This window comes from Gopherus evgoodei, chromosome 3 (assembly GCF_007399415.2).
Source record: "Gopherus evgoodei ecotype Sinaloan lineage chromosome 3, rGopEvg1_v1.p, whole genome shotgun sequence".
Classification (NCBI taxonomy): domain Eukaryota; kingdom Metazoa; phylum Chordata; order Testudines; family Testudinidae; genus Gopherus; species Gopherus evgoodei.
Window position 1 is genome coordinate 11,400,407 of NC_044324.1, and position 576,716 is coordinate 11,977,122.

The 576,716-nt window shown below is 47.7% G+C and overlaps 6 protein-coding genes and 1 long non-coding RNA gene across 19 annotated transcripts in view; 3 read left to right on the plus strand and 4 right to left on the minus strand.

The window, feature by feature from the left end:
• Positions 1-624: 624 nt before the first annotated feature.
• LOC115648008 lies at positions 625-5,026 on the minus strand. Its single transcript, XR_003999429.1, has 2 exons — positions 3,203-5,026; positions 625-3,025 (listed from the first exon to the last, which is right to left on the minus strand). It is a non-coding gene; the product is annotated as an uncharacterized LOC115648008 (long non-coding RNA).
• A 3,233-nt stretch (positions 5,027-8,259) lies between these two features.
• ASXL2 (ASXL transcriptional regulator 2) lies at positions 8,260-246,096 on the minus strand. Of its 9 annotated transcripts, none has more exons than XM_030555056.1 (14): positions 245,839-246,096; positions 241,431-241,549; positions 187,157-187,239; positions 152,609-152,717; positions 133,241-133,400; positions 132,337-132,432; positions 55,498-55,613; positions 40,735-40,855; positions 35,867-36,007; positions 33,356-33,519; positions 20,451-20,547; positions 16,906-17,011; positions 13,661-14,390; positions 8,260-12,281 (listed from the first exon to the last, which is right to left on the minus strand). In XM_030555056.1, exons 3-14 carry the CDS (start codon positions 187,210-187,212, stop codon positions 9,813-9,815), a joined length of 4,365 nt encoding a protein of 1,454 aa, XP_030410916.1. In that variant the 5' UTR covers positions 187,213-187,239; positions 241,431-241,549; positions 245,839-246,096; the 3' UTR covers positions 8,260-9,812. The 9 variants fall into 9 exon arrangements, with proteins under 9 accessions (XP_030410916.1, XP_030410917.1, XP_030410914.1 ...); XM_030555057.1 differs by having other exon boundaries at positions 241,431-241,546; positions 245,839-245,908; XM_030555054.1 differs by lacking the exon at positions 241,431-241,549.
• A 30,055-nt stretch (positions 246,097-276,151) lies between these two features.
• Positions 276,152-337,513, minus strand: KIF3C (kinesin family member 3C). 2 transcript variants are annotated; one of them, XM_030555076.1, is made up of 8 exons: positions 335,900-337,513; positions 293,590-293,691; positions 292,321-292,443; positions 290,258-290,376; positions 286,165-286,281; positions 283,281-283,386; positions 280,960-281,115; positions 276,152-279,552 (listed from the first exon to the last, which is right to left on the minus strand). In XM_030555076.1, exons 1-8 carry the CDS (start codon positions 337,307-337,309, stop codon positions 279,463-279,465), a joined length of 2,223 nt encoding a protein of 740 aa, XP_030410936.1. In that variant the 5' UTR covers positions 337,310-337,513; the 3' UTR covers positions 276,152-279,462. The 2 variants fall into 2 exon arrangements, with proteins under 2 accessions (XP_030410936.1, XP_030410935.1); XM_030555075.1 differs by having other exon boundaries at positions 280,940-281,115.
• Positions 337,514-395,531: 58,018 nt separating this feature from the next.
• On the plus strand, positions 395,532-453,881 carry RAB10 (RAB10, member RAS oncogene family). 2 transcript variants are annotated; one of them, XM_030555077.1, is made up of 7 exons: positions 395,532-395,765; positions 409,396-409,467; positions 430,093-430,153; positions 441,144-441,282; positions 449,255-449,344; positions 450,077-450,178; positions 451,535-453,881. In XM_030555077.1, exons 1-7 carry the CDS (start codon positions 395,639-395,641, stop codon positions 451,616-451,618), a joined length of 675 nt encoding a protein of 224 aa, XP_030410937.1. In that variant the 5' UTR covers positions 395,532-395,638; the 3' UTR covers positions 451,619-453,881. The 2 variants fall into 2 exon arrangements, with proteins under 2 accessions (XP_030410937.1, XP_030410938.1); XM_030555078.1 differs by lacking the exon at positions 409,396-409,467 and having other exon boundaries at positions 395,555-395,765.
• A 16,616-nt stretch (positions 453,882-470,497) lies between these two features.
• Positions 470,498-512,831, plus strand: GAREM2 (GRB2 associated regulator of MAPK1 subtype 2). Its single transcript, XM_030555079.1, has 6 exons — positions 470,498-470,631; positions 486,216-486,356; positions 504,422-504,552; positions 505,903-507,042; positions 509,294-509,457; positions 510,757-512,831. Exons 1-6 carry the CDS (start codon positions 470,520-470,522, stop codon positions 511,697-511,699), a joined length of 2,631 nt encoding a protein of 876 aa, XP_030410939.1. The 5' UTR covers positions 470,498-470,519; the 3' UTR covers positions 511,700-512,831.
• Positions 512,832-516,336: 3,505 nt separating this feature from the next.
• HADHA (hydroxyacyl-CoA dehydrogenase trifunctional multienzyme complex subunit alpha) lies at positions 516,337-561,786 on the minus strand. 2 transcript variants are annotated; one of them, XM_030555081.1, is made up of 21 exons: positions 561,671-561,758; positions 559,276-559,360; positions 555,387-555,428; positions 555,221-555,291; positions 553,566-553,699; positions 551,520-551,658; positions 550,257-550,376; positions 550,073-550,175; positions 544,569-544,691; positions 543,652-543,770; positions 542,596-542,652; positions 538,908-539,017; positions 530,495-530,629; positions 529,274-529,445; positions 528,361-528,447; positions 524,144-524,284; positions 522,640-522,708; positions 520,621-520,816; positions 519,057-519,171; positions 518,339-518,484; positions 516,337-516,856 (listed from the first exon to the last, which is right to left on the minus strand). In XM_030555081.1, exons 2-21 carry the CDS (start codon positions 559,328-559,330, stop codon positions 516,711-516,713), a joined length of 2,280 nt encoding a protein of 759 aa, XP_030410941.1. In that variant the 5' UTR covers positions 559,331-559,360; positions 561,671-561,758; the 3' UTR covers positions 516,337-516,710. The 2 variants fall into 2 exon arrangements, with proteins under 2 accessions (XP_030410941.1, XP_030410940.1); XM_030555080.1 differs by lacking the exon at positions 559,276-559,360 and having other exon boundaries at positions 561,671-561,786.
• Positions 561,787-562,063: 277 nt separating this feature from the next.
• The window catches only part of HADHB (hydroxyacyl-CoA dehydrogenase trifunctional multienzyme complex subunit beta), a 22,014-nt gene continuing 7,361 nt past the window's right edge, over positions 562,064-576,716 (plus strand). The window contains exons 1-10 of one of the 2 annotated variants that reach the window (XM_030555082.1): positions 562,064-562,149; positions 563,564-563,638; positions 563,997-564,038; positions 566,310-566,406; positions 567,834-567,878; positions 569,337-569,436; positions 571,753-571,840; positions 572,884-573,071; positions 575,453-575,633; positions 576,323-576,444. In XM_030555082.1, coding sequence (XP_030410942.1) covers positions 563,572-563,638; positions 563,997-564,038; positions 566,310-566,406; positions 567,834-567,878; positions 569,337-569,436; positions 571,753-571,840; positions 572,884-573,071; positions 575,453-575,633; positions 576,323-576,444 — 930 coding nt within the window. In that variant the 5' untranslated portion in view covers positions 562,064-562,149; positions 563,564-563,571. Of the gene's footprint in view, positions 562,150-563,115; positions 563,253-563,563; positions 563,639-563,996; positions 564,039-566,309; positions 566,407-567,833; positions 567,879-569,336; positions 569,437-571,752; positions 571,841-572,883; positions 573,072-575,452; positions 575,634-576,322; positions 576,445-576,716 lie in introns of those variants that run through there. The other variant, XM_030555083.1, reaches the window with a different exon arrangement.

Here is a 576,716-nt window from a genome sequence, read left to right on the forward strand (position 1 = left end):
ATTGTTGACAGACCAGGGCTGCTGCCAGCTTGAAATCGCTGGATGACTCCATAACTCTACACCCTGCTATTATGCCAACAAAACTGTGCACACTTTTGCTTCAGCTGGAAAAATCATACTTGTCAATGGGGATGCACTTTAACAGATTGGATTGCAGGAGAAGGCGGGAGAAAGCTGATGATTCTGTAAAGGAGAGAACACACTCTGCCAGGTTTGACATTTGTATTGTGGTTAGAGCACAAGACAGAGACAGAACACCTGAATTCTATTCCTGACTGTTGACTCAATAAGTGATCTTGGGAAAGCCAATGTGTCCATGCCTCAGTTTCCTCATATGCGAATGAGGATAATATTTACTCATACCTTACAGTGCACTAATATAATTCTAAAGCAATTTGAGATCCTGAGATGAAACACGAGAGAAACGCAAAATGAACAACAACAACTTGGTGTTCACAAGAAATCTTTCCCCATGAAATGTAGGGAGATGGTTTAGAAAAAAAACATACTTGGCATTCCTGCAGTGCCGGACCTGAAATTAAGTCATTCAGTGTTGTGTAGCTTGCTACTTCATGTTCTTGAAAGAGAAGAGAGCAGCATTTAAAAAGATATTAACAGCAATGGTGACCATAAAATCATATGCTTTTATTTAACATAAAATGAAACATTAAGATAAAATACACATTTATCCATGTGCTGAAGAACTATTGTATTTTACATTCATTTATGAAGCAGGTAGTTTTACATAACAAAAATAAGGAGTGAGGGGAAGAGGAACTTAATCTTCAGTAAGACATAAGCCACAAGGCAGGCTTTCGCTTTTCAAAGTGCTACCTCCTATGCACACACACATCTCAAAGTGACAAGATACAAATATACTGTTTTTAGCACTCCTCAGATCCTTCTTAATGCTGGTGAGAAGCTAAGGTGGAATGTTATACAGCAGACCCCGAAGCAGACTTTTAAAATTATTTTTATTTTTCATTTGGGGAGAGAATCAGTTTACTAGAAGGACCTCTGCCAATCTACAAAGCTGCAATATTATGGGCCACATATCTCTCTGCTGTGATTGCTGGTTCGATGGAACTGACCCATTAAGTTTCTTTAAATGCCTGGAAATTGGGTCATTTCCTTATTAAGGAGGAGAGTGAATTACAATAATCTTATTGTTCAGTACAAACTTATCACTGGATAACAACAGAAAATGACCATTTCTTATTTAAGTTAGATTGCTTGCCTCTGCTAGTTTGCAAAGGGACTGTTTTAGAATCCAATTGCCAGTTGGATGCACCAACTATCAGGTCACTTTCCCCAGTGTTGGGACTGGGGTTCAGCTGTGACATCTTATTATAAAAGACCAAATCCAGGAATATGTAACTCTTGGCACAGCTCTTTGAATAGAAACACGATTCAGCCTCTGAGAAGTGCAACTGAAAGAAAACTCACAGGGGAAAAGCTGGCTTCTAAGTTTTAAATGGAGCAGGAAGGGATGGGAGCTGCAGCAGTACCAGCAGGACTAGGAATGTTTAGACAAAAAGTGCAGCAGATCAAAACAACATATACTTTATATTTTTTTCTAACCCATATATTTTAAATATTAAAACAAATATAAAAGCTGTAATTCTACATCAGGCTTGTGGTAACTCAAACTTTGTTCTCAAAATTAATGTCACCAGAATCCTGAGATGGACTTACAGCCTTTTTAGGTACATTTATGTAAAATATAGTTGTATATATACACACACATATACACTCTAGTTATATATACATATACACACCCAAACAGTGTAACCTTCTGATAGTGCAACTGTTCAGAGTGAAAACCCCTTTGAATGTGCAGATTGCAATTCAGGGAAAGAAAGATAAAATGCCTTTACTAAAAAACTATCTCACTTCGTGTATGTAAATAGAGGCCTGGCATATTTTGGGGTGTTTGGAAAATAATCATAACAACAACAAAACTGTCCGAGTTTTCTTTAAAGTCAATTTCCCTTCCCACGAACCCCGATCAGAGAGTTATTGTAAACACAGTTCTTGTTTATCTGAGAGATTCCAGCAGTTTTTGCAGGGAGGTTTGGGCTATGGGAAACACAGTGGCTCCAATTTGGGGATACACCTGAGCTGAGCGCAGCACCATGCAAAAGGTAAATGGGCAAATGTGTCTGTGTTTCACCTTTATGCATCAGATTCTTGAGCCTTCTGTCAGCCCAGAATAGCCAGAGTGAAGTAAGTTCTAGCCATGCCTCCTCCTTTACTCAGTGTTACCCCACACCAGGGACTGACAGAGAGTCAGCTCTGTCTCTCTCGTGCCACCAAGGGAGATTTGCTAGTTTACAGCCCCTGTACATGTGTAGTTGGTGTCCGGGGGACAGAGGAAGGCCCAGAATTGGAGCCACTGATCAAAAGGGCTGCAACTTAAATGTATTGTGTTCCTGAATGATTGGGCTAATATAATCCTGAACATTGCCATAAGAGCGTTACTGTAACAAACCAGACAGATCTGTGATGGTAATTACTGGGGGTGGGGGAATGGACGTGGTATTATAGTACAAATCAGCTGTGACACATGCACTATGGACTTTAGCCTAATCCTGTAAGGTGCATTGCAACCTCAGCTGCTACTAATTTCAATGGTAATTGAAGGTGCTGAAGACTTCACAGGTTTGGGTCCTTTATTATGTAAACTGCACTGGATGTGCTGTATATAATGCACATGAATCACAGCTGATTGTTATCGTAGTCTGCAGCCACCTATCACTTCCCTTCTAACTAGAATTTTGTCTTTTTTATATTCATATAATTTGTGATCTTGTACCTCTGGGAATCCTGATCTCCAAGTTACAGCATTGTGTAACCAGAATTCGTATGAGGAATGTTGCCAGCAGTCTCAGCAGATTTACTAGTGCTTCCCCTTAGGGAGTTTTCATGGGGTCCTGCCCAAGTATAGTAGAAGAGAACCCATTCCATCTTTCAGTAGTGACTGAGGGCACACATCACCCTCTACAGTGATACTGGACCCAAGAGCCTACAAAAGAAAACTTATTAGCATGTGTTGCCTTGAAATCCCAAATATACTGAGGCTTTGGCATGTTGTATTCATTCCCCATCTGTACTATCAGAGGATCACACAAGAATTAAACTATTAGCTAAATTTATTAAAATTCCAATGGTTGCTTTTGATTTTAGTTGAGTAGCTTTGTACCTGTATGTCTCTTTGGCAGTGCTTGTATAAAGCTCCACCTCAACTCCTTGTCTTCTCACCATTGATTGTTCTGTGTGTTTATGAGGCAAAATAGAATAGAGCATGAAACGACACACAAACAGGACATAGGACTGAAAAAAATGTCTGTACTGTATTTCTAAAACCGCTAAACTATTCCAATTCATTCTTTGCTGAGCTTCAAGCTTGTTTGCTACCCTACAATCTGCTGCAGCAGCAACTGCTGCAATGGTAAGAGGCAGTGCTCATCTCTCTCTTTTTACATTAATACATAGGTAGGAACTCCAACCAGCTCGAATATTTTTAATACAATTAAACATAAAATAAAAGAATATATGAAGTAGATACAGTATATTTATATACATTTTTTTTCAAATACTTAAATTCTTATGTAAAATATGATTCTTCTATATTATTTGTGAAAAAATACAACTTTTAAAATGGTGTCACCTTGATTTTTCTATACATACCTTCTATTCCAATTTAAGTCCCTTTTAAAAAGGCAAAAGAGAGACGAAAGTTTATCATCTTCTAAATCATGTTTACAAGCCTTGTGGTCAAACAAAATGAAAGAGCATCTGGTAAACACTACTGGATTTTTGTTTTAAGAATCCCCACTTTTATTGCATTAATGGAAAACCCAAGTGCTTTCAGTTCCCCTGCCAGGGAAATCATCTCGGCCCTGCTGAGAAACTGCACACACACAATACCCTGTATATCTAGTTCACAAATCTTCCTTTGTCATTTTTTACACAAATATTAAAATATATATTACTTAAAATATATTACTGTAAGCTCTTAAAATTGATCTTCTTTCGTATCAAATGTATAGCATTAAAAAAAAGTAACAAAGAAAACTCATGGTCATCCTAGCAAGAGTTTGAGCCATTCTCCCCTTGGTGGCAACAGGACTTGAAGTTTCTAAGAGACTCACTCTCACTCATGCTGGTTTCATGCACTCTGGATTAACTGAGGATAGTTTCCAGAGCTGTGAGATACCATAGGCAGTAACTTCCTAACAACAGGCTCCTCCCCTCCTGTGATAAAGCCATACTAGCTGCAGCAGTTAGCAACACCCAAATGGGAGGATGCCACCCCTTGTCCTCCCCCCTTCACTGTAACAGTCACATTTTCAGAAGTGATCTTCAGTTCTGAGTGCTCCACCTAACACCCTTAGTCCTGATTTTCAGAGGTACTGAAAGCTGGAATTGTGGATACTCAGCAGAATCCAGTCCCCAGGATTGAGGCATCCTAAAACTGGTGGCTACTTTTGAAAAATTACTCTAAATGAAAATTACTCGGAATGAAATGCAGAAAGCCTTCCTCATTGGACTAAAGCAGACACAGCCCAGTTCCCATTAGTGTGTCCAGCACTGCAGCCTTTACTCACATGTATATTCTTGTATTCTACAGGACCACTCATGTGACTGAGAAAGAATTGGGCCCATAACCATCTTAACAGCCTCTAGAACAATTTAAATTGACAGAATTTAAGCAGTAATGACCAGCTGTGAGGACATCTGGAAGTAACTTCCAGGAAATGGCTTCTTAACATTTTTACTCTTGGAAACCTAAGTACAAGTCTGCTGATAGGGTCCATCGTTTTCCTCACATTTAAAGAGACATTGTCAGCCTAAAAACAAGTTTCCTTCCCTGTTACTAATGCTATCTCAGAAACTTGAAAATCATTTCTAAAATTCCATTTACTTCTCCATTCATGGAATGTGTATATAAAAATAGTATCAGAGGGGTAGCCGTGTTAGTCTGGATCTGTAAAAGCAACAAAGAATCCTGTGGCACTTTATAGACTAACAGATGTTTTGGAGCATGAGCTTTCATGGGTGAATATCCACTTGCATCTGATGAAGTGGGTATTCACCCATGAAAGCTCATGCTCCAAAACATCTGTTAGTCTATAAGGTGCCACAGGATTCTTGGCTGCTTATATAAAAATATTTATTCTTTGCACTCAACTGTGAAACTAGACTGATCAGTTCCACTTTCTGGTTTTCATGCTGTAGGGTCTGGATTGCAATCCAATCGGGAACATTTAAATCTAAATAACCTTTTCTTGTTATGATGTTTTATGTCACAAACATTGCTTTGACATTAGGTATTTTGAGTATTCTATTTTTACATTGGCATTTATTATAAAGTGCTATCACTGTAATATCTGGATGCTAAAGCCAAAAATGTTATGTCTAAACTACTCCGCAATGTCCCTTGACTAACAGTAGCCAATAGGAAAGGTTTATTATTTTGCTGAAGAAACATTTTGGGACAGACAATTAGAAAGAACTGGGGCTGACGGGAAAAGTGTCAGTACTAAGACTGCTGACTAACAAGTGGAATACTCCTACTCTGGCTTCACGTTTTCCTATCTGAAACAACTGTTATGCAATACCCAGCATTGTGAAATGTGCAAAGCTTTCATGGTTTTGGGCAGACCTATTCATTCAGTAATCCAAACCCCATCCTCTCTAATGGTTACCTAGCCACATAACGCCCACTGGTGAACCTAGGGATACTGTTCTATCAAGTTCCAGATAAAAAGCTTGTTTAATTGTGGTAAGATCAAAACCTTCCAGCCAAGAGGATTCATCGTATTGGGAAGGGGTAGCAACCGTAAAACTACTGACCCAACCAAATATAGCTAAGGCACTAAACTGAGCTGTAAGCCTCTAGATCACCACCTAATAAGGTTATAGTGACCACTAAAAAAGACTGTGGAGTCCTTCTGACATCTTAGTGGTCATTACAAATCCCTAGATCTAGTTCCCTTCTTGCTGGGATATTGACTCTGTACAGTAATTCAGTTCCTCCAGTAGTATTTCATGCAACAGCAGCTACTTATGACTCACAAGCAGCATCACACAGAGAAATAGGTGTACAGAACATGGGAAGCCAGACATGCAAATGCCAACTGAAGTGACACCACAAATGTTAAGGGACTTGAGGATTAGAATCAAAATTAGGGGCTCTACTTCTATTTTAAAATATACTGCTGAAAATAAAACTTCAGATCTTTTAAAGTGAAAGTTGCAACAGGCATAAAATCCCAACAATACTAACTGGCCCATAGGCTACTTTGTGCTGTTCCATCGATGTCTTCTACTCCCTTCTCAGGGCCGGCTCCAGGGGTTTTGCCGCCCCAAGCAGCCAAAAAAAAAAAAAAAAAGCCGCGATCACGATCTGCAGCAATTCAGTGGGAGGTCCTTTGCTCCGAGCAGGAGTGAGGGACCCTCCGCTGAATAGCTGGACATGCCGCCCTCTCTGGAGTGGCTGCCCCAAGCATCTGCTTGCTAAGCTGGTGCCTGGAGCCGGCCCTGTCCCTTCTTAAGAGGCTTGTCAACGTAGGAAAATTACACCTGTATAAACTAAGGTGTGGATTTAAAAACTGATATTATACCAATGTAACTTCCCCTGGACATCACTATTATTCTGGTGTAAGGGCTTGTCTACATGACCCCCTGTTTGGAATGCATAGACCATATGGGTGAGAACCAAAAGATACCTAGTTTGTGTTTTAAACAGGGCTAAGTCAACAAAAACTAGGTACTAAAGCTTTAGTTCATGCCTGCAGCATCCACACAGGGGAGTTACAGCATGTCATGCTAATGTGCACTGCAATTCAAGCCCCATAGTCGAAACTGTGAGACTGTATACACCCAGCAAAGGAGTGCCTGTTTTGGTTTAGTTTATGTCAGTTGGGAAGGAGGAGTTATACCAGTATATATCCACACACACACACATATAACATTATACCTATGACCAATGGGGAGACCAAAAACTCGGTACACAGACTGGATATCAACTGATCTTAGACCAATTGGCAGGACAGCCAGGCATACAATCATGAGTTTTGGAAGAAGGCTATAAAAGCTGCTGACCCTGATTAGGGAAGTGGCAAGAAAGAAGATAAATCATTATACTGGTATAACTGGTAAAACTTTCCTGTGTAGACAAGCCCTGAGATAGCAAGGAAACAGAAATGGATACGTCTCTCTCAGTGCTTCAGAGAACAGGAGTCTTGTTCATTTTAGTTGCCAGTTAACTCTGTGCATGATACCATAATGTCCATCTGACACTGTATCCCATAATTCAAAGGATGCTGCAGAACTGCTTTTTGCACTGGGGAAGAGGAAAACTGGAAGTATTGCGTTACTATGCTAATGGGCACTTGCTCTAGAATGCACTAGGCCCGTAAAACAGAAGTACACCGCTATGACAGAATAAGTATTTTTGCACAGCAGAAGCCAAAATGGTTCTTTTGCTTGGTTTGCTTTTTGCATGCACACCAGCATCACTAGCTATAACATCTCGTATGTGCCAAATCTGAGGATATTTGCTTACTGCTGAAATGCTGATGACAGTGCATATTTGGCATGTCATAAAAAACAAGGTGCTATTTTTGTTGGTGTTAATTTTTCTGCCATGGAGCGATGGATTTAAAAATATTTACCTACGTACAATATGGGGACATACCCCCCCCCCAAATTTAGGTTGAGCAAGACTGAAGATGGGAATATCACACAGTTTATGATATTTCACTGCTGATAATCTCAGTTTGGAAGGTGGCACCCAGAGACAGGCAGGGAGGGAGATATTTTCAGTATCGAGGAGTTAGGCACTCGACTTTCTTATCAACAAATAAATTGCCAAATAAAATGCATTATGTACAGTCATCTACATTGCTTATATTTAACAACAGCACCCCAGATACTCTTTTCATGTGAGGGGAAGGAGGAATAGTACATTCAAACTGGAAAAAAAGCCCAAAGCTCTGAGAGGACTAGCTAATGGGGTATCTACTGATAACTTATTACACCTACTTTTTTAATATTGCTTCATTTTAAAAACGACTTTGGATTAAAAGTGATTTCTATGCCCTTTCATCAAAAAGATGCATGAATTTCTATCTAATCAACTTATTTGTTTCTTAAACAGAGACAACATGGAACTGGATGTGATTCTTGAGCCTGATGTTCTTTGCTGGGAAGAGGACTTTACCTATAGATAACCTAGTGCTTTGATACTGTGAAATGTGAGTTGGAGTTTGCTTAACTCACACTGTAGGAAGGGATGGGCATTTAAGTACTTTACTGGTCAGCCTGTTATACATTCTTGTTTCTGAGATGATGGTGCTGTAATACCTGTTCAATTCTGATTGATTAATTTGGGCGACACTGTGAATATTAATGTTTTTGAGAGTGAAGGATTGATATCACTAGCTGCAACCTGGCATTAGATAGGCCAGCACTGGGTAATCTCCTCAAACACAGCTTTGCCAGTAATCTCATTCATGACAGTAGCCCCCACTATGCCAGTCCTATGATCCCCCATACTTCTGCCAGTGCTCCTCATTCTTGACTATTGACTTCTATTGCTAGAATCCTGGGTGTCTGAGTAAAAACTGGAGATCAGGCCAAAGGATTTGATGTTTTGAAACTTGAAGAAATGTCCTCAGGGGACACTGATGCAGCCAACCCAACCCTTGTGTCCTATGCCTTACAGTTAGCTAGATATATGATCTTCTACATAAATTAGCTTATTGTGCAGGTCCTCATTAGCCATGGCCAGCTTCCTGGCAAACAACATGTCAGCAGGTGTCATTTAGTGCATTTAACTTGTATAATGTATTGTCATGTTTGATGGTTGGAAATTGTGGGGGGACACCTCAATACTAAGACTGTAATGCCTAATAAAGCAAGTTTGTGACATGTAGTTCAATTCATATTAGAGATCTCTGCTTTAAATGGTCTCTTAGAGTTGCTAATAGTCACTAGTTGCTTTTTATTACTTGAGTTCTTGAAGATTATGACTACTATAGTTGCCTTTCCAATCTTCCAGAAGTAGTTGAGAACCAAGGTGTTGCCTTCCCATGGACAATGTTATTGTAACTGATGAGTTGGAAAGGGAATGGTATACAACAAAAAACCCCAGCCACTATTGCACAACCCACTTTGGCTTCCAGAAACCTAGAGTCGGGGGGAAACTGATAGGCAACCATTTGAAAGGCTGTTATAACACTAACGCCGCCCACTTCCCAAACATCTGAATTAACAAAAGACTGAGCCAACCCTGAACTGAGGCTCCAAATGTCAAAGTTCTGTGCCAGATAGTATAAAGGCTTCAATCTTCTCAATCTCCCAGTTCTTTTAATTTTTCCTATTCTTCTCTTTTGCCATGGAAAGACCAAGGGGCTAAAGTTTGGCTGGAAGTTCTCTCATCAATATAGAGCAGAGCTTAGGCTAACCTGGGATAGAGACTGATAGGAGGTGTGGTTAATGAATCTGCAGGACAAGTCAAACATTGTCTCCTAAAAGATTGAAAAAATAATTTTTAAACAAAATGTGACATTTACATGATTCCTTAAGTGCAAACTCTTGTCACAATTCACACAGCTGAGCTCACTTAGACTCACTATACAACAAGGTGCTCTTTCTTCAATGAAAGAAGAACGCTACTCTGTATTCCTGATTCAGTAATGTGTCTCTTGTGCAAGGCAGTAGAACTCCTCTTTCTTCCTGCAAAGAATTTCAAAAGGAGGCACAAAACCAAGCCAACCTTCTCCTCATCCCATATGTCTCAATTACTGTACTACAAGGCAGGAGACACAGAGCTTAGAGGGACCGATGCAGTCATCATGGCAGAAGGCACCACAACCCTTGCACATGATCATGGCTTTCAACCTGCAGTAGCATTTAGAAGGCGAATCCTCCATATTGTTGTCATCACCAAAGGCTTGAACTGGGATGGTCTGATTGTGGTTGCCAGGGTTCACAGCCTGGCTGGCGGGAATGGTGGTTACAGTTACAGAGAAAGACATGACGTTCCCCATGCTACTGGCCAACTGATTGCACTTGGATAGCCCGGTCATGAGAGACCCTTGATTCACGTCTGGAGAGGTGGAGACATTTATAGTGCCACTGTAACTAGGACCAATGAGCTGTGCTGCAGTGTTTCCATATAGCTTTGGAGGATGCGAATGGGAAAGCAGTGGAGGCTGCTGCAACACAGAGTCTGAAGATGGTGCAGAAGCACTGTAAGCTTCAGGATTGCTGTGCATCATTTTTCCCCTCATAGCATGTGCCATTTGCTCCTGGGCTGCCTGAATTAAATCTCTTGCTAATGCAGTTCCATCAAACACCTGGCCTCCTGGGAACTGGTGAACACTCTCCTGGCTGTCTGCTGCTTGCTGAGATAAGACGGCCTCCTTCTTTACATTCTGTCTAACAGGCACATTGCAGTCTGAAGAAGCGTTTACACTGTGTGATACCTGTTCTCTTTCATGCTGGCCAGAAACTTGGGAAACCAGGGATTCCTCTTTTACAATGATATGTTCATGTTCATCACCAGTACTCTCATCATCTGCATCTCCTTCATCACTGCTGCTACCATTGCCAGCTATTTCTTCACATTCCCCAAATTCTATTTTTGGATCATCAGAAGGATCATTCCGACACAAGTGGGTCTCAGGATTCATGGACAGACCTCTCCTGAAACTCTCCGACCCACGACCATAGGTGGAAATATTCAGCAGGTAATGGCCAGACATGGCAGGCTTGGATGTCCTCCTACCCATGAAACCCAGCATGAATCTCTGACTGGTGGAGCTGTTGTCTAACTGGAAACCTGAGTGAACGAGGCTGAGCTGTGAAGGCTGCAGGACTGAGAACAGATTCTGCCTCTGAACCCGTTTGATGAGAGTCTGAAGGATCTGCTCTTGAGTGGCTTTGTCGAGTGCCTCTTGGCACTGGTATTGGTCAATACTAGTGCCCCTCAGGTCCTTTCCGGAAAAGAGGGGAAAGATCCTTGGAACATGGGGCAACTGCCTGCTTGGGAAAAATATCTTTCCAAGTTGCTGCATTGCTACATTTGATTGTCTCTCACTACTTTCCCCTCCAGAGCCATTCCCAGCTGTGCTTGTGGCACTGGAAAATGCCGACCCTTTTGATTCATTTGGAGCTAATGGGACAGTTTTCATTTCTACTTTGGTGAGAGGCTTAGGCATGATTAGTTCCATTGGGACATCTTTACCTTGGAGCAGCTGGGTGACCAAGGGATTGTTAGCAGGAATATTGGAGCTTGTCTTCAGAAGGGGCCCACTTGTGCTCAAGGGAGCTATATGTACTTTAAGGCTAGGGGCTACCGACAAAGTGCTATAGGATGGACTAGAGATAGTAGATGCTACCGTAACACCAGCCTGATTTTCTGAGGTTACCACTGCCAGCGAAGACATGAGAGGGGAAAGAGGTTTGCTCTTATGAATACTTAAGCTGGTCTCTTCTGTGGCAGTAAGTGCTGACTTAGTCACATTTTTGTCAGCACCTGCTCTGGATACATTGACATAGACTGCTTCATCCCTGACAGGTGGCGCCCCTGAGATCTGGCTTAGACCTGCTGGAGCTGAAGGTGCTTTCTCTTGTCTGTCATTACTGAGAGTATATATGTGGCTTGAGACCACGGATGGTCTGGAAACCTGACTTACAGTCACATTTGGAGCGCTCACTTTTATTCTGTTCATTTTCTCTAATGCTGGTGGAGCTGGTGATGATGAATCTTTTCCTTTGTTGCTGGTTGCAGTTCTGGATTGTATTGTGGGCGTTTGCTGTAGTTGTGCTCTAGAGACACTGAGAGGTGCTGTCCACTTTGTGGCCTGGGTCTCCGCTTGGGAATGGGTCCCTGGACAATGGGGAAAAGGCCTTCTCGTACTTCCCCCGCTTCCAGTTCCTGCCAGTTCCAGTGCACTGCCCTTAATTCCAGTTTCATTGGTTCCATTTGTTGCTGTACTACTCTTCTCCTCTCTTCCTCCCCCTCCTGGGCCACCACCACCTCCTGGACCAGGCCCTGGGATGGCTCCTCCATTGGAGGCGGCAGCGGCAGCGGCTGCTGCTGCAGCAGCTGCCCTCTGGGCCTTGGCCAGCTGGGCTTTTGCTTTGATGTCTGCCAAAGTCCTGGCCCCTGTTCTTCCAGGACTGGTGACAGAGGTTGGAAAGAAAGCCCTGGGAGAGACCTGGCTAGCAAGAAATGGCATTGGGGAGATTCTGGAGACAGGAATCTGGAAAAAAAGTAGAAAAGAGACACCATTGAGCAGAAGGGAATTTTCTACTCACAAATTTTAAATCTGTAGCATTCAGAAATTTATACATTAAGACGAATCCTTAGTAGTCTTCAGTTAAATTAAACAGGAAAAACGGCTGGTAAAGATTTTTTTAATAACAAACTATCTAATTTAATCCTGTGAAGGCAGTTGAGAAATCCAGGGTACAACAGGCATGAGAGAGAATTCAATGCCCATGTAGCTTCGTCTTGGAAGGGGCAAAATTATGGGAATAAGTAATTCTGGATACACGTTTCTGATCACCATTTAGGTCAGAGACATGAATTATTGACTGTGTCTACAAATCAGGCAGTGAGACAATAAAGAGCATAAACTGTGGGTGCAAGTAATTGTGGGAACAATTTTACATCAGCAATTATTTGTATCCATGCTTCTGCATCCATAAAAATGGAGGCTGTTTTTGAAACTACTACCATATGATGTAGACATTGAAGTTCTCTCACTGTGTATAACACACTGCCAGTGAAGAAGCTGCAGCTATCTGTATACACACAGCCCTGTTGGCAGAGACAGTGTCACATGACCTAAAAAAGTATGTCCATTATTTGCCAAATGGTCAGTAGTAGTAAAGGTATTTGATAAATGGAACCTTCCCTTCACAGCCTCTCTTTTATTGTTCCCTTACACCAGTGGCTGATCTACATCTAGATTGCAGCAGGAATCTAAGCTCTTGCTAAGCCTCAGCAGGTGGTTGGCTCTTAGAGCTGAGAGGCAGCCGAAAAAGTCTTTCCCATTTTCTGCTCGGATTGAGAGAGAGACAGCAGATTGCATCCCGTCAGTCACACCAAGCCCCAAAGGAGTGATACGTAGTCTTGAGGTCCTGGTGCTCTGTTTGGGGAGCTGGTTTTTGTTTGACATAATGTGGGAAGCTGCCAATATCCCTCAATCCTCATCCACTATTCAAGTCTTGGGGATGTTCACACATCTACAGTGCACTGCACACTCCTCCCTGCTATTTGTCTTGGGGACTCCTCGACAGCTTTCCCAGTGCTGCTCCATATTGATCTATAGTGTCTCCTATTATTCCAGTCCTGGGCTTTTACAACTGTGCCACTGTACTGACCTGAAATACCCTTTGACAAGTGTGCATGTGTCAGAGAGCCTTATTTAACCCAGTCAGCAGGCCAGCAGACTCCCGTGGCCAAATAGCAGGGCTTTGGGATTCCTGTATCGAATACTTTCATTACTATAACATGCATGAAGCAGGATTTACATGGACAGTCGAAATCAAAACAGAGGCAAAACATTTTTGTAAGAGTTACCAGTGGAAGTGGCCTGTATAACCCCATGATAGACTTGTCTCCAGTTTCCTTTACCTTGAGTGGGGGAACCTTTCGCCCCTGTGCCCCCTCCCCAGCTGCAGGAAAGGACTGCGGTTGGGTCCGAAATGACTGCTGGTACTGGCAGTTGTCCATGACTCGTGGCTTTTTTTCAGGACTGATTGGTGCTTCCTCCTGACTCTCTGACTTCCTCTTGAGGCCCTCAGCATTGACATCCATTTGTTCAGTTGCAGGGGGTTCCTTTTTAGATGTCTCCTGTGGAGTCACTTGACTTGCCATGCTTGCCACTGCTTCGCCTGCTTTGGGGCTCTTTGGTTTGTTTGGGGCCAAGGCTGAGGTGCTTGTGTTCTCCTTTACTGACAGATCCTTGGATGGAACATGCTGTCTTTCTTCGTCTGCCTTCTGACCAGAGGCAGCTTGTGGCTTCTCTTGCATGGATTCCTTAGTACCCTTCAGAGGCCTAGAGAGAGTTTGGTCATTAAGTTTCAGAGCATTGTTATCTGAGGAATTTACTGATGCTGCAGGTTTGCCTGATTGGGGATGCACATCTTCTCTTCTTTCCTCTCCTCCTTTTTTCCCTGCTGGTGGTGGCACCTGCACTGCTTGTGCTTTAGACTCTGACAGAGGAGTTCTCTCTTCTTTACTGGGTGGTGCCTTGGAGACTAGCATGCATTTCATCTGTTCAGCTGGTGGATTCCTGGCCTGTGTGTCACGAGTGCTGGTGTATGTTGTCAGTCTCTTGGATTCTTCAGGACTCATTCCAGAACTAACAAGAAAAAAGAAAAATTATGTATTATAAAATGTAAGTCTGAAAAAACCATTATTTTGCCATGAAAATGTGGGCAGAGGATTCTGTATCCATATTAGAATCTAAAGAAACACTTCACACATACCATTTCCCCTGATTTTAAGCCCACCATTTTTGATGCTCTTCATTGTAGCTACCACTCTTCCAACCCACACAGGTCCTGCAGCAGCGCTCTTTAAAAACCAACCAGAAGGGAGGGGCCCTATTACATGGCACAGGGCTTTCCTTCTACACAGATGCTAATTATCCCAGGTCACAAACTGAAAAGGATTGACCAATGGCGAAACTGTTCAACATTCAAGCAGTTACTATGGCTGGCTATAAAAGTTCCCTTTAAGCAGCCATCCCTGGATATAGCAGTAGGAGACTCCAATAAACCCAGAGGGCTTCCATCTGGCTCCCCTAAACCTTAATCTCACAACCTGGAGTTTACAAAGGGGATCTAGAAATGGATACAACCCCCAAAGAGAGTGAACCATTTTTTTCAGCATTTTGTGTAGTACTGAAGCACCCTCAGTCTAAAAAAGTTAAGGAATAAACATCCTCCAGGAGAGCATTTCTGTTTGCAGATGAATAAAGGTCTCCACATCTAATATTTTTCTCAACCCTGCACCCTCAGGAAGCTGGGAGCCTCTCACTAGAGTGCCCCTAATACCCCACCAGCCTGGGTAACAAATGAACAAGCTGGAAATCTGAACCTGAATTCCCAGAAAAGCAGCTGATGCAGCATTCACCCCCAGCACACTATCTTGTAATAGCTACTGATACAAACGTGGTCTGTGGCATGAATAAAAAGCCAGATGTCTACTGAAGCCAGAGAGCACCATGGGATTGATTCCAACCAGCCCAATGATAACGAACGTGATTTTAAACACTCTCTCATGTTAGTTTCATAACCATTGTCTTTTTCAAGAAGAAACTCTTGGCAGACAGAGATGTCACGTGGTACAACAGTATCCATTTCTGAGAAGTGCAGAAACCAGATCTGCAGCTCCCTCCAATCCTGCCCTTGTACAAGGAATCTCCATTAGTGTGTTGTCCCTAGTGCAGGGGCATCATTTACTACAGGCCAAGAGGGGCAGTTGCCCTCCCTAGACCTTGGTCTGCTCCCCTCCCCCTGACTTTTCATAGGTCTATATTCTCCATGATGTCTTCCACTTTTGGTTCACCTCATTCTTTTCAGGATATACTATAATCACACATAATGTTCTTTATGCTGACAACTTCCCCTCCCACCCCCAACTCTTCAACACACAAGAATTTTTCTGAAATAATGCCCCTCTGCAAGAACCTGGAGACATTGCAGGAAAGGACACTTGACTTTTTAGTGAAGTCTACTGTTGTCAAGTGTATTTTAAACAAGGGCTTAACCTTTGGGGCAGTTTAACAAACTAAGACCTCATCTCTATTGGCCAGTGCCTGCTGCTCCACATTCGTCTGTGTCACTAACCCACCAGAGCTTGGATACTCATGATCATGAGAATAAGGTTTGGAGCAGCCCAAGCTCTCTGAGGGTTAAAGCAGCACAGATGAATGGGCAGAAGGCGAGGTGATATCCCAGAGCTGAGCACAGCTCCTCATCATTGAAGTTCTGTAGAGAGACGAACACTTCATTAATTATTTTAACAATATCAATCCTACCTCTGTTCTTTTCGCTTTCTTATAGCATACAAGCAGCAAAGAATCCTGTGGCACCTTATAGACTAATATAAGGTTGCATCTAGGATGCATCTGAGGAAGTGGGTATTCACCCACGAAAGCTCATGCTCCAAAACGTCTGTTAGTCTATAAGGTGCCACAGGATTCTTTGCTGCTTTTACAGATCCAGACTAACACGGCTACCCCTCTGATACCTTATAGCATACAGCTACTGATCGAGGAACCTGAAATGTCCTGCAAACCCTCATCCCACAGTGGGGAGGCAGGGCTGCTTGTAGCTAGGAATAAGGCAGACAGAACAATCTGTGAAATCCACACCATACTTATTCTGAGAGTTCAGCTCAACAGTGTGTGAATCAAGACATAAAGGGAATTCACACAGTTCTGCACAGCTGCGGAACATGTGAAGGTCAAAAATCACAATCAAGGACAAAGTAAATGTGAATAATTTAGTTGGCTGGAATATGCCAAGAGAACCTTAAGAGATGGACCTTCCAAAACTGTGAGAATAGGGGTGGGGAAGAGAGGTGTGAAGCCTAGACTACATCCACCACTGCAACAGGCAAGGAACACTAAAGCTAGACTGGATAAAGAACTGGAAACATGTTTTAGGGAATAATCCAGCACAGACCAGGAATTAATTGGATGACCTAATAGGTCTTTTCTGTGATTCCATTACAGCCAGGGGAGTTAATCCTCAATCAATTTAGAAGTCCAGTGAAAAAGAGGGTCCCATGAAAGAAAATGAGCTCCGAATTCTGGGAACTGGTGCCTCAGGACATGCCATGAAAGGAAAGACAATCCAGTTTCTTACCTTTGACCATAGTAACTCTCAAAGAATCGTTCCTTCCATAGCTCCACTTTCTTCTCCTTTTCAATCTCCTGCCGTATTCTCAGTTGCATTTCTGGGGTGAACTCACCTGCAATATACAGAGGGATATCAGCAAGAAGGTCAATCAACAAGAAGAATTAGGCCAACTGCAATCATGGAGAGACAGCCAGACTTCAAGATCCCTGTCATTTTTTAGATAAACCAGTGCATTGGGAACTACTACAGCAAGGTTTCTTTTATAGACTATGTATTATTACGGATGTAACACAATGGCCTTGACTTGCAACTATTAGTTTATTCGTACTGTCTTTCAAGAGGGGATGTAAAACCAAGGTCTTGTGGTCATTTAAGAATCCTATGGCAGTATTTGCAGTTAATAAGCCTCAATGTCCTAACAAATTCCAGCTTGAGTACTTGCATTCTGCCTCTTTAAATTCCCCTTTCAATTGCAACTTAGAATAAGAAATAAAGAATAATCTTATTCATCACTATTGGGTAGCGTTGCTGGATGCCATTAAACCACTTTTGTAGTCCAGAGGTGGCTGCAATTCATGCCTAGTGAAATGGTCAATAATGTTATTTAATTTTCCAACTGTGCCTGTCATAAAAGTTAAAAACAAGCTATCAAAACATGTCAACTAAACCTAAAAACCTTCCCACACCAGTATATACCCCTTTCTATTATTCCCCCTCTGCCAATCAAATCTTCCTCCCTGCCCCCAAGAAAGGCTGGGAAAACGGCTGAGATTTGCAGTGTTGTATGAAGCCAGCTCTGGCAGCTCATGGGAAGGGAAGGAAGTTTCTAAGCCAAGAACTCCTAGATGCCAGACCACTTCCTTTTAAGCCACCAAGCTGTTACTAAGGATCCACAGAGGACCCCACCTGCCATACTATCATAGTATGAGAGCCACAGTTCTCTCCAATAGCCAAGACCCAATTCATTTAAGACTGTATAAATCAAACCCAGTACTTTAACCTTCTTCTAGCAATCAACTGGCAGCCAGTGCAGATCACAGAGTAATGGTGTAATGTGCTCTCTGTATGGAAAATAAAGGGTTGGTTGTCCTCCAGTAACTGTGGTTCTTTGATACGCTGTAGTCTGTGTGGATCTCACTGTAGGTGCACATATGCCTCATGTGTGAGACAGGAAACTTTTCAAAGCCGCGTGCGCACCCTGTGCCTCCTCATGCTCCTGTACAAGAGCATTAAAGGCAGAGCAACTGCAAGCCTTCCTCAGGCCCCATGCAACTAAAGCCTGGGATTTCTGAGTACTCCAAAAAGCAGGGAAGAAGGGGCATCATGGGATCCACCCTGACTACAGCATCTCCAAGTATCACAGTTACTGTAGAGCAGCGGTTCTCAGACTGTGGGTCAGGACTCCAAGTTGGTGGCTTAAGCTTGCTGAAGCCCGGGGCCTGAGCCCCACTTCCGGAGACTGAAGCTGAAGCTCGAGCCCCACCGCCTGGGGCCAAAGCCAAAGCCTGAGGGCTTCAGCCCTAGGCAGCAAGGCTCAGGTTACAGGCCCCCTGCCTGGGGCTGAAGCCCTTGGGCTTTGTGGTTGGCCTCCTCGCCCAGGGCACTGGGGCTCAGGCTTCAGCCCCTCTCACCTGGCATGGTGGGGCTTGGGAAGGCTCAGGCTTTGGTCCCCCTTCCTGGGGTCATGTAGTATTTTTTGTTGTCAGAAGGGAGTTGCGGTGCAATGAAGTTTGAGAGCCTCTGCTGTAGAGTGAGTAAGGGTTCTTTTTTCTTCAAGTGTGTGTCAGCATGGATCCCACTGTAGTGACTGGCAAGCAGTATTCTCTCGGGATGGTGGGAATGAGAACTATCAGTTGCATCAGTCAAACAGACTGGAATATTTTTCTGCCAAACTTGGCATCTGACCTACCAGCTAAATCCTCAGATTAGCTGTTCTCTAAACCAATCAGATGAAGCTATATGATGGTGGTACACAAAGCATGTTTCTGCCACACTGGCATCCAGACAATGATGAATTGACATTCATAATTTTAGTACATCTTTGAAATAAAGCAGTTGAGATAGAAAGGTGCCTCACTTGCTTTGCTAAACAACATCTCTGTATGCACTTAGAAGCAGTGGTCAGCATGCAGTCCAGGGGACAAATGAAGCTCACATGGTTCTGCAACGTGGCACATGGCTGCCCTTTTCTTCTGTATAAAAGTGTGGCTCACAGAAACTGCCAGTTCCAACTACAGTGTGGCTTGGATGAAGATGGAATGTTTCACTCTGCTTACCTATAGCCTCTGCAGGTTTGCACCTGGGTATACATGAAATGTATATGCAGGTTCCATAAGTGAGCCATGTTTGCTCACCCCAGTTTAGTCCCTCTTTTCTAATGAGAACAGTGCATCTCCACTACCATCCCAGCACATTACTTTTCAAGTATCTCTGCCTCATCTCACTCATTATGTGCTGCAAGTCACATTTTTTCAAAGGACAAGTCTCCAATCAAACCTCCTCTCTGCTCTTCAGTCTGGATAACCACTAGCTGGCACTTTGTCCTCACTGACCATTTTGAGTGCAGCTGTTTTCACCTGTTAAATTACTATAGGACTGGAATTTCTCCATTATGCATTCACTAAACACCTTTTATTTAACATTTATAGAGAGTCTTTGATGATATTAATTAAAGAAACAGAAGAAAATATTAAGATGACTGGAAAATGGGTGAATAACATTCACTATGTAGATGACAAAGTGCTGTTGGCTGATTCAGAAGAATGTCTGATCAAGTTGGTGGAGATTATGTATGAATATGGCAGAGTATGGTCTAGAACTGAATGTGGATAAGACATGGTGATATGCAAGAATCCTCGGAAAACATGCAAGATTCCAATGAATGACACAACTGTACAGCAAGTGAGATTATTGCTTTAGTATGCATCATTATAGAAGATGGAAGATCAGAAACTGAAGTCAGCACAAAACAGCAAGGATGAGAGACATTCTGGAAGAATAAACATCTGATGAGAAGAGACATAAATCTGAAGATTAAAGTCCAGCTCCTAAAAACTTACATTTGGCCTGTGTTAAATCACTGCTGTGAAACACGGACATGCAAACAATTGATAATAAAGAAATTACAGTTCTTTGAATTATGGTGCTATAGAAGAATTCTACAAATATAATGGGTAAGCTATGTAACCAACAAAAAAGATATTGGAGATGATAGGAACTCAGCAAACACTAGTCAGAGATCTTATGAAAAGAAAGATTTGATTTGCAGAACACATTTTAAGGGGTTCAGCAGGCACTTCATGTTTATGGGCACTGGAAAGGAAAGTTGATGGCAGAAGAACACAAGGCTGAAAAGGAAGACCTTAGGGGCAGACCATGTGGTATCCTGGGGGGATCAAGAGGGTTATTTTCCCACAAAAAGATTAGAAGAGGATCATAACAAACGGACTATCATGACTGCAAACCTCCAGTAATGGAGATGCCACATAAGAAGAAACTCCTCAGAAGTCCACAGTTTATAGCTCCTTGCTTCCCAGTGGCAAGAGACTCACCTTCTGACAACCTCTCTTTCCAGCCTTGGGCAGCTGAAGTGAAGAACTCATTGTTGAGTGCTGAGCCACTCATCTTCATCAAACCGTCTGCCCCAACCTGAGAGAAACAAAGCAAGCAAATGTTAACTCATTGAATACAGACTTAAGTGCCATGTACTGCCACCCGGGGATCAGAGGAGCAGATTTCGGTCTTAAGATCACTGCTTCGACTGATAATGCCTCATGGCACTCCAAAGCTGCTCTTCTGATTGATCCAGGAGTAAAATTATTGGCCTCGGAAGGTCCTTCTTCACCTAAGTCTAGGTACCATAGAATCATGCTGGATTTCTCTTGCCCTTCCACCTTCGCCCCGATCCTCTACCCTCCCACTGCCACGCACACATACACAATAAAAACCCTGGACAAATGAGAATCACAGGACCCTACAGGAGACAGGGAGAAGCACAAGCTGATGCTTTACAAGTTGCACTACTCATAACATAAAAGAAGCATTACAACTACCTCTCAAAAGGCTTCTGCAGGTACACGCTGCCCTCCCTTCTAAATGATCACAGAGTAAACTCTGAGCTGCTGTCAAAAACAGCAATGCTGGCAATTTCCAGGGGAAAACAAAAAGGCACACAAAGAGGAAGTCAGGGACATCAAAAGAAACATTTTAAAAGTCAGTCACATTGTTTAATTGTACTTTCCCATCTGTCAGTCTCCATATATTGCTTCTCGAGCTCCTTGCAGCAAGGACCATCTTTATGTTCTGTGTTTCTAAAGTGCCTACCACAATGGGGGCCTGGCCCACTAGGGCTCCCAGGTGCTATGAAAATACGTATAATAAATAATAATAATAGTGTCAAATGCGCAGAATCACAGCCATGGATATTTCAGACAGACCTGTGCCCAATAGGGGCCTATGAAATAATCAACCAAGTAGAAAGCTATGCTTCAGTGCGGTGTGCAAACAGAGAAAGTGTGTACTCTTGGCCAGGAGCTGTACACTTGCCACTTTGAGGAATGATAACAGGGGTAACAGGAGAAGATCTGGGTTTCTTTCTGCTCAATGTATCATAGAATTACGAGTCTCATATATTAGAAACAAGCAAAAACCACACAGTTCCATAAATCAGAGCAGCTCACCAGGGGTCAATGGATGGTGGCTTCTGTTCTTATACAAGATATAAACCTTGCTGTTAGGTTCCTGGCACTCTAAATCTGCCAAGGCTCAAACAAAAGAGAGATTTAGGGCAAAGGGAAGAAGAATTATGCAGCAAGCTTTCAACAATGCAAGATTTGTTTCTTTAAGAAAAGCATTGTTTTCACTTAATGTCAGCATTTGTGGTATAGATCATTTAGTTTAAAACAATGGCAGTGACTAACAGTGGGTTTGCGTGGGACAGACTTACACTGAGTTCTACAATGAGGGGTAGCTGAGCAGCTGTGTTGTAACGATTTGGGAAAGCAGAAATCTTTCTCCTGCTCGACTGCATGGAGCAGTATCCCTCACCTTGGCCATGGCTTAGTATATGTGCAGTGTATCAGAGGGGTAGCCGTGTTAGTCTGGATCTGTAAAAGCAGCAAAGAATCCTGTGGCACCTTATAGACTAACAGACGTTTTGGAGCATAAGCTTTCGTGGGTGAATACCCACTTCGTCGGATGCATACATGTGCAGAGTTGGTGTGGCTGGGTGTGAAGACATGCTTCTGTCAGCATCAGGTACTGGCAATTGCTGGAGGCCAGTTGGAGGGCTGGGTGGACCCTGGGTCATGTCTGATAAAGCACACTTTTGGTATGTGCCTTTCTGCTCTCTACAAGCCCGTTAGATAGTATTTTGATTTTCTGCACCAACACCCACACCATCCACTGGATCTCAGCCAAACACTTGGAAGACAAGTGTGTGACCACGCAGATTTGGCACATCTATGGCTTTACCTCTTCCCTTCTCCAATTTTCTAGTTTAAACAACTTTCCTTCTCCAGTTTACAGAGCCTGCAAATTCTCTGAGGAGCAAAATAGCACTGAGAGTGCTGAGCAGTTCTAAGAAAATTATCACAGTATTAGCTGAAATCTAAAATCCATCATCGGGGTCAGACAACATTTATTCAACTAGTCAGAACTCTTTCCCAATCAAATTCTGATTCAGCACAGTGACTTGGCATGTAGAGTGAACTAGATTGCACAAGCTAGAACCTTGGTAAAACAAGATCACATTGCAGGAAGAAAAGGAATGCAGGGGGGGAGGAATCTGTGACTTTCTAGTGGGGTTGCCAACAGGAAAATGTGCATTGTTTGCTAGGGCAAAAATTCTAAAGAGCCTAAGTGAGCCCAGATTTTTAATCTACAAAAAATCATCCCAGCAGCCCTAATATTCTTTCCACACTGAACACTTCAAAGGTAGAATTTTGAGGTTAGTCTGCAGTTTACAGTGCAGGGCCCCTATGGCTTTCTACACAAAGAGGTCTAAAGGGTATTCCCCAATGTAGTCCCAGGGGTGTTGTGCTTTTGGAGCTGGAGAAAGAGGAAGAAAAGACCTGCTAATATGTTACTCTAGAAGTCAGAGGGATATTGATTGTAAGTACTGCTGGAGGAAGTTACAAAATAGCATTTTAGCAGAGGCGCTTTCTGAGGTTATAGTGAAACTAGACAATCTTTCCAAGCTGTAACCAAAAGGGCTCACAGTTCCCATCTGAAGGAAGATAAAGTTTACTAACAAAGTTGGAGCACTGTACGTTGGGCATTTTATCATACTAAACTAGTAGTCAAAAGAGTCTTGATTGGAGTCTCGTGAGTTTTGGGATAGAACGTGGGAAGATGGATTGATTGATTCATATGAAAGGGTGAAGTTACTTTCAACAGAAATTTTGGATGCGGACATAGTGTGACCTTGTTTTTGGAGAATATTTTGTAGGGAGGATCAGCCATGAGACCCCCATCTCACTTGTCTGACAGAAATAATAGTGACTAGAAAGGCCACTTTCATAGATGAATGTAGGAGGGAACAGGTGGCTAGGGGTTCAAATGGTGATCTGGCAAGGCATTTCAATAGCAGATTGAGGTCCTAGGCCGCAGTAGGTTGGCAAACCTCTGGGTAAATGTTGTGGAGACCTACCAGGAAGCGTTTACTAATGCAGCACATGAAGATCGAGGTCCTGTCAATCTCATGATGGAATGCTGTGATGGCTGCGAGATGGACTTTGATCAAGGTCTTTGCTAAACCCGAGCATTTAAGTTCCAGTGGGTATTCCAACACTAATGGTATCAGTGTTGTAGAGGCCGTCAATTTTTTTTCTTGACACCAGGAGGAAATCTCTTCCATTCTGGAAGGCAAGTATTACGTGTGGTCACTTTCCTGCTGTTTAGTAATACATGTTGAACTTTTTCTGAGCAGGCTAGTTCTCCATGATGGAATCATGCAGGAGCCACGCTTGAAGGTGGGGTTTCTCCAGATTTGGATGAAGAGTGTGACAAATTTGGATGGTGACAGAGATCAGGTAAGGGCACCATGCTTGCCTGGGCCACGTCATGAGGATGACTTTCGCCTTGTCTAGTCGTATCTTGTGCATCACGTGTGATATCAGGGGAATTGGTGGGAACGCATACATGAGTTGTGCATCCCGTGTGATGAGGAAGGCGTTCCCCAGTGATCCGGGTCCCATTTGTGCTCTCGAGCAGAACATTGTGCATTTATGGTTCATTGGGGGAAACGAACAAGCCAATGAGGGGAGTGCCCCACTGGAAGAATATGGATAGCAGGACTCCTTCATTCATTTCCCACTCGTGGTCTCGAGAGAAGTATCTGTTTAGCGTGTCTGCTGTTGCATTCTGACAGCCAGGAAAATACAAAGCTGAAATGGTTATGTTGTGGTGTATGCACCAGTTCCACAGTTTCATGGCTTTAGTGCAGACAACCTGCCAACCTTAAGCATATTCTCACCAGCAACCACACTCCGCACCATAGCAACTCTAACTCAGGAGCCAATCCATGCAACAAACCTTGATGCCAACTCTGTCCATATATCTACACCAGCAACACCATCACTGGACCTAACCAGATCAGCCACACCATCACCGGTTCATTCACCTGCACGTCCACCAATGTTATATACGCCATCGTGTGCCAGCAATGCCCTTCTGCTATGTACATCGGCCAAACTGGACAGTCCCTATGTAAAAGGATAAATGGACACAAGTCAGATATTAGGAATGGCAATATAAAAAAACCTGTAGGAGAACACTTCAACCTTCCTGGCCACACAACAGCAGATTTTAAAGCAGCCATCCTACAGCAAAAAAAACTTCAAGACCAGACTTCAAAGAGAAACGGCTGAGCTTCAGTTCATCTGAAAATTTGACACCATCAGCTCAGGATTAAACAAAGACTGTGACTGGCTAGCCAACTACAAAAGCAGTTTCTCCTCCCTTGGTGTTCACACCTCAACTGCTAGAAGAGGACCTCATCCTCCCTGATTGAACTAACCTTTTTCCTCCTCTATCTTGGTGGGCCCTGTGCTTATTGGCAGATTTGCTTGCCTCACAGATTCACTCTGTGGGTCAGGAAACAGCCCAGAGACCTTCCCCTCTGGTAGAAGCCACAGTCCAGGTCAATTCCTCCTGTGTTTGATCAGGAGTTGGGAGGTTAGGGGAGAACCCGGGCCCGCCCTCTACTCCGGGTTCCAGCCCAGGGCCCTGTGGACTGCAGCTGTCTAGAGTGCCTCCTGGTACAGTTGCGCGACAGCTAAAATTCCCTGGGCTACTTCCCCATGGCCTCCTCCCAACACCTTCTTTGTCCTCACCACCGGACCGTCTTCCTGTTTTCTGATAACGCTTGTACTTCTCAGTCCTCCAGCAGTATGCCTACTCGCTCTCAGCTTTTTGCATGCCTCTTGCTCCTGGTCCCTCATACGCACTTCCTCTCCTCTGGCTCCCTGGCTTCCTTTGGCCTGACTGGAGTGAGCCCTTTTATAGCATCAGAGGGGCCTTAATTAGAGTCAGGTGCTTATAACTTGCCCAATTACAAGAGTTGATCCAGGATGAGATTCTCTGGGCTGAAAACAATAGGTCTTTCATCTCTTCCGCTATTGCCACAAAGAGTTGCCTGGATCTGTGGAATGGTTTAGTCCTCTTGATGTAGAAGGCGAAGGAACACCGAACATCCAATGAAGTGAAGTGAAGATGCCGCTCTTCTGAATTCTTGTGAGGCTTTGGGAAGAAGACTTACATGAAAATGGTGTGGTTGCTATCGAACTGCAAAACCACCTTTGGCAGGAAGGCCAGATGGGGATGCAGTTGGACCTTGTCCTTAAAGAACACCATGTATGGGGGTTCTGACATAAGGGCCCCGATTTCAGAGACACCATTCTGGCTGAAGTAATAGCTACCACAAAGGTGATCTTCCAGGAGAGAAACAGCAAAAGGCAAGATGCTAGTGGCTCAAAGGTAAGGCCTGAGTTTCGATAGGACCAGGTTTAAGTCCTATTGGGGAACTGAATCGTGAACTTGAGGGTAAAGTGTCTCCAATCCCTTAACAAAGCAAAGTGTCATCTCGTAAGAGAAAACTGATCTACTGCCCACTGGCAGGTGGAAGGCAGAAACTGCTACTAGATGCACCTTGATAGATGCGAGGGCCAGACCTTGTTCTTTCAGATGGAGTAAATAGTCCAGAATAGACTGAATGGAAGATCGAGTCAGAGAAAACCCTGGTTAGGATGACCATATTGAGAAACACTTCCACTTAGCAAGATAGGTAGCCCTAGTGGACACTTTCCTACTACCCAGCAAGACCTGTCCAACTTCTGCTGAACAGGCTTGCACCTCTGGGTTCAGCCATGTAACTTCCATGCAGTCAGGTGAAGGGACCCAAGCTTTGGATGGAGTAAATGGCCATGGTCTTGCAAAATCAGGTCTGGGCAGAGTGGGAGTGTTAGCGATAGTGGTACCAGAGTGCTACTGATAAGTCTAGCAGCGTGCCGATCCAGTGTTGGCATGGCCACACTGGGGCTATATGAATAACTCTCACCTTGTCCCACTTGATTTTCAGAAGAACCTTGTGAACCAGAGGAACTGGATGAAATGTATAGAATAGGAGCTCTATCCATGGAAGCAGGAAGGTGTCAGAAAGGGAGCCAGGACTGTGCCCACACAGTGAGCAAAATGGAAGGCATTTCCTGTTCTGGCTGGTCATAAACAGTCTACATGGGGAGATTCCCTTCTTTAGAAGATGAACCTGGTGACCTCAGGGTAAAGGTACCACTCGTGGCGAGAGGAGAAAGGTCTGCTGAGGTGATCTGCCAGAGTGTTCCGGGCTCCGGGAAGATGTGAGCCGAGGAGGTGGACAAAGTACTTCACGCAGAAGTCCCATAGACAGATGGCCTCCTGACACAGGGCAGAGGAGTGCGCTCCTCTCTGCTTGTTGATGTAGAATGTGGCTGTGGTGTTGTCAGTCAGCAATTGTATTACCTTGCCTGTGATCTGGGGAAGGAACAGTTGGCAACCCAAGTGGACCATTCTGAGCTCCTTCACGTTTATGTGCAGGGAGTGCTCTTTCAGGGATCACAAGGCCTGAATCCTAAGGCGACTGAAGTGGGTTCTCCAACCTAGGTCTGAAGTGTCTGACACTAGTGACACTGATGGCTTGGGGATGACAAAGGGAATGCCTACCGTTACCAACTGGGGGGGTGGGGAGGGGTCCTTCCACCAGTCAAGGGAGGCAAGGACTGGAGCCAGAACTTTAAGCACCAATTCCAAGTGGTGTCTGTTCGGAAAGTACACTGAAGCTAACTATGTCTGCAGGGGCCTGAGGTGCTGCCTTGTGCGCTGGACCACGTAAGTGCATGCAGCCATGTGTCCCAGTAATTTGAGGCAAACATAGGCTGCTGTGATTGGGTAAACCATGACCTTGGCTATGAAGTCCAGCATAGCCTGGAATAACGCCTCTGGAAGGAAGGCTCTGGCCTGGGTTGAGTCAAGTACTGTCCTGATAAACTCTATTCTCTGAACTGGAATGAGAGTCGACTTTTGTTCATTTACCAACTGGCCCAGTGCTCGGAAGGTGACTTGGACCAGCTGATGCTGTTCTTTACTTGAGCCTCGGAATGACTCTTGATCAGCTAGTTATTGAGGTACAGGTAGACTTGAACGCCTTACCTTCTGAGGAAGGCGGCTACCACTGGCATGCATTTTGTAAAAAGCTATGGGGCTGCACACAGGCCAAAAGGGAGATCCATGAATGGATAATGAATCTGGCTTACAATAAACCTGAGAAATCTTCAGTGGCAGCAGGTTTAAAAACAAACAAAAGGAAGTATTTCTTCACACAATGCACACTCAACCTGTGGAACTCTTTGCCACAGGATGTTGTGAAGGCCAAGACTATAACAGGGTTCAAAAAAGAACTAAGTAGGTTCATGGAGGATAGGTCCATCAATGACTGTTAGCCAGGATGGGCAGGGATGGTGTCCCTAGCCTTTGTTTGCCAGAAGCTGGGAATGGGTGACAGAGGATGGATCACTTGATGATTCCCTGTTCTGTTCATTCCCTCTGGGGCACCTGGCATTGGCCACTGTCGGAAAACAGGATACTGGGCTGGATGGACCTTTGGTCTGACCCACTATGGCTGTTCTTATGTTCTTAAGACAGAAATGTGAAAGTAAGTGCCCTTCAAGTCGACACCAGCATATCAGTCCCCTGGATCCCAGGAAATGATGGAGACCATGCAGAACTTCAGTTTCTTGAGATAACTGTCAAGCCAATGCAGGTCCAGGATGGGGCAGGATCCCTTGGCTTTTGGGATTAGGAAATATCAGAAGTAAAAAAAATCCTTCCCTGTCAAACTTTGAGGTACCTGTTCCACAGCCTCCATTTGAAGGAGGGTATGCACTTTAGTGAGATGAGGCCCTGAAACAAACTCTTGTATCAAAGGCCCAGTCTGAAGGCTGAACCAAAGTACTTCCAGGCATTGCTAAGCAAAAGCTGGGCTGTGAGCTAGAGGCAGGTCCCACTCATAGAAGTTGGCAAGAAGAGGGCTGCTAGAAGCAGGTGCATCCACATATAAATGCTAATAAGAGGAACTTGTGCCAAGATGGCACCTGGACATCCCGATACGAGGACACTCCACAGAGATAACAAGGAACAGGCAGGTGCATCTTAAAAACAGGATCAAAAGGACAGTATGATGGATAGATCTGTTTGTTTGAAACAACATGATCAAAGGGGGAGACAACACCCTAATGAGTCAAGGGGCTGTACCTCAATACGTCAGTAGAGATGAGTAATCTGTCCTGTAACTGTATAAAAATAGGTCCTGGAGTGCACATCTTTGTCTGACCTAGGGGGCAGTGGAAAGTCCCACCACTGACTGAGCTGGTCCATTGCCGGGGGCACATATTCGTAGTATGTCTTGTCGAGTCTATGGGAAACTATTACTGTGCTTCGTTTGACAATAAACTTGGCTCGGGTTCCTTCATACCTTACTAGAGTCTGTGGTCTTTGGGGGTTCTCTCGGGGTTTGCTGTGTCAGCTCTCTGCGCAGAGCCGGGGCAGCACACGGAGGGAACACGCATGCACCGACTGTTATCATCGAACAAGAGCAGAGCACCACACCGGTAGCTACTGACAACATGCACCTCCTGGGCTAGCAGTTGCTCATGAGAAGGGTCCCTGAAGAAGGACAGAGATGGGGAGTGGGAGGGAGGGAGGGTAACTGAAGGGTAAAACTGTCCACCACTATATTTAGCACCCATCAATCCAATGTGATATAGGACCATGCTGAGTTGAAGTGGGAAAGTCAGTCCAAAAATAAAGGAGATGCAGAATCCGAAATGGGAACCGCTACAGTGCACTCAGGCGCCCCTTCAAAACACCTGCAGGGGCCATTGGAGTACCGATGTAAACCCGGCAGCAAAGTTGAACTGGATGAGAGCAGTTGATGATGCTTGTAACCTCTGCCCTTTCTCTTAAACAGATCCCTGTGTTGGTGGTGGAGCTGAGAAGCAGGCCAGCCGTTGAGGCCTGAAGTGCTTCCTTGAAGTGGACGGTGCACAGAGGCCCAGGAACCTGAGGGTAGCTCTTATATCCTTCAGACTGTGAAGTTTTGTGTCCACTTGCTCCAAAAACAATGAGGAGACTTTGAAAGGGAGGTCCTGGATTGACCTGGAGGACTGTAGCCAAGAGCATCGCCTCATGGACACTGCTGAGGCCATTGTCCTGGCCACTGCATCAGCTGCGTCCAGTGCTGCCTGGAGAGAGGCTCTGGCAACATATTTTCCACTCCTTTAAGAAGGCAGAGAATTCCTGCCGTGAGTCCTGAGGCATTCAGTCTTTAAATTTGGACAAGGAGTCCCACAAGTTGTAATCGTATCTCCCCAGCAAGGCTTGTTAGTTTGAGATATGTAGCTGAAGACCAGTTGTTGAATTAACTTTCCTCCCAGATTACCTTTTTTTGCATCTTTCTGTGCGGGGATAGCACATCTTTGGCCTTGTCTATCCCTCTCATCGGCTGCTGATACAACTAGGGACCCAGGAGGGAGGTCAGAGTATAGGTACCCTGTTGGCTGGCACATAATATTTCTTCTCTGCCCTCTTCAAAGTGGGGAGCAGAGAAGATGGGGTCTGCCAGAGGGCTCTGACTGGACTCATTACCGCTTTGTTAATAGGTAGGACCACCTTAGATGGTGCTGTTGCAGCCAGAATATCAATGAGGCTGTGGGACAATTTACTGAGCTCCTCAATCTCTAGCCCCAGGTTAGCTGCTATCCACTTCAGATGCTCCTGATGGGCTCTAAAATCATCTTGCAGCAGTGAGTGGCTCGTTTCCAAGACAGTCTCATCTGGGGAAAAGGAAGAAAAGGCCTGCACTGGAGGGAGACCTTTTTCCTCTTCTTCACCCTCTATTACCTCCATGGGACCCACATCCTGTGTATCAGTATTGAGTTTGGTATCGGAGTCGGGGTCTGGTGCCCAGCAAAGCAGAGCCCTTTTCTCAGAAGCAACAGAGTATGACTGGTGAGAAGATGGACCCGGTTCCAGAATGGCCAATGCATAGGCCACTGCCCACCTGGCCACGCACTGGCAGAGACACCCAAACTGAGGTCTGGCAGCATGTAGGATGGGTACCCAGTGGTGGCTCTTGAGCTGGGTGTGACTCAGATGATGAGTCCTCCCGAGGTGACCACAGGACAGTGGCACCCCTCACTTCTGCTGTTGGTGCTGAAGGTTCAGGGACTAGTGGTGAACTGGGGATGACCACATAAAGGAAAGCAGGGTTGGCTTGCCCTAGAAGGTATTGAAAGTCCCGGTGCTGGGAAGGAGCTCAGAGCACCATGCTCTCTCCTGCTCATGCTCGTTGGAGCCGGTGGTTGTTACATTGGAGTTGGCGGTACCGGGAGCGATAACAAGTACGTGGCCATTGCAAAGGCCTCCAGGCTTGAAGGCACAGCAATCCCACTGGCACAGCGATGACTTCCCAGCTTTGCTGTGGGAATGCCACACCAGACTCAACGTTCTGGGTGGAGTCAACGGTGCCACCACGGGACAGGAGATGAATAGTGGTCCAACATGCATTGTGCTCCACTTCCTTCACCTTGCTTGCCTTTCTTTGGCACCGATGAGCACCCTCTATTGGTGCGCTGCTTTTTATGCTACCTTGGTACTGGCAATGGAGAACAGTGTCAGGATGCATGCAGTGCCAGAGGAGCGCTTCGCACCAGGGCCATAGTACTTGGTGCCGAATCCGAACAGCTTCTATTAGGATAGCCTTCAGTCTGATCTCTGTCCTTCTTTGTACGAGGCTTACACTCCTGACAAATTTGACAGAGCTCTTTCATGTGACTTCCTTCCAGACACTTCAGTACTGGAGTGTGGGTCGCCCATGGGCATAGGCTTGCCAGAAGAGGCACAAGGTTTGAAGCCCGGGGACCGGAGCATGCATGGCCCCAGTGGCGAAGGGAGCCCCTCAACAATAAGGGAAGGGGTTCTAACCATCTACAGTAGTGCTATTTACAACATTTACACTATAGCTATAATAAGACTAATCAATTAAGATACAGAGAAGAAAACCACTGAAAACACCTTGCCGAAGTAAGAGGAATTGTTCCAGCAATCATCACGGGCAATCAGAAGGAACTGAGAGGGTGCAGGGTCAGCAGTGCCTCTTATACTGATGCATAAGTGAACAGCACCTAAGGTGCTAGAACTGACCTGACGGATACCATTGAAGGAAAACTCTCCAGCAACCGTGCACATGGCACGTGCACACCTAACGTGAAATGGATGTGAGCAAGCACTCAACCCTCCCCTGAACAATTTAATGAAACAAACAAATTTGTGAAGGGTCGTGGTGAAGTCTCCATCACTTACAATTTTTAAATCACAATTTGATGTTTTTAAAAAAAGATCTGCTCTAGGAATTACCTGCTCTGTGCTATGCAGGAGTTAGACTAGATGATCACAATGGTCCTTTCTGGCCTTGGAATCTATGAAACGTTTCAGTGTCACATCATCTGTAATTTTCACTGAAAAAAGTGTTGGCTGAAAAATTTCACTGAGTTCTAGCTGTAACCATATCATGGGTTCTCTCAATCTAGGGCTGTCAGGGTATTGAAACCACACTGCCCTTCTCATATGGCTAGATAGAAGGAAGGATCCTGGAATGGGAATGGGGGCCTCAGTATGAAAAATGTTGAGAACTCATGCTCTACAGCTCTGAAATTCCTTCTTTCCTCTCCATTCTGCCACAAAACCTTTATCCATTCCTGGGTCAAAGCTCAGCTTACTTATTCCAACTTCTTCCTCTGTGGACTCTTCATCTTATCTGCGTCCCCTTCAATCTTTACAGAACGCTGCTGCTAATGATCATGTGTTTGCTTCTCAGACAATGTCACTCCACTGTGCATCAGTTCAAGCTTTTTGTTATTTGTTTATAACATACCTAGCAAGATGGGGTTCAGGCCTCTACATGCTGCCACCATAAAAAATATTAAATAATAGTATTCATCTTCACCATCAAGGTTCTGTGGAACTTTGCCCATGTTTATATCGCTGCCTTCATTTCCACCTACTCCTCCAACTGCCTATGGACCTGCTAAACCACCTTCCTTTATGCCTTCTTTGTATCCTTCTCCCACTAATCTTTATAATTTCTTAACCTGCTACTCCATATATATGGGCCTATCTCTCTCTTCTTATGCATTGAATTATCCTCTTCACTTTTTCAGATCCTTTCTTAAAACACAGAATTCTTTCATTGGCAATCCACAAAATGTATGAAATCTGCACCGCTCTAAATTGTGTGTTCTAATTCAGAACAAAGACTGTGTAATAGGGACCGCATCTTCCTCTGTGTTGACAAATAATTCATTAACACTTTCTCCCTTCTACATAAAGCATTGTGCATCTATGCACGGTTAGAGCCCTATCCAGCCTCATGTGTCATTTCACCAAACCCAGCATATAACAGTGCTAACATGACAGCTATTGAGACATCCAGAAACCACAAGGGGACTGGGCTAAACTGCTCTAGTAAGGCACCTCTGCTAAAAGGCTATGGGGATAAGACCGCATTGTAAAAAAGGTGGCATTCAACACTCCCTGCCCCTAGCATGTCCACTCCACTACTGCAGAATCAACTGATCTCACTACTGTTAGGAATGTAGGATTCACTATACTGGATAAAACTATACGCCCATCACCTCTGATATCCATCATTACCCAATGCTTCCTTGAAAGCAACACTCCATGTATTTTTCCAAATAGTGTTGTATGCGGATGAAAAAATGCCATCCTAGTTTCCAGCAAGCATCATGTTCTGAAACTTGAGTTTTGATTGCCCTTATCTCAGTGAATTGGCAACTGCTGTGTATGAAGCCAACAATCCCTGGTTTCTGTATGTTGTTACCTGGAACATACAGAATATGTGGCGTACCTGCCTGTCCACCTCGGGGAGCAGCAGCAGCAGCCGTTGCTGATAGTCTGTAGGTAAGACAGAGAACGTGTGCTTGTTGATCAGCGCCCGCAGATTTGTGTTCACTAAGATGGAGTCAGGTGTTTCCACATCAATTTCAGCACATTTCGTCCTCTTCAGCTGCCCTGTAAAGAACCACAGAGGTCTGTGTAACACATCACCTGAGGCAAGAATAAGGGCTCCCCTACCTCTGAGCTGCTCTTCACGTAGCTCATGGTTACATGAAGATATTAATAATGCTGTTTTGATGGCTCATTTTCAAACCCTGGAAGCTCCCTGGCTAAGTCAGGAGCAGAGCTGATAACATCCACCCTTCTGCCATAAGGATTAGCATTACATGGAATCATGGGCGTTAGAGTGTGATGAGATGATTAAAAACAGAATGTGGGGATTCTTGGGGCTATGAAGGTCTCTCATCTCCCAAGAAAAATATTAACTCCTAATATTCTGCTTTGTCTGGGTTTGCCTAACTTTGCAAGGTTCCAGGCTGCCCATGGTAAGGAGATAGCAGAACCTCCCCTGTGCTGGGGTAGGAGTCTCTCTCAGGAGGATTATTTTTAGCAAGTGTACTTTAATCTTCTATTTTAATCCTGTGGCCAGGGGCAGCTTCTTCCCTTGGATTTCTTGCTGGTTTGTTTGTATTTTGTACTCAGCAAAAGCAGAAGTGATTTAGAAAAAAAACCAGTCTCACGTACACAGTTTTCAGCAGCCAGCTCTTTTTGTGTTGAGACCACAATGCTAAACAAAGCAGTAAGAACGAAAAAATATTTTCTCTTCTTCCCTCTTCCCACATGGTAAAGGTCCTAACGGCTAGTCCTGCAGTTCTAGCACCAATCCCCATGCTACAGAAAGTCTCACATGAGCATTGTAATTTCAGAAACAGCCTGACCGGAGAGAGCATCTGTACAGTGTGTGCTCTTTCCCTTGGACTTGTCTGTTACACAGTGTTGGCAACATGCCATTAAGTTCTGTGAACTTCAATTAAAAATGTAACATTAATAAGAAGTCTAATGAAGACAGTCATACCATGTTCTGCCAGAGCGTGGGGATGATGATTTTAAGGTAATTGCTCCCCACAGCACAACTCCCATGGAAGCTTGTTTCATTTGGGAAAGGTGAGACACACACTCAGAGGCCATTTAGAAAACTCCAGTGTAGACTGTGCAATCTGTTTGGTTTGCGCTATTTTCCTGACCTGCAGATGGAGTTGGGTCTGGAATCCAAAGCAGCTCTCTCCAGCTAGCTGTGCTACACACCTCTCACTGGCAAAGTGCAGGCAAGGAGCGTGGCCACAAACAATAAATGAACACGGCTCTGCCTTATTCTTTTTGCCTCAGATTTTAAATTAAGTGAATTAGTGCTGGGATGGTGCAGTAGCTCTGTGTATGCTGGGTACTTATGCCCAGAACAGGTACAGAAACAGCAGTCTTCCCTCACATGGGCCCACCAACATATCTCAGCCCTGACCTGGAGTGCTTCAGTCTCCATGGCATGTATGTCCGTCGTGGGCATCCATGCTGAGGCAAAGAAAGGGGTCAAATAGGGCCAACTGTGATGGTGATTTGCGTGATTGCACACCTGTGCACTGGGAGCAGGGCTGCACCCTCCTGTGTGTGGGGGGGTAATGTTCGAGTGACTGACAAAGCAGCACTGATGGGTGGAGCCCTGGCGAATACAAAATTTGTATCCACATATATGGTCTGTGGATATAAAGCAGATATCTACAGATTTGCAGGGCTCTACTGATGGGCTCTTGACATTACAAACAAAGCGTGGGTCGCCACAATGCAAGATCTAAAGGGAACATGGAGAAATCACAGAGGACCCCGAATGGGATATGGATGGAACCTTTCACCTCAAGGCCACTAATTCAGATCAAATCCAACAAAACCTGTTACCAGTGAATGGACTTTTTGGCCCATGTAAAGAGAGAGGTGATGGGGCTCAGCACATGGTTTCCCCCTACTCCCCTGGCCTACAGAGACAATAGTGAGATTTCATTTAAACTCCAAGCATCTGTAAAACAAACCACAAGCAATAAAGGGGAATTGAGAAATACAGAACTTAAAAAACCTGGCAGGAAACCAAGTATGATTCTGGGGCTTGAAGGATGGGGTTTATTTTTGTTTCTTTTTTAAGGTAACGGAAACACCTTAAGTGCTAGAAGGAAAAGGCTGCAAAATTCAAGTCCTTTTCTGCCTCTGTTGCACAGAGGATTGTGAACACAAGAGCCAGCAAAACTTCCCGATGAGAAGAGCTGGGCATGGATGTTTGTGTGTATAGAGTTTCTGAGTTGGGTGGTGGTTTTATTTTCCCTAATTCATGCTGAAGAGCAGGAGTGGCTTCCAGGACTAACTAGAAACTGCTCCAACCCTGGAACTAGCTGCAACTTTTACTTAATTTTATGCTCTGCTTTTTATTCTGCCATCAGAGCAACAAAACCCACTTTGTGCAGAAAAATAAATATCTTACTTGCATGGAGTCTGTCAGATCTCTGGAATGGTTTCTTCCCCAAACCTGGCAGGGAGTTATCACCCTTAACAGAGGGAGAGGAGCTGGAGGTGGAGTTCTGAGGGCTGCTTGATTGTCCATCTGACTGCCTTCCTTCCCAAGCTGTACAGGAAACAAACATTTTAACATTGGGGATCTACAGACAACGAAGTGTTACACAAAACATCTGTTTGCATGGATTTAATATGGGTACCCTAATTCACAGCAGTGCCAGGAGAAGTTCTACAGGATGGACACTGAGCCCTGGTCTACACTACACATTTAAGTCGGTATAACTATGTCACTCAGGGATGTGGAAAATCCACACCCCTGAGCAACATAAATATACCAACCTAAGTCCTGGTGTAGACAGTGCTATGTCGACGGGACAGATACCTACGCTGATGGGAGAAGCTCTGCCATCTGCACAGGTAGCGTCTTCACTAAGCACTACAGTTGCACTGCTGCAGTGCTGTGTAAGAATAGAGAAGCCCTTACATTCTTCTCCTCTTCTTGCACTGATTTTCCAGCCTTCTATAAGCAGCATAGCCTTCTTATCTTATCAGGAGCTATCAAATCATCACAGAAGATAGAGATGGAAAACAGTCTCCCAGATCATCTACATCTATCCCCCATCAATGCAGACAGTTTATTCTTCATGCATTTTCCAGTCCAGTGATGGGACTATGAGAACTTCCTTTCCGAGGCCGCTCTGCTATCTGATGGAGCTCACTGCTAGGCATCTTTTCACGATACTCAGCCTATATTTTCCCTTTCTTCCTTTCAACCCATTACTCCCCATGGTGCTCCCTTAGGCCACCTCCAATCATTCTTTTCCCTCCTTAGTGGTTACACCCTTCATGTACTTCAGATTATCATCATGTCCTTCCCCTTAAAGTCATACCTTAGCCAAGTTAGTCAGATTTCACTCTTTTAAAATATCATAAATCAATCCTTCCCACTCCCCGATCATTTGTGCTGCTCTCCATTTTTCAACATTCCTCTTTCTACAGCAGTAACATTTCTTTCTGGTCACAGAAAAAGATTCCCGCTCCCGAAGTGCATTTTCTTTTCCCCTTCTCTTCCTCAATAAGCTGAATTAAGAACACTAGCAGGTGTTTTCCCACTGCCTTAGATGAATATGCAGTAACAGGCTTGCACTCCTGTCATAGATAGTTAAGGGTTAATGTCTCTTTTACCTGTAAAGGGTTAAGAAGCTCAGTAAACCTGGCTGACGCCTGACCAGAGGACCAATAGGGGGACAAGATACTTTCAAATCTTGGTGCAGGGAAGTCTTTGTTTGTGCTTTTTGTTTTGTTGTTGTTCGCTCTCAGGACTGAGAGGGACGGGACATCAATCCAAGCCCTCCAAATCTTTCTGAATCAGTCTCTCATGTTTCAAACTTTAAGTAATTAGCCAGGCAAGGCGTGTTAGTCTTATGTTTGTTTTCTCAACTTGTAAACATTTCTTTTTGCTGGAAGGATTTTACCTCTGTTTGCTGTAACTTTGAACCTAAGGCTGGGCAGGGGGTCCCTCTGGTCTATAGGAATCTGATTACCCTGTAAAGCATTTTCCATCCTGATTTTACAGAGATAATTTTTACCTTTTCTTTCTTTAATTAAAAACTTTCTTTTTAAGAACCTGATTGATTTTTCCTTGTTTTAAGATCCAAGGGGTTTGGATCTGTGTTCACCAGGGAATTGGTGAAGTCCCTCAAGGCAACCCAGGGGGAAACAGAGTGCCCCTTTCCATGCAGGTCCCCTACATCTGTACCCTAAAGTTCAGAGTAGGGAAAGAAACCATGACAACTCCACATAGCCAAAGATGTTCCCGTCCCTCGGCAATAGAAGAGGAACTCAGGAGTACACACAGTTAAGTCACAAAGTGACTGAACATTGTTATTAATCACTTATGTCACAGTAACACCCAAATGCTCTCACCAGGATCATACCCCATTGTACTGGAGGTTTTATAAAACATCCAAGGCTCTGACCCAGAAATACTGAGAGTCTAGTAAGACCAAAGGGAGAGGGAGAGAGCTACTTCTAGGTCTCAAGTGAATTAGTTTGATGGCCTCAGTCACAACTTTACTGGATGTTTTTTGCCTCTTTTTCTCACTCACACCCTGCACAGGGCTGGTGAGTCAGAGGTCAGAAGCTGGATTCAGGGGACCTCCCGATCATAATGCAGCAGCCAAAATGAAGGGAATTCAGAGAAAAATAACAAAAATGATAAAGGGAAATGGCTCAGTATATCTGATTGGCTAAGAAATGACCAAAGGGGACATGGTAATTGTCTGCAGTTATGAGGAGGGTGTAAACCGAAAGCACGGAGTGGAATTCTGCAGGCTATGCAACGCTTTGAAGATTGAAAGTGTTATGTAATAAGGGTGTGGACCACTTCGCATATCAGACCAAAATTATGCTACAACACCACAGAATTATGTGGCAAGGCCAGGCCCTCCCATCTCCCAACCTGCTGCCAGAAGCTGTTGTAAGATGCACTCCATCCCTGAGGACATGAAAAGGGCCAGGGTGGGGCCTTAAGACCAGGGTAGAGGGGAGCTCTGAGAAGAAAGCTGAAGCCGAAGAGCCAGAGAGCCATTCAGATTTAAACTGGTTGGCAAGGAAAACTTTGTGAAAAGTTTGAAATGGTACTGGGTTCCCACCAGCTTGTGTAGAAGGTTTTATGCACCCACCACACTCTTTCCTACACTTAAACACAAAATACACAAGATTTTCCATGCAAACTAGTTGTAGCTCCCTTCTCAGGCCTTCCCTCATCTATCTAGGAGTGGCCAGAGGCACCCCCTTCCCCTGGCATTTCCTCCTGCAAGCCTCCCCTCTAGCTCCCGTGTATGCATGGAGCAGTACATGCAAGAAGTGCTTCAGAAGCAACAAAGCAGTGGTTGACTTCCCTTCCCTTATTCCTCTGAACAGGGTCTTAACGTCAAAGCTGGCTTGGGACCCCTTGAATGCCAAGCTTGTCAATAACTTCATTATTAAACAGCACATAAAGTACATCGGCAGATATGCTTGTTCCTTGCAGCTGGATATATGCAGCCTAGCCTCAACCTTGCATTAATCTGAACAGATGTTACACAGGACATTCCAGCAGCAATTAAACAGCTAGCCAAGACAGCCTCAGCTGGTTTTGGGTTTGATTCTCTTGGGGTCAATTGAAAAGAGGGAACAAATAAACATGCACAGTTAAGCAGAAACATGTCAAAAAGAGCCAAACATCAAAATTCTCCTTAATTCTACATGGCCAAGCCAAACTCCAATGTTCAGCATGGAACTCCCATGGAGTCAGATCACAGGCAGATCTGAGAACAGAAAGCTAGAGTCCATAAGTGCCCAGTCTGATCTTCCTTCTGTAGTTAATGGTTCACCCTATTACACTGGCTAGCAGGACTGGTGAGATCTATGCCAACAGGTGCACTCTCTGTCGGCTTCGTTACATTTATACCAAGGTTTCTTCCGGCATAGCTATGTTGGCTCGGGGGTGTGATTTGCTCACACTTGCAGCTGACATAGCTATGCCACAAAAACTTTGTCATTTAGCTCAGGGAAACTAAAGTGAGATCGAAGGGACAGTAACAGCCCTATTCCTGGAGGAGGGGGGGTAATAATTGCAGGCACTATGTTACACTTGCAAACATTACCTGCAGTGATTGTATGTCTTTTCCCAGATAATTGCTAAAGATATCACACAGCTTTGGGCTATGAACAGATCTCCATGGATCTGTTCCCCCACTAGAAATATGTTTGAATTAGCATGATGTTAAGCACAAGTTTGTCTTTCTCTGCACTAAGGGCACAATCCATGTCAGGAATATCTTGGGGGCGGGGGTGGTGCATTTTGGAACCAAAATGGTTTTTTTAAATAAAACAGGTAGGAGGGGTGGAGACAGCATCTCAGAACAAAATATACAGGCCTTAGTTACAGGATGGAAAGCCAATACACTGGAAAGCAGTGACTCTGAAAGGACTTAGTGGTCACCGTGGATAACCAAATGCACATGAACTCCCAGCGTGACGCTGTGGCTAAGACAGCTAATGTGATTCTTGTTGCATAAGCGGAGATATTGAGAAGCATTAAGGATGTGGTATTACCTTCTTATTAGTGAGATATCATTGAATACTGTGTCCAGTTCTAGTGTCCACACTTCAGAAAGTGTAGTGAAATTGTGAAGGGTTCAGCAAACAGCTAAATGATTGATTCAAGTTCTGGAAAACATGCTTTATAGTGAAAGACTTAAGAAGCTACATCTGTTTAGCAGATCTACCAGAAGATTACAAGGTGACTTGATCATAGTCTATACATGCCTACATGGGGAGAAGTTTTCTAATAGCAGAGGGCTCTTTCATCTACAAGACAACAGCATAGTAAGAGTCAATGGGTGAAAGCTGAATCTAGACAAATTCAATTTACAAATAAGGTGCACATTTTTAATAGTGAGGGTGATTAACCATTGGAACATTTTACCAAGGGTTGTAGTATATTGTTCATTACTTGAAGTCTTTAAAGCAAAACTGGACTGTTTTCTACTTTAGCTCAACCAGAATGTATGGGCCTGATACAGGAATTATTAGGTGATGGCTGTACTGTGCAAGGCATCAGACAAATGATCATAATGGTTCCTTCTGGCCTTAAAATCTAGTATTTTTTCCCAACACAATGCATTTTCCTAGTATAGACAAAGTCAAGAGGACAGAAGCTGGAACAGTTTAGAAATACAAAGAATGCCCTGGAAAACAGGGGCTTCTTCTCCCTCCCTCTTCCCTAAGAAAGGCAAGTTAGGGAGACATGATAGTAAAAGAGAGCCTGGGAATCTCGCTGCCTCGTACCAGGTTTAGCAGGCGTGGAGTCACTGGCTGCCTTCACAGTCTTCAGTAGAAGATGCTGGTTAGAAGATACAGGCATGCCTGCTCTGCATTGCTGCTGCTTCTGTTGCTGCTGCTTCAGGGCCTAGTGAGAGCGGGGAGAAGGACATGACTGATAAAAAATTCAAACCAAGCTTGTAAAAACCACCCTACAGAACAGTTTCCTTTCCAAGAAGTCGTACTTAGGCCCTGATAGCACTTTTCAGCCAAGAATTTTAAAGAGCTTCAGAAATACATCCCCTGCTTCCAGTGCACTGTCCATTTTAAGGAGACACATTTTCTACCCTTCATCTGCATATAAACTGTTCAAATAACGCAATAGGAAAAGATTTAAGTGGAACAGTTTCTCAGGATCTTAAATGACCATTTCTTGGAACAGCGAGTTCTAGAGAACATGAGAAATAATGGTAACAATAATTATATAGAACTATAACAAAGTCACTGAATAATAGTGATTACCAGGGCTTGAATTCTCCGCGAGTATTTCCCGGGGCTCAGGGCTCCAGCCCTGTGAGGAATGCTGGGGCTCCTGCAGGTTTCAAAATATTTACTACAGCTCCTCTCCGGTCAGCTCTCACTGAATTTAAGCTCTAGTGACTACAGTACAATTAATCTCCGCTTCCTCGGGAAGAATCTTACAAAAAACTTGTACAGTGGAATTTTTTAAAATGAGGAAGGTAGTCAAAGATTCTAAAATCGAAAGTGAAGCAAATTAAAATCCTTTGCGTCAGCGTGGAGGCTATTAAACCAACTATAACCAAGTCCTAGAAGACATGCATACCCTAACCAGACGAGGAAGCAGGAGGGCAAGACATGAAAGTTGGGTTAAATGCCAAAGTTCACAAAGTCATTCAAGCCAAAAAGCTAGCCTAAAAAATGGAAATATAGCCCTAATGAAGCCAACCGAGAGTAGCATGAACTATAGCAGGTACAATATAGGATGGAAATTAGGCATGGGATAGAAAGTATGTCTGTCTCAAAAAGCATATATCAGATATAAAAGGGGTTCAGAGACAGACAACAAAAAAATCAGAGGCCTGGAGAGACTTCTGTATGAGGAACAATTGAAAAGATTGGGAATGTTTAGTTCAGAGGAGACACAAATAAGTGGGGATATGACAGAGGTATACAAAATAATGACTAGATTAGAGGAGGAGATTGGGACTGTTTTGTTCAGGAAACAGCAATGCAACAAATTTAAAACTAGTAAATAAAGTATTTTCTACTATGCATAAATAATCTGTGGAATTCACTGCCACAATATATAATTGAGGCCAAAAATGAATGAGATTTTTTTTAAAAAAAAAAGACATTTATATTGATAATGCAGACATCCATTGTTACATTGGACAGACTATAAACCTTCCTACTTCAGGGCACAAGCAAACTCCTGATTGATGGGGGTCTGTAAGAAACTTTCTCTGTGAGCAAATTATACCATAATTGTCAACAGCAGGTTTTTCTGCATCTTCTACTGAAGATCTGGTACCAGCTACTGTCAACAAGATCCTGGACTCGAGGGAGCACCAGTTTGTTCTTGTACATAGCTGGCGTGTATGTATCCAATGGTCCTATGTTATTCATAGATTGTTACAAATGAAAGGGTTCTAAAAAATCCAGTTCACTTCTTGGCTTGATGCCATTTATTTGGTGCATTTTTCTCAGCCAGGACAACGTAACCAGCGAACTCAATTTTGGTTTTGTTCTCGGTGCTGAAACGTTTGAGCTGCAAACACGTGCTGATGGGAAGGCTGCAGGGAAAGGAGGAATGTTTGTTTATTCACTTAAAAAGAGGTTTTTAAAATTCCATGTCAACACTGAGACTGGTGTTTGCTCTTGTAAAAGCCTGTTTTTTCCACCATCTACATGTTGGGCCCAGTCAGAATTGACAGTGTCCCTTTAAAGCTACTTTCAAAAACTATACCACTCCGTTTAAAAAACAACTACCACCGGAGTGAAAATGAGTTTTCCCCTCATACTGCTGCTGATCCAGGCAGCAGCAAACAGCTATTTCAGTGCAACAGTGGAAACACTGTAAATACCTCTAAAAATATCCAGGTGCATTTCCTCAAGGAATTTAAAAAACAGCCCCATGGAGCTGACTGGGGCGTCTGGCATGCTGACTGTATTCCAAACAGTGCGTGGAAAACAGCTTGCCCCAGTTTTAAACTGTTTCCTGGAAGGATTATTTTCTTTTTATTTCCGTTTGTTTTGCCCTCCCTCTCTCTTCTCTCTCCTGGCTAGTGCACTTATCCCTGTTGCCTTAAGTTCCTGTCTCTTGTCACTTGTGTTCTTAAATGCCAGCAGTCTGGATGCCTGGCAGCATGCGCCCCAGAGAGCAGGTCTGAGAACACTGCTGCATACTATCACTTTCCTTTAGGGGGTGCGGAAGTGCTGTTGGGCTTCTCCCTCCAACTCCCCACATTTAATATCTCATCTTCTCAAAGTTGCTCTCCAGGGCCCCAGAGGGAGAGAGTCCCATATTCCTAGCACATAGCCAGCATGTGAGTGCATGTGGTTTTTGTTTATTATCTAAAACATTTTATTGTTCTATTTATACAGTTAAAAACAGACAATACGAGATAAGATTGTGCAAAGAAAAAGGCACATCAAGCAGTAGTTAGCACAGAGTGTGAATACTGATGTCAGCATCAGGGCTTGTGTAAGTTGCAACTGAGGATAATGGCCCCAGAGGCTAGTCTGGCAGACTGGCATCAGCTAGGAATTGCACCTTCCTCACCATACCCACCCTTCGCTGGCTACACCACCCATCTGAAGGAGGAGTGGGAGAAGGTGGTGATATTCATTACACTGGCCTTTCACCACCTGAGGATTCCATGTCAGTGTAATCCTTAGGTAGCCAGTTAACCTGCCTTTATGGTGAACTGGTGGAAAGTGGCTGCATCAGGGCCAAGATCTAGCCCAAAGTGTCCTTGCTTTTCCTTTTGGGACCTGAGGGCAGTCTCTGGGACCAGCGATCATGGGGTGCTGGGGACACGCCCTAAGACATACATTTGCACTTGTATAGCTCCATTCTTCAAACAGGGAGACCCAGGAGGGCAGCATTAAGTGATTATACATCTGATTTGGGTTCTTGTGTGGTATAGCACAGCAATCCATTCTCGCACCTCTCTTGTTCAGTGTATACAGAGTGAGAGGTTCAAACTGAAGGGCCAACAATACACAATTAGTGTTCTGCTTTTATCAGACCTGCATGGTACAATTTCTGAGCCTTCCAAGAGTCATGCTGAGATCTGGACTACGATAAGAGTAGGGTAGCACCTGGTCTCTTCGTTCCTTCCAAATCTCCACATAGCCACTCTAGTCAAAAGGACTTGATTTTCCCCATCTATGTTTGAAAGGAAGTTGTGATTTTTCCAGTAAGGTGCAGAACCTCATCCTGGTTAATCATGCCTGGATATTGGATCGCTGTAATTCTCTACCTGGGCCTATACCTGAAGGTCAATTGGAAACTTCAGGTGGTGCAACATGCAGTCATCTGCTTATGTAGCAGTACCATGTGTTGGTAGCATATTACACTGGTATTCCAGAAACTGCAGGATGCCAGTTTATTTGAGCATGTAAGTCACAGAGTTAGCTTTGACCTTTATTGGTCTTTATGGCTTTGGTTCTGCACATCTCAAATCAACTCTTTCTGTTTCATGCGGCATCCCAACACTCGCAGTCAGCTGAGACTCTCAAGCTTACAGTTTCTGGAATTATATATCAATAGGCTGGGGCAGAGTGTCCTCAACTCTTGAATTTGCTTTTCCTCTCCTCCAGTACAGCGTCCTAATTTGTTCAGCACCATGTTGAAGAGTGGTGTCCACTCAGTTATATGCAATACATTTTCCAGACCATGCTAGGAGAACCGAAATCAAGTCACAATATTGCTTTACAAATAAGGAAGGGCCACTAATGACACTAAGCCAAGAAGTGAAGTGATGGCTGTGTTTTCTTGCATCATTGCACTCATAGCACTGGTCATATCTTTCCAAGCAGGAGCTAGGTGTGAAAACCCGAGCCCTTTGCTCCCCTAGTACTTCTGGACTATGCCTTTGGCCAACCTGCCAACTTGTTCTTGATTTAGTCCTAAGTGGAGCCCAGGATCTGGTCCTACAGGTGAATATAGCTGAATCACTGGGTAAAAGCGACCATAATATAATTCAATTTAACAGCCTTGTGGGAGGAAAAACAACAAAGACCACTACATAGCATTTAACTTCAAAAATGAGGAAGTTAGTTAAACAGAAATTAAAGAGGTAAATCACAAAAGTGAAATGATTGCAAGCTGCATGGATAAAGACACAATATCAATGGCCCAAATTAAATGTGTGCCCCACATTAAAAAACAGAGGAAGACTACCAAAAAAGCTCCACCATGACTAAACAACAAAGTAAAAGAAGTGGGTAGTTGTCCAATAGCTATTTAACTTTTTGGTGAAAACTGAAACAAAAAAGTTGTTTAGTATTTCTGCCATTGCCACATTTCTGTTATTGTTTCCCCCCTGCCTCCCTCATTGAGGCCTAGCCAGTCCTTGGTCTTCCTCTTGCTTCTAATGTATTTGTACAATGTTTTCTTGGTGCTTTTTATGTCTCTAGCTAGTTTACACTCATTGTGTGCCCTGGACTTTCTAATTTTATTCCTACATACTTGTGCTGTTTGTTTATATTCATCCTTTGTAATTTGACTCAGTTCCCACTTTTTGTGGGACTCTTTTTTGAGTTTCAGATAATTGAAGATCTCCTGATTACATCTGGGTGGGTCTCTTGCCACACTTGCCATCTTTCTTACACAATTGGATAGTTTGCTCTTGTGCCCTTAATAACATCTGGAATGGGTTCCCTAGGGAGGTGGTGGAATCTCCATCCTTAGAGGTTTTTAAGGCCCGGCTTGACAAAGCCCTGCCTGGGATGATTTAGTTGGTGTTGGTCCTGCTTTGCGCAGGGGGTTGGACTAGATACCTCCTGAGGTCCCTTCCACCCCTGAGATTCTATGATTCTATGATCTTGTCGAAAAACTGTCAACTCTCTTGAACTGTTTTTCCCCTTAGACTTGCTTCCTATGGGATCTTATCTACCAACGCACGGAGTTTGCTAAAGTTTGCCTTCTTGAAAGCCATTATCTTTACTGGGCTGGTTTCCCTCCTCCTACTTCTTAAAATCATGAACTCCACCATTTCATGATCTATTTCACCTCAAGCTGCCTTCTGCTTTCAAATTCTCAACCAGTTCCTCCCTATTTGTCAAAATCAAATCTAGAACAGCCTCTTCCCTAGTAGCTTTCTCCACCTTCTGAAATAAAAAATTGTCTCCAATATATTTCAAGAACTTATTGGATAATCTGTGCCCTGCTGTGTTATTTTCCCAACAGATGTCTGGGTAGCTGAAGTCCCCCATTACCACCATGTCCTGTGCTTTGGATGACTTTGTTAGTTGATTAAAAAATGCCTAATCCACCACTTCTTCCTGGTTAGGTGGTGAGTATAGAGCCCTACCATGACATCACCCTTGGGTTTTTTGTTTTTTTTTACCCCTTTAAGCCTTACCCTGAGACTTTCAACAAGTCTGTCTCCTATGTCCATCTCAACCTCAGTTCAACTGTATATATCTTTGGCATATAAGGCAACATCTCCTCCCATTTTTCCCCTGCCGGTCCTTCCTGAGCAGGCGGCACCTTTCTTTATCAATATTCCAGTCATGTGTATTATCCCACCAAGTCTCTGTGATGCCAACTATGTCATTTCTGCTCAGCAGTCTTTCTTCCCAGAACTCCATCCCATGGTCAAGGAAGCTGAAGCTCTCGTGGCGACACCATCCTCGCAGCCAGGCATTCACCTCCAGGATGCGTCTGTCTCTGCCTGGGCCCCTAGCCTTGATTGGAAGGATTGAAGAGAACACCACCTGCGCTCCCAACTCCTTCCTCCCAGAGCCCTGTAGTCATGTCTGATCTGCTCAGGGTCAGACCTCGCAGTATCATTAGTGCCCACATGGATGAGCAGCATGGGGTAGTAGCCAGAGGGCCGGATGATCCTCAACAATCCCTCTAACGTCTTGGATATCATAGAATCATAGAATACCAGGGTTGGAAGGGACTTCAGGAGGTCATCTAGTCCAACCCCCTGCTCACAGCAGGACCAACCCCCACACAGTTTTTTGCCCCAGATCCCTAAATGTCCCCCTCAAGGATTGAACTCACAACCCTGGGTTTAGTAGGCTAATGCTCAGACCACTGAGCCTCCCCCACATATGGGCTCCTGGCAGGCAGCACACCCCCTGGGATGCCATGTCAGGCTGGCAGATGGTTGCTTCCGTTCCTCCTTAGAAGGGAATCACCAACCACCACTACCCTACGTTTCCTCCTAGGAGTGGTGGCTGCAGCCCAGCCAGGGTAAAAGCTGTGCAGGCAGCTGTGGGGAGCTGCATGGAACCTGCCTCTGCCTTGGGCGCGAAGTCTGGTGGGCAGGGACACGGGCCAGGGGCTGCTTGGGCCACCCCGCACCGCAGGGAGGTGGAGGTTCTGCGTGGATCCCCACAGCTCTTACCAGGGCCAGGCTGCAGTTCCAAGACCCCGTCTCATGGCCAGAGCCAGCTCGGGGTAAGAGCTGTGTGGAGTCAGCACAGATCCTCCACCTCCCTCTGCCCTGGGTGAAGAGCCCAAGAGGTGGGGATGTCTGGGGGAAGAGGGCCAGGTCTGCCATGGTGAAAAGTGTACAAGTTGAAGGGAAAGCAGGTACCTATGGGGAGGGAGCGTGGAGGGAGAGACTGGGGTGGGGGTGAGGAAGCAGAGACCTGGACAGTGGGGGAAGCAGCAAGGAGCCAAAAGGACAGGGCAGTTGTGGTGGGAAATTGGTGGTAGACAAATTCAGACTAGAAATAAGGCATAGATATTTAACAGTGAAAGTAATTAACCATTAGAACAATTTACCAAAGTCGTGGTGGATTCTCCAGCCCTGGACTTATTGTGGGGCAGCTCTATGACCTGTGCTATACAGGAGGTCAGACTAGATGCTCACAATGGTCTCTTCTGGCCTGGAAATCTATCATTTGGGGGGTACTAGGGAGGCAGGGATTGCTTATAACGAAGCCTGGGTTTATCAACTCATCTTCAGCAGATATTGACTCTGGCAGGAAGGAAGGAAGGAGAGAGCATGTGTGTGTGTAAAAAAGTAGCTCTGAGTGCAGGGAAAGGGGGGTGTCTGTCACCCCCATCATCCTGATCTCTGGACTCCCATACTTCTCCCCACTCTCTACACATTCCCCCTCCCCACCACCCTGATGCAGACAGAAAAATCGCTCTGGCACCCGCTGCTGCCGCTTACACATATCACAGGCAGCATCTTAACACAGCTCTCTCTCATGGGATGTACAGCTGGGCCAAGTGCACAACATGTATTCCACTTAGAGGGGCAATGATCGTAGCCCCTCCCCAGCGACCTTGACCCTCCCTCAGTTCCTTTGTACCAAAAGCCCAGAAATGAGACTCTTATGCAGGCGGGATGGAGGGTGGGTCATGGAGTAGACGTCAGCATCACATCTCGAAGAACCACAGTTCCAGTAAGTAACTGTTGAGTAAATGCAGATGTATATTCCACTTAGGTGATTCACAAGCAGTACTCTCCCCAAGAGGTGGGGCTTGAACTCTACCTAAACAAGGACTGCAGAACCACTCTACCAAAGCCAGCATCCGCTCTGGAATATGTGGTTATGGCATAATGGTTTGTGAACACATGTATCAACGGCCACATAGTACCTTTGCAAATGCCCACTATGGAAATGTCATTGAGGAACGCTATGGACATTTCTTGTGCCCTCATAGAATAAGCTTGTACCCATGGAAGGTGTGTAGCCAAAGCTATTTCATATGTACTTTAGATGCAAGATGATATCCATTTGGATACTGTCTATGAAGAGACTGCTTAAACCTTCATGCAACCTGCATATGACAAATAAGGCAAAGCTCAAAATGGTTTAGTCCTGTCCAGATAAGATGCTAGACATCACTTGACATCTAAGGTATGGAGACACTGCTCCCCTGGAGAGGAATGTGACTTAAGAAAGAATACTGACAACCCACTTTAGACAAAAATTTTGGATGAGGTCATAAGGTCACTTTGTCTTTGGAGAATTGTGTATAAGGAGGCTCTGCCGTAAGAGCCTGCAACTCACACACTCTCCCTGTGGATGTTATCGCTACCAGGAATGCAGTTTTCTGACACAAAAGCGGAAAGGGATAAGATGCAAGGGGCTCAACTGTAGGTCCCATTAAGGCTGCTAGGACTGAGTTAAGGTCCCACAGAGGAACTGACCAGAGGATGTAGATTTGAATCTTGCTACTATGATACTGGAGAAGATTGATTTTCCCTGAATGAGGGAGGGAGGAGGTTAAATGCTGATATCACAGCCAGATTCAGTTTCAGTGAACTAAATGCAAGCCCCGATGACTGAAGGTGCAGCAGTTAGTCCAAAATGTCCTGGATAGAGGCCAACATTGACTGGATTCCACAGCTAATGATCACACCAAAAATGGCTTCCATTTCACTCAACAGGCCATCCTGGTGGAGGGCTTTCTACTGTTAAGGAGGACTTATTGGACAAACACTGCTCTTCCTCATTCAGCCATGCAGCAGCCACTACGTGAGATGCTGGGAGCTGAGTGCAGGACACGAGATGAGGCCTTGGTTCTGATGGAGTTGGGATGGGGAGGAAGCAGTATGGGAGGTTGAACAGACAGTACAAGAAGGTCGGAGAACCAGCACTGTCTTGGCCAGGGCAAAGAGAATGAAACTCACCTGATTCGCCCTGAGCCTGAGGATAACCTGAAGAATGACTGGGATCAGTGGAAAGACACAGAGGAGAGCTGACTGCCATCTGAGGTGGAAAGCTCTGGACAGGGAGCCTGGACTGATGCCACCTTGAGAGCCAGACAGACAAAATTTTCTGTTGTCCCTTGAAGAAAACAGGTTCATCACTGGGATGCCCCAAACTATGAAGATGACCTGGGGGATGCTTGACTTTAGAGACCACTTGCAACTCAGGAAAATACCGGCTGAGATGGTCTGCAAGATGATTCTGAACCCTGAGTAAACAAATGGCTTTTGGAGTAATGTTTTCCTTGATGCAGAACTGCCACAGCTTGATCGCCTCTAGGCAGAGCAACCTGGAGCGTGTTCCCCCTTGTTTGTACACATACTACATCATGGTGATACTGTCAGTAGGTACGTGAACTACTGACACTCTAATATTGTCCCAAAAAGCGTGACGTGCATTAGAAATGGCCTGAAGTTCCAGCACGTTTATATGGAGTGAGGCCTCCTGCTCTGATCAGTGTGCCCTCTAACTTATCAAGGAGGCGTTAGTACAATCAACTTGGGTGGTGAGGTCTAGACAAAGGGAACGCCTTTGGACACATCCACTACAGCCAGGAGTCCAGGACCAGTGGAGGAAAATTAACACGTCTGTCTAGAGAGTGAAGAGTAGGATGGTAAACCATCCTGAGCCACATTTGAAGGGAGTAAGGCACAATGTTGCAAACTGGACCACCTATATGCAAGCAGACATGTGGCTGAAGAGCCTCAGATATGTCCAAACTGTCATGGAAGGCTGACCCAGTAGATAAAGGCAAAGGTGGAGAACTGTCTGGAAATGGTTGGTCACCAGAAATCCTTTGGACATCATGGAATCTAATATGGCCCCAATGAACTTGATTTTTTGAGCAAGAGCCAAGGTTGATTTCTTGGTGTTTAGAATGAGACCCAGACAGTTGAGCAAGCACACTGTGGTGCCAATGTGAGCAAGAACTTCCTCTCTCGATCTGCCTTTCAGTAACCAGTCATCCAGATATGGGAAAATTTGAATTCCCTTATTTGTGAGATATGCCATAACAATGATCACACATTTGTTAAAAACTTGCGGGGGGGGGGGAGGAAACGAGGGCAGAAAAGTGGCCGAATGGAAGCACTGTGCACTGCAAGTGGCATTCCGCCATGATGGATTGAAGGAACTTTCTGTGGCTTGGCAGAATCACATATGAAAGTAGGCGTTCTGAAGGTCCAGTGCAGCAAACCAGTCATTCTGAGACAACGCAGGGAGAATAGCTGACAGTCACCATTTGGAACTTCATATATGTGATATATTTGTTGAGGCCAAGAAGGTCGAGGATGGGTTGGATGCCTTCCTTGGATTTGGGTACCAGAAAGTATCAGGAATAGAAGCTGAGATCCTGCTGTTCCAGCAGAAACTCCTCCACCCCTCCCAAAGCCAGCGGAGAGCAGACCTGCTCAAGGAGCAGTATCTCATGAGAGGGGTTCCTGAAGAGGGATGGTGAGGGAGGATGGGAAGGAGGAGTGGAGAGGAATTGGATGGCATAATCCAATCTGCCGATGTTTAGGACCCAGCTGTTGGTAGTGATCGATCTCCAAGCCTGTGAAAGCAGGCCAGCCTGTCCCAGAAGGGGGAGATGAGGACAGAGGAGCAACAGCTGGAACAGTGCTCTGGACCAAGTGAAAATGGTTGCTTGGAGGACTCTGGGGGAGGGTGGCTGGAGTGGCTGACCCCCAAGCCCTTGTGAGGGCTATCCCCTTTTCTAGGGTAGTCCTGTTGCCTCAGAGGAGAGAAAGGCAGGCCAAACATGCACTGCGGATGACACTGCTGCAGCTGAAGACTGCAGAGGTGCACACTCCCAAGGACTGTAGGGTAGCACTGGAGGAATCAGGTTTGTTTGCTCCTCTACAGAGCCAAAATGCACAACTTATCACTTTAACTGGAGTGAACAATCACTTTGATTCAAAAATAGCACAGTTTGGTTTAGATTAAAAGTAAAACAGGTTTATTAACAAAAGGAGATAGGATTGTAATAAACAAGTAGGAATAAAGTTATAAAGGATTACAAACAAACAAGTAAAAATATGTTTTCTAGTGACTAAGACTGAACAAAACTACAGTCTTGGTTCAAAGTAAGATTCTTACCACTTTCTTCCAGCAAGATGGCTAACCACCCCTTAGTCATGATCACCCACACAGTCCAAAGTACTTGGTTCCTTTGTTTTTGTAGGTGAAAGATAACTTGGGGTTCCTTGTTCTGTCTTTTATAGTCCAGTGAATTTTTGAAATGGATTCTTCTGAAGGTTATCCCTTGACGGGCTCCACTCACCACATGAGTGCCTCCTCCTGGCCAGTTGTTGCATAGCAGCTTCCTTCCCATATGGCGTACCCTGCCAATGATCACTCCGTCGCTACAGTGCTCTCTCTTTGCAACTCACTCCTCCAGTTCATTATATAGTCCCTCCCTTCCGGGGTATCAAAGTCTTGTTGGACCACCTCTCCGGACAGCGCCTCCAACAGTCCTTTGCTATTTGCCAGTGCTGGTATGGGAATCCAGGCCCTTTCTTTACACAGGGTTCCAACCCAGGGATCTGTAACCAGCCACCAAGGTGTACTTGTTGCTGTTTTCCTGGGATTCTTCCTATCCTGCCTTCCCAGGGTTTCTTTCTCCAGAACTCCTTTGGGATTGACAATTCTTCCACGGCAAGGACCCCAAAGCTCATTCTCCTCCAAAGTTTTCCCCTTCCCACTTCTGTGCCAAAAGAGTGGCTGTAGACTCTCTCTCTGTAGCCCTCTGCTATTATAAAGGTCTTCTCTTTATATTCCTTAGCCTAGCTGGGCTTCATCTGCAACCAGGGCGTATAAATCCCTTGGCCTCCTTTCAGATGCAACTATAAAGGTTAAGTATCAGAGGGGTAGCCATGTAGGTCTGGATCTGTGAAAGCAGCAAAGAATCCTGTGGCACATTATAGACTAACAGCCGTTTTGGAGCATGAGCTTTCGTGGGTGAATACCCACTTCATCGGATGCATGGGACGAAGTGGGTATTCACTCACGAAAGCTCATGCTCCAAAATGTCTGTTCGTCTATAAGGTGCCACAGGATTCTTTGCTGCTTATAAAGGTTAATTGGCCCCTTCAGGGCTTGTGTGGGATGAACACACCTCCCAAAGTAAAGTTCATTCAAGCTGTGAGGAAGAAGACATGGAGTCTGGTGGTGAAATTAAGTTCCATGCTGGTTGCTTCCCTGCTGGTGTTTGCTAGAATGCAAATTTAACTGTTCCTGCACCCTCCAATACAAATTAATGGATATGTGACATATGACTGGCAATCAACTCTGATGACACCTGGCTGGAGGCATTGTCCTTTGTCTGGAAGAAACCTGCAACACCTTACGGGGCACAAGTGATAGACACTCTACATCAGCAATACTCAAACTTCATTGCACCACAACCCCCTTCTGAAAACAAAAATTATGACATGATCCCAGGACGGGGAACCGAAGCCTGAGCTCACCCAAGCCCCACTGTCCCAGGTGGGGGTCCAAAGACAAAGCCCAAGCCCTGCCAAACCAGGCAGGAGGGGGCCAAAGCCCAAGCCCCAGGGCTTGGGTTTTGGTCCCCGGAAGTGAAGCTCGGGCTTCGGCCCTGGGTGGTGGGACTCGGGCTTCGGCCCTGGGTGGTGGGGCTCTGATTTCGGCCCTGGGCCCCTGCAAGTCTAAAGTGAGCCCTGGAAACCCCATTAAAACGGGGTATTCACCCACACTTTAGGAACCGCTGCTCTACACGCACGACAAAGTCATTCCCAAGTAGTGGAAGTAACCTGAACTCTCACACATAATGCCATAGCCAGGGTCGGCCTTAGGGAAGATGGTGCCCAGGTGAACTTTCTTTGGCACCCTTTAAGTACTGCTCCCCAAGTAGCTGCACAGCAAGCAGACTGGTAGCTGGTGGAGTGGCGGTGGTGCTGCAGGTATCGCTGTCGGCAGGAGGGCAGAGAGGGAATGCATGTGAGCAGCTAGCTCCCGCCCTACAACCCCCTTTATTGCTTCCTCGGTGGGCACAGTCCTTCTGCAGCCTATTGACCACGATGCCCTGGACAGTCGCCTATGTTGCCCACCCATAAGGTCAGCCCTGGCCACAGCAGGAGCCCAATACCAACATTGTGTCTCACCCTTATACAAACTCAGAGGAACTATAACATAAGAATGGTCCTACCGGGTCAGACCAAAGGTCCATCTAGCCCAGTATCCTGTCTTCCAACAGTGGCCAATGCCACGTGCCCCAGAGGGAATGAACAGAACAGGTAATGATAAAGTGATCCATCCCATCACTCATTCCCAGCTTCTGGCAAACAGAGGCTAGGGACACCATTCCTGCCCACCCTGGCTAATAGCTATGGATGGGCCTATCCTCCATGAATTCATCTAGTTCTTTTTTGAACCCTTTTATGGTCTTGGCCTTTACAACGTCCTATGGCAAAGGATTCCACAGGTTGACTGTGCATTATGTGAAGAAATACTTCCTTTTGCTTGTTTTAAACCTGCTGACTATTAATTTCATTTGGTGACTCCTAGTTCTTGTGTTATTAGTAGTAGTAAACAACACTTCCTTATATACTTCCTCCACACTAGTCATGATTTTATAGACCTCGATCATACCTCCCCTTAGCCATTTCTTTTCCAAGCTGAGAAGTCCCAGTCTTATTAATCTCTCCTCATATGGCAGCCGTTCAATACCCCTAATCATTTTTGTTGCCATTTCTCACCCTTTTCCAATTCCAATATATCTTTTTTGAGATGGGGCGACCACATCTGCACACAGTATTCAAGATGTGGGAGTACCGTGGATTTATATAGAGGCAACATGATATTTTCTGTTTTATTATTATCTATCCTTTTCTTAATTATTCCCAGCATTCTGTTTGTTTTTTTGACTGTCGCTGCACATCGAGTGGATGTTTTCAGAGAACTACCCACAATGACTCCAAGATCTCTTTCTTGAGTGGTAACAGCTAAGTTAGACCTCACCATTTTATATGTATAGTTGGGATTATGCTTTCCAATGTGCATTACTTTTCATTTATCAACATTAAATTTCATCTGCTATTTTGTTGCCCAGTCACCCAGTTTTGAGAGATCCTTTTGTAGCTCTTCGCAGTCTGCCTATGGAACTATGGAATTTCTTGTAGGTGAAAATATGCACAGAATAAGCGGGGGAATTTGTGCATGCAACACAATTAGGATGTGAAGAATAACAAAATGCAACAAACCCCCAGAGTCGCCACTGATACAGAGCTTCTCTAAAAGGCCTGTGGAGCAGACTGTGGAAAGCTGAGGGCAATCATGAAAACAGATTAAGTGTAAAGTAAATATGTCTCCGCCTCCCACAAATTAAAAATAATTTCAACCAGCTATTTTGTAGTATAATAAAGACTGACAAAGGCACAGGATTTTGAAGAACCTCCAGCAGGAGCCACTCCCGTTGAAACTGCTTACTGTGAAATAGAAGGAAAGGTCCTGAATTGTGCCCTTGCAGACTGGAGTTCCCCTTCGAAAGTTAGTAAAGTGACTTCACTGTTAGACTCTGAAGCCTGGTCTACATTGGAGGGGGCTGGGGTCAACTTCAGCTACGAGAATAGTGTAGATGAAGTCGGCATATCTTAGATGGACTTAGAATCACTTACTTTGCGTCCTTGTGGCGTGGGATCGACAGCCGCTGCTCCCCCATCAACTTTGCTTCCGCCTCTTGCCGAGCTGGAGTTCAGCAGTCAATGGGAGAGCGATCAGGGATCAATTTATCTACACACGATAAATCAATCCCCGATAGATCGATCGCTACTCACCGATCCAGCGGGTAGTGTAGACGTACCCTCAGAACTCGATCACACAGACTATCCCACTTACCTGTTTGAGTGCCTTCTTGCTGTGCTTCTGGGATGGTGAGATGACTTTACCCGCTGGGATGGAAGGAGACGGGCAGCCTGATGGCGGGGAGCATGTCTGTGACAGTCTAGATGGCACTAGGGAAATAAAAAGAGAAAAACAATTCAGAAATAATTATACAGCCTGTGGGGAAAACAATCCACCCTTTACATGCCCCAAGAGCAGCAGTCACTCTTTCCCATGCTCAGAGACCAACCCCAGCATCGCCCCCCACTGGATCTGTGAATGCTGCACAGCCAGGAGATGTTACTGTTTATCTGGGGGATTGTTTTCCATTTATTTCTCCAGGAAAGCACAGGGCAACAATTGTTGAACTGGCAGCTGATTATCACCAAAGAGGTTTCTGCGTTTTTACTCCATCTCCCCAACCGGGGTAGCAAAGGCACCTGGAGGGTGAGTGACTAGGTAGCCTACCAAGTCAGTGTTTGGCCGCAGCCTACCTTCCTCCTAGCGTCTTAGCTCTGAACACTGGACTACACAGCCTCAGTTAATTGCCTCTTCTCACTGTTTGACACTGTGGTTCCCACACTAGTGCTACACGTATCAGTCCTCACCCCTCAGGGTTTTGTGACTTCCCCTCACTACCTGCTGGCCCGGTTCTTCTCTCAGTTAAGGCAATGGAGGGGTGGCAACTGACTTCAATGGGAGCAGGACCAAGCCCTTTCTGATGGGCCCCCATGCTGGGCCCTAGAGTACCTCTGCTGCCCACCTCTTATTCGGTTATTTGTGCTCTAAGCCCACAGAACCTGGGCTGCTCTCAAGACCACAAGATGGCAGTTTGGCGTAGCTCAAACACTGTGCTGGGTTAGCTGATTCACAACTGAAAGGAAAGTGGCGGGTACTGACCAGTATAATTGATGTCTTAGTCTGGTCAAACTGGTACAGTAGCCCACAAATGACTAGGAACCACTGTCTTATAATGATGTTGTATGACAGCATATCTTATGATCATATAAACTCTGCACCACCATTGAGTTAAGAGGGGGAGCACTGATGACTAAATGGAGATTAAAGGAAGAACATGATTCTAACCTCACTCCTGCACCCTAAGAAGATACACAGCCCTGGAGAGAAAAAAAGAAGCCTTTATTGTAACCCTTTCAGGCCACCTCTACACTATGGGCCCTCTAGTGGTACAGGTACAGTGCCGCAGCTATGCCACAGTAGTACTGAAGTGGCAATGCCTTCTACAGGAACGGAAGAGGGTTTTCCATAATTGTAGGAATTCCACCTCCCCACATGAAACGAGGCCTCAATCTACAGGTCATTTTGACTTTGCAAGGAGTCTTACTGCAACAAACAAACCAGGATGGGGACAATTTCCAGAGACCTAAATCACTGCAGATCATGTGATTTGTGCACGCCTGCTTGGGCCAAGATACTCAAAGCAAACACCATGCGAGCACAGTCAAAGCCATTTACTGGGCAGACAGCCACCCGTATTGCCTACCATGCTGCTCTGTGCTCACTTTCATTCATTCCTGCTCAGAGTTTTGCCTCTGAGCAGGAATGAATATTGGTGCCCGTCACTGGAATGACGTGAGAAAGCCATCAGGAGTTAAGGAGCACTTCAGTGATACAGATACATCTGTTCAGGACATGGGTAATACAATGATAAATGAATCCAGTAAAGGGTGGGGTGCAAAATACAACAGGTGCAGAACAAGGACAAGAAAAGACCACAGAAAACTTCTGTGAAATCAGCAGGGTGTCAGATTAAAGAGTTAAATAAAACAGCCAACTGGTCAAAAATAAAAACTATAAATGTCTACGTGAAAATATGAGACTCAAAGCAAAAATACAAGAACTAGAATGCCTTTCAATGAACAAGGATTTTGATATAATAGGCATTACAGAAACATGGTAGAATGACCAAAAGAAAAAAATATCAATACAATACTGTAATACCTAACTAAGAATTACACAGGAAAAACAAGAAGTAGGGCGGTAGTGCTTTAGCTAAAGGATCCCACAGATTCAAGCCTCCAGATTAAGAAAAAGAAATGGACAGTGCTGAGATCAAAAGAGGCAACAAAATCTAACAAAATGATAATAATGGAGGACTTCAACTATTCACCTATACACTGATCAATTGACACAATGGGACAAAGTTTAGAGAAACAATATGATTGCTTCTTGGGTGCTGTCTGTAAGCAAGGACTGGCCTGTCTCCCCAACCAGAAGCAAATACTCACCAGCAACCACACACCAAAAACACTAACCCAGGAACTATCCTTGCAACAAAGCCCGTTGCCAACTCTGCCCACATATCTATTCAAGGGACACCATCATAGGACCTAATCACATCAGCCACACCATCAGGGGCTTGTTCACTGCACATCTACCAATGTGATATATGCCATCATGTGCCAGCAATGCCCCTCTGCCATGTACATTGGCCAAACTGGACAGTCTCTGTGCAAAAGAATAAATGGACACAAATCAGATGTCAAGAATTATAACATTGAAAAATCAGTCTGAGAACACTTCAACCTCAATTACAGCCCTAAAAGTCACAATTCTTCAATGAAAAAACTTAAAAAACAGAATCCAACGAGAAACTGCAGAACTGGAATTAATTTGCAAACGGGACACCATTAAATTAGGCTTGAATAAAGACTGGGAGTTGATGGGTCATTATACAAACTGAAAACTGTTTCCCCATGCTAATTTCCCCCTACTGTTACTTGCACTTCTTGTCAACTGGTTGAAATGGGCCATCCTGATTATCACTAAAGTTTTTTTTTTCTCCTGCTAATAATAGCCCACCTTAATTGATTAGTCTTGTTAGAGTGGGTATGGCAACATCCATCTTTTCAAGTTCTGTGTGTGTGTGTGTGTGTGCGCGTATATCTACCTTCTTACTGTATTTTCCATTCCATGCATCTGATGAAGTGGATTTTAGCCCACGAAAGCTTATGCCCAAATAAATTTGTTCGTTTCTAAGGTGCCACTAGTACTCCTCGTTCTTTTTGCGGATACACACTAACATGGCTACCACTAAAGAAACTAAGTAGTCATGGATGAGAGGCAAAGTATTGTCATGGATCAAAAACTGGCTAGGAGACAGAAAGCAACAAGTAGGATGAAATGGTCAATTTTCATGATGGCAAAAGATTACAGTGGGGATTCCTCAAGGTTCTATACTGGGTCTAGTGTTGTTACTATATTTATTAATGATTTGGAAGGGAGGTGAGTAATGAGGTAGCAAAAGCTGTAGATGACACAAAGTTAGTCAGGACTAGAGAAGACTGAGGAACTTCAGACAGACCTAGCCAAGACAGATGAATTGGCAACATGATGGCAAATGAAATTAAATCTTGTTAAATGCACAGCTATGCACTTGGCGGGGGGGATGCCGACATGGAGTTTATGGAAGCTATACCTCCATCTTGATATGAAAAGCCTAGTCACATTGGATGAGGGACCCAAAGTGTTCACAGACTTCATCTCTTATTAAAGATGAGGACAGCTGTAAATTTGGTACATTCTTCAGTCTGCTAGAGAGTTGAAAGAATAGCCCTTGGTTAGGTAACCTCTGGGCCCCAGCCCTAGTATAAAAGACTGAATTCTTGCATACAACTCTTGTACATAAACACAGGTTCACACATAGACTCAGAAACAGAGTTGGCCGCTATTCGCTTTGAGACATTTGAATAGCAGGAACATAAACCACATCCTCTCGGAAACCAATCAAGTCAGAAACTACTAGTTTTGTGTGCAGCAGAATAGCTAAAACCACTAGAGGCAACTGCTTTGCCTCACTTTAATTTCTCACAGTTGTATGAAGCACAGTCTGAATTACAAACTACATGTCAAACTCTCTGCTCCTTTAAACCAGCAAACGTCATATATGCTGGGAAGTGGATTCTCATCTCGGAGAGTTGACTGACTACCTTTTGCATTGTTTTAATGCTGACACTCTCTGTGCAATGGAGACTGCTGTGCCTGTACTAACAGCTGTAACCACAATGAATTCTGCAGAGTAAACAGAAGAGTTAAAAAAAAGTTGGCAAGGTCACAGTTGTTTAATTTAGCTCCTGGCTCCCCAAGTGATGGGTATCAAATTGTGAGGATAAATGGCTCTCTGAACACACAATACAGACATGCATGGGTATAAGTCTTTAAACCACGATTTGAGGACTTCAATAACTCAGACATAGATTAGGGCTTTGTTACAGGAGTGGGTGAGTGAGATTCTGTGGCCTGCGTTGTGCAGGAGGTCGGACTAGACAATCATAATGGTCCCTTCTGACCTTGAAGTCTATGATTCTGTGATTCTATAATAAAAAGATACACGCACACATACAGAAGCTTAAACCGACAAATGAGTTTAACGGGCATGCATCTGCTGTGGGAGTTCTCATTCCTGTAAGTACAAAGTTTTAGAAGCTGAGCTTGTTTCCTTTAGATTTCCGTAGCTCAGCTAAAACTTGAGTGTATCTAAAGAGAATATAAACGCGGTGTAGTTTGTCTTCTTAAAAATGCTCTACTTTCACTGTGTAACTTGCAAGAGTTAGTTAGCATTAGTGTTACATTTTATACATTTTAAACATGATCCTATGTGGAGCAGGGAAATTGTGCTTCATGATGCTACTAGATTCCTGGAGCACTTGGAGTTAGTGTTACAAAAACAATCAAAAGCTCTGGAATTATATTATAAAAGTGATGGATGTAACTGGAAAGTCCTCAGGTGGAATTGCCATCTGATTTTAAAAGGTTAATGACTTGGTTTGCACTACAGTAAAACCTCAGAGTTATGAACACCCAAGTTCTTCTTCGAGTGATTGCTCATCTGCATTTCAATAGGTGTGCGCGTGCCGTGTTGGGTCGGCTGTGGAGACCCCTGGAGTGGTGCCTTCATGCTGGTGTATATAGGTCCCTGCCGACCCCGCTCCTGCTCAGTTCCTTCTTACCGCCAGTGACGGTCATTGGAGCAGCTCAGTCTCTTGCATTCACAAATGCCTACCTAGTGGTTCCCTTTTCTTAGTTGTAAATAGTTATTAGCTTGTTATATTGTATTTTGTAGTTAGTTGGGCTTACTTTGGGGGGCTTTCCTCCCGCCCTAGTTTCCCCAGGCACCGGGGCATACCTCGGTCACAGGGGTTCAAGACGTGCGAGAGGTGTGCGAAACCTTTGCTCACAGGTGATCCGCATGCTGCTCATGGCAAGTGCTTAGGAGAAGGCCATCCGACAGACAAGTGCCCAATTTGCAGGAGCTTTAGACCCAGAACTAAGAGAGAGCGGGACTCCACCTGATGGAGTCGGCCCTCCACCCCCAGGCAACACCAGAGATGGCACCAGCATCATCGGCGTGCAGCGTCCCAGCACTGAAAAAGGACTCCTCAAAGGAGCACCGGTGCCGCTCCCCGGCTCATAAGGCTAGTGTTACCAGGTCGCACCACTCACAGTCCCTAGTTCCACATAAGAAGTCACGGGATGCTAAGAAGCTGGACCTTTTTGGCTGAAAGGTCTACTCAACCGGCAGGCTCCAGTTTCAAGTGCCAACCAGTCAGCGGTACTCAGCTGCTATGCTTTCAATTCTTGGAGCTCATTGGCAAAATTCCATGAGTTGCTCCCGGCTGACTTGTGCAGGGAGTTTAGTGCACTCCTTGAGGAGGGCAGGGTGGTCTCAAGAACTTCTCTCCAGGCTGCGTTAGACACGGCAGACTCGGACCACGGCCACTGCTATTACAATGAGGTGCAGTGCATGGCTGCAGGTGTTGGGGATACTCCCCTTTGACTGTGCAGACCTGTTTGCCCAAAATATAGACTCTTGCCTGCACAGCCTTAAGGACTCACAGGCAACTTTGAAGTCCTTGGGGATCCACACCCCTGCACGCCAAAGAAAGCCTTTTAAGCCTCAGCTCCATCCCGTTTCTACTCTGGGCCTCCCAGGTGAGACTTGTCCAGGAGACAGGGCAGAAATAATAAGAGGCACAAGCCACAGTCCTCCTCAGGCCAAGGCCAGGGTTTGGCCAAAGAGCCCGCAGGCCTGAAGCCAAACTTTTGAAGATGTGCCCGAGGACAGAGCATCAGTATTGAACTTGGATCCTTACCCCCGCTTTGGGAATCAACTGTCCTGCTTCTACCATGCTTGGTCCCAGATCACATCAGATTGTTGGGTTGTGAGCATGGTAGAGGTGGGATATCCTATCCAATTCTGTTCCCTACTGCCCTCCCACACCCTTTCCCCCTTCAGGGACCCTTCTCACGAACAACTCCTTTTGCAGGAGGTGATATATTTGATATATGGAGATATAACTATCTCTCAGAACTGAAAAGTCATTGAGTCCTGCCCCCTGCATTCACTAGCAGGACCAAGTACTGATTTTTGCCCCAGATCCATAAGTGGCCCCCTCAAGGATTAAACTCACAGCCCTGGGTTTAGCAGGTCAGTGCTCAAACCACTGAGCTATCCCTCCCCCCAATCGCTCCTCGTTCTAGGGGCAATAGAGGATGTTCCTCAGAGTTCAGGGGCAAAGGGGTTCTACTCCCGCTATTTCCTCATCCCCATAAGAAGATAAGAATGGCCATACTGGGTCAGACCAAAGGTCCATTCAGCCCAGTATCCTGTCTACTGACAGTGGCCAATGCCAGGTGCCCCAGAGGGAGTGAACCTAACAGGTAATGATCAAGTGATCTCTCTCCTGCCAACCATCTCCACCCTCTGACAGACAGAGGCTAGGGACACCATTTCAACAGAGGCTAGGGACACCATTCCAAGGGTGAGCTCCGGCCTATCCTGGATCTGCAAGACTTCACCACATTCAAAAGGAAAGTAAAGTTTCGCATAATCTCTCTGGCCTTCATCATTCCTCCCCCGGATCTGGGGGCCTGGTACACTGCCCTCGACTTGAAAGACACTTACTTCCATATATCCATTATCCCGGCCCACAGACGTTTTCTTCGCTTTGTGGTCAGCAGTCAGCACTATCAGTTCTGGGTGCTCCCGTTTGGCCCCTTGGCGGCCCCATGGGTATTCACTAAGTGTATAGTGGTCGTGGCAGCCTTCCTCCGCAAATGTCAGGTGCAAGCGTTTCCGCACCTGGACGACTGGCTCATCAAGAAGCTTGCGACCATGGGCTGCTAACAGGGAGTTCTCCAGGTGAAGGAGGAGCAAATACAGCGTCTGCAGTGTGTGTGTGTTTGAGTTTGGGGGTTACCTGCTGTGTGCTGAGCTTGTGTTTGTCAGTCTGGTTGGTTGGTTGTCTGAAGGACCATGTGCTGTGGCTGGCACTTGGAGGCCGTGAGCTTCAAAGGAAGATTTGAAAGATCAAAGCCTCTGGTAATTGGCTGAGCCTTAATCAGTGGGCGGGGCATTAACTCAGGCCAGGGCTTTATAAAGCCGCGCACAAACGACCAGGGAGCTTGTGAACAGGGGCTGCTAACAGGGAGTTTTTCAAGGGAGTTTGGAAGGGGAGTGGGAAGGGAAAGGGGGTCCCTTGTCGGTCCTACCTGTTCCCCTGTAGTCCCCTTAAAACCTATAATCCAAACCATATTCCAAAATCCCTTTCTTTAAACCACCCTTTCATTAACTAGGAGACAATGCAGGCAGAAGCCCAGCAGCAGAGTGGGGACTATCCAGTTTATTGCGCTGAGTGTACCATGTATGATTACCTGCCTTGTTGGAGGGTGGCGTATGTGTGCAGTCGGTGTAAGGAGCTGCTGGCCCTCAGAGACCACGTATGGACTTCGGAGCCAGGGTGGTGGAACTGGAGGAGCTAAGGGAGGCAGAGAGGTATGTTGATGAGGCTTTCCGGGACACTGTAGAATTGTCCCACCTTCGCTCAGACACCCTCTGTGCTGTTGAGGAGGAAGAAAGGCCCAGGGAAGCAGAGCAGTCAACGGGAGCAGAGGGAAACCTTCCCATAGTTGGGACCCTCCTTCCAAATGGTGCTGGGGTTGCCTCTCGCACTGAGGTTACCTCTCCGGGGGAGGGAACTCCAGTTGCTAGGAAAAGGCAGGTGTTAGTAATGGGAGATTCGATCATTAGAAACGTAGATAGCTGGGTTTATGATGACCGGGAGAACCGTATGGTGACTTGCCTGCCTGATGCAAAGGTTGCGGATCTCTCGAGGCATCTAGACAGACTTACGTGTAGTGCTGGGGAGGAGCCGGTGGTCGTGGTACATGTAGGTACCAATGACATAGGGAAGGGTAGGAGAGATGTCCTGGAAGCCAAATTTAGGCTGCTAGGGAAGAGACTGAAATCCAGGACCTCTAGGGTGGCATTCTCAGAAATGCTCCCAGTTCCATGCGCAGGGCCAGGTAGGCAGGCAGAACTTCAGAGTCTCAATGCGTGGATGAGACAATGGTGTAGAGAGGAGGGGTTTACGTTCATTAGGAACTGGGGAAACTTTTGGGATCGGGGGAGCCTATACAGGAGAGATGGGCTCCACCTAAACCAAGTGGAACCAGACTGCTGGCACTAAACATTAAAAAGGTTGTAGAGCAGTTTTTAAACTAGGAGATAGGGGAAAGCCGACTGCTGTAGAGGAGCATGTGGATCGGACACAGACTTCTCTTAGGGGAGAGTCTGATGATAGGGAATCTCCAGGTTATAGTCATGAACAGAGGATGGAAAAGGATAATGTAAGGGATGGATCAGATGATAAACAGTCACATAAAGAATCTGGCACATCAGATAAGGGCAGACAAATAAACAGGGACAAGTTTTTAAAGTGCTTGTACACAAATGCTAGAAGTCTAAATAATAAGATGGATGAACTAGAGTGCCTTGTGATAAAGGAGGATATTGATATAATAGGCATCACAGAAACCTGGTGGACTGAGAGCAATCAATGGGACAAAATCATTCCGGGGTACAAAATATATCGGAAGGACAGAACAGGTCGTGCAGGGCTAGGAGTGGCACTACATGTGAAAGAAAATGCAGATTCAAATGAAGTAAAAATCTTAAGCAAATCGACATGTTCCATAGAATCGCTATGGATAGAAATTTCATGCTCTAATAAAAATATAACATTAGGGATCTATTATTGACCACCTGACCAGGACAGTGATAGTGATGATGAAATGCTAAGGGAAATTAGAGAGGCTATCAAAATTAAGAACCCAATAATAGTGGGGGATTTCAATTGTCCCCATATTGACTGGGAACATTTCACTTCAGGACGAAATGCAGAGATACAATTTCTTGATACTTTAAATGATTGCTTCATGGAGCAGCTGGTACGGGAACCCACAAGGAAAGAGGCAACTCGAGATTTAATCCTGAGAGGAGCGCAGGAGCTGGTCCAACAGGTAACTATAGCAGGACCGCTTGGAAATAGTGACCATAATACAATAGCATTCAACATCCCTGTGGGGGGAAGAACATCTCAACAGCCCAACACTGAGGCATTTAATTTCAAAAGATGAAACTATACAAAAATGAGGGGGTTAGTTAAACAAAAGTTAAAAGTACAGTGACTAAACTGAAATCCTTGCAAGTTGCATGGGCCCTTTTTAAAGACACCATAATAGAGGCCCAACTTCAATGTATACCGCAAATTAAGAAACACAGTAAAAGGACTAAAAAAGAGCCACCATGGCTTAACAACCATGTAAAAGAAGCAGTGAGAGATAAAAAGACTTCCTTTAAAAAGTGGAAGTCAGATCCTAGTGAGGCAAATAGAAAGGAGCACAAACACTGCTAGCTTAAGTGCAAGAGTGTAATAAGAAAAGCCAAAGAGGAGTTTGAAGAAAGGCTAGCCACAAACTCCAAAGGTAATAACAAAATGTTTTTTAAGTACATCAGAAGCAGGAAGCCTGCTAAACAACCAGTGGGCCCCTTGAAGATCGAGATACAAAAGTAGCGCTTAAAGACAATAAAGTCATTGAGGAGAAACTAAATGGATTCTTTGCATCAGTCTTCACAGCTGAGGATGTTAGGGAGATTCCCAAACCTGAGCCATCCTTTGTACGTGACAAATCTGAGGAACTGTCACAGATTGAAGTGTCACTAGAGGAGGTTTTGGAATTAATTGATAAACTCAACATTAACAAGTCACTGGGACCCGATGGCATTCACCCAAGAGTTCTGAAAGAACTCAAATGTGAAGTTGCAGAACTATTAACTAAGGTTTGTAACCTGTCCTTTAAATCGGCTTCGGTACCCAATGACTGGAAATTAGATAATTTAACGCCAATATTTTAAAAGGGCTCTAGAGGTGATCCCGGCAATTACAGACTGGTAAGTCTAACGTCGGTACTGGGAAAATTAGTCGAAACAATAGTTAAGAATAAAATTGTCAGACACATAGAAAAACAAACTGTTTAGGAATAGACAACATGGTTTCTGTAAAGGGAAATTGTGTCTTACTAATCTATTAGAGTTCTTTGAAGGGGTCAACAAACGTGGACAAGGGGGATCCAGTGGACATAGTGTACTTAGATTTCCAGAAAGCCTTTGACAAGGTCCCTCACCAAAGGTTCTTACGTAAATTAAGCTGTCATGGGATAAAAGGGAAGGTCCTTTCATGGACTGAGAACTGGTTAGAAGACAGGGAACAAAGGGTAGGAATTAATGGTAAATTCTCAGAATGGAGAGGGCTAACTAGTGGTGTTCCCCAAGGGTCAGTCCTACGACCAATCCTATTCAATTTATTCATAAATGATCTGGAGAAAGGGGTAAAGAGTGAGGTGGCAAAGTTTGCAGATGATACTAAACTACTCAAGATAGTTAAGACCAAAGCAGATTGTGAAGAACTTTAAAAAGATCCCACAAAACTAAGTGATTGGGCAACAAAATGGCAAATGAAATTTAATGTGGATAAATGTAAAGTAATGCACATTGGAAAAAATAACCCCAACTATACATACAATACGATGGGGGCTAATTTAGCTACAACGAGTCAGGAAAAAGATCTTGGAGTCATCGTGGATAGTTCTCTGAAGATGTCCACGCAGTGCGCAGAGGCAGTCAAAAAAGCAAACAGGATGTTAGGAATCATTAAAAAGGGGATAGAGAATAAGACAGAGAATATCTTATTGCCCTTATATAAATCCATGGTACGCCCATTTCTCGAATACTAGTATCAGAGGGGTAGCTGTGTTAGTCTGGATCTGTAAAAGCAGCAAAGAATCCTGTGGCACCTTATAGACTAACAGACGTTTTGGAGCATGAGTTTTTGTGGGTGAATACCCACTTCGTCAGACGCATGTAGTGGAAATTTCTAGGGGCAGCTATATATATGCAGGCAAGCTAGAGATAATGAGGTAGTTCAATCAGGGAGGATGAGGCCCTGTTCTAGCAGTTGAGGTGTGAAAACCAAGGGAGGAGAAACTGGTTTTGTAGTTGGCAAGCCATTCACAGTCTTTGTTTAACCCTGAGCTGATGGTGTCAAATTTGCAGATGAACTGAAGCTCAGCAGTTTCTCTTTGAAGTCTGGTCCTGACATTGTTTTGCTGCAGGATGGCCACCTTAAGGTCTGCTATAGTGTGGCCAGGGAGGTTGAAGTGTTCTCCCACAGGTTTTTGTATATTGCCATTCATAATATCTGATTTGTGTCCGTTTATCCTTTTCCGTAGTGACTGTCCAGTTTGGCCGATGTACATAGCAGAGGGGCATTGCTGGCATATGATGGCATATATTACATTGGTGGACGTGCAGGTGAATGAACCGGTGATGGTATAGCTGATCTGGTTAGGTCCTGTGATGGTGTCGATGGTGTAGATATGTGGGCAGAGTTGGCATCGAGGTTTGTTGCATGGATTGGTTCTCGAATACTGTGTACAGATATGGTCTCCTCACCTCAAAAAAGATATTCTATCACTAGAAAAGGTTCAGAAAAGGGCAACTAAAATGATTAGGGGTTTGGAGAGGGTCCCATAAGAGGAAAGATTAAAGAGGCTAGGATTCTTCAGCTTGGAAAAGAGGAGACTAAGGGAGGGATATGATAGAGGTATATAAAATCATGAGTGATGTGGAGAAAGTGGATAAGGAAAAGTTATTTACTTATTCCCATAATACAAGAACTAGGGGCCACCAAATGAAATTAATAGGTAGCAGGTTTAAAACAAATAAAAGGAAGTTCTTCTTCACACAGCGCACAGTCAACTTGTGGAACTCCTTACCTGAGGAGGTTGTGAAGGCTGGGACTATAACAACGTTTAAAAGGGAACTGGATAAATTCATGGTGGCTAAGTCCATAAATGGCTATTAGCCAGGAAGGGTAAAGAATGGTGTCCCTAGCCTCTGTTCATCAGAGGATGGAGATGGATGGCAGGAGAGAGATCACTTGATCATTGTCTGTTAGGTTCACTCCCTCTGGGGCACCTGGCATTGGCCACTATCAATAGACAGATACTGGACTAGATGGACCCTTAGTCTGACCCAGTACGGCCGTTCTTATGTAAGGCTGAGTCGCAAGCACGGGCTGCAGAGCATGTGTCACTGGCCTGGGCCACACTCCGCAGGCTGGGCCTCATATTGAATGTGCCCAAATCCACACTGACCCCTACACAGAGAACAGACTTCATAGGAGCTCTCTTGGACTCCACACAGGCCAGGGCATTCCTGCTGGAGCTGTGCTTCCAAGCACTCAGGGACATTCTTGAAAACCTTCGCTGATTCCCCACAACCACGGCCAGAAATTGCATGAAACTGTTGGGGCATATGGCAGCCTGCACATACATGGTCCAGCATGCCAAGTTACGCCTTCGGCCCCTCCAAGGGTGTACTTGGTGTGAGTGCACAGGCCGGGCAGGGACCCACTGGACACGATAGTGGTCTGTGCGGGAGTACCCTTTGCCAAACCCCAACCTACAGTATCCCTAGTCATGGACACCTTGGCGCTCGGTTGGGGAGTGCACCTGGGCAATATCAGAAGCTAAGTCCTATGGTCCCACGCAGAACTATCGCTGCACATCAATGTAGGGGAGCTGAGGACGGTTCATCTAGCATGCCAAGCGGTCCAGGCCCGCCTTCAGGGCACATGTGTGTTGGTGCTGATGGACAACACTGCAGCGATGTTCTACATAAACAAACAGGGTGGTGCTCGCTCCTCTCTCATGTGCGAGGAAGCCCTCAAGCTGCGGGACTTTTGCATCGCCCACTCGATACACCTAGAGGCGTTGCACCTTCCGCGAATGCAAAACCAACTAGCCGACCGCCTCGACTCAATTTTCCAGAGGTGGGCCTCTCCCCACATAGAGCTGTTCACGACATGGAGCAACAGAAAGTGCGAGCAGTTCTGCTCTTTCCTGAACCACAGCCCAGGCTCCATTGCCGACGCCTTTCACCTTTCATGGACGAGTCACCTGCTTTACGCGTTCTTGCCCTTCCCTCTTACACACAGAGTCCTCCTCAAGGTTCACTGGGACGGGGCTTCCTTGAGCCTCATAGCGCCAGCGTGGCCTTGCCAGCACTGGTTCACCACGCTGTTGAACCTCTCAGTAGACAGACCAGTAGCCCTTCCTGTGTGCCTGACCCTCATCACAAAGGACCACGGCCGTCTACAACACCCCATCCTGGAGACCCTCCACCTCAGGGCGTGGAAACTCCATGGCTGAACCTTCTTGAGCTTCAGTGTTCGGACCCAGTGAGGGAGGTCCTGCTGGGAAGCAGGAAACCTTCCACTCATGCCACATACCTGGCAAAGTGGAAGTACTTTTCCATTTGGTATCTGCAGTGGGGCACCAAACTGCAGATAGCGCCAATGCCCCTTGTTTTGGACTACCTGTTATACCTCCAGCAGCAGGGTTGGCAATCTCATCTCTCAGGGTACACCTGGCTGCCATTTCGGCCTTCCACCCGGGGGCAGCGGGTAGGTGAGTCTTCGGCAATCCCTTGATGGGACAGTTTCTCAAGGGCTTGGATAGACTTTATCCCCAGATACGACAGCCCATTCCCCAGTGGGACCTCAACCTGGTCCTGCCCACTCTCATAGTGATCTGCCCTCTGTCCTACCTTTCTCCTGGAAGGTGACCATAATCTCAGCCAGAAGAGTATCTGTGCTCAGAGCGATGACGTCAGAGCCCCTCTATATGGTCTTTTATAAAGACAAGGTGCAGCTATGCCCTCACCCCACAGTGCTACCAAAGGTAGTCTCACGGTTTCACGTGAACCAGGACATATTTTTACCTGTGTTCTTCCCTAAGCCACATGCCTGTTAAAGAGAGTGGATGTTCCATTCCCTGGATGTCAAGTGTGCCCTAGCATTCTACACTGAGCGCACAAAGCCATTTTGTAAGTCACCACAGCTCTTTACTGCAATCGCAGAAAGGATGAAGGGGCTTCTGATCTCGTCCCAGTGCATGTCATCATGGATCACGTCCCATATCAGGACGTGCTTCGACCTGACTAAAATTCCAGCCCCTCTGCTTACAGTACACTCCACAAGAGTGCAGACATCATCTGCAGCATTCCTGGCGTAGGTCCCTATTCAGGATATATGCAAGGCAGCAACATGGTTCTCTATCCGCACCTTCATGTCACACTACGCCATTACCCAGTAGGCGAGGGACGATGCAGCCTTTGGCAGGGCAGTCCTGCACTTAGCAACCAGGTGAACTCTGACCCCTCCCCCAAGGAAACTGCTTGGAAGTCACCTATTGGAATGCACATGAGCAATCATTCGAAAAAGAAAAAAAAAGGTTACCTACCTCTCGTAACTGTTGTTCTTCAAGATGTGTTGCTCATATCCATTCCAACTCCCGTCTGCCTCCCCTCTGCTGGAGTATTCTGGCAAGAAGGAACTGAGCTAGCAGCTGGTTGGCAGGGTACTATATACACCGCTATGAAGGCGCCACTCCAGGGGTCTTCACAGCTGACCCAACTAGGGGGAAAACCCGCTAGGGGAAAAACCTTCCAACAATCATGCACGCGGTGCGTGCACACCTATTGGAAAGGACATGAGCAATACATCTCAAAGAACAACAGTTACAAGAGGTAGGAAACTATTTTTTATGAAATGACCAGTCAAGCACACACCTCATTTGGAACTGGAAGTATACAATCAAGCAGCAGCAGAGGTGAGGAAGCAAATATGGCACAGTATTGTTTTAAATACAAACTACTAAAAAAAGGGAAAGTTTAAAACAAAAGATTCGACATGGTAACTGTTTCTGTGCTTGTTTCATTTAAATTAAGATGGTTAAAAGCAGCATTTTTCTTCTGCACATTAAAGTTTTCCCTGACCTCCTCCTGTTCAGTGTCTGGGGCCTCTGTGGGGACCATAGCCAAGGCGACAGTAGCCTGGCCATGCAATGAGTCGTGCCTCGGCGGTGACCTGGGCCAGCTGTGAGGCTTGCACCAAGGTCACCTCGGAACCACAGGGCGTAGGCCGATCCTTGGCTGTCTGGGGTGGTTGGTGCTCCGAGCCCACCAAACAGGAGCCCTCTGTCGCTTGTCAAATATATGCCTGCTGCGACGGGAATAGTACGAGTCACCATCCGAGTCTGAAGACATGGATCTCAATGAGATGACCAAGGCGGTGCCATGTGGTATTGCGCTGGGCACTTTTGCTGAGCTGATGATGCAGGTGACAAGCGTTATATCTCTGGTGGCTTCAAAAGTGTCTGGGGTGGAGGGTAACTCCAACTCCTCCACCTGGCACTGCCCATCCCGGGAGTTGCTGTGCACCAGACTTGATGGTACCCCCTAGGGAACCAAAGTCGATGGCGCTGATTCTTGCTGCCTGGATGCTGACGGTTCCTCCATGGGATGCCTCGGTACCGCGCCTGCAAGTCCTGCTGTTTTCTGCACCAGGGAGTGCCCCGTTGGCTTTTCTATGCTGCTTGTACAGCACCGGTGAATGTGAGCGGTGCTGGGTTGTCTGTGCATCCTGCGGTGCCGGAGAGCACCGTTGCCAAGGGTGTCTTAGACTAGAGTCCTTCCTTGGCACCATGTTACGTACCAATGTCAGGGCACTCCGTACTGACGCACTCGGTGTGGGGTCCTGGCAGGCCGCAGCAGACTGGGGACGAAGGGCGGATTCCATGAGCAACTGCTTCAGTTGGACATCTCACTCCTTTTTAGTTCGGGGGCGGAAAGCCCGGCAGATCTTGCACCTTTCTGTCTGGTGCGCCTGTGTCACGGAGTCCCTGGGTGATGCTCTGGAACTGATCCCTACGAAGCCAGTCAGGACTCTGGTGAAGTCTCCTCTCTGTGAGCAGACTGGCTCCAGGGCCAGAAGCTCACATGGCTTCCACCTTCCTGGGTCTGACCTTTGGAGCATTCAGCATCCTCTGCCCCTCCGTGCGCTTCCCACAGCGAGTCCACTCAGGCGGGGTCCTGGGGAAGCCAAAGGGTCCTGCATGCACCCCAACTTTGCAGTCAGATCTGACTCTTAGCCAGCCAGTAAAACAGAGGTTTATTAGATGACAGGAACAGGGTCTAACACAGAGCTTGTAGGTACTGAGAACAGGACCCCTCAGCCAGGTCAATTTTGGAGGGCAGTGAGCCAGACACCCACGTCTGCACTCACTCCTCGTCCTCAGCCAGCACCAAATTGAAACTCTTCACCCCTCCTCTCTGGTCTTTGTCTCTTTCCCGGGCCAGGAGGTCACCTGATCTCTTTGTTCTCAACACCTTCAGTTGGCATCTTTGCAGAGGAGGGGCCCCGGCCATTAGTTGCCAGGAGACAGAGTGCCGGCCATTCTCTGTGCAGACAGTATCACAGGGGCCTTCTTGGGCTCTGCAACAAATACACCCTGATCTCGCCACCTAGATACCTAAGAAATGCAAAGGGGAAACTGAGGCACTCACACACTATTCAGAGAAAACATTAAGAACATTCCCACTTCGCCACAGCCTCCCCCAGACATGAGTTGTGGAGGTTGCTTGTTAGCATAGGCTTGCTGCAGGTTCCACAGGCTTTAAAGCCTTGGGCTCGCTGCATGCCCCAGAGCCCAAGGGGGCGAGGGGGTTGTGACTGGGGAAACCCCGCTCCCAAACCTCACTATATACAATATATACACTAACAACTAAGACAAACTACAACTATATGAAAGAACGCTGAGGTAAGCACTTGCTAAGCAAATGACCACAGTTCCAACAACCGTCTCTGGCGGTAGGAAGGAGCTGAGCTGGGGCTGGGTCAGCAGGGTCATATAAGGAGCACTGTGAAGGTGCTACACCAAGGGGCTCCACCGCTAACCCGACAGGAGCTGCTAAGAGAAATCTTTCCAATGACTCTGCACGCGGTGTGCACACACCTGATTCGAACTGACACGAACAAGCACTCGAAGAATTATTCTTTTATTACAGTTTTTCAGCTAGTGCTGCACCCACCTTGTAGTAACTTCACCTAGACCCACATTACACTAGTTTGCCTAGGAGAATGTCACGTGGGACTATGTCAAAAACCTTATTAAAATTGAGATATATCATGTCTACAATTTCCCCCCATCCGTTAGACCAGAGGTAGGCAACCTATGGCACGGGTGCTGAAGTCGGCACACAAGCTGATTTTCAGTGGCACTCACACTGCCCAGGTCCTGGCCACCGGTCCAGGGGGCTCTGCATTTTAATTTAATTTTAAAGGAAGCTTCTTAAACATTTTAAAAGCCTTATTTACTTTACATACAACAATAGTTTAGTTACATATTATAGACTTATAGAAAGAGACCTTCTAAAAACATTAAAATGTATGACTGGCACACGAAACCTTAAATTAGAGTGAATAAGTGAAGACTCGGCACACCACTTCTGAAAGGTTGCCGACCCCTGGGTTAGACAAATAACCTTGTCAAAGAGCGAAATTAGGTCAGTTTGGCATCATTTGTTGTTGACAAATCCATGTTGGCTGTTACTTATTACCCTGGTATCCTCTGGGTGCTTACAAACGGATTGTTTAATAATTTAAGTATCTTTCCAGATATTAAAGTCAGGTTGACTGGCTATAATTCCATGAGTCCTCTTTGTTCACCCTTTTAAAAATAGGTACTATATTTGCCCTTCTCCAGTCATCTGCGACCTCACCCATCCTCCATGAGTTTTCAAAGATATTTGCTAACGTTTCAGCGATTTCTTCATCTAGTTCCTTAAGTACCCGAAGGTTAATTTCACCAGCTCCTGCTGACTTGAATATATCTAATTTACCTAAATATTCTTTAACCTGTTCTTAACTTATTTCAGCTTGTGTTCTTCCTTTCCCCTTGTTGTTAATATTAATCGTCTTAAGCATCTGGCCACCATTATCCTTTTTTAGTGAATACTGAAGCAAAACAGGCATTTAACCTCTCGGCCTTCTTGGTGGTGTGCATTATTAGCTCTCCTTCACTACTAAGTAGAGGACCTACACTTTCCTGTGCCATTATCTTGCTCCTAATCTATTTATGAACCTCTTCTTATGCCTTTTATATCCCTGTCTAGGTGTAACTCATTTAGTGCCATAGCCTTTCTGATTTTGTCCCTACATGCTTGTGCTATGCTTTGGTATTCATCCTTAGCAATTTGTCCACATTTCCACTTTTTATAGGATTCCTTCTTGATTTTCAAGTCATTAAAGAGTTCCTGATGGAGCCATATCAGCCTCTTATGATTCTCTTTCCTTCATATAAACATAGTTAGAACATAAGAACGGCCATACTGGGTCAGACCAAAGGTCCATCAAGCCCAGTATTCTGTCTTCTGACAGTGGCCAATTGCAGGTGCCCCAAAGGGAATAAACAGACATGTTATCATCAACTTCATGCCCTGTCAACCCTTCCCAGCTTCTGGCAAAGGGAGGCTAGGGACACCATTCCTGCCCATCCTGGCTAATGGCCATGGATGGACCTATCTTCCATGAATCTATCTAACTCCCTTTTGAACCCCGTTATAATATTGGCCTTCACCACGCCTTCTGGCAAGCCGTTCCAGAGGTTGACAGTATGTAAATCATTTGCTGCTGATAGTTTGCTGTTGTGCTTTTAATACTGTCTCTGAGAAAATGCCAGCTCTCCGGAACTCCGTTTTCTCTTTTGCTTTTCTTCTCAGGGGATCTTTCCTACCAGATTTCTGAGTTGTTAAAGTCTGGGTTTTTTCGAAATCTACTTGTCCTTTTTCTGCTGGTCTCACTCCTTTCTTTCCTTAGAATCATGAAATCTCTCATTTCGTGACCACTTTCACCCAAATTGCCTTCAACCTCCAGACTTGCAACCAATTCTTCCACGTTGGTCGGAATCAAGTCTAAAATAGCTGTCCCCCTGGTTACTCCCTCTACTTTCTGAAACAAAAAGCTGTCCCCAACACATTCCAAGAGTTTACTGGAAATTTTCAGTTTTGCTGTATTACTTTCTCAACGCATGTCTGAGTAGCTATAGTCCCACATTACCACCAGGTCTTGTTTTGGATATTTCTGTTATTTGTTCTAGAAATGCCTAATCTACCTCCACCTCCTGATTTGCTGGCCTACAGTAGACCCACACCATGTCGTCATCCCTATTGTTTTCCCCTTTTATCTTTATCTGAAAAATGTCTGATCGGCTTCTCACATCCTCCTGGACCTCAGGACAAGTGTATATATTCTTAATGTATAATATCAGAGGGGTAGCCATGTTAGTCTGGATCTGTAAAAGCAGCAAAGAATCCCGTGGCACCTTATAGACTAACAGACATTTTGGAGCATGAGCTTTCGTGGGTGAATACTCACTTCGCCGTTGCATCCGACGAAGTGGGTATTCGCCCACGAAAGCTCATGCTCCAAAACGTCTGTTAGTCTACAAGGTGTCACAGGATTCTTTGCTGCTTAATGTATAATGCAACACCTCTTCCCCCTTTTCCCTGCCTGTCCTTCCTGAACAAGCTATAACCCTCTACACCAATATGTAAGTCCTGAGATTCATTCCATCAAGTCTCAGTGATGCAAGTTAAATCATAATTTAGCTTATATACTAATACTTCCAGCTCTTCCCGTTACTCCTTGCAGAAGTTGTTGTATTATGATAGCATCTAGGAGCCCTAGTCATGGACCAGAATACTACTGTGCCAGGCGCTGCACACAGAACAAAAAGAAAGCCCACAGAGCTGACATCTCAGTACAAGACAAGAGACAATGGAAGGACAACAGAATTCGGGAGTGAATGGGATAACAAACATTTTTCCAAGTAAGCAGAAAAGATTCCAGTTTTGGGATGGACTGTTTATAAACAAGAATGGCCTCACTAGGGCAGGGGGTCAGTCCATTAGCCTTTCATCTTTGAAAACCAGGCTCTACTCTCAGCCTCATTACAGGGAACATGACCATGGTGAACTTCTCATCCTGCTCAATGGAGATCTGTTTATAGCAGAAAGCTACCACGCAATTTGACACAACTGACAGACTGCTCAAGAGAGGCTCAGGACTGACTAGCAAGTGGTGTAGTGGGTCAGGAAGGAGGGACTTGGGCAGGGAAATGGGCTGGGAGTGAAATCCTGAACTGGAACAGTAAGGTGCTGTTGCCAAGCAAACATGAAGTTTGTTGGTACAGCAAGAAAAGAGGGTCCAGGCCTGGGAAGCAAGTGGTGCTACAGGTGAGGGCTGACAATTATTGACAGAGCTAGAAAGGTGGGCAAGAGGGAGAGAGAAGGGAAAAGCTTTGAGCCATGAAGAACGTAAGGATTCCAGCCAGCCCAGGAAAGGACCTGGAGGAGAACTCTCCCAGTACAGCCAGGAGCAATCCAGCGGGCAGGTGCAGAGGAGCCAAGGGAGAGCCCACAGTAAATCAGGGGGACAGATACAGGAGCTAATATTTTGGCATCATGAATAGGTATTTTTTGGACTATGAGCAGAGCTTTGGAAAAACACCATTTTTCCTCCCCAAACCTGAGCCATGGCATGGTCAGGCTCCTGCTTGTACAATACCTGGCTCCTGTCAGCAGGAACAGCCCTAGCCATTTTGCTGGCCAAGGCTGACAACATCTGCCAGAATGACTGAGCAACGAAAAGGCCGAACCAGCCTTAACTAATAAGGCCATTACTCTGGCTGTAAGAGAGGCACTGCACATTCTTGAAGAAGGAGGCACAAAAATGCTCTTGCATTTGTACAGCAGCTTTATCTAAATGGATCCTAATGGGCTTTAGAAACATGTTGATCACATTGTATATACCACACACGTAGGAATCACTTTGCCAACCACTGAAGTGAAGCCATTTCTAGGGAAGACCATAGCAACTGTTCAATAGTGCACAGCAAAACTACACAACCATCTGGGTCAGGAAGCAAAGTATCATCCCTAACTGCAGAGGGTAGGGAGGAAGAATATTCACAAACTGGAATAGGAAGAGGATACAATGGTTCAGTACCACTAAATCCTTGTGAAATAAAATTTATCTGGGGTTGTCCATGACACTAGGGGAGGGGGGTGACAGGGATGACAACACATCTAGCAACACAGTGTCTCCCAGCTTGATGATCCAGTGAATACAGCGCACAGAGGGAAGCATGAATTTCCGACACAACTTCATAGAGCACCCTGGGTTTTTCTTGGAGAACTCTGACCCAAGTACTGTTTCAGCTCAACTCCCACATCCTTTTTACAAGATCAGACAGGATCACAGTTCAAAGTGTTAGAGGTAACAGGAGAAATAGTAACCTTAACCAGAAAGCAACTAGAAACACAATACTTTGAGCAATTAAAGTATGTTTCTGATCAATTTAAAATATTACATTTTTATAATGCCACGGGGAATTACAAAGATTGTCTTTAGCTGGATAACTGCTTCAGTGAGCTCCAAAGACAGTTGAAAAATTAATTTGGTTAGTGGTGCCCCACGTGCCCGGACATTATTGCCACCGAGGCATTGGGTAATACAGCACAGACAGTTCATTCTGTCCTCAGGAGAGCTCAAATAACCTCTGCTCCAGCTGCCATGGTAAATCCGATTTATTCTCTTCTTTGGTATGAAATTAATATTCGTTTTCACAATCTTCAGACATGATTGCACACGTTCTTTTGTTTTTTTAAATGTAACAGTACCCAAATGCAGCACAATCTAAATATAGTACAACGTGCCCCAGAAACTGCTTATGAAACCAGCCCTTCACCTATGCAGTCATCCCTGCAATAGAAGCCAACATAAGCCATGTGGCCACACGGATCAGGGACTTACCTCTTCTTGTTGGAGCTCAGGAGTAGGAACTCTACTGGGATAATGTCTCTGACTTTACTTTGTTTTGGGGTATACGCAATACAAAAACAAATTAAACTAAGATCCAGAGTTCCTGTTCAAGGAGTTGCACGGATTGCCATGAGGTTCTCTGCCTTGAAAAGTACACATTCAGAAAGCAAAGGCTGCACTTTACTCATCTGGAAAGAAAGTACAGTCAAGCTGAACTAAAAATACAATACCTCCCCTTCAAGTATGTACAGTCATAAGCTTAAAATAACTCAATTTTAACCAGCTAATGGGATCCAGATGTATGACAAAAAAACTACATTAAAGTCATCACAATATATTTTGAGAAGCACATAAATGTGTGTCTCAGTAACCCCAGTGCTTAGCTTATTTTACAGGTATATGATTTACCATAACTAGAACTCCACAGTGAATTTATATTAAAACAAGATGAAGCTTATAATTGCCATCCACCATTTTAAAAAAGATTTCTTCCACACAACTGCTCTTCACTGAAATGAAGGAAGAACTAATGCCTCAAAATACTGTCCCAATTACAGCTTTCCAGAACTCTCATTCCTGCACTTTGCCTTGGGTGAAGTTGCAACTTTCACTGCTGTACCTAAGATTATACACTCCTAGTATCAGATTAGGTTTTTATGATAGAGAAAGGGGCCTGTTCACTGCACGCGCACACACAGAAACTCAAATATATTTGGCACTGGCAGCTCTGAGGAAATCAACTCTAGCACTAAACAAGTCCAAGGCAGGTCTGCACACATTTCATGCGTCTCCACACTCCAGTAATCTCATTTCAAGGCTCTACACTCTTTCTTCTCTCCATCTGGAATCACCCTGAAAATCCCTGTGGTCACACTCTCTTGCTCATAATGGATGGCTCTTCTCCCCTCCAGTCAAGGGTAGAGAAACTTACCACTGATAGGCACCATGGAAAAAGGAGGAGCACAGAGAAGTGGGGGAAGTGTGTTTAAACTGATCTTTGTCCTGGGTGAAGAAATACAGAATAAAGGCAGCTCCTAATGGGCCTCACTAGAGAGCTGGGAGCTAAGGAGAGGTATAGTGTAGGAACACTTTCAGAGAAATCAGGCTGCTCAAGTTATGTGTGCATCCTACTCCACATGTAGGAGTGCCTCCATCCCAAAAACATACCCCTTCAAATGTGTTCACCTAGTCTCCTGATTAGCAGACAAGGCCAATGTGGAAATCTTCAGGTTAACAAACAAACCACAGGCCTGCAGACTGACAGCTCTATTCTCAAACCGATACCATAGCCCCCAAAATCCAACATCACGACAAATGCTGATACCAGGTAAACAATTCCTCTGACTATGGGAATCTCCAAGATGGCGCCACGCCAGGGCTCATCCAAAATTGGCATACAATAGTTGTCATTTCAGCCTAAGTGTAGACACGGGGAGGGGTTGTGGGGGCAGTGATGACACTTGTATCCTGATCAAACTGTCAACTATTCCAGGCTGAGAGCAGTACCTGAGCACACATTGAAGAGTAAGGCCAATCATGTCAATCCATCCCTGTGGGCTCATAGAGCCAGTAGTCTTTGAATATGCTAACAGAGAATGCCATCGTACCACGGGATCAGACAACCTGTTCCCTCCAGTCATATACCACAGCCACGAGAGAGGACAGGAGATTTTGCCCCTGCAGAAGCGGAGGAGAATCATGATCACCAGAACTGTTCTTGACAGTAAGCCAATTTCTCAATCCAGACAGCATTTTGAGTCACTATACAGGCTGAGGAGAGAGAAACAATCAGAGATAAACAGATATACATACACACACACCCCCTTCCTTTGGAAGTTTTAAAATTTTAGCTAAAAGTACTAATTATTCCCAGATGTACCTCAAACTAGCCAGCATTAATTAGGTGATTTCATACAGGTGTCACTGCAAAGGTGGGTCTCAGGGAGAAAGTTAAAGGATAGGTAGTGGCCTGGCGGGAGAGCATTCTATGCAGCAGGAGTAGCACAGGTCGTTGGTAGAAGCACCTAGGCTTTCTGCTGACAAGTAATCATTACAGCCTTAGGCTAGCTGGTCTGGAAGACACTTGACACAAACAACCTTGCCAGCTAATGTTCTCTTATGAGGCAAGGTAACTAAGAAGCAGGCAAAAAGCAATCTCCAGCAACATATGATCTTGGCCAGTATCTTAGCATACGTCTAAACTGCAATGAGACACTCGTGGCTGGCCCATGCCAGCTGACTCGGGGTAAGGAGCTGTTTAATCACACTGTAGATGTTCAGGCTCTGACTGGAGCCCTGGCTGTAGGACCTCGCATGGTGGGAGGATGCACCCTGATCAAAATGTCTACACTTCAGTTAAACAGACTCTTAGCCTGAGCCCCGCAAACCCAATTCAGCTGGCCCTGGCCAGCCACAGGTTTTTAATTACAGTGTAGACAATACCCTTCAACCCCACTTGGACAGACTTCAAACCAGATTATGGCACAGTGACTGCAATGGTCGCAAAAGTGGTCCTTTGCCTCTTAGCCAGGACAAAAGACAAGCTTCCATGCCAATGCCATTAATACACTGCTCTTCTATAACACCTTTCATCCAAGGATCTCAAAGCACTTCTGGGAACATCAGTTACGGTAGCCTGTAGCCTAATCATCCTTCCTCTTCCCTGGGCAATAAGGCAGGCACTGTGATAGTTTGAAATCCTGGGGAGTGTTGACCAGTGGTCAGACCCTTTAAACTGCAGGGAGAGGGGGTTGGTAGGTGAACCCAGCCCCTCCCACTTCACTGGGATCTGGCCCAGGACCCTGTGAGGGCTACCAAAGGTCTGACACCCAGAAGCGCCTTAAGGCTGCCCTCCCTGGGCCACTTCCTACCATCCCAATGTTGCCCAAAGTTCACAGTCGATAGCAAGAAGGTGAAAAGGGAGTCAAGCTATAGTGTGCACAGTTTCTATTCTCCCAGTGCCAAATGTGGTTTTGGGAAGAAGGCAGGGAGATTGATTGGTTCAGATGAAATTCTGAGACCAATTTGGGGGTGAATTCTGCATGAAGTCTTAGTACCCCCTTGTCCCAATGGAATGTTGCACAGGGAAGCTCAGCCGTAAGTGTCTGAACCTTACTCATTCTTCTGGTCAAAGTGATAGTGACTAGAAAGATCTTTTTCTGAGTGAGTTCATGTGATGAATATTCTGTGAGAGCCTCAAATGGAGGCTCTGAGAGTCTCAAGAGGACTATACTGAGGACCCAGGCAGGGGTGCACTCTCTGACTGGTGGGTAAATACGTAGTAGCCCTTTGATACAGTGGGGTGAAGGAAAACTGAGCACAACTTCACAGTTGAGTGATAAGCTGAAATCACCACAATGTGGACTTAAATAAAGCCGAGTGAAAGACATATCTGACTGAGATTCATAAAATAGTCAAACGTTTTTGGTATTGAGGCTTGGACCCAATCCTGACCTTTTTGGACATATAGAGAAATCACTTCTAATTGGAAGAATATGTTCGTCTCGTACAGGTTTGCTTTATATCAGGATTTGCTGGACCTGTGAGGAGCAGTCTCTGTCCGTGGTGCTCAGCAACCCAACAGCCACACTGTCAGCTGCTGCAATGGAGTATTTAGTCATCTGTTGTGAGATTAGATCCAGGCAGTCTGGGAGCTGGACCAGAGGCTGAAAGCACATCTGTCATCAGAACTGCCTTGGCTAGTATGGAGTCATCAGAATGATCATGGATTTACGTATTTTGATCTTGGAAATCACCCTGTGAATCAGGGGAACTGGTGGAAAGGCGTACAGCAAGCCTTTGTCCCACTGTAGAAGGAAGACATCTGCTAACAGCCCCTGGACTCAACCGTCCTCTGGATTGAAAGTTGACATTTTGCACTATCCCTAGTGGCAAATAAGTCAGTCATCTCTTCTGATGGAGTATCCTCTTCCATGATAGATACGTGTAAGGACCACTCTTAGCTCATCACTGATTGCCTGCTCAGGAACTCTGCTAAATTGTTGCAGAGATTTGGACTTATCCTGCATGGCTGCAACTACTAAAGAGCCCAGGTTTGGGTGGGAATAAAAGTGGTTGAAATTTTTCAGGGCACTTGGTAGCACATATCCACTCCTTTGGATGTAGGCTCAACGATTTCTACATGCAGAGTCTCTGTGGGCTTGCGCTCTGAGATTGGTGCTGGGTGTCGGCCCCATGTCAAAGATGTTCTCGGAGGGGATCTAGGGCCCATAATTGGTGGGACGGTCAATGCCAGAATCTTTGCTGGTGGTGGTATCAGCGCTGGTTTTCTGAGCGTTGCTCTCACCTTGGTAGTGGGCTTAGATTCTCTGTCTCTGGAGGAACGTTGTCTCTTCTGCTCCTTCTGGGACATCTGACGAAGTGGGTATTCACCCATAAAAGCTCATGCTCCAAAACGTCTGTCTATAAGGTACCACAGGACTCTTTGCTGCTCTTACAGATCCAGACTAACATGGCTACCCCTCTGATACTTGTCTCCCAATGTTTACAGTTGTGTCTGGACCCTGCTTGGCTCCTTTCGGTCTTTCCCTTGGATTGAGGCACTAGTGTCAGTTCCAACAATAATAGCCTGTGTCAATGGCTCTGTGCCAAGATAGTCGGTGCCAATTTTGACAACATTTTCTATCCTGCTCTTCTGTCACTGCTTGACCCTGGGGTGTGACGTCTGCTGGAGGAAGCATTCACTGAAGATGACTCTCTTCATTCTTCGGAGGTGTTAATCTCTTCTGGGACCAAGGTGCTGCGCATCAAATGTTTGAGCAGGAATGATATCAGCTGCACGTTCCTCGACATACGCATACCCAAGAAGAAAGGTCCACACACTGCATACTTACCAGATATATGATTTCCCCTCAGAACAGAACAGGCATTGGCTATGCCTCTCCATGAGAGGGATAAGTCCATCGCCAGTCAGGTGGGTTTAAACCCGGATTGATAATGATAGGCACAAGGAAACTAGTCTCTCTGTAAAGAGGGGTATACTGAGGGAAGCTTTTTTCCTCTCGTTTGTTTTTTGAAACAGACAATTAAAAAAAAAACACCTAAGAATGAAGAGGCTGATGGAGGTTTCTTCACCAAAATGCTAGGGAAAAAAATGAGTTTGAAGCTAAGTAAGAGCAGGTTGGACACTTGCTGCGTTCCATCTTGCTGCTATGGGCAGTAAGAGGGAACCTCAGCAGGGTTCTAGCTGCTCGGCCCTTTACGCTGTCACATGGAAGCACAAGGGGGTACAGGGTGCATGTCTGGTCTCGACAGAAATGGCTATCCAAAATAATCCAACCTCGCATGCATGAGGCACATGAACAGTCACAGTGGGATCCACGCTGACACATACTCCAAGAACATATAGATATATTAGCAGAACATCAGGCCTGAGTTGGCAGCAGAGCCCTGGGAAATCAACAGCTAGAAGGAGGGGGATGTTGAGCAAAGCTGGCAGCATTAACTCAGCACCTTCCCTCTCTCACAATCCCTTCCCTGAGGACTGAGCAACTGGGGAAACCTTCAACCACAAGTTCACTGTGGGGACATACTGGAATATTAATAATTTTTCTAGCTGTAAAGTATTTGAGAAACAGAGTCTCACTCTGCTGTTTCATGTTATGAACTAAACAATAACGACAAACCTAACCTCATGAGACTAGGGTCAAACCTTTATACCCCTTTCGTTCTAATCCAACCTACAGCTCGGCACTTACACCTAATAAACTTGACACAGGATTCCTAGGCTTTGGGCATATATGATAGAAAACATTAGCAGCGGAGAGAGGTGCCAAGTACATTGTCAACTAGTACTGTCTCCCCAAAGAGCCTGCTAGAATCCAAAGTTGTCTAGTTTCACAAGATAGCTATAGGAGAGAACAATTTCAAAGTACTGGGAAAATTCAAATGGCTGGTGCCAATGGTCTTCTTCTGAAAAAGAATATTAAATTAGAAAAATATAACAATAAATGATCCCTTAGTATTATACAGGGACTACCATCCCCAACAATCCTGAACGAACACACACACACACACTCTCTCACTCCCCGTTGTATCCACCAATGAAATTGCAGCCACTTGCCTCTGGGGTGAAATCCAGCAGCTTCTAACTGCATTCAAGAACATACAGAACAGTTTAGCACAGGCAGTAAAGCATCCTGCAGCATCATGTTTCTTTCCCTTGGAGGTCTCCTATCCAAGTACTAACCAGGCTCAACCCTTTGTGAGATGACAAAATCATAGACAGATGACATAAGGCTAATAGCATATGGCCTTTTCCTTTAAAAATAATGCAGAGAATCCCAATCCCAAATGTAATTACAAACCAAACCCAAATGAATGAGCTAACGAATGAGTGCATGGTGTCAGGAGCACCCTTACGGTGCAGAACTGTTCTCTCATTCTCAGTATTGGTGCCAGAACTAGTAAACCCAAAATCACTCTCAGGATGAATCATTCCCATCACAAGAACGATTCTCAGTCTGTAGTTTTTAGCCTCCCTTCAATTCCCTATTGCAAATGCAATGTTTTATAAAATGCACACATTTTTGAAGGAGAACACTGTGCATAGCTAAGTGATTCTCTGTTCCCTAGTAGGAATGGGCAACGTTTTCCAGACATCGGCCCACCCCACAGCATGAAACAATCCTAATCTTTTAGTTTGCAGTTATTTGCTACATTCTTATATATTGGGGAAGTGAGGTGGAAAATGAATACTCCTCCTCTGCTATGCTGGAATAGTCCACCAAGAGAAATGAAGTTCACTAGACAATTATTCTGTGACCAGAATGATTTTTCTTTTTAAAATTGGAGTTACTGGGCCAAATTCTATGACCTGCTAAGGCAGCAGAGAGTGGTCATAAGCAGCAGGAGGTGGTTAGTGAAGAATTTCTCCTGTGTCTCTTTGCCAGCAGACAAACCTCCTGTGATAGCTCTCCTGCTGCCGCTAGAAAGGTGCGGGGGAGTGATAGAGCAATTATCCGCAGGGACCACAGTTCAGTGGTATAAGTTACAGCTGCCTCCTGCAGCTTTAGTTTATACCAAGGCTAGTGGCAGAGGATCAGAGAGCTGCAACTGGCTCCCTGCAGCCTCCCACCACCACATTCCAGCTCTGCTAGGGCAGCATAGAGACTCTTCCCTGCTGTACTTGACACGGCCATTCCATAAGGGTTCTGCAGGAAAGGAAGAGTGCTCTGGCATGTCAGAGAATTCGGAGTGAAGGGTGGCTTGCGGGAACTCAAGGAAAAACAAAGGGGCAAATTCAGCTTCAATACATCTTCAATACAGCAGCTATTTGTGTTGCTTTGTTTAGAGATGTGGATGCTGCTTTACAGGCAAATACAAAGGTGAAGTCCCTACCCCAAGATCCTCACACTTACAAATTCAACCAAGGGCTACAGACATGGTGAATGCGAGGAGCATAAAAATAAAACAAAAGGAGAAAATACAATCTGGGAGGTGGCGGTGGAATACAAGGGAGCAACATGTAAAAGCTGGTGGGCATTGTAGACTTCTTGTCACTGTATTTTCCTTTTCCTTTTCTGTTGTGCTATTTATACAGTGTTTGTTGTGAGTAAAGTAAATTAGAAAAGTACAGTGTAACATCTTACTTTAGAAAGGGAGAGCAAGCCAAAGGACTAACCACAAGTCTGGCCTCAGGGTATGCCTAGGTTGCAATCATTGCTCAAACAGACATACTTGAGTTAGCTCAGTTCCCTGAATAGTTCTGCCCTGGAAGCAGGTGTTCCAGAGTGGACTTTTCAAGACCACCTAGAACCCTGGGTAATTACTGGTGGCGCTAGCCTGCACCACTGCAGCTTCGCTACTTGACACTCGCGCTAGCTAGATTAAACACCAGTGACCGCAGTCTAGACATACCCTCAGAGATCAAGTGCTCCTCTTCTGTCTTCCCTGTTTTAGGATACAACAGTCCTCTGAACAGCTCTGTCCATTCAAGTCAATTTCTGACCCCAACAAAGTTGCGACAATGCATCTTCATTCTTGTTTTAAGAATGAGTCCAATCATATCGTATAGTTGTAGATCTATAACATAGATTATCTCCAAAGGGGGGGGCACTAATAGTCCCAAAAGACCATTACTCTTCACACTGCAGTCTCTGCGTATATAAATTCAGGACCTAAAGCTGTCTCTTGACTTGAACCTCTTGAAAGATTTAAACCAAATGAATGTGGTAATCAAGGATAGATCCACTTTGTGTGGCAAGAACCACCTTTTAGACTAAGAGTCCAAAATTATCTGAGAAGGATTTGTTATAAGTGAGTGAAATAAATTTGAAAAGAAGAGCCAGTTTAGCCCCTTTTCTCGTTATCAGATCTGTAAGGTGCTGCTAGACAGAGAACACCACAGAGCCTTTCACAGAGGAACCACTCTTTCAAAAATATCAGGAAGACCTGAACACTGAACTAACACTAACTGTGGTAAAATAATCTCATGCCCTGTAACCACATCACTCCTCACAATGCTTTTTATTTTCCTCTCAATAGTGAAAATCTACTATTAAAGCAAGGCCTCAGCTCGTAGATTCTTGCCTGCATGACCTGCTGCACTGGAACAAGAACCAGAGCACAAACTCCAGGTGGCACCAGCCTGAATGGATCTCACAGCTACAAGGAACCTTGACAGTATGACAACGAAGAGCAGAAGAATTAATAGGTATAGAAAATAAATGGTACAGTGTTTGCTTCTGGTAAAGAGATCCATGCAGGGACTGTGTGGGTAGGAAGCTACTGCCCTCAACATCATGGAGAAAATTTCTCTTAAGATACTATTTTTACAGCTTCAATTGATTTATATTGCCCAGGATGAGTGTCTCATTTGAAGAGTCTAATCCTGACACTCCTGCCGTCGGCAGGAGATGAGCTACAGTGCCTGTGGTTTGTTACAGTTAAAACATCTTTAAACTCTGGAAAACAACAATGGGTGCAACTAAAAAGCAACAAACACTAAGGCAAAGGAAATCAGCAGGGCTCAGCACCTAGGAAACTTTCTGCTCCTCAGTTCATGTGTCTTAGTTTTTCAGTCCAAACTATGCAGTTCCTATATCAAATCTACTCTTGCTATTTCTAATTAGCTTACTAGGGTGGTATCTAGGTGCAACCTAGTTTAGGTGAAATCCTGCCCCACTGAAGTCAATGGCAAACGTTTTTTTACATCAATGATTTCACCCTCTAGCTTTGTGCCAGGTATTTATATCGCTCTTCACCCTAATGTTTAAATGCTGACTAATGCCATGTCAGATTGAAAAGAAACAGGTTCCTGTCCAAGGACAGCTAGCTGAGCTCAAGGATAACTATCTGCTCTGCCTTTGCTGAACTGGAACCAGGTGTGTAGAGTCCAGCAGATTTACTGTCTGTCATCATTATGCCTCCCAAGCAGCAAGAATGTCAGGAAAGGCAAACAGAAACCCTGTTTTCCTATTTAGGACGTGTTTCATAGACACTGCGTACCAAATGCTTCACAATATTAAATAACGACAGAGGAAGAGACAAAATAAGAGGCAAATGTAAGGGGAATTGGATGGCTGAAGTGCATTGCAGTTGGACACTGACTTATCTCAAGACTGCTGGTTCAAACTCGAGCAGATCAGTAGAGACTACTCCTGAAATGAATAAGAAGCCACTGTAGGTGTTTGAGGAGGGAATGATTGCATTTCTTTGAACTCCTGTACCACACACATCACCATGGTCTGAGTGCATGAGAAAGGTGTGAAGTAGCATTCTGGAGCTCTTTATTATACCCAAAAGAGAGTAAATTTGTAAAGCTTTCTGTCCCTTCTGTCATTTTTACTCCCTCTATTTCTTCCAGGATTTTTTTTAAATAAAGAAAATTTAAAAGAAATAAGAGCACATGGACTCGGGAGCCCCTGTATTTCACTGAGGATAGTCCTAGTCCTAGCAGTAAATTTTCCTAGCGGGGGTAGGCTGGATTGCTGTCATCTATAGCAGTTTGCTACTCAAGTACTCCAACCACCACTTTGTTCCTGGAACATGTATTGCTCACTAATCCACTTTACAGCAAGAGAGATCAGTTTGTTGCCATGATACGCACACCTCAAAACAAGTCAACAAGGACAATCCAGGTGCCTGGGAGAGGATTATTTGATTATCTAGCTTTTCATGTGCACAGAAAAATGATTAGCACTTCTGACTGTATTATTGTGGTAGTGACACTAATGTTGTTATGGTTGACGAGGCAGATGAATAACTTCCTAGAAAAGAGTGAATGTTTCTAGAGAAGCAGGGTGAGAAGCAGCTATACCTAACAAACATACTCTAAACTTAGGCCAATAACTCCACCCAAAAAAACAAAAAAAATTTTTTTTAACTCTGCAAAAATAAAAGGAATGCAGGCAGAAGTCCAGCAGCAGAGTGGGGATTATCCAGTTTATTGCACTGAAAGTAGCACGTGCGATTATCTGATTGTGAGCAGCTAGCATTTGTGTGCATTCAGTGCAAGCAACTCATGACCTTCAGAAACCAAACATGGGGTCTTCAGACCACAGTGGCTGAACTGGAGGAGCTACGGCAGACAGAGAGAACATAGATGAGAATTTCATGGACACAGAGCGCTCCAACCCCCCGTCTGACAGCCTCTGTGCTGTTGACGAGGTTGAAAATCTCAGGAAAGAAGAACATCAAGCTGGAGTGGAGGGAAAGATCCCAGAGATAGGACCCTTCTTCCAGACGATGTTTCATTGAGAGTACTCCTCCAAAGGAGGGAACCCCAGTTACTAGGAAGAGACCGGTAATAGTAAATGAGGGGATTCAATTGTTCGAAATATATATTGCTGGGTTTGTGATGACTGGAATATTGCATGCTGAATTGCTTGCTCTGTGTGACAGTGGTGCAACTTTCAAGACATCCAGATAGAAACTTATGTGCAGTGCTGGGGTGGAGCCAGAGTAGTGGTACTTGTAGTTACTCTTGACATAGGGAAAGGCAGGACAGAGATCCAGGAGGCTAAATTTAGGCTGCTAGGTAAGAGATTCAAGTCCAGGGCCTCCCTGGTAGCAATCTCTGAAATGCTTCCAATTCCACATGCTGGGCCATCACAGTACATTTAACTTCAAAAAGGGGAACTACACAAAAATGGAAATTAAAAAAAGCAGTCATCAGAGAGAAATGCCTGTAAGCTGCATGGAACTTAAAGACACCACAGTAGAGGCTCAAACTAAATGTATATAGCACATAAAAAACAAACAGGGCCAAATAAATGCCACCATGGCTAAACAGAGTAAAAGAGGCAGTTAGAGGCAAAAGAACATCCTTAAATTGGACGTCAAATTCTGCTGCGGAAAACAAAGGAACATAAACTCTGGCAAGTCAAGTGTAAAAATATATTTAGGCAAGTCAAAAGAAGAATTTGAAGAGAAACTAGCAAAAGGTACAAAAACTAACATCAAAATATTCTGAAGTACATCAGAAGCAAGAAGCCTCCAAACACTTAGTGGGACCACTCAATGATCCAGGTGCTAAAAGAACACTCAAGGAAGGCCAGGCCATTGCAAAGATGCTAAATTAATCCGTTGCATCGGCCTTCACTGCAGAGGATGTGAGGGAGAGTCCCATGCTGCAGTCATTCTTTTGGGGAAACAAATTTGAAAAACCATCCCAGATTGAGCTGTTAACAGAGGCGGTTTTGGAACAAAATGACAGATTACAGAGTAATAAGTCACAAGGCTGGATGGTATTCACGGAAGAGTTTGGAAAGAATTTGTGGTGGGGTGTTAAAGAGGGGTTAAAGCAGCCCCGGGGAGGCTGTGCAGGAGACAGCCAATTAGGAAAGGGCTTGTAGAGACAGCCAATTGGGAGAAGGTTTAGAGAGACAGCCAATCAGGGCCAGGCTAGGCCATATAAGAAGGGCTGCTGAACAGAGCAGCTTCAGTCACCCCCTGGAGTTTGAGGAGGGAGGACTGGCTGCCATGAAGGAGGAAGAAGAGACAGCACCACAGTCAGAGCAGTGCTGGAAAGGTCAGAGGAGCATGAGTGAGCTCCCAGCTGACTGCTGCTAGACTGAGGTTCTGATACAAGAGTAGAGAAGGTGCTAAAGAGGTTCTTATACTGCACTCAAACATAAAATCTGAGCATCTTCAAACAGTGCATTGAGCAATGTGACTACACACAGGTCATGTGTTGTTTCTTCTATCACCCTCTGCCCGGAGGGAGAAGCATGTGCAACGGAGTGTCTTGTTTTGGTAGAGGGTGCGTGTGGGGGGTGTTAAATCAACATACCTGCCGCTACGTGTTTATGAAGAAGTCAAGGTCAAAGAAAACTGCCTTGCACTTGGAGTGGAAAGCGGCGAGATCTGTGATGGTCCTCTGAGTTCTTGGGCAAGTTCATTTCAGAGTCTTTGACTGGCCCGAGAGAAATGTCTGTGTCCCATACAGATGAGCTTTATTGTTACTGTTGAGAGTTCCATTGTACCTGAGCAGTGTAATTGTTGAATATGGTCTTCATCCTGGAGCTTTAGACAGTGTTTTTGGATACCCTGGGTCCACAGCATGCAGCACTTTGATGATACAGACTGAGAACTTGATTCAAAATTCTGTGGGAAGCCAGTGCAGTGACTGAAGGACAGGTGTGATGTGCTTATAGTAACCTGTGTTGATGAGGAGAAGCACTGCATCGCAGTGTACTACCTGGAGTTTTTTAAAGTGCTGAAGGCTTCATGCCCAGGTATATGGAATTGGCGTTGTCCAACCAAGAGATAACAATGACATGAATAACTGAAAAGGCAGCAAAGAATCCTGTGGCACCTTATAGACTAACAGACGTTTTAGAGCATGAGCTTTCGTGGGTGAATACCCACTTCCTCAGATTCCAGACTAACACGGCTACCCTCTGATACTTGACACCATGCAAGGCACTGCATTTAGCCGTATGGAATGGAAATCCATCAACCGGCATCTGAGGAAGTGGGTATTCACCCACGAAAGCTCATGCTCCAAAACGTCTGTTAGTCTATAAGGTGCCACAGGATTCTTTGCTGCTTTTACAGATCCAGACTAACACGGCTACCCTCTGATACATGAATAACTGAGTGCAGGTCTTTGTCCACTAGAATGAAACAAAGTCTCAGACTGGAGATGGTAGAAAGTGTTAGTCTTGAATCTCACTGTGTGAAAGCTCAGCACCAATAAGGAATGCAAGAGAACTCCTAAACTATGAACTGAATTGACCAAGTGTGGATATGTACCTTCGACTAAAGAAGACTGCACCCTGGCTTCAAACTCTTCAAAATACTTTCCTCTGATCACAAGCATCACCCTCTATCTTGCTCAAGTTTAGCTTAAGCCAGCTGTTCTTCATCCCTGAGCTGATCTCATCTAAGCTCTGGGTCATCTTGGTGGTAGTGGTGTGGTTGTATGTGGTGAAGGATAGTTAGAGCTGTGTATCACCTGCACATTGCCAGAACTTGAGTTCCTGTCATCTGACCAGTTCACCTTGGGGCTGCATGTAGATGTTGAAAAAAAACTGGAGAGATAATTGATTTTTGTGTAACTTGACAAGTCAGGCGCTAATGGTGGAGGTGCTCCAGGCTGATCCAGCCGATACCTGTCCTGGTCTCCCTGTGGCCTCCCTCAGTTCCACACCCCAGTCCAAGTTCCATCTCCAGCCCATCACCCCTTAGCTTCATGTCTCAGTCCCAGTCTTGCCAGTTTTGTCCCTGTCTTGGAACATGCCTAATACAGATAAAATATCTTCATAATTGTCAAACTCTAACATTTGTCTACTGAGCATGTGCAAACTGAAGTTTTCACAGGCTCACAGCTTAGCCAAATTTGGGCAGTTTCTCGTGGGAACAGCAGAATGTACATCCCTGATACCAGGACTATCCCCTTCCTATATAGCAAGTCCTTGGTCAAAGTATGAAGGTGCAAGAGCTTCCAAATAAAGCAGTTGTAAGAATTTTTCTACCTGGACAAAATATATTTTTTCCCAACCTCAGTCTGAGAAGTGGCTGAAAAGTTTTTCCAAAAAATTCAGCTGGAGACAGACACTCACCATAGAAAATTTGAGCCCAAATGGTTAAAGTTTGACAAAGTTAAAAGCAACTGGAACCAGGGTTTTATAAGAGAAAATGTTGAGCAACTTTAACTATTGGCATTGCGACCTTTGCCACCTATAATAAAATGGTGCGTTTTGCAGCTGCCCTCACCTACCACTAAGTACTACAATCTGCTTGAGCCAAACAATTAGGCAAAATTATATATTGGGATCTGAAGTCTGCAGGTTGCATCTACATAGGGAGAGCAGACACATACTGAAATTAAAAACTCTGAAGATTTTGGATGGCCTTGATTTAATTACATAGATTGAACAGGATTACGTTAGAGTAAGAATGGTCCAGTGACTAAGGAGAGACAGGTTCAAAGTCTGCTCTATTACAGTGAGCTTGGGCAAGTGATCTAAGCGACTTTGGGCAAACCATGGCAGCAAGTCTCAGAGCCCAAGTCAACTGTCTCGGGCTTGCTCTAGGGGCTAAAACTAGTAGTGTGAAGATGTTCCTGCTGGAGTTTGAGCTCTGAGACTCTCCCCCCTCATTGGATTTCAGAGTCCGAGGAGGATCACCTGCACTGCTAGTTTTAGCCCTGTAGTGCAAGCCTGAGTCAGCTGACCTGGGCTCTGAGATTCGCTGCTGCTGTTTTATTTATTTATTTTGGAGTTGGGTTGGGTTGGGTTGGGTCCCCCATGCAGACATACCCTCTGTGACTCAGTTTTCCATCTGTATAAGGGGATATTAGCACTTCCCTACCTTGCAGGGGTGTAGTAAGGCTAAATACACTAAATATCATGAGATACTCAGATTTAAAAAATTTATTAAAGCTAATGTTAAAATTATATAATATACAGGTTAAGGAAAGTGTGTCTGTACATCTTGGGTATAGTGCTTAGATTATCCACAAATACAATACTTGGTTTAAAAGTAATAAAATATATACAGTACATAATATGCAATAACCCAACTTTAGGTGAATAAATTGAACAATACAGTTTAGATATTACCATCCAAGTATTCGGGTACATCACTCATGAAAAGTTAAACAAATTTATATCAATACAGAGAAATATATCAATAAGTGAAAATTATCTCTCAGTAACTGAGATTTTAGGATAGGTTACCCATTAGAAAATACAATCCATCAGGGAAGTATTAATGCGAAGGACATAAGTACCTAAGATAGATAGAATCCATGCCTCCTACTTGTGTCAACTGGCCACCTTAAAGCTAGCTAACAGCTTGATGTCTTTACATGATTAGCACAGATATAATGTTAGAAAAGAACAAAATCCTGATCTCCCACAGCTAATAACTGAAACAAGAGCCATGTTTCAAGCATTTGGCTGAACAACTTCTGGTTCCAGGGGCAATTTTCTAGGCTTCCATCAACACTGCTCAGTGGAGAGGTCGAAGAGACCTGAGCAGGTCTGGCAGGAGTCAAAATGAGATGGAAAAAGCACACAACTTTCTGCTCCATGAACTAACCATTGAAGCTGTTTACTTTTATTTAGTAAAATACTAAAATTCAATGAGGATTCCAGGTTTTAGGTGAAATTGCTTGAGTTCCCACTGTCCCAAGTGCCTTTCAGGTGGCTAGGTTTGCAACAATTGTTTAACTGCTCACACAGCTGATATCTGCACCCAGTACTTCTATCATGCTTGAGTGATTCTTTCAACATTGAACAAAACAAGCAACAGTTGAGAACATGTGTGGTGGTTAAAAGCAACAAGCTTTAGGCTGCACTTTTAAAAATTCTCCTTCATGCAAGTTATTAGACCAGTAGTGTGCAACATTGCCAGCATGACAGGTAGATATTGCATAATCACAACACAATAGTCTCATGACATGATGTCATGATAATGTCTTGGTTTCAAAAATATTTTGAGACGCTTTGAATGTCCTGCAAACTGTGGGACAGCCTCATCAAAACTAGAACTGTACCAAGACAAATAGAAACAGTGTCATCAAGCATATATATCTTATTAATAATAATTTGGCACTCAGTTATAGGCCCATTTGAGAGTGCTAAATGTGCTTTAAAACAACGAGGCCAACTCAGAACATTCCTGTGAGAAGTGCTTGTCTGTAAATTAATCCAATTTTAAGATGAATAAACTGAGGCATTACAAAACTAAAGCTAAAGTTTTCTAAAACTAATCACTGATTTTTGGTCCACCATCTGAGACACATTTGGGGTGGTCTTCAGAAAAGCTGAAAACCCTCAGCTCCATTGACTTCAAATGGAATTGTGTGAGCTCAGCACCTCTTCACATCATCCCCAAAAAGGTGAGACACCCAAACTCTGCAAACAAATGTGAAAATTTGGGCTTACGAGACTTACTCAAGGTGACAGTGCAAGTCAGTAGCAGAACCAAGGCTAGAACGCAAGAGCATCTGAGTTCTAGTCCCCTGTTCCAACTACTAATGCAATGCTACCCTACTGATTTCACAGAATGGATTGTAAACATCTAAAGAATGGGCCCATATGTAGCCCTAGGACAGCGGTGACACAAGTTATCTTCAGCCACCCAATGGGGAAATGCTGCATCATATCTTGGGACCTGGGAAGATTACTCGTGTCCTTATGTCTTAGCAGCTAATTGACACAGTGCCTGAAATGTGGACTCAAACTCATTGAGCGGGCTGACTTTGCAGCTGCCCTCTATAAATAGTTGCCAAAACAGTGATTTAATCTAAATTCAGTGTAAAGTCAACATGTACATGTCATAACATGGTAATGACCCATCAGACATGTTGTTCTTATGTTCTAAGGACATCACATACCATTTGTGTGGAGATATCAGTGCTACTAAAGCATAATAAAATAGTGTCAGTTTGCTTTCCACTTAAGATAAACATAGTGTAACCAAATAAACAAATGCACCTGATTGTCCAAGACACGGGAGGTCTACACCATAATCAGAAATCTCTCCAGCTTGCACTGGGAAGGTTGGTAAGTATGTGTGTCTCAGAGCTAAACAGATGCTAACCCTAAAAACACAGGTTCTAAGCTTCCTATCCATTAGAGCTTTTTCTCTGACTTTCACACAAACAAGTTCTATTGCATGAGAGCAGAACAGCGCTGTGAAAGTGTGAACTGAATAGAATACTACCTCATCCCATTCCCCTGCCCACAAACGTGGGTTAGTCTACTTGGTCTCCAGCCTCACCGACTAATATGGCCCCCACATCTCCATAATGTATTTTGTGTGGAATCATTTATCTTTTTAATTGAGCACATGGTCATTGCCTTTCTGTGCTGGTGACTGAAGGAAGCAGTCTGATAAGTCAAGGTCAGTTTGAGTTCACTGGTGAGATGCCATCAATGGCTTGTTACTGCATGCCCCGACCTCTTCTCAAATGGAATGCTGCTCAGAGTCAGCTATTGAGCATGTACAATTCACATTTATCTGGTGGCAAAGAGGATCCCATGGTGGGATTCAAGTTTTGCAAGTACTACATGATATTGGGGCAATAAGGGGTCCTTTTATCCCACCTGCCCTGAACACCACACACACTTTTCTTCGAGCCCAGTGCAGCTGACAACATCCTTCCAAATGAGACCTGGATGGGATACCCTTCAAAATCCATCAATATTCATCTTGTATCAGCTGGAGAGGTGATTTCTGAGAGACAAAGATAAACCCCTTCCCCCACATCTCTTTGCTCAAACAGCAGTGCAGCACATGACAACCAGGCTGGGCAGGAAAATAATTTTGTATTACGAGAGATGGAATTGGAGTGTATTAGTGAAAAAGAACAACATACAAGCAACTGATCAGTCCTTCTGGTAAGATAATGCACATGCAATGGGCATGCTTTAAGTCTGCAGTGCCAAGGAACCCTGCAAAATCAGCGGCAAGAAGTTAGAATAAACAGGGGTCACCCAATGAAATTAATAGGCAGCAGGTTTAAAAAAAAAAAGAAATACTTCTTCACAAAACGTATAGTGGAATTCATTGATAGGGCCAAAAGCACAACTGGACATGTTATTAGATATGTTCATGGAGGGTAGATCCATCAATGGCTATTAGCCAAGATATTCAGGGACGCAAAACCCCATGCTCCAGTTGTCCCTATGCCTCTGACTGCCAGAAGCTGGGACTGGACGACAGGATATGGATCACTCAATAACTGCCCTGTCCCTCAAAAACATCTGCCATTGGCCACTGTCAGAAGACAGGATACTGGGCCAGATGGACTGTTGGTCTGACCCAGTATGGCCGTTCTTACGAGAATGATACTATAGAAAGGGTGATACAAAGCTATTCTTGCTGCTCCTCAGATTAGCCTAAACAGCTGCAATCACACACTAGAGGTTTCAATTCCTCTTTGGTTTAAAATGTCAGCTCTTTGGCTTGAGTTTCCTCAGTTTATCATGTCAGCAGTGCAGGTGGATATTCCAGAACAGGAAGGCACAGGGCACAAAGCAGCAAACAGTTTCTCTAAGTACTAAGTGCTGCTTCTAGCCAGCTGCATGCAATTAGCAGAATCCTCTGGGGAGCCTGGGTAGGTAGCCACATCACAACCTCGCTTTTGGTATCTTCTGAAATGATGGTTTCTTTAGGTACATTACCAACAGTGTCTTCCTGGAGATTTAATGGGGTCTGGGGAAAAGATTCTTTTTGAAAAATGTTCACTATGCTGGAGTTTGACAACTCTGAGATCCCTTATGCTGATTCCTGTCAGTTGGTTTAGGGGCATATCCCTTATGGTCTCCTTCCATTTGGAGGAGATGTTTATGAGAGGATGACAAATTGCCTTGGAATCCCTTGCTGACAAAGTTTTAGGGTCACCTAAGATAGCACTTTCAACCAGTAGGACACAGACACATCAGGAGGGATGCTTCAGGTTTTTGTTACTGATACTCTAGAATTCCCCACCATCCTCAGTATTTGGCCTGTACTTGCCTCCCATGCAAATGTGTGAGATATAAGCAGTCATAGATCTTGGCTGCCTGTAAGGAGAGAAAAATGGGGTTTTGAGGTGTCCCAAATACCATGCTTTTTGATATATAAGGGTTTTGATATAGAGCAGTTTTTATTTACTTGTCTTTGTATGCATGGCATTTGAAATTACCAGAATGTCAAAGTTTGCTAGTTCCAGATACTTTAAAGAAAAATACAAAAGAGAGAGAAAAGAAACCAGGTACATCAATATTTGCAAATCACACTTCCCAGAAATGACCTTTTAATCAGCTACTCAGGGATCTGTAACAGATTAATGTGACATTAAACAGACCCCACAGGTGGTTTAAATCATCCTGTCAATATTATGCATATCCAGAAATCCTTTAGCTGCTACACAGCCAGTTAGGTCTCCTGAGCATATTTGACAAAAACTCTTTATGCACTTCCCTGCTGTCCCCGTTGAGTTTTTCCAGTCCAATGGCCACAAGTTCCTTTAAAAACAAAACACCTTCCTAAACAGGGCCAGCTGGCCACACAGTCCTGCGATAGATTCATAGATTCCAAGGCCAGAAGGGAACACTGTGAGAATCTAATCGGACTGCCTATATAACACAGGTCACAAAGCTTTCCCAAAATAATTCCTTTTGAACTACAGCACCTCTTTAATTTTTTTTTTTAAGTATCCAATCTTGATTTAAAAATTGCCAGTGATGGAGAATCCACCACAACCCTTGGTAAATCGTTCCAATGGTTAATTATCCACTGTTCAAAATCTGTGCCTTATTTCTAGTCTGAATTTATCTACTTCCAGACACTGGATCTTGTTACCTTTCTCTGCTAGACTGAAGAGCCCATTATCAAACATTTGTTCCTTACGTAGGTACTTATAAAGTACTCAAGTTACCCCTCAACCATCTCTCTGTTAAACTAAATAGATAGAGCTCCTTGAGTCTCTCATTATAAAACATGTTTTCTAATCCTTTAATAATTCTGACGGCTCTTCTTTGAACTCTGTCCAATTTATCAACATCTTTCTTGAATTGTGCTCACCAGAACTGGAGACAGGATTCCAGCAGCAGTCACATCAGTGCCAAACTGGTCCTGCTTTGAGCAGGGGGTTGGACTAGATACCTCCTGAGGGCCCTTCCAATCCTGATATTCTATGATTCTATGAAATACTGCATCCCAGGATCACATTAGCCCTTTTGGTCTCAGTGGCACACTAGGAGTTCATGTTCAGTTGATAATCCATTACGATCCCCAAATCTTTTTCAGCCACTGCCTCCCAGGATAGAGTCCCCATCTTGTGAGCATAGCCTTTATGTTTTATCCCTAGATGAATAAGTTTACATCTGGCTATATTAAAATGCACATTGTTCTTGCGCCCAGTTAATCAAGCGATCCAAATCACTCTGTATCAGTGACCTGTCCTCTCCATTATTTCCCACTCCTCCAACTTTTGTGTTGTCTGCAGACTTTATCAGTGATGATTTTATGTTTTCTTCCAGGTCACTCGTAACAATTTTCAATAGCACAGGGCCAAGAATAAATCTCTGCGGAATCACACCAGAAACACCACCTCCGATTACACTGACATTTTGAGACTTATCCAGTCTGCCTGTTTGTAATCCATTTCGTGTGTGACATTTTAACAAATACTGCCTGTGGACAGGAAGCCAAGTGGACAGATGATGGCTGTCATGACCCAGGGGCGTTGAACCGAGATCCACAGGGTTTACAGGAGCAGCCACATTTCAACCCTCCACTTCACAGCCTACTGACAGCCACTGACTCAAGACCCAGTTTGAGCCTCCGCCCCAACATCCCACTGGCAGAGTCCCAGAGCAGCCGATTGGCCTGCTGGCCCTACTTAAGCAAGCAACAGGAACAGGAAGCTGTCTGAACAACTGGGATTCACCCTTCCCTAGACTTTGCTGCTGCGACTACTCTCTCCCCCCACCCCTGCTTGACTTATAGGGGTTCTGACCTGACTTGGCTCCCAACCTCTGACTTTTGATCACCAGCTTGTCTTCTGCTTCTGACCTTCTGGTATCCAGACCCAGCCGACTCTTGACTCCTGACTGTGGATTCTGGTTCTGACAACTAGATCTGCCTGCCTATGACCTGGCCTTGACAGCTTGTCTGGACCACAATAACTCTACAGGACTGAGCCCGATGTGAGAAGGATGGACCTGGCTGCACTGCCACCTCCACCGAAAGCACTTGACTTGCCCAACTGGGCCCTCCACCTCTAGGTGGATAATTAAGCCCTGCAGGCCCAAGTTGCGCAGCTGACTGGGGAAAACCAGCAGCTACAAGAGCAAGTGAGGCAGCTGAGTGCCAACACCACGCTACAAGCACCGCCTTCTGCAATAACCGTGAGGTTTGATGGGAACTACCGGTGGTTCCAGGGCTTTGTGAACCAATGCTGGCTTCTGTTCCTGATGTGCCCCAGAATCTATGCCTCTGACCAGTCCAAGGCAGCCTTGTTAATCAGCCTGCATACAGCAGGTGGGTTAGACTGGACTTCCCCCTCCTGGAAGGTCACAGTCCAGTGCTGTCGAGCTGGGATGCCTTTCTCCAGTCTATATCAGCCATCTTCAGTGTCTCTCACTGAGCTTGAAAAGGCGAGATTGCCCTGAGGAGAATCTGACAGGGGCCAGGCACAGATGCCTCATATGCGGCATGCTTCCGGTACCTCACAGCAGATACTGAGTGGAATGAAGCAGTGCAACTGTACCAGTTCTGGGTGGGGCTTGCAGGAAGAGGTCAAAGATGGAGTTGCCCACCCAGAGATGCTAATGGGCCTAACTACGCTTGTGGACCTTGTCATCTGCATAGATCATCAGCTCCAAGAGCGAAGAGAGGAGAAAAGAGGTCCCCTGCATTCCCTCTACCCACGCAGTGTGACCTCACCTTCTGTATTACCTACCAAACCCACCCAAACCAATCTGACTCATCAGCGGCACATCCCTGAAGAAGAAGAACCTGTGTTTCTACTCCAGTAAACCTGTGCCATCTTGACCGGTCCAGTACGAACACTGAGGAGCATGGGGAAACAAGCCAGTTCAAACATGATGGCGGGAACTGGCCTAGTTCTTGAGAGTCCCTGTACCCTAGTCCTCACTGAGACGCAGCTTGAGCCCCATCCAGGGGCTTCCCATTTGCAGGTGTCTATCCAGCTATGCATCCAGGAGATACCTCTCTAACATGCCCTCCATCGATTTGGAAGCAGCGGATTTTATGGATACAGATACAACTCAGGCCCTACAGACTTTCCTGTGACACAAGGCCAAGTCAGACGTGACTGAAACTATTGATGGCTTCCCACTGTCTTCAAGTCTGGTTGTGGAGGAGACTGTCTCCCTGGAGATTGTTATTCAGGGACACAGTGAGAATTCCATTTTGTGTGATCCATCCCCCACATTCCCCTGATCCTTGGCATCTCCTAGCTAATTTTTTAATACCCCCTCATTCAGTGGTGAGAATGGAAAGTCACTTTCCTGTCACAAATCTGTTGACAGCATGGCCAGAAACCAGTGAGTTTTGGACCCACGCCCTAAAAGATCCAAGTAGGTTTAGTCGCCTGCATCGAAACCCCCACCGAGGGAACTATCAAACTCTCCCCCCACCTAAGTACTGCGATTTAAAAAAGAAGAATGCAGAAAGCCTCCTTCTCCCCCTCTTCAGGACTATGACTGCTCCATAGAACTCCAGCCAGGGGTGAAGATACATTTTGGGTGGATCTACACAATGTCAGAGCCTGAACTGGCAGCATTGTGAGAACACTTCCAAGAGAACTTGTTCATCCACAGGTCAACCTCACCATATGGTGCCCCAGTCCTTTTTGTAAAAAAGAAAGATGGCAGCCTCTGTCTCTGCATCGATTACCAAGCCCTAAACCAGGTAACAACCCACTACCCACTACCCCAGTGCCTGAGCTGCGGGGGCTGTCTGCATATTCACAAAACTGGAAGTCCGCGAAGTTTACAATCTCGTCCATATCCAAGAGAGGGATGAGTGGAAGACTGCCTTTCAAACCCACTATGACCACTCTGAATATTTTGTCATACCATTTGGATTCACTAATGCCTCAGGAACATTCCAGCATTTCATTAACGATGTGCTACAAGACCTACTGGACCAGTTTCTACAGATATACTTAAATGATATACTGATCTTCTCAGACAATCTGGACCAACACACCACTCATGTCTTCACAGTTCTGGAGAGACTACAGCAACACTGTCTCTATGCTAAATTCAAAAGCTGTGCTTTCAATCAGACCTCGACTGAGTTCCTGGGTTTCATCCTGTCCCTGGAAGGAATCAATATGGACCTATGCAAGGTCTAGCTTGTCCGTGACTGGGCAGCCTCCCACAAAGTGCACAACCGCCAACATTTTCTAGGCTTTGCAAATTTTTCTCGAAGGTTCATCTCAAATTCTTCAAAACAAACTGAGTCCTCCACTTGCCTGTGTTGGATTCGGCAACAAATCAAACCAGTCACCTTTGAGTTCCAGCTCTCTCAATCCCTTAGAGTCTACCCTATATTCTATGTCTCACTCCTAAAACCCTACACTGAGAATACATATCCCCACAGAGCCCAATCACTGCCCCCACTAGTGCAAGTACAAGGTGAAGAGGAATACATCATCCTCAAAGTCCTCGATTCCAAGATCAAGCAAGGTAAACTGTGGTACCTGATTGACTGGGAAGACTGTGGGCCAGAGGAATGCACTTGGAAGCTAGTGGAGAATGTTCACGCCCCCATGTTGGTTCAGACTTTCCATAGGAGCTGTCCCGAAAAACCTGGAACCATGTAACCCAAAGGGTGCCGTAGGGGCAAGGGTGATGTCATGACCCACACACCTCAAACCTGGTTCCACAGGAGCTGCAATGCTTCAACCCTCCACTCGGCAGCCAAATGGCCCCCTGGTCCTCCTTCTCCCAGCAATAGGAACAGGAAGCTGTCCAAACAACTGGGATCCACCCTCCTCTGTGTATCTTGTTTCTCTGCCTCCTGGTCCCCTGGCTTGACTCCCTGGCATCCTGACCTGGCTTGGCTCCTGACCTTTGACACGTGGTTCTGATCTCTGGTTTGTCTCCTGCCTCTGACGCTCTGGTACCCTGATCCAGCTGACTCTCGACTCCTGACTGTGGACACTGGTTCTGACCACAATCCAGCCTTGACAGTGGCAGCCCTTCTTCCTTGAGGGAAGGGAATCACCCTTTGTTGGGCCTCTTTTACATGGAGACACAATAGTGGGAAGTGGCTCCCATTGTTCTTCTGAGAACAAATTACATTTTGCTGCAAGTGCAACAACACAATTATATGCAGAGATTCAAGGGCCATTGGACAAGGAATTTGGGGCCCATAATTTACAAGTCTTAGATCTGAATTTCCCCTTGTTTTATACAGATAAGAGTATATGCCCTGTTCTTTTTATATTATGGACCTATATTAAAAGCAGTGTTTAACTGCACAGAACTGAGGAAATCTGTTTTAAAACTATGACACACTGATGTCATCAGGAGGAAAACTTACGGACTCACTCTTGACCTAATTTTTAATTATTTTTTTAAACACTAATCCAAATCTTGCCCAGTGTAATGCCCCATTGGTATCTTGACAGACTCAGAGGATTGCACTTAATTTGCAAGCAACAGACTTCTGTGCCACAATTTTTTTAAAAGTGAGGCTCCTAAACCTTTATTTAGCCACCTAAGTATCAAGCTGAATTTTCAAAAGTAAAAATCTTGGCCTAGCAATCTTTCATCTTTAATACAAAGGTGTGGTCCATAGAAATGACAGGCCCCAGTATGCAATGCTTCATACTGATCTAAATAGCATGCTGGGACATGTAGCCTTTACGGGCTGCGGAGGGGAGGGGAGGATTTGAAACCCCTGCTTTAAATTGTTACAGATGTGGGAAAATACAGTCAGTGTCCTATACAAGAAGAATTCACACATTGCCACATAACTCAGAGGGAGAGAAACATAAAGGCCATGTGTAACAGGGTGCTGGCCAGGAGGTCCTGAGCCAGGCCTGTTAGCCCAGCTCCAATTAAGAAGTATTAATTGGGGCTGGCTGGGTTTGCCACGCCTGATTGGTGGAACAGAAGCACCCACGGGCTTTATTAGCCAGGGGGCTATATAAAGCTGGCAGGAAAGAAGTGGGCGGGGAAGCAAGGAAAGGGTGGAGCCACAGGCTGTGCATCCCTGCTGGCTGGAGAAGCCAGCTGACCCCAGGTTGCTGGTTTACAACAGTCTGTAAATAGAAGGTGGTGGGAGCTGACAGAGTTAATAAAAACACACTAGTGATTGCAGTTAAAGGAGGTCTCTGGCTGATCGGTGCACAGGCGAATGAAGGGCCTTGTTACACCATGGCAGCATGATAAGCTGCTATGAACTGTGAAGTTTTAGCCACAGCTATTTTCCCCCCAGCTAGCTACCAAGAGCTGCCGAAGAGATAGAGAATCCATCCTTTTCCTTAGTAGTTTTTTCCAATAGTTAAATCAACCTTCATTGTTAAAAATTTGTGGCTTATTTCTAATCTGAATGTGTCTGGTTTTAACTTCCAGCCACTGGTTCTTCTTATGCCTTTCTCCATTAGATTAAAAAGCTCTAGTGTCAGTTATTTTCTCCCTGTGAAGGTACCATAATGAAATCTCCTCTTGATGTTCTTCTTGATACACTAAACAAATTGAGCAACTTAAGTCTTTCACTGTAAGGCACTTTTTCCAGCCGTCAAATTATTTTTGTGGTTCTTTTCTGCATCTTCTCCAATTTTTCAACATCCTCTTTCAAATGTGGACACCAGAAACTGTTGTATTATTTCAGTCCTGGTCTCACCAGTGCTGTATACAGAAGTAAAACCTCTCACTCCTACCCACTACTTCCTTACTCATCCACGGATTGCATTAGCCCTTTTTGCCACAGCATCACCTTGGCAACTCATGCTCAGCTGCTTGTCTACTGTGACCCCTAAATCCTTTTCAGAATCACTGCTTTTCAGGATAAAGTCCCCCATTCTGTGCGCATTACCTGCATGCTTCGTTCCTACGTGCACAACTTTGAATTTGGCTGTATTTAAGGGCATTTTGTTTGAATGGGCCCAGCTTACCAGGTGATCCAGACCACTCTGTATGACTGCCCTGTCCTGTTACTACTCCACAACTTTCTGTAATCTGCAAATTTTATTAACCATGATTTTATATTTATCCCAAATCATTAATAAAAATACTGAATAGCACTGGATCCCGTACTGATCCCTACAGAAAACCACTAGAAATAGAAAGTCAGATGCCTTACAAAAATCTAAGTATATTATATCTGCAGTTATCTCTATCAACTAAATTTATAATCTCATCAAAGTATGAAATCAGGCTTCCTACGCAGGACCTACTTTCCATAAACCCATGTTGACTGACATTAATTATATTCCTCATCCTTCTTTTTTTTTTTATTGATTGAATCCCATATCAGTTTTTCTATTAATTTGCATGGGATTGATGTCAGGTTAACCATTCTATAATTACATGGGTCACCCCGTTTGCGAATACTGGCACAACACTCTTACTCTTCCAGTCTCCTGGAATCTTCCCAGGATTCAATATTTATTAAAAATTAACATCAGTGAGGCAGAGATCTCCTCAACCACCAGTTTTTGAATCCTGGGTGCAAGTTATCTGGGCTTATCCCTAGTAGTGCTGACATTCTTCTGAGCTGTAAGTGGACTGAGAAGCATTTCATCATCCTCATGTGACAGGAATATCATATCCTGTGTCTTTCAAATACAGAACAGAAATATTTACTGAACATCTCAATCTGCCTTTTCTACATGAACAATTTTACCATCCCCATCTACTAACGGGCCTATACCAATTAGACTTTTGTTCTTAACATACATGAAAAACTCCTACTTGTTCTCCTTGAACTCTTTTTAAACATTCAGTTACTGTTTATATTTTTCCTCCTCATCAATTTCAATCATAATTTCCCTCAGCTTTGGGAAATATGCCAATATATTACTGGTTGTGATTCTCCTCTGTCCCTATGTAACCACCTATTCATCTTTATCTAGCATGGAATATTTTTTGTGTTAGAAAAATATACTTTTTTAGACAAGCCAGTGATGTTTTACCGGTGGCTGTATGTGACCTCCAGTATACATCTCCCAGAGTATGCAATTCTTCTTGCCACACAATATGTGCTTAAAGAATGTAATTTCCCCTCCTTCTTTCTGGCCCCAAGTTCTTTACCAAAATTCAATCAGCTGAACTTACTCTTCAGTTTGCTACAGAAAGCTAGAAGACCATCTGATCGATACAAGGAAATTCTTAAAGAAGTGCCAGCTTAGACAAAATGATAAGGACTCTCCCTGTCTGCACACTGCTGATTAGGCAGGGTCAGCTAAGGACACCAGAAATCTCAGACAAACTACAAAATAAAACCACCTCCCATTGCATCAGCTGTTAAGAGACATTGTGAAATTTGGGTAGTCTCATACTGGAGTCAATTATCCTTTATTTCCTTAACTCAGTTTGCAAAAGTAATTTTTTTAAATACTTTATGGGCTTGACTCTGATCCTATTAACTGAAGTTTTGCTACTGACCTATATGGAAACAGAACTTGGTTCTGTGGGGTTTTTTTTCAGGCAAGTTCAATGCAGCCTGTTTAAAAAAAAAAAAAATTAAGTAAACAAGCCTATGCCAGTAATCCAGTGCTCACAATTGACCCTGGAATGACAAACCAGGATGCGCACACAGCCTAGTAATACTGAGCAATCATACACACTGTTCACAAGTAACCCTACAACAACGAAGACGTATGTGAAATGGTGGATAAGGCATTTGGCACTGAAACATTTCAATTTCAAGCTTCCAGGCTAACGTGAAATAATATGTATAATCCGAAGTGACTTGGCAACAACCTTTTACAAACACTGAGTTGTGTCCAGAAAAGCTGTATTCTTATTGTTAAAACAAAAAAGGAAAAAGTTTTGCAGCTGTTCCATTTCATAGCCAAAGAGAAAGGCATCGAGCTGGTCTTACCTCTTACTACAATAGCAGAAACTACAAGCAAGCCCTCCAAAAACCAACCACCTAGCTCCTTACAAAGGACAGTTTGTTAGCAGCTGCCTAATCAAGTAACTTCATCTTACCTTGGAGAGGAATTTCGTAAGGCTGCTCTCTCAACATTGTTTCTCGTTGTGAAGATTTGCAATCAATGTTCCAGGCTTCCGCTCACCCTCAGCTAAAATGCATGGATTCTAATTGCAATGTACAAGGTTTGTTTTTAAATTTTTTCCCCTATGCTCCTGATTGGCTCAGGGTAATGCCCATGTGGGTCTACAAATGCTGGGTTTCTATCCATTTTAAAATCAAAGTGTCAGTTTTGCTGCTGTCAGAGCGCTTTATTTTTGTACATATAAGGAAGTGGCTGTTGATGTTATCTGAATGTGTTTCCTGTTTTATATGTATATGAGCAAAAATGATGTCACATTAAACTATACTGCAAAGTTCCACAGAGCTCAGCTCAAAGCCTCTAAGCAAGAGGAGGGGGAGAGAACACAGCTCATCTGTTCACCCTCTAACCCAGTCTGCCGTCACTTCACCGAGCCCTGTTAGAGCTCTGTGTTCTCCCCTTGCAGCTCCGTTTTTGCATGCTGCACTAACATTGCTTGCTATTGCAATTCACAGCCTCGTTCAAATTACACAGGACTCAGTTTATAGACTATAAACCTCAAAGGTCTCTTAAATGATAGACAGATGTAAAAATGATCAGTGGTTACCTGGATATTTTACAACTGTAGGTCCCTTCTCAGCTGCAGGCCGCATTTTGACTACATCTGAATTACAACAATTGGAATTTTAAGAGGGACAGTGGACAAGTTACAGGCTCGATGCAGGAAGTCAGACTGTGATCATAATGGTCCATTTTGGCCTTGTAATCTATAGCAGCATGTGAGACTTAATTCATTTGTTTTTAAAGCACCGAGAGACCCTTAGAGAAAAGGTACTTAACGGACCAAATATGAATATTATCTTGTGAGAGAAAAACAACCCATTCTCTCTCTGAAATCTAAAAGGAAAACAGTGCCATACTGTCTTGCTCACACGTAGCCATGTGGCTTCTGGGGTGGCCTACAGATCTGACCATAGACAGATTTTTTCCCTCTTCACTGCAGCCTGAAGCTATATAAAACTCAGGTCCCCCCGATCTCCTCTTGTTTTTTCGATGCCTATCTTTGCACTGAACACCAATACACAAATTTTAACTTTGCTTGAAAATTAGCTAAAGGGGCCAAATTTCAAGCAAGACATACAGCAATTCGCAAACTCTCAGTGAAATAAGATTGTGCTTGTGCTGAAATGCAAAAATGCTTACATGGACGTAAGTGAAAAAGGGCCTTTTGCAAACCCTCTGCACAGGGTTGAATTCAGACTAAATAAATGTGCCCTTCATTGAGATTATTTCTCACATTGCTGTTTCAGTGATAAGCTGTAGGAAGTCAACCACCACACCAGGGGTTTTCCCTATCTAGTTTTCGCTTTGCTAGTGATTTCTTTAGTTTTTGGTTTATAGTCTAAAGAGCACATTTCCTCCCTTTATTGCTTCTCACATTGTTACCATCCACCCCTTATGGTGGCAACAATAAAAGCAGCACCATGTGGATGGAAAGAATAAAAGAATCATCACTGAACTTGGCTTGTCACTCTTGGCCAGAAATGTGTCCCTAGCTATACCAGCTCATTGGGGAATCTCCAGACACTGAAGGGGTCACTCACATATAGATGTCACCTTTAGTTAAAAAAACAAAACAGCCCTGAAAGATTCCCTGCAATACTTCTCACCCTAGAATGCATTCTTTGGAATACAGTCAAATAAGAGCTGTCTTCAGTGTGGGTGCCTGTTCAGATGGGTTACTCTTAAGCATGTCTGCTTACAGTTGCTTACATGTTTTCAGTAGCGGAGGTGCTCCAGGATGCACCTGCAGTCTCTGAGAGGAGAGAACAGTCACCTCTTTTTGTTACACTGACTTTGCATAGAAATCTAAAATCAAAGAGCTAAAGCTATTGTGATCTTGTGAAATAACTGAGCATATTCAGAGTATTTGATCAGATAAACGATGTCAATCTGCTGAGGTTCATGCTGAATAGACAGTGTCATAGCAACTGGGATTTTGTGTTATAAGATTTCACAACAATTCTATGGCTATTCATTACGTCTGATGGGTGCTTTTAGAAATTCATGAGGAAGTTCATGCATGTAAGTTACTGCTGGGCAAGGAAATTATATATAGAAAAGGAAAAGATGTACTGGGCTCACCTTCCACAAAAGACAAGTTTTGGTGGTATTTCCCAAGCTAGAGACAGGATAAGACTAAGGAACTAGTACTAGGGAACGGAGGTATGCCATTCTGTCTCGTGTTGCTAGCAAGGGTAAATAGTCCAGGTTAGTGTGCACTGATGCAGAAGAACAGTTTAGTATCTCCTAAGGTTGCCACAGAAAACTAAGGAATTCAAAGTATGGTGGTTAAAGGTGTCATTTTTAAACAGTCGCCTAGCTGTTTTCCTCCTCAAGGAATGTGTTTGATATTTGATGGAGCTATGAGCTATCCAGTGAACACAACAGAGGTTTAAGAGCCAGGACACCTGGCTTCTCTCCCCAGCATGGTCTCTGGGTTGCTGAGAGACACTGGGTATGTCATTTAAATTTTTCTGCAGTGCCTTATTTTCATTCCTGGCAAAATTAAGATACTTTCCTCATTGAGCATTTGGGAGGCTAAATTAACATTATTAAAGGGCTCAAAAATCTTTGGATGAAAAGTCTCCAATTCCTAGTGTAAGCAGGGTCTGAATGAGCTCTCCCCTGACATCTAGTGACGAGCTGGGGAAGAGGACTTCAGGAGCCAACCTTGTCTGCATACACACACCCACTCTACCTAGGTGCAGAGCATGATGGGGCTGCTTTGCCCAAATGATCACTTTTGGTGGGTGTTGGATTACAAGTCACTTTGTTATTGAGTGCAGGGATAATAAAGGGTTGTTATCCCTGTTGTGTGAATCAGGGCAGCAGAACTGCTCTTGCTAAGCAGGGGGTAGGGGTGCCAAAGCCTAGTCAAGATAAGAGAGGGTGGGGACAGATGCTTATACCTGGTCATGTGGACTCTCCATAAGGATCCTAGACAGCATTTGACCTTTCCCTCTCTACTGTGTAATAACAGAGCTGATGAAGTTTCAACTGAGACTCTTTTGTTGCAGACCAATAGAGCTGAAATCACCAATAACCAGGTCTAAGCATTAGAGCGGCTTTGGGACAATGTCTCCGATGAAAGAAACTGTCCAGCCTGCACTAGCCGTGAGGCTCCCCAACTAACAGCTGAAATCACTGAGAGCCGTGTTAAGTGGTGGGGCCTCAAGACATCTCAGAGGGTGCGGAGCGCTGAGCGGTTGGCAGAGCAGCTGATGCCGGAGTGAGTGCCTGGACAGCGGAGTGAGCAAGGTGCTTTCCTCTTACCGTAGGCTGGGAGGTGAACTTGCACATGAACTCTAGGTCTGCAACTGTGAGTAGGGTGCACTGGAGGAAGAAGGGAGAGGCATATTAAAGGAACTGTTGGGTGTTAGATTTAAGAGCCTGAGGCAAAAGACACTGCCCAACGCACTCTGGGATGGGTGTTTTACTCATGGTTTGATGTTTATGAATCCTGCTTGTGAAGTTTTCCGAAGTTAATGCCAAGATACGTTCCTCCTTTTTATTAAAAGTTTCTTTTCTACACTTAGACTCTGTCCTTGCAAGAGGGGATGTATTGCCTCTTAGAGGCACCCAGAAGCTGGTGTGTAATTTTCCCAGGTTACTGGGTAATGACTCAAACTGGTTCTGTGTTGTATTTTTGAGAAAACCCCTACATATTAAAGCCAGCCCTTGTCGTGGATGACTCCACCTGGCAGAGGGACTACACTAGTATTTGGGAGTGATCACCTTCTCTAGTCTATCCTCCTTTTTATCAGAGAAGCATCAATTTATTTAGTTTGAAACCATTCTTGTCTCATTTGTTAAACACGGGCAATGTGCTCTGCACAGTGTAGACAGATGCTGTCCCAAAGAGTTTGCAATCTAAGAAAGCCCACAGGGAGAAGGTTTTTCTGTCATTTTAATAGTTAGCTCACTTCTTGCCTGCATCCTTAAGGACAGACAAGGGGGCAGAGAGCGGCAGCACTGGAAACTGGGATGACAAAGAGCATTTCATATGCAACTGGAGCTGGGGGTAAAGGAACAGAGGTGGGAATGGAAAAACGAGACAAATGTGGTCTTGAAATTGGTATCATTGGCAGAACTACATAACAAAAAGACAAGAGTGGAGATGCAGACCAAGTTCAAGTTGTGCAAAGCCTTGAAAGCAAGGGCAAAGTTTAAAACCAAGTGCAATAAAAAACAGGGACCCATGTGATCACATCAATGGCCAAGCTGATATGAGTGTCAAGTTTAGCCTTGAAGCAAAACTTCCCTTGTTCTATCTTATCTTTCCTATTGCACTCTCCATTGGTCTCATGCCACTAACAGATGAAAATAAAAAGGACATTTAATATCCAGGAAACTGGTGTGAAAAATATAATCCAGGCTGAAAGTGCAAGCAGCATTTTTTCCCCTGATCAGACAGACCTTACTTCCTATTGAGTACTGTAATGTCAGCAGTCTGAAACTGGGAGCGCTGAAGTGAATGAATCTATCACCCGCAATACCTCTTGCCAATAGAATTATGGCATCTTTAAATCAGAAAATGTGGCAATCACAGTGCCAATGCCCTGTAGAGGTGGCATGAGAGAAACTCACTACATATTACTACAGCAACATAGAAAAGCACATTTTACTTTTAGCTTTATGTTTGTTTGCTCTGCTTAAAAATAACTAGAAAGACATTAAACTCTAATAAATTTCTTCAGTGTTTTAGCTACAGATTAGCTCTGGAATTAACGACTCCTATACGCTCTGGCTTACATACTCTACTATTTAGTACAAAATTGTAAGTTGAAATAGAGCAGATCTTTAGGAAGAAACATCCAATTTTGATCAGTGCTCAAGATGGTCAAACGAGGTTTCCAGATTTCAGAGTTTTGATACAGCATTCCAGCTCTGCCTGGTAACTATGTGAGGCACACTGGCAGGAGTCCTCTAGATTGAGGTGGCCAAAGTGTACGGATCACAGAGCACTACCATGTAGATTATAGGCCCCTTCATCTTTCCAAATGAGTTAGTCTACAGTGATGAAAGGTCTCAGCATACAGGTCTGTCGCATCTTACGTGCATTTAACATGCACTATTTCAGCTTTACATGGTCGGCAAAAACAAAACAAGAGAAAAATAATGTTAACACTGTACCTGTAGTGCAGGCGATTCCACTTGCCATTACACTCAATGTAATTTTGACTAGATGCGATTTTCGCTTTACATGCTGACTGCGGAACGTAACCCCAGCATAAGATGCGACAGACCTGTACATTATTCCAGCTTAGTCTGAACAACTACCTTTAGGTACAGCTCTGTATTTATAGACTCCAAGGCCAGAAGGGAGCATTGTGATCATCTAGTCTGATGTCCTGTATAACAAGGCCAGAGAATTTACCCCAAATAATTTTTAGAGCAGATCTTTTAGAAAAGCATCCAATCTTGATTTAGAAATGGTCAGTGATGAGGAATCCACCACAATCTTTGGTAAATTGTTCCAATGGTTAATCACCCTTACTGTCAAAAATTCAACTTCCAGCCATTGGCTAGTGTTAGACCTTCCTCTGCTAGACTGAAGAGCCAATCATCAAATATTTGTTCCCCATGCACATACTTTTTAATTGTGATCAAGTCACCCCTTTACTATCTCTTTGATAATGTAAACAAACAGAGTGCCTTGAGATTTTCTAAATCTTTAATCAGGCTCACAGGTCTTCTCTGACCCCTCTCTAATTTATCAACATCCTTCTGGAATTGCGGCCACCAGAACTGGACACAGTATTCCAGCAGCAGTCACACCAGTACTAAATATAGAGGTGAAATAATCTATTTACTCCTACTCAGGATTCCCGTTTATGCATCCCAGGATCACATTAGCTTTTTTGGCCACAGAGCCGACGCAGTGGGTATTCACCCACGAAAGCTCATGCTCCAATACGTCTGTTAGTCTATAGGTGCCACAGGACTTCTGTGCTGCTTTTATGATGGATAGAGTTGTTTGGTTTGAACCAACAACCATGATTTGAGGACTTCAATGGCTCAGATACAGGTTTGATACAGGAGTGAGTGGGTGAGATTCTGTGGCCTGCATTGTGCAAGAGGTCAGACTAGATGATCATAATGGTCCCTTCTGACCTTAAAGTCTATGAGTCTACGTACAAGGAGAGAGGCGACACCTTGCTACATAGAGGGGTTGCACTTCAATATGTTAGGAGTGATGTGTAACTTGTTTGTACCTGTGTATAAGAATACACCCCAAGGCGGTGTCTTTGTCTGGCCTAGGAAGCAGTGGAGAGTCCCACCACTGACTGTGCCGGTCCATTGACAGGGGGCACATATTTGTAGTATATCATGTAGAGTCTGCTGGAAACTATTACTGTGTTTCATTTGACAATAAACCCGGCTGGGTGCCTTCGTACCTTATTGGAGTCTGTGGTCATTGGGGGCTCGCTCAAGATCTGCTATGTCAGCGATCTGCAGAGCCAGGGCATCACACAGAGGGAACACACGTACACAGCTGACGGTTATCAACTGAACAGAGCAGAGCACCATACTGGTGGCATCTGACAACAATGACAGTTCTCAGTTTACAATTCATTTTGAGACCTAGCCAGTTTTTAATCCATTTAATGTGTGCTCCGCTAATTTTCATAAATTCTAGTTTTTAATCTAAATGTTGTGTGGTAATAAGTCAAACCAACATACTTCCAGAAATCAAACCAATATTCTTTCAGAAGTCTAAGTATATTATGTTAATGCTATTACCTTTATCAACCAAACTCATCATCTTATCAAAAAACAATATCAAATTAATCTGGCATGATCTATTTTCCATAAACCCATGTCGATTTGCATTAATTATATTACTCTTCTTTAAGGCCTTGACAAGTTGTCAATTTAACCGTCAATTGAGCAACTCCCAATTTCTGGTGCATCTAACAGTCACCAACTTAATCTGATTAATCTGGTAACAGCCAGTGCAGATCAGCTGGAATCATCAGCCTTGCTGCTCCTGCCAAGCATAGAGACATTCAAACTGAAGACCTAAGAAACATCAAGCTGTTGGTCCTGTAGTGGATGCTTGGTTTGGTTTGACTCCTCTATGCCCACACACCCACACCCTAAAGCCAAACCAACACTGATATCAACTAAGCTCCTCAAGGCCATCATTTTAGCTACAGTACCACAATGGGAGTGAAATCTGATTGCTTGTTTTGGGTCACATTTCCACCCTTGACTAATTTGCTATTTTGGTTTGACCTATAGTAACTTGTTATTTACTGAGCTACTTAAATTGCACTCAGGTTCATTACTTGTGCATACGTTTTAGGGTTAGTTAACATAAGAACGGGCATACTGGGTCAGACCAAAGGTCCATTTAGTCCAGTATCTCATCTTCCGATAGTGGCCAATGCCAGGTGCTCCAGAGAGAATGAATATACAGGCAAACAGAGGCTGAGGCACCATCCTTGTCCATCCTGGCTAACAGCCATTGATGGACCTGTCCTTCAGGAACTTATCTAGTTCTTTTTTGAAACCTGTTATAGTCTTGGCCTTCACAACATCCAATAGCAAGGAGTTCTACAGCCTGACTGTGCATTGTGTGAAAAAATACTTCGTTGGTTTTAAACCTGCTACCTATTAATTTCATTGGGTGACCCCTAGTTCTTGTGTTATGAGAAGGAGTAAATAACACTTCCTTAGTTACTTTCTCCACATCAGTCATGATTTTATAGACCTCTATCATATCCCCCCTTAGTCGTCTCTTCCTAGCTGAAAAGTCCCAGATTTATTAATCTCTCCTCGTATGACAGCCATTCTAGACTCCTAATCATTTTTGTTGCCCTTTTCTGAACCTTTTCCAATTCCAATAGATCTTTTTCAAGATGGGGCAACTACATCTGCACACAGTATTCAAGATGTGGGCATACCATGGATTTACATAGAGGCAATATATGATGATATTTTCTGTCTTAGTTGCTGGGTATAATTCCTTTGTACTTAATGGAAATTACATCTAGGCAAGAAATAATGCATTCAGTATTAGGAAACTACATTTATTAAAAAGCAGAACTTCTATTAAAGGTGAATGCCAGTAATTTTATTAAGATAACAGAAATTATGGACAGAACAATCTTTTGGAATTAAAGGACAAATATCAGTCAATCATTACAATAATAAGCTCTTTTTTGTTCAAAGAGCTTTATGAGCCAGGGCAAATTTGCACCCTCAGTTATGTCTGTGCAACTCTTCTGCCCCTACTGGGGCTGAATGAATTTACCAACCAGAGTTTGACACATTATTTCATTAATATTCACACCTACCACCCAGGACTGTTTGTTATTCTATTCACTTCAAATACAAGAATCTGAGATAGAGAGAGTGATGCCAAAATTTACAAAAATATCCATACTTACAGGTAACCAACTTTTACACATTAGGGCTCGAATTTTAATGGTGTCAAGCATGCATGACTGCAGCTGGCTTCAAAGGAAGCTGCAGGTGCTCAGCTCCTCTGAAAGCCAGGCCCTATGTGTGTCTCTAGATAAGTGGTCCCCAATCTTTTTCATCTGGCGGGCGCCAGACAACGAGCCACTGAGGACCATGGCTGGCAGATGAGCATCTGCCGAAAAACCGCAGAAAATCAGTGGGATTTCGGCGACGATGCCTCTGGATGACGCTACTTCTCGGCAGCATTTCAGCAGATGCTCATCTGCCCACCAGTATGCAGGCACACATAGATGCCCTGACGGGTGCCACGGCACCCGCGGGCACCACGCTGGGGACCACTGCTCTAGTTGGTCACTCAAACTGATGTACACAAAAGTAGTGGTCACTTGAAACTTTCAGCCCAAGTGGCTTATTACCCAAGCGCACACACTGCAAGTCAGTACCAGAGTCTGGGTTAGAACTCTGGAATTCTGATTCCCTAGGCTGTGCTCAGACCACACAGCTAGCTGTAGTCTCCTGTAATTAGAGCAGGCAACTGCCAGGCAGAACTCCCACTTTCCAATCCTACCTTTGACAACAAATGGATCTTGGCAAGTCCCTTTGTCTGAGCTTGCAGAGAGCTGTACAATGGGAATCATTAAACTAACCCATCTCTGAGGGTGAATGTGAGCATTAATGTAAAATAGTAGGTATTATATAATACGCTGCACGAGTCCTGAGGAGTCCAAGATCCAAGGGTCAAATCCTGACCCAAAGTCATTGGAAAAATTCTCTTTGACTTCAGTGGCGCCAGGATTTGATGCCAAGTATCTGGAAATCTCACCTGTTATCCTATGCCCTACCAGCCCTCTTATGGTAAGTTGAGAAACATCTGCTGCTGGAAATTAACTGGAAACACCATAGGCCCAGTTGCAGTTCTTTGCTCAAAGAGGCACTTTCTTTCTCTTTTGCTTCTTTCAGGCGCCAGACACTGCCTGAATCTAGCCACCTTAAGGGTAAGAAGCAAGTCCTATTTATTTTGTTTAGCCTCGGTCTGCTGTTTTTGCAAAAAGCACATCCAATCAATGTTTAAATCTGTGAAACTGAAGGGCAGGAATGCCACAGCATGAGGCATCTGAGAGAGCAAACATAGAAGTAATGTAGGATTTGGGATTTTTTTTTAAACGTCTGAAAATCACTTCCTCCGTTACATACCTGGCAAGCCCAGGATTCCATGTTTCCTCTGCCTCAGCTGATGACATCAAATACCTAAAACAGAGAAGAGAGCAGTTTCCTCTAATGCTCCAGGCATTTGTGATCCTGTCAACTCTTGCATGGAAGACACTGAATCCTGGACTTGGGACTTGGCAGATAAATAAAGGAAGAAGTGATTTTCAAACCTTTTGCTATAAAATGTAGCTATGTTTATCATATTTACGTGTATAAATATGCAGTGCTAATAATTTGGGATCCTAAAACTTTCTTCAAAAGCTATGAAGTTGACTCAAGTAGTTTTGCAGACTGCTACCGGATAGAGGCTACGAACAGGGCATAGAGGTCAGTCACGCTGTTGGACTGTTGCTGCTCTTTATACAGGATACACCTCTATTCCCAGTTATTTTGATCTGCAGCTGTGTCTCTGTTATGAAGAAATAAACTGAGCAATTGTGCTTTTAATAGTCAGCTCATGCCTTTTTCCTTCAGCGCCAGCTGTAATCCAAGGAAAAATACTTTTCTTTTAGAAAGCAATTTTAGAGACGAGTGATAGTAATTGCAATTGGGGGTACTTATTGTTGAGGAAAGAGTAAACTAATTAAATATATATAGCTTGGCCCAATGTCCAAGAGGGGTATGACAACTGTTTACAAGCATTTGCAGGGGTATAAATAACAGCGAAGGAGAGGAATTATGTGGAGTGATACACAGGAATCGAAGAAGGACTCCCGGGAAGAAATCGAAGGAAACTATAGGTTGCATATTAGGAAAAATTTCCCAACCGTGAAATCTTTTAGCCTGTGGAATCCTCTCTCCAGGGAGCAGATGGAGGCCCTATCATTGGGGTCATTTAAGACATGACTGGAGAAAGCCCTGGAGAGGACATTGTAGGGAACAATCTTGTGGATGAATTCCATGACCTTGTAAGTCTTTTCCCTAATTTCTAAGAGCTGAAGTTCCCTTTTTAAAGTGCACATAATGACTTTAGCATATTTAAAAGAAACATTTAACAATCAAACTCACCGATAGCTACAAATATTCCTTGTGTCTTTTTATAGTGCGTAAACATTTATAAGCAAGAGACATTGTAAGAACGTGTTGGAACTTGTCACGGGACATGGCCTCCAGTGTGTCAGCTAGGGATGAGGTAGGAGATCACATACATTGCACCTTTCCCCAAAGGCTTCTAGCCCTTGAACCTAGGGCTGTGACTGCACTGGCAACTGTCTTAAAATCATTCCTTGCTGCACTACCACCACATTGCTCCATCGATGCCATCAGTATCGGTAGTGCTTGCACAGAGAGGACAAAGCCAGTTGCTGACATTTTTACCAGAGCCATATAGCACTGCTCAGAGCTGGTCTAGAAGATACAGTGGTATAAAATGCTTGCAGCTTCTCTACATTACCACCAGTTGAGCTCCAAGGTTAAAAGCTTAGGGCCTCATCCTAAGAAGTTGAGGCCCACAATTCCATTGATATAGTGGTAAATTTGTGCTAAGGACACTGTTCTTTTTACAGCACTGTTAAAAATATCCTTCCCTCGGCATGGGCATACCAACAGTCACATCACACTCAACCTTCAGGAGGGAGAGAAAATAAAGAGCAGCTATGCTTCTGAATGATAAGAAGTTTAATCCCAGAAGTCACTGCCCTTGATTTTAAGTGACTCTCTCTCTCTTTGGACATCTAAATCCTCTCAACTTTTTGCTTAACAACTTTCTCTTTTCACATGCTTATTGCTGACTGGCCAAATAAGATTACTGCTGAACTACCTCCTGCAAGAATGCAAACATCTCCCAGAGGTGTTGGGATGATTACGATAATGTTTGCACAGCACTTTCATGTAAAAAAGATGAGATGAAAGGTGTTTATTATTAGACATCACCTCACAATCAGTACTTCTAGGGTGACCGTAAAGTCATCTGATTATACAGTCATTTGGAAAACATGACACATGTGCCACTTTTTCAGACTGGACTTTAAAACCTTCTCTTACATAGGCTATGTCTGCACTAGCACCTTTGTCAGTATAACTTGTGTTGCTCAGAGGTGTGAAAGAAACACCCCCGAGTGATATACGTTACACCGTCAGAAGCACTGATGTGGACAGTACTGCGTCAGCATGAGACGCTCTCCCACTGACATCACCACCTCTGCTCGTTGAGGGTGGTTTAATTATGTTGACGGGAGAGCTCTCTCGCATTGGCATAGAGTGGCTAACATGGGTAATTTCTCCAGCATAGACATGGCCTTATAAACAAGTAGTCGAACAAATTCTACAAAGCAATTCTTGCAAAGGGCACTAAATGTAAAATGAACAATAAATACTTAGTATTTCTATAATGCATTTCATCTTCAAAGTGCTTTGCAAATATTAACTCCCATCCAGTCCTGGTAGATCGGTAAATGTTACCCCCGTTTTACACAAAGAGAAACCAGGATACAGAGAGATGAAGTTGCTCAACAACATTCCTGGTGTTAAATTTCTAGCCCTCTGCCACATCATATGACAGGTTCCCAGTCCAAGATCTCGAGGTCAGACCTCTTGCAACAATTGTCCAGCAGTAAGTTAAACAGGGACGGCTGTCTGCAATCTCCTCCCTCAGACCAAGATCATTTGGGGCACTCAGAGTTGCTGCAACATCTTTGCATTGTGTCCTGAAGGCAGACAGAAGTAGGAGAGACTGCAGTGTTAGTTATCATGAGTCACACACAGGATAGGAGGCAGGGCCTTTTCCACTGTGGGTACATGAGGCTGAAATTCTCTGTCCTGTGACATTAAACACCAGCAGCAGTCTTGTGGACTCTTTGTGCAATACCAAACAAGGGGTATTCCCCATTCTCATTTATCAGATTTTCTGGGTGCCTACCCTAACCATTAATTTTGCAGTTTCATTTAGGTTTATTATTCACAGAGGCCTCTGGGCATGGAGCACCAAACAGTTAGTTGTCAGTATTTTCACTGACCTTAAAATATTTATTACTATGTGTATGTTCACTGATCTAGGCGCCTATGCCCACCAGACAGTGAGCACCTCAAAAAAAAACACCTGGGAACTGGGAGTGGATGACGGGATGCATCACTTGATGATTCCTTCTTCTGTTCATTCCCCCTGGGCACCTGGCACTGGCCACTATCAGAAGACAGGATACTGGGCTAGATGCACCTTTGGGGCTGGTCAACGCTACGTCGTTAGATCAACATTTCCCACATTAAGTCGAATTTATAATGTGCTTGTCTACCCTACAGAGCCCTTCCCGCCAACCTAAAGGGCTTTTCAAATCAATGCCTGTACTCCAGCTCAACGAGAGGAGTAGTGCTAGATTTGACCTTCCCAGGTCGAATTAGGGGTCGTGTAGACACAGCACAGTGTAGTTTGACTTGTTTGGCCTCCAGGTGGTGTCCCAAAGTGCTCCAATGTGTCCGCTCTGGCCAGCACTTTCAACTCCAATGCACTTCAGCCAGGTACATAGGAAAAGCCCTGGGAACTTTTGAATTTCATTTTCTGTTTGATCAGCATGGAGAGCTCACCAGCACGGCTGACCATGGCTGCCCAGCGCCGCAAACGTGCGCCAGCGTGGAGCGAATGGGAGACACTGGCTCTGATTGCTGTGTGGCGAAAAGAGTCTGCGGGCAGAGCTCTGAACCAGCAGAAGAAATGATGACATCTATGCCAAAATGGCACAGGGCATGGGGGGAAAAGGCTATAGCAGGGACACCCAGCGGTGCCGTATGAAAATAAAGGAGCTCAGGCAAGCGTACCAGAAGACAAGGGAGGTGACTAGTCTCTCTGGTGCTGAGCCACAGACATGCCATTTCTATGAGCAGCTGCATGCGATTCTAGGCGGGGACTGTCATAAACAGATAGCTAAGGGTTAATGTCTCTTTAACCTGTAAAGGGTTAACAGTGACCTGCAACATCTGACCAGAGGACCAATCAGGAGACAAGATACTTTCAAACCTCGGAGAAGGGAAACCTTTGTTTCTGTTTTTGGGTTTGGTTTTGTTCTCTCTGAGTCCTGGAAGGCACTAGACATGCAACCAGGTTTCTTGCCAATCTCCCTGCTACAGTCTCTTATATATGCAGAATAGTAAGTATTTAGTAAGGAAGGCGGTTATAGTCTTTTAATTGTTTTTTTCCTTTATTTGCAAATGTGTATCTGGCTGGTAGAGTTCTAATGTGTATTTGGCTGAAAGTATTTTAAATTGTATTTCTGTTGGAGGAGGCTTTTTCTCCAGTTTCTATAAGCTGAAAGACCCTGTAATATTCCATCTTGAATTTACAGTGATTTTCTTTATTATCTTTTCTTTTTATTAAAAAGTTTTGTTTTTTAGATCTGTATGATTTTTTTTCCCCTTGTTGAGGCTCAAGGGAATTGAGTCTGTACTTAATAGGGAAGAAAGAGAAAGGAGGGGAGAGGGGTGCAATCCCTTTGTTTTAGGTTCATGGAGCTTGAATCTGTATTGCCTCTGGGTGAGGGAGAAGGGGAGGGGGGAAGGAACATCCCTCCCTGTTTTCAGATTCAAGGCATTTGAATCGCAGTAATCTTCCAGGGTAACCCAGGGAGGGAAGCCTAGGAAAGGCACTGGTGAAGGAAAGAGTTTACTTTCCTTGTGTTAAGATCCAGGGGGTCTGGGTCTTGGGGGTCCCCAGGGAAGGTTTTGCGGGGACCAGAGTGTACCAGGCACTGGAATTCCTGATTGGTGGCAGCGCTGCAGGTTCTAAGCTGGTAATTGAGCTTAGAGGAATTCACGCTGGTACCCCAATTTTTGGACTCTTAAGGTTCAAATTGGGGAAAGATACCATCACAGGGACCCCACCAGTACCTCAACACTCTCCGTAGCTACCTCCCAAGGGATTCAGGCAGCCACAGGCAACAACAAGGAGGACATTGTTGATGAGGACGGAGGAGGAGAATGCGCAGCAGGCAAGTGGAGGATCCATTCTCCCCAACAGCCAGGACCTTTTCCTAACTCTGGAGCCAATCCCCACCCAAGACTCACTGGTACGGGACTGTGATGGCAGGGAAGGCACCTCTGGTGAGTGCACACTTGTAACAACACTACAGGGGTTAAATGCAATTGTGGTTAATGTTTAATTTGAGGTAAACAATAGGGACACAGGGGCACCCAGTGCAGCCACGCAAAGAGTATTCCCCAGAAAAGCCTATTTATGTACCAAGAGTTTCCACACTAAAAAGTGTCCCCTGGAGTGCCCTCACACCGTCTATCCTTTTGTGTGCACTTGCCATGCCTGCCTGCAAACTGAAATCTGCTGTCCAGCACTCTGCCATGTGTTGTACCTTGTTGGCTGGCTGAGTACCTCAGGGAATGTATTTACTGCTGTGAATTCTTTCATTCATTGCAACAGTTAACCTTTTGTTTTCAACAATGTATGTTTTCCTTGCACCAGCAACATTTTCTCTGGGTGCCTCCTCCACTCCAGCACAAAGGCTGTCCCAGATTAGAAGGTGAAAAAAGTGGACAAGGGAAGACATGTTCTGTGATTTGATGCATTCCTCTGAGGCTGACAGGGCCCAGCTGCATGGATGGAGGCTCACACTCTCAGAGAGCATGTGCATCAACGGAGAGGGCAGGGAAGAAGAGCGTAACACACAAGAGGAGATATTGCAGCTTATTGGGGAGCAAACAGGTTGAGGTGCAGGAAAGGCAGCTAGACCTTAGAGTCCCAGTGCACCCAATGATGAACCAGCTTCCTTCCTCACCAAGTTCTATATCCTCCTCTCCCAGATGTCCTAGAATGCAAGGAGGGGTGGGAGGAGAAGAGACAAGAGCTCCGTTAGCCCTTGAACTCAACTCCAGGGGATGGTTCATGAAGCAGAAAGCTCTCGTTCCCACAGCTTTGATTGCTAGACAGTGCAATTGTAATAAGCTGTGTCCTTGCCCCTCCCTCCCTGTGTTATCAGGCCCTTATCTGGTTATCATTGCTATTCATTGCGTCTCTGTTCAGTGTTTGTTAGCATAATAAAAATGCATGAAATGAGAACAAGAGGCTCTTTATTCACTGTGCACACAGTGGTTGGTGGGGGGTTAGTTTACAGGGCAGTACATGCGAAGAAGGGGGCAAGCTGGTAAGGAACAACACACAGAACTATCACATCAGTGTTGGATCATTAAGGAAACTGGTTTTCAAAGCCTCTCGGAGATGCAGTGCACCTTGATGTGCTTGTCTTATTGCCCTGGTGTCTGGCTGCTCATCATTGTCAGCCAGGTGATCAGCCTCAACTTCCTCCCCTGACTTTCACAGATATTATGTAGAACACAGCAAGCAGCAACAACAATAGGAATATTGCTTTCGCTGAGGTCTAACCTAGTGAGTAAGCTGTGCCAGCGCCCCTTTAATGTCCAAAAGGGGCATACCACTACCATTCTGCACCTGCTCAGCCTGTGGTTGAACTGCTCCTTGCTGCCGTCCAGGCTGCCTGTGTATACCTTCATGAGCCACAGGAACAAGGAGTAGGCTGGGTCTCCAAGAATAACTATTGGCATTTCAACATCACCAATGGTAATTTTCTGGTCGGGAAGAAAGTTCTTTCTTGCAGCTTTCTGAAGAGTCCAGAGTTCCTAAAGATGTGCGCGTCATGTACCTTTCCTGACCATCCCACGCTGATGTCGGTGAAATGATGCCTGTGATCCACTAGCGCTTGCAACACCATTGAGAAGTAGCCCCTGCGGTTTACGTACTCTTTGGCAAGGTGGTCCAGTGCCAAGATAGGAATGTGCCTTCCACCTATCGCCCCACCGTTAGGGAATCCCATCATGGCAAAGCCATCCACTATGTCCTGCACGTCTCCCAGAGTCACTACCCTTCTTGGCAGAAGTGAATGGATTGCCCTGGCTACTTGGATCACAGCAGCCCCCCACAGTAGATTTACTGATTCCAAACTGATTCCCAACTGACCGGTAGCAATCTGGCGTTGCGAGCTATCGTCACGCTCTTCTCAGCTGGTAGAGTAGGTCTTATTTTGGTATTTCTGTGCATCAGGGCTGAGGAAAGCAATTTGCAAAGTTCCATGAAATGGTCTTATGCATTCGAAAGTTATGCAGCCACTGGGACTCATCCCATACCTACATCATGATGCAGTCCCACCAGTCTGTGCTTGTTTACCTGGCCAAGAAGCGGCACTCCACTGTGTCAACAAGCCCGGCTGCCAGTAGGTGCGAATTGCTCCATTCCACGGCTTCCAGCACTGCTATTTGCGCGGCATCACATTCTTTCTGCATGGCTGCTCCTGGCTGGGCTCTGCAAATACCGGAGGGCAATGCGCGAGGTGTTTGTGACGCTCACATCAACGGAGTACAGCTGAGCGGGATCCAGTGCTTACTGTGCTATGGTGTCCAAACGAGTAACCCAGGCTTAGGAGTGAAAATGATTGTTTGCCATTGCTTTCAGGGAGGGAGGAAGGGAGGAGCCAAGTGCATCATGGGAGGCTGATGATATGTACCCAAAACACCTCATGGAAATGTTTTTGTCCCATCAGGCATTGGGAGCCTAACCCAGAATTCCAATCGGCTGCAGGAACTGTGGGATAGCTGCCCACAGTGCATCACTCTGTGAGCTGATGCTACCCACGGCAGTGGGGATGCGCTCCACCGATGGAATGTGCATAGTGGGGAGACACACCATCGATTTGTAAAATCGGAGGCTACTGGTCGACTAATAAATTCGACCTAATTTCGTAGTGTAGACAAGCCCCTGGTCCTACCCAGCATGGCCATTCTTATGTTTACTTTATACATTTCCACCACTTTAGTCTGCAGATGCTGGACTCTTTTGGAAGGGGAAGGGGAAAGGGAAGGGAGCATCACAGTAGCAGAACGGGGCTTGCAGTTTGGTGAAGATGCTGCAGTATGTCATCATCCAATTTCTTTTTGTTAAGTCTTCTTACCCTGAACTAACTCCAAGCTGCATTGCTGTCATTGTATACATTCACGGAGAAGAAAATCTCTACGGGAGGGCACACAAACTACGAAGGGAACTAGGCTAGACGCTGGTGTCCAGGCCCCCGTACGTCCACTTCTGGGCTGCAGAAAGATAGGTGGGGGGGCGGTGCAGAGAAATGTTAATAAGACTCTCTGGGATCAGGATCACTGTCTGACTTTCTCATAACACCTCAGCTCATCCCCCATCCCACCCCAGACAGGACTGAGCGTATCCTGGCTAAGCAAAGGAGGAGGGAGAGCCCCCAAAAGACAAGGCCCCAAACATTTCCACCACAGGGAACTGTTGTCCAACGCAGCCCCCTTACACACCCAAGGACCTACCCTGGGGACAGAGAGAGAGAGAGAGAGAGTCTCCAGGGCCTTTAGCCAACACCCTACCTTGCCACCCCACATGGCCCACTTGCCTGGCTGAACTTAACCACCTCCATATTCACCCAATGGCCCTCCTCCCTGTCTAACAGTGTGCCCAGCCAACACCCCCAGGTATCACCGTATCCAGCCACATCCCCTAGGGCCTGTTCCCCTGGCTGACACCACACCCAGTGACCCCACACACCCCCAGGGTCCCTTCCCTTGGCTGACACCATACCCAGCTATCCCCACACCACTCCAGGGTCCGTTCCCATGGCTGACACCATACCCAGCTACCCCACACCACCCCAGGGTCTCTTCCTCTGGCTGACACCATACGCCGCAACCCCACACCACCCCCAGGTCTGTTCCCACATCCAGCTATCCCCACACCACCCCAGGGTCCAGTCCCACAGCTGACACCATACCCAGTCACCCCCCTGGGGCCCACTCTGCTGATACCATAGCCAGCCCCACACACCCACAGGATTCACTTCCCTGGCTGACACCAAACCCTGTCACGCCCACCAGGGCCTAATCCTCTGGCTGATATCATTCCAAGCCCCTTGCCCGCGCGGACAGGACTTGCTCTTCTGCTGACACTGCACCCTGCCCCCCTGCCCACGGGGCAGCCCATTCCCCCAGCTGGCACTGGCCAGAACACAAGAGCAGCCCCAGCAGAATAAGGAAGATCCAGTCCTCACCCAGCTTAGAAATAAGGAGCTCTTGGCATCACACACTGCAGACAAATCATGGAAGCCTGAGTGCCAGTGGGGAACACAGCAGGGAGGGAAGAGCCTGTTGGAGCAGGGATGGGCCAGACCAAAGGAACAAGAGGCACCCTGGAGGCAGGATCAACGCCACCACTTGGCAGGTCTCCCATACCTGTGCCAAGACAACATGGGGGTAGGCACAGGTCAGACAGAATCAGGCTTGGTTCTAGCTGCCTCAGTACAGAGCAACAGGGTTTCCATTCTTCCTGGAGTCTCTTTGCAGAGATCAAAGCACTTCTGTGAGGGGCCATGGGAGGCAGTCGGGAAGCGGCACAGTTTGTGACGTGTGGTATATAAAAGACTGCTGCACGGCCACATGCCTGCACAGTTTATAGGGAACGCGGCTTGTCCCTTTTTTTGCTTCTTTATACATATTAACTCTGAGAGGTTTCCTGCCTACACACTGCCAAAAATAAAGTGGGCTGTAGTGTAACGTACTTTAACATCATAGGGTTAGGAGGAGCTACAAGGGTCAATTAGACTAAACCCCTGCCAAGATAGAGGATTTGTTGTGTCTAAACCATCCAAGACAGATGGCTCCAGCCTCTTTTTTTGAAAACCTCCAAAGAAGGAGATTCCACAACTTCTGTAAGTAGTTTATTCCATTGTCCTACTGTTCTTACAGTTAGGACTTTTTCCTGAGATTTAATCTAAATCTGCTATCTTGTAGTTGGAACCCATTGCCTCTTATTCTGCCCTATGTGGCAAAAGAGAACAACTTTTCTCCATCTTTTTATGTCCACCACATTCCCTGTGTACCAAACCAGTGACGTTGTCAGAGAAGGAAATCCAGCTGGTTTGGTGTCACTTGTTCTTGGTGAAGCCATGCTGGCTACTAGTGATCACCCCTCCATCCTCCCGGTATTTGCAGATGGAATGTTTTATACATGGCTCTACCAGCTTCCCAGGTATAGACCAGTCAGCCTGGCTTCGATAGCTTCCCAGCTCCTCCTTTCCCCTCTTGTTAAAGATGGGCTCTACGTCAGCCCTTCTTCAGTCTTCCAGGACCTCACCTGTCATCCAGGAGTTTGCAAATAATATTGCTGGTAGTGCTGAGATTTCTTCAGCAAATTCCTTCAGCACCCTGTGCTACCTAGCATCAGGCCCTGCTGACTTGAATTCATTCAAATAAGCAGACGATCTGACATGTTCTTTACTTAACCCAAATTGCATTTCTTTCCCTTTGTTGTCTATAGTAACTTCACTAGTTGTCTGGTCACTTTATTTTGTGTGTGAAGATTGAAGCAAAGGAAGCACTGAGCATTTCTGCCTTCTTATCTCCCATTACCAGCTCACCTTCTCCATTGAGCAGCAGGCCCACGCTATCCCTGATCTTTCCTTTTTGTCTGACGTATTTGGAGAACTCTTTGTTGCCTCTAACACTTCTTGCCAGTTGTATTTCATTTCTTGCCTTAGCTTTCCTGGCTTGGTCCCAACATGTTCATGCATTTCCCATGTATAAATCCTTCGTGACGTGCTCCTCCTTCCATTTCCTCTATGTATCCCTTTGGGGTTTTAGATAGCTAAAAAGCTCCTTGTGCAGCCATATTGGCCTCCTGTGCTTATCATCTTTCCTCCACATCAGAATAACTTGATGTTGAGCCTCTAATATTAGATCTTCTTGACCCCTTCGACTCCTTTTCTTCCTAATTGGTCTTTCCATGGGATCTTGCCTACTATTTCTCCTTTCCATAGGATCTTGAATTCTATCAGATCACGATCACTTCCTCCCAAGTTCCCAGAATAAGTGATCAAGATCTGATAGAATCCTGGAAAACTAACGAAATAGGAACACCACAAGAGAGTGAAAGTTAAGCAGTTGAGCAGCCCTTACCTCTTGTGCCTTAATTGAAGGGGTAACTATCAACAGCCTGCACGACAGGCCTTCCAGAAACACCAGGAAAGACCACAGTTGACCTTGCTGATGTCTCTAGAGGCATGTTCTCAGTCTGAGAGCTTTGACCACTCTGTCCTTTCCATATCGCTAAATAGCAGGCGAGACCCACAGCGGTCTGGCCATGTTAAAGGCTATAATGGGATGTAAAAGATTGAGAACCTTGCTCTAGGGGTTGACAACAAGCAGGAAAGTTTTAAAGGAAACCCCAATCATACTTTTAGTCTTTCTTTATCAATCAGAAAGAAGCAAGAGGGGGCACAAACCCAACTGAAGAAAAAAGATACTTAGCCGGTCACCTTTTACATTACCAACCTGTCAATGAGTCAGACGTCTGAAGATTGATGGAGGTTGATAAAGTAAATTAACATACGGAAAGGTCAGATATGTAGTATAACAAAACCTATGCAGAAAAGAGTTTGCAATATAATCTCTCAAGAGTCAGTTTTACACCATGCCTTTCAGTGGGGAATGAGACACCCTTAAGAATCCTAGCGTGAAGTCCTGGTCACCTCTTTACTTAGCCTTTCCTTTCTGTTTATTCAGCACTTACCCCAACTAGCTGATTATCATTTCCACATTTTATCTTCTAGCCAGGGTATGGTTAACACAGGACTTCATGGATGACACCAAGGCTACCTTGATTTATCAGGAAAAGGGCGATGAAAACTGCAGCTTCTTCTAACCCCATCTGTGTACACATATAGTAGGGGGACAGTCTAGATTGCCACATGTCTGGCCACCCTTGGTCTATGCAACTGAATCCTGAAGTTGTTCCTGAATTGCCATTCTGGCAGGATGAAGAAATACAACTGTACATCAGAAGCAAGCCCACATCTCCAACACAGTTACTTTGATAATGGAGCTAGCTTGACACCTCTTGGCACAGATTTAGTCAACTCTCTGTTAGGAGGTACCATGCTTTACAAAAGGAGGGCAAGCTTTTACCAATTGCTGGCTTGCTTTGCTACTCTATCATGATTCCCATTCCTCTTTTTTCAAAAAAGAACACACAGAAAACAAACCAACCAACCTAACAATCCTTCAAACACAGATACTCAGAACAATTTACATGCGAATTGGGTCAGAAAAGAATGCTATGGGTAAAGAGGAAAGACAGATACCCCTTACACATACACACTCTCCATAGCCCTTTTTGGCTGTGATCTGGAGTTGAACTATCAATGGGGGCGAGGAGAAGAAAAGGAAGGAAGGAAAATAAAATGGACCCTTGATTCCTTCAAAAAAAGCCCACTGTCCCTCAGACCCCAGAAATTCACCAAAATGCAATGCCTGACAGTCACACTCTGCCTCCATCTGGAGGCCGCAGACCTCAGCTTTTCTTTGGATGCTAGTCTCCTTTGCTTTGTTCACACTAGTGGTAGCAATGGTAGGAACCCACCTGTAAACAGGTCTCCAGGAAGCTATTTAACCATTGCATAGTATAGAGTCACTCTGGAGAATGTTCATTTACACGGTGCCTAAAATACCAGCATCTGCCTGGAGCCGTGTTTAGACTTGAGCTCCTATCACAATGCTGCACTTGCTGGAGCTAAACTCATGGTAGCAATTTATTGAAATTTTAGGAAAAGTTTCTTATGGTAGACACGGCACCTCTAGCTGGTAACTTAGTCTTCTGGAGTGATAGAACTGCAACATTATTGGAGAGATGTAAGAATAGATTCAATGAGCTGTTAGTGGGAATGAAGAAATAAGCAGGTCCGTGAAACACCAGAGTTGAAAATGCATGACAAACTGGTCTTTTCTGACCCAGTTATGGACCAGGAACCCATTGTGCAAGGAGCTCTATAAACATAGAACAAAAAGATGGTCCCTGCCTCAGAGTGCTAAGTAAGGGACAAGAAGCAACGGATGGACACAAAGACAAGGGAGTACAGATGACAGACAGCATCGGTCAATATGATGGGAAGTGGTCTCAGCACAGCAGCAGCCTAGCCATTGTCACTTTTTTTTAACCTGCATCACACCAAAGGAGAGTTTTGAGGAAAGATCTGAAAGTGGATAAAGAGGTAACTTTGTGGATGTGTAAGGTGAGCATCTCCCCAGGCATGGTGGGGCAGCATGGGAGAAAGCATGAAGATGCTTGTTTGTAAAATTAACATATGGGCAATGGAGACTTGCATCATAAACTGATTTGAAGTGAGCCCACTGACAGCTCGATAGCAAACAAGAGATGACAGGTAGGCTGGGGATTGACGGTGAAGGTCCTTGAAAGTGAATACAAGCAGCTTTTGTTTGATGCAATAGAGAAGGGGAAGTCAGTGGAGAGATTCAAAGAGAGGGGTGACATGGTCAAAGCAACATATTTATACAGTATAGGAACTAGCTCACTGATCTGACTCCTCTCCGCCCCTCACCCCCCACATATAGAGTGCTACTTGGGCCCAATCTACAAGGAGTACCTAACATATGCAGTATACAAGCTATGCACGGATGAAGATGAAGTTTTTGGGTAGCATTATTTCAAACAAAATGCTGTAGGAGCTGCTATGTTTAAATGTGGAGATTTACCAAGAGTTACATGAAGTTCAGACAGCTCTGGAACAAGAGGATTCAGAACAAAGTTGTTAAAATACATGAATAAAATTATATAAAAAAATATTCTTTCAACATACTCATGAGTTTGGCTGTTAAAACCACAGCATAGCTAAAATGGGAGACTTTTGTAGCAGACACTACGTTTCTACAGAACAGAGTAAACCATGTCATAACATTCTAGTTCTGCAAATTATATCAGGGACGGGGGAAATATGAAGCTGCTTCATACTAAAACTGTAGAGATCACATTTCTGTTTTATTATGAGTGTAAAATACCCATTGCCTTAGATACTCTGCATCTTCTTGATTGCTTTCTAGCCACATCCAGTGCCTAGAAGCATTTCAAAGTACAGCTATGATTTTGCAGTCATAGGCTGCAGTATAAATTATTCTTCATAGCTTGCTTCTGCTCATGGTACTTTCCTTCAGTTTAGATTTTGGGTTACAGAAGAAAGTCCTAGTGCAACCAGATCAAAAAGTTTAATTTGTGCTAACTGGAGTCTGGCTGCTGTTACCTTTCCTAAGACCATAACAGGCCAGATCCAGATAAAAGCTAGGAAGACTAATAGTTACCACAGAGCTGGTGGTAACATAAAGAGGACCTAAAGATAACTCTAATTTGCACTTGGAAGATGCGGGACAGCATAAGATGTAGTCTTATGTGTACCACTAGGAACTAGTTCTATTTGTCCTGGTCATCTAAGGAATCCTCTCAAGATGGGCCTTGATGACTGGTGTTATGGGGTAAAGGAAAAATGAGCATAGAAATTATCTTAGTCAAGGAAAGATGAGAAGTCACTTGTGTGTGTTTCGATGCCCTTGGGTCAATGAAAGTTGATGGTGGCCTTAGCCTCTCAGTGAAAGCACAGTCTCTTTCTAGACTGGAAGTTGAGGATCTGATTTTCAGAAGTGATGGGAAAAGGTATCACCTCAGTCCCATTCACACTAGGAGCCAAATAAATCCTATATTATCTACCTGTCAATAGATTTAGCTGGGTTCCTCTGAGGGACATGAAGTAGCAGAAATGATGAGTGCCCTGTTCTGGGTAAATTCTGAGGGAACAAGTCACTAGCTACTTCATCCTGGGTGTTTCAAACAGTCCAGTAGGAGGTGCACTAACTAGAGCAGGCAGCAGGCAGCTCAGGAACAGCCACACTGGATCAAACCAGCCAGTGGTCCAGTCAGTCTGATATCCTGTCTATGACAGTGGCAACACCCAGATGCCTCAGGGGAAGGTGCAAAATCCCTGTGTTGTACAACTATGGAAAAGTTTAATTTCCACTAGGAAAGTTTCTTGTGAAGCCCAAGCAATTAAATTTTACGCTTCACAAGAAACTTTCCTAGTGGAAATTAAACTTTTCCATAGTTGTGGGTGGGAACTAAGTGTTGTCTTTTATCACTGGCCTCAGTGTCACAGTATGCCTAGGCTGGAGAAACATTACATTAGGTGGCAAAATTGCTCCTCCCTTGAAACAAGGATTAGATATCTTAAAATAGAGGTTTTCTTTGAGTCTTGGTAACCTTATTCTGGGCACTAAACTTAGCTTCCTTGTTTAAGATTTGTGTATTTTTAAGGGCAGTAGAGACCATTCAATTATCTAGTCTGACCTCCTCTAGAACACAGACATTAAATTCCATCCAGTTATCCCTGTATTAAGCCCAATAACTGGCGTCCCACTTCATCCCAGGTGGTGTCTGGGATTCAAATGGAGCCAGTAGAGATGGCAATGTTATCTAGATCCCTCTCTCCGGCCCGGTCTGGTCAGGACATCCCTCAGCATTAGGATGAAGAAAATCTGGGGTCGCAGGAAATGGTGGGTGTGGCAACCGGGATGGTGAAGCTCGCTCCATTAGCCTCCGTCTATTCTTCTATATCTGCCGCCCACTGCCCTGAAACGTCTTTCTTTTAAGACCCAAAAAGGGAGTGATGGATGGAATAGCCCATGCTTGCATTATATTTTGTCCACCTATTAGGCCTAATATCCAACACATCAATTCTGGTTCATTAATTTCTGGTTCCACAGTTTTTGTTTTTAACAAACATGACTGCAACATCGTCCTTGAGGTATATTAACATGGCCTTTTTTGCTTCTCTGTCTGGTTTTCTTTCATCTGTTTATAACATTTATTACTGAAAACTTTTCCCATCAACATTTGTTATAGGTTACTGTAATATTTTATGAACTTTTATATACTTTTTACAATTGAGCGCACAATTAGGGTAAATCTGTAGGCCCAGTTATCACAACACACACACTCCTTAGTATAGCTATGTTGAAATGAAGCTATGCCCTCTGTACCTCATTAAAACCACTGGCCACAGAACTGTATTTTCTGGAATGAACTGAGTCCCATGGCCTTTAATATAACAAAACTGATATACACATAACCCCTTTGCTGAAGATCCAGACTATACCTCTCAAAATGATTCAACAGCAGATAAAAAATAGCTGGCAAAAAAAATCAGCCATTGCATTTACACTGAAACTAGTTACTATAGTTCTTCTACAAACTGGTCACTTTTGCTGACCCATTTCTTTCTAAGAATATGTAAGGCACATGTTTCAGCACATCAGCGCTTGAGAAAACACTGTACATGAAACAACAAGTCTGGGACTAAGGCTGAAGAACTTTTATGAAAGGAACAGAATCCAGATATGGCACAGTGCATTCAGTGTCTAGAATGCAATCACATATGGTAGAATGAGAAAAGAATATTGTAAAATACGGGTGCATAACATGGGAGTGAAGAAAGAAAAGGAAGGAGGGGAAAATGATGTGTTGCATATGAACAGCAAATGGAACCAAAAACTTTATTTAAAAAGAGACAGATGAAAAGCTGTCTTTCAAAAATAACCCTTACCTCTGTTACTAACACCTTCTTTCTTATTTAAAATTACATTTTTTTTTTTAAATCTCATTGGTTATTTTTGTGCATTTCACTTAGCTTGGACAAAGAAAACTGAGAGGCAGCATTATTTGGGGAAATAGCACAGACTCAAGAGTAACACATGGTCCACACGATTAAGTAGGACCAGCTTGCCTGAACAGATTAGGCAGGTGGAGAGCTGTGATCAGAATGCTGATTGCCTGAGAACTGCACACAAAGTTCTTCTGAGCTAAAAAATTCTATTTTTTTCTTAGCCCGTCCTACCCTTCCATCCTCCCACCTCCCATTTTTAGATGCAGACTCGTTGGGGCATACAGTATCATTTACCAAATGCTTGTACTGGAGCCTCAGCCTGGATGAGAGCTCTAGACACTACCACAATATCCAGTCTCTGCTGCTTATGATTCCATGACATGGCATATTTCAGTACACTCTAGGAGCTGCAATGGCTCCATGATGTGGAGAAAATATCAGGTTTAGGAGAAAACAGATGGTGAAACATGATATTTCCTCCACTTACCTTCATTGAACCATTGTAGCTGCCCTTGACAGTGGAAACAGGAATTGCTCGTGATATCACCAGCAGCACTGGACTCCAATGATTTCTCAGACTTTGCTGGGAGAGAAAGTGACAATCAAGGGACAATTAAGTTTTCTTTAATTTGTGTGTAATTACTGACGAGGTACATAAATCAATATTCAACAAAACATTGCACACATCATAAATTAGGCAATGTCCAAGGTTTAAATAGGGTCCAGAATCATGGGACTTGGAAAGACAGAAAAACACTGCACATAGGTGCTGGAACGAGGTGTGCGGGGGGTGCTGCTGCACCCCCGGCTTGAAGAGGATTCCACCATAATACAGGGTTTATAGTTTAGTTCAATGGCTTTCAGCACCCCTAACACTGCAGCAGGACCAGTCCAAATGCTTTTTGGACTGGTAAGCAGGACAATTTTCAGCCCCAGATTTTCAGCACCACCACTACTCACCAGCATTACCACCGCTCACCAGCAGCTGGAATTCCCCAGTCTCAACCAGTGAGGCCAGAATTTAAAGGCATTGTCTTCCAGCATGCACAGGTTGGGGAGAAAGGTTGGTTTCTGCTTGCACTGGGGAGAATGTGTATCTGCTATGGTCTGGGCTTGTAACAGAACATACTAGCCTGTGACTCACACGGAGTTCCCAAACACAAACTGCTATGTGCAGATGCCTTTCCAGGAAAGGCTATCTGAGCATGGTGCAACATGAAGGAAACATTCCTTCAGCTGGTGAGCTCAGACATGAACAAGAAAGGGGAAAGCATGCTTTTCGTGTACTTTTTCCTTAGCAAGCAACGGGTGATCTGTAACAGTCTCAGTGCTTTTTACAGATACTTTTAGGCCTAGCACATGGCAAAGTCACTTCTGAAGGGGCAAGTTACCTTTCCTTTTCCATCTGCTTTTCTTCCTTTCTTTGTTACTGCCACCATCACTGCTACTGCTGCTGCTGCTGCTGTTCTGTGAGCTTTGAGAGTCTGACTGTGCATCACTGCTCTCTTCTGAGCCATCAGACAGCTCTTTTAATCCGTCTGGAACATCCTTCTGCAAATGAAAGAACAGGCGGAGTCAATGTGACCTGCGCCAATTCCATATACAATTCATGGGAAACCAAAAGAACCTCAAAGGAAAAGAGTTTCAGTATTATTTATTAAGCACTGACAATGGTATCTTCTATGCAGCAGAGTGACGTCAGAGACCATTCTCTTCTCTGGCTTCTCGCACACCACATTGCCCTATAACAGCTCAAACAAAATGCTGCCACTAAACTCATCTTGCCTGTCATTTTCATCATGTCATCCCTCACATACATGTCATCCTGTACAACTCTGTTCTTCCTCTCACACTGCCCTTCCTGAGCTCATGTGCACAGCACCTCCCTTCTCCAGATGTAAGCCCCTCTTGAACAAGTTCTTTGTGTGTTGTACTCCTGCTCCCTGACCACTATGTCTGGCCTTAGATTGTGAACTTCCCCGGGAAAGGCACCACTCCTTGTCTGTTTGAAAGCACCTAGCGAAGGTTAATAAATCTTCCTCCACTATCCAAGCACAACAGACTGAAACCACATAATCTCATCATTTTGTTATTATTTATATATCAAAAGCGTGCAAAGCGCTTTACAAACAACTAGGAAGATGACATGATCCCTTCCCAATGAGCTTAGCATCCAAAGAGATTACTTATAAGAGGAAGATAGTGGATGAGACATAAAAAGTAATTGATTAAGATGGGGGATTTAGCACAATTCTTTCACTTTTTCAGTGGGCGAGGGGATCATGTTGCATGGAACTATTTTTTAAAATCCCTATTCCCACCTATCCAGATGTCAACTCCCACCTCCAATCAAACACTGATGCCAGCCTTCATTGCCCACTTTGATTTTTAAACAACCCCACCTTTCATATAGTCTCCCAGGCTGCCTCTTACACTTGGCAGAAGCGCCTCAAATATCCACAAAGCCACCTCATTGTCGTCCTCTAAATCTCTCCTCCACACTCTCTTTTGCAGTGATGCCTGTTAAAAAACAACTTTACAATGGTTTGGGCAGCTGGTGTGCTAAGAACACTGCTTAGCAGACTGCCCACTATTGGCTCCTTGTTTCCATCGGTCTGTATCTATTTGTTGTCTCTTGCCTGATACTTAGATTGAAAGTTCTTAGGAGCCAGGACTGACTGACTGACTGTTCTGTGTTTGGTTCAGCACCTAGCGCAATGCAGTCCTGGTCCATGATTGGAGTTCCAAGGGGCTAATGAAATACAGATACAAATAAAATGACAACAGCAACAACAACGTTAATTGTGTGAAGGCCAAACCAGGGTTTCGAAGCTTCAAGGCAGGAGTGTGTTTTAAGTTGAAAGCCAAGTGCCTGGGTAAGGGAGAAAATTCCTTTATTGAAGAGGACATAGGGCCTGATCCAAAGCCCACTGAAGTCAATGGAAAGTGTCCAACTGACTTCAGTGGGATTTGGATCAAGTCCATAATGACCAGTAATATATTGACATAGTCTGACGCTGAAGTGGAACTGGCAGCTCTCTAAGTCCCTTGTAAAAACAAATGCCAAATTCACTGACTATCACAGTGTGTGCGTGGTGTGGGCACATCTGTGTTTTCGTGCTGAAAGCTACCAGAATGACAGGCTTGCAGACTAAAGTCCTGCCTACCCACACAACTGTTACGGCACAGGCTGTAAAAGTTCCTCCCCATCACCCTCTAGTGATGACCTTTTTTTTTTTTTTTTTTTTGGATTACACAAGAACACTAGTTGGTTCCAACAGGTTTCGTAATTCTTCTGGTGTGAATTTTTATTATTATTGTTAACATCTTTTTGCAACATTTTTCCTGTAATTGTCAAATGATGAAAATTGCGTCAGTAGTGCTTCCCTGAGCATGAAAGCCTCACGGTGACTGACAGATTGCTGATGACTCGGGTCAGGAGTCAGTTCAGGAGGATCCATGCAAGAATCTTGCCAGCCATGGAGAGCAAAGAGATATCATGGTAATTACCACAGTCACTCTTTGAGCCTTTATGCTTATAGCTAGTGACTATGTTGGAATCTTTCAGATGTTGTGATATGATTTCTTGAAGACAGACATGAAAGAAAAATTCAGAAAGAGTATCAATGAAGATTTCTTTTATGTTTGAAAACTGAAAAGGCATCGGGACCTGGAGTTCTGGTACTTTCATTATTTGAACAGCCTTTAACACCTCAGCTCATGTGCGTGGATCGGCAAATGCAACAGATGTGGACAATATCTAGCAACTCATCAGAAACAGTAAAACTGTTCCGTAGTTTTGTAAAACGTTCACGCCACCACGGGTGGACAGCAGTGCAATAGGTGATTAGCGACTCACCATCAGCACTCATTAGTGCTGTCAAGGCAGATATACGCAGCTTTGACTACATGACAGGAACTTTTGGGGCCATGTTTATCAGCAAGGACCTGCAGTTCATCTGCTTTATGGTCAAGCCACGTATTTTGCATTTTGCAGAGTTTGCACTGGAATATGCTGCAAGCTGCCCTATATCTGGCCTTTTTCAACTCAGAGCGGGTTAGCACTTGTCACCTGACACCAAGGTGATTCACTATTTCAGAACCATTATCAAATCATTCTGCATAATATTTCACATACCCAGTACAATCCACAATGGTGTCATAAATTGTGTCACGCACGGATACTTATTTGGCAGACGTCATCACAGACTGTTACCAGAAGTTAGCTGTGTTGAAAATTATTCTGAGATTGACAGATCTTTCAGCTGGGCAATATTTACCTGTTTAAGTGACTATTTTTTTTTTACATTTGCAGCTGAAGAGAGAGTAGGCTTTGACTGAACAATACAGTGATCAGTCCAACAACCAGCTCTACATAATACTTAAGTTATGTACACATCTCAGATCTCACTGTCGGACCAACACAGATGCCAATGATATGAGCGAGGGCGCACCCAGGTTGTTTTGCATTTGTTGAGGAGTTGGAAGACAGTGTTTGACCCTTGTGGTCCCTTCTAACCCTATGATTCTATAAGATGGTGCTCGACCTATGTCATCAGCAGAAGTAGGCCACTGCTGTTTATGTTGCTAATGCCATGTTTTCCAAGCACACCACGCCATGCAGAATCATCGGAGCCAACACAAGCGTTGAAGTCACCTAAAGTAATGAGGTAGTCTTCATAGAGAGTCAACTGTATCAGATCATTTTGTTCAGAATAAAATTGCTCTGTACCCTCAGAGTTAGTTATTGTCAGTGCATGCGTCCACCTCTCGGGGCAGTTGGAGTTTCACCCATCTGTTGTTTACACTGATAGACAGAATCGCCAAACAAGAGATACAAAATTCTTTCTGATTGCAAAGCTGACTCCTGTGCCATGCGGCTGCTTTGGTGGGCATCCCTTTCAGCAGAGAACATGTACCCAGCACTCTCCTCAGTCAGTTGACCCTCTTCAGCAAGTTGCATCTCACTCAGTACCAAAATGCTGGTACAATATCTTTCAAGCTCTTCAGCAACAGTCTGCCAGGCAGGATGATCAAGGCATATACTTGCAAATCACAGAACCAGTTTCTCCTCTCTTGGTTTTCACACCTCAACTGCTAGAACAGGGCCTCATCCTCCCTGATTGAACTGACCTCGTTATCTCTAGCTTGCTTGCTAGCACACATATATATACCTGCCCCTGGATATTTCCATTACATGCATCTGAGGAAGTGGGTATTCACCCACAAAAGCTCATGCTCCAAAACGTCTGTTAGTCTATAAGGTGCCACAGGATTCTTTGCTGCTTTTACAGATCCAGACTAACACGGCTACCCTCTGATACAAGGCATATACAAATATTCCATGTCGCAACACTAAGTCAAAAAAGGAAACAGAGGCTTGTTTCAATTCCAACCACCTAATAAAACAATCTCCAGCCGCAGCACGCTAGTCAGGTCTGTTTGGGGTGAGCAATTTTTAGAGCACCTTTTCTAGCTCTCTCCTTGCATTGTGGTCAGCTGTGTTGTCCCTGAATAGAGCAGCCAAGTCGATCAAGATGCTGTCAGACTACAGTGTCCCTCCATTTAAGCTTCATTATATCAGTACGGTTAGGATAGATAATTTACAGTCACGCAAGACAAGCCAAACTATTACAAATTACCTATTTTCAAAATCTCTCTTTTTAAGTCTTCTGTTCTGGGAAAATGAAACATTTGTGCATGGGGCACAAAATGACAATCACACAATAATCTAGAACATGCTATACAACTGGTGCAAAATCTGGATATTCTTTGCTTCTTAAGACAGCAGTCCCCATGAGGCAGATGTGGGCCCATCTTACTCTAGAAACTCCTATGCACCAAGTCAGTTTATAATTTCCTGTAATATACACACAGTGAGACTCTTTCAGCCATCTATTATATTTTCCTTCTCCAAAGTGCTCTATTCAGGGCAGGCATGCACTCCGAACTACAGAACAACCTTCTTTTCCATATCACTTCAGTCCCCCATCACCATCACTTCAGTCCCTAGCAAAATCATGGAGCAGGTCCTCAAGGAATCCATTCTGAAGCACTTAGAGGAGAGGAAGGTGATCAGGAAGAGTCAACATGGATTCACCCAGGGCAAGTCATGTCTGATTAACCTGATTGCCTTCTATGAGGAGATTACTGGCTCTGTGGATATGGGGAAAACGGTGGATGTGATATAGCTTGACTTTAACAAGGGGGGTTCTAAAGAGGATGGAGCTCGGCTGTTCTCAGTGGTGGCAGATGACAGAACAAGAAGCAGTGGTCTCAAGTTGCAGTGAGGGAGGTCTAGGTAGGATATTAGGTAACACTATTTCACTAGGAGGGTGGTTAAGCACTGGAATGGGTTACCTAGGGAGGGGGTGGAATCTCCATCCTTAGGGGGTTTTAAGGCCTGGCGTGACAAAGCCCTGGCTGGGATGATTTAGTTGGGGTTGGCCCTGCTTTGCACAATGACCTCCTGAGGTCTCTTCCAACCCTAATATTCTATGATCACACACTTTTCTTCCTCATAACCAACTGAGCAAATAACGTGTTATCTACCATAAAAAGTAATTAAAAATAGCATCCCATACTTATTTTGTATCCGTGACTCCACATGACATGCACTTAATTTACAAGAAAAAGCTGGTTTGATAGCTACCAGTCCTGAAAACTGAGGCTGGGATCTCAAAGTTTGAGCATTATTTTGCACATTTTGCAGTGACTAGACAATGAAATCAGACAGATGTCTCAGAATAAATAGGTCAACAAAGAAACATTTGTTTAGATAACTGTTTGTAATACGGGCTATGAAGTGATAATAACGGATGTCAACTGTCTAAATACTGACTGGGAAAACTAAAGATGGATGCCTAAATGAAGGACTGCATCATGATTAGTCAGTAAGTCTGGACACTATTTTGAATCGAATCAGAGGCAATGAACTCTGGATAAATAAAAGTGGAGATGGAGACCACCTACAGATCTAGAGATCTTTTAAAATCCTGTTGAAGGTCTATATAAAGAGCAGACACAAAAATATTGACCTTCCGAATACTCAATTCTGCAGGAACATAAGTGTGGTAGGTAATAGTATTAGCACTTTGTATACTGCAATGATACAGAAAAACCTAAGAGATGGGTATTAAATACATAGGAACCAAATCTCTAATAGGGAAGAGGGGCAGGTATGAGTTGCATCTCTTGTGCCACACATCCAGGCTATGTACAGATCTTGATGCTTCTACCTCCGTAACATTTCTAAGATGGAGAGCTTACGCACCTTGTGCAGGAACTGGAGTTGTTCGAGAAGTGTCCCTCTATGGGTGCTCCACTTCAGGTGTGCTTAAGCCTTATGCATCTTTGATCAGAGATTTTTGGCAGTTAGTACCCATTTGGCCCATGCATTCACCAGCACTGCCCTCAGATCCCTCTTCACTGCCAAGTCCCACAGAAAAAATTCCAAAGCAGAGGGGAAGGACGGTGGATAGTGGAGCAACCATACAGACACACATCTCAAAGAACTCCAGTTACCGTGCAAGATGAGTTAACTCTTCGTCTTTGAGTAGTGTCCAAGGGGAGCTGTAGTGAGTCTGCAATACATTTCAATGAGTCCTGAAATTGTCTGAAATCAGCCACAGAAGGTGAAAGAAGCATAACTGCCTGAACTGGAGAACAGTATGAAATATTCATTTGTGGAGTAGCCTCCTTATCTGCTCTGGCGTCCTGCTCTCTATCTACACAGGCTGTGTACCAGAGCATTTTCTATACCCGGGAGATGAATCACCATGAGAAATACCTGGTGACGGTTGAACAAGTTCACAGTTTAACTGCTTCCTGACATAACAGGGATTTGTAAATTTCATGGACCAGAAGGGACCACTGTAATCAGTTAGTCCAGGGGTGGGCAAAATACGGCCCACAGGCTGGATCCAGTCCGTCTAACATTTCTGTCCAGCCCACCAGGCTCTTTGGCTGCCCCCCTCACAATCTCTGGGCTGCTAAAAGTCCCGCAGCACAGCAAGGCGCTCAGGCAGGCTGCCTGCCTGCCATGGCCCCACACCGCTTCCAGAAGCAGCTGGCTGCTGCTGGCATGTCTCTGTGCACCCCTGGCATGTGGGGAGGGGGAGAAGGGCTCAGTGTGCTTCCCTCAGCATCATCTTCACTGTGGGGGCAGTGCTTGTGGGCATGGGCAGCGCATGAAGACCTGCTGCCCTCCTCCCACACTGTGCCACCGGCTGGGAGCCGCCTGTGGTAAGTGCCTCCCGGACAGAGCCTGCACCTCGCTCTCCTTCCTGCACCCCAACCCCCTGCCCCAGGTCAGAACCCCCTTCTGCACCCCAATCCCCTGCCCCAGCCCAAAGCCTTCTCCTGCACCAAACTCCCTCCCAGACACTGCAGCCCCTCCATTAATAGAGTAGAAATGTGCGGCCCATGACGACCTACCAAAATATGTGGAGTGGCCCCCCTGTGAAAATTATTGCCCACCTTGATCTAGTCTGATGTTCTGTATTGCACAGGCCAGAGAACTTCCCCAAAATAATTTCTAGAGCAGATTCTAGAATGAGGTGGGCAAACTTTTTAGCCTGAGGGCCACATCTGGGTGGGGAAATTGCACGCAGGGCCATGAATGTACGGCTGGGGCAGAGGGTTGGAGTGCAGGAGGAAATGCGAGGTGTGTGGGGGGGTTGCAGTGTGCAAAAAGGGGCTCAGGGCAAGGGGCTGGGGTGCAGGAGGGGTGCAGGGTGTACAAGGAGGCTCAGATTAGGGGGTTGGGATGCAGGAGGGGCTGTGGAGTACAGGAGGGGGCTCAGGGCAGGAGATTGGGGTGCAGGAGGGATAAGGGGTGCAATGGGAGCACAGAGCAAGGGATTGGGGAAGAGGAGAAGTGCGGAGTGTATGAGAAGGCTCAGGAGGAGTGCAGGCTGCAGCAGGGGGCTCAGGGCAGGGTGCTGGAATGTGGGGTGTAGGAGGGGTTGGAGGTGCGAGCTCTGGCCTGGCACTGCTTACCTTGAGCAGCTCCGGAGTGGCAGCAGCGCGCAGTGGGGCTAAGGCAGGCTCCCTGCCTGCCTGCCCTGCCCCAGCGCTGCTCCGGGAAGCGGCTGGCACTACATCCCTGCAGCCTCTGGGGGAGGGAGTGGCAGAGGGCTCCACGCACTGCCCTCACTTGCGGGTACCTCCCCCGAAGCTCCCGTCGGCTGTGGTTCCCCATGGGGGGTGGCAATCCCGCGGGCTGGATCCAAAGCCCTGATGGGTCCGCGGGGCGTAGTTTGCCTACTCCTGTTTTAGAAAAACATCCACTCTTGATTTAAAAGTTATCCGTGATGGAGAATCCACCACCACCCTTGGTAAACCATTTCAGTAATTACTCTCACCTTTAAAAATTTACACCTTATTTCCAGTCTGAATTCGTCAAGCTCCAACTTCCAGCCACTGGATCGTGTTAGATCTCTCTCGGCTACACTGAAGAGCCCATTATTAAATACTTGTTCCCCAATTAGCTACTGATAGACTAATCAAATCACCCCTTAACTGTCTCGTTAAGTGACAGATTGAAGGAGGTCACTCTCTCACTATAAGGCAGGTTTCTAATCCTTTAATCATTCTCGTGGCTCTTCTCTGAACCCTCTCCAATTTATCAACATCTTTTTTGAATTGTGGGCATCAGACTGGACACAGTATTCCAGCAGCAATTGCACCAGTGCCAAACAGAGAGGTAATGTAACGTCTCTATTCCTACTCAAGATTCTCCTGTTTATGCACCCCAGGTTCGCATTAGCTCTTTTGCACCTCTTAAGTATGACCAACATTCTTTGTTCCCAGACATATACATTTAGCTGTATTAAAATGACCATTGTTTGCTTCCACTCAGTATACCAAGCCATCCAGATCACTCTTAATCAGTGACCTGTCGTCTTCATTTACTACTCCCCCAATTTTTGTCTCATCTGCAAACTTGATCAGCTGTCATTAATAAAGCTATTAAATAGCATAGGCCGAGAAACAATCTCTGCGGGACGCCACTGGAAACACACCTGCTCGGTGATAAATTTACAGTTAAATTTTGTGACCTAACAGCTAGTTTTTAATCCACGTAATGTGTGCCATGTTACTTTAATATCATTCTAGTTTTTCAACTAATATGTTGCACAGCATCAAGTCAAGTCTAGATATATGACATCAACTCTATTACTTTATCAACCAAATTTATAATCTCAAAAAAAAATCAAATCAGAATTTATTTTCCATAAACCGATGATGATTTTCATTAATTATATTACCTTACTTTAGTTCATTGCTAATCAAGTCCCATATCAGCTGCTCCAATACCTTGCTCAGGATCGATGTCAGGCTGACAGGGCTTTAATTACCAGGCTCATTCCATTTACCCTTTTAAAAAGTTGACACAACATCAACTTTCTTCCAGTCTTCTAGAAATTCCCCAGTGCTCCAATTACTGAAAAATTGACTTTAATGGTCCAGCAAGTTCCTCAGCTGGCTCTTTTAAAACTCTTGGAAGCAAGTTATCTCGACCTGCTGATTTAAAAAAAAGTATCCCTTTAATAGCGAGGCTAGGTGGCTGAGGTAGTATCTTTTATTAGACCAACTTCTGTTCATGAAAGAGGCAAGCTTTTGAGCTTACAAAGAATTCTTCTTCAGGTCTGGGGAAAAAACCCAGAGTGTATTAACCCTGCTTTGTCTTAAGATTGTAGAGGTATTAACTGCCCATTTCACCTTGAATGGCCTCTTGCAACATGCCTTAACTGCTTATCTGTTTCACCCTTGTATTTAGCTGTGACACTGAGTATCTTTCCCAGACGTGAAGAAGAGCTCTGTATACGCTCAAATGCTTGCCTCCATCGCCAACACATTTTGGTCCATTAAAAGATACACTGCTACCTTGGGTGGTGCTATAACGCCACCCAATATAACAAATTTGGATATAACGCGGTAAAGCAGTGCTCCGGGGGGCGGGGCTGCGCACTCTGGTGGATCAAAGCAAATTCAATATAACACGGTTTCATCTATAACGCAGTAAGATTTTTTGGCTCCCAAGAACAGCGTTATATCAAAGTAGAGGTGAATTACCTCATTCACCTTGTCTCCTTATATCCCGGGACCAACACTGCAAATAACTTTAGTAGCTTCTGTTTAACATCCTCCAGAGATACTAATGGAATGGAAAGAGTGTTAACATATGATGAGACTGCATCTTATGTTTTCCCCAAATGCAGAACAAATATTTACTGAACACCTCTGCCTTTTATGCATTATGATTGATAATCCTACACCATTTCCATCTAGTAATGGACCAATACCCTTGTCAGGATTCGTTTTTTCCTAATATATTTAAAAAATTCTTTCCTATGATTGTGCTCCACCCTGCTTGCTCATACACAATCCTTGAACAACCTGCCCTCAATGAACGGTAGGAACATAGCACAGCACAGTCTTTATAAACCTGAGATAAAATATATTTATGTGAAGTCTTCTCTCTTCTCAAGTTACTTGGACCATCACCAAGCACAGCCCAATGGTGTTCCCCATCCCAGAAGAGAGACATGCTTCACTATGGTCTTGGTTGAGAGAACTGGTAGGAAGAATACACCCATACAAAATTGTTTGGATCTTTTCACCAATCCAGTGACACCAGGACATCTTGTAGACCTAGAAAAGGCATGTCAAAACAATATCTGCTTGGAACATATACTGATCTGAGCCAGTCTTGCATGTAACTTAGGTATAATCTGGAATGCTGCATGAGGAATATACAGGAAGCCACATTCTTGACAACAATTAAGGAAGTCTATACAGAAGCGTGAGGATTTGACTGTATCTAAGTAATAACGCTGACCATAGCGCCAAATCTGTACTGGTACAGATAGTCTCCGGTTGTTGTATAGTCTGTTACTTCCCCCATGGACTCTATTTGTGGTACCAGTATTTGTGAAGGGAATCCCGGGGGTACAACCTAGAACTGTGGGACCGCTGCATCCCCTTATCTCTCCATCCTCAGGTGTCTCTCAAAAAGCTATGGAGTGACAAACAGCAAATCCCAGGTGCTGTAATGACTCCGCCATCAGCATGCGGAGCCCCACACCCAGCTAAATTGCATGAATGCTCCAGAGCCATCCAGCTAGCTATCATATAGAGAGAGGCACCAGCCAATCATCCCAGAAATACACTGGTTTACGCTGCCAAGATTCCCTTCGACAGTGCAAGCTCATTAATCAGTTTGTGACTCTGACAAGGACGGTAGTGCATGTACAACAGCCCTTGTTAACCTGAACCGAGACTCCCCAAGCAATTCAACCAAAAGCACACTGTTTTGGTAAAATATAAAACAGATTTACTAACTACAAAAAATAGATTAAGTGATTATAAGTAGCACACTTAGAGATCAATATTAGCTACCTAAGAAATAAATATAGAAAAGCAGTCTAAATTCTAATTGTCTCTGTGTCTCACTCTAATAGATGTTACAGGCTGTTACAGTTCTCAGTATTCAGACTGAACTACCTTCCAGCCTGGGACCAATCTCCCTAGTTTCAAGTCTGTTTTCCAGGCAATCTTCCAGGTGTTGAAATGGGGGGGTGGGTAGAGAGGCCAAGGGTTGATGCCGCTGTCCCTCTTTTATGCTTCCTTCCAACTGCAGGAAAGATCCCTGCTGTGATGTGGGGGTCAGGCTGCCCCATTGTATATGTGCCTTCTCTGAGAAGCCTCTGGGATATTGGATTCTTCTTGATGGACCATTAACGCCTGTCTGGCCAGTAATAACTGCTCCTTTGTTGCTACTGAAAGGCCAGCTGTGGGCATCTACCACACATAGCAATGCCTCATAACTTCACATACAACAATACATCCAATCCAACAGGATATCAAGGGAGATGGAGAACTGGGGAGAACACCAACCTAGTCACCCTTGCAGCTTGCTGAGATGAAGCCTTGCCTGCTGAAGCACATAAGTGCATGAGGCCATATGCCCCAGAAGCCTGAGGCAAGCTCACACGTTCATGGTAGGATTGGCTTTCATGTCTAAAACAATGGCCAATATTGTCTGGAATCTTGTTTGTAAGTGGAAGGCCCTGACTTCTGAAGAGTCTAAGACCAACCCCTATAAAATCTAGCCTTTGAAGTAGTGACAGGATTGGATTTCTCCCTGTGTGACCCAGTGTGCCTAGGGCAGCACTCTCTGGCAATGCCAAGATCAGGGCAAGCTGCAAAAAGGAGAGCAGATACTTCCCAGCCTGGTGGGTACCAATGAAGTTAAACTCCCCAATCAGTCACAAACTGTGCTTCTGATCCCACACACTGGTTACAAGAAGCAAAACAGAAATCACACAGCCCCTTTTATTGCATGAGTAGATTATTGCCTTGGCCTTGGGTGCACTCCACCTTTTTCAGCATGCTTGCTGGACTTAGGTGCCTGGGAACTTGATCGCCCAGATACTGAGTCCTTTGAAGCTATGTTCTGGTGTCTCTTCCTCATTCTCAGGGAGGGTGACTTGCATTAGGATTCCACCAAAGCAAGAGGAAACTCCCTGCACCTGCTCCAAGCAGAAAAGCTCCGATGGTGGGAGCAGGGATGACCATCAGAAGAAATTTAAGTCTGGTCTCCTTGTCTTTTTTTATTCTTTGTTTAAAGACTGAAGATTTTGAAGCAGCAACTGGACTGAGGTTGCTCACTTACATCAGTTTCTTGCAGGACTCGCAGGCCTTGAACCTTGTGAATGAGGCATGCCGCAGCACCAAAACCAGAGCCAAAGGGAATCAAAGTGCACAGAAAAACCTCATTTTATTAAAGAAAACTTAACACTATTGCTTACTTAACACATACTATGACTAAACTCAAGCACCAACTATATACAGATAGACAAAGGGAAAACTTGCAGTAGTTAGACAACATGCTCCAACAACTGTCACGATCGGTAAGAAGGAGTGGGATCGGGGAGGCTCTTCCCTTTATACCATATGCAGTGGCATGAGACAGCAGCGGACACATGTGCCACCCTGATGGGTACTGCTGATGAAAAAATCTCCAACAACAGTGCACTGGGTTTGCACACACTGAAATCGAATGGACATAGTGACCAGGGAGCTCAGCGAACAGGAGCTGCTAACAGGGAGTTTCGCAAGGGAGTTCTCCAGGTGAAGGAGGAGCAATTACAGCATCTGTGGGGTAAGTGACTGTCTGCAGTGTGTGTATTTGTGTTTGGGGGTTACTTGCTGTGTGCTGAGCTTGTGTTTGTCAGTCTGTTTGGTTGTTGTGGTGGTTTGTTTGTTTGAAGGACCGTGTGCTGTAGCTGGCAGTTGGAGGCTGAGCTACCAAGGAAGGTTTGAAAGCTAGAAGCCTCTGGTAATTGGCTGAGCCTTAACCAGTGGGCGGGGCATTCATTCAGGCCAGGGCTTCATAAAGCTGCGCACAAGCGACCAGGGAGCTTAGTGAACAGGAGCTGCTAACAGGGAGTTTCGCAAGGGAGTTTGGATGGGGAGTAGGAGGGGAGTGGGGATCCCTTGTCGGTCTCATTTGTGACCCATTGGTCCCCTGAACCTATAAACCAAGCCACATCCAAAACCTTTCTGTTTAAAGCAGAGCAGAGTGGACAGGGAGCTGCAGACGGGAATTTGAGAGAGTTTGACAGAGGGAGGCTTACGACGGTTAGGAGGACCCGCAACACCTGTGGCAGCACTGCTTCTGTCTCCTCCACCTGCGCCTGCAGCCAGACAGAGCACCAAAGCATGGATGCTTTTACCCAGATTCTGGTGTGGATTTGCAAAGACTGTAACTTGCAATTTCCACTTACTGATATCCAGGCTGGGGGTGGCATCCAATGTGAAAGGTGCCTACTGGTGGAATCTCTCAAGCAGCAGGTGGAAGAGCTACAGGAGTAGGTTAGATAAATGTCTATCAGGGATGGTCTAGACAGTATTTCGTCCTGCCATGAGGGCAGGGGACTGCACTCGATGACCTCTCGAGATCCCTTCCAGTCCTAGAGTCTATGAGGAGGAGATGGCTAGGCTGAGGAACATCCGTATCCATGAGCAATTCCTGGACAGTATCCATGTGGAGACAGCTGACGGTGCTGTCCCAGTTCACAGGACTACTGACACACCAGTGGAGGAGGAGGCTCAGGGTGGACACTGGCAGCTGGTTACTTCTAGCAGCAGGCAGTGCTCCACCTCTGCTGCGAACCCTCCTGCTATGGTAATAGATAACCGTTATGCTCTTCTTGATACAGGAGAGAAGAAATCACCCCCAACAGTTAAGGAGGGGAAGCCTCGTACCCCTAAGGCTGGGAGGTCTGATGCCACCACTGATAATAAGAAACGTAGGGTAGTGGTGGTTGGAGACTCTCTGCTGAGGGGGACGGAGAAACCCATCTGTCGCCCTGACCGTTCATCCCGGGAGGTATGCTGCCTGCCAGGGGTCCGTATCCGAGATGTTACAGAGGCATTGTCGAGGATTATCTGGCCTTCTGACTACTACCCCATGCTACTCATCCATGTGGGCACAAATGATACTGTGAGGTGTGACACTGAGCAGATCAAGAGTGACTAGAGGGCTCTGGAAGTACGGGTTAAGGAGTTTGGAGCGCAGGTGGTATTCTCTTCGATTCTTCCTGTCGAAGGTAGGGGCCCGGGCAGAGACAGATGCATCGTGGAGGTGAATGCCTGGCTGCAAAGATGGTGTCGCCAGGAGGGCTTTGGCTTTCTCAACCACAAGATGCAATTCGAGGAAGGACTGCTAGGCGAAGATGGCGTTCACCTTTCGAGGAGGGGAAAGGCCTTATTTGCGCACAGACTGGCTAACCTAGTAAGGAGGGCTTTAAACTAGGTTTGACGGGGACAGGTGAGCAAACCCCACAGGTAAGTAGGGAACAAGACCTGGGAGATGGGTCAGAAACAGGAGGGAGCGTGGGCTATAATGGCAGAGAGAAAGGAGGGTCAGGGCAAAGCTGGGAGGCAGGATCAAACCAGTATCTTAGATGCCTATATACAAATGCAAGAAGTATGGGTAATAAGCAGGAAGAACTGGAAGTGCTAATAAATAAATACAACTATGACATTGTTGGCATTACTGAAACTTGGTGGGATAATATACACGACTGGAATGTTGGTGTGGATGGGTATAGTTTGCTCAGGAAGGATAGACAGGGGAAAAAGGGAGGAGGTGTTGCCTTATATATTAAAAATGTACACACTTGGACTGAGGTGGAGATGGACATAGGAGATGGAAGTGTTGAGAGTCTCTGCGTTAGGCTAAAAGGGGTAAAAAACACGGGTGATGTCGTGCTGGGAGTCTACTACAGGCCACCTAATCAGGTGGAAGAGGTGGATGAGGCTTTTTTCAAACAACTAACAAAATCATCCAAAGGCCAAGATTTGGCAGTGATGGGGGACTTCAACTATCCAGATATATGTTGAGAAAATAATACCGCGGGGCACAGACTATCCAATAAGTTCCTGGACTGCATTGCAGACAACTTTTTATTTCAGAAAGTTGAAAAAGCTACTGGGGGGAAGCTGTTCTAGACTTGATTTTAACAAATAGGGAGGAACTTGTTGAGAATTTGAAAGTAGAAGGAAGCTTGGGTGAAAGTGATCATGAAATCATAGAGTTTGCAATTCTAAGGAAGGGTAGAAGGGAGTACAGCAAAATAGAGACAATGGATTTCAGGAAGGTGGATTTTGGTAAGCTCAGGGAGCTGATTGGTAAGGTCCCATGGGAATCAAGACTTGAGGGGAAAAACAACTGAAGAAAGTTGGCAGTTTTTCAAAGGGACGCTATTAAGGGCCCAAAAGCAAGCTATTCCGATGGTTAGGAAAGATAGAAAATGTGGCAAAAGACCACCATGGCTTAACCACGAGATCTTGCGTGACCTACAAAATAAAAAGGCGTCATATAAAAAATGGAAACTAGGTCAGATTACAAAGGATGAATATAGGCAAATAACACAGGAATGCAGAGGCAAGATTAGAAAGGCAAAGGCACAAAATGAGCTCAAACTAGCTATGGGAATAAAGGGAAACAAGAAGACTTTTTATCAATACATTAGAAGCAAGAGGAAGACCAAGGACAGGGTAGGCCCACTGCTCAGTGAGGATGGGGAAACAGTAACGGGAGACTTGGAAATGGCAGAGATGCTTAATGACTTCTTTGTTTCCGTCTTCACTGAGAAGTTTGAAGGAACGTCTAATATAGTGAATGCTTACGGGAAGAGGGTAGGTTTAGAAGATAAAATAAAAAAAGAGCAAATAAAAAATCACTTAGAAAAGTTAGATGCCTGCAAGTCACCAAGGCCTGATGAAATGCATCCTAGAATACTCAAGGAGTTAATAGAGGAGGTATCTGAGCCTCTAGCTATTATCTTTGGAAAATCATGGGAGATGGGGGAGATTCCAGAAGACTGGAAGGGGGCAAATATAGTGCCCATCTATAAAAAGGGAAATAAAAACAATCCAGGAAACTACAGACCAGTTAGTTTAACTTCTGTGCCAGGGAAGATAATGGAGCAAGTAATTAAAGAAATCGTCTGCAAACATTTGGAAGGTGGTAAGGTGATAGGGAATAGCCAGCATGGATTTGTAAAGAACAAATCGTGTCAAACTAATCTGATAGCATTCTTTGATAGGATAATGAGCCTTGTGGATAAGGGAGATGCGGTGGATTTGATATACCTAGACTTTAGTAAGGCATTTGATACGGTCTCGCATGATATTCTTATAGATAAACTAGGAAAGTACAATTTAGATGGGGCTACTATAAGGTGGGTGCATAACTGGCTGGATAACCGTACTCAGAGAGTAGTTATTAATGGCTCCCAATCCTGCTGGAAAGGTATAACAAGTGGGGTTCCACAGGGGTCTGTTTTGGGACCGGCTCTGTTCAATATCTTCATCAACGATTTAGATGTTGGCATAGAAAGTACACTTATTAAGTTTGCGGACGATACCAAACTGGGAGGGATTGCAACTGCTTTGGAGGACAGGGTCAAAATTCAAAACGATCTGGACAAATTGGAGAAATGGTCTGAGGTAAACAGGATGAAGTTCAATCAAGATAAATGCAAAGTGCTCCACTTAGGAAGGAACAATCAGTTTCACACATACAGACTGGGAAGAGACTGTCTAGGAAGGAGTATGGCAGAAAGAGATCTAGGGGTCATAGTGGACCACAAGCTTAATATGAGTCAACAGTGTGATACTGTTGCAAAAAAAGCAAACGTGATTCTGGGATGCATTAACAGGTGTGTTGTAAACAAGACACGAGAAGTCATTCTTCCGCTTTACTCTGCGCTGGTTAGGCCTCAACTGGAGTATTGTGTCCAGTTCTGGGCACCGCATTTCAAGAAAGATGTGGAGAAATTGGAGAGGGTCCAGAGAAGAGCAACAAGAATGATTAAAGGTCTTGAGAACATGACCTATGAAGGAAGGCTGAAGGAATTGGGTTTGTTTAGTTTGGAAAAGAGAAGACTGAGAGGGGACATGTTTTCAGCAAGTTTTCAGGTATCTAAAAGGGTGTCATCAGGAGGAGGAGAAAACTTGTTCACCTTAGCCTCCACTGATAGAACAAGAAGCAATGGGCTTAAACTGCAGCAAGGGAGATTTAGGTTGGACATTAGGAAAAAGTTCCTAACTGTCAGGGTAGTTAAACACTGGAATAGATTGCCTAGGGAAGTTGTGGAATCTCCATCTCTGGAGATATTTAAGAGTAGGTTAGATAAATGTCTATCAGGGATGGTGTAGACAGTATTTGGTCCTGCCATGAGGGCAGGGGACTGGACTCGATGACCTCTCGAGGTCCCTTCCAGTCCTAGAGTCTGTGAATCTATGTGCAATCACTTGAATAAGAACTAACTATTCCCAAACTAACATTAATATTTACCAAAAAATAGACCAGTTAAAAGAGATGCATCAAGATGCAGACACTGGGCAGCTCTGTCTCACAGTTATGATAACAGGAAGGCACTGGGCAGCGGCTGGGCTGTTCTACCCTTTATGCCCTTGAGCAGGAGCACAAGGACATGTGTGGCTGCCAAAAGAGTCTGATCTGAAGGGCATGAGTGCCAAGAGTAGCATATATTATATATATATATATAGCCATAGACAAGTGCCAGAAGAACTTTCAGTTTACATAGATTGAGATCTACTTCCCTCTTTTCAGTGTGTTATATATTGCTCTTTTATTTCTAATTGCCGCCTTCACCATCCCTGCTAAAGTTGTCCTTTTTCTTGAACATGTAATTGTGACTTTTGGGCCATCTAATAAACTTTTCGTTAATTCTTCCCAATTCTCAATTAAATATTTCTGTTTATGAATAAAATTGATCAGGAGGAGAAAGTTAATTTTCCTCAGCTGTAGGAAACTTGCCATTTTAAAGCACCAAATATATACGTGTGTGTGTGTGCGCTCTCTCTCACACACACACACACACACACACACACACACACACACACACACACACACACACACACACCTTTAAAATGGCAAGTTTATATATATATTATATAATTATATATATATTCCTAGGTGGGCTTCTCCTGTGTTTGCCTATACTGAATGTAAATCAGATCATGATCAGTGGTCCTTAGGCAACCACAAGCTTCCAGTCCAATGATCAGTTCATCCTTACCTACCATAATTATGTTCAAAATAGAGTTACTTCATGTAGGATGCAATATATTCTGTGTTTAGAAAATTATCGGTAATTTTAAAAAACGCTAATGATAATTTACAAATGGATGCATGAGATCTCCAGCATATTTCCTCCAAACTGAATCCCCCATAACACCACAAACTTTCTTTCCGTACATTACACAGAGGTGCCATTCTCTGGTTACATATAGGTGATTAAACACAGTGAGTGAGCATTCACATTTAATCTTTGGAAAATCTGTAGTGCCAGAAGATGGTTATTCAGTAGTTTTATTGGAGAATAAGGTTTCAAATAAAGATTTTAATAGTTTACAAATGAGGCATTCGAAATAAAATAATCCTAGGCTTCTCTTTTTAGTAAGTTCCCCAGCTGGGGGACTGGACCATTTGAGTCAATTGTAAAGGAAGAAGGAATTCTTCGGATCTAGTACAAATCCAGATTAATAGTGACAAAGTTACCACTTGATAGCTAATAAACGGGCTACATTCAGTGAATGTGTCAGTCCTGTTCCTAGGGGACAGGCAGGGGCGGCTCCAGGCACCAGCACACCATGTGCATGCTTGGGGCGGCAAGCCGCAGGAGGTGGCAGTCAGGCTGCCTTCGGCGGCATGCCTATGGGAGGTCTGCCGGTCCCGCAGCTTCGGTAGCAATTCGGTGGTGGGTACACCGAAGGTGCAGGACCGGCAGACCTCTCGCAGGCAAGCCGCCGAATCCACATTACCAGCGGACCTCCCGCAGGCATGCCAGCGAAAGCCACCTGATTTCCGTGCTTGGGGTAGCAAAATACATAGAGCCGCCCCTGGGGACAGGAATAGATATCAGCAAATTAACATCAACATTAGCAAGAGTTGGCACCCCTTATTTGCAGTCTCAGCAGAGAGGCAAAGAACTGCTGAGGCATGAAGACTAAACATCCTTCTCATTTGAAGATGATCCCTAAACATCAGGTTTGAGGCATATTGAGGCAGCTTCTATTGCAATTGCTTATGCTGTTAAGAATCATTGGATGAGAAGCATTTCACTCTTCAGGGCTATCAATCCAACACTTATTAAAATGGCTAAAAGTTTACTTAATTTTTTAAAGAAAGTTCCCCCAGCTGAAACACTTACCTTCAGTGTGTAAACTCCCATTCTCCCTGGGACCTTATAGAAAATGCCCTCTTCCCCTCGGGAGTTTGTATGTAGCATAGCATTCAGACATGCAAGAGGAGAAGTCCCACTGAAAACAAAAGCACAGGATTAGCCTCTGATGTTGAAGGAACACTACCAGAGATGATGTTTACTTGGTCAATATTAGTCCTATTAGTCATTTGCTGAGAAACAGGCGTGAGACACTAATGGCCTCTCATGGCCTTTAATATGTAAAGCATGTAGAGGTGGAGTGAATCCAGCCCCAGAGGGGAGAGGAGCTGAAGTTGCTATATTCAAGCAACGTTAGGACCGATTCAATATGCACTTGTCCCTGTCCAGGAGGGAAAATTCCAGCCAAATTTAATACCTCAGACCCTCTCTTCAAATCCTGAGCTAACAAAGTAAACATACCCATGGACAGCTTTGTTTTTAAAACACCCTAATTTATTAAAATCCTCCATCTTCCAACAGTGAAATTAGAAAATCTGTAGGAGAAAGTAGTACAAAGTCTAGTTAGATGCAGAGAGTGAGAGAGAAAGAACTTAATCTGCTCCTGTTGAGTTTTCCTTGAGTTGGGCACAGAGGAGAGACATGGGCTTGCTATACTGTAGTGGAGCCAAAATAGGAGACAAACAGCTACAATAACCTCAGCTGGGGCTTTTGGGGGGGGTAACAGGGGAAAGAAGGTGGGCAGAAGGCTGAAACTTGGGTGGGAGGCTAGCTTCAGAGCAGTCAAACTTACTTTCAAAAACAGATAAATATTCAGATCGCTATTAGGAATTTATTCTTGGATTCGCTATGAGCTGTATGCTATGTGGAAAAATGCCAGGTGGAGAGATACCAAAAGCTGTGTGTGTGTAATTATGCACTGTAATGAAATAAGAGATGAGGGATAAGGAAAGGAGAGGAACTATGAAATGCTGCCCACTGAGAAAACTAGTATAAAGTCTTTGGATCCTTAATTCTGGGCCACTAGAACTGAAACAGGGAGACCCATATGAGTGTTTTTCCCTGCTAATCCTGCTTTTTCCCCCTACACAATTTACATTTCATACTGCTAGATTTGCAAGCAGAAAAGTTGGGTGGATAGGGCATGAGACAAGGAATCAAGGGGTCTGGATTCTATTCCCAAAGCTAACACAGATTAGGTCTGTGAGCTCAGGTAGGTCACTTATCTTTTCTGTAAAACAGAGAATGATACTTACCCTTTATGGTTAACAATTTTGAGATCTACATATGAAAAACACTATGCAAGAATTAAGTACTGGTAAGAAGCTTCTATCTTCCAGTCCCCCACCGCTTCTCTACTGGAGCTGCTTACTACTGAGAAACTGTAAACTGATTCAATATTCCAGATAAGATACATTTTTCATCTTTTAATTTGCTGTGAATAAATTTTATTATAAAAGTAACAACATTAGCCATGTAGAAGTAAAGTCAACTTGTACCTTCCCCTCCCTCCCACCCACCCCCCTGGCCCCATTTGGGATAGGGGTGAGAGGGGAAATCTGGGGCAGAAGACAGTACACCGGTGGTTCTACCAGCACATATGCACTCCAGAATTATACATTAACATATTAAGTACTATAGTTATAGAGATAAGACTGTTTAGTAGTTCATTATCATTGATTTCTATTATAGTAGCATGCAGAGTGCCCAGACAGATCTGGGTTCCATTGTGCTGGGTGTTGTACAAACACACAGGAAGAGACAGACTCCCCAAAAACTTGCAGTATAGGTTAGGAGTAGACAACACACAAATGGTATACAAAGTGGAGAGTCAGTGAGAATTTATTATTAGTGAACTTTTATACTGCTGTAGTGCCTACAGGCCCCAGTTGAAACGGGGGCCCCATTCTGCTAGGTACTGTGCTAACATAGTGAGAGACCCTCCCTGCCCTAGAGAACTTACAGTCTGTATAGATAAGACAATGGCAGGGAGGGGAAACAGATGCACAGATACATGAAGTGTCTTGCCCCACTCACATAGCAGGCCAGTAACAGAGCCAGAAATTTAATCCAAGTCTCCTTAAAAACCCTAAATTTTAAAGACAAAGGACCACTAGATTATCTAGTCTGACTTTCTATATAACACGTGCTATAGAATTTCATCCAGTTACTCCTGCACCGAACCCAATGATCTGAGTTCTGTCACAAATATAGCCATGGATTCTGCAGTCTGCTAATTCGGTTCATGAAACTGGTTTTCTGGAGAGCTTTTGGAAACAGATTTGTTTGTAAAATGCCTATCACACCTTACATCTCTAACTACACTTTTGGCTTTACTAATGCTGTGGGCATATGCAATAGTTCTCATAAGTTTCACTTCTCAAAGCTCAAAAGGGATGGTAACTTTGGGCTTGTCTACATCACAAAGTTGCAGCGCTGGTGAGGGGGTTACAGCGCTGCAACTTAGGAGGTGTACACATCTGCAGGGCATCACCAGCGCTGCAACTCCCTGTTTGCAGCGCTGGCCGTACTCCCGTTTTGTCTAGGGTGTAGAGGATCCAGCGCTGGTAATCAAATGTAGACACTTACCAGCGCTTTTCTTGACCTCCATGGAATAAGCAGGTATCCCAGCATACCTGAGGAAGCCTCTCTGGTAATCAAGCAGGTCTCCTTCCCCGCGGTTTGCTCCGGTGTTCTCCGAATCCCCCTCCCAAGCGGGTCTCCTTCCCCGCGGTTTGCAGGGGGGTTTGGGGAACGCGAGAGCAAACCGCGGGGAAGCAGGTCTCCTTCCCCGGTTTGCTCTCGCGTTCCCCGAACTCCCGTGCAAGCAGGTCTCCTTCCCCGGTTTGCTCTCGCTTCCCCGAACCCCCGTGCAAGCAGGTCTCCTTCCCCGGTTTGCTCTCGCGTTCCCCGAACCCCCGTGCAAGCAGGTCTCCTTCCCCGCGGTTTGCAGGGGGTTCGGGGAACGCGAGAGCAAACCGCAGGGAAGGAGACCTGCTTGCTCGGGGGTTCGGGGAACGCGAGAGCAAACCGCGGGGAAGCAGGCCTCCTTCCCCGGTTTGCTCTCGCGTTCCCCAAACCCCCCTTGAAGCCGCCCAACAGCGCTGCAGTGTGGCCATATCTAACACCACTTGCAGCGCTGGTTGCTGTAAGTGTGGCCACTCTGCAGCGCTGGCCCTATACAGCTGTACTAATACAGCTGTAACAACCAGCGCTGCAAAATTGTAGATGTAGACATACCCTTAGTTACCTGCTAAACTATTAGCCACAAAGGCCTACTCCATTCTTTCAATATATAATTATTTACAGGATTAGTCAGCCTGATCCATATATCCAGTATGCTCAGGCATTGTGTCTAGATCCAGAAAGATCTTCAGTACAGAATAAAAAGCTTCACAACATTTCTGTGTCTGTCATCTTAACTGTCTAAGGAAGTGTTAACCTAGATCAGGGATCAGAAACCTTTCAGAAGTGCTGCGCCGAGTCTTCATTTACTCATTCTAATTGAAGGTTTTGCATGCCAGTTATACATTTTAATGTTTTTAGAAGGTCTCTTTCTATAAATCTGTAATATATAACTAAACTGTTCTTGTATGTAAAGTAATAAGGTTTTTTAAATGTTTAAGAAGCTTCCTTTAAAATTACATTAAAATGCAGAGCCCTCCGGACTGGTGGCCAGGACCCGGGCAGTGTGAGTGCCACTGAAAAATCAGCTTGCATGCCGCCTTCAGCATGCATGCCATAGGTTGCCTACCCCTGACCTAGATGAACTTTCCAGCTATCCCATTATTGTCCTTCATTGCAGCACCTGTAGGTTTCCTTGGTGCAACACTGCAGAGTGAGGCAAACACACAGAGCCAACCCTGAACTACCTTTATTAACAAGCAGGAAGAGAAACAGTATCCAAATACATCTGATCACTTGTCCAAAGTTTATAAGACAATAACAATAATTGAAGCGCCTAAGCAGCATCTATGAAGTATCATAACATCCTGAGGAAATTGAGACCAACACAGCACATCAACCCTTATCTAGCAACTGTACCAAGTGCAGTGCCCAGCCTGAAAGAGTGTGCACGCACACAGAAGCAGCCACAATGTGGCCAATGTGCTACAAATTTTCCATTTCTAGAAGCCAGTGTTTTATCCATGGCTGTTTCCACATCAGTTTAGAGAACACTGAGGCCTTGCTCATAGCTACTATGTTATTCGTTATTTCTGTATGTCTACACTCATTCTCGTGTGTTGACTATTCCCCAACATACCATGTTTATCAATTCTTTGGACAGGTATCTTGTGTGTGCTTGTGAAGCTCCATGTATATTAGGCACTATGTTAAATAAATTTCTGCTTGCTGTCCTCTTCAGGATTATTGCTTTCAAAGTTTATCACACCCACTGAATAGCTGTATACTGAATGTATTAGCTTCCATTGACTCATTTGCTAATTTCCATTGGTACTTATACCCACTTTCCCCCTACATTCATGCCTCAACTACGATTGTGTGTACTGGACTCATCTGAATCAGCTTGGAAGTTTATTTGGTAGCCTTCAAGTATCCACATTTCCCTCACTTAATATCTTCTGAAAATGTAACATGTTCCTTATCCGCTCCTCCAATTCATGAATGAAAATGTTAAGAATGATAAAAACAATATGGAATCCGGTCGCACCTTAAAGACTAACAGATTTATGTAGGCATAATCTTTCATGGGTTAAACAAAATCAATCAATAAAAAAAAATCAATTCTTCAGATGCCACCAGACTCCTTGTTGTTTTTGTGGATACAGACTAACACAGCTACTTAAGAATTATCATTCTTCATTCAAAGAAGAGAGAGTCAACATCCAATATAATAAGATAACTTCTATAGCTGAAAAATGTAAATAAGTATATTCACTTTTGGGGGGAGGCTGCTGTGAGGGGTAACTAAATAGCATTTATAACATGCTACAGGAGGACAAACTGCAAAGGATTGTTAAGGGCAGTCAGTAACAGAAATGAGAAAAAGAGTACTCAGGAGTTCTGGGCTCTCAGCCCTCTGCTCATTCCTCTAAATGACTTGACTGTTCAAGTGAGTTATGGACATCCTGATACTTTGTGAGAGTGGCCAAATTTAAATCTTCGTTAGTTTAGATTAAGATATACTAAACATTCTAAAAATTTTAAATTAAACAGAGAGACCTAACAAATGAATGTTGTGCACACATGCCTCAATGATCTCAATGAGATTTGTTGAAACTTGGTTTTCTTTAAAGTGGTTCATCAGAGTTATATGTGAACAAGGTTTCTGGTTGAAACATGCCCCCAAATGGTTTTTGTTTCTAAATGTATAGGTTTGCAATGCTAACATAGCTCCATGGAAAAATTTCAATCCGGGGGGATTTGTTTATTGGAGTAATTGTCCACACTTTATATTTAGAAATGGTTTATAACAGAATAGATGTTATAAACATCTTACAGACATGAGAAGTACATATTACAGATTGGCAGAAAGTGTTGTAGATGACTATAAGCAACCTATTCACCTGTTGAACTAAATTAACTATGACATCTATTAAACATTAACTCTAGTTATAAGTGGAACCTTAATATAAAGTGTCGGAGTAATGAATATGTATACATTCATCACACATAATCAGTGCAAATTGGGATTTTTTTTCAGTTTATGCTTCTGAATACTGCTAGCTTTGTTTATTTTTTAAATTAATTTCCCCTCCTTTACTCTGTGTTTTTGCATCTGATTACGTAGATATGAAGAGTGTTTTCAGTTTCCCTCCATACAGTTTTTTGCATTCACAACTGGAGCACACAGAAAACTTGAGGTGAACCATTTGATTAAAAGTGCAGTTTAATTTGTCTATTTACTGGAATATCTGAGCATGGTGGCATCTTAAGAATTGATACTGTCTGTACTAACTTCCAAACTCTAGAATGTACAGTTACAATTCAGAAAAAGCTGTGAATGTTAAAAAAATCCAAGTTATAAAGCATGCGTTAAACTTACTTCACTCAGAACAAGACAACCCGCCTTCAAAATTACCAAAACAAAGAAGTGCACATGAATACACTATCATGCAAATCAAGCTTTTGCTCACACATTTCAGGTTCACAAACAGTTCTAATGTTAATTTTAAGATACTAAGCATTCCCATGCTGTTAACTTAATTGACATCCTCCACAAACTTCACAAGCAGATTACGTTTCAAATTTGCATTGCACTCTAGTGCTAATGCAAACAGCATGCACAAAAAGGTAGATTCAACTAGTGAAAGCTTTAATGCTAATTATACAGCTACTACTCTGCTTATAGACCTGTGCATGAAGCAAGCTGGTTGGTTTCTTAATTAAGGCTTAATTATGCAGCTGTGAATTAAGTTCAATTAAACTTACATACAATGGTAGCTTTAGAACATTAGCAGTGAGTCTTACCTTCTGGAGTTGGATTGCAACCCAAAAAAAGGAAAGAGAGACCCCTTTAAAAAGGTAAGCAAAGCAATGATCTAATAATTAATATAAACCCTCATCCCCATCCATAACAGACCTTCAGAAGAAGTGCATCACTGCACCAATACACATTTTTGGAACAGACTTCAGTAGTACCCAAGCTTGTGGAGACTGAATGTATAAAAGGAGCAGGGGTGGGGAGAGGGTGCACCTGTCCTCATATTATTTTCAGCTCATTTTCAGAGAAGCTCTGACACCGCTGTCAAGATGAAAGTGTAGTAACAAAGGAACTATGGGAGTTTTTCCATAGAGTTGCCTCAAGGTAGCAATTTGTGTTCTAGTAAGCCTCCTGTTGCTCTGGCTGGACAGGCAAAGCATATCTTAAGTTCAGGAGAAATGGGTGAAAGTAAATATACATTTCTTAAATAGAAAATATGGGTCAGTCAACCTTGATAGTGTCTCCAGTAATGAGTTGCCATTTACATTTGGTAGCACCTTTCATCTAAATGTATCCCAGAACACTTCACTGAATGTTCATTGACTCCTCTCTCGGCCCAGAACCCTGCAAGAGAGGCACCATGCAAGAAGACTGCAAGCCTAGGGTACAGTATATCTAGCCAGGAGACATAAGAAGCTCACTAATCAAAGGACGGCTAATCAAAGCCCACAGGTAAGTGGGGAACAAGACCTGGGAGATGGGTTGGAAACAGGAGGGAGCACAGGCTATAATGGAAGAGAGAAAGGAGGGTCAGGGCAAAGCTGGGAGGCAAGATCAAACCAGTATCTTAGGGCTTGTCTACATCAGAAAGTTGCAGCGCTGGTGAGGGAGTTACAGCGCTGCAACTTTGAAGGTGTACACATCTGCAGGGCATCACCAGCGCTGCAACTCCCTGTTTGCAGCGCTGGCCGTACTCCCGTTTTGTCTCGGGTGTAGAGGATCCAGCGCTGGTAATCCAGCGCTGGTAATCCAATGTAGACACTTACCAGCGCTTTTCTTAACCTCCGTGGAAGGAGGAAGCCTCTGGTAATCAAGCTGGTCGCCTTTCCCGGTTTGCTCTCTCGTTCCCGGAACCCCGAGCAAGCAGGTCTCCTTCCCTGCGGTTTGCAGGGTGGCTCCGGGAACGAGAGAGCAAACCGCGGCGAAGCTGGTCTCCTTTCCCGGTTTGCTCTCTCGTTCCCCGAACCGCCGAGCAAGCGGTTCTCCTTCCCTGCGGTTTGCAGGGTGGCTCCGGGAACGAGAGAGCAAACCGCGGCGAAGCTGGTCTCCTTTCCCGGTTTGCTCTCTCGTTCCCCGAACCGCCGAGCAAGCGGTTCTCCTTCCCTGCGGTTTGCAGGGTGGCTCCGGGAACGAGAGAGCAAACCGGGAAAGGAGACCAGCTTCGCCGCGGTTTGCTCTCGCGTTCCCGGAGCCACCCAGCAAACCGCAGGGAAGGAGACCTGCTTGCTCGGGGTTCCGGGAACGAGAGAGCAAGCTGGGGAAGGAGACCAGCTTCGCCGCGGTTTGCTCTCTCGTTCCCGGAACCCCGAGCAAGCAGGTCTCCTTCCCTGCGGTTTGCAGGGTGGCTCCGGGAACGCGAGAGCAAACCGCGGCGAAGCTGGTCTCCTTTCCCGGTTTGCTCTCTCGTTCGCGGAACCCCGAGCAAGCAGGTCTCCTTCCCTGTGGTTGGCAGGGTGGCTCCGGGAACGCGAGAGCAAACCGCGGCGAAGCTGGTCTCCTTCCCCGGTTTGCTCTCGCATTCCCGGAACCCCCCTTGAAGCCGCCCAACAGCGCTGCAGTGTGGCCACATCTAACACCACTTGCAGCGCTGGTTGCTGTAAGTGTGGCCACTCTGCAGCGCTGGCCCTATACAGCTGTACTAATACAGCTGTAACAACCAGCGCTGCAAAATTTTAGATGTAGACATGGCCTTAGATGCCTATATACAAATGCAAGAAGTATGGGTAATAAGCAGGAAGAACTGGAAGTGCTAATAAATAAATACAACTATGACATTGTTGGCATTACTGAAACTTGGTGGGATAATACACACGACTGGAATGTTGGTGTGGATGGGTATAGTTTGCTCAGGAAGGATAGACAGGGGAAAAAGGGAGGAGGTGTTGCCTTATATATTAAAAATGTACACACTTGGACTGAGGTGGAGATGGACATAGGAGACGGAAGGGTGGAGAGTCTCTGGATTAGGCTAAAAGGGGTAAAAAACACGGGTGATGTCGTGCTGGGAGTCTACTACAGGCCACCTAATCAGGTGGAAGAGGTGGATGAGGCTTTTTTCAAACAACTAACAAAATCATCCAAAGGCCAAGATTTGGTGGTGATGGGGGACTTCAATTATCCAGATATATGTTGGGAAAATAACACTGCGGGGCACAGATTATCTAATAAGTTCCTTTACTGCATTGCAGACAGCTTTTTATTTCAGAAAGTTGAAAAAGCTACTAGGGGGGAAGCTGTTCTAGACTTGATTTTAACAAATAGGGAGAAACTTGTTGAGAATTTGAAAGTAGAAGGAAGCTTGGGTGAAAGTGATCATGAAATCATAGAGTTTGCAATTCTAAGGAAGGGTAGAAGGGAGTACAGCAGAATAGAGACAATGGATTTCAGGAAGGCGGATTTTGGTAAGCTCAGAGAGCTGATAGGTAAGGTCCCATGGGAATTAAGACTGAGGGGAAAAACAACTGAAGAAAGTTGGCAGATTTTCAAAGGGACACTATTAAGGGCCCAAAAGCAAGTTATTCCGATGGTTAGGAAAGATAGAAAATGTGGCAAAAGACCACTTTGCTTAACCACGAGATCTTGCGTGACCTACAAAATAAAAAGGCGTCATATAAAAAATGGAAACTAGGTCAGATTACAAAGGATGAATATAGGCAAATAACACAGGAATGCAGAGGCAAAATTAGAAAAGCAAAGGCACAAAATGAACTCCAACTAGCTATGGGAATAAAGGGAAACAAGAAGACTTTTTATCAATACCTTAGAAGCAAGAGGAAGACCAAGGACAGGGTAGGCCCACTGCTCAATGAGGAGGGGGAAACAGTAACAGGAGACTTGGAAATGGCAGAGATGCTTAATGACTTCTTTGTTTCCGTCTTCACTGAGAAGTCTGAAGGAATGTCTAGTATAGTGAATGCTTACGGGAAGAGGGTAGGTTTAGAAGAGAAAATAAAAAAAGAGCAAGTAAAAAATCACTTAGAAAAGTTAGATGCCTGCAAGTCACCAGGGCCTGATGAAATGCATCCTAGAATACTCAAGGAGTTGATAGAAGAGGTATCTGAGCCTCTAGCTATTATCTTTGGGAAATCATGGGAGACGGGGGAGATTCCAGAAGACTGGAAGGGGGCAAATATAGTGCCCATCTATAAAAAGGGAAATAAAAACAACCCAGGAAACTACAGACCAGTTAGTTTAACTTCTGTGCCAGGGAAGATAATGGAGCAGGTAATTAAAGAAATCATCTGCAAACACTTGGAAGGTGGTAAGGTGATAGGGAATAGCCAGCATGGATTTGTAAAGAACAAATCGTGTCAAACTAATCTGATAGCATTCTTTGATAGGATAACGAGCCTTGTGGATAAGGGAGAAGCAGTGGATGTGATATACCTAGATTTTAGTAAGGCATTTGATACAGTCTCGCATGATATTCTTATAGATAAACTAGGAAAGGATAATTTAGATGGGGCTACTATAAGGTGGGTGCATAACTGGCTGGATAACCGTACTCAGAGAGTAGTTGTTAATGGCTCCCAATCCTGCTGGAAAGGTATAACAAGTGGGGTTCTGCAGGGGTCTGTTTTGGGACCGGCTCTGTTCAATATCTTCATCAACGATTTAGATGTTGGCATAGAAAGTACGCTTATTAAGTTTGCGGACGATACCAAACTGGGAGGGATTGCAACTGCTTTGGAGGACAGGGTCAAAATTCAAAACGATCTGAACAAATTGGAGAAATGGTCTGAGGTAAACAGGATGAAGTTCAATAAAGATAAATGCAAAGTGCTCCACTTAGGAAGGAACAATCAGTTTCACACATACAGAATGGGAAGAGACTGTCTAGGAAGGAGTATGGCAGAAAGAGATCTAGGGGTCATAGTGGACCACAAGCTTAATATGAGTCAACAGTGTGATACTGTTGCAAAAAAAGCAAACGTGATTCTGGGATGCATTAACAGGTGTGTTGTAAACAAGACACGAGAAGTCATTCTTCCGCTTTACTCTGCGCTGGTTAGGCCTCAACTGGAGTACTGTGTCCAGTTCTGGGCACCGCATTTCAAGAAAGATGTGGAGAAACAGGAGAGGGTCCAGAGAAGAGCAACAAGAATGATTAAAGGTCTTGAGAACATGACCTATGAAGGAAGGCTGAAGGAATTGGGCTTGTTTAGTTTGGAAAAGAGAAGACTGAGAGGGGACATGTTTTCAGCAAGTTTTCAGGTATCTAAAAGGGTGTCATCAGGAGAAGGGAGAAAACTTGTTCACCTTAGCCTCCAATGATAGAACAAGAAGCAATGGGCTTCAACTGCAGCAAGGGAGATTTAGGTTGGACATTAGGAAAAAGTTCCTAACTGTCAGGGTAGTCAAACACTGGAATAGATTGCCTAGGGAAGTTGTGGAATCTCCATCGCTGGAGATATTTAAGAGTAGGTTAGATAAATGTCTATTAGGGATGGTCTAGACAGTATTTGGTCCTGTCATGAGGGCAGGGGACTGGACTTGATGACCTCTCGAGGTCCCTTCCAGTCCTAGAGTCTGAGTCTGAGAATTAAGAAGAGGGAGGCAGGGCGAGCAAGTCTCCTCCACTTGCAAGGAGAGGAAGGTCTTCAAAGAATTGGATCAGATTGATTCAGAGGGGACTCATTTTGGCCTAGGAGGGAAGGAAGTATAGCTTCTTTTACGGTGAAGTCTAGTTTATTTGGTTTCCATTTCATGGGAAACCAAAGATGACTACATTTCTCGTTAGGGACACACATAGCGTTCAAAAAGCACATTCCACAAGGGTCCTTTTGCATTTCTGCCCCAGACAACTTGCTGGCTCAAAATTAGACACCAAGTTCTGCAGAAAAGAGAACGATTGAGGAGTCATCTGATAATTTCCTATAGTGCTCATCATGACAGGATCTCTAAACACTATTCGTAATGATGTACTATCCCATCTGCCTAAAGAAAAGCTCAATACAATAGGTATAAAAGGAGCGAGTGTGGGGAGAGGGTGCACCTATCCTCAGATATAATTTTCAGCTCATTTTCAGAGAACCTCTGACACCACTTATTGGTGACAACCCCTCAGTTGCCAGCAAAAAGTTGTCATTATCCAGTAGTTGCTAATGAGCAGAAGGCAGGTTTGCATCACTGCAGCCAAGGAAGGAAGTGCTGTGACAAGCCTTCCCTGGGTGCAGCCCTGCAAATCTGCCTACAGGCCAGGCAGTACAGCAGCAGAGAGTGAGGACTGCAACCCAGATACTGAGGTTTCTGTGGTAAGTGGTGTCATAACCTTAGTCCCAGATTTGGACCTTAGTGTCCAAAATATGGGGGTTAGCATGAAAACCTCCAAGCTTAGTTACCAGCTTGGAGCTGGTACTTGCTGCCACTACCCAAAAAATTAGAGTGTTTTGGGGCACTCTGGTCCCCCTGAAAAACCTTCCCTGGGGACCCCAAGACCCAAATCCCTTGAGTCTCACAACAAAGGGAAATAATCCTTTTTCCCTTCCCCCCCTCCAGGTGCTCCTGGAGAGATACACAGACACAAGCTCTGTGAATCCAAACAGAGTGACTCCCCCTCTCCGTTTCCAGTCCTGGAAACAAAAGCACTTTCCTCTTCACCCAGAGGAAATGCAAAATCAGGCTAGCAAATTCAACACACACAGATCTCCCCTGATTTCTTCCTCCCACCAATTCCCTGGTGAGTACAGACTCAATTTCCCTGAAGTAAAGAAAAACTCCAACAGGTCTTAAAAGAAAGCTTTATATAAAAAGAAAGAAAAATACATACAAATGGTCTCTCTGTATTAAGGTGACACAATACAGAGTCAATTGCTTAAAAGAATATTGAATAAACAGCCTTATTAAAAAAAAATACAAATCAAAGCACTCCAGCACTTATATTCATGCAAATACCAAAGAAAAGAAACCATATAACTTACTATCTGATCTCTTTGTCCTTACACTTAGAAACAGAAGATTAGAAAACAGAACTACTTCTCCAAAGCTCAGAGAAAGCAGGCAGACAGAAAACAAAGACTCAGACACAAACTTCCCTCCACCCAAAGTTGAAAAAAATCCGGTTTCCTGATTGGTCCTCTGGTCAGGTGCTTCAGGTGAAAGAGACATTAACCCTTAGCTATCTGTTTATGACAAGTGGGAGAATAGGGGCTTGTGGAGTTGCGTCATACCTCACTCGCCCTGTGCTCTCTCAGGGTCAGGGCTCAGATTGTCCCAGCGCTTCCGTCCCTAGGTGCAGCCCCCTGACATGGCACAGCCTGGAGAGCGCAAGGAAATGTACCATGTCCCTGTGTGCAGGCAGGTTTGCAACCAGGGAAGGCACATCTCGACACATCATTCTCTGCCTGCAGCTGGGACATTTCTTCCAAAACATGTTAATAAGCAGCACATCATTGCCAATATCCAAATCCTATTAATGTTAATGTCAGTGCGGAAGGATTGTTTCCTGACAAAATGCTGCTACTGACCAGAAATTGCCTATATCCGGTTGCTATTAAGTGGAATCTATCGTATCTAGGATTTCTCTTCCCACCAAGGAGACAGCATACTCTGTTTTGTACAATAAATTACGACTCCACATGGCTTTATTGCAAAAACTGTTATTACAGAGTGGTATGCAATGTTGTAGCCATGCTGGTCCCAGGATATTAGAGACATAAGGTGGATGAGGTAATGTCTTCTACTGGACCAACTTCTGTTTGGTGAGCAAGATAAGCTTCCAAAGTTACACAGGTCTGCTTGAACCTTAGAGTTCTCAACTAAGACAACAGTGCAGGGAAAAGTTTCACAAATTACTGTGCCAAATACTTCTATGTATTTAGTTCACGCTGCACTGATTCCAAGTCCCTCTGAATAGGGAAGTCTTCTCTGACCCAAGAAAGAATTTTGATATGGAAACGACCCAGTCACCTGGCCTACATACTTTGTGGGTAATAGTAAATGTCCATTACATAATAACAGCCATACTGGGTCAGACCAAAAGTCCATCTAGCCCAGTATTTGTCTACCGACAGTGGCCAATGCCAGGTTCACTCCCTCTGGGGCACCTAACAGGTAATGATCAAGTACATTAGGTACACCACCACAATCTTTATGATTCTATGAGAAGGACAAGTATATAGAAGATTAGGTTTGGAAGGGACCTCAGGTGGTAATCTAGTCCAACCCCCTGCTCAAAGCAGGACCAACTCCAACTAAATCATCCCAGCCAGGGCTTTGTCAAGCCGGGCCTTAAAAACCTCTAAGAATGGATATTTCATCCCCTCCCTAGGTAGCCCATTCCAGTGCTTCACCACCCTCCTAGTGAAATAGTTTTTTCTAATATCTAACCTAGACTTCCCCCACTGCAACTTGAGACCATTGCTTCTTGTTCTGTCATCTGCCACCACTGAGAACAGCTGAGTTCCACCCTCTTTGGAACCTCCCTTTGGGTAGTTGAAGGCTACTATCAAATCCTCCCTCACTCTTCTTCTGCAGACTAAATAAGCCTGGTTCCCTCAGCCTCTCTTAAGTCTTGTGCTCCAGCCCCCTAATAATTTTCGCTGCCCTCCGCTGGACTGTCTCCAATTTGTCCACATCCTTCTTGTAGTGTGGGGCCCAAACTGGGCGCAGCACTCCAGATGAGGCCTCACCAGTGCTGAATTGAGGGGAATAAGCACTTCCCTCAATCTACTGGCAATGTTTCTACTAATACAGCCCAATATGCTGTTAGCCTTCTTGGCAATAAGGGCACACTGTTGGCTCATATCCAGCTTCTCATCCACTGTAATCATTCAGCAAGCACTGATTTTTCACCCCTCTGTACTTACGTGGCGCTGATATAAATATTTTAAGTTTTAGATCTATATATGTGTATACACTCACCTCAAAAATACTTTAGCAGCTTTTACTACCAATTTACCAAAAAAGTCAAAATAAAACCAGCAGCTAACTCACAAGCCGCACCCAGCTACACTTTTCTCCCCATAAACATAAGCTCTTGTGAAGCTTCTTCTTAGCCAACAGCTTAGGTGAATAAATAGGCTTATTGATTTGCCCTGAAGATCAACAAGCCTGAGCTATTGCAGACCAACTGAGCGAGTGGGAGGAAGAGTAGCTTTCAAAGCCAAGTATCACTGCATCTTAAACTGCTGGACCCATCTTTCAAAGAAAGGGAATTTAATACTGTTTGCTTATTGAGGATCACCACAAAATAAAAACTGCATGTGGTAATTAAAGCCCTGCTGAGCCCAGACTTTGGAATTTCCACTGAATAAAGGGGGTGAAAAGTCAGGCAGAGCTGCCAAGGGGTATAGTAAGAATCTGGTGATGTGTCTCCCTTGTTCAGTTAAGTTTTCACTTTATTATACGAGCCAGACTATTTTTATCCTGACTGGCATAAGTACTAAAAATGCTTAAGGAACAGAACATAATAGGTGATACAAGATCATACTTTGCTAGCACTGTTATGATGCGTTTGCCCTTTTACTAAGGGTATGTCTACATCTACAATTTTGCAGCGCTGGTTGTTACAGCTGTATTAGTACAGCTGTATAGGGCCAGCGCTGCAGAATGGCCACACTTACAGCAACCAGCGCTGCAAGTGGTGTTAGATGTGGCCACACTGCAGCGCTGTTGGGCGGCTTCAAGGGGAGTTCGGGGAACGCGAGAGCAAACCGGGGAAGGAGACCAGCTTCGCCGCGGTTTGCTCTCGCGTTCCCCGAACCCCCCTGCAAACCGCAGGGAAGGAGACCTGCTTGCACGGGGGTTCGGGGAACGCGAGAGCAAACCGGGGAAGGAGACCAGCTTCGCCGCGGTTTGCTCTCGCGTTCCCCGAACCCCCCTGCAAACCGCAGGGAAGGAGACCTGCTTGCACGGGGGTTCGGGGAATGCGAGAGCAAACCGCAGGGAAGGAGACCTGCTTGCTCGGGGGTTCGGGGAACGTGAGAGCAAACCGGGGAAGGAGACCTGCTTGATTACCAGAGGCTTCCTCAGGTATGCTGGGATACCTGCTTATTCCACGGAGATCAAGAAAAGTGCTGGTAAGTGTCTACACTTGATTACCAGCGCTGGATCACCAGCGCTGGATCCTCTACACCCGAGACAAAACGGGAGTACGGCCAGCGCTGCAAACAGGGAGTTGCAGCGCTGGTGATGCCCTGCAGATGTGTACACCTCCTAAGTTGCAGCGCTGTAAGCCCTTAACCAGCGCTGCAACTTTGTGATGTAGACAAGCCCTAACAAAGGTACAAAAAAATTCCAGTTTATGGAATAGCTGTGAACAACCCAAATAAAATTGATGTGCCCTCCAAAAACCTAAGGTATGCCAGAGCTTTTCACTTTGTGATCTAGGAGATGAACAAAGCATAGAAATGGATCTCCTGCAGTAAAACTTGGATCCTATTTCCAATTAAAAACACATCTCTTAGAAGAACCAAGGAAAACCTTTGTCCTTGTGAAAAAGCAGCAATAGGGAGCAAGAAAGAACAACTCCCACACTGCTACTGGTGCCAATTTCCACTAGAAAGATCACCTTAAAGGCAGGTAACAGACAGAGCAGTGGATCAATCAATAGGATACATGCTCATTAGAAGATTCAAACTCCACAATGGAGCTAATACAAATCACTGTTCTATACCACTAGTGGGGCTAGAGTGACCAGTTTCTTCAATTTTCATAAACATTAGATAGCAGCTAGCATAGAAGGCAAAATTAAAAAAGCATGTGCTAACGCACAACAGACAAACCCAAATATTTTAATAATCATATTGCTCCAAGAGTGTGCAGATAATCTTCAAACACAGAGAATGTATTTTCTATCCTTATTTCCAGCAATCAGGCTCAATAAGGAAAACTCAACTAACATGTATCAGAGGGGCAGCCGTGTTAGTCTGGATCTGTAAAAGCAGCAAAGAATCCTGTGGCACCTTATAGACTAACAGACGTTTTGGAGCATGAGCTTTCGTGGGTGAATACCCACTTCCTCAGATGCATGTAGTGGAAATTTCCAGGGGCAGGTATATATATGCAAGCAAGCTAGAGATAATGAGGTTAGTTCAATCAGGGAGGATGAGGCCCTGTTCTAGCAGTTGAGGTGTGAAAACCAAGGGAGGAGAAACTGCTTTTGTAGTTGGCAAGCCATTCACAGTCTTTGTTTAACCCTGAGCTGATGGTGTCAAATTTGCAGATGAACTGAAGCTCAGCAGTTTCTCTACTAACATGAATGAACTGGACAACAAACAATTAAAAGAAGGGAACTAGACTCAGATGAGTGACAAGAAGAGAAAAAATGTCATGGAAGCACATAAAGGAAGCCTATGCTTCAGCTGAGGAACAGAAAAAAATTCACCTTGTCATATACTATCGGTCAGACAAAGAAAGAATCTTCAATTAGGCAGAATATGGCTTTGATCTAAAAGCCTCAGGTTCAAAACTAGAGTCTGAATCCCAATGCCCTGGGGTGGTGCAAAAAAATTCTGAAACATCAAATAAGTAGTAGAGATAGTGGCTACATTTCTTTTGGACAACTAAATCCTTACATCCCCATGCGCTTAACCACGAGGCAACTTTGTAAATGCAGCCAAAAGTCTCAACTCCATATACATGGGCATTTACCTTTTGGATGTCATCTGTATAGTTAGAATATGCTACAAGCTATCTGTCTTCATAACGGATAATTTATACCAAAAGTCACAAGAGTTAGACATGCCGACATGTAAAGAAGTCAAAATGAAGGTCTTTCACTGAGCCGAATAGGAACATATTACAACTCTTAGTTACAATGTACATTGGGAAGTGACTGCAATTTCAACAGGAGGCGTTTAAGGAGATTTATCCACCTCAGACATCATCTATCACGAAGACCAAAAGTCTACTGACTGCAATTAAGGGACAGCCTACATTGTCACTTTCAGCACTGAAACTTTCCTCACTCAGAGGTGTGAAAAAACACACCCCTGAGCGATGCAAGTTTCAGCGCTGTAAAGTGGCAGTGTAGATAGTGCTGGTAGCTAGTCCCCTTGCGGAAGTGGTTTTTCACAGCATTGGGAGAGTTCTCTCCCAGCCCTGGAGCCGCGACTACACAGCCAAGTTAAAGTGCTACTGTCGGCCTCGTATGCATATCCTACCAATCAAGTGGGATTACACTTGCACTTATTTAATTAGCCTCTACTTTTTCCAGTTTCTTCTCTGAATACCTACAAAAAAATTACAAGTGATGAGATGCTCTAGATCCAGGTTTCTTCCTTCATCATGGATGATGCATCCATGAAAGGTTGTCTTTACACTGCTTCCATCCTTCCTTTTCCCTGAAGGCATTCCTGGCACTGATGGTGATGGTTCCGTTGCAGCCACTGACTAGTGAAATAGATGCAGTACTGAGATCCTGTGCAGATATGGTTTGAAAATGCTCGTCCCTCAGAGCTATTAGAGGTGAACAGCAAATTTCCCTACGTTGTTGCAATAGTTTGTGGCCAGGTATTCTATACTTTTGCACTCCTAGCAGTCTCTGTCAGAGGATGAGAAGGCAGAGAATGAGAAGTAAACTCAGCATGGCTTGTCTTGCTTATGGAAGAGGCAGCATTGGAAAGCCTCACCGTTGTCTGTATTACCAGATTGATGTAAGAATGAAACCCCATTTCCTGTTTTGTTGCTAACAAACACGCACATTTCAATTTCAGAACTAACAAACATATTTATCAGAGGACTGGAATATAGGGCCCCTTGTTATTCTCAGTCTAGGGATGAATAAGCATGAAAACTACCAAAATACCATCTCACACCTAAATTTGGCCTGCCAGCTTACAAATGAGGCACCAGCGGGAAAAATATTATACCGATGTCCGTGCTGTACCCGTGATGTGCTTAAGTACCAGGCGCAGTCACCACTACTGTCAATTAAGCACCAAATTCAGTTCTGATACTCTGTTGGTAAAAAGTGTCAATTAAACATTTAATATTCCATTTTGTGTTTGCCTTGCAGCACTTATCATCTAACACTGACTCCACAATTCTGCCAATATCCTCACTAACACAAATAAATGTATGCAGGCTTTTTGTATGACTTCTATTACAACAGTAACCAAGTACTTCGCAAACATTAATTTATCTTCCTCAGGGTGTGGTGAAGAATCATTCCATTTTGTAAATGGATACCAGGCAGAGACACTAAACCCTTGACCAAGGCCATTCAGGAAGTTTCTGTCAATGCTGGGAACTGAACTGAGTTCTTCTGAATCCCAAATCCAGTGCTTGAACCAGAAGATTAATGTATAAATTATTTTCTTAAACAATATGATTCTTTAACTATTGGTTGCCTGCCGTCCTCTGAGTAATATATTTTAAGAGGATGTTGGCAATTCATGCCTTTATACAACTTTGATTCCTTCCAAGCCTGTACATTTAATTCACAGAACTGCAAATTAAAGGGTAAAAGTCATACTGATTTTCTGGTAATATAAACAAAGGAGGAATATGAGCATACCAGGATCATCTGCTTTATCTCCTTGAGCACGTAAATATTTGATATTTCAAAACAGCTAAATTTCTTCACTTACACACAATATTCCCTTTTCTTCTGTTTTGCTTTCACAAAAATCAAGAGTAAGAGCTGTTACATCAACTACTGGATGTTAAATATTATGTCAGACACTGAAGCAAGACTGAAGCCAATAGTATTAATGGTTTTAACATAGGTCTTGGTGCAGCTGGATGACTCAGGGTCTAAAAAAAGGAGGGGCTCCTGCACACTCCAAGCTATTTTTGCAGAAAATCACCACACATATACACACAGAAAATTCATTGTGTGTCTCATGAACTAGAAAAGCAAAATACATGCTTTCAAAACTAAGCAGCAATTTTTAAACATACTAGCATTTTGGGTGATGCGTCAATCCATAATCCCAACTAGAGCTGTCAATTAATCGCAGTTAAATCACACAATTAACTCAAAAAAATTAATTATGATTAAAAATTAATTGCGATTCATCACAGTTTTAATTGCGCTGTTAAACAATAGAATATCAATTGAAATTAATAAAATATTTTGGATTTTTTCTAAATATTCATAAAGTATTCTGTGTTGTAATTGAAATCAAAGTGTATTTTTTTATTACAAATATTTGTACTGTAAAAATGATAAACAAAAGAAATAGTATTTTTCAATTCACCTCATACAAGTACTGCAGTGCAATCTTTGTTGTAATAGTGCAACTTACAAACGTATATTTTTGTTACATAACTGCACTCAAAAACAAAACGTAAAACTTTAGAGCCTACAAGTCGACTCAGTCCTACTTCTTGTTCAACCAATCACTCAGACAAATAAGATTGTTTACATTTATGGGAGATAATACTGCCTGCTCCTCAGTTACAATTCACCAGAAAGTGAGAACAGGTATTTGCATGGCACTTTTGTAGCCAGTATTACAAGGCATTTGTGTGCCAGATACGCTAAACATTCATATGCCCCTTCGTGTGCTTCCATGCTCATGACTCTCGTTAAAAAAAAATGCATTATTTAAATTTGTGACTGAACTCCTTGAGGGAAAATTGTATGTCTCATGTTCTGTTTTACCTGCATTCTGTCTCATATTTCATGTTACATGGGAGACTTGGAAATGGCAGAGATGCTTAATGACTTCTTCGTTTCGGTCTTCACTGAGAAGTCTGAAGGAATGTCTAATATAGTGAATGCTTACGGGAAGAGGGTAGGTTTAGAAGAGAAAATAAAAAAAGAGCAAGTAAAAAATCACTTAGAAAAGTTAGATGCCTGTAAGTCACCAGGGCCTGATGAAATGCATCCTAGAATACTCAAGGAGTTAATAGAGGAGGTATCTGAGCCTCTAGCTATTATCTTTGGGAAATAATGGGAGATGGGGGAGATTCCAGAAGACTGGAAGGGGACAAATATAGTGCCCATCTATAAAAAGGGAAATAAAAACAATCCAGGAAACTACAGACCAGTTAGTTTAACTTCTGTGCAAGGGAAGATAATGGAGCAGATAATTAAAGAAATCATCTGCAAACACTTGGAAGGTGATAAGGTGATAGGGAATAGCCAGCATGGATTTGTAAAGAACAAATCGTGTCAAACTAATCTGATAGCATTCTTTGATAGGGTAACGAGCCTTGTGGATAAGGGAGAAGCGGTGGATATGATTTACCTAGACTTTAGTAAGGCATTTGATATGGTCTCGCATGATATTCTTATAGATAAATTAGGAAAGGACAATTTAGATGGGGCTACTATAAGGTGGGTGCGTAACTGGCTGGATAACCGTACTCAGAGAGTAGTTATTAATGGCTCCCAATCCTGCTGGAAAGGTATAACAAGTGGGGTTCCACAGGGGTCTGTTTTGGGACCGGTTCTGTTCAATATCTTCATCAACGATTTAGATGTTGGCATAGAAAGAACGCTTATTAAGTTTGCGGACGATACCAAACTGGGAGGGATTGCAACTGCTTTGGAGGACAGGGTCAAAATTCAAAACGATCTGAACAAATTGGAGAAATGGTCTGAGGTAAACAGGATGAAGTTCAATAAAGATAAATGCAAAGTGCTCCACCTAGGAAGGAACAATCAGTTTCACACATACAGAATGGGAGGAGACTGTCTAGGAAGGAGTATGGCAGAAAGAGATCTAGGGGTCATAGTGGACCACAAGCTTAATATGAGTCAACAGTGTGATACTGTTGCAAAAAAAGCAAACGTGATTCTGGGATGCATTAACAGGTGTGTTGTAAGCAAGACACGAGAAGTCATTCTTCCGCTTTACTCTGCGCTGGTTAGGCCTCAACTGGAGTATTGTGTCCAGTTCTGGGTACCGCATTTCAAGAAAGATGTGGAGAAATTGGAGAGGGTCCAGAGAAGAGCAACGAGAATGATTAAAGGTCTTGAGAACATGACCTATGAAGGAAGGCTGAAGGAATTGGGTTTGTTTAGTTTGGAAAAGAGAAGACTGAGAGGGGACATGTTTTCAGCAAGTTTTCAGGTATCTAAAAGGGTGTCATCAGGAGGAGGGAGAAAACTTGTTCACCTTAGCCTCCAATGATAGAACAAGAAGCAATGGGCTTAAACTGCAGCAAGGGAGATTTAGGTTGGACATTAGGAAAAAGTTCCTAACTGTCAGGGTAGTTAAACACTGGAATAGATTGCCTAGGGAAGTTGTGGAATCTCCATCTCTGGAGATATTTAAGAGTAGGTTAGATAAATGTCTATTAGGGATGGTCTAGACAGTATTTGGAACTGCCATGAGGGCAGGGACTGGACTCGATGACCTCTCAAGGTCCCTTCCAGTCCTAGAGTCTATGAGTCTATTATAGCAGTCGCGGATGATGACTCAGCACGTTAGTTTTAAAAACATTTTCACTGCAGATTTGACAAAGCGCAAAGAAGGTACCAATGTGAGATTTCTAAAAATAGCTACAGCACTTGATCCAAGGTTTAAGAAGCTGAAGTGCCTTTCAAAATCTGAGAGGGACGAGGTGTGGAGCATGCTTTCAGAAGTTTTAGAAGAGCAACACTCTGATGCGGAAACTACAAAACTCAAACTACCAAAAAGGAAAATCAACCTTCTGCTGGTGGCATCTGACTCAAATGATGAAAATGAACATGCGTAAAGAGACTGTACTATAGTACTTGTATTAGGTGAATTGAATTGAAAAATATTATTTCTTTTGTTTTTATACAGTGCAAGTACTTATAAACAAAAATATCAAGTGAGCATGGTACACTTTGTATTCAATATATCTGAATATTTAGAAAACAGGCTAAAATATTTAAATAAATAGTATTCTATTATTGTTCAACACTGAATAATCGTGCTTAATTTTTTTAATCGCTTGACAGCCCTAATCCCAACTATACATATAAAATGATGGAGTCTAAATTAACCGTTTCCATTCAAGAAAGAGATCTTGGAGTCACTGTGGATAGTTCTCTGAAAACATCCATTCAATATGCAGCGGCAGTCAAAAAAGCGAACAGAACATTTAGAACCATTAAGGGATAAATAAAGACAGAAAATATATTGCCTCGATATAAATCCATGGTACACCCACATCTTGAATACTGTGTGCAGATGTGATCACCCTATCTCAAAAAAGATATGATAGAATTCGAAAAGGTTCAATTTTTTTGCCTTTTTCTGATTAGGGGTATGGAACAGCTGCCATATAAGGCCAGATTAATAAGACTGGGACTTTTCAGCTTGGAAAAGAGATGACTAAAGGGAGCTATTATAGAGGTTTATACAATCATGACTGGTGTGGAGAAAGTAACTAAGGAAGTGTTGTTTACTCCCTCTCATAACATAAGAACTAGGGTTCACCAAATGAAATTAATAGGCAACAGATTTAAAAGACACACAAAAAGAAAGTGTTTTTTTCCACACAACACACAGTCAACCTGTGGAATTCCTTGGCAGAGGATGTTGTGAAGGTCAAGACCAGAATAGGGTTCAAAAAAGAACTAGGTAAATTCATGGAGGCTAAGTCCATCAATGGCTATTAGCCAGGATTGACAGAGACGGTGTCCCTAGCCTCTGTTTGCCAGACGCTGAGAATGGGTGACGGGATGGATCACTTGATTCATTCCCTCTGGGCACCTGGCATTGGCCACTGTCAGAAGACAGGATACTGGGCTAGACAGACCTTTGGTCTGACCTAGTATGGCCATTCTTATGTTCATTCCAAGGTGAAATTAGCTAGTTTCTAAAAAATCTTTAGCTGTTTGCTATATTTATCAAGGTAAATCAAGTCCTAGAATAATGACTTCTCATGACAATTCTGTTTCCTAATTCACAGAATGAAATCCATGCTACTCCTCTTCCACCAGCCAGGGTCTTGAAATCCAGTCCTTCTCCCCAAATGTGCGCCTTGCAAATTAGTATGCTACCATGTCATCAGATGTGTTTCTATTGGGGGAGGGGAGAGAATGAAGGCTGTATTAAGACCAATGTTCCCTCTAATTTTTCCCATCAATGTGCAGAATAAATTTTGTTTGTGCACTAGATAATGTGCAGATGTGTGCCACCAGTAGAAACAAAAAAACCTAGATATAATATATATTTTAAAAGGTACCACAGGGATAATTACTTCAGCCAGGACAGGTTAGGCATTAACTCACTACTCAAAGAATTAAATTTAAATGTAAGAGAAAAAAAATATGAAATGCATAGACCAGTCAAAACACTAAAACACGTTGAAAGAATAAAATTACAGAGAATATATGGGCTTTGCAGGAAGCACCAAGTAGTAAGAACAAATAACAGTAACACAATGTGTACCTGAGCAAGGGTGTTCCATCTTCCCTGGTGGAGTACAAGGGCGGGGGGAGGGGGACACCCTGACGACAGCACCCCACTCCCGCCCTCGCTCTGCACAGCCAGCAGGAGGGTCTCAGGAGCAGCAGGGGCAACAAAGCAGAGGCAACTGAATACACACTGCCGGCTGGATGTGTTAGAGACTCTGCTAATCAACTGTGCGGCACTTCGGTCATTCCCGGGTGGCCGCCCCAGCATGCAGTTTACAGGGAACACAGATTAAGACCCCAAAATTCAGAACTTTACTACTTCAGTTTGCTATTTAAAGAACATATTAAGTCCAGTTAGCTGCGTCATGTTGCTAAACAGTATCAGCAATTTTCTTGGAGTGAAGCATCTCATTAAGAGAAGACTAACCACCCACCCACAGAGACTAAAGCAGGGTCACAAATTTAAATTCAACAGATTAAGCAAAATCTGAAAGAACTGTCAAGCCAGGAGCCCTGGCACTACTAAATGGTCCTAATGCAGGCAATGAAAATCTGATAGGTATTCACAGGTGATGCTAAAAATGCAGACTCACTTTAAAAAAAGAAAAAGGAAGCAATCACAGCAGGTTGCAGGTAGTAAGTTGAAAAACAGCCCTGTCCATTGCTGCTCTGCCCTGGGTTTTGATATTTTTCATTATAAAAATTAGCTCTCTATATTTTTCCCCATCTGTTGGTTCCCTGTGGTTGCAAGTATTGCCCATTAACTAAAATAGTCTGCCATGCGATGAGACAGCACACACAGCTCAAGGAATGGGGAAAAAGCAACAGTTATGGCCTCTTAGGGAGCAGAAAACTAAATTGCCAGAGATGCAGTGTGCCCCATTTCAAGAGGGAAACCACTGTGACCATCCCATGAACGAATCCGTGTCGCCAGCTGTTCCACAATACAGTAGTCACTAGCTCCCTTTCTTCCTCTGCAGGATGGAAGCAATAATGGTGCTGGCAACACACAATGGGGGCATAAAGGAAGCAAGTAGGAGAAACTCTTGTCTATGGCAGTAATCAATCCCCGGACTACCAAGGTCTACAGTTCAAACTTATTCAGAACCATCATTATAGATACCCCTTAGGGGTAGAAAGTTCGGTCGTCAGAAACATATTTCACTCGAGCTACCCTGCTTTCCTCACTGCTTTTGTCCATGATGCAGAATTCTAACTTTATCTTCCAGAGTTGAAGACATTAATTTTGCATTATTTGCAATGCAAAAAATAAAAACTGATTAAAAATCAGAACCGTTTTATGGTGTTTTTAAAGGCAGGAAAAAGCCTCTGAAAAACTCAATTCATACAAATTAGAGATGGAAAATATCTAGTCCATCACCCTGGCCAACACACAGCCCCACACACATCCCAAAGCGTTCTGTCCTATCATTAAGTAACTGGGCTCTCATTTCCCTCTCAAGACTATTCTAAAAATCGACATTTAAGCAGCAGTCAGTGGGAAGCATGCTCTTGCAACTCAAGCATTCTTCAAAGCACAGTATGTTCAGTAGCACTCATAACCAGTCTTTTGCTTAAAGTGGAAGAGACATTCAGTTTAGATGAGCATATCACAAAGCCCTTTCATTGAATGGGAAGGGCAGAAGCTCATTACCATCAATGGCTGAAAGCTAAAGCAATCAGGTGGCTCTGCTGAAAGGTAAAACACCTTCCCCTTTGACTTTAAATCAAATAGAAAGGTGAAAGCTTTCTTGAGGTCCCGTCCAGTCCCTATGATTCTATGACTCTACAACAGGGGTGGGCAAACTAGGACATGCGGGCCAGATCTAGCCCGTGGGATTGCCACCTCTGTGGCACCGCAGGCCCCACGCCGCTCCTGGAAGGGGCTGGCACCATGTCCCTGTGGATCCGGGGCAGAGGGGGAGGGGGGCAAGAGGAGAAGACAGAGGGCTCTGCACGCTGCCCTTGCCTACAGGCACCGTCCCCCGCAGCTCATAGACTGTAGGACTGGAAGGGACCTTGAGAGGTCATCGAGTCCAGTCCCCTGTCCTCATGGCAGGACCAAATACTGTCTAGACCATCCCTAATAGACATTTATTTAACCTACTCTTAAATATCTCCAGAGATGGAGATTCCACAACTTCCCTAGGCAATTTATTCCAGTGTTTAACTACCCTGACAGTTAGGAACTTTTTCCTAATGTCCAACCTAAATCTCCCTTGCTGCAGTTTAAGCCCATTGCTTCTTGTTCTATCATTGGAGGCTAAGGTGAACAAGTTTTCTCCCTCCTCCTGATGACACCCTTTTAGATATCTGAAAACTGCTATCAGGTCCCCTCTCAGTCTTCTTTTTTCCAAACTAAACAAACCCAATTCCTTCAGCCTTCCTTCATAGGTCATGTTCTCAAGACCTTTAATCATTCTTGTTGCTCTTCTCTGGACCCTCTCCAATTTCTCCACATCTTTCTTGAAATGCGGTGCCCAGAACTGGACACAATACTCCAGTTGAGGCCTAACCAGCGCAGAGTAAAGCGGAAGAATGACTTCTCGTGTCTTGTTTACAACACACCTGTTAATGCATCCCAGAATCACGTTTGCTTTTTTTGCAACAGTATCACACTGTTGACTCATATTAAGCTTGTGGTCCACTATGACCCCTAGATCTTTTTCTGCCATACTCATTCCTAGACAGTCTCTTCCCATTCTGTATGTGTGAAACTGATTGTTCCTTCCTAACTGGAGCACTTTGCATTTATCTTTATTGAACTTCATCCTGTTTACCTCAGACCATTTCTCCAATTTGTTCAGATCATTTTGAATTTTGACCCTGTCCTCCAAAGCAGTTGCAATCCCTCCCAGTTTGGTATCGTCTGCAAACTTAATAAGCGTACTTTCTATGCCAACATCTAAATCGTTGATGAAGATATTGAACAGAACCGGTCCCAAAACAGACCCCTGCTGAACCCCACTTGTTATACCTTTCCAGCAGAATTGGGAGCCATTAACAACTACTCTCTGAGTACGGTTATCCAGCCAGTTATGCACCCACCTTATAGTAGCCCCATCTAAATTGTACTTTCCTAGTTTATCTATAAGAATATCATGCGAGACCGTATCAAATGCCTTACTAAAGTCTAGGTATATCACATCCACCGCTTCTCCCTTATCCACAAGGCTCGTTATCCTATCAAAGAATGCTATCAGATTAGTTTGGCACGATTTGTTCTTTACAAATCCATGCTGGCTATTCCCTATCACCTTACCACCTTCCAAGTGTTTGCAGATGATTTCTTTGATTACCTGCTCCATTATCTTCCCTGGCACAGAAGTTAAACTAACTGGTCTGTAGTTTCCTGGGTTGTTTTTATTTCCCTTTTTATAGATGGGCACTATATTTGCCCCCTTCCAGTCTTCTGGAATCTCCCCCGTCTCCCATGATTTCCCAAAGATAATAGCTAGAGGCTCAGATACCTCCTCTATTAATTCCTTGAGTATTCTAGGATGCATTTCATCAGGCCCTGGTGACTTGCAGGCATTTAACTTTTCTTTAGTGATTTTTTACTTGCTCTTTTTTTATTTTCTCTTCTAAACCTACCCTCTTCCCGTAAGCATTCACTATACTAGACATTCCTTCAGACTTCTCAGTGAAGACCGAAACAAAGAAGTCATTAAGCATCTCTGCCATTTCCAAGTCTCCCGTTACTGTTTCCCCCTCCTCACTGAGCAGTGGGCCTACCCTGTCCTTAGTCTTCCTCTTGCTTCTAATGTATTGATAAAAAGTCTTCTTGTTTCCCTTTATTCCCATAGCTAGTTTGAGTTCATTTTGTGCCTTTGCTTTTCTAATCTTGCCTCTGCATTCCTGTGTTATTTGCCTACATTCATCCTTTGTAATCTGATTGCTCCCATTGGCCGGAAACAGGGAACCACAGCCAATGGGAGTTTCAGGGGAGGTACCCACAACAGGCAAGGGCAGTGCATGGAGCACTCTGCTCCCCCTCCCCCAGGGGTCACAGGAATGTGGTGCCGGCCACTTCGGGGAGGGGCACAGCATGGGGCCCGGGCAGGGAGCCTGCCCTGGTCCCAGTGCACGCCACTAATACCCTGGAGCTGTTCCAGGTAAGCGATGCCAGGCCAGAGCCCGCACCCTCAACTACTCCTGCACCCTGCACCCCAACTCCCTGCCCTGAGCCCCCTGCCACACCCCTCCTGCACCTCAACCACCTTCCCTGGACTCCCTCATATACCCTGCACCCCTCCTCTGCCCCAACCCTTGCCCTGAGCCCCTTCCTGCACACTGTACCCCCTCCCACACCCTGCACTCCCTCCTACACCCCAACCCCAGCCCTACATTCATGAACCTGCATGCAATTTCCCACCCAGATGTGGCCCTTGGGCCAAAAAGTTGGCACATCCTTGCTCTGTAAGCAAGGCCTTCCAAAGCAGCCCTGCAAATCTCAAACTGAGGCAGCTTCTATCTTAGCTCGAGAATTGGAGATTTTTTTTGGTAGAGAGCCCTAATAGAGATAGAGAGTACACACAACTTTACAGGAGTCCATAATTCCAGAATTTGTAGTGACTCCTCTGGCTCTCAAACATATTGAAGAAACACTAGGAGACTCTTGAAAGAACATCTTGACAGAATGGTTGTGGGTTATGGGACACACAACTGGGGCCCAGAGGAAAAGAAAAGGACAGGGCTCGTCAACACAAGATCAGCTACCCAGAGTCTGAATCTGCTGTTGGTACATACGGCAACTCACAGAGAGTCATAGATCCCAGACATGCTGCTACCATATGTCACAATTTCAAGGCAACTGGACCTGTATTTCCCTTTCTGGTCCCTCTAGAAGTCTAGCTACCAGCCATAACCTCTCTTGGGTGGAGACCTACACCACACACCCTCCTGACAGGGCTACTTCCAGGCTGCATAGCGCCTTGCCTACACTAATATTCCAAGCAAGCTTAAACAAGCCTTGCTTTCTCTTCAAAGGTTATGAACAGAGAAAGTGCTATCAGGTCCAGGTTATCACACAGATCTTTCTAAGCAAGCACATTGATCTTCATAGGTGAACATGATTTGTTGGGGAAGAGTCAACAGGGCTTTTGTAAAGGGAAATCATGCCTCACCAATCTATTAGAATTCTTTGAAAGAGTCAACGAGCATGTGGACAAGAGTGATCCAGCGGATACAGTGTACGTAGGTTTTCAGAAATCCTTTGATAAGGTCCCTCACCAAAGGCTCTTAAGCAAAGTAAGCTGTCATGGGATAAGAGAGAAGGTTCTCTCATGGATTAGTAACTGGTTAAAAAAAGATAGGAAACAAAGGGTAAATAAACGTTCAGTTTTCAGAATGGAGAGAGGTAAATAGTGGTGTCCCCTAGGGGTCTGTACTGGGACCAGTCCTATTCAACATATTCATAAATGATCTGGAAAAAGGGATAAATAGTGAAGTGACAAAATTTGCAGATGAAACATTATTCAAAACAGTTAAGTCCAAAGCAGACTGCGAAGAGCTACAAAAGGATCTCACAAAACCAGGTGACTGGGCAAGAAAATGGCAGATGAAATTCAATGTTGATAAATGAAAAGTAATGCACATTGGAAAACAATCCCAACTAGACATAGAAAATGATGGGGTCTAAATTAGCTGTTACAACTCAAGAAAGATCTTTGAGTCACTGTGAATAGTTCTCTGAAAACATCCACTCAATGTGCAACGGCTGTCCAAAAAGTGAACAGAATGTTGGGAAGCAAGAGTAAAGAAATACATAATAAGACAGAAAATATCATAATGCCTCTGTATAAAAATCTGTGGTCGCCCCATCTCAAATAGAAAGATATACTGGAATTGGAAAAGGTTCAGAAAAGGGCAACAAAAATGATTAAGAATATGGAACAGCTTTCAGATGAGAGATTAATAAAACTAGAACTTTTCAGCTTGGAAAAGAGAGACCACTAAGGGGGTATAGCAGGGCCGTTACCCCACTCCTGGGACAGAAGGAGTGAAAGCAGCTGAGGGAGAGAGGTTAGGTAGCTGGCCACAGGTGTGGCCAGCTCAATCAGGGCACAGCTGGCCCTAATTAGAGGGCTATGAGTGAGGAGCCATGAAAGTCTCACTCCAGCCTTGGAGTGAGAAGGACGTAGCTGCCTGGGAGAGATCGAGTACTTTCGGTAGAACAGTGCTGGAGAAGGGGCACGCTGAGCTGGGGAGCTCAGGCCTGGCTACCTCTCAGGCTGAGGCCTGGCAGGAAGGCCAAAGGAGGTACTGGGGCTGCAGGGAGACAGCTGGGCTAGAAAGGCAGCAGGTCCAATCCCCTTGCCAACGATGAGTGGCCATTACAGACTGCAGTTTGCCCCAGAGAAAGGGGGCTAGATAACAACTGCTGGTAGCCACTGAGGCAAGGTAGGCATAGGAGGAGGGGGTTCCCATGGGAAGGAGACTCAGAGTGTGGAAGCATGGCTGTGGGGAAGCACCCCAAGGTAAGGGGCACCAGAATCCCAGAGGGACACAGGGCCAGAAGTGATGGAGACGAAGAAGCAGGTACTGGTAGGGAGATACCAGCCAGCAGCAGGCACTCTGAGGTTGGACTGAGCTAATTCCCGGACTGACCAGCAGGAGGCGCCATGGCGGTGAGTGCATGCTGTGTTACAGGGGTGATATGATTTTATAGACCTCTATCATGACTGGTGTGGAGAAACTAAATAAGGAAGTGTTATTTACTCCTTCTCATAACACAAGAACTAGGGAGTCACTAAATGAAATTAATAGGCAGTGGGTTTTAAACAAACAAAAACAAGTATATCTTCACACAACGCACAGTCAACCTGTAGAACTCTTTGCCAGAGGATGTTGTGAAGGCCAAGACTATAACAGGGTTCAAAAAAGAACTAGATAAATTAGTGGAGGATAGGTCCATAGATGGCTATTAGCCAGGATGGTCAGGGATGCAACCCCATGCTCTGAAATGTCCCTAGCCCCTGTTTGCCAGAAGCTGGGTGTGAGTGACACATTATGGATCACCTGATGTTTGTTCATTCCCTCTGAAGCACCTTGTACTAGCTTCTGTTGGAAGACAGGATACTGGGCTAGATGGACCATTGATCTGACCCAGTATGGCTGTTCTTATGTTCTCAAGGTGAGAACATTAAAAACAATGAAAGAACCTACACACATGCTAAAAAGCTTACTAGAGGTCACTCTGATTCCGACCTCTGGCTCTGGCAGGTGTCAGTCCTTCAAAACACACAAATGGATTTTCACTATGGGGTACAAATTCACAACTGCCTCTGATCCAGAACCAGAACCCTGGCTGGGCAGCTCAGCCCTTTCTTTATACAGCTTGGGCCTTTCCTCTCCAGGAACTGGTACTCAGCAGAGAAAGGCAAGGCTTTTGCATAACCGGATGTTGAAAAGTAGCATTAATCTCCCCTTAGGCAGTCTCCACGAAATCCCAAAAATTTATTCTTGTCCAGGACATTTTCAATATCATCCTTTGAACTCACAGGTCTGACATCACATCTCCCTCCGAGAGAAGCGACATACAATCCCAGCTCACAATAATACATAAGCTTTGCATTTAATACAATAGACTCCAAAGATACTTAAGCTTGATTCCATAAGGTTTTTCAAGGAAATTGCCATATTTGTCAGAGTATCAAGACCAATTTGGAATTATGAGAATCAGATCTGCTTCATCTTCTCTAATCTGTGAAGAAATTCTGGGGACTGAGGGTATAGTAAGAAAGACAGAGAAGTCCAAAAGAGCAGAGGCTCAAGAGGATCACAGCTTCTGCTCCACCTTCTCTGACCATGCTGCAAACATACAAAACAGCAGTCTGCCAATGACAGCAAGTTTGAAATCATACTTTTGTTAGATCTATTTGGCAATGTAGTCTATCATGTTTAAGACACCTGCTAGATTTATTGCTGATAGGACTTTCATCCCACCTTCAACATTAAAGGCTCCAGAAGAAAATAACTCAAACTCAGAGAAGTAAATCCTGATCAAATCTGCTCTAGATTGAGGAAACTGTCTAGAATCTATAACTAAAGAGCCAATCCTCTGAAAAGGTCTTAGTACAATTAGGATTCATGAGGACCTTGTACTTCATCAGGTTCTGTAAAAAGTGTTCATTTACGTGACTTGCACTACTACCACCACCACCACCACCACAAGTTTGTTTTCAAGATCCCAGACCTGCTTATGTTCCTTTTAAGATCAATGACAAAACTTGATTTACTTCATTAGGAGAAAAGTCACTGTCGCTAAAAGACTAATGAGGCATAATCTTGGTGGCACATTCCTGAGACTAGGAAGGACCATTAGAATATTAATATTTGGAAAAAGAAGGCTTAATTAATAGATCATTATTTGAAAAGATTCTTGTTTGAGGCAGAAGCTGGCTTCTTAGCAGGCTATAATTCCCAAGCTGCACAATATACCCAAGACTGATAGTAGGGGTAAGGGGCCAGGAGGGCCAATACCATGCTTGTCTTTGGAACCCCTAGATGTAGGGAAATAATAAAGTGCTCTAGATTCCCTGTCAAAGCTATACAGACCAAATTACTGGGACCTTGAAGAGCGGCTGGAGTGATAAGCCTCTGGGCATAACAGAGGGAGGTGAGGGGAAGAAGTATTCCTCCTCTAGAGGTAGAGCTACCTTAACTGGGGTCCCAAGCAAAACCACAGCATCCGCTCTGGCTGGCACTGAGGAAGGACTTGATACCATAATGGTACAAATGGTTGGTAGCATGAATGGTATTCCCATCACAGAGGAGAGCAGTGGCGATTCAGGGTGAGCTGACACTTTTCCCAGTACTGTGGAAGCTTTTGCTACTGGGAAAGATGGTACTGAGGGCAAACAGATGAAAGTCATCAGTACGAGAGTCCCGGATACTGATGATGTCAGTTCCAGGAGCTTCAGTGCCAAGGATTCTGCCAGGTGAGACATGCACAAAAGGCATGTACCAAAGCACAGTGACTGGTACCCGAGGGGATGCCAACAGGACTCATCTTCAGCCTTGAGCTGTTCTTTAAAAAAGCAGCGTGAGGAGACCTCTGCTTTTTTCTTATGAGGACTGGGTGAGTGTGACCTAGTTTTATGCTCCTTCCTCCCTTAACCACAGCCTTTTTACCAGTCTGAGGACACCATCTTAGACACAAGTCCTAGGGCTGGTCTACACTACGGGGGAAAATCGATCTCAGATACGCAACTTCAGCTACGTGAATAACATAGCTGAAGTCAAAGTATCTAAGATCAAATTACTCACCGTCCTCATGGCACGGGATCGATGTCCGCGGCTCCCCATGTCGACTCCGCAACTCTGCTGGGGTTGGTGGAGTTCCGGAATCGATATACGTGTGTTCGGGGATCGATATATTGCATCTAGATGAGACGCGATATAGCAATCCCCGAGGAATCGATTGCTACCCGCCGATATGGCGGGTAGTGAAGACGTAGCCCTAGAGCGCTGAGGCTGTGCTCACAGGAGCACTTTGAGAAGAGACTTGTTCTGGTCAGTCATGCTCACTCTCATAGATCATGGGTATAAACTGGACACTAGGAAGTTTAGACTTGAAATTAGAAGAAGGTTTCTAACCATTAGAGGACTGAAGTTCTGGAACAGGCTTCCAAAGGGAGTAGTGGGGGCAAAAGACATATCTGGCTTTAAGACTAAGCTTGATAAGTTTATGGAAGGGATGGTATGATGGGATAGCTTAATTTTGGCAATTGATCTTTGATTACCAGCAGATAAGTATGCCCAGTGGTCTGTGATGGGATGGGATCTGAGTTACTGCAGAGAATTCTTTCCTGAGTGCTGGCTGGTGAGTCTTGCACACATGTTCAGGGTTTAGCTGATCGCCATATTTAGGGTCGGGAAGGAATTTTCCTCCAGGGCAGATTGGCAGAGGCCCTGGAGGTTTTTCACCTTCCTCTGCAGTGTGGGGCATGGGTCACTTGCTGGTGGATTCTCTGCAGCTTGAGGTCTTCAAACCACAATTTGAAGACTTCAATAACTCGGACATAGGTTAGGGGTTTGTTATAGAAGTGGATGGGTAGGGTTCTGTGGCCTGCTTTGTGCAGGAGGTCAGACTAGATGATCACATTGGTCCCTTCTGACCCTAAAGTCTATGGTTCTGAGCCCAATCTGTTGTAAGGGCAGAACCCAGTACTAGCAAAGTCTCACAGCCAGCCAGGAGGGGATTCTTTTAAGGGGGAAAAAAGTCAGTTTCATGTTTGTTTTAGTTGATTTCTAGTTAATTTTTCTTTACAGTTCTGCACTGGTACAATGTGGCAATATCTGAGCTAAAAACACTCCAGAAAAATGTTGAATTCCAGATTTTAAAAAGTGAATATAAGTTAATAAAAGCTAGCATAGTAATTTTCAGTTTTGCATTAAAAAGATTATCCCAATAAGATTGGAGCCTAAAATACCAGAGCACGTCCCTTTTCATGAGCAGTTACAAGGGCTGCAGAACAAAGATAGACAGAGCTTCCTTAGAAACGAATTATGAACTGCATGAATCACTTGGAGTAAAATTCACAACTTTAAGTCACCTGAGAATTATTTCATAAAATAGAATTTAACGGCCTAAGTCCTTTATGCACTTGAACAATTTACAATTTTATCTTTAGTAACCAAAAAAATGCATAAGATAGGACTGAATGGTAGAGCAACTCACCTGATTTCTTTCAGTCCTTCTTTCTGGATAACTTGAAGAATCTCTTTATGGCTCATAGGAGTATTGGGGTATTTCTCCAGGACCTGGCATGCATGAAAAGATGAAGAGGGCAAAATTACTTATCTTCAATTTTTCAAAAAACAAAATCTCTTATCCTAAGTAAATCCACACTTAACAGTTTTCATGTCTCCAGGGAGCACTAGGAGACAGGAATCTCTTCCCTACCCCTTTCACCTGAGACAATAATTGCAAGCCATGGTGATAAATACATAAATACTGTGTCATATCTTCAAATTTCTTTTGACCATTTAAAACTGAAAGTAATTGGGATTTTTAGTTCTCACCTAAGTGGATGGACAAATCAGATTGGTCTATATAGGCTACACCATCAGAAAAACTTACAAGTGGAAAATAGTGCTGTATCCTGAAAAACAGCAGGATGCCTGTTTTAGCATGTACATGAAATTGAAGGCGGGGGGAAATGTCACAGAGCTAGATGAACATCTTCTATTGGACACTCAGACTGCTGTGACAGAACTGACCACTGGATCCTGTGCTCTTTAAGCCTAGCTAATACTTAGTCCTGCCATGAGTGTAGGGGACTGCACTAGATGACCTCTTGAGGTCCCTTCCAGTTATAGAATCATAGAATTCTATGATTCTGTGACTGGAATCAGAGAATATTAGGGTTGGAAGGGACCTCGGGAGTTATCTAGTCCAAAGCCCTGCTCAAAGCAGGACCAATTCCCAACTAAATCATCTCAACCAGGGCTTTGTCAAGCCGGGCCTTAAAAACCTCTAAGGAAGGAGATTCCACCACCTCCCTAGGGAACCCATTCCAGTGCTTCACCACCCTCCTAGTGAAATAGTTTTTCCTAATATCCAACCTAAACCTCCCCCACTGCAACTTGAGACCATTACTCATTGTTCTGTCATCTAATACCACTGAGAACAGCCAAGCTCCATTCTCTTTGGAACCCTCTTTCAGGTAGTTGAAAGCAGCTATCAAATCCCCCCTCAGTCTTCTCTTCTGTAGACTAAACAATCCCAGTTCCCTCAGCCTCGCTTCATAGGTCATGTGCTCCAGCTCCCTAATCATTTTGGTTGCCTTCCGCTGAACTCTTTCCAGTTTTTCCACATCCTTCTTGTAGTGTGGAGCCCAAAACTGGACACAGCACTCCAGATGAGGCCTCACCAATGTCGAATAGAGGGGAATGATCACGTCCCTCGATCTGCAGTCCTATGATTCTAACTGAACAGAGTCCAGGCATGATCCCTGTCTTGGAGACTTTAGGCACACTCTTAGGGTGCATGTCCTCTAGCACCTGCACCTGAGAGGTATGTCCTCACAGTCCAACCGCCTTATCCCTAGTACTCTTCAGGCCTGCCGCCATAGCTTAAGACAGTGGTCCACAAACTCTAGGGTATGCCCACCTAGTGGGCATGGAAGAACATTCAGGGAATGCACCAGGGCCTGGGCCAGCCCCCACGGGGGGATGGGGAAAGAGACCCACTCAACCCCGCTCTGCCCCCAGCTCCACTCCAGCCCTGCCATCAGCCACAGGCCCAGCTTTGACCACAGCCCCTAGGCCCGCAGCCTCAGCCCCAGCTGCAGTGCCAGCATTGCCCCCGGCCCCAGCTCCTGACCATGGCTCCTGGGGAAACACAGACCAGGTAAGGGGGATACGGACAAAAAAGTTTGGAGACCATTGGCTTAAGCACACCTTCTCCGAGAACTCCACCCTAAGGTGTGAGCTTTCTGATTTACAGTTTACCTCTTCAAGGGGCACCATTGTAAAACCAGACCGCAAACAAGACGTAAATTTGGTAAAGCAATTTACCGAAGGTCATGGAGTATCCACCATCACTTACAATTTTTAAATCAAGATTGGATGTTTTTCTAAAAGATCCACTCTAGTGATTATTGAGGAAGTTGACAGGTTTTCATTAAGTTGATTTTGCATAATCACTCAATTCCTGTTTCAATGCTTTTTGGTGAGTTTTAATTCTTTTCCTTTTGTGTTTCAATCAATACATTTCTAACCTTTAACCTCTAACACAGAATCATAGATTATTATTAGGGTTGGAAGGGACCTCAAGAGATCATCTAGTCCAACCCCCTGCTCAAAGCAGGACCAACCCCAAATGGCCCCCTCAAGGATTGAACTCACAACCCTGGGTTTAGCAGGCCAATGCTCAAACCACTGAGCTATCCAGAATTTCCTAGCATGTTTGCCATGGTATTAAGTAAGCTGATGCCTATGCATTTGAAATATTTATAATTGTTTAATGTTGAATTGTGACGGGGTCATATTAACACCTTGGACTCTTTGGGCCCATATTTCCCATCAACATTAAAACAACAGCACATGATAGGTATAACACAAAACGCTTTGCGCAGGGTTCTAAAACATCACTCTCTTTCTTTAGTAGCACAAGAAATACACAGATCTATACAAAAATAATAATCCCTACACACACTCCTTGTTTCACTTTCCTCAACACTGTGGAGTATACTTTGGGCAGGGGTCCAGGTCCCCTGCGGGTGTCCAAGACACTTCTGCAGCTCATGGCTTGACTTCTGAACCAGGTAGCTTTTCTTCCCCTCTAGCTCAGCTTGCATTTTCTGACCTTGGTTGGTCACACAGTTAAACTGTGTATTTATACCTTCCTACTACATTTTCCACTCCATGCATCTGATGAAGTGGATTTTAGCCCACAAAAGCTTATGCCCAAATAAATGTGTTAGTCTCTAAAGTGCCATAAGGACTCCTCGTTGTTTTTGCTGACACAGACTAACATGGCTACCCGTCTGGACAGCTGAACTGAGCCCTCTCTGCTATGAAAGTATACCCCCAATTTCTTTTCCTGCCCAAAGCTTCCTGTGTCTGAGTCCCTCATGTTTATAAGTGGCAACACCAACATCTGGTTCCTTTGTTCTGCTGCTAGAGATTTTCCATTGCTCTAAATGCCAGTCACCTGTTGAGGGCAGAAGAATACTGGTTCTCTGAGGCTTGGGCTAACCCGATGGTCCCAAGGTGTTTCCATCTGAATAGCCAACCATTTAGATTTAATGACTGTATTGTCCCTAGTCTAGCAGAGATGTGACACAGCTCTGTCAGCCTATGACAGAATCCACATACCATAGTCATTCAATAATATGAAAATTGCTATAACAGCTTCATAATACCAACCAGAATTCATAGGATGTCAGATTACCCAAATCATCACAGGGAGGTTGGGAAGAGGAGAAACGGTGAAAAAAAGAAAAAAATCTACAGTTCAGAAGATACTACAAATATTCTTCCTTCCTCCAGAATGTAAGTGTTCTATACTGATGAACATTTCTAGATGGAATAAGATTGTGTCCCATCTCATCAGAAGTAGATCCAGATACAAGAAGCCACATATTCAATTACTGTAATTCTTCTCAGAATGAAGTCACATATCCTGAAAAAGCTTCAACTGGTACAAAATGCAGCAGCCATTTTGCTCAGTAACACAGGTCAGTATTAACATCATCCTAGTCAAGTCTTTCTTTGAAACCACGACATTATTCCAGTGGAATACAGCTAACTGCCTACCAAAAGAGAGAGGCCCATGAGCACTGGAAACAGCCTTAAGAGGAGCAGGACATCAGCTGTGAAATTCACTACTAGAAGAATTAAGAATAAACTACTAAACTCATCCAATTCAGAACTAAATGCAAACCTTGTCTCTTCAACTTGGCTTTCCCACAATAATCTCTTTGACTAACCTTATAGGGTCTTTTGTGCGTGAACTAGTTTTTCCTACTGAGTGGGAAGGAAGAAATACATGGATATTTGTGTTTTTAAATGTGTGCTACTTGCTCAGAGAATACAATGACAGAATCAATTAAGAGTACCTAGACAGCACTGAGTCAAATGGATGTCCAATTCCTTCACTGCCTCCAGAAAATGAGTATTTTCCAAGTATTGCCAATGTGAAGTGTTATAAAAGTAAGTGTATGTGTGTGTGTGAGAGAGAGAGAGAGAGAGAGAATGTTCCTGCTTCAAAAGCAATCCTTATTAAGAGTCCTGGTTCAAGACTGAGACTCATTTTTATTATCAAAGCACCTAGATCAATGAATGAATAGACAGTGATGGTACAATCCTTGGTAAGTTGTTCCAATGAAAACTAAAAAACTAGGGTTAAACCAATTAATTAAATAGGTAGGTTTAAAACAAACAAGAAAGTGTCTTTTCATGCAACACACTGTCAACCTGTGGAACTCCTTGCCAGAGGGTGTTGTGAAGCCCAATACTATAACGAGGTTCAAAAGGTAGCTAGATAGATTCATGGAAAATAGGTCCAATGGCTATTAGCCAGAATGGGCAGGAATGGTGTCCCTAGCTTCTGTTTGCCAGAAGCTGGGATTGGGTGACAGGGCATGGATCACTTGATGATAACCTGTTCTGTTCACTTCCTCTGGGGCACCTGGCATTGGCCACTGTCAGAGGACAGGATACTGGGCTTGATGGACCTTTGGTCTGACCCAGTGTGGCTGTTCTTATGTAATAAACTTTAGTTAATAACAACTGGCTGGTAAGCGTGTATTTGGGTAAGATCTGAGATATTTGTTAACTTGGTGGGGGTAACTGTCCAATTCCTTGGGATTGGTAGAATTTTGTATATTAACAAGATTTTCTGTAATCCTCATCATATTTGACTTCGCTGTCTGGGTGGGAGCTCAAGTCTGGATTGTTTTAAGGGAACTGTGTTTTTGGTTTCTGGGTAACCAGTAAGGTGTTGTGGAAGCTGTTTTGTTGCTAGTTTGAAGGATTGTCTATCACATTCTGTGGGGTTTGCCCAACTGAGCAGTCACAGCAATCTCAGCATGGCCCCCTTGAGACTCCAGTCACAACAGGATTCTGGGCTAGATAGACTATTGGTCTGAGCCAGTAGGGCCATTCTTATGCTTAAAAGCACAAGAAGCAAGGATCCAAACCATGAAGGGCTTTATGCAATATAAATCAAAAGATGACAAAGGGGAAAATAAGTTAGTGTTCTGCTGTTTCTTGTGCAATGTGCAGGGGCAGTCGAAAAAACTAACAGAATGTTGGGAATGCCTCGACAGAAATCCATGGTATAGCCACATCTTTAATACTGTGTGCAGATGAGGTCACCCCATCTCAAAAAAAGATATACTGGAATTGGAAAAGGTTCAGAAAAGGGCAACAAAAATATTAGGGGTATGGAATTGCTTCCGTATGAAGAGAGATTAATAAGATTGGGACTTTTCATCTTGGAAAAGACTACGAAGGGGGAATATGATAGAGGTCTATAAAATAATGACTGGTGTGGAGAAAGTAAATAAGGAAGTGTTCTTTATTCCCCCTCATAACACATGAACTAGAGGTCACCAAATGAAATTAAAAGGCAGTAGGTTTGAAACAAAACAAAAGGAAGTATTTCTTCACACAATGCACAGTCAACCTGTGGAACTCTTTGCCAGAGGATGTTGTGAAGGCCAAGATTATAACAGGGTTCAAAAAAGAGCTAGATAAATTCATGGAGGATAGGTCCATCAATGGCTATTAGCCAAGATGGGCAGGGATGGTGTCCCTAGCCTCTGTTTGCCAGAAGCTGGGAATGGGTGACAGAGGATGGATCACTTGATGATTCCCTATTTTGTTCATTCCCTCTGGGCACCTGGCACTAGCCACTGTCGAAAGACAGGATACTGGGCTAGATGGACCTTTGGTCTGACCCAGTATGGCCAGTCTTATATTACATTCTGATGTTTGTCTAAGACAAAAATAATTCCGCTTCACATCAGAAATTCATCTCTCATCTTTCCCTCTTTGGCTCACTTTCTTGATATTTGTGATATAGTCTCAATCCAACAGTCCTTTAGTCCATGCATAGAATTTTCCAGGAAATATAGGAAGTGGTTAAGATTCTGAGTAAGAGAATTTTTCTCCCAAACATTAAACACTTTCATCCCTTCAGTTCCTGATGAGAAAACTCCGACTTGCACCATATGCAATTCCAAGGAAACATCGACCAAGGAGGAGGAAAACCAGTTTTGATATTCCTCATACTATTAAGATAAATGTACAGAATATAGGTTGTTTTTCTAACCCTTTTCAGGTCTTAGTACATAGCATAGTGCTGGGGCTAAAACAGTAATTCAATCCTTGGATGTATAAATACAAGAACATCAAATAGTACAGAGCACTGGCATAATCACTGCTGGATCACTGTATTCAATACTAGTGTCCACACTTTAAAAAACACTGAACAATTGGATAGGGTTCAAAGATGAATCACAAGAATGATTTGAAGCCTGGAAAACATCCAATTGAACAGTGAGACATTTGAGCCCAGTCTATTTAGCTCAATCAAAAGTTTAAGAGGTGACTGGATCATAGTATAGAAGTACCTATGAAGGCAGAAAATAGCATGCACCTTAATCTAGCAAACAGATATCAGACAATCCAATGCTTGGAAACTGAAGCTAGATACATTCTAACCGAAAATAAAAGGTGCAAATTTGTAACAATAAGGGTAATTAACCACTGAAACAATTTACCAAAGGATGTAGTGGCTTCATCGCTTTCAGTCTTCAAAATCAACGATTAGAAAATATGCTTTAATTCAACCACAGATTACAGGTCTTCATGAAAGAATTACTGGATGAAATTCTATGGCTTGTGTTATATAGGAACTCAGATGCATGTATACAAGGCATTACTGCAGTACAAAAGATAACAATATATGACTGTTGGACCTGTACACTAAGCAGTAAGGAAGACAACTAAAGAGAATGGTGAAGTAGCAGAAGAACTATTGTTTGCACCTTTCGTGTGTTATTTGTTCCAGTCTTTGCTGTAGACAATGAATGGTGAAATGGCCTGTTAACACCCCTCTAATCAGAGAATGAAAGAAAAAAAACGGGGAGGGGGTGAAGGGTTATGCGTGTATGTATATGGGGGGGTTAAGTGGGTTATAAATTGTTGCAAAAAGCCATAAATACGGTGTGACATGGGTTGGTTTGGTAATATCTTTTATTAGACCAACTTCTGTTGCAGGTGGGCTTGTCTACACTTACTGGGGGATCGATGCACGGTGATCGATGCATCAGCGGTCGATTTAGTGGGTCTAGTGGGTCTAGTGAGGTCTAGTGAGTCTAGTGAGGACCCACTAAGTCAACCGCAGATCACTCTCCCGTCGACACCTGTACTCTACCTGAATGAGAAGCACAAGGGGAGTCGATAGGAGAGCATCTCCCATCGACATAGCATAGTGTGGACCCTGAGGTAAGTAGATCTAAGTAAGTTGACTTCAGCTACGTTATTCACATACCTGAATTTGAGTAACTGAGATCCATCTCTGCCCGTAGTGTAGACAAGGCCAGAGAGAGACAAGCTTTTGAGCTTCACAGAGCTCTTCCTGACCTGAACCTCAAAAGCATCTCTTGCTCTCTCACCAACAAAAGTTGGTCCTACAAAAGATATTGCCTTACCCGCCTTGTCTCCCTAATATCCTGGGACCACACACCTACAACCTCACTGCATACTATTATAAATAGTGACACCAGATAGCTCTAGACATAAAAGTACAGTGGTCACTACGATTCAGGATAAGGCTACTTTGGATATCACATATATCTCCCTCCATCTCCAAAGCATAATTAATTATCCACAGTGACTAGCAAAAACTGAGCACAATTACAAAACAAGTGAAAGCTTCTAAAATTCCCATTACTGTAGGTGTTAGAACTTGCTGCATATACTGCACATTCTACACCCACTTTAGTGAAATGGGGCCATTTTCTCTCTCGTTGAAGGGAAAAAAGCCATCAGACAATATTTGCTATTTTCACTTAAAGACAATAGCTGCTGTGTCTCAGATTTACTCTGCCAGGAACAACTTCCTTCTCAGCTGGAACTTTATAGGGAAGAGGAAAAGACTCATTATGAAGTTCTGCCACACAGAACTCTTCTGCTGAGTTATCAATGTGACCTGAGATGATAACTGAGTTTTTCAGTGCCACCACCAATACAAACATGATAGCATGCAAGGAAGCACCAGCAAATGAGACCAAAAAGAAATGGGAAAAACCAAGAGGAAATAAAGTACTACAACAGTAGAGAAGAGGGATAAGTCATCATTTACTGAACTTTAAACACATGCCAACATGACAGACACCAGTATGCGTTTAAATCCCATGTGGGGAGAGGATAGCTTCATCTAGATCTTAAGTTCATCGCTACCTTTAAGGAATACACTGTCCTCCTGCCACAGAAACCAGCTAAAGCACATCTGAATGTGAATCGTGAGCGACACCTTGTGGCCACAATTTATAGCCACATAGACAATATACACCATGCAGAATACTGTATTGGCTGATAGGACGGAATCAACTTGACTGGACGTGGTCCTTTCTATTTCTAATTTCTGTGACTATATTTCCTAAAGCAGGAGTAAAAGCTCTGCCTACTTAATACCAACCTGAAACATAATAAACAATACACAATGCAGAACTTTTATTAAAGGATCATCCCTCTTGTTTGTGTTCTTTGATCAATGCTGAAATAGTTAACACTGATATTTAAAATTAGTACAATTACGTTTTTAAAATTAACAGCCTATAGAGATGAATGGAAGCAGTTCACACCTCTCAGAGAGCTCCTGCTTGCCAGCTTAAAAGAATAGCCTTGGATCCGCAATCCTGTCTAGTCTCTTCGGCAAAGCCAGCTTTATCCAAAAGGCTTTTCTTCTTATGCCTATCAGTGCTGTTGCAGTTTTAAAACTAAGCTGACCTCGTTTACCTCAGTGCACTGTTTAGAATGCTCACACCAAATGAGCAGCACTCATCCACCTGCAAACTGTACCAGCTTTGGAAAGGGAGTTCTAGATCAAAACAGGCATTTCTTAGCCACCTGCCTGTAGTGATGTTCTGGCAATAAGACTGATACGAGCACTGGTCAGGGACATCACCATCAGACTAAGCAATTTCTCTCCTGCTCCCAATGCTGGTTTAAAGAGAATTTTATTACTTGAATAAAGTGTTTATTTGAGGAGCTTCTACTGGTGGTTTAACCAGATATTGACTCTAAATGGAAGCAAGTCTACAGCCCTCTACAGGATTCCCACCACATTGTTGGTATTGCAGGTTTTTCCATCTTTTAGTGTTACAGAGAAGCCAACCAGAGGATCAGAAATAACAGCTTTAATCACCTTAAGAGAATTTTCAGTTTATATAGTACATACCAATAGGTGTTTGTCAGCATTCAGAAGATGCGCTGAGCAAAGCACTCACATATCTTGGTGGTAAAACACTTTGTGTATCTGTACTTGTTATGAACAGGCAAATTATCTTATCCAAAACAAAGTTGTCTGTGAGGAGATTGGGAGACCTTTCATTATGTCCACTATAGCCAGGAACAGCTGAGTGGACCTCTGAAACAGTTTGGCCGTCTATGTAGAATGCTAGTGCTCATCTGATGTCCAACGTGTGTTGTCCTTCACTCCTATTTGCATGAGGTTTTGGGGAAACTGCAGGTAAGTAGCTTGATTGCTAAGAAAATCTGAAACTACTTTAGGGAGGAAACTCAGGTGAGGTCGTAAATATACCTTATCTTTAAAGAATGTACATCGTGGCTCGAATACCAGGGAATGCAGTTCAGAGACTCTTCTGGCAGAAGTCATGGCAATTAGGAAAACCACTTTCCAAGAGAGGTATAGTAAGGAGCACATTGCTAAAGGCTCAAATGGTGGTCCCATACATTTAGACAAGACCAGGTTCAAGCCACAAGGGGGAAAAGGGCTCTCTTAATTGAGGGTATAACCTTTCCAGGCCTTTAAGGAATCTGACTGTCATAATTTGAAAAAAAACAGAATGGCTATCCATGCAAGGAGGGAAAGCAAATACTGCTGCCAGATGAACCTAGATAGAGGAAATTGCTAAACCTTGCTGTTTCAAGAGCAAAAAAAAAAAATGAGTATATGTTTGTGACGAACTGGGAAAGTTCTTAATGTTTTCTCTGAATACTGTGTTGGTGCCTCAGTGTCCCCATGGCAGTTCTTAAGTATCTGGCAGAGCAATGGCCAGTGCACCTAAATGCCTGACACTCTGTCTCTTAGCAACTGATGGCCTGGGCCCCTCCCCTGCAAAGGTGCCAGCTGAAGGTGTTGGAGACAAAGGGATCAGGTGACCTCCTGGCCCGGGAAAGGGGCTGAGCAGAGAGGAGGGGCTGGGAGGGGTTGTTAGTCTGGAGCTGGCTGGGGTCGAGGGTGGAAGGGAGACCTGGGGGGTCTGGCTCACTGCCCCCCAGAATGGACCCAGCCGAGGGGTCCAGTTCGCTGTATCTACAAGCTCTGTTTTAGACCCTGTTCCTGTCATCGAATAAACCTCTGTGTTACTGGCTGGCTGAGAGTCACGTCTGACTGCAAAGTGGGGGTGCAGAACCCGGTGGCTTCCCCAGGACCCTGCTGGGGTGGACTCGCTGTGGGAAGCGCAAGGAGGGGCAGAGGATGCTGAATGCTCCAAGGAGAGACCCAGGAGGTGAAGCTGTGTGAGCTTCTTGCCCTGAACAAGTCTGCTCCAAGGGAGAGGAGGCTCCCCAAAGTCCTGACTGGCTTGGTGGGGAGCAGTTCCAGAGCATCGCCCGGTGACTCCGTGACAATGTTGGATGGATGAATACATCAGTGAGACTCCAGTTTGGCAAGCCCAAATCAAGAACCACTTCCATTTTGATAGGTAGGCAGCCCTGGTGGAGGGCTTTCTACTAATTGGTAACACCTAGCAAACTTGCTCTGAGCAAACCTTTTCTCTGGGATTTAGCCATGGAGTTTCCAGGATGTTGAATGAAGGGAATGCAGATTTGAGTGGAGCAGCCAAACATGGTCCTGAGAGATCAAATCCAGGTGCAATGGGAGTGAGACTGGAGTTACTACAGAGATCCAGTCGAGAGGAGAACCAGTGTTGGTGGCACCACACTGAGGCCATTAATCTTGATCCCTGCTTGATCTGTAGTAACACTCTATGTAGCATTTTATGTAGAAGTGTGATTGAGGAGAAAAGCTTACCAAGTGATCCACAACACTCTGTAGCAGTGACCTGTCCTCTATTATTTCCCCCTCCCCAATTTTTGTGTCATCTGCCAACTTTATCAGTCATGACTATGTTTTCTTCCATGTGACTGATAAAATGTTAAACAACACAGGGCCATGGAGCTATGCGAGGAGCTTGTTCCAATCCTCCAGTAGCAGGACATGCAAACAAGGGAGGCCATACCAGTACAGAAACAGGTTACTACAGTGACCAGGAAGACTTCTACGGGTCCATGGTTAACTCATTTAGTATTGGCAAGTCAAGTGTCACTGCTGTGGCAGTGGGAGTTTGTGAGGCAATTATACAATGGTTTACAATGGGTGGTAGACATAGCTAATGTGCATGAAATACCAGCTGGTTTTAGGAGAATAGGCTTCCCAAGTTCTCCCAGGTACATCAATGGCACTCACGTGCCTACAGTTTGCCCACCATTAGAAGCCCTTGAATATGTCACCAGCAAACAGCACTACATCATTCTGCAGGCGCTGGCTGATCATAAAGACAAGTTCATGATCATCAACATGCGATGTACAAGGAAGGTGCATGCCAGATCTCATCAGCACACCAGTATCAGTTACCTGTTTGGACAAGCAGGGATCTTATTCATTCTGAACAAGAGTTATCAACATGGTGACTGTGCCTCTTGCTATTTTACACTCTACTGCCCTAGTTCATAAAATTGTACCCTGACCACAGAGCACCCGGCAGAAGGTTTAATTACACACTGATGTAATTGCAGATGATGCTAGAATACACATTTGGCATGTTGAAGCCAAGATGGCGCTGCCTACAAAACCATTTGAATGCCAGTGTGGTACATGTCATCCACATTGTGCGCAGGGCATAGCACGTCACAAAATCTGTGAGGGTAAAGGCAAGAATTTTCACCTGGAGCAGTTTCAAGGACACTAACGGTTTGTACAGGCAACCAGAAAGTGCACCCGTCATCACTGGGGTTGAGTCCAGGCAAGCAAGGGAACTAAAAGATGCCTTGTGCACATACAGGAACACCTCACTTAACATTATAGTTCTGTTCCTGAAAAATGTGACTAAGTGAAACGATGTTAAGCGAATCCAATTTCCCCATAAGAATGAATGTAAATGGGAGGGGGGTAGGTTTCAGGGCAGCTTCCTCTACTCTACAAGCACCAGGGGCAGGGGGCTCAACCCTCAGCCTGCCCGCTCCACTCCTTCCCTCAAGCCTCCACCCTTAACCCGCCTCTTCTCCCCCTCCACCTCCTCCCCCTTTACTTTGCTCACTGCATCCTAGCTCCTCCCCCTCCCTCCCCTCCCTTCTAAACGCTACAAGCCAGCTGATTGCAGCGTTCGGGAGGCAGGGGAGAGAGGGGGAGCCTGTGTGCCGAGTCCTTGCTCCTCCCCCCTCTCTCCTGCCTCCAAAATGCCTCAAGTCAGCTGATTGCCATGGACAGGAGGTGGGGGAAAGACTCATAGACTCAGACTCCAGGACTGGAAGGGACCTTGAGAGGTCATCGAGTCCAGTCCCCTGCCCTCATGGCAGGACCAAATACTGTCTACACCATCCCTGATAGACATTTATCTAACCTACTCTTAAATATCTCCAGAGATGGAGATTCCACAACTTCCCTAGGCAATCTATTCCAGTGTTTAACTACCCTGACAGTTAGGAACTTTTTCCTAATGTCCAACCTAAATCTCCCTTGCTGCAGTTTAAGCCCAAGAGGGGGAAGGCACTGATCCGCAGGGTCTGACGGCGGAAGGGGCTGGGGGTCGGGAGGGGGGCATAGAGAGGCTGCCAGCTGTGGAGAAAGCAGGCAGCCAAACAATGTAAGAGTGGAGCATTGCAACTTTAAACAAGTATGTTCCCTAATTCATCAGCAATGTAACAAAACAACATTAAGCAGGACGACTACGTGAGGAGTTACTGTATGCACATATGTGCACTTCTTCATTCACTTCACCTTACAATGCATGTGGAGGAATGCAATGCTGTGTTCTGTGGTAGTCAAATAGCAAATAATTTGACATGTACTATTATTTGCAATTGATTTTGTGTGTTTGTATCCAAAGCTTTTAATAAAATAACACTTGTTTTTACAATTTCCTGACCATTCCTTTTTCCAAGAACTTATTCACCAACATAGTGGTCAACCAAGACCAATGTGTTCACCAAAAATGTATTAAAATAATCAGAAGTATTCTGAAAACCATTTCAAACATCACTGCTGCCTGTGTACAAATAACTATTTAAAAAGGTAAAAAAGTGCAAGCGTATGCAAAACTGCGCCATTATCTGATATGCAAGCCGTACAGCCTAACTGGCGGTGGAACTGAAAGTCAGGAGTGTATCCTTCCCCCGATTGAACAGGCTGTCTGTGGTTGAAGGGGGTGGTGTGAACAGGGTACATTTGCTCATTCTAGTTCACTGAGCTGTTCGTAGCCCATCCAAACCAAGAGTTCTCCAAGGACTGCGTTGGATGCAAGATGTGATACAGGGCAGCACAGTCTAGAGGCTAGAGTCAATAAAACTGCTCTCAGGCGCAGAGCAATATGTCCTGGAGGCCAAGGTACATATAACAGCCCTCTGATACAAAGTAATACGACCCAATGGCCGAAGTCAATGTCACAGCCCCTAGGTGTGGGTCAGTGAGGCCCAATGGCCAGTATCTTGGAAAGAGGAAGGGGCTGCCACTAGAAGAGCAGTGGCCTGGGGTCCACCTGACTCCACCATTTTAACTTTTCAATTAACAAAAAAACTGAACAAAAAAAATTACCTACCAGAATGTTCTCTCAAGAAACCTCATTCGCCAAATGATACATTTCAATATTACCAAATTATCAGCATTTCCAACAGCTCACACAGAAAATTAGAACAATTCTATAACTAGCTAGCTATCTAGGTCACTTGAATCTATATTGAAACTGCGCTACCTCCCTGGTCCACTGTTTGGTACCAATACCTCATTCTCAAGTCATGAAAAAGGTCTGGCATAGTTAGTGTTATTTTGCTTGATTACTCCCTACACACTCCCTTCCAAAGCGTCTGGAATGTCCTTCATCTAGGCCTGATGCATCAACCACCTTCATTTCCCAATAATCTGCTCTTTTTTAAGATCATGAAACCTTGACATTATTATCAGTAGGACAATGTATCCTAGGAATCTAACCTTCAGCTACCTGCATGAATACCAAGAAAGAAAAAGCAATTCCAGCACTGAGCCATCTCAATCTCATCTGTCAATAAGTTTTCATTGCTGTCCTTCAATACCCTTAGCCTTGGCTGGTTGATCACACTACTTGGACATTTGAAGAATGATTTTTACTAACCTTCTTTTCATCATTCTTTTGCATGGCTATAATTCCTCCAGAGTCCTTGTGACCCTCTCTATCATGTTTCTACTTCCTGGGCGATACTGATGCAATTTTTAGAGTTATGTTGCCAATATTAATTTCTTACACAATTTAGTGTGCACATCCATTTTTCACAGGATACACTTCGCTCTCATAGTTCCCCAGTCCATGCCTCACAAGGCAATCTTGTTTACTGCATTCTTGCCATCTTTCTAAAAACATTTTAGTCAGAAGTTAAAGGGAAGCTAAATGCAAAACTCAAGTTAAACTCCAATACAGAGTCTTAGCCTGACAACTAACTAGTTGGAATAGTGCAAACATATTGACAGATGCTAGTGCTTGTTTTCTCCAGCAGTTTACAACAAGCTTATATAGTGAACTCCTTCTGGGTATCAGACTCCTCTGTAACCCTAATGACAGAATTCAAGAGCTGCAGAATAAAACTGCTCTGCAGTCTGAACCAAAGATCATTAGGCTTGCATCATTTCCAGACATTACATTCTGGCATTAGACAATGAATGAACTAACCCATTTAAATTCACTGGAGAACCTTTGCACTTTAGCCCACTCACTTCAGTCTGGAGAGTGAGTGTAATACAGCAGTTTCCCTGATTGAACTAACGTCGTTATCTCTAGCCTGCTTCTTGCTTGCATATATATACCTGCCCCTGGAAATTTCCACTACATGCATCCGACGAAGTAGGTATTCACCCATGAAAGCTCATGCTATAAAACGTCTGTTAGTCTAAAAGGTGCCACAGGACTCTTTGCTGCTTTCCCTACAAGGAAGTTAAAGTAAGATTTGAATACCTGATATCTGAATGCTACCATCTCATGTATGCCCCATTAAGAGGGGCACACCACAGGAAAACCGTGATGATTTTTCCATGATTTCAGGAAGAGGAAGAGGAAGTTCCTTGCATATTTTGTACACTGTGGAAGGAGCAGCTCAGGATGACTGACAGGCTTGTCTACTGCTAAGTGACATACTATTATGGAAAAATATTTTCTCCGGTGAGTTTATTTCTTGGAAGGAGGAAAGAAAGGAGTGACAACAGTTATGACTGTTTAGTTATAAATGACCATGCTTGAGTACACAGGTGTAACATCCATGCAGAGTGCCTACCTACTCAGGAACCCTGCAAGTGCAAACCTAAACAGGACTATATAGGCAGAGGATTTGAATGCTCTAGTAAATAACTGTTGATCCCAGGAGGTGTATCACCTTTACTCTTCTTGAAGGGTAGTTGGCACCCAATCCTGCATTCATTAGCCAGACAAAACTCCCATGGAAGTCATACATATCTTATACGAGTGATCTCTTATTGCATATATGACTGGAGTAGTCTTTTGGCCATGTTCTGTTACACCATGGCAACTCCTCTAATACCACTGGGGATCACACAGCAATGCAGTGTTCAAGCCTGGAGGTTTGTTAGAATACATATTGAGGAGTCTCCTGGCAAGAGTTGGATTAAAGATTTTGCTCACAGTAATCCAGTTTACCTGCTCTTTATGTATTTCCTTAAGACTTGTTTTCTTTACCAATATCAGGAGGGAGAAAGAACTTTGACCTGTTAGTGAATTTTCAGTGAGCCTTCTAAGTCTGGCATTGGTGTCAATGCAGGGTTGCTATTTATTAGCCTCCGATGTAAATGAGAGGTTAAATTTACCAGTTCCAACTGAAGCTTCTTCAGCTGTTTGTCATATCTTGCCACGTGCAGGAAACCCCAGAATTTGCTTCGTTTGTCTAAACAAACCAAGAGTGTCATGAAATCCATGACAGTTGACAAATGTTGAGCCTCACAGAGCACTGAAGAAAACATCTGTCATGTACTTCTGTTTGTTTCACCACCTTGTGCATTACTAGCCCTGTATTTTAACATTTTGTCTCAGTGCAGTTTGTTCTCGAAAGCAAACAGGGGATTTAGTCGTCCAGTGAGATAGGCCACTAAATCCTCGTCCTTCCTCTCTGCAATCAAAATTCCATCTTCAACAAGGAAAAGACTAGGTAATGGTGCTGGGTGTCAGTTCCAGGTGCTCATTATGTCCCTTTGAGGAGAGTGGGAACAGTAAATTGTCTCTGCACCACAAACAGTGAAAGAATGAGAAATAGGCAGTGATAACATGTCTGCTGTGAAATTCCTCTTCACTCATTCCCTCGGCAAGACAGTTAGAGTCAGCATATTAAATACTGTAATTTTGTCCTGGCAATAATTAGAGAGGTGAGGGGGAAAAGAGGAGGGAGAACAGCTCTGAGAGGACTTGACCCAATTTCAAGTATCTTTTCTACTCATGCAATTAACCAAGTGCTATTCAAGGTTTTAATCAGAAATCAGGTAAAGAAGGAAGGGGCAGCACTGATGTAATTAGAGAGGCAGAGAGCCATAAAAGATCTCTACATATGCTGCTGTTTTCTCCAGTGTTTTAACTTCTAAAATTTACACCGTCTCAAAGTATGCTTCTGGCTGGCGGTTCTAGTTGAGGGAAATAAAAGCAGTTCTGAGGGATCACACCCCTATTTTAGCTCAAAAATGTAGCTGATTAATGAAGATGCTGCAGCTTCTCTGAGGGCTTGTCTACATCACAAAGTTGCAGCGCTGGTGAGGGGGTTACAGCGCTGCAACTTAGGAGGTGTACACATCTGCAGGGCATCACCAGCGCTGCAACTCCCTGTTTGCAGCGCTGGCCGTACTCCCGTTTTGTCTCGGGTGTAGAGGATCCAGCGCTGGTGATCCAGCGCTGGTAATCAAGTGTAGCCACTTACCAGCGCTTTTCTTGACCTCCGTGGAATAAGCAGGTATCCCAGCATACCTGAGGAAGCCTCTGGTAATCAAGCTGGTCTCCTTCCCCGGTTTGCTCTCGCGTTCCCCGAACCCCGAGCAAGCAGGTCTCCTTCCCTGCGGTTTGCAGGGTGGTTCGGAGAACGCGAGAGCAAACCGCGGCGAAGCTGGTCTCCTTCCCCGGTTTGCTCTCGCGTTCCCGAACAAGCAGGTCTCCTTCCCTGCGGTTTGCAGGGGGTTCGGGGAACGCGAGAGCAAACCACGGCGAAGCTGGTCTCCTTCCCCGGTTTGCTCTCGCGTTCCCCGAACCCCGAGCAAGCAGGTCTCCTTCCCTGCGGTTTGCAGGGTGGTTCGGAGAACGCGAGAGCAAACCGCGGCGAAGCTGGTCTCCTTCCCCGGTTTGCTCTCGCGTTCCCGAACAAGCAGGTCTCCTTCCCTGCGGTTTGCAGGGGGTTCGGGGAACGCGAGAGCAAACCACGGCGAAGCTGGTCTCCTTCCCCGGTTTGCTCTCGCGTTCCCCGAACCTCCGTGCAAGCAGGTCTCCTTCCCTGCGGTTTGCAGGGGGGTTCGGGGAACGCGAGAGCAAACCGCGGCGAAGCTGGTCTCCTTCCCCGGTTTGCTCTCGCGTTCCCCGAACTCCTCTTGAAGCCGCCCAACAGTGCTGCAGTATGGCCACATCTAACACCACTTGCAGCGCTGGTTGCTGTAAGTGTGGCCACTCTGCAGCGCTGGCCCTATACAGCTGTACTAATACAGCTGTAACAACCAGCGCTGCAAAATTTTAGATGTAGACATACCCTGAGATTGAAAAGAAGGGGCTTCCGAAAAAGGCAGTGAGCCATGTTAAAGTAGTACTGCCAATGAGGTCCATATTTTCTTTTTTAAACTGTGGCAGATCAGTCTTAGGTATAAGGAAACAGGTACTAAGCTGCGACAGGAAACTAGCTCCCAAGATCTGTGTCACTGGGAGCAGCTGAAACAATCAAAACAAACTGAAAACAAACACTTTGGAACATCTGCATTTCTGTTCCACAAAAATGCCTCCCCCTGCCCCTCCCCCCACCCCCCGGAAGTGCACTGCCCCTTTCCCCATTCTCCAGCCTCCGCAGCATCTGAAGTGTGTTAAGCACTTGACACGGACAGCTTTAGTCCAAAAAGGCAGCCAACAGATCCAGAATACAGACCACTGGATGCAGGCATCAGAAAGGCTGCAGTTTGCAACATTTTTTTGAAAGGCACCTGGAAGAAGTGTATTCTAACAGAGAGACTTCAAAGAGTCTGGAGGTCCGGGGGACCATCAAGGGAAGGGTTCCAAGCATAGGAATCTCACCTGGAATACACAGAGGCAAGGATAAAAGAAGAGTAGGAAGGGAAAGTTAGTTCTGAAGCTCAGACAAAGCCAGTAGGGAAAGGAGTACAGGAGAGACAACTCTGCTCCCTCTTGGCAACAGGCAGCAATAGTATTAATACTTCGCATTGAAACACAAACAATGAGAGGAACAACAGAAAAGCCTTAAAAAGTTCATTGCACCGCAACCCCTTTCTGACAACAAAAATTACTATACGGCCCTAGAGGCCAAAGCCTGAGCCCTGCCTCTGGGCAGGGGGGCCAAAGCTAACAGCTTGAGTCCCATCATCCAGGGCTAAAGCCCTTGGGCTTCAGCTTTGGCCCCAGGCAGTAGGGCTCAGGCTTTGGGGGCTTGAGCTTCAGCGCTAGGCCCCAGCAAGTCTAACACCAGCCCTGGTGACCCCATTACAGTGGGGTCCTGACCCCCAGTTTGAGAACCGCTGATCTAAAATATTGTGAACTCCCCAGCACAAGGACAGGACTGCCTAATCTAGACAAGGACAGCAAGAGATGAATAAAAGGAAAAGATGGATGAGAAGGTCAGGTGTTAAAACTAGGGCTGTCGATTAATTGCAGTTAACTCACACAATTAACTCAAATTAATCATGATTAAAAAAATTATCGCGATTCATTGCACTGTTAATAGAATACCAATTGAAATTTATTAAATATTTTTGGATTTTTTTCTACGTTTTCAAATATATCAATGTCAATTAGAACACAGAATACAAAGAGTACAGTGCTCGCTTTATATTATTTTTATTACAAATATTTGCACTGTAATAATGATAAACAAAAGAAACAGTATCAGAGGGGTAGTCATGTTAGTCTGGATCTGTAAAAAGTGGCAGAGAGTCCCGTGGCACCTTACAGACTAACAGATGTATTGGACCATAAGCTTTCGTGGGTGAATACCCACTTCGTCAGACGCATATGGTGGAAATTTCCAGCGGCAGGTATAAATATGCAGGCAAGAATGAGTCTAGAGATAACGAGGTTAGTACAATCAGTATTTTTCAATTCATCTCATACAAGTACTGTAGCAAAATCTCTTTATCGTTAAAGTGTAGATTTACAAATGTAGATTTTTTTTTTTACACACACACACACACACACACACACACACACACACACACACACACACACACACACACACACACACACCTGCACTGAAAAACAAAACAATGTAAAACTTTAGAGCCTAAAAGTCCGCTCAGGCCTACTTCTTGTTCAGCCAATTGCTAAAAGAAACAAGTTTGTTTACATTTACGGGAGACACTGCTGCCCATCTCCTAATTACAATGTCACCTGAAAGTGAGAACAGGCATTTGCATGGCACTGTTGTAGCTGGCGTTAGAAGATATTTACGTGCCAGATGCACTAGATTCATATGTCCCTTCGTGCTTCAGCCATCATTCCAGAGGACATGTTTCCATGCTGATGATGCTTGTTTAAAAAATAATGCATTAATTAAATTTGTGACTGAACTTCCTGGGGGAGAATTGGATGTCTCCTACTCTGTTTTACCTGCATTCTGCCATATATTTCATGTTACAGCAGTCTCTGATGTTGACCAGCACGTTGTTCATTTTAAGAACACTTTCACTGCACATTTGACAAAATGCAAAGAAGGTACCAATGTGAGATTTATACAGATAGCTACACTACTCATCCCAAGATTTATGCATCTGAAATGCCTTCTAAAGTCTGAGAGGGATGAGGTCTGGAGCATACTTTCAGAAGTATTAAAAGAGCAACACTGTGATGCAGAAACTACAGAACCCAAACCACAAAAAAAGAAAATCAAACTTCTGCTGGTGGCATCTGAGTCAGATGATGAAAATGAACATGCGCTGGTCCACACTGCTTTGGATCGTTATCTAGCAGAACCCATCGTCAGTATGGACGCATGTCCTCTGAAATGGTGGTTGAAGCATGAAGGGACATATGAATCTTTAGCGCATCTGGCACGTAAATATCTTGTGACACCGGCTACAACAGTGCCATGCGAACGCCTGTGCTCGCTTTCAGGTGACACTGTTAACAAGAAGCAGGCAGCATTATATCCTGAAAATGTAAACAATCTTGTTTGTCTGAGTGATTGGCTGAACAAGAAGTAGGACTGAGTGGATTTGTAAGCTCTAAAGTTTTACATTGTTTTATTTTTTAATACATTTTTTGTACATAATTCTACATTTTTAAGTTCAACTTTCATGACAGATTGCACTATAGTACTTGTATTGGGTGAATTGAAAAATACTACTTGTTTTGTTTTTACAGTGCAAATATTTGTAATAAAAAATAAATACAAAAGTGAGCATTGTACCCTTTGTATTTGTGTTGTAATTAAAATCAATTTGAAAATGTAGAAAACATCCAAAAATATTTAAATAAATGGTATTCTGTTACTGTTTAACAGCGCAATTAATCGCGATTAATTTTTTTATTCACTTGACAGCCCTAGTTTGAACCCTACAAGATCATGGGATATGATTTGTGAGTTCCTTTTAGTTGTGTACGAACAGGTTATAGATTTTAATTGTAAGTGAACATACATTTTGGGCAATTCTACACTATAGCCTAAGTCGATATAACTTAGGTTGCTCAGGCATGTGAAAAAGCACGTGAAGATACTCTCCTGCCAATACAGTTTTTGCTTCTCAACAAACGTGGAGTAATTATACATATGGGAGAGCACTCTTCCATCTGCACAGCGCGTCTTCACCAAATGTGCTACAGCGGCTCAGCTACATCGGTGCAGCTGCGCTGATGCAGTGCTGATGCTTGCCCTTTCAGTGATGAAAAATCTTACAGAAATGGAGATTAGCAAAGTAAGACTAACTGGAAGAACCAAGTCTTGAGGAGGCATTTGAAAGAAGACAGGTTGCATGACAGACAGCAAAGAGATTTCTGGAATCTGAGGTGGTGTGAGAAAGCTGCTTCCGTAGACTTGGAACATATCTTATTCAGCACAATTTTATGACTTTACGTACAACGTTGCCACACATTTGCCCAGAACAACAATGATCAGCAAATTTTAAGTTTTCAAATGATACCTCACAAGGGATACTTTGTACAAAATTTATCAGAGCCTTTAAAATGGTGAACATAGGGGTACAGACTGTCACACATGGGTTACCTAACATTTGCTAAATATACCTTATTTTCCCAGTGTAGACAAGGCTGAGAAAATCAGTTATCACAGTCAGTAACATTCAATGAAGATTACATTTGATGTTAAAGACCACTTTGGGCTATGAAGGCATCCCACATCTTGCATGTCTGACTGGTGTCTCTACTGCAGTTGCTCTTGGCTGGGGATTAAGGAGTGTTAGCATGTCCATTCTACTCCATGCCCCATCTAAGTCTGCTGCAGCAGGCCTGACCAGCTTTAATTTGTCCATCTCTAGGGTCAGCGCATTAGAAGAATGAAATACAAAGTGGAACTAAAAGAAAAACCTAGATCAATCATTTTAGGCATATTATTAGTGACACCACAGATTATTAAATCTGAAAGCTGACCAAACTATGTTTCATTCTTTATGTTCTCCATTTTAAATAGTACTGAACTCTTTCCATTCCACTTGTATCACAGAAGGGTGTTAAACAGAAGCTACTAAAAAAATAGACATTTTTAAATCAGCAGGGGCAAATAACTTGCATACAAGAATGTTAGAAGAGCTAGCCGAGGAGCTCACTGCACCATTAATGATGAATTTCAATAAGTCTTTGAAAACTGGGGAAGAAGTTCCAGACAACTGGAAGAAAGCTAATGTTGTATCAATATTTAAAAAGGATAAATGGGATACCCAGATAATTATAGGCCTGTCAGTCTGACATAGATCCTGGACAAGGTAATGGAGCAGCTGATACTGAACTCAATTAATACAGAAATGTAATATAATTAATGCCAATCAAAATGGGTTTATGCAAAAACTGGTCCTGTCAAGCTAGCTGGATATCTTTTTCGATGAGATTACAAGTTTGGAGGATAAAGGTAATTCTACTGATGTAATAGACTTCTGCAAGGCGTTTGACTTAGTACAGCATGACTTTCTGATTAAAAAAACTAGAATATAAAACTAACTTAGCCATCTTTTAATCCATTTACTGTATGCCAACTGATAGGTCTCAAAAAGTAAATTGTAAGTGGGGAATTATCACTTAATAGGGGTGTTTCTAATAGGGTCCCACAGGGATTGGTCCTTGGTCTGACATTAGTTAACATTTTTATTAATAAACTTGGAAGAAAACAAAATCATTGATAAAAACAGGACCAGTTTTTCAGTGTACTACAAAAATTGGGAGACTAGTAAATAGTGAACAGAATAGTCAGTGACACAAAGCGATTTGGATCACTTGGCAAACTGGGCGCTAGCAAACAATATGCATTTTAATACCATTAAATCCAAATATATCTGTCATAAACAGATAGTTGGGGGTTAATGCCTCTTTTACCTGCAAAGGGTTAAGAAGTTCACCTAGCCTAGCTGACACCTGACCAGAGGAACCAATGAGGGAACAAGATGTTCCAACAGGAAGGAGGGAAGTTTCCTTTGTTTAAAGTCAGTTTCAGCCGGCGTGGGGGGGGGGGGGAAATCAAGAAACCAGCTTCCTATCAGAGTAGTAAGTTTTAGAAAAGAATAAATAGGTTTACGTTTATTTTCTTTTTGTGATCTTGTCTTTGTGCAATTAGAGAAATAATCAAATTGGAAATTCTTTTGTGTACTAAGTTTTTGCCCAGGGGAACATCCTCTGTGTTTTGAATCTGTTGTCTGTGAGAGTAGCTGGTATGCTAATCTCTCCCAGAGGTTTTTCTTCTTTTACCTTTCTTTTCTTTAATTAAAAGTCTTACTTTTAAGAACCTGATTGATTTTTCCTTGTGTTAAGATCCAAAGGGGTTGGATCTGGACTCACTAGGAATTGGTGGGGGAAAAAAAGGGCGGTGGTTAAATTCTCCTTCTGTTAAGATCCAAGGCGTTGGATCGGTGTTCACCAGGAAACTGGTGATGAAGTCTCTCAAGACCACTCAAGGAAGGGAGTTAGTAATTGGGAGTGGTGGCAGCAAAACCAGATCTAAGCTGGTAATTCAGCTTAGGGGTTCACATGCAGGTCCTCATATCTGTACTCTAAAGTCCAGAGTGGGGGTGAAACCTATGACAGTATCTAGCTAGGAACAAAGAACGTAGGTCATATTTACAAGATGGTCTACCCCGGGAAACAGTGACTCTGAAAAAGCTTTGGACGTCATGGTGGATAATCAGTTGAACATGAGCTCCCACTGTGATGCTGTGGTCAAAAAACCTAATGCGTTCCTAGGATGCATATACAGGGGAATCACAAGTAGGAGTAACAAGGTTATTATACCTCTGAATTTGACCCTGGCGTGACTGCTGCAGGAATACTGTGTGCAGTTCTGATGACCAGGACTCAATAAGGATGTTGATAAATTAGAGAGATCTCAGAGAAGAGCCATGAGAATGATTAAGGGACTAGAAAATATGCTTTATAGTGATTGAACTCCTTGAGTCTAATCTATTTAGCTTAACAAGAGAAGGTTAAGGGGTGTCGATTTCTATAAAGCACCTATATGGGGAATAAGTATTTGATAACAGACTTTTCAATCTAGCAGAGAGAGACAGACAGAAAGATCATCGCTGACAATTTTTAAATCAAAATTGGGTAACAATATTGGGTATTTTTCTAAACCATCTGCTCTAGGAATTCTGTTGGGGAAAGTCTATGGCCTCAGCTACACAGTAGGTCAGACTAGATTATCACAATGGGTCCTTTCTGGCTTTGAAATCTATAAAGCTAGGATAGTGAAAATAGACTCCAGCTCATTGTATTATAGTTTGTTGCACCTCCTGCCTGTACTGCACTGCACAAGACTGAAGAGATCAGGATGTAAATACTGTAACAAGATGTTTAAATGTAAATAAAAGATCCCAGGAAACTGAAAAAGAATTCATTAAATGCTTCTGTTAGGTATTTGTACATGTTTGTAAGTAGTACATAATCTGCAGTTTTAGCTTTAACTACCTTGTAGTGTCTGAACTGGTAAATCACAGGAGACTACTTTAGCTGCAGTCAGTAAGACTTTCTACATAGAGTTACTGTTTAGGAACAAGGAAGTAAACCACATCAGAAAGTAAACAAAACTGCATTCAACAGAGTCCTGGGATCCTGGGTGTGGAGCTTCACCTTCAAGACATTCTCTGCACTTTTCTAACCCTCCTCCCAAGCACGTGAGCCAGGCAGGGAGCTGAACTGGAGCTAAACCCTCGATCAACAGATCACACAGAACCCATGCCGCTGTTACGCAGAGTCTTTAGAATACAAATTACTGCATGACAGTACCAACAGGCCAAACTATGCCGTGGATCAATCTGACCAAACACCAAACTCAAACAAGCTCTTCTTTTGCACAGAGCTTGCAAAGTTTCCTTTTAATAAATTTTAAGTGTTTTCTATTTCTCCACTCCCGAGAACAGCCTAGAAAGGGCACAAAAAGAAAGTTACATAGGTATGAGATCCGGTTTTATAGTCTGCTATCTCAGTCCATCCTGGAGAGAGCCCTCCCAACACTGCACACAGCACTGGAAAGCTGGGATTCCCTGTCTCTCTCACCATGAACTGAAGACATGTCTCTCCTCTACAACCCGAAGAAGAGCTCGGTATAAGCTTGAAAGCTTGTCCCTCTAACCAACAGAAGTTCGTCCAGTAAGAGATACTACCTCCTCCACCTTGTCTCCAATATCCTGGTACCAAAACGGCTACAATGCTGCATACTATTTGTGTCAATGTAATCTTAAAAAAAGAAAAAAAGGAAAAAAAAAAAAAGGTTAATAAATTTGAGTCAACCTCAAATGGAGTGACAGGAAGCAAAGAAAGCTGAGTGACCTGATGGATTATAACTTGTTTTCGTCTCCATGGCTTCACTCTATCGATAGCATGAAGTTCCTGCTGTGTAACAATTTCAGAACAGAGGTTCTCAAAGTGTGGGGCACCCCCCCCAAGGGGAGTATGGAGGGGTCAGGCCAGCCAGCCCCTTCCCACCCCCAGCTCTGCTCCAGCCCCACCGCCAACCGCCTGGCCACATCGCCAGACTCAGTGCAGCTCCGCTCCTGGCCCCACACCAGCCCCCAACCTCGGCTGCGGCTCCATTCCCCTAAAAAGTAGAAATGCAAAACAAGATTAAAATCTGTTCTTTTAAACTGAGGTTTCCTGCTCGTTGAATTAAAATAATTCAAATCAGATCAGTGATTAGAATCAAAACAGTTTAAATTAATCTACCTTTTAATAACTTTATGTCCCTGCCTTCACTAGGAAAAGAAATGGTTACTCACTCTGTGCACCAAACTGTAGTTCTTAAAGATGTGTCCCCCTAGAGGTGCTCCACTCTAGGTGCGCTTGTGTCCCCTGGACCTTTGATCAGAGATTTTTCACAGCGGTATCCATTCAGCCCACGCAGTCTCGTGCTCTGTGCTGTTATACAGGATGCAGCACGGGCAAACTGCCCTCAGCTCCTTCCCTACACCAAGTTCCATAGCAAAGAACACCAAAGCAGAGGGGAAGGAAGGCAGGTAGTGGAGCACCCAAAAAGGGCACGCATCTTGAAGAAACACAGTTACTGCACAGGTTAAGTAACCATATTTCCTTCTTCAAGTAGCCCTGGGTGCTCCACTCTAAGTGACTACCAAGCAGCTCCTCTTAAGGAAGAGGGGGCTTCAGAGCCGACTTCAATATCGAGGAAAGTATGGCTGAGCCAAACACGGCATCGGAAGCAGAGTCATGAGTTATTGCACAGAGCTTGGCAAACTTTTGTACAGAGGTCCAAGTCACAATTCTACATCTATTTCAATGATGAGACTATTTTTGAAAGAGGTGGAAATAGACCTTGTCGAGTGAGTTTGTATGTCTGTGGGTGCTTAGAATTTATGATTCGTAGCGACAATTAATGCAATTGGATAGCCACTTGGAAAGTTTTTGTTTAGAAATTGTAGACCCTTTTGATCGTTCTGGAGATTGAGATAAAATTTGGTAGCCTTACTGAAAGGTTTAGTCCTGTCAAGAGAGAAGGATGGCTCTCCTGTGTGTAACAGAACCTCTTCTTTGCCTAGGTGAGGTTTAGGATGGTAGATTGGAAGTTGAACTGTCAATACACAGAATGTTAGGGTTGGAAGGGACTTCAGGAGGTCAACTAGTTCAACCCCCCTGCTCAAAGCAGGCCCAATCCCCAGACAGATTTTTGCCCCAGATCCCTAACTGGCCCCCTCAAGGATTCAACTCACAACTCTGGGTTTAGCAGGCCAATGCTCAAACCACTGAGCTAGTGATTGACTCTCAAGTCTGCCAGAAGTAGTAAAGGCGGTCATCGAAGGAAGACAGGCAAGTGAATCAATGCAGCTAGTAAGAATAGGGCTGGTACCTCAGGACCTCAATAACCCTGTAAAAATTGGTGCTTGGAGTTAGAAGGTTGGACGGTCAAGGGTCAAGAAGTGAGTTGTTTTCTTCTTTGGAACCTCTGCCTCTTGTGGGTGCGCAGACATCGGGTGCATCTCTTGTGAGCAGGTGGACAGACCAAGAAAATATAAAATAGCCCTGGAGTCCTTTAACGTGTGCAGAGATTCGTCCGTGTTGTCTTCCAACAGTTTAGGCCCATCAAAAAGGAGGTATTTGGCCGTATTTTGGACCCCCTTTGGAAATTGTGAGAGCTGAAACCAGGAGGCCCTCCTTATAACTACCTACCAATATAGAAATTGAAAAGGCAGCAGTCTCAGCAGTGTTGAGGGAGGCCTGCAGAGATGTTTTGGTGAGCAGTTGGCCTTCTGCAATAATTGCCTGGAACTGCTCTCTATGTTCTGCTAGTAGATGCTTAATAAAGCAGTTCAGCTTGGTTTAATACATATGATTCTATTTCACCATTAAAGCCTGCAAACTGGTGATTCAGAATTGTAAGTAACTGAAAAATACAGTTTTATACCAAACAAGTCAAGGTGCTTGTGATCCTTCTTGCAGGGCGTGGATTTAGTATGGTGCTGCTTCCCATGTTCGTTAGCTGCAATGACCAAAGTGTTAGGAGACGGATGAAGAATAAAAATTGAGTCCTTAGATGGAACATAATATTTCTTATCCGGTCTCTTGCATGTAGGCAGAATTGTGGTTTTCTAAAGGAGGAGGATAAAGGCTGCCCATCTCTGTGATGGGTGGTGCTCAAAGCTGTGATGAAGTGGGTGGTTTTCTTGGGTTTTTCCGTGTGTTCCAATAGTTTGCATGCAGAGGGAGTAGGACTCATTGCCCCCGGGCGTTACTGGTTTAACGAGGTGAGAGGAGAGAGAGTTTGTTGTTACAGAGGACCAGAGAAGGAACTCTGGACCTAAGCCGATGGCCTGGAGGATGGATACCCCAGCAACTGGTGACCTGGAGACGCAGCGGCAGGAGTCACAGCCGGTTCTGGCCTGTGAAAGGACAATGGGCTGCAAAGAGAGGACCCCGGTCACCTGACCAGTTGGTTCCAGCCAGAGGAGGGCTGAGAGGAGGTGGCGGCCAGGCCACCCTGTTTACAACCCTGTTTACCTGGAAAGAAGATAATGGACAGAGGCGGGGCTTGGGGCCGGAGATATCGGATGCCCAGCTGAGAAGCAGAGGGGCTCTGGACTGGAGAGGGGGAGCAGGCAGGGCCCACCGGGGATGCAGGGAGACTGGGATATGCTGTGCTGAGAGAGGCCAGGCCTGAGGCCCTGCGAGTTTCCTGTGCTGTGCTGAACTCTCAATAAACCCTCCTGTTTTACCCAGTCTAGAGAACAGGGTTGCATCAACCCCTTCAGGGGTGAAGGCCTCGGAGGTCCAGAGTGAGTGGACTCCCTGCGGGGGCCCACAATGAGAAACAGGTGTGCTAAGGTTCAGAGAGGTGCAGCTCCGGGAGGTGGATGGGCCTGACCCCGGGAGAGAGTGGACCCCCGAGAAGGGCTCTCGCACTGAAAGGGGCACCCCCCACGGACCGCACGGGGCCACAAGTGGGCAAGATATGTGAGTCCGTGACAGAAGCCCTAAGGAATTGCTGGTGATAGGTCACTCAAGGGTCCCAGTCTGGCAAAACAGGTGGTGCATATGGCAGAGGGTGGAGGCATCTATGGGTGTTCATACCAGCAAGATGGTGGTTGTGGTCCTCTCTTACAAGTGATACCAATCTCCTCCCAAACCTTTTCAAAAGAACCTCTGTAGGAATGGAGAGGAGAGCCTTGCACAGATATTTGGGAGACTGAGGCAAGATCTTCATCAGAATCCTCCTCTTCCAAATCAATCTGTAGCAGTGGAGCACTGGAAGAAACATGAGGTGAAACCATCAGTACCAGGCAAACATCCAGAGATCAGGAAATCCTGATGCCAAGAGTATATCACAGCCGAGCAATGGTGAGTCAGGTATCTTGAACACAGCAAAGTCTTAGGGTAAACAAAACTCCCACAGAACTGATTGTGTTGTCAGTTCCATGTCAGTGAATCATAGAAAATTATGGTTGGAATAGACCTCAGGAGGTCATTTACTCCAACCCGCTACTCAAAGCAGGACCAACCCCAGCTAAATCATCCCAGCCAGGGCTTTGGCAAGCAGGCCTTAAAAAACCTCTAAGGATTGTGATTCCACCGCCACCAAGGTAACCCATTCCAGTGCTTCACCACCCTCCTAGTGAAATAGCCTTTCCTAATATACAACCTAGACCTCCCCCACTGGAACTTGAGACCATTACTCCTTGTTCTGTCATCTGCCAGCACTGAGAACAGCTGAACTCCATCCTCTTTGGAATCCCACTTCGGGTAGTTGATGGCTGCTACCAAATCCCCCCTCACTCTTCTCTTCTGCAGACCTGATAAGCCCAGTTCAATCAGCATCTCATAAGTCATGTGCCTCAGCCCCCTAATCATTTTCATTACCTTCTGCTGGACTTTCTCCAATTTGCCTACATCCTTTTGGGCAGGGGGAGCGGGGTGTGTGTGCACAAAATTAGATGCAATATTCCAGATGTGGCCTCACTAGTGTCAAATAGAGGGGAATAATCACTTCCCTCAATCTGCTGGCAATGTTCCTACTAATACAGCCCAATATACCGTTATCCTTCTTGGCAACAAGCGCACACTGTTGACTCATATCCAGCTTCTCGTCCACTGTAATCCCCAGGTCCTTTTCTGCAGAACTGCTGCTTAGCCAGTCAGTCCCTAGCCTGTAGCAGTGCATGGGATTCTTCCGTCTTAAGTACAGGACTCTGAACTTGCCCTTGTTGAACCCCATCAGATTTCTTTTGGCCCAATCCTCCAGTTTGTCTATGCCACTCTGGACACTATCCCTACCCTTCATCGTATCTACCTCTCCCCGCAGCTTAGTGTCATCCGTGAACTTGCTGAGGGTGCAATCCATCCCATCATCCAGTTCATTAATGAAGATGTTGAATAAAACCAACCACTGGACGGACCCCTAGGGCACTCCACTTGATACTGGCTGCCAACTAGACATTGAGCCATTGATCACTACCCACTGAGACCGATGATCTAGCCAGCTTTCTGTCCACCTTACAGTCCATTCATTCAACCCATACTACTATAACTTGCTGGCAAGAATACTGTGGGAGACTGTATCAAAAGCTTTGCTAAAGTCAATATGTATCATATCCACTGCTTTCCTCATATCCACAGAGACAGTTATCTCATCATAGAAGGAAATCAGGTTGGTCAGGCATGACTTGCCCTTGGTGAATCCATCTTGACTGTTCCTGATCACTTTCCTCTCCTCCAAGTGCTTCAAAATGGATTCCTTGATGACCTGCTCCATGATTTTTCCATGGACTGAGGTGAGGCTGACGGGTCTGAATTTCCCTGGATTCTCCTTCTTCTCTTTTTTAAAAGATGGCCATTATATTTGCCATTTTCCAATCATCCAGGACCTCCCCCATCACCACGAATTTTACAAGCTAATGGCCTGTGCCGAAGTGATAGCGGCTGAGAGAGCTGACTGACAGTACCATGAATCTTGACTGTTCTGAAGAGAGTCCAGACTGAGCCCCAGTTAGCTTCTCTGGTACCAGGTGAGAAGCAGTAGCGCTCTTCTTGATGCCTCGCTCTGTTGACAGTACCAATAACCTCTCTGAGCCCTGGACTTCACACTCTTTATTTTTGGCTGTGTCCTCAATACCTGAGGAGCCAGCAGCCATGTAAGCACCAGATTGGAGAGCAGTGGGTGCTGAAGTGGCTGCAGCCTTTAGATACTAACTTTTTTGAGGTAGATTATCTGCCTGGAGAACTTGAGGGACAGTCTTTGGGAGTCTTCTAAGAGGGACCGAAGACACCTCTCATATGCTCTCCAGAAGTGCAGTTCGGAGACAGTGAACTTACTAAAAAATGGCATATGGGGGCCTCAGGCCAGGGTCAAAGACCAAGCTCAGAGAGCTCTCCATCAGGAGCATGAGACCTATCTTTTCCTGACCCTAGATTTTAATGCCAGACGGAAGCTGCACTACTGAGAAATATGAAATTCTCCAAGGCAACAGATGCACTGGGAGTATCTAGCACTAACCTGGATTACCTCCCAACACGATAGGCAACTTTGAAACTAAGAAAACCAGGAATGCTCTCCCAGTAAAGTAAAAAATCCCAGAAGGGGAGAAACTGTCTAAAAGTGCACGCTCTCTCGCTCCTCCTCCACCTTCCCCCGAAAAAAAAAAAAACTATTTCGAAAAGTTTTTTTTTAAACTATTAAAGCTAAAACTCCTATTAACCACTAAAAGAACTAAAGGAACACAGTTGAGGTAAAACTCAATGTGGACAACTGCTAAAGCTCAATCTCAGGCCAAGGTGGTTGAGAAGGAACAGAGGGTGGTTCACCCATGCAGTGCTATATAACCACAGCATGGAGCACGAGACTGAGTAACACGTATGAGCGGGCCATACCGACGTTGCTATGAGAAGTCTCCAATCAAAGGCACCAGGGGCACATGCACACCTTAAGTGGAGCACCCATAGGGACACTACTCAAAGAAGATAGGTATGCTCTTACTGAACGTTAGAATGTCAAGGTGAAGACAATGGGGGTGCCTAGGGTTTACCTCAACCTCCTAACTAATGAAGATTAACTGCTTTGTCTTCACCAAAGACAATGCTAGTAGCCAGTCCTACAGTAAGCTTAAGATTTATTAACAAGAACAGAGAAGTGAGTTATTTACAGGATAAAGCAGGTAACATATATACCAGGGATGGCCAAACTGCGGCTCGTGAGCTGCATGCGGCTCTTTTACCATCGGAGTTTAGCTCACAGAGCCCACACCACCACATTCATTCGCTGCCTACCAGACTGGGGGATGAGCTCAGGGCTTCTGCCCTGCGCTAGGGACTTCTGCCAAAAACAACTGGTGCCTGCTTGTGGGGTGTTGGAGGGGGGAAAGAGATTGCATAATTTTAAAGGTTTACCTCCTCCCCAACAGTGCGTTACACCCTCTCCTTACCCTCGGACATTGCAGCTCCCAAGTGTTAGCTCCACATGGAGAGGCAGCGGCCAACAGCTGGAAGCTGCAGGGAGGGTCTGCTGCTTTAGCACCCAGAGAAGAGGCAACAGCAGCTGCTCTCCCTGCAGCTCCCAGCTTTTGCCACTGCCTCTCCCTGCAGTTGCAGCTCCCAGCTTGCCAGCTCCAGTAGCTGCTGTGCAGGGAGGGGGCCCAAAGGCACCATGTGACTGAGCCAGACCAGCAAACCCTGGCAAATATCCAGGGGGCATGTGACCCTACGTGCCCACACACACACGCATCGCCTCTGGCTTCTGCCCAGTGGGGCACGCCCAGCTCTCGAACTTCTGAAGACTGTCCTATGTGGCTCGGAGGGTCAATAAGTTTGGTCACCCCTGATATATACACAGATGAGTTACAGTCTATGGTTCCAAAAGGTGGCAGAGTTGTAGTAATGTGTCAGCCCTAAAAGACATTCAGAGTTAACCCAGGTTGACGCTGGGGATCTCTGCTTCGGTTTCTTAGCTCCAGCCCTGTGAGAGTCCAAACAGCAAAACAGAGCTGACATGAACTTTTTTCATCTATCTTTATTTCCTTCTTCCAGAACTCAAGCTAATAGGATGTGCTTTCTTGCATGTAGCGCTTTCATGAGTGTGAGAGGACCATTAACCAAGTTTTTTATCGTGATGTTCCACAATGTCCCATTTAATTTTGACAGTCCTCGATGGACCAGTCCTCCTGATTGGGTTCACAGGTTCAGAACAAGCATTTTTACAGATATAAAGCAAAACTTACATACCACTTTATAGCAACTGACACAGACAGTACAAGTGAAATTAATGCAGGCAGCAACCTACAAGCATTCCACAGAGTCTAAACACGAAAACGCATTCTTATTAGCCTAATACCCATCTCGAACAATATTAACATACAGGTGAGCTGGTCTGGTTTCCAGCCATGAATTTGTCAGTGCTCAGCTGACACCTACAGCCTTGGCAAGAGCTGGCACTTGGTTCACCAGAGTCACAACAGGATTGACTGCAAACAAAACCCCGTATAGGTAATCGCAAATCCCCTCCCAAGTATAAATGTTACTCTCTGATCATTCCTGTAGTTCTATGGCAAATTAATCGAGATGAACAACATATTTTTGTCCATAAGTCTCAAAGAACAAGACACACAAGAAAAAAACCCAAATATACCCATAAGAAAGGGCAATCAAACCGTGAGGGGGAAGGAGATTCTAGCAAGACAGAACACACAGAATTAGAAAGTACGTAATTTTTACCTTCCTCTAAGATGCTCTCAGCTGTGAGAAGCCTGCACAGATGGAAGGAAGCCATCACAAAAAAGGAAGACAAGGAAAACGAACAAAAGAGGACAAGTTGTGCTTTTTCTAACTGAGTGCAGGGAAAGATGTGAGAACACTAAGGCTGCTATAAAAACACAATAATCACCATTGACGCAGTGATATACAATTGGCCAGCTGAAAATAAGCAACATTCCAAAATAAACACTTTTCATACAAGAGACCAGCTCTCCCTACCATTGGTAATTATTTTAGTAAAGTTATTAAATGAGTCTAAATGAGATTCTCAAGCAAACTAAAGAAATGCAGTCTAGATGAAATTACTATAAGGGGGGTGGACAGCTGGTAACAGTTGTTATCAGTGATTTACTGTCAATCTAGGAGGGTGCATCTGGAAGGGTCCTGCAGGGATCAGCCCTGAGTTCAGTACTATTCCACATTTTAATTAATGACTTGAATAATGGAGTGGAGAGTACGCTTATAAAATCTGCAAATGACACCAAGCTGGGGGGCACTGCAAGCACTTTGGAGACAAATTAAAATTCAAAACGACCTTGACAAAACTGGAGAACTGGTCTGAATTCAACAAGGTAAAATTCAATAAAGACAAGTACAAAGTACTTCACTTAGAAAGGAAAATATCAAATGCACAACTAGAAAATGGGGAAAACTGGCTAGACGGTAGTGCTGTTGAAAAGGATCTGGGAGTTATAGTGGATCACAAACTGATGATGGCAACCATGTGATACAGTTGCAAAAAAGGCCAATCTTTGGGAGTGTATTAACAGAAGAATTGTACATAATTACAAAAACTGGGCATGTTTTGTCTTGAAAAACAAAGACTGAGGGGGACATGTTAACTGTCTTCAAATATGTTAAGGATTGTCATAAAGAGGATGGTGATCAATCGTTCTCTATGTTCACTGAAGACAGGGCAAGAAGAAATGGGCTTAATCTGCAGCAAGGGAGATTTGGTTTAGATATTAGGTAGTTAAGGTCTGGAATAGGCTTCTAAGGGAGGTTGGTGAATCCCCATCATTAGAGATTTTCAAAAGATTAGACCAGCGGTCCCCAAACTTTTGAGGGTCACTCCCCCGATTACCCCTGTCCACAGCCCCCAGCCCCTCAGGACCTGGGCCAGGAGCAAGGCTGTCGCTCAGGTGAACGGGGGATGGAGGAGGGGAAGAGAGGGAAAATTGAGACCCAGCCAGGGTAAGGGGGCCGTGACTGGGGTTGCTGCTGGGGATGGGGCAGAGATCAGGGCCACAGCCAGGGGCAGGGGCAAGGGCAGAGCCACAGCCAGGCTGCAGCAGGGGCTAGCAGCCAGGCCCATAGCCAGGAGCAGCTCCGCTTCCGGCCTCGCCCCGAGCCTGACCTCTGGCTAGGAACTGAGCCATAGCCAGCAGCCAAGACTGGCGCAGGGCCAGGAGCAGAGCTGCCACTGGGCCATGGTGGGAGCTGGCAGCCAGGTGCAGAGCTGCGCCGAGGCTAAACACAGGAGCCAGAGATGTAGCTGGGGGTGGGACCGGAGCAGAGCTGGGGGCAGGGAGTGGCTGGTTGGCACTTCCTCCCCGACCCCTTCGTAGGGGCTGGCCCATGCCCCGCCCCCCTAGACACTCCTAAACACACTCCAGGGGGGCACACGCACAGTTTGGGGACCTCAGGATTAGACAAACACCTATGAGCTATGGTCTAAGTCAGTAGTTTTCAAACTTTCTTCCTGGGGACTCAGTTGAAGAAAATTGTTAATGCCCGCAACCCAACAGAGCTGGGGATGAGGGGCTTGGAGTGCGGGAGGGGCTCAGGGCTGGGACAGAAGGTTGGGGTGTGAACGTGAGGGCTGTGGGGTAGAGTCAGGAATTAGGGATTCAGGGCATGGGAGAGGGCTTTGGGCTGGGGAAGGAAGTTGGGGTGCAGGAGGGGATCCAGGTTGGGGGGGGTTCACGGTGCAGGAGGGGCTCAAGGCTGGGGCAGGGGTTGGGGCAATGCCTCCCAGTCAGCAGCACAGCTGGGGTGTGGAGGCAGGCGTCCCGCCCATCCCAGCAGGTCCGGCTCCTAGGCTGGAATGGGTTACTTAGGGAGGTGGTGGAATCTCCCTCCTTAGAGGTTTTTACCGTCAGGCTTGACAAAGCCCTGGCAACGGGATGATTTAGTTGGGGTTGGTCCTGCTCTGAAAAGGGAGTTGGACTAGATACCTCCTAAGGTCCCTTCCAACCCTGATATTCTATGATTCTCCACGCAGCTCTTGCCCGCAGGCAGTGTCCCCACCCCAGCTCCCATTGGCCGAGTGCAGAGCCGGTGCTTGGGGCAGGGGAGCACAGAGCCCCATGGCTCCCCTGCTGGCCACTTCCAGGGCGCAGCGCAGTGTCAGAGCAGGTAGGCACTAGCCTGCCTTAGATGGACAGCACCGCCAACAGGACTTTCAATGTCCCAGTCAGTGGTGCTGACCAGAGCAACCCAATGCCTTACGTGCCATGGGACCTGAACTTTGAAAAACCCTGGTCTAGGTTTACTTGGTCGTGCCTCAGTGCAGGGGGCTGGATTTAAGGACTTTGAGGTTCTTTCCAGCCCTGTGTGTCACAGAATCCCCATGATGCAGCCTGGGACTGTGGGACTGCTGTGCCCCCTCAACCCTCCAGCCTGGGCTGTCTCTCATATGCTTTGCTAGTGACAAGCAGCAAACCCCTCCAGGCACTGTTATCCTCAGCACGACCACATGTGGAGTGCCACATGCAGCTAGAGTGCATGACTGGTCCCAGAGCCACTCCCGAATCACACAGAGAAAGGCACCCGCCAAATCCCCACTAGCTCCCAGCCTTGTACCTCAGGAATATACAGTCTTGCACTGCTCAAAACAAGCAGTGCAAGTTTATTAAATGGTTCACCACTTCATCAACAGAAAGTGGATATATACCAGCCCTTTGTAAACCTATGCAGATTTACCAAACACTTTAAACAAACTCACTGGTAAATATAAACAGTAAAACACATTTATTGACTACAAAAAGATAGATTAAGTGATTGTAAGTGATAAGCAAAAAGTCTTAGTTAGTTACCAAAAGAAAGTAAAATATTAGCATACCATCTAAACTCTCAACCCTATTAGACTGGACAACATCAAGATTAGGCAGTTTTTTTCACCCCCACTGGATACTGTTCACAGTACACAGGTTTCACCCTTGAAACCTGGGCCAGTCTCTTCTGTTGGAGTCTTCAGTCTTCCGAGTGTCCTTGTTACTTGCAGCACAGGTGGGGGAGGGATAAAAGGCCAGTGGGGGATGGAGAAGAGGCTAAGCATGGGGCCACTCTGTTCTGTTTTATACACTCAGCCCATGTGCTTGGGGAGCACAAGTCCAGGCATGTCTGGGGGCATTGCTGAGTTACTAAGCAAGGCTGAGCAATTTCCTGGTGTGGCCTCATGCAGGTGAGTCATGGCATCATAGCTCCCTTGCTAGGCAATGGCTGCTGATGGTTGTTTGACACCCGCCTGGGGAGTAGTATCTAGCTGCTTCTCAAAGCCACAACATATTTTAGTGACAATCATACAACACAATTCTCATAACTTCATATGCATTAATGATATACATATTTAGATGGAACAGTGAGTTTCAGCAAACCATAACCTTTCCCATGGTATCTTACAACTGTGTTCCCTCTAAGCTGCGCAGTCGGGTGGCCGCCCAGGAGCGATTCAAGTGCCGCATGCCCTGCTGCTTTGCAGCCATGTTGCTCCTACAGCTGCTTCCGGGACCCTGCTGCTGGCTGTGCAGAGTCGGGAGGGGAAGGGGAGGGCTGATGTTAGGGTATCCCCTCTGCCGCCCCCCCCCCCACCATTCTCCACAGAGCAGGGAAGAGGGGACAGGGCTCAGGAGCAGGAGAGAACTGCTGCGATCTGAGGTCTGAAAGAGCCTTCTAGGCAGTGAGCACGTGCCTTAAAGAGACAGTGCATCGTCTCTCAGAGACTTCCCCAGCAGCCAGCTCACACAATCTCTCTCTCTCTCACACACAGTCTCTCCCCAGCTTTCCCACATACCCCAGCTCTGCAGAGCAGGGAAGGGGGGGACAGGGCTCAGGAGCAGAAGAGCTTTCAGTGAGTGCCTTAAAGAGACAACGCACAGCGTCTCTCAAATTTCCCCAGCAGCTAACAAGCACGTGTACACAAACATACACACAGTCTTTCACACTCACCTCCCAACATATACTTGTATTATTCTTGTTGTTACTCCTTGGTACTTCTTGCAATGCACATATAGTCTCTAATTTTATTCTTTCAAAGAGTGTTATTTTAGTGTTTTGACTAGTTATTACATTTCATAATTTTTATTTCTCTTACACTTAGATGTAATTCTTTGCAGAGTGAGTTCTAAAATGCCTAAGCTGTCCTGGCTAGAGTAATTATCCCTATGGTAACTTTTTAAATATATATATTATATCTAGGTTTTTTGTTTGTACTGGTGGGAAACATCACATACCTTTGTGCACATAACAAAATTTATTCCGCACATGGATAAAAAATGAGAGGGAACATTGGTTACAAGGCATGTGTTGTATGCAATATCATAATTATACACAAATGATGAATATGGAGGTTACAGGGTGCTCCCCTGGGGTGTAGAGTGTCACACTACATTTCTATGATTCTATGAATTCCAGAATCCAGAACAGCGTTGCCTCTTGGCAGAAGAATCCAAACAATAATGCTTAGCAAGTGAGAGGAGGTGCCCATAAGGCTGCTTTGCTGCTGTCTATGGTGGAAACATCCATAGAGTTGGCCTCCTCAGTCTCTCTTCCAACTGAATTACAGTGTGCTTTTAGGGGCATGTCCAATTTAAGCAGGCAGAGCATGGATGTAGTTGCCGCCAGTGATTCAAGGGAAGATCCATGTGGCTCTGCTCCCTGCTGGGGACCTGCAGTTTGTTTTTTTCCTAAGAGGAAGAAAACCATAAAAAACCCTATCCCCTTCAATAGTCAAGGGAAAAATGAGTGGCAGAGTTGTGTGTCTGCTGTACCCTCAACCTAAAGACTACAGCAACTTATTCTAATTTCTGCAGCAAACTGGAAGTTGTGACGGCTTGAAATTAATTCTAACAGAAGCCTTTTACTGAACTGTAATAAGAACTGCTCATTTTAACACCTGTTATAACATCAAGTGTTAAAACAAATATTCAAAATGTACTTCACTAAAAAACTCTGCACTGAAATGTTCCTTCCACACCACAAAATTTCCAGTTTGCTGCAGCATTCAGGACCAGGGTGCAACAAAGTACGTAAAGCTTTTATTACAGGTTCATTGACAAGTACTAGGGTTGCCGGCTTTTTCATTTTTTAATTCATATAAGGAAAAGCCCCTTACGATTTTGTTTTAGGACAGCATCTCTTAAGAACTATATCAGTTTTACAGATATAAAAACATGATTGCCTAAGTTATGATTTTTTTGTTCTGTATGTTAGCAGCAGCCTGAAAAGCATATGACAATATGATCAACCAACCATCCAGGAAACAGAAAGACTACCGGGCAGAGTCCAACATTTCCACGAAAGAATAAACCTCTTTATTTTGGAGAGGTCATTTCCCAAAGAGGTAAATTTACTTAGTGGATAGTCTCTGAAAAAAGATAAGCACCTAGAGGTTGAATGCACAATCTGAAAAAAAATCCCTTTACCCAAATTACTAAATTTAGTTTCTGACATGAGCCAACTCCCTTTGAAATTCCCCACGCATATTCGGAGGAATCTTTTAGGAGCTCAGAGAATGGACAGAGAGAGAGTCTCTCATAAAACCTACAGCTCCCAGTCTAACCTTTAGAACTGAAGAAGAGTATACATTCTTCACAGAAGGGACTGTCTTACTGTGTGTTTATACAATGCCTAGCATAGGAGACTGATATCTGTTGAAGTATGTGCACCATACCATATATAGCACAATAATAAAGGTCACAACCTATATTAGGAATGCTTTTTGTAGCATGTCTCTACATGTTTCAATGCTTTTCTATGCATCTATTTCTTAAATAAGATCTTTTTTAAAATGTAACTGTAATTTAGATATGATTTAATACCAGGGAACAAGTGCTGGCTCACTGACCATGCGAGCTCTAACTTCAGAAAAAACAGAGAAACAAAATGAATTAACTCCAGTTAAGGGACTCAGGCCACAGCAAACCCTCAGGTCCTGTAGATTGTTGCAGAAATGCTACAGACAGTAAGGGGTTTTTTTGTTTTGGGGGGGAGGGGGGAGTGTCCTGCTAGCAGAAAGGGAGTCCTGACCTTTGGGATGCAAGTACATTTTATCTGGAAGACAGAATAAAGTTTGATTCACCCAATACAGACAGCATCTCTACAAGCTCACTTTTGCAAATGCAGTTAGGGAGGAGGCACTAAGTAAAAGAAATGTTCATACTGACTCAGATATTAACACTGCCACTTCTGCAATTGTCACCACACTCTTCCACACTATGACACCAAGACTAGTCAGCATTTCAAACTGCACATTTAATCTTCAAATCAAAAATACATAGTGAAGAAAGTGGGAGCTACATTATTTTTATGAATATTGTATGAGTGTCCAGTTGATTACCAGGGGGTGACTGCCACATGGAACACATTAAGTCAGGGGTTGGCAACCTTTCCGAAGTGGTGTGCCGAGTCTTCACTTATTCACTCTAACTTAAGGTTTCGTATGCCAGTAATATATTTTAACCTTTTTAGAAGGTCTCTTTCTATAAGTCTATAATATATAACTAAACTATTGTTGTATGTAAAGTAAATGAAGGTTTTTAAAATATTTAAAGAGCTTTATTTAAAATTAAATTAAAATGCAGAGCTCCCCGGACCAGTGGCCAGGACGTGGGCAGTGTGAGTGCCACAGAAAATCAGCTCACGTGCCGCCTTCAGCATGCGTGCCATAGGTTGCCTATTCCTGCCCTAAGTATTAGCTGAGTCCCAGGGGCCTCTGTCTGATTGCAGGAAGGCACGCAATGTGTTGTTAACTCCAATCACAAATCCCTGACACAATACAAGTATGCAGTGTTGTGGTATAACCTGTTGGTCCAGGGATATTCAAGAGACAAGGTGGGTGAGGTAATATCTTTTATTGGACAAATTCTGTTGGCAAGAGACACACTTTTGAACTTATACAGAGCTCTTTTGATGCACAAGAGCTTCTCTCTCACCCCAAAAGAAGTTGGTCCAGTAAAAGATATTACCTCACCCACCTTGTCTACATAATACAGATGTCAGCCCCTTAAAAGCTGTGCATTAGAAGAGACAAGGGGGTCTGCAGGAAAGCAGCTGCAATTCAGTCCCCAGGAGAATGGTTGACCTGGGCCTACCTACTTGGATGAGGCAAATGCTATGGTTAGCATTCCAAAGACAACGCATGTTTAGGTTTGTGTTATTTTTAACACCTTTGCTCTCTGGTGTTTCTATGGATAAATAAAACATTCTCTGGTTTTCATACTGGCCACCAGTTCCTGGAAAGAAGTTTACAGCATTTCCAAACCCAGTCAAGCCTCATGAGGTAATACAGCTGGTGGGCAGCAAGGGACGTATCCTGGTGTTTCAGTCTGCAGTGAGGTGAACTGCAGTATTTCGCTCTGAGAAGGGCAGATGTAGGCATTTCACATGGAAAGTGCACGTATGGAGAAAGAAAGGCCAAAGACAGCTCACTCCTCAAACCATAACACACATGTACCTTTGAAGAATGGTGCCACTTAGCTTCAGCAACCCTGAGCCACCTTTCTGAAGCTCATCTCTGAAAGTCTCCTTAAAGGGCAGCTTTCTTTAGAATGCCTTCAAATTTACAAACACATGCATATTTAACTTTACAGGATGACCAGTACCACCCAAAAGAAGTGCCTCCAAAACTGGAGATGTGAAGTGTCCATTCCCTGTGGCTACACTGAAGTCAACACATTGAACACTGTGAAATGGATTTAAAAATCCTTTCAAGTTTGGTTTGTATGACAGTTACTCAGCTTGCATGAGCCATAACTGCCAAGAACACTAACCTACTGCAGTTTCCCAGCAGCCACAACACCCACAGACTGAAAGATTTTGGAAAATGTGCCAGAAACCATGGAAAGCGGGGAAGGGGCATGGAGATGCTGAATGGCTCTTTCCTTGCTCTCAAGTGAAGATAGATTAGGCGAGACATTGCAGATGCAGTTCAGCAAAACTTTGCTTTTGAACAATAACTGTATAATCCACAAGAGGTAATGTTTACTCCTGTCTTTAGGCAGAGGCTTAAGACCCAGTTCAGATTTCCCCAGACAGGAAGAGGAAGTGGGAAAACCAAAGAAAGCACTCTGTTAGAGCAACTGTTAAACATTTAGTTATAGTAAAAAAAATATATAACACATTAAGTAGCACTTTTCTAAGCAAGTTATCTTATTTATTCAGTTTGATTAACACATATTAGCAACAAAAATAAGGAAGTTCACTCCCTTTTACTATCAGTAGCCCTACAGAACTAGCATAGCTACCAGGGAGCAGGATAGAATCTAGGGTGGCTAATGTATTAGTAATGCACCCTCAATTCCCAATGCAGGGAACAACTCTGCCCTTTGTTATACTTGTGTAACCTCACCAAAGACAATATAGCTATGAAAAGGGCAGAATTTGGACACAATTTTATTATTAGTGATTATGCATTAATTACAAAGAGCACAGACAGATTTAAATCCCAGATTAAATTTACAAGGCTAGAATTTAAGTTCTCTCTAAAGTCCAAGTTTTATAGTGTCAGAGATACAAATATGCAACCCAACAACAAAAAGCCCCTACTACTATTATAAAGTGTCAATGTTCTGAGCAGATCACCACTTTAGGGTCCTCGCACTAGCAAAAGAACGTGAATTCTAAGCACAGACTCTAGAAAGTCTTTTTCTACCTACGTACTGAAAGCACAATGGAGCAGTAGCAGCATTTACTTTAAATTGGATGCTCTGTGCAGTCAAGTTAGATCTTAAATATTTAAGTGACAAAGTGTGTGTTTGTTAAATGTTATGTTAACAATACTAGACACAAATATGGCATTAAGGATGTTCAATTAAAAAAAATCAGATGGAGGCTTCAACTCTCACTTTAGAGAAAGTTTATCTGATGTAAACCATTCTCTAGTGAGACATTATATTGAACACACAATTTCATGAGGAAGTCAGTAATGAAGAGCCTAGCTCTGCAGTTACTGAATTCTCTAGCAAGACTCTTATTGCCTTCAAAAGATCCAGGATTTCACCCCATATATTCTTAAGCCTTTCATTTTTTTCTCTCATTAAGAATGAGAGTGCCAGCAGGCCCACATGAGACTCCTCCAGGAATGGACAGAGAGAGATTAAGGACAAAAAAAACTAAGAAGCAAAACCTAGTCTGTTAAAGTTCTATTTGTATTTAAAAAGGAAGTCATGTCACTGAATGAAAAACTGCCAACACTAAGTTTTAACCTACAAAAAAGTTATCCTGAACAATAGTCCCTCTCCCCGCAACCCAACCCCCACAAAAATAAATAAAAAGGAAGAAGTGCTGGCAGACAAAATATTTCACATTAAAATTATGACAGAAAAGTAAGGTATTGGCATTCTGGAGATCTGTAACCCATACCAGATAAGCTTTGCTTGTATGTATTAAAAAGCTAACCACCACCACAACTAAGCCATACAAGAGATCGTTGGACCCCAAACTGCATTTCCCATAAGAATCAGGAAGGACTGGTACTCTCATCTATTAAAAATAAATTGTTTAAGTATCTTATGTTTGTACATCAGTACAGAATTAGTGAGCTAAGTGAGGGGAATGATGGTCCAGTGGTTTGGGCACTAACCTGGGACTCAAGGGGCCAGAGGTCAATTCCTTGCTCCACCACAGACTTCTTTTGGCAAGTCACTTTAGCCTCTGTACCTCAGCTCCTCATTTGTGAAATGGTGATAATAGCACTTCCCTGCCTCACAAGGACACTCAGGGCTTGTCTACATCAGAAAGTTGCAGCGCTGGTGAGGGAGTTACAGCGCTGCAACTTAGGAGGTGTACACATCTGCAGGGCATCACCAGCGCTGCAACTCCCTGTTTGCAGCGCTGGCCGTACTCCCGTTTTGTCTCGGGTGTAGAGGATCCAGCGCTGGTGATCCAGCGCTGGTAATCCAATGTAAACACTTACCAGCGCTTTTCTTGACCTCCATGGAAGGAGGAAGCCTCTGGTAATCAAGCTGGTCTCCTTCCCTGCGGTTTGCTGGGTGGCTCCGGGAACGCGAGAGCAAACCGCAGCGAAGCTGGTCTCCTTTCCCGGTTTGCTCTCTCGTTCGCGGAACCCCGAGCAAGCAGGTCTCCTTCCCTGCGGTTTGCTGGGTGGCTCCAGGAACGCGAGAGCAAACCGCGGCGAAGCTGGTCTCCTTCCCCGATTTGCTCTCTCGTTCCCGGAACCCCGAGCAAGCAGGTCTCCTTCCCTGCGGTTTGCTGGGTGGCTCCGGGAACGCGAGAGCAAACCGCGGCGAAGCTGGTCTCCTTTCCCGGTTTGCTCTCTCGTTCGTGGAACCCCGAGCAAGCAGGTCTCCTTCCCTGCGGTTTGCTGGGTGGCTCCGGGAACGCGAGAGCAAACCGCGGCGAAGCTGGTCTCCTTTCCCGATTTGCTCTCTCGTTCCCGGAACCCCGAGCAAGCAGGTCTCCTTCCCTGCGGTTTGCTGGGTGGCTACGGGAACGCGAGAGCAAACCGCGGCGAAGCGGGTCTCCTTTCCCGGTTTGCTCTCGCGTTCCCGGAACCCCCCTTGAAGCCGCCCAACAGCGCTGCAGTGTGGCCACATCTAACACCACTTGCAGCGCTGGTTGCTGTAAGTGTGGCCACTCTGCAGCGCTGGCCCTATACAGCTGTACTAATACAGCTGTAACAACCAGCGCTGCAAAATTTTAGATGTAGACATGGCCTCAGATTCTACAGTAATGGGAGCCATACAAGTACCTGAGCTAGATAGAAGCTACAACTCCATTAACTAGTACTCATGATCAGACCCAACATCTAGCATAATCCTTTGCAGATTTCTTAAGCATTACCAACAAATTTTAAAATGCATTTTAAAATAAGATAACATCAGTGAAATACACCATTGTCACAGGAAAGTAGCCTCCTGCTACTATACTAATGCCAAGGCGGGTGACGTAATCTCTTTTATTGGACCAACTTCCGTTGGTGAAAGAGATGAGTTTAGGTCTGCGTAGCTTAAAAGTTTGTCTCTTTCACCAACAGAAGTTGGTCCAATAAAAGAGATTACCTCACCCATCTTGTCTCTCTAATAGCCTGGGACCTACATGGCTACATCATATCAATGCCAATGCATTTATGAATAGCAAATATTTATTTCCAAGGCAAGAGATACTGAACCTGAAGAATATTCTATTACAATTACTATATTTCTGTTTGTATCCAAGCACTGATGTAGAATTAGTTTTGTCTGGACATTTAGTGACTTGCTGCACTCCAACTGGCTTAAAGGGCACACCTTCTGGTCAGTGAAACACCCAGTATTGGAAGTGCTATTTCAGAAGGTAAGGTTTCTCTACCTGCCAATCATGAGAACTCATCCCAATATCAGAGTGGTCCTCTCCTCCTGTGGATCACAATCAGTAGGTAAGATTCTGTAGGCCAAACTATGCATTCAGCAATACTATTTTCGTATACACTATTGCTTGTGTGAAATGAAGTCAGCTTGCAGGCCAGCAGATCTCTGCTTTGGGATGTCAGTGTTTCAAAGAGTTAATATAGTCTGAGAGAACAAAACTATATAAACTATACAACGACGATTTTAGAATAAAAATGTGTTGGGATAAAATTTAAATAAGTCCCATCTTTTAACCAATCCAACATTTCCCTCAGCAAAAGCAGAAGAATGCTGATTAATCGTTTTACTTGTAAACCAGAACAATGGGACAAGGAAATAGTGGCAGATGTGGGCATTCAAAACGCCCTTGTAACAGGGTCACTTTTCAGTGTAGAAACATTTCCTTACTGTAGTGATTTTTAAACAGTGCAGTTTTAACACTCCATTAATGGATTCTTTACGTTTCAAGTACATTTTCCACTAAGAAAGAAATGTAAAGTTAGGCTTGCTGAAATTGTAAACATTGAACCTGAGCTATGGGTTAGCAGCATTTGCAAGCTCCAACTTCACCAGTTAGACTTGTAAACTCCTTGAATAAACAGCTGCAGACATGCACAACACAGTTAATACATTCTCAAAACACAGATGTTCTGCAGTAATCTCCAGGTAACAAGGGCCCCATTGTATTAGGTGGTCTGCACACATATGTGGAGATCGGACCCCATGAGGATACTGCAAACTAATTTGAAGAAAGGAGGAAAAAAAGACAAAGTAAAAAATAATAGGTAAGAAAAGATTGCATGTGTGTTTGGGGGTGAAAATAAGCAAACAAGTACGCAATCTAACAATGTTGGAATTTGATGGTTCTGAAGTTAAAAAAAACCCTCTAAACATACGCTGTCACCAACCACCTAACCAACATTAGAAATGGATTTTGTGGGTTTTTTAAAGAGAAATCATCTACTGTGAAGCCTACAAGGTGGCGGTAGACAGCCTTACGAATTAGTTCAAGGAGGACATTTCATGCATTGGGGCAGTGCAAAAGAAAGCAGAGACATCTGCTGAAGTTCAAGGCTGAACTAAATAGAGTAACTGGAGCATTCCAAGCTTAATGCTGAAGTATGGGCTTTGGTGGGATAAAGTCTGAGACTCAATCAATAATGGCTTGTTTGCTTCCTACTGTTGACTGTTAATCTGCATCTCTCTCGCTTTCTTTCCCTCTCATTTATGAAACTAATGCCCTGACTCAAACACACACACACACACACACACACGCATAAAGTTAAACACAAGCATAAATATTTGTAGGATTAGGACCTTAGCCTATAATCTACTAAAAAAACTGATATGCTGGATCAGACCAACAATCCATCTAGAATCATGTCACTTGATAGTCAGATACTTCAAAGAAAGGTACAAGAAATCCTGAAGTGGATATTTTACAATAAAAGAAGCTTCTTCCTAATCAATTTAGTCAGATGCTAGTTTATGCTCTACACAGAAAAGTTTGTATCTCTTCCTAAATTCTCACTAATGTACTGAGAAGACAGAGTTATCCACGTAAGTGACTATTTCTTTTTTGAAATCCTGCTAAACGCTTGGCCTACAATGGCAAAGCCACTGAACAAGCTATGTTTTCAATACATCAGCCACTCCCCTGAAAATAGAGATGTGATTTTTTTTTTTTAAAACAAACTCATCTTGAAAAAACGAATATACATCTTTAAGAAAGAAGACCAATCATTTAAGAAGTGATCAGTAGTGGAAAAATACCAGACACATAGGTCTAGTTCTTCCAAAAGGTGTGCCAGAAAGGCATGTAAGGTAGTATGACCCTCATATCTCAAACATGAGGTTATATTCATGAAGGGAAAGGATTAATTAAGTCCCAGGGTGTACTTTGTGGATAAACTGGGGCTAAGACCTTGAAGCCATAAAAACTGCAGAGACAAAAAAAAAACAATGAAGATAAAACAGGCCAAATGAGCATTTCTTGAGCATTAGTTCTCAACCCACGGCTCACTTGCAGATCAATCAGCACATGGGGCAACCATGGGCCACAGCTATCCCAAAAAAGGTATATTGGAATTGGAAAAGGTTCAGAAAAAGGCAACAAAAATTATTAGGGGTATGGAACGGCTTCCTATGAGAGATTAATAAGACTGGAACTTCTCCGCTTGGAAAAGAGACTGCTAAGGGGAGATATGATAGAGGTCTATAAATTCATGACTGGTGTAGAGAAAGTAGATAAAGAAGTGTTGTTTACTCCTTCTCATAACACAAGAACTAGGAGTCACCACATAAAATTAATAGGCAGCAGGTTTAAAACAAACAAAAGGCAGTATTTCTTCACACAGTGCACAGTCAACCTGTGGAACTCCTTGCCATAGGCTGTTGTGAAGGCCAAGACCATAACAGGGTTCAAAAAATAATGGAGGATAGGTCCATCAATGGCAACTAGCCAGGATGAGCAGGAATGGTGTCTCTAGCTTCTGTTTGCCAAAAGCTGGGAATGAGCAACAGAGGATGGATCACTGGACAATTCCCTGTTCTGTTCATTCCCTCTGGGGCACCTGGCATTGGCCACTGTCTAAAGACAGGATACTGGGCTAGATGGACCTTTGGTCTGACCCAGTAGAGCCATTCTTATGTGACATCCTTAGGGCTGTACAGGGTCATATATGTATTCTATCATGTGGCCTACATAACACAGAGAGCTGCATATAGGGCCAATAATGGTAAATAGGTTGAGAATCACTGTTTTAGAATATTGATGTCTCTTCCTCTAGATTTTTCTCCTGGAAATACAATGAAGCTGCTCATTTGACATAACACAGAATAGGAAAATGTAAAGAAACCTCAATCTGGACTTCACATGAATTGGTAGAAGACCCTTTCAGAGAAGAGTTGTTGGTACAGCACCAATATTTGTAAAGAAATACTGGGGGACTCGCTGAAATTACGTGGGACACATTCTACTTTCAAACATGGTGCTTGATCCCTCCACCAGGTTAATGGCATTACTTGCTCGAGTAAAGGGCCAGAAAACTGAGAACATGAAAAGATAGTTAACTTTATTAACATTTATTAAAATAACATGACCATAATACATTTAATATACTAGCAATACATGAATTTGCAGGACTAAGAAGGTTAGAAGTTACTATTTTAATATAGTTTCCCCAGTATTTGCATATATCGGCAATAGCCTTCTGTAAACTGCACAGCTGTACAGTGCCACTTACACCAGTTGCACTGTGCAATAAACAGTTATTTGAGAGAATGTTTTCACACTTTTTGTTCAGCTGTGCGTAAATTACCTAACATTTTTGCTGCTGATAGTATGGAGTCAAAAAAATATCAAAAATTTCCTACAGAAGTTACATCACACATTACTAACCTCATTATGATTTAAGAACATGTTGGTTTTCTTACAGTATTTGTTTCTCTGGAAAGATATTGAGCAGCACTGTTGGCTGATGTGAGGACCAAAATTAGGGTATTTAAAAAAAAACAAAAATATTTGCTGCAGACACACTGAAAAATAATTTAAAAAAGGAGGGACACACACTGTGGGTTCTGTTCCAAAGTGTTCCTGTTAAGAAGCCCTTGTACTGAGAAAAGCATTCAAGAACTTGTATGTCCACACATCTCTTATAGCAGGATGGAAGAAAGGAGATCGTTGTGTGTCACTGATGAAGTCTGCAAATGAAACAAAAATTGGGGGAGTGGTAAAGAATGAAAAGAACAGGTCACTGATATAGAGAAATCTGGATCATTTCATAAATTGAGCACAAACAATATGCATTTTAATATGGCTAAATATAAATGTATCTATTTAAGAACAAAGAATGTAGGCCATACTTACATGATGAGGGACTCTATCCTTGGAAGCAGTTAATCTGAAAGAGATTTGGGGTCATGGTGGATAATCATCTGAACATGACCTCCCAATGTGACACTGTGCCCAAAAGAGCTAATACAATCCTGGAATGCATAAATAAGGGATTCTCGTGTAGGCATAGGGTGGTTATTTTACCTACAATAAGTGGCACCAGTGCAAAAATTGCTGGAATACTGTGTCCAGTTCTGGTGTCCACAATTCAAGAAAGATGTTGATGAAGTGGAGAAGGTTCAGAGAAGAGCCACAAGAATGATTTAAGGATTAGAAAACATGGTTTATAGTAAGACTCAAAGAGCAAAAATGATTTAGCTTGACAAAGAGAAGGTTAAGCGGTGACTTGATTGCAGTCTGTAACATCTACAAGGGGAACAAATATTTAATAATAGCCTCTTCAGTCTAGCAGAGAAAGGTATAGTATGATCCAGTGTCTGGAAGCTGAAGCTACACAAACTCAGACTGGAAATAAAGCATAAATCTGTAACAGTGAGAATAATTAAAGACTGAACAGTTTGCCAAGGGTTGTGGTGGATTTCACATCACTGACAATTTTTAAATCAAGATTGGGAGTTTTTCTACAAGATCTACACTGGACATTATTTTGGGGAAACTCTCTGGCCTGTTATACAGGAGGTCAGACTAGATGATCACAATGGTTCCTTCTGGCCTTGGAATCTAGGAGATGATAATCTTGGCAGGAGAAAAGCTGTTTTTATTTGTATTCAGTTCAACCAAGGTAAATACACACAGTATCTTAAGATTCACTTTCCTTCTCTGCTTGCACAATTGGGTTGAAGGAGAGAGACCCTCTTCAGTACATAAATAATGAGCTCTGCATATTAGAGGCAGTGACTACACTGACTTTCAGAGAGGTAGCCCTGGTAGTCTGTATCCACAAAAACAATGAGGAGTTTGGTAGCACCTTGTTAGTCTTTAAGGTGACACTGGATTCCTCATTGTTTTTATGAGCAGTTTGTTTCTCAGACCCTGATCATCTTTTTAAGAGAAATAAATCTTAAATTCATTTCAAATGCAGTCATTCTCAAGTGTCTTTTACTCACAGCAGAAAGAATCAATATATAAATATCCTATGTATTTGAAAACTATATTTTTTTTCTGAGAATTAGGAAGTAAGGAGAGATTTAATTTCCAGCAGGACCCAGTCATATCCCAACACCTGAGGAGACCTCAATAACGAGCCTTTTGGGAACAGATGTTTCCAGTTCCAGGAAAAACTAATTTGCATTGAAACAAAACATCCCCAGTGACTCCAGAAGAAACATCATGCAGGTTCAGTTACCTTGATTTTGTTTTTAAGCAACTTTCATTTGAGTCTTTTTATAAAGACATTTTGTACAAATTTCTGCACAAAATTAAATCAGGGTCACAGTACATTTAGGCTCACTGCAATTATCCTAAACAGGAGAATGGAGGAAGAACATGCCATTTAAGTTTTCTATGCAAACATAATACAGGGTAAACTGTTTTCAAACCCATTGCATTCAATCTAGCTAGATATCACATACTTATAAAAAAAACACACAGTTGCCACTGTAGTCCTGTTATGATAAATACAGTCTTAACACAAAAAAGACTGATGTTTTGGAAAAGAGCAGGATTTTGCAAGTGACACTTAACATTGTGCTAACTATCCCCATCTGTCATTCACAAAACTACAAGAATATAGTTAACTTTTTAAAGGGGTAGATTTTTGTCTGGACACAAAGACTATCACCACATACAAACCACTGGTCACGTTATATGCCTATAGTACATTGATGTCTATAAGAGATTTTAAAAAGTCTTAAGTACTTTGCAATACATTAGATCAGTGTCTTCTTAATTAAATTTTGAAATACAGGAATAGAAGGGCTAGCCAAATTGCTACCTACAGTTCCACACATTTATTTGTATCATAGCAGTGCAGCCAGGGGACACTACAGAATCCTGCACACATTACTTCATCTTGATCAGAGAATGATGTTCAGAAAGAGAACCCATGTTGCATGCTGGAACTCATATTTTTCCAGACAGTGGCTCCAGCAGGTTCTATTCAATGAAATTTGTGTATCACTCTGACTCCTAAAAAGCAGTCAAAAGGACTGTCTGTTGGGCAAAGTTTTGGCATCTCTGGAATATGAAGCCAAAAATAAGAGCTATACTCACAGCATACATACTGTCAGAAGGAATTCAGCTCTACAGAGGAATTTGCAAGATATTTAATATTCTTCTATGACAAAGGCCAATTTTGTTATGTTTAGGGTAAAAGTGAAACTCCTGTCAGGCAGGGGGAAGTGTCCATGTCCTATTGTCAGTGTAGCATATGCGTTCAGTACATTTTCTGCACAAATACAATTGGACTAGTTAAGACATTCACCTGTAGACTCACTGCTATGTAAAGCCAGATCATCAAGATGGATAGGCACATTCATTTGCATTTACTACGCAGCATTTCCCCAAAACATCTTCCTAGCTGTTTTGTTCAATGCAAGTGAGACCTCTAGCAGATTTCTAAATACTGAGCAATGAACTGAATCCCTCTTGCCTCATAGATCCTGTACATTCCCTATCTGTTCTGAAAGAACATTTGGACATATTACCAATGGGTAAATCAGAGCTACCTTGTCCTTAAACTCCTGAAAACAAGCCTTGGTGCTGGGTAAAGGTAACACCACAATCATATGTGAAGGGCTTCATTCCGAGGGTGCCTGCCACATTAAAAATCCTGGCTTCATTTTCTGCCATGTTCTTTCCATGGAATGTCCCTATTGTCTGAAGTTATTGTTTCCCAAATGCATGCTATGCAGAGGATGTGCCCTTATTTAGCCATTAAGGATGTCAAAACAGAAAAAATATATGTTCTCAGAACCACAAGGCTCAGTTACTGTAGTTCTTCCGAAAAGGCCTACATATCACTTGCAGATTCAGAATCCTGCAACATGCTGCTCAATAGTTTGAACTACTATGATCTTCTGTTCTTTATGCTGCAGTCTAGAAATGAAAGACTGGCTTTAAAACCCAACAATACCAATTTAAGGCCAATTAACAGACAGACCTTGCCTACATTCCAGATCCTCCTCCGCCTGGTCTTGATTTATATTTTCATGCACCTATTTTATATCTCACCTGCATTTTGCAGACAAGAAGCTCAGCAACCAATACAGTTTGGGCTACTGACCATGTTAAACTTCCATTGACAGCTCTACGACTTATATTGCAGCACAGTTGAATTGCACTTGCAGGGTTTTTTAAAATGCAAACAGTATCATCTCATGCCAAAAGCCAGCTCATATTATTCAGAAGAACACCGCAACTCAGGATTTACAATGCCCTTTGAACTTTCTGTAAATGTTTTTACAATATTCTCTGACCCCTAAAGATTTGCAAGTTTGTATACCAAGTGGTTAAGTGGACTCTATGCTTCTGTGCACAGATGGGCAATTTTTCCATTGTGTTCCTTCCCTCCCTGCTGTACAAACACTTTGGGAATGGGGAATAGTTATGATCATGCTTAGGGCCCTACCAAATTCACAGTCCATTTTGGTGAATTTCACAGTTACAGGATTTTTTTAAATTGTAAATTTCACAGTTTCAGCTATTTAAATCTGAAATTTAGCAGTGTTGTAATTATTGTGCGGGGGGCTTGCAAGGTTATTGTAGGGAGGGTTGCAGTACTGCAACCCTTACTTCTGCTCGTGGCAGCGCTGCCTTCAGAGTTTAGCAGCTGGAAAGCGGTGGCTGCTGGATGGGAGCCCAGCTCTGAAGGCAGAGCCACCACCAGTAGCAATGCAGAAGTAAGGATGGCATGGTATGGTATGGTACTGCCATCCTTACTTCTGTGCTTCTCCTTGCAAAGCTGGGCTCTCAGTCAACTGCCACCACTGTCCAGCCACCAAGCTCTGAAGGCAGCAGCACAGAAGTAAAGGTAGCATGGTATGGTATTGCCACGCTTACTTCTACATTGCTGTTGGTGGGGCACTGCCTTGAGAGCTGGGCACCCAGCCAACAGCTGCCACTCTCCGGCCACCCAGCTCAGAAGTTAATGCAGAAGTAAGGGTGACCCCCCTCTCCCTCCCTGCAATTCCCTTTTGGGCCAGGACTCCCAATCTGAGAAACGCTGGTCTCCCCCATGAAATCTGTATAGTATAGGGTAAAACCACACAAAAGTCCAGATTTCACAGTCTGTGACATGTTTTTCATGGCCAAGAATTTGGCAGGGCCCTAATCATGCTGTCTAACAAAGGGGCCTGCATGTTTCCTTCCATCATCTCTAGGATGGATATCTGATCACATAAATTCCATGGAATTAGAACACCCCTGAAAAAACATGATGACCTGATTTTATAGTGTACAGAGGAATGAGCCAAGACAGATTCCTATAGCAGGGGGAAGCAGGCATCACTTCACAGGAGTTACCACAGCTGAGAGTGCAATCACACTGATCCAATGCATGGTGGCAAAACTCCTAAATGGCGGTGCTGTGAAAGCGCAAACACCTATCAGAACAAGATTCTGTTCTGTTTAAACGCACAAGACCATGGGGTCACTGAAAGCTTTAAACAACCAGTTTAAAAAAGTCAGTCTGACCCTTAATAGGCAGTCAGTAGAGGAAACCATAATATGACGACAACTGCTCAATCATGTGATTGGATGGTATACAGTGCTGCATTCTACATCCCACAGTGAAACAGAAGAGCCGGGCTGAAAGCCTTACAGGGAATTTATAACACTCAGGCCTTGCAATCATGAGTTGCTGTTGAACGCATGTCTCAGCCTAAAGCCCATGGTACTTTGGAACTGCTTATGGACTGAGTGCAAACTGTGCAGTTGACAAAAACTGTTTCTATCCCATATAGGGACTGCTCATAGAAAATGCATGGTCAGAAACATTACTAAGTTTCTTAACCCTGTCTCACAACTCTACATGCTCCCCCCTACACAACTAGGAGCACAAAGACAGCTTATCAATGGTCCCTGCCCCTCAACAAGATTTCTGTGTTGAATTTAAGAATGAGCCCGCAACACACCTGGATAGCACTTTCATGTACACAGCCTACAGAGATAGCAGGGGACACTGGTTAAAGGATGAATGAATGTATTGGTATACAGAGGGCTCCTTCCAGGTTCAGAAGGGATCTTGCTAAAAAAAACCACTTGCATTGAGCAATAAATGAGATACAATTTCAAGGGACACATTTCAAAACCCTCAGTAATCACATACAAATGTCCACCTTGCTCTCCAAATTCACCATTAGAACTTCATGCAGAATGAAGACAGACAAGTGTACATACCTATTTAAAAGTACCTTATGGTTTAATCTTATTCATTTTCACCTTGAGTTACCAACTGCACTAGATAAAAGGTTAGATTTTTCTTTAGTTACAGTTTTCTGAAGTGTATATATAATCAGGGCCCTGTGCATACTGCAGCTCAGCAGAACATACCTCTTGCTGTATGTGGCATCTGGTTCACATTCATGAATTCCTCTAGTCAACTAGTAGAGTTCCTCAGCCCTTGTCCTGAGAAGAGTCACTGTTAACCAGGAAGCAGCTACAGAGCCCTACTGAATGAGAGTCAGGAAGAAGGAAAAGTTCACCACCAGTAACTCTGATTATCTGAATGTATTGCCTCCACAAAGGCTCTTTCTCCTTACAAAGTGGAAGTAATTCAGCTCCAAATAAGTATTGTGGCTGTAGAGAGGAACTGAGGCTTAGTTAAAAGGAGGTGGGGTATTTCATACATAACATAAGCTAGAAGGTACCATTGTGACCATCTAGTCTCATCTCCTGCATAATACAGAACTTCCCTGAATTTATTCCTGTTTGAATTACAGTTTATCTTTCACAAAAGCATCTAAACTTGGATTCTCTATCACTGGGAACTTTTAAATCATCACAAGCCTTGGTAAGTTGTTCAATGGTTAATTACCCTTAGGGCTGGTCTACACTCAGGGGGAAGGGGATGTTCAATCTAAGATACTTGAACTTCAGCTACATGAATAGTGTAGCTGAAGTTGCGTATCTTAATTCGACTTACCTGGCCGTCCTCATAGAGGCAAGTCAACCGCCGCAGCTCCCCCGTCGACTACACATACTCCTCCTGCAGAGGTGGAGTAGGGGCGCCAATTTGGGGATTGATTTATCATGTCTAGACGAGATGCAATAAATCGATCCCCGATAGATCGATTACTACCCTTGCTGTGTTAGCAAGCTTTTAACCCATTTATTAATGTGTGCCATATTGATTTTGTATCATTCTAGCTTCTTTATCAAAATGTCATGCTGTACCAAGTCAAATGCCTCACTGAAGTATATTACATTAACATTACTTATCTTCAACCCAAGTTGCATGCTCATCAAAAAAGATATTTAACTGGATTGGCATTAGTTACCCTCCTTTAATTCAGTCCCACATCAGCTGCTCCATTATTTTGCCCACGATGGATGTCATGCTAACAGGCATAAGTTTCCCAACTCATCCCTTTTACCCTTTTTAAACATTGGCACAAAATTAGCCTTCTCCCAGTCATCTGGAATTCCCCAGTGCCTGAAGACTTATAGAAAATTTTCTACTAACAGTCCAGACTGCCACAACCAGCTTTTTCAGAAATTTTTTGGGTGCAACTTATCTGGACTTGTTGATTTTAAAATATCTAGCTCTAGTTAAACAGCTACATCTTCCTGAGTTAATGAGAGCTTTCATTCTTGCACCATCATCATCATAACACTAGATTTTTCTGCAGTAATTTAGAAAAGCAGGAACAGAAATATTTATTGAACACTTCTGCCTTTTCTGATTATTACCAAGAATTCTACTATATACATCTAGTAGAAGACCAATACCATTGTTAGGATTCCTTTTATTCCCTCAGTCTACAGAATGAATGGATGCTTTTACCCTTAGATTATATCAAGTGACACACATAGGGTCCTTGTATTGGTTAACAAGAAATTCAAGTCCCAAAGACTCTCAGAATCCAATGGGAGGGTACGAGTTCATAGATCTTTAGAATTTTTTCACCAGAAAATGGACAGGTCCAGGGGTCTCTTTCACATACAGGTAGGAATCAGTCTAAACCTTCACAGTTACCAGCATTAGTTCTGATAACACAAGAGTCTAGTATAACTGGAACTGGACAAGAAACAAAGTCAAAGCTCTGTCTTGAGCAAACCTAATATGGCTCCATTTGACAATGTAACACTTTCCAGGACTTTAAGTTTTATTTTAGTATTAAGAAATAGAGAACATAACAGATATGGGTCAGACCAATGGCCAATACAGCTCAGTATCCCGTCTCTGACAGTGACCAGTGCCAGAGGCTTCACAGGGAATGAACAGAACAAGGCAATTTCGAGTGATCTATCCAGTCTCAGTTTCTGGCAGTTTGAGATTTAGAGACAACCAGAGCATGGGGTTATGTCCTAAACATCTCGGCTAATAGACGGTGATGTCCTATTCTCCGTGAACTTATCTAGCTCTTTTTTAACACTGTTGTAGTTTTGGTTTTCACCACATCCCCAGGCAATGAGTTCCATAGGATGACTGACTGTGCAGTGTGTGAAGCAGTACTTCCTTATATTTGTTTAAGCCTGCTCCTATTAGTTTAATTGGGTGACCCCTTTTTCTTGTGTTATGAAAATGAGTAAATAACACTTCCTTATTCACTTTCTTCACACCAGTCATGATTTTATAGACTTCTATCATATCCCCCATTTGTCATCTATTTTCTAAAAAATGAACAGTCCCAGTTTTTTTAACCTCTCCTCATACAGAAGCTGTTCCATACCTTTATCATTTTTGTTGCCTTTCTATGTACCTTTTCCACTTCTATCTTGTTTCTAAATGAGGCAACCAGAACTGCATGCATTATGCAAGGTGTGGAGAGACCATAGATTTATATAGTGGCATTATGACATTTTATTTTATTATCTATCCCTTCTTCCTAATGGCTCCTAACATTGTTAGCTTTTTTGACTGCCGCTGCACAGAGTGGATGTTTTCAGAGAACTAGCCAAAATCTTTCCAAGATCTCTTTCTTGAGTGGTAACAGCTAATTTAGACTCCACCATTTTGCATATATAGTTGGGATTATTTTTCCAATGTGCATTAACTTGCATTTATTGAATTTCACCTGCCATTTTGTTGCCCAGTCACTCAGCTTAGTGAGATCCCTTTGTAAGTCTTCCCAGTCAGCTTCAGTCTTAACTGGAAGTGTTTAGTAGAATCAATACTTGTGTCGACTACAATTTACACTTTGTTTGGTTTTGCTGTTATCTCACACTTGGACTACTGCAGAAACTGATCAACTCCCCTTTTCCTCTATCCATCCTCTAAAATAAGGATGCCCCAAATGCAACCTACACAGAGCTCCGTAAGGGAGATAACAGACCACTGGACTAGAAAACTGAGAAACCAAAATTCTATTCCGAGGTTTGCAATGGACTCACTGAATGACCTTAAACAAGTCACTTACCCTTTCTGTGACTCAGTCTCCCATTTATAAAATGTGAATAGTGATGCTCTACTCATGGTGTGAACATTGAGAATGATCAGTGAATAACACTGTGTAAGTTACTTATTTTCACTGCAGTAGTACCTAGACACCAGAGTCCTACTGTCCTGAGTTCTGTAGAAACATATCATACAGCAGTCCCTGCCCTAAAGAACTTACAAGCTAAGTAAGACTAAGACAACAGGTGGAAACACACAGGACAGTACAAGCAAACAAATGAGGTAACACTGGTCATCATGAGAAGCTGCCTAACCAAGTGCTACCTCTGCCAGCATCTTTTACACAGTCCTTGGAATGTACAGCTCTGAGTACACAAATCTCTATTTCCATTTGAATAGCCCCCTACCTCCAGAGACTGGTTATTAAGTATTCTCTAGCACCAATCAAGTTGTTGCTGTTCACTGATATCCTTTTATTTACACATATACCTGCTCTCTAGAGAAACCATTTCTTGAATTTAATCTGACACCAGCCAAATGTTTGTAACTCTTCACTAAGTCAGAGTCTGGTTTAGTTCTGTGAAGAATTACGATATTGATAAAGGACAGTTACCTCACCCACCCTTTCACTATAACAAAGAGTTTTCTCTACAATAGAACCAAATGGAGTTAGAAGAAAGCATCACTTCTTCAGAACCACTCCTCAGAATAAGAATGTGTGTCTAAATTACCATCAGTTAATGAGCAAGAATTGTCAGCTCAAAGTAGGCAAGGCAGGTATCTTTCTAATGAGAAATATTCCTGAATCATCCCACAGCATTTTTAGTTTATCACACCCACGTTTAGCAAAAACTACAAATCCAGACTGTAACTGCTCAAGACAAACTATTGCAACAGCTCAACTAGTGTTTGGAGAGAAGAGGGAGATGCTCTGCTCATCCCCAACACTCCCAGGGAAGCCTCCAGCCCTGGCAGGGTAGCAGAGCTGCCTGCCAGTCTACTTAAACCCAGCTCTCGGCACAGCAAGCCCATCCTGGCCAACAGCCCAAAGGGCATCGCATGCACCTCGCTGCCAGAGACCCCAGGCCAGGTCGGGACACTGCGGCCAAATGACCCACCACAAGCAGAGGGCAAGCGCCCTCCAGCAGCGCCGGCTCAGGGGATTCCCGTCCCGCGGCTGCAGCGCCCAACAGAAGTGGCCGCACTCCGCGGAGGGAGCTCGCACGACCTGTGCCAGCCGGAGAAGGCCTATGACCCGCCCTAGCGGCCTCCGGCTGCTCAGGGCAGCCCTCGCCCATCCTCCCGCCATCAGCCCAGCCCCCTCAGGCCCCTGCCTCCCCTTCTCCGCCCTCTCATGCCCCTGCCCAGGGCCGGTGGCCTCTGCCCCCGGGCCTCACGTACCGTTCTGGCGGCCTCTGCCCAGGTCCTGCCCTTCTTCCTGCGGCCCTTCTCCCTCATGTCGCACGCGCTGGGGGCAGCTGGCTCGCAGGCTCCCGGCCGATCCTTCCGCCCAGGGCGCTGGGGCCGCAGCTGCTCCGGTCCCGAGGGGGAGAGCGGTGGGCGGCCCTAGATCCGAGCGCTGCAGGCTCCAGCTTCCCCTACGGCCGCCGCTGCCATATTGGGATCCTACTGTACAGGAGCTGCGGTCATGTGACCCCGCCCGCGTGACTCCACCTACTGTACTGGGCACGGAGACGGGAGGCCCCGCCCCAGAGCGCGAGACCGGCGCCTGCGCTCTGCCCGTACTGCCCCCACAGCCGCGCTCTGACAGGTTCCCGCCTGCACCCGCGCCCCCATCTGCTACTCAAGGGCCTTTCCCAAACGGGAGCGGGCGCCCTTCTCCTCCCGGCTGCCACGGCCCATTGGGGCTGCCAATCACCTCTGCCCCGCCCTATAGCTCCATAGCCCGCCTACCCCGTCTCCAGCGGCCGGTTCCGCCTGCCGCTCCTGTGGCTGGCAGCTGCTAGCACCTCCCACCCGCTGCGGCCTCCCCGTGGTTCTTCCTCAGTGCCACACGCGCCCCACCCCCACCGCCACCCCCAACTGCCACACGCGCCCCTCCCCCACACCGCCACCTGACTGCCACACGCGCCCCTCCCCCACACCGCCACCCCCAACTGCCACACGCGCCCTTCCCCCACACCGCCACCTGACTGCCACACACGCCCCTCCCCCACACCCCCAACTGCCACACGCGCCCTTCCCCCAAACCGCCACCTGACTGCCACACGCGCCCCTCCCCCACACCGCCACCTGACTGCCACACGCGCCCGTCCCCGCACCCCCAACTGCCACACGCGCCCCTCCCCCACACCCCCAACTGCCACACACATTCCCCTCCCCCCCACCGCCACCTGACTGCCACACGCGCCCCTGCCCCCACCCCCAACTGCCACACGCGCCCCTCCCCCACACCGCCACCTGACTGCCACACGCGCCCCTCCCCGCACCCCCAACTGCCACACGCGCCCCTCCCCCACACCCCCAACTGCCACACACATTCCCCTCCCCCCCACCGCCACCTGACTGCCACACGCGCCCCTGCCCCCACCCCCAACTGCCACACGCGCCCCTCCCCCACACCGCCACCCCCAACTGCCACACGCGCCCTTCCCCCAAACCGCCACCTGACTGCCACACACGCCCCTCCCCCACACCCCCAACTGCCACACACATTCCCCTCCCCCCCACTGCCACCCCAACTGCAACACACATTCCCCTCCTCCAACCCTCACCCCAACAGCCACACACATTCCCCTCCCCCTCACTGCCACCCCCACTGCCGCATGCTCCCCTGACACACACGCTCCCCTCCCCCAGATCACAACCCCCTACTGCCACACACTCCTTGCTCCAACAGCGTCACACTCTCCTCCCACAAACTTTTCCTCCCCCAATTGCTGCTACCAGTGGCCCCTCCCAAACGCCACCTACACCCATCCTGCAACTGCCAGTCCAGCTGGTAGCCAGTCCATCACCCAACTGCCACTCCTAGTGTCCCATAACACCTGCCACTCATTGCCTCTGTCAACTGCTGCTCCCAGCTGTCTCCCACACCCCTCCTGAAGTTTCCTCATTCCCATCCCTTCTCCCACTCTCACTACATATTCCCAACTGTTACCCAGTATACACTCTTCAGCGCCATCCCTGATGCCCAAATGCCACCCCCTGATTCTGCTCCTGGTTCCCATCTGCAGCCCCCCCATCTCTTCTCCCAGCATGATCATCCTGGCCACCACCCCTCGTTCTCAGCTGACATTAACCTTCTCCCACTTTCTGCAGCCACAACGACTAGCATTGGTCATTCTCAACCCATATATAAACTTCTGACTCCAGCATTTGTCCCTTCTTTTCTATCAGAGGGGCCATCACACAAAACATCCTCCTTGCTGTCTGAATAATAGCAGAGAGGAACTAATTATCACACAATCTGTACTTTGGTCCCCACTTACAAACGCGTATCACGCTTTTGTAATTCTGTCCATGCAATCTCTCACATGGCTGCTGTTCCATGTGTCTAATTCACAGGGAAAGGACACAGCGTCTCACACTGCACAGTACCATATGTCCCTGTTTTAATGCAAGGGTAACATGAAACCTTTATTGCTGTATATGTGTGGGAGCGCAGACAGTAGTGGGTGCTGTGCCAGAAGGATATGAGGAAACTAAGGTTATGTCTACACTACAGACTTTATAGAAGCACAGCTGTATTGCTGTGGCTGTGCTGCTGTAAGGTCTCCTGTGTAGCCACGCTTTGCTGGCAGGAGAAAACCATCTCACCCTTGTAATCTTTTAATCGGTATACAGGTCTCTGGTTAAGGCTTCATCCACTAAGAATAGCTCAGCGGTAAACATTTATTCATAACCTTTTTTCAAAAGCTCCTTTGGTTTTAGATAGTCTCATGTGGTCGCCGTTTCTAAAAGGGGCAACAACCAGTTTTATTTTAAAACCATCTCCATAAACTGTTTTCCACACCTTCAGAGAATTTGAAGGGTTAACATCAGTGGGTCTGATATTTATAGTTCTGTGAAAGCTCTGGTTGTAACTCTTTATAAAGTCAAGTAACATGTCTGTCATAAACAGATAGTTAAGGGTTAATGTCTCTTTTGCCTGTAAAGGGTTAAGAAGCTCAGTAAACCTGGCTGATACCTGACCAGAGGACCAATAGAGAGACAAGATACTTTCAAATCTTGGTGGAGGGAAGTCTTTGTTTGTGTTCTTTGTTTTGGGTGTTGTTCGCTCTTGGGGCTAAGAGGGACCAGACATACACTTAGGCTCTCCAAATCTTTCTGAATCAGTCTCTCATGTTTCAAACTTGTAAGTAATTAGCGAGGCAAGGCATGTTAGTTTTGTTTTTGTTTCCTCGCCTTGTAAATGTCCCCTTTTTTGCTGTTAGGATTTTACCTCTGCTTGCTGTAACTTTGAACCTAAGGCTAGAGGGGGTTTCCTCTGGGCTATCTAAATTTGAGTAGCCTGTAAAGTATTTTCCATTCTGATTTTACAGATATGATTTTTACCTTTCTTTCTTTAATTAAAAGCTTTCTTTTTTAAGAACCTGATTGATTTTTCCTGGTTTTAAGATCCAAGGGGATTGGGTCTGGACTCACCAGGGATTGGTGGGGGAAAAGGAGGGGGGTGGTGGTTAATTTCTCCTTGTTTTAAGGTACTATTGGGTTTTGAAACCTGCCCACTGCTAAAGGATCATCCCCCTAGCCTAAGGGGAGGATCCACAGGACCACAGAACCCCACTGATTACGAGGGACAACTAATAAAAGAACAGGGACAGGAGTGCTGTCAAAGGGTCATAAGAAGGGAGCCTGACGGGGACACCGAGCAGAGAGCCCTGAACAGCACCCACTGCTCCTCAAAGGCATCAAGGGAGCCAGTGGACGCTGCCCAAAGAAACTCTGCCCGTATACGTGAACGGACCATGGATCGGAAACAAGCCCCACAGTCACTGGAGGCTCCATCGGCCAACCTCCTCTCCCTGGTTGTGTACATGGCCATTTTAGCCAGGGCAAGGAGGAGGTTAACCAGGAGATCCCGCGACTTTGTGGGGCCACGGATAGGGAGTGTGTAGAGAAGGACATGCGGGGAAAAGTGCAGCCAGAAATGCAACAGGAGATTGGTGAGGAGCCAGTATAGGGGCTGCAACCTGGAGCACTCTAAGTAGATGTGCGCCAGGGTCTCCCTCATGCCGCAGAAGGGGCAGGTGTCTGGGACAGGGGTAAACCACGCCAAATACACGCCCGTGCTCACAGCGCCATGGAGGAGCCACGAACTGATATCCCTGGCGGGCCTCGAGACCAAGGTAGAGTATAGGCTGGCCCACCGGGGCTCCTCACCCTCCAGAGGTGGCAGGAGGTCCCTCCACTTTGTGTCGGGGTGGGACACGAGGGTGAGGAAATGAAGGGTATGGAGCACGAGCATGTAGAGATGCTTCCTTGGCACGGTTTGGAAACGTACCAGCTGCACGTTGTGCAGCCAGCTTGCGGAGAAGGGACGGGGGGGCCGCTTGTTTTAAGGTCCAAGGGGTTTGGATCTGTGTTCACCAGGGAATTGGTGGAACCTCTCAAGGCTGCCCAGGGAGGGGAAAGTTTAGGGGGAAACAGAGAGTGCCCCAGACACTGGAATTCTGGGTGGTGGCAGTGTACCAGATCTAAGCTAGTAATTAAGCTTAGAAGCATTAATGCAGGTCCCCACATTTGTACCCTAAAGTTCAAAGTGGGGGAAAAAAACCTTGACTGTCAATGTTGCGAAAGGTGTTATGGGCTGTAAAATGTCTCCACATAGTCCAAAGTGCCCATGGGGGTGGTGAAGGAGTCCATGTTTCCTCTCAGCATTTCCATAATTTCTAAAACACACATCTTTGGAACTAAATGGTCGAATCTGCACAGCAGAGGGACTTCTGGGGGAAGTGCTGTACTCTGATTGTAGAAGGCAGTAGAGGAAGCTCATGGAGAGGTCACATGACCCACTTCTGGGCCGGTCACCCCACCCCAGAACTCCCTCTGATTGGTCAAATCTCCTCTTGGAGAGGTCCTGAGAGGGGATGAAACCCTTCCTGATTGGTAGAGGGCAGTGGGAGGAGTTCTTAGAGGGGTCACATGACATCCTTTGCTTCCAGTCATGTGCCTGTCTTGACTCCGGAAGTAATACCCCCAGGGGCAGGTCTTAGGGTGACAGGTGGGTGAGGCCTGAGGGGCCATGGGGAGGAACCTATGTTTGTTTGATGGTAAGCCCCTTATACTACTTTAGGGGTATGGAACAGTTTCGATATGAGGAGAAATTAATAAGTCTGGGACTTTTCAGCTTGGAAAATAGATGACTAAGGGAGGATATGATAGAGGTTTATAAAATCATGACTGGTGTGGAGAACGTTAATAAGGAAGTGTTATTTACTCCTCATAACACAAGAACTAGGGATCACCAAATGAAATTAATAGGCAGCAGGTTTTAAACGAATAAAAGGAAGTATTTCTTCACACAATGCACAGTCAACTTGCAGAACTCTTTGCCAAAGGATGTTGTGAAGGCAAAGACTATAACAAGGTTCAAAAAAGAACTAGATAAATTCATGAAGGACAGGTCAATCAATGGCTATTAGCCAGGATAAGCAGGGATGGTGTCCCCAGCCTCTGGCAAACAGAGGCTAGGAATGGGCAACAGGGGATGGATCACTTGATGATTCCCTGTTCTATTCATTTCCTCTGGGCACCTGGCATTGGCCACTGTCAGAAGACAGGATACTGGGCTAGATGGACCTTTGGTCTGACCCAGCATGGTTGTGCTTATGTTCTTATATTCTCAGGTCTCAAGAGAAACTTTTGTCTTTGGCAGACAGAAAAAACATCTTAGGGCTAGTAAATTGAGTCCTTTTGTGCTGGCATCACTGAGGAAAACCAGCAGGATGTTACTAAAAAGAGACAGTAAAGTTAAGATGGCATGGGGGGGAGGAAGGACTTGGAATTATAAAAGTCAAGCAAAACAATGCAATAACAATTTCCAGAGTTTAATATCTTATGTTAAGTTTTAGAAGTAAATTAAAGTTGATCCTTTCTCAAAAGAGCTAAAGATAAGCTGACATAGATCATCTGTTTCATTTTATGAGTGTGATCCATCATGATGTTGTATTCAAGAGCTACATTACATTTCAAACAGCAATTTTTACATGCAACTTTCAGGTCAAAACTTTAAGTAGGCAGCTGAAGGTCCTTTAATTTCCACTCTAGCTATCAGCCTGAGTCAGCATCAGAGATTCAATCCACTGGTGTCATAAACAGATAGCTAAGGGTTAATGTCTCTTTCACCTGATGCACCTGACCAGAGGACCAATCAGGAAACCGGATTTTTTCAACTCTGGGTGGAGGGAAGTTTGTGTCTGAGTCTTTGTTTTCTGGCTGCCTGCTTTCTCTGAGCTTTGGAGAAGTAGTTTCTACTTTCTAGTCTTCTGTTTCTAAAGTAAGGACAAAGAGATCAGATAGTAAGTTATATGGTTTCTTTTCTTTGGTATTTGCATGAATATAAGTGCTGGAGTGCTTTGAATTGTATTCTTTTTGAATAAGGCTGTTTATTCAATATTCTTTTAAGCAATTAACCCTGTATTCGTCACCTTAATACAGAGAGACCATTTGTATGTATTTTTTCTTTCTTTTTTATATAAAGCTTTCTTTTAAGACCTGTTGGAGTTTTTCTTTACTTCAGGGAAATTGAGTCTGTACTCACCAGGGAATTGGTGGGAGGAAGAAATTAGGGGAGATCTGTGTGTGTTGAATTGGCTAGCCTGATTTTGCATTCCCTCTGGGTGAAGAGGAAAGTACTTTTTGTTTCCAGGACTGGAAACGGAAAGGGGGAGTCACTCTGTTTGGATTCACAGAGCTTGTGTCTGTGTATCTCTCCAGGAGCACCTGGAGGGGGGAAGGGAAAAAGGATTATTTCCCTTTGTTGTGAGACTCAAGGGATTTGGGTCTTGGGGTCCCCAGGGAAGGTTTTTCAGGGGGACCAGAGTGCCCCAAAACACTCTAATTTTTTGGGTGGTGGCAGCAAGTACCAGGTCCAAGCTGGTAGCTAAGCTTGGAGGTTTTCATGCTAACCCCCATATTTTGGACGCTAAGGTCCAAATCTGGGACTAAGGTTATGACAACTGGCTTTCTGATTCATTAGTGGCAAATCATCATCAGTAAACAGCCTAACAAGATAATATATAACTACATGGGGAGATGGAGGATGCAAGTCATTTTCCAGGAAATGTTAACACAAATTTTGAAAATTTTGCTAAGGGGGCAAACAGTGGGTGCTGTCACCATTGTGGCAAATTGCCAGCACTATTATGATGGGTCTCACACTCTCTCTTCTTTGGGGGGGGAGGTGTTCAGGGCACCATTTCTTGCCCCTGAATTGGAATATTAACTGCCCCACTAGTGTCCTAGAGGAGGGGAGTTGAGAGGGAGGGACTTGGGCCCACCCTCTACTCATGGTCCCAGCCCAGGGGCCCTGAGGATAGTGGTAAACCACTTGAACTGACAGTTCCTTCCCCTGGGTTACTTCCCTTTCCTGCCCTCCCTCTGTACAAGCCAGGTGCCCCTTTACCTAGGGTTTTAGATGTCTTAGCTCACCACAGCACTTCTCCAAACTGCCCTCCACTTCCCTTCAAACTGTTCTTTGCTCCAACTCCCACCCTGTCCAATTGAAGCAGGGGGGTTTTATCATGTGACTGACTGCAGGTGCTCTAACTGGCTTCAGGTGCTCTAGTTAATACATAGCAAACCTTCTTCCCCTTAGAGGGAATAAGTCTCCCTTCTAACCCTCTTCTGCTGCCCTCTGGCCATGCTGTATCACACCATTCAGAACAACTACACCTCTATTTCCCCTCTGTGAGTCAGCAAGGGCACTTGCACAGGCTTCTAGCCTCTCTGGCCATCACCTCTCCTGAGTGGAGACCCTCATCTCCCACTCCTCTTACCAGGGTATTCCCAGTTCCCTGCCTTCACTGTGCTGTTTCCAGCAGAGACAGGCTGCCCAAGCAGGCCTGCTTGCTTTCTCTTCGGAGACCGTTAACAGTGCGATGACTGCCCACAGTTATAATTCAGACAAAACATTAAAAACAAAAGAACCTACACACATGCTCATAAGTTTACCAGAGATCACCCCAACCCTAACACAGGCTCTGGCAGAAGCAATCCTTCAATACTCCACCATGGGGTTGTGGTTTCAAGTTCATCACAGCTTCAGCTCAGAGCAAGCACACAGTTTTATGAGGCTGGAGCAGGCCCAGTCCTTCCAACCATCCCCTAAGGACTGGGTCCTTCCATGGACCAGAGGTCCTGTCTGTCTGCTGGATCAGGAAGAAGGTCCCGAGCCTGTTTAAAAACAAGGTTATTTATTCCACAAGCCTTTCTTTGTGTGTTGGTCCCTGGAGACTCCAGTTTGCACTCATAGATCAGCAGTTCTCAAACTGTGGTTTGGGGCCCCCAAATGGGTCACAACTCTGTTTTAATGGGGTCACCAGGGCCTGAGCCCCAGCACCCAGGGCTGAAGCCAAAATCTGAGCCCTACCAGTGCTGTCCTGAGCGGTGGGGCTCGGGCTTTGGCACTCCCATCAGAAGTGGCAGGGCTCGGTGAGCTCTGGCTTCCCTCCCAGACCCCTAGGGTAGTGTAATAATTTTTGTTGTCAGAAGCGGGTCACGGTGCAATGACGTATGAGAACCACTGTAATCACAGGTGCCAACTTCCCCTCTGCCTGGTGGGTGCTTGACCCCCCAAACTCTGTCCCTATCCCTACCTCGCCTTTTCCCTCTCCTGCTCCACCCTCACCCCATCCCCATTCCACCTTCTTCCCCCAGATCCCTGTCCCTGCCCTACCTCTTCTCTGCCTCCTCCCCGGAGCGCACCTTGTCCCCATTCTTTCCCCTCTCTCCCAGAAGCTGGTAGGCAGCAGGCGGGAAGCGCTGGCAGGAACAGGGAAGAGCAAGGATGCGGTCCACACTGGGGAGGAGGAGGCAGCAAGGATGGGGCAGGGAGAGTTTGGCTGCTGGTGGGTGTGGAGCACCAGCAATTTTTTCCCCATAGGTGCTCCAGCTCCACAGCATCCACGGAGTCAGTGCCTATGGCTGTAACAGATGCATATCTCTCCAAGACACTGGTTCAAAGGGCTGATAAACTGAGGAATGACATTAGCATCCCCCGCCTCCTAATGGAGTTATATTAAATTCCACAATAACGCATGCACAACTGCATTTTTACTACCATAGACCCCAAAGATATTAACCCTAATTCAGTCAGATTTACCTTAATTCCTCATAGCTTGACCAGGATATTGCAGGATATTATCAATCTGTCATAGGGGCTTTCCCCCCAAAATGCAGTCCCTACTTATAAAGCTTTCTATTAGGGACTTTCATGGGGTTTATGCAGCAATGACTATGGAAACACTGTTCCTACACAGCAGGGATGAGGAACTGTCAGCAGGAGGTAGAGGACACCTTTATTTAACTCTGTATATAAACTGGCATGAAACATTTGCAGGCTCTGGTCTCTTTTGCTTGGGATTGGCAGAAGCTTCCATCATTAGTCAGCATATTCCACAGGAAACCATGTGGTAATTACAGCATAAAAGTGAGATTCTGTCAAGGTACCAAAAATACCCAACCAACCTCTAAAAAATAAAGAGCTAAGTGCCAAGTGCCCTTTTTGGGTTTGTCTAATTTAGACAAAGAAGTTGGGGTTAGCTAACATGTGTCAGCTAACCTCACCTAACCTCAATCCCTTTTTCTAACCTAGACAACCCCTTTAAGGGCAGACCATTATGAGCTAACATTATTAGCCCTCCTGCCTGTTGTCTCGCAGATCCTCTAGAGACAGAACAGAGACAGAAACTAAGCTACACAGCAACACATATCCAGGCAGATGTATAGAAACAAGTATTACTTTAACTGATTGGCAATTACAAACATTTACTCTTTACAAATAAATCAGAAAGACAAGAGGTAATTCACTTCCCCAGGTAAAGATTGTGCCCACAGTGCAATAATTCTTCAGATTTAATAGCCATATGTATTAACATAAACAAGCAGCTCATCAATTAAATTAGAAAGAAAAGAAAACAGCAACAGGTGCATGTTCTGAAAATCAAAAATCGTAAATAATTATAATTTACTATTTCTACATCTATCAGTTCAAGGATCTCAATATATTGTACAATCTAGACAGTGATCCCTTGAGCATTTGCTGAAATGTAGCTGCCTCTTAGCAGTTGCTTAACAGCATAGAGGAATACTATTCAGCAATCTGAGACAGGTAGTGAAGAATTCTATATGCAACTGCAGGAGGAAATTAGGGAGACAGAATGCAATTCTTGAAAAGGGAATTTTGCCAGGGCATGGGGATAAGATCCCAAGTCTTAGTAAAAGTGCTGTAAGGTTTTAATTACTGTACCTAGTCAGGATCTCGATTTTCCATCTCATCCAAAAAACAGCACCTCCAACAGCAAAGTGTCCCTCGCAATTCACTGTGGCATTAAGTACTTCTTCAAAAGTTGAACACACAACCCTACCTCATTTTTAATCAATATACAGCATATAACACATCAATCAGTACATAGTCCATGAAATCAGGTTGAGTCTATATCTCAGCCTAGAGCGCACAGACCCTAGGCTCAATTCTCCCTGGCATCTGAACTCTGCTCCATGCCCATCTATAACTTCATATCCCCTCCACAAAGGGAATGCTCCACTGGCTATTTATGATCAGAATCCAGCTCTACCAAGCTACCTGAGTAGCACAAATGGGCTGACTGTACCACTGAATCTGGCCATGTAAATTAATGTCTAAGCTCACTGTGACAGTGTGCCTCAAAATAGCACCCTGGAGCCCCCATATTCACCACTGGAATCCCAAGAGGGGAGATGGATTTTTTGCATGTGTACAGTCCTGAGGTTGGGAAACAGCTCCACACAGGGCCAGCCAACATGCATAATCCCCCTATATCCTAATACTTCCCCAGATCCTGAGGTACCAAAATCCCAGAAATATGATCCGACTAAGGACCAGTGCAGAAGGGAACACTGAAGGGAAAGAAAAGACAGTAACTGAACACATGCAAAAGTTCAGAAAGGAGTTGAAAGACACAAAAATGAATTTGAAGAACAGCTGGCCAAAGACTCAAAAAATAATAACAAAAAAAATGTTAAGTACATCAGAAGCAGGAAGTCTGCTAAACAACTAGTGGGGTCACTGGATGATCGAGATATTAAAGGAGCACTCAGGACAATAAGGCCATTGCAGAGAAACTAAATGAATTCTTTACATCGGTTTTCACGGTTGAGGATGTGAGGGATATTCCCAAACCTGAGCCATTCTTTTTAGATGACAAATCTGAGGAACTTTCCCAGACTGACGTGTCATTAGAGGTGGTTTTGGAACAAATTGATAAATTAAACAGTAATAAGTCAACAGGACCAGGTGGTATTCATCCAGGAGTTCTGAAGGAACTCAGATGTGAAATTGCAGGACTACTAATTGTAGTCTGTAATCTCTCATTTAAACTAGCTTCTGTACCAAATGACTGGAGGATAGCTAATGTGATGCCAATATTTAAAGAGGGCTCCAACGATGACCCCCGTAATTACAGTCCAGAAAGCTTGACTTCAGTAACAGGCAAACTGGTTGAAACTATCCTAAAGAACAAAATTGTCAGACACATAGATGAACATAATTTGTTGGGGAAGAGTCAACATGGTGTTTGTAAAGGGAAATCGTGCCTCATCAATCTACTAGAATTCTCTGAGGGGGGCAACAAGCAAGTGAACAAGGGGGATCCAGTGGATATAGTGCACTGAGATTTTCAGAAAACCTTTAACAAGGTCCCTCACCAAAGGCTCTTAAGCAAAGTAAGCTATCATGGGATAAGAGGGAAGGTTCTGTCATGGATTGGTAACTGGTTAAAAGACAGGAAATAAAGGGTAGAAATAAATGGTCAGTTTTCAGAATGGAGAGAGGTAAATAGTGGTGTCACCCCAAGGGTCTGTACTGGGAACAGTCCTATTCAACATATTCCTAAATGACCTGGGGAAAGGGGTAAATAGTCAGGTGGCAAAATTTGCAGATGATACAAAACTCCTCAAGATAGTTGAGTCCCAGGCAGACTGTGAAGCTCTACAAAAGGATCTCACAAAACTGGGTGACTGGCCAACAAAATGGCTGATGAAATTCAATGTTGATAAATGCAAAGTAATGTACATTGGAAAACATAATCTCAACTATACATATAAAATAATGGAGTCTCAATTAGCTGTTACTACTCAAGAAAGAGATCTTGGAGTCACTGTGGATTGTTCTCCAAAAACACCTGCTCAATGTGCAGCGGCAGTCAAAAAAGTGAACAGAATGTTGGGAATCATAAAGAGATAGATAATTAGACAGAAAATATCATATTGCCTTTATATAAATCCATGGTATGCCCACAGCTTGAATACTGTGTGCAGATGTGGTCGCCCCAACTCAAAAAATATATATTGGAATTGGAAAAGGGTCAGAAAAGGGCAACAAAAATGTTGCAACAGCTGCCCTATGAGGAGAGATTAATAAGACTGGGACTTTTTAGTTTGGAAAAGAGACGACTAAGGAGGGATATGATAGGGGTCTATAAAATCCTGCCTGGTATGGAGAACGTAAATAAGGAAGTGTTATTTATTTCTTCTTGTAACGCAAGAGTTGGGGTCACCAAATGAAGGCATGGTATGACAAAGATACTGGTTAATGCCCAACTGTGATAAACGGTTTGGTGCTACTGTTAAACCTCATGACAAAAAACGTGATGCTAATGTTAAGCCTTACGACAAAAAATTTGGTACTGATGGTAAACCCTATGAAAAGGTGCATTAGGCACAATTTTTGGGAGAAGCTTTTGGACATGCTAGGAGAGGTAAATAAGAACACACCCCACATTGAGAAGCCTCAAAGTAATTCTGCTTGTCACAACAGAGAAATCATCATAAACCTGGTCTGCATATAGAAGTGGAAACTGAGGCATATCATTTCATTGCTTTGATGCCTACACTCTGGAAATGCCAAGATGCCTACACGCTGGAAAACATTACTAGCTACACTGAGTTAACACCAATAAGAGAAGCAGAAGGGTTAACAATGCTGCAAAGATACAAAGAGATGCTTTCTAGCAATCCAGAGAAGTCACACTTGCTAACTTTTGAGATCACTAGACAGATTCATGAAGTGTTAAAACAGAACTTTGCAAGAGCATATGTGGTTAATACTACAATGTCGAGCAACATTTGAAAGTTATATTGTCAAAAACCAAAGAGAACCTTGGGCACACTGCCTTCGTATTAGTCAGTGTCTAACACACTTGCAGTAAACTAAAGGGAAAGGTTTGACAATCTATCTTAAAATAGCACCCTGGAGTCTCCATATTCACCACTGTGATAGGATTGTGATCTGTTTTGTAAAAAGTACACCCCATGAAATATCATCTAAAAAGTTTGCATCTGTTGAACATTACTATCCTGTTGAATTGTATGTACTGTCGTTGTATGTGAAGTTATGAAGTATTGATGTATGTTTGTTACCAAACTATGTGGAATGTCGGAAACACCTACAGCCAGCCTTTCAGTGGCAACAAAGGAGCAACAAAGGAGAGATTTACTTCTAGATTGGCTAGACAGGCACTGACGTCCTAGCAAGAACAATCCACTCTCCCAGAGACTCCTCTGAGAGGGCACATGCACAACGGGGCCTACCTAACCCCCATGTCACAGCAAGGATCTTTCTAGCACCTGGTGGGAAAGCATAAATGAGGGTGGACGACATCACCACTTGGCCTCTCTCCTTCTGCATCTCAACACCAGGAAGACCATTTGGAAGACAAAGACTTTGAACTGGGGAGATTGGTCCCAGGCTGAAAGGGAATATAGCCTGTGTATTAAGAACTGTAAACTGCCTGGAACATCCAGTGGGGTGAGAAACTGCTTGATTCAAATCTTGCTTAGTCTGTAGAATTTAGACTGTGATTTTATTTTTATTTCTCATAATGAGTTATAATATTAGGGATCTATTATCGACCACCTGACCAGGACAGTAATAGTGATGATGAAATGCTAAGGGAAATTAGAGAGGCTATCAAAATTAAGAACCCAATAATAGTGGGGGATTTCAATTATCCCCATATTGATTGGGAACATTTCACTTCAGGACGAAATGCAGAAATAAAATTTCTCAATACTTTAAATGATTGCTTCATGGAGCAGCTGGTACGGGAACCCACAAGGGGAGAGGCAACTCGAGATTTAATCCTGAGTGGAGCGCAGGAGGTGCTCCAAGAGGTAACTATAGCAGGACTGCTTGGAAATAGTGACCATAATATAAAAGCATTCAACATCCCTGTGGTGGGAAGAACATCTCAATAGCCCAACACTGTGGCATTTAATTTCAAAAGGGGGAACTGTGCAAAAATGAGGGGGTTAGTTAAACAGAAGTTAAAAGGTGTAGTGACTAAAGTGAAATCCCTGCAAGCTGCATGGGCACTTTTTAAAGACACCATAATAGAGGCTCAACTTCAATGTATACCTCAAATTAAGAAACACAGTAAAAGAACTAAAAAAGAGCCACTATGGCTTAACAACCATGTAAAAGAAGCAGTGAGAGACAAAAAAGACTTCCTTTAAAAAGTGGAAGTTAAATCCTAGCGAGGCAAATAGAAAGGAGCATAAACACTGCCAGCTTAAGTGCAAGAGTATAATAAGAAAAGCCAAAGAGGAGTTTGAAGAAAGGCTAGCCAAAAACTCCAAAAGTAATAACAAAATGTTTTTAAGTACATCAGAAGAAGGAAGCCTGCTAAACAACCAGTTGGGCCCCTTGATGATCGAGATACAAAAGGAGCGCTTAAAGACGATAAAGTCATTGCGGAGAAACTAAATGGATTCTTTGCTTCAGTCTTCACGGCTGAGGATGTTAGGGAGATTCCCAGACCTAAACTGGCTTTTGTAGGTGACAAATCTGAGGAACTGTCCCAGATTAAGTATCACTAGAGGAGGTGTTGGAATTAACTGATAAACTCAACATTAACAAGTCACTGGGACCCGATGGCATTCACCCAAGAGTTCTGAAAGAACTCAAATGTGAAGTTGCGGAACTATTAACTAAGATTTGTAACCTGTCCTTTAAATCGGCTTCTGTACCCAATGACTGGAAGTTAGCTAATGTAATGCCAATATTTAAAAAGAGCTCTAGAGGTGATCCTAGCAATTACAGACCGGTACGTCTAACGTCAGTACCGGGCAAATTAGTCAAAACAATAGTTAAGAATAAAATTGTCAGACACATAGAAAAACATAAACTGTTGAGCAATAGTCAACATGGTTTCTGTAAAGGGAAATTGCGTCTTACTAATCTATTAAAGTTCTTTGAAGGGGTCAACAGACATGTGGACAAGGGGGATCCAGTGGACATAGTATACTTAGATTTCCGGAACGTCTTTGACAAGGTCTCTCACCAAAGGCTGTTATGTAAATTAAGCTGTCATGGGATAAAAGGGAAGGTCCTTTCATGGACTGAGAACTGGTTAGAAGACAGGGAACAAAGGGTAGGAATTAATGGTAAATTCTCAGAATGGAGAGGGGTAACTAGTGGTTTTCCCCAAGGGTCAGTCCTAGGACCAATCCTATTCAATTTATTCATAAATGATCTGGAGAAAGGGGTAAACAGTGAGGTGGCAAAGTTTGCAGATAATGCTAAACTGCTCAAGATAGTTAAGATCAAAGCAGACTGTGAAGAACTTCAAAAAGATCTTACAAAACTAAGTGATTGGGCAACAAAATGGCAAATGAAATTTAATGTAGATAAATGTAAAGTAATGCACATTGGAAAAAATAACCCCAACTATACATACAATAGGATGGGGGCTAATTTAGCTACAACAGGGAAAAGATCTTGGCGTCATCGTGGACAGTTCTCTGAAGATGTCTACGCTGCGTGCAAAGGCGGTCAAAAAAGCAAACAGGATGTTAGAAATCATTAAAAAGAGGATAGAGAATAAGACTAAGAATATCTTATTGTCCTTGGATGCCAGGAGTGGGCATCCATGGTATGCCCACATCTCAAATACTGTGTACAGATGTGGTCTCCTCACCTCAAAAAAGATATCCTGGCACTAGAAAAGGTTCAGAAAAGGGCAACTAAAATGATTAGGGGTTTGGAGAGGGTCCCATATGAGGAAAGATTAAAGAGGCTAGGTCTCTTCAGTTTGGAAAAGAGGAGACTAAGAGGGGATATGATAGAGGTTTATAAAATCATGAGTGATGTGGAGAAAGTGGATAAGGAAAAGTTATTTACTTATTCCCATAATACAAGAAGTAGGGGTCACCAAATGAAATTAATAGGCAGCAGGTTTAAAAAACAAATAAAAGGAAGTTCTTCTTCACGCAGCGCATAGTCAACTTGTGGAACTCCTTACCTGAGGAGGTTGTGAAGGCTAGGACTATAACAGCATTTAAAAGAGAACTGGATACATTCATGGTGGTTAGGTCCATAAATGACTATTAGCCAGGATGGGTAAGAAATGGTGTCCCTGGCCTCTGTTTGTCAGAGGATGGAGATGGATGGCAGGAGAGAGATTACTTGATCATTGCCCGTTAGGTTCACTCCCTCTGAGGCACCTGGCATTGGCCACTGTCGGTAGACAGATACTGGACTAGATGGACCTTTGGTCTGACCTGGTACGGCCATTCTTATGTTCTTATGTTCTTTGCGTACCACTTATAATCACTTAAAATCTCTCTCTCTGTAGTTAATAAATCTGTTTTATAGTTTATCTAAAACTGTGTGGTTTTTGGCTGAAGTTCTTGGGGAATCTGCGCAGATTACAATGGCTGGTGCATGTCCACTTCCCTTTGACCAAGTGGCAAATTAATTGATGAGCTTGCACTGTTCAAGAAAAGGTCTTGAGCTGTGCAAGATGGTACATTACTGGGATGCAAAGCTGGGGGCTGGAGAGATTTCCTGGTGTCTCCTTATACAGTTCATGAGTGGCTTAGAGCAGTGGTTCTCAACCAGGGGTCCGTGACCCCTTGGGGGTCTGTAAGCCATTTCAGGGGGGCTGCGGAGCCCCACCACTGAAACATGGTGCCTTTAGCCCCAGTGCCCACCACGGGGCTGAAGTGGGGAGTGGCGCAGGGCTGAAACCCCGAGCTTCCCCCTCTCTCTCTGCTGAAGCCAGGAGTGGTGCAGGCTGAAACCCTGAGCTCTGCCCCCCTCTGCTGAAGCTGGGGGGGGCTAACACCCCAGCATGGGCAGAAACCTTGAGTCCACGGGCAGAGTTGAGGGGGCACATGGGTGTTGCCCCCAAAAACTGCAGAGCCTTACCCAGAGTGGGGCAGTCTTGGGGGCAGCTCCACCACCCACCTCCTCATCTCCCCTAATCCCCTCAGGCCCTGCCCTCTGGCCAAGTCCTAGGTAGGAAACCAGAGCCAGGCAGTGTGGGGCAGCTGCACTTCTGGCTGGTGGTGCCATGGAGTGAGCAGCCCTGGTTTTCCCCTCATCTGCTGCTGGTGCCAGGGGTTGTGGCTGCTCCTCAGCTCCCAGCCCCCTTTGACTGCTCACACAGGTGGTAAGAGGTGCCTGGGTGGCTCTGGGACCAGCAGAGCCCTCAGGGAGCAGCCATTAGCATACAGCCCCAGACAGGTGGGTGGTCTGCTCAAGTGAGTCAGGGGGTGGAGGTGGTGCTTCCTCCCTGGACTCTGCTGTGTGGAGCTGGCCAGAGCCCTGCCGCTCCTTGCCTCCCGCAAAATAGAAGTCAAACTATGCTTATGCCCAAGCGTCCCAGCCCTGGCTCAGAGCCCTGAGTTCCCTCCTGCCACCTGGACCGTGGAGTTTTTCTAGTATGTTGAGGGGGCCTCAGAAAGAAAAAGGTTGAGAACCCCTGGCTGAGAACCTCAACCCCTGGTTGAGAACCTTCATGCAACTCAGTTGGGTGTGGGTCTCCACATGTTGATGGCTGAGCGATTACAACACCTGGAGAGGTTTATTGCTTGTCACTAGTACCCTGGGGATCCCATCACATTCACCCCTTCCTGCGTGTTTTGTCCTTACTGGAAACTCAGATAATAAGGACACAATTTATGCCTCAGTCTAAGCTTCCCCTTTGGGCTTGGCTGTCCATAGGATGGTCCAGTCCTCAAGCTGTTTTGACTTACACTTGTCTGCCCTTGGCACCAAGGGGCAGTATTGCAGCCAGGAATTGCTGGGGTGTAGGTACACTCGAGTCAAGCTCCCTTATCCCTGGACACATCCTCTGCACTAAGGCACCTGAGGATTCCTGCGTGCAGGGGAAATCCTCAGGATACTGGCTCTGCAAGCTTTCCATTACAGAGGTCTGACTCTGCCGGCAGGAGATGTCTCGTGAATGGTGGATCCCAGCTCTCTAAACCAGACAAGTGCTGCAAGAACTAACCAGTGGGTGAGAAATACCTTAGTAAGAAAGTGACTTGTTAATAAGTCTAGGCTATAGATTGGGTGTGATGTTTCTCTTTTGACTACACAGTGAAAACGAGGTTACTTACCTCTAGCTAGGGCTTCTTTGAGATGTGTGGTCCCTATTTGTATTCCATCCATGGGTGCGCATGCATGCCATGCCGCTTAGTCCAGAAGTATTTGTTAGCAGCTTCCATTGATCCACATGTGCATCTCCTTGTGCTCGCAGCCAAGGGTATAATAGATCGTGTGGATCGATGTGTGTCCCTCTTACCACTGTACAGTCCGGTCTGCAGCACAGGCGATGGAAGGCAGGTATTGGAATACAAACAGGGGCTACAGATCTTGAAGAACTTCCAGTTACAAGTAAGTAACCTCCTCTTTTTCTTTGAGTGATCATCCCTATATGTATTCCATATATGGGTAACTAGTAAGCTGTGATCAGAGCAGAGGTGGATGCGAGGATGTGATAGGAAGTGCAGTGTGCAGTCTGGCTTGGCCCACAGCAGCACCTGTAGCCACAGCTTGTGCCATGGCATAATGGGTCATGAATGTATGAACAAAGTCCCAGGTTGCTGCATGACAGATGTCTTGCCATGAGATGTCTGCAAGGCAGGGTAATGTGGCTGTTTGTGCTTGTGTAGAGTGCACTATGACTCCATGAGGCGGGGGTACTTTGGCTTGTGTGTAGTATGTGCAGATGCACCTGGAGACTCATTTGGAGATTCACTGGGAGGAGAGGGTGTGGCCCTTGGATCGGTCATCAATGGTCACAAATAGTTTTGGCAGTGAGTGAAGGGAGAAAATCCTGTGGAGGGAGCATGCCAGTGCACGGCAGACATCGAAGGAGTGCAAGACCCTGTCCATGCGGGAGGCATGTGATTTGGGGAAGAACACAGGTAGGTGGATGCACTGATTTAGGTGGAATGCTGATGCTACTTTTGGGAGGAATTTAGAGTGTAACCGTAAGGACACTTTGTCCTTGTGGAATACGATGTAAAGGGGATCTGCCATCATAGCAGCCAGTTCACTGACACGTCTCGCTGAGGTAACGGCTACCAAGAATATCACCTTCAAGGAGAACTGGGAGAAGAAGCACATTGCTGGCAGCTTGAAAGGTGGCTTTGTGAGGGTGGAGAAAACAAGATTAAGGTCCCACAAGGGTGTGGCTTTGAATACTGGCGGGCAGGTATTGAGTAAACAGATGGTGGCTGGGTATGTAAACACGAAGGCGCTGTGCATGCAGGGAAGAATGGCACTGAGCACTGCCAGTGGACCAACCACTGCTACTGTTCCTGCTGTTGCCCAAAAATCCCAGACTTGCTGTTGCTGCTGCACAAGATGCTGCTGCAGGTCTTGGTCATTCACGTCAGAAGACATTCCAGATCCATGTTGTTGCTGTTTTAGCAATCCAAGGTTTAAGCCCAGGGTGTTCAACAAGCCCAGGTCACCCAGGACTCCCTTTTCTCCAGGGCTGGGAAGATCATGCCCAAATTCTTCACCATGTTGTCACTGGGTTCCTTCCCCAGGGTGCCCCTTAGTCCCCGGGCAACGCCCCTGCCCTCACCCGGGCCTCTGTTCTGGATGTCTGGCTGTTCCACCATGCCTGAGCCCAGTCGTAAGTGGCTCAGCTCTTCGACTGAGCCACAAACCATCTGCCTTTTTCAGGGTTGCCAGTGACCACAGGAAGAAATTAACACAAACGAATTGTTCCATAGGTGGGCTAAGGCCCTTTCTTCCTCAAAGGGCTTCTGTTAAGTTATGACCCTAGCTAGGCTCATAGGCCAATATGGAGAAATGGTCCCATAAGAGGTGGTTCAGCATCCTGCTATCTCTCCCTTCTCACCTCTACAGAGGGGCTGCAGGCAGGACTGGAGGTCTGTTCTCCAATCTCTCGTCTGTCACCAGCTATGCTGGTTTCCCTTTATAAGTTCCTCCCTCCAAGTCTGATATCTCTGATAATGTGTCAGGGTGGGGCTGACGGAGCCCACAATAGCCATTGGCCCTGCGCTGGCCAGTGTGGGGTTTGTATACACCATCACCCTATTACTTCAGCTCTTTCATTATTCACAATCTGCACTGGCTGATTGGTCACCTACTTTAAATGGTGTTGTTTCTGCTCCCTGATGGATCACAACCTTTATAAACAAGAGGCAGAGGACTTGAATAAGTAACTTATGGTGTGAACATAAATTTGCACAAGAATTTATGCCATTTCCAGCAGGAATATTTGTGCACATGCACATTTACATGAGTAGTTGTGATACTTTTGCATTCTGCAAAGGTTAGTACAGAAACATCAGTTACACAAATGCTCACGGAAAAGGAACTAAAGAGGCTGTGCAGAGTCATGGAGGTGAATTGATGGGGCTGATTGATGGGTTGTTTAATTCAGTATTTGTACAGCTCTCAAACTGACACTTACAGTGCTGTGGCTGGAATGGAAATGACGTTTGGAAACGGCTTCAGAATAAAGGTTTGGTTGGTTAGCCGACCTCAGAGGTCATTCTTCTCAGCTCTGACCCCCCGGTAGCTGTGCAAGAGGAAGTGGTGCACAGTTCACCATAAGGGGGATCAATTCATCACTTTTGAGGCTGGCTGCAAAAAAAAGAGAGATTAACTTTATACAACAGCCCAGGACTATCCTGCTTAGTAGAAGTGGGGAGCAAGACTATATCACAACTGATGCCTTTACTCTACCAATAATTCATATCTGGTATAAAGAAGAATGAAAGTTAAGGCAGAATGATAAGATTACCTCTAGCCCTGTCTCTTTAAACTGAGACGCAGGGCAGGCAGGGAGCTGGATTTAGAGTTGATCCCTCCAGCCAGGAAAATTAACATGCCAACCTAGGGTCACAAAGCTAAAATAATGAGCAGATGGCCCTGTCGTGCAGGGGAGAGGTTTATCTGGAATTAAGATGTGAAGGTGGCTGGGAGACAAACATTGTGTCAACAGCTGCAAAAGAACTGTTTTAAGTTGTGGAAGCAATATAGCCATCAAAGCAAAACAGGAACCCAAACTGTTTTTGCAAAGCAGCAACTACAATCCTGAATGGAACTGGGAAACAAACAATGGACATTCCACTAGTATGTGGCATATTCTCCTAGGAGAGCACCTCAGCAAAAAAAACACCCTTGTGGGAGAGGACATGGGGATGGATCAAAGTAACTTTGATTCCGTTCAGGTTCTTATACAGTGCTTATCACCGTAGTATCTCAGTGGTATATCTTGAAAGGTATAATTGAGGTGCCCCAAGGAAGACAAGGAGAGAAGAAGAAAGATATGGTATACCTGATCCCAGACAACAGATCTTCCTCACACAGGCTGTCACATACTAAGGGTCAAGGAGAAAGGGACAGGCTGGACCAGAGAGCGTGAGTTCTTTAGAAATAGAAGGATTTGCTTTCTGTTCTGCAACTCTCCCACAGGGTATTGTTTTAGGGCTGCTGTTCTCCAGCTGCACATGGAATGCTTAATGACCTGGACAAGAACCAGGTGTAAGGGATGCAAGCATGTTCAGTGAATAAATGAGCATTAGGATCTATTGGTCTCAGAGGGGAGTCTGAATTCATATTAACAGCAGAACTATTAAGCCCAGCAGTATGGCTAATGACACCAGGTGTCTGCAATATTCCATCACGCTTCATCTTGCAAACAAATTAATTAGAAACGTAAAAGCCCACAAGGCCTAGGATGTATGGGACAGGAAGAGCAACCAGGCCAGGATGTAGTGTCTACCGCAGGGATAGGCAACCTATGGCACGTGTGCCGAAGGCGGTATGCAAGCTGATTTTCAGTAGCACTCACACTGCCTGGGTCCTGGCCACCAGTCTGGGGGGCTCTGCATTTTAATTTAATTTTAAATGAAGCTTCTTAAACATTTTAAAAACCTTATTTACTTTACATACAACAATAGTTTAGTTCTATATTATTGACTTATAGAACGAGACCTTCTAAAAACGTTAAAATGTATTACTGGCACGCGCAACCCTAAATTAGGGTGAATAAATGAAGACTGGGCACAGCACTTCTGAAAGGTTGCTGACCCCTGGTCTAACAAGCTATTCAGTGATGAGAGAGGCACTCAAGAGAACAGACTGGAATTGGGCCAGGGTTACTTGTCTCCTGGAGCTCTCAGGCTGGTTACGGGGCTGCCTAATCCAATCCACGGTTTAATTTAAGAGCAACAGATGTTAGAAAAACAATCCACAAGAACAAAATGTAGCAACAGGTATTAATAAATGAGAAGGATCCGTAATTAACAGAGACAAAAGCACAAGGTGAGAGCTGAGGGCAGAGCTAGAGAAGAAGAGTAAGGGAGTAAAAGAAGAGAGAGAGGAAGAAAACGAGCATGACAGAGAGAAAAGGGAAAGTTGAGAATGTGAGGAAAGAATGCGTTAGAGAAAGACGGATCTAGGGAGACAGAGAGGGAGGGATTCTATGGACCTTGCAGGGTAAAGTAATACAGGAGAACGTCCTCTGGGTGTCACCATAGCACCACGGCAAAGAAACGTAGCCTGACAATACCAAAAAAGTACCGAATTTGAAGGTTTCTTGCACAGCTTCTTCCTCGGGAAATGAAATCAGGTGTGTGCTGTGCTGTCATTCCAATAGGTGGGATCTCCTGTGCGTGGACCTGCCTTTGCTTGAGATCAGTTATGACACTTGTAACCTGTAGTAGCCCTGTTGGTACATGTCCCATCCCAGAGCGTCCAGACAGAGGGCACTGCCTGGGTCCCTCATTCTTCCAGTAAACAAGAGAGCAAGAAGGAGGGGAGCATGTGTCTACATAAACCATCCCCAAACAGATCCCTCCATCTTAGGTATGACAAGGTTGAGACTGGGCATATCTCCCCACCTGTGGCCTTCACAGGTGAGCTGGATTTATGATGGTCGATGCAGACACTGGGGCCTAGATTCACAGAAACGAAGTTGTACAAGTGGTGAAATTGGCCCAAAGACCACTGACAGTACAATGCTCAGCTCCTTATTTCAGGTGTCCTGTCACAGCGTACACTGAGCAGGGAAGTGGTCCCTAATGTGTGGGGCATGTCATCCAAAGGGGGCATGGAAAAATGTTCTTGGGGGGAACACAGCATGGCCTGGGCCAGTCTCCATTGGGGGTGGGGAGGGAGCGCTGCCTAGCCCTGCTCTGCCCTCAGACCCAGCGAGGGTGACCAGATGTCCCGATATTATAGGAACAATCCCGATATTCGCAGCTTTTTCTTATTTAGGTGCCTATTACCACCCCCCATGCCCTGTCCTGATTTTTCACACTTTCTGTCTGGTCACCCTGGCCCCGGCCCTGGCTGCCGGCCCCACTGCAACCCAGCCCTGGCTCTGCTCTTTGGCCCCACCCCCACCCCCAACCTTAGCCCTGGCTGTGGCTCCATTCCTGGCCCCAGCCCCGCTCCCAACCCCAGCTCCTGGGGGCGGGGGGCAGACGGGGTAAGGGGGGGTGTGACTGTGAAAAGTTTGGGGACTACTGGTGTAGAGTACCCAACTCCTGGCCAATGAAAGGCCCACTACAGCACCATGATGAACTATGGCTGATTGTAGCAGTAGCCACCGGTGTCAATTACTGCCCTCTGCCATGTGAAGGGGGTATAAAGCCTTGATAACGTGAACGCAGAATGTGACTGGGCTAGGTGGGACATACAGATCAGACTTCGTGCATCTCTGAGCCACACCTTTCTTATACCAACTACGGGGTGGACTTATGTCACATGAGACATGCTGCTTCTTCTTCACGGTCTGAGCTGGGAAAATGTTTCACACAGAGCTGGGTGCTCTTTTGGGAGCCCATAGTTACGCACGGTTGCTAAGGAATCCAGTCCCTGCCTTGGCAGCCATATGTGTTCTGCACATCAATCTCCTGCTGTGTCTGGCTCTTAAAGAGAGAGACCTATGTCCGCCTGCCAACAATCTTCCTAAGCAATGTCTTGTAAATGTCTCTCCCCATCCAAATAGTGTGGCCACTTGCCACCAGTGTTCAGGGAATGACAGGAGTGATTACATTCAATCATATCAGCTCTGCTCCTGTGGGACTCAGCTCCTCCAACAACCAGACAGACACCCAAGTGTCCCTCATCGCTGCCCTAACCTGGGTTGTTTTGGCATATCCCTTCCAAGGCTCCTCTGAGGAATGCATCTGAGGAAGTGGGGATTCACCCACGAAAGCTCATGCTCCAAATCGTCTGTTAGTCTATAAGGTGCCACAGGATTCTTTGCTGCTTTTAAGGCTCCTCTAGACTGTCCATTGCTTGTAGCTGTTGGCTGAGCACCCCAAGCCTGCATGTTTCTCTCTATGTATTGCTGCATTGGCTGCCTACAGCATGTACTTCTCACTCCCCCTTACACTCAGCTCCCTTGTCATGGACTGGTCACCACAGCTCTTTTTGTCTAGATGTCTATCTTGGCTCTCCTAGTGTCAGTGAACACTTTTCTGCAAAGCTGAAGTTAACAGGAGTTGAGTGTAATCAGCACCTCTGAAAATCAGGTCACTTATTTTTGTGCCTAATAGTAATTTTAAGTGCCTAACTTTAGCACCTATGTTAAAAATCCTGGCCACAGTCTTGGATCCTGTGGCTAATTGCCAGCACTACTATGATGGGTCTCGCGCTTTCTCTTCTTGGGTGGGTGGGGGGCTTCAGGGCGCCATTTCTTGCCCCTGAACTGGGATATTAACTGCCTCACTAGTGTCATAGAGGAGGAGAGTGGAGAGGGAGGGACCCGGGCCCGCCCTCTACGCTGGGTCCCAGCCCAGGGATAGCGGTAAACCACTTGGACTAGTGGTTCCTTCCCCTGGGCTACTTCCCTCTCCTGCCCTTCAGCTTGTGGGGGCTTCCTGCCCTCCCTCTGTACAAGCCAGGTGCCCCTTACCTAGGGTCTTGGTCTTCTTAGCCCACCGCAGCACTTCTTCAAACTGTCCTCTGCTCCAACACCTCCCCTTGTCTGATTGAAGCAGGGGGGTTTATCAGGTGACTGGCTTCAGGTGCTCTAATTGGCTTCAGGTGCTTTAATTAATCTATAGCAAACTTTCTTCCCCTTACAGGGAATAAGGCTCCTTTCTAACCCTCTCCTGCTGCCCTCTGGCCATGCTGTACCACAATCCCTTATGGAAAAGTCCTATTGAATTTAATGAGGAAGCAATCAATAGGAGTCTAATGAAACTCCTCTAAATTCTGTACTCTCTGAGAGAGGATGATAACCTTGCTGTAGGTTTTTTTCAGTCATCCTATAGAAAGGATACAGTGATACAGGATATAGAGTAGGCGTGTGCTAATTAAATTTGCTGATAACACGAAGTCGGACAGCTTTATCGAGAGTGAGGAGGAGCAGAACCTTACACAGGAGGACCTGGCAGATCTTGAGGACTGAAGTAATAGAAACTGGATGGAAGTTAATGTTACAAATTCCAAGGTCATGCACTTAGGGACTAACAACAAGAATTTCTGCTATAAGCTGGGGCTCATCAGCTGGAAATGACAAGAGGAGGAGCGAGACCTGGGTGTGTTTGTTGATCACAGGATGACCATGAGCCATGTGACGCTGCCGTTAAAAAGGCAAATGTGAGCACAGTGTGCATCAGTGAAGGTATTTCCTCTAGCATAAGAGAAGCATTAATGCAGAGGTGGGAAAACTACAGCCTGCGGGACTGTCCTGCCCAGCCCTTGGGCTCCTGGCCAGGGAGGCTAGCGCCCGGCTCCTCCTCCACTGTCCCCCCTCCCGTGCAGCCACACCACTGCGTGGGCAGCACTCTGGGTGCCGGAGCTGCAAGCTCCTGCAGGGCAGTGCAGCGGGGTGTCTGGCTCTGGCCAGGCAGCGTGGCTGCCAGACATTCTGCTCTGAGCAGCATGGTAAGGGGGCAGGGAGCGGGGGGGGTTGGATTAAGGGGCAGGGGGTCCCGGAGGGCAGTCAGGGGACAGGGCGCAGGGGAGTTGGATATGGGGTGGGGTCCCAGGAGGTTGGATAAGGGGAAAGGGGTCCCAGGAGGGGGTGGTCAGGGGACAAGGAGCAGGGGGGGTTGGATGGATCGAGGAGTTCTGAGGGGGGCAGTCAGGGGTGGGAAGTGGGAGGAGTGGATGGGAGTGGGGGCCAGGCTGTTTCGGGAGGCACAGCCTTCCCTACCCAGCCCTCCATACAGTTTTGCAACCCCAATGTGTCCCTCAGGCCAAAAAGTTTGCCCACCCCTGCGTTAATGCCATTGTGCAAGGTACATCAGCCCTCATCTGGAATCCTGGGTACAGTTCTGTTCACCCGTGTTCAAGAAAGATGAATGTGAACTGGAGCAGGTGCGGAGAAGAGCTACTAGAGATGATCAGAAGAATGGAGGGCCTAGTTTATGAGAGGGGATTAAGAGAGCTTGGCTTGTTTAACCTAACAAAATGAAGGGATATGATTGTTCACTAAAATACATCAGGAGGTAAACACCAGGGAGAGAGCAGAAGCAGTGAAGACCGGTGTTGGCTGACTCAAGAACAAATGGGTATAAACTGGCCGCAAATACATTTTATGTTTGACATTAAAAGAAGTTTTCTAACCATCAGAGGAGTGAGGTTCTGGAACAAACTCCCAATACAAATAATGAGGCCACACAATCCAACTACTAGTTTAAAGGTGGAACGTGATACATTTACGAATGGTATTATGTGATGGGGTTGCCAGGGACTGGATCTGATGACTCAGGAGGTCCCTCCCTGTCCCATGTTCTCTTGCAGGATGGTATTATTATTATTTGCGTTTAATGCCATCGGACTTCCCCATAAAGATGGCACTTCCAGAGAAGTGAAAATGCTGTGAATTTAAAAGAAATGTTCAAGTACTGTTAAATCCACGAGACCATGTCATCATGGAAATAGCAGTAGATTTGTGTTTAAAAAAGCAACCCACACCCAGAAAACATGGAAGTCCCTAGCTGGTTTATGCATTGCATGTGTTTATGAGACTGTTTCCTTGTTATTCATAGAGTGCCAGATTTCAGGGCCAGCCAGTTACTGCCTAGAAAGCATGTGCATATTCTCAAAGTGACCGTGCCCTTGTACCGTCTGCGTGTGTGTGTGTGGGGGAGTGAGGCAGAAGAGAGAGGGAAACAAACAGTGAACAAATATGTCACCTCCATTAATCCAAGATGGCAATTGCTATTACTGCAGGAGATCTGCCATTGGCATAGAGAAAGTCAAATGATCCTGAGAACGTCATATAATCAAATAGAGTAAACTTTGTAGGGAACCGGTATTGCTGGTGGCTGGGCTGTACCTCCCTGCTGGAAGCCACTTTCTCATCTTGTGCGGGATGTAACGTGCACATTGCAAGGGTGGCTGTTCTGAATTCTCTAGGCAACTATGTTTGGCATGAAATAATCCTTTGCCCTTCATGGCACCTTTCAAGGGAAACACCCAGAGCACTTGCAAGCCCTCGTTAATTAAATCTTGCAATTGCCATGTTGTGCTGCTAACCCACCAATCCATTTCTCCTGCTCGGCCCTGCCCTGCCCTCTCCCTCTCACTCAGTTCTCAGCCCTTCTTGTTGCCCCAAAATCTCCTTAGGGTGTCTCAACATTTCATTGAACTAAAAAATGGCAAAATCTGACCTTTCATTTTTGCGTCCAAGCCTTGCTCCTCTCCCCTTTTCCCACCACAGCTGAGAACTCCACCATCCTCCCAATGGCTCCAACCGCAGCCTCGGAGTGCTCTGTGGATCCTGCCTAGTACTGTTTGTATCGCAGACCACATTGTCCTGCTTCTATACTCTTGTCCTCCCATCTGTTCCCTTCTTCACACATCATCCTGCCTTTCCCTTTGTCGGGCTCCATGTTCTGTCCAACTGAGCCTGTGGCTCTGTAAATCGTCCAGCAATGCTACTAAGGTGCAGTAGTAAAAATGCTGCAGCATGAATGTTGTTAGCAGTTCGAGTTGCCCTGGTTCAAACAGCAAATACATGGCAGAGCCAGGTGTCCTAATTCCAACTCCCTTGTTCCCACCACTGTGGCTGAAGATTTACCACCACCCTGAGCTGTCTAGCAGCTGTGCTGTGTGCAACTGCTATGTAGGGGGCTTAGTTGAGTCACCCTGCCACGATTCTGGTGGGTCCGTTTGGAAAAAAACACGAATGAATGAAGCAGCAGCCATCTTTGCAATGATGCTCATTCCTTTATTGTTGTCCTTGTTGCCATTTTGAATGGTGCTGACACTTTCTGTTCATTTCCAGCACACCAAAGCTACCTTACAGAGTATTGAAGAAGTGTCCATCCAAAGCCAGAGGGGGTGTGGGGACAATGACCTTTCCCAGCACAGTATGTATAATATCTATATATTTATAATATGTCCTGTATATTCATATGTATAGAGTGACAAGGACGGGCGACCATACAGGAAACTTTTGATTCTTAAATAAATCACCATAACAACAGGCACAAAAATTTGGTCCTAATCAAGGCCCTCACCTTGTCAGTCAATCAGCTGATCAATTAACAAAAATACCAACCTGCTACCCCCCTCTGGAATCTGCCCGGTCGTTGCTCACACTGATAGTAAATAGTCCCCTTGGTGACTCACGCACACCTGCACACACCTACATACGTTCCTATGTAAATACTTACATACCAACATACAAAGAACAATAGAAATATACATCTGAGGTTGCAGCAACGCGATGAGGCTGTGGGAGTGATCCAGCCCCTCGTACCAAGGCAGAGGGCAGACACCACTGCTAGCTTCGTGGTTCTCATCAGTGTTTGTTTACAGCCTTACTTGGTTTTTGTGCTAAGAAAATCGTGAGGTTCCTGGCAGCAGCAGATTGAGTGTGCGTGAGATTTTTAGATGTCCACGCGCAACAGATGCGTCAAAGCGGCACTTAGGCATTGAGAGCTCAGCGCCACCCCCGGCACGCATGCGCAGACACATGCGGAGCTGTCTGCACGCCACTGATTGGGGGCACTGCCTGGGTAGTTTTCTTAGGTCTAAATCAAAATTCAAAGCTGACCAAGTGGCGAGATGTGATCCCAAACTGTCTGTGTCAAATTTCCAACCCACCAGGGAGGTTTCTTAATGAGAGCAGCTGAGATGGTTGGAGAGTTTTCACATGGCCCCATCATAGCTGTAATCCTGTCTGGGTCCTGTGCTTCATCACGGCACAGAAAATACCCTCTGGAGGGCAAACAGGCAGCACAAGACGCAGTGGGAGATGGTATTTAGCCCTTGACAGGCAGGCTAGTGACCCGTGTCTGCACTTATCCAGCCTGTATGCCATGCTAAAGAGAGCAGGGGTGTCTCTGTGCTACGAGTGGGTGGGCAGGCCCAGAGGTCAACATGTCTAAAACTGGGTATCTACCACTACCAAACTGGCCTGTGCTGGACTCCTAGAAATGGGTGGACAGGAGCTAAAGGGCAACTGCATTTGCCTACAGGTGCCTTTGTGTGTCCAGCTCAGCCAATTTCCAGCACACTCACTGCAGGTGGCTCTGGCGCTCGAATGAAAATCCAGCTGCTCTCTCTGGCTGTGTTTGAAGCTACATCCAGGGGCGCACACAATCCTGCAAATCAGGCATCCCAAGTCTGTGCGTTCAAAGCAATGTGGAAATGGAAGATGATAAGAGGCTGTTCTGCAGCTGCCTCAGCTAGTTCAAGTTCCTCTTCAGTAAAGGGGGAGAAGAGGTTTTGTTCTTGGAGCTGGGAATGGGACACACCTTCCCTCGGTGCATTTGGGTGGGAAGTTGCTTTTGACCCACTATGGATGGATGGAGCCCAAGTCACTCCCTGTGGATGGTACTGGAGAGAAGCTCCTTCACCTGGCATGTTGTCCATGCAATCATTCCCAGCTGCTCACCCTCCATGTTAGCTCTCTCCTCTAGCCTGGAGAGAAGTTTAATGAGTTTGGGGATCCTGAGGCAGGTGCCCTGCTTCTGGGTGAGGTAAAGGAGCAAATCTCTCAGGTTAAACCAGCACAGAGCCCCATGCTTCTTCACAACATTATGGGCCAAGCTCTAGGGTGAGGCAGCAGGAATGAGAAACCATCATATAACCATAGAAGATCAGGGTTGGAAGGGACCTCAGGGGGTATTTAGTCCACCCCTCTGCTTAAAACAGGATCAACCCCAACTAAATCATCTCAGCCAGGGCTTCGTCAGGCGTGACCTTAAAAATCTCTTAAGGATGGAGATTCCACCACCTCCCTAGGGAACCCATTCCAGAGTTTCACCACCCTCCCAGTGAAACAGTGTTTCCTAAACCTCCCCCACTGCAACTTGAGACCATTACTCCTTGTTCTGTCATCTGGTACCACTGAGAACAGTCTAGATCCAACCATCAGCTGCAGACCTTAGCCCCAGATGAAGAGAGTGAACTGTCCACCCCCAAAGAGTCTGCCAACAGCTCCCCATTTGTAACCTCAGCTAGTTCCATCCCACAAAATCTGATCACCTGCCTGCTCCCCAGCCACATATAACATATAACTAGGCCAGGTCTCTGCTTACCCAGCCCCCTTACTTAGCATGGAGATGGGAAAATTGGGGAGCCACTAGCATATCTGAAGGGGATACATGGAACCCCCACTTTTCAGTGTGTATCTTTCCACCTGCAGCCCAGTGCTCAATTTCATAAGTGTGGGGTAAGTCCAAAGGGGACTGAGCCTGTCTTTGATACCTTCAGTGTGATGCTGGCACTGGAGAAGGGACATCTCCGTGGTCACAGAGAGAGTAGGAATGTGTCCCAGCTTTCACTCTCACCTCCCCTTGCTCCTGTCACTGATACTCCCTGTGACTGGCACTGCTCTATGGCAGCACGGTCCCCAGTCCTACGGAGGATCTTCCATGAACCTGATCTCATGGATCCCTCACCTGAATGTGCTTCTTTGGGTTGCTCTGTTAGCTTTTCTACCCACTGCAGATGGGCACGGCTAGTTTCTAACCTCAGTCAGACTGCTGCGGCTTCTCTCACCAGCTTTACACACCCACATCATCTCAACTGATGCAAGGCACGACGAGTGCCATCCTTCCCCTGTCAGAAGCTGGTGAAAGGGGCGAGCGCTAGAGAGAACTGTTGGTAGTGATAATGCACAAGCATTGTTGACTCTGGTAATGCAGAAGTAGGGGGCCTACCCGCTGGCCAGTGCCCAGTTTGGAAGCTCCATGCTGGCTGGTTGGGAGCCTGAATATCTCTTGGAAAAAGTAGCAGCTGGCTTCATCTTTAAACAGGCACCTGCGGCCAGCTGAGACTCTAGATCCCAGCAGGCAGCGGGGCAGGGCTGCTACGCTCTGAAAGACAACCTTGCAGCCTGCAGCTTCCATGGGCTACACCATGGAATGAAACAAGAGGGTGGTTGAAGGCCCTGTTGTTGAGTTCTGGGGACTTCATAGGCCGTGCTTTACCCATCCGTGACCTGGGGACTAAATGGAAAACTGACTCAGCAATGGTTTGTTCCTCTCTAATCTGTACAAACAAAGCCCTTGATCTGGGGAGACTAATTAGCTGATTCCCATAATGCAGGGATTTGCTACCCAGTGAGCCCTGCAGTGACCCTCCCCCCACCCTTTTATGTAGCACTCAAAGTCTTTGAAATAAGATGCTGTCGGTGTCTCCCCTCTGAAAGCTGAGTGAGGCCCCAGGCCTTCCCACTCCTCCGTTGCCACCACAGTTCAATGGCCTGTGGGTTTCAACAGCTGCGCACTTGGGAGCAGAAAGTTTTAGAGAGCGTGGTAGAGGCAAACAGCAGTGACATTGAGACAGGGAGAGAGGGAAGCAGTCGTAAGTGCAGAAGGCTACAAGACAGGCGGTGGCCAGACCCTAATGAGAAACTCCCTTGGTCTCAGAACAATACACTCTATGGGGCCAGCCCTCATATCCTCCTAGGATTTCCTAGTTCAAGCCCAGTCATCTGGATTCTAGGACGCATCTCCTTCTTCTGCTCCAGCAGGGTGCTGGCCTCAGACCAGGAGCAATGGAAGGACAATTTCATAACCCAAGTCTTCTTGAGTGAACCAGATAAATCATTTTCTCTTTGACTATGATCTTGCAAAGGTCTTTGATCTCTTTCCACCCACTCACCCCAATCCCCTGGCACTACACTTTTGCAAACTATCCAAGAGCCCATAACTGTCTATGCTCACTCAGTGGCCTGGCACATCCACCCAGAAGGTCTCAGGTGAGGATGCACCTGCCCTCAGCTGAACTGCTGAATGTCGACGCACTCGGGAACACTGAACTTTGTTCTAACAGTAGCCGTCCATGCTGTTGCCGGAGCCATGTTTTAATCCTTGTCCCTCAGGACTGGACAAAAGCGCCTAGCCTCTTGTCCCTACTTCTTTTACCAGCTGCCCTGCTCTCCTCCACAGCCCCTGCACCAGACCAAAGATGTTCCTGAGACTAGCAGTTTAGCACCTTGTAACACCTAGTCCAGGTAGCCAGTGCAAGGGATAGGTGTGTTCAAGTCACCTCTCCTGGAACCGGCTTGTGTGCCCATCACTGATTCTTTCCCTCTGGCTGCCACGGACAGTAGAAACTTTCATTTCTGCTTTGACCTGCAAGGTCACTTTCCAAATAGATAATGTTGTTCTCCAGCCTCTGTGCACTTCTCTGGGGAGAACAGGAGAGTCCCACTGGCTGTTCCACCCCAACGAGGGACCGAGAACCAAGGTGGACGTCAGATGACTCAATGGGGCAAGCTCAGCCATCGCCAAACGGGACGGTTGGCAAGCAAAGTCCCAGGATCACTGGAAGACTTTAGCTCCCCCTGTTGGCTAGGTTTGGTTAATGCATACCCCCTTTGTTCGTCACAGGGTGAGAGCTGAGCCCAGAACTCAAGGAGACGATGCTGCTGCTGTCGATATGGCACAGGAAGTGTCTCTTCATCCATGGCCAGCAAACGCAAGGTCCAGCTGCCAGAAAATCCGCAAACACTTGTGGGAGTGGCCGTCAGCCTGTGCACGGGTCTCGTGGGGTATCCCAGGAAATCTGGCAAAGCAAACCACCACCCCACATGTGAAGTCCATGGAGAGCTCTGAGTGATCTCATCTCACAAGAAAGCCACCAGAGAGAGAGGGCTTAGCTTCTCCCCCATCTTCTGCTTGTTTCCCCCTCTGAGGAGGTGACTGTGCATTAGGGGCGGGCAGTCTGCCAATGACACAAAGAAAAAGCAGCTGCCGCAGGCTGCGGCTGGCTCCTGCTTTAAACAAGATGCGAGGGTACTAGAAGGGAGCAATCTGCATGGTGCCCATCACCAGCATTGCCTGCGCCTTATTCTGAACATGTCTCCTAACTCTGCATTGCCAAACTGCTTCATAAATAAATACGATCAATAAATAAAGTGACAGATCCAGCTGTGGGGAGGGAGGCAGCGCCCGTGTCCCCAGGAACCGACGCCAAGTGTCTCACACAAACACACACACACAAGAAGTAGCTGAAGACAAAGACAAGATGGGACCGGGCGGAGAGGCTGCCAGTGGGGAATCCCCTTCCCAGGCCGAGCGTTTTCGGAAGCAGCCAGTGATGGGTGGCGTAGTCCTTGCTGTAAGATGGAAGGGAAGGGAGGAGCTGCAGGGCGTCACTCATGAGCTGGCATCGTGCGGGGACGCTGGGACACGGCCACCAGGGAACCGTGAGTTGTCGAGGGTGGCAGCAGCCGGGGTGTCTGGCACCTGAGAGTGGGACAAGAAAAAGAGAAAAACTAGTCTCTTGTCACATCACTCACCTCCTCCCACTTCTCTCCCAGCCAGGTCCACTAACAGGAAACGCCAGACGTTTTGTTCAGCGAGGTGCTATAAAGGAAACTCATGTGATGCTGGAGGGGACGGAATAAATGCTGCAACATCAGGCTGAAATTCCCTTTGAATCCCAGGGTCAATTCACAGCAGGGTCAGGCCTGCCCTTCATAGCCAAGTGGGAGGTACGCTGGGTTCCATGGAGTTATCTGCACGCTGTGTACCTAGCTGGTGCGTTCCAGGCCAGAGGGGGCTGCGTTTTAGTGGCGCAAGTTGTGGGATGGGAGATCCTGTACATGTTTGGTATCATTGTCATCTTGCTTTTAACACTAGTTTAACGATTACAAAACTAACATTAGTGTTTATCCACCGGGAACTAGGGTAGTCGGTCAATTTAGGTGCCAAACTTTAGGCTCCCAAATTTGAAAATTTTGGTCCCAGGTTCTTGTTGGGATTGTTCAGCCCACACCAGAAGTCGGATGGAAAGCGGTTCCCTGCCTTGGCACCAATGCCAGCTCTTTACCAAGATGGCAGCTCTGAACCACTGGCTCGTCAGGACTAATGTTCAAGCCGGCTGAGGCGTCTCAAGGCTGGGCAACGCTGGGCAGTGTTTGCTGTGACCGATGAGACTCAGGTCCCTAGCGCATGGAGTCTGGTAGGGCCTCATGGACAGAGACCTGCTCTACACTTGTGCAGAGGCTCTGGCCATGTAAAAAGCCCCCGTGTCCTTGAAGCTGCCTGGTTTGGGCAGGATGAGGTCCCACCAGGCCAATAACAAGCTTGTCATCTCTGTGGGGCCCTGGAAATTGGCAGAGTTTGCTGCTTCCATTTGATAAGAAAACCTAGCACGGGCACACTGTGCTTTCCCTCTGTCCAGTGCTGTGTGGGCATCAGTGACCCCTCCCCAGTCCCCAGGAGGTGGGCATGTGATAGAGGCAGAGGGGGATGATGTGACAGATGTACCTATGAGCGCATCCCCTCCCCTAGACTTCACCAGGGACAGGACCCTAGAGCAGTGACCAAGGGATGGCTTTTCTCTTTTCCTCCGTGCTTGCAGCTTCCTCGTTCCCTGATTCTCCAGCCTGAAGAACAGACGCCCCAGCAGCAACAAATGTGCCAGGCATGGAACAGACGGGCTGATATTTCAATGCAGCTTGTTATTAATTATTCCCTGGCAGACCAGTGGGGACCTCACAGCTGCTCATTTTGCCCCTTCCACCCCACTCTGGGTCCCTGCCTCCCTTCAGCCCTCACGTTCACCCCACTGAGTGCCAGAAGGCATCAGAATCAGGCTGTTTTTCACTCCCCCCTGGTGGACACTCACCAGGATCGGGACTTCCTCACCCTGGCAGCTGCCGGCCGCTCCAGAAGACTATCCAGGCGCATCAGTCTCTCAAGGTGCAGAGCTCGTGGGTCCTGCTCGCTCTGGTCCCCGGTCAGCTCAAATTCAAACACAGCTTGGGGGGACAGGTCCAGCTCCAGGAACATGATGTTCTCAGCCTTCACCGAACAGGATGAAAACACCAACAAATGGAGTCACTGACAGTACGCTGATCACCTGCTGAAAGGCTGGGCTCAGCCCTGGGGGCAGGAGATTTTTTTCTATCGGGGCAGCTGTAGGTCAGTCTCCCCAGATATGCTGCCTCCCATTTACATACTCTGACCCAGCCCGGCTTGCTGTCTATGGCCCGCTCAAGCCTTAGCTGCCTGCAAGGAGCCAGCTAGTGCCACTTGTGGTGATGTCTCCACAAGGGACAGGACTGAGAGGCCCCAACTGCATTGCACACAGGTCAGCGAGCAGCTGTCTGAGTTAGAACATCAGAACGGCCACACTGGGTCAGACCAAAGGTCCATCTAGCCCAGGATCCTGTCTGCTGACAGTGGCCAATGCCAGGTGCCCCAGAGGGAATGAACAGAACAGGGCACTTATCAAGTGATCCATCCCCTGTTGTCCATTCCCAGCTTCTGGCCATTGATGAACCTATCCTCCAGGAACTTGAGTTCTTTTTTGAACCCCATTATAGTTTTGGCCTTCACAACATCCCCTGGCAACAAGTTCCACAGGTTGACTGTGCATTGTGTGAAGAAATACTGCCTTTTGTAAAAGCAGCAAAGAGTCCTGTGGCACCTTATAGACTAACAGATGTACTGGAGCATGAGTTTTCGTGGGTGAATATCCACTTCATTGGATAGATGTCACATGCATCCGACGAAGTGGTATTCACCCTCGAAAGCTCATGCTCCAAAACGTCTGTCAGTCTATAAGGTGTCACAGGACTCTTTGACGCTTTTACAGATCCAGACTAACATGGCTACTCCTCTGAAACTTGATACCCTCCTTTTGTGTGTTTTAAACCTGCTGCCTATTAATTTCACTGGGTAACCTCTGGTTCTTGTGTTATGAGAAGGAGTAAATAACACTTCCTTAGTTACTTTCTCCACACCAGTCATGATTTTATAGACCTCAATCATATCACCCCTTAGTTGTCTCTTACCCAAGCTGAAAAGTCCCAGTCTTTTCAATCTCTCCTCATACAGAAGCTGTTCCATGCCCCGAATCATTTTTGTTGCTTTTTTCTGTACCCTTTCCAATTCTAATACACTATATCTTTTTTGAGATGGGGTGACCAGAACTGCAAGCAGTATTCTAGATGTGGGTGCACCATGGATTTATATAGAGGCATTATCCTTTGCCTAATGGTTCCTTACATGGTTAGCTTTTTTGACTGCAGCTGCAACCAATGTGCTGTCCACAATGACTGCAAGATCTCTCTCCTGAGTGGTAACAGATAATTTAGACCCCATCATTTTATAGGTATCCTTGGGATTATGTTTTCCAATGTGCATTACCTTGCACTTGTCAGCCCTGAATTTCAGCTGCCATTTTGTTGCCCAGTCACCCAGTTCTGTGAAATCCCTTTGTATCTTCGCAGTCAGCGCTGAATGATCTGGAGTAGTTTTGTATCATCTGCCAATTTTGCCACCTCACTGTTTGTCCCTTTTTCCAGATAATTGATGATTAATATGTTGAACAGCCCTGGGGCCAGTATGGACCCTTGGGGACCTGCTATTTACCTCTCTCCATTCTGAAAACTGACCACTTATTCCTATGCTTTCTCTCCTGACTTGTAGCCAGTTACTGATCCATGAGAGGACTGGTGGGGGTGGGAGAAGATACCTCTGCTGGTGAATCTGGCTGGCAGGGCTGTGGGGGAGATGCTGTGAGTGTAAGCCTGCTCCGTGGCACCTTTCCCCCTCACCGGGAGGCAGACAGTGCAAACTGTGAAGGGCTTAGCTTGGCTTGGAGGGGTAGCTCGCTTCCTTTGACCCGTCAGACAGAGCTCTTCTTCCCAGGCCATCGAGCGTAGCCGCCAGGTGGATGATAACCCCTCCCCACCCCCACAAGCTTAGAGATGCTCTTCAAAGCCAGACCTCGAACATGCTCCACCCAGCTGCTCTGCTCCACAAAACTAAACTTCTCTTCCTGCTGATAGGACCCCTTGTACCCCAGAAAAAGGAGCCAGCACATTTCCACTCAGAGGACCCACTGCCTTGATTCCATCATTCCCTCCACCAATTCATCCAGCCATACATCGGTTCCACCGGTTTCCCATCTGTCCATGCAATGACTTCTCTCCACCCCTCCCTTTAGCTCCCGCACTCACCCGGTACCTAGGGTGGGAACCCCTGGACATGGCCACCCGCGCATACTGGCTGATGGGTCTCTTGTAGCCCACGGCAGAGGTTGGCCTCTTCTTCATTTGGTTGTTGCTGCTAAGGAGAGATTTATAATAAACATTTTCCCATATAAAATGATCTACTAAAAATAAATCCAGGCAAAGCGTGGAACTGGCTGCCTCAGTCTCTCTAAATGGATGTAAATTTCGGCAGAGTTGGTCTCCCCTTCCTTCCTGTTCTGTGCCCAAGGTGTGGTGGAGAGCTGGTCCCTAGACTGCCAGGGTTTTACTTCTACTGCATGTCCTTAACAAAGATCATCTACAGGGATGAAAGGTGTCAGCCTTTAGCAACCATAGGAATTTGGGGGGAGGTCGAAGGGACTACAGCTAACAGCAGCTGTACAGGACCCTTGCAGCTGAGTAACACAGCACTGGAATAGATTATCAGGCAGAGGGACAGGTTCACTCAGGAAGTTGTGACCTGTGAATCCCTGGATAGGAAGATCACCAAAGAGGGTGTTTGCTGGGTTGGGAAGTTGAAAGCCAAGGGAGCCAGAGGGGAGGCAAAGAAGAGAGATTTGGAGAAGCTTGTGGGGCTCATCCAAGAACCTCCAAACCTCCTGAGGCTTGTCCATCACTGGGATCACAGGCAGAAGGGCCAGTGATGTTCTGGGTCAGCCAAGCTAGCCCCCTTGGCCTCCAATAAATATAGGCTGGGACGGATTAGCTTTTACTGACAGGTGCCGGTAAATGTCAATTTCACCACAAACAGACACATTGATGAAAAATATTACCCCGGATGATAACTGTGGTTTGCAGATCAGCAAAGTCAGAAAGATGCTGCTTGAAAGCTTACGAGTTTGATGTAAGGCTATTTACTCTGGCTATTTTGGCATGTGAGGTTGACAAGTTCTGTTTTCATGGTTATAAATTTTTAACTGTTTGAATCTCAGTGTCAACTGTCATGAAGTCCTCACTGTCTGAGCCCCCATTGTCTGCTCCCCGCATAATTTTCCACAACTGCGAAAATTCAAATCAGTAAACACTGTAAACACAAACCGATATCATCCATCAACATGATAAAAAAATTAACATTCTGCCAAGCCTCAATAAATAAAAACCTTAGTCAGAAACATCAAATCTGCCTGTGCATAGTGTGTCTTCTTTCCCTGAGTCATCAGCTTTGCATTAGCCTTAATCACTGGTTCTCAAACTGTGAGGCCCATGGAGCATATCTGTGCGGACTGGAGCACTGGTTGATCATGAAAGCTGGCAGCATGGGGGCACATGCACTCTCCATTTGGGAAAGCTAGCCCCCTGCCCTGCCTCTTCTGCCCAAGGCTCTGCCCCCACCCCTTCCATTCCCCGCTCTGATTGGCCAGGCTGCTGGCGCAGTCGTAAGTCCGGGCTGGCCTGCTGGTGACCAGAGCAGTCCGGAATCCCAGCTGGCCCACCGGCGCCTGGAGCAGCCTGGAGGAGCCCCGAGCCCTGGCCGGCCAGCCGGGGCCAAGCCCTGAGTCCGGGCCACCCATAGGACCTCTGAGCCCTGCCAGGGCCCAGCCTCGGGGCTGCAGCAGGGAGCGTTAGCAGAGGTTTGGGAAGTCTTAGCCTCCCCCAGCCTCCATTACCCGCTGCCCATGGCTGGCAGGGAAGAGACGCTGGTCAATGTGGAATCCCAGGAGCTGAGCACCCACTGGGAGAAGGAGCCGAGCAGATCAGGCCATTGAGTTTCCGTGTCTGAGTGCAGGGAGGATGCGGGGAGGGTTGTAAGACAGTGAGTCTCCCCAGGGCTTGGCAGATGGGGTGGGAAGAAGAGAAAGGAGCCAAGATTGTGAGGAGGGCGGGGGAGGTGTCCAGACAGGATCTCAAGCATAAGAAGTGAACAAAACACTGGAAAAGTCTGAAGCCCTGTCCTCAGCCTCGCGGCCTCTCTGGCAAGGGGATGGAGCTGCAGGCCAGACAAAGGCTCTTCGCTCTCTCCAGACTGCTCCTGTCACGTGGCCCTGCCACTCCCCGGTCCCGCGGAGCGCTACGTAGCCAGGGCTGAGCTGTGGGAAAGCAGCAGCGTCTCCTCAGACAGAGAGGGGCCAGGCAGTTACCTCAGCCGCCCACCTTAACTCTCCTGCCCTAACCTCCCCGTGCCCTGAAGTGCCATGGCCACGAGCTAGAGGGGTCAGGCCTTTCTTTACAAGAACAGGGCAACTGGCAGAGCTTTTCTCCTAGCAGCAGTGAGGTCACTGCTCTGCTGCCTGACATGGGCACAACATGCTAGACACAAAGCTGGTTGGTAGCATACAGAGGCGCCGACCCCGTGGGGCTCCAGGGCTGGAGCACTCATGGAAAAAAATTAGTTCAGCTCCTCCCTTCTCCCCCAGCGTCTCCTGCCCACCCACAGCCCTGCCAATCAACTCCACCCGGTCCATCCCAGCGCCTCATGCCTGTCGCGATCTGTTATTCTGCAGTGTGCAGGAGGTGCTGGGGTGGGCGGGGGAGGATCGGGGACGGGAAGAGGCAGGGTGGGGGCAGAGTGGGGGCGGGAAGAGAAGGCTGTGTCCCCACACCACAGCCAGAGGCTGTTCTTTTCTGGCAGTGCCCATTCTTCAGAGCACTCCCCTCTGAGATTCGGGGTCAAATTTACCCCTCAGGAGGCGTTTCGAGAGGCTGCAGCTGGACAGTGACAACGTGTTACGGTGTTAAGGAGGGTTCTCAGCTCTGTGAGACAGTAACTCAGTAACGGACAGGCTGTCCCGGCCCCGCCTGGCTTCCTCCTGCTCTTCCATTCCAGACTGCTAATCCTCCCCATTCAGAATCCTCCCTCCTGCAGCCATGAGGGGGTGCTACCAGGCCTCCTCTCCCAGAATCGCAGCCTTACCCTCCAGCAGGCACAAGTGGCTGGAACTTCCACTGGTCCTCCTCACAGTCGTAGTACAGGCGGTTCATGATCTTGTTCTTCTCTTCAGGAGGGATAAAGTTCTCAATGATCAAGTATCTGAGCAAGAGCCAGGGTAAGAGGGGGATGGAGTGAGAAAGTGGTGGTGGCAAGACAAAAGGGGTGAGGGAGTAAGAATAAAAAAAGGGGGAGATGAATGGGAGAAAAAGGTGGGAAGAGGCAAAGTGTTGGGGAAAGAGGAGAGAGAGATGGGGGAGGATGGACAGACACCCAGAGAAATGGGAGAGGGAAACATGAGAGCAAAGGGGAAGAGGAACAGGTAAAAATAGGATAAGATGACAGAACCAAAGATCACACAGAGAGAGAAATACAGCCAGTCAGCCAGAGATGGGGCCAGAAAGAGACAGAGCATGTAAATCAGAGAAAAGAGACACAGCATTTCCTGTAAGCTTTGTTTTTAGACAAGAACTCTGCCAGTCCCCTGCTCACCTTATATTATTATTTTTTATTACAAATATTTGCATTGTAAAAATGATAACCAAAAGAAACAGTATTTTTCAGGCACCTCATACAAGCACTGCTGTGCAATCTCTTTATCATGAAAGTGAAACTTACAAATGTAGATTTTTTTTATTACATAACTGCACTCAAAAGCAAAATAATGCAAAACTTTAGAGCCTACAAGTCCACTCAGTCCTACTTCTTGTTCAGCCAGTCGCTAAGTCAAACAAGTTTGTTTTACAGGAGACAATGCTGCCCGCTTCTTATTTCCAGTGTCACCAGAAAGAGAGAACAAGTGTTCGCATGGGACTTTTGTAGTCGGCATCGCAAGGTAATTACATGCCAGATTATGCGAAACACTCGTATGCTCCTTCCTGCTTTGGCCACCATTCCAGAGGACATGCTGCCGTGCTGATGACGCTCGTTAAAAAAATAATGCATTAATTACATTTGTGACTGAACTTCTTTGGGGAGAGTTGTATGTTTCCAGCTCTACTTTACGCCACATTCTGCCATATATTTAATCGTATAGCAGTCTTGGATGATGACCCAATACATGTTGTTCATTTTAAGAACATTTTCACTGCTGCTTTCACAAAACACAAAGAAGGTACCAATGTGAGATTTCTAAAGATAGCTACAGCACTCGACCCAAGGTTTAAGAAGCTGAAGAGCCTTTCAAATCTGAGAGGGACGAGGTGTGGAGCATGCCTTCAGAAGTCTTAAAAAGAGCAACACTCCGATGCGGAAACGACATACCCGGAACCACCAAACAAGAAAATCAACCTTCTGTTGGTGGCATCTGACTCAGATGATGAAAATGAACATGCGTCAGTCCGCACTGCTTTGGATTGTTATAGAGCAGAACCCGTCATCAGCATGGATGCATGTCCCCTGAAATGGTGGTTGAAGCATGAAGGGACATATGAATCTTTAGCGCATCTGGCATATAAATATCTTGTGACACCAGCTACAACAGTGCCATGCGAACACCTGTTCTCACTTTCAAGTGACATTGTGAACAAGAAATGGGCAGCATTATCTCCTGCAAATTGTTACTAAACTTGTTTGTCTGAGCGATTGGTTGATCAAGAAATAGGACTGAGTGGACTTATAGCCTCTAAAGTTTTACATTGTTTTATTTTTGAATGCAGTTTTTTTTGTACATAATTCTACATTTGTCAATTCAACTTTCATGATAAAGAGATGGCACTACAGTACTTCTAATGGGGGAATTGAAAAATATTATCTGCAAATATTTGTCATCAAAAATATAAAGTGAGCACTGCACACTTTGTATTCTGTGTTATAATTGAAATCAACATATTTGAAAATGCAGAAAACATCCAAAAATAGTTAAATGAATGGTATTCTATTACTGTTAAACAGTTTGATTAATCACGATTACTTATTTTAATCACTAGACAGACCTACTTAGCACGTATTGTATAGCACTTTATACCAAAGCAGTGTCTGAATGTTATTAACATGCTACAGGGAAAGCTCGTTAACTCATACTTGGGTCTTTCCCCAACCTATAGCATGGCGTTGACCAGGGATATGGATGTAGCATCTTCCTCAGGGTATGAACACACAGGGTCTAGCACCAACGTTGTTTTTTATCGGCCTCACTTCAGCCAGATTTTGAAAGTCAGACCCATGTGCTCATGCATGTTCATTTACACTCACCTAATTTACATGCAAAAACTCCCAATCTCCATCCAGAGATGAGACACTGATTCTTCCCTGCTCCAGGGTAATTAATTCGTCCCATTCTATCCCCAGCGTAAAGCCTGCCCATACGGCTACCCTCATCTTTTGATTTGCAAGGGCCTCCTTGTGAGTCATGTGGACTCTGGATTTTAAGGCTAGAGAAGAGCATTAGTATCCTCTAGTTGACCTCATGCATAACATAGGCCGAAGATTCTTGCATCAAGAACCTCTATTTGAGCTAAAGCAGTTCTGAAAGAGATCCAGTCTTGATTTAAAGACTAAGAGTGGTGAAGTATCCACCACATCCCAAGATAAGTGGTTCCAATGGTTAATTATCCCCACTATTAAAAATTTGCACCTTAATTCTCATCTGAGTTTGTCTGGCTTCAGCTTCCAACCCTTGGATCTCATTATGCCTTTTCTACTAGATTACTACTATCTACTATCTACTATCAGAAACCTCTTCCTCCTGTAGGCACTTGTAAACTTATCAGGTCTCCTCTCAATCTGGATGAACTAGTTAGACTGAGCTTCTCAAATCTTTTGCTATAATGCAGGTTTCTCAGACGTTGAATGATTCTTGTAGGTCTTTTCTGAACCCTTTCCAATTTTTCAACATTCTTTCTGAAGCATGGACAGAACTGGCCACAGTATCTAGTAACGGTCTCACCAATGCTGTGCTTCTACTTGATATTCCCCTGCTTATACATCCAAGGATTGCATTGGACCAGCTAGCTACAGCATTGCACTGGGAATTCATGTGCAGTTGCTTATCTGCCATGACACCTAAGCCTTTTTCAGCACCGCTGCATTCTAGGACACAATCCCCCATCTTGTAAGAGTGACCTACATTCTTTGTTCCTAGATGTATGACCTTGCATTTGGTGGGACTAAAATGTATGTTGTCCAAATGAGCCCATCTTACCAAGTGATCCAGGTTGGTTTTATACCTGAGCTGTCCTCTCCATTATTTACCATTCCACCAATTTTTGTGTCCTCTAGAGATTTTGCTACTAATGATTTTATATTTTCCCCCATATCGTTGATAAAGACACTGAATAGCTTTGTGCCATGAATAGCTTTGACACTGAATAGCTTTGTGCCAGATCCCTGTGGGACCCCACGAGAAACACTCCCTGGGAGGTGGATTCCTCATTTAGTTACTTTTTGAAATCCTTCCGTTAATTAGTTTTTAATCCATTTTACATGGCTACCTGGATTTTGAATAATGCTATATTTTAAAATCAGAAAATCGTGTGGGACTAAGTCAAACGTCTTATAGAGGTTTAAGTATATTCTAACAACATGGCTACCTTATCAGGCAAACGTGTGACCTCATCAAAAAACGATAGTAGGTTTGTTTGACAAGACCTACTTTCCCCTATGCGAAGACCACTACACTAAATGGTATTAATTATGCTACTGTCCTTTCATTTTTTATTGAGTGAGACCCCCATCAGCCCTTCTGTGAGTCTTCCCAGGATTGACGTCAGGCCTACAGGTCGACGGTTACCACAGGTATCCCATTTACCCTTTTAAAATATTAGCACAACATTCGCTTTTTTACTGTCCTCTGGAACTTCCCCAGTGGAAATGAACATTCATGGGTCAGGAAGCTCCTCGCTAATCATTTTAACACTCTTGGGTGCAAGTGATCCAGCCCTGCAGATTTAAAAATGTTTTACTTGAATAGATGCTGAGTAACATCCTCCTTAGTTACTGAAGGAAGAGGATGTTTATTTCATTATCACTGTAAACATCTGAATACCTCATCCTGCTTCTTTCTGAATAGTTCTGCCTTTTCTGTCAGAATGGCAGGGCTTCTATCCTGCATGTCCCATTAAGGTGAGGAGATACTTACTTGAGTTTAAGTTCCCGTGTCTGTTCATTTTGCGCTTCCTCCAGGTCCTGCCGCACTCTGATGTACTCATCATGCTGGTCCTGAATCTCTGCCTTCACTGCCTGCAGCTTGGCATACAGCTGGGACACCAAGAAAGAGCTTCTGTTAGTACCAGTCCAGGCAGCAGCTTCTAGGATGTGGCCTGAGGTCTCATCCCATGTGAGAAGCAAGTCATTTACTCACAGTATCCAAAAAGACCTGAAAAATGGGTCTCTCTAGGGACTTCGCACTGGGGAAGCCCAACGTTCATCCAACATTAAGCCACACAGAACATTTGCAGGAGCCTGAATGCTGCGCATGTGCCAGGTGTGGTTAAATGACGTGGGCTGCCCCTTTATTACAAAGGTGAGTCTTGCAGGGGCTTTGGGACAGATCCCCAGCTGGCGATGGTGATTGACAGCAGCTATGATTCCAGCACTCTACGTTCCACCTTGATCTGAGGGACCTGTGGAGACTACAGGTCCCAGTGTGCAATGCATTGCCCATGGTCTGAGCTGCCTGGCTCACCTGTGTGAGGACATGGCTCTAGCGGTACGAACTGAAAACGTCATGCCGTGCTGTCACAAAGGTGTCACGGACCTACTGCAGCCCAGATGCAATTAGGGACACTGCTAGGGTTGCCACCCGTCTGGGTTTTACCTGGACAGTCTTGTTTTGGCTTCTGTGGCCGGGTGCCATTTAGGGTTGCCAGGTGCCTGGTTTTTGACCAGAAAGTCTGGTCAAAAAGGCGACCTGGTACCTGAACCAAAAGTCTAGTTTCTGCAGATCGAGGGACGGTGCTGGATCATTAACCCGCAGCAGCCCCTGCTCAGCCAGGGTCATCTGCTACCTGCAGGCAGACTCCTTGAGATGATTCAGTGAGCGACGGGGATGCGGGGAGAGGAGCAAGTGATGGGGGCCGGGCCGTGGGAAAGAGACAAAGAAGGGGATGGGGCCTGGGGGAAGAGGAAGAGAAGGGGCAATGCCTTGGGGAAAGAGGCAGAGCAGAGGCAGGGCCTTGGGAGAAGAAGTGGGGTAGGGGCAGGGCCTCGGGGGTCCAGTTACCAGCAATTACAGAAGTGGCAGCCCTAGACACTACTTTTCCTGCAACTGGAAGCAAGACAAACCCACAACCCTCCTCCCATAAAAAGAACAGGAGTCCTTGTGGCCCCTTAGAGACTAACAAATTTATTAGAGCATAAGCTTTTGTGGGCTACAACTAACTTCTTTGGATGCATGGAATGGAACACACACAGGAGGTATTTATACATACAGAGAACATGAAACAATGGGTGTTACCATACACACTCTAACGAGAGTGATCAGTTAAGGTAAGCTGTTGTCAGCAGGAAAGAAAAAGAACTGTTTAGTGGTAATGAAAATGGCCCATTTCTAGCAATTGACAGAAGATGTGAGGAACTGTGTGCGTGTGTGGGGGGAGATAAACATGGGGAAATAGTTTTACTTTGTGTAATGGCCCATCCACTCCGTCTTTTTTCAAGCCTAATTTAATGGTGTCCAATTTGCAAATTAATTCAATTCAGCAGTCTCTTGTTGGAGTCTGGTTTTGAAGGCTTTTTTGTTGTAATATTGGGACTTTTAGGTCTGTAACTGAGAGACCAGGGAGGTTGAAGTGTCTCCGATGCATTTTTGAATGTTATAATTCTTGACGTCTGATTTGTGTCCATTTATTCTTTTGCATAGAGACTGTCCGGTTTGGCTAATGTACATGGCAGAGGGGCATTACGGGCACATGATGGCCTATATCACCCATTGTTTCATGTTCTCTCTGTATATATGTATCTTCCTACTGTATTTTCCACTACATGCATCCGTTGAAGTGGGCTGTAGCCCACGAAAGCTTATGCTTAAATAAATTTGTTAGTCTCTAAGGACTCCTATTCTTTTTGTGGGTACAGACTAACACGGCTGCTACTCTGAAACCCTCCTCCCAGTTTCAGAACAACAGTAAATTCACCTTGTAGTGTCATTAAAAAGAAACCTAGCCTCCCCACAGCTGTGTCCCAGCACAGGCAGCCTCTCACCTTCTTCAGCTTCTTGGTTTTGATCTCCACTTCCTGCTGCAGAGACGTGAAGGTCTCCCGCAGCTCCATGGTCTCCTCATCCCGCAGCAGCATCTCCTGCTGCATCTCCCGCTCTCGACGTTTCTGCATCCGGGAAAAACACAAAACCCAATTGAGTCTGTAACAGGAACAACCTCACCCCCATCAAAATCATCCTGCTGGCCTGCAGAGCATGATGGGTAGTTATATGCAAATTTTACAATGCAGGGGGACTGTGTTTGGGCATGTGATCTGGAGCCTTTCATCTCAGGGTGTCCAGCTCAATGGCTGGCTGGGCTTGTAGTGACTGAAAGTCGTTCACATCTGATGGTGAGTTGGTAGCCCCTTTCTGGCCCACAGCACGACCAACACCGCCACAACTCACAGTCACATTCGCTGTCTTGGCCCAGAGACAATGGATTTTCGAGATGAGTCACGCCAAAGCCTATGGACCTCCCCTTTCCCTACAACGAGATCTCCTCGAATCAAGCTACACCGAGCCAGGGACAGAATGAAGCAGCTGTACTTGCGTATGGCTTCTGCTGTCCCACGCTTGCCTTGGCACTGTGGATAGCATCAAATGGTGATACCACCTATGTGGACTGAGTTTAAACACAGCTCCTTAATTGGGTTTGCAGTGCACTCTGTCTGAGTGGTGATATTTTGCTGGGTGCCCATCACTTTGGTATCTGGGCACTGTCCACTGGGAACTGGACTGCGCCTGACAACTCCTTTTATACAGGTCACCTAACTATACAACTCAGTTATTCAGGACCATATGTGTTGTCAAGTTCACCAAGGAACTGTGACCTATCATACATATATGCAGTATATACAACTGATTCAAGCATCATCTATTGCCAGTATCTGACATCAAGGATGGTGCCAGCACAAGTCTTTAGGGACCTCTGGATGACGCCAAAGGATGTTGTGAAGGCCAAGACTAGAACAGGGTTCAAAAAAGAACTAGATACATCCATGGAGGATAGGTCCATCAATGGCTGTTAGCCAAACTGGGCAGGGATGGTGTCCCTAGCCTCTGTTTGCCAGAAGCTGGGATTGGGTGACAGGGGATGGATCACTGAATGATTCCCTGTTCTGTTCATTCCCTCTGGGGCACCTGGCATTGGCCACTGTCAGAAGACAGGACACTGGGCTAGATGGACTTTTGGTCTGGCCCAGTACAGCCGTTCTTATGTTTACTATCCAGTGTCAGCCCTGCTCAGCCATCTCCCAAAGCAGAGTCTTTACCTGCTCAGCGATTTCCTGCCTCTTCAGCTCCAGCATCTTCTGCTGCTCATTTGTGTGGTCCATGATGTTCCTCCCTCCTATCAGCAGCTTGCTCTCCATCGCCTGGGGCAGGAGAAGAAAGGAGATGGGGATGAATCAGAGCATTTCTCTCACATGCACATACAGGAAAGGAGCCACGGGCTAACAAGGGGGGATGGCCACTTGACCTTGCAGCTTCATGCTGTGGAAAGTGGAATATATCACCTTGGAGGGGGGAGCAGACTGGGGACCGATCAGCTTTGTGGGTGGTAGGAAGACAGGAGGGATCACAGCTACTTCGAAGGACAGAATGAATATCCCGCTCCGGCTTGCCGATGGGGAACAATGGGCTGAAACTGGTCAGAACGCTGAGCATTGCTACAGAACTTGCCATTTGCAAATCACATGCAAACATTATCTCATTAACCTCCCTCCATTCCTCTTGAGATAGGTCTTTACTACCCACATGTACAGATAGGGCAACTGAGGCACAGAGGTGCTGGCCAAGCAATGCCGTTTTCAAACATGACCGAGAGATGTAGGAGCACAAGTCCCACTTAAAGTCATGTAGGTGCTTTTGAAAATACCACTCACAATGTTCAAAACTGGCTGTGGATTTTGGGTGCTTCCATTTTGGGATGCCCAACTCTACAGACACCTAGAGATTCAGAAATGTGCTGCTGAGCATCTGCAGCTGCATCATGGAGTCCCTGGGCGATGCTCTGGAACTGCTCCCTACAAATCCAGGCAGGACTTTGGGGAGCCTCCTCTCCCATGGAGCAGACTGTCTTCAGGGCAAGAAGCTCACACGGCTTCACCTCCTGGGTCTCTCCTTGGAGCATTCAGCATCCTCTGCCCCTCCGTGCGCTTCCCACAGCGAGTCAGCCCAGGCGGGGTCCTGGGGAAGCCACCGGGTTCTGCACCCTCACTTTGCAGTCAGACGTGACTCTCAGCCAGCCAGTAAAACAGAGGTTTATTAGATGACAGGAACACGGTCGAAAACAGAACTTGTAGGTACAGAGAACAGGACCCCTCAGCCGGGTCCATTCTGAGGCCCAGCGAGCCAGACACCCTCGTCTGCCCTCACTTCCCATCCCCAGCCAGCTCCAAACTGAAAACCCCTCCAGCCCCTCCTTTCTGGCCTTTGTCTCTTTCCTGGGCCAGGGGGTCACCTGATCTCTATGAGGCTCATCCTATCCTCATTACTCGGCCCACTTATTTATACCTATGATTACCTGTAATTCCTGTATGAGCAATGTACCCTCATTGTTGCTGACTGCACCTTGATTCATCCACCTTAAACCCCCCCATTGGGGATACCGCAGACTCTATGTGTTATGCGCTATCCAATGTCAAAATACTAACATCCCCCTATACTCTGTATGGCACCTCCGATGACTGTTAGCTGAATTTTCAAACGCCCTGTATCATTGCATCTGAAGAAGTGGGTATTCACCCACGAAAGCTCATGCTCCAAAACGTCTGTTAGTCTATAAGGTGCTACAGGACTTTTGCTGCTTTTACTGATCTCTTTGTTCACCTTTAGCTATTCCCTTGCAGGGGGAAGGGCCCTAGCCATTTATTGCCAGGATACAGTGTGTCAGCCATTTATGCACACTGGAGACTTAAGAAATGCATAGGGGAAACTGAGGCACCCACATAGCATTCAGAGGAAACATTAAGAACAGTCCCACTTCATCACAAGCTCCTATTGGCTTCAGCTGGGATCAGAGATGCTCATCTCCTCTCAAAAAGCAGGTTAGCCCCCCTCCCCCCCCAATTAGTACTGGTTCCTTTTGAAAATGTTGGGCTAAGTGACTTGGCAGTGGCAGAGTAGAGACTACAACTTAGGACTTTCTGGGCCTCCCAGTCCAGACACATGTAAAGTCTTGTTGTATGTTTGCCCAGCGCCTAGCACCCTGGGGCCCAGGGCCATGAGGCACAGCTGCGGTAGAAATTAATCAATCAGAGTCCCATGGGAAGGAAGAGTGAAATAAACTAAGATAAGATCATGGCAGGTGCAGCAGCACCATTCAGAGGGGTGGGAAGGATGGGGACAGTCCAGTGTGACGTTGTCATGGAAAATCAAATGCCACATCGGGGTGCAGTAAGAGACTGGGGAACCCTGTTCAGGGGACATCTGCACTGGAAACTACAGCATTTCAGCATGTACTGGGCTCGAGGGTTTGGATCACCAGGCCACGAAAAGCTGCTCTGAGCAGAGTTAGCTGACCTGGAGGCAAAGACCCCTGAGCCTGGCCCCTTGAGTGCTTGCTCCATTGCTATCACATTGGAGACGAGGACAAGAACTTGCACCTGATGCCATGAAATGGGGAGTAAGCGGAGGGATTCAAAGGGCGACTGATGCTGCTGGAGTAATGGAACAGGAAGATGATCTGAGTGTTTTGAATGGAGTGGTGCAGGTTGGACGTCAGGGAGAGGGAAGTTACAGTTACCAAGCTGGGAGATAAAGAGGCCTGGCTGTGAGGCCGGAGGGAAAAGGCTGGCTCTTCCAAGAGGAGATCAGGATCGGGACACAGCCTGGCCGTGTGCAGAGCAGGAGAGAGGGAGGAATCAGCACATTCAGCTGAAAGGGTGAAATGGACGCTGGGCTTTTCAAATTCAGGGTGTCCTGGGTGACCTGGGTAAGGAAATGTCTTGTCCTTGTTTTTTAAAGTATGGTTTTCATTAATCTGCCGTAGCCCCTTTCAAGCATTTCAGTGCCTCATTCAGCCTGCTTCTGATCATCCCACTTAGCTACTGTCAGCTGCTGATAAGGCCCTAGAAGTTACTTTCCGAGTCACTTGAATACGGAGTTAGCAACTCAACAAGTGTTCAGGCCCTGCCTGTGGGGGAGACAGTAACCAGGTCTCAGCCCAGGAGCCTGGCCTCTTGTGACTCACAAAAAGTGCTGGAAAAGGTTTAACATGCCTACAATGAAATGCCAGTAAAGAATAACTGTTCACAGCTGCATTTTCTAAGGCATCGTGCAGAAGAGATGCCAGGTGATGATTCTGCTAGTCAGGCTGAGGCCAGGGTGGGAAGTTGGAGACCTGTAACCAGCAGGAAAATGCTAAGAGGCTCAGTGCAAAAGGGCATGTGAATGGCAGGGATCAGCCAGCTGTTCTCATTCAGCGACAAGGAGGGCAGAAGCAGTAATGGGCTTCAGCTGCAGCGGAGGAACGGAAGGATAAACGCTGGGGAAAGCTCGCTGACGAGAGTGGAGGCGATGAGGGAGCTGCTACGGGAGGGGCCCGCCCCCACCTCCACTCACTGGATTTTAGCGAAGGTAATGACTGAGAGTGACTGATGGCTCTGCAAGCACCTGAAGGGCAGGGCACCATCCGCTGGCAATGCCAGAGTCCTGCTTTGCCGCTCACTAGGGGCTTCCCTGTGAGACCCTCAAAGTGCTTACATGCATTCAGTAAGGAATTTGGGACTCAAACGATAACTTCTGCATGGAGGCTTCTGACAGTCTCTGCTTCCCGTGGGGTTCAGAGAGGCACATACAGTCACATGCCAATATCACCCGGTGAGACGGCAGCAGTGATGGGAATAGATTTAGAACTTCTCACCCAACGAGGACCCACTGCGTCCCCATCCCAGACTGGGCAAGACACCATGCAATCACATGCCCACCTTGTGCCTAAGCCACGCAGCATCCATAAACTTCACCACCACCACCATGCTGGATGGCAGAGGTCCGTAGCATGGAGTGTCCATGACCACATGGCATGGCTTTGTTCCAGGCATCTAAGAGCTCCACATGGCTATGACTGGTCTATGGTTAATCCTGTGACCACCATCACTCAATGACCAGCCAGTGTCCTCTCCTGACCTCAAGTCTGATCTTCAGAGACTGTCTCTGAGTGGGGCGGCACGACCAACAAGGGGCAGCCGATGGTGGCCAATGATGATCAAATCTCTCAAGACCAGTTCTCAATGACACATCCCAATTACTGATAAAGTCAAACCATCTTATACTCAATAGGTGTCGCTGGCAATGAGTGTGAAAGGCCTTCAGCCTCCTGCATGAACAGCATGTCTGCTGAAATATCCACGCCACAGAAAACAACCCCATATGTGACGCTAACTGGTTACCTTGTTTCTTTGGATTTACACAGTACAGAACCTAGATGAAGCCATTCCTAGCTCTGGGTGCCCCCTCCAAAATGTGGCCCACACAGAGATGATAGACGCCAGAATCTGCAGCGGTGCTACACGAAAGCCTAGACTGCAGGTCACCGGCCAGTTGGAATCACCAGCAGACTTAAGGAGGCAGAATGTAATCAAACAAACACGCTGGAATTTGGCAAGGTCTTGGGGGTAACATGTCACTCTTGAGAAAGATGCCATGGGATCCATAAAGGCCAAGAGTGATCGGAACATTGATTTCATGCCTCATTTAGAAGATGTCACCTACAGCAAAGCAAAGCTAGGTTCGACGGGGACAGGTGAGCAAAGCCCACAGGTAAGTGGGGAACAAGACCTGGGAGATGGGTTGGAAACAGGAGGGAGCACGGGCTATAATGGCAGAGAGGAAGGAGGGTCAGGGCAAAGCTGGGAGGCAAGATCAAACCAGTATCTTAGATGCCTTTATACAAATGCAAGAAGTATGGGTAATAAGCAGGAAGAACTGGAAGTGCTAATTAATAAATACAACTATGACATTATTGGCATTACTGAAACTTGGTGGGATAATACACACGACTGGAATGTTGGTGTGGATGGGTATAGTTTGCTCAGGAAGGATAGACAGGGGAAAAAGGGAGGAGGTGTTGCCTTATATATTAAAAATGTACACACTTGGACTGAGGTGGAGATGGACATAGGAGACGGAAGGGTGGAGAGTCTCTGGGTTAGGCTAAAAGGGGTAAAAAACACGGGTGATGTCGTGCTGGGAGTCTACTACAGGCCACCTAATCAGGCGGAAGAGGTGGATGAGGCTTTTTTCAAACAACTAACAAAATCATCCAAAGCCCAAGATTTGGTGGTGATGGGGGACTTCAACTACCCAGATATATGTTGGGAAAATAACACCGCGGGGCACAGACTATCCAATAAGTTCCTGGACTGCATTGCAGACAACTTTTTATTTCAGAAAGTTGAAAAAGCTACTAGGGGGGAAGCTGTTCTAGACTTGATTTTAACCAATAGGGAGGAACTTGTTGAGAATTTGAAAGTAGAAGGAAGCTTGGGTGAAAGTGATCATGAAATCATAGAATTTGCAATTCTAAGGAAAGGTAGAAGGGAGTACAGCAGAATAGAGACAATGGATTTCAGGAAGGCGGATTTTGGTAAGCTCAGAGAGCTGATAGGCAAGGTCCCATGGGAATTAAGACTGAGGGGAAAAACAGCTGAGGAAAGTTGGCAGTTTTTCAAAGGGACGCTATTAAGGGCCCAAAAGCAAGTTATTCCGATGGTTAGGAAAGATAGAAAATGTGGCAAAAGACCACCTTGGCTTACCCTTGAGATCTTGCGTGACCTACAAAATAAAAAGGCGCCATATAAAAAATGGAAACTAGGTCAGATCACGAAGGATGAATATAGGCAAATAACACAGGAATGCAGAGGCAAGATTAGATAAGCAAAGGCACAAAATGAACTCAAACTAGCTATGGGAATAAAGGGAAACAAGAAGACTTTTTATCAATACATTAGAAGCAAGAGGAAGACTAAGGACAGGGTAGGCCCACTGCTCAATGAGGAGGGGGTAACAGTAACGGGAGACTTGGAAATGGCAGAGAGGCTTAATGACTTCTTTGTTTCCGTCTTCACTGAGAAGTCTGAAGGAATGTCTAGTATAGTGAATGCTTACGGGAAGAGGGTAGATTTAGAAGAGAAAATAAGGAAAGAGCAAGTAAAAAATCACTTAGAAAAGTTAGATGCCTGCAAGTCACCAGGGCCTGATGAAATGCATCCTAGAATACTCAAGGAGTTAATGGAAGAGGTATCTGAGCCTCTAGCTATTATCTTTGGGAAATCATGGGAGACGGGGGAGATTCCAGAAGACTGGAAGGGGGCAAATATAATGCCCATCTATAAAAAGGGAAATAAAAACAACCCAGGAAACTACAGACCAGTTAGTTTAACTTCTGTGCCAGGGAAGATAATGGAGCAGGTAATCAAAGAAATCATCTGCAAACACTTGGAAGGTGGTAAGGTGATAGGGAATAGCCAGCATGGATTTGTAAAGAACAAATCGTGTCAAACTAATCTGATAGCATTCTTTGATAGGATAACGAGCCTTGTGGATAAGGGAGAAGCGGTGGATGTGATATACCTAGATTTTAGTAAGGCATTTGATACAGTCTCGCATGATATTCTTATAGATAAGCTAGGAAAGTACAATTTAGATGGGGCTACTATAAGGTGGGTGCATAACTGGCTGGATAACCGTACTCAGAGAGTAGTTGTTAATGGCTCCCAATCCTGCTGGAAAGGTATAACAAGTGGGGTTCCGCAGGGGTCTGTTTTGGGACCGGTTCTGTTCAATATCTTCATCAACGATTTAGATGTTGGCATAGAAAGTACGCTTATTAAGTTTGTGGACGATACCAAACTGGGAGCGATTGCAACTGCTTTGGAGGACAGGGTCAAAATTCAAAATGATCTGGACAAGTTGGAGAAATGGTCTGAGGTAAACAGGATGAAGTTCAATAAAGATAAATGCAAAGTGCTCCACTTAGGAAGGAACAATCAGTTTCACACATACTGCATGGGAATAGACTGTCTAGGAAGGAGTATGGCAGAAAGAGATCTAGGGGTCATAGTGGACCACAAGCTTAATATGAGTCAACAGTGTGATACTGTTGCAAAAAAAGCAAACATGATTCTGGGATGCATTAACAGGTGTGTTGTAAACAAGACACGAGAAGTCATTCTTCCACTTTACTCTGCGCTGGTTAGGCCTCAACTGGAGTATTGTGTCCAGTTCTGGGCACCGCATTTCAAGAAAGATGTGGAGAAATTGGAGAGGGTCCAGAGAAGAGCAACAAGAATGATGAAAGGTCTTGAGAACATGACCTATGAAGGAAGGCTGAAGGAATTGGGTTTGTTTAGTTTGGAAAAGAGACGACTGAGAGGGGACCTGATAGCAGTTTTCAGGTATCTAAAAGGGTGTCATCAGGAGGAGGGAGAAAACTTGTTCACCTTAGCCTCCAATGATAGAACAAGAAGCAATGGGCTTAAACTGCAGCAAAGGAGATTTAGGTTGGACATTAGGAAAAAGTTCCTAACTGTCAGGGTAGTTAAACACTGGAATAGATTGCCTAGGGAAGTTGTGGAATCTCCATCGCTGGAGATATTTAAGAGTAGGTTAGATAAATGTCTATCAGGGATGGTCTAGACAGTATTTGGTCCTGCCATGAGGGCAGGGGACTGGACTCGATGACCTCTCGAGGTCCCTTCCAGTCCTAGAGTCTATGAGTCTATGAGTACCTGATGCTACCATCCTTGTGAACTGTCTCTGTCCTGATGGAAGAGAATCACCTACAGAATTATCAACAACATCCTTCCTAGGAGTCCTATCCAAGTGTTAAGTGGGCATAACACCGATTAGTGCATGAGGTCTGCCAAGATCATAACCCCAGTCTGTGTAGCTGCAGAACGAACCAGAATCCAAATGGAAATTGAACACAGTAAGACCCCCTAGAAGACCACTTCAGATATCTCATCCCGTTGTAACACTGGTCCATTCTATTCATGGCCCCATCTACATGTCAGCATGGAAAGAAAGTTTAAAAAATCTTAAAAATAGCTTTGGCTAAAAGTATGGCCTATCTGCACTGCTGCCAAACCATAAGAGAACTGCATTTTTAAGATGCTTTTTCAAAATGCGCAGTTTTGGGAAGTTATCAAGATGGAAAACACTAAAGGCCCAGATCTCCGCTGTCTGGTATCTTGTGTAATTATTTACACTGGGACAAAACAGGCTCTGATCTGGCAGCGTTTCATACCCCTTTAGCAATGACTGTGGCAGGTGCATGACAACAGAGAATGAGGCCCATGGAGTCTGGTTTGGATCCGTTTTATACTAATGCGCCTTCATTCAGTTCAGTGGAGTTACTCCTGATTCACTGGTGCCGTTGAAAGCAGGATCAGAATCCAAAATCCTGCTTTTCTGGCATTTATCTGCCAAAATATTTGGCAATGGGTAGATTTAGCCAAGCTGGGTCATATTTCAGGTGTCTTTTTCCAGAGTGTCCAGTCTGATGGAGGCCACGGGGGCAAGAATCCAGAGCAAACAGGATGTAATTTTGAGGGGCTGGAGGAGGGTTTCAGTCTACTTCATCATTAACTGCAAGGGCTGATTTGATTCAGCAAGTTTTCAGCAAGGGGCAGCGTGATGGAGTGTCTTCCCCACACTGGCCTGTAAAGAGTTAATAGAGCCCTAGGGAGGCTGTGCAAGAGGCAGCCAGTTAGAGAGGGGCTGTGAGGAACAGCCAATCAGGGCTGGGCAGGCCCATATAAGAGCTGCAGGGCAAAGCAGCTTCAGTTGCTCCCTGGAGCTTGAGGAGGGAGGGTGACTGGCTGCCTTGCAGGCTGAAGACAGACAACACCCTGGACAGAGCATTGCTACAGACAGGGACCAGGGAAGCTAAAGACAGTCCCTGGCAGGCTGCTAGGATCTGCAGGCTGAAGCCCTGAGGCAAAGGCGAAGAAGGTGCTGGGGCTGCAGGGAAGTGGCCCAAGGAAAGGAACAGAGGAGTTGGAGGGGATGCAGCAAGTGGCAGACATCTATGGGGTCCCTGGGCTGGGACCTGGAGTAGTGGGTGGCCCCTTTCCCTTCAACAAAAACCCTGCACTCTGGGTTCTGGAGGGTCACACATTCCACAGTCATCTGGCAAAACAGCGTGAAGGGAATTCCAGGCTGCCTGGAGGATCAGGGACTGGGCAGGGCCTGATGGAGCTAGATGGGTCCTATTGCCTTTGTGTTTGTGCTGGGGTGTTACAGACCATCCTCCTTAATATTACAATCCAGCCCCCTCGGTGCTGAATCCATCCTGGTAACTGTCCCATGGCTACAATTAACCTCCAGGGCCCTGGGTGGCTGAAATGCCCTCATGAATTATATCAAAGAAGCAAAGCAGTGGGGAAAAACCCAGGCCAGAGCAGCACAGGCAGCCAGAGGACTCTTGGCGGGTGGGGAGGGGGTGTCACAACCTTGCAACTTGATAACAGGATTGCATATGAAATGCAAACAGCCCCAAACCAGCAGAGCTGTGATGCTGATTGGAGCAGCTGGGTGGGAGCAGCCAGGATGATCCTTCACCTAGCCAGCTCTGAGCTCAGCTCCCTCCCCAAGCGAACGCTGGGACAGGACAGAGCTGGGCTCAGCGCAGGCTCTGGGGGAGCAAGGGGACAGACGACATTTTGCTGCAGGACCTGAGGAAGTGGTGCACAAACAGCTGTATCCCCTGCCACACAGCTGGCAGCATTCGGACTGCCCTGGCTGGCTGCCCCTGTGGGAAGCCATCCTACAAGCACAGAGCTGCAGGGATGGACTGTTACCGGGGCCCCCTCATTTTAACGGTTCTGCCCTCATCGCATAGCTAGTCTCTGATTCGTTTGTACGCCTGTGAGCTCCAGCATTCTGCACACACTTCCGGGCACGTGTTCCAGTCCCAGAGCCGAGCTAAGCAGCCCACAGCTCACATCCTAGGCCTCCGGTGGCTTGGCCGACACTCCTCAGTGTCAGCCAGCAGCACCCTCTGCCACTTCAGTCCCAGCTCTGCCTCAATACCAACTCGCAGCCTTGTGCTCTGCCAGCCCTGCGTTCCTCCCTCTGCCCTGCAGTTCGGGCAATGCTCCTCTCTCCTGCCCTGCCGCACCCTCTGCGACCCTGCGGTCACTGCCAGGAGCACAGCCCAGGATTTGGAACTCAGGTCTCCAGGGGCACGTGGGTTAATAGGAAGCCCACTCCAGCCTGGCTGGGGGACCTTTCCCAGCAAGCTGCTGCTGTCAGCACCCCACTGCTGGCCTCACGCACCCCTGGGACTCCATTGTGTCGTTCCTGGCGAGGCTCTCAGCTGTGCAATCTCTTCCCCAGCACGCACTCTTCATGCACCTTTTATAGCAGGGCCCGTCCCTCCGCTGGCAGCTCCCTGGCAGCAGATGCTAGTGCCTGGGCCTCGAGGGAGCAGTTACCCTCAGCAGCATGAGGAAGCCAAGCTCCCACAAGCTGGCTTGGCACAGGAGAGAAGAAAGCAGAGGAGCCAGGCTAGCTCCTTGCCAGGGACTGACAGCAGGGCTGGGATTGTCACAGCACCAGTCCAAGCCAGGGCAGCTGCTGCCACCTCTACAAAAATACCACGTGGCAACTGGCTCCTCCGATGTGTTCGTGGGACTGAGGGGAGCAGCTCCATTTCTGGAAATCCTCTGGCCTGGGCTATGCAGAAGGTCTGGCCGGCTGCTTGTAATGGTCCCATCCAGCCTCCGAAACATTGCAACCGCCCGGGGGCTAGATGCTGGGAAAGGGAGAAAAGGGAGTCGAGGGAAATGCAGGCTGGAGCTTTCCGATGCAGAGATCTATGGATAGGTCTCCACTGCAGCGCGGAGCCTGCTCAGCCCGAGGAGACAGAGTATGAGTGGCAGCGTGGACAGTGCGCCAGCGGCTCATAGTCACCTGAGCTCCGATGCCGAGGGCTGGAGTGGGTGACTAGCCCAAGCCGCTGCCCGTGTGGCAACATCCACACTGCTCTTTATAGAGGCCGAGCTCTGAGTCTCTCCCCGGGCTCGCCCCAGCCCCAGCAGACACACACCCCTCATGAGCAGTGAAACCACTCGAGCCAGTCGGCGTCGGGGTGCGGGAGCGACTGTGTGGCTGCACCGGCGTTACAGCCAGGGCCAGCTCCAGGCACCGGCGCAGCAAGCTGGTGCTTGGGGCGGCCCATGGAAGGTCTTTGGCTGCAATTCGGCGGCCGGTCCCTCTCGGAGGGAAGGACCTGTCGCCGAATTGCCGCCGAAGAGTGAAGTGGTGCGGGAGCAGCCGCTGAAGTGCCGCTGATCACGGCTTTTTTTTTCCTCTTAGCTGCTTGGGACAGCAAAAAAGCTGGAGCCAGCCCTGATTATAGCTCTCAGCCCAGCCCCATGCAGCGGCAAGGGGATTTTATAGACATCAGCAAGGCAAAAACTCAGAGCCTCCCGCTCCAGGGTGACTGGCCCCGCCTCACAGTGCTCACCATAATTCCCCACGGATTGTAGCAGCCCTTGGGCTCACACCTGTGTTTCCCAGCAGTGGGAAGCAGGCCTCATAAGCCAGCAAGTTAAAGTAGTATGGGCTGGGTGAATGGACTGTAAGGTGGATAGAAAGCTGGCTAGATCGTCGGGCTCAACAGGTAGTGATCAACGGCTCCATCTCTAGTTGGCAGCTGGTATCAAGCGGAGTGCCCCAGGGACCGGTCCTGGGGCTGGTTTTGTTCAATATCTTCATTAATGATCTGGAGGATGGTGTGGACTGCACTCTCAGCAAGTTTGCAGATGGCACTAAACTGGGAGGAGTGGTAGATACGCTGGAGGGTAGGGATAGGATACAGAGGGACCTAGACAAATTATAGGATTGGGCCAAAAGAAATCTGATGAGGTTCAACAAGGAAAAGTGCAGAGTACTGCACTTAGGACAGAAGAATCTCATGCACTGCTACAGACTAGGGACTGAATGGCTAGGAAGCAGTTCTGCAGAAAAGGACCTAGGGGTTACAGTGGATGAGAAGCTGGATATGAGTCAACATTGTGCCCTTGTTGCCAAGAAGGCTAACGGCATTTTGGGCTGAATAAGTAGGGGCATTGCCAGCGATTGAGGGATGTGATCATCCCCCTCTATTCGACATTGGTGAGGCCTCATCTGGAGCACTGTGTCCAGTTTTGGGCCCCACACTACAAGAAGGATGTGGAAAAATTGGAAAGAGTCCAGCGGAGGGCAACAAAAATGATGGGGGGGCTGGAGCACGTGACTTATGAGGAGAGGTTGAGGGAACTGGGCTTATTTAGTCTGCAGAAGACAAGAGTGAGGGGGGGATTTGATAGCAGCCTTCAACTACCTGAAGGGGGGCTTCAAAGAGGATGGAGCTAGGCTGTTCTCAGTGGTGGCAGATGACAGAACAAGGAGTAATGGTCTCCAGTTGCAGTGGGGGAGGTCTAGGTTGGATATTAGGAAACACTATTTCACTAGGAGGGTGGTGAAGCACTGGAATGGGTTCCCTAGGGAGGTGGTGGAATCTCCTTCCTTAGAGGTTTTTAAGGGCAGGCTTGACAAAGCCCTGGCTGGGATGATTTAGTTGGTGTTGGTCCTGCTTTGAGCAGGGGGTTGGTCTAGATACCTCCTGAGGTCCCTTCCAACACTGATATTCTATGATTCCAGCTGCAACAAGCTTGGGGTCTCCCATAGGTACGATATTGCACAATTGGCCATGGGTGTGTGGCTCTTGTCAGAGCTGGGATGTTGGATTAGAGGGACCTGTGGACGGATCCAGCAGTTTCTCTACCTAGCCTGGCCTCCCTGTGCTACCACCATCCACTGCTGCCTCCAACTTTCTCTCTGTCACCTGCTGCCCCTGCTCCGCAGGGACCATGCAGTGCCCTCTATTGCCCTGGCACCCCCTCCTTGGCTCCGGGTCATTGGAAAGGGGGAGGTGCAGTGTCCAGGAATGAGCCAGGAGGCTCTCTGCAGTAGCAATGCTGCCCCATTGCAACTCTGTGCTGGCTTTAGGCTGAGATGCCTGGCTGGGGTCCCAGTCATCTGTGGCCACTCATGCTCCCCAATGGGCTTTACACAGTAAGTGTTTTAGTCCTGATGACCTGGCCTTGTTCCAAGGGGGCGAGTCCATTCTACCTCCCTAAACCTCCCCTTCAGATTTAATTTCAGATCTCAATTTCCTCTCTGACACTGTTGTGTGGCTGTTAAGTGGCTCCACGGTATGCCCCAGAAGTGGCTGCATTTTAGTGACAGCATGATGGAAAGAATCCCCTCTGCATCGCAGCCTCCAGTAAGGCTTTTCCATCTTGTATCAGAGCAGGGAACTAAACTCCAGGAGGATGAGATGAGAGATCCAGCTACCGAATCTTTCTGTACCCCACTCTCTGGGACACTTTCCCTAACTCTGCCTCTGTCCCCGAGTGGGTGGGTCACCAGCAGGAGTGCTGTGCACAGCTCAGAACGTCCCCTGGGCCCCACTGATATTCTGCCCTGAGGGTTCTGTGGCGAATTCAGTGCCGGAGAACAGGATGGGCCAGCATGGGCTGTGGCCAGGCAAGCTTCCCACGCCCACAGCCTGGCCAGAGGGACCTCTCACAGGGCGAGACTCTTCACAGCCCCCTCAGGCGATGCTGCAGACAGCCAACAAGGGCCCCCGATGCGGTGGGGATTTTGTGATATGGATACTGGTCCCCTGGGGACTGGACATGGCGCCCTCTTCAACTTGGTTCTCCCAGGACACCACATGGCTCAGACTGAAATTAGCTTTCAGTCACAGGGCTGGAGGAGAATGGGTGGAGGTGAAGGGCTCTAAGTCCCAGCTCCAGTCCCATAAGCCAGCCAGTTCCACTCTCACAACCCAGTCTCCCATTCCCCACTGCCTCTGAGCCAGTCACCCCTTCGACCCAAGGCGGGATCCTGTCTCTCTTTGCTCCAGTCCCCTGAATGAGCTAGTCCCCCTGCCCAGGACCTTGAGGGGAAAGGCCCCATTTCCTGCTCTCCTAAGCCTGTCAGTCCCCCCGGACATGGGGCTGGATCGGAACTGGTGATTCTCAGAGGTGAAAGGCCCCGTAGCCCAATCCCCGACTCCCCCCCACCATGGCTGCCAATCCCCATGTCGTGTCAGTGGTAGGAAGGGAGCTCCCCGGGCACAGGGCCCCTCTCCTGGCAGATTCCCAGGCCACAGGGGGGTACCCAGGACACAGACAGGGCTGCTCCAGCAACAACACTGCCCATCGCCAGCGACATTCTGGGCCACTCAGCCCAGGCGCTGGCAGAGCAGAGACACACAAGGGGCAGCTCTCGTTCCCTCCCCTGCCTCTGCCCTATTTCCCGCGGCAGGGAACCCTTCTCCCTGCCTGGCCTTATCTGGGCCTGCCTGGCTGTTTCCTGCTGTCCCCGGGCAGCCATGGCTGGAGCTCGGCAGGGCTGGGGAGGCAATGCTGCTGATGCAAAGGAGTGTGGAAGGTCAGAGGGGAAGAACCGGGATGCCATCCAGATGGCAGGTGATCACCACCACCAATGGGTCTGACGGGTCATTAACTGAGGGCCTGGGGTGCCAAGCAGGGGGCTCAAAGTCCTTCTGCTTTGTGACAGAAGAGACAGGATGGTCTAGTGGTTAAAGCACCAGGCTAGGCAGCATGATGCCACTGACCTGTGTATTGGTGGGGGGCGGGGTGCTCACCCTCATGCACGGGGCTGCCTTGATCCCTGGAGCAGGTTTCACCCTTATTAGCAGTGACCTGCCTGGCCACTAGCTTGGCTCTTTAGACACTGAGCCCAGAGTCCCAGGTCACATCCATTCTGCTCAGTACGAGCACCAGGCGTGTTCCTGCTCCCTCCTCCGCTGCAGGGTCCTAACCTCCCTGGTCACACCGAGACTGTCTGGTCTGCAGTGATGTTCGGGAATGGTCCCACGCTCTCTCTCTGCCCGTCTCCCGTCTCAGTCTCCCCTCCCATCCCTGCTCGCAGGCGGTTTCCTTTGCTCAGCTCTCCACGGCCTAGAAGGGGGGTGCACAGTTTACATTGACCTGGGGCTGTTGTAACCGAACTGCTCCCACCTGCCCTCTATGCCAAGGGCCACAGGACAGAAGCACAGGGCCACTCAACGCCAGCCCAAGCCTGCTCCTGTTCGAGGTGATCCTCTCCCTGCCTGCAGCAGGTCCTGGAGCTAGGCTCCGCTCACAGAACAATCCCCCCAGGGATTTGTGCCATGGGTGCACGAGTGGGTGGCCTCCTTTGGTGTGCTGGCGGGGAATGGGCAGAGAGCGCCCCCTCCTCAGGGAGCACACTGCCTGCCTGGGGCCCCATCCCTGCCCGGGTGGCTGTGGGACAGAGAACCGCAGACAATGTCCCGTTGTGTGTCAGACCCTGGGATTCGGTGATGACATATCCCTGAGGTGCTGGCGCAAAGCCAGGGACATTTTCTAGCCCACTTCCTTCCGAACAGCTGCTTAGCTCCATGAGTGCTACAGGATGCAGAGCGGCTGCCCCACCGGATGGGACGTGGCACCTGAGCCTGCGTGTCCTGCTGGACGTGGGAATGGCAGCACTTTGCCCTTTTCCAGCCCAGCCCCCTCCAGCTGAGGATCGCTGAGCACCCTGCAAACCCGAGGGAATTAAACCCCTCAGCCCTGCACGGGGGTTGGGGCAGGCCAACGTGCAGATGGGGAAACTGAGGCACAGAGCGGTGTGAGAGCTGCCCAGTGCCACACATAGAGCCCGTGGCAGAGACAAGAACAGAATCCGACACCTTGTCCTGTAGTCTGACCACCTGGCCACACCCCCCTTCCCCTACTGGTGTGCAGATCACCGCACACTGCACAAAAAGCTGCAGCTTTGAACCTGGGCCTGGGGAATGATTTCCCAGGAGGACTGGTGCCAGGAATTCCAGGATGGACTCCCTCCTGCTGCCACAGGCTTGCCCCAAACAGCACCGGGGAAATCAGGAGAGCAGCCAGGGGAGGCAGGAAATGAGGGCGGGGGTCCAGAGGACGTAAGGGTCTGTTTCCATATTGGGAACCATCACATACAAATTATGCCCCCATTTGATCACCACATGGACCCGCCCCTGGGATCTCCGCCCAGCCCCCTCCCCTTCATGCTCTGCCCCCAGGAGCTCCACCCAGCCCCTGCCCCTTCACGCTCCACCCCCGTGACCCTCCCCACCTCTGCAGTCCCACTGCCTACAGCGGGTTTGCACAGGCTGCCCAGCTGCAGTTGAGTCTGCAGGGGTGTAGGTGGCATGCATGCGGGCACAGACGTCAGCTGCCTTTCCCGTCCCTGTCAGCTCTGCAAGGCCAGCGGCGGAGGAAAGGGCACCACAGATGCAAGGCGGACACTACAGCCAGGACTCTGATACACACAGGGGCCCATTAACCCCTCGCATTTCAGAGCAGAGTGGAGTGGTTCTTTAAATGGTCAAGACCCTCAGCGTGCTACAGCCCTATCCCATCTGGGCCCAAATCAGTGTGGCCGATTGCAGTTACCGGCTGTCCCCCTCTGCCAGGCCTTCTGCACTTCACCCTCCCAGATGAGCCCAGAGCTCCAGCTGCTACCCAATGCGCTCAGTATAAACAGCCAGAGAGAGGGACTTTGCCCACCCTGGTCCTCCATACTCCAATCCAGAATTTCCTGGAGCTCCAGAGAAGTGGAGTGGGAAAGTCACTGTGGCTAATTTCAGTGTGAGTTGTAATCAGGAAGGCCAGGGCTTTCCACTCGCCTGGCCCCGGGGGAGCAGAGCATGCTGCCCATCTCTCATCCTTGCACCTGTCTCTTTCCCTGGGGAGGCTCCTGTCAGGTTCCACAGCATGTCCCACACCTTCACCCTGTGGGTGCACACGCGGCTCCTGCTCACCGGGCCTCTTCCTTTCTCTCTTGCCAAAGCACAGAGGCTCTGCTGGCCCCTCTCTCCTGCTCGCATGGGCAAGGCTAATGCAATTAGTGCTGTTAATTATCCTCTGCAGGAAATGGCCACAGCCTGAGCCTGGTATCTTCAGCAGAGTCTTTGTCCTCTTGCACCCCACAGCTGGAGAGGGAGGGGCCTGTCTTTGACAGGGACCCTCCCTTCCCTTGGGGATGGGATCCTGCCAAGCTCTATTAGCATATACGGCAGTCTGGCTCTGGTGCGGACCCTGAGGACACAGTGGGGGTAGGCGGCAGGTTCCCAGGATGGGATGGGCCATGTGGCACAAACATCAGAGGAGCTGAGATGGGGCCAGTCAGGCCCAAGGTGCCCTCACGAGACAGGGAGGGGAGAGCTTCGTACATGGGGAACGTTCGTTTGTCCACACTAGGTAAACGGATCCACTCCCACCCCACCTGCACAGGCAGCCCCCGGGGAGCAGGATTTCATGGCACACAGGGGGTCTGGATGCCAAAATCTGTCCCGTCCCCTGCTGTGTCTAGCGCCCTCTCTGGACACAGCATTTGGTCCCACCGCTGCCTGTGCCAGGGTGTTTCACCCATCTGGCTCACAGGAGGACATTCGACTTCGGGGCTAGCGGAGAGGAGTCAGATAGACTCCCCAGGCAGGAGTCTGGGTTCAGGCAGGGTGGGTTACGGGTCTGGGAGGTCAGGCCAGCTGGAGCCAGGCCCCCGGCTTTTTGTGACAAGCAGGAAGGGGTGGCCCCTCCCCAGAGGAGGCTGGGGAGGGGCTGGAAGTACAGAGGCTGGCTGCTGTGGAGACTGGTTTTCCTGTCTGGCTCCTGAGCCCTGGTTCTGGGCAAAGGGCCCTGGGTATCAATATAGCGATCACTGGGCCTGCTGTTACTCTCACCGGCTCCATCTCGCGCACAGACACACTCACAACCCTGCCCCGGCGGTCAGCGGAGCGGGGTTAGCCCCATTACACACCTCTGGGGAACAACTACGAAGCAAGCGCCACCAGTGGGTGCAGAACCCTAGACTGAGCCTCACGGCCAATCCAGCAGCCCACGCTGGCTCCCGCCACCCCCTGCTTTCTCCCACAGGTGGGGTGGGGACGCACACTCTGCCACACCCCAGCCGCCCGCACGGGGAGGTGGAGGATCTTTCAGGGGGGTAGGTCAAGCTAGGGCAGCCCTGGCCTCTCAACATCCAGGAACAGGTCCCCATTACAATCTACGGCGTGCCGTGCCAACGGGTGTGTAGAATGGAGATGGACCAAGGCCCTTATCCTGGAGAACCTCCCGCTCCAGCTGTAGCCAGGCGCTGGGGTAACAGCACCCTTCTCCCTGGCAGCCAGGCTGAGTGGGAGTAGCTGGCGGGAGCGCGTACAGGCACAGGCGTGTGCGCCTGGTGCTGCTCTCCCCCCGGGGGTGACTCTCCCACTGGGAATCCACACTCCGGTTCTTCTTGTGCTGAGAAAGGCCTCCTCCCGTCTGTGTCTGTGACCAGGGCAGGGATTTTAACATTCAGCATGGGAGCCCTCCATCCTGGGGACCCTTCAGCTATTCAGGGAGAAGGGGGTTGTGTATTTAAGCCCAGACACCCTGGGATGGGGGGGAGGCCCTGCTGCTGTGCTGCCTCTGCGCTGGCTGTTACCCATTCAAGAGAAGCTGATGTGGGGGGAGAGTCCCCCAGAGCTCTGCTCCCTGTGGTCGAAATCTCTTCCCTCTCCCAGCCTTTTAGGCTCTTCACTGTCTGCTAAGACTCGCGTTGCATCCCATGCGCTCAGCGGAGGTCAAGCCGGGCAAAGGGAAGCCTGGGGGCAGGTCACCCTCCGGGACACGCTTGCTCAGCGGCCAAGTGTCTTGGTGATGCAGATGGCCCAGCACAGTGAAAGCTTGGGCTACTCCTGCTGCATCTCACCGAGCCGTGGTGAGGGGAGCTAGAGCCTGGGTACTTCAAAACCCCCTTCCTAGGTGTCAACGGGGACAGTGACTGACGTGTCTTGTCTACACAGTGTGTGTGTGTGTGTGTGTGTGTGTGACCCCTTCTCTGTGTGCGTCAGTGAGCGTGTGTCTGCCCCTGTCAAGGCATGTCAGTGTGTCATGGAAGCAGCCCCACATGCGAGATCGTCCCCTCCCCGCTGAGTAAATATCAGCACAGGCCTGGGCAGCCCCAGGGTGCAGCAAACTGCAGGGAGATCAGAGCCGAGCTACTGAAACACCCAGGGGACTGGAGGGCTCCAGCAGGGAAGATCTGAAGAGCTGATGGGTGTGGAACGGGGCAGGAGGGAGGGATGATGCAGTGTAGGAGGAATGGGATGAAACGGAGCTGTCCCTCGCTTGGGAATCCTCTCATGTTGACATATCGGAGGAGCTGGGAGCCCAGGCACTACAATGCCAGCGGCAGTGGGAAATCTGCGTAGGGTTGGATTAGACAGCACATGGCAAAGGGGCAGTGATGGGGAGCCTCAGCGGCTTTGGCAGCCACCTTCCCCCATGGACCCTGCATTGTCTAAAGGATTATGGATTTCTTTAAATGGCAAGGTCGCTGGCATGAGAGCCGTCTGCCTTGTCCACTCTCCAAGCTCAGGGGTGAAGGGTACAAAAGACAGCAGTTGGCTTTAGGCCTAGGATCACCCCTCCTGCTAAGGAGAGACTCTGCCTTTCCCAGCTTCCTGGTTCAGAGGGATAAACCTCTAATGCTATTAGCAGGGGTTTAAACACTGCCACCCACCCCCAAACTGAAAACCAAGTGGTTTGGACGCTAGGCAGCAAGGAGGAGGTTGCACTGCTAATTAACTGCTCTCCAAAAGCTGCTGGGCTGGGGATTATAGACACAGAGCACGGAAGGAGCCAGACAGCCCCTCTCGAAGATGCTACCAAACACAGCTTTAAAAATTAATCTTCCAGACAGCAGGCGAGCAGCAGCAAGGTCTCTCCGAAGCTGTCACTGGCAGCCATTAACCCCTGGAGTCCTGGAAGCAGCAGACGCCAGGAGCAAACATTCAGAATGGAAGAGCTCAGGGTTGGGGGGATGACGAGCTGGTGGAGTTTGCGCCCAGTTCTTCAGCACTACGACGAGGCTGGTTGTCTCAGGACTGGTGATGGGGTCGAACTGGGACCTCTGAAGCTTAGTGTACGAGCCTCTACTGCATGTGCTCAGCCCATGGCAGGCCCAGCCGCCAGGTGTCCCTGAGGAGACCACACCAAGCGGGCCTGGATTACACTACAGCTCAACACAACTTGTTTTAATGCAGCACAGCATGGCAAGAGGGGTGGGGCTGTGACAGGGAAGGAGAAGCTTGAATCTGATGTGGACAGAAATGGAGGGGGAGGTCCCTGGAGGCATTCCTGGGGTGAGGGAAGAGTAATGTGATCAGAGTAACAGGCAGCTGATCTCACCCATTGTGTTCTGCACACACCGGCCAGAAGGGACCACTCTGACCCTCTCTATAACCCAGGCCACAGTCCTGCCTCACAATAATCCCTAGAACAGAGCTGTTAGAAAAACAGCCAGTCTTGATTTAAACATTGCCAGTGATAACAGATCCAGCACGACCTGTGGGGAACTGTTCCTGTGGTTAACTCCCCTCACTGTTCAAAATCTCCAGGCTGTATTTATCTAGCTTCAACTTCCACTGGCTCCCAGTGAAGCCAGACGAATTCTAGCTTCTCAGCAGGAAGAGTGGAGAGGAAGAGGAGGAGGAGGCGGTGGGGGTGGGGTGCTAATCAAGGCAGCAGGTCGAGCATTCTAGCTGGGCAGGACAACAAGGATTGATCTGCGAAATGTCCTGGAGGATGTGGCGGGGGTTGCCATGGCCCAGTTGCATGGCTCGAGAAGAAGGCTCCTGGGTCACCAGCTCAGCACCAGGGAGGGTGGTGTCTGCAGTGGGTAGGCAGAGGAGGAAGACCAAGTAAGGTCTGCCAGGGCTGTGAGGTGAGCGGGCGAACGAGATCTCAGGCCTCCGCACTGCCCTGAACAAGCCCCAGGGGGTTTCAGCACGACTGGACAGGAGCAGCGACGAAGAGGGCAGGGCGGGTGGATAGGGATGGAGACGGAGAGGAGCAGAGCTCAAGAGGCCGAGCATGGCTGGCGAAGACGGAAGGGCAGCCGGCCAAGAATGACTGAAGGGAATAGATCTGGACCGTGCAGGAATCTCACTGCTGCCCTGCCTGCGCCCCCAGGCAGGCAGACGTGGCATCGAGCTGAGGAAACTTCGAGCACGCAGGACCCCAGCAGAGAGTGAAGCACCTGAGCCCCTCAGTACCACCTCTTCCCTCTCCTTACATCCCTGTCTGCTATTTCGGTGTCGGGCAGGGCCCCAGGAAGCCATTTCCCACCACACGGATATATAGGTCACTCTGCACAGCCGAAGTATTTCAGCCGGCCTGGGTCTGGCTCTGTACAGTCCTCTCTGCTTGTTTGTGATTTGCTCCCCCTGCTGCTTTCCCCGTCCCTCGAACCAGCTGGAAATCGATCGGTTTGCGGCGGGGGGGAGGGAGCGAGAGCTTTTCACTGCTCTTCTTGTGGCTTTTACTGGTCTCAATTTTAATGTCTTATATTTTTAGTCTGCAGCTCTTAGATGCCTCACGGCAGGAGCCGTCAGTGGATTATATACAAAAATATGTACAGCCCCAGACTGCTAAGCCAACCTATAGGCCCCCTCAGCTCTGTATATCTATATCCTCCTATACACACACATCTATACAAACATCCCCCTGTACGCCACCTGCACTGCACCCTCTCCCGACTACAAAACACCAACCCCACGGGAAAGTGCTCGGATTGCAAAGGGAAGCATTCAACAGTCAGAATTCAGGGGTCCAGTACGACCACAACTCGGCCCCCTGGTGCACCCCATGAGAATCTGGGAGAGCAGCAGGAACGGAACTCAGCTGTCCCGAGTTCCAGCCCAGTGTCTTAAATGCAAGAGAACAGCCGGTCTCTTCTTGCAGCCCTCCGCGCAGTCAGGGTCCAGCCACTGCAGTGAGCGAGAACTCGGGATGTGTTTAAATATTGTGCCTATGCACAAGGTGGGCCAATGAGGGCTGCACTGGCAACCTGAAATTTTGTCACTTCCTCACTTTTAAGTCCTTGAGTTTGAAATCTTGATATTCTTTTTATATGGCTTTGGGGTCTCATTCCCATGGCTTCTTAAAAAAAGAAACTGAAAAACAGGTATTTCATCACGTGGCACCACACAGACCCCTTCCGTAGGCCCTTTAGGTCTATAGCCCAGACTTGACCCAAAGCAGCAACTGGTGGCAGTAGTGTGTTGTTATCCTCCATGTGGACCAGCCACACGAGAGAGGACATGACACCCCCCGTCAGTGGTACACAAAGTATTCGAAAATCAGAATGCTGGATTCTAGCCGTGCCTCTGAAGGCGAGCGCGGCGGTAGAGTGACAGGCTGTCCAGCCAGTCACTGTCAAGTAGATGGTAAGTGAATGTGACTTGCCACACTAGAGGCCTGAGTTCTGGTCCCAGATCTGACTGAACGGACCTTGGGCACTGCTTCAGTTCTGACACCCCTAAAACAGGGAGAATGACAGCAGGGATAACTGGGACACACTAAGACTGGAGGGAAGGTCCCAGTTGCTGTGACTGGAGCCCAGATCTGAGAGTAAAGATAAAACTTGTTCTTTTTAAAATTCAAATAAAAAAAAACCAAACAGTTGATTAAAAAGGACCAAGTTTTTCATTACAGAGGTTCCCACTTTTTGACCAGCTCTAGGTGAAGGTGAGAAAGAATGACAAATCTTGGTGGAAGGGCGAAGCGGTGTGGGGAGCCCTGAGAGAAGAGACCAGAGGTTTACCGTCCATTTGCAATTAAGGGCACCTTAAAGCTGTGTGTTTAATGTTAGCAAAGTGTTTGGCCGCTCATTGAATTGGGCCCCAAAAGAGGGGGACACTGAAGCACAGCTACACCAGATGTTGGGATGGGGGGCGGTGGTGAATCAACCCTATTTGAGGACCCTTAAACAGCCATAAAAGAGAGCCGGATAGTTAAAAATCCATCTATAAATATCTCCGAGTCCTCTACACGTGTAGTATTTTACCATTGTCACCAGCATATTTACCATTACATCTACCTCCCTCCCCCCTTCCCCGGCATAAACATTAAGACATAACAGCCTTATCACACCAATCTCACCGAAGAGAATGTTTTCACCCTAATAATGTGAGAACCCCTCTATGGATATTACACCAACGCCTCCCATTAACGACAGTCTTACATTGAATTCTATACCAAGAACCCCGCTGTAATAACGTTGTGTACTAAACAGCTCAGATATTACAGCACAGCGCAGATATCACTCAGTCGGTACAAGGAATACATGACTGTTACATCACAACCTATTACGCCAGTGCCTCTGAATACCATGCTAATAATTTTCTAGAATATCTGTCATCTCCAGTCTTTAAAAGGGCATTTCCTGCTTTCGGCCATAGATGACTCAATTTAACTAGTCATTAGCTCTATCAATCTGATGGGGGAGTCAGAAGCTTGTTGCATTTGGTCAGAGCTGAGACATCTTAATACACGATCCGAATCACCCTAGGTTGTGGAGACCAAGAAACTACAACCAGGGTCCATGATACTAGCAGTATCATGAAGAGCGCAGGCGGCTTGGGGAGCTGAGACGAGGAAAGTCTATGAGATCATCAAGCTTAATCTTCCAGGCCAGGGCATGATCGTCCCCTCCAGTGTCATTTGTAGAGTCTCCAACAGCACGGTAGGAATCTCACAGATTCAGAGAGATCTACCCAGGTATTCGTACGGCCCATATCACCCTCACATGGGTGAGCACAAACCTGCTGTCACCGGCCCAGGTGAGTGGTCATACAGCCAGACTAGACCAGTTAGCTCTTGCTGATCTTTACTCATCAGAACGCCCTCCACCCCCCTTTCAAGAAGCTGTGATCCTTCCTGCTCTCTTGTCGCGGTGTTCCTACTTGTCTGCCTTTGTCGTATGGCTCGCTATCCACCGCGGGCTGGAACAGAGGCTGCTGAACTTGTTCTAGCAATGAGTGTTTTATGCACTGTTGAACTGTTCACCCGTCTCATGAGCATTGTGACAGCTACAGACTTGCTAACAAGATACTCCGATAGAAACAGCAAAAACCAAACACCCTCATGACAGAACGAGGGTACATGGCAGTGTACTAGGCTGCGTGACTGGCTGTCTTCTCTTCTAGCCTCTCTCTGTTCCTTTGAGTAACTCTCCGTGGATTTCTCTTCGGCATCCTTTGTCACCTTCCACCCATGGACAGCCCAGGATCTAGATTGTTTTACCTCCAGCCACACTCCCTCCTAAAAGCTACAGAGTTCGAGGGCTGAATGGGGCCTGCAGTCTGTGATCCTGATGTCGTGAACTAGTGGCTTTCCCCCCATAAGAGCCAGAGATGGGGGTCTGCTGGGCCAGGTGCAGAGGGAGCAGGTCCTTCTGTCGGAGTCCTGTGCATTCCCTCATTCCATCCGCCGCTCCTACAGGCACTTTGATATCCTCAGAAGCGCTGTTTGGAGTGCCAGGGAAAGGGCAGGTAGACCTCAGTACCCTGAAATACACCTGCTCCCTACCTGGCTTAAAGTGGTTACCATGGGTAATGCCTGGCCACGGCTATGCTAGAAACCTTGCCCTGTGCTTTCTCTTGCTTTCCTAGGCGGCAGAGGGGAGAAGCCCCCTGGATCTTAACATTGCATTGGCAGAGCGAGAGCAGAGCAGAGCCACCCCATAGCAGCTCTCAGGCCACTGCCTGGGTGGCATTGCCCCAGCACCGAACATCCTGTGTGGGCAGAAGTCATAAAAAGACTTGCATGGGAACACTGCTTACACGGTCAGTCTCTCCCCTCACCAATAACTGGGGGATCCACCAAGGTACAGTGGCTCTGCCACACACCCCCGTACCACCAACCCTTTGCCTCTCCTGGCTGGTGATTCCTTCCCTTCCCTTAGTGTCTCTTTCCACAGCAGCTGGAATTAGGCACAAAGGGTCCTGATCGGGGGGGAGAGGAACCTAGAGGGAAAGAACATAGCCACGTTCTATCCACGTTCAAGCAGTGCCAGAATTTATAAGCCCAGATGGGTCTGTCATTCAGAATTAATAGGCAGTTCTCTCCCGTCCTGTTCTCTCTCCCCCTTGAATGCTTAATGTCTGCTGAGGTGCTGAATCTGGCTTAGTGGCACGGCGTTGATGAGTCACTCTGGATTTACAAACAGTGGCTGAGAGCAGAATTTGGACCTTAGTCTCTGTGCCACATTTGCTCACTGTTTGCAGCCACAAGCGTGCATTCATGCACACGTGTGCAGGGAAGGATGCAAAGAGAGCCCAGTGGCCTTGCCATGCTTGTCCTGAGCATGTCTGCTTTCTCTTCGGCTCCCTTCACTCTGGTGGGGAAGGAGAGAACCTGCTAAGAGCAGAGCAGGGAATGGATTCCTCCAAAAGGCCCAGCCCATCAGCCCTTGCTTCACCACTTCCTCCTTTGCCTGGGGGGGGTGTCTCTTCCTGCCTTCTGGGAGTTGTAGTTCTCAGATTTCATCTAGCAAAGAATCCTGTGGCACCTTATAGACTAACAGATGTTTTGGAGCATGAGCTTTCGTGGGTGAATACCCACTTCGTCAGATGCACGTGACATCTATCCGACGAAGTAGGTATTCACCCACGAAAGCTCATGCTCCAAAACGTCTGTTAGTCTATAAGGTGCCACAGGATTCTCTGCTGCTTTTACAGATCCAGACTAACACGGCTACCCCTCTGATAGATTTCATCTAGACAAGGCAAAATGGAAGATCACCCCACACACCTGGGTGAGTTCTGATTTGAGTAACTTGAATTTCAGACAGAAATTCCCCACTACAAGACAAGGAACTGCCCAAACCAAGCTGTGTGCGAGCCAGAGGCAGAGCCGTCCTCCCAAGACCCTGGGGAGAACAAGAGATGTTCCCCCCACCAGAGCAGGAAGAAAGGCTGTGCACAGTGAACCTCGAGTGAAAGCAAAGAGGCAGCAGTGGTTTCACAATACCGGAAACCCTGAGCCACTGACTCTGGCCACCAGAACAGACTGCAACACTTTTATCCTGCCACGTGTCTCTAGCAGAGGGGATGGGCGGATTAAACACGTCCTCATGCCATAAAAGCTACTGAAATGACTTTTTTTTTTAATGGAGTGGTGGCTGGGGGAGGGGAATTCTGTCTAGTTAAAGCATTGTAGTTACTGTAGAGCTTAGAGGCCCCAATCACAGACCAGCACACACTGTAGTGGGGCCCGTGTACACACAAAACAGAGTCCCTGCCCAAGGAGCGTCCCAATTCTGTGTACTCCAGGTACCTCATCAGCAGACCCTGCCAGGACTGCTGAGTCCAGTGCCACTTCTAGGCTGCATTAGCCAGTTTAGGAGCTAGAGAGACCTCTGGGCTCTGCCTTTGTCCAGCAGCCTCAGGAACGACTCCCTTCCAGATCCATTGCAGCTACCTCCAGTTTCTTCTACTCCAGCGGCTCTCAACCTTTCCAGATGACTGTCCCCCTTTCAGGAGTCTGATTTGTCTTACGTACCCCAACTTTCACCTCACTTAAAACCTACTTGCTTATAAAAATCAGACATCCAAATACTAAAGTGTCACAGCACACTAGTGCTGAAATATTGCTGATTTGCTCATTTTTACCATATAGGTCTAAAATAAATCCATTAGGATAGAACTACTGTACTTACATGTCAGTGTAGTCTCTAGAGCAGCAGAAACACTATTGAAATTTTAGTTTGTACTGATGTCGTTAGTGCTTTTTATGTAGCCTGTTGTAAAACCAGGCAAATACCCCCCTGGAAGACCTCTGCGTACCTCCAGGGGTACATGTACCCCTGGTTGAGAACCACTGGTCTACAGCACCAAAGTCCCTCCAGGTGAATAAGTGTCCAGGTTACAAAAGCCATCAGGTAAACAACCTGAAACCCATACCAATGACAGGATCATCCTGCCTCTTCTTTAGACATCTGCCAGTAGCTATGACCCCTGAAACAAGGGACTTTTGAAACTTATTTGCTGCTCCCATCACAGCCAGTGACTGGGTGATTTTGGCTTTCTGCTTCCTGCATATTTTATACTTTGACATCTTACCTTTGACAGCAGCACTCATGCCTGGCCAGAACTGAGCTCTCTTCTTACCATTCTAAATACCCAGTGAGGTATGGTGGATTGTGCTCTATTTCAGACCTCACGTTGGGTATGATGAGATAACGCCCTCTGTACAGAATTCCATCTCTCTCCAGTCCCACCATGCTTGGATGCTTTGAGGCGCCTGGGTGCTTCTTGCTGGCCCTAGAGTTACTCTTGTAAAGTTGGGCCATTTTGAGTTTCTCTTTTGAGCTTGTCATATTTTGTTTCAGAAATGGGCAGCACTCGACTCAGACATGCTTCAAACTCCTTTTCCTGCAGGTCAAAGCATGCCTACTTAAAGAGACTCCCTATTGGGCCTACACTTCATATTTAACGCGCACTTGTGCTAATTTGTGCAACTGCGTGATCATTTTCTGAGGCTTAGGTGCAGCTTTGTACAACAGTTAACATAAGAACGGCCACACTGGGTCAGACCAAAGGTCCATCTAGCCCAGTGTCCTGTCCTCTGACAGTGACCAATGCCAGGTGCCCTAGAGGGAATGAACAGAACAGGGAATCATCAAGTGATCCATCCCCTGTCGCCCATTCCCAGCTTCTTGCAAACAGAGGCTAGGAACACCATCCCTGCTCATCTTTGCTAATAGCCATAGATGGACCTATTCTCCATGAATTTATCTTGTTCTTTTTTGAACCCCATTATAGTCATGGCCTTCACAACATCCTCTGGCAAGGAGTTCCACAGGTTGACTGTGCATTGTGTGAAGAAATACTTCCTTTTGTTTGTTTTAAACCTGCTGCCTGTTCATTTCATTTGGTGGCCCCTAGTTCTTGTATTATGAGGAGTAAATAACACTTCCCTATTCACTTTCTCCACACCAGACAAGATTTTATAGACCTCTATAATATTCTTCCTTAGTAGTCTCTTTTCCAAGCTGAAAAGTCCCAGTTTTATTAATCTCTCCTCACATGGCAGCTGTTCCAGACCCCTAATCATTTTTGTTGCCCTTTTCTGAACCTTTTCCAATTCCAATAGATCTTTTTTGAGATGGGGCGACCACATCTGCACACAGTATTCAAGGTGTGGACATACCACAGATTTATACAGAGGCAACATGATATTTTCTGTCTCATTATCTATCCCTTTCTTTATGATTCCCAACATTCTGTTCACTTTTTTGACTGCCGCTGAACATTGAGTGGACATTTTCAGAGAACTATTCACAGTGACTCCAAGATCTCTTTCTTGAGTGGTAACAGCTAATTTAGACCCATCATTTTATATGTCTAGTTGGGATTATGTTTTCCAATTTCATTACTTTGCATTTATCAACATTGAATTTCATCAGCCATTTTGTTGCCCAGTCACCCAGTTTTGTGAAATCCTTTTGTAGCTCTTCACAGTCTACCTGGGACTTAATTATCTTGAATAGTTTTGTATCACCTGCAAATTTTGCCACCTCACTGTTAACCCCTTTTCCAGATAATTTATGAATGTGTTGAACAGCACTGGTCCCAGTACAGACCCTTGGAGGGCACCACTATTTACCTCTCTCCATTCTGAAAATTGACCATTTATTCCTACCTTTGTTTCCTAACTTTTAACCAGTTACCAATCCATGAGAGATCCTTCTCTCTTGTCCCATGACAGCTTACTTTGCTTAAGAGCCTTTGGTGAAGGACCTTGTCAAAGGTTTTCTGAAAATATAAGTACACTATAGCCACTGGATCACCCTTGTCCACATGCTTGTTGCCCCCCCTCAAAGAATTCTAGTAGATTGGTGAGGTATGATTTCTCTTTACCAAAACCATGTTGACTCTTCCCAACAAATTATGTACATCTCTGTCTGAAAATTTTGTTCTTTACTATCATTTCAACCAGTTCGCCTGGTACTGAAGTCAGGCTTACAGGCCTGTAATTGCTGGGATCACCTCTGGAGCCCTTTTTAGAAATTGTCATCACATTAGCTATTTTATAGTCATTTGGTACAGAAGCTGATTTAAATGAGAGGTTACAGATGACAGCGAGTAGACGTATAATTTCACATTTGAGTTCCTTCAGATCCCTTGGGTGAATCCCATCTGGTCCTGGTGACTCACTGCTGTTTAGTTGCTGTCCTGTGGCTTCCAACAATTTTGACCTTGACCGGTTTCTGTCTATAAACATAGGGAAGAAAATGCTCACAGCCGGAAACAAACCTGACAGCATTTCCTTCTGCTGTCTGAACACCGTTCTGTGGTCCTGCAGGGAGTGGTCTGGAAGCAAATGCCACTGCAGTCATTTTGCAGGACTGCAGGCTAAGGTGAAATGGAAACAGCCAGCTGAGATCTTAGGCTTTTTCTTAGTCTCAATACATTCCGGTACTGGTGCTTTGGTGCACTTGTTCTAAATAATCCTGCTTTTCTCAGTTGCTCCAGCAGCATCCTACGCTGTTCTCCAGCAGCCCTGGGAGTGGGGCACTAAATGTAACAGACTAGGGATGAATGTGATGAGCTGCCAATCTTTTCACAGGCCCTAGGCATTCTGGGCTGCCTCCATTTATACAGTAATTGCCGCCACCCTTCTTGGGCCCAGTCAATGTATGTGCTTCTTACAGACCAGGAACTGGCATTTCTTCCTGTTCAGTTTAAGCCTTTTCCTTTAGCTCACTGCAGAACATCCCCGTGTCTCATTCTGTTGATTCCCCCCATCCCCCTAGATCATCACTAATTACATCCATCCCACCCAGACCCTCAAAATCCAGAACACGATACTCTGGACATCTCAGGGGCTGAGGCAATCCCAAGGGAGATCGTTGAAAGATCTAGCTTCACAGAGTCCTAGACGGAACTTCTGGGTCCTCAAATCTGACCTCTGGCACAGGCCATTAAATTTCACCATTACCCCTATACTGAGCCTAGGAAATGCTGTTGTAGTCACACACAATAATCCAGAGAGTCTCGATCTGAAGACACCAAGGGATGGAGAATCACTTGGTAGTTTGTGCTAACGGTTAATCACCCTCTGTGACATTATGTTAACACTCTCACTAGTAAAAATTTGTGCTTTATTTCTAATTTGAATTTGTCTGGTTTCAGCTTCCAGCTGTTGGTTCTTGTTCTTGTTTAAAAAAAATAAAAGGAAGTAGTTCTTCACCCAGCACAGTGTCAACCTGTGGAACTCCTTGCCAGAGGATGTTGTGAAGGCCATGACTATAACAGGGTTCAAAAAAGAACTAAATACATTCATGGAAGATAAGTCCATGAATGGCTATTAGCCAGGATGGGCAGGGACGATGTCCCTAGCCTCTGTTTGCCAAGAGCTGGGAATGGGCGACAGGGGATGGATCACTGGATGAGTCCCTGTTCTGTTCATTCCCTCTGGGGCACCTGGCATTGGCCACTGTCGGTAGACAGGATACTGAGCTAGATGGACCTTTGGTCTGACACAGTGTGGCCACTCTTATGTTCTGCCTTTCTCCACTAAGCTAAAGGGCACTCTAGTAGCTGTTATTTCCTCTCCATGAAAGACTCACACACAATAATCAAGTCACCCTCTTCATCTTCTTTTTGATAAGCTAAACAGATCGAGCCCTTTCACAGTAAGGCATTTTCTCCAGCCCTCCAATCATGTTTGTGGCTCTTCTTTGCACCGTCTCCAGCTTTTCAGCATCCTTTTTGAGATGTGGACACCAGAACTGGAAGCAGCATTCCAATATTACTCTCACCAATGCCACATACAGAAGTAACAAAATCCCCACACTCTTTCTAGTCACTGCTCCTGTTTACACATCTCCCCCTTGCCGTTTTTACCACAGCATGGCACTGGGAGCTCATGTTCAGTAGACTGTCCACTGCAATCCCCAAACCTTTTTCAGAGCCCCTGCTCCCCAGGTTACCCCGAAAAGGGAGCTGCAGGTGCAAAGCTGCGTGCTTTCTCTATCTCTGACTTGCACCCAAACGTGAAGTCACTCTTTATTGTGAAGTCCAAACGTGACCTCCTCAACGGTTCTCACGAGGTGGCCCTTACATCCAGTGGGCTGGAGCAGAGTCGACTCACTGCTGGAGCGCCCCTCACTGTTGGGCATTACGCAGCAGGCTTTCCTCTGCTAGCACCGCCTGCCAACGCTCCTCCAGTCCTGTGGCGATCAACCTCAGGTCACACTTTGATCCCACCTCTCCAGGGCAACAGGAAGTCCAGCAAAAACCCTAGGCCACCCTCTATACTGGGTTCCAGACCGGGGACCCTCAGACAGGCAGTCAAGGTTCACTCCACCAAACTTCTGGCTGCCACCTCCCTGGATTTCTTCCTACCACGCTCTTCCCTGGCTTTTTCCTCACCCTGCCAGAGCCTTCCAGTTCTCCACAGGCCTCTCCACTCCCTACTACCAGTAGAGGGACTGAAGAATACCTCCCTCTCTCCCTGAGCCCCCGACCGCTCTAAACTTCCTGTTTAGAGCACCACCACCCCCTTCACATTGGGGTGTCATTAGTTAGAGGCCAACTACCTCAGCGGGTTGCACCCTGTGGGTGGGGTAGCTGGCCTCTGAGGCACACATTAGCCCTTTCACCACCTGTGTGGGGTAGGTACCCCACCACATGGGCTTATTCTTTTGGATCTCTACAAACCCGTCACTGGTTTGAGTTTATTACAGCGATCATACCACTGACCCTTGTGTTCACTCAACATCATCTAGTTTTACCGTCCAGTTGGAGTTTTCCTTTATTGCTCAGTTCTCACAACACTTTGGAACGATCATTGGGAACTGGTGGATTCACCATCACTGGCCATTTTTAAATTGCACTTGGATGTTTCTCTAAAAGATCGGCTCTAGGACTGTTTTGGCGGAAGTCCTATGGCCTGTGCTAAACAAGAAGCCGGACTAGGCAATCAGTCAACCCTTCTGGCTTTGGAATCTATGAATTCCCCCAGCACCTGTATTTTGGCAGCATTCTAGGGTCTCTATCACCATGGAAGACAGAATATGTTAAGTATCAGAGGGTAGCCGTGTTAGCCTGGATCTGTAAAAGCAGCAAAGAATCCTGTGGCACCTTATAGACTAACAGACGTTTTGGAGCATGAAGTGGGTATTCACCCACGAAAGCTCATGCTCCAAAACGTCTGTTAGTCTATAAGGTGCCACAGGATTCTTTGCTGCTTTTACAGAATATGTTAAATACTTCATCAAATTCTTTAAGAATCTCTTTTGCAGCTGGACCTGGAGATCATTAGACTTCTGCTTGATTGGACCCTTTATTACCCTGGAAGTTATAGACCTGTGTGATCATCTGCATATTCAGAATGCTCATCAACTCTAGCTCATAGGGGACTTCATAGTCTCCTCTTTCAGTCTCTGAGCGGTAACTTTCCTTACATGTACAACCTATGCTGCTTTCACACACGAGCCTGTTACTATTCACGGGTCACATCAGGCAACTGCTAATCAGACTGCCTGTGATGATGTTGCACTCAGCTCCGGGATCTGCTTTGAAATTCACTTTTTGTTCAGTTCCACTGTTACACACTAATCTCTTGCAGAGTCTTGTTTTGTCAATTTATCAAGAGGCTCAACAAAAAAATTTGCTGCATCGTCAGAGCTTAGCGCTGCATCAGGAGGTTTCGAGGTACTGCCGCTATTTATTTACTTGCTGTTTGAACTCAGAGCAAAACACACTTTTACAAAGCGGTTAATTTCATTGCATGTTTGATACTGCAGCTCATCCATGGTGAGGGCCTGTGTACCTACAACAAACAGACCTGGCCTTGCTGCTTGCTCTCCGTCTCACCAGTCTTTATACGCTTCTATGCAGCTGTACTAGAAGCACGTTTGTTCTTTTGCTGCTTTCCAGCAATTTAATTTGGGGAGCAGCCGGCTCATAAGTGCAGCAACCATCCGCTGTTCTGTGCGCCGTTAAGTCAATTTCTCACCATGAATTGGCCTTGCCTGAGTTATCAGTCGTACCGGTAACTGGTCACATCTCCATCCCTTCGCCTTAGGCACTGACCTAGCTCACTGCCTCACCTGGCTTCTTACAAAGCAGCGGTTCTCCACCAGGGGGCCGGTGCCCCGTGAGCAGGTTTCGGGGGTCCATCAAGTAGGGCCAGCATCAGACTCACTGAGGCCCAGGGCAGAAAGCCAAAGCACCACTGCATGGGACTGAAGCCCAAAGCCCTGAGCCCCACCACTTGGGCTGAAGCCGAAGCCTGAGCAGCTTAGCTTCATGGGGCTCCCTATGACATGGGGCCCCAGGCAATTTCCCTGTTTGCTACCCCCCAACACTAGTCCTGGCTTTTATATACAGAAAACCAGCTATTGTGACACAGGCTGGTTGTGGAGGTTTTACAGCACGTTGAGTGGGGGCCTTAGAAAGAAAAAGGTTGACAACCCCCGTTATAAAGAACTTGTTTGCAGGGGGGTGTCACTCATTAGCCAGCATAGTCCCTTGTGGCCCCCCTGAGCCTGCGGTGGTTTGCCCTGTCTCACAACTCAGCCCTCTGGCCAGTCTCATCCCCTTCCTGGGTAATAAAGGGTCCAACCGAACAGAAGTCAATGATCTAGGAGCAGTTCTCTGGCCTGTGCTATACAGGTCAGGCCAGACAATTGCTATGGCCCCTTCTGGCCTTTGTATCTATTAATAAACCTTATCCCAGGCCTTAGCCTCATCCTGGGCTCCACAGTTCTTGTTGCCCCAGTCCTCGGTTGCTGGCAGGGAAAAGCAGGTCCCCCTACTTGGGTTTCTGGTGCCCTGTATTAAGCAGCTAAGGGCTGCTTCCTCAGACTCACTGCTCCTTCCCTGGGGCCACTTCCTACCTTTCGCTGCCTCCAGGTCCCTTTCACAGAGCCACTCCTCCCAGCACTTGCTCCCTGGAAGCTCTGGCTCCGTGTGCTGCTTCCCGACAGGCTATGGCTGAGGCAGAGTCCCCTCAAGCCCCGTGGCAGCGGGTGGCTCCTGTCAGGGTCCCCTCCAAGCTCCTCTCCCTGGGTTTACCTCTCCTTAGGAGCCTCCTCGCTCTAGGAGCACCTTTCTCCACCTGCATTCTGGTAGCCTTTTATCAAGTCCAGGTGCCATTAACTATTCAGCTGCCAACTAGCCACCGAGGCAGCTGATGACTTCCAGGTGGGTTGGGCAGGGCTCGTTGTCAATAAAGAAGGCCCCTCCTAGGCGACCGAGGCCCGACTCCCTTCCAGGGACCAGCCAGCCCGTGGCAATGAGCTGTTCCCAAGTGACATCCTGCCATGGACTACAGTCGTTTTGACATCGCAGAACTGCAGGGTCGAACGTTGTTCAGTTCCCGTTTGTGCTCCCATTGGAATCACTCGTGGTCTCCAGTGCCTCTAGGCCAGCCAGATAGGTCACTGGGAAAGACTTCGCCCTCTCAGACTTCACTGGGGAGCACGGGAGCCAAGCACTGCTCTCTGCCTGGTTCCCACCCAAACTGAGGTACCCAGGTGTCTATATTTGCTCCATTTTTGTGGAAAGGTTCAGTTTCCTTGCGACCCGGTGTCAAAAAGGGGCGAAGCACAGGAGCGCTAGGAAGGGATGTTTTTTCTTGACCTCGGACATTGGATGTGAGGCTTTCAGCAAGTTACACTCCCCTGATCCATGGACTTCAGAGGCTGCAGCCAGCGCTCACTCCTCCTCGTCCTGCCCACAGCAGATCTGAGTCAGACACGGAGCTCTGGGTCCAGGGGAGTGCAGCCACCCAGAGCAATAACTGCAGTCCAAGAGGGTCTTTCAGCATGTCCCCCCAGGCAACGGGATAGTCCTGGGAATCAAACTCCCTCGTTTCCCAGCAAGCCCTGAGCTTTGAAAAGCACCAGACTGCTCTGGCCTGGTCGGAAATCTACCCCCACCCCGCCCGTGACACTCTCTCCACTGCGTCAGCCACGAACTAATGCCCCAGCACAGTGCTAGGGGACGCAGTGCTGCTGGAGGTGGTGCCTGTGAAGGTCCTGACCACGTGAGGTCATTGAAGGCCATTGGCTGAATTCCCCTTCCCACATCCCATGGGCTGTACCAGCTTCTGCCCAAGGAGCAGAGCCCTTGTGTGCACCCCAAAAATCAACTCAGGCAATGCCAAGGGGCTGCCAGCCAGGGGAGCCCGAGACATCACAAGGGTGTCCTACTGAAAGCAGGAAGAGATGAGGGATGGTCATTGCCTTCTCTTCTGGCAGGGGATGGCACTATGCCTGGGGCGCGGCACTGCTGACTGGAAAAAGAGCGTCTTAGGGATAGCTACATGTGTTGGAGTGGCTGAGGGTGGGGATGGGCTAATGCTCGGGGACCGGCATCGCCTTGGGCGTGAACGTGGCCTTTGTGTCTGCTCTCCCGGTGTGGGGAAATACGTGAGCAACCTGACCAGAGGGAGAGAGTCGGGGAGGGGGGTGTGATGGACAGCGTCCCTGTGTGTCTGTCTGTATTCACGCCTGCGCATGCGTGCAGCTCTCTGGCGAGCACAACAGCCCCCTTTATGCCTGGAGCACGTCGTCCCCATTGGCTGCGTGCAGTGAAATGCTCGCTAATGGGCATTATGCTTGTTAAATGAGTTAGGGACTGTGCCAGACACAGAGCTCCATTCACGGCAAAGCCACATTCCATGACTCTCGCCTCCCCTTTCCTCCCCCGTCCCCCGCACCCCCCTGGCATCTGTGTGCACCCACTGCCCTGCTGCCGGCCAGAGGGAGCCATGGCCGGTCTCCAGAGGCCACTGTAACAAGCGCTGGGGGCAGCCCCATGGATCCTAAGATCTCATCTCGCCTGCTTGCATGAGGCCAAGGGTCAAATATATGCTCCCCAGGTAATGGAGGAGTTGGGGAGCTGAAGTGGTCGGAGGCCACACTGTCCCTTTAAGGCAGTGGTCCCCAATCTTTTTAACATGTGTCCTCCTTGTCCCTGTCTGTGCCACCCTGGCTCTGTGAGGGAGATGCGAATAGGGGTAAGCAGGCCAATGCTAGGGCCCTAGCTGGAGGCGGGGGCAGGAACGGAGCCTCCATCAGGGGCCGAGGCTAGCAGCCACAGCCGGGGGCAGAGCTCCAGGAGTGGGGTCAGCAGCTGGATCCCCAGGCATGAGGACAGCAGCTGTGGCCAGAAGTGGAGCCCCAGGAGCAGGGCCAGCAGCTGGATCCCTGGGCACGGGGCTGGCAGCCAAGACCCTGGGCACAGGGCCGGGGCCAGGAGCAGAGCTGGGTGGCACTCCCTCTCCGTCCTCCATGGGGGCTTGCCTGGGCCCCAGCCACATCTCCCAAGCATTCCTCTTTGCCTTGCTAGAGTGGTGCACCACAGATTGAGGACCTTCACTTTAAGGCCTGTTAGTTATTGACAAAACGAGTCACCTGGCCTGCTCCACATCAGAGTGACCTGTGGAGCCGGGAGGTGGCTGCCTGGAGTTATGGCTGGAAGAGGAGATTGGGGATGCATAGACCCTAGGCCAGGAGGGACCAATGGGATGGGGATGGGAGGACCCTCAGCACCTGGTCTCTGAGCAGTTTTATTTGCAAGCACCACTTCTGCAATCGCCTCCATACCAGCAGCTCACAGATCTACCCCAGCAGCCCGGACCCATCTCTCTATCCAAACTGAAATCTTGGCCAGTCTCTCCAAGATCTCCTCGTGGGTGTCCAGCCAGGAGCTCAAGCTCAACATTACTAAAACAAAGTTCCTAATCTTTGCCCCCCAAGCCCTCACCCATCCCTGGTTTATCCATCACCACCACTATGCTTCCTGTCACTCCAGCCCATAACCCGGGCTTCACCTTTGAACTGGACCTTTCTCCAGGTCTTCACATCCACGTTGTGTCTCAGGGCACGTCCACACTTGAAACGCTGCATTGGCGCAGCTTCTGTGGCACTTTTGTGAAGGCGCTGTAAGCTGATAGGACTTCCCGTCTCCATCACACCAACACAAACTACTTTGTTTCCAAGGCCCTTCACAGCCTAGTCCCCACCCCCCCGACACACATCTCTGCTTGGCCCATGGCACCCACCACCAGCACCCATTCACTACATTTCCCAACATGCCCCTCCATGCTTTCTCCCAGGCTGTCCTTCACATGGGAGGTCCACAAAACTACTTCACTATCCTTCAAAACCCTCTGTAGAACCCATCTCTGCTACGACGTCCAAAAAACGTGACAGCGGTTTGGCAGCTGGTGTGCTGAGACCACAGCCTACCACGCTGTTCAGAATCATACAATCACAGGACTGGAAGGGACCTTGAGAGGTCATCAAGTCCAGTCCCCTGCACTCATTGCAGGCCTAATTATTATCTAGACCATCCCTGACAAGTGATTGTCTAACCTGCTCTCAAAAATCCCCAAAGATGGAGATTCCACAGCCTCCCTGGGCAATTTATTCCAGTGCTTAACCACTCTGACAGGTAGGAAGTTTTTCCAAATGTCCAACCTAGACCGCCCTTGCTGCAATTTAAGCCCATTGCTTCTTGTCCTAGCCTCTGTCTTCTCGTTTCCTTGTGCTCTCCCAGCAGTCTGTCTGAATCCGGCTGGTGTCTCGTCTTGCCTGGAAGCCTTTTGGGGCAGGGACTGTCTTTGTTGTTCTGTGGGCCCCTGGACGCTATTACAGTACAAATCATCAAATATAATCGAGGCGCAAACGAGGTGGTGCCCTGGTAGCCCACGTCCGGCAGCAGGAGAGGAAGTTGGTACAAAGGGGAGGCAGATGTAGATCCAGCCAGCCTCTGTCCCTGCCTCTCTCATTTCTCAGCAGTGAGAGGACACAGTGGCCCTGTGTCTCCTGGTGGGGGCGGGGGAGAGGATTCCATGGAACCAGCTGCTAGAATGAACCCACCTTTGCTCACATAGCGGCATGCCTGGAGACCCTGCAGTCTGGAGGGAAACACTCTCTCTAGTTTAAATATCAACCCCCGCATCCCTAGACTCACTGTTCTGACGACCAGCCGGCGTTATTACTGCAGCTCCTGCAAGAACACCCCAGCTGTTACCCTACCCAAGAGTCTCGTTCAGAGAGGTGCTGACGTCCCCCAAGGAAGTAAAGGCAGCCAAGGGCACAGTAGCCAACCAGGTAGAGTGGAAGGGGAACCTGAGACTATGGCTAGGCAGGAAGGAGCCTCCGCCCCCCCAAGGTCCCGACACCTGCCCCCTCCAAAGCACTCTTCTCTTAATGCCCCCTACGACCTCGGCTGCACCAGCCAGCGCCCGCTGTCTCTTCTTCGCAGGGTGCTGCAAACCTGCCACAGAGCCTGCTGCAGACCCTCGGCTCCAGCATAAACTGCTCTGGGGCTGGGACTGCTCTCCCCATCATGGGGCTGGAAGCAGCCGGTGCTGCTTGGTGGGTCACAGCGGGATGCATGGGAGGCTGGTGCCCTGCATGAAGGCTCAACATTACAGTCCAGCGAGGGAACCTGGAGTGTCCCTGAACCACCAGCAGGCGCTCACAGGGGAGGGCAGGAGCCGCTGATCTGCAGAGCACATTTCGGAGAGTCCAGCAGGTGAGACTGGCAGTTCCACCTCCATGAGTCTCAGCACCAGGCTGCCACATGGCACCGGTCAAGTCCCAGCGAAAGGGGATGGCCTCACAGGGCACTACGCCAGCCAGAGGAATGCAGTGGGAATGCAGACACTCGCCCAGCCCCTGGTCTTGTAGGAACATGAGCTGCTGGGCTTCTGGGGGTCTGTCTGTGCGGGCACAGGGGAGGCCAGCCCTATGGAACAGGGGGGAGCACTCAGGGCTGTTCTGCAAACACTGGGACAGGTGGCAGGACTTCACTCAGACTCCTAGTGCCCTGTCCGGCACTCCAGCCCAATGCACATTAAGTTCCTGGCAGTGCCAGCCTCGCCCATCCAGGAGGCTGGAGCCCCTCTCCCCTGCACGCCTCACCCTGGCCACCCGTGGAACCCGTGTCCAAGTCCCCTATGCATGGCTGGCTTGCAAGCTGCAATCGTGGGCAGCGTTTGTAAACCAGGCTGCCCCCGTCTGCCTCCCAGAGACCAGGAGGAGCAGCACCCCCGCGTGAGAGCAGGTGGGAAGTGGGCAAATAGCTGGAGAGGCCAGGCCAAGGGCACCACACAGCAACGATGCGGTCTCCAGCCCAGGGCAGGATGACACCCGGTACATACAGTGACTGAGACAGCAACGGCTGGGCAAGAGGGTGAAGAATTTGGGGCTGCGTCCTGCCATCGGCCTCCCTTCCATTGAGATAACTGGAACACGAACTAAGCCAGGCCTACAGGACTGGGCCCAGACCGTGCACAGCTGGCAGGGTGATGGGGGGAAAGGGAAATGTGATTGTGGGGGTTAGGGAGCTTGTTAACAGACAGCCAGCAGCACACACCGGAGAGCCCAGTGGAAATGGGTCTGATGCCAAAACAGGCCCCCTGCGAGAGAGAGAGACAGACACTGCCAGCAGCCCGGTGCAGCAGGGGCTGGCAGAGTGCAGGGAGGGTCTGCACTGCACCGCTCCACAACACAGGGGTGTTAACAGCCATTATCAGGAGAACAAAGGGCCTGGGGCTGAACAAGGAAAAGCAGAGCAGAAGAGCGCAGAAGAAGCTGGCAGGTCATGGCACCCATGAACGGGGATGCAGAGAGGCTGCCACCCTCTGCCACACAATGGCAGATCCAAGGGTTGAGAGGGAGGGACGTTTCCAGGAGGATTTGCAGAGACCAGGAGCTGGAGGCAAAGGTTGGCCAGTGCCTTGTTCAGACAGCCTGGACCAGCCTGTGAGGAGCTGTGCAGTCTGAGGGGCGCTGCAGAACACTGCAAGGCATGGGGGGAAGGTGGGGGTGGGGGTGGGCTCACATGCCTCTGCTCACTCCTGGATCGAATCAGCCCTGGTCAGGTGCAGCTCAGAGGTGATTCTTGGGCTGAAGGACCCATGCTTCTGAAATAAGCCTCTGAGCCACTTCCTGCTTGGACAGCTCTGGCCCAAGGCTTGCTGCAGCTTTCCCATTAATACCCAGCCCTTGGCCACCTGCCCACTTGGTCCGCCCAGGATCGGGAAGGTGAGCGGCCCAGCCCCATGACTTGGGATTTTGTGTCCACTGCCGGCAAGCTCTTTCAATATGCTGCTTTGCCTCCCTGGGAGGAAGCGCTCAAGCTGCAGACACATTAGTGAGCAGATCAAAGGTCACAAAACTTGGGGGCCTAACAACCAACAGAGCTTGACCCAGGCAAAATGCAGAGCGGGTCCTCAGCAGATCTTTCCCCTGAGCAACTCCTGCTATTCCAGCCCTGTGTTCCCCGCCTTCTCCTACAATCTGCTGATGCATCTCAAAGTCAGCCCATAGCTACCCCTGGTCCTCACTACCTGCAGCCCTTCCCACTGTGCCAGGCCTGGGATCCTACCCCCTCAACACACAGCTGCTCTGCCACTGCACCTCAGCCCTGAGAAGCGGCTCCTCCTCACATACTGGATTACGGTGGAACACAGGAAATGCCGACCAATGGTCTTCTCAGTCTAGTCTTTTGCCTCGGGCAGCAGCTGCAATATGATGCTTTAGAGCAGCCCCTCATAATGGCCCAAGTTAACTGTGCAAGACACCCTTACTATTGATCAGACCTGGACCCGACACCCAGGAAGCCAGCATTGCTCGGTGCATTGGCCCTTGCCTTGGGCAGCGCGGCCAGGCTGCTTCTGCCCAGATGGAGAATAATAACCCAGAGCAGGCAGAGGTCCGGGGGGAGGGTGGCAGAGAGCTGCCTTTCTAAGTGGGCAACTGGGTGCAGCATTAATCCAGTGCTCCACACACAGCACTGACTCTTTGCCCCAGCTGGGTCCTGGAGATCACTGACCCATCACTGTACCTGGGCCCCTTGGTGCTGTATTGACCTGCTGCCACATCCGGACCCTCTGTGGGAGCCCTGACCAGGCTCCCAATGCCCACGGGCCACAGCACCACTCTGTAAACCCACCAGGCCCTGCAGGATTCTGGGACTGACCAAAGAGGAACCTTTCTCTGCATCAAGGATTTTTGCTGATTTCAGCCCAAGCTTCCCATGCGGTGGCTTGGTGGCTGTGGCCTTCAGGAATCCTGCCCAAATACACCCCGGTCCCCAAAACTACCCCCAGAGGGAAAGCAGCAGCTCCTCCAAAGAGATCACACGTAACATTCACGCCTGCTACACTGGGCTGCCAGGAGTTAACAAACCACACCAGCGTCCTCCAGCTCTCAGGGTGTTAACCCACCAGGAAACACACCTGATCCTCAACCCCACTCCAGCCCCCAAACGCACCCCTCAGTCTCCTCCACGCCCACAACAGAAACACACAGCGAGGGGTGGGGGCAGCCTGCGGGGACCTGCACTGACAGCCCAAGGCCAGCAGGGGTCTCCATCCCAGACATGGGCAGGGGAGGGGGTTTGGGTGGCAAAGCCCTTGCCCGGCGAGGGTGCTCTGCACTCATACAGGCACACTGAGGTGCCCTCTCCAAAAGGCTGGGCGAGCTGCCAGGCAGAGGTAACGCCTGCACCCGAACCATGGCCACCAGCAGCCGGTTCCGGGGAGGGTTCGGCATGGGAGGGCCAGGCTCCCATTCCCCACTACGGTAAGCAGGGGCGCTGCCTGGAAGTTAATGGGGGGGTGCTGGGCCAGGGCAGCTGTGATTTAATGGACCGAGCATGGGGCTGAGAGTCAGGACTCCTGGGTTCTTTCCCCAGTTCTAGAGCAGACTTGCTCTGTGACCTTGGGGACGTATGTGCCTCGGTTTCCCCAGCTGGAGGCGATACCATGGAGCCCCCTTGGCAGTGATGTGAGTGCTCTGGCTGGAATGTGCTAGCTGCACTGAGCCTAGAAAACACAGACCCGGGGCAGGTCCCCCGCGGTGCTCTCCAGGGCTCTGCAAAGCGCGTGAGCACTGTATCTCAGCCCGCGAGCCACGCCCCAGGTACACTGTCCCAGTGACTGAGCCCAGCTCGGGCTCCCATGCAGGGACAGCAGGTCTTGCTGTCAAACAGAGCATCACAGTCTCAGCTCAGCAGCAGCAATGCAGCCAACCCGGGGTAAAATGAACCCCCCTCCCACTTTCTGGCTGCTCCAATCTGTGGGCAAGCAGAGAGTGAGGGGGGATATGATGGGTGGGGAATCACTGGGGTTCCCAGGCTCCAGCAGGGGTGGGACAGTGCTGCCCTGAAGAGGCGTGCTGCTGCGATTGGTCTGCCTCTCCTTGCTCGCAGACCAGTTACGGACCTGCTGCAAGGACGGACAGAAGACAATAGGGAGGCATTTGGAACCGTGGGCTGCAATTGGTTGTCATTGTCTGCTGGCCAGTGCGTATCTGGGAGATCACCTCCATGGTCCTGGGTATGAATTCGCACAGAACCACTGCAAACAGCTTTGTCATGTGGCGGGGACTTCGCCAAGGATGCCGAGCTCATCCCACGGCTGAGCAGTCACTGCCAGACTGCTCTTCCCTCCCCCCGGCCCCTCCCAGCAAGAAGCAAGTGAGTAAGGCAGGGCCTGGCAGCCAATGGCCAGGAGACTCTAAAGGAATCTATGGCAGGACAGCACATAAACAGACAAGCTCCTGTAGTGCAATGCGGCAGGTGCACTAGCCAGCATGGGCTGTAGGATGCAGTGCACCAGGACGGCTAGTGAAACGGGCCCCTCTCCCCGCTTGACCATGCAAACCCTTGGTGGTGCAGTGAGCAGAGACACTTACCTTGTACTTAATGGCCAGTAACTCGGTGGCTTCTTGCTCCTTCCTCAGATCCTCTATCATCTTCTCCTTCTCCTCCAGCAGTTTCTGCTTCTCCTCATTCACCAGGCTGTGGTCATCTTGAATGGCCGCCTTCTCCTCTTCCAGCCTCTCCTTCTGCTCCTTCAAGTAATTCTCCATGTTCTTCTCCAGGCCATCATCATTGTCCTCCTCCCCTTCGGCCTCCGTATTGCCCTCTCCATCTACCATCTTCTTCCTTCGGCTGTTTCGCCTCCTCTTCTTGCTCAGCATCCCTCGCTTCTCCAGCTGGGCTTTCAGCCGGATGATCTCCTCCTGGAACTCCCGCAGCAGGGTGTCCTTTGGGTCCTCGTTGACCCTTGGCTTATTCTTGATGTTCTTTGCCCTGTTGGCAAACCTGAGGGTGGACAAGCTTTCGTCGTAGCTGTGAGAGGCTGGGCCTAGGGTGGCTACCATGATGGTCTTGGCATTGCCACCCAAGGAGTCCTGCAGGAGACGAGTCAGCTTGGAGTCTCTGTAGGGGATGTGAGTGCTTTTGCCATCGACCAAGGCAGAGATGACATTGCCCAGAGCTGAGAGGGAGAGGTTAATCTTGGAAGCCTCCTTAGGCCTCTCCCCTGGCCCCCCCATTTTGCTCTGGCGCTCGCTGCCTGCCAAGTCCACCAGGTTGAGTTTGCCCACCCGGATGTGGTCCTCTCCATCCAGGCCGGTCTCGCTGCACTCCACCGTGATCACAAAAATGGCATGCGAGCGGGAGCTGTACTCATTCATGTTGGTGCTGCCCACCGATCGGGTCTGGTTGCCCAGGTTCATGACGTGCTCGATCTCCTTGACGTTCTTGGTCACGAACGAGGAGAGGTCTTTGATGTAAACTCCCGTCTCGGGGTTCTCCTTCAGATCCAGTTTCTTGCTCTGGTCCTTCGCCAGAAGGTCTCGGATCTCCTCTTGGTAGATCTCCAGGTAGGAGGCCCTCACTAGGTACTGCTGGTTCTGGGATCGGGAGATGTGGGTGAAGATGTGCTCAAAGGAATTGGGGACGATCCCTCTCTTCTCTGGGTCCGTCCAGGCCCCTTGCATAGTGTAGGTCTTCCCAGTGCCTGTCTGGCCATAAGCAAAGATGGTCCCGTTGAATCCTTGCAGGACAGAGTCTATCAGGGGCCTGACCGTCTCATCGTACAGGTCCGCCTGCTTGGAGCTGGCGTCATACACGGCGTCGAACGTGAAGGTCTTCGCCAGCTCCCCGGGGGTGGCCTTGGGGTTCCGGAGGGTCACTTGTCCCAGTTTCACATCCATCTCCAAGACCCTCTCATACCCGGCTGCTTCCTCCTTCCTGTTCATGGGGCGGCATCGGGCCACCACCTTCAAGGCCTCGCTGGTCTTGGGTCTGTTGGCCATGGTGAGCCCCCGGCTCCCCGCGATCAGAGCCGGCCCCTCGCCGCTCTCGGGGCAATGGGCTGGGGCGTGGAGCGGGCTTGTGTGTCCCCCCCCGGGTGGGGGAGGCGGCTGCTGCGGTGGATGCTGCAGTCACTTGCCCCGGCGTCTCTTCGGAGCGGGGACGTCACTGGGCGCCGGTCCCTGGCCGCGCCGCAGCCCCCCTATGGCGGGGCAGCCCCCCTATGGCGGGGCATCCCGGAGCCGCCCGCGGGCCGGGGCACGGGGAGGGGCCCCGGGCGGAGAGCCGGGGCTGCGGGCGATTCGAGACGGAGCTTCGCTCGCTGGTGGCCCGGGCCGAGGCGCCCCGCGGGGCCGGTCACCGGGCGGTCAGCGGCTCGGGGGGCTCCGGGGCCGGGATCGCCTCGCCCGCCCCTGCGCCGGCTGCTCATTCATTGCAGCGCAGCCGCTGCGTGTGCGCGGCGCTGGGAGGAAAACAGAGGCGGGCGGGGGGGGGGGGGGGCGAGCAGCTGATTTGCTGGCGGGGAGAGAGAAAAGCAGCGACAGCCGCCCCCGCCCGGCCCGGCCCCGGCCCCGGCATGCTGGGAGGTGTAGTCCTGGCTGCGGGCCCACCCGGGAAGATCCAGCTCCCGGAGGAGGGAGGCAGCCGCGGGGTCTCGCTGGTGCAAGCGCCGCTGGGTTCAGGGGCTCGCACCTGGGGCTCGTTCCCTTGGAAGGGGGCCAGCGGCTACCCTCGCCTGGCCCAGCCAGGGCAGACAGACAGTGCCCTGGGCCAAGGGGAGGAATCACCTGGGAGCTGGCGTCTCTCTGCTCTGCCTGATGCTGCCTGACTTGCCATTTGCACCATGCTCCAGCCCCAGGCGCTGTGCCTGGCACGCTAGAGGGTGGGGAGCCCCCTCCTAGCACCCGCTGGAGAACAGGGACATCCTCAGCCCCCGGCCCCACGAACAAACTGCAAATTGGTGGGGCAATGGGCCTGAATTGGGGAGACAGGGACAGGAAAGGGGCAAGGACTCTGCTCAAAGGTCCTACAGGCCACTGATTCTCATCCACTGGATGGTTTAGTTAGGGTTGGTCCTGCTTTGAGCAGAGGGTTGGACTAGATACCTCCTGAGGTCCTTCCAACCCTGATAGTCTATGATTCACTGAAGACTTTGCAAAGACACAGAGGGAGGGTGCAGAGGCGGTGCCAGGACCATCGGGGTCAGCAGCAGAGCTGTGGGAACGCTAGCGAGGGCCCCCCTGCCCAGCACCAACCCTGCCAAAATCTCTGTGGCCGGGTTAGGTGGTCTGGAGCTGTTCACTGATCACTCAGTGCAAGAGCTCTGCTTTATTCTGTGCCCGGTTCCCTGCCAATTGGTTGTGAATAACCATAAGTACCTCCCCCCAGAGCGTCTAGCCTAAAGAAACCCCCTGAGTCATCAGTTTACCCATAAACAAATCTACTGTTCTCCCTTGAACCACTGTTTTTTCTCTACAAACCCCCCTACCTAGACTGTCCGTCTGGGAAGCACAGTCCTTAAGGGCACAGTTCCTAGCACCACAGGAGTGGCTGCAAAGGGGCCCATCCGAGTGCACTCCCAAGCTCTGGGACCACTGACACCGACCCCTAAGCACTGTGGGGTGTAGTGGAGGGCAAAGGGAGGGGCTGAAGGGCCCCCTGCTGATCAGATGTTCACTCTGGCAGGGTAGGAACTGAATTAAGACTCCAGCCAAAGATACCGTGGGGGAGGGGGGGCAGGGGTGTTGTACTGATTTATTTACATAGATTGTTGCTGGGATTTCCCAAGCTAATGCTGGGCTCTCTTGTCCCCTAACAATTTTCCCTGGTTTTATATCCACAGTCGGTGCATGGGGACGGGGAAGCATAGCCTGCCTCAGGAGCGCCTCCCTGTGGCCAGGGTTAATTAAGCACCAGGTTCAGACTTGGATCTGATCAGAGAGAAGGGCATTATGATGAAGGATAACAGAGTGAGCTGGGAGTGAACACAGATGGAGAGGCCCATGAACGCAGGGAGGAGAATACTCCTGGTCACACGCTGCTGGAAGAAGGAATTCAGAATTTAGAGCAGATAATAATGAGACATAACATAGAAACTCCCAAATGAATTGTGGGGTAATTTCTGTGGGTGCCCCAGATCCACCTTCTTGACAGATTCAGACCTGCTCAACTGTGTGTCATAGGCTCTATATGGTGCACAGTTAAGGGAGATTTATGCTTATGCTTTTGGAAGGACTGCACTCTGTCGCACCCTCTCGGTGAAGCACCAGGGGCGACGGTGAGCAGCAGAACAGAATTCATTTGTTACTCTGCACTTTTATGTCTAAGGGGCCCAGGCCTAAAGGTGTGAACCTGCCTCCCAAAATGCTGAACAAAGGCAGTAATTTCAAACAGGCAGCTAGACCAGCTGAGCTTGCCCGGCGAGGTCCCCTGGCAGCCCTGCACTGCAGCAACAATCATGTTCATACCCCTCAAGTATCAGAGGGGCAGCCGTGTTAGTCCCGCATCCGATGAAGTGGGTATTCACTCACGAAAGCTCACGCTTCAATACATCTGTTAGTCTATAAGGTGCCACAGGACTCTTTGCTGTTCATACCCCTGCTTCACTTAAATGTACACAGCACCTTCCATTCAAGGCCTTGACAGGAGAGCTGGAAAAGACCTGGGAATGTCCTGACAGGTGTGCAGGGCAATGGCTCCCTCCCTCATGGGGCTGAGTCACAAAGCAGCTATAAACCCCAGCACTGTAGCCATCAGCTGAGATCCTTCTTTAGCACAGGCTGGAGGGGCCGCTATGTTTTGGAGCAGATGATGGGGAACCAGGGCACAGTATCCAGCCTGTCTGACTCATGGAAGACACCCTCCCCCCACACACTCGCCTCTTCTTGAACCAAAACCGATCAGAGAAAAGACTTGCAGCTCTTGTCTACATCACAAAGTTGCAGCGCTGGTGAGGGGGTTACAGCGCTGCAACTTAGGAGGTGTACACATCTGCAGGGCATCACCAGCGCTGCAACTCCCTGTTTGCAGCGCTGGCCGTACTCCCGTTTTGTCTCGGGTGTAGAGGATCCAGCGCTGGTAATCAAGTGTAGACAATTACCAGCGCTTTTCTTGACCTCTGTGGAATAAGCAGGTATCCCAGCATACCTGAGGAAGCCTCTCTGGTAATCAAGCAGGTCTCCTTCCCCGGTTTGCTCTCGCGTTCCCCGAACCCCCGTGCAAGCAGGTCTCCTTCCCTGCGGTTTGCAGGGGGGTTCGGGGAACGCGAGAGCAAACCGCGGGGAAGCTGGTCTCCTTCCCCGGTTTGCTCTCGCGTTCCCCGAACCCCCGAGCAAGCAGGTCTCCTTCCCTGCGGTTTGCAGGGGGGTTCGGGGAACGCGAGAGCAAACCGCGGGGAAGCTGGTCTCCTTCCCCGGTTTGCTCTCACGTTCCCCGAACCCCCGTGCAAGCAGGTCTCCTTCCCTGCGGTTTGCTCTCGCGTTCCCCGAAGCCCCGAGCAAGCAGGTCTCCTTCCCTGCGGTTTGCAGGGGGGTTCGGGGAACGCGAGAGCAAACCGCGGGGAAGCTGGTCTCCTTCCCCGGTTTGCTCTCGCGTTCCCCGAACCCCAGTGCAAGCAGGTCTCCTTCCCTGCGGTTTGCTCTCGCGTTCCCCGAACCCCCGAGCAAGCAGGTCTCCTTCCCTGCGGTTTGCAGGGGGGTTCGGGGAATGCGAGAGCAAACCGCGGGGAAGCTGGTCTCCTTCCCCGGTTTGCTCTCGCGTTCCCCGAACCCCCCTTGAAGCCGCCCAACAGCGCTGCAGTGTGGCCACATCTAACACCACTTGCAGCGCTGGTTGCTGTAAGTGTGGCCACTCTGCAGCGCTGGCCCTATACAGCTGTACTAATACAGCTGTAACAACCAGCGCTGCAAAATTGTAGATGTAGACATACCCGCAGAGTGAAGGGCGTTGGAAGACACACCTAGACCCCTCCTGACAAGGGTGACAAGATTAAGGCATCTCCATTAGCATACAGAATGGAGAACAGAGATTCCAAGGCAAGAACCACACTGAACTCTAGGACCAGAAAAGCAGGGAAGCATTGCATGATGGGGGATCTCTGCTCCAGATGATAATGGACCAACACCTGCACACACCCAGCTCAGCAGTTAGACCAGTTCTAGTAATAAACCCTTGATTGGTATCCAAATACTGAAGCTTCCTAATTGCGTTGTGAGCTCCCTGGAAGGAACATCACCCATAGCTAGGAGTGATCAGCTCCTATTATCTAGCCTGAAGAAAACCCTTGAGCAGGGATGGCTCCAGGCATCAGCCCAGTAAGCAGCTGCTTGGGGCAGCCAACGGAGAGGGGTGGCACATCCGGGTCTTCAGCGGCAAGTCCATCACTCCTTCTCAGAGCGAAGGACCAGCTGCCAAATTGCCACCAAAGACTGAAGCGGCAGTGGTAGAGCTGCAGATTGCGATTGTGGCTTTTTTTTTTTTTTCTGCTTGGGGCGGCAAAAACCCTGGAGGCAGCCCTGCCCTTGAAAACCCCCCCACCTACGCCCAAGTGAGTGTGCTGAAGCAGGGACCCAAACTCTGCATCAGTGCCACCGGGACTTCCTCTTCTCCTGACCAATCGTGCTGGGGCTCTGCCCGTCTCCAGCACTCAGGAGCCTCAGCTACCACCACCACCTGGGAACCCCGACCAGTTCAAGCTCCATGGAGTGGGTGAGATCCCAGCTCTCTTCTCTCTTTCTCTGTTTTCTTTTCTACCTCAGGTGTTAACCTTTAATAATGTAGGTTCTGTTGGTCTAGCCTCCTCGTGTAGTTATCACCCGTATTCAATAAATTATTTTATGGTTAAGCTGGTTGCTTCCCTCTCTCTTGCTGAACTTTACTCTTTCAAGTTTTTAGCTTCCCCCATTGACTCTACAGCAAAGCTTCTCTTACCTAAGCTAAAGATCCCTGCAGTGCCCCAAATCCTGTGGCGTCTGCTCATCCAGTGGGTTACTGCCAGTATAATTGTGACATGAAAGTGGGGTTAGGGACGTGCTAAACCTGTGGCATATGAGGGTGGCAGCTTGAATATGCTGCTTGACCCAGGTCACTGAGTCCAGGGACATATAAGGGGTCAGCTTGACAGTGCTGATTGACCCGGTCCACTCAGACTTGCTCTGTTAATGTATGTGTGGGGGTGTGGGGGTTCATCCACTTCTGGGGCTGGAGAAACCCAGCCCTGAGGAACCTAGGTCCTGCAGGGTAGCTCCATTGGGAGGGGACTTGCAGCAGGGAGAAGTAGAGCACCGTATGAGAACACAAGTCACGCACGCAGCACATGGATAGAATTACAGAATCACCTCCCCAGAAGAGTAACCCGAATAAATGAGTGTACCCCAAAGTAACGGGTAAATCTGGTAACACAGAAGGTGGTGGGTTCTACCCCTGCCAGCAGCTGCAAAGAGTAAAGAACCCACAGAATCACTACAGCATTCCAAGCCATCTCATCCAGTGTTTCTCAATCTGTGGGTGAGGACCCCAAATTGGTTCCAGCATGGGTGGCATGTGAATCGCAGGCTGGGGGAGGCTAGCCCCCCTTCTGCCCCTTCCATGTACCACCCCACCCGAGCCCAGCGCCCTCCACCACAGCCACCAGCCCTGCCCCGGACTAGCCACCACCCAGCTTCAGAGCACCAGGAGACAGGCAGCGTGGCCCCAGCCCCAAAGTGCCAGGAGGGTGGGCGGCGCATCCCCACCCAAGCCGAGGTCAGTGCAAGGGGGACTGGGGTCGCACTTCTGCATGCAGCGCGGGCAGGAAGTGGTGAGCCTGGGGCGGAGTGTGGGCGGGGTTACACCTGGCTGTTTGGGGAGGCACAGACTTCCCCAGCCTATGGTCCCCACCACCCATGGTCCCCAGGGGGGAAGGGATAGCTCAGTGGTTTGAGCATTGGCCTGCTAAACCCATGGCTGTGAATTCAATCCTTGAGGGGGCCATTTAGGGATCTGGAGCAAAATCAGTACTTGGTCCTGTTAGTGAAGGCAGGGGGCTGGACTCAATGACCTTTCAGGGTCCCTTCCAGTTCTAGGAGATAGGTATATCTCTGTATTTTTTAATTTTTTTCAAAAGTCACATGGCAGCTCCCGTGCCTCCTGTCCTATGGGGTTGGCTGGGCTTGCCCCCCGGCTCTGCAAGCTCTGGGTTCCCAGCGCCACTCAGGGTTGGCCCAGCCATCATGATGACAGGAGTGCTGGTAGGCCACATTTCAGTGAGTGGCACTGCCATCCCATGAGCCAGGTCACAGCTCCACTCACATCACTTTGGCCCAGTCAGGGGGCGGGGGCAAACTGAGCAGTGCTGCCACTTGGGAGGTTGCAACGCCCAGAGCAGAGAGCCAAGCCAAGCAGCCCCACAGCACAGGAGCCCCACTCCGGGGCGGGACAGGACCTGATCGAAACCATCCCAGGGCCTCGACCCCAGACTATTCTCTGGGTCGCGACAGGCTGTAAACATTTACAAATGGGTTCGGAACCCAAAATCTACCCACCTCCACCCTAGGGTCCAGTGCTTTGTTCCTAGCTCAGTTTTAAAGACCCAAGCAGATCCAAAAAGAACAGGAACTTTTGGATGCAAGAGAGCTGGAACCATTTGTGTAGTGGGGGTGCTGAGAACCATTGAATCAAACTGTAAACCCTGCATATACTGGAAACCACGTGAAGCCAGGGGGGTGCCTCAGCATCCCTCGTTCCAGCACCTATGTTTGGATGCCCATCTGTACCAAACCCAATTCTCTGTCACTTCAGGTCACACTTATGATTTGCAGGCCAGGGCCACTCATTTCTGGTCCACCAGAGGACACCTGCTTACTACCGCTGCCATCTAACAGAGTGACTCCTTTGGTTAAACTTAGAGAGGGTTGTGCCTTGGCACTGAAAGTCCTGTGTTCAAACCCCCCGGGAGAGGAGGAACGTAACAGGGACTTGGAACTCAGCGCCTCTCGTCCTTGTCACGGGCAGTCTCAGTGTCCTGGGACTGCCTTGGCTAAGAAGTCACAGAACGCATGGGCCCAACGGCTGATTGTCCTGGAGGGTGGCTCTGTGAGGGTGTTCAGGAAACCTCCCTGCCATCCCATCAGGTGGTTAGCCCCACCCTCCAGTTACACACTTTTAACAGTTAACTCCACAAGAAAAGGAGCACCCCAGCCAACCCAAGGGGAACTCTTATTGACAGCACACGGCTCTGTCCAATCGCTTCGCCCCTTCTCAGAACAGGCCGTGCCCCAGAGCAATTATTTGCTTTAAAACCCACCCCCCAACTCGCCGATCTGCCTGGCCCCGCCCCTGATGGGATGTCACTGGGGCAGCTCAGCCCATGCATAGCTGGGCAGGCCGGGGAGATGGAGGTCTGCTTTCACACACGCATCCTGGTGTGTTGCCTAGTAGGAATAACGTCAGTTGCTTTGTGGGGCACACGGTGAATGGCTCAGGAGGTGGATTCAATGGCCTGTGATTAATCAAATCTCAGCAGCCACCCACTCCCAAGAATTAGAGATTATCCCTTAATTAATTAATTAGCATCATTACTTGGCATACATGCCGGCTTGCTCGTTTAATCCCAGCCATAAGCCTCCATGAGAATTCTGCATGGAGCAGCCCCCTCGCTGGGATCGGGGTTAGAATCTTGGCTGCCGTGTGGGGTCCTTCTGCCTCACCGGGTCCGGGCCCCTGCGAACCGGCTGGATTTGCTTGGCCTATGCTGGCATGTCCTTCGTGTGCTACAGCCGTACAGGGGGCCAGGGGGGCAGTGGCGGGCAGGGACCACCACTGAACCGTTTCTCTCACTGCCCGCAGGATCCGGCAGCGAGGGAAAGGATTCGAGCGCTGAATAACGGAAAGGTGACGCAAGCTGGGCGGAGGGGACAGGCTGGAGAGGAGGAGCCCCGGCACCGGGAGAAAGGGCTTGTGGGACAGTGGCAGAGAAAGGGCCTGCAAAGGGTCCAGGGGGAGGACCAGCTCCAGCCTGGACCCTCCCAGGCACTGCTCTCCCCCTCTCCCCAGGTCACTTGACCCCGCTCATGCAATCAAACCACGCTTGCTTGGCACAGCCCAGCCCCCAGGGGAACAGACAGGATCACCAGCCCCCGTTTTGCTTGGGGATGACTAAAGCACAGAGAGGGGGAAGCAGTTTGTTCCCCAAGGTCACATGGGGAATACGGGGAAGAGCTGTGATTAGACAGCGGGAGTGCTGGCTCCTGGTCCAGTGCTCAGCCCACTAGGCTGGGCTTCCCTGGCTTGTGTCAGGACTGAGGAGTTGTGGTCGCTCCTGCCCAATCTCTTCGCACAGCTCAGCCACCGCAGGGCCTGTCCGATTGACCCCTCCGCCTGGCGGAGCCAGGAAGCCACCAGCCTGCTCCTAAGGCCAACAGCTGAGCTCTGGCTACTCAGCATACATGCCTGCAGCTCAGTGATGTAACCAGCCTTGCTCCAGGCCTGATCCTGCCTGGTCCCCACCCTTCCTCCTGCCCTGATCAGTCTGCTCGAGCCCTGATTCCCTGCTCGCTTCCTGACCCACAGCTCCAGCCACTAGGCCTGGCCTCATCCCGGCGTGTGCCAGGGTGGCTGGACTGAACATGGGACTGGGGCACCAGGAACCTCTGAGTTGAGGCCTGGGCCTGCTCCTTGGGGGGCTTGGGCAGGTCACTCACCCCCCCGGGCCCTGGCTTCCCTAGCTGGAAAATGGGGACACCCCGGCCCCATTCTCAGCAGGGCAGTTGTTTGTGCTAATTAGCTAACGATGGGCACATGCTTGAAGCCTGCAGAAGCACCAGGGTCCTCCATTACTGAAGCCTGAGCTCAACCAATGGCTGCTGGTCCCTCAGTGAGGATTGTCGCTGCCTGCGGGGCCTTCCTGCCCTTCCCAGGGGACCTCCCGGGGCGGGTGGGGCATGTTGGCAGTGAGAGATGGGGGACGGGATTAGTTTGCCAATGGGCTGCCTGTGCTGCACCCGTTCTGCGGGCAAGCAGGGCCTTCGCTCTCCAGGTATGAGCACAGCATCTCCCGCCATAGCACGGGAGGGATGGCCCAGCAGATACAGCCTGGGCCATAGGCGCCGACTCCGTGGCTGTCCTGGGCCTCAAGCACTCATGGGACAAAAAATAGTGGGTGCTCAGCACTCACGGACCAGGGCGCCGCTCTGAGGCCCCATCCTCACTCTGCCTCTTCCCCTGCCATTCGCTCCCGTCCCTTGCCCCAAGGCAGGAGGGGGCAGAAGGGAGTGAGTGGCAGGCTGCAGGCCCTTGGGGAGGGAGCGGAGAGGAGTGACTGGCAGCGGGGTGTGGGGGGAGTCTCGGGGGAGGGGGCACAGCAGGGGTGGGAAGAGGCCAAAGCAGGAGTGGGGCCTTGGGGTGGAGCAGGGTGTTAGGAGTGTGAAATCTGACGGTGCGGCGCAGATTTGGGGTCTCTAGACAGAGCGAGAGGCAGGGAATATTGTCCAGATGTGTGGCCAGCTGGGAACACGAGCCGTGTGGCTGTGTTGCCACTCGCGTGCAGGTGCCAGGGTGGACCATGCCCACTCCTGCTCTAAAGTGAGTACTTGCCTTAGCCATGGGGGACAGGGGCGCAGTGCTGGTCATGCTCAGTAGCAGGCAGTGTTACTGGGATGAAGTGGGAATTTGTTGTAATACTTTTATGAATCCTATGCGTGCCTCATTGAGGAAGGGGGCTGAAAGTGACCCAGATCAAGGGTCCAGAGCAGGAGTCGGCAACCTTTCAGAAGGGGTGTGCTGAGTCTTCATTTATTCACTTTAATTTAAGGTTTCATGTACTAGTCATACATTTTAATGTTTTTTAGAAGGTCTCTTTCTATATGTCTATAATATAGAACTAAACTATTGTTGTATGTGAAGTAAATAAGTTTTTTAAACTGTTTAAGAAGCTTCATTTAAAATTAAATTAAAATGCAGAGCCCCCTGGACCAGTAGCCAGGACCTGAGCAGTGTGAGTGCCACTGAAAAGCAGCTCGTGTGCCGCCTCCGTCTAGTCCAGAGAGCCAAAGCAAGGCCAATGGGAGTCACAGGGGCAGAGCGGGTGGTGAACTCAGCCTGGCCCTGCCTGAGAACAAAGGCCAGCCATGCGGAGCAGAGATTACTGCAGGCTCCGGGAAGCCAGGAGCACTCTCTGCTGGGCTGGCTAAGGAGGCTGGCTAAGGAGGTCAGAGAGAGACAAAGCCTAAAAATGAAGGTCACTAAAAGCCTGGCTAATGAATTGCTCTGGGCTGCCTAGAATGGACGATGCTTTAACCTGTATTTCTCTGTGCTAAACTAAGGACTTCCAAACAAACAGATCCCACTGTGGTTTGAAAACCCCGGCTGGGGGTCCCAGACCCTCCAATATTGTCTAGGGAGTGGTGGTCCCTGAAGAGCAAACAAGTCCCTGGTCAGGAGTCTGGATGAGCAGAGCTCGGGGTGTGAACCAGGAGGGCTGGAACCCAGAGGCTCAGGCGAGGAGCGTAGAGGCAGCATGGCTGACCCTGAAGGAAGAGGGAGACCCTGTGGGGGGTCTGACACACTGGCAGGGCTCTTCCAAGGGACTGTTTAAAAGCTGGGGTGTAACACCGAGCCTGGGGAGCCAGGAAAGTTACACACATGCTGGCTGGTTCAGTCTTCCATCGACATCCCGGTTCTTCCGGAACCTGGAGCCACGCAGCACCAGAGCATTCACTAAGTCCCACTCGGTTAAAGCAACCGATCAGAAATGCCAGCAAGAGATGAGCACCCTGCCTCTGTCCACAGAGCAAGGAGGGCACAGCCCACAATGCAGTGGGCTCCACTGCAAGGGACTGTGCAGTTTGCCTCCCTCATGCCAGCAGCGTCTGCTGTCGCCCCAGCATCTTTGCACGGGCTGTCGAGACGTAAGTCCAGAAGCCTGGATCTGCAGCACAGAGCAGGACTGCAGCTGCCGGGAGTGCAGAGCTCTTCTCGTCGGTGCTGTGACTCCCGTGTGCTGCACACTTCTCCCGTCCGCCTACAGGGCTGAGTTCTCTGGTTGGCACAAGTTGTTATTGTAGGGTTGCTGGTAAATGCCTGATTGCACACATTGGGGCCTGTGCTGAGCTGGGTGCTGCGCACAGGGGCCCCAGTGAGCCTTGTTTATAAACATTCCTGCGGGAATCTAGCGCAGAGCAGGACAGGGCAGCAAAGACCAGGCAGTTGTAGTCCTGACGTGCCAGGTTATGGCTCAGCCGTGGTGGCCGACTGGCCATGAGGCACATACAGCCTCAGCGCTGGCGGAGATGCTGCCAGGCATAGGGCAGCCGGAGACAGTGACACAGACAGGGCCGGCTTTAAGCCGATTCACCCAATTCCCCGGAATCAGGCCCTGCGCCTAAGGGGGCCCCAGTCCGGGGTCCTCGGCGGCAGGGCAGGGGTGGGAGTGTCCTGCGGTGCCACAGAAAATCCGGAGTGGACGCCCTACCGCCGAGTATTCTAATCAGGCCCCGCGGGTCATAAAGCCGGCCCTGGCCACAGACACTTGGTATATTGAGCTGCCAGCCGGTGGAGCAGAGCGGCTGGTTCATTAAACCAGGACAGAGAGCGTCCTCCTTCCCTTGGAGCAGAACCACCACAGGAAGGGAATCAGAACCAAAGCAGGACCTCCCAGGCTGGGGCCCAGCCCAGCCCCGTGACAAAGGGCCGGCGAGTCCGGCCTGTCTAGACACAGGGGTCGTATTCCTTCCAGCCCTGTCCTCCCTCGTCACTCCACCACCCGAGTGCGGCCATACCAGGCAGCCAACTCCCAGCCCCTGTGCAGTCTCCCTTGTGCCCTTCTTCAGCGGGCTTTCCCTGGGAGCCAGGGCATCCTTGCCACCAGGATACATTAGGGGTAGCTGCTAAGGGGGGAGAAGCTTTCCCCACAGCCTGGCATTTGGGTGGAATCAGGCCAACCCCAGGATTGGAACCAAGATGCGTTTAACAGATACCTTTGCTGCCTCGCTCAGTAGTCACGTCATGGGCACGCTAACTTTGCTGAGGTGCCTATTCTGCCTTGCCTCCCTAGGAACAGAGGGCAGGGCCCAGTGCTGCAGGCCGGCACGACCGAGTACCTTGGATGGGCCCTGGCGCAGCAGGTGGGAGCACAGGCTGGCACCAAATGCTTGGATGGGCCAGTAGCCACCTGGCACGGTGCTGGAACTGCTGGCAAAGGGTACCACCTGCTGGCTTGGTGCCCCCTCCCCTTGAATATGGCACATACCCTCCCCAACTCACCTGCCAGAGGGGACATACCACTCTCACCCGCTGGCTCAATACCCCTGTGGACAGGCCAGTAGTGGAGAAACAATCCGAGCTGGTAACCCTGCTCTGTGCCGGTGTCTCAGACAGTTATTCCCCTGGGTGCCAGGCCCTTCCTACCCAATGGATTCTCTCACCCACAATGAAGGATACAATACACAGATAAGCCCCTGAAAAGGCATCCACAAAGTTCACAGATTGACATAGCCTGATCCACAGTCTGTCACCCCCAGCTCACACTCCGACTCGGGTTCCTTCCGACTCTGTTTCTCTGTAAAGTGGGGCTAATTCCACTGAGGGCTTGTGAGGATCAATTCATGGTGGTAAAGCAAGGCGAGCAGCATCAGCTCCTGTCTGGCCACCTATTGTGTGCGGCATCCCGGCCCCCCGGGCTGCAGGTGACTCCTGCCCTAGAGACCTCAGAGGAACCAGGGCCGGCGGAAGGGACCTGGGTGTCAGCGCAGTGATGGCATCTCACCAGCAGATGTCAGCGCAGCACAAGATGAGGGCAGGCGGGCTGGGGGAGCCAGGTGCTCCCCAGGGATGGGCTTGGTGAAGGAGTGCCCAGCCCTGGCCCATCAGCCTCCAGTTATACGTCCCAGAGGCCCCCCCACACCCCACGCCTGCAGCACAAGAACAAGGAGCACAGAAGCTAAAGGATGCTTGCAGGCCATGCATGGGGGAGTGGAAGCTACGTGAAATGAGCTGGGTTGGGGGCCTCGGGCCAGAGCTTAGCGTACGGGCATCCACACGCCAACAGGCACCTCGATCCAAAGGGCTGCAGGCTGGTGGTGTCGCTGAGCCGAGTCGCGGCTTGCAACAGACACTGCTGAGAAGAAGAGCAAAGTCCAGCTGGGACCCGAGCAGAGTGGGAAGGGCTGAATGACACTTGCGCCCCAGAAACCTGCATGGGGCAGAGGGGCTCTGTCAATTAGACTCATCTGCCCTCCCACTTCTCTCTCCGTCACATCACTGCACTTTACCCCAAGCCAGGCGTCCAGTTGAAAAGGGACCCTGGCTGCTCTAGTCAGCACCGCGGGTACTGTGGCCAATGGGAGCTGCGGAGATGGCGCCTACGGACCAGCGTAACGCATGGAGCTGTCTGGCCATGCCTCCGCATAGGAGCCAGAGAGGAATGAGCCAGCCGCTTCCGGGAGCTACGCGAGGTAAGCGCAGTCCGGAGTCCGCACCTCAAACCCCCTCCTGCACCCCAACACCCTGCCCCAGCCTGGAGCCCCCTCCCACACCCCAAACCCCTCAACCCTGGCCCCACCCCAGAGCCCCCACCCCCAGGCTCTGGGGAAGAGGAGGGGCGAGGCCAGGCCCGTGGGGAAAAAGAAGGAGCCTCAAGGGGAGAAGCATGGCAGGGGTGGTGGGCTTGGGGGGAAGAGTGGGGGCATCAGAGGAAGGGGTGGGCCAGGTTGGGGCCTTGAGGGGAAGGGGCAGGGTGGGGGCACGGCCTTGAGGGGAAGAGGAGAGGCATCATGAATGGGGCAGGGCAGGGCTTCCCACTTTTGGGAAGGCTCTGCCACCCCTAATTCCTACCTTTTGCTTCCCACCTTTTAAGCAGTTGCTGATCCATGAGAAGACCTTCCCTCTTATCCCATGGCAGCTTACTTTGGTGAGAGACCTTGTCAACGGCTTTCTGAAAGTCCAAGTGTCCTCTAGCCATTTGATCGCCCTGGTCCACAAGATTGTACAAACAGTGGTGCTCCTCTAGCACCTCGCTCCTCCAGTGGCCCCATTGATGGAGTGTTTCTGATGTACTTAAAAAAGTTATTGCTGTTCATTTTTGTGTTGTTTGCTAGTTGCTCCTCACACTCTTTTTTGGCCATGGTCCTGTCCCTTTTCCTCCGTAGAATCTGAAGACTAATTGTTAAAGGAAGTTCAAGGATGTCCTTCTTAAAGGATGCAGTTAGATGGTCACAGCTTGAGAACTTCCCCGGGTCTCCCCCATCCTCCCAAAGCAGAAATTTGGTCTCAGCACTAAGTCATGACCACACTTGCCTAAGCTCACCCAGCAAGTCAGGGCAGAGTCAAGAATGGAACCCAGGAGTCCTGATTATCAGCTCCCCCACCCGCACTGTAACCACAATGACCCTTAAAGTGATGGGTGGCTTGCAGAGCAGGTTCCACCATACACTGGGTACTGACCTCCATTCTTATTATTCAGCTGTGATGGAAGATGATGTGGTCTGAGGTTCGAAAAGTTAAGTGACTTGCTGGAGGACAAGTTCCTAATGCTGGGCTATGCCCCAATTAACACTGATGGAGGAGGGTGTGAATGGGTAGCAGCCAGGGACAATGGAGTCTGTGCCTGGGGAGACGCAGAGAGAGGAGAGGCCAGCGCTGGAGGAGAGTCAGGGTAGGACTGTGAAGGGCTGGAGACCACTGGGGAGGAAGCAAGGGCAGGTTTAAATTGGGATCCTAGAACATATACAGAACCGGCTCCCCTTGAGGCTCCCGTGTGTGCGCATCAGGGTGTGTCAGCCTGTCTGAGGGGGTGTCGGGGCATGAACGTGATTGGGGGGATATATTATTTATTTGAATTGCACTAGTGGCCCCAGTCAGGGGGTTGGGGCCCCGACGTGCAAGGCTCTGTACACGTCATAAGGGCAGTCCCTGTCCCAGGAGCTGACCATCTCAATGGTAGGACAGGACACAACAGGCAGATGAAACAGACGGGAAGAGAGGGATGTGGAAGGTTTGGCTGGAGATGTCCCATTCATGCAGTGAGCAGCAGATGTGTGTCTGTGCCAGTGCTGAGCAACCCAGTCATTCCCCTTCCGCCTTCCTCCAAACTGGAGCCAGCCCCATGGAAGTTCGGAGACTGAGCTGGTCACCGTGAGGGCGGTTTTGATGGGCTTCCAGCTGTGGGCAGAACCAGACGAGCCCCGAGTTCTCTGGAGGGAGCTAGTCCCTGCAGGATCCGTGGCCCAAATTGCTTGGTTGGGTTTGGCCTGTGACAAGTGATTGTGATGGCGAAAGGGCACAGGAAGGATCCTCCCCTTGCGGGCTCCAGGGAGTGTGGGCTGGGAGTCCCTGCCAGCCAGACCAAGGGCTACACATAAAATGTAGACTGACCAAGCTACATTGCTTAGGGGTATGGAAAATGCACCCCCCTAAGTGCTGTGGTGAGGCCGACCTAACCCCTGCCTGGGGAGGCGGAGGCCCTTCTGCAGCGGAAAACCTCCTTCCGTCAGTATAGGAAGCGTCTACACCATGGGCCCCACAGCTGTGCCATGGTAGTGCCCGTAGTGTAGACAGGCTGAGTCTGAGGTGGGACCAGCCCCACAGGACACGACCTGCCAGCTGGGATCCTGTTGGCTGGATGCAGCAGCAAGTGGTGTAAGGCAACTGTCTCAGCTGCTGCTTCTCCTGGAGTGACAGCCAGAGCTAACGCTCAGGTGGTCGATTATTGCTTTCCCTTGCACAGTGCTTACGTTGTGCCCCAGCACCTCCGGGCCTGGCAGTTCAGAGCCCTGGCACCTCCGGGCCTGGCAGTTCAGAACCCGGCACCTCCGGGCCTGGCAGTTCAGAGCCCGGCACCCTTGGGCCTGGCGGTTCAGAACCCGGCACCTCCGGGCCTGGCAGTTCAGAGCCCCGGCACCTCCGGGCCTGGCAGTTCAGAGCCCGGCACCTCTGGGCCTGGCAGTTCAGAGCCCGGCACCCTTGGGCCTGGCGGTTCAGATCCTGGTACCTCTGGGCCTGGCAGTTCAGAGCCCAGTACTTTGGGGCCTGGCAGTAAAGAGCCTGGTACCTCTGGGCCTGGTGGTTCAGAGCCCTGGTACCTCTGGGCCTGGCAGTTCAGAGCCTGGTACCTCTGGGCCTGGCGGTTCAGAGCCCTGGCACCTCTGGGCCTGGTGGTTCAGAGCCCGGCACCTCTGGGCCTGGCGGTTCAGAACCCGGCACCTCTGGGCCTGGCGGTTCAGAGCCTGGTACCTCTGGGCCTGGCAGTTCAGAACCCGGCACCTCTGGGCCTGGCAGTTCAGAGCCCAGTACCTCGGGGCCTGGCGGTAAAGAGCCTGGTACCTCTGGGCCTGGTGGTTCAGAGCCCTGGTACCTCTGGGCCTGGCGGTTCAGAACCTGGCACCTCCTGGCCTGGCGGTTCAGAGCCCCGGCACCTCTGAGCCTGGCAGTTCAGAACCTGGCACCTCTGGGCCTGGCAGTTCAGAGCCCTGGCACCTCTGGGCCTGGCAGTTCATAGCCTCAGCACCTCTGGGCTTGGCAGTTCAGAGCACTAGCACCTCTGGGCCTGACAGTTCAGAGCCCTGGCATCTCTGGGCCTGGTGGTTCAGAGCCCCGGCACCTCCGGGCCTGGCGGTTCAGAGCCCTGGGACCTCTGGGCCTGGCGGTTCAGAGCCCCGGCACCTCTGAGCCTGGCAGTTCAGAACCTGGCACCTCTGGGCCTGGCAGTTCAGAGCCCCAGCACCTCTGGGCCTGGCGGTTCAGAACCTGGCACCTCCGGGCCTGGCGGTTCAGAGCCTGGTACCTCTGAGCCTGGCAGTTCAGAACCTGGCACCTCTGGGCCTGGCAGTTCAGAGCCCCGGCACCTCTGGGCCTGGCAGTTCAGAACCTGGCACCTCTGGGCCTGGCAGTTCAGAGCCCCGGCACCTCTGGGCCTGGCAGGGGAGGAAGTACCCAGTATGAACTCTGCCAAGGACTGTGGGACCAGGGGAAAATACCATCATGGCAAGAGTAACAGGCCTGTTGTAGGGCGGGAGCCAGCAACAGGGTGGGGATGGGGAGACCCTGGGGCCCAACTCGAGGTGTCCCTAGTCTGTCCAGTGACACCAGTCAGCAGGGCAAGAGGCCGGAGCAGGTACCTCCCTACATGTCCCTTCGAATGCACAGGTGACTGGCACCCCATCTTCCTCAGAGCCACATGGGTTTTGCCACATGTGATGAGGCTCGGGGCCGGTGCAAGGATGTTTCGCGCCCTAGGCGAAACTTCCACCTTCCCCCCACACACCCCCGCCCTGAGGCGCTCCCCCACTCTGCCCTGAGGCACCACCCTTGCGGCAGCTCCCCACCCCCCACCCTGAGGCACCCCCCCACCCCAGCTCTCCCCTGCTCCATCTCCTCCCTGAGCATGCCGTCGTTGCTTCACTTCTCCCGTCTCCCAGCTTGTGGTGCCTAAGCTGATTGGCGCCGCAAGCCTGGGCAGCAGGAGAAGTGAAGCAGCCACAGCGTGCTCAGGGAGGAGGGGCAGGGGTAAGCTGGGGCGGGGAGTTCCCCTGCATGCCGCGCCCCCCCTTACTTGCTGCAGGCGGCCCTCCCCACGCTCCCCTGCCCCAGCTCCCTCTGCCTAAACGCTGGCGGTGACCAGGGCAGCTGAAGATCCGGCCGGCACGGTCACTGCCGAAGAAAATGGTACTCCCCAAATCCTAGTGCCCTAGACAACTGTCTACGTCGCCTACATGGTTGCCCCGGCCCTGATCAGGCTGCTGCTCCATCCAGGCTGGTGTCCTGCTTCGGCAACCCTGCAGCAGCAGCAGGGAAATGTGGCTCAACCCTGCAGCAAGGCTGGGTGAGCTCATCTGCTCTGAAAGCCAGTGGCTCTCCCCTGACTGACGAGACCAGCTTGGCCCTGCAACTGCTGAGTGCCCTGAAACCTGCTGCCTGCTTCACGGCACCAGGTAGACGCTGCGCAGGGAACAGGGCTGCCTCCACCCCTCTGCCCGGTCGCACCCGGCTGGCAGAGCACAGCCACTTACATGTCACCTCCACCTGTGGGCAGAGCGGCACCGAGTGCGGGGACCCAAAGTGTCTGCACGGAGTAAGAGGAACCGCAGCAGCACCAGGGGCACCAGAACAGGGTGTGTGTGTGTCTTTGCCCTCCCACTTTTTACTTGCCTTGAGGGTGAGCGAGGGGATGGAGAGGAGTGAAGGGGGCGGCAGAGCAGAGGCAGAGTGAGGGCCGGGGCTCACGAGGAAGGGGCGGAGTGGGGGTGGGGCCTCGGGGGAAAGAGGTAGGGTTACAGTTTGATGTCAGTGCCCCCCCAACACTTTTAAGGAGCTTCCGGTGCTTCTGCCTAGTGCCCATGTTGTGGGGGTCCCTGCTTCAGCTCTTTCCCCTGTGGAGTCCAGCACAGAGACCTTTGCCACGGCGTCAATGCTCCCGCCTATGTCCTGCCGAGCTCAGAGCAGATGAGCACAACGATTCCTTCTGGCCTTGAACTCTACGAGTTCGCAGTGTGGCCGAGGGGGCCCCGAGCAGGGTTTTCACACAGCTGAAAGCAGTGCATAGCATGCGGCTGTGACCCATGGCACAGTGTGCCCCCTTGGTGCCCGAGCCACAGGCCATACATGTCTGTTACAGCCCCAGCTCCAGCTGCTCATGCTTTTCATTCTTGGGGTCCCAGTTCAGCCCATGGCGTGGGCTGTCCTACCAGCTTCCCCGTCAGGGTCCTCCGCAGCCCTGCCCCTCCCTGCTTATGTGCGCTAGTCTCTCCCCCGGCCTGCCTACATGCTGCTTTGCAGGTCACAGCCTCTGTCCCCAGGGTCTGGAGGCAGGCCTGGGTGGTGCTGTCTAACTGGCAGAGCTGAGAGCTGGCTGCATCTGCCTCCTGCTGAACGTCGTCTCTGAGCCGAGCTCTGAGCCAACCCGAGCAGCCCTGCAGGCCTAGGCTGGCACAGGGAGGAACCAGCCACAGTTGTGCCCCACAGAACGAGCTCCCTTCTTAGGAGGGTGGCTGAAGCAATGCTAAGCACACCCCTCCCCACGCCCTGCACTGCCCCTGGACACAAGCTGTCTGAGTCCACGTCCTGTGACTAGACAGGTTCTCCGCAAAGTCATCCAGGCTTTTGTCTCCTCTGGGCTAGGCCCCTGCAGGGCTCAGGCCTAAGGCCGGGTGCTTCGGCAGATGCAGAAGGCAGCTCGCAGCCTCCTGGGCATGGCAGGCCAGAGGCCTGTTACATTCCTGCTCTGCCCTGGTGCCAGGTGACTGCTGGATGGGATCCAGGGTGCTGCAGCAGGCACTCCTCTGCAATGGTTACACTGGCCACCTCAAGAGGGAGGCTGGGGGAGTTGGGCGTCCTTGGCAGCATCTCCTGAACTAGGCCACATCCTGCCACTTTGAGTTCGTATCTGCCCAAAACACTAGGGACGTACCCAGACGCTAGCCCCTGCCATCCCGCTGCCTGCGCCGTGTGGCTGCACTGCCCAGCTCCAGCAGCACTAGCCCGGCTGTGTGTGCCTTCCTGAGCTGGACATGACACTGTCCAGCTCCGGCGTAGACATTCCAGCCACGGTCTTACCGTCAGCAGCCCAGCGCTCAGAGATTCCCAGGTTCCCAGGCCAGAAGGGACTGCTGTGATCATCTAGACCAGTGGCTCCCAAACTCTAACAACCTGTGAACCCCTTTCGCTAAGATGTCAAGTCTCACAAACCCCCTCCTAAAAACGAATATTTCCGGGGATTTTCTCCTTAAGCTGAGTATAAATTATAAAAGCAGTGATCTTGGAAATATAACATTTGTTTTTATGACATGTTTATTACACACTATTTATTATTAATTATTATCATTGCAGTATTTTTATTACATTATGAAAACGGCAACACTCTGACAAGATCTCACGTTCGTAGCTTGTATCACTTTGAATAAGCCTGTTACAAGACAAGGCTCCTGTGTTTCATCAAGGAGTATCAGATGTGAAACAGCAGGAAGGGATCTAAGAAGCCAAGAGTTCCTCCTACACAAGCATTCAGGGCTTGAGCAGTCCAGGCAAACAACGCACGTTACAACAAAGCTTAAAGTTGTTCTTCATAATAATTTAAAAACAATCCTAGCTGCCTGTTTCATTTTAAAAACAGCAACAACAAAAAATCCACCTCCCTTTCCATTTCTTATAAGGAGTCTTGAAGTTTAACTCTCCTTAGTGGGGCAGAGATGCTCGCTTTGATATGCTTAGCTCTTGGAAGTCCAGGGGCTCTGGGCTGCTGGTCCCGTGCTGTCCGGGATCCCTAGGGACAGCTCTGTCCGCCATTAAGGAATTTTTCCCCAACAACCCACTGTAACATTTCTCAACCCCCCAGAGGTTCACACACCGCAGTTTGAGAACCACTGATCTAGACTGTCTGACCCCCTATGTAGCACAGGCAAGAGACCTGCCCCACAATAAGCCCCAGAGCAGAGCTTTTAGAAGAACATCCATGTGGTGGGGTATACAAACTCCACACTGGGCCGGAAGAGGTTAAAGGACAGCACTGGGCCCAGATAGAACCCGGCAGAGCCTGGTCCAGCTGGAGACAGGATAGAAAAGGGAGCAGCCCAGCCCAAAAGGCTGGTGATCAGTAGGGTGGTCTGGTCCAGTCCGGTACACCCCACCCAACCCCTCTGTACCAGCAAGATATTTATAGCTGGTACGGCATGCCAGAAAGAGAAGCAGCAGAACGTGGAGCCATGCCGACAGCTCCTCTGGCGTGGCTGTACCACCCCCAGCCCTTCCACGCAGGGTCTCCTCCATCTGTACAGCAGCCAGCCCTGCTGGTTCCAGGGGGCTCTCCCGGGAACCACAGCAGGGAAAGAAACAGAACGTAGGGGCACTGGGCCGGCAGCTCCTTCGGCGCAGCTGTACCACCCCCAGCCTGTCCTCCGGCGAGGCTGCTGCTGTACAGTCAGAGGAGACCCTGCGTGGAAGGGCAGGGGCAGTACAGCTGTTGGGTCTAAACTTTTGGTGAACTTTGGGGAGCCAAAACACACCCAGACTGGCTGTCTCTGCATAATCCTTCCTGAACCCTTTTGAACAAAACACTGACCTGCAAACTACTCATGACACCCCCTTTCTCAAGTAGCCATTAGCCTTTATCTCTATGCATTTACTTGTTAACTTGCTTTTCCTGTAAAATCTTGATCGATTATGCATGACCATTATCTTTTGTTAATCACTTTGTTTACTTCTGTGTATAAATATTAATGCTCACCCCTAATAAAGGGGCCACACTTAATCTAAAGCTTTTAGAGCTAAGGATAGTGTGAGCCCGTTGATCAACGCATTGGTGTCTGGTCTCTGACAGAATTGTGTGCCCCATACCAACTCCGCATGAACTCGGGTGCTGGAGAGGTGAGTGAGGACTTGCTTTATTTACCTAACACAGCCACGTCGGAGGAGCTGCAGGTGTGGGGCTGCCCGGTAGCCCCATGTTCTGCTCCTTTCCCCGCTGCGGTTCCGAAAGCACAGCAGGAGGAGGACAGAACCCCCCCCCAGGTAAGGGGGCAGGGATGGGGAGAGTGTGGGGGCCCTGGGCTGGGGACGGGGCAGGGAGGAGTCACACGGAGGGGCTGGTCAGGCCTCCTCCGTACTGGTAAGAAATGGATTCCACTTGCACCACTGCTGGAGAGGACCAGACCGACCCTGCAGGCTCCTGCCAAAAGAGGGATGTGACGAAGTGCGACTGTTCTTAATGTTTCCTCTGAATACTCTAGGGGTGCCTCAGTTTCCCCTATGCAGTTCTTAAGTCTCTAGGTGGTGGGATAAGGGAGTGTAATTGTTGCAGAGCAAAGGGACGACTCACTGTCTCCTGGCAACTAATGGCTGGGGTCCTTCCTGCAAGTTGGAGAACAAAGGAACCAGGTGACCTCCTGGCCTGGGAAAGGAACAAAGCCCAGAGGAGGAGGGGCTGGAGAGTGAGTCAGTTTGGGAGCTGGCTGGGGACGTGGAGTGAAGTGCAGACGTGAGTGTCTGGCTCACTGCCCCCCAAAATGGACCTGGCTGAGGGATCCCCTACTCTGTACCTACAAGCTCTGTTTTAGACCGTGTTCCTGTCATCGAATAAACCTCTGTTTTACTGGCTGGCTGAGAGTCACGTCTGACTGCGAAGTGGGGGTGCAGGACCCTCTGGCTTCCCCAGGACCCTGCCTGGGCAGACTCGCTGTGGGAAGCGCATGCAGGGGCACACGCTGAATGCTCCAAGGTCAGACCCAGGAGGTGAAGCCGTGTGAGCTTCTTGCCCTGAAGACAGTCTGCTCCGAGGGAGAGGAGGCTCCCCAAAGTCCTGCCTGGCTTTGTAGGGAGCAGTTCCAGAGCATCGCCCGGGGAATCCGTGACAAGGGGAGAATTGCCTCCCTGAAGTACCAGGACTGCATGCTTTCCTTCTCTGGGTCCAGAAGCTGAGGGAAGCAGCGGTAGGAAGTGACCCATTGATAGTAACTCAGAGGGTCCTTCCCCCAGAGATCTAATGCTGCCAACCCTCCTAGGGCCCCAGGTCAGAGCCTGGTGGAGCTGGGCTCCCCTGCCGCAGCCCCATGACTGACTGGACACTAACCACTAGGCCATCCAGCCCACCGAGAACCCTGTTACACTCCAGACTTGATTTAAACATTGTCAGTGATGGCGAATAGCAAAAAGAAGGCATCAAATTCTCTTGACAAGATCTGGTTTCCAGCAACCCGCGTTGATTGGCTGAGACGAGGCTTTTCTTTCCCAGGGACAGCTTCTCATGGTTCCTCTTTGTGGCATCCGGTGACCCTGCGGGCTGCCCGTGCCCTGAGTGTCTGGAACAGCGGAAATACTCTATTGCAACTGCAACCGCCAATGCTCCCACCTCCACCAGGGGCATCGTTACCCAGAGACGGCGCATTGCGTGTCCCCAAAGTGGCTGTGTTTTGCTGCTGGCTTGCGGCCTTGCATTTCTGAGCGGGTGAGATTGGGCGTCTTTGCTGCATATTGATGTCAGGCTAAATGCCACCGCAGCAGCTGCTGCTGCCCCCTGGGCCCTCCAGCCATAGCTGCTGGGTGCTGCTCTCCGGACGGTGTCAGACTGTGGCTCTGTCCTGGGAATGCGGAGGGCTCTGTCCCTGCTCCTCATCCCTCCACCATCTCTGCTTCCAAAGGGCAGCTCCCTCCCAGCTGTCCTGTCCTGCTTGAAGCTCCTCCTGACTCATTTTCTCCTGCAGTCCTGGGAAGGCCTCCTGGATGCCATCAACCCCCAACCAACCTGCCTGGCAATTCCCAGCCAGAGCGCCACAGGGTTTGCCTCTGTCCCATCCTGAGTCACAGAACCGTTACGCACCCTTCTCTCCTCCACTCGCTCCCAGCCTTATGGCCTTCCAGCTGCCTAGAGGGTCACCCATCCACAGAGCAGTCAGGTCTGAATTCTTCGCCAAGGGCCCGCTCCAAAGCTCCCGGAAGTCAATAGGGGTCCTTTCAGTGACCTGAATGGGGTTTGGCTCAGGCGCCTGGGGAGCAAGGAGTGGCCAGAGCACAGGACCGGCAGTCAGGAACTCTAGCTTTCTGACCCACCTCTGGTTGTGACTTTGGGTGAGTCAGTTTGCCGCTCTGTGCCTCAGTTTCCCCACCTGTCAGCAGGTGATGCTACTGACCTCGTCATCCCAAGGAGGTGCGATCAGAATCATTTATTTGGTGGATTTCACCTCTTGTCTGCTTGTGAATCATTCTCCAGCAGATCACAGCTTCCTCCTCTTCCGTCACCCTTCGACCTTATTCAGGATTAAGCTTGGTTTCTCCAGAGTAGCTACCTGGGACCTCGCAATTGTTCTAAGGGACAGTTTTGCCCTTGGCTCCCTTGGTGTAATTTTCATTGACTCAGCTCTAAGAATTTAGCCCTGGGGAGCTCCTGGACTCACTCCACAGCTTGAGCGGTTGTTGGAAGGATATCGTCACCCCCAGCCGGGGTGCAGGCTCAGGGCGACTGCTGGGCCTCGCCCTGTTCTGTAACTGTTCATTAAGCCATACAGTTCGGCTGCTGAGCGGGGCATGGCAGGGCTTCGCTCACACCACTGCCGAAGCAGGCTCTGCTGCAGGGAAATGTGCTGGGGCTGCAGAATCTGCTGCGTTCAGTCACTGCAGGTTGCTGGATTCTATAGCCCTGAGTCACAGGGCGGGGTGGGGTCCTGACTCACCAAGAGGCTTGGTACTGGGAGGGAGCCAACATGACTGTTTGGGAAACACAAGCCTGGTGAAAAGCGCCACGTCTGATTTCACTGCTGCATGGGCCAGTTTGGGGCTTCTGTCTGCCTGCTGTCAGACCAAAGCGGGCGGGGCTGGTGTGTGGGCACCTCAGGGGGGCATGAGGTGGGGCAGGAGCACTCGGGGGACACTGGAGGGGGGTGCTAGGCCTGGGCAAAGCAGTCACTGGGCCTCCGTCTACTCCCTGCTCAGGTGTCCATGTCACCAGGACAAACACCAGGACAGCTGGGACCGTTGGCAGAGTCAGCAGAGATGCCCAGGGCCGCCAGAGCTAGAGGATGGGTCCTGGGGAGAGGGAGATCCCCGCTGCAGGGGCAGGGGGAGGGGAACTTGCCTGAACATGCTGTTCCTAGCCCGAGAGCCTTCCAGCTCCCTCTGAGCCACTCCTCGCTCTAGCCGAACCAGTCTGGCCAGCCCTGCCCTTTTAGCTCTGCACAGGGCGGCCAGGCTCGGAGATGGCACCAGGTGGCCACTGGGCTGGTCCCATCTAGGGTTAAACCTGGCCTGAGTGCTCGAGACGGGGGGCCAAAGGGCCACTGACCTCCTCCTTTTTAAAGAGGGGGCCAGGCCCCTCCACTTTGGGGAACCTGAACCTGGCAGGGGCCCAACACCCGCCCCTTGGCCGCTGACTGGAGCAGGGGTGTATGATGGCCCTTCTGTGCCTGCGTGCCCGAGGGGCGAGTGCCCTGGTGAGCTGGGGCAGGAGTGTGGTGGCCCTTCTCTGCTGGCATGCTGGAGGAGTGAGTGCCCTGGTGAGCTGGGGCAGGAGGGTGTGATGGCCCTTCTCTGCCGGCATGCCTGAGGGGTGAGTGCCCTGGTGAGCTGGAGCAGGGGGTGTGATGGCCCTTCTCTGCCGGCGTGCCGGAGGGGCAAGCGCTCTGGTGAGCTGGGGCAGGGGGGTGAGATAGCCCTTCTCTGCCGGCGTGCCGGAGGGGTGAGTGCCCTGGTGAGCTGGAGCAGGGGGTGTGATGGCTCTTCTCTGCCGGCGTGCCGGAGGGGCGAGCGCCCTGGTGAGCTGGGGCAGGAGTGTGATGGCCCTTCTCTGCCGGCGTGCCTAGACTGTCTAGACCATCCCTGATAGACATTTATCTAACCTACTCTTAAATATCTCCAGAGATGGAGATTCCACAACCTCCCTAGGCCATTTATTCCAGTGTTTAACTACCCTGACAGTTAGGAACTTTTTCCTAATGTCCAACCTAAATCTCTCTTGCTGCAGTTTAAGCCCATTGCTTCTTGTTCTATCATTGGAGGCTAAGGTGAACAAGTTTTCTCCCTCCTCCTGATGACACCCTTTTAGATACCTGAAAACTGCTATCATGTCCCCTCTCAGTCTTCTCTTTTCAAAACTAAACAAATGCAATTCCTTCAGCCTTCCTTCATAGGTCATGTTCTCAAGACCTTTAATCATTCTTGTTGCTCTTCTCTGGACCCTCTCCAATTTCTCCACATCTTTCTTGAAATACGGTGCCCAGAACTGGACACAATAATCCAGTTGAGGCCTAACCAGTGTAGAGTAAAGCGGAAGAATGACTTCTCGTGTCTTGTTTACAACACACCTGTTAAGGCATCCCAGAATCACGTTTGCTTTTTTTGCAACAGTATCACACTGTTGACTCATATTTAGCTTGTGGTCCACTATGACCCCTAGATCTCTTTCTGCCATACTCCTTCCTAGACAGTCTCTTCCCATTCTGTATGTGTGAAACTGATTGTTCCTTCCTAAGTGGAGCACTTTGCATTTATCTTTATTGAACTTCATCCGGTTTACCTCAGACCATTTCTCCAATTTGTCCAGATCATTTTGAATTTTGACCCTGTCCTCCAAAGCTGTTGCAATCCGTCCCAGTTTGGTATTGTCTGCAAACTTAATAAGTGTACTTTCTATGCCAACATCTAAGTCGTTGATGAAGATACTGAACAGAGCCGGTCCCAAAACAGACCCCTGCGGAACCCCACTTGTTATACCTTTCCAGCAGGATTGGGAGTCATTAATAACTACTCTCTGAGTACGGTTGTGTGACAGCCAGAGCAGATCTCCGGAGACCCATTACTCTTCTCACCAGAGGATGGGGCCGGGCAGGGGACAGGGGCAGGGGACAGATCCGTTCCTTGGAGGGGAGACCAAAGACGGGCACATCCCCTGGCTCGGAAAAGGTCCAGTCTTGTGGGACCAGCTCTGTGCACGTCCCAGTCACTACAGAAGCCAGGGCGTGCCTTGGGGTTAACGGGTGCACTGGGGGAGGGAAACATGCCAGCCCAAAGCCCTGATCTTGGCCTGTCTCTTGGGCTGCGGAACAGTCTCTCCAGGGAAGGGGTGAGAGCCCCCGGCGTGGACCGTCAAACCTCGCCTGGCTGAAGGCCCGGGAGGATAATACATCAGGGGCGATCCTGCCCACTGAGGATGGACCAGCTGAGACCCACTCCTAGTGTCTAGGTTTAGAGGGTCTTGTGCACCGAAAATCCCCTGTCATATCTGAGCTGGTAAGTCTTATGGCCATGGCAGGAGCTTGGGAGCCAGAGTCTGCTGGGATCTGACCCCTGCAGCTTCAGGCAAACTGCTTTGCCTCTCTGTGCCTGCCTGTTGTCCCCGGAGTGGGCGTTATTTGTGCTGCAGCATTGCCAAGGGGCTGGACAGAGAGTGCGAGCCAGTCCCCCACCCCAAAGAGCTTCCCGGCTAGTCAGCAAGGCGGAGCAAGGCAGGGTCCTTACTGTTACAGCTGGGAGGCTGAGCTGCCGAGACAGAAAGCGACTCAGCCAAGGTCCCACAGGGAGTCTGTGGCACAGCTGGGAATTGGACCCGGGTCTCCATCCTATGCCCTAACCACAAGCCCAGCCTGCCTTTCTGCAGAAGCCCTGCTCTGTCTCCTGTGGCTGTGGGGCAGGGAGGAGGCTCAGTGAAGGCTGGTTAAGTGCTGAGGGATCTGGGCTGTTATAGTCAGCCCAGGGGTAGAAACCTGGCACGCTCACTGGGGTAGGACATGGGCAGCTTCCCTGTCAGAGACCTGGGACCAGGCCAGGTTAGGGCACAAGCCCAGGCCTCATAGGGGGCTTGTTCCCGTCCCACGCACAGGCACTGCTGACACTCCCTAGGCAAGGGAGATCCAGCCTGGCTGAGCAAAGGGTGTTGCCAGGCCTGCGGTCTGGAAAGCTCTCCACACCCTGCCAGCGTTATCAGCCCTTCCCTGCCACTGGCACCAAGGTCACTCTGGAATAACAGCGAGAAAAGCAAGCAAGCCACAAAGCCTCCGGCCGGCCCACAGCGCTGGAGAGCTGGACGGGGAGAGTAGGCATGCTGCACGTGGCTCCTTTGTGTCCAGCGCCGGTGGGCGGGAGGCTGGGACAGGCTCTAGGCAGAAGCTCTGCAGAGAAACGGAGCAGGGTCAGGGTTCCTCCTGCGCTCCTTATTCAAACAAAGCTCCGTGTTCAGTGCTGGCAGAAAGTGGCTGCCCCCTAGGGCCAGAGCAGGAGGCTTCGTTTCTAAAACCGTCCGGTCCCCTGAGCGCCACATGAATCGCAGGGATCCCTGGAGACCCAGGCTGCCCACCCAACGGCTCTGTGCCTGTGGACGGGCTGTCAGCCCCCTGCGTGCCCCCACCCATGGCAACGTGGCTCCAAGCGAGCTCAGGCAGCATTGGCTGAGGTGGGGATTTCCTATGGGAGTAAAGGGGGGTGATGCATGGACATGGACAGGGACCGCCTCCCCCTCCCATACCACACACGGGTGCATCCCTGCCTCTCCCTTTGCTGAGCCCCGGGAGGGGCCATTGCACTGCCATGGGAAGGGGGAGAGACAGTGCCGCTGAGCTCGCTTCCTCTGTAACACCAACAGCCCCCGGTCGTCGCCGGGCAGGATCGAACCTGGGACCTCTGGAGCTAAATGCACGAGCTGCTATTGCACTACCTGGGACAGAGCACCACACCCAGGAGGTGTGTGGATTACACCTCCATGGCCCCCAGTAAGGATCGGTAGGCGAAAGGGACAATGTGGTCCAGATATCCCGGTCATAGGAGCTCGGTATCCTTTCACTCAGCCAATGGCAACCCCAGGGCTCAGGTGCTGGAGAGGCTGCCTGCGGTGACACATTAAAGGGGCGGTGTCAAGAGTGAGACTGTCCCCCACCATTCCCTGGTCCTTTTACCTGGAAAGAGCAGTGCTGGGGTCAGTGTCCCACGAGCCCCTTTGGTGGCAAAAACTTATACCAAGGAGCAATCTAACTTCTTGGCAGTGTCCTTATCCACCGCCATCGCTCCCTGGGCTGAGCGGATCCAGCCCGCCCCGCTGCTCTCTCAGCCTGCCCGCCTCTGAGATGCTTGTTTGGTTTTTAAACATCTGACTTTTTGCTCTTCAAAGTCCCTCTTAGCCCTCGAAACTCCTGCTCCACCTGCAGTTGTTACACTCTCTCCACTGGCCTCACTCTGATCAGATCTCCGTTTTCTACTGGAGGCCTCTCTGGCTCAGCCACATGACACTTGGCACCTAACTTCTCCCCTCCTGCTTCCTTTTCCATTCTGGGGTGAGCATGCTGTCTGAAACCCTGAGTCCCTCACACAGCCTCCATGCTGAGCCCAGGGATTTTAGTTTCCTCTCTTTCGTTGACTTTACCATGTATCTGACTAGCTTCCTCTTTTTCCAGGGCCCCCACCCTTACCTAATGTTAGCGTCACTGCTAGTTTTTGGTACAATTCCTCCCTAGAGAATGATGAAATGAACACTGTGGTCACTGTGAGTGGCTCAGCTGCCGTTTTAACTTGACCCAATTCCTTTGTGTTGCACAGGACTCCGCTGAGAACAGCTCCTCTTGCATAGCCTAGAACTAGCTGTTCCAAGCAGAAATAATTTAAGATGTCAGGAAATTGCTTCACTAACCCTTGTCCTGAGATGACGTTTGACTGGTTTCTATTTGGGTAGAAGTCTTCAATGATTGCTTTGTTCAACTTCGTTCCCTCTTTGATCTCCTTCAACGTTATTCATTCAATAGCCGTTTCATGACTCCGAGGCTATGAATATAACCCTACTCGTATCGTTGGGATTTGTATCCATCTAGGTTCTACTGTATGGGCCTCTCTGGTCAGAAAGTGGATCCTATGGAAGCTTTCAGGTGTGGTGCTGCTCACCCTGCGTCTATGACCGAATCTGTCCTTCCTGCACAGCTTGTAAGCAGGTACCGCAGTATCCCACTGATTTATTTTAGACCATGCACCAGGGTTCAGTGCCGCCTTGTGTGCTGAACCTTTCCCTTGTCAGGCATTGCCACACAGTTTTCTGCTTGGAAGTTTCCTACCTTGGGATACAGACTAGTGTAGCTTCAGGTTTTGCTGCAGCCCTGTTCTTTAACTCCCCAGAGTGATACCTTGTTCCTCTTTTGGAATCCACCTCTGTGATGTCAGTCTGTCCTTCTTCCAGTCCAGCTGGAATCGCTCTCCTGTCGTGCCTCCTGGAGGCCGCTGTATTGTCACATCCCTGCCTGATGGCTTTGTCTCATCAGAGTGCTGCTCCCCCAGTTCCTCATTTCAATAACTTCCCCTCGGCCCCCCCAAGTCTCGTTAACATTCTGCGCCAGGATCTGGTTCCTAGTTGTGTAGCTCCCCCTGCCCTCAGATGACCCCAGTTTTAATCAATGCAACCCCTAGTGAGACCTGGAAGTCCCTCCTCTCTGGCTGGCCCTGTGCATGGAACTGGAAGGATGAAGCTCCCGTGCAGGCCCTTAAACCACTTTCCTAATAATTGAATCATAGAATCATAGAATACCAGGGTTGGAAGGGACCTCAGGAGTTATCTAGTCCAACCCCCTGCTCAAAGCAGGACCAACACCAACTAAATCATCCCAGCCAGGGCTTTGTCAAGCCTGACCTTAAAAACCTCTAAGGAAGGAGATTCCACCACCTCCCTAGGGAACCCCTTCCAGTGCTTCACCACCCTCCTAGTGAAAAAGTTTTTCCTAATATCCAACCTAAACCTCCCCCACTGCAACTTGAGACCATTGCTCCTTGTTCTGTCATCTGATACCACTGAGAACAGTCTAGATCCATCCTCTTTGGAACCCCCTTTCAGGTTGTTGAAGGCTGCTATCAAATCCCCCCTCATTCTTCTCTTCCGCAGACTAAACAATCCCAGTTCCCTCAGCCTCTCCTCATAAGTCATGTGCTCCAGCCCCCTGATCATTTTTGTTGCCTTCCGCTGGACTCTTTCCAATTTTTCCACATCCTTCTTGTAGTGTGGGGCCCAAAACTGGACACAGTACTCCAGATGAGGTATTGCCAATGTCGAATAGAAGGGAATGATCACATCCCTCGATCTGCTGGCAATGCTCCTACTAATACAGCCCAATGTGCCATTGGCCTTCTTGGCAACAAGGGCACACTGTTGACTCATATCCCGCTTCTTGTCCACTGTGACCCCTAGGTCCTTTTCTGCAGAACTGCTTCCTAGCCATTCAGTCCCTAGTCTGTAGCAGTGCATGGGATTCTTCTGTCCTAAGTGCAGGACTCTGCACTTGTCCTTGTTGAACCTCATCAGATTTCGTAAGTGTAGCTTCAGGACCTCTGTCTGACGCCTTCCTATGTCATTGGAACTGACGTGTCACAATCACAGGCTGCTTCCTTCCCAGCACTCACTGGATGTGTCTCTGGATGACTCATGAGACCCCAGCAGGCAAGTCACCAACTAGCTCTCACAGTCCCCCTGTACCCAGCTATGGATACTTCTAACAATGGACTCCTCATTGGTACAGCCTGCCTGCGACTCACACCTGCAGCCCTGTTCCCTGGAGTGACCGACCTCGGGCCATGAGGAATGAAGGGTCCTCTGCTGCTATAGGGAGGTAGGTCCCACCCAGGGCCCCTCCTCCCTACATGGCAAGCATCCCTGGCCATATCCCCCGCTGACAGGCACCATGCACCAAGGTGCCTGTCTCAGGGCTCCCTGTGTGCCTCCAACAGGAGGGAGTCTTGCTGGGTGTCCCCAAGATCAGCCTTCCAGCCCCTCACTCACTCTCCTCTGGGCTAGGCCAGCCCTGCCTTCACCTTGCAAGTTAACAGTAGGTGCCCCCCTAGTCCCAGTCCCTTTAAATTGGTCCCGTGACATCCAGCCCCTGACCACTGGCTACTCGCAGAAATCCCATATCCTGGGCCCCTCCAGGAGCAGTGTGCCCCGTTTACCAGTCTTCTCTTCAATCACTGCTCCTGTGAAGCACCCAGCACTGCTGAGCACTAACAATAACCCAAGAGAAGGTTCATTTCAGAAAAGCTAGAGATCCTACTAGCAACAGAGAGAGTGACGGAAACAGTACAAAATAATTAAATGGAAACCTGGCTCTCCGCTTATGAACTCTTCCCTCCCCTAGCTAATAAAGGAGGTTTTCTCCCCAAAGTTCAGTCTATTGCAGCGCTGGCTGGTTTCACAGGGAGCAGGAGCCAATGTTTCATGAGAACACCTCACTCCTCAAGGTGTCTGCTCAGTGTACAGATACACATGCTTCTCCCTCTGCTGTATTCTCCAGCAACAGACTCTCGTCCTTTCCAGGGACAGGGTGATCCCCTGTCTGTTCTAATGGTCCTTTTCCATCTCCAAGTGGTTTCAACTGTTTGCTGGTGCCTCTGATATTTTCCCACTGAAAGTCTCAGGATTGAGCAAGGCTAAACAATCAAGCCTTCTATCGCAGTGCCTGCTAAACAGGTCAGGTTGACAACTCCCTCCTGTCTGAATGGGTGATCCCTGAGGCCCATTATCCCCTGGCGACTCATTTTTAGTCCAAGTCCATACAACGTACTTTCAATATAAATACTTATTCTTTAAATAGAACCCATATGTCCATCTCGCAATGATTATGAATCTTGAAAAGTTATGAGCTTTCTATAGATACCACACGTGTCATGCTTTACGGGTAAATATCCTGTCAGACGTGTTTGGTGGAGTGAGTTTGTCAGGTCTGAAGTGAGAGTTGTTTGCAAATAACATGGTGTCAAGCTGTCCTGCAGCGGTTCTAGGGCATGAATATCAACCTCAGGACAGACTGGTAAGAAGCAGAGGACAAACCCCAAACTGGCTGTGAGTTCTACACTTACATTTCACCAACCAAGTATCAAGTGTAAACTCCTCAGGCACTATAACAGCCTAACCATGGAGTCACAGACAGACCCCTCAGGTACACCGGCGTATCTCGTCAACTAAGCAAGCTGCCTTTGTGAGAGATGGTCCCTTACACCAAAAATCATAGCAATATTCAGGTTACAGTCCCAAAGGACCTTACCTAATGCTTGTAGCCAATCCTATAAACGATCTAAAGATTTTATTGACTAGGAAAAGGAAATCAAAGAGTTATTTACAAGGCTGAAGAACATACACACATAAATGAGTTACAGATTTAAGTTTCAGAAAGTCATGGAAGCTTCTATAATAAGCAAGTGCTGTATGTCCTTTAGGTTAAGCACAGGGGATCTTTTGCTTATGCTTAGTAATCCTAGCTCCTCAGAGTCCAAGCAGCATAAAAGATACAGTTCCTCCTTGTCAGGGATTCTTCTTCCCCCCTCCCATTCTGCTTCAAGTTGCAAATTCAGCTGTTGGGAGAGGTTCATGGAGGGAGGGAGCAATCAGCAAAATCTCTTGTCCTGTGGCCATCCACACTGGTTCGTCTGATGTTGATGAGCCTTCTTGGCTGAGCAGGAGATAACATTTCCTGTTGGTGACTACTATTTCACACTAGTTAACACTTCTCTTCTCTCTTGTATCCCATGTGACATTCCCTTATCACATGGGACATGGATATTATAAGGGAGATCAACAGATGCAGTAATTTATGAGCATTTCACAAAGCCTAAACATTAAACCCATGTTTATAATGCTAACACTTCCTTTGACAGCACTACCACACGGGTGAGCCAGATGGAGGCCAGCTAGGAATTTGTCAGTGTTCAGCTGAGACCTAGGGGCCTTGGCACGAGCTGGCACCTGATCTCCCAGCGTCACACACGGAACCTTTCACTAAGGAGCCTCCGGGTCACGCTCCCCCTTCCCTCAGCTGGTGCCGTTGGCTGTGGGTGGGGCATGGGGAGAGGAATGGGAGCTGGCAAAGCTGCACTCAGAGGTTTTAAACCCGAGGCTTGGCAGCCATTAATTCCAAAGACAGTGGTCCCGTCCATGGGAGGACTGGGGGGGCCCAGCTCGCTGCCTTCCCAGCATGTTTCCCCAAGCGGAGGATGGCAGCAGCTGGTGAGGAGACAGGCCTGCTCAGGACTATCCCTTTGAATTAGCCTCCCTCTCTGCCCCTGCAGTTTGGGAGCTTTGATGCCAAGATGCTCCGAGGCCCACAGGCGGCTGGCACAGGTGGGCATGTACACCCCTTGGCCACAAGGGAAAGAGCTGGTCGTTCTGTGCCATGACACTGACAGAGCAGCATCCTCCCCTTGGAGCCAGTCCCAGCTCCCCGTGCCCTTTGTCCCGCTCAGGTCCACAAATACCCATTACTGAACCCAAACGTGCTGGGAAATGAGCCTTGCTGTGGGTGCGGAAACCTGCTTTTCCCCAAGCACCGTGTCTGCTGCAGAAAGAAAAACCCTCCGGATGATCCTGCCTCAGCCTGCTCTGCACGCTGCGGTTGTACTGGTGGAACTAGTTCAGTTAGGGGAGTGATTTATTTCTGTAACCAATCTTGTTATACTGGTACAAACCCTACTGCGGACACATATATACTGGTATAAAGGTGACTCAAACGGGTATAGCTTCCTCCCCTTGTCCATAGGCATAGCACCTGTCTACCAACATCACTGCTTCCACACGGGGGCTAGGAGGCTCATACAACTTAGACATTGGACATTGCCTGGGTTACTCATGCAGGCTCCAGAAAGTGACCCCGAGGTTGCAGCTGGGACCAGCCAGACACCTCCAGCCCCAGTTCCTCTTGGATGGCCCCTTGGAGGGATGACAGCAGACGAGGGGAGCATCGGGCACACAGTAACATTGGAGGTAGTGGTGACCCTCAAACTGAGAATGTTTCCTGTCCCTATAGATCTGGGGAGGAGTGATCAGAGACTCATCCAGGAGCGTCCGATTGCAAGAGAGAGGCCTGCTGCAGAAGCTGCCTCCATTCCCCTTCTGGCTGGCTGGTGTGTGTTAGAGACAAGCATGACCAACAGAACATGGGTGATGGAGTTCAGGAGCATTACATTGCAAGGGTTTGTCTCAGCTCATGAAACACTCAACTTTTTTTTCAATGACCTGGAAAAAAGCTTAAAATCATCATTGATAAAGTCTGCAGCTGGCCCGAAGATTGGTAGCAAACAGCGCAGAGGACAGGTCACTGATGCGGCACGATCTGGATCACTTGGCAAGCTGGGCATAAGCAAACAGTATGTGTTTCAAGAGGTCCATAAATCTAGGTACAAAGAATGCAGGTGTAAGGGTGCTGCTGGCCCCTCACTGAAACTTAGTGGGGTTTTTGATTGGTCCTTTCCCAATACCAGGAAAAAGGGGAGGGGCCAAAGAGAAATCAGGATCCTGAGACTGACAGCCCCAGGGCTAATGGGAAGAGGTCAACACTCCAAGTCAGCCAGATTGACAGGGCAGCAGGTCAAGGAGGGAGCCAGGAGCCTGGTGGCCTGTCCTCCATGTGAGGCAGGAGAAGGGCAGAGCTAAGGGAAGAGCAGCAGCCCAAGCAGGGCTGGAGGTAGAGCAGCAGGAGCCAGAACCAGAGGGGTCCGAGGAGCAGCCCAGAAGGCAGAGGTGGGCTGCAGGCAGAGCTGCAGGGCTGAGCCAGAGGAACCAGAGGAGGGGGAGCTGGAGCAGCCCGGAGCCGGGAGTTGGAGCAGTACAGACCGGCTGGCCCGACAAGGAGCCTGGGCTGAGCTACAGTGGGGAGCCGCAGGGCCAAAGCCAGGATAGCAGAGGCCAGCTGTGTTGCGAGTAACACCAGAGCTGAGTGCGTTGAGCGGCTGAGGAGAGTGAGGGGGGCCCTGGGCAGAGGGCCCAGCGCACGGAGACATCACCAGACAAGTGGCCTTGCAGGTGGGGCTCAGGGTGGGGACATGACCCCCATAGGGGGGAGTAATTATGGGGAGAAGGGTCCTGCCACCTACAGCAGTGTCTGGGACCTACAGGGTCACAGGGAGGCCTGGGACATGTGAGGAACAGGCTGAGAACTTTCCTTATGGCCCAGAGATGGCTGTTTGTGGTGTTACCTGCACGCATGGGGCAGGTCCCTGGGTCCTTTAACCTTTCCCATTTTCCCTTATTTTTCTTACACTTGCTGTTTAATAAATTGTGTTTGGTTTGAACTTAACGTAGTGATCACTAGGTCAGGGAAGCAGCTGGTGCAGAGAGAGCACCCCGAAGTGGGGCCACCCTAGCCCCTGGCCTACATGACCATGACAAGGATGGGGGTTAAGCTGCCCAGGAATTCTGGGCCCAGCCTTGTCAGGGTTATGAGAACTCTGCTGTGGGAGAGCAGAAGGAGGGTCCTTGAGGTCAGGCAAGCCTCCAGGTAAAGGGAGCTGAAGCGAGGACTCAGATCCCTTCGCTACCAGATTTCAATAGGGTTATACAGATGCCAGGAAAGTTCCCCACAATAGCAGGACTGTTCCCCTGCTTACACAGGCCATACTTACAGGCTGGGGAACTCTATCCTGGGAAGCAATGACTCTGAAAAAGATTTGGGAGGTCATGATGGATAATCAGCTATGTGAGGCTGGGTAACCAGGTCATGCTAGAGTGTATTCAGGTCAATTCACTTCTGTATTAGCATAAATCAAAATGAGTTTAAATGTAAAAGTGTATGCAGGTGTTTAAACTTCATGAAAACTAGTGGAATGTTACTTGTATTGTTTTTGCTTATCTGTTCCTATAGTAACGTAATAGCAAACATTGACGTGTATATCTTGTGAAATGCTCATGAAGAACTTTAACAGAACATGCTAATTTCAAAGCAAGTGGCCAATATATATGATGGTCGGAGGTCAACTGGCTCTGTGGATGAGGGGAAAGCAGTGGATGTGTTATTCCTTGACTTTAGCAAAGCTTTTGATATCGTCTCCCATAGTATTCTTGCTGGCAAGTTAAAGAAGTATTGGCTGGGTGAATGGACTGTAAGGTGGATAGAAAGCTGGCTAGATCGTTGGGCTCAATGGGTAGTGATCAACGGCTTCATGTCTAGTTGGCTGTGGAGTGCCCCAGGGGCCAGTCCTGGGGCTGGTTTTGTTCAATATCTTCATTAATGATCTGGAGGATGGTGTGGACTGCACTCTCAGCAAGTTTGTAGATGGCACTAAACTGGGAGGAGTGGTAGATACGCTGGAGGGCAGGGATAGGATACAGAGGGACCTAGACAAATTAGAGGACTGGGCCAAAAGAAACCTGATGATGTTCAACAAGGAAAAGTGCAGAGTCCTGCACTTAGGATGGAAGAATCCCATTCACTATTACAGACTAGGGACCAAATGGCTAGGCAGCAGTTCTGCAGAAAAGGACCTAGGGGTTACAGTGGTCGAGAAGCTGGATATGAGTCAACAGTGTGCCCTTGTTGCCGAAAAGGCTAACGGCATTTTGGGCTGTATAAGTAGGGGCATTGCCAGCAGATCAAGGGACGTGATCATACCCCTCTATTCAACATTGGCAATACCTCATCTGGAGTACTGTGTCCAGTTTTGGGCCTCACACTACAAGAAGGATGTGGAAAAATTGGAAAGAGTCCAGCAGAGGGCAACAAAAATGATGAGGGGGCTGGAGCACATAACTTATGAGGAGAGGCTGAGGGAACTGGGATAGTTTAGTCTGCAGAACAGAAGAATGAGGGGGGATTTGATAGCTGCTTCAACTACCTGAAAGGGGGTTCCAAAGAGGATGGATCTAGACTGTTCTTAGTGGCAGCAGATGACAGAACAAGGAGTAATGGTCTCAAGTTGCAGTGGGGGAGGTTTAGGTTGGATATTAGGAAAAGCTTTTTCACTAGGAGGATGGTGAAGCACTGGGATAGGTTCCCTAGAGAGGTGGTGGAATCTCCATCCTTAGAGGTTTTTAAGGTCAGGCTTGCTAAAGCCCTGGCTGGGCTGATTTAGTTGGGGTTGGTCCTGCTTTGAGCAGGGGGTTGGACTAGATGATCTCCTGAGGTCCCTTCCAACCCTGATATTCTATGATTCTATGATTCAAAAGACAAAATGCATTCTTCACTCATTGTCATCAAAGGAAAAGCCTACATGGGTACTTGGGTAGAGACGCTGTCAGATTGTTTTCTGTGTGAAGAAACTATAAATATGGATTCAAAGAAAGATAGTGTATCTCTGAACTGTTCAGACTCTCACAGGGAAATGTACGAGATGCAAAGCTGAGATACCCAGAGACAATCTGGGTTCTCTGAAGACTTTTGGGAAACTGGCAGTTTACATCACAGCCACCACTTAGCATTACAAATTGTGACTCACCTGTGCATATATTTTATCTGCTTTAACCTCACAATTCATTTTTCTTAGCTAATAAACCTTTAGTTAGTTTACTATAGAATTGGCTGCCAGCGTTGTCTTTGGTATAAGGCCTGGAGTACCAGTTGATCTGGGGTAAGTGACTGGTCTCTTGGCACTGGGAGAAACCGGATGTGATGTGATTTTTGGTTTAAGTGACCATTATCACACAGTTCAGTTCGTCTGGGTAGGAAATAAAGAGGGGCGGAGAGTCTAAGAGGATGGTCTGTGACTCCCTGGTAAGCCTGGTCTAGTGAGCCAGAAGTTCACGTGTTACTGCCTTGGTGAATTCTAGACCACACCACCCGCTTGGAGTATCTGCCCTGTTTCTGACAGGCTGCCCTGGGGTCAGCACTCACAGCTGTGAGTCACTCCAGACAGCATGACAATCTGAACATGAACTCCCACTGCGACTCTGTGGTCAAAAGGGCAAAGGCAGGAATACAGGCAGGAGCAGGCAGGTTATATTACTTCTGTATCTGGCACTGTGCGACCACTGCTGGAACCCTGTGTCCAGTTCTGGTGGCCACAATTCAAGAAGGACGTTGATAAATTGGAGAAGGGTCAGAGAAGAGGCACAAGACTGATTAAAGGATTAGAAACCTGCCTTAGAGTGAGAGACTCCTGGACTTATCAGTTTAGCTTAACAAAGAGCAGGTTAAGGGGTGACTTGATCACAGTCTGTAAGTACCTCCATGGGGAGCACAAATCAGATTAAAGAAGACCACGGTACAGCAGGAGCCAATGGCTGGAAGCTGAAGCTAGACAAATGCAGAATGGAACCAAGACACTCTTTTCTGACAGTGAGGCTAATGAATCGTCTGGATGACTTACCGAGGGCTGTGGTGGATTCTCCATCACTGGCAATTTTAAAAGCAAGACTGGTTCAGTCGTAGCTACTGAACTTGAAGCAGGAATTAATTCAGAGAAGTTCTCTGGCCTGTGTCATCAAACTAGGCAAGCACAATGGTCCCTTCTGGCCTCAGAAATCTCCGAATGTCTGAATAAGGGCAGCAGAGCGGAGAGCTGCTCAGTGTTACAGGCACATGCAGGCAATTGCTGTTCCCTGGCACTGTCAGATTTCCTGATGCTCCATCCAAAAAAAGGGACATCTTGAAAACTTCTCCCAGGACACAGGCAGCAGTGAACGGGTCAGGGGAAAGATGGGGAGTGTCTGGCTAGGGGAGGAGAACGAGGATGCCCCAGGAAGGAAGAGGGGAGGGAATGAGCTGCAGAGCTTGGCAGCCCCCTCTGGCAGCGCAGAGTCAGAGGGCAGCCAGGTCGCTGTGCTGAGGCACAAGCTGGTCTGGATCAAAGAACCCAGGATGCATGAGGAACAGAAACCACTGTGAAAGTAGGAGATGGGGGGCCAGCCCCTCCCTATTGTCCAAACCTGCCAAACGCCTAGCGATTCAAACACCAGCTCTTGATCTGAATTTAGTGCCCTGAACTCACATCTCTGTGCGGTTTGGCACCTACTGCAAATGGTACAGGAATAACCTCGTCTACCCAAAGGCAAGAAATCAGCTGTGCTGAGGCTCTGTTCATGGCCCTATTATTTCTGTCCAGCCAGCTGATATTTTATCCTGTTAGATGGGAGAATACAATGGAAACGTCTCCACTTTCCTTTGAACAAAGGCTGTTTTTCAGGGCGGCTGTCATTTCACTGCCTGGGAGAAGAAAGGGGGGGAAAAAAAAACCCAAACCACCAACAGCCCAGCTCATGGTCAGGGAATGAAAAAGTGGATACATTTCCTACTCAAGTGCATAGCACATCCAATGCAAAGTGGGGTGTGTGTGTGTGTGTGTGTTGGAGGGTGCCAACGTGACAATGCCCTGAGTTCACACGGGCACTCTATGGGGTTTGATTATGAGTAACAGGTTAGAAGCAGATTGCTGAATGGATGGGGGTGGGGAGAGGATTAGCCGGGTGGCTATGGAGACTGAAACATGGAGCCCTTGGCAGCTAGATCAGCAGTTTGAATTTGCAGGGAACTCTGTGACTCAGAGCTCCAGTTACTTGTTTCCTACAATGCTAAAAGTCATGGGTCCTGGCCCTGTGAAATTAGGATCATGGAGGTGTCCAGCTAGCCCAGTGAATGGTAAGAATCTGGGCAGACAGTGCTGATAGTCCCTGAAAGTCAGTCCTGTCTCAAGGGCTGTGGAGGGGCCTATTGGAAATGAGTTGAGGATTTTCATCTGCCTTCTAGTGGACAGACGTCCGTCACAGAACCATCATGGCTGGCAGGCAGCCTGGCAGGGAGGCCATGGAGACTGCACTGTCTCCCAGCCCTTGCACAGTGGTGAGGCAGAGTGCTGGAAGCTGACTCAGCTGCTCCTGTTGTACCTTTCCTGGGGATCCGTACGAGGAGTCTATGTCCCGGAGTGTCAAACGGTGAACGCCCATCAGCAGTACGCCAGGTTCCAGCCCCTCTTCTGCTTCTCTCAAACTGCTTGTTGAGGTTCTGGCTGCATTTCTTCCTGCACCTTTTCACTTATGCGCTCCCTGCCTATGGCCCCGCAAAGTCCCAGGATCTCCCTGTCAGGCTCCTCTCCTGGCACTGGCTGAGATAGCCATCACTCAGCCCAGGAGGATGTTGCTAGATGGAGGCAGTTTCTGTGACTTTGGGGCATATTTCCCATCACTTGTTTGTTCATTTCTCCTTAGAGTTCCTCTGTCCAGCATCCACCGACTCCTTGGATTCCTTCCTGGAGCAGTGGGCATTGTCTGGAGTTCTCTGCTTGGCCTCAAACTCAGAATCCCTTGTACTGACCTTGTGCTCTCACTCCTGTCTGTTTTTTTTCATATAGCACCTCCTTATGTTTTTGGGGACACCTCCCCTTGATGTTTCTTTTGGGGTCTCCAACCAACCTCACCAGGATCAAACCAGCTGGCACCTTTCATAAGGTGCAAATCACTAAAAAGCAACGACACAGCTGAGTGTAGGGGGATGCAGAGAGTGAGTGGCCTCCAGCTGGGAGTGAACATCAAAAGGAGAATAGCCCCTAGGAGCCAGTCATGCAGCAGGATCCCATTGTGCCAGGCGCTGGACAATCACAGAACACAAAGACAGTCCCTGCACCAAGGAGTTGATAATGGAAATATAAGACAAAAGACACCAGGTGGAGAAAGACAGCTGGGGGAGCACAAGAAAAGAATGAGATCTTATTGTCTAAATAGACTAGCAGTCCCTGGGGGAGGGAAGGGGAGTAACACACAAACAGAGTGAACAATGTGGCGTCAGGGTCAAAGCACAGGCAGGAGAGATCAGGAGTCCTGAGATATGTTCCTAGGTTTTTGTGGGGCATTGGCTAAGTCTCTTAACTTCTCTGTGCCTCATTTTCCCATCTGTAAAACGGGTCTGATGATACCCACCCCAAGCAGGAGTAGTGAGGCCTCTCCTCCATGCTACAACTTTTTGGAAGCTCTAGAGGCCGGGTATTATTTTCCAGCGTGCAGTGTGCTCCTCCAGGACAGGTACACTGAAGTGGGTACAGTGTCTAACAGCATTAGGTGTTTTATTTTTCAATGGTTTGTGAGGGGCATTTCCTCATCCTCTTCTTTCCCTTTCTCTCCTTCCTCATGTTACAGTCACCACAGCATGTTCTACAGCCCCCAGACAGACACTTCAGCTCCGACTCGGATCTCTCTTCTTCCCTAGCCAGCTTGCTGCTGTGTCTGCGCTGAAAGCAGATTGCTGCAAACTTCCACTCGGGCACCCCCAAGGAGTCTCCTGATTCACTGGCCTGTGCCTCTTGTCTCCAGCACTTCCTGCAGTCTCCAACCACAGCAGCCCCCTCCCTCCAGCTAGAGGAGCAGAACAGTCCTTGGGGGTGACTGATGGCTGGCCCCCCTGCCGTGGGGATTGGGTTTCAGCCCCCCAAGGGTGACATGCTATCCACTCCATTCCAGCGTGTAGTTTAGAGAGCAAGAAACCCAACGGCTCGTCACTAGGAAAAGAATGAGATCATCTTTATGGCTTGGAGCACAGAGCACAGACGGTTTGTGATGACACGGGAAAGGCAGGCTGGATTGGGTGTCCCAGCTGCTCAATTATTAAACAGCCTTTTTATTTCCCTCTTACTGCTTCCTGTCCTCCGCACCCCACTGCCCTGTGTCCTTGAGCATCCAGATTTACCAGCCTCTGCGTTCCACCATTGACCTTGATTTGGCCTTTCTGCGTCCAGGCTCCTTGACTCCTACGTCAGAACCATGCACCCGGCATTGCAGAGAAGACAAGGGCTGCTTTCAAGATTCACCCTGCTTGGCAGTTTGCGATTCTTCAAGCAGCTATTTTATTCCTAGATCTCATACTCCTTTGTAAAAAGCCCACGGGGGAGGGGAAATGGACTTGATCAAATAACGATCCATTGCTAAAACTCCATTCATTTCTCTCTCTCCACTTCTTTTAATTTTCCAATTCACAGAATCATAGAAGGTAAAAGGTTTTTCCTAGCGCTAGGTCCCACCCACACATTCCCCCTCCAGTGGAAGGCAGTGCAGGATAGTTCCCTGCAATCTTCTGCTTCTGTTCAGTCCGTTCTATTTTTGATCGGTAGAGACTTAAATGCCCCAAGCCCTGTGGCCTCCACCAGGTCCCGTGAGAGAGGGTTCCACAGCTTGGACTGAGTGTCAGGACCTGTAGTTTATTATTCCATTTACATTTTCCCTTTGCTCACATTCCTCCCAGTTCTCCCCTGGTGCAGCGCCGACATGACTCTTCTCCTTCCTCGGGGGTTGTGCCCTGTGGATAGTTAGCCTAGGCACTGTTACCACACTTGCGAAGGCACCTGAAAGAAAGTGGCCTGATTCTCAAAGGCGCTCTTTGCAGGATCCAAAAATGGATTGTTTGCTTGTCTGAGTAACAAGAGTACCCAGAGATATCAGAGTAAATATTAACTAAATAAAGCAGAGCTTTCAAGCGGCATAAACCTTCATGCTTCAGGGCATCGAGCAACTAGGATATCCCATGGCTTCCTGCTGCAGCATCCGGTGCTGGCCACTATTGGAGGCAGGAGACTGGACTAGATTGAGCAATTGTCTGGTCCAGTCTGGCAATTCCTGTGTTCCCAGGCAGAGGACAGGCAGCTCCCATAGACTATGAGCTTCAGTGGTTAGAATCCTAACTGTAGTACCCTTGGGTTGAAACGCTGGCCTTTGTGTCTGCTTACCTGTCTCTTAGCAAAACTATACAGGTCAAGCTCTTTTCCTCTCTCCTTGTAGGCCAGTCCCCACCCCATGCCCAACGTGCTTGTATCTTTATGGTAACATGGTGCCCAGCACTTCTCGCCCGCACTTTCAGTGGAAGCAGAAGTCCTGGAATAGTGGGAAAGGCCCTTCAAGTAGCATTTCCAGCCCAACCAGCAGCAGGAAGTCCTGGATATCTGACAAGAGAACTTCCTCCAGCAGGTATTTTACAAATCCAAGAGGCTGAGAGAATTCGGATCAAGTCCAGAGAGTCATTTGGTCCAAAGCTCCCATTGCTTAGATGTTCACTCATCACTATCCTCATGGTCTCCACATCCATGGTGATACAGTAGAGATGTGCTTCCTCAGATACTTGAGTGGGCATATTTGGTTAATCCTACTTCCCGGCAGCTGCACTCACCACAGATGTGGGGGCACAGCTGGGGGGGGGGACAACGGAGGGGCCAGAATTGACAGAGGGTCAGAGGGACATGCAAATGTGATGTTGCTTTCATTTCTGCAGAAAATAATAGCCCCCCCCATCCTTTAACACTGCCTGGGACTGAGGGGGGTTGTTCCCAAAGTGGGGTGTGATTAGATGTCAAGCCGGTTTTGGATGATCTTTCCATCTACGTCTGTCCAGAAGGGTTGTGTAGTTTCCTCTTAGATAGGAACCCTACCCCAAGGGGTTCACAGTGCATATTATATATTTATTGACAGTTGACAGAGATCACCCCTCCACTCCCAGTGGAAGAGAAAAGATTTGTGAGTCTAAGCTGTCTGCCTGGGAGGGGGAAGGGCAGGACGTGCAACTACACGTCATCAGAGATTGATTCTGCACCACAGCTCACGTACTTTCTCCTTTCACATCATGGTTGTAAACTAGCTTGTATGGGGAGGATATTCCTCCTGTGCAGCTATGAAGGTGCAGACGGTGTCGTATAAACCATGTCAGATCCCAGATCCAGGCAGTTTGCAGGATCCTCCCTGTGGGGGCGTCAGCAGATCAGTTATGAGATGTTTCCCTCTGAGGGGAAATAGCCCTCAGGCCCTTCTTCTCACATTTTGTCCAGCTACTCTATCTGTCTGCAATTATCATCCTGAACTTCTCCTCCTCCTCCTGACACCCTCTCCTCAGACTGGACACCGAAACCTACTTCCTCCTTGAAACAACCCTCTTTGGGTTTTGCAAAAAAGCACTTAATAAAATCTACATTTGGGGTCTGAACCAAATTGCTAGTCTCAATATATGCAATCCTCTCCCAAGGATGTCTCACTTTCTTAAAAGGATGACATCAGCCATATGTAAATGGAAAGAATGCAATTCGGGCAACAAAGGAGGAGAAGATTAATCACACAGGCTGGAAAGGAAGACGGTTATGTCAGTGCTGGGAACAGGCTGATAGGTATCATCATGTGACTTAGGCATTTTTCAGACAAGACTTGATTAATGGATAGGGTTCTGTGACAGATCCAAGCCAGTGGGGTACAGAAGTCTGGTAGAGGGCAAATATACTGGTCACTGGCTGAGTAGTTTTCTGTTCCCAGAGTGACCAGAGCAGGGGCTGCACTAGAGTAATCAGGAACCTGCTAGAACCAATTAAGGCAGCCAAGCTGATTAGAACACCTGCAGCCAATCAAGGCAGGCTAATCAGGGCACCTGGGTTTAAAAAGGAGCTCACTCCAGTCAGATGGGGGGGGGGGGAGCCAGAGGAGAGGAAGTGCATGTGAGAAGCTGGGAGCAAGAGGCACAAGGAGCTGAGAGTGAGAGGCTGTGCTGCTGGAGGACTGAGGAGTACAAGCGTTATCAGACACCAGGAGGAAGATCCTGTGGTGAGGAAAAAGAAGGTGTTTGGAGGAGGCCATGGGGAAGTAGCCCAGGGAGGTGTAGCTGTCATGCAGCTGTTACAGGAGGCACTATAGACAGCTGCAATCCACAGGGCTCTGGGCTGGAACTCGAAGTAGAGGGCGGGCCCAGGTTCCCCCTAAACCTCCCAACTCCTGATCAGATACAGGAGAAGTTGATCCAGACTGTGGGGAAGATCAATGAGGTGAGCAAATCTGCCAATAAGTGCAGGACCCACCAAGGTAGAGGAACTTTGTCACAGTTCCTTACTAGAGTACCACTGGCTGGCATGCTCCTTGACAAAGACAACCCCATTGGCCTGCACTCAGACGGGAGAATAAGTCTCTGGGTGAGTCCACAGCAGCAGATCCAATATAACCCCCATGCTGTGTTAACTTGGTGCAGCCTCAGTCTGTACAGAGCTGGGCTGCCAGCTTACTCAGCTCCTCTGAGTTCCCATAGAACTCTGCTCCTTGGGCACAGCACTGGGCCACTCATTCAAACTGATCTGCAACACACTTGAATAATTTAACATTTATCTATGGATTTATCCTGATTAAGATTTAAAGGTGCCTTGTTAGCAGGTGTTAACTAGCATGTTCTAACTAATGTTCTAAAACTCTAATTTAGGCTTTACCGTGCTCAGAGTGGTTGAGCTGAAGACATGTTAAAAACTACACTTGAGTTTTAGAATGTTAGTTAGCTAGCACCTTCTAATAACACATACCTCTAAAACCTGCTCAAGATAAACCCTGACTGTTTATTACAAAACATTTTGGGATCTGCTTGCAGAAAAGTCCAAGAAAAGCTTATTCTACTTTGCACTGTTTATGAGGCAGCAAGACTCTCCTGTGCTATGAGATAGTGACTTTAAACTCTTGGAGGATTAACAATTTCCTTTTAAGATGGGACTCACGTTCTTCACAAATCCTCAGAGACACATTGAGACCACAGAGGGGCAGATAGCTACTAATTCAATTCGCCTTTAAATGTTTCCCCCTTTGATTTCTCCTGTGATGGGGGTCTGGGCTGAAACAATGGCCTTTGTTTACATTGAGTTCTTTCTTAATATTTCCAATCAACAATGAAGCACTAGTATAGATAGGGTGCTGCTATATATCAGTGAATTTACCGCTGTGTTGTCTGGAAGTCCTGCTGTGTCAAACAGCCGCAATGAGCATGGATGGTAACATTAACAAACACTGTTAATAATATGTGAAAGCCTTACTTCGCTAGGTGCTGTACAAACATATAGTAAATGACAGTTCCAGCTCCAAAGAACTTACATTCTAAAATACAAGACATAACAGGTGGATGAGACAAATAAGCAGTCTGAGGTGAGAGAGACACATATGTCCAGGTCTTAGCCATTCTGAAGCCCCATCTGGCTATTTAGATCAAGACAGAACACTCCTTGCCGGAATCCGTAGACCCTGCAAGCCACACCTTCATGTTAAATAGCAGGACAGCTGCAATCAGTACCATTACCTGCAAATTTGTTATGGCCCTGAAGTTTCTGACAAGTTGTCAATACAATACCCCCAGCTGGACAAAGTTTGGGTGGTTTTGCTCTAGGTGGTCTCTTTTGGGGGCTCCTTTTGTTGTGAAAGCAGCAAAGAATCCTGTGGCACCTTATAGGCTACCAGACGTTTTGGAGCATGAGCTTTCGTGGGCGAATACCCACTTCGTCAGATGCATGTAGTGGAAATTTCTAGGGGCAGGTATATATATGCAGGCAAGCTAGAGATAATGAGGTTAGTTCAATCAGGGAGGATGAGGCCCTGTTCTAGCAGTTGAGGTGTGAAAACCAAGGGAGGAGAAACTGGTTTTGTAGTTGGCAAGCCATTCACAGTCTTTGTTTAATCCTGAGCTGATGGTGTCAAATTTGCAGATGAACTGAAGCTCCGCAGTTTCTCTTTGAAGTCTGGTCCTGAAGGTTTTTTGCTGCAGGATGGCCACCTTAAGATCTGCTATAGTGTGGCCAGGGATGCTGAAGTGCTCTCCTACAGGTTTTTGTATATTGCCATTGTTGTGAATGCAAGTCTGACTTCTGCTAGCTAAACAGCAAGGCTCTGGAGGGAGAATGTTGTGGTCCTAGAACACAACGTTCAATGGTGCCCAGAGGAATTTTCTTGTCACAGAAACAGTTACCCCTACTCAGGATGGAGAGATATCAGAGAGGCAAACTCAGCCCTATTTAATAATAATGCAGACTAAACTAGAACCTGGATTTATGATGGATCCATTTGCAGTCAGTAGATTTCCTATAATTAGATGATGTCTTTCAGTAGGAAGCCAACTCTGTTGGAGCACAGAACTTCAACTTAACCACCCACAGAGATGTAATTACAGGAAACCACCCACTGTTAAAATGATCTTCAAGGCTTAAAATGGCATGATGAATGACATTGTTTGTGGGGCCTTTTTTTATTGTCAATCCTGTATACTTTGTGCATTATACAGTTTTACCTATATATCCTATAGCAGGGGTTGGCAAACTATGGCCGGGGGTCACACCCTGCCCTCCACATGTTATAATCTGGCCCTCGAGCTCCCGCCAGGAAGTGGGCTCCGGGGCTCTGTATGTCTCCCAGAAGCAGGGGCATGTCCCCTCCTCCAGCTCCTACACATAGGGGCAGCCAGAGGGCTCAGCACGCTGCCTCTGCCCCAAATGCTACCCCCATAGCCCCCACTGGCTGGGAACTGCAGCCAATGGGAGCTGCAGGGCTGAAGACTGCAGACAAGGCAGCACACAGAGCTGCCTGGCTGCACCTTCGCATAGGAGCTGGAGAGGGGACATGCCACTGTTTCTGGGAGCTGCTTGAGGTAAGCACTGCCCAGAGCCTGCTCCCTGACCCTCTCCTGTGCCCCAGCCCCGATCCCCCTCCCACCCTCTGAACCCTTGGTCCCAGCCCGGAGCACCGTCCTGCACTCCCAACCCTTCATCTCCAGCCCCATCCCAGAGCACGCATCCCCAGCTGGAGCCCTCCTGTACCCCAACCCCTAATTTCGTGAGCATTCATGGCCTGCCATACAATTTTCATACCGAGATGTGGCCCTTGGACCAAAAAGTTTGCCCACACCTGCCCTATACTGTTTCCTGTTCTATAGGTGTCTGGAACAGTTCTTTCACAGGAAGATGGAAACTTCAAAAAAAATTGATCAGTCTAATCAGTTTCAGTTTTAAAACTGCTTGGCCAAATTCATTGGGGAGATAAACCATGGTGTAAATTGTATGGGTCTGTTAACCGTATGTGGGTTTAACTGGCTTAGCATTGTAATTTGCATTGATTTGGTATTCACTGGGCAAGCAAAATGACAGTGACAAAGTGATGTCATGGTATGTCAATTTGGGCATAAAATGGGTACAACTCCCACTGAAATCAATGGAAGCTACTTCTGCTTCTGGCAGGGCTGAATTTGGCCCTCTTGGGATGCATGTGACATACATTATATATATAGAGAGAGAGTCAGCAACTGAGGTTTCTACTTCTGGCTCTATCACTGTGATGCTGGGTAAATTACAATCCCTCTGTGCATCCTTACATGGCTACTTCCCTACCTGTGAGATGTAACCACTGAGGTTTCAGAATATAAAAGCAATCTAATTGTTCTTTCCAACACTCCATGAACACCAATCCAACACTGGGAGTAAATGGGTCAGTAGTCAACCTTCCTGCTAACAACCCTCCAGATTGTTCTATATTCCACAGTCCAGTTAGTCTTTCCAGTGTAACCCTTGGCAAGAGACAATGTGAAGCAACTGCAGCTGGAAGGCACTTTATTGTTTCTCTCCAAACTCTGCTTCTCTCATGGCTGGGGGATAAAACACAAGGCAGGCTATGTAAAAGCAGATGGGAAGCTCCTGGCTTTCATTTTGGATCCGGGTTTCAATGCAGATGTGAGCAATGTCTGCAAGGAACTAGATCGGCATTGCTTTTAAAAGAAATTATGGGATTTCATTTACTCTACCAGCAAGATGCAATTTAAAGAGGCAGAACCCAAATTTTAAAAGCATTACATAAACAGGGAGCTTAAGATGAATTCCCTCCCCAGCCCATTTTCTCCCCTTCCCCAAGTTGCTTTAATTATTGAACAAAGTTTAGGCCACTGCCGGGACTTGATCCTTTTTTGCCATCAGCACCTCCAGCACCTACCATCCCTTCAATTCCAATTATTCCACGCACCCTAAGACAATCTTTAGTTTTACTACATAGTTCTGGGGTTAAATTTTAGCACCCAATTTTCAGGTAACTATTAATAGTTAATGATAACTAATATGTACTTATACTGATCCTTTCATCTAAGAACTTCAAAGTGCTTTACAAACAATAACTAATTAAGGCTCACACTATCTCCGTGAGGTAGGTAAGCACCCATTTTATCCAGGCCCAGAGAGGCTGTACTGGAACTTGCCTAGAGGTCAGAGGCAGGGCTAGAAGTGGTGTTTCTCAGTCTCTCTCTCTAAGCACTAGTTCACTCTCCCTCCATGGTGAAAACATTAGAAAACAAGCTTCTTCCTCCACTTGCAGGCAGCTTGTGGTAACGTGAGCTAATATTACCATAAGCAATGCTGCAACTGGGGCAGAGATTTTCATCTGCAGATAAAGCATTTGAATGTCTTGAATAGGGCTGACCATACAGATATATCTAGTCATCAAGATATATAGGAAGATGAAGTCCCTGAAGTCTCTGCAGTCTCCAATCCATGGGAGGAATCTGTGTTATTCTTCTAGTCTGCTCTTGTCATCAAACCTAGAGATTTCTGAGTTGGCAGACGTGGAGCACAGAAAACTCCTAAAACATGTTCAAACAAGATGCCTGTCACCAGGGAGAGCTCTACTGAACCATCTGCCTCAGGAACTTCCTCTTCAGAAATCATAGTGAGATGACAGTGCAGAAATATGGGCCTAGGAAACTGAGACCCTTTGTCAAACTCCAGTTGGACACCGTATGACCTTTGGTGGGCCCTTCCTGTCTCTATTTGACTGGCAAATCTTCTTTTACTTTAAATTAAACTATTTCATCAGCACTTAGCACCTATCACATAAGAACATCATCATGGTATCTACATAGCAAACTAAATTAGAATCTATTTCCAAGGAATTTGGGCTTTCTTGTGTTTGTTACAAATTTGGGGTCAACATTCAAATACATAAAATAGCCCTTTATTCCCTGTGACTTTCCACCATTGCCAGGCCTGTTTGAAGCTGATGGTATACCGTAGTAAGGCTGCTGCAGAGTGTTTTCCAAATAAAAATAACAAGGCAAAAATCATACTGGAGTTTGCAATGGGTGTTCTTGTATCATCTAAGTGCTGAGCTTATTTTGTTATTGATAGAATGTCTCTCTAGTAAAATGCTGGTACCATTTGGCAACTTTTAGGGTTGCCATGTAACCAGAATAAAAGTGCTGGGATGGTTGGACAGGATGGTGAAGCAATGCCAAAACATACACAAATATTTATGAAGACGAAAAGCCAGTGCAGGCCACCATTCTTTTGTTTTTAAATTCGTCTCCATCCTGTCTTTTATAACTTCCTTCAGTCTCTACCTTCCTCGGAAATTAAAATAACCTTACATTTATGTATCATCTTCCATTCAAATGGATCTCAAAACACATTACTAAATCTTGGGAATAACTTGATTTCTAAGTTCCAAGCAGAAAAAACTGGAGTACTGCATCTAAGTCTATAGCCGTACCTATGGATTAATTTGTATTCTGTAAACTGGTGTGCAGTATTGATATGGAGCTGTTGTCCTGGCAGGAGAGGTGCAGAAAGTCAAGGGCGCTCTAAGAATAACGCAGCATGCAATACTTACATGACCTCCATGCTGGGCCAGTTAAGGGGAAATGTAATGAGGATGCATATGCAGTGGCGTTAATTTCCTTTCCTCTGCTACTCAGACAACATGCAGAGTGTTTTGGTGATTTCTCATTAACCTGGGATGGGCTTGTATGTTGCAATTGGAAAGTTCCAAAATCTTCTGGAGCATTTGGGAGCTGCAGGTAATGTTAGGAGGAATTGGACAGAAGGTTCTAGAAGGTTCTGTGGCAGCTCAAAGTGACAGCTGGTGATGAGAGTTGAGTGACAGTGTGAAATCCCCCCCCCCCTTCCCCATGGTCAGGCTGTCTGCATTAGGCACACAGGTACGGTGCACAGTGGGGATTTGGCCATTGGGTATGCCATTAGGAACTGGGCATTTGGGTGAACCAGTTTGAATTGAACTGCTTGGTAAGGCAATGAGAATGGAATACACAGGTGATGAAGTGGGCATAACAAACGTGACAACTGATCTGGCTCAAGACACAATGAAAGGGTCCAGGTTCCAAAAGGTTATAATTCCATCATAGGACAGGAATCTGTATGTATTGACTCCAGTAGCTACAATTATACCTTCCCTTAAAAAAATACCAAATGCAAATGAAACATAACATCATCTGAGGACAACCACAAATCAATATAGCAAATGAATAAAACACAGAGACATTGAGTACGGAGGTCAGAGTAACTACCTGAACCATCTTGCCAGATGAGAGAATTACTCTGGTTCTTACTGGACGTCTGTTAATATCTATCACTGAACTAACTCCAGGGTTTTCTGATCACACATCCACTTCCTGATTGCAAAGCAGTTCCTTCTGCAGTAGCCCGTTCAGTTCATGAGGTGGACCTGCCACCTGCAGCCTATGTTTGCTGGTCCCGGTGTTTTTTCATTGTTGTGACTGGGTAGGCAAATGTTGCTTCTGTTAGCACAGGAACACTGTCAGTAGCATTCTAGAAACAGCTAGTGATGTCCTTGGTTTTGATCAGATGTCTGTTTCTCCTGTAGGACTGGCCCACTCATGGATAGTTGTAACTTATAACCTCGGGGCAGATGGCATCTTCTATTTGAAATCTAACATTCTCTCCCATTTGCAATGGGGTGTTTGGCATTCTTTTCATAGCATTTCTTCCATTCCAGTATCCTGGCAGATAAATCTTTAACTACTTTAAGGTTAACGGTCTTTGGCTTAAGAAGCTTGTTGGATGTTGGCACCAAGGTTTTAATCTTTAGCCCATAGATCTCTGAACAGCTGATCCTAATAAAGCATTGTGAGGACTATTGTGATGTACTAACAATGCGACACATAGATCCCTGGCATCTACCATTTTTTTCTATTAAGTTCTTTGTTATTTGTGCTGACTTTTCTGCTAACTCATTTGACTATGCATAAGGACTTGGCATGTGGTGCTTGAGCTGATATATCAGAGAACTGCTGAAACAAACTGTATGTGAGGCTGGCAATTCTCACAATATTTGGTGTTTAGTTTAAAGCTCCCAGAAACAAGTGATTTTGTGAAAATCTCAGCTTTTTAAAGTAAGTTTCTAGTCCTTTTGGTTGTGGAGAAAAGCTTGAAAATGTGACCTAGAGTGCACCCTCAAAGCTCAGAAATCAGAATGCAAATAAAATAACTAAACATGCTTAGTCTACTAAGGACTGTTGCACCAGTTAGTGTGACCACACTTGATGGCGTTGCAACAGGCATTGTGTAGTAAGTTCCCAAATCTAGTTCAGTCCTGGGAATCCTCAAATCTCTGGGTGGCCTCGTGGCAGTGCCAAGTCGGGTTGGGGCGTGCACCTCTTTGAATGTCAATGGAAAGCTTGAGAGCATGGTGTGCTGGGGTGCTTTTGTCCATTCTGGCAATATGGCTGAAGAGCATGCAACACTGCTTTTGAATATAATGAGCGATTGAAGGAAGGCCAGAAATTTTCAAGACTGTGACATTTCGCACAAAGTCAAACCACTTTATGCTCAGGATTTGGTCCTGACAGCACATATGGAATGCATCTAACCACTCCAAGTCTGCCTGTAAGAGGGTCCAGGTTTCTGACCCATATAGCAATACATGTAGTACATAAATTTGATAAATTCTGAACTTTGTCTTAACGCAAAGACATTTTTGCATCCATAAGCAAGACATGGACTTCATTCAGGAGGTGGCCAGATGTATTCATCAAAGCATGTCCAATTTGCCACAATTGTTCTAACTCTCCTTGCAGCCTAGGTAGATGAACTCATCAGGGCTCTCCATGGTACTCAACCCACCTGCACCAGGTGCTTTGGTCACCCAGCTCTGTAGTTCTGGACCTTGGTCTTCTGGCAGGAGATGTTCAACTCCATAGCATGGGCAGCATCTTGGAGACCTTGGATGGTGGGACTGAAATTCTCTGACTTCTCCACAAGCAAGGCAGCATCATTGGTGTGATCTTGGTTGGTAGCCACTTCTTGACCAATCTTGATTCCAACACGTGGAACAAGAAGTCCTAATATTCAGTAAACAGCTCAACAGAATAGCATGGAGGTGCAAGAATGCATCCCTGCCACACACCTCACATTGTGTAGAAATGTGGGGAAAGCCATGAACCAACATGCACTCTTGAATCTATACTCATGCATCAGACACAGCAGAAATTCGGAATGCCAACTCCTTTCAGTGCGAGCCAAAGTGCTGACCTGTTGACTGAATCAAAAGCTGCACTGATGTCAATACATGCCACATGAACTGGGCAGTTAAATTATCGGTGCAGCTCAGCAAGAAGACAAAGGGTGTGGACAGCGTCCATGGTTTACTGCTCTATAGTGAATCCTGATTGCTGTAGACAATGATGTCTGTTAAAGAGCTGCTGCATCCTACCAAGCAGAACATGACTAAAGACCTTATCAGGGATCAACAATGAGACTGACCTGTGGTTGGCACACTCATTGTGAGATCCTCTACCATTGTACGGGGACAGGCATCTTTCCATTCTGCTGGCACTTTGATGCCCACACTTTTAAGAACAGGCTGATGCTCACTGATTCCAGAGCACCTTTGAGCAGCTCAGGTGGAATAGTATCAGGTCCAGCAGCACATCCATTACGTTACTTTTGGATGGTCTTTCATACTTCCTTGAGCGACAAAGGCTCAGTGTTCACCCCTGGATCTGCAGCTATGTTGATTGCCAGGGTACATAGCTCTAGACAGTCGTCAGCAGGTCTGTTGTTCAGCATGCTATCTGTAAGCAGACGGCTCTCCCTGTTTGACAGACAAGGTCCTGGAGAGATGGAAACCCCATTTTAAAAGAATAGAATCATAGAATATTAGGGTTGGAAGGGATGTCAGGAGGTCATCTAGTCCAACCCCCCGCTCAAAGCAGGACCAATCCCCAACTAAATCATCCCAGCCAGGCCTTTGTCAAGCCTGACCTTAAAAACCTCTAAGGAAGGAGATTCCACCACCTCCCTAGGTAACCCATTCCAGTGCTTCACCACACTCCTAGTAAAAAATTTTTTCCTAATATCCAATCCAAACCTCCCCCACTGCAACTTGAGACCATTACTCCTTGTTCTGTCATCTTATGTTCTTGGACATCTCCCAAAAGGAACCCCAAATTTATTATTTTTCAAATATCACAATTTTAAGCCAAGCTCATGATTCCAGCCATGGATGATCAGGTTCTGTTTTCTGTATTTATTGTAGATTTCACAGTTCAATGGCCAGAGTAGGACATCTTGAACTCTGTTTATACTTTGCAGAACCCAGATGAGCACTGTGGATTCTTAGCAATTCTGCCCTTGTAATGGGCATTATTATGAGATAAAGTCCTTTGTACATAATCTCACTGCATGCAGCAGTTTATACCCACAGTCATGGTATGTTTTTATGCTGGAGGAACGTAGGCTTTTTCAGTTGGCCATCCATCAAGCTGTTGTGAGGTTGCATTATTTGTGTTTCTTCTCAGAGCTTGTCAAATTTTGTTTCAGAAATCGGCAGTGCCTGAGTCAGATTTCTTTCAAACTCCTATTCCTCCAGTGTTGACTTTCACTATTTATAGAAACTCTTAAAAACATGTCTGTTGTAGTAAGAAGCTCCCTCTCTGAACTCTCTGAACTATAAAAGCAGCGAAGAGTCCCGTGGCACCTTAGAGACTAACAGACGTATTGGAGCATGAACTTTCGTGGGTGCATACCACTTCGTCGGATGTATGTAGTGGAAATTTCCAGGGGCAGGTATATATATGCAAGCAAGAAGCAGGCTAGAGATAATGAGGTTAGTTCAGTCAGGGAGGATGAGGCCCTCTTCTAGTAGTTGACGTGTGAAAACCAAGGGAAGAGAAATTGGTTTTGTAGTTGGCCAGCCATTCAGTCTTTGTTTAATCCTGAGCTGATGATGTCAAATTTGCAGATGAACTGAAGCTGAGCAGTTTCTCTTTGAAGTCTGGTCCTGAAGTTTTTTGCTGCAGGATGGCTACCTTTACTAGACACCACGATGCAAATAAGTGATCGTCACATTAACACCACCCTATACCGAAAACCTACCAACCGCTATGCCTACCTTCATGTCTCCAGCTTTCATCCCGGGCACACCACACGATCCATTGTCTACAGCCAAGCACTGAGGTACAGCCGCATCTGCTCTAACCCCTCAGACAGAGACCAACACCTACAAAATCTTCACCAAGCATTCTCAAAACTACAATACCCGCACAAGGAAATAAGGAAACAGATCAACAGAGCCAGATGTGTACCCAGAAGCCTCCTACTGCAAGACAAACCCAAGAAAGAAATCAACAGGACTCCACTGGCCATCACATACAGTCCGCAGCTAAAACCCCTCCGATGCATCATCAGGGATCTACAGCTCATCTTGGACAAGGATCCCTCACTTTCACAGGCCTTGGGTGGCAGGCCAGTCCTTGCCCACAGACAACCTGAAGCATATTCTTACCAGTAACTGCACACTGCACCATAGTAACTCTACTCAGGAACCAATCCATGCAACAAACCTCAATGCCAACTCTGCCCTCATATCTACACCAATGACATCATCACAGGACCTAACCAGATCAGCCACAGCATCACCTGTTCATTCACCTGCACGTCCACCAATGTAATATACGCCATCATATGCCAGCAATGCCCCTCTGCTATGTACATCGGCCAAAATGGACAATCCCTGTGGAAAAGGATAAATGGACACAAATCAGATATTAGGAATGGCAATATACAAAAACCTGTAGGAGAACACTTCAATCTCCATGGACACACAATAGCAGATCTAAAGGTAGCCATCCTGCAGTAAAAAAACTTCAGGACCAGACTTCAAAGAGAAACTGCTGAGCTTCAGTTCATCTGCAAATTTGACACCATCAGCTCAGGATTAAACAAAGACTGTGAATGGCTAGCCAACTACAAAACCAATTTCTCCTCCCTTGGTGTTCACACCCCAACTGCTAGAACAGGGCCTCATCCTCCCTGATTGAACTAACCTCGTTATCTCTAGCTTGCTTCTTGCTTGCATATATATACCTGCCCCTGGAAATTTCCACTACATGCATCCGACAAAGTGGGTATTCACCCACAAAAGCTCACGCTCCAATACATCTGTTAGTCTATAAGGTGCCACAGGACTCTGCTGCTTTTACAGATCCAGACTAACATGGCTACCCCTCTGATCTCTGAACTATGTTTCTCATTTAAAAAGTACAACAGAACTTCAGAATTACAAACACTTCAGGAATGGAGGCTGTTTGTAACCGAAATTTTCGTTAACTCTGAACATTATGGTTGGTTTTTCAAAAGTTTACAACTGAATACTGACTTAATACAGCTTTCAAACTTTTCTATGCAGAAGAAAAATGCTGTTTTTAACCATCTTAATTTATATGAAACAAGCTCAGAAACAGTTTCCCTACCTTGTCAATTTTATAAACTTTCTGTTTTGTTTTAGTAGTTCACATTTAACACAGTACTGTACTGTATTTGCCTTTTTTTTTTTTTTTTATTTCGGTCTCTGCTGCTACCTGATTCCATACTTCTGGTTTCAAATAAGATGTATGGTTGACCAGTCAGTTCGTAAGTCTGGTGTTCATAACTTTGAGGTGCTACCCGTGCAATTTCACTATCAGTCCTTGAAGTCTATGGGGTGCTTTGCACAATGGTTTTCTGGAAATAAGACCAACATTTTTAACAGTGAGGGTAATCAACCACTGGAACAATTTACCAGGGGTTGTGATGGATTCTCCATCACTGACAATTTTAAATAAAGACTGGATGTGTTTTTGAAAAGATCTGGCCTAGGAACTATTTTGGATACGTTCTATTGAGCTAATCACAATTGGCTCTTCTGTGAAACTATGACCGGAGGCTTCCAATCTATTTCTACCAGGACTGATGTCTGCTTGTAAATTTATTTATGAAACCGTTCGCTATCAGAAACAATTGCCAGCATTTCTCTTGCAATCTGAGCCCAGTTCAGTAGTTTTCCCCAGTGCTTTGGAAGCACATGCCACTGGGCAGCCATTGTGCCGACGGGCAGCTCCCCGAAGCCGTACCACCTTCCACCCACGAGTCTCGACCAGGCGCCTGGTTAATCTCAGAGTGTCCCAGTTCTAGGACTGGGGGGTAAGGTCACTGCAAACTCTTCCCAGGCTTGTCTCCCGCCCAGCGCCCCTGCCCGCCGGCCGCCGGGCCAAGGGTTTCTGGCCCTTCTCTGCCCCCAGAGCCCCTTCTAGCAGGCGCGGTTCAGCTGCTGTAACTGTGCCCCGGGACACAGCTCCTGGGGCCGGGGAGACCCTTCATCGCCCCGCCACGGGGCCAGGGCAGAGATCAGTTCCCAGGCCCCTCCCCCGCCCGCCACGGCTCGCGCCCAGGCTTCGGCCCGGCCGGGCGGGGCACGACCCCCAGCACCGCCAGGGCTCGGGGACGGGAGGAGGCGCCCGGAGGGGGGCGGCAGGGGAACGGGCGGGCGAGCCGCGCGCCTCCCTCAGTCAAACGCATCCCCTCAGGCGGGGGGGGAGGGGACGGACCCTCTGAGGTCTCCGCGCGCCTGCGCCACGCTGACATCATCCTTTCCCCGGGCTCGCGCAAACCCGCACGCCTCTGCGATGGATTGCCGATGGGTGCCAATCAGCTCTGTCTTCTGTTGCTGTAAACGCCAATCAGAGGCCGGGGGCGGGACTTGGTCGCGCCACGCCCGCTGCGCGGCGGCGGCGGCGGAGGCGGAGGAGGGGCATGGTGAGGGAAGACGGGGTAGCGCGGCCAAGCCCAAGGCTCCGCCCCCTCCCTCCGCGAACGCGCGCGGCCCCGCTTCCCACGCCGACAAACAGAGTGCTTACGTCACCCCGTGCTATGTGTCCGCCGGCGGCGCGCGCCGCTTTCTTTCCCGGCTCTGGCGAGCACGAGCATAGGGCCCCGCCCCCTCGCGGCCGTGCCTTTGCGTCGGCTCCGCATACGTCAGCGGCGCGCACGTCGCCCTGCCCCTCGCCTCGCGGCCTGTGCGTTTAACGGGCGGCGCGCGCAGCCGGAGGAGACTGAGGGGAGCGGGAGTCAGCGGGGCCGCAGTCGGGCGCGGAGGGAATGAGGCCAGGGGCTGTCGCCGGAGCAGCGTCCCCGTGAGCAGCGCGGGACCCGTCGCCGCCCGCGAGCGAAAGGCGCGCCCGGCCCCCGCCGCGCAGGGCAGGGGCAGCCCCGCCAGGGAAGCCATTTTGTGCCGCCCCCTCCCCCACCAGCCGCCGGGCCGCCGCCCTGCCGGGTAGCCCCGGCTCCCTGCTGCACAGGCCCGCGGGGCCCCTGAGCGAGAGCGGCCCGGGCAGGGACGGGGGAGCCCGCAGCGGGCGGCGGCCGCGCTCCCCATGGCGAAGAAAACGTACGACCTGCTCTTCAAGCTGCTGCTGATCGGGGACTCCGGGGTCGGCAAGACCTGCGTGCTCTTCCGCTTCTCCGACGATGCCTTCAACACCACCTTCATCTCCACCATCGGTGAGTGACCCCCCCCGCCCTGGGCGAGTGACGGGGACCCCCCCGCCCCCCTCCACCCTGGGTGAGTGACCGCCCCCCCGCCCTCTGTGAGTGACGGGGACCCCCCCGTCCCTCTCCGCCCTGGGCGAGTGACGGGGACCCCCCCCTCCGCCCTGGGCGAGTGACCGCGCCCCCGCCCCCGCCCCCCTCCGCTCTGGGCGAGTGACGGGGACCCCCCCGCTCCCCTCCACCCTGGGTGAGTGACCGCCCCCCCGCCCCCGCCCTCTGTGAGTGACGGGGACCCCCCCCGCCCCCCTCCACCCTGGGTGAGTGACCGCCCCCCCGCCCCCGCCCTCTGTGAGTGACGGGGACCCCCCCCGCCCCCCTCCACCCTGGGTGAGTGACCGCCCCCCCGCCCCCGCCCTCTGTGAGTGACGGGGACCCCCCCCTTTCCCCTCCACCCTGGGCGAGTGACGGGGACCCCCCTTTCCCCTCCACCCTGGGTGAGTGACCGCCCCCCCGCCCCCGCCCTCTGTGAGTGACGGGGACCCCCCCCGCCCCCCTCCACCCTCGGTGAGTGACCGCCCCCCCGCCCCCGCCCTCTGTGAGTGACGGGGACCCCCCCGCCCCCCTCCACCCTGGGCGAGTGATGGGGACCCCCCCTCCGCCCTGAGTGAGTGACCGCGCCCCCGCCCCCCTCCGCCCTGGGCGAGTGACGGGGACCCCCCCCCCGCCCCCCCCACCCTGGGTGAGTGACGGGCCTGATCCTCAACCCTGGGAGCTTGAATCTCACCTGGGGGGGAGGCGACATACTCCTCCCTCGCAGGCCCTTGGTGTGTGAGTGGGGCCTGCCTGAGACCTGCTGCACCGACCCCCACCCATCCCGACTGTTAGGGAGTGACTGGAACACCGACCCCTAAGTTCATCTCTGCCATCAGTGAGTGACCAGGGGAGCCTTCTATCCCCAAGGCACCCTGCCCTGTTGACCTGATCATGTCTCCCCACCACCCCAACCACACACATCTTATGCCACTTCCAATTGAATTGCCCCTTATATCTCCTGCCATCGCTACTTGGGTGAGATCCTTTGTTAATCTCCACTATTGGAGTGTGATTCCAGAGAGACTTGGACCACTCCTCTCCCAGGGGTGACTATTCTTATGTGCATCCCAATGCCAGGTTCATCTCCAGCATCTGTGAATGACCTTTGAGAATCTCCCTATCTCCTAGGAACCTGACTCTCTTTCTCACCCCCATCATTTCCACTAGTGGCTGGTGAGACCAGGTTAATTATGGGGGGGCTCACTGTTTCTCTGTGATAGCACCCTCACTCTGTTATTAGTGGGTGGACTTCGAGAGGGCTCAATCAGCACATACTATTACTTCTGGGAGAATTCCGTGCCACTGCGCGATGTAGAATTTGCACAGAATTAATGTTCCCTGCAGAATTCTGTATTTTTTTTTTTCCTGATAAATTTGTGGTTTCCACCAAAATGCTCCTTTGGTGGAAATTGCAAATTTCAGCCCTGGGTGCGGCGCAGCAACATTTCGTCAATCTATTGTTGTCTGCGTTGTTACAGACCGCACTTCTGACAGGGTATTTTGAAATAAATTACCAAAATAATTGAAATTGATGTGATTTTATTGTGCTGTTTTGACAAAATTTGCAGAATTTTTAAGTGGTATGGAATTCCCCCAGGAGTAACCCTATTACCTGTATTTGAGTGCAGACCCTCTCGCAAAATGGCTTTCATGTCCATTGTTGAGGAAAAAGGGTATGTGTTCTGATATCTTCCCTCCCCATCTCTCTATGCTCTTGACCTCAAGACCCTTTCCAATTAAGCAGGTTGTTTCTCTCTAGATTTTTTTTCCTCTTTCCTCATCATCTGCAGGTACTGTCTTGGGCTGAATGCCTCACCCTCCAGTGTAGGGACTTCTAACCTCTTTGGTCAACTGTGCCAACTTAACAGGACTGCCACTGTATCTGCCAATGCTTACTTGCAGGCAGTGTGTACAGATGTATACCACATGCAGCATAAGTTAATTGATTCAGAAGTTCACTCTTGGAAATTAGACTGGTGTTTGGATTGGATTAAGGTCTGTGGGGCTTAGTATGCAGACTTGAATGACTGGCAGCACTGTTGCTCTTCTAGTGCAGGGGAACATATAGTACTAGTCATACAAACATGAAGTATCAATAGTGGTAGATAAGCATAGTTGGAAACCACTGTTCTGTGTTGTGGTGTTCAGTTTGCTATAGTTCTAATCAATCAAAGCTCAACTGTGTCCCTAAAAGCCCTACAAGAAATGGTGCTGTGTTAGTCACTGAAGTTTGTGTAATTTAGGAAGGTATATCTGGTATTCAAGACTCCTAAGTAGCTAGGGATAGTTGAGATATCTATGGTGGTTAGGCAGCAACTCAGTTGTCTTGGACTGGAGCTCTTAGCTGCTTTATTTTTATAGCCCATGTTCCCATTTTAACCTTCATAACACCTCATCCAAGGAAAGTAGAATTGTTCAGCGCTGTGTTTTATTTCATTACAAGGGCCATAATTTAATTACTTAATCCATATTTGTCACTTGATGTGCATTTATCCGAGTTTACATTAGACTAAGCATTGGTTGCTTTTCTGGTGGTGGGAAGTGGAGTTTTACTTAGTCTGTTTCAAGTTCAAGCCCTTTAATGTTGAATTTAAGGAATTGGTGATATATAGTGGTGGTACTGCCCTAGCCATGCCACAGAAAATATGCATTATTAACACAATGTTCAGACATCTATAAATGAGATTATAAACTGGTTGAAGCCTTATGAGTAGCTTGAGTATAGGCAAAAGTTTATCCTTAGAAGCAAATTGTCTGTCCGTTAGTTTTGAGGTACTAGAGATGATTAGTGTTGTGCATTCTTGTGCTTCTCTGTCTACACTAGGGGTGGGCAAACTACTGCCCGGGGGTCACACACTGGCCTTCCAGACGTTTTAATCTGGCCCTCGAGCTCCCACTAGGAAGCGGGGTCCTGGGGCTTGTCCCGCTCCAGCTGGGGAGCAAGGTCAGGGTCTTGCTCCTCTCCACACAGCTCTCAGAAGCAGGTGCTTGTTCCCCCTCTTCTCCCCCATCCCGCCTCCTACACATAGGGGCAGTCAGGGGGCTTCACATGCTGCCCCTGCCCCAAGCGCTACCCCCATACCTCCCATTGACTGGGAATTGCAGCCAATGGGAGCTGCAGGGGTAGTGCCTACAGACAAGGTAGTATGCAGAGCTGCCTGGCCGCACCTCCGCGTAGGAGCCAGAGAGGGGACATGCCGCTGTTTCTGGGAGTTGCTTGAGGTAAGCACTGCCCAGAGCCTGCCTCCCCCCCCGCCATCCTCTCCTGTGCCCCAGCCCTGATCCCCCTCCCACCCTCTGAACCCTTTGGTCCCAGCCTGGAGCACCCTCCTGCACTTCCAACTCTTCATCCTCAGCCCCACCCCAGAGCACGCATCCCCAGCTGGAGACCTCCTGTACCCCAATTTCGTGAGCATTCATGGCCCGCCATACAATTTCCATACCCAGATGTGGCCCTTAGGCCAAATAGTTTGCCAGCCCTGGTCTACACAATAGCTATGTTCTGGAGTCCATGGATGGGATTTTTAAGTATGCCTGGAGTGACTTAGGCACATCTTGAAAATCCTGTCCATAGACTCTAGAACATTGCAATTGTGTAGACTGAGAAGCACAAATCCCACTGGAAATTGATGGGACCTGTGTTTCTGTCACTTGGGTGCTTCTGAAAATCCTACACTATATATCTAATTTGTGCTCTTGAATGCATAAAACAGTGATTTTAGAACACAATCCAGCTCCAATTAATTGGTGTGTGGTCTCGAAGCTAATGTGAACTAATAATCCAGGTTTTATGTGGCATTCAGAACTTCCTTTATGACTACGTGAGATTCTCAAATTGGTCTGTAGAATAGTTGCTAATGAATTGTGAAAACTTGTCTTGTTACACAGTGCTGGCTTCTGACTGCTAAATTGTGTAGATGGCTCAAAATGCATTTTCCATCTAAGAAATTGTTTTATTTACTGCTTGGCTGTTACGAAATCCATGAAAGGGATGCACTCTGAATGAATGCAAATAGAGTAGGAGTGGACCATGCAACTCCTATTAAGATGTGGCCCATCCATATTATGGAAAAACCTAAGGTGCATTAAAACATTCGTCCTCTTGCACTTGCTCAGGCACTACTCTGAAGGGTGAATTGTGTTAACATGTAAAATGGCTGAGTAATCGATCTGAAAATGGATTATTACACACTAACACTTTAAATTGTAGCTCGTAGGCCTTTCCTGCACTGAAGACTCTCTGAAAATCTCCTCCATTGGTATAATACTGGCACAGCCCCACTGGTCACACTGGTGTAGAGCCCACACGTTTTTGACAGATCTATATGACATGGTGGTTTTGATGCTGTCGGCCTCTGTGTGAGAACTGCTGCTGGTAGCAGGAGAGGTGCTGTACCAGTTCTGCAGCAATGGTGGGAAACTTTCAGCAAAGTTCAGTGCAGGTGCAGCCTTTGACGTGGTGCAATAAGGAAGTAACAAGTGCATTCCGTTTGTATCCATTCAGTAAGGTGAACTATAGCTTATTTACCTACTACTTAAATTGTATCAGAGCCTGATCGTATTTGAGTGGCTGAAACATGGTTGCCGCTAGCTGACTGACTATAATTTGGAATACTTTAACTGCTTTTGTAGTCCTTGCGAAAAGCAACAACCTAGTTCATTCTCAAAACATTAGTTGAACTTTTGTATATATGTGAATGACTTCATTACCATGGCTAGAGGTGCTATAAATAAGCTCTCCTGCAGAATCCCTAAGTCATCATAACCTCCCTGAATAGAGCAGGGAATCTGTCTTCAAAAGCTTTGGGACTTATTTAAAGTAGGCTGTGAATATCTTTATAGCAGAAGTAAAAATCTGTCCTAAAGGACATTTATTTTTTTTAAACAGTCCTGTATTCTTTAGTGCAGAGATCACTATTTTAACTTAAACTATAAGTCTCCTGGTAACTTTGGTTTTGTCTAATTGTTTCCCCAAATTCCCCACTGTTGCTACTATTGCATCAGCTGTTAGTAATACCCATGATTGGTGTACATGAAGTGTAGGTGACCTCTGGTGTGGTAAGCCATCATAGTGTAGACCTATTCAGAGCAAGATTAAAAAGATGTTTAAAATTTAAACCGCTTTCTAGAGCCTTTCTGTTAGCACTTCCATCATTGCTGCTGCTGGTGGCGCTGAACTAATGGCAGCAATAGTTTTATTTTCCCACCAAAAAAATAGCCCAGTGCAGACACCTTTGTTCAGTCAGTGAAAGCAGTTTTGCGAAACAACCTTGGGGAAATTGTGCTTGCACTTGGTGAAAAGCTGCTTGGGTTCAGGGAGTAAAACGTGTTTATATCATGAGCATGGACAAGTAGATCTTGTATCTGGGTTGGTATGCTTTCATGCCAATTTTGGAAGGATGTCAGTGTTTCACAAAACTTCAGGCACACAATTTATGCTTACATGTCTAAATTGAACTGAAACAATTATCTGCTGCATGAGAACCTGTCAATGAAACTGACCAGGCTTGCTTATTTATTTTTTATTTTTTTGTATTAGCAAACAGCACATAAACAATTAAAAAAAAAACAGCTAGATCTGAGGCAAACCCTTAATTTTAATTATTTGGTGCTAATGTAAGCAAACATAAATACTTCCTTCTGAGTGCCTCTCAATTTTATCTAGACTAACAAATATTTTTATCATGGATCTTAATGAAAATGCTTCCCTTAACATTCTTATCTTCTTCTGTGCATTATTTGTAGTGGGGGGGTTTCCTAAACTGAGCCTTTTATCTTAAACTATATGTCCAGTTTAAGTGAAGATAAAAGTAAACATATTAGACTACAGGGGTAGGCAACCTGTGGCACATGTGCCGAAGGTGGCATGTGAGCTGATTTTCAGTGGCACTCACACTGCCTGGATCCTGGCCACCAGTCTGGGGGGCTCTGCATTTTAATTTAATTTTAAATGAAGTTTCTTAAATAAGGCTTTTAAAATGTTTACTTTATATACAACAATAGTTTAGTTATATATTATAGACTTATAGAAAGAGACCTTCTAAAAACGTTAAAATATATTATTGGCATGCGAAACCTTAAATCAGAGTGAATAAATGAAGACTTGGCACACCACTTCTGAAAGGTTGCTGACCCCTGGATTATACTATGAAAACTCAATCATATACTGACTGTTCCAAAGCTAAAGCATTAGGCAGTGTACAAAATTATACTCCGCATAACGCCGCACTCTTGAAGTAGCTGTATTTTATGAGTATGGAGTACTCCTATTTTCATAGAAGATACTGAGTGAAAACTAAACAAGTAGCTTGCTTTAAGGTCCATTCCAGAATCGTCAAGCATCTTCTTTGGTGTCAAGCTAAACTTTGATCAGAATTCGTATCTAGACAAAGTGAGTCCTGGATCTCAAAACCAAACTAGCATCATGATATATTTTTTTTTTTCTGTCTTAGGTTTCTTATGCCAATCATTTGTGGTTTCTAAGCACTTGTGAGGGAAGAGCCCCAGGAAGAACTGGGGTGAGGGAAGGAACCAGTGGTGACTTCATTTTGATTGTAGTTGAGCAGTTTCATATGGAGATTGATAAGAATTTTGGAAAACAGTAATTGTTCCCAGGCTCTGCAAGTAGCACTGGAACACATGTCCCCAGTTGAGGCTTACTGACCTTGTATCTGCCCTTTCATACTAACATGCTTGTTCAGCCTCCAACTCTTAGTTTCAATCAAACAAATCCACATTTGCTAACCATACTCAGATGACACTGAGCTGCATGGAAAGGAGTCTCTCTTAAGGTTTGTCCACAAGGAAACTTCACCAATATGACTGATAGTAAGTATATCACTTTGTAGCTATACTGACGTAACTCCCAGAGCAAAGACTTTTGTTATAAAATAACTCCACATGTTATGATGCCATAGTTCCCTGTGTAGACAAACCCTTAAAAGCGTGCCACTCTGAATTCCGTTTCCTTCTGTTGATTCTAGACAATCTCATCTCTCCATTTGCTAATGACTCCTTTAATTCCTCATGCTCTTTAGGTCAAGGTATCAAATTCATCCAGAGGAGAGGGGTAGATTCTATTTTGTTATGATCCATGGCCCAAGATACAAATTCAAAACTTGTGTACTCTTCACAAGGCACAGTGGATTGCCCACTGATTTTTGTAAGAGGCTTTCAGAGAGATTGATGGTAGAGAATATGGCCTTTATTTAGTAACTGTTTGATTTGTTCCGTGCCTTGTGTTATGAGGATAACATGCTTCTCTTTAGGTCCACTGCTATTTCCTTCTTCAACCGTTTATCCCCCTTTTTGATATCTGAGTATCTCCTGTTCTCTTGTTTCCCTTCCTGCAGCAATTCCAACCTGCCCTATCTTCATTCAAATTAAATAGTAAATATGATCATTCAACTCTCAGGTTGACACCCCGGCCTGGCAGGGGAACTCACAGCTCTGAGGTGTTGTTTCAGGCTCTCTGCAGACCTAGTCAGATAATCACTGTTTGTTATACTCAGTTCACATCTTGAAGGCTCTCAGCAGCCATGAGGGCTAGGACTCTATTTGAAAAACAAAGAACTCAGATCTGGATATTCCAAATGTCATGTAGGCTATAAGTTTGACACCTCTGCTCTAGGCTTGAAAGCAATTTTAGGGTTGTTTTTGTAATAGGCATAACAAGGAGCTTGGGCTCATCACTTCAGTGTTTTTTAGAGTAGCTGTTACTTGAAATTAGAGCCTAATATTTATGAATGATCAAGCTTTTAGTAAACTTAAGTGGCAAGCTAAAGGAGAATCTAGTAAACCCTATTAAAAACCCACTGTTCAGGGGAAAGAAGAGCCTGGTGCTGCAAGAACCCTTCTCTTGTGCAGAGAAACTTGGAGTAGAGATTGCCATTAGAGATGTAAAATAGTAAACAGTTAACTGGTAAGCATTAGTCTTACTGGTTAACTCTCCACCCTAACCATTAACTCCAGCTGCATCTGGTAGAGTGGCCCCAGTCCCTAGCACGCCCCTTTTCCAGAGTGGCTCTGGCCCCAGTGGTTAACCAGTTAAACAATATAATTTTAATCATTTAAATGGTTAACTTTTAAAAACAATATTTATGTCCCTAGTTGCCATGGGTCTGTAGTTTTGTGTTACATTTCCTTTGTGCATTTAGCCACAGATGTAGGGAGCTTTTCTTTTCACGTCTGAAGAGCTTACTTGTTTCTCCTTGATTATCCTCCCCTGCCCACTTAGTTGTGGGTGATTTTAGATATCAGAAGTAATTTGACCAACTGTGTAGTTAAACTAGCTTGATCTTTGTTGGCACTGGGGGTACTAAGGCTGATCTAGATTTGAAAGACTTGGTCTAAACAGTGTTTTGAGCCCCTCTACTTCGAGCTGTCTAACTTGCTTCAGCGGGGCTTGTTGCCCTGACCGGTTTAGGTCTGAGCACCAATACCTTGGGATCCACACCATTAGGACATGCTTGTGATGGAGGCCTTACAGTCCAGGACCCTTGATCTGCCTTTGGATTAACAGCCTGTTCTGAAGATATCAAAGTAAGTGAACCCATAACATGTACCAGCCTTTGTGTAGCCCATTCCAGTTCAGAGGAAGGGTCTGCCTCAAAAGAGGACCTGGGAAAGGGGTGCAGGTTCTGGAACCTCCATATACCAAAGCATTGATTGGCATGGGGGAAAAATACTGCTAGGTGGTATTTGATTTTTGTGGTGTACCCATCTGGCACAAGGAGTTTCTTCAATATTAAAATCTGCCTTTTTCTAAGAGTAGGTGGGAAGTGTGTGCTTTGGTATCTAGGACATTCTGGGCCCAAGACTTGAGCTTCAGGAACCTTCTAGAAAAGCTGTGCCTATTGGGATCTCACACATGCATCCATTGTGACAAAGTTCACAGCTGAAGTTAAGAGCTGTGTGTTCCAATAACTTCAGAACCTATTCTATAAAATTATGCATGTGCAGGAGGTAGAGACCTTTTGTCTTAAGAATGTTGCCAATATGATGAGGGTTGTCTCTGGAATAGAGCTTGGTGCATATTTAAGTTTAAATAGCATGTTGACAACCATGTCAGAACTCTACAATGATTACACCTGAATTACTGATCTTTTTCTCTGAGTAAAAGGCAAACATCCTTTGTCATGCTTTCACTCTTTTCTTAAATGAATGCAGCAACGTCTATTTTCTTCTCAGGTAGATAGCAGTAGGTAGGAATGCATCTTTCTTAGTGTGCATGCTTGTATCTTTTTATTGAGATTTTCCTAGTGGATGTATGGTCAACCAACATACACTTCTGTCGCTGATTCTTTCTCTTGTTTCTTCGCTAGCAGCATCTTGCAGTGGATCTGTTTAGATCTGTCTGAAGGGGTGTAGCCAGAGTGAAGTATTTCTTTCAGCTGCTCAGTTTGTGCTACACTGAAATTGATAGTATAATATTTTGTAACCTGTGAAGCTCAAATTTTACGCCTTTCTTTTTAGTGGCAAATTATCAATTGATCTCTGTTATGTCTTTGCATGTCAGATGATCAGAGTAGCAAGAATGCTGATCAGAAGCAAAGTTTCTGGAAGGTCTGGAACAGCAATTTAAATTGTCATATTTAGTGGTGTTTTGGTGATTGTCATCAAATGTCTTAGATTCTAACTATTCTGCTGTTGTAAACCAACTTTCAGTAGTACATATGATTAAAAAAATCTGATAACTGTTTTTCTGCACTTAGTCAGATGAACACTGGTCACCTGTCCACAATATTGATCAGCAACTTTCACACTTTCTCATACTAACTATAGTAACAGTGATGGTCGAACAATGAGATGAACTAGCCAGACTTGCATATTGTCAGATGCCCACTTGGCAGAAGATCCTAGCTTGTAGCAAGCCAAACCCTCACAATAGTTCATGATTCCTTCTACTCCTATCAAAACATCACTGTAGTGGACTTCAACCTTTCTACAACCACTAATTGCTCCTTCAGTTCCTCTTCTCCCCATCCCACCAGTTTTTTGTGCAGATTCCCTAGAGGAACACGCTGAAAATCCACTTACATTTTTTCCTGAAAAAAATGTTTCGCAGCCCTCTTAATGGAATGGAAACATACTGTGTGTTTCTACTAAATAACCTTTAGCAGTCATTACGTGATTTCAGCCCATGCCATCAGAGAACTAAGCAAATCATTCCCAAATGGTGGAGGGTAAGATAGACAAAATGCAGAATGCACCAAGGCTCTTGAAGCAACATGTCAAGTCAAAGGCCTGCCAAATTAAGTTATGGAGCAGTAGTTGGGGGTTTCTGGAAAGGAGGGTGTAAGCCATCAGAAAAAGACAGGTATTGAAATGAAAGATAATGTAATACTTCTCTGCCAAGGTTTAATGGTGCCTGTTGGCGTTCTGGTGGACCTGGTGTTTGTCCTCCTCTTTAGGGACATAACCACTTTTATGCTAAAGGTGCTCCACTTCACATGAGGCCTTCATCTATGCTTTCTGGCTCACTCAAGAGGCCAGAAGACTTCAATTGTAAGAAACAATGAAGGATGATGTTGGACAACATCTGATATCCTTGAGGCATGGAGTGCACTGAACTCACTGCACCTTCAGTGGATCTACCAAGTTGACTTTGCAGGACCTTCTTCACAACTGATAAAACCTATTGTGCTCCTAAATGGGCACTCCTCTGGGTGAAGTTTGAAGCTTTGCTTCATTGGATCCAGTCGCTAAGATGGAGTCTTGCCGAGGGCCTTGGTTCCATGAGGTGTCCTTGCAAAGTTAACTAGAATGTTGCCCCGACTTGAGTCCTGACCCCACAGACAAACGCTTTGACTTGTGTGGTGCTTTTTAACTGGAGTTGGTTGGCTTGTCGGGTAAAGGCTGCAGCTCCAGTTAGCACAAATTATCAGTTCCTAACACAACCACTCTATAGTTAAGTGTTTTGCCAGTGTGACCAGGCTAATTTAAGAGGAGTTTGTGATTTAATTCTACAGTGAAGACGTACCCCATTGTCAATTTAGTACTTCTTTGGGTGTGCTGGCAGGCTCAAGAGCAATTCTTGAAGCAGGGTTCTTTTAAGTTTCTCTTCTGGGAGGAGTAAAATTTTGAGGTAGCAATTTCTCTTGACATCTATGGTGTGAAGTTTCTTCTCACCACATCTGCTTTGATCTTCTGGATTTTTCCAAAACCCTGAGTGATGCATAAAGGTCTGTGAAATGCTTATCTAGCCATGCCATACTGTGGATTTATCTTGTTGGTGGGGTGGTAGAGAGCTAGGAGTCCTCAAAGCTGCATGATTCCTATCAGTGAATAGCAAATTTGAGTCCCTCTGACTGGAAATTACATTGGGTTTTCTGCACTGTTAAGTTAATGGTTTTTGACGTGGAATCAAATAGCAATGCTGTAATTTAGCCTACTGGAAAAACAGATGCATTGCTTTAAAGCAGTACTTTACTTCTGTAAGTGTATCCATCTCTCTGGTATTTGCCTGCTTAATCTAATGTTTCAGCTATCAACATTTTCCAGAAATCAGCAGAGAATAGTAGACTGTCACTTCAACTTCTTACCCTGATTGGCTTGTTGAATTGAGGGATGTCAACTCATGATGCTGAAAAACTGTCACTGCCTTACGAAAGCTTGAGGCTACTCTGTACCATAGCTAATTCTTTACACAAGAAGACCAATTGAATATTCAACATGCTTTTGAGACTGTGTTCAGACCCTCTGTACTGGATGTCAGTATAACTGCTACATTAAGAATATACTTCCACATGCATTCAACTATAACAGTTTACAAAAACTCTATGGTTTTTCTGGTCAGTATGGCACATACATGTGCACATTCCTGTGCTTTAAAGGTCAATGCTATGACTGTTCAAGTTGTTGAGATTCATATCCATTTATTTCTGGTCAAAGTGAAATGTTGCCTTTAACACCTAGACACTGTTGTTCATTCTTCGGGGCCTATACACCTCTCCCCCCAATATAACGTGACCCAATATAACACACTCCGGAGGGGGCGGGGGGGCTGCGCACTCTGGTGGATCAGAGCAAGTTCGATATAATGCGGTTTCACCTATAATGTGGTAAGATTTTTTTTTTGGACCAGAGGACAGTGTTATATCGAGATATTATTTGAAAGTTCAGATCTTGCTCTTAGCTAGAAATGCCTTGCTCTAATACTGCAAATGTCCTCTAAAATGTTGAATAGGCTACAATCAATCTTGGACCCCAATATAGAGAAGGAAGGCTTACAATCTAAATAATAAAAACAAAAACCACCCCAAAACCTACTACTTATAACTTAGGCTGTGTTTTAGTCACAAGTATTTATGGTAAATGTCATGGACAGGTCATCGACCGTTAATTTTTGTTTACTGCCCATGACCTGACCATGACATTTACTATATAGCCCTGCTTAAACCTTGGGGGTAGGGCCTTTGAGACGGGCATGGCCCAGAGGGGGGCTGGGGCAGGCTCCCTACCTAGCTCCATGTGCTGCCTTTTCTCCATTCCAAGCCCCAGTTCTGCATCTCATTGGCTGGGAACTATGGCCAATGGACATGCAGGGGCACTGCCTGCGGGTGGAGGCAGCACATGGAGCGAGGGATGGGAGTTTCTGTTGCCCTTCCAGGGAGCTCCCCCCAGGTAAGCACTACCCTGCACCCCAGTCCCCAACCCTGAAGGTGCCACCTGCCCCCCCCCCCAAAAAAAAACCCCCACCTCCTGCTGCTGGAGACTTGAGACTGCCCCTGTAGCAGCCAGTGTGACTGGCCACAGGGCTGCTCAGGCAGCTCCTGGGCCAGCCACACCAGGCTGCTGCAGAAGTCACGGAGATCACAGAAAGTCACGGAATCCGTGACTTCCATGACAAACATGGAGCCTTACTTATAGACATTGTTTAGGCTCTCTAGCAGCAGTTAGTGTTTGTTTGCATGTTTTCCTCCTTACTACTGGGGGAGTTCTGCAACAGAAACTTAATTTCTGTGCACAATATTTTAAAATCTTTATATTTTTATTTGTCAAAATAACACGATATAATCACACCAGTTTCAATTATTTTGGTAACTTATTTCAAAATACCTGTCGGCAACTGTCTGTAACAATATAGACAGCAAAGATTCAGGAAACTTTTTTGACACCAAAAGCTTGGGCAGTCAGGGGTAATGGAGGAGCTGAGGGAGCGGGGAGTAATTGCTGGGAAGGAGCCTGGGTATCAACTTGGAGGGTGGTTGGTTGTGGGTGGAAGAAGTACAGAACAGGTTTTTTTTGGATGGGGTGGGATTGTTATAGAGCCTCCACCATGCAGACCCTGACTGACCTCTACCTTCTCTCACTCAGTCAGGCACATCTGCCCCCTCCCCATGGTGCTCTGCACCCCACTCAGCCACTCTCTTCCCCCCTTCTCATGTGGCCCAACATCCTTCTCCTCCCTGTCTCCATGTGTCTCTGTGACCCACCAACAGTCCCATGTGCCCCATCCCATCCATACCCCCCATCCCATGCCTCCTGACCTAACCGCATGGGCAGGGCGCTTTGAGGAAGGCAGCTTTTTTCTCTTCCCTATCTGCAGATGGGGCTGCTCCTGCCTGGGAGTGGCTGCTCTCTGTTCTGGAACCACGGCGGCCCCTGGTGAGCACAAGGAGTAAGTCAGCAGAATGTATTTTCTGTCTGTGTCGGGGGGGCGGGGGAGTTCTGCATAGCACATGAATTGTGCATGTGCACAGTCGCATAAAATTTCCCAAGAAGTATCTTCCTATAAGAGTCTAAAACACAGCGCTGTGTGTGTGTGTGTGTGTGTGTGTGTGTGTGTAGTAGGAAGAGAGCCTGACATTTGCTCACAGCTTGACTTGTGCTAACTTTGCTTTATATCAGCAAAGCTTGCCTGCTACTTTAGTTCAGGCCTCATACCAAGCCTCTGATGCAAGGGCTTGTATTTCAGGCTCTTTTCTTACTATAGTCCCCCATTTTTGTCTCTTTATGGGGAGGATGTTGAATCATTGTCCGGGAGAGGCATAATGTGTGGCCTGAAGATGACCCAGTGGGCTAACCACTGTTTCAGGAGGCTGTGTAACAAAGACCACAAATTGTATAAAGTGTCAGTCAGCCTGAACTGTCTGAAAGGTGTTCATTTTGATCCAACAGTCTGACATGAACCATTAACCAAGAGAGCAAATTTTGCTGAGAGGTCTGAAGGACTGGATCCTGCCAGGGTCTCCATAAGAGTGGTGGTAGGGGACACCTGGTAAGCTTAAGCAAGTGTAGACTGTTGTATTATTTCTCTAATGCTTTTGTCCTAAAGTAAATGTACTGTGCATTGTAAAGGCTGTGTGGTCATCTCTCCACTGACTTACTGCTTTCATAAATAAAAACGTAGGCTAGCAATACAGCAGTTGGGGGCAACTATATACAACACTGAAGCAGCTCAAGCTGGTAAGGAAACAAGCTTCGATATTAAGCTTCAAAGGAGTAATGAACATTGCTTTTAAAGAAAAGCTGTTAATAGCCTTCAAATTATGGTGGTTGCTGTGTTGGCAATGTTGTTGTTGTTAAGGCAAACAAGTTGAACCCTTTTTTTTATAAACTATGCTGTCAGTCTAAGTGGCTTAAACTAGCTAGAGTACCCTCTCACCAGTGATAAATTTCATTTTATATTTGGCTTGTGTCCTGAGGCCAGAATTAGTGTTCATGTAGGTAGCAGCAACAAATATTTTCTGTGCTCTGCCAAAAGCATTAATTCTGTCAAGTTACTTTCATATTGCGTGCCATATTCACTCTTCAGTTAACCAGTTTAACTGTGTATTAGGTGCCTTGAGAGGCATGTGAAAACTAACGTTGTCTAATTTTGCTAAAATGGGTGTTTGGTTGTAAGCATATGAACATTCAGTTACAAGTGATCCAGTAAAACTGGTAAAGGCAGTAAGAGGCCTGAACTAAATGAGTCTGTTCCATGTATTGGATTCCAGACTTTTCCCTACAGTGATTTTTTTTTTAAAGGAATGGTTCCAATCTGTCCCTTTCTTGTCAGGAGCCCTCTGTTGTGAGATGGCTGCCTCACGTGAAACCAACTTCAAAACACAGAAGAAACAGCAGTCATGGAATTAGTTAATGAGCTCATTTAGGGAAAAAATACATGCTGTTTTAGCAATTTCAACAGGCTTTTTCGTGTTAGGAACTTTTTTTTTTTTTTTTTTTTAGTTTTCCCACCTTACTGGAAAATGATTTTTGTCTTTCTCCACTATAAATAAAACACTGTTGAAAGCAGTTACGACAGAAAATTCTTGCTTTATTCCATTATGATCTGTCTTGTTCGTGGCAGCTTTAATATATGGCTTAATTTCTTGAATACCAAAATGGCTAGGATTTTATTCCCCTGAATGAATTAGCTTCTTCACTGTTGAAACGATGCCTTTTTTTTTTCTCTTTTTTTTTGATAGAGCTGACTGAGTTGTGTAGGTGGTGTCAGCAGGAAATTTAAGATGCATGCCTGTTAAGTCCACTTATTAAATAGTATGTTAACTATAGTTTCACATAACTTAGTTTAAACGAAGTCTTCCACCAGGAAAAGCTTCAAGAAATTCTAGGGATTTTGGTCAAATGCAGCAGATATCCTGCAGGACTTCAATATGGCAAACATTTCTCTTTCATCCCTCTAACAGCGGTTCTCAGACCTTTTTCTCTGCAATACAGATTGGGTAAAACTTATCCGTGACTCAGTACGTCAGTCCTGTTCCACCTAACATTTGCTGATGGAGCAGTGCTGCTACAAGAGGTGGTGAAGCTGGCTTTCCTGCCACAGAATTGAGGGGTAAAACAGCCAGCATGTATGGCGGGTGATAGCAAGGTAATATAGGGCCCAGTCCAAAATGGATTGTTCTATTGAAAAGACATCCCCATGGGTCTGTTCAGTTAGGAAATGTCAAAACTTAAGTTGCCTGTGCAACCTTATATGCACAAGGGGTCCAAATTGTTATGGTAGTCTTAATTACGTGATCATACTATTTCCCACCTGCCAGGATCCCAACCTCATTCAGTGCACAGGATGGACCTGATCTGGGGATGAATCAGGGTTGTATAGTGAAATTTACCATAGGACCCCTGCTTCATTTGTCATGGACGCTGAAAAGGTATGCAAGACAAATCAGACTCCTGAAAGGGTGGTACAGTCATCTGGAAAGGCTGAGAGCCATGGACTTGAATCAAAGTTTCTAAATCCGTTATGAACTGTGTTCCTTGCTTTCTAGAGCCTGACTTGGGACTTTGGGGTCTGAGCTACAGAATTGTTGACCACTTCCAATGTCAACAGAAGTCAATGGGAACTGCACTCCGAACATACAAAAGTGCTATACAATTATTTTGAAATGTCAGGTCCTTTGGCATATCAAATTGGTCATCCCAAATTAGTGAATACTCCTGACCTTAATCTTTCTGTGCTTCAGTTCCCCATCTGTGTGAGTCTACTACCCACTCATCTCACAGGGTGGTTGTGAAAATTTTATTTAATGGTTGTGTGTGAAGCACTCAGATTCTACAGTGATGACTTAATTTGCTTTTCCTTGTCCATCTCTGAGCTCCTTAAATTCCTACTTAGTGAATTTAAAACTGGGCGGCACTTCAAGTATGCATGGGCTAGAATTGACAGTGCAAAAGTTCACATCTTCAGTCTCAAATCTAATATAGAAATTTTATAGGAAGATTGTCAGGAGTAATAGTTTTAATCTAGTGGTTCTTCTGGCATGAAAGCTTAACTAGCATCAGATAGTACAGTATCTGGGATGAAAACTGAATAGAACTTGGAATGAACTAGAGCATTTTTGTACTGTAAACGCTAAAACACTGGATTAGACTAAATATTTCTCCAATGCAGAGGAGAAATAACTTTTCAGATGGCTTGCATCCAGATGAAACTATCCTTGCATGGAACACTTGCTTATAATGGTCTGTACTTGCAAGTGTTGCATGCTATTAATTGGTGTCTGCAATGACAGTTAATGTTACTTTGCAGCAATCCCGTTATGGCTGTGATGCAGTTAAAACAGATTGTTTAAAACTTGTCTTTGTTTGGAAATGCGTTGTGGGAAATGTTCATTGTTAATGCCTTTGAGGATTTACTTTTCAAATTCAAACACTGCATCGGTATATCAAGGAATACTTTTAAACTTAGCCAGAGTAGCTCTTGGTCATGACTCATCTTAACTAGAAGAAACTGAATACTTTCAGCTGTCTGCTTGTGCTTTTGCTGGCGACTCACTTAGCAATATCCTCTGAAGGTAAATATCCTTTTATAGTGCTTCCTCAGCAAGCCCTAAAGTGTCTGTATAGGGCACTCCTGTAATGAAATAGGTTTAAAGCCATGAAGGGCAGGGTTAGTTCCTCTTGTGGAAAGTGTTCCGTACTTCACATAAGAAGCAAATGCCTAACTTCATTTACTCTTCTGTTTCACAAGCTTGAAACAATTTATATTTTACAATGACTGTTTAATTATGTACCCTCAGAAATAAAACCAGATTGGTCATGTATTAAAATAATTTTGTAATATTTCCTCAAATGATCCATTCCAGCAGTGTAGTGATCTTGTGAGTAGTTAGCAGTGTTTGAGCCCATGACCTTTATCTAAAGGAATTCCATTAGCTGGTGTGCACACTAGGCTGGTTTCTAGTATTGGTGGTGATGGAGGGGCTTTCAACCACACAGACATCTATTGGGAAAATATCACAGCAGGGCACAGATTATCCAATAAGTTCTTGGAATGTACTGGAGACTATTGTTGTTTATTTCAGAAGGTGGAGAAAGCTACTGGGGAGTGTTCTAGAGTTGATTTTGACAAATAGGGAAGAACAGGTTGAGATTTTGAAAGTGGAAGGTAGCTTGGGTGAAAGAGTTGATGATTCTAAGGCTGGGGTCGGCAGCCTTTCAGAAGTGGTGTGCTGAGTCTTCATTCATTCACTCTAATTTAAGGTTTTGCGGGCCAGTAATACATTTTAACATTCTTAGAAGGTCTCTTCCTATAAGTCTTTAATATGTAACTAAACTACTGTTGTATGTAAAGTAAATAAGGTTTTGAAAATGTTTAAGAAGCTTCATTTAAAATGAAATAAAATGCATAGACCCCCAGGCGAGTGGGCAGGACTCAGGCAGTGTGAGTGCCACTGAAAATCAGCTTGCATGCCGCCTTCGGCATACTTGCCATAGGTTGCCTACCCCTGTTCTAAGGAATGGTAGGAGGGAAAACAGCGCAGTAAAGAATGGTTTTCAAGAAGGCAGATTTTAGCAAACTCAGGGAATTGGTTGGTAAGATCCCATGGGAAGCAAGTCAAAGGGGAAAGGGTTGGCAGTTTGTCAATGAGACATTATTAAGGGCACAACAGAAAATTATTCCGCTGTCTAAGAAAGATAGGAAGTATGGCAGGAGACCACCCTGACTTAACCAGAAGATCTTCAATGATCTGAAATGCAAATAAAGAGTCCTACAGAGTGGAAATTATGCCAAATTACAAAGGGCTAATATAAACAAATACTACAAGCATGTGGGGACAAAATTAGAAAGACCAAGGCATAAAAGGAGGTTACACAAACTAGAGACATAAAGGGTAACAAGAAAACAAATTATATTAGAAGCAAGAGGAAAACCAAGGACGTGGTAGGCCTGTTAATCAATGAGGGAAGAGGTAACAACAGAAAATGTGGAAATGGTAGAAGTGTTAAATGACTGTTTTGTTTGTGTTTTACCAAAAAGTGTAGTAGCTGGCATAGAGTACACTTTTTCTTTTTATAAAGCTTGCGGACAGTACCAAGCTGCGGGGGTTTGCAAGTGATTTGGAGGATAGAATTAGAATTCAAAATATTTGGACAAACTGGAGAAATGGTCTGAAGAAAATAGGATGAAATTCAATAAGGACAAATGCAAAGTACTCCCCCTAGGAAGGAACAATAGTTGCACACGTGAAAAATGGGAAATGACTGTCTAGGAAGGAGGACTACGGAAAGGGATCTGGGGGTCATAGTGGATCACAAGCTAAATATGAGTCAACAGTGTAACATTGCTTTTTTTTTTTTTTACAAACGTCATTCTGCAATGTATTAACAGGAATATTGTAAGGAGGACACGAGAAGTAATTCTTCTGCACTGATTAGGCTTCAATTGGAATACTGTGTCCCGTTCTGGATGCCACATTTCAGGAAAGATATGGACAAATTGGAGAAAGTTCAGAGAAGAGCAACAAAAATGATTAAAGGTCTCGAAAACATGACTTTTGGGGAGGGGGGAGGTGTCATAACATTTCTTCCCAGATCTGGACCTTAGCGTCCAAAATGTGGGTGTTAGCATGAAAACCTCCAAGCGTAGTTACCAGCTTGGACCTGGTAATTGCTGCCACCAGTCAGGAATTATACAGTGCCTAGCTCACTGTGGTCTCCCCAAAACCTTCCCAGGGGGACCCCAAGACTCAGATTCCTTGAGTCTCACAACAAAGGGGAATAAACCATTTCCCTTCCCCCTCCTCCCCTCCAGGTGTTCCCTCCCTGGGTTCCTGGAGAGAGATACAGAAGCAAGCTCCGTGAATCTAAACAAAGGGATTCCACCCTTTCTGCTTCAAGTCCTTGAAACACAAGCACCAAGAGATATAACCTCTCTCCCCCCTCACCCAGAAGGGTATGCAAAGTCAGGCTTAGTAAATCTAACACAGATTTTTTCCCCCTGACTTCTTCCTCCCACCAATCCCCTGGTGAGCTGCAGACTCAATTCCCTGGAGTCTCCACTAAAGAAGAACTCCAACCGGTCTTAAAAAGAGAGCTTTATACAAAAAAAGAAGGGAAAAAGACATTAAAAATAGTCTCTGTATAACGGTGACAATATACAGGGTCAATTGCTTAAAAAAAAAAGTGAATAAACAGCCTTATTCCAAAAGAAAACAATTTAACACATTCCAGCAACTACACACATGTAAAACAAAAGAAAACAATATAAACCTATTGTCTTACTATCCTTGTACTTACAACTTGGAAACAGGAGGTTAGAAAGATCACTCTCAGAGATGAGAAAAAGAACAGACCAAGAACAAAGGACTCGCACCCAAAACTTCCCTCCACCCAGATTTGAAAAAGTCTTGTTTCCTGATTGGTCCTCTGGTCAGGTGTTTGGTTCCCTGTGTTAACCCTTTACAGGTAAAAGAACATTAACCCTTAGCTATCTGTTTATGACAGGAGGGAATTGGGTTTGTTTAGTCTGAAGAACAGAAGACTGAGAAGGAACATAAGTTTTCAAGTACATAAAAGGTTGTTACAAGAAAAACTTGTTTCCCTAACCTCTGAGGATAGGACAGGAAGCAGTGGGCTTAAATTGCTGCAAGGGTGGTTAAGGGTGGACATTAGGAGAAACTTCCTGCCTGTGAGGGTAGTTAAGCGCTGGAATATGATGATGATTACTGAATCTTCTCATCATGTAAAAGAAAAGGTTCTTCCAACCCCAAAGGATCAGCCATGTACCCAGGTCCAGTCATAACTTGGATCTTACCCAAAATACACGCTATACTCAATTCTTTTTAACTAAACTAAAATTTATTTTAAGAGATTGATCTTTTAACCAACACTCTATATACATACAGACTTGAATTCACTTCTTGAGGTTCAGATACATAGCAGAGATGAGCTTGTAATTGCCAAAAGTCCTTTTAGAAATAGTGCAGTGTCCATATTCAGGGTGACTCCAGTTAGTGATTGGAGATCTCAAACCTTGTGGCTTAGTATCGGAGGGGTAGCCGTGTTAGTCTGGATCTGTAAAAGCAGCAAGGAATCCTGTGGCACCTTACAGACTAACAGACGTTTTGGAGCATGAGCTTTCGTGGGTGAAGACATGCATCTGAGGAAGTGGGTATTCACCCACGAAAGCTCATGCTCCAAAACGTCTGTTAGTCTGTAAGGTGCCACAGGATTCCTTGCTGCTTGTGGCTTAGTTTCCCCCTCTTGAAACCCAGAGCAGATCTGAGATGAAGAAGGATCGTGTCCCAAAGTTTTTGTACATTTCAGGCTTTTGGCCTGAGAAAACAATAGGCTTAACTTTCCTTCTCCTAAACATCATGGCTATTAGCACAGGATAATTTATCCATTAAACATTCACATACAGGTTGCCACAACCTTCAAAGAGACATATAGACAATAATACTATTTCCCTCAAGTATCTTCCTAAATGTTAATACTCCTTTTTTGATCTTTGAATCAAAGCTATCGCAGGAGACAAGACTTGTTTGCTTACATCACAAGACCTGAGCAAACACCTACCCTTTTACTTCTAACAATGCAGGCTTGCATTTCAGAGCTCTGTTCATTTACACATCTTCCTAACAGTCTTTAAAGTTCTGCCATGGGTCAGGTCCGTCCGTGAGTTAATTAACTCTTTCTGGCCTTGTCACCTTTCACTGAGCTATTATATTGCACTCATAACGTCACACCACCGTAAGCTGGCAGTCCCTGATAAGCATGGGGCATTTTCTAAAGAAAAGCTCTATTTTCAGGAAGCTTACGCTCTATGGAGGTTTTTCTCAAATTATTTTCCTTTGTGGATTCCTAGATATTCAGAAAACAACACTACAAGACTTTCCTTCCCCTTTTCATTGACTAAAATTAGTAGCCCACTAAAGACTTTAGATTACTGAGACATTTTGATCATGGTGTGGTATTCCTATGTGCCCTGTGATGTGTAGGTGGCTTGGAAGGGAGGTAATGCCTAAGACTTCTCCAGCAGGTTATCTATGCTATGAAAACGTTTGGGAAGCCTTGCCTTAAAATGTGAGGAAATGTCAACAAACTAGCATGCTAGCCCTTAGGGCACTACACACACATTGGCCTTCAACCACTAGTCATTCGTAAATTAAAGACCTGGATGAACCCCTTGGATCCCTCTTTTCTTCCTAATTTCACATTTTGGGACAGGTTAAAAATGTTAAAACAGGTGACATCTGGTTATTGGCATTTTTTTCTACTCTTTGAAGAATTCTCAGCACAGATCAAACATTTAAATAAATCAATTTGGAGTGCTGACAATGGAAATGCTGCCGGTTCTCGTGGTTTATGGCTGCACAGTTTACCTGCTGTGTTTCTCTAATGTTTGAGAGGAAGTTGAGAGTAATGTTTGTTGCAGGAAGCAGTGTGATTTTGTAGGTGATACTGTGCCTCTTAGACCCGGTGCTTCAGAATAAGGGCTCTGACTTATTGGAGAGGCCATTGTTTACATGAGATGGTGAAAAAGGTGCTGATAACATCTTGCTACTTATCCAGTAAGACTGTCAGGAAGACCCAGCTAGTCCACTATCTTTATAAATTTTTAATTGCAATGCTGTCTGTCCAGATTCACCTGTTGCCTTCAATTGGTTATACCTTTGTTAGCACACTTTCATCTATTGAGCTGAATACTTTAGGAAGATGTAGTAACATTGGCCTCGGTTCCCACAAGTGAAACTGAAGCTCAGAGGCTTAAGGATATGCCTGGGTTAAGAGCTAGTCAGGTGGAGAGCTGAGGATTACCAAGACCATAGGACTCCCATTCCAAGCCTATTCACTAAGGAGTGTAGACAAGGAGTGAATTTAAAATGCACTAGCTACTCTGCATGAAGGCCTTGGCTACGCTTGTCAGTTACAGCGCAATAAAGCCTCCCACAGCGCTGTACCTCACTCCCCATCGACACTGGCAAGGCACGTACAGCACTGTCTCTGCAGCTACAGTGCTGCTGGTACTCCACCTCCCCGAGAGGAATAACAGCTGTTGTGTATTGGCTGAGATGCTGCTGCTGCTCCAGTGTAAATGGGGACGCACTGATTGAGCTCCAGAAACTCCCCATAATCCTTTTAACTGAAGCATCCTCTTGTTGTGAACTCCGGAGGAGGAAGTGCCCTTTATCATAGAATATCAGGGTTGGAAGGGACCTCAGGAGGTCATCTAGTCCAACCCCCTGCTCACAGCAGGACCAATCCCCAGACAGATTTTTGCCCCAGATCCCTAAATGGCCCCCTCAAGGATTGAACTCACAACCATCGGTTTAGCAGGCCAATGCTCAAACCACTGAGCTATACCTCCCCCCCTTTCAAAGCTCTGTTTTGGGGGCTGCTTATCAAAAAACAAACACAGCTACTGTTTGCTTTGAATGAGTGAGAGGCAGACGGGGGTCTGTGTGGAGTACCCACAGCTAATGTTTGTGTGAAGAGAGAGGCGGCAGGGAGGGGAAGGGGGGTTGGGGTCTGGTTTTGGCGAGTGACTGCTTGTCTGGTCTATGAGGAAAAAAAGAAACAGCTGCTGTTTGCTTTCAGTGAATGAGAGGGCGTGGGGGAGGGTGGAGGGTCCTGAACCTACAAGACACTGTGCTGACACACTCTCAGCACTCCAAAAGCCCACTCTCTTCCCCCCCACCCCATGCTCCCTGTCACACCCCACCCCACCCCACCCTATCCCCGCATTTGAAAAGCACATTGCAGCCATTTGAATGCTGGGATAGGTGCCCATAACGCATTGGGAGTGGTGCAACTGCAAGTGTGGCCCCGACAGTGCACTTGCAGCTGTGGACTGACTGCAGCGCTTTCCCTACTCAGCTGTACGAAGGCGGGTTTAACTCAGTGCTGTACCTCTGCAAGTGTAGCCATACCCTAACTCCCTCTGTGGACAGTCTTAGTGTCCTAAGAGTGCCCTCAGGCAGTTAAGCTTAGTCCACTTCCAAAGTGCATAACGCTAATGCACACAGGGCACTCTTGGTGCCTGGTAAGTGTGTCCACATGGGGAGTTGGTGCAGAGTAACTAGTATGCACCAGCTACTGCAGGTTTTTCCACCCATTTAGACAAGCCTACCATGGAATGTTGAGTTGTGGAACATCTTCTATGTTGCACTCCAAAAGTAGCTGATTGATGTTCACAAAGCTCTTGAGGATTAATTGTACAGTACAAACAGCATACATGAACCTAGCCATCTTGTCTGTAAAGCTTCCTGCCTCAAAGAACTTGTAGTCTATGAAATCTCTACCTGGATTTTCTGGAATAAGACACCAGGGTGGATTTGATATCTTGATTTAAATCACTAGTCAGGAAGACTCGATTTAATCATGAATTTCTACATAATAAAAGTGCATTCTTGTTGGTTATAACCTTGATACATATTCTTCACAACTCAGAGCTAAATGCAGGTTTCATTTTTAGAAGGTACACTATACATTTAAGTGATTTATTTTGAAAACTTTTCAGATCAGTTTTACAGCTGTATCAGAATGAATGATTGGTTATTTCACTTACCAAAGGTAATTGAAGCAGATAGTTCACCTCTCAATGATCTCATAAATATCTCCAATTCAACAGGTTAATCATTAATATTTGGAGGATTTTCTTGCCATGCTGTATTTTCATCAAATATTAGGGTTGGAAGAGACTTCAGGAGGTCATCTAATCCAATCCCCTGCTCAAAGCAAGACCAACTCCAACTAAATCAGTCAAGCCGGGCCTTAAAAGCCTCTACCGATGGAGATTCCACCATCTCCCTAGGTAACCCTAGGAAGAGAACACCACCAGACAGACATTTAAATTGTTTTTATTTAATTAAAACAACAATATTGTGTATTCTGGATTTTTTTCTTCAGCAGCAAACATGTAATATTTTAACAAAACAAACATGAATTTTTGAATTTAGTTAAACATTCAAGTTTTTTAAAATAAAGTTTTTGTTAAAATTGTTTAACTAAAATAGTTAAATGAAATAGATTTAAATAAACCCTCAGAATTAAATCAGCTGTGTCAGCCAGATCAACATGAGAAACTTAAAATATTGGCTTCTGCAACTAACTCAGTTGTCTTCACCTTCATTTTCCTGTTTGTTCATAATGTAGAAAAGAAAAACAAGCTTTCCTGCTTTTTCAGGTCCCAAACGATTTCTCAATTTAGAGTGAATTAGTCCAAATGAAGATAACATTCTTTCTACACTGGCAGAAGAAGCTACTGCTTTAAGTGAGATTATCACTTCAGCATCTCTGAACCCAAGTGCTTAAGTGACCTCCACTAGTTCACTGGTGTGACTTTCTTTAAACATCAGCAAACATATTTCTTGAATGGTTCCCCCTTAGCTCTGAAGTTTCATATAGTTGATATTATGGAGGAATGATTGCTGGATGTCCATGTCATAGGCAACCCTTCTTCAGCAGTTAAGGTTTGACCTTGGTACTGAGCATTGAGAATAGTTCCAAGAAAATGAGCTGGAGATAATGCTCGTCCCATTTGCTTTTTTTAATGCTTGTAAGTTAACTCTGTCATTGCATATTTCTTTTTAAGATCGCACTTAGTTCCTTCCAAATTTCAGCAATAAAACAGTTATTTCCCTGCATTCTGTTCAAGCCTACAGAAATAGGCTTCAGTGTACACAGCGTGTGTTCAACATTTCTCAAGCCCAGTGTTGAGAACTTTAGCTGTGACAGTGCTATCTACTTTTTCACCAATATGTGAACAAAATGATGAGAAAATAATCATCCGTTTAGGCCAGTTCTTGATATAGTTCTGAAAACAGTCCACTACTGAGTTCCATCACACACCTTGTTGGGAGAGTTAGTTTGGTTCCTCCCTCTGTTTTCAGAGTAGCTGCTACAAAGTGGTTGTTACAGAAGTATTTTGCAATTTCAACAACATTAACCTTTATTTCTGAAACTGAAGTCTTTGGCAAGGAGGTGCATCAAATGAGCACTGCAACCATATGTTGTTAGCTTGGGACTCTTTCTGCTAAATTTCTTATCTTGGATACATTTGCAGCATTGTCTGTGACCAACCTGCATACTAGACATTTGATTTTTTTTTTTCAGTATGTTATAGCTTTTACTGCTGCTATTTGTAAGTATTCTGTATGTGCATTTCCTGACGTATCAATTGTTTCCGTAAGGAAGACTTCCCTTCTTCTGTTGTCACACAAGCACATACAAATGGCACTATTGTGGACATTGCTCCACCCATCAAGACTCAGGTTAACATTTTGCTCTCTAGACCTTTTGCACACTGCTCAATTTCTCTTTCATACACTTTATTCAGCAATTTGCCTGCGAACCTTTGCTCTATTGGGGGGACTGTATCCTGGTCTTAATGAAGTTATGTTAATTTTAATGAAGTGTGGGTTCTCAATTATACGGAAAGGAGAGTTTGTTGCATAAACAAACTGAGCAATTTTTTCATCAATTACCTCTTTTTGTAATCTGCTGGTTCTTCCCATAAATTTTTCTATGGTGGTTTCCGGATGATGGAGATTTTTGCTACTGTGGCTATGTGATATACATGTTGTAACTGAAACACTGTCTTTTTGGCAGATAACTCAAACTATAGAAAATGATGGTGATCTTGAAGGTGGAATAGTTTTCTAAACAAAATAAGTCAATGCAGCTATTTAATTATTATTGCCATACTCATTTAGTATTACTCATTGCATTCACTGAGAGTACTACTTTAAAGGTGAAATTGTAAAAGGAAGACTATTTTAGCTATTTATTTTTTTATCACAACTCCATCTAAAATGATAGTTTTTACTCTGTGGAACTATATATATATTTTTTTTTGCTCAAACATAATTCAAGAATAGTCCAGAAAGAAGGCTGGCAGTCCTTAAGAAAGAAGTATGAAATCAAGTTTGCCAGCCTGAAGATTCTGCATGTTCAGACATGTTCCTTCCATCATCTTCAACACAGCTTCCTCCTGAGAAGGAACGCTTCTCATGATGTTGTGTCATTCAGGCAATCGGCCCTTGCAGTTCTTTGTTGCACCATTTGCATTTTGCACCCATGCCTGTCTTACCCACAAGTGGAGGAACTTCATTAAAATATTCCCAAACTAGATGTCTCTTATGGCCTGCTGCCATGATAACTTTTCCCTTCTAGTAAGAGAATGGTATGGTAGATCTCAAATCAATGGATACACTCAGACCTCAAGACTTCTGGAATATGCTGCTCAGTTTCACTTTTTTGTTTCTACTGCCTGTCCTGCCTCACATTTATCTCCAGACGACTTCTCCTTGTCCAGTTCTATTCCACCCTCAACAATCTTCTAGTCATTGAACTTTTTGAAACTTTGCACTTTTAGAGAGAGGCAAGGGATTGATGCTCTGTGCACAAATTTGCAGAGGGAAAATAGGGTTGAGGTCTTATTTCTCACCTCCTGTATATTTTATTTAAAAACACTTTTGTTGTTAACAAGCATGTTATATCTGGAGACACAAATCCACAGTTCAAGAACTGCAAAGCCAAACATCTTTAGTATCTTCTAGACTGTGCATTGAGTCCCATTGGATAGATAGAAAGATTAACCTAAATCTATATAGAAGCCCCTGGAACCTCATAAGATTGAGTCCCTAATCCATCAACTGTTGGAACTCATTTACAAAACTTTTCTTAAACATTACATGAATATATTCTCATACTATAGAATTAGAATTTATAATTCCTATTCCATGACGGATAGCTCAGTGGTTTGAGCATTAGTCTGCTAAATCCAGGGTTGTGAGTTCAATCCTTGAGGGGGCCACTTAGGGATCTGGGGCCAAAATCAGTACTTGGCCCTGCTATTGAAGGCAGGGGGTGGACTCCATGACCTTTCAGGGTCTGTTCCAGTTCTGGGAGATAGGTTTAATTTAGATGTGTTATATACATATTGTGAGATACCTATCTTTTTTTTCTCAAAAAGCATTTTATCAAAAAAAACTGATTTAAATAAAATCTAATTCTGTTGAATTTTTTTAAAATAACTGATTTTTATCCACCCTGTAAGACACTGTATACTCTTATGCCAACAAGGTTTCCTTTGGATGTCAAGATTATAACCAAATTTGACAATTCTCATTTTTAGATCATAAATATATCATCCTTTGTGTTTGGGGGAGGGAATTCGGGAGAGACTCTGTTATGAGTTTTCCCCCCCCCCCCCTTCAGTGGGAATTCTTTCCCAATATGGAGATAGCTGAGTGTTCTCAATCAGTTTCCCAGGAGATCTGATATGTGGCTGAAGATTTTTGGTTCCTCCTAATTATTCACCCAGCACTCCCCAGCCTATGGAGCACAGTTGTCAGACATCATCCAGTAGCGCTCTAACAGATGGGTGAGCTAGCACTTCTCATCTCCTTCATTCTGGGATTGACCGCACCTTATTTTGCTTGCAAGGAATTGAGTTGCTGAGGTGACTTTCACTTTAGGTTCTTATGGACCTTTGTAGCATATAGGAATAGCAGAATTCCACATAACATCCAGGATTCTTGCCTCTTGCTTTTGGGAAGACTCCCACTGTCTAGGATATCTGTAGTAGAACTTTTGCTTTGATGCTTCTTGTCAACAGGGTTCCAGATCTCTTTGAGCTAAGAGGCACAAATACAACATAGCTTTACTAAAAGAGCAGATAATGTATCCCAAAGACCAACTGCTTATTATGTTTTTTAGGTTCTGGTCTTGTATCAGGCTTTCAGTGGTTTAGAAGCTGTTCAGTCCTTATGCTTCCGGAAGTCAATTGTCAGTGTAGAATTCTATATACAAAAACTACATGAAAATAATGAAGGTTTCAAAGCGAACCACTTTAATTTAGGAAAATAGCTAAATTAAGGTTCCACGGGCAGCTTATCTCTGCCTCTTGTGCAGTCAGTTTTAGATCTTGCAGAAAAGATCACATGTTGGGTAATGAAGGAGTTCTGGCGTCGCACTTTACAGTGAGGGTAACAAATATTGATTATCCAACCTGAATGAATGAATGAATGAATTGGAGATTCTGTGGGAGAACAGCATGTGATGGACTACATATGATCAATCAGTCTGTAGGGCAGAATTAAGTTAGCATGCTCTGCCTAAATATTGTCACTACTTCATTTTTAAATCGCTAAACTTTTTAACCTTAATGTTTTGTCTTGTATATGTGCTTAGAGTGCGTAAACGATGATATAACTTTTAAAAATATAACTGAATTCAAACAATATATGAAGATGTCCTATCCTGATTTAGTTGCTTTCAGTATTATACCTGCAGATACTTGTAGAAATTAAGTAACAAACGCATTGCCTACAGTTCTGTCTAGCAGCTCTGTCAGAAAATCCGTGGTTTTCTGACTGGTGGCCATTCTTAGCACAAACTGATTTATGTTGTAATTCTGTTTCTTAGTCATTTGATCTTCTTCCGAGGTGAAATAAAGCAAAGTTAATGCCCTTTTTAATTACCCTTCTACAGCTTGATGAAGCTGCAATTCAGAATCCTGGACTACCATTTTTAGATTGGATTTTTTAGTTTAAAAGTAAATGTTTAAAATATTCTGCATAAAATTAAGGCACAAGATACTCGGGAACACCTTTTCCAAGAATATGTAACAACTTGGTGACTTGTAGTGGAGTGCTTTTTGAGTGAGCTCACCCATGAGACCTTCCTTAAGCAGAGTTCCTCTATCAGATGCAGCCTTTTCCAACGGTAGCAGAATCTTCAAGGGGAAACTGTTAGCATGCTGTTCTCCAGCCCTAAGCCAGTTTCAGTGACTTTAGTTTACAACCAAAGGCCAATATATTCAGGTGAATTAAATCTCAAATAGGCCTTGTGACAGCATCCTGAGGCCTATGTAGCTTTCCCTAAACTGTGGAGTTGGTTCCCTTTAATCTGTGGCATCCTGATGCAGCACAGTGAGATGTAGTGTCAACTTCATCTAGATTTTTCTAGAAGTGTCTGAATTATGAAATTAACTATAAACGTGGTGGTTGATTTGTCTGATATGGTCTCCACTTCCAATTTTATGTCACAGATTGTACTGACAGTGTATAACTGCATCAGAAATCGTTGGATGGAAGGAAAAGCTGGGAGTTTTGGCAAATGGGTAGGAGATATTTAGCTTCTAGAATGGAGACACATGGAGGAAGTTTGGAATTTTGGGAGCACTAGTTAGCTGTTTCTGCTAAACTGATACACAGAACTTTGAAACCTAAACCTAAGTTAAATATCAGTTAAATAGATCCCACTGCTTCTCTGGTATGTCCATAGCTGTCAGGACTAGAACACTAATTATTTTTCTTCAGTTAGTGTAGATAGCTATGAAACAGACTTAAATTCAGCACATCTGTCCCAGTTTTCTGCATGTAACTTGCCCTGTGTTGCTCTTTTAAACTGATTTTCACCTCGATTATGACTTTGCAGAAATCTGGAACCTAAAACCTATGGCAACTTTCATGAAACAGTCTGCCTCAGTCACTTATCCAGTAAATTGTTTGAAATTGCTAAAACTTGGGGAGAAGCTGTGTTTTTTTAATGTTTTGTTGGGGTGGGAGGGGGAGGAATTGGTTTTTTAAAAAGAAATCTATACATTGCATTTCAGATAAGCCAGTGTGCTTTCTCTAAAGAGTCTAAAGCAAATGTGCAGGGGTTTAAATGGAATATAGTCACTACAACAGGTCCATTGAGGCATGTATATACACTTTAGCCTTGTACTCTCAACATACTAAGACCTTCCAAAAAATACATGGGTAGCTGAAATCTGCCTCAGAAAGGCTTTTTAACTCTAAGGTTTTTATGCTGCACCTAGTCTCAGACTGCTATTTTTACATTCAAATGGTGGTAAAGCCAAAAGAAATGCACAGTTTGTCCTTTTCTTGTTAAACCTAATCTTGGAAGCTGTAATTGGTAGTTGAAAAATACTTCTGTCGGACTGTTAGTCCATGACTGCGAGTGGGTCAAGCTTCTTTCTAGTATCTGAGGAGGGGACTAAAACATTCAAAAGTGGGGAGAGACTCATGATTGTGCTCTCTCCAGACCCTACTCTCTGGGTCTTGTACTGTTCCCTTTTATAAGTATCTGAGTTCCTCTTAAGGTGCTGTTCTCAGTAATATGGAAACTTATCCACTACCAAAACTAATTTGCTTCTCCTCCGCTTCGGAATGGTTTAGCCTTCCTCAGGGGCTCTGACTACTTGGCTTTTCCTAGAGGATCTGCTTCTGTAGACAAGCCTGGTAGACTTTAAAAATGAATTACTGGACACGAAGTAAATATTAGGACAAATGATAAAATTTGCAAGACCCTAACTTTATCTTTGCAGTGAGAAAGCAGCACACTTTACATGCAGACATAGTATACAGTATGCAGTACAGTATTCCATTTAACTCTAAGAGGCTACATGCCTTTGACAAGAGACAAGGCTTCTAGACGAATTCTCCTAGTCTTCAGGTTGGGAAAACAGGTGACACTGAATTGAGACAAATATGCAGTGTAACAAGATAGGTGGCCCTTTTTGCCTAAGTAATATCTTGTATCCACTAATGTGTAACACAGCACTCTGGATAACTCATTTCTACCCAGAAACAAACCTAAAATCTATTCCTACTGTGATCTCAGTGGCTATGCAGTGAATATTGTGATATGGTCTTAAGTTACCAAAGTGTGGATTGTTCTCATATCCTTTTTAAACCCCCCCCCCCCAAGCAATTTCAGTTCTTTTTAAATGGCTGATGCTCAAGATCAGTGTACTTTATCACTTTTCTACTTAGCAAAGATGGTAAAATTTGAGCAGCCAGATGAGGTTAATCTCAAAGCTGTATTCTTTTGGAACATGTTTCAGAGATATCAAATTCTAAAACTGGCTCTTGATGGTTCCTATGCGAAGTTGATAGGTTTTGATAGGCAGTTCTAATTTATAAGGAACCAACAACACATGTGCTAGTTGCTTAACTGAGCAGATTGTGGATAATGGAGTGCATGTAACATGCACAGCATAGCTGCTGATCTTTTGGGACATTTTGATGATTTTTAGTAGTGTAAATTAACTTGTAATGCAGCACAGAACATGAACATTCATGGAAAGCCAGGTACAAGGAGTGCTGCGATCCTCTTGTGGGGAATTGCAAGTGGAACTTCTGGTTTCTTGCTGTTTTTTTTTTTTTTTTTTTTTTTGCTCATGAAGAACGATTGAATAAACTTTATCAAAAAGTACTGCATGAGATGTCAGTGTCACAGTTCAAGTTTCTTAACATAGGTAGCATGCAATGTATGGGTATCAATGCAAATTTGTAGTGAGAGACTGTTGGAGTGAAAACTCGCTTTGCGCATGAAATAATTCTGGATTTGACTGCCCTACCATCCATAGGAGATGATCTAAAAATACTATTGATCCATGCCAGCTTGTGCCAACACTGACCATGATTCTGCTCCTGTCCTCCAATATTGATGCTTAAAAGATAAAATCTGTTCCAGCATACCATCCTTAGAACAATAGGGAGTGAAAGATAATTTGTAGTAGCTATTATATGCACTTCAGTGAAATACTTCTGCTTCTTCAACTGACAGGTTTCTTGTCAAGATGAGTTTAGATTTCAATAACTGTAAACTGAAATGTGGGGAAAAAACCAATTGTTATGACTTGAATCTTGTATGACTCTTTTGGGTTGCAATTCAGTTTAGAAATTTTCTTTTGAACAAAATAGTCTTTTGGAGGTTTTTTGTTTTTGTTTTTTTAAATCAACTGCCAATATCAGTGTTAGAGGAATTGTCCTTCTGGAGACTTCCAGTGCATCTAGTCTGGGAGCTTTCCCAAACAGATTTCATGGATTTGAATGCACTTAGTTTCCCTCTCATTTTTATTTCACTTTTTTGCCCTCTGTTCCTTATTCTAGTTGCAGGGAGAACCACAAGTATAAACCAAACCTAAACTTAAGCAGTCATGTGTTAAGCTTCTGGTGGCCTATTATTCTAGTGTGAGAACCTTCCACATCAAATCCACTAGCAGTGGAAAAGTCTCTAGTGGATTTTGAAGTCTCTGGCTCTTCTGCCTTAAATGTCTACCTTCATATGCAGACTGGCTGAACCTGATATCTCTGAAACACTCTGGAGAGTGTGTGATGTGAGTTGTTTTTGTTAGCAACCTTGGAACTTTTTTTTTTTTAGTACTCCAGTTCAGTGTTTATGCTGAATAAACTTTATTGATCAGTATCGGCTTGGTCTGAATGCTTTCCTCTGGTGGAATATGAACATAATCACCAAGCAAGATTGAAGCCTTCAGTGTGACTGGGTTTCTCTGCCAAACATGTCAGAATTACACTTGGTTTCAAAGCTAAGTACTCATGCCTTTGCCATAACTTAATCTCTGAATCAGTTTTCAGTTCTAGTTGCTATTTTAACAAAAACAAAACAACCCTCTCCCCCAACCCTCTTTCCACTTTACTGCCGAAGATGACCTGTGGTGTTCCTAACAGAAGTGTTTTACCCAAGGCATCATTAAATCAGTGTCTGGTTTTCAAAGCCATTCCAGAGGAGATCACTTGTATTGGAGTGTGACTAGTTGAAAGTCACAAGTATATGCATGTCATAAAATGAATAACTGAAGTGGAATGTGTACAGAATGACTGACTGTGATGTACCTTGGGTTTTGCAATAACAAATATCCAGTGCTACATAATAACTTGTATCAAAAGTTAAATCATCCATATTTCTAATACTAGTCAGTGCCCAGAGACTGCAATGGAGAATTCTGTAAGTTAAAGAAACAGTGAAAGCAGTAGTCCAGACAAGACTATACTTTCTAGGCCAACCTTGTAACAAATGTGAAGGCCTTATAATTGTAAAAAGTGGGTTACTTGGAATATGACTAGCAAAGAAAATAAGCTTGTCCTTATTCTGTAACTTTGATATTTTATGTAGTATCTCTTGGTTTTAAAGTTTCTGATCTGTTTTACTTTAGAAACTCAGGTTCTGACTAGGTTAGATATTAAGCTGCAGAACTATTGAAATGATGATCTCAAAGAGCCAAGAGTGAAAGTGTGCAATTGACTAAGATTCCCTTCATTGTTGTTCAATAGCTGTTTAACACTTGCATGACTTGAATTATTAACCTTTTGAATAAATGAAGTTTTTGTTTTTAATGCAGTACTTCCTGGCTATTTCAGTTAAGGTGTTAAAACTCCGACCTCCCAGAAGTTCTCCAGCAAAATCAGAACAATATTTCTAGTATGAAAACTTGGTCTGCCTTCAAAACTTTTAAAATCCTTTGCTGATCACCTTCAAAATATATTATGCCACCTTCAAGCAGCTTTTTAAAATTGATATAGCTAGACCACTCCCTAGGGTCTTGTATGCCAAGGAAGCTCCCACCAGCACAGCTACTAGTCAAGCTGTACTGGTGGATCTCAAGTGTAGAAAAGGTTCCACTGTCGTCCTCTTCCCTGCCTTGTTAGTTAAACCTGCTCCTTCTGCCTAAAACAGTATCTGACAAGTCTGTCCAAATGTGGAACGGTGTTTTTTAGAAGTATTTCTAAAGCTTTTTTCCTTCCTTTCGTAGGGATAGACTTCAAGATCAAAACAGTTGAATTACAAGGAAAGAAGATCAAGCTTCAGATATGGTAAGTGACATCCTAGAACTTGTACTGCCAACATAATTACAATATGGTTCCTAAGATAGTTTAGCTGAGCTAAACTACATAATGGTTTCTAGTCCTATCAAGGTGAATTGCCTTATGTGAATATCCATATGCATTGTTGCTTAAACTTCTTTTTCAGAAAGTAGGAGGAGAACATTAAGATCAATAGAGATTTCCATCTAGGTACTTTGCATTCATGACATTATACTCAAGATAGGCATTGTGTATTTCTGATACAGTGATGAAGGTTCATCATTAGGTTTATGGAATTTTCTTAAAGGTTATGACAGCAGAGTTAGAAACAAGAAAAAGTAAGTGATTAAAACTTTGCTGGGGTTAGAAGCACAGTACTAATTCATATTACTTTTCTGAAATATTGAAGGAAATTATACCTTAATTTTGTTAAAAGTTTAATGCATTTCAATAGGGACAGTAGCTGCATTTAATATGCAGGTTATTAGCAACTCTTCTCTGAATGTTTGAAAACTGAGACTGCTGATAGTCCATGGTTTTGTGGGAAGTGTTTAAAACTGATTCTTCAACAATGAACTGTATTAGTTTATAGTATGCGGAATTGGCTTGTATTTTATAACTTAAATTTGTGTAGATCAAATAAGGCCATGACTGGGGACGCTATAAATCAGTAATTCTGGTAATACCTGCAGACTTCTGCATCACCAGGAATTTGTAAGATGTCTGTATAATTTTTCTGTTTGGCCTCCTACACAATATCTTACCATAATAAGACATGTAAAGCATAAATACTTAATTGTATTAAAAAGCTCACCAGCCAAGCTCCTATGTAAAGCAAACTATACTTAAAACCAAAAAAACCCACTTCCTCAGGAAGCGGCTTTCCCCGTCCACTCTGATGGTTCTTTCATATGTAGTAGCTTTCCTTAAAAAAAAAAAAAAAAAAAAAGGATGAGAAAAATATTATAAAGTTTATGTGAGTACTGACAGTCTAAGGGCAGCCTTCTCTGGTCAGTTTGCTTGGACTCCCTTTTCTCAGCCAGGTGCACTCTGCTCCTTTGGTTGTCTAACTTCTGATTAATCTGTCCACTTCCCTGCTCTGTAGTACAGGCTAAAGAAGAATTTGGTGATTCTGCAGAGCCGTGTAATGGCCTTTTACTTTCATATTTCTGTTTTAATGTTCCCATCCATGCCTGTATTGCTCCTACGGCAAAGGACTTTCTCAGCAAGAGCATAAACATATGAAACTGATGCAGCCCTAACCAACCGCAGGCTGTGTCAAAAGGGATGCACCATTCAGGATTAATGCATGTAAAACAGGTCAGGAGAGGGAGGGAGCCTAAAACTTCTCTTCCACTTGTTGCTTTAGCAGAGGCATTTTAGTTTGTTCCTGAATTTTTGTCTGTGTACCATTATTTTAGAGTGAATCTTGTTTCCTTTTCACAGCTGCTTTCTTCTACTTCTGTGTAGGCTGTAACAGACTTTGCACCAGAATATGGAGTGTACATTTTTCTTTGCATTTCCTGGGACAAAGTGAAAACAGTTATTTACCTTAGGGTTGCTTATAAAGATAATCATTTTGATGACTGAAGTTGGCACACAACACTTTTCAGGTTCAAGATATTACCATACTGCTTGTGTTCTAGCCAGAGGAAAATGTCTATGTTGGGAAGAACTTATAGAAATTCAGTCAATTTAATATTTATTGCACCACATGTAAACCCAATAAACCGATGACCCTGCTGATTAACATGCTTTGTATCCTGAACATAATTACCTCTTTGTATACACCATGTCGTCTTCAGCATTTTGCCTGAAAAGTGTCCTTTATCTTCTAGGAATACCTCTGAACATATCCAGGATAACAGGGTCAGTGGCAATAAGCAACAGTTGTTACAAAGAACAGATTATACGAGGCCAAGTTGATTGCCTTTTTAGATAGAAATACAAAGCTAGTGGATGAAGAAACACTAATCCCTGTTGAATCACTTGAGCATCTCTGTAATCAAAAGTAAATCTAAATGAACAGTTTCAGTGAGGGAATTATCACTTGGATTGGAAAGAGTTGGAAAACAAGCTAACAATAAAAGGAATATTGTGGAGGGGAAGGGGTCTAACAAGGTTCAATTTGTAAAGCTGCCCACTAGAGCAGAATCTAATGAACGCAAAGGGTAAAAACGGAACTTTAAGTTTGCAGATGATGATAAAATGGGGAAGAGTTGTGAATTGAAGTATCAAGGTGACTTAGAGAGATTAAAAACTATGGACAGAAAATGGTATGCAACTTGGAAGAATGCCAGATAATACGTCATGGGGAAATTCAAGACACTCACTGAAGAGAGAGAAGATTATGAAACAGTAATGCTGAAAGAGAGACAGGAATGTTGGCCTGCAAACTAGATGTGGGTTTTCAATATTTTAATGCAATCAAGGCAAAACTTTTTAGGAGTAACAAAAAATAAGGTCCTTAAGGAGAAGAATTGTGGATGCTGACCATGACTACAGCCTGGGGATCTTTGGATCTAAAATCATGAGCTTTTGTTACCTCAGCTAAAGAAGTAGGTTCTAAAAGCTGTTGTAGACTCAACCCTCTTGACAATGAAGAGCCTCTAGAAAGGGACAGCTACACTTGAAAAATAGAATGAGGGGCTATAACGAAGTCATGGGATGACTTCTTAAAGATTCAGGATGTCTTTGGGGAAAAAAACTTTTGACAGATATGAGGTGAAAGAATGTGGAGTAATATTTGAAGAAGTGGAAAGCCTAGCTCTACAGAAATCTAAAACAAGACAGGACACAAGTCCAAGCAGTCTGAGTTAGTGGCTTAGAATGCTGTGCTGGGATTTGAAAGAGCCAGAGTCTATTTCCAGTTCTGGCCCTGACTGGTGTGCAACTTTGAGCAAGTCATTTGAACTCTACCCATTTCCCCTTCTGCTCATTTCGTCTTGTCTACTTAGTCCCTGCCTTGAGGTATTTATCCCCAGTATTTTTACAGCACCTAGTACAATGAGGCTTCATTTTCTAGATCTAACAATACAAATATACAAAATTGTTTTTCTCTGAAAGCTTATGGACTACATCAGGGGTAGGCAACCTATGGCATGGGCGCCGAAGGCGGCACGCAAGCTAATTTTCAGTGGCACTCACACTGCCAGGGTCCTGGCCACCAGTCTAGAGGGCTCTGTCTTTTAATTTACTTTTAAATGAAGCTTCTTAAATATTTTTAAAACCTTATTTACTTCACATACAACAATAGTGTAGTTATATTAATAGACTTTTTTAGAAAGAGACCTTCTAAAAACATTAAAATGTATTACCAGCACGCGAAACCTTAAATTAGAGTGAATAAATGAAGACTCAGCACACCACTTCTGTGAAAGGTTGTTGACCCCTGGACTAGATAATTTCTTGGAAGCTGAAGGTGGTTAGGGGAATGAGGAGAACCTGTTGGGGTGGTGGTGGGGAGACTTATCTGTAGTAGGTGGGGGAGGCTGTTAACTACTTGCTTGGTCTCTTCCAGTTTGGCAACAATGTTACCTGGTATAACTTTCTATAATGGCCTCCCAGAAACCCTAGACATTGGCCAGTCCTGATGGGTATAACTAATAATATTCTAGAATTGTGTGGATTTGATCCCTGTAATACAAATTGCTGATTTTTCTCAGTGCAAGCTGAGTACATTGAAACTGTCTTGCAATAGATTTTATGTTGAGTAGAATTCCAGGAGCACTTAATTTACTGTGTACGATTTTTTCACTGAAAAGAAGGGGTCCTTTCAGCAGATGTTCCTACTTAGTAAGGATAAATTATAGTTGCTATAGAACGTAGAGGGTCTAGTCCTGATTGGGCCCTTTGTATTATACATTTGTGACAGGTTCAGTCAGAGTCCCGCTTGGGATTGTTACCTGATGTACTGAGACTACCTCTGAGTCCATTTTCTCTGCCAATTTGGGCCTCCAGAAACCTGTCTTGTTGAGCCAGATATGCTGATCTGCTGCAACACAGACCCATGATCTGACCCACACCCCGAAAGCTGCAGACTTAATTGAAAATGGCTTAACAAGTGCTCTTGTCTTGAGCACCCAGACACCTAGCTCCCAGTGGGATCTAAACCCCAAATAAATCCGTTTTACTCTATATAAGGCTCATACAGGGTGGATTCATAAATTGTCCACCCTCTATAATACTGATGGAGATAGATGGGAGAGGGATAGCTCAATGATTTGAGCATTGGCCTGCTAAAGCCAAAGTTGTGAGTTCAATCCTTGGGGGAGGCATCTTGGGATCTGAGGCAAAAATCAGTACTTGGTCCTGCTAGTGAAGGCAGGGGGCTGGATTTGATGACCTTTCGGTGTTCCTTCCATTCTATGAGATAGGAATATCTCCATATTTATGTACAGCTGTTTGCTCCCCCAGGTATTAATCAGTTACTCTGGGTTAATAAACAAAAGTGAGTTTTTATATTTAATAAAGTAGGAATTATGTGGTTCCAAGTAATAACAGACAGAACAAAGTAAGTTACCAAGCAAAGTAAAACAAAAACATGCAAGTCTAAGCCTAATACAGTAGGAAATTGAATACAGGTAAATCTCCCCGTCAGATGTCCGTCCCAATGAGCTTCTTTCACAGATTAGACTCCTTCCTAGTCTGGGCCCAGTCCTTTTCAGACCAGTGTTGTGGTTTATGGCCTGGGTCTAGCAATCACTCACACCCCCGTAGTTACGGTCCTCTGTTCCAGTTTCTTTCAGGCATCTCTTTGGGGTGGAGGAGCCATCTCTTGAGCCAGCTGAAGACAAAATGGAGGGGTTTCAGGGGCCTTTTACATTCTCCCTTGTGGGCAGAAACCACTTTGTTGTTCTGTGCAAAGTCACAGTAACAAGATGGAGTTTGTAGCCACCTGGGCAAGTCAAATATCCATGAATGATTCAGCTTTTTGCAGGCCACCACCATTGTTTACATGTTAGCTTGAACGTTCCCAGGAAAGCTCAGATGTAGATTGGCGTCTCCCAAAGTCCATTGTCGGTTAAGTGTTTCTTGATAGGACTATACTAAGTAAGTGGCCATTCTCAAGAAGCTGACCAAATGCTTTACTGGGGCTACTTAAAATCAGACATATTGAAATACAAGTACATAGCCAATATTCATAACTTCAAATACAAAAATGATACATGCGTACAGACAGCCACATCAAACCAGAAAATTACAATCTTTGTACACACACCTTACTTGACCTCCTTTGTACAAGATTTGGTGCAGCTATAGGACCTTGGTTGCAACAATGATCTGTACAGTCACAGTTCATGTCAGTAATGTCACAATGTTGTACAAACACAGTCCCTGCCTCAAAACATTTATGATCTAATTTGAAAAAACACAACAATGAAGGATCAAAATCAAAGGATAAGGTATTTTTTGAATGGATTGGGTTCCCATGATATTCTCTGCTTTATTTTGGACTTTGTTTTGATGCTGTCTGTAAAACTGAGTTTCTTTCCAGGTTAATACATGTCTTAACAGTGGTGGCTGCTGCTGCAATATGTTTGATTGAGAGACATCACTTTGTATAACAAACTGTATTTAATTGCCACATCCTGCATTTAAACGCCTAGTTGTACTTTTATTACGTTATTTATTTACAGACCTGTGTCCCCCTCCCAGGACAACAGCTGCTAAGCAGGGCATATATTCACTGGAACCTGACTTGTGCAACTTGTGTTTAGACTCTTTTAACTATGATGACCCCTTTGTGTAAGAGAGATGGCTCATCAGGCAGGAAGCAGTTTATTTTAAAGAGTGCTACTTAGTGACTCAATTGGCCATGTCATAAACAGATAGCTAAGGGTTAATGTCTCTTTCACCTATAAAGGGTTAACAAACAGTGACCTGCAAACACCTGACCAGAGGACCAATCAGGAGACAAGATACTTTCAAATCTCCTGGAGGGAAGCCTTTGTTTGTGGGTTTGGGGTTTGGCTTTGTTCTCTCTGGGTCCTGGATGGGATTAGAGGTGCAACCAGGTTTCTGCCAATCTCCCTGCTGCAGTCTCTTATCTATTCAGAATTGTGAGTAAGAAAAAAGGCGGTTATAGTCTTTTTATTTGTTTTCTTATTTGCATATATGTACTTGCTGGAAGTAGCTTAAATTGTGTTTCTGCTGGAGAAAGTTTCTTTCTATTGTTTATAAGTTGAAAGACCCTGTAACTGTTTACCATCTAATGCAGAGGTAAACCTTTTACTTTTTTTCTTTTTTTGCTTTTAAGACCTGTTGATTCTTCTCTCCTAATTAAGGCTCACAGAAATTGAGTCTGTATATACCAGGGAATTGGTGGGAAGCAAGGAGGGAAAGGTAAATTTGTATTGTCTCTGGGTGAGGGGGAGAGAGAAACTTGATCTCTCTGTGTTGTGTTTCAAGGAATTGATTCCCGGTATCTCCTAGTGTATCCAGGCAGGAAAGATCTGGGAGGAGGTAAAGAGGTGGGAGGGAATGGTTTATTTCCCTTTGTTGTGAGACTCAAGGAATCTGGGTCTTGGGGTCCCCTGGGAAGGTTTTGGGGGGACCAGAGGATATCAGGCCCTAAAAATTCCTGATTGGTGGCAGCACTACAGAATCTAAGCTGGTAATTAAGCTTAGAGGACTTTATGCTAGTACCCATATCCTGGACGCTAAGGTCCAGATTTGGGAATTATACTTGACAGGCCAGAGCACTTGCTAGTGGCAGCGCTAACTCCCAAGTAGAAGTAGGTATTCATCTTTCTTATATAACACCACTTACTTTTTAAGAAGGCGTTTGTCAAAATAAGTTTGGGGGAATATAGGCTCGTATCTTCAACCAGTGGAATGAAATTCCTCAGATATCCTGAAAATTGCACATTGCTGTATATTCTGGTGGAGAGGAAAGGCGGAGTATGGAATCGTAATTTAAAAAAATGTCAGGAAGGAAAACTACCTAGCTTATTAAAGATAAATACAACCAAAGGGGTTGTGTAGTTTCAATATTGTACATTTTTGTAAAATAGATGGAAACAACAAAGGGGTCTTAGTCCAAGTAATCATCTGGAACAGGATTTTCTCCCATTTTGAAAACCCATGTTTCATCCTGAAAAATCCAGATGAAGAAAAACTAGATTTAATGAAACAAAACTAAGTGCCCTATGTAATTTGTAATAAAAAATATAAAGTGAACACCCTGCGCTTTGTATTCTGTGTTGTAATTGAAATCAGTACATTTGAAAATGTAGAAAAATTTCCACAAATTTATAATTTAAATTGGTATTCTATTGTTTAACAGTGCAATTAAAACTGTGATTAATATTAACTATTTTAAAATCTCACAATTACAATTTTTTACATAGTTTGACAGCCCTAAAGTACAAACTAAATCAGGATGGATAAAAATCATTTATAAAAATCAGTTGATACTCATTCTTTAATTTAAACCAGTTTTATATACATATTGCTAGTTCTTCAATTTTTCTTTACCCTTTTTAAATATTGGCACAGTTTAGCTTTCTTCCACTCTTCAGGAACTTCCCTGGTATTCCAATACTTATTGAAAATCATCATTAATGGTCCGGCAAGCCTCTCGGCCAGCTTTCTCAAAACTCGTGAATGCAGTTTTCTATTGCTAAAGTAGATGGTTTTTCTGCTCGTTTCTATAGCTTCCGGTTAGAATTTTCAAATTTTACTTTAACTTTTTTCTACTAAACTTCACATTTAAACCATTTGTCTGTGCTGAAAGAAAAGTGTAGGTTCTCCATTGTGTTCTCATAGCAAATAGCTCAGGCTTTATTTGCAGGCAGTGGCACCTACAGCTATATTGAACTTCCTCCAGGACAAGAAAACTGAAATGTCTGAGTGACATGCACCAAATGCTTCATAAGAAGCTGTAAGAACCCCATAGTAGGAAGATGTGGGGTAATGTGGAGGGCAGATTAGATGGCCTCTGAGGATGTCTTTACTGGATAGTTAACCCTGGGATTTGGTAGCCACATTAGCCTTGCCCGGGTGCAAGCATCTCCACAAAAAAACCCTAGCGATGTTACTGTTTCTGCATTCTCACTTGTGTGTCTGGGGATATATCCCATGGGTTTTTTGTATTGAGACACTGAGATTCTTTCCCAACCAGTTGTCTGCCCTCCAGATGGAATTGTGGGAAACACATTGGAGGAACATCAGCATCCAGGCAACTTTTTACCTGTATCCTGATTGCAAAGTGGGCAGGTTCTAACATGTTAAACCCAAACCTGAGTTCTAACCTATGCCTCCAGTCACATAAGCTAGCCTGATCTTAAAGCACCTCCAAATCTAGGTCAAAAGTCTATTTGGATGGTAGGGGGAGTTGGACTGAACCCTGGATAAGAGCCCAGGTGACTGCTGAGAAGACAGGCCTTGAGAGGCTAATGCCTTGACATATGAGGCTTAATTATAGAAATTGATGAAGGGACATTAACTATAACAAAATAGTTTTATCCAAAGGTCAGTGGGGCTTGTTCTTCAGTCACTTAAGTGCCCTTGAAAAATTCCACCTCTTAAGTGCTTAAGAGTTTAGGAGCATAACTTTAAGCTTCTGTTTGAAAAATGTGAACACGTGTAAGAGTTTGCACTAATAATGTAGTGAAAGTCTAAACTTTCCATTAACATTGCAGCCTTAGGGGCTAAAATTACATGCACTAAAATTTGGTGTCAGTTTTTGTTGCTTCAAAACAAAAATGCCTCAAATGTTGTTTTAACTTTAAATGCATGGGAAGTCCCATTAGTCAGTAAGACCATTCATGTAAGTTTGCAGGATCAGGGCCTTAATTTTCAATATTTTTACCTAGAACAGTTTTGGATAAGTCAAATAAGACCCTGTTAGTAGTGATGTTGAAACAAACCAGCCCCCTAGTGTTTATAATTTAGTTCATTAGAAATTGTGTGCCTTCAATTTCTAAATTGGCTTTTACAGAACCTAAACCTGACTTGAATACCACTTGGAAAAAAAAAAGACTTAAATCCTTAAATTTAACTCATTGTCTCAGCATGTTGAACGATTACCTGCATGATCATTACCTTGTAACTGCCCAGGAAAAAGGAGGGTCTTTTCATTGCACCTTGGTTGACTGGTTAGTCATTGGCATCAATTGACAATTATTCTGTCTATGCTGAATGGATCACTTCGTCCACAGGTTTCTACTCTACTGTTTCTTGAACTAGATTGTTTTGTCAGACTGACTAGATGCTAAGGTTTTCTCAGTATTCAAGTTCTTATCAAGATTTGGAAATCTTTAAGAAACGTTGTTTTTCCAGTTCACGCATTCTATATTTGTATTTGTGATACTTCCCAGGGATACCCACGGTTGAGGCACCTCGCTACCACCTGCCCTTAGTGTGCGCAAGTCTTCTCTTGCGCCTGCTAGGTGTCAGCTCCCTTATTCTCCCAGCCACAGACAACACAAGCACTCCCCTCTTAGCTCACCCCATCTCCAGTGTCCCTTATGCAGGTTAGCAGTAGGCACCAACCCCACATCCTTCACCCTCTGTGGTGTCCAGCCTCTTTTTTTCTATTGGACACTCACAGAATTACCAGACCCACTGTTCCCCAAGGAACAGTACACCACCGCTTACTAGTTAAATCTCGGAACTTAGCTCTTAAATGTATTTATAGAAAAAGCAGTTATAAGTCTATTTTACAGAGTAGTGATTCATACGATAAAAAACAGAAAAATATTGGAAATAAATGGTTACATATAAAATCACAGAGCCTAAACTCAAGTAACAAGATGCCATCTTGTTGAGTAAGGTACAGCTGATCCCAAAGTCTCTTGGTTTTTCAACTAGCATGGCTGAGGTGCTTTTTTCATGAGCCCCAGCTAGCTGGCAGCTTCCTCTCCCCTCCCTCCCCACAAATGAAGAGTGCCAGGATGTCTTTCTGCACTCCTAGATGTACCGGACCAGTCCTTTGTTCTTCACCTCTAAAATAGGGTCAGTTCCCCATTCCTCCCATACCTCTTCTTGTTAATTTTCCACTTGAAGTCTCCACAATCTCTTCATTAGTGTTTGACTCACTATGCAGATAGACAAAATGATCAGCCAGGGAGCCTCTCATTTCCTGTCCAGTGGAATCTGACTTAAGGCATCATCCTACCTCTGAGTGATCTGCCATTAGCTACAAGGCCTTAGGAACAATTTCCTTCATGTATGTGTGTACACCTTACATATTAACTGTACTTACATTTTGCAAAGATTACGATCAGTGTAACGTAGGCTTCCAATAGAAACCTTACATGTCCCTCTTTGGCAAACTAGAATGTAAATACCAGGCCCAGGGGATCCCTGTAGCTCTATGCATTTTATTGTATTTTTTGACTTACATTACTCAAGACAGCTTACAAGAATCTCTACTGCTGCTAGTGCTTCACTTTATATAATTCAGATCTAACTTTTACATTGATCAATTGTTGTGAAAGCCAACAAATGTTTTATGTTAGCAATGTTTTTTTGGTATGACTTGGAAAGAGATTTGATTATGGTCTGAAATAATAAGCTACAAAAACTGGTGTAACTTACTATTCTGGTCATTAGTAAATTCAGCCACTGTCTTTTAGGTTCTTGGGCTGTTTAACTGTAGCTGCATTTCTCATCTTTGGTTCTTTTGATGAACTTTGTGGCTAGCTTAGTGGCCTGGGAAAAATGATTTTTTTTTTAAATCCGGTCTTGCTGTACCCTTGTGAGCTTCAAGGCATTTCTTCTGTCTTCATGCCACTCACTTCTGGCTGCCTCTGCGAGAGGGAGAAGAGGAGAGTCTTGGAATCTACCTAAATAGGTGCTTAAACAGTACCAACCAATGAATGTCACTGACAGTACTGCAGGTTTCCATGCTATTTCAGATATGGAAATAATTGTGCATTAGATTTTACCTCTGTTTGTCTAACATAGACGTCCCCACTCTTATTTAGAATGTGCCTCCAATGTATACACATTTTGGGTTTTAAATACTGACTATATTGCTTGCTATTCACAGGGACACAGCAGGACAGGAGCGATTTCATACCATCACCACCTCTTACTACAGAGGCGCCATGGGAATTATGCTAGTGTATGACATCACTAATGGCAAAAGCTTTGAAAACATCAGCAAATGGCTCAGAAACATAGATGAGGTAAGCAGTGCCAATTTGATCCTGTCCTCTGCTTTAACTGCACCTGCTGTATTACAGATCCAACATGCTGCTGAAAGTAGACCCTGCAGAACTGAGTCTGAGACTTTCAGTTTCTCCCTTGCAAATATGCTACCATAGTAACTCGTATTATCAAGGTGACAGATGAGGGTAGTGAGGATGGACTTGTCAGGCTGGTTTGTGTATGCCATACCTCTGCCCCATGAGGTAGAGAATTTGTTGATGGTCAGAACTTTGACTGACTGGCAGTGTTGCTCCCTAAAACACATGTTCAGAGTTAAAATTCTAATGCTAACAAACTTCTAAAGTTTATTTAAAAAAAAAAATTTAGGGTTCTTTTCTGCATTCAAGAGATCGGGTGAAGTTGTGTGCCTTTCTCCAATAAACTGGCTCTGCTGTTAAGAGTGGTTACCAACACACGTGAGGCCTGCCATGGTAGCAGCTATTGTTGCAGTAAGAACCATGATATAAGAATAATAGTAATTTCTATACTTGGTGAAATGTACCTGTCCTCCTACAGATTACATATTTATGGGTTTCTCCATCATGGAAGCTAAATGTGTTTTTACAAAGAAGGAAAGATCTCTTAAATGTCAAGTTCAGTTTTGTGGGAACTAAGCACATTCTTGACAGTATTTCATACTACTTCTGGATGGCAAATTCCCTACAGGGCTTACTGACACCAGTTATGTAACGCCACTCTGCCCTCATTGCAAGAATGTCAACCAGTAGAAGTCGGTAGAACAACACAGGGGATCTGCTTTAAGTGGAACAAACTGATCAATATGAAAATCTAAAATGGCTTAATTTCTAGTGAGTCAAGTCTTTATTTGGAGGGGCGAATTAAGTATTTCCTCAATGAGAAATCTGAGATGTCAGACCAACTCAGCCATGAAGTTCTCCTTTCTCCGATAGTCCTCCTACTTTGATATGTTGGTCACTATTGCTCCACATGTTAAATGGAGAAGATGTTTGGCTTTTCGTGCTCTTCAAGGAAAAGGAGAAGCTGCTTTATCTGATGCAACCCCTTCTCCCTCCAAAACCCTAAAGCAACAGAAAATCATGACTTTTTTAGCACTTGAGTATACTTGGAGATGAATACTGTTATGCGTTGGTGAGATAAAGGTCCTAGGAATAAGCAAGTGAAGATGAGGCAGTTCCAGAAATGAAATAATTGACAAGCTTTGTTGGGGGAAAAATTGGCAGACACACACAACTGGTGGGGAAGGGAGAAGAAGAGTTGGGTGGGCACAGAGGCAAGAGGAAATGGGCACTAAAGACAGTGTAGGAGAATATGTAACATGATCCATTATGGGTAAGCCCTGTATACTTTGCAGCCAGCTGAACCTAAAATTTGAAGCAAGACCCATTTAATTAGTTGTGGAATTGTATGTGTGAGTGACTGCTGCTTCACGGAAGTTGCCAGGAGGCATTAGCAGCTGAGATGGGAATTTTTGGCACAGCTGGGTTTTGGCACCTAGGAAGCAGAAGGACTTAGGAAAGAAGTATGTTAACTGAGTTTCTGCTGAAATGATCAGTCTTTAAGGCCTGGTCTACACTACAAAGTTAGGTCAAAGTAAGCTGCCTTGCATTGATCTAGTTGTGCACGTGGCCACACTTAAATTTGTCTCCCACTGATATAAGTACTCTGTTATGTTGACATAGTAACACCAGCTCCCTGAGTGGGGTTGAGCCATGGTTGACATATGAGTCAGTGCTGCATGAGTGTAGATGCATTGTGTTTTGTCAACCCTAACAGTCATCCAGCAGCTGTCCCGCAGTGCTTGACAGACCTGGTCACAGTTGTGAACCTCACTGCCCAGAGGTCATGTGGACCAGAAGCCTCCCCCCTTAAAATACCTTCACATTTTTTAAATGGCTTTCCTTGGTTGTCCATCTTGCTCAGCACCGCTCTATCTGCTCTCCATTGTTTTATGTAACTGCCTAGCTGATCCTGCCAGCTGCATGCTCCAGACGTGCTCTGGCTTGGAATAGACAGCAGTTAGTTCTCCTGGGCCTGTGGGGAAAATAGGTTGTGCAGGGGCAGTGCCAAACCAATTGTAGAAGCATCAACATCTATGAGCAGATTGCTCAGAGGATGCAGGAGGAGGAATATGACAGGGACAAGCAGCAGTGCTGTGTGAAACATCTGCTGCAGCTCCAAGGCTATCAGAAGTCCTGGGAGTCCAGCAGTTGATCTGGTGCGAAGCTGCAGATCTACCACTTGATGGAGATCCCACCACCTCCCTAGCTACCTCTGAGGAACCAGGGTCACAGGCCCGTACCATGACCAGCACGGAGGATGACTGTGGGACAGGTGACTGGAGGCGGGGGGATCCAGCTGTGCCAAGAGCTGGGACGTATTTTTGATTCTACTGCAGTCCAGTCAGTCCTGCAATCCTGCAGAGGCAAGCCTGAAATGGGAAAGAACCTTGGATAAGTGTGTAAGTAAATTTCCCGTTACAGTGATAGCACCTCCAACTTAGCAGGACACAGCTACTGACTTTTCATTAAGTTATTCAGAGGTACAACAACGAGAGGTAGAGTTGCTGTCTGCTTTCATTGCCCTCTAGAGTCAGGCAGAGGAGGCAGTGCAGAGCAGTTTATGTACACGGGGATGTCCATTGAATCCTGAGAGATCTTGATGAAAGTTCCATGGAGGTATCCTGAAATCCTCTCCCAAAGGGGTCTAGGGATGGTAGCTTTATTTCTTCCTCCACGATAGGACACTTTCCCATGTCATTTGGCAAAACTTCGGCAGGTACCATTGGCATAAATAGGCTAGCAGCATATGGGCCTGAGTTGTTCTGGGATGCCAGCAGCAGCTGTGCTCTATCAGCTAATGGCACCACAACCTGTGGAAAATGGTGCTAGCATGAAGTGCCAGTACCCCATACTTAGTTTCGTGCAACTGAGCAATTTCCTTGAGTGAGGAGTTCTGAATCTTAAGTTTCACTTTTTGTTCCTTCTGTGTTGACAGTGGTACCCTAGTTTTGTCTGTAGGTGTGACCACTGTGGTCTTGAGGAGTATGGCCTCTACACCAGTAGACCGACTAACCCAGTATGGAGGAGGAGAAAAGAGGATGTGGGAGGACGTGATCTGCAAGATCCTGGAAGCCAGTGCTGCATCAGATGTTGAACAGAGGCCCTAAGGGGTGAATATTGCAGAGAATGTATGGAGAAGGAAAGGGCAGACAGGAGAGAGGCACAGAAAAAGGGGTGAGGGGGAGAGAGAGGCACCAGGACATAATGAAGCTTCTCTGTCAGCAAGCGCAGAAGCTGCAGACTCTTGTGGACCTCCAGGTTCAGCAATCCCAGGCTCGACTGCCATTGCAGTCTATGTAGAACTGCAGCATAGCACTTCCCTTCTTCTTTCTCCCCGCCCCAGGCATTCCACATGGCCTCAGTGCCCACATGCCTGCTCCTACCCTCCAACTGGGGGAAAGAATGGAGAGCCACAGCTTCACCTACACGGACCTGTGAGCCACAGTTGATGCGTGTGCAGCTACAATGAATATCAGTGTGCCTTCCTCCTGTTTGTTTAGGTTCCTGAATTTTAAGTTAAAATGTGTTTGTTTTGTTCTTCAGATTTTTGGGAACTGTTTCATAAGTGAAATTTTTGTTTTTAAAGTTATTAATCTTTATCCGTTTACAACACCTGGTGTATAATGCCCATGGGCAATGAAAGTGATGGTGTTGTACACACTCAGCCCATAGGATTGGTGCCAAACAGTATAGTCGTCATCAAATGTACAGCAAACACCTACATTAGTAACTGCACTGTCAGTGATTATATGCACAGATGTGTAGCAAGCATCGTACAGTTCCTACCAGACCCCCGTACTGCAGCAGCAGTACTGTGGCTCGCTGTTAGTGCTCTTTCAAAGCCTCCCTAACCCACGTAGCTCCTCTTGGAGCTTGTCTGATAGCCCTTGTGTCTGGCTGTTCAAACTTGGCAGACAGCTGCTCCACCTCTACCCATGGCAACCTCCCCCTTTGCTTCCCAGATGTTCTGCAGGACAACAGGCAGTAATAACCACTGGGATATTTTTCACACTGAGATTCAGTCTGATGAGTAAACAGTGCCGGCACCCTTTCAGTCTACCAGAAGCACATCCATCTGTCATTCTGCACCTGCTGAGCTTGTAGCTGAATCTTTCCTTAGTGCTGTTGAGGTGGCTGGTGTACAGTTTTGTGAGCCAGAGGAGTTATGGGATAGGCTGGATCTCCCATGATCTCTATTGGCATTTCAACATCGCTATTAGTAATCCACTGCTTGGGAAAGAGAGACTCTGCTTGTAGTTTTCTGAACAGTCTTGTGTTCTTAAAGATGTCATGCACCTTCCCTGTCCAGCCAGCATTGATGTGAGTGAAGCATTCCCAGTCATCCCCCAGCACTTGCATAACCGTGGAGAAGTAGTCCTTTCTGTTGATGTGCTCTGGGGACCAAAATAGGCATGTGTGCCATTTGTTGCTCCACCATGGTTTGGGGCACCATAGCAGATGGCTTTGCAGCTATGACCTGCACATTGCAGAGTGTCAGTCCTGCATAGCAAGAGATGGCGATGACCCCCACAATGGATTTTTCCACTCTAAAATGATTTCCCAGTCCAGCATTGCAAGTTTCCAGTGTGATCACCATTCGCTTCTCCACTGTCCGTGCAGCTCTGTTTGGTGCCCCAGAGGTTGAGTGGCTGGGGCGAGCTGAGTACACAGAGGCACAAGACCTCGTTCATGGATATGGAAATTCTGCAGCAACTGCTTGCATCATAATGCATGTTTAGGATGACAGTCTCACCAGTCAGTGCTCATTTCTCAGGCCCAGAAGCAGTGCTCTGCTGTTGACAGCTGTTCCATAAATACCCCCAAGAACCTTGACTTGATTGTAGTTCTGTCCCACAGTAAACTGACCTGGAAATAGTCAAATTCTCTGCAGTGGTTCTTCTGGCTCTGCAAACACCAGAGGATCATGCGTCCAGTGCTTGCAATGCTCATGACAATAGTGCTGAGCTGGACAGGCTGTTTTTCAGAGATGGCAGACAATGACAAGCCCTGCTTGGGTTCATGGGAAATTGAAACTAGACACACACATCATGGGATGGACATATGGCAAGTTGTTCCCAGTCACCACTGCGTGACTCAATTCTGCTGCACCATGCATTGCCAAAACCACCCAGAAGACTGCACACTAAATGGTGGCAGCTTGTACACGTGGATACCTACCCATGGTGCATTACACTGCATCAACACACTCACTTCTGGTGAGACATGCAACACCGCTGCAAGGAGCCAAGTATGCATGCCCACAAGCAATAAACTACCTGGAGCGGTTGTGTAACTAGAGGTGGCAAAACGTTGTGTTGTAGACATTGCCTTTATGATTTAACTACTTCACTCCTGTCTTCAGTTTCATAGTTAATATCCAGGTGAAACATGAGGCAGTTGATACTTCATAGCTATTGCTTCAGATGGTCTGCCGACCTTGGTTTAAACAGTTAATGCTTTCAAGGTTTTCCTCTCAGTGACCATTAGAAATGTACATTTTTAAACTGGAGTTTACATTCTGTAACAGTTTTTTATGGCAAGAGTGCACTTCTGTAGCAAATTTCATAGTCATGGAATTGTGGGATATGTAAGCCCTGATTGTAAGAGAAGAGAGTGGAGAAACTGGGAAATGAGAGAGTGTAAGAAATAAGTGAGATGGAATCAATTAACTTAAATTACTGAAGAAGTTAGCACTTTTAGTCCATCATGTACTTACTTGTTCCCTCCGAAAAGCAAGGTGGCACGGTACACGTTTTTCACTTTAGCCAGTAGAAGTTAATCTAAGTCTGGCATTGTGTGGTGGAGTCTAGCTGTACTTCAGAGATGTCTGTTGTTGTGTAAGCACTGTGTGACAAATAGCACTGTGTCTCAAAGGTCAATATTTTCAGTGCATGTTTTTGATCTTTCCTCCTTGCCATCTAAGTAGTCTTCCAAAAAATCCAAAACTGAGTTGATCCTGGTCAAGCAGGCCTCCTTCTGAAACAATTTGTTTGGGCCACTGCTGTAGGCAGGAAAACCAGATTATATAGATCTTTGGTTTGTTGGTTATTTATGTTAATAAATATCTACTAATAGAGTATTCCTTAAGATTGATGAAACAGGAGTAAATTCAGATTACAAACTCTTCCAAAAAGTTTCTGCTGGCATGTCACCAGAAATATTTGAATTCTCCACTAACTGATTGCTTTATGTTCTCTTGGTCCAGGAGGACTTCCAGAGCTATGAGTTTGTCACAATTATTGGTTATTATCATGTAAGTAGGGAGGGCTTCCCTGTAAGCAGATATTAATGGACAAATGTTTACGGCTCTGTTCGGTTCCAGATGAACAGGTAACTGTCTTGTCAGACCGTCCAGAAAATTTCTCTCAGTATTTGATATTGTAGGCTTTGAAATTGCTCCCTTAGACATCCAGTAAAGCAGTCAGTTTCATTATAATATTGTACATTATAAAATTCCTTCTCTGCACGTCAGTTTCTATATTTTTGTTTGCAGTTTGAGCAATAGTGTAACACTTCATTTTTCTTGGTACACTTTGTGCCGCATTACAGGGGTGTAGTGAAACCAGCACTTGCCCTGTGAAGCAGGATTCAGACGAGCAGCTTGCGTGCATGTCAGCACGAGATACAAAGCTGACACTTAGAATAAGATTAATATTCGTTGTACTCTTCCGATTCAGTCATGCTAGAAATTCTCTTCCTTTTCTCAAACAATGTTAATGAACCAGATCCATCCATTGTACTCAATCTCCAGGGCCAGATTTCCCATTTTAGTGTGCGTTTTGTTGAAGCATTCCAAGATCACCATGTAAATGGGTTTCTAGCTGCTGAATGGAAACTAAATGCTTTTGTACAGATTGGGTTTGGATAATTGAACTGTTCACCCAGCCCTACATCTATATGATCACCCTACCAAATAACTCAAGAGGAACTGTTAGAACTTAGCCGGAAGCATTTCCTGCCAACCACTCAACTATTTAACTTTGCAGTGGCTGACCCTTTTAAACACATTGCTTAAACAAGCTACTTTCTGCACCATAACACTGTGCAAAGGAGTCTAGAAACACTTAGACCTGATCTACACTTGTTGGCATAGCTGTGTCAGTCAGAGGTGTGGGGGGAAAAAGCATGCCCCTGACCAGTACAACTGTGCCAGCCGAAGAGGGCTAACTTCATTCAGGGAGATGGTATTTCTACAGTGACAGAAAAAACCCTTCTGTCATTGTAGGCTGCATCTGTATCATGGGGCTAGGCAGGCATAGCTATGCCAGTATTTTCTACATAGTGCAGACATATCCTGAGAAAGTTACCTCAAAGTCAGTGATTCCAGTTCATGAAAGCTTGGTTATCTGTGCTGGCAACCCTAGACTTTCTCTTTTATCTGTCCTTAGCGTTTTAGCCTTTATGAAAACAGGACTAAATGTTCTGAAGGCAGTAAGCCAGCAGACATTAAATCTTCTTAGTGGGGCGGGAAGTTGATTCTTTCCGTGGGTAACTGAGCTTAATTTAAGCAGCATTCAGTAGGTTAATGTCTTTAGAAGAATGCAGACTGCCAGCACCATTTGGTCCTTTTTATGAAAGGAGGCTTTTCTAATCCCAGACTACAGGAATAGAAAAACAAGGGAAAAATTGACTTCTACTGGAGATGGCAGAGTTGCCTTAAAGTTGTAGGCTTTTTCTGCCATATCCCACTTCCAGGGTATGAGTTCTTTTGTGCAGAGCTGCCCCTTAAGGAACATGCTACTTAGCACAGTCCTGCCAAGCTCCACCAAAGAGGGTGGGCCCCCCCTCTATGAATTGAACCAAAATGCCAAAAAGATGAGTTAATAGAGAAGTGAACAAGGTATGTGCATGGTATCTTTGAGCGGATGTCAAAACATATATAACGAGTTATTGCTTGTTCCTGTTTTAGCATGCCAATGAAGATGTGGAGAGGATGCTGTTAGGAAACAAGTGTGATATGGAAGATAAGAGAGTTGTACTTAAAACAAAAGGAGAACAGGTGAGTGTCAAGCAAGAACTGGTTTGCAAAAAAGTGTCACTGAGACCTTCTCTGATTTGCAAAGATGAAAAGAATGGAATCGTCCAAACAGCCATTATAAAACTCAAGCTGTTTCAGGGGTTGTATTGCTAGAGAATTTAAACTCCATCATAAGACCTGCCAAAGAATAATATAACTAATATTGGACTTGCTAATGACTTGTAAACCCAGGAGAATGTTTTCTTGGGTGGGAGGGGTAGCTCAGTGGTTTGATTATTGGCCTGCTAAACCCAGGGTTGTGAGTTCAATCCTTGTGGGGGCCACTTAGGGATCTGGGGCAAAATCAGTACTTGGTCCTGCTAGTGAAGGCAGGGGCTGGACTCAATGACCTTTCAGGGTCCCTTCCAGTTCTATGACATAGGTATATCTCAAATTATTTAATCAAAATCCTTTTGCTTCAATCACTTATACCATATAACATAGATTGGTGTCATGTATTAGATTTTGTAACTGTTTATAATTGATCATGTCTGAATACCTATTTCTGTGTACCTCAGTAAAACTGTTTTGTCCTCTCGGAGCATTAGACTATTTTGATTAACTCGTAATCCTTGCACTCCTGTCTGCTGTACTGAAAACCAATATTACACCTGCTGCAGCAAGCTGGTTACTAACCATAGTTCTCATTGACACCAATGTCTAAACTGCATGTAAGGCTTGCTAATGCTAATCTTCTTGCCTCTTTTGGTTTAGATTGCGAGGGAGCATGGTATTAGGTTTTTCGAAACTAGTGCAAAAGCAAATATAAACATTGAGAAGGCATTCCTCACATTAGCAGAAGACATTCTTCGAAAGGTAAGTGCCCATGGAATTTTCCTCTAGACTGCTTATTGAAAACCACAATCGCTTAAAATAGCTCATACAAATCAAAACTAGCAAGACCTGATAATTTAGCTGAAGAGCTGTAGATTCCAATTGTAAAATGAAAATCGACACGTTTTGCAGACGCGCTGTACAACCAGGGGAAACTTTGGATACTTCATTTTGTCTTAGATTGCACCTTTATTGCAATAAATCAGGCATTGCTGGGAAATAGGAACTGTTAAATGGTAACATTGTTTTTGAGAAGACGCTTTGACACACAAGTCTAGAGTGGCTGTCTGAAACTGGGGGTATTTTTGTAGCTCTGCAGGGGTATTGTGGTAAAGGAGAAAAAGAAATAGAAACATAGCTGCTATCCTGCAATACAGCAACATGCTAATTGATCACTTAGATCAGGTTCTTAGCCGCTGAAAATAGAGGTTAGCATCTGAGCAAAACCACTTGAGCTTAAGGTTTCAGGGAGGTCTAACCAAGTTTGCATCCCATGATGCAAGCAAGCATGGGTGTCTTAATGTCTCAGAATTTGTCTTACAAAGCAACTTAAAAGCAAACTCCTGACTAGACACGCAAGTATTTCACAGAAAATAAGTTTCAGTCACCAGACTTGATACTGAAAACTGGAAAGCAAGCCAAATGTGTAAGACGGTGTTTTTTTAAAAAGCGCTTGCAGTGGGGGGCGGGGGAGAATCCCTGTGGTAGATAATTGCCCAAGAAGGAATTGAAAATGTAGAGCAGATATATTGCTATTGTAAGTGGTTTTGTGTGATCTGAGTAAACAGCCTATGCTAAAAATATCAACAGTCTTAGCTGCTGAGGAGAATGACTTGCCTGAACGTTAGCCAAACAAGAGGCAGCTTGTTTAAGCTGCCTACCAAAACGCACTAAACGAGCACTTCTCTGTACGTAGATTATTCTGACCTCAAATAATTTTTAGAAGAGCCCACATAACTGATACTCGAACCCTCAGCTACATTTGTTCTAAGCTATTGCCTGAATGTCTGTCTGTCTCTCCCTAGTGTACTCTGTGACTTGGTGGTAGGATAAGCAAAGCCCCAGTGTAAGTCCCAAAAGCAAGGGCTGGAAGCAAAGTTGAGTTTATTTTAGTGATGGGCCCAAACTGCAAAGTTTGTTACAAATTCCGGAGATGATGAGTTTGATATTGTAGGACTGGTTCAGCTGAGCTGCAGCTTTTAACTCCAGATCTTCACAAAGTTCTGTGCAGGTTGAAAACCACATCTAATGTATGGGCATGTTATCCTCGGTATAAACATGGTCCTTTTGCCTTTTCCTTTCCCTCCGGTGCTGAATGTTTGTGTCTCTTCATTGCAGACCCCTGTAAAAGAGCCCAACAGTGAAAATGTAGATATCAGCAGTGGAGGCGGGGTGACAGGCTGGAAGAACAAGTGTTGCTGAATGTTCTCCTAGATCACCAATCGCCATCTTACACCCCCCCCTTTTCCTTCTCGCTGCAAAATAAACCACTCTGCCCACTTCTAACCTTAAATGAATGTTTTGTTCCTCATCTTAACAAAGCTCCAGCCTCCCTTTGTTCTTCCATTTAGGACAGCTTGCTGACTATAATTTTCTCAACAACATGTATAGAAAAATCATGTCTGACTTTTTCTTTTAAATGTATCTGCTCAACTCACCACTACATTTTGGTTGTATTATAGTCCCGTTCTTGACATTAAAACTTATAGCAATCATTTCAGCTCTCTTCTGCAAATTGTATACGAATAAAAGTTAGAATTAACACTTTATTTTGTACAACAGTGGAATTTTCTGTTATGGATAATGTGCTTGAGTCACCATATTCTATAGACATGCATCAGCAGAAAAAGCCAGGAGGAAAAACTCATTTTCGTCTTGAGTATGTAAATGGGGTTAATTTTGTCCTGTGCCTTATGTGGAAAAGAACTTTTTTTCCTTTTTTGTTTTGGTGGAAGCATGTGCAGGAGACGTACCATCCACACGTGACCATTTAAAAATATTAAACTCTCTTGTGGTTGCTTTACTGTGATTGTTGGTGTAGTGAATAGAGGACAAAGGGTGTTAAATTTAAGATCATTGCATCTGCTAAGTCTCCTTTTTGGTGACCTAGCCATTCAGAGCTGTTCCTGCTGCCATTTTTTCTCACTGGCAACTTCTTTCCTTTTGCCTGCATGCTGCTTTTATTTCCTTTTCTTCATGGTGTGATGTGTTAACTACAAGATGGCAACATGGTATGTTTGCCAAAGTTAATACAAAGCACTGATTGAGCTTCCAAGGTAAAATGTTATGCCTACTAATTTCCCTCTAGCCAATGTCCGTTCATTAGTATCTTCCCTCTCTCTCCTCCAGCATAGCCTGTGGGTTTTATGATATGGATGAGGTATTTGCATGCACTAGTTTTTGATGGAGGGTGATGTGGTTGTCTTACTTTCTGTGTGTGTGACTATAACATGCAGTTACCAAACTGACAACAGTTAATATGAACTTAAAGTCTCTGCTACTAGCTGCTTGAACAGGGCATTTCGTAGCCTAGCAAAAGGTTAAGTAAACTAGTCTTTTAAAAACAAAAAAGTTGGCAGTTGTGTTGAATTATTGCCTCCCCTACAACTTCCACTTTTTTTGGTGTTAAATTCTTTACGATGATAAAATTTAATTTGTTCTTCATGGTCATTCTCGAGCTCATTGTTTAATCCTGTTGGAAGACAGCAGGTGACTCATGCAGGGAGGTAGAATTGGGATCCCTGTGTTTTTGTGTACCCATGGGTGTTTAACTTTTCTGCTTTGCTTTCATACTTCATCTGTAGATAAGAGTATGCTAGCATTGCTATTTTCCCAAAAAGACACCTGTGCTGAAATCATTGAGTGGCTTCATCCATTTCTAGTGGAGAAGAGAGTTGAAGGACCCTAGAAAATTTAGACTGCTCATGTTCAATTGGGTGCCCTGTTAAGGAGAGCATTTTAACATCCAGCTGGATTGCATAAAAACAGTGAAGGAGGATTCTCCAGCAAAGAACACACATGAAAGTTTCTAGTGGAACCCCAAAAATCTGCTTTTTCTGAATCTGACTTGGCCTGACCTTTGTGCACTTGGTTGCTTGATCTTCCTCTACTAAATAGTGAAATCAGCAAATGACCCTGACTTGACTTGACTTTTTTTTTTTTTTTTAACTAAATGACAGTCTTTGAAGGTTAGATTCTTGTATTGACCTATCACCAGTTTAGTAACTTTACCGATGTGTCTTCCTGGTCCTCTCTGTTTTGGCAGTTTCTCTCCTCTGTACTCATTCACCCTACCCAGTTGAGTGGCTGCTGAGGGGAAAAAGCCAGAAACTGGAGCTCTAGGTGATGAACTGCACACTGTTTGTTTCTCACGTATTAAGCATATTGATCAGCATTGTAAATAGACAGAATGTGGCTACCTTTTTGTTAAATCTGCACTTTCTAACGTTATCAAAAAAGGGAAAATGGAGTATACATCAATTTTTGTATGGTCTGTTTAAAACATGGGGTCTTTATTTGCTTAATGGGGCTTAGCCCACCTCTGTAAGTCTGTTGGGATCCTTTGTAGAAGCTGTGTTCATTCAACACCGAGCAGTTAGAGAACAGTCCACTCTCTGATACAACTAGCTACAAATTCAGTTTCATATTCTACTTAACAAGTTAAATAAACTGAAATATTTCTAGACGGTCTACTTCTGTTCATATAAAAACATGATTTCCAACTGTGCGGCTTGGCTTTCTTTTACTTGTGGAGTACAAGACACTCAGTGTTGGTTTGAAAAGAGGGGAAAAGCATCCACTGTACATGCATATGCTAAAGAAACAATTCCACTGAAGTATTAGCAGTAATTTTATATTCCTGCTTTCTAGCAAATTTTGTATTTGTACTTAGAAGAAGCATCTTTCCCTGTGTGTGTTGAATGACTCCTAGGGCTTGTGTAGAAAACAGTCTAAAAGGAGCTCCCATGTGCTTTTTTCATACAATGGTGGAGTCATCTGGATTCTAAAATGTGCTGTGGCTTGACCTAGCAATGTCCCTGCTAAGATTTAATTAACCTGATGCCTATTTGTCAGCTGCATGCTGTGAACTAATGCCAGTGAAGGTGTCTTTAATGTAATCAGCTATCAGAGCAATATTGACTGCTACCTTTTTGCCAGGGCAAAAATGGCAAGTGTTGTATTTTCAGTTTCCATTATCAATTTAACTTGTATTTATTTTACAATTGTTGTTTTTAAAAACATCTTAATGTGTTTTTTATTAAAAAAAATAAAAATAAAACACACACTCTTCTCCAGCGGCTATAGTGAGCCAAGTCACCTGAAAACAAGCTGTGCTGAGTAGCAGAATGGCCAATGCAACAATGACCTCAAAGTCTGATAATGCTAAAAGCCAAGCTTCTTGCTGTGGAGAAACCTCTAGCCTTGATTCTAAGGCTAGATCTAAATGATTAAGTAAAAATAAATGGTAGGCATAGGAATAAATACACTGCTACTCTACACTCATTGGCTTTTTATTTAAAACACATTCCTTTATACCATGTACTACATCAAACTGTATAAAATAAACCATAATTCTGTCCCATTCTTGCTTTTACCAAGAGAAAATAAAATCAGCCTTTCTAAACGTGTATTTGTTATGTGGTAGGTCCTAGTAAAGATTTCTTGGACCTTGTTTTGCCTACTTGCTGGGTGAGTAGGTTGTGATCAAGTTTTTTAGCAGACAGTGGAGTGTATACTGACCGCACACTTGTCCCTTGTTGCAGGGAGATGTAACATCCAATTCTATACTGACCTAGGAAGGGGGTGCACATAGCCATCTGTAGCAGCAAAAGCACCACCAATGCCATTTTGTCCTACACGGTGTCCTTTAGCAAGGAGTTGACAGGCATTGGTTATCGACTGGCACACTTCATCTGGTCAAGAAGAGATTTGAACATCTGGAGAAATGCAATCACCATCCTCAAATTCACTGCTGATGTCTTATTGCTGCTGTTATAAATAGATTTGGTACATAAGTGACCACTTGATGTTCTGTGCCTGGACAGCATAAGCTGTTGTGAAGTGCTCACAGCTCTCAGATCTATAAATGTAAGAAATAGTTGAGTTTACATTGGCACAACTATTGATGTTTTTACCTTTTAATACAGGAAAGGAAATGGAGGTAAAAGTTGAGACCAATTGCTTTTTTCCCAGCATAAATTCAGGCTTCTCCCTAAACACTTGATCTCACATTTTTCAAGCCTCAAGCTTGTGCGTGTTCGTGTGTCCTGTGGACAAGGACAGCAAAGGTTCACATAATTCACTGCTCCTTGTAGCACATGATTAGAAATGCTATTCAAATCCTAATACAAAGTTAACTGCAAGCAAATCATCGATCTCTGAATCAGACTGACATTGGTCAGTGAGACGAGCAGGCAGTCTTGTTTGCTGCCAGGGTTGTGCAAAGGAAGTGCTACTTAGAACATGAATGGGGGAAGCATTGCATGCGTGGACTCTGAGCCAACAGTGTGATACAGTTGTAGAAAAGGCTAATATTCTGGGGCACATTAACGGGAGTGTTGCATAAGCCATGGCTGGTAATTGTTCAGCCTTAGCACTGGTGTGGCCTCAGCTGGGGTATTCTGTCCATGGGTAGGCACCACCTTTTAAGAGTCTAGAGGAGCAGCCAAAATGATAGGTTTAGAAAACCTGACCTATGAAGAAAAGTTGAAAACAAAAAACGCTGGGTGTTTCTTCTTGAGAAAAGCCGGCCAAGGAGGGGGGCTGGAAGTCTCAAATAGGTTAAGGGCTATTCTAAGGAAAACATTGATCAGTTGTTCTCAGTAGGATAAGAAGGCTAAGCAAGAGATTTTGGTTGGATACAAGGAAACACTTTCTGCCTGTAAGGCTAGTTAAGTACTGGAACAGGTCACCAATGAAATTTGTGGGATCCCCATCACTGGAGGTTTTAAAGAACCAGTTAGATAAGTACGTGTCAGTGATAGTCTAGGTACACTTTGTCCTACCTCAGCATAGGAGGTGGGAGAAGATTAGATGACCTCTTGAGGACCCTTCCAGGCCTATGTTTCTGTGATTGTGTTCCCAGTTCTATTAAAAACACTTGCCTGCTGCACCCATTGCTAGTAAAGTATTCTACTAATGCAAGGTTTCTAATAGTTTCTTTCTGTTCTACCTTCAGTTACTGAAGAACACAGGTAGGTCACAAAGGATGATTATTTGTCCTTTGACTAGTTGACATTTTTAAGTGATCGCTCAGCTCTGGAACAGTATCTGGTTTTGGGTTCCCACATATGAAATATCTGTGGCACGGTATGTGCGTATTGGAAGGATGATAAAATATGGGTAGAACATCATGAGAACTGGGGAAGGAAATCTCTGTGCTTACCACAAAGTTCATGAACCAGTCCTGTAGGAGATGTTACAGGTAGAATAGTCCTGATCCAAATCTAGCATTGATAAAAGACAAAAAGGGATGTCCTTGGCTCCTTTTGGTGGGTGCTGCGTACACTGCTCTGAGAAGAGACCTGCCTTCAGTCATAATGAAGGACCTTACATATTCCATGTGAAGGGTTCAGAGGGCACCAATAGTCAGCGATACTATGCCTGGAGTTAAGTCAAACTGAAGGTGACAACTGCTGCTTATTGATCACCACCACCCCTGTGACCAACAACCTTTCTTCTCCAGGGTAAGTTGACCATGATAACAGCCAGGCTTACTTGTGGAAAATATCTGAAATACTTCTCCAAAAAGGAAACTGACACAGGCGTGCAGGTCAGTTCTTCTGCACTAACAGTTCTTAAGCCTTATGCTCTCTTGCCAGATGTAGCGAGTCAGAGAAATGTAGGGTCCTAGTCCGGTCTCCTGCACCGAAGGCCGTGGGCTGTGTCTATGTTTAAAATGCTTACAGTAGCACAGCTGTGGGGCTGCAGCGGCCCTGTTGTACTGCTACAGTATAGACAATGCCCGAGGGGAAGGGGTCTGCTGTCCATCTCCCCGAGAAGCGGCAGCTCGGTCAGCGGAAGAGACATAGCTAAGGTGCTGTAACATTTCCGTATAGACCAAGGTCGGTCTACTGAACACTAGGGAAAACTCCATGAGTGGACTGAAGTCTGGTCTACGCTGAAAAGTTACTTCAGCATAGCTACATATCCCAGGAGTGTAAAAAAATCCACCCCTCTGAGAGCTCTAACCCCCAGTGTAAACAGCACTAGGTTAACGGGAAAATCTATTAACCTGGCTACTGATTCTTGAGAAGGTGGATTATGTACAGCGATGGGCAAACCTCTCCCCTCGCTGTAGCGTCTATACTGAAGTGGCACAGGAGTGGACCTCCAAGTGAGCTGCTGTAGCCTTTTAAGGGTAGACATAGCCAGGATGGTGAACCCAGGCCATGCCCGGAAGAAAGGAAGCTAGTGGAAGCAAGCCCAAGGTGCATTCATCACGGCAGACCTTTTTGTGGCAGGTTCAGAACACAGGGCATCCTGAGTCCCGACCACATGCTCATTCACTTGGACTAAGGATGTCAAACTCAGTTATTGGAGAGGGCTGAGTTCCATTTTGAATTGTGGCAATAGGACTTCAGGCTTCATGTTCCCTGAGTCAACAGCTGCTCACTCTGATGTCAATGGGAGATTTGCCCAGGAATCAATCCTAGTAGATGGCCTGACTTTCCCATCCAGCATCGCTCATTGGGAAAACATGGTCCGCAGTAGGACCAGCGCTATTGCTGCCCTCTGCTTCTTTTCCTTTCTTCCTCCAAGCTCCCTGCTGCATCTCCTTCCCAACCTCTTGCCCTACTTCCCCCTCCTCAAACTATCAGCAATGAGGTAGTTGATGCTGATATTTCAAGTGTTTTATCCACTCAGTGAGAATGGGGGTGGAGGAGGACTCACGCCTGGGTCTCTGGGAAGGCCACAAACTATCACGGTGCACCAGATTTACCTTTTCAGGGTATTCATAGCAACAGGGAAGGCTGGAAACATCAGTTCTGGAAGTGAAGGCTTGGAGTCAGAGGCTGTGCCACCCAGGAGGATACATCTAGCCCGTGCTGCTGCCACGAGGAGCTGTGTAGTGAGGTGGGAGCACACTCAGGAACCTAGTGTGGTTCCCCAGATGAACAGTATTGTGCCTCATTTTATTTAGCATTCATTAATTATTCCCTTCTCATCTGGAAGCTGGGGGCCAAGCTGCATTTTGAAACGTGTAATACTGGAGTGGGAAGGGCAGGCTTGACAAAACCCTGGCTGGGATGATTTAGCTGAGATTGGTCCTGCTCTGTGCAGGGGGTTGGACTAGATATCTCCTGAGGTCTCTTCCAACCCTGATATTCTATGACTGCCAGGGCCAGAAAAGACCAGGACAAACACCATCAGTCACCTCAACATCCTCCGACAGGGTACGTGGCTCCACAGCCCATCCAAATAGCTCTGGCACCGACACAAAACCAGGGTCCACAGACTCTAACCAGGCAGCCCTACAGCTCTCAGCACTGTCTCAGCTCCGGAGACCAAGACAGACTGACTCCGGGAGCTCTGGCACCCACAAAAACACTGGCATTAGCATCCTTTTTGGCACCATCGAAGCTGTCAACACAGAGCAAGTCCTCGGCACCGATCAAATCCTCAGCAGAAGGCAAGGCCTCCACAGTGGGAAAATTCTCGATGCTACCCAAGTCTTCATCTCCACCTGCTGGCTGCTCAGGGGAATGTGTCTCTCCTTTGACATCGTGTCGTGCACTGGTACTGATCATGCTCCTTTGTCCTCCACAGGAATTGAGATACCTTAAAAACTGCAGCTATCTGACATGCCTGAGTCACCTCTCCTCAGACATGACCTCCCCCCACTTCCACCCTCCTCTCTGGACTCACGACGACGTTCCTCCCTTTCTCCTCCGAGGATGGCACCTTTCTTCCCCAGCGACGACGAGGAAGAAGGGGAGGGCTCCAGCACACTCTCTTATTCAAGACAGGCTCCAGCAACTGCATCTACACTGCCTCACTATTCACAATCAACATCTGCACCACAATCCTGGTGTGAACCGCCATGGATGCAACCACACGTTCCACTCCCACCATATTGGGATCCTTGGGCTATGTGCAGGAAACCTGCCATGGAGCAAAGCTGGAGACCTACACCTCTCCTTTCTCCATCGGTCTCTTGCCCACCAGACACTGACTCTCCCCTGGTACTGAGTAAGAAGGAAGAACAGGAAGAGGAAGCTCCTCCAACATCACATTTCTCTTCTTCTTCCCCTGATGATGCTAGCCTAACTTCAGTACCAGGCAAATTGGTTGAAACTGTAATACAAAACAGAATTATCAGACACATAAATGAACACTTTTTGTTGGGGAAGAGTCAACAGGGCTTTTGGAAAGGGAAATCATGCCTCACCAATCTATTAGAATTCTTTGAGGGAGTCAACAAGCATGTGGACAAGAGTGATCTAGTGTACCTAGGGTGACCAGACAGCAAATGTGAATGGGGTAATACGAGCCTATATAAGACAAAGACCCCAAAATCGGGACTGTCCCTATAAAATTGGGACTTCTGGTCACCCTAAGTGTACCTGGACTTTTAGAAAGCCCTTGACAAGGTCCCTCACCAAAGGCTCTTTAGCAAATAAACAGCAACAGGGTAAGAGGGAAGGTTCTCTCATGGATCAGTAACTGGTTAAAAGACAGGAAACAAAGGGTAGAAATAAACATTGTTTTCACAGTGGATATATGTAAGTTGCGGGGTCTGCTGAGGATCCGTACTGGGCCCAGTGCTGTTCACATATTCATAAATCTGGAAAAAGGGACAATGAGGTGGCAAAATTTGCAGAGGATACAAAATTACTGAAGATTGTTAAGTTCAAAGCTGACTGTGAAGGTACAAAGAGATCTCACAGGACTGGGTGACTGGGCAACAAAATGGCCGCTGAAATTCAGGGTTGACAAGTGCCAAGTAATGTACATTGGAAAACAATCCCAAGGATACCTATAAAATGATGGGGTCTAAATTAGCTGTTACCACTCAGGAGAGAGATCTTGGAGTCATTGTGGACAGCACATTGATTGCAGCTACAGTCAAAAAAGCTAACAATGTAAGGAACCATTCATTCAGAAAAGGATAATCTATATAAATCCATGGTCCGTCCCCCCTACAATACTGCTTGCAGTTCTGGTCACCTCATCTCAAAAAAGATCTATTGAAATTGGAAAAGGTTCAGAAAAGGGCAACAGAAATGATTAGGGGTCTGGAACAGCTGCCATGTGAGGAGAGATTAATAAAACTGGGACTTTTCAGCTTGGAAAAGAGACTACTAAGGAAGAATATGATAGAGGTCTATAAAATCCTGTCTGGTGTGGAGAAAGTGAATAGGGAAGTGTTATTTACTCCTTCTCATAACACAAGAACTAGGGGTCACCCAATGAAATTAATAGCAGGTTTAAAACAAACAAAAGGCAGTATTTCTTCACACAACGCACAGTCAACCTGTGGAACTCTTTGCCAGAAGATGTTGTGAAGGCCAAGACTCTAACAGGATTCAAAAATGAACTAGAAAATTCATTGAGGACAGGTCCATCAATGGCTATTAGCCAGAATGGGCAGGGATGGTGTCCTCGACCTCTGTTTGCCAGAAGCTGGGAATGGGTAACTGGGGTTGGATCACTGGATGATTCCCTGTTCTGTTCATTCCGTCTGGGGCACCTGGCATTGGCCACTGTCAGAGGACAGGATACTGGGCTAGATGGGCCTTTGGTCTGACCCAGTACGGCCATTTTGATGTCCTCTGATTTTTCCCTTGATTGCACCAGGTGCTAATCTAATCCCCAGTGGAGACATACCTGGTGCAGAGGCCATTTGCTGAATGAAGATACTGACACATGAGGCTCTACAAATTCCTTGGAAAACCCATGCAGTATTTCCTAACACATACTGCTTGCCCGCCCTGCAGCAGCTGGTATAATCTCTCTGGTTGTAACACGCAGATCTACCAGTCATGCTCATTTGCACTCATCTGTAGGGAGAATCCCCCATTGTGCTTTCATTTTAAAGGCTTCGGTCGGTGCAAGTCTTCTAAAATCTCCCTCATTCTTCAGTCCTGCAGGGGTTTAGACTCTGCCTTGTCACTTTGAAACATGTCGGCGCTCTCTCGTGGTAAAAGTTAGTATTGCACCAAATTAAAACTACATGTAATATAGTTTTTTTTATAATTTCAAGGGATAATGTCGATGTTTTAGGCATTTTTCCCAATTTTTAACATTTTCACAGTAGTGCAAAATTATGGATTTGAAGTATTTTTTAACATGATCAAGCAACATTTTCACAGTTGTAGGAAATTTTCGAGCTGGTCACAATAATTAATGACAGACACTGAGATTCAAAGAGTTAATGTTTTCTAACCGTTAAAATGCAAAGTGTCTACATCACATGTCAAAATATACAAAGAAAATATCCTTAAATCAAACTCGAATAAGTTTGCAAGCTTAGTGAAAAGCTTCACTTTTTCTGACGTTGCCTGTCTGTAAATTTCAATTATTATCAATGGAAAATATTTGTTCATCAGTCTCCGTGTGTGTATCGTGAGCTCAATTTTTACCAACAGTCACAGATAAAAATCCAAACCCGCCAAGCCCAGTTGTGGGGTGCTGACGTGTTGCGCGAGTGTATTGGGTGCATTAACTGCTGTCTAGTACTGGGCTAGGATTATACCGTAGGCACAAAAGCTCCATGTAGGCTGTGCCGCATTGAAGGCCTGCTCTACACGCACACATCTGAGCCGAGAGCTTTTCTCTTCTGCGTGTGCAAACTCTGACTGGGCTTTGTTGAGAATGGTGAGGATTGGCCGCTCCCTCCGCTTCATTCTAAGTTCTACCTTTTAATCCTTTACATTTTCCTCAAGTGTTTTTCACTTCATGGTGCCCTGTCCTAAAAATCCACACACTTCAAATTAGAACTCCCCACTTTGTGACACTCCAGGGACTTTTAGGCTCTGATCCCGCAGTCGGATCCTCACGGAGGATCCTGGAGTCTTCATGAAGCCCAGTGATTCTAGATGGGCGCAAGGCTCTGCCCATTCAGATGCAACTCCAGGATCGGGGCCTTTTGTTGTACCGTGTACCCATGCGTTTCTATACCCTTTCAGAGTCGATTTGCTAGTGCTGGTCCAAAATCTTCTGCAGAAACTGGCTTTCAATGAAACAAAATGGTTCCCAGAAAGTGTTTTTCATTACAAATTTTGGTTTTTTTACTTAAAATACCAAACAGCTGAAAAAAACCCAATCCATTTCCATTCAGCTAACCTGCTACAGGTCCTGGTGAGAACTGTAGTTTGGTTTTCTCTTGTCCCCATTCCCCTCTATTCAAAAATCAACCATTAATCCACATCTGGGAGAAGCTGCCCCACTGCCTTCAGAGAGAGGGTCTCCACATTCCCTCTGCTAACCCCTGGGGTTGGGGAGCTGTCCTTCACTCCGATCCCCTTCCCAAGCCAGCCAAGCCTGGTTTCCTGGATCCACTCATGTCTACAGTTGTGGCCAACTCCCAGAGTTCAAAAATCACAAGGAAGACTTGAAAATCATGAGAATTTGGTTCTTTTTCTTTGCCCTCTGGATTCTGAGCTTTTCCAGTCACATGGGGTCACGTTTCTGTCCCTTTGGGTTACTTGGGGTCACGTTTTTACCTTCTAGGGTCAGATTTCCAGCTGTTCAGGTAGCTCAGACATCACAGTCTCACTTTTTAGGGTCATGCTCCCCGCCTTTTGGTTCACATGGGGGGGAGAGTCACGTTTTCACCTTTTGGGGTCATGCAGGTGTCATGTTTCTGGCCTTTGAGGTCAGATGGGTCATGTTTTCATCTTTAGGGTCACATGAGGGGTTACATTTCCAGGCTTTGGAGGTACACAGGGGTTATGTTTTCAGACTTTTCTCTACAACCCTCAGGGACAGAAACAATTCTTTACTGAGAGCTGCGAGTCTCAGGTAACAACCTGATTCCAGGCTCTGGGGCGTGAAGAAAATCACCAAATATCCTGAGAATGGCAATAAAATGGGAAAATTGACTTCTCTCACCACTCCCCATGTCCTTGCAGCTTCCTACCCCTCACATGCTCCCTCTCCACTCCTAGCTTCCTGCTCCCCTTGTCTCTGCCCCCAGGCTCCCATGCTTCCTTGGGCACCTTCAGCCTTCCCACTCCCTATATCTTCTAGCAGTCCCATCCTTCTCCCCCACCCTCATCAGACCCCATTCCCCACCCTAGGTTCTTATCTGCTTTCCTAACCACAGAGCCCCCCTTCCTTGAGGGAAGGCTGGTGGGAGATGGCAGCCATCTTTATCAGGGCCAGCCTCCCTTCTGCATGATGCAAGGCCTGTGGGAAAGGGCATCCATCTTCGCTGAGGGCCGCCGGTGGCTTCAGTTCCCTTGAGTTCTCTTGTCACGGAGTCACCGGGCGACGCTCCGGAACTGCTCCCCACCAAGCCAGGCAGGACTCTGGGGAGTCTCCTCTCCCTCGGAGCAGACTTGTTCTCACACAGCTTCACCTCCTGGGTCTCTCCTTGGAGCATTCAGCATCCTCTGCCCCTCCGTGCACTTCCCACAGCGAGCCTGCCCCAGCGGGGTCCTGGGGAAGCCAGAGGGTCCTGCCCCCCCACTTTGCAGTCAGACGTGACTCTCAGCCAGCCAGTAAAACAGAGGTTTATTCGATGACAGGAACAGGGTCTAAAACAGAGCTTGTAGGTACAGCGAACCGGACCCCTCGGCTGGGTCCATTCTGGGGGGCAGTGAGCCAGACCCTCAGGTCTGCCCTCACTCCTAGTCCCCAGCCAGCTCCAGACTGAAAAGTCCTCCAGTCCCTCCTCTCTGCTCAGTTCCTTTCCCTGACCTCTTTGTCTCCAAACCCTTCAGCTGGCACCTTTGCAGAGGAGGGGCCCAGGCCATCAGTTGCCAGGAGACAGAGTGTCAGGCATTTATGTTCACTGGCCCTTTGCTCTGCAGCAACCACACACCCTTATTCCACCACCTAGATACTTAAGAACTGCATAGGGGACACTGAGGCACCAACATGGTATTCAGAGAAAACATTAAGAACATTCTCAGTTCGTCACAACTCTCTTCAAAGCTACCTATTCCCTGGAGGGGGGATGACTGTCTGGGGCTGAAGAACCCCCAGGGGCGCTACTCTGAGAAAATGAGTTACTCACCTTCTGCATAACTGGGGTTCTTTGAGATGTGTCCGCCTATGGTTGCTCCATGACCTGTCTCCTCCCCCCTGCTTCACACTGTTCTTTGCTGGCCGTTTGGATGGAGGATGGTTCATCCGTGTGGGCCTGTCTCCCCTTGGTGTGCAGCACCATGTGCAGGCTGAACGGACACTGAAAACCTCCAATCGGGGGCTCGACAGGTGCCTGCGCCCTGGCAGTGGAGCACCCGCAGGGACGTGCATCTCGAAGAACCGCCATCACTGCACCCGGTGAGAAACCTCTCGGGCAGGTCAAGCTCCTAGCTGTGCGGTTAGGTGCCTCAGTCACACTGGCCGACCTTTCGGGCAGGCTGAGAACCTGCTGCTCCCTCTGACTTCAGGGGCAGCCATGATTGCTCAGGGCCTCTGAAAACCAGGACCCGTATTTAAAGGTCTAAATCTGGAATGTGGCAGCGTTCGGCACCAGGACTGACAATGCTGCCTTGGCTATTCTCCCTCTCCAGTCGGCATGTGGTTGTGCCCGGAGCCCAGAGCTGAACCCTCCCCACCTTCACGTGAGGGGCTGCAGAACCTGGCTTTAAATGCTATTTCTTGAATTCCATGAGAGCACTTTTGGAAGTCGGCCAGTGGTGGCCTCGTGCGGCTCCACGGCTACCCCATCTGCTACAATTGCCACAGCCGTATGGAGCTTCTGCTCCTGAGTCAAAACAGGAGGTGTCTACCTGCCACTCGCAGCACTGCAAACTACACCGTGTGGCTGGACACTGAGCTGGGCTCTGCGCTTGGATGGCTTCACCAGCAAGAGAGATCAGAGCAGCTGCATTTCACAGCTAAGCCTGCTGGAAACAAGCAAAGCAGGACAGAAAATAGCTTGTCCATGCACAGGTCTATGGGCCTGCTGTTATTCCACCTTGGTCCGTGATCTTCTCAGCGCTCCTAGAGGTGGGTCTGGACAATGTTTGGAGACCTTCCAGGGAAACCTGGGTGCCGCAGGACATGATGGTGGAACTTTTCCTTCCAAGTCAGTGTTGAACCAATACCCCAGTGCAGTCCTAGGGGGCGTGTGCAGCTGGAGGTGCCTCTTTTGCATGAGATGTCAAAGGAAGATTCTTCCATTCATCCTCCTCTGGTCACTGAAGATCCATTACAATTGCATCCTGCCTTCCCGATTCTTCTCACTGACTAGACATGGTACCTAGCGCTGCTGGGAGTCACTGCACAGCCTGGCCAGTGTTCTGAGGACCTGCTGGCTGGAAGACACCGAGCCAGGCCAAGCTTTTGTCCGTCTGTGTTTGTTCTCAGCAGCTTGGACATGGTGCACAAGCCAGGAGTAACGGTAGTGTCCCAGAGCCCGTTACCTGCGGTGGCCAGGGCCTGGCTCAGCATTCCCGAGCTTGGAAGGATGAGTCACAGACCGGTGCTAAGACGCCATCCTCCCCTGAGCTTCTGGGCAGCACCAGGCCTCCGTCTGTCGCACAGAATATGTCTTTCTCTGGGGAAAAGCTAATCTCTTCCTCGGCCTTAGAAGCTGTTAGCGGAGAAAGTGTCCATTATGGTCTGGAAATCCAATCTGGCACTAATGGAGGGGGAGGGGGATGCCACAGACGGCTGAGCTCCTTTGGGCTGCCAGCCAAGGGGAAATACACCCAGGGAACCAGGGTTTCGGGGGTGGCAGAGAGTGGCTCAGCCAGCTGCCTTGCAGGACGGCAGTGAGAGTTTATGAAATCATGACTGGTGTGGAGAAAGTAACTAAGGAAGTGTTGTTTATTCCTTCTTATAACACAAGAACTAGGGGTCACCCAATGAAATTAATAGGCAGCAGGTTTAACACAAACAAAAGGCAGTATTTCTTCACACAACGCACAGTCAACCTGTGGAACTCCTTGCCACGGGATGTTGTGAAGGCCAAGACTATAACAGGGTTCAAAAAGACCTAGATAAATTCATGGAGGATAGATTCCTCAATGGCTGTTAGCCAGGATGGACAGGGGTGGTGTCCTGAGGCTCTGTTTGCCAGAAGCTGGGAATGAGCGACAGGGGATGGATCACTTGCTGATTCCCTGTTCTGTTCATTCCCTCTGGGGCACCTGGCATTGGCCACTGTTGGAAGACAGGACACTGGGCTAGATGGACCATTGGTCTGTCCCAGTATAGTCGTTCTTATGACACCATTAATGACTCCTTCTTGGAGCAGCTAGTCCTGAAACCCACAAGAAGAGAGGCAATTCTTGGTTTAGTGGAGAACAGGATCCGGTCCAAGAAGTGAGTATGGCTGAACTGCTCGGTAACAGCAACCATAATATAATTAACTTTAACATCCCTGTAAGGGGAAAATACTAAAGAGACCCGCCACAGTAGCATTTAACTTCAAAAAGGGGAACTGCAAGAAGTGAAAAGGAACAGTCACAGAGTGAAATGCCTGCAAGCTGCATGGAAACTTTTAAAAAACAGCAGGATGACCAAAAAAACCAACCAACCAACCAACAAAAAGCCGTCACAGCTAAACAACAGAAAAAAAAGAGGCAGTTAGAGATAAAACATCTTTTAAAAATTGAAACTCAAATCCTGCTGAGGAACATATAAAGGCGCATAAACTCGGGCAAGCCTAGTGTAGAAGTATAAGTAAGGAGGCCAAAAGAGAATTTGAAAAGCAACTACCAAAAGACACAAAAACTAATGACAGGTTTCAGAGTAGCAGCCGTGTTAGTCTGTATCCATAAAAAGAACAGTAGTAAGAAGAAGGGAGCTGTAGCTCACAAAAGCTCATGCCGAAATAAATTTGTTAGTCTCTAAGGTGCCACAAGGACTCCTGTTCTTTTTACAAAGACTAATGGCAATTTTTTTAAAGTACATCAGGAGCAGGAAGCTGCCAAACAACCAGTGAGGCTACTGGATGATGGAGGTGTTAAAAGAGAACTCAAGGAGCCATTGTGGAGAAGCTAAATGAATTCTTTGCATCAGTCTTCACGGCAGAGACTGTGAGGGAGATTCCCACACCTGAGCCAGTCTTTTTAGGTAACAAATGTGAGGAACTGTCCCAGATTGAAGTGTCAGTAGAGGAGGTTTTGGAACAAACTGATAAATTAAACAATAAAATGGCACTAGGACCAGACGGTATTACTGCATGAGTTCTCAAGGAACTCAAATATGAAATTGCAGAATCACTAAGTGTGGTATGTAACCTATCGCTTAAATCAGATGACTGGAGGATAGCTAATGTGACGCCGATGTTTTAAAAAGGCACCAGAAGCGATCCTGGCAATTACAGACCAATAAGCCTAACTTCAGTACCAGGCTTATTGGTTGAAACAATAGGAGAGAATTATCAGACACAGAGATGAACAAAATATGTTGGGGAAGAGTAAATATGGATTCTGTAAAAGGAAATCATGCCTCACCAATCTATTAGAATTATCTGAGGGGGTCAACAAACAAGTGGATCTGGTGCTAAGCTGCCTCTAAGCTGCATGGTCACGCAGCAGCCTATCAAGGGCCGTGCAAGTGCTCAAGGCTGGACATGGAGAGGTGCCTCTCCCCCGGCCCCAGCCCTGGACCTGCCACAGCAGGGAGAGACACTTTCCCCCAGCCCTGGAGCTGCTGTCCCCGGGGGGAGGTGCCTCTCTCTTGGCCCCAGCCATGGAGCTGCCGTAGCTGGGAGCGGTGGGGAGAGACACTCTCCCCCTGCCCTGGAACCGCCACCACTGGGGAGAGGCTCCTCTTCCCCAGCCCCAGTCTGCTGCAGGGAGCGAGGGCTGGGGGGAGTCCTCTCTCCCCACCACAGGCCCAGGGCAACCTGCACCCCAAACTCCTCATTCCTGGCCCCACCCCAGAGCCTGCACCCCCAGCCAGAGCCCTCATCCCCCTGCATCTCAACCCTCTGCCCCAGCCCTGGGTCCTCTCCCACACTTCGAACCCCTCAGCCTCACCCCCGCCAACCATAACGTCCTTATCAGTGCACATAACAAAATTCATTCCTCACATGGATGGAAAAAATGAGAAGGCACATTGATCTGGTGTTCCTGGACTTTCCGAAAGCCTTTGACAAAGTCCTTCAGCAAAGGCTCTTAAACAAAGTAAGCTGCCATGGGATAAGAGGGAAGGTTCTCTCATGAGTCGGTAACTGGTTAAAAGACAGGGAACAAAGGGTAGGAACAAATGTTCAGTTTTCAGAATGGAGAGAGGTAAATAGTGGTGTCCCCTAGGGGGTCTGTACTGGGACCAGTCCTAGTCAACATATTCATCAATGACCTGGAAAAGGGGTGAACAGCAAGGTCCAAAATTTGCAGATGATACAAAACTACTCAAGGTAGTTAAGTCCCAGGCAGCCTGCGAAGAGCTACAAAAGGATCTCACAAAACAGGGTGTCTGGGCCTGAAAATGGCAGATGAAATTCAATGTTGATAAATGCAAAGTAATGCACATTGGAAACAATTCCAAATATATATACAAAATGGTGGACTCTAAATTAGCTGTTACCACTCAAGAAAGAGCTTGGCGTCACTGTGGATAGTTCTCTGAAAACATCCACTCAATGTGCAGTGGCAGCCAAAGCGAACAGAATGTTGGGAATAATTAAGAAAGGGAAAGATAATAGGACAGAAAATATCATGTTGCCTCTATATAAATCCATGGTACACCCACATCTTGAATACTGCGTGCAGATGTGGTCGCCCCATCTCAAAAAAGATATTTTGGAATTGGAAAAGGTTCAGAAAAGGGCAACAGAAATGATTAGGGGTTTGGAACAGCTTCCATATGGGGAGGAATTAATAAGACTGGGACTTTTCAGGTTGGAAAAGAGACGGCTAAGGGGAGGTATGATCGAGATCTATACAATTATGGCTGATGTGGAGAAAGTGAATAGGGAAGTGTTATTTACACCTTCTCATAACACAAGAACAAGGGGTCACCCAATGAAATTAATAGGCAGCTAGTTTAGAACAAATACAAGGAAGCATTTCGTCACACAACGCACAGTCAACCTGCGGAACTCCTTGCCAGGGGATGTTGTGAAGGCCAAAAGTATATCAGGGTTTAAAAAACAGAGAAGTTCATGGAGGACAGGTCCAATTATGGCTATTAGCCAAGCTGGTCAGGGATGCACCCTCCTGCTGTCTGAGTGCCAGAAGCTAGGACTGGACGCCAGGGGGTGAGCTCCAGAAGGGGCCAGGGCCCACCCTGACACTGCAGGGATGGGGGATAGAGAGACACCAGAGGGCTGGGGTTCTTGGGGCTTGCAGGCACAGGCCCTGCTGGGCCTCCGTCCCTGGTTGTCAGTGGCAGAGGCTTCTCCGGATCCTGCACCAAGCCAGGGGGTGGGCCCTGGTTGGTGTGAGCCCCCCGACCCCCTCTTTTCCCTCCTAGGGCTCAGTCCCGCGGGTCCCCTGGTTTGTGAGGCAGGAGGGGAATGGGGATGCCCCATCCAGCAGGGTCCTGGGGTATGTGTCCTGGTTCCCGTCCCAGGCTGGGCAGAGCACAAAGGAAGGTGCTGGAGGAGGGCTGAGCTGAGCCTGGAGGAGAGGATTGGAGAGTCCCCAGGCGTGGGGGGGGGGGAGCGTTACTCTCCAGGTGGGGGTGGGGAGGACAGGCACAGGGGCTGGGTTCGGGGGGAAACTCCCCAGATGGGGGAGCAGGAATGGGGTGGGAAGAGGAGACGGGCAGAGCTGGGGGGGTGGGGTCAGGGGAGTCCTCGGGCTGGGGGTGGGGGCCTCGGGCGGGGCTGTGGGGGGGGCGGGAGCTGGGGAGTCCTCAGGCTCGGCTGGGCGTAGGGGCCCGGGGGCCGGGGCCTCGGGCGCGGCTGGGGGCGGGGGCCGGGGGCTGTGGGGAGCCTTGGGCGGGGGTTGCGGGGGGGCGCGGGCGGGGAGTCTTCGGGCTAGGGGCGGGGGCCGGGGGCTGTGGGGGGCCTCGGGCGGGGCGGGGGGCGGGGTCCAGGGGCTGTGGGGGGCTGGGGGCGGGCCGCTCCCGCTCGGGTTACAGCCGGAGCCCGGACCCCGCGCGGCCCCGGAGCCCCCCCCCGCCGCCCTGGTGCTGATGCTGCCGCTGCCGCCTGCGCTGCTCGGGGAGGCGGAGATGCCGCCGGCCGCCCCCCGGGACCCCCGCGTCTGAGCCCGGCCAGGGGCGATGCGGCTGCCGCAGAGAGATGGAGAAACTGGCCGCCGGGCTCGCCCAGATCAGCTGGAGCTCGGGGGCGCTGCCCCTGGATGTGATCGTCAGCAAGTGCCGCCTGCCCACGCTGGTGCGCCTGGGGCCAGGTGAGGGGCGGGCCGGGGGCAGGGTCTGGGCCAGGATCGGGTCCAGTTGGGGGGCGGGCTGGGGACAGGATCCGGGCCAGGATCGGGTCCAGTTGGGGGGCAGGCTGGGGGCAGGATCCGGGCCGGGGGCGGGGGCAGGATTGAGGCTGGGTGAGGGGCGGCCCGGGGCAGGATCGGGTCCAGGTTGGGGGCGGGCCGGGGGCAGTATCTGGCCAGGATCGGGGCCGGGGGCAGGTGGGGGGCGGGCTGGGGGCAGGATCGGGGCCGGATGAGGGGCAAAGTTTCTCGGAGATGTCACTGTGGAAATTTACAAAGAACTCCCCCCCTCCCATCTGCTCCCCCCGCCCCGGTGGATGGGAAGGGCAGGGGGGCGCTGCCCGGCCGGGGTGCTGCGGGCGGGCCAGGAGCAGGGGGCTGGCCGGCTGGGGCAGCAGCAGCCGCACGTGTGCTGCCCTGAATGCTAATGGCAGCAGCCGCTCCTGGCCGTGTGAACGGGGCCGGGGCTCTGCCCGGGGAAAGCAGGCGCAGCAGAGGCGAAAGACTCTGGTCCCGGAGCGCAGACACCTCGCCCCCAACTTCCCGGGGCCCCAGAGCGTGGCCAGCCGCCGTCCTGCCTGCAGGGCTCCCTCGGAGCTGGGAGCAGAGTCTGCTCTCCCGGGACAGGGGGCTCTGGAAACTCCCCTTGTCTGGGCTGAGGGAAGTCCACTCCCCCCAGCTATGCAGGACGTACAGTATTATTCCTGCTATTATTTACTTGCATTGCCATAGCCATTAGGAGCCCTAGTCATGCACAGGCCAGGGGCTGGGTGAGTCCCATGTTCCCCTGCAACACAGCAACTTCCAGCCCAAACCCACCCCGTGGCCGCAGCTTTGGGGGCTGTGTGAGTTTCCAGGGTGGCTATGGGGCTCTGGCGTGGGTGTGTGTCCCCATCCATGTGTGCGTCGTGCATGCGAGTCCCTGTGCAGAACTAGCCTTGGGACGGTGCAGATCAGAGGAGCTCTGACCTTCAAGAAACACGGAGAAGATAATGTGCTTCCTGGGTTTCATGCAAGGCAGCATCGCTGACAGCGATGGACAGGAGTTTTCCCAGCCCCCTTCCTTGCCAGCCTGGGGGCCTGTGTGTGAAAGGGGAGCTGAGGAGCAGAGCGAGCTGTGAGGCTGTTGGGTTTCTCCTCCGTAGAGCACTTGGCTGCCAGGTTTTCTTTTCTCTTCTGACTGACTTGCCTCTAAAGACAGCTCTGGATAATGGCTTGTGCCCCTCTTGTCTGAGCTTCTCGGAGAGCCAAGCGTGGGCAGGGGGCGGGCACGGATGCCAGTTGGTAATAAACAATCCCCCCAGTCTATGAGGCAGAGGAGGGGCGGCCAGCTGACTCCGAGGGGCCAGAGGCAGGAGATGGAGAAGAGGATTTCAGGCCGGAGCCCAGGAACCAACTCCTATGGGATGGAGCTGATGCGCTGGAGAACAGACTCACAGGAGCAATGTGACCTGCTTGAGCGGGACGGGGAGGGACTGGATGGTCCAGGGGGGCTTTTCCAGCTCCTAACTTTACAGGGTTCGCGCCCGTCTCCCACTCCCAGGGGACGTCGTTGGGCTGGAGCAATGGAAGTTGGGGACAGGTGAATCCAGCATGTCCCTGCTGAGCTTTAAGGCTTGTCTGGCCTCAGGCCCAGGTCCCGCCCTCACTGGTCCTAGTTTCACAGCTACACGTGTTTTCATCAGAGAGCTCAAGTCTGCATGAGATTTTTCTAAGTTACAGTGCAAGTCCCTGGCCTGGGATGTTCCTCACTAGGCCCAGTGGCTGCCTGGGATCCCAGCTGTGCTGCTGAGCTCTGGGGAATTGTTCTGTCCGGCGTGCCACGGGAGTTGAGGCAGCCATCTCACCCCTGCTTGTCCTCTTCTCTGGTCCCCGTAAGAGCATCCAGTCCCCCAAGGCTTGCAAGAACCATGGCTGCGCTAAGGCAGCTTCCCCCTCAACGAGTGGGGCTGACGGTGCCCATCTCTCTCGCTGATGAGTTAGACCCCGGTTACCAGAGCTGTGTGATTGGCTGGAATTTTCTTAACTGCCAAATTCAAACTCAGCTGGCCAAACTCCTGGATGCTTACATGCGCCGCGCTCCTCTGATAGTGACACGGTAACGGCGCCGGGGGGCCGCACGCTTCGTGTCAGACGCGCTTGGGTTACAAGTCAGAAGCCGCGGGTGTTTCTTCCTGGCGCCAGGCCTACAAAGCCCATCTGGAATCTGAGAGAGAGCAGGGCTCTTTCCTCCCCGTCTGTAAGCGCCTGTAATAAAGGTTCTGCAAGCAGAGTTGTCGAATCCTAGACATGTGGGGCTGGAAGGGGCCTCGCGAGGTCGTCTAGTCCAGGCCCCTGCGCTGAGGTAGAACCAAGTGAACCTGGACACCCCTGACAGGTGTCTGTCCAACCTGTTCTTACACACCTCCAGTGACGGGGATCTCACAGCCTCCCTGGGAAGCGGATGCCAAAGCTTGGCTAACTGGGTACTTCCAAAGTTTTTTCTGCTATCTAATGAAAATCTCCCTTGCTGTAGATTAAGCCCATTTCTTCTTGTCCTACCTTCAGTGGACATGGAGAACAACTGATCCCCATCATATTTGTAACAGCCCTTAATGTAGCTGAAGATGTAGCAGGTTCTTCCTTTCTCAACACTACACATGCCCCGTTTTTTAACCTTTCCGCAGAGGGCAGGTTTTCTGACCTTTTATTAGTTTTGTTTCTCTCCTCTGGACTCTCCAATTTGTCCACATCTTTCATCAAGTGAGAAGCCCAGAACTGGACTCAACACTCCAGCTGAGGCCTCCCCAGTGGTGAGTAGAGCAGGACAAATGACCTCCTGTGTCTTACATACACCACTCCTGTAATACACCCCCGAGTGAGATTAGCCTTTTTTCAGCTCCATCACATTGCTGGCTCATATTCAATTTGTGATCCACCATAACCCCCAGACCTTGTTCAGCGCTGTTACTGCCTAGCCAGCTGGTCCCCATTTTGTTTGGATTTTTCCTTCCTAAGTGTAGTACTTTGCATTTGTCTTTATTGAATTTCGTCAGAGTGATTTCAGATCACTCCTCCAGTTCGTCAAGGTCATTTTGAATTGTGAACCTGTCCTCTAAAGTGCTTGCAGCACCTCCAAACTTGGTGTCATCTGCAAATTTGATAGGGAAATCTCTCCGCTTCATTATCCAAGTCATTAATGAAAATATTGACTAGTACTGGGCTCAGGGCTGACCACTGCGGAACCCCATTAGATACTATCTCCCAGTTGGACAGTGAACCAATTGCCCAGGGGCCCAGATGTTTTAAAAGGGCCCAGGGGCCCCTGGCCACGACTGCCAGCAGTGCAGGGGGGTTAAGACAGCCTTCCTGTCCGCCCTCACTCCACGCTGCTCCCGGAAGCGGCTGACACATCCTGCGGCCCCTGGGGAGGGTGTCTGCATGCGCGGCCACCTCCTTGAACACCGACCCCGAAGTTCCCATTGGCTGGGAACTGCAGCCAATGGGAGCTCTGGGGGTGGTGCCTGTGAGCAGCGGCACGCGGAGACCCCTGGGCCCCCTGCCTAGGAGCCGCTGCCAGAGGGGTGAGCCGGTCGCTTTCGGGAGCCGCCTGAGGTAAGTGCTGACCCCTTGACCCCCTCCTGCTCTCCAACCCCCTGCCCCAGCCTGGCGAAAGTGAGTGAGGGTGGGGGAGAGCAAGTGATGGAGGGAGGGGGGATGGACTGAGCAGGGGTGGGGCCTCAGAGAAGAGGCAGGATGGGGGCGTGGTCTCAGAGAAGGGGCAGGATGGGGGTGTGGTCTCAGGGATGGGGTGGGGCAGTAAGCGAGACATGGATCTTCGGGGTTGCGTGATTAGACAGTGGATAACCCCACCAGGCGGGCATGTGGAAGCCCTGGCCATGCCAGAAGAGCGCACCCAGCAGCACAGTCGGCATTCACTGGGCGCCGGCCAGCACAGGCCCAGCACTGCCCAAATGTCAGGCGGACGGCGTCCGCATGATCGCAGCTTGGGGGGGAGGGGTCCCATTGACTGCTCTGCCCTGGGGCCTGGAACTGCTGTCGGCAGGCCTGGAACCAGTGATAACGACTCTTCGAGTCTGGTCAAAGTCGTGCACCCACCTTATAGTAATATCAACTAGCCCCGTTTCCCTAGTTTGCTTATGAGAGTGTCATGTGGGACAGTGAAAAGCCTCACTGAACTCCAGATCTATCACATCTCCTGCTTCCCCCTGGCCACTAGGCCAGTAACCCTGTCAAAGGAGGAAATTAGGTTGGTTTGGCATGATTTGTACTTGGCAAATCCATGTTCCTTATCACCCAGTTACCCTCTAGGTGCTTACATATGGATTGTTCAAAATTTGTTCCAGTAGCTTTTCAGGTATTGAAGTCAGGCTGCCTGGACTGTAATTACCCAGGTTCTCTATTTAAAACAGGTCCCTGTGTTTGCCCTTCTCCAGTTCTCTGGGACCTCACCCGTCCTCTGGGAGTTCTCAGAGATAATTGCTGATGGTTCCGAGATTGCTTCAGCTACTTTCTTTAATACTCAGGGATGAATTTCATCAGGGCCTGCCGGCTTGAGTCCATCTAATGTATCTACATATCCTTTAACTTGAGCTTTCTCTAGTTTAGTTTCCTTCCTTCCTTCCCCTTGTCATTAATATTAATTGTGTTAAGTATCTGGTCACCATTAACCTTTGAGTGAAGACTAAAGGCATTAAACACCTCGGCCTTCTTGATGTGGTCAGTTATTAGCCGTTCCTCTCCCAACCTGAGCCCCGGCCTACAATGGAAATGTAGATGGACACTACTCCATTGCTTGGGGGTATGACCTCAGGGACCTGCTCTGCCCCCAGTGACCCCTACTCCTTCACATGCCGTGGAACAGGCTAGCCTGCCTCTTGAAGGGCCAGGAGCTCTGGGGCTTGCCAGGTCTGTTTGCTCAGCCCCACCTGGGCCATAATTAGGTCTCTCCCAGCAGGAGAGGTGGAAGTGCCCTAAAAGTGTGTGGGGGGGGCCCACAGGTGCCTGAACTGTGCCTGTCCCCACGCACACTGTGCTGCACTGCACCCCCAAGGCCCCGCCCCCACCCACCTCTTCCCACCAAGCCCCTCCCCACTCACTCCTCTCCTCCCCTCCCCCCATCACTCTCCCTTATGGTCGGTAAAAAGTGGGAGAGTAAAGCCCCCCCAGTTCCAGCACTCCTGTCTCCCAGCCTAAGGGGGCTGAACACTTGGGGTCAGGTGGCAGATTGAAAATTGGGACCTCCCAGACAGGCTGTGAAGACTCCGGCCAGGCCTATGCTGTGGGCCTGCCCTGGCTCCGCTGCTGCGGCACCGTTGGGCGGCCGTTTCCGACAGCGCCGGGAGGGTGTTTCCGTCCCTGTAAGTAATCCAGTAGCTAAGAGGTGGTAGCTTGACTGGCAGAAGTGTTCACCCACTGGCCGAGCCCCGTCTACCCTGGGGGTGGAGCTGGCATAGCGGGGTTGGGGTTTTGTACCCCGAGCATCGCAGCCACATCGATCTAAACCGGAAGTGTGGCCCAGGCCTCGGCGAGGGAGAGGCCCTGCACAGGGCTGGCCGAAGGCGGCACGCTCAGGAGTCAGCGCTGTGCCCCCGAGTGCAGAGTTAAAGGGTGCCCGGAAGGCGGGCTGAAGAGGAGCCCAACCCGGAAAGGGTTAAATGTTAGTTATTGACTTGGCTGGGCGGGGCTGAGGCCTGGCACAGACTCCACCCTGTGTGGGGAAAGTTGGGGTGGGGAGACCCACCTCAGAGGAGGAAATCGAGGCAGGGGGCATGCAGCACCGCGCATGGCCAGCAGAGGGCTCTACAGGGCAGCCCTCTCCCCTTCGCGTTCGCTCCCTGGGCAGCCGGGCTGTCTCTGGAGGATTCGCACAGGTGCAGCTGACTAGGACTCACTCCAAATCCTGTCCCACAGTCAGGCACCGAGGGGCAAGACAAGAGTTGCCTTCTTCTGGATCCTGCAAGGTGCAAAGCAGCCTTTGGGGGCACTCAGCACCGGGAAGGGCTGGGCCCAAAGGGCCTGCTCCGTAGGTCATTGGAAAGCCCCCCATTGAGGCCAGTCACCTTTCTATCAGACCCGATGGCAGGGAAGGTAGCTGGGTTTTCCAGGGTTCTTGTCCCCAGCACCATTAAACTTTAGCTGTAAACCTGGCTGGGCGTCATAAATAACAGGTGCGCGTGTGAGTATGTTGCTCTCTAGTGGCTGCAGCCCAGAGACAGGATAAAAGCTGTACCACTGCTAGCGCCCTAGAGCGAGGGACGTGTGCGCTTTGCAGTAGAAGGATTGGGCGGTGTCCCTCTCCCAAGTAGGCTGTGCTGCCTTCCAAGCTGCCTGGCAGCTGCTTGACAGGAATTCCTGTGGGTCCCGGGTGCTCAGGGATGAGCTAATTATGGAGGCTTTGCCTATGTCACAAACTGTCACGTTACCAGTTTATTGTTGAATCGATTTCCACTTCCTCTTGGGCTGCTGCAGTCCAGCTTCTCGGAGCAGCACCGGGGAGGGGAGGCGGCGGGAGTGTCCCGGCTCCGGAGCTGGGAGGCTGCCTATGGAATGGCTTCGCACCCAGTAACAGAGATGGCAGTGTGATTGGTACCCTTAGATGTACTCAGGAGGCAGCTTTGGGGGATTGGCCTTAACATCTATGACTATCTATAAGGCAAGCCTGGGAAAGGAGAAGTGCTGCTTGGTGTCCTGGGTGAACCAGTGTGCACAGGAAGAACAGGAGGACTTGTGGCACCTTAGAGACTAACAAATGTATTTGAGCATAACAAATGTGTTAGTCTCTAAGGTGCCACAAGGACTCCTGTTCTTTGTGCGGATACAGACTAACATGGCTGCTACTCTGAGAAGTGTGCACAGAGTAACTCAGTTTCATCCCACTACCCCTGCCCCTTTCCCCACCTGTGTAGCACCTGAAGTCTCCCCCTCACTCCTGGGGGCCTACACCCTCCAAATACTTGTAGGCCACTGGGGTCTCTTGCCCCAATTAGCCATTCTCCCTCCCCAGGAGTCAGCCCCTCCAGTCCCAGCTCTTTTCTGTAACTCTTCCTGGTCTCCCTCAACGTCTCAGGAGATTTCCACTTGCAAGATGCCCAGAACATGAGCCTCGAAGTCCCCGTCCACCCCCGGCTGCGTGTCCTTGAGCAGGCTGGGCTGCGTGAGCCCTGGCACACACCGCACACAGCCCGCGAGAGCACACAGTTGCAATGGCTTTCCGTGTGCGTTCTCTCTCCAGGCTGCAGCAGCAGCAGCGACACAAAGGGACTGTCTTTGCGGCCCAGGCCCGCTTGCCAGCAGCTGCCAGAAGGGGCCGGTTGGATTTCAAGTCCTTGGAACTGTGCAGCTTTTCCCTAGTAACTGTTGCTGAGGTTCGTAGAACAACATTCGGGGAGGGGTCCCTGCTTGCCACCCGCCCGCCTCTGGCACAGGCTGTTTGGAGAGCCGCGGCCCTGGCATCCCAGATGCTGTTCCCGACAGGTGCTTTGGGAGGCCAGGGACCAGAGAGCCAAGGGCTCACAGCAGAGCAGAGGATGGGAAGGTGGGGAGAAAAGGGGGATGGGTGGAGAACCAGCTCCCGGGAGGTCTGGGTGAACCGTGTTTTTGTTCCCAAATGAGTTGCGTGTTTTTGTTCCCCAATGAGTTGCCTGCTGAGGTTTTAAGGCAGGTCAGGTGGGCTCAGCAGACTGGGGCTGGGGGAGGAAAGCTTTAGCCTGTGGGTTTGGGTGGAAATAGACCATGAAACTGGCCCAGCCGAGTGCAGTGACACAAGGAAACAACCAGTGTCTGTGCGGGGAAGGAGGCTGGTTTCCAATGGGTCTCCCAGCCTCAATCGTCTCTGCTGTGTCATTAGCAACCCGGGGAAAGATGGATTCCTGACCCTGAGCATTCCCAACCACTCCCCAGAAAGCACAACGCAGGCATTGGGGCAGTTGGTATATTGGGAGCAGGAAGGCAGCAGGCTGGACGGACACAGACACTTGAGAAGCCATGGTCCTTAGGGGAGGACGTCTAGTTAGGTCCCATCTAGTCCATCTGCCCCAGGGTTGGGGGGAAGGGATCTTTTGCTTATTGTTAGGGTGCCCCTTCATTCCAGCAGTGGCAGGATGGTCCCAACATCCCTGGTGGGGAAAGGCGTGGGCTGTGTTTTCCCAGGGTGGGGAGGAGGGCAGGCTCATTCCCAGATGTCTTTGTTAGTAACTAGGTCTCTTCCAGTCAGGGTTACCTGGGCTGCTGCAGAAGTGCAATGATTAGGGTCCGCGCTCAGGACACCGGAGACCTGCGTCAAGTCCCTCTTCTGGCACAGGCTTCCTGTAGGACCTTGGTCACCTCACTTACTCTCTCTGGGCTTTCATTCAGTAACAGCATTGCTCCGCCTAAGGGCGTGGGAGATAAATATATTAACGATTGGGAGGTATTGAGAGGACGGGGCCCAGCTAAGTACCTTGGAGAGGGTGGAGAGAAAACTGAGGTCAGCTTTGGGCCCGGTGAATGGGAGTGGCCATGACAACATTGGCTCACGAGAGCAGCATTAGCTGCACCAATGCTGAGCTGCGCGGCAGAGCCTGGAAGTGAAGCTGCACTTTTCAAGGTGTGCTGCTGATGTCGCCGGCTCCACCTCACACGTGGGGTGTGTGTGTGTGTGTGCCTGTGTGCGTGTGTGTGTGTGCGTGTGTGTGTTCGTGCATGCACACGAAGCTGCAGGGATGCATTTTCTCAGGCCTGTTTGATTTCTAACCCCCTTTCTCAGCCCCTGCTTTGGGCTCTTCCACCCAACTGGGCTTGAGATCTGGGTCTCGTCAGCCCTGGGGCTGGACAAACTGGACTCTGCAGAAGGTGACTACAGTGCAAGTAAGCACACGTTCTCCCCTCGGAGTAAGAACAGACCCAATGCCCCAGTGCGGCGCTAGGGGGCGCTGTGCTGCAGGGAGCAGTTCAGGAGGGTCCATAGGGGGCGCTCTCCCCTCGGTGTCAGTGCTGAGCCCAATGCCCCAGTGCGGCGCTAGGGGGCGCTGTGCTGCAGGGAGCAGTTCAGGGGGGTCAGTAGGGAGCGCTCTCCCCTCGGTGTCAGTGCTGAGCCCAATGCCCCAGTGCGGCGCTAGGGGGCGCTGTGCTGCAGGGAGCAGTTCAGGAGGGTCCATAGGGGGCGCTCTCCCCTCGGTGTCAGTGCTGAGCCCAATGCCCCAGTGCGGCGCTAGGGGGCGCTGTGCTGCAGGGAGCAGTTCAGGGGCGTCAGTAGGGGGCGCTCTCCCCTCGGTGTCAGTGCTGAGCCCAATGCCCCAGTGCGGCGCTAGGGGGCGCTGTGCTGCAGGAAGCAGTTCAGGAGGGTCCGTAGGCGGCGCTCTCCCCTCGGTGTCAGTGCTGAGCCCAATGCCCCAGTGCGGCACTAGGGGGCGCTGTGCTGCAGGGAGCAGTTCAGGGGCCTCAGTAGGGGGCGCTCTCCCCTCGGTGTCAGTGCTGAGCCCAATGCCCCAGTGCGGCGCTAGGGGCGCTGTGCTGCAGGGAGCAGTTCAGGGGGGTCAGTAGGGGGCGCTCTCCCCTCGGTGTCAGTGCTGAGCCCAATGCCCCAGTGCGGCGCTAGGGGGCGCTGTGCTGCAGGAAGCAGTTCAGGAGGGTCCGTAGGCGGCGCTCTCCCCTCGGTGTCAGTGCTGAGCCCAATGCCCCAGTGCGGCACTAGGGGGCGCTGTGCTGCAGGGAGCAGTTCAGGGGCCTCAGTAGGGGGCGCTCTCCCCTCGGTGTCAGTGCTGAGCCCAATGCCCCAGTGCGGCGCTAGGGGGCGCTGTGCTGCAGGGAGCAGTTCAGGGGGGTCAGTAGGGGGCGCTCTCCCCTCGGTGTCAGTGCTGAACCCAATGCCCCAGTGCGGCGCTAGGGGGCGCTGTGCTGCAGGAAGCAGTTCAGGAGGGTCCGTAGGGGGCGCTCTCCCCTCGGTGTCAGTGCTGAACCCAATGCCCCAGTGCGGCGCTAGGGGGTGCTGTGCTGCAGGGAGCAGTTCAGGGGCGTCAGTAGGGGGCGCTCTCTCCTCGGTGTCAGTGATGAGCCCAATGCCCCAGTGCGGCGCTAGGGAGCGCTGTGCTCCAGGGAGCAGTTCAGGGGCCTCAGTAGGGGGCGCTCTCCCCTCGGTGTCAGTGCTCAGCCCAATGCCCCAGAGCGGTGCTAGGGGGCTCCATGGTGGGGGGGTGCTATCCCCAGTACCCAGCATGGCACAAGGGGTGCTGTGCTGCTGCAGCTGCTCTCCTAACCAAACCAAGCCCATGGCTCTGCCAAGGGCCACGGACTTGGAGTCAGGCAGCTCTGCCCCCCTGGCCACAGCTCTGCTTTCCCAGCGGCGCTAGTGCCTAGAAGTGCTCAGCGGCAGGATTTGGTATCAATAAAGTTGTCGCTTCAGCTGGGCTTTGCGGCTGCTGCTTCGGCTATTTAATCTGAACAAAGAGGTGTTGCCAGGGCAACTTGCCACTCTTGGCAGCGGAGACCTGCTCATCCGTTGGGATTGGTGGGGGGAATATTCCCCGAAATGGCCTCATCTAAGGGGCAGCTCCAGGCAGATCTGGGGGAGGGCAGGAATTGCTCTCTCTGCTCCGGCATCTACTAATGGTCCCAGTTCCCCCATGCTCGACGGAGCGCGCCGACGTACAGAGATACACACCCTGGTGCCCGTGTGCAACGCACGGCCCGCGGGGCTCATGCTGCAGCCGCAGTCAGGAGTTACAGGGGACTGAGTGGGACTTTCTTCTTAGCAAAAATGGCTTTTTGGTTGGGTGTTTGAAACCACGTCTGTCGCCACTTTTCAGTGCCGGGGAATCATATTTCTCTCTCACCTAGAAGTGAATATTTAGGACCAGCCCTGGGGTTTTCACAGTTCCGCCTGCCCCCCATTCTGGCGTTGGGCTTCTCCTGGCAGCTGATGGGATGATTCCTTTGAAATCACCATTTCACGCCCGACGTTCTGGTTTGAAGAGCCGTGTAAAGGAAGCGCTCCCCCGACCCCCCCAGGCAGCTGGTGACCCAGGCAGCTGCTTGCTTTGCAGTCACCAGGCTGCTCATGCTGCTGTCCATGTGGAAGGGTTTGCAGGCTCTGGCCAGGCTGGTGAAAGTGACAAACTGAAAATAAAAGTTTCATAAAAGAGCCTGTGACCAAACAGCAAGTTAGCTCAAATGACAGCAGAACACCACCGAGCTCCTGGAAGGCCCAGGACAGAGAATAGTGATCATTTCTGGCTCTTAGCTAGTGCGTTTCTGCGTTAGAGCTCACAGCGCTTCACCAAGGAGGGTGGGAGCATTCTCCCCATTTTACAGATGGGAAACTGAGGCACAGTGTCACCCAGCAGACCAGCTGCAGAGCTGGGGCTAGAACCCAGGTCTCTTGAGTCGCCTGATCAGGAACAATTGACGCCTGCTGTGGACATGTTCCACGAGAGAAATGAAAGGATCCACCTGGCCAGCAAAAAGGGTGTTGCCTGGCTAATATGGTGGGGAGTAGACCAGCAAACCTGCTGTTCACACTGCAAGCTGGCTAGACTCTGTCACAAGCCTCTCCCCGCTCCAGACAGATCTGTGTCCCCAGCTTTCACCAGTCAAGCGTCCGTCATCCACAGCCTTTCCCTCAGGCCTGCCCTAGCATGGAGTAGTGATCCCTGCGCTCCATGGCCAAGATCTGCTTTGCTGTGGTGCCACATCGCCTGGGGTGGCAGAATGCATCCGGGGACGAGAGCCGCTACGGCTCTGAAAGCAGTTCCTGTCCCCAGGAATGCCCCCAACCTCAGGGGAACTGATCTTCCATGCTCCCTCCCCTACTTCTACACGGTCTTGTCCACACACACAATTGCATCAGTTAAACAGGAGCACACCCAGTGTGGACGCGTTTATGATCTACTGCTATTGGCTTAGATAACACTTTTGATTACTGATTTGTTCCAGCTATTTGCTGACTATGAATTCAGCCTCAAACCCTGATCATGAGGACGGTATCACTGGCCTCCTTTGACAGCTCATAGAGCCAGAGTCCAGACCCTGGCGCTGGGGCAGGCCCAAGTGACCATAGATCATCCCTGGCAGGGGTTTGTCCAGCCTGTTCTATAAACCACCAGTGATGGGGATTCCCCAACCTCCCTTGGGAGCTGGACCCCACAGCTTAACTCCCCATAGAGTGAAAAGTTTTCCCACATCTCTCACCCGTCTCCCTGCCTGCAGATTAAGCTCTTTTTGTCATGCACTACTTTCCAGGGCCCTGGAGAACAATCAGTCTCCATCCTGGTGAGAACAGCCCCTCACAGATTGGACGGCTGGTCTCAGGTCCCCCGTCAGCCTTCTGTCCTCAAGACTAAACACCCCCAGGGCTTTTAACCTTTCCTCATAGGTCAGAAAACTGAAAACACAATGAAATGGAAGGGGAAACTGAGGCTCAGAGTGGGGCTGCTACATGCCCCAGGCCACCCAGCAAGTCGGACCTCAGTTGGATCCAGAAGGCCTGGCTCTGAGTCCTTTGCTTGGGCTGCCACATGCCACTGTGGTCCTGGGGGAGGGGAGCAGGCTGGCCCGGGGTGCTCAGGGCTGGCTGTGTAGGAGGTGTGGGGTGCTGGGGCAGGTGGGATGGTGTTGGGGGAGGGGATCAGGCTGGCTTGGGGTGCTCAGGGCTGGCTGCTTAGGAGGTGCAGGGTGCTGGGGCAGATGGGGTGGTGTTGGGGGAGGGGGCAGTCTGGCCTGGGGTGCTCAGGGCTGTCTGCATAGGAGGCGCAGGGTGTGGGGGCAGGTGGGGTGGTGTTGGGGGAGGGGATCAGGCTGGCCCGGGGTGCTCAGGGCTGGCTGTGTAGGAGGTGTGGGGTGCTGGGGCAGGTGGGATGGTGTTGGGGGAGGGGATCAGGCTGGCTTGGGGTGCTCAGGGCTGGCTGCTTAGGAGGTGCAGGGTGCTGGGGCAGATGGGGTGGTGTTGGGGGAGGGGGCAGTCTGGCCTGGGGTGCTCAGGGCTGTCTGCATAGGAGGCGCAGGGTGCGGGGGCAGGTGGGGTGGTGTTGGAGGAGGGGATCAGGCTGGCTTGGGGTGCTCAGGGCTGGCTGCGTAGGAGGCGCAGGGTGCTGGGGCAGGTGGGGGGAGGGGATCAGGCTGGCTTGGGGTGCTCAGGGCTGGCTGCGTAGGAGGCGCAGGGTGCTGGGGCAGGTGAGGTGGTGTTGGGGGAGGGGATCAGGCTGGCTTGGGGTGCTCAGGGCTGGCTGCGTAGGAGCGCAGGGTGCTGGGGCAGGTGGGGGGAGGGGATCAGGCTGGCTTGGGGTGCTCAGGGCTGGCTGCGTAGGAGGCGCAGGGTGCGGGGGCAGGTGGGGTGGTGTTGGAGGAGGGGATCAGGCTGGCCTGGGGTGCTCAGGGCTGGCTGTGTAGGAGGCGCAGGGTGCGGGGGCAGGTGGGATGGTGTTGGGGGAGGGGATCAGGCTGGCCCGGGGTGCTCAGGGCTGGCTGCGTAGGAGGCGCAGGGTGCGGGGGCAGGTGGGGTGGTGTTGGGGGAGGGGATCAGGCTGGCCTGGGGTACTCAGGGCTGGCTGCGTAGGAGCGCAGGGTGCTGGGGCAGGTGGGGGGAGGGGATCAGGCTGGCTTGGGGTGCTCAGGGCTGGCTGCGTAGGAGCGCAGGGTGCTGGGGCAGGTGGGGGGAGGGGATCAGGCTGGCTTGGGGTGCTCAGGGCTGGCTGCGTAGGAGCGCAGGGTGCGGGGGCAGGTGGGGGGAGGGGATCAGGCTGACTTGGGGTGCTCAGGGCTGGCTGCGTAGGAGCGCAGGGTGCTGGGGCAGGTGGGGGGAGGGGATCAGGCTGGCTTGGGGTGCTCAGGGCTGGCTATGTAGGAGGCGCAGGGTGCTGGGGCAGGTGGGGTGGTGTTGGGGGAGGGGATCAGGCTGACTTGGGGTGCTCAGGGCTGGCTGCGTAGGAGCGCAGGGTGCTGGGGCAGGTGGGGGAAGGGGATCAGGCTGGCTTGGGGTGCTCAGGGCTGGCTATGTAGGAGGCGCAGGGTGCTGGGGCAGGTGGGGTGGTGTTGGGGGAGGGGATCAGGCTGACTTGGGGTGCTCAGGGCTGTCTGCATAGGAGGCGCAGGGTGCGGGGGCAGGTGGGGTGGTGTTGGAGGAGGGGATCAGGCTGGCTTGGGGTGCTCAGGGCTGGCTGCGTAGGAGCGCAGGGCGCTGGGGCAGGTGGGGTGGTGTTGGGGGAGGGGATCAGGTTGGCCTGGGGTGCTCAGGGCTGGCTGCGTAGGAGGCGCAGGGTGCGGGGGCAGGTGGGGTGGTGTTGGGGGAGGGGATCAGGCTGGCCTGGGGTACTCAGGGCTGTCTGCATAGGAGCGCAGGGTGCTGGGGCAGGTGGGGGGAGGGGATCAGGCTGGCTTGGGGTGCTCAGGGCTGGCTGTGTAGGAGGCGCAGGGTGCGGGGGCAGGTGGGGGGAGGGGATCAGGCTGGCTTGGGGTGCTCAGGGCTGGCTGTGTAGGAGGCGCAGGGTGCGGGGGCAGGTGGGGGGAGGGGATCAGGCTGGCTTGGGGTGCTCAGGGCTGGCTGTGTAGGAGGCACAGGGTGCTGGGGCAGGTGGGGTGGTGTTGGGGGAGGGGATCAGGCTGACTTGGGGTGCTCAGGGCTGGCTGCGTAGGAGCGCAGGGTGCTGGGGCAGGTGGGGGAAGGGGATCAGGCTGGCTTGGGGTGCTCAGGGCTGGCTGTGTAGGAGGTGTGGGGTGCGGGGGCAGGTGGGGTGGTGTTGGGGGAGGGGATCAGGCTGGCTTGGGGTGCTCAGGGCTGGCTGTGTAGGAGGCGCGGGGTGCGGGGGCAGGTGGGGTGGTGTTGGGGGAGGGGATCAGGCTGGCCCGGGGTGCTCAGGGCTGGCTGCGTAGGAGGCGCGGGGTGCTGGGGCAGGTGGGGTGGTGTTGGGGGAGGGGATCAGGCTGGCTTGGGGTGCTCAGGGCTGGCTGCGTAGGAGCGCAGGGTGCTGGGGCAGGTGGGGGGAGGGGATCAGGCTGGCCCGGGGTGCTCAGGGCTGGCTGTGTAGGAGGCGCGGGGTGCTGGGGCAGGTGAGGTGGTGTTGGGGGAGGGGATCAGGCTGGCTTGGGGTGCTCAGGGCTGGCTGCGTAGGAGCGCAGGGTGCTGGGGCAGGTGGGGGGAGGGGATCAGGCTGGCTTGGGGTGCTCAGGGCTGGCTGCGTAGGAGCGCAGGGTGCTGGGGCAGGTGGGGGGAGGGGATCAGGCTGGCTTGGGGTGCTCAGGGCTGGCTGTGTAGGAGGCACAGGGTGCTGGGGCAGGTGGGGTGGTGTTGGGGGAGGGGATCAGGCTGACTTGGGGTGCTCAGGGCTGGCTGTGTAGGAGGCGCAGGGTGCGGGGGCAGGTGGGGTGGTGTTGGGGGAGGGGATCAGGCTGGCCCGGGGTGCTCAGGGCTGGCTGTGTAGGAGGCGCAGGGTGCTGGGGCAGGTGGGGTGGTGTTGGGGGAGGGGATCAGGCTGGCTTGGGGTGCTCAGGGCTGGCTGTGTAGGAGGTGCAGAGAGGTGCAGGGGGGAGGGGATCAGGCCAGTCCCCGGTGCTCAGGGCTCTCCCTGTCTCCTCTGCAGGAGAGTACGTGGAGGGGGTGAGTGACCAGGACGTGCTCCTCATTCACTCCTGCCGTCAGTGGACCACGGTGACGGCCCACAGCCTGGAGGAGGGGCACTACGTCATCGGACCCAAGATCGACATCCCACTGCAGTACCCAGGTACTGGGGCCATCAGGGGGTGGGGGCTGGGGCCTCTCACCCAGGCAGTGTCTGAGCTCTGCTTCTGTGGGGCAAAGGAGCCTGCGGCTTCCCAGAGGCGCGCTGGGGTGGTGCCCAGCCACTGGGACGGGAGGGTGGTGGAGAGGTGGCACTGGGCATCTGGCTGTTGGGGTGGTGGCATTCCTGGGGGTCAGGAGCGTGGCACCATCTCTAGGAGTTCAGCAGGGGCACGGCAGTGTTGCCAGGAGCTAGGGAGGGATGTGGTGGTGGCACCAGGGGCTCCGGGAGATGGCAGTGGCTCCAGGGACTCAGGGACGTGGCGGTGTGAGGGGCTCTGGGATGTGGTGGTGGCTCTGGGGACTCAGGGACGTGGCGGTGTGAGGGGCTCCGGGACGTGGTGGTGGCTCCAGGGGCTCAGGGATTTGGAGGTGGCCCCGGGGGCTCAGGGACGTGGCGGTGGCTCTGGGGGCTCAGAGATTTGGAGGTGGCCCCGGGGGCTCAGGGATGTGGTGGTGGCTCCGGGGGCTCAGGGACATAGTGGCGTGAGGGGCTCCGGGACGGGATCTGATGGCATCTCGTTCTTAGCACTGCTGGAGGATGACACCAGCTGTGTTTGCCCTGGGATCCTTTTAACATCCCATTGCCTGGCCCAGCGGGTCACAGCCAGGCCTGAGGGAACCAATTGGGGTTGGGGGGGTGAGACTGCGATGACCTGACCTCGTCCGGGAGCCCGCCCGCCTGCTGCCGGTAGCGGGTGTTGCCGGCCGGAGGGACGTGTGTCTAGCTCAGGGTGATTGGTGCCGCTGGTGGAGATTTCCCTGCTAGCTCAGAGGGGTGTTCGCTGAGGTTCAGGTTTATTAGTGTTTGTGCCCGGGGTCCCTCCTGTGGCCCTGGCCCAGCCCGGCTTCCAGTCTCCCGGGTGCTATTTTCCTCTTCATGGGGACGGCCACATTTCTCTGCCTTCGTCTCTCCCGCCTTGTGGGGCGCAGCTGGGAACGCTCAGGTTTGATCCCAGCTTGGGGCTCTGGGGTGAGGGTCCCAGCCTGACCGGCCCCTCCATGCCCCTGGGGTTTGCGCTCAAGCAGTTGGGTTTTGGCATAATGCCCTGGGCAGAGCCTGGCGCATCCCTGGCTGCTGGGTGCAGTGCTCGCAGCCCTGCCCCATGGCTGGGGGGGCCACTCCTGTGCCCCCAGAACACCAGACGTTCTGGTACTTTGGGAACAGCGAGACCCTGCCCCCGCCAGCATGACCGCACGTGCACCATACGGACAGGATGGGGCACTCTTCAAAGGGGCGTCCCCCGCCCCATGCCGGACAGAGCCCGGGGGAGGCCGGACGTGTAAAGTGAGAGCACGTGATGGGAACGGTTTCTGCACCCCACGCCACCCCCTGCCTCTCTGTGCCAACCCTGGTTGCTGGCGGGCCTCATGGGCTGTGCACAGGGGCACGTCCGTGTAGAGCAGCCCAGTTCCCTTGCCAGCTGCGGGAACAAGTCGCCTTGTCCGCGTTTGTGGCTCGTGCCCAGAGCTGGACGCAGGGAGCCCAGGTTGGGGGAGGCTAACTGGGGGACTCCCCCTGCCCTTGGTTCTTCACTCTCTTTCTCCCCTTCCATTGTTTCCCTCCTGTGCTGCCCTAGTACTAACCCTGAACGTCCCTTCATCTCCAGGGGGGCTCCAGGACTAGCTGGGCTTCGCTCCCCGGCTGTGTCCTTCTAGCCGGCCCCCAGTTCCAGGCGAGGGCGAGGGGCCAGCTCCCTTTCTCCCGCGTGCCGCTTGCCCTGCTTCCGCCGGGGCTGAGTTCAGGGACAGCCCATCACAAGCCCACGGGGCGTCGCATGGTTCGCTGGAGCCCCGGCACTTCCCGAGGGGCCCTGGGGAGCTGTGGGAGGAGCCAGCGGCTCCGTGAGGGGCGACGGGTAACTTTGGGGGTGCGGAAGCCCAGGAGAGTCAGAGGTCGGGGTCGGACAGGAGATCGGCCCAGCTCCTTGGCCAGACGGTGTGTGGGGGGAGGGACGGGACCAGCGCTGAGATCATTGCAGCCGCCCCCCCCCCCCCCCCCGTGCCCGGCTAAGTGCAGCGCGGCTGGTGAGGAGTCCTGCTGATAAACAGCTAATGGACTGGGGGGGCTGGGGCGGGGCGGGGCCAACAGCAGGCCCAGGAGGAGCCGCAGGAGGGGGAGCTGGGAAACGTGTTAACCTGCTTTACTGGGCTCACTCCCAGGAGAGCGACGGTGGCTTCAAACCGGCCCAGTCGCAGCCAAGGGGCCTGCAGTGCCTCCTGGGGGAGCCCCACGGGGCTGGGCTCCTGCACCCTGCAAAGGCTCATGGGATTGTTTGTGACGTTCAGTAGCTTGGCCCAGGCCAGGTGGGAGTGGGTGACCCCCTACCCCGACAGAACTAATGCCCCTGAGTCCTGGCCTGCAGCCCCCCGGCTACCCCAGCTCTGGGCTCCACCCAGCTCTGCCAGTGCCCCTCAGTCTTGGCCTGCAGCCCCCCAGCTACCCCAGCCCGGGGCTCCCCCCAGCTCTGCCAGTGCCCCACAGTCCTGGCCTGCAGCCCCCCAGCAATCCCAGCCCTGGGCTCCCCCCAGCTCTCGCGGTGCCCCTCATCCTGGCCTGCAGCCCCCCAGCAATCCCAGCCCTGGGCTCCCCCCAGCTCTGCCAGTGCCCCTCAGTCTTGGCCTGCAGCCCCTGTTAGCCCAGCCCTGGGCTCCCCCCAGCTCTGCCGGCGCCCCTCAGTCCTGGCCTGCAGCCCCTGGCTATCCCAGCCCTGGCCTCCTCGCAAGGTTTGCCAGTGCCCCTCACTCCTAATCTACAGCCCCCCTGCTATCCCAGCCCTGGGCTCCCCCTCACCCCCAGTTCTGCCGATGCTCCTCACTCCTGACCCGCAGCCCCCGGCTATCCCAGTCTGGGTTCCCCCACAGCTATGCTGGTGCCCCTCAGTCCTAACCTGCAGCCCCATGCTATCCCAGCCCTGGGTTCCCCACACCAACTCCCAGCTCAGCTGGTGCCCTGAATCCTGCCTCCTGCTATCCCAACCATGGGCTCCCCCAGGTCTATTTATGCCCCAACACACATCCTACTACCTCCCAGCCCTGCAGAGCTCAGCCAATGCCCTTCCTTACTGATGCCCACAGCTTCCCCATGCTAGTCCAGTCTTGAGCTGTCCCAATACTGCTCCCCAAAACTGGCCGCATCTCTGCTATTCCAGCCCTGGAAGTCCCCCCAACTCTGCTGGCACCCCTTATTTCAAACCTGCAGCCTCCCTCATCACTGCAGTACTAGCCAACCGCCTGCACTTGTCCAGTGCTCCCCAGTCTCCTTCGCCACTCCCCAGGTGATTGGTTCCCCAGGGGGCTAAAATCCCTAGACACGGCATTCTCTGCCTTCCCTCGGGGAATGTAATTACCGAGTGCCAGGCTGTGGCCTCGCCCGTATCACTGTACCTGGTGAGATAACAGTGCTGGCAATGGCGACACCCACTGCAGCACTCGGGGACGCGGGGCAGCGTCGCCGACATTAGAAGACACTGCGCTGAGGCTGGGCCCCTGAGGGACACAAGCTGCCCCCTGGGTGCACCTGCCAGGCACGTGGTCCATGAGCTGATCTCTCCAGGCTGAGTAAAAGTCGACAGCAAGCGACATTCCTTGGGCACAGCTGGGGGCCGGAGAGAGCAGCTGTGGCGGGGCTAGACCTAGATGTGGGAGGAGCCCCCTCACTTGCTCCCATCAAACCTCTCCTTAGACCTCGCCTCTGCCAACAGGCCTACAGAAGATGGGATAGTGTGGGGGGGGGGGCAGCCGGTGAGCCGAGACTACGGCCCCTCCTTCCGGCCCATGTTCTGCCCCCTCTATCCGTCTTTGATTGTCAGCACTTTGCGTGCAGCAACCAGCGTTTTCTTCCACGTCTGTGCCGTGCCCAGCACAACAGAGCCCAGTCCTGTAATAACAGAGCCTCGGGGGGCCAGTCAGCACAACTCTGCGCTCCGTAGAGTGACGCTGACTGGGTCCTAGGGGGCCATGCTCCAGGGATGGAGGGGGAGGCTCTGGGGCACCGCATGTGCTGGGGTGATGGCGGGACCTTGGCCTGTAGGTCTGCAGTGCTTCTCCCTGCAGGGCAGCAGGCCCGTTACTCTGCAGCTGGTGGGTGGGAGTGGGACGCGCTCTGCGGAATAAGGCCGCCCCTTGCTCTCCCTCATTCCCTTGCATGGAGCGTGGCTCGGACCTGGGCGGGAGTCCCCGGGTCTAGGCACTCGGAGCCGCTCTCCTTTGGAAGAGATCTGAGTCTCACACACCCCGGGGCGAGCGTGACACCCAGAGGGCAGGACATGGCGCCGTTACGGGCAGACCGCTGAGCTCCGTCACTCGGGTGAAACTGGAGGAGTCCAGGGAGCTTCTGGGTTTATGCCAAAAGCAGCGATAGCAGGATCCAGGCTCCAGGGACGCCAGTGCAACCCCATCGGAGGCTACACGTGGAACAGCGGCAGCAGTGTCTCTGGGAAGTGACGTTACCAGAGCCACATGAGCAGCATAAGAGCAGGGCTTACCGGTTTCCATCCAGCCGCTCTCTCTGCACCGTGACCTCCCCAGAGGCAGCGCAGTGCAGTGGGCAGGACTCTTGGGTGGGTTCCGTTCCATGCCGTGCCGTTGGGCAGGGGGTCTGCTCGCTGCCGTGCGAGGTGGGGCCCGGCAAGGCGCGTGCTCTGTAACTGCTGAGGACTTGGGCCTCCCAGACTCTCAGATGAACCCTTTCCCTGCCATGGTGCCGGCAGCTGCCACCGAGTAAAATCCCTACTATCCAAGTGCCAATGGCATTTTCTAATCCTTCTGGGGCTGGGGCGGGGGTGGGATAGTTCTGTGTGTGTGTGCGAATGAGCCCAGGGGCCGGGGGTGGGGCAGCTCTCCAGAAAGTGCCCCCTTCCCTGCTAGGAGCCAGGCAGGCAGCGAGCCGGGGCTAAGGAAGCAGCTCCCAGCTGCGGTCGGGTTCACCAGAGGCTGGGGTGAGCATTTCAGAGTCATGCATGGATGCCAGCTAACCCCCACCCACGAGAGCTCAGGGCTGGGACCCAGGAGGTTCTCCAGGAGACTCTCTGCTGATGCTGCAGTATTAGAGAGTTTATCCCCTTAGCCTGCAGGCCATGACAGAGCAACAGACACACACATGACCAGTTGTGACTTCCCCAGGGAACGTAAAAAAGGCCAGCCGAAAGGTCCATCTAACCCAGTATCCTATCTTCTGACAATAGCCAGAGCCAGGTGCCCCAAAGGAAATGAACAGAACAAGTAATATCCCGTTTTGCCCATTCCCAGCTTCTGGCAAACAGAGGCTACGGACACCATCCCGGCTAATAGCCATTGATGGACCTGTCCTCCAGGAACTTATCTAGTTCTTTTTTGAACCCTGTTATAGTCTTTGCTTTCACAGCATCCTCTGGCAAGGAGTTCCATAGGTTGACTGTGCGTTGTGTGAAGAAATACTGCCTTTTGTTTGTTTTAAACCTGCTGCCTATTCATTTCATTGGGTGACCCCTGGTTCTTGTGTTATGAGAAGTAAATAACACTTCCTTAGTTACTTTCTCCACACCAGTCATTTCTATAGACCTCTATCCTATCCTCCCTAAATTGTCTCTTTTCCAAACTGAAAAGTCCCAGTCTTATTAATCCCTCCTCATATGGCAGCTGTTCCATCCCCCTAATCATTTTTGTTGCCCTTTTCTGACCCTTTTCCAAGTCCAATAGATCTTTTTTGAGATGGGGCGACCACATCTGCACACAGTATTCAAGATGTGGGGGCACCAGGGGTTTATATAGAGGCAATATGATATTTTCTGGCCTATTATCTATCCCTTTCCTAATGATTCCCAACATTCTGTTTGCTTTTTGGACAGACGCTGCACATTGAGTGGATGTTTTCAGAGAACTATCCACAGTGACTCCAAGATCTCTTTCTGGAGTGGGAACAGCTAATACAGACCCCATCATTGTATGTGTATAGTTGGGATTATGTTTTCCAATGTGCATTACTTTGCATTTATCAACATTGAATTTCATCTGCCATTTTGTTGCCTAGTCACCCAGTTTTGTGAGATCCTTTTGTAGCTCTTCGCAGTCCTCCTGGGACTTAACTATCTTGAGTAATTTTGTATCACCTGCAAATTTTGCCACCTCACCTTTACCCTTTTTCCAGATCATTGATGACTATGCTGAAAAGCACAGATCCCTGTAGAAATCCTTAGGGGACACCACCATTTACCTCTCTCCATTCTGAAAACTGACCATTTATTCCTACCCTTTGTTTCTTGTCTTTTATCCCAGTTACCAACCCATGACAGGACCTTCCCTCAGCCCGTGACAGTTTACTTTGCGTAAGAGCCTTTGGTGAGGGACCTTGTCAAAGACTTTCTGAAAGTCCAAGTTCCTTATATCCACTGGTGACACACACATGCACCATCCAGCTGGCCAATTCCACGCGTGGCTCCGGGTCCCAAAGCACAAGGGAACAGGATTCTTTGCAGGCATGGAACGGATGCCCCTGGGTGCACCTGGAACCGCTCCTGTCCCTTTGTGCATGTGGGACGTGCTCGCCTTCCATCTGCACGCACAAGAGTGGGGGTGGGGCGTTTGTGCTTCCAGCTACGGCCCAGCCTCCACCCCCTTCTCACTAACGTCCGTCTTTATCGATCTGATTGATTTGCTCAGTGCCTGGGATGTGCTGCTCGCAGCGTGGGTCTCATCATTCAAACCCCATTGACCGGAACACGCCGCTGTCAGCCAGCGGGAGCGCAGAAAGCGCCAGCAGTCACAATGCGCAGCCGCGCTGACAGGCTGCACCTGGGGCCTGTCAGATCAAGGCAAGAGGATTCCAGAGAGAAGAGCCCCTGCCCCCACGCCCCACCTCACAGACCTACCCCCAGGTCAGCCCCAGCGATGCTGCTAAGCCCAGCTGTCAGGATGAGCCATGGGCAGAAAGAAGCATTCCCTTCCCCTGCATTTAAAGCACGAGGCTTGCGACCAGAAGGAGGGTGATTAGCCAGTGCGAGGAGACCGAAGTGTCACCTCTCCTCAGGGCGCGTCGTAGCACAGAGGGGTTTGCCCTCTCCAGGCCCTTCGCTGACATGTGGTCCTGGCTCTGGTCCTCGGGGGCCAGCCGGTCAGTATCATTCCCCCGATTTACGGATGGAGAAACTGAGGCTGAATTGGAGACGTGCCCAAGGTCACCCAGCGAGTCGGTGTCAGAGCAGTCATTAGACCTGGGGTGCTTCTGACTGTCCATCCTTTGCCCTTACCAGGGCTCCTCACTTGGGTCAGCAGAAGGTTGGGAACCTGGGCTCTTCAATGCTACAGGCAGGACTGTTGACTGCTTGAGCTCAAGGGCGGGCTCGGTAGCAGACGCTTGTCTCCCTGCATGGCCTAGGCACTAGAGGAGTGGGAGATGAGGTGCATCAGACCTCGCTGGTCCTTGGAACCCGAACCTCGCCTGTGGATGGTTCTTCTCTTCAGTCCCTCAAATTCCTTTGGGCTCATGCTATTCTCCTCTGTCAGACATGTAACCTCGAATGTACAAGCTCCTCCGAGCCTGAAAGCTCACCCTTTGCTGGTGAATTCAGTCTAGCCAGGTAAAAACCTCACCTGTCCCTCTTCTTCCTTTCAGGAAAGTGGAGAAAATCCTGGGGGATTGCTGGGCATTTTATAGACAGATTTGACAGCTGTTTTCTATTGACTTGGGGTTGTGGGCTATCCAGGAAAGGAGTTTCTTCTCAGAGAAGTTATCGGGGTTTGTAAGGGCATTGGCGTAACATGGTCTTTGTAGGATTGGGGCAACTTTGTTTTATAACATAGGACAGCTCAGTTTGGCCTTTTCTCTTCTCCCTGCCCGGTGTGGGGTTCTTTTTGTGGTGGAGCTCCCGGCATGGCATTCTGCTACAAAGGACGCTGGGAAAGCAACAACAATGAAAACGTTCGTTAATCAATTGCATCCCAGAGGGGCTTGGTTTGTAGGCAAAGGAGAGTAAAGCGGCCGGGGGAGCTCTTCAATAATTCATCATTCCTCAAACATGCTAATCTGGCGCCTGAGTTTCTGAGCGCTTTCCACCCTTGGCCACGAGGGAAATGCATGCGTTCCTTCACAGAGGTGGCCACTCCCACTCCCCCAGAGGCCTGCCCACTTATTTTGACTCTTCTCCTGTAGGCGCATTTTGCTGTTGCAATGAAAGTTAATGGCAGAGCAGAGGGCGACATAGAAAATAATTTGCAGATGATACGAAACTACTCAAGCTAGTTAAGTCCCAGGCAGACTGCGAAGAGCTACAAAAGGATCTCACAAAATAGGGTTACTGGGCAAGAAAATGGCTGATGAAATTCAATGTTGATCAATGCAAAGTAATGCACATTGGAAAACATAATCACAGCTATACACAGAAAATGATGGGGTCTAAATTAGCTGTTACCACTCAAGAAAGAGATCTTGGAGTCACTGTGGATTGTTCTCTGAAACTAGGATGACCATATTTCCTTATGCTGAATACAGGATACCTGGTAAAATTACTCATATTCAAGTGAGTTCAATGGCGATCAATCAGAACGATGCAGTACAAACGTTCAAATTAACATCAAGTTGACTGAGCCCCTGTTAAAAAGAAATACCGCAGAGTTGGATTCTTTTTATTTACCTTCTTATCTTTAAGGCTTTAGGGTTCACACAGGGTGGGGTGACACCCCCCCACACACACGGAGAGGTGACACATATACACTCCCATACATCTCTCTCACACGGAGGGTAACCAACCGACAAAATGCTCCCTGCCTGGTGCTCTCAGCCCTCCATGCCTGGCTGGAAACGTTGGGAATCATTAAGAAAGGGATAGATAATAAGACAGAAAATATCATATTGCCTCTATATAAATGCATGGTACGCCCACACCTTGAATACTATCAGAGAGGTAGCTGTGTTAGCCTGAATCTGTAAAAGCAGCAAAGAATCCTGTGGCACCTTATAGACTAACAGACGTTTTGGAGCATGAGCTTTCGTGGGTGAATACGCACTTCGTCGGATGCACATAGTGGAAATTTCCAGAGGCAGGTATAAATATGCAGGCAAGAAGCAGGCTAGAGATAATGAGGTTAGTTCAATCAGGGAGGATGAGGCCCTCTTCTAGCAGTTGACATGTGAAAACCAAGGGAGGAAAAACTGCTTTTGTAATTGGCAAACCATTCACAGTCTCTGTTTAATCCTGAGCTGATGATGTCAAATTTGCAGATGAACTGAAGCTCAGCAGTTTCTCTTTCAAGTCTGGTCCTGAAGTTTTTTTGCTGCAGTATGGCCACCTTTAAATCTGCTATTGTGTGTCCAGGGAGATTGAGGTGTTCTCCTACAGGTTTTTGCATATTGCCATTCCTAATGTCTGACTTGTGTCCCATTGTGACTTGTGTGCCATTGACCCCTGCCTTGCCCCGGCTGCAACCTTGGAAGCAACCCTTCCCCAAGCGACATTAGCTCCATGTAGCATCTCCCTGGACATACGCCGGCTTTGCGCCCACAGCATTTACCAGGACAAGGCAGAAGCTTAATTCTATTGCCTAGGCCCCTGAGTGGGGATGGGTCAGAGGGTAACGCAAGCTCGGAGGGTCTGTGACTCCCCAGCCAGCCGCTCACTCCGACAGGCCAGTTGCCTCACCTGCCTGGGCCCTGTCCCTCCGGGTTGGTGGGTGCATGCAGCAGCTGTTGCAGTCCCCGGGCAGGGAGGGAGGCGAGGGGCCGCAGCCAGCCCAGAATCTCTGTCTGGTCCCCAGGGACACAGGTTGTTTGCATTTTGCATTTCACTCCTCCTGGGGCAGTGACTCTGGGCTGGTCAGTTTCACGTTGGGTTTATTCTCCCTGTGACTTTCTGGTACCATGGCCTGATGCTGCTGTTGTGTTTGGGTCTCTAGCACTTCATAGAATATCACGGTTGGAAGGGACCTCAGGAGGTATCTAGTCCAACCCCCTGCCCAAAGCAGGACCAACCTCAACTAAATCCGCAACTTCTGGAGGGACGGGTTAAGCTCAGACCCCTGGAAACGTTTCTGGATCTCTGGGTCAGTCGTGTCTCTTAGAGACCAAAGCTGAATCCACACATAGAAAAGTTTTTCATTGCAAGGCAATTGAGCCCTCAGCAGCCTCCCTCTTTTTCCTCCCACTTCCACCCTTTAACCCCTGGGGAAATTCCCCTTCCTCTGCTGCGCATGGAGGGCTGTTTTCTGTGCCTCGGAGTAGAATGACCAGACTGCAAGTGTGAAAAATCGGGGTGGGGGGGGGGGTAAGAGAAGCTTATAAAAGAAAAAGACTCAAAAATCGGAACTGTCCCTATAAAATTGGGACATCTGGTCACCCTACCCTGGAGGGACGACCCATTTTTAAACAAGGCCTTGCACTTTGCCAGCTGGCTGGTAATTGGTTCCAGCCAATAGGCAGATATTGGCTGTGATTGCATGAGCATCGTTAATAACCGGTCTCCACCCCTGCTCTGGTACTAGTGGTGGTGACTGAGCTGCGCTGGGCTCTGTGGCACTTTGGGGCAAGCAGGAGTTTACCCCAAACAGTAGCTCCCCGAGGGAGTTGATTATTTTATTTCAGAAAACAGCTGGATGCCTCTAGCAGGCGGGCCTAGTGCTGGGAGCAGACGGCATGGGCCGCTGGCTCAGACCTTCCTCTGTGTACCCACATTCATTGAGACCAGCAAACTCATTCCACTGGTGACCAGAACAGGATTTGAACCCAGCCCTCAGGCAGAGAAAGGCCGGGACCATCAGCCAGACATTAACCTTCCCAGCCCTTGTGGATGAATCCGTGCAAGGTGGATCGGCTGCAAGTCAGCCAGGGCTTCGAGCTGGTCAGTAGCTGGCAGAGCCTAGCGGGAGTGAGTCAGAATTCGGGGGGGTGAGGATTGGTTTCTCCCCTCGGCCAGTATGGTCTGCACATCCCAGAGGGAGCTTGGCCCCTGCTGTCACCCTCCACCCCGTCACTACCATCTGTCCCTGGCATGCTAGCCAAGCCCCCCAGCACGCTTCGTTCCTGACCCTCTACGGGAAATGCTTACGTGGGATCCTGGCTTGGATGCCAGATGGGACCAGACCCAGGGGGTGGCGCTGGCTGGCTGCCCACTGAGCTGCTTCCCCTGGGAGGCGGATCATGGACTCAGGAGTGGGTGTGAAGAGGTGGGCAGGGGCTGGCAGGGAGGGAGGCCGCCTTCTGGTGGCTCCAGCCACCCCAGCTTCGATCCCCCAATACGCATGCTGGACGAGGGGCTGCTGCTCTTGTGCATGGCTGGCAGCGGTGCTGGGTGACTGGTGGCCATAGGACCAATGCGGCTCTGTGAGGCCGTGGCAGATGTGGCTCTGGAGGGGCTCTGCCCGTCAGCCGCCCCCAGGGCCCTGGCTCTTGGCTCTATTAGAGGACGTGGGGGGGGATGTGTGTGCGGAGCAGGCCGAGGCAGGGCACAGGGACCCCCCACGCAGCCCGTTGGGGAACTGTGGCGGGCGTGGTGGGCTTGGGAACGGAGCAGCCTGCAAACAGTTTCCATGGCAATGGGATGTTGGAAACCGCCAGGGAGGGAAGCAGAGGGTGTCTGGGAGCAGGAGCTAACGCTGCTGCCTGGCCAGGGGAAGGAAACGCCCCCCCATGTGTCCTCCCCCTCCTCCCGTGTGCCCATTCCCGGCTCTGCCGTGAGCAGACAGCCCCAGACCTCGCCAAGGTTGCAAACCAAAGACCCTTGTGAAGCCCTTCAGATGCTTGGGGGGTGGTGAGGTCTGTCTGTCCGTCCTCCCACTGAACTGGCGTGTTGTGGGGTGGGGCACAGATCTCGGCTGTCCAGGGTCAGGAAAAAACGTTCTCCACTTGGGGCTGGTTGCTGGGCAGCGAAGGTTCCCAGATGGCACGGCTGGGCCTGCTGCCCGCCCAGGAGCCTCCCCCCTCTGGGCAGCGTGTTTCCTGCCAGTCAGCCTTGCTGAGCCATGCAGAGCGAGCGGGTGAGGGAGCTCTGGCGTGGGACACCAGGAACCGGTTGGCATTTGGCATTTCATCCTGGGAGCGGCAGGAGTTGCAGGGCTGGGGCTGGGCTACATGACTGCTCTCTGGAGGGGAGCAGGGGGGCTGCAACGAGGGTGAGGGCAGAGGAGATGCTGAAGAGGAGGGAAGAAGCCAGAGAAACTCCAAGCTTTTCGGGTCCAGTCCTGAAGGGCACGGATCGCCCTCTGTAGCGCTTCTGCACTGACTCATGGGGGTCACCTCTCCTTCGTCTTGATCTCCCTCCAGCCTGGGCAGACCCCGTTCCTCCCTCCATGGGACCCACCCTATCCCCCACTGCTTCCCTCCATCCGTGTCATCACAGCGGGCAGGAGAGAGCCGGGAGCTGCCGTGCGGCCGAGCTGCCTGCTCCCCTGTGGGCTCTCCTCTGGGCTGGGGGGGGGCACACGAACCCCAGGAGTTCCCAGCCCAGGACACTGAGGTGGGGCAGCCCAAGCAGAGGCCTTGTGCTGGTGTGTGATGCCCAATGTTGCCCAAGAATATTCCTCCCTGGGTTGGAGCCTCACTTCCTCTTTGCTCCCCAAGAGCGATTGAGCTTGGCTGGCCCAAGCAGCTGCGAGAAGCAAATGCTAAGGCCATGGGGTCATGGGGAACCGAGATTATCCACCCGTATGTGTTGTTGGCAGCGTTGCTGCAGCCGTGTCAGTCCCAGGATGTGAGCGACACATGGTGGGTGAGATGATATCTTTTACTGAACCAACTTCTGCTGGTAGAAGGGACATGCTTTTGAGCTCCACAGAGTCTTCTTCAGTATGTCTGTGCTAAACACAAGGTGGGACAGACTAAGCATAAGTGGTGCACGCATGCTGCAGGAGACCACTTCAAGTGAAGCAGGCAGCAAGGTGTGTAATGAGCCGTGAAACCAGAGTTCCTGCTACGTCCGTGGTGTTTGGTGTCCAGCAGTTACGAATTTAAGTTCCCAGACTCACCTTTTGCAGGTGTTGTGCAGGTGTCCTTTGAGGATGAGCACTGAGAGGTCAGCTATGGAGTGATCGCTTTGTGGAAAGTTCACCCGCAAGTGACGGGGTGTTATTGTCTTTTGTCATTTTTCTGCATGCGTTCCCTTGAAAGCACAATGTTTCTCTAGTTCACTCAGAGAGTTGTTGTTGGGGCATTGTAGGCACTGATTGTGGTACACCACGTGTTGCGATGGGCATGTGTAGGACCCATAGATCTTGACAGGTATGTCGCAAGGGTTGGTGATCATTGTAGCCGTGGCGATATGTATGCAGGATTTGCGTTTGTTGTTCTGGCAGAGTCTGGTGCTGCTTCAAGTTGGTGGGTCCTGGTCTGTGGGGAGCTTGCTTCAAAGGATGAATTTGGCGAGGTTGAGGGTTGTTTGAAGGCCAGGAGAGGGCTTGCAGAAGGCTCAGGAAAGATTTCTTTCTGGCTGTAGTCCCCACTGAATATGGGTCGTAATTGTTGATAGCCCACGTGGGTTCTAGTGCAGTGGCAGGTGACTACTAGAGGTGTTCAGTCACAGGGGGGTTTATTTCCATGCTGAAGCAAGTTCCCTGAATGTGTTTAGATGGCCCATTCCATGATCCAATCTACTTCTCTGTTGAAGTGTCCTTGTTTGGTGAAGGCTGTTTTGGTTGTGTTAAGATGTGTATCCTGGACTTTCTCCTCGGAGCATGTTCTTTGGTATCTGAGTGCCTGGCTGTTGATAACAGATTCCTTGGTGTGTTCGGGGTGGCTACTGGGATCTGTGGAGGTAAGTGGGGTGATCCAGGGGTTTCTTGTGTGCAGTCATTTGTAGGGTTCCACTGATGAAGCTGATTGTGGTGCCCAAGAAGTTGGTGCGGGATTGTTCTAGAAAGAGTTTGGTGGATGGGTGGTGGTTGTTGAAGTTGTGAAGCCTACGAGGGAGTTTGGGTCATCTGTCCAGAGGGTGAAAATATCATCGATTTATCTCAGGTACATTGTTGGTTTTGTTGTGCATTTTTACAGAACTTCTTCCTCAAGGTGGCCCACGGAGAGGACAGAATACTGAGGAGCCATCTCAGTACCCCTGGCTGTTCCCAGGGTTTGGACGAAGTGTTTGTTGTTAAATTGTTGTTAATCTGACGAGGTACAATAAGGACAAGTGCAGAGTCCTGCACTTAGGACGGAAGAATCCCATGCACTGCTACGGACTAGGGACCGAGTGGCTAGGCAGCAGTTCGGCAGAAAAGGACCTAGGGGTTACAGTGGACGAGAAGCTGGATATGAGTTAACAGTGTGCCCTTGTTACCAAGAAGGCTAATGGCATTTTGAGCTGTATAAGTAGGGGCATTGCCAGCAGATCAAGGGACACGATCATTCCCCTCTATTTGACATTGGTGAGGCCTCATCTGCAGTACTGTGTCCAGTTTTGGGCCCACACTACTAGAAGGATGTGGAAAATTTGGAAAGAATCCAGCGGAGGGCAACAAAAATGATTCGGGGACTGGGGCACATGACTTACGAGGAGACGCTGAGGGAACTGGGATTGTTTAGTCTGCAGAAGAGAAGAATGAGGAGGGATTTGATAGCTTCTTTCAACTACCTGAATGGGGGGTTCCAAAGAGGATGGAGCTCGGCTGTTCTCAGTGGTGGCAGATGACAGAACAAGGAGCAATGGTCTCCAGTTGCAGTGGGGGAGGTTTAAGTTGGATATTAGGAAAAACTTTTTCACTAGGAGGGTGGTGAAGCACTGGAATGGGTTCCCTAGGGAGACAGTGGAATCTCCTTCTGTGATGAACTGGGAATGTTCTTAATGTTTTCTCTGAATACTGTGATGGTGCCTCAGGTTCCCCCATGCAGTTCTTAAGTATCTAGGGGGTGTGATAAGGGTGTAGGGTTGCTACAGAACAAAGGGTCAGTGTACATAAATGCCTGACATTCTGTCTTCTGGCAACTGATGGCCTGGGCCCCTCCCCTGCAAAGGTGCCAACGGAAGGTGTTGGAGACAAAGAGATCAGGTGACCTCCTGGCCGGGAAAGACACAAAGGCCAGAGAGGAGGGGCTGGAGTGCGGTTTGAGTTTTGAAGCTGGCTGGGAAATGGAGAGTGGTGCCCCCATGGGGCTTGCGCTTTCCAACAGGGCTGTGGCCTCCCTGGGGGCCCCAGATGGACCTAACTAAAGTGGGTCCAGCTGTCTGTGCCTGCAAGACCTGTCTTGGACTGTGTTCCTGTCATCCAAATAAACCTTCTGTTTTACTGGCTGGCTGAGAGTCATGGTGAATCGCAGGAAGCTGGGGGTGCAGGGCCTGGTCTCCCCCCACACTCCATGACATCTTCCGTAGAGGTTTTTAAGGCCTGGTTTGACAAAGCCCTGGCTGGGATGATTTAGTTGGTGTTGGTCCTGCTTTGAGCAGGGGGTTGGACTAGATACCTCCTGAGGTCCCTTCCAACATTCTATGATTCTACGAAATGTGACACTTTTGTGGGTGAGGATGAAATGGGTGAGTATGGCGATGGATGTGGGGTGGATTTCCAAGCTTTGTCTATTGTCTTGCAGATATTTGAAGCAGGCAGCAATGAAGGATGTTGGTGTATAGGGAGATGTCTATGGTGGTGAGGATGGTGTTCTGAGGGAGGTTGTTAATGTTTTAGAGTTTCTGGAGGAAGTTGGTCATGTCCTGAAGGAAGTTGGCCCTTTGTGTGGTGAGTAGTTTGAGGATGGTTTCTCTGAGTCCTGTTCAGTAAGAATTCCATGGCCAGATATGATGGGTCTGCCGGGGTTCCCTTGTGTATGTATCTTGGAGGGTCCCTGGGGTGGCTTCGTGGGGGATGAGCTTGTAGAGTTTTTCCTGGAGTTGCCTGGAGAAGTATTTGATGGTAATTCTAAATTCCTGTGTGAATTGTGATGTGGGGTCTTCTGTGAGTTCTTTATAGCAGGGGGTATCACAGATTTCTTTGCTAGCTTCGTTAACGTAGTCATCATGAGTAAGGGCTACAATGGCTCCCCCATGTCTCTAACCTGTACTTGTAACACACTGGTAAGGTGAGTGCTGTATGCCCCCACTAATGGCTGCTCCACATCAAGGGTAACAGCCCACTACAGCTGCCAGCTAAGGGAGTTACTCTGCAGAGCTTCAATGCTGAGGATAACAGCCTACTACTGCTGCCAGTTAATGGCATTACTGCATCATACACTACTGCCACCAGCTAAGGAAGTTAGTGCCTTGGTGCTGAGGGTAACAGCCTACTACTGCTGCCAGTTAAGCAAGCTAATCGGCTGTGCTTTGGTGTTAATAGGTGTGTATGCCACACACACACACTGGAAGACCTTGCACACTTGTCCAATCAGGAAAGGGAAACCCATCCCCTATGGTTTATTTGACCAGTCATGAAGAAGTAACAGGGCTTAATTTTTTGCCATCAGGGCTGAAAGAGCTCTGGGCCAAATAAGCCCCACAACAAAACAGCTTATGGAGCCAGTAGGTGCCCAGGGATGTTTGCAGAGGGTGAAAGGGGCCTATACCAGGCCAAGGTGAAGTCCCACTTCTGCCCAGAGGCCTGGCTTACTCTGGGCCCAGGTGAATTCTGATTGGCTCGGTGGGGTTGAGCCAGGGGCTGGGCTGGCAGCAGAGGTGATGTCGGAGCACAGCGGATCCGCTGGGAATGTGTGTCAGCTTCCCTCGGCCCTGCTGTGGTTTGTGCTGGGCCTGGGGAGCTGCGTCACACGGCTCGGTTCTGTCTATGGAAAGTCTGCGTGTGCAGAATACGCTGGGTGGCCCTGGGCTCCCCCTAAACTCCTGGATCTCAGCGGCTCTCCTGGAGGATGGGAGTTAACTCGTTAGAAAGTTTCTCAGCTAATCAGAGGAATAACTTCAGCACAGACCTCCCCGCACCCCTGATCATGTGGCACTTGGTGGGGGACGGGGGGACTGGGAAGCACAGAGGCACTGAGGAGGTAAGGGGGCTTGAGCGGTGCCCCATTGCCCCTGTTGGCAATGGCTGTGTATTAACGTGCCTGGCTGCGGAAGGGGGATGACCTCAGGTCTGTGCGAAGTGAGCCCTGGGGACGTCGCCTTTGCTGAGCAGGAAGCACTTGGCTGTGGCCCATTGATCCAGCTGGCTCTCCCTCTGCTCGGGGATTTCCTGCTCCCTCGCCATGCTGGGGGGAGGTGGCTTTCCCGTAAGAGCCTCATCTCTGTCTGCCCCCTTCCCTATGGCCAGGAGGGTCCCTGGGAGGAGAGGCAAAGGGCAGGGCAGGAGTCAATGGGCTTCACTGGTATAGGGATAAAAATCATGGGACAAAATTCGCCATCCTGAGGTCACTGGAGCGAGCCGAGGGATGGGTTTGGCTCCATGGCCCTGCCTTGCCCCATAGGGCCCGTTAGCCTTGGCCCTTCACCCACATCCCAGCTGTGGGCATTTGCCTGGTGCCTGCCTAGGGGGGCTGGACAGTTCCTCTTCTCCCGTCAGCTCTGCAGCTCTGGACAAGCTGTGCCGTGTCCTCCCAGGCCTGGGCTGTCCCAGCAGGGGGGATCGTGCGAAGGCCAGCCGGGAACTGGCTCCCAAAGGGCACTTCCCCATCAGTGAATGTACCCACCTCTCTTCTCGGGCACACTCCGCTCCGCATTGCAGTGAGCGTGGGTGCTGCAGATCCTGAAGAGGGAGGGAGACCCGGGGCTGCTCTGTGAATGAAGCCTGGGGCAGGAACTCTCAATATTTGCATCGAGGGGACCCCCTCCTGGGGAGGTGGCAGGTGCGGGGGCACTCAGCGCTGTCTGGTGGCCTTTCTCATGGACGGGGCCCCTTGGCTTCCCCCTGGGGCCCCTCTGGGGCTGGCTTCACATGGATGCCCTGGGCTTGCGTTTTCCGTGGGCAAACGTGAGCTCTCCAGGCAGGGATCCGAGTGGCAGACCCCACAGGCCGTTGCTAGGTGAACCCCGCCCTCCCGCGCTGCCTGAGGGCTGATCCATCGAGCACACCCAGTGATGGAGCTAGGACCTGCCTGGGGATGGGGGTAGGACTTGCAGGGCTGCATGGGGCTGAGTCTCTTTCCATTAACTGGGGCTTTGGGCTGGGCCGTTGCAGGGAAGTTTAAGCTGCTGGACCAAGACCGGGACGTGCGGGAACCAGTTCAGTATTTCAACAGCGTGGAGGAGGTGGCCAGCAGCTTCCCGGACCGCGTCTTCGTCATGGAGGCCATCACCTTCAGCGTGAAGGTCAGCGCCGCGCCAGCCCCCGGCCCAGCACCCACCTCGGCACTGGGCTGGCTGGGAGCAGGTCCCTCGGATCCGCTCGGGGCCCAGCGGCCTCTGGTCGGCACTGGCTGTGCAGGAGGCCTGTAGGGAGCAGCGCTGGGAGCGCGGTGCCGAGGATTCACAGCCTGGGCCCGCTCTGCTCAAGGCAGGGTCTGCTCCAGGCCGGTGCATTTGGTGTCCTGTCCCAAAGCACCCAAAACACTGGTCTGAGCCACAGACATGGCTGCTTCCTTCTTGACCCCTACAGCCTCATTCATCCCTTGGGGCCTCTGAGCTGCCCATCCCCCTTGCCCCCAAGTGCCAGCCGCCTCCGCAGCCCCATTCACCCCTTGGGGCTTCTGAGCAGCCCATCCCCCCTGCCCCCCAGTGCCAGCCGCCTCTGCAGCCCCATTCATCCCTTGGGGCTTCTGAGCAGCCCATCCCCCCTGCTCCCCAGTGCCAGCCGCCTCTGCAGCCCCATTCATCCCTTGAGACCTGTGTGCTGCCCATCCCCCCTGCCCCCCACAGTGCCAGCCGCCTCTGCAGCCCCATTCACCCCTTGGGGCCTCTGAGCAGCCCATCCCCCCTGCCCCCCACAGTGCCAGCCGCCTCTGCAGCCCCATTCACCCCTTGGGGCCTGTGCGTTGCCCATCCCCCCTGCCCCCCAGTGCCAGCCGCCTCTGCAGCCCCATTCACCCCTTGGGGCCTCTGAGCAGCCCATCCCCCCTGCCCCCCACATTGCCAGCCGCCTCTGCAGCCCCATTCACCCCTTGGGGCCTCTGAGCTGCCCATCCCCCCTGCTCCCCAGTGCCAGCTGCCTCTGCAGCCTCATTCACCCCTTGGGGCCTGTGCGTTGCCCATCCCCCCTGCCCCCCCAGTGCCAGCCGCCTCTGCAGCCCCATTCACCCCTTGGGGCCTGTATGCTGCCCATCCCCCCTGCCCCCCGCAGTGCCAGCTGCCTCTGCAGCCCCATTCACCCCTTGGGGCCTGTGTGCTGCCCATCCCCCCTGCCCCCCCCCAGTGCCAGCCGCCTCTGCAGCCCCATTCACCCCTTGGGGCCTGTATGCTGCCCATCCCCCCTGCCCCCCGCAGTGCCAGCTGCCTCTGCAGCCCCATTCACCCCTTGGGGCCTGTGTGCTGCCCATCCCCCCTGCCCCCCAGTGCCAGCCGCCTCTGCAGCCCCATTCACCTCTTGGGGACCATGTGCTTCCCAGCCCTGTGCTCCCCATTTCCAGCCACCTTGCTGGCCCCATTCACCCTTTGGTGTCCTTGTGCTTCCCAGTTGTCATGCCCCCCTGGCCGTTAACCCGGTGCCTGTGTCCCCCCCGCCAGGTGGTGTCCGGGGAGTTCAGCGAGGCCAGCGAGGTCTACAACTTCACGCTGCAGGCGGGCGACGAGCTGACGCTGATGGGCCAGGCCGAGATCCTGTGCGCCAAGGGGGCGAAGGAGAAGTGGCGCCTCCCTACCCTCCTGCGCAAGCTGGGCCGGGCGGGCCCCCTGGGCGGCAAGCCGGCGAAGGGCAAGGTGCCCTGCCTGATCTGCGTGAACCACCGCACCAACGAGAGCCTCAGCCTGCCCTTCCAGTGCAAGGGCTGCTTCAGCACCCGCAGCCCGCTGGAGCTGCAGATGCGGGAGGGCGAGCACACCATCCGCAGCATCATCGAGAAGGTGCGGCTGCCCGTCAACGTGGCAGTGCCCGGCCGGCCCCCGCGCAACCCCTACGACCTGCACGCCATCCACGAGGGGCACTGCTACAAGCTGCTCAGCATCATCTCCAAGACAGTGGTGCTCTGCTGCATCCTGCGCAAGGAGGCCGTGGTGCCCTTCCACGTCCTGCTGCTGAGCGACATGCCCCGCTTCGCCCTGCCCGAGGGGCTGCTCTGGGGCGACCCCCAGCTGGAGAAGCTGGTGCGGGACAGTGCCGCCGTCTGCCAGGAGCACTTCGACCCCGACGAGTACTCCAAAGCCGTGCGGGAGGCCAAGCCCGACCTGTCGGAGGAGTGCGCCAGCCCCCGGCGCGTCCGCCTCAGCCTGCAGGGCTGCTCCCCCGAGGAGCTGGCCCCGGCCTTCCAGCGCCTCTCGCTCTGCATCTATAGCGGGGGCTCGGCCAACGCCCCCAAGGACCCTCTGGCAGTGCCAGGCGGGCAGCTCCTCCCTCGCCACGAGCGCTCGGCCCTGGCTGACCTCTCTGACTCGGAGCGGGAGTACGTGACGCCCGATTGGACCGAGCCCAAGTTCAGGACTCAGGAGCCGCTGGAGATCCCCTATGAGGAGCTCTGGACCAACCAGAACCCGGAGAACTTCTCGGAGCCCAGCAGCAACTGGCCGGGGCTGGGCAGTGCCAACAAAGGGCAGCGCGACCTCATGTCCTTCGCCGCCTCCTCTCCACTGGGCTCCCCGCACCGCCCCGCCCTGCCTGGGGAGGAGCCTGGGGGCGAGATGCCGCCTCCCGTCCCGCCCAAATCGGAAGCGGTAAGCGATCCCTTTGGCTGTCGGAGTTCTGCCACCTCCGTTCGGCCCGCGCCCAATGCCCCATGGGAAGGCCACCCTTAGCATGAGCCACACCCGGGATCTCCGCGCTAGACAAAGCCAGGCTGTGCAGCTCGGCCAAGCTCCCCCAGCAAGGCAGCGGCAGAGCCAGGGAGGGACCCAGGAGTCCTGCCTGGCCTCAGGTGCCCTAGGTTGGGTGAAATTGTCCTTCAGTCTCTGCATCCTCCCTGCACCCAGCCGCTGACTCCAGACCCGAGCTTCGGCCAAGGAGCTGTCAGCCAAGCTGACCCAGGGCCGGGCAGCCGCACGTGACCCAGAGCCGCCCAGCTGCTGCCAGCAGGGAGCGCAGCCATGGTGATACCCTGCTAGGTCAGAGCAGCCCCTGCGCCGGGGAGAAGCGGGGCGCGGGAATTAGAGCCTGTGGGTACGTACAGGGGGAACCAGGGCTAAAAGGCTGTCAGCAGGTGTGTGTTTTAAGGACATAGGGGAGAAGGTGAAGGCCTGGCTGGCCTTGTGCCCCTGTGTAGGCCGATATGCCCTCACTTCCGCCAGCCATGGGTTTGTTCCCTTGGCCTCCAGGCTCGGGATAGAGCAGCCCAGGGGTGGTGGCTGTGACTCATTGCTGGGAATGTCCTGGCCCCGGGCCCGTGTGGAGCTGGTGCTTGACTCTGGGTTGGTGCTCTCCGCCGAGCCCCAGGGACTAGGAAAGTCCTGGCCCCGCTAGCCGGTCGCAGGGGCCTGTGTGGAGCTGGTGCTTGACTCTGGGTTGGTGCTCTCCGCCGAGCCCCAGGGACCCCTGCTCCTGTCCCTGCGACCTGGGGAGAAGCCCAGCGCCCGTTGGGCTGAGCTCTTCTGGGCATTGTGGACACAGGCTGGCATAGCTGGGCTGGAAAGAGCCTGGCTCCGGCTCTCTCTACATCCCTGCCCCTCCCAAGCCCTTGGCGGGTGGCTCTTTGGAGCGGGGGAGGATTCGTTGCAGTGATGGCATCACGCCCAGCCCAGGCCCCTGCTGGCACACACTGGGTGCTGCCCAGAGGGCAGCTGTGAATGAACTGAGGTTCTGGGGGGCTGCGGTGAGATCAGCTTGGCTGCCGGTCCCCGGGGAGCAGAGAGACTTGGGGAGAACAGCCACATTTCCCAGGGTCAGCAAGCGGAGGATCGCCCTAGACTAGCAGGGCCTGGGTCTGTACAGCTCCGAGCGTACTGGGGTCCTGGGCCTGGACTGGGGTAATAACCCAGTGAGGTTCTAAGGCTATTTCCCAGGTGCTAAGAGATGCTGAAGGAATGACCCCTCCTGGATTGTCAGCAGGGCTTGAACTCAGGACCTCCATCACCTCTGCCAGTCAGGGGAAAAGTATAAATCTGGCAGTTGGTAGCAGTAGTAGTCTGCTATCCTGCAGTGGACCAGCCCTTGGGGGAGGACAGGATACACCCCATATTGCCAGTGGGTTACTGTGACCTCCAGTTTCTATGATTCCTGGCCGTGTGCAGGGGCCGAGGCTGGGCGTGTGATTGGGGGTGCATGGGGGGGGGCGTCTTTGGGGTGAGATGGGAACCCAGAGGCTGGCTCTCCTGTGCCCGTGGTGCCCAGTTTTTCAGTCTTGGGGCAGGATCTGGCCTATTGTGCGTCTCCGTCTCCCTGTCCCAGTGAAGGGAACCCAGGGGCTGCTCCAGCTCTGCCTCACTCCCGGGGGGGGCTCCTCGCGCTGGGACAAACCCGCTCTGCTGACGGACACCCGAAGGAAGAGGCAGGGCCCTGCCATTAATCTCCGGCGCCAGGGTGGCAGGCGGGCTGTGCCGCTGCCTGTGGGTGCTCTGACACAGGCGGGGACTGCTGGGCCCACGGGAGGAAAAGGGCTGTGCCCGGACCTGAGCTGAGAAACCCAGAGAAGGTTCCTGCCCTCTCCCTCCCCAGCGCTGTGCCCTGCGGCCCGTGGCCTGGAAGGATGCAGGAGCAGGAGCAGGGAGGGCGCCGGAGGGCATCCTCCAGGGGAATTCCTTCCTGGTGCCGAGTGCGGTGGAGCCAGTATCTTAGTGCTAACAAACCTGGCAGCCTGGCACCAAGAAGCTGAGCAAGGCAGGGCTCTGGGGGATGAGGGGAGTGCCACTGCTGCATGGGGGGGGGGGGCGCATTCAGGGCAGGGGTCCCAGCATGAACGGGCGCCCAGGGCTCGGGCAGAAGAGTCCATGCTGCTCTGTGCTGGCTCTAGCCCCGGCTCCTCGTGTTTTCCAGGTGAAGGAGGAATGCCGCCTGCTGAACGCACCCCCCATCCCGCCCCGGGGCAGCCGGCCCCACACCACCTCCAGCCCACCGGTTCCCCTGCGCTTCCCAAAGCTCCAGCCGGCACACTCGCCCAGTCCCAGCCTCTCGTACTACTCGTCCGGGCTGCACGACGCGTGAGTGAGCGCGGGGCCCCCGGGGCCGGGCCAGGGACGTGGCTGGAAGTGGTGACTGCCCCCGGGACCGGGCCAGGGACGATATTCCCGGGGGCGGGACAGAAGGCGGCGAGGCAGAGCCCAGGGTGGTGGCTGTGGCTGGAAGTGGTGACTGCCCCCGGGGCCGGGCCAGGGACGATATTCCCGGGGGCGGGACAGAAGGCGGCGAGGCAGAGCCCAGGGTGGTGGCTGTGGCTGGAAGTGGTGACTACCCCCGGGGCCGGGCCAGGGACGATATTCCCGGGGGCGGGACAGAAGGCGGCGAGGCAGAGCCCAGGGTGGTGGCTGTGGCTGGAAGTGGTGACTGCCCCCGGGACCGGGCCAGGGACGATATTCCCGGGGGCGGGACAGAAGGCGGCGAGGCAGAGCCCAGGGTGGTGGCTGTGGCTGGAAGTGGTGACTACCCCCGGGGCCGGGCCAGGGACGATATTCCCGGGGGCGGGACAGAAGGCGGCGAGGCAGAGCCCAGGGTGGTGGCTGTGGCTGGAAGTGGTGACTGCCCCCGGGGCCGGGCCAGGGACGATATTCCCGGGGGCGGGACAGAAGGTGGCGAGGCAGCACCCAGGGTGGTGGCTGCGGCTGGAAGTGGTGACTGCCCCCGGGACCGGGCCAGGGACGATATTCCCGGGGGCGGGACAGAAGGCGGCGAGGCAGAGCCCAGGGTGGTGGCTGTGGCTGGAAGTGGTGACTGCCCCCGGGGCCGGGCCAGGGACGATATTCCCGGGGGCGGGACAGAAGGTGGCGAGGCAGCACCCAGGGTGGTGGCTGCGGCTGGAAGTGGTGACTGCCCCCGGGACCGGGCCAGGGACGATATTCCCGGGGGCGGGACAGAAGGTGGCGAGGCAGAGCCCAGGGTGGTGGCTGTGGCTGGAAGTGGTGACTATCCCCAGGGCCGGGCCAGGGACGATATTCCCGGGGGCAGGACAGAAGGCAGCGAGGCAGAGCCCACGGTGGTGGCTGTGGCTGGAAGAGGTGACTGCCCCCAGGGCCGCGCCAGGGACGATATTCCCGGGGGCAGGACAGAAGGCAGCGAGGCAGAGCCCAGGGTGGTGGCTGCGGCTGCGGCTGCCCCCAGGGCTGGGCTGATACTCCCAGGAGAGGGGCAGAAGGTGCCCTGCCAGACGCTCGGACAGGTCAGGACCTGATCCATGCTGTGGACCCGACACTCTGGACATGCGGATCTGGACGCTGAATGAGGCCCGTTGAAGAGGGAGTAGGTGCCAGTGGTGCCCTGCCTGACCCTCTCTCTCTTCCTGGCAGGTCAGGGCCGCAGAGCGGGAGCTGCTCGCCCTCCCCGGACTCCTACTCCCTCTACTGCTACCCCTGCACCTGGGGCGACTGCACGGCCGGGGACTCTGTCGGCCGCCAGCTGCCGGGGACCCTGCCTCCCAGCACCCAGCCCAGCCAGACGTCCTGGTCGGACCCATGGGCCTACGCCGACACGGGCCCCAGCGTGGCCAGCGGGCGCTCCACGCCCCTTTTGGGGGGCGACACCCCCATCAAGACCTACCACAGCTGCCCCCGCCTCAAGGCCCCCCACCCCCAGAAACGCTTCGCTCCTTTCGGGGCCCTGAACCCCTTCGCCAACCCCGCCTACTCGCCCAGCCCCTCCTCCTCCACCGAGTGGCTGGAGGCTCTGGACTGGCAGAAGCCGCCCTCTGCCCCCACGCCGGATACCTTCGACCCTTTCGAGAGCGCGTCCCCCGAGTCAGAGCGCTGCTATAGCCAGGAGTGCCGGGGCGGGGCGAGTGGCACCTGCCCTGCCCCCAAGAGCCTGGAGACGGAGAGCCTCGTGATCCGCAGCACGGCACCGCTCTCGCCCACCATCGTGCGCGGGGCCGAGGGCGGCGTCACCCGCGTCTACCTCACGCAGGGTGTCATCGAGGTGCCGCCAGCGTCGGCCCCACGCAGCGGCCCGGGCGAGAGCGCCAGCCACGTGCCCGGTGCGCCCCGGCTGAATGGCGACGGCTCACCCTGGCAGCCGCCCGCTGACCTGGCGGCGCTGTCCGTGGAGGAGGTGTCCCGCTGCCTGCGCTTCATCGGCCTCTCCGAGGAGGTGGTGAGCTTCTTCGCCCGCGAGCGCATCGACGGCAGCATCTTCGTCCAGCTCCCCGAGGAGATCCTCGCCGACGACTTCCGCCTCACCAAGCTGCAGGTCAAGAAGATCATGCAGTTCATCAAGGGCTGGCGGCCCAAGATCTAGTGTGAGGCCTAGAAGTGGCATGTGGATGTGGGGCCTGGTCCGTGGATGTGGACTCCTGATTGTGGACCTGGCCCATGGACGTGGGGCGCGGCTGGTGGGCTGGCTGGCGGGTGCAATCTGTGGGGTTGGAGTGGGCCCTCATACAATGACCCATTCTCTAGGCTGGGCTCTGTGGCTAGACCTGGCTGGTCAGGGTGGGGCCCTGAACAATGATCCAGTCCGTGGGTGCCAGGCCCACACATACAGATGTGGGGCCTCCAGTGTGCACAGCCCTGCCCAGGGACCGAGGAGCAGCCCACTGGCACTGGGGCCCCAGCACAAAGCACCCTGAGGTGTGAGGAGGGCCCTGCCTAGCTGGGCCGCGCACACGAACACGTGATCAGCACACGGAGCGGCACACGCATGCCCCCCCCGCGTATGCGCCTCCACCCCGCCCCCGCTGCCCAACCTGTGGCGATCAGGCAATTGGCGTGGTTTGTACCAGCAAGGCACTCGCACCGTGTCCCACCCAGCCCCCAGCCACGGGGTCATGGGCCGGGGACCACGAGGAGCATTGCTGCAGCTGGCCTAGTTCCCCTGGGGCCCGGTTCCCCTCCACCCCATTACCCCTAGGCTCGGTGGGGGATGTGTGGATCCCAGGTTGCCTCCCCCCACCCCACCCCGATACCATGCTGCCATCCTCCCTCTCTGCCCTGAGCCTTCCCGCCATTCAGCATGTGCCACGACAGCCTCCCGGGGGCGCTGCAGCCCCTAAATCCCCCCCCCGCCCACATTCAGTGTCTCCCCCGTAGGGCCCCGAGGCAGCAGGTGCTGGGCCTTAGTGGGCGGCGTCCGAGTCCCGGTGTCCGCGGGCTCCGAGCTGCGTCTTTAACCTGCCACCCGCCCCGGCACCAACACCCTGAGCCCGGTGCAGGCCCTGCCGCTCGCTCGGCAGCAGCTAGTGCTGGGCACTGCCGTTACCTCGCCTGCCAGAGGAGCTGGGGTGTTCAGTGGCCTGCGGCTGCTCTCCCACAACCGCCGAGGAGCTTGGCTCTGGCTGGCTCAGGCCAGGCGCACGGCCGCTTGCCCCACATTCGGGTTCACACTGGTTGGCTCTGCGCAGTCAGCCCCACCGGGCGGGGCCGGGCTTGGGTTCGGGTCTGGTGGTTTAACTTAATCCTTGTGGATTAGTGAAATAAAGATTAAGAAAGGCAGCCCTGGCCCACGGGCACGGCTTGTTGCAGGGGCGGGAGGGCCGGGGAGCTGGGATGGATGAAAGAAGCTAGTTGGGGGGCAGCTGCATGCCCGCTGCGCAGCCAGAGCAGGGAGGATGGCGTTACTGCTGCTTCCAGCCTTCACCCTGGGCCAGTAGGGCCTGAGCCCTGCCCCACTGTGCAGGAGGGGCTGGGGCCGGGGCCGGGGCCGGATCCCTGCGTGGCTGCTCCCCACCGCACGGATCTATGCCAGCAGCTGGGGTCGGATCCCTGCTCCCCACCGCACAGGCCCTGAGCTCGCAGCTGAGGCCGGATCCCTGCGCCCCATTGCACAGGCCCCTCGTGGTTGGGACTTGGGCTGGATCCTTGTGCCCCACCGCCCGGGCCCTGAGCTTGCGGCTGGGACCAGATCCCCGCACTTGCGGCTGGGACCAGATCCCCGCACCCCACCGCAAAGGCCATGAGCTCATAGCTGGGGCCGGATCCCTGTGCCCCACCACACAGGCCATGAGCTCGGATCCCCGCACCCCGCCGCACAGGCCATGAGCTTGCGGCTGGGGATGGGCTGCTCCAGTAACCCAGCCCTACTCTTTTCAGCACTCGGGAGCTGTGCCCTGGCGGAGGCCTAGGCAGGTCATGCTAGTGCAGGTGTGGACATGAACCCAGCACTTGGAGCATGGGGAGGGTGACAAGGAGCAGCCTGGGCCCTCGGCAGCTCCTCTGGGGCAGGCCTGGCCCTAAGACCCCCCTTCCCCCGAGGCTGCACTGGAACAGAGCCAGGCACCTATGGGTGGCTGCGACGCAGCAGGGCGATGACTGAGGTCAGATCTCTGCCCGGGCCCATTCAGAGACATTCAGACCAGCTCTGTATGGTCGGGATGGCCAGGCCTCCAGGCAGCCATGCTGACACCTGGCTGGGGTCCTCCGCTGAACACAGATGTTGGGGCAGGGAAACGCAGAGTCTGAATTGTAACCCACTGGCATTGGTCAGTTGCAAGGGGCAGGGGAGAGCCCGTGTGCACCCCCCCTCCACATTCATAGCTCCCGCAAGCACCCAGCCACAACAGCTGCCCCACGGGATGAGATTGCTTCCGCCTCCACGGCCAGGGCAGCTCTAGCCATGGCCAACACAGCCAAGGAGCAGGGACGAGGCCGTGGCCAGCAGCCGGGGGCAGAAAGGTGCTACGTGGTGGGGGGCGCTGAGCGTGCCTGTAGCTGGGGGAAGGCTCAGCAGGACGAGAGGCTGGCTCAAGGCTTGTCCTCAGCCCGCCCCGCAGGCAGCAGGGCCCCCACCTCCACCGGCAGGGGCGGCTCTAGACATTTCCCCGCCCCAAGCATGGCAGCATGTCGCGGGGGGCGCTCTGCCCATCGCCAGTCCAGTGGCTCCGGTCGACCTCCCGCAGGCGTGCCTGCAGAGTGCCCACCGGAACCGCGGGACCAGCAGACCCTCCGCAGCCACGCCGCCGAAGGCACCCTGCCTGCCGCCCTCCCGGTGACCGGCAGAGCGCCCCCCGCGGCTTGCCCCCCCAAGCATGCGCTTGGCGTGCTGGGGCCTGGAGCCACCTTTTCACCGGCAAAAACAGGGCATGTGCAGGAGCCTCCCCCCCCTTCTGCCTGGGGCCCTGCCCCCTGCTCCTCCTTTTCTCCCTGCGGCCCCACCCCCCTGCTCCTCTTCTCCCACTGGTCCTGCCCTCAGGCCAGATCAGAAGCCAGCCCATGGTAAGAGCTGCCCAGGGAAGCCAGGCTGCTGTGGGGAGCCCCAGCCCTTCCGCCTGCCCTGCGTAGGGGGCCTGAGCAAAGCCTTGGCCTGTTCCTGCCCCCTGGCCTGCAGCACCCAGGGCAAGTGCAGGGCCCAGCTCCAGCCTCCAGCCTGCCCAGGGCCTCACGAGGAAGAAGAGAAGCAGGGGTGGGGGCCAATGGGAAGGGGGGGCCCAGGCCCACCCCAAGGCTGGCACCACCCCGGCCCATGGGCACGCACAGAGCAGCGCCACAGGGACAAACGCTGTCCTGGAGTCACTCAGCTGGGGAGCGGGACAGGGGCTGGGAGCGACCCTGGCTGAGATGTGAGGCTAGACCTACTGCCCCACATGCTGAACCCCCCGGGGGGCAGGGGTCCAAGCGATGCTGGGTGGCTGCAGAATAATGGGTGTTTGGCTGCTCCAACCCTCCCCAGCAAAGGCAGATTAGGCCCAGAGGAGACAGCCCGCTGCTGCCCAGGCCTGAGAAAGGTGCCCTCAGCCTGGGGCAGGAAAGGCTCCGGCAGTGGGTGTCAGCCAGAGCTTTGGGGGCTGTAGTGTAGATGAGACATGAGCTCCCTGCACAGCCAAAGCACAGCTCCTGCTGCCCCTTGGGGGAGAGCTCGCCACCACCTCCTGCAGACGTGGGGCACAGGCAGCCAGTGGCTGGATGCTACGGCAGCAAGTGGTCCTAGCCCTCTGGGGTGAGGTCTGCACCGCAGGGAGGGGACCTGCAGCCCATGGCACATGGATCCAGGCTCTTCCACAGCCTCCCTGCCCGTGGCTGTACCTCTACACACAGCAGCGGGAAAGGGGCCCACGGGCCGAGCTGGCAGCGACACGGACCACACCCCAGAACCATTTATCAGGCTGCCTAGGCAGAGCCGAGCACCTGGCCGTGGCGCTGGAACAACCTGGAGCTGCTGGAATGAAGTCACTGGGCCTGCATGGGGCAGAGCTCTGACGCGTCCATGGAAATCCGACAGGGCCACCCCTGCCTGGGGAACAGAAACACCGTCTGGAGCTGGGCAGGCACCGGCCAGGCCTGGAGCAGGGGGTTGAACAAGGGCAGCTGGCCAGACCTGAACTGAGGAAACAGCAAGAGGAAACGTTTGCTTAAAGGGCAGGTGGGAGGCTCCCAGGGGACACAAGGCACAGCAGGAGGAGGGCTGGGTAGCTGCAGGGGGCTCTGTTTTCACCCCAGTACCAGCTAGATGAGAGCCAGATGCTGGGGGGGCGGGGAGAACACATCCAAACAGCCCCCGCTGAGGGAGCTGCAGCAGTAAAGGAAGCACAGGCACCTGGCTGCTGGGGGGAGGGAAGGGGCCGGCCTGCTCTCCGTGACAGGTGCCCAGATTTAAAGCCTTTCAGCTGAAAGGAGTGTCCCCCAGGGCAGCCCTTCCAGGGACGGATCTGCAATCACAGGAGGCTCCAGCTGCCATTCCAACCCTAGTGGGGGAGGGCAGCCGGAAGCTCTGGACTACTGATTGATGCCTGAGCTGACTGAATAGGCTGTCCCACCCCCCACCTCCATTAACACCAGGCCCCCCTTTGTCTTCCTCATGGCTCAGCAAACCGCCCGAGAAAGCAGGTTGCCTCGGACAGGCGGACATGCTGGAGGAGTCACTGAGTGCTTATTTCCACCCCCGAGAGCCTCCATCCTCGGCCCGTGAGGGCCTGAGACAGGATTAAGCAGGCAGAGGCCGGAAACAAGAGATTGGTGGTTTATTGTTAAACATTTGCCATGAACCGTGGCGGGGAGCACCTGTCCTGGGCATGGCCAGGCGGCTAACGCCCGCTGGACGGAGGCTCTGGAGGGCACGGTGCACTGGGCTGAGACAACACAAAAAACCCTCTTCCATCTTCAGACGGGAGGTGCAACATCCAACCAGCCAGGGACGAGTGGGCGAGCGAGTGCCCGAGATGCAGCAGCTGCTAAGGCACTTGAAGGGCTACAATCCTCCAGAGTTCCCGGCCCCCCAGCTTTGAGGGGACCAGACAGAATGGAGCAGCTTGGCTGGAGCAGGCTCTCCCCAGCCTCTGGCTGCGAGTGTATCTATGGCTGGAGGCATGTGGACACGGTCAGTGATGGAATTTCTTGCTCGGGTCATTGGCGTGATCCAGAAGCAGCTGGCACGGCGTGAACTGGCTTCCGTAGACGGCCTCATACTTCCGCAGCTTGTCCACCAGCTGCTTGGCTCCGACCGAGTCTGCGTATCTGAAAGGGCCTGCACAGAACGTGGGGCTAGTCAGTGGGGGAGACTGGCCGAGAGGGCACCACTCAGCCTGCAGGAGCTGTGCCCAGCCCAGGAGACGGGCAAACACGCTGGACTTGAGCCTCCAGTCTGTGCAGGGAGGGGCAGGCTCCCAGGAACAGGCCAGGAGGGAACGTCAGCACAGCAGTCCTGACCCCACAGAGCACAGGGAGCTCGGGTGAGCAGCTGGCTAGGGCTAGGCAGCAGCCGGGGAAGGCAAACCCCTGCATCCTGTGCTGCCCGGCTGACTAAGCAGCTCCAGGGGTGGAGGCCTTGTAATGGATGTAAAAAGCTGCTGCCCCTGTTGCTTTTAGGACAATCCCAGCTGTGCTCAGGGGCCGTTTAACGGTCACAATCAAGGCCAGGGACACTTTCAAGGAGCAAACTGCTGCACATTAGAGCCAAGTGTCCTGCTGTGCTCAGCCCCGACATCCCAGCTGGAAGGGAAGTAGAGACACCTGCTCCCAGCACTTTACCCCGCTGACAGGGAGGGTCTTCGCTGTGCGCAGAGCAGGCCTGGGCCCTCACGTGCAGCCACATCACCGCTGAGCTGCAGGGCCCCAAGGCCAGGGGATGTACCCTAGGATTTAAGGGGTGGGGTAGTGTTTGAACCCCATGAGCTGGGGGAGAAGCTAGACCGGGCCATACGCTGGGGGCCAAGCCCAGCTGTGTGGGGAATTCCAGATTAAAATCAGCTGCAGGCTCACCCCAACAGGCCCTGTGCTCGCAGGCGACAGCATGGGACTGCAGAGCTCGGCCCTCAGGGCAGTTTAAGCGACATGACCAGGATCCCTTTTATCTGCAGCCGTGACCCAGATCCTGAGCTCTGGTTTCGGTAGCCCCCTGCCCAGCCCTAGCCTGCTTGGGGAGGTGCAGCGTGACGATGTTCTAGACAACTGCCCCGCGGCGAGCCATGCTGCCCCACACCCCGCTGGGCTCCCGGAAGACTAGTTCAGCGCTCAAGCCAGGGGCTAGCAGCACAGGCAGGAGCCAGGCACTATCAACACCCCGTTCACAGCTTCACTCTCACGACAGTCCCAGGACTCTGCACACTGGAGGCTGCATGCAGACAGGCACCAGGTTTAATCCGGGTCCTGTCCATACTGCAGTCCTGGCTGGCGTAGCTATGCAGGCAGAGCCCCCTCGTGGAGACAGCGGAGGAGTTCTCTGGCCAGCAGAGCCGCACTCCCTCCCTGAAGGACGCAAAGCCGACAAACACTCTTCTGGGGGCAGCTGCATCTAGCCCGAGTGTCCTGCCAGACCCCTTGGCTAGGCAGGATGAGACGCACTTCTAGTCCCCACAGCTGCGTAGCACAGACTAAGCCGTAGGCCAGGACTCCGCGTACGGCTTTGCTGGTGCAGCGACACTGCTCTGCTATACCAACGCGCTCCTAGTGTGGACCCAGCGTTACTGCCAGTACGGCTCAGTCCAGTTCCCTGGGGGAAGCCACTCACCTCCCAGACACGGCGGGAAGCCCAGGCCAAACACAGCCCCCATGTCTCCTTCCACTGGGTTACTCAGGATCCCCTCCTGCAGGCACATGGCCGCCTCGTTCACAAACCGCGTCACCAAGCGCAGCTGGATGTCCTCGTCGGTGCAGCTGGAACAGAGCCAGGTTACTCAGACCACTGGGCAAAGGGGACGGGGCAGCCTGGGGCCCAGGCCTCGAGGACCAGCCAAGAGCATGCGGGGTGGGGGCCAGGGCCAGAGGAAGCCACAGCTGGTGGAGTGGCATTGGGAGCTGCCTTCTGACTGGGGGGAAGCAGCAAGGCCCAGTCTGATACCCAGCAGGTGGCCCCCATGATAAAGGCAGAAATCTGCCAGGCCCCACACCGGGGCAGCTATAGGAGACATGTCAGGCCCTGCGACAGATCTGATTTCAGAGCATAGGAGGTCCCAGCTGGAGGGGACCATATGGACCCCCATCAAGCCCTGGGGGGGCTGTCTCCCGAGGTGCACTACCAGTGTCCATTGTAGTACACCCCCCCCCCGCCCCAGGAAGTGGGCATTCCACAGGAAGACCCCCACTGCCCTGTACTACCAGCAGCTGCCAGTGACCCCCAGCACCCTAGAGGTGAGGGATGGCCAATTACACTGGAGATCAGCCAGTCTCAGAGAGACCAGTGCCAGCCCCCTCCCCAAACCTTTTGGGTTCTGACACCATCTACTTACACCTCGGGCCTGGAGGGCACCTTGAACTGTGCCAAGATCTCATCCATGCTGGAGTTCACGCTCCTGTTCTTCACACCTTGCTGGTACACGTAGAAACCCTTCCCTGCCTTGCGGCCTGCCAGGAAGGGGTTGGGGGGGGATGTCAGTCACTGGCTCAGCTGCACCCCAACTGCCACGGATCCCCTGGGTTGCCTGAGCCATACGGACTGCTAACCAGGTACGTGCTTCTCTGCTGGCACAAGCAGCAGGTACCTGTGGGACGGGGGGCTAACCCCATGCTCAAATGGCACCTGGGAGCAGCTTCCTGGCCCTGCAGTGAAGGGAGGAGGCTGTCTGCATCTCAGCCCCCTGGAGACAGAGGGAAGCGGCAGGCGATCAGAGAAGGGAGGGTCAGGCGTTATCTGCTGGGCCTTGCCAAGAAGCAGCCTGCACTGCCAGTCTTCACAGGTCTGAGCCTTGGAGATGCTTTGAGGCAGAGAAGAGGTGGGGTGACTGGCTTCCACGGCTCTGCTGACAGCAGATCCTGCCCCGAGTTTGTCTCTCATCAATGCTTAAGAGCAGGGGCCTGCTGGGGTCAGGAGACATCCCAAAATTAAGACCAGAGTGACCTAAGTTGTGACGAAGTGGGAATGTTCTTGCTGTGTTATTTGAATGCTGAGTGAGGAGTATGGACCTGGGATGATTGCAGGGGAGTTTGGCTGGGACTGTCTGCATTGGGGAAGGGAGGACACCTGAGCATGTAACCCGAACCCAGGAGCGGGGTTGGAGGCCAAGTGACACCTCTGCTTGGGAAACTGGACAAAGGACACAAAGGCTGGGGGAGGAGCCGGGGGAAGGCCAGAAAGGAGCTGGCTGAAGGGAGTTTCAGTTTTGGAGCTGGCTGGGAAATAAAGAGGGGCACCCCAACCAACAGGGCTATGGCCTCCCTGGGCCCCCAGATGGACCTAAAAGGGGTCCTGTTGTCTGTACCGGCAAGACCTGTTTTGGACTGTGCTCCTGTCGTCTAAATAAACCTTCTGTTTTACTGGGTGGCTGAAAGTCAAGGTAAATCGCAGGGAGCTGGGGGTGCAGGGCCTTGTCTCCCCCAAACTCCGTGACCCAAGTGCAGCCTGTTGGCCAATTGCACCCCATGTCTACAATGCAGCTGTCTTCATCCTTAATACAAAGATGTAGCCCACCCAGACTACAGGTCCCAGCATGCAACACTCCCCTGTGGCTGGCGCACTGTGGAGCCGTCAGCAGGGAACAGGCATCCCTGGGGCATGTCTGAGGAACAGTGGCCTCTAGTGGCCAGCAGTGGCTTTGTCACAGTTGCATCTCACGCGGCTCTAGGTGGCTGGAGCTGCAGCCCCTCCGGCCCCCGGCCAGGAGCAGGCGATCAGTAACTGGTGTCATCGGGCCAGGACTTGGAAAGGCTCAAGCCCCTCCAGCAGGGATCGCTGCGTCCCAGGGAACAACGGGAACAGCTTCGGTGGGCTCGAGCACAAGGGTGAGGCGGCTGCTGGGAGCCCAGTCCAGGGACTGGCACCGAACAGCCCAGCTCAAGCGTTCTGGGGCCACTCACCTAAAAAGCCCTTCTCTACCATGCGCTTCAGCAGCTCCACGTTCCCGCCCCCAAAGCGCTGGCCAAAGGCCTTGCCGAGATCCTCCGCCACGTGCGCGGCCACGTCCACGCCCACTTCGTCGATCAGGGTGGCGGCACCCACGGGAAAGCCGAACCCTGTGGAAAGGGCGTCCACCTTCCGGGGGTCAGCACCTTCCTGCAGGGGGTAGAAGTGGGGAAGCCGATGAGCACTAAGGCTTGTGGAGATGCAGAGCCAGGACCCACATGGGCCCCAGTGACAGAGCAGGCCTAGTACCTGCTGGTACGTGTCAGCTTCCAGCCATTGGCTTCCCCATCCTTCTAGGGAGCTGGGCAAATGGCGTCAGGACCCGCACAAGCCAAGGAGGTTTGTCAGTAGCTGCTCCTGCTCCCAGCTGCAGCCAGGCGGAAGATTCCTTGGAGGGGGGCGAAGAGGGCCCCTCCAGGCGGCACCGCACTGTACTCTACTGGATGGACGGAGCACTGAGGAGCCCGTGTCCTGGGCTCTGCCCCCATTGTGCTAAGAGGCCCGTCCCAGCCCCAAAGACCCTGAGGCCCGAAGGCAGGTTCCTAAACCTTCGGAAAGAGCTTTGCATGTGTATTCCATCCAGTGATCTCGTAAGAACATCAGAACGGCCGTACCGGGTCACACCAAAGGTCCATCTAGCCGAGTATCTGTCTACCGACAGTGGCCAATGCCAGGTGCCCCAGAGGGAGTGAAGCTAACAGGCAATGATCAAGTGATCTCTCTCTTGCCATCCATCTCCACCCTCTGACAAACAGAGGCTAGGGACACCATTCCTTACCCATCCTGGCTAATAGCCATTAATGGACTTAACCTCCATGAATTTATCTAGTTCCCTTTTAAACATTGTTATAGTCCCAGCCTTCAGAACCTCCTCAGGCAAGGAGTTCCACAAGTTGACTGTGCGCTGTGTGAAGAAGAACTTCCTTTTATTTGTTTTAAACCTGCTGCCTATTCATTTCATTTGGTGACCCCTAGTTCTTGTCTCCAGGTTTTACACAAATAGGCAAGCACCCCGTTACACCAATAGGGAAACTGAGGCAGAAGATACCTAGCTTCCCAGGGCCTTCTATCTAGGCAGTGTTAGAGATGAGATTAGAACCTGCTACTCTCCCAACTCAAACCCTTGCTCCATTCAAGAGACAGTTTGGCCACTACATTCCTCCTGCCTGGGCTGAGGTCTATTCTGCCCCCTTGCTGCAGAACACTCTGCCCTTCCAGTCAGCGAGTTCAAAGTGCTCTGTGAGGTCTGCATTAAACTCTCACCCCTCCGAGCGGCAGCTGGCCCCCTCGGATAGGTGCCGAAACAGTTCAGTGACTTGCTCTTTCACGTGCGAAGTTTAAGAGTAGACAGCACCTGCGGGTCAGGGCTCAGAGGGGACTGTGGGTGGGAAAGTCCCACCACTTCTCTTCCAGGCAAATCCCTGGTTGAGCAACTGGGGAAACAGCAGCTTGGAAGTTGTCAAATGTTCTACCCAAGTTCACCAACTGAGCTGCCTGCAGGAGACCCCTGTGGCTGGACGCACGCTCAGACAATAACCCAGCATGCTGGCCAGGCGCAGGGTCATGGAAATGGAGCTCACATGATCAAGGGTCAAGCTTTTGGAGATGGCAAGACAGAAATGACGTACCTCTTTCCATCCTTCCCCACTTCCTCTTTATAACAATCCACAAGCCGCTCGGCTGGCTGGGATCTGTGGTTTGGTGGGCACATTCTCATCCTCCCAAAACAGACACCTGGGTGAGGAGGCAGCCACGGAGTTCTATCTCCTAGCAGCACTGGGGCTGTAGTAGTCTGCCCAGTCCAGGAGACCCAGTGAGGACAGTTTCTCTACATACACCCTTCTAGGACATGGCTGGGCTCTGGGCCAGCCTCACTTTGCAGGCAGAAGCAGGAGAATCTCATCTACTTTAACACTTGGCAGCTTCTCTGCACCCCGCTGCTTTCCAGCAGCACACTCGATTCCAATACACACCTGGAGAACTCTGACCACCTCAGCCAGCATTGGCCCCAGACATCTGGTGGTATAGAAACCTGGTCCATCCTGGGAGAGGCAAATGGGACAGCAAGGCAGGTTAGTGTCAGAAGCCCTGCAACACCAAGCACCCCCTGCTTACTTAAACTGCAAGAACTGCTTCCTGAGCAGGATTTCAGAGCCCTAGAGTGCAGAGACACTAATCGCCCAGGATTTCCAGTGTTCTATAATCAACTCCTAGAATGGCTTGTTTTGACCTGAGTGGAAGATACAGGAACGTGGGAAGCTCCTCACACCTCTGCTTCCTACTAAACTCCTGAAATGTGTCATACAATAGCATCCAGAGACCTGTGGAGCTTGCTGAGTCACCGCCCCAGCTCTGCAGTGCTCAGCAGCAGGGTCCATTCCCGCACAGGGGTGGAATTCACAGGTCTGTGCCGGGGGCGACTAAGGAAGGGATGTGACCTTGCACATGAACTGCCCCAGCGGCAGCAGCCAGGGGAAGATTAACACTCGCTCAGAGAAAAGGGGGAGAGTTCTCCAGAGACTAATGATCACGGCAGAGCATTGCCACCAAGTGCAGACAAGTCCCAGCACTGCAGGGGGGCTGGCTCACAGTCCCAGCCCCCTACTTTAATGGAAGGGGGAGCGACAAGGCTCAGGGTTTGACAAAAGTGTCCAACTCTTGCTAGTCCCAGACTTAGCCTAGTACCCAGGTCACACTCTAGGAAAGCCATCCCTGTAATTCAAAGGAACAACAGCAGTGTTCCGATTCGAGGGCACGGTCAGTCATTTAGGAATCCCTTAACTGGGGTGGTGCCGCACACCCTGTCTCTGGCTTCACTGCCCTCTCCCCACAGGTCACGGCACGGTTTCCTCTTTCGTGTCCCTTCTCCCTGCCCCTGCATCAGGCTCTAACTCCTCCCTGTTAGTCCAGGTCTGCTCCCACTTCCCTCAGCCCTACTCCCAGGGATGTTTGTCATCTTAAGCAGCTAGATCAGGGCCTCGCTGCCCAGGATAACCTCCTGACAGAAGCAAACCCACCCTGCCTGCAGCTCTTGGGACAAGGAGCAGTAGCGAGATTTTGACCTAGGCACCAGTCCCTGCTCAGGGTCCCACTTTGGATAGCAGCCTCCAGCCTTCTAAGAGCAGGAAAAATGGAGCACTCTTCCCCAACCTACCCAGACCTTCATGGCTGCTGCAAAGGGGGCGGCTGGGAAGGTGTGAGCCTCTCCTATACTCTAGTTCACCCCATCCTCCACATTTGGGTTCTCTGCACTAGTGAACAGCTCCAGTGCATTTCAGACCTGCTGCTTTAATACCAGCCGAGTCCAATTCATGAGAGCCTCAACCTTTAGTAGTGGAGAAACTCAAACCCCTCCCTCACCTAGCAAGCCCGAAAGACTTTCACGCTCCTGGTTAACCTCTTGGTTCATCCAGCTGTCATCTCGGGCACCGTCAGTGGTTTCAGGACCTGCCAGAATCTCAAGCAAGGGTACTTTACCTTGACTACAATGATGATCTTGCCCTGCTTGAGGCCGACAGCTACAGCGGAGGCAGCTGTATCCTGGGAGGTCTTGTCCGTGGTGATAATTTCTAGCAGCTGCATCTTGTCCACTGGGGAGAAGTAGTGCATGCCGATCACCTGCCGGGAAATAAGGCACAGACTGGGCTTTCCAACTCCACAGTGGACAGACTCTTGGTTTCAGGCAGATGCTGAGAGGGGTCCCCTTCCTGACAGCAAAAGTGTTTGAAGCTCTGAAGGGGGATCACAAGCAGCTCCGTACTATGGAACTGAACCATTTTAAGGCTTAATGTAGCTAGGGGCTTCATTCGACCCTATTTTTTTCCCTGCAGGTGGCCAGCTGGCTTGTGCTAACTACCTAAGTATGTCCATATAACCGTCCTCCAACCACCGGAGGTCAGCTGTGCTCAGGGGTTCCCAGGTACCTCTCAGGAGCAGACTGGTGGCGTGAATGGGCACTGCATTTGGGGAGGAGACGGAAAGTTTTCCAAAGGCTGAGTCAGTAGTCCAAGTGAAGACCCAAGTTGAAAAATGCTATGAATGTATAGCCAGGAGGATGAAGTAATCACTCCTCCATCAGCCCACCATAACAGTGAACGTAATGTAACCAACGACAAACACCTGTTGCATTCAACGTGTCCTGCTGACTGAGGGCAGCTATGCGACACCAGTCACACACTAACTATGCTGCTTCCAGATGCGCGTGTGCCGATACAATCGCCCAATGTCACCAATGTGTTTCCTACCTACCACCCTACGTCTAAAATGGTGCCAGATGCACCAGGGCAGGCAGAAGGGTTTGAGACACGTGATCAGGGCTAGTACAGGAACATGGTGGTCAACTTTTCAGTAGTGGCCACTGACCTTGGTGCCCATCTCAACACCCCTCGGGAAGGATTTTTCAGACATTCTGAGCACTTATATCCACTACCCATGGACAGCTAGGTGTGGATGGATTCATCCAGTTCTCTGGAGGCGCTGCTATCCTGTTGCCCACAGATCATTTCGAACCCAGTGAAGGAACTGGGAACAGGCTATATAACGCTCTGTAGAGGCTTCTCTGGAAGTCTGATTTTTATAGTGGATTTCAGGTGCGCAGTTTTCCATAGGGATGCAGACTAGTTTTAGACAGAAGCCTTCAGTTGCCTTAGAGGGATTTGAAGTGGTGGCCTGGAAGCAGAGCTGTGTTTGATTGTTACACCAAGGATAGGGTCCCTACTTTGGTTTAAAGTTCTAGGAAACATAACGGGAGGGAAACAGCTCAGCCTCTGAGTTGTCAGAATGGAGATGTTCTTTTGTAATCTTAACTTCAGTGGCCAAACACTGACCAAAATATCACTTTAAACAGGTACATTTCCATTCTCACACAGGACTCAAACTTGGCTTTTTTAAAGCTAATATATAACTCCCTAACAAGCCAGGGTTTGAAAGAAAAAGGACATCAGCATTTTGCACAGTCTGGAGGCAGCAGGTTAGTGGATTGAACGTGGCGCTCGGAAGCAGGAATTTTTATCCTCTGAACATAAGAGCACCCATACTGGGTCAGATCAATGGTCCATCTAGTCCAGGGGTAGGCAACCTATGGCATGTGTGCTGAAGGCAGCACGCGAGCTGATTTTCAGTAGCACTCACGCTGCCCGGGTCCTGGCCACTGGTCTGGGGGGCTCTGCATTTTAATTTAATTTTAAATGAAGCTTCTTAAACATTTTAAAAACCTTATTTACTTTACATACAACAATAGTTTTGTTCTATATTATAGACTTGTAAAAAGAGACAATTTAATCTTTTTAGAAGGTATTACTGGCACACGAAATCTTAAATTGGAGTGAATAAATGAAGACTTGGCACAGCACTTCTGAAAGGTTGCCGACCCCTGATCTAGTCTCACGACGGTGGCTGCTGCCAGATGCCTCAGCGGGAATGAACAGATCAGGGCAAGTATCAGAGGGGTAGCCGTCTTAGTCTGTATCTGTAAAAGCAGCAAAGAATCCTGTGGCACCTTATAGACTAACAGACGTTTTGGAGCATGAGCTTTCATGGGTGAATACCCACTTCGTCAGATGCGTATTCACCCACGAAAGCTCATGCTCCAAAACGTCTGTTAGTCTATAAGGTGCCACAGGACTCTTTGCTGCTTTTACAGATTAGGGCAATTATCAAGCAATCTAGCCCCTGTTGTCCAGTCCTAGTGTCTGACAGTCAGAGGCTTATGGACACCCAGAGCATGGGGTTGTGTCCCTGACCAGTCTGGCTAATAGCTGAGGCCCTACCAAAATTACTGCTACGAAAAATGCACCATGAACCGTGAAATCTGATATCCTCCCTGTGAAATTTGGTCCTATGTATGCTTTTACCCTATACTACAGGGATTTCATGGGGGAAAACCAGCGTGTCTCCAAATGAGCATCCTGACCCACAGGGGAGTTGCAGGGTTATTTGAGGGGGTTATGGTATTGCTGCCTTCAGAGCTGGGCGCTGGAGAGTGGCAGCTGCTGACCGAGGACCTAGCTCTGCAGGCAGCAGCACAGAAGTAAGGGTGGTGGCAATACCACACCTGCCATCCTCACTTCTGCACTGCTGCTGGCGGTGACTCTGCCTTCAGAGCTGGTTACCGGACAGCAGCTGCTGCTCTCCTGTTGCTCACTCTGAAGGCAGCAGCAGCACCACAGATGTAAGGTTGGCAGTACTGCAACCCACCCCCCCGCTTCACCACCACCTCCTATTTGGGTCAGGGCCCTATAATTACAACACCGTGAAATTTCACATTTAAATAGCTGAAATTGTGAAATTTATGATTTTTAAAATCCTATGACTGAAATTGACCAAAATGGACTGTGAATTTAATAGCCACTGATGGACCTATCCTCTCCACTCTAATCTCAGCTCAGCAACTGGGCAAGCCACACGACCTCTCCGCTACCTTTCCCTCTGTAAAGCACGGCTAGGTACATACCTACCACCTCACTGGCGGAGACAAGTGAAGGGACTAATGTCTGTTCACTGCTTTGGACATGGAAAACACAACAGCACTGGTTATAAAGAACCACCAAATGTTGAGTGAATTCCCTGTGCTGTACACTGTATTTTCTGTAGTTGCTACAGTAATGATCTGAATTTAAGTGCAAATCGGTTCCTTTCCGGACACTAATTAGAGGTAAGTGCAACCCTCCCACAGGAACATCGTTTATGTTTAGATCATTCAGTTCTGTGCCCTATTTGACTAATGCAGTCGTGTAGTCAGGCTGTCACCTTCATGTCCACTGGAAGCCACACTTAGCACTGACATCTGCTTAAGACAGAGGCACCTTGTATGAGAGCTGCAGACCACAGCACTAATTAAAGTGTGTTAATGACTGAACTGATTTCCTATTGGTTTTCCATAAAGCATCATTACACAGGCAATTTATCCAGCAAGAGGAAGGGGAGGCGGAAGCTCATTTACAAGTTTGAATGAACAATCTGCATTTCAGATGAGCTGTTACTGTGATAAGTATAACTGAGAATGGAGGAGAGGAATCACTCTTGGTAGAGATGGCTCATTCAGCTCAGGCCTCGAGGGGAACTCCCCTCACCATGCCCCCAGATCCGCCACAGGCTGAGCCGGGGAGCCCGCTACCACTGGGGGTAATATCCTTGTAACCTGACCCCACATAATGGCAATACCCCCATTGCTCAGAGAACTGTGAGCCCCCAGGAGGCAAGGGAACCAGCTGAAACCATTTGAGCAGCTCATCACTTTGGTCCTTGGACCATGGTCAATACATGCCCTCAGAGCACACTCTCTCCTGCAACTCAGCAAGGATTGACCAAGTTAAGACAAGACATTTTTTCCCACCCTCAAATCAGTTTTGTGGCTCTTTTTAACCCCCTCTCCGATTTTCCAACATAGTTTTTCAAGTGTTGACACCAGAACTGGAGGCAGCATTCTAGTACCCATCTCAGCAATGCACAAAAAGTCAGCTCCCCACTTGTCCCTCCCCAGTATTCACAGCTTGGTAAAAAACAGTGATGCAAAGCGCTGCCTTTGGGAGCTCACGTTGCGTCGTTCCAAACACGTAATGCGCAGTCCCACCTGCACCTCCCCATGACTGCCTGTCTCCAACAGCAAACCCAGACTGGAAGTCACGTCCCACTGGCATTCGCAGCTCTGTCCCAAGCCACTACGTTTGAACTGTGGGAGGGACTCCGGAACTCACCTTTTCCGGCCTTTTGCTAGCAGCAGCAATTTGACTGATTGGGAGAGCAGATGTGTTACTGGCAAAGATACAGTGAGGAGGGACCACCTAGGGAAACAACAGGCAGCATAAACAACGTGTACAAGCATCGCAAGTGACACCCTTTGTGGTAGGTAGTTTGGACTCAAGGCTTCGGCAGTCCTTTCAGGACTCCTAGCACCACTGTGCATTTATAGCACCCTTCCCCAAAGGATCTGAAAGCTCTTTAAGACGACAGGGAATGGAGCCTCAACACCCCATTAGGTAGGATAGTTTTACAGACATGGAAACTGAAGCCAGAGATGTTCAGCAACTCCAAGTCACTGGCAAAGCCAGATCTCACTTCCAGCCCTGAGCTGGGACTGCCAACACCAGACTTCCTCCTCCAAATGCACTGCTCCCGCAATTCAACGAAACTATTCAAGCCCTGGGACCGCAGGGCTCTGCCAACACACTCCAATCAGGTGATCAGATGCCAATGCAATGGGCACCACGCAGGAACAGAGACCAGTTCCTTTAACACAAAGAGTAACTCGCTGAAGCCCACCTGTCTGGTGGCAATGATTATCAAGCAGGGAAGCAGCCAACAAGGGATTCAGGAGCGATGGGGTCGTTGAGCTGCCCCATTTGCACTTCAAACCCCTAACTAAGACTTTTCAGCAACTCCCAGAAAGAGGTGGAAAGCCAGACAACAGCAGGCACAACCCTGCCAAGAGAGCTAATGGGACAGACCTGGGAGAGTGTTCCCTGCAGCCCTCCCCTGCACTGAAGTTATACAACTTCAAGAGTAACCTCCTCCGGGAATCATATGGAGCAGCCCTGGTAGGAATACGGGGAGGATGGAGCAGGCTCTGCCATACACGTACCACAGCTGTTTGGGGATGGGAAAACTCACCGCTTCCACCTCCTTCAGCACTTTGTGTTTGACGCTGAGGTCCTCAAACACAGCTTCGATCACCATGTCGGCCTTGTCGAAGCCCTTGTAATCCAGCTGCCCCGTCATATTACTGAGAATCATGTCCCTCTCAAAAGGGGTCAGGCTCTTCTTCTTCACTTTGTCATTGAGCCTGGAGAGGAGGAGCAGCTTGGTCAGAGCAGGGCCAGTGGGTCGAGTACAAGCACTATCAGTGCACAGCATAGCCTGGGTGTCAATCCCTCCCTCCCAGCCAGCGGGGGGGGGGGGGCGGGGGGGCTTTTACACCTGCATCAAATCCAGCCACGGATCACTGTCCCATCTATTGGCTGTTAGAGGGATGCTCCTCTGGCAACCTGGAGGGCTGGCAAGTGCCCCGATGCAAACAGTGGTGCTTGGGGGGCAAACCAAATGCTTGCATCATCCTAATGCTTGGGAGGGTGAGCATCATGTCTGTAGCCTCCGGGGGCACATGGGAAGGAGGAGGAACCAGAAACAAGGCTTTACAGCCCCCCCATTCCTTACCACGCTGATGCTGGGCAGCCCAGGTTCGCTCCAGCAAATAGCTGAGCTCTCTCTAGCTACACAAAGCGAAACCGGCCCTGGTAGCAGTGGGACGGAGCTTGGGGGCAGTGACTCAGAACAAGTACCTGCTAGCTAACTCCCTCCAGAAGGCAACAGGCCTGCAGGTCACAGGGAATGCTGAGGGGGACAAGAGGACAAGCCCATACTCCCCCCTGCAAGTGGAGACACATGGTGCAGGCCATATTTGGCAAAGTGCCCTTTAGGGGTAGGTCAGTCTCACCCATGGTTCTCGAAGCCCCACCAGGGTCGTGCTACAGGCCTCTACACAGTTGTTTATATTCAGAGCTATAGACTGGGCCAGGCACAAGGAAGATGTCTGGGGAAGCAGGAATGCCAAGGCATGATCAGGGCAGCATGTGTGATGCTCATGCCAAGCCAGCTGTTTTAACTCCTTTGTTCAATCGCACACCCCCAGAAAGAGCAGTGTTCTTGTACCGTGTGGGGTAGTGTAGGAGCAAACGCTCACTCTGCCCCGGTAACGGGAGAGGCCCCTTCACAGGAGCCAGGCTTCCAGGGAGTGCATGTGCCAATCAACCCTACTCAATGTGCAAAGACAGAAGTACTTGGCCTAAAGCAGGCACCAGCCAACCCAGCCCTGCTTGTTTGCAGCTCACGTACCCTTTGAAGACCTGCTGCTGTCCCTTGCCTAGATCCTGCAGCGTCGTATCCTTCAGAATGGTCTTTAGCCCCTTATCCACAGACACCTGGGCAATCCCAGCTCCCATCAGCCCTGCTCCCAGAACCGCCAGGGTCCTGCAGTGAAAAGGGAGGACACATTAGCAATCTGCTTTCATTAGTTAAATGCATGACAAAAACTAAACCCCCAAGGTAAATCCTACGCTTGAGTATTGCCTGACCGGGGAGCACCCATACTGAAGGATCTGCCTAATGCTGATGGGGTTCCTTGTCAGAAGCTGTCCCAGGTGCAGGGAATGAGCACTAATCTGCTATTTTACACCAGAGAGAATTACCTGCAGTCTTGATTTTCTCTCCCCAAGCAAAGACACCTGCAAAAACCTCACTGCAGAGTAACAGGACAAAACTTCACAGTGATTGCTCTGAGGGCTGTTGTCTATTCGGCATCCACCATGTGACTGGAAGGCCCTTTGTCATTCAGATCTCCTAAGCCCTGTATGCCAGCGTGACGTTATTGACGTGAACTGGGACCGTACAGATCCTGGTTGCAACCAAAGTCCTGTAGTGGCACCAAATCTCGTATAAAGGGAGTCAAACAGGGTGTCTAAGACAAGGTTCTGGGTTGCTGGTTATGGTTATGCTGTCTGTATACATGTGTCATTTTGTATTTAAAGTTATAAGTATTGGCTCTATTCTGTCTGTATTTCAAACTTGTGCTGTGCTTCTGGGTGACACCCCAGACAAGTTGCTGTTAGCTAGCTCCAGGGCCTGCTTTAGGTGGATTCTCCGGAATCAGGCCTCGCGCCTTAGGTGTCTTTTTAATTTTTTTTTTTTAACTCACCAGGTGGCGGTCTGCTCCGGGGGTCTTTGGCAGCATGGGGGTCCTTTGGTGCTGTGGAAGACCCGGAGTGGACCCCCCCGCCGCCAAAGCGCCACAGAAGCCCCGGACCACTGCTGGGTATTGGAATCGGGCCCCGCAGTTCATAAAGCCGGCCCTGGTTAGCTGTGTCTAGCCTGCTTGATGGCCCATTAAGGAACATCAGCTGTACAACTGACCCACTGAGAGACGGCAGATACGCCTTGTAACTCAGCAGGGTGTGCAGGGACTTGCCCATGTGACTGCAGACTCCATGTTGCTGTAATTTTCCACAGTAAGAACAAAGAGGTTCTTACACCTGGAAAAGACTATAAAAGGCTGATGCCTCATCTCCACCTTGTCTTCAGTCCTGCTTCTGACCTCTGGAGGGACTTTGCTACAAACGGAAGCTCTGATCAAAGGACTGAATGACCCAACCCAGCTGAGGATGTTCCAGAGACTAGATCTGAACCTGCAGTTTACTCCATCACTGCTTCAACCCAGAACCAAGAACTTTGCCATTACTGGATGTAATTGATTCCATTTAACCAATTCTAGCTCTCTTCTCTATCTTGTTCCTTTCATGAATAAACCTTGAGATTTTAGATTCTAAAGGACTGGCAACAGCATGATTTGTGGGTAAGATCTGATTTGTTTATTGACCTGGGTCTGGGGCTTGGTCCTTTGGGATCAGGAGAACTTTCTTCCTTTTACTGGGGTATTGGCACTGGTGGTGATACCTGGAAACTGGAGTGTCTAAGGGAATTGCTTGTGTAATTTGTGGTTAGCCAGTGTGGTGAAACCAAAGTCCTCTCTGTCTGGCAGGTTTGGTTTGCCTTAGGAGGTGGAAAAACCCCAGCCTTGCTTTAAGCGAGTTGTCCTGAATTGGCACTCTCAGTTGGGTCCATCAGAACCAGCATCATTACAGCCAGACTGGCACACATTTGTCCCCGCACATTCTTTAGCTGATGCCACAGCCAGCCATGTCCACACTGTAACTACTACCAGATACATGCCATAAGCTAAAGACACCTAGGAATCCACACAACAATCCAGAACCAGAGAGAAAGGCCCTTAAAAGAGACTGCTGCAGCTCCTGTAGTTCTGTTACCAGCTGATTTGAGGGCTGCACAGCAAGAGATCACTCATTCCTCCTAGCTGGGCCAGGCCTCAGTGCGCAAGACTCAAACTCTTGTGTTTCAGGTCACGGGGTGTATGTAACTGGTCCAACCTCCCCAAGCAGCATGTCTCTGCAAGATGCAGCAGCACCCTGGGTATATTCATCCTGCGTACGACCCTCGCGGGCCATGGTGTCCCACACTGTTATATAATACTCAGTCCCGGTGCCTAACACTCCTATGCAAAACACACTCATTTCTAGCCACCATTAATGACTCTTCTTGAAGCAGCTAGTCCTGGAACCCCAAGGGGAGAGGCAAGTCTTGATTTCGTTCTAACTGGAGCACAGGATCTGACCCAAGGGGTGAATATAGCTGGCCCACTTGGTAATAGCGACCATAATGTAATTAAATTTCACAAACTCTCCACAATAGCAATCAACTTAGACTCATAGACTCTAGGACTGGAAGGGACCTCGAGAGATCGAGTCCAGTCCCCTGCCCTCATGGCAGGACCAAATACTGTCTAGACCATCCCTAATAGACATTTATCTAACCTACTCTTAAATATCTCCAGAGATGGAGATTCCACAACTTCCCTAGGCAATCTGTTCCAGTGTTTAACTACCCTGACAGTTAGGAACTTTTTCCTAATGTCCAACCTAAATCTCCCTTGCTGCAGTTTAAGCCCATTACTTCTTGTTCTATCATTGGAGGCTAAGGTGAACAAGTTTTCTCCCTCCTCCTGATGACACCCTTTTAGATACCTGAAAACTGCTATCATGTCCCCTCTCAGTCTTCTCTTTTCCAAACTAAACAAACCCAATTCCTTCAGCCTTCCTTCATAGGTCATGTTCTCAAGACCTTTAATCATTCTTGTTGCTCTTCTCTGGACCCTCTCCAATTTCTCCACATCTTTCTTGAAATGCGGTGCCCAGAACTGGACACAATACTCCAGTTGAGGCCTAACCAGCGCAGAGTAAAGCGGAAGAATGACTTCTCGTGTCTTGTTTACAACACACCTGTTAATGCATCCCAGAATCATGTTTGCTTTTTTTGCAACAGTATCACACTGTTGACTCATATTAAGCTTGTGGTCCACTATGACCCCTAGATCTCTTTCTGCCATACTCCTTCCTGGACAGTCTCTTCCCATTCTGTATGTGTGAAACTGATTGTTCCTTCCTAAGTGGAGCACTTTGCATTTATCTTTATTGAACTTCATCCTGTTTACCTCAGACCATTTCTCCAACTTGTCCAGATCATTTTGAATTTTGACCCTGTCCTCCAAAGCAGTTTCAATCCCTCCCAGTTTGGTATCGTCCGCAAACTTAATAAGCATACTTTCTATGCCAACATCTAAATCGTTGATGAAGATATTGAACAGAACCGGTCCCAAAACAGACCCCTGCGGAACCCCACTTGTTATACCTTTCCAGCAGAATTGGGAGCCATTAACAACTACTCTCTGAGTACGGTTATCCAGCCAGTTATGCACCCACCTTATAGTAGCCCCATCTAAACTGTACTTTCCTAGCTTATCTATAAGAATATCATGCGAGACCGTATCAAATGCCTTACTAAAGTCTAGGTATATCACATCCACCGCTTCTCCCTTATCCACAAGGCTTGTTATCCTATCGAAGAACGCTATCAGATTAGTTTGACATGATTTGTTCTTTACAAATCCATGCTGGCTATTCCCTATCACCTTACCACCTTCCAAGTGTTTGCAGATGATTTCTTTGATTACCTGCTCCATTATCTTCCCTGGCACAGAAGTTAAACTAACTGGTCTGTAATTTCCTGGGTTGTTTTTATTTCCCTTTTTATAGATGGGCACTATATTTGCCCCCTTCCAGTCTTCTGGAATCTCCCCCGTCTCCCATGATTTCCCAAAGATAATAGCTAGAGGCTCAGATACCTCTTCCATTAACTCCTTGAGTATTCTAGGATGCATTTCATCAGGCCCTGGTGACTTGCAGGCATCTAACTTTTCTAAGTGATTTTTTACTTGCTCTTTCCTTATTTTCTCTTCTAAACCTACCCTCTTCCCGTAAGCATTCACTATACTAGACATTCCTTCAGACTTCTCAGTGAAGACCGAAACAAAGAAGTCATTAAGCATCTCTGCCATTTCCAAGTCTCCCGTTACTGTTTCCCCCTCCTCATTGAGCAGTGGGCCTACCCTGTCCTTAGTCTTCCTCTTGCTTCTAATGTATTGATAAAAAGTCTTCTTGTTTCCCTTTATTCCCATAGCTAGTTTGAGTTCATTTTGTGCCTTTGCTTGTCTAATCTTGCCTCTGCATTCCTGTGTTATTTGCCTATATTCATCCTTCGTGATCTGACCTAGTTTCCATTTTTTATCTGACGCTTTTTTATTTTGTAGGTCACGCATGATCTCAAGGGTAAGCCAAGGTGGTCTTTTGCCACATTTTCTATCTTTCCTAACCATCGGAATAACTTGCTTTTGGGCCCTTAATAGCGTCCCTTTGAAAAACTGCCAACTTTCCTCAGTTGTTTTTCCCCTCAGTCTTAATTCCCATGGGACCTTGCCTATCAGCTCTCTGAGCTTACCAAAATCCGCCTTCCTGAAATCCATTGTCTCTATTCTGCTGTACTCCCTTCTACCTTTCCTTAGAATTGCAAATTCTAAGATTTCATGATCACTTTCACCCAAGCTTCCTTCTACTTTCAAATTCTCAACAAGTTCCTCCCTATTGGTTAAAATCAAGTCTAGAACAGCTTCCCCCCAGTAGCTTTTTCAACTTTCTGAAATAAAAATTTGTCTGCAATGCAGTCCAGGAACTTACTGGGTAGTCTGTGCCCCGCGGTGTTATTTTTCCAACATATATCTGGATAGTTGAAGTCCCCCATCACCACCAAATCTTGGGCTTTGGATGATTTTGTTAGTTGTTTGAAAAAAGCCTCATCCACCTCTTCCGCCTGATTAGGTGGTCTGTAGTAGACACCCAGCACGACATCACCTGTGTTTTTTACCCCTTTTAGCCTAACCCAGAGACTCTCCACCCTTCCGTCTCCTATGTCCATCTCCACCTCAGTCCAAGTGTGTACATTTTTAATATATAAGGCAACACCTCCTCCCTTTTTCCCCTGTCTATCCTTCCTGAGTAAACTATACCCATCTACACCAACATTCCAGTCGTGTGTATTATCCCACCAAGTTTCAGTAATGCCAATAATGTCATAGTTGTATTTATTTATTAGCACTTCCAGTTCTTCCTGCTTATTACCCATACTTCTTGCATTTGTATAAAGGCATCTAAGATACTGGTTTGATCTTGCCTCCCAGCTTTGCCCTGACCCTCCTTCCTCTCTGCCATTATAGCCCGTGCTCCCTCCTGTTTCCAACCCATCTCCCAGGTCTTGTTCCCCACTTACCTGTGGGCTTTGCTCACCTGTCCCCGTTGAACCTAGTTTAAAGCCCTCCTTACTAACTATCATAAACAGATAGTTAAGGGTTAATGTCTCTTTTACCCGTAAAGGCTTAAGAAGCTCAGTAAACCTGGCTGACACCTGACCAGAAGACCAATAGGGAGACAAGATACTTTCAAATCTTGGTGGAGGGAAGTCTTTGTTTGTGCTTTTTGATTGTTCGCTCTTGGGACTGAGTGGGATGGGACATCAATCCAGGCTCTCCAAATCTTTCTAAATCCGTCTCTCACGTTTCAAATTTTTAAGTAATTAGCCAGGCAAGGCATGTTAGTCTTATGTTTGTTTTCTCAACTTGTAAATGTTCCTTTTTGCTGGAAGGATTTTTACCTCTGTTTGCTGTAACTTTGAACCTAAGGCTGGGCAGGGGGTCCCTCTGGTCTATAGGAATCTGATTACCCTGTAAAGCATTTTCCATCCTGATTTTACAGAGATAATTAAAAGAAAGATAGATAAAAATAAAAAGCTTTAAGAATCTGATTGATTGTTTTCCTTGTTTTAAGATCCAAGGGGATTGGGTCTGGACTCACCAGGGATTGATGGCGGGAAAGGAGAGGGGATGGTTAATTCCTCCTTGTTTTAAGACCCAAGGGGTTTGGATCTGTGTTCACCAGGGAATTGGTGAAGCCTCTCAAGGCAACCGAGGGAGGGGAAAATTTTGGGGGGACAGAAAGTGCCCCAGACACTGAAATTCTGGGTGGTGGCAGGGTTACCAGATCTAAGCTAGTAATTAAGCTTAGAAGTGTCCATGCAGGTCCCCCACATCTGTATCCTAAAGTTCAGAGTGGGGAAAAACCTTAACTTCAAAAAGGGGAACTACACAAAGATGAGGAGTACTTGTGGCACCTTAGAGACGCTGAAATAAATTTGTTAGTCTCTAAGGTGCCACAAGTACTCACATTCCTTTTGCGGATACAGACTAACACGGCTGCTACTCTAAAACAAAGATGAGGGTTGTTACAGGAAAACAAAAAGGAACAACCATAAGAATGAAATGCCTGCAAGCTGCATGGAAACGACTTAAAAACACCATAACAGGCTCAAACTAAATGTATACCCCAAATTTAAAACAACAAAAGAGGATCAAAAAAAATGCCACCATGGCTAAACAGAGCAGTTAGAGGCAAGAAGACTCCCTTTAACAAGTGGAAGTCAAATCCAACTGAGGAAAATAAAAGGGAACAAACTCTGCCACGTCAAGTGGAAAAGTACAAACACAAACACCGAAGGATCTCAGAAGCAGGAAGCCTGCCGAGCATCAAGGGGGCCACTGGCTAATGGAAGTGCTACAGGAGCACTCAAGGGAACGACCTGCAAACTGCAGGGGAGTGAGAGGCTGGCAGCCAACGTACCAGCGCATGCCAAGGCCCCGAGGCCTCACTGAACACTGACAAGTACATCGCTGGGAAACAGTCTGGTGGAGTCTGCGCGTGACTTTTAAATCCTGCTTCTGCTATTATGGCAGCGGATTCCCACGGGATCCCAGTCCTGCTGCAGGACTCTACACTAGTCCCAAGCGGGGCCCTACAGTCTGGCTCACGTATGTTAGTATTGTTAAAAATAGATATTTGAGTTACACAGATGTGCTTCTTCATGGAATGTTAATACTCGCATTGCGCAAATCCCATTTCCATCTGCATGCCAGGTGATGAGAACATTTAACTGTTGGCGCTGGAATATAAAAATGTTTGCTAAGACTGTCAATTCCCCCAGTCAGGGAAGAAGCATTACCAAGGAGTTTACTACCAGAGGCGTTCTCCTCTCCCCCCACAAAAAGGTGCACAGACACTAGACAAGCCATTGTGGACAGAGAACTTTGTTGATTGCTTCTCCCACACCACTGAGGAGGCAACCAGCACAAGCCCACATCCCGTCTTGAACACTGGGGGGAAGGGAATACAAATGTCTTAAGGAGAAATTGGTCACTTTAAGTTGTCTGGACTCTGAAGGGCAAAGATTTCTAAACATAAGCAAGAGATGCCCAACCTGTTTGGCTTGGCTTAGCCCTAAAGGACATAACAGCTTGCATATTATAGAAGCTTTTTCTACCTTTTGAACTTAAGATTCTACCTCATTTGTGTACGTTACCTGCTTTAACCTGGTAAATAACCCTCATTTCTTTTTCCTAGTTAATAAACCTTTAGTTTGTTACAGGATCGGCTGCAAGCGTTGTCTTTGGTTTGAGATCAGAGTACAAGCGACCAGGGGTCAGTGACTGGTCCTTTTGGCCTTGGAGTAACCTGTGAATACTGCTGAGATTTCTGGTGTAAAGGACCATCCCTCACCAAGCCAAGCTTGCCTGGGTGGCAAGACAGACCGGAATACGCATGGGGACTGTCTGTGGCTTACTATTAAGGCCGTGCTAGTGTCTGAGATGTTCACATTTGTTACTCGGTGCAATTTAAGCATACAACACAACCAGTTTGGGATCCATACCCTGTTTCCTGAGTCTGCCCTGAGGCTGGCACTCACGGTCGTAAGCCACACCAGACAGCGTGACAGACAGCATTATCCCTAGGATCTTCCTCTATCAGAGTATAGGGCAGGGGGTCAGCCTAAAGTTGACCCAAAAGGCAGCCGGAGGTATATGTTAAACAAAAGCAAGTTACAAGAACTTGTGTGCGAATTTCATGATCGCTGTGAGTCAATGCAACTCAAGCAGCAGACAATCCCTGGGAAGACAAAGTTCCAAGTAGGAACGCTGGTTAACCTCAGGGCAGATCCCAGCCTGAGCACATTTCTGTCTGACAGAAGTAACTCAGCCAAGGTTCACGCAGAAAAACGTTATCGCCATGCGGGGAGACTATGTGCTGGTGAGAAGTCAGACCTTCCAGAGGACACTGGAACTGCCTTTTTGCCACACTGCTGAACAGAAGTGGCCTCCTTGTCAGACCCTACTGGCTAGAGGAGTATAAATAGGTCTAAGATTCTCTTTACTGCCCTTTTAACCAGTCTGTGTTTAACTTACTTGACTTCTTGATTTGGTGCCCCAAACTTGTTCTTCTTACACTGCACCTGCCCGTGGTAGAGGCCCATCAACGCTTTGGATTCTGCAGTCATTGCAAGTTCACCGAATTTCTGAAGTGGGAAAGGAAGTCAGATGTTTTGGCCTCTGGAGTCAACAGTTCCAGCATTTTTAGCATGTACAACAGGACAAAAAAAAAAATAATATGCTAGCATTCCAGATCAGTGCAGACATTCTAGAGCCGTGCAAGCAGGTGGGGAATTGCCATCCATAGCGAGAGTACAGAATAGCCAAACCTCCAGAGGGGGAAAGGAGCAAGGGATTTCCTTTCTGGGTGCGGGGGAGATAGCTCAGTGGCTTGAGCACTGGCCTGCTAAAGCCAGGTTGTGAGTTCAATCCTTCAGGGGGCCATTTAGGGATCTGGGGCAAAAAAAATCTGTGTGGGGATTGGCCCTGCTTTGAGCAGAGGGTTGGACTAGATGACCTCCTGAGATCCCTTCCAACCCTGAGATTCTATGATTTCTGTGACTTCCTGAGAGCCATAGAACACTAGTGCCACCATGGTGACCCATCAAGTTCCAGTGGCCTCCCCCCACCAAGCAGAAGACTGCTCTTTCAATGATAGGATTTCCTGTAGTTAGCATTATCTATGGCTTCTGAAGAGCATGTGCTTCCTCCACCCCTTGGCACAATGTTCATAGATTATATAGCCAGAAGGAGCCACTGATCTTCTAATCTGGCCTTCCGCAGACCACAGAACTTCTCATTCTCCTCTTTTGTCTGACAGTGCCGTCTCTGTGATGAATGAGGGTGCCTGCTGGAAACTGAAAAAGAACAGGAGGACTTGTGGCACCTTAGAGACTAACAAATTTATCTGAGCATGCGCTTTCGTGGGCTACAGCCCACTTCATCGGATGCATAGACTGAAACATACAACAAGAAGATATTTATACATACAGAGGACATGAAAAGGTGGTGCCACAAGTACTCCTGCTCTTTCTGCGGATACAGACTAACATGGCTGCTACTCTGAAACCTGCTGGAAACCTGATTTCAGTCTGTTTCCTGTCCTGCTTTATTTCTCCATCCCATGTCTTGAGTTATTGGTTTCTTCTCAATTCGTTGTTCTTCCTCCATTCTCTGCACACCGCTCAGAGATGGGACATCTGCTTGTGGCTCACGTATGCTCTGGCTGGGTAGCAGAGTGCCAGGAGAGCAGTCCACAGGCTTCTGCCTGAGCTACTCCTGTGGCCAGCTGCATTAGGAGCTGCTCTGCCACCAGGGGAAGGTATATGCTCATCGAATGGCAGGCTCAGGCTCATACACCTTCCTGCTCCCTGTGGTTCCCAAAGTAACTGGAGGATCATCTTGGGAAGCACCACAATAAGGATCCTACTCTCTTCATGCACTTGAAGCAACAATTCACAGCCCTTTGTAAACCAGTTTCTACTCTTATCGAGCAGACACATGCTGCTCTCAAATCAGTGGTTTGGAGAAGCTGAGCCAGCTCCCCAGGCTTTGGTCGGAATAACCTCTCAGGCTTTGCTATTTAACAAAACAAGGAAGCAGGAGGACAAGAAATACCAGTCTGGTTAAACAGCAAAGCTCCTGGTGTTACCCAAGCTGGAATCCAGCTCCAGGGAAATCACAGTCCACACTACAGGAGGCAATGTGTAAAATTCACTGTGAAGGGCAAAAAGCCAGACACAAAAACAAAACAAAAATCTTTAAGCATATTGGAAACAGGAAGCCAGGAAGAGAGAATCTGCAAGTCTACCTACTCCTAGGGGGCAAGGAGGAGTAATCAAATAGAAAACTATTGCTGGTAAGCAGAGTGATTTCTCATACCACTCTTCAGAGGGGGCTGGGCAATCTACCCTGGACTGCTCTTTCAGTTAAGGAGCTTTCAGATCAAAGCAGAAGAAGAGTTTGTTCCAGCACCACCTCACAGTTAGGAGGCCTGTGTCATCAGAACAGATAGGAGATACCTACAAGTGCTGCAGAAATAGAAACCTTCCGAAACAGCTACTGCGTCAAGACTGGAGGGTCAAAGGTGGCACAGGGCTCCTGGGAGCTAGGATGTGAGCCCTACTTCAACCTGGGTACCTGGTACTGAAGTGATTACAAAAAACACCCCCAGGTTAACAGCATATGGGACTAGCCAGTACGACTTCTATAAAGGAAACCTGGGCCTCACTAATCTAGTAAGATTTGTTGAGCATGTCCACAAAACAGAACGGAATAATTTGGACTTTCAAAGAGACTTTGACAGAGTCCCTCCTAAGGAAACCAAGTGGCCATGGGAAGGCGCACGGTGAAGTTCTGACTCAGACTGAAAACTCGCTGAGACAGAAAGAGTAAAAGTGGCCAGCTTTCAATATGGCAAAAGGTTAACAATGGGATGCCCCAAGGGTCTGTACTAGGGCAGATGTTAAATATTCATGACCTGGAAAATGGGATGAACAGTGAGGTGGAAAAATGTGCAGATGACAAAGTAAGTAGGTTAGTCAAGACTAAAGAATGAAGGACGCACCCAACCTAGGTGAACGGACAACATGGCAGAGGAAATTCAGCAATGACAGGATACAAGGTCGTGGAGGTTGGACGGAATCATTTGAACTGCTCATTCACTTTATTCAGTTCTAAATTACCTGGGACTATTCAGGAAAAAGACCTGGGCATCACTGTGGACAACCCTAGAAAAACCACCTGCCCAGTGCAAAGCAGCGAACAAAAAAGGAAAGCGTGTTAGGATGTAGAAGGAAAGGAACAGAATATAATGAAATGATAAAGCCATTATATAAGTGAGTGCTATCCCATCGCCCAGAACCCTGTGCTTCGTTCAGGTTAGCCTGTTACAAAACACGGGAACAGAAATAGAGGGATCTGAGACAGGCGGGGAAAGACTTCCACATGAGACTAGGATTCGAATGGTTTCGACACGCCAGAGGAAAAACAAACTGTGCCGAGCAGATACTGTAAATCAGCACGGCCATGTATCTCATACAACAAGAATGAGGGGACAGTCAGTGACAGTGAAAGAACAATGTTAAAAGATCAAAGAAAATACTTCACACGATACACAAACCACCTGTGGCACCCACAGCCACGTGGCAGAGGCCAAAAGGGCACTAAACAGGGTTAGACATTTGTATCAGCGAAGAAGCCTAAGGGAGGTTAGCCCTAACCATTGATGGGGACTAGGAAGAAGCTTCTTTATGGGCAAGTTATTCTATAAGTGGCCACTAGGGGGATTCTTGCAATCTTCTTTGAGGCATCTGGTACTGGCCACTGTCAGATACTGGACAAGACAGACCGCTGCCCTGATCTGGTATGGCAGTTCCTGTGTTTCATGCCCCCACTTCTGTCTCTGGCTGTGATCTCACTATGAACACCTGCCTACTCTGCTAGAAGACCACAGCCATTATGACCCAGAAATAGGGGGCACCTTAGCCAGACTTGTGAATATTTGACTACATTCTCTCATTGGTTTAAAATGTGAACATGTGCGCGGAGATGGAAGATACAGACCCAATTCCACACAGAGCAGCAGCATAGGGTCACAGGATGGGTGCCCAACACTACCCCCTCCTGGGCTGTCCCTTTAAGCATTCCCTTGTGCAAAGCTGAAAGCAAGTTTGAGGTAAATATGCATCTTAAGGATAAAACAAGAGTTCCACAGTATGTTCACCTGGGATTCAGCGAGATAGCCGGCTTCACTCCCCTGCTCCAGGCCAGTCTTTACAACCTACATGCAGAAGAGAGGCAGTGAAAATGGGACATTTCATACATTATGTTCTCTTTTGGGGCCAATACATTTAGCACCAGGAAAAGCCCTTCCTGGCCAGTTCTGTTCATGAGATTCTCTTTCAGCTCTTGTGCATCTGTTCCATGTTCTTCCAAGCGAGCTCCAGCAACATACTGATAGAGTCGCTATCAAGGGGGGGGCATTCAAATTGCCATCAGTCTAATCTGTGCACCGAGCTCCTAGAACCCGGAATTACTTCAGTAGGGCTGTGCCCAACACGGGGGCTAGGCTAACTGGCACTCATTAGCCAGCAGGAGCAGCTTGAAGTGGCTCCCAGGAAGAGGTCTCTGCTACAAAACGTTTTAAAATAAGAGGACATTGAAAGCAGTTTTCAGATGCACCTAAGTGACTTAGGAGCATAAATTTAATCAGTCCAAAGGGCTCCAGATGCCTAAATCACTTTGGCATTTGAGATTTTTACCGTGTGTGCTTGGTCTTGTACAAACACACTTACTATCAATGCTCCAAAGGATTAATAATCACATTATCTAGCTAGAGATGGGGTGAGAATGGTGCAAGAGCTGCAGTTGAAAGTTTCATGGAGGAAGTGTATTCTCTCTTATCTATCCTCCTTCCCTTTACTGTGGTTCTGGTGTCCCTCACAATCAGAATATTGGCACAATCATATTTGAACGGGGATGTGTTTCCTTTTGGAAACACTTGTGAATTCCACTGAATCTGATGCACAAGCTGCTCTGGTCACTAACTGGATAGACCTCTGATTAGCCCCTTAGCCGAATCCTCACAGCAATTTCTGGCCTGATTAAGCACAAGGGGAAGACCAATCTCCCTCTGCATAGGGCAATTATTTGTATTATCCTAGCCTCCAGGATCCCCAGTCATGAACCAGGACCCTGTTATGCAAGGTGCTGCCCCAGAGAGCTCACCGATCTCACCCAGATGCAATGTTTGTGTCATGCGCCTCAGGTGGGGGGTTACCTCAATGATTTTCAGGGGAGCAGGGTAGAGTCCTTTTGTCTGCTTCTGCACCCTTTTCTCCACTGTTTTGTAGATCTGCTGCCTCACAAAGGGAACAGACAGGGCATAGTCTGTCAGTTCTGCAAGAGGACACAAGGCAACACTTGGGCATATGACAGATCACCGAAGTCCAGCCATGACATGGACACTAGCTAGTCAGCTACAGTGACCAGTGTGGAAGCGGCAGCTCCAACTCGCTAACTTTCTATGGAAGAAGACGAGAGGTGCTCACCTTAAACCCCATTATTAGATACGGCTAGCACAGATCGGATTGGAGGGTCGGCCACTTAGACAGCTGAACTTTCTTACCATCCATTCCAGGGTGATAAATTCCACAGAGAGCCAAAGGCTGCTCCTATGAAATCAATGGCAAGAACTCCAATTGACTTCAGGGGAGCAGGACTTCATAGCGAGATTTAGCGGCTTCCTCAAACTCCATTAAATAAGGGTTATAACCATGACCCACTTGTGGAAGTGCTTTTCTGAAGGGGGATCGCAGCTACATTGAGTGCACAAGCTTGGATGCAAAGCATGGCACTTACTGGCTAGCCAGTGTGTATTGTGGGCAGCTACTGCAGAAGTTCAGCCAATGCCCCTTGGTCCTAACTCCCTACTCCCATCCTGGGCCCTTCCACACAGCTCCGCCAATAATCCACCTTCTTTCTGAAGTGCAGCACGCTTTGCTCCTGAGCGGAGACCAGCAATCCTGCCAGTTCATGGGGCTGTCAGAGTATGGCTATTGTTGGTTAAAACTAGGCCAATTTAATTCATGAGGGAGTTCTTGAGGATTTTGAAACCATGTCTCTAGAGGCAGAAGTGAATTAACCCACTAATATGCCTTTAAGTTAAGCTTTGTTGCCTGCATCCCACGCACTTACTCTGGACCAGCCCCTTTTCCCTTTTGGGGGACACTGTCTTATTGGCTAGTCCTCTGGCAAAGTCAATCGCTACCTCCTCCATGTACTCAATTGTTCGTTCTTCTGGACTTTTGGTGCCTGGTCCTGGGAACACAGAAAGGATGAGTCAGAGAGGGGGAATGCAGCCTGCAGGATTACATGATGGGGAGGTATTTTGTTAGAAACAGCTCTCCCTGGAAAGATGAGACCATAGTGGACACATGTCTGCTGATCTCTACAGCTCCACCCCACCCCACAGAACTATTTTATCAGAGAAATCAAGTACCAAAGAGTTGAGTAAACAGCTTTTAAGGAAGGCACAAAGCTGTAATTTAGCTTCAATATTATGGCATTTTCTGAGTAACACTAGTGCAGGTGGGCTCATGACCTTACAGGACTAGGCAGTGAGTATATTATCCATTGCTGGATGCAGTGTTATAGCTGGATTGGCCCCAGGATACTGGGGACACAAGGTGGGTGAGGTCATATATTTTGTTGGACCTTCAAGCTCTACAGAGCTCTTCAGGTCTGGGAAAGGTATCCAGAGCGTTACAGCTAAATATGAGGTGGAACAGACTGTTTAGCATAAGTAGTTAACAGATTGTACCATGGATGTCATCTCCCTAGACACCAACATCCCTCACAGCGACAGCACTGACGACTGCCTCAAAAAGCTACAAGGCAATAGACGACACAGATCTCCACCCCAAACATTTTCAACTCATCTGTTTCATCCTCACCTATCATAACTTTACATTCAACAACAAAACACTTTGTCCAAACCCTGGGAAAAGCCCTGGGAACCAGGATGGCTCCTCAATATGTCCACCTCTGCATGGGCCACCTTGAGGAAGAATATCTGGAAAAAAATGCATCACAAAAGCGATGATGTACCTGATATGATATCAATGTATTTTCCATCATCTGGACAGATCACCTAGCCCCTCTCATAGAAATCTATCACTTCAACCACCACCACCCATCCATCAAACTCTCTAGAACACACTCACACCAGCATCAACTTCCTAGACACCATGATCAGCTTCAGCAGTGGAACCCTACAGACAACCATATACAAGAAACCCAGGGATCACCAAACTTATCTTCACTGATCCTGTAGCCACCCCAGACATACCAAGAAATCTGTTACCTACAGCCAGGCACTGAGATACCACAGAATATGCTTCAAGGCACAAGTCTGGGATATGCATCTTAACAAGCTGGTGGATAGAAAGCTAGATTGTCAGGCTCAGCGGGTAGTGATCAATGGCTCCGTGTCTAGTTGGCAGCTGGTATCAAGCAGAGTCTCCCGGGGTCAGTCCTCGGGCTGGTTTTGTTCGACATCTTCATTAATGATCTGGAGGATGGCATGGACTGTACCCTCAGCAAGTTTGCAGATGACACTAAACTGGAAGGAGTGGTAGATACACTGGAGGGTAGGGATAGGATACAAAGGCACCTAGACAAATCAGAGGATTGGGCCAAAAGAAACCTCATAAAGTTCAACAAGGACAAGTGCAGAGTCCTGCACTTAGGATGGAAGAATCCCATGCACTGCTACAGACTAAGGACCAAATGACTGGGCAGCAGTTCTGCAGAAAAGGAGCTAGGGGTTACAGTGGACAAGAAGCTGGATATGAGTCAGTGTGCCCTTGTTGCCAAGAAGGCTAACGGCATTTTGGGCTGTATAAGTAGGGGCACTGCCAGCAGATCGAGGGATGTGATCATTCCCCTCTATTCGACATTGGTGAGGCCTCATCTGCAGTACTGTGTCCAGTTTTGGGCCTCACACTACAAGAAGGATGTGGAAAAATTGGAAAGTCCAGCAGAGGGCAACAAAAATGATCAGGGGGCTGGAGCACATGACTTATGAGGAGAGGCTGAGGGAACTGGGATTGTTTAGTCTGCAGAAGAGTAGCATGAGGGGGGATTTGATAGCTGCTTTCAACTACCTGAAAGGGGGTTCCAAAAAGGATGGATCTAGACTGTTCTCAGTGGTAGCAGATGACAGAACAAGGAGCAATGGTCTCCAGTTGCAGTGAGGGAGGTTTAGGTTGGATATTAGGAAAAAATTTTCACTAGGAGGGTGGTGAAGCACTGGAATAGGCTCCCTAGGGAGGTGGTGGAGTCTCCTTCCACAGAGGTTTTTAAGGGCAGGCTTGACAAAACCCTGGCTGGGATGATTTACTTGGGAATTGGTCCTGCTTTGAGCAGGGGGCTGGACTAGATGACCTCCTGAGGTCCCTTCCAACCCTGATATTTGATGATTCTGTAAGCTCAAAACCACCTTCAAACAAGGACACTCCATCCAAGAAGCAGACTGTATCATGGAATAGGCCACCCAGATACCCTGAGAGAACCTGCTTCAATATGGAAAAAAACAACCTTCTGACCATCTCTCCCATGACAACATTGGAACCCATACAGGGTATCATTAAATTATTACAACTCAGACTCGATGGGGACCACATCCTGAAAGAAATCTATCCCAAACCCACTCTTAAAAAAACCCCTAAACCTCTCCAAGCTCACCATCAGAAGCAAGCTCTCCACAGACCAGGGCATCCCAGCTCAAAGTAGCACAAGACCCTACTATAATAGATGCCAAACTTGTAGGCATATCTGCACCATTATAATGATCAATACTCACACCCAACACAGCTTTCAGGATCCATGGGTCTTACCCAGGCTGTCACAACAACATGTGACATACCTCATTCAGTGTACTAAATGTCCAACAGCAGCTATGCGGGTGAAACCAGACAGTCACTATGCTCTTGAATGAATTCAGACAAAACACAAAGACAAACACACTTCATCATCCAGGGGAGAACACTTCTTACAAAGCGATCACTCCACATCTGACTGCTCAGGCCTCATCCTCAAAGGAAACCTGCACAACACTTTCAAAAGATGAGCCTGGGAGTTTAAATTCAAAACTTTGCTAGATACTGAAAATCATGGATTTAGGCCAGGTCTACACTACAGAGCTATGTTGGTATAACCATGTCGCTCGACGTGTGAAAAATCCACACACCTGAGCAACAGTTATGTCGACATTAACCTCCCATGTAGACAGCATTATGTCAATGCGACAGCTTCTCTTGTTGACATAGCTATCATGTCTTGTGGAGGTGGATTTACTACGCTGGCAGGAGCAGCTCTCTCCCGTCAGTGTCGGAGCATCTTCACTTAAGCATTACCGTGGCGCAGCTGCATTGATGCAGCTGTGCCAATGCAGCATTTTGAGTGTAGACTTGCCCTTAAAGACAGTGGGTTCATGGCTTATCACATCAATCTGTAACCCGCTATTTATCCTGTGACTGCAGGGCATTCACTGCCCACTTCACCTTCAATAGTCCATTTCAATGGGGGTTAACTACTTATGCCAAACAATCTGTCCCATCCTCTTCTATCTTGCATTTAACTGTGACATTCGGAGGGTTTGTCCACACTGCGAATGCTACAGTGGCCCTACTGTAGTGCTTCCCTTGGCGTCGGTAGCGTTCGTGCTGGAGAGGGTCTCCGGTTGGCACAGGTAATCCACCACCCTGAGAGGCAGTAGCTAGGTCAGTGGAAGAGTTCTTCCCTTGCTCTAGCACGGTCAACACTGGGGATTAGGTTGGCTTAACTATGTTGCTCAGGGGTGTGGATTTTTCACACCTGAGTGACGTAGTTCAGCTGATGTAAGTTACCAGTGTAGACCAGCCCTGAAGAGCTCAGTGTGGGCTTGGAGGCTTCTCTCTCACCAACAGAAGTTGGCCCAATTGGAGACATTACATCACCCCCCCTTGTCCCCTCAAAATTCACGGCACTTTCAAGACAAGCCAAGCTGATCTGGAGGAATAGCAAGGGAATATTTGCTCCTTTTTAAAGCGCAGCACTGGGTAAGCGACCACACAGGGTTTATATCAAACTTACGTACACCCTGGGGCACTTGTAAATGTCAATTTACTGAATCAGAAGAAAGCTGATAGTGTTAAGCCAGAGAAGACCATGAGATGCGAGATACAGAAGCAAGGGGTCTTATCCAGTGCACCACTGGAAGACAGCATTTTCAGTTGAGAGTTTAAGAGGCCTACGCACTCCCTTCACCAGGTGCGGCCCAAGGAAATAAGCACAATAATTTACATATGGCAGGACCAGCAGCTAAGCCCTGTTTTCAGATGCTTAAAGCTTTCTTGAGTTTTCACCTTTCAGGCTAAAGTTTCCCCTCTCCAATAAGCCACCGGCCAATAAAAGTCTCTCAGTGCAGGAACAGCAGAGATCAACAGATTTAGCACTTCAGACCCTGACTGCAGCTTGCAAGGCATCTTCTCCTTCTAACTGAAAGTGAATAGGCAATTTTGAGTGCCCAGAGCTCTGGGGTTCTCCTGTCACTGGAGAAACAGCAGATCACCTAGCATTATGCAAGCACAGATACTGCCCTGAGGTCCAGGCCTTGGGATATCCATTACCTTTAATAAGAACAGCTATACTGGGTCAGGCCAAAGGGCCATCTAGCCCAGTATCCCGTCTTCCAACAGTGGCTAATGCCAGGTACCCCAGAGGGAACGAACAGAACAGGAAACCATCAAGTGATCCATCCCTTATCGCCGATTCCCAGCTCCTGGCAAACAGAGGCTAGGGACACCATTCCTGCCCATTCCGGCTAGTAGCCATTGATGGACCTATCCTCCATGAACTTATCTAGTTCTTTTTTGAATCCTGTTATAGTCGTGGTCTTCACAACATCCTCTGGCAAAGAGTTCTACAGGTTGACTCTGCATTGTGTGAAGAAATACTGCCTTATGTTGGTTTTAAACCTGCTGCCTATTAATCTCATTTGGTGACCCCCTAGTTCTTATGTTATGAGGAGTAAATAACACTTCCTTAGTTACTTTCTGCACACTAGTCTTTATAGATTTTATCTATCTATCATATCCCCCTTAGCTGTCTCTTTTCCAAGCTGAAAAGTCCCAATTTTATTACTCTCTCCTCATATGGAAGCTGTTCCATACCCTAATCATTTTTGTTGCCCTTTTCTGAACATTTCTAATACATCTTTTTTGAGATGGGGCAACCACATCTGCATGCAGTATTCAAGATGTGGGCATACCATGGATTTATCACTTGATGTGCTCAATTAGTAAGACGTGATCAGTGAAGAACGCAGGATCTTATCCAAATTTACCTGCTCACAAAAAGGGCAACATATCCACCGTGAATTCTAACCTTGGCCAATTCATTTAGCTTATGTAAAACAACAACAACAACATATGTTCCCCACTCTGAATACACTGCACTGCAATTCCTGTTCCCTCCCCAAAAGCTGAGACTCTGGAAACCAGCGCCCAGCCCAGATGATAAACTCTACATCCCATTAGATGAATGACAGCATCAAGGACTTCTCTACCCATTTAATCAAATTGGAGGAATTAATCCAAAGGGCAAAAGATTAGCCTCCTAAGTAGCTTTAAGACAATTCTCGAGTCTTAGCCTCTGACCTAGTGGATCAATCAATTGATCAACCAGCCCCATCCTCTTTGCTCTGTCAGCACGGATGTTCTTCCCAGTCAGCATCATGTCAAAGGCAGCAGGAAGTCCCACCTGGAAGGCAGACAGACAAGAGGGTGTCAGACCTGGAGAGAGCCATGTGAAGGAAAGGGACTGCTCATCCTCTTCACTTACCATCTTTGGCAGCCTCTGAGTGCCCCCTGCACCCGGCAGTAGCCCCAGTAACACCTCGGGTGTGCCCAACACTGTCTTCTTGTCCTTTGTAGCTACTCTGTATTGACAGGAGATGGCAACCTTGCACAGGAGACAAATATATCCAATAGAATAGCTCACACTTCCAGAACATCTCACTGGCAAAAATGCAAGAGCCATCAATACACCCCAGGGACACCCTCTATGCAAGCAGAACTGCCTGGGACTCCCTCATTGTCTCCTCCAGCTCTGAGGATGGACATTGGGTCCTATGTGGTCACACAAATCCTTCCTATGCCCCAGCCAGGGTCCTTTAAAAATCACCTGGTTCTTACTGGCTAATCTCATCAAGTGCTGTCAGAGGATAATCTTATTTACAGATTAACCCTGTGGCTCTGAAGATGGCATTTACCCCCACGCTGATACCAAGCCCAAACCCTTCACTAGATCAGTGAGGTCTAGACAGCACAGAGACAGGCCAAGGGACACAACACACAGGCCCTGAGATTTCATTCCCAGCAACAACAATCTTGCATTTAAACAATGCCTTTCATCCAGAGGCCCCAGAGGAGCCCTGCAGTTTACAACCTTCAGGCTAACCACTTACTGCCTACCACCCTCCTCAACTAGATCCTCTCACCCTATCCCCACTAGGGGCGCGCAGTAGCTATTTGACAGTGCGTAACACTAAACCGTTCAGACTAGGCTGTAACACAGTACCCATCTGAAATGACAAGGGAACTGTAGATAGGATGGGGACAGTTACTCAAGGTGGGATTTGGCCCGGAGACCCATTTTACACCCCCTACTCTGACAAGTGGTCAGGACCTGAACTCTGGGGCTCATCTGAAAAACAGCAACTGCAGTAACATGTCCTGTAGCACAGTGCGACAGTATCGGTTCAACACCAGGTCAAAACACCATCTGCCAAGTCACCAATGTCTTATGGCAGCTCTGGTGTTTTCCCTGCAGGCCTCCCATCCAAATACTGGCCTGGTCCATTCCTGCACTTAGATCAGATTGTCTCACAAGCTAAGCAGGATGACTATGCCAAAGACCTCAAATGCAACCAAACTAGGTCATTTACCATAAACAGAATTCAGCAGGTTTGCTGGCTGCCATGAGGCTTGAAATCCCATTTCTATCCTCTGAGGAATGCAGCTGAATTCTCCCAAGTATCCCAGAGACCTCTGCAGCCTCATGCCAGATTGACAGCAGCATCTGCCCTGCAATTCCCTACAGTACCTCTAGTCCTCCTCCCAGGCAGGAGCCACTGATGGCAGCAACTATGGGCTTTGGAGATTTTTCAAGTTTCTCAAACATCTTCTGTCCTTCCTGAGAAAGCTGCGTCACTTCCTGAACAGTCTTGCAGGATTCGATCATACTGCAGCAGGGTAGAAAGACTGATCAGATTTGCATAGCAGTGCCGAGAAAGCGTCAGTAAAGCAGGGAGTGCTTCAGGCACGGTTTCCTACTCCCCACAGCTCTATTAAGAGATATGCAGGATCAGCATAACCCCCTAGCCCTAGACTGCCAAGTGTCACGGAGTGTGGGGGAGATAAGGCCCTGCACCCCTGGCTCCCTGCGATTCACCATGACTCTCAACCAGCCAGTTAACACAGAAGGTTTATTTGGACAACAGGAACACAGTCCAAGACAGGTCTTGCCAGTACAGACAACAGTTAGGTCTATCTGGGGGCCCCAGGGAGGCCACAGCCCTGTTGGGAAGCCCAAGCCCCGTCGGGGCTCCCCTCTCCATTTCCCAGCCAGCTCCAAACTGAAACTCCCTCCAGCCTCTCAATCAGCCTCCTCCCGGCTCCTCCCCCAGCCTGTGTCCTTTGTCCAGTTTCCGGGGCAGAGGTGTTACCCGGCCTCCAACCCCCCTCCTGGGTTCTCATGTTGCACGCTCAGATATCCTCCCTCATGGAGAGTCTCCCATCCCCAATGCAGACAGTCCCAGCAAAACTCCCCTGCAACCTTCCCAGGTCAATACTCCCCACTCAGCATTCAAAGAACACCTCAAGAACATTCCCACTTCGTCACACCAAGCAATGCAGGAAGTCTGCTAAGATTGGTGGGCTGAATCACTGCATTAGAGAGTGTCTGCAGATCAAATCCAGGGGAGAAAGAGCTCAAGGCAAAGGTTTTGCGACCACTTCCCTCTTTGGGAGGGTGGAGGAGAGCAGGATAATTTGTAAACAGCTCTCTGATCTCACACACTCAGCCAGTTAGAAATGGTCAGTCAATTAGTATAATTTGAAATAGGCACTGCTGCCAGCAAGGGCCAGTAGAGCAGGATCTTCATGTTGAGACCAAAGGAAGCCTTTGAATTCAACCTGTCCTTGTTCAAAAAATTAAATACTCGCTCTGGCCGGCGCTGCTGTCTCCTCTCCACAGCACATTGTATATAGAGTCTCTTTCCTTTCCAGGGGTGGACAAGGAAGTCAGTGAGTTGCTGAAGAGCACAGAGATTACAGCTGCCCCCTGGCCAAGTAGCTGCTATTTCCAGAGAACCCACAATATGAAATCTTGGGTATGGAAAGAAGTCTCCCAAGTTACCCTGAAGTCTAGATGAGCTAACAACTGGGCAGGCAGAGTTCAGCAGAGAGCAAGCCGGAGTTCAGGGTTAACCCTCAGACCAGTGAGCCAGGGTGTAGGGTGTGTTTAAACATCCCGACAGAGGGAGGTCCAAAACTCTGCATAACCAGAAGGCAGCAACTTGCCAGTGCAAGGAACCTGAAGTCTACAGCTCATAATGCACCCGCTCTTCCTCTGATGCATGGCTCACATTCCAGCATACAATGCTCAAACCAGCTAGGCTGTTTGCTCACGGTAATCAGTCGGGAAACTGCTTTTCTCTCCCAGCACGCACCTCTGCATTCAGGGAAGTGCTGCAATGTGTTAGGGTTCAGTGGGTTGACAAGCCATGCTCCATAGATTCCAAGGCCAGAAGGGATCACTGTGATCATCTAGTCTGACCTCCTGCATAGTACTGGCCAGAGAACTTCCCCTAAATAATTCCTAGAACAGATCTTTTAGAAAGACATCCAAAAAGCTGTCAGTGATGGGAAATCCACCATTCCAAGCTATCTTAGCTCCAGGTCCTGCTAAGCAACCTCTGTCAAGATACATGGGGATAGATTCGGTGATCAGACTGCTGCCTCATTATTGAGGAAGCACAGATAGCAAGCTCATGTCACAAAAGATCATAAGAGGATATTCCAGTCTGCTAAGAAAGTCAATATGGACAAAGCACCAGTCAGCAGGTGGCTTTTACTCCCCAACACTTACTTGATATCAGCCCCAGCAATGAAGCAGCCTGGCTTTGCTGAGATTAGGACAGCACTTTTGACCGTCTCATTGGCCCAGATTTCGTTCATTACCTCTGTGAACTCTGATTGCAGTTGTTTAGACAGAGTGTTGACCTGCAGACAGCAAATGAACACTGTAAATACAGAATAAAGACAGAGGCAGAGTTCAGCCCCTCATGCAGCACATACCCTTCTGTTTCCACACATTAAAAAAAAGATTTCCAAGGGAATAGAAAGATCCACTATAAAAAGCCAAAGTTTAGTGGCAGGCAGGAATGGAAAAATCCACTTCCACTCCTTCAAATTCCGAGAGAAAGTAAGGCCCCCTTGCGCTACACATTCTTATACTTGTTTCATACACTGGAGAGGATACATAGTCTGGGAATTCCCCAGGACAGTAGGGTAAGCCTATAGCCTGGTAAGTTATAATGTTGTATTCAGCCAAATTACTCAGAACAGAGTTCTGATAGCTTGACTCTGTGCCATAGGAATACTGGAATTGCACAGCAGACTGCAGTAATCCATCTAGTGATCATTCTCCTCTACTCGACATTGGTGAGGCCTCATCTGGAGTGCTGTTTCCAATTTTGGGCCCCACACTACAAGGAGGACGTGGAAAAATTGGAAAGAGTCCAGCAGAGGGCAATGAAAATGATTAGGGGGCTGGAGCACATGACTTATGAGGAGAGGCTGAGGGAACTGGGATTGTTTAGTCTGCAGAAGAGAAGAGTGAGGCGGGATTTGATAGCTGCTTTCAACTACCTGAAAGGGGGTTCCAAAGAGGATGGTTCTAGATTGTTCTCAGCGGCAGCAGATGACAGAACAAGGAGCAATGGTCTCAAGTTGCAGCAGGGGAGGTTTAGGTGGGGTATTAAGAAAAACTATTTCACTAGGAGGGTGGAATGGGTTACCTAGAGAAGTGGTGGAATCTCCTTCCTTAGAGGTTTTTAATGTCAGGCTTGACAAAGCCCTGGCTGGGATGGTTTAGTTGGGGTTGGTCCTGCTTTGAGCAGGGCGTTGGACTAGATACCTCCTGAGGTCCCTTCCAACCCTGATATTCTATGAGTCTATGATTCTAGTTCAGGATCCTGTCCTTGACGTGGCCAGTACCCGATGCTTCAAAGATGAAAACTCACAATGTGCTACTATGAAATAACCTGCCCATAGGGGAAGCTCCATCCTAAAGCTCATCAGTTAGTGGTTGGTTTGTGATCTAGAGCACCAGGATTTATGACCCCTTTAAACTGTTTAGTTCTATATACACTATAGCGATGGACGTTTTCATTATCCATACAAATGGATCATTTATTTTGAAACCGAGTAAGCTCTTGGACTCAATGAGATCTTGTGGCAATGAACTCCACAGGTTAGTTTACTGTGTACAGAAGTTTCCCTTGGTCAGCTTTGAATACATTTCCCTTCAATTTCAGTAGAGACCCCCTTGTTCTTGTAGAAAAGAGTAAAAGGAGCACCTGACATCTTCTCATTTGTTATAGCGTGTCCCCTCCAATCTAAACAATGGGCTCATTAGACCTCTCATAATTTTCAATGCCTTCTCTAAATTATTACTTCTAGTCTCACTTTATCCTTTTTGAAAAAGGAATGTCTAGTAGTTATAGGGGATTAAAGAAATACCTTTGAATCTGGTGAGTTGAAACGTACAACTGCAACATCTCCTTTGACATCATAGTTAACATGAGTTCTAGCTGTAAACAGGAGGCAAAATATCATCTCAGATTTATGATCTTACTGGATTTTAGCAGAAAAAGTCACAAATCACAGTCAGTCTCTTTATACTTACCCTGAAGAGAAGAGGAGCTGGCAACATTCCGGCAGGCATAACCTAAGGAAGAGAAGTTAACAGGAGTTACAGGTTTACCAAAAAACGAGTGCAGCCACATTTAAGTTAGATTGTCCTCAAGGCAAACACTGAGATTTTTAGTTCCTCCTCCTCCTCCCCCACCGCAGCCCATATATCAAATGGTCAATAGCTTCTACAAAGATTCTTCAATAAAAGAGCATAGAACTCATGCAGGCCACTGTGTGACCTTCGTGCCACAGATTTTGTACTGGTGACTTTCCAGCATCAAACACTAACACAAGAGGTCCATAGACCTTGGTATTAACCAGGGATGCTGCAAGCAGAATGGAGTGTTTGCCTTTGCTGTCAGCATGCATAGTTCAGCATCTGTTTGTTCATGTGTAGCAAGCTTAAGAGTCACCTCAGACTACAGAGATTCCAGGCCCAGAAATCAGACATTAGAAATTCCTCCTCAGCTACAACAGACCTGCCCTAGCAGAATGAATTCTCCAGTGCAGTCCTAAAGATCACATGGATGAAGTCTTCCACGCCTTCCCTAGGGGGATTAGTCTAATCTACAAGGAATGCGTGACAGACGACAAATGAAGCCCCCACAAAGAAGTGTTTCTTCTCTCTCCCTGCCCTCTATGTTAACAAAATCTCTCAGTCACCACCCATGACAATTGCATGTGCAAATCTTTAGATAAGCTTGCCCTCTTCTAGTGCAGTCAGAGGGCCCCACAAATCAGAATAAGCGAAAAGGGACATTTAAGCTTTATCCTGCAGAACCTCAGCAAGAGAATCCCCTTTCCTGCCCCCTCGAAGCTGGCATCTTACATTTTTGCCTCCAGTTATCCCTATTGTCACCCTAAAATCGCTCCCACTTCTGTTCAAGTGACCTTCACCTTGGACAAAAGCCTCTTCCAATGCAACGCTGGGCTGTCTCTAGCTACTGCAGGCAGCAACTGCTTTCCCCATGCCTGTTGGAGCCACTGCTATGGGCTATTGAGAGTCAAACAACCAAAAATGCTGCTCTTTAAACAGTTTATCGTAATTGGCATGGTAGGCAGCAGCCAGCCATTAGATTACAGAATACGGCATTGGTTTATTTACAGGGTGCCAACCCATGACGCAGACCATCCCTATCCCAAAGGCAAAACAACCTGGGAAATCCAGGAGGGGGAATAAATTGGGTGGGATGAATCTCCAATCAGCCACTCAGACCAGACAATGATTAATCAGGCACACAGCACTTTGCTTTGCAAATAAGCATTTATCCTCTCCCCCACAGCCATGTCATCTTGGCTCAGAGCTGCTTCATGCATTTTCCCCTACATTTCCAAATAGTCTCCTCCTCTGAAGGGAGGGAGTGACCTTTGTCCTACATTTCATCATGCCCGGGGAACAGAAGCAAGGTAAACTGCTTTGGGAGAATGGAAAAAGTGTGTTGCATTTAGATTCCTTTCTGAAATGGTACCAAGAATAAATCACTCCCAGCATCTTAAGAAATTCATCTCCTGGTTTTGATTTCCAAGACTGTATTTTTAAGAGGATTTTTGACCAAGTTTGACGCCCAGATTACAAACCCCGTGCGAAATCACTGATAGCCTTAAAATTCTAGGCTCAGGAGCGCCTAGGCTTCAGTCATTGAAAGGCCAGCCAGCCAAATGCGATCTCCAAAATGTAGCGCTCGCATTGCCCACGTCTTTATAACAGATGCAGCAACTTGAGACTAGAGGCCCTAGGACGAAATTATCCATTCTGTCATTTGGAGTAAAATGCAGCATTTCATAATACAGCTTTTGCAGGCCACATTCCAGTGATAAAGGGCAGGAGTGCGCTGCCTTGTTGAACTTGTTCAATATAGCCCTTGTGTTGCACCACACTATCAGGTGCAGCAGGAGGAAGAAATGAGATGAACAATTGAGACTAAATTACAAGACCATGACTGGTCGCTTCCCCAACCCCTTCACTCCTCCCCCAGGAGTCTGCACTAGAATCATAGCCAGGTAGGAAAGTCTGGGGATAGGTCACTAACAGATGTATTTTTATAAGTAGAATAAGGGTTTGCACTTGGACATTGTCAACATATCCTAGACTTCACCAAATAGGTCTACCCTTCCAAAGATATAGAATCTCTTATTCCATGAAGTTATGCAAGTAACTGATTGGCTGAATTAGCCCCCTCCCAGTTCCATGGTCTAACATGCCTTTGCTTCTTCTCTTAAGTTCGCCTTAAACACTTTCCGGGAAGCTCTCTACAACCATTTTTAAGAAGTTTCAGCAAAATAGACTAAAGGTACACAAAGATACCAAGAATCTGGAACAAAACCTGCTAAACTTCACTATATCCCCTCCCTCCTTCCTTTGCCTGCACATTGTCTATTTAGACTGTACCTCTCTGGGGCAGGGACCTTATCACTATCATTACTGCAAGACACCTACAAATTCTGGTGACCTAGGCCTTGGCTACACTGGCACTTTACAGCGCTGCAACTTTCTCGCTCAGGGGTGTGAAAAAACACTATTGCGTACAGCAAGTTACAGCGCTGCAAAGCGCCAGTGTAAACAGTGCCCCAGCGCTGGGAGTGCGGCTCCCAGCGCTGCAAGCTAATCCCCACGGGGAGGTGGACTACCTACAGCGCAGAGAGAGCTCTCTCCCAGCGCTGGCGCTGCGACCACACTCGCACGTCAAAGCGCTGCTGCGGGAGTGCTCCCGCGGCAGCGCTGTACACCTGCAAGTGTAGCCATACACTTAGTAACTATGCAAAAGCAGTGAAATACTTTTGATGACAAATTTTCCAAGATAATGTGTTTTATAAAGTTGCAGAGGCCAGAACCCTCTTGGAAAGCAATAACCAGGCTTAAAACTCAACCACAATAAAATGTGGCTTAGAGGCAGTTTACAGTAAGAACACTGCTACTTTAAACTGCAAATCATTTACAATTAGCAGCATGAATTTGTACAAATCAAGGTAATAGATAAAATCCTCTTGCACTTTTTAAAGGAACACCAGCAGGCCTCTTTTTTTTTTTTTTTAAATTTCTTATATATTTTCAACATTATACTGGAACTGAAAGACTTAAACCTAGATTTACTTTTCAATATTTATGTTGTATTCTTCACCCTGCTTGGGCAATGAAAAGAGATTAGTCAGTTTCATTTCTATGGATAGTTTCTAGTCAATTCCATTTTTCTAAACAGATTTCCAACATTGCAGGAAAAAAGGTTTGTTAAGAACTGTTTCAATGCCTAAAAGAACTTAATAAAAAAAACTTCTACCATTGTTCGGTTTTGCACTGCTTTTTTACAAAAAACTAACTGGGGTGCGGTGGGAGAATTGATTTCAACCTCTGTAAAACTCTGCACCCCCCATTATAGGATATCAGAAGTTTTGCAGACATTAATGAATTTAAGTTCACAAAGGGGATGCACACGAGTCACGGAAGGCAGAATTTGACCAAGACTCACCGCTGGTGAGAATGAATACAGAGGAAAATATCCAGCTGGACTTAGGCACTTTGATACCAGGAGAAACACCAACTTACTTGAAAAATGATCAACATACAACTATGTGGTGCTATTATTTTGCAGAACATAACTGGATTTGTATAGATGGGGAGACTGAGGCAGAGAAATTACCCACTTTGTAAACCACTGGACAGAGAGCACTGTAATGGCAAAGTAGCATTAGGACAGGGCCGAGCTCACTAGAACTTTTATTTAGGGGAGTGGCTCCCAATGTTTGGTGGAGTATCCCTTTCCCTTGCAATCAACTGGAATATGGATACTACCCCCCCACACACCATTTGCTGTCTCATTTTTTCCTAACCATTTTATTTACTTTGGTCTCTTTTCCTGTACTCCCCTCCCTGCTCCCCGACTCACCAGGAGATTGCATGCTGCTGGAGGTGGGGACAACAGCGTCCATAGGTGGCTCCATAGGCCAGGCCTCTTGTGATCTGGAACTAAGCTGAGCATCAAGGGAGCAGAAAAAGAGAAGCTTGGGATGGCAAGCTGTTGCCCACATTTCCCCCCTACCATAGGCTGCCTGTTTTACTAGCAGCCTAGGGAATCTGTCTGCAATAGGGGTGGCTCCAAGATCAAATAACTTTCCTCACGTGCACTGCTCTTGTCCTCAGTTTTCACCCTGCCAGTGGAAGTCCTGCCCGCCCCACTTCCACCCCCATTTTGGCAAACACCCATTTGGAGGGGGTGAAGAACACAAGACTATTCCAGGCAGACTGCTATCAACGATGATAAATAGGGGCATCCAAACACCACATTTTTAAGGGAGAATATCAGCCAAAGTGAGAATCCTGAAAACAAGAAACTAAAAAGACAGAGGCCTCTGGCAATTAAAAGCACAATGTTATTTTTCAGCACTGCCCTCCTGATCATGTATCATTTTGACAAAGTTACAATTCTAAATTCATATGGGAACCCAGCTCCCTCCAAACTATCTAACTGTGTATTCACAGAAGGAAACCCTGCCTTCAATGACCCTCCACCCTGACCCGAAGAAAGCCCCTCCAGGAATAGTTGTAGATCAGTGTCTTGAGCACCTCTGATGAGAGTAACAAGAAGGGAACAAACTAATTACAGCTGCCATGAGGGATTCTAATGTAAAGACTGGGTCACTGGATTAAGAGCCCACTGAATTTCACAAACCAGCAAACTATGATCAGATGTTAATTAGTTCTTGTGACTATTGATTTAGACAAGTTATGCATCAGACAAAGGTAGCATCCCATCAGTAACCACCCCAATTAACTGAGATCCAATTGTAGTTTGCTGGCTTGTGCAAAATTCAGTGGGCTCTTAATCCAGTGGACAGGTTTTACTTTGGAATCCCAGTTCCCTGAGATAGCCACACTCCTGCATAGAGCCCATTAACTGTAATTTATTTTAAACCAAACTAATCTATTCTTTAAAACCCATCACCACCCAAAACTGTAGGGTGAAGGCAGCCATTGGAAAAAGAACAATGGCCGTGTATTACAACTTCAGATTCCCCCATACTGGGGATTTAAAGCTCAGTAAGGTCCAGCTACTGGGAAGTGTGACACTTCTAGAGTGATTGGAAGGTGCCTGAGCGGATCCCAAGACCTGTCAGTTGAGAACACTCAGGCCTACTCCTCTCCCCCTCTTCTGGGCAGGGCCGCTCAGTGCCAGGCCTCAGGCATCCCCGGGGGGGGGGGGGTCAACAGATGCTGCGTGGCCCCCAAAGCAGCAGGATTAGCACAAACAACACAGCCCAAGCCCTGCATTCCGCACTAGACAGAACCCTGCCCTCTCCCTCAGGGAAGCACAGATTCCTCGCCCAGACACTGCAGTCAGCAGCCTCCCCATGGGCACAGGGAGCCTGGGGCAGGCAGTGGGGGACCCCAGCACGTGCAGGGGATGCCCTAGAGGAGGCAGAGTCCCCACCCTAGAGAACAGGTTTTGCCCCACCGTAACCCCCACCCAGACAGAGGTGCGGGCCCGGCCCTCCCCCACAGAGAGCGAGCCTGCCCCCCCCCGGCACACCCCCAGCTCACTCCCCCACCCCACCGAACGGACCTTGCTCCCTCCTCAGGTGGAAGTGCAGCCCCAGTTCTCCCCCAGCACCCGCAAAGCAGGCCATGCCCCCCCCCCGCCAGAAGCACAGTCCCGGCTCCCCGCAGCAGAGGTGCCCCCCCAGCTCTCCCCCAGCCCCCACACAGCAGGTCCTGCCCCCCCCCCGCCAGAAGCACAGTCCCGGCTCCCCACGGCAGAGGTGCCCCCCCCAGCAGGTCCTGCCCCCCCCCCCGCCAGAAGCACAGTCCCGGCTCCCCGCGGCAGAGGTGCCCCCCCAGCTCTCCCCCAGCCCCCACACAGCAGGTCCTGCCCCTCCCCGCCAGAAGCACAGTCCCGGCTCCCTGCGGCAGAGGTGCCCCCCCCAGCTCTCCCCGAGCCCCCACACAGCAGGTCCTGCCCCCCCCCCCGCCAGAAGCACAGTCCCGGCTCCCCACGGCAGAGGTGCCCCCCCCAGCAGGCCATGCCCCCCCCGAAGCACAGTCCCGGCTCCCCACGGCAGAGGTGCCCCCCCCAGCAGGCCATGCCCCCCCCGAAGCACAGTCCCGGCTCCCCACGGCAGAGGTGCCCCCCCCAGCAGGCCATGCCCCCCCCGAAGCACAGTCCCGGCTCCCCGCGGCAGAGGTGCCCCCCCCCAGCTCCCCCCCAGGCCCCGCCCCAGAGCGGGACTTGCTCCCCGCCGGATAGACGCGGTCTCGGCTCCCCCCGCCCCGGGGCGGCCCCTCACCTGCGAGGCCGGCGCGGCGGCGCGGACAGTACTTGGCAGCAGCCGTGAAGCGCGTCAGGCTCCCGACCGCCCGCACCGCGGCCGCCATCTTGCCAGGGAGGTCGAATGAGAGAAGCGGCGACAGGACCCGCCCGTGTGTGGAGCGGGGGCTTTTCGTACGCCGGCCCCCGGGGCTGCCCTCGGCGTTGCCTGATTCACTCACCCCCCCAACCGTAACCCTGGCCCGCCCCTTCACTGCGCACCCAAGCCTGCCCTCTGCCCGTTACAGCAGAGACGTGATGGGGGGTGCAGGGGGGCAGGCAGAAGGGGGAAGAGAGCCAGCCCATCAGGCACTGCCGCGGGCAGCTATGGGAGGGGTAGGAGGGGTCTTTCCTGAGGCGGGGCGCGGCAGGGGGGCGGGGGCAGGCTCCTCGGCGTCGTTAGGGAGAAGGGACCTGCCAGCGCGGAGCGGCGGGAGCTGCGGGCGGGCGAGCCCGGAGGTAGAACCCGGCGCGAGGCCTAGTGCCGGCCTCGCTCGGACGCGGCGCCCGGGGACCGGCGGGGGCGGGAGTGAATGGGGGGCAGTGAGGGGGGTGGGAGTGAATGGGGGGGCGGTGGCAGTGAGGGGGGCGGGGTGAATGGGGGGGCGGTGGGAGCGGCGGGGGCGGGAGTGAATGGGGGGGCGGTGAGGGGGCTGGGAGTGAATGGGGGGCGGTGAGGGGGGCGGGAGTGAATGGGGGGGCGGTGGCGGTGAGGGGGGCGGGAGTGAATGGGGTGGCGGTGAGGGGGGCGGGGTGAATGGGGGGCAGTGAGGGGGGCGGGGTGAATGGGGGGCGGTGGGGGCAGTGAGGGGGGCGGGAGTGAATGGGGGGGCGGTGGGAGCGGCGGGGGCGGGAGTGAATGGGGGGGCGGTGAGGGGGTGGGAGTGAATGGGGGGCGGTGAGGGGGCTGGGAGTGAATGGGGGCAGTGAGGGGGGGCGGGGTGAATGGGGGGCAGTGAGGGGGGCGGGAGTGAATGGGGGGGCGGTGGGAGCGGCGGGGGCGGGAGTGAATGGGGGGGCGGTGGGAGCGGCGGGGGCTGGGAGTGAATGGGGGGGCAGTGAGGGGGCTGGGAGTGAATGGGGGGGCGGTGAGGGGGGCGGGAGTGAATGGGGGGGCGGGAGTGAATGGGGGGACAGTGAGGGGGCGGGGAGTGAATGGGATCGGTGGGAGCGGCGGGGGCGGGAGTGAATGGGGGCAGTGAGGGGGCGGGAGTGAATGGGATCGGTGGGAGCGGCGGGGGCGGGAGTGAATGGGGGCAGTGAGGGGGCGGGAGTGAATGGGGGGGCAGTGGGAGCGGCGGGGGCGGGGGGCTGTGCTGGGCTCGCTGACGGAGGCGGCGGGCCTGGCTGAAGAGACTGGAAGAGGGGGGCTGCAGAGCTGGGTTCCCTCGCTGCGGGCAGAGGCTGGGCAGCGCAGAGGGCCTGTGCTCCTGCCCTGGAGCGGATCCCCAGGGCGGTTGCAGGGAGCTGAGCTCAGGGGGCAGTGGTCCCAGCTCGTCCTGCCTGGCCGGGACATCTGCACCTATTGGATTCCCTGGAGGAGGCAGCACGAGGGGTTGTTTGTGAGTGATCAGGGACGGGCTGAACGGTAGGATCGGGGGGCATTTTAAAATGGGTCTGCCCAGAACACCTTGCAACACACTGTACTGCCCTGATCCTACAAGAGGCAAGATGATTATTTACTTGTGTTGCAATCGCTCCTAAGGCTCCAGTATTAGACACAGTACAAACCTGCCACAGAAAGACAGTCCCTCCCCCACTAGGGATCTTCTGTAGCTCCATTTCCTTTGGCTGTGTGTGAATTAGGTAGCTTGCCCATCCTGAAACCTCTGAACAAACTAATTGTTGTTTTTCAACTTCTCCGTTGCTTTAGATTTCAAAATGACTTCCATGTTGAGCTGCGCTATCAGAAGCCTCCCTGCTACTTCCACATGGGCTGTCAGATTCTGTACGTGTTCTTCCCATTGTTAAATTAAGTTGATGCTATGCAAAAGGACACTCATTTAGCTGTTTTTTAAAAATGGATTAAAAGTAGATTCAGATGTGCCAACTGCACCCACGTCTCCTTACCACTGTGTGATTTAAAAAAAAAAAAGTTCGCTATTTTTCAAGTGTTTTTTCTCCCCTGTTGCTGTGAAAAACCCACAAACTGGCTATACACAACGTACATGACATTTTTCTCTAAATGTGCAGTTACCACAGATTACTTGTCTAAATTTTTTCTACAATTGTAGCACATTTTAAAGTATTATAGGTAATCTTTTTGTCAGTAATTGTTCTGCCTGCCTCTTTCTTTTGTGTTTCAGCTGTAAGATCCTTCAGCTGCTCCCCTCTGTCACATGCCACAGGTAAAGTGAATACACTAAAAACCTCACTGCTGAAAGACTAAATTGGCAAGGTGCCTCCCCATCCCTGCACCTGTCCTAGACAGATACAGAAACATAGTGTAATGTTCCTTTTTGGGGGGGTACATTTCTAAAAGTATGAACATAGAAATATGTTGCCAAAATATTTTTCAGATATATCAAAGCTGGTCTGTGAAAAGAACAAGTCTGCTAAATATCTGATTTTACTTTTCTACTTAAGCATATTTCGTAAAGCAAGTGTGATCATCTTACGCTGCCTTATTAAAGAGAGTCCAGTCTTTGTGCAATGAGGTTGCTTTGTAAAGAATTGTTCTCTAGCTTTCCTTTTTTTAATAACAAAACTCCGACCCTTCAGATTGTAGGACTTTCTTATTTTCAGGCCGGATATAAATTCCTTTTCTGTCAGTCCCTTTCTTATTAGGACAAACAAAACAAATGTCTCTGATTTGTGTACTTATTCCTTTCATTCTATGGCTATAAGATATGGCTCCTGATTCCTAACATATAGCAAATGTCAAAGTTTAACATAGTCTTAAACCTAGCACCTTGCATCTCACACGTTTCTAATGTGTCAGAGATGAGCCCCAATTTTCGTTGAGAATATATGGAGTGCAAATCCTACCATTAGCTGAAGACTATCAGAGCTAGTAGCAGGCAGCTATAAAATGTCATGACACACTTTGATATCTGATACATCCTAATGTTCAATAGAGTTTATATATCCTGCTATGTAAAGACAGTCCATTGCCTTTTGATATGGAATGTGGAAAATGTGAAAAAAGGTGAAGTGGGGAGAACTCAATGTGCACAATTCAAGGGAGGCCGTCAGTTAATATTTGGCTCATTTTATAAAACCTGAGACTAATGGAAATATATTGAGATTTTAAAACAAAGCTTTCTCTGGAGTTTTTGCACCTCAGACGTTGCAGCATTGGGAGCCTGACAGTGAAACTGACCTTTTAATTCAGGAAATGAGAGACAAATCCTCCCTTAGGGTTGGGAACAGACCGAGCTTGTCTGGTTCTGGTACTGGGAGGTCGGATGGTCTTTGTGTAGGCAGCCCTACAGACCCTAAGGATCTCACTAGGTTGTTAGTAACAGCGGCAGAAAAGCAATAGGAGAGACTCACCACAGCCCAGAAGAAGGACCTGAACCAGAGCTCAAATCATAACAGATGAGGTAGGGTACGAACTTGGAGGATCCATACAAAACGGGGATAAACTGAAATGGTCTAGGCTCAATAATTGTCCCTAGGCCCTCCCGCCTACCAAGAGATGGTCCCTGGCCAGAAAAGGCTTGTGGTATTGGGTATAAGGTCCAGTTGGTGGCGCAGAGTAAGGGGCTTCGGCTTTAATGTGGGTATATGCAGTTAGATACTAAAAATGACAGCTGGAGTTCTTAAGTGCTGCTTCATTTAGCTGTTGATTGTTCTAATTCTCAGTGTCTGCGGTTCCCTGAATCATTTTGGGCCTAGTGACTCTGATTTGGGAAATAGCTCATGTTTACCCTTAGCTTTACTCGAACAACCCACTTATAATAACACAAGTACTAGGCTGAATCTTCATACTCACACTTTCACTTGCTTAAGATCTCGTATTTATTTGGATTTAAGCAGCTTTTACATCCCATGACCCTTCCCAGTCTTCTAAATGCAGCCGCTTCATATTGTTGTCTTAACAAATCAGGAGACTCTTAATCCTTGATTACACTAGACATTTGATCCACTGAGTCTTTTTATCAATTGTATTTTTCTAGGACCACAGGCAGGAGGCATTCTGGACTTGATCAGTCAGATGTTACTGTGGTGCAATATATTACTTTACCGTACTCTCAAGATGGGAGGTACAGGGTAAATTTGATGTTCAAGTCGGGTCTCTTTCATTTCTAATGACTGTGATCCAGCATTACAAAGACATCTGTTGCCACAGTATCCTAGCGCTAACTGGGAATGGGAGTCAGGAATTGGATGTCTTGTTCCCAGCTCTGCTGTTGGCTCACTGCAAGGTCTTAGCTGAATCACTGTACAGATGAGGAAACTGGGATTCAGAAAGTAAAATGACTTGCCCAAGATCAGGCTGCGTGCCATGGAGGAGACAAGAATTCAATCCAGGCTTCCTAGTTACTTGATGTGGGACTTCACCACCAAAGAATGTTTATCCAAACTTTCTACTTTTATTTATTTTTTAAATAAAATCTTGCTGCAGACTTGCTCAGATTCTAGCCAATAGCTGTTTAAATATTTTCTTCAAACAGTCCAGCCCAAGAGTAAGAAAACCTTAGCCAAAAATGGTGTGAAGAATATTGTTGTGGTCGATGGGGTCCGCATTCCATTTTTACAGTCTGGCACCTCGTAAGTATGAAAAGAAAATACACCTCTTTGCTTTGGTTAATCATGTAGACAGATTCAGGTAGAATCAGAATGGAAAACATTGGGTTTGCTATAGTTGTATTTCTCTAACTGCTTTCACTTCATTCAGTGCCTGATGTTTGGGGGGAGGGATAACTCAGTGGTTTGAGCATTGGCCTGCTAAACCCAGGGTTGTGAGTTCAATCCTTGAAGAGGCCACTTAGGGATCTGGGCAAAATCAGTACTTGGTCCTGCTAGTGAAGGCAGGGGGCAGGACTCAATGACCTTTCAAGGTTTCTTCCAGTTCTAGGAGATAGGAATATCTCCATTAATTTAAAATTTAATGTATTTATTTATTTGCTTGCTTAGTGTTCTGACATTTGTAGCTACTCTTACTCATAACAGGAAAGAGTAATGAATGTAATACCTGCAAGGTGTTTAACAACTTGTTTTTCTGATCTTTACCAGATTGATAATCTTGGTGGTTTGTTTTGGTCCCTTCCTTCTTGTATTGTGTTTTTAATCTTGTCAACATCACTGGTTGCTGTTATACAGGTGAAACTCTGTGAGCCCTGCTACATATTACAAGCTTGAAGGGATTGGGCATTCCAAAGTTATTTGATTTTCCCCAAGAGTTAGAATACATATCTTGCAACTCCAGTGTTCCTTGACAGGGATTCGCACCACCTAAAAGATTGCAATCACTTAAAGCTGTAGCTGCAGCCGTGTGGTACCTTATGCTCAGCAGAGGTGAGCTAGTGGTTCCTCTCTCCTTTGTTATAACTATAAGGAAACTGGCATAGTCAGTGTGGCAGTCTGGCTTGGGAAAGGAGAGAATACATTCTGATGAGAACTGAGGATGAATTACTAAATAATACAAAGAAAATCCTGTGTATATTGGGATGTGTAAGGGCTAGGTTGGGCTGTTTGGTTCTCTAGGCTTGACATATGTCCACTGTTCACAGTAAGTAACGTGCAGCCCAGCGGATCTGTCTTCATATGCCATTCGTGTGACTGCACCTATGATTGAAAAGTGCTTCCAAGACCCAGGCATAGTCCAGTAGCAGCAGCAGACATGAAAAACCTTTAAACTACATCAGATGATTTTGTTAGAAAGCCGTTACTTAATGCCATTAACTTCATAGCTGAAACACTTCCCTATGGTAAACAGGGGATAGAGTTTTGACTTTTGCTGTCGCTATATCTTGTTTCAGGATTTTCCTTAATACAGCAGTTGGCATTGATTTTTTCACATATAGGCACATTTGTCTCCACAAAACAAGGCTGTGAAATGGCCATTTTTAAGTGAAGAGACTCCGTGAGTGCTCATCTGATGCCATACTATGTCTGTTCTATTAATCTGTGCTCTGAATGGTATGTTAAAATAACTTCAGGGTTAATTTTGTAAATCTGTCTGTCTTAACTTCCAGATATGCAGATCTGATGCCGCACGACTTGGCCAGAGCCTCACTGCAGTGAGTAAACAAGAATTGAGTGGAAGAGGAGCTCAGACAACTAGCTGACACTGGGGTTTTGTGCTGGGAGGTTGATCTAGTGCTGATGGTAATGCTGGGAGCCAGGGTTCATAGGCTGTATTCCCCGCTTTGTCACTCAGCTGTGTGACCAAGGACAAGTCATTGCACCTCTCTACCTCAGGTTACCTACCTGCAAAATGGTGATACTACTGAATGCTTGTAAAGCACTTTGAGAGCCTCAGAAGGAAGGCACTGTCTAAGTGCATGCTAGGGGGATACTGTGTCATCCTCCTGGCCAGCTCTGCTTCAAATGATCTACTACTGAATGTGCTTGGCGCTGTATAATATGAAAAATAAATGATGAGCAAATTGGGGCAGTGACTGATACCCAGGGAAAGCCACCTTAGTACTGTGTGTGTCTTTCCTCTCTCACTTCATGTGTATTCTCTCCAATGCCTTCTCCAGCCTGCAGCTTGACAGTGTTTGTGGGTCCTGTGGGAAAGGAGGGTCACTAGGAGGGCTTTCAGTGAGGGAAGATGGGGTCCTGGCACCTTGGGAGGTCATTCCATACTTACCCCTAGGGGCAGTGTGGAAGAAGGTTTGAAGGCAGGGGTTTGGGGCATGTGGGGAGGAGTTTGTCAAGGCTGGCATTGTTGATGGGCAGTGGGGCATGACTCTGAAAGAGTTGCGGTCTGAGATGAAGGCTGGGTTGGAGTCATGCCAAGCCTTGGCTGTGAGGTTGATGCAGTAGCCAAGGGGGAGCCAGAGGAGGGATTCAAAGGGGAGTCAATCTGATAGACTGATGGCATGCAAACAGTGCACTTTATAGTCCCGGACTGCATGTTGGTGTTAAGTAGTGTGCACTGGCTGCTTGGATCTGGGGGCCCCTACCTGCATCATGTTTACTCTTACCTTTTACTTGATGTTTTGAGGAAGTCAGAATTCAAATTTGTGTTTATTTTAGTTTTATATCTATCCCTGCAATGGGGCACAGAGGTGTATGGGCTTGTTTGTACGGACATCCCGGAGCATTTGTATATGGTATTTTCTATGAAAATATGAAAAAATTGCTGCTTGTCTTTGGTGTATCCCTGTAGAAGCAGTAGGTTTTCAAACACTGAGGGGTAGGCTGGCATGACATCTCTGACTCCCTCTTCTCTCTCCTAGTTTTGACTTGAGGCTCCCCCAAACTGAGGAAGAGAGGTAGTAACCACTTGTGTATTGAGAGGGAAGGGGGGTTATTGAAGAAGAGGTGGAGTTTCTCTTTTTTACTGTAAGAGTCCATTTCCACTGGATGATCACAGCTCCTTCTGGGGGCAGCTATATATGCAACCTCCTCTCTGAATTAGGGAAGCACGCTCGCTGGTGTCCCTGGTTTGAAATTGGCTGCCTGGTGACCTTGGCAAAGTTACTGCTTTTTATTTGCTGGTGCAGATTTTCTTGTCTTTCTTTTCTCAGAGGGTTGCTGAACCGGACCAGCGTCCCGAAGGAGGTTGTCGATTACATTGTTTATGGCACAGTTATCCAGGAGGTGAAAACGAGCAATATTGCTAGAGAGGTGGGTTAAATGAAGCAGGTATTCTATAAAGCTGGTTTAAACAGCTAACCTGAGGGAACTAAACCCTATGAAAGAATCAGTTCATCACTGCTCCTTGTGGGTTGGGAAAATAAGCCATTCACCTTGTGTTGTGCACCAAGTAATTAAATGGCACTCCCATCCTGTTAAAATCATAAATCTACCCTGTCAGTTCTAATACTGTGCACTGTGAAATCCCTACTGGAGGATGACCAGAAAAGCAGGACCCTGGTGAGGAACGATTAATCATTCTGCGCGAACTGCCCTCTTGGGATCAAGCTCTGGTTTACCAGAAATATTTGATAACACGACAGTATTTTTTTGAAAAATAAAGCTGGGGGATCCCAGATGTAGCATTTGAGTGCTCTGGAGAGTGCCAGCTTAGCTGCCTTTCCTGGTGGCAGATGTAAAGAGAGAAGTGACTATACATAATGCGGGGGGAAAGAGTGTAGAAATCTGTTGCAGTAACTCCTCACTTAATGCTGTATTTCTGTTCCTGAAAAATGCGACTTTAAGTGAAACGATGTTAAGCAAATCCAATTTCTCCATAAGAATGAATGTAAATGGGGCGGGGAGGGGGGTGTTGGTTCCAGGGAATTTTTAATTTTTTTTACCATACAACACAGTACTATAGTTGGGAGGTGCCCCCGCCTTACTCCACCCAGGAACAGCCCACTGACACTGGAGACAACAAGGCAGGCAAGGAGGCTAAAGGTGCTGTAGGCTAGGAGATGCACATTGCACAGCAGCAGCTTCCCCTACTCTGCAAGCACCGGAGGCAGGGGGCTCAATCCTTGGCCCACCCACTCCACCTCTTTCCCCCCCGCCCCCCCAACCTGCCTCTTCTTCCCCCCTCCTCCCCCTTTACTCCGCATGCTGAGTCCTCCCTCCCCTGCCTCCTGCCCACCCACTGGTTTGTGGTGTTCTGGAGGGAGGGGCAGCCTGCAAGCCAAGTCCTTGCTCCTCTCCCCTCCCTCATGAAAACCGCAAACCAGCTGATTGCTGTGGGCAGGAGGCAGGGGGAGGAGGGGGAAGGCGCTGATCTGCGGGGTCTGCTGGCGGGCGGGAGATTCAGGGAGGGGAGGTAGGTGAGCTGATAGGGGGGCTGCTAGCTGTGGACAAAGCAGGCAGCCAAACAACGTTATAGCGAAGCATTGCACAACTTTAAATGGAGCATGTTCTGTAATTGAGCGAAGACATAAGATTGAAACAACGTTAAGCGAGAGGACATTTGGGGTGGGCAGGGATAGCTCAGTGGTTTGAGCACTGTCCTGCTAAACCCAGGGTTGTGAGTTCAATCCCTGAGGGGGCCATTTGAGGATTTAGTTGGACATTCGTCCTGCTTTGAGCAGGGGATTGGACTAGATGACCTCCTGAGGTCCCTTCCAACCCTAGTATTCTATGATGCTAAGTGGGGAGTTACTGTACTGTAAAGCCATCTCCATAACATTAGACATGATTCTGCACTAATCTAGTTTCTGAAACCCCAGCAGGTGTTCTATGCAGCAGCCAGCGCCATTCCACCAAAAAGAATCCCACCTAAAACTTGTTACATAATTTCTCCTAACTGCACTTGTTGTTACCAGTACTTCTCAGATTCAATCAGCAGTTTATTTTTGTATGTGCAAGTGTTTTCTTTGACCTCCTGTCAGTCAACTGAGCCTGTGGTTTAATTTTAACTTCCAGAGAAGGTTTGAACTTTACACTAGTTGGCCACATGTCAGTTAAGATGTGTCGTCTTATGGCAACATATATTCCAGAACAGTTATTCTCTTGTGACAGAGGCCTCCACTCTCTGCTCTGGTAGAGCTTGTTGTCATTCCCTGCCTTCAGGAAAGCTTGGTCTGCTACAAACGTTTAATGTTCAGTTATATGCAAATTGCAGCTTGCATTCTACTGCAGTGTTTTCAAGTTCTCAAACAATTACTTTCATTCTCTTGCATCTATAAATAATAGATGGCAGGATGAAGCAAAAGTATAGAAAGTTTTCAGAAATAACGGTGCTGTGTTGCAGAAGAGGAATTTGTCTGTTCATTTAGGGTCTGCCCATGGTTGCCCGTGTAGTTTGATAAAGAGGCTTTGAGAGGTAGGCACGAGACAGTCTCTCTGCTTACAATAGAAGGAAGAGTCCTCGTGGTGACTTCGTGCAGAATGCCTTACCTCAGCTGTGTAAGTGGGAACTTGACACGTTTGTAGCTTAAATTCTGCAAAGATGTCTGGCATTTAATGTTTCAAGAAGCAGGTACTGCAAGGTAGAACTGGTGAGGGGTTTTAATCATTATCTTGTGTTGCCCATAGGCTGCCTTGGGAGCTGGCTTCTCTGACAAAACTCCAGCCCACACGGTCACTATGGCTTGCATCTCTTCAAACCAAGCTATGACCACAGGTATGTTGGCTGAAAGAACAGGTAGTAGATTAGAAGATGGCATTAGCGGCCTCTCTTCTCTTCCCCTGTCCTACCTGCACATCTTAAGGAATGTGGTTAAGTGTCTGGAGGAGGATTAAGCCTTATGCTTACGTCAACTTCAGCTATGCTATTCTCGTATCTTAGATTGACTTAGAATCACTTACTTTGTGTCCTTGTGGCGCGGGATCGATGGCCGCCGCTTCCCCGTTGACTTTGCTTCCGCCTCTCCCAAGCTGGAGTTCAGCAGTCGATGGGAGAGCGATTGCTATCCCCAATATGATGAGTAGTGTAGACGTACACTTAGATTGGGGAGTGGTGCTATTGAACCACTAGTTCAGTAACATTTCGCAGAGATTTTTGAAGTATACGTTCCAGGCCTTCAGGAGCTCTTGATTATCAGCTTAATTCAGGAGCGGTCTCCACTCGTATTCAAAATTGTCCAGAAAAACTGAAGGGTACAGACTTGAACTTGACAAAGTTGTAGCCTTTTATGCTAATACCGCCTTCAGTATAGCCCAAACTGAGCAAAAATTGAAGATCCAGGTTTCTACCCCAAATTGTTTGAGGGATATTGCTGCCTCAATTCCTTGCATGAAAATAGTGGGAAGTAGAAGCAAAATTGCAGAAATCAGGAGAGTTCCATTTAGAATATTGTTTATTTTGTCAAAATCTGAAAAAAAAAGTTTTTAATTTATTGAAATGAAATATTTCAATAGACCCTAAACAAAGGTTTCTGGAGTTTCATTTTCTGAAAAATTTTGAACTTTTGGTACTTTGTCCCATATCAGGACAATTTTTTTTTTTAAATCTCAATTTTTCACCTGATCAGAAATCTGTTTGCTGACCAACTGTGCAGAAAAGCAAAATGTTCTCCTTGATTAGAGATGTTTCTGTTTTGATTGCATCTGCTCCTGAGAAATCCTTGATTAGTTGTTGCTTCTCATCAGTAAGTGAAAGTATTTCAGCTTCTTTTAAAGATGTCCGCCCACACTTCTGATGATCTTCTCCATCGCTTCCTGTAGGTGTTGGTCTGATTGCATCTGGCCAGTGTGATGTGGTGGTAGCTGGTGGTGTGGAGTTAATGTCGGATGTTCCCATTCGTCACAGCAGGAAGATGAGGAAGACTCTGCTGTCCTTTAACAGGGCCAAGAGCCTGGGCCAGAGGCTGGCTCTGGTTGCTAAAATCCGTCCTGATTACTTTGCCCCAGAGGTAAATCTCCCTCTTTCCACCTCTCAGCAGGCGTCTAGTGTTCTCAAGTCTGTCCTCCTTCGTAGTTTGCCATTTAGTAGCCGCTTGTAAAATAACACACACTTTAGGGGAAAGGAATGTAATTATTTCCCTGTGGAGAAGTCAGCATGGTAACGGTTAGCTGGGGGTCCAGACTGTGGTGGTTCTGCATCATTCCATCCACCTAGGATTAGGCTGAGATTTCAGTGAATTAGCAGAGCTCCTAAAACTCTTTGAGGGACTACGTATGGCTTTTGCCTACATGGTTCCCTGACAGTCAGGCATGCACTTAGTGAGCTTTGCATATTGAAACGTCAAAATACCTCTTTTCCCAGCTCATTGAACTCCTAGCATAGAGGTTTACTGAAGACATTAAAATGTTTAAAGAGGAAACTTGCCCTGCCAGCCTAAATACCGTGCAATTCGTCTTGACCTTCTGAAACTCAATGAATCGCTCTTCAAGCTAGTAGTGACGCATCGGGTGCATTTTCAACACAGCAAATACAGAAGAAAGCATTCCCCTCCCACTGTTAACGGGATTGTGCATCTGATTGACACCTTAAATACACAATCCATTTATTCTCCAGGGGCCCGAGCCTGCAGGAGACTGCTTTCATAATAAGAGGTGAAAATGGGCAGCCTGCCCATGTAGATAGGGGGCTCGCCACCTGCTCTCAAGGCCGGAGGAAAGGGGACTTGTAAAGTGGTGGAAATGGGTAGGAAAGGGGTTTTATTCACAGTGAATGATTTGAGGGCTCCTGGAGTTCTGTCCTCGCCAGAGAGGCTGTTTTTGCCCACGTACTGTTAATAGAGAATCCATTATTGTCAGCTAATGGTACAAGTGCAGAGATACTCAAAGTGCAGCTGAGAGATAAGAGACCCAGATTTGAATGCTGCAGACTCCCAGAACTGGAAAATAGCTAAGCCCTTCTGTTTTCAATTTAAACCAGTTTTTACTGAAAAATTCTTGGGTTTTACAAAAAGTATTATTCAGTTTTTTCACCCTACTTTTGTATAATTCAAATATATAAAAAGTAACTTGTTTTATTAGGAAAATACAATATGTTGCATGAGACGTATGTATTACTACACACTGGCTAATGTATTGTATATGCAAAGCTGCCTGTTGAAGTAAGGCATTAGTCTAGAAGATACACAGACAGGCATGCACACCAGCTCTGAAGTGCATGTGCATCTGAATGTACTGATGAATCTCACACCCACCACAAATGCATTTCAAGCTGTTAGCAGATAACAGTTTAAAGATTTGACACACTAAAATGGGAAGACGACAAAAATTGGTATCAGAATACATTTCTGAACACAAGGAAGTATTCGAAAGTTTTAAAAAAACCAAAAACAGGAGAAAAGGATGAAGTTGAGTAAATGTGCTGCGAATGGTGTGACTCAATTATTAAATGTAAATATTTACAGGCTAATAGCTCTAAGTCTACAACAATAAACTGTTTATTCAAATGAAAAATGTTATTTGGGGATTAGAGGTGTATTGTTTTCTTCAACTCCGAGGTGGGGTGTTTTGAGTTCTGTTTTAGTTCTGCAGCAAACCACATTGAACAGAATTCAAAGCATCAATCCACTGAATACTTTCCTCCCCTGTCTTTCTGTCCACCAAAACAAGCCCTGATATTTACCCAGAAAAATTATAAATTGTTTTTTGCACTGATTTTTCCCATTTGTGGTATTGTGGTAATAAACTCTAATAAATTCCTGGGAAAAATTAAAATAAACTGCAAATGAAGGGCCCAAAAAAGAGCACATTCAGCAGCGTGGGAGTCTTGGCTCACGTGTGTGGATAAAGTTGTCATCTGTTCTCTCAGGATGACTAAATAAATAGAGTGACTTGAATTTGGCCCACTTGTGTAGCATGCTACTTCCTATGGAGGTGTGGGCCACTGATGCTGCAGGCCCCAGCATACATTGCTCCAAGCAGCCTGGCCTCACTTCATTTCGGGGCCTGTTGTTTCTCTGGTCTGCAGCTCCATATTAAATTCAAGGGCAGCTGCTACCTGCCTCATTGTATGCAACCCGGGAGCAGTCCTCAAGCACCTGGCAAGTGGCCAGCGTGGCCCTTACTTGTCAAAGTTTGGGCGTTCCTGTGTTATCTGTGGTCAGCAGTGGGGATTCCTTTAGTTTATTTGATCTCGGTGTATCTTAGTAAGATAATGTGCATTATTTGTATAAAGCTAATTGCTCTTTTTATAAACGGAGGACTTCAAGGATTTACACATATGAAAAGTAACCAAACATTAAGTTACAATGGTGTAGTATAGTTTGCTGCTCATAACCACCATTGGAACAGATGGCATTTACATCTGCTTACCTTATGCTTCCTTTTCCTCTAGCTCCCAGCAGTAGCAGAGTTTTCCACCAGTGAGACCATGGGACACTCAGCAGACCGGTTGGCTGCTGCCTTTGCTATCTCCCGTGTGGAACAAGACGAGTATGCCCTGCGTTCCCACACTTTGGCCAGGAAAGCCCAGGATGAGGGGCTGCTCAGTGACGTGATACCCTTCAAAGTGCCAGGTAAAAGCCATGTGTTCTAATGCCAACCCAAAATAGCACCGCTCCCTTTAGAAGGGAAAGTGGCCAGTGCGCAGGTCATGGAGTTTTGTATCTGTCAACACGCTTTTTCACTCCTCAGCAGTGTCAAATCTATTTAAAACCTTTCATTTACAACCTGTCCCTGCACAAGAAAGTAGTGATCTAGGAGCACGGGTCCCTGCTGAGTCTGTGATCTAAATCTTGAAGCACCCTGCTCCATATCCCTGCTTATTTGGTGATTATTGCCTTCGTACAGGGCAGATCAGGAGCTCACAGGTGAGGAATCCTCCTGCTCTTTGTATCAAAGAGTTAACAAGCAACAACTTACACCACAGGGAAATGTGTGTTTGCAAGGAATAACAAGTCCAGTTTCAAAACCAGCCTAGAAAAAGTGCCAGTGTGATGAAGCATATGCCAGTTGTGCTCCTTAGAATGCTTATTTCAGAAATCATCAATTTGAAAGAAGCAGAATTTTTTCAATACTCGAGACCGTTCCCTTAACGCTAAATTATTTTGTCAAAAAATCAAATAAAATGAATGACGCCTCCATTCTTTCCTTACACTCCTTTTCCCATGGAAAATAGTGCTCTCTCTCCTCTCTCTCTTGTTCTTTTCTGTAAAGTGGGGTCTGATGCCCACTTCCTTTTAAGGTTAATGCTCTGTTTTAACAGGCAAAGATACTGTTATCAAAGATAATGGAGTCCGTCCATCCTCCATGGAGCAGATGGGTAAACTGAAAGCTGCTTTTGTCAAACCTTATGGGACTGTCACAGCTGCCAACTCCTCCTTCCTGGTAACGTACTCCGCCATCCATTTGTGCAGCAATATGTGAGACTGAGCTATTCTTCTACCCATTGCAGCTACCTGGACTGTATTTCTGTGACGTTAACACTACTCCGACTTCGTTGGCTTTTCCATAATGTCATCCACTTTAAGTTCCAAAATGACACTTGCATTTTCTCTTAAACACATTTAAATTTAGCAACGCCCTCAAAATAAAAGCAGAAGGTTCATTATAAACACTTGAGGCTGCTTTACCTGTTGGCGTCGTCATAATTGCCCTCA

Coding starts and splice junctions, on each gene's coding strand:
- KIF3C (XM_030555075.1), bottom strand. CDS start 337,309: ATGGCCAACAGACCCAAGACCAGCGAGGCCTTGAAGGTGGTGGCCCGA. Junction 292,444..293,589: donor GGCAGGAAATCGCTGAGCAG/GTAAAGACTCTG, acceptor TCCCGGATGCAG/AAACGTCGAGAGCGGGAGAT. Junction 283,387..286,164: donor CCACTTGTGCCTGCTGGAGG/GTAAGGCTGCGA, acceptor TCTCCTTAGCAG/CAACAACCAAATGAAGAAGA.
- ASXL2 (XM_030555054.1), bottom strand. CDS start 245,895: ATGAGGGAGAAGGGCCGCAGGAAGAAGGGCAGGACCTGGGCAGAGGCC. Junction 36,008..40,734: donor CTCCACGCCTGCTAAACCTG/GTACGAGGCAGC, acceptor TTTCCTGTACAG/CTTGGGAAGGAAGGCAGTCA. Junction 12,282..13,660: donor GAAAGGTTCCCCCACTCAAG/GTAAAGGAAACT, acceptor CTTTTTTTCCAG/ATTCCTGTCTCCAGAATCTC.
- GAREM2 (XM_030555079.1), top strand. CDS start 470,520: ATGGAGAAACTGGCCGCCGGGCTCGCCCAGATCAGCTGGAGCTCGGGG. Junction 504,553..505,902: donor CCATCACCTTCAGCGTGAAG/GTCAGCGCCGCG, acceptor CCCCCCCGCCAG/GTGGTGTCCGGGGAGTTCAG. Junction 507,043..509,293: donor TCCCGCCCAAATCGGAAGCG/GTAAGCGATCCC, acceptor CGTGTTTTCCAG/GTGAAGGAGGAATGCCGCCT.
- HADHA (XM_030555080.1), bottom strand. CDS start 561,758: ATGGCGGCCGCGGTGCGGGCGGTCGGGAGCCTGACGCGCTTCACGGCT. Junction 553,700..555,220: donor TCAACTCACCAGATTCAAAG/GTATTTCTTTAA, acceptor TGCTGTCTGCAG/GTCAACACTCTGTCTAAACA. Junction 544,692..550,072: donor TCAATTGATTGATCCACTAG/GTCAGAGGCTAA, acceptor CTGTGTTCCCAG/GACCAGGCACCAAAAGTCCA.
- RAB10 (XM_030555077.1), top strand. CDS start 395,639: ATGGCGAAGAAAACGTACGACCTGCTCTTCAAGCTGCTGCTGATCGGG. Junction 441,283..449,254: donor GGCTCAGAAACATAGATGAG/GTAAGCAGTGCC, acceptor TTCCTGTTTTAG/CATGCCAATGAAGATGTGGA. Junction 449,345..450,076: donor TTAAAACAAAAGGAGAACAG/GTGAGTGTCAAG, acceptor CTTTTGGTTTAG/ATTGCGAGGGAGCATGGTAT.